The sequence below is a fragment of the Apostichopus japonicus genome, chromosome 4, assembly GCF_037975245.1.
Source record: "Apostichopus japonicus isolate 1M-3 chromosome 4, ASM3797524v1, whole genome shotgun sequence".
Classification (NCBI taxonomy): Eukaryota; Metazoa; Echinodermata; class Holothuroidea; order Aspidochirotida; family Stichopodidae; genus Apostichopus; species Apostichopus japonicus.
In genome coordinates, this window is record NC_092564.1 from 9,186,855 (window position 1) to 9,763,570 (window position 576,716).

Consider the following 576,716-nt stretch of genomic DNA (forward strand, 5'->3'; position numbering starts at 1 on the left):
CCGGCCCGCCGCAGGGTTGCGTCCGGCCCGCCAGAGATGCTCTACGGTGCGAAATTTTAGTGAGCAGATTTATTGATAACAATTTGAAGCTATATAATCAATCATTCGAACCTTCTGGGTCCAAAAAACTGCATACAGGTCAGTTTGTGTGACACTCTCTTAGCGGAGGGGGGGGGGGGCGGCCGAACTTTATTCATCTGTTTTATCAGGAAGGAAAATAAATCAGTGCGCTCCGCGCGCAGTGCTCACATTTTGTTGCCTTGGGCTTCGGGCAAAAAAAATCGAAAAATCGAGCGTAGGGTTCATGCGGCCCCCTCCTTCATCATAATCATTCCATGTGGCCCTCCTCTGCAAAAGGTTGGACAACCCTGCGCTACTATGATCTCCCGCGCTATTTAAGGCGATTTCATGGTCTCCTAATTTTACGTGTCGATCTCCCTGCAAAATTTTATTTCTACTTTTGCTTCTAAATTGCTATGAAAATTTGATTGCTGCAGCGTTTGTTTTTACCTGGGTTATACGACTGTAACTGTCTACGCAATTGTCTCAATATATATCATCTTCAAATGTCGTTATCTCGAAAACGGCATGTATATGGATAGAACACAAATTGTTTGGAATGTGTTTCTCTGTTCATTAATCAGAAAATATGTACAACACTAGTCTTTTTTTACGATTACAAAAGTGATCAGAGGGAGTGGTTTTATCGGGCGCCCTCTATTACAAAACTGTTGATTCACATCGCTTCTAACGTTATATGTTCACATCTCTTCTAACGTTATAATTCACCTCGGAATTTAAGTGTGGATTCTACATACTTATGTTGGAAGTTTACTTATCCATAACATGGTTTCGAATTCCTGTAGGTTGTATGAAAAAAAAAAGCCCTTCCAGGGATAGACGTCTAGCACAAGACGATAGGCAAACATGCACAGATGGAAGTATATGAAACAACGAAAGTGACGTTGCAACCATCAACATAATAGCATGTATATGAGAGATTTCTATGGCCAAACTCTTGCTCCAAGGGCGGCGGAACCGGGGGGGGGGGGCACAAGGGGCACGTGCCCCCCACTTTTCCTCAGGTTAAAAATGTGCCCTTTTTCTACATAAAAATTGAGGTGTCTCAAGTTAGCAAGAGGCCAGGGAACCAGAATGAACACTCGGGAAGGGCCGTTTCCGACTTTCCGGCCATCTGAGGGGTTTTGTAAAACCAAAAATTTTCTTGTACGCTCCGCGCCAACCGATGGTGGCGCTCCGCTCAGATAGTCGTGCATACAACTATACAAATCCTGGCTATGCGCCCCTGACTTTTAATGAATTTCTGTGGGTCAAACTCAAAGCTATTTCGAATGGAAAAAAATTGGTTAAGATATTAACAAGAAAAAAACTCTAATTCGGAAGATTCCTACATTAGCAACTAGCATGATTTCACCTCATTTTGTCTCAAAAGAAAACTTGTTCCTTGTTTCCCAATTTGCACATTGGATATTGCAGTGCTAGTATGCATATTTTCCTTGAGGGGGGGGGGGGGGCGGGACGTTGATGGAGTGATGTGTATACGCAAATAAGTTAATACAATGACAGTTATCAAGGGTACTAAATATAAGGCTGTATCAGTCCAATCGAATTTCTGCAAAGTGCCCTTTGATGTCGGTGCCCCCCCCCCCAGAATAAAAGTGCTTCCGCCGCCCTTGTCTTGCTCCGCTTTGGAGTTAACAGCCTTGCAAAAAAATAGTGTCAGGGCTGTCATTTTGTCAAGGTGTGATGTCACAGTGCTAGTAGGTGGTGAAACCTTTAACGTTTTCTCTACATGTTTCTTTCATATTTTCAAGGTGAAATGTAAGAAAAGCGTTCAATGATCAGGGTGAGCTAAAACTTAACCAACGCTTCATCATTATATCATGTAGAGTAGGTATTGTTGCCTCTTACAAAACTTATCTCTCTCACAGAAAATATAGAAGCCATATATATTTCAGGCATGCGCGTCTGAATGTTAAAACAATACAACTGTAAAACAGAGGTGAAATTTTGAAGTAATATTACGGTGGCACGCCTTTTGAACAGCGTTACATATAGCATGTGCATGTGCATTCATCACTGAAGTTCACTGTCCGTTCTATAAAATAACATGACATTATGGACGTTAAGCTACCATAATACTGTAAATTAACATTCACCATGGTCGTAGAATGCGCTTTTGAATTGCATAAAGTTAATCAAGACGAACTGTCATTAACGAAGGGTATTGTGCGTGATACCAATTAGCTAAAGTTGTGTGCATGTACAATTGTACAGTTTATTACTGTTTCAAGTGTACCAATTAACATTATACCGGGACATTGTTCAATTTACATATTCATAGGGAAGGTGTTACACAAATGTTGTGGGTTTTGTTATCCGGTTATTTAATTTCGGCGTTATAATTATGCACACATTTGTCTAATTAATTACCTTTTTTAGGTCAGTGTTAGAAATATCGCGTTTGAGATGAAAGCATGCATACATGTGTCTAATTTGCTTGAAAACAGTGTTGTGCTAAAATTTGACTGGCAGTGTTCAGTAGTATTATATCTCAAATACACAAGTCGATATATAAAGTTGAGGTTAGCTCTTACGCAATTATTACTTATAAAACTGTATCTCCTGCCATTTGGGTAAGATCATGTGTAGTATCTGTTCCCTTTCGAGGGGAATGATGATACACACCCGACGATGATCACACAGTCACAGTCCCGATGCAAGGGGACTGGGGTGGAGAGCGGATCAATCGTTCGGTAGTTTGGTTTTCGTGCTCAGGTTCTTTCCTGGTGACTTTTCTTACAAAGTTGATCATGTGTAGCATAATGTCCCCTTGTAGGGGTATCGTGATACAAACCTGACTATGATCACACAGTCACAGTCTCGATGCAAGGGAACTGGGGTTGAGAGCGGATCACTCGGTTCGTTGTTTGGTTTTTCGTGCCCAGCTGGTTCGTAATTAGTTCTCGAGTGATTTTTCGTGAAAAGTATTAGCTATTAAGAGTTGGCTTCTCGGGTTTTTGGCTAAGATCATGTGCATCATTATGTTCCCCTTCTAGGGGAATCGTGATACACACCTTACGATGATCACACAGTCACAGCATCGATGCAAGGAGTAGCCTATGTGGTTGAGAGCGGATCAGTTTGGTTGTTCGTGCCTTTTCTTTGCTGGGTGACATTTGTCAAAAAATATTACGAGTTGAACAGTTGTGGTAACCACGTGCATTATTTACATGAAATAAGATGCCAATTGCAGTAAAAGTGTTGAATTGGCCAAAAAGTAAACATATAACAGTAGGAAACGTTAACAAGAGAAGAGCTGCTCTTTAACAGCGGCTGAGAAGCTGTTCGCTAACGTACGCCTAGTCAGTGTTAATTCATTCAATTCATTAAATATTCACGTTTACTATATCTCCAAACACGTCCAATTTCCGACTTTTGTCACGAAATTTCGACATAGTGCATGATTGTAAGTCCACGTCGAAACTTTGACCAAGAACTATCGAGAAAAAATAGTAATTGGTGATAAAACAAAAAGTATATAAAAATAATTATTAACTAAAAAGAAGTTGAAAAAAGACTGACCTAGTCATCTGAAATTGAAAAGAAAAGAAATGCTGCCTATAGTTATTTCCCGCGTTTTTGTTCTCAGCTGGTTAACCGTGAAATGGAATGTCGAGGGGACATTAACCTCCGGACTTTTACAAACTTTGTAAATATAAGTGAGATAGTGTAACTTCCGGTGAAAAGCAATCCAAATTTCCGTTACAATCTTCACATTTTACATAAATTCATTCAAAAATATTTTTTTATTGTCCTAAAAAGTAATCGAATGGCAAAACTATTGCTCTGTAATAGAAAAACGGGTGTCTTAATCCTTCTATCGTATAAAATCCCCCCTCTTTTTAACTATTTGAGCAGCCCGTGGGAACTCAACGGACCTTTACTGATACAGCACACGTATAGTATTACAGAGGATTGTATATCAACGGCGGGAAGAAAGGCAGGGAAAGGGAAAACTGCACTGTACACTGTGTCTATAGCTAGTTAATATACTGATGATTGTATACGACAACGCAGCAAGTGTATGGCATGAATGGAGACCAACACAAGCCGCGATCGCGAAATAGTGAAGACTTCAGTTTGAATGATCTTTGAAACGGAAACAACAGACCAACCTCCCTGTTTTTTGAGTTTGCATTTTTCTACCTTCTTACTAACTATGACTCCACTTTGGTGTCTATTTATCTAACTTAGGGAACTAACTTAAGAATTACATTTATGATTACTTGCCTGAACAGATGTTCGCCGGCAGCAATATGGATTTTATGAAAACTTCTCACCATTACTTTAGTATTACTTTATTAGATTACCATAACTCGTTAGTAAGACGAAGGTCTCATTTAGGCAATGTAGCAACTGCTGCGGTATGCCTAGTTCTGTACACTGAACACCTCCAACTTTCAAAGTAAGTTCTACTAGCCTAGGCCCTACTCAATAGTCCCTCACTAACCTAACTTACTCAGGCTTAGTTAGATCAAGCACAAGGCCCCAACTTAGCTTATTCATTAGGATTAGGAATTCTAAGAAGGAGGCCCAGTCTATGGTGTATGTCCTTGTCCGAATGTCTCAACTTAGTTAGGGTAGGCTTAGTGACTAGGTGAGATGCAGTAAGACAAGCCTAGAGTAACTAACAAAAGTTTGACTTAATTGGAAAGTTAATATAGATTATTGGCATAGCTGTATGTCAATGCCTAACGTTAGGACTGCCTCATAGGGCCAAGTTGATTAAGTGTAGTGTTACTTAAACCATGGAGCTAAGTTATAGCTCCATGCTTAAACTGCCTCTATCCTAACTTGAAAAAGACCTGTGATTTATGAGCAAGTCTTACATGCTCTTTCTAGTCCTAGTTGCACTTGCTTGGCCTAACTAAGGTAATAATAGTGGGCCTAGACTACTTAGTTTAGAAGAGGCCTATTCAAGCTAAGCTCCTAAAATGAGTAACCTAATTATAAGGCCTATGTTACATAGGTGTATAACTAAGTAATAGGCAGTACAGATGGTGATGGGAACAAGTATCGGGGGGACTATAAATTGCTACCTGGTCCAAGCCGTTACTACCTGGTCCGGAAATTTGAAAAATCATTTACATCGTTCTTCACTTTCAGTTACATTTTTATTCGAATTAACAATACCTGAAAGAGGAAAATAATCATGTGTATTCTTGTTACTTGCATCATTTTGGTGATATTCCTTTATATTTTGTTGAGTTCAAATGTAAAACTTGGTGAATTGTTATCACTGTTTATTACTAAAAAGTTTTGATCTACTCTGTTTATTTTGACATGTGCACACTGTACTGCATAGCCTAAGCAATCTTTCCGCATTGCATACGTTCAAAGCAACAAAACTTCACCTTGTTGTACTCTTGAGCGGTTCATAAGTTGTCCAATCCCGTGTTGAGCTTAGTGGAACAGCCCCAAAAAAGTTCAACAGAATTTTTCCATAGAATCAAACAACATGTGTCCATAATTACACATCAGACTTCAACATTAAACAAAGAGGGTTGATTGATGTAGTTTCTACAGAATTTCCAACAAATAAAATAAATAGCTGGGATCTCCTGGAGCATTAAACTAGTCTTAGTGCACAGCAATGAAAGAACAGGTTTGCAAATATACATTAATCTGTCTCCCATTGCTTACCCTCTAGCAATCATATGCAAATATACTCGTCAAATGCTTTCAGGATTCTTCAATAACGTAAACCACATTTTGACAAGTAATTTGCTCAGTGGGGCATTGCACTGTTAGGCTTAAATAACTGTAGACTTGCACCCTTGCAAGTTACCAAATTTTGGTATAGGTCACTAGAAACATAATTTGGCAGGGGAAAACATTGCATGTGTTGATCTTACAAAGTGTTTGGATATAGGTAGTAAATATAAATATGCAGTCCTGCCATATAAATCAGTTCATGGGTTAAACTGACTTGAATGAAGGTCTGCATAGCCAATATATGTACTTAGCGTTAGGCTTATATGGCCCCTACAGTATAGGCCGAGTTGGGTTTTAGGTTGAATGCATAATAGACATGTACCTGGGGACATACTGAAATTAGCAAACGGGTAACGGAAAGCAAATTTTTGGGCTGTTCCAATCTTTACTACTAGGTTCTATTACCAAGTGTTAGTCTATGGCCTAGCCTAGGCTACTGGTCGAAGTAACAGCCTAGGCTATGCTCTGCATTCCTGGAGTCAGGTGATCTGCTTTCAAACAATATTCCTGTTATTGCTGACCATTATTCCAACCAAATATTTTTCATTGTGTCATCTCATGCCAAGTAATAAATACACGTGAAGACTTAGCCTATGTTTACTGTAAGTTTGTTAATGGAATTGTGGTTGACCTATGTACAACTATAGGATACACAGTACTCATATCAAGAACAGAAATCTAGGTGTTATATTAAACATTATGTTAACATTACATTTTGTGGTATATACATTATACACAAAAGTAATTTTCTAAACAATCACCTCTTAGAAGTAAAAAAACAAATGGCCTTGCCTTCCAGGCAGGGTCTTAGCCAGAAATTTCAAATAGGGTGTCTCATCTGTTACTGAGTGCTCAGGAGACTATCCATCTGGCGCCGAAGCGCGAAGCCTATAACGGGTGGGGTCCAGGGGCCCGCCTTAGGGCCCCTGGAAGCCCAGCCCCTATCAATGGTTTATTTGACACAATTGGGGTTAAAAGTATGCTTAGAAAGCTGTGAAAACACCTAAGCTATGATTTTTTGGGGGAATTCAAACATAAAAAGTGCTATAAAACACTAGGTGCAAAAGTGCACCATGAAAACAGCTTATAGTAATTGATATATTACAATTATATATAGCCTACTGTGTATCTAATAAGTATGCCTTTATTCTGTTAATGTCATCCATACAGGGATGAGCCTGGGGTAAAAAAAATCACTGAACTTTGTAGGTGATACTATACTAACGCCGTTGGCGTCAGTCAGCTTGCAGCGCGACACAGTTATAGGTGGGGTCCATGGGCATGCCTTAGGGCCTGTGGTAGGGTCCATGGGCAACGCCCCGGTTGGGGTACAGGGGTCCAAGCCCCCAGAAGCTCTGAGAAATTCGGTTTAAAGACAACATTTTGGTGCCTATTTTATAAAGATTTTTAAATTGATTAAAACACTCAAAAGCAAAGTTTCACGCCAAAATATGCACACTGAAGCCACATGCCTAGCCTGTCGTTTTCACCCTACTTGATTCTTTCAATCATGGCGACCCATACTTAAAATGTTACTGTTCATAAAATGTACACAATAGTCTGCTTTAATCTGGAATAATATACAGCAGCTACAGCACTACACTTCTCCTCAATTGTCACTTTTCTAATGATACTAAAAAAATTGAAAATCATGGGAAATTTATGAAAATATCGTTGCAATAATGTTGGGAACGTTATGAAAATCCAGAGAAAAATTTGCGGTATAAGCTCCAGTTTGCGTGTGCTACAGTGTGTTAGGATAATAGTTTTTATCCCTCTGCAGGTTGGATATGCATCGATTCGGTAATGAAAAACATGCGAATGACGGATCAAATGATACAGTAACGCTGTTGTTAGAAATTAACGGAAATTGAGAGATGTAAATTTCGGAGGTAGAAAAGAAATCAAGGAAATCCACGAAAAAAGTTCATGTCTTCATATATTACCATGGACGGTAACAATCATACTCAACCCTTTTTCATTCCCCATTGAATGTGGTCACCAGGAGAAATTCTGTGGCGACTATATCTATATTTTTTTCCAAATTCTGGTGGCCCAGAATGAAAATGTGATCGCCACTTCGATATGCTAAATATTAGTACAAAAAAAAGGCCTAGGCTCAACATCGAGTAGCACTACTGTCACGGTACTGACTACTAACGTTGAACTTTGAAGCTAGTAGTTAGTACTGATGTCAGTGGCTCGTAGTACATTTTGATTTTAAAATAATAGGCTAATGTATATTATTTTCTAACAAAATGGGTACGGTGAAAAATATCTTACTTTATGTTTACATGTTCAAATACGTAGGTGTAAGATAAGGTATAAAACCTGCCTCAATAATTTCTATTTGCTTTTGTTTCTTTCATTAACTTGTTAATTACTGTACTTCATATAATTAACATTACTACTAGCTCACACTGCCGCCGCTGATTATGCTTGCTCTCCACGTCTATTGGATCAGACCATATAAATATCCAATTTAGCTCTTAAACAGTTACTACTAGTACTACTATCTTATATGCAGGCCCAGGGTTCGCATTAGCCACTAGATTGCGCGATTCGCGTAATTTGATCGCATTTGGAATAAACGATTAGAAAAAAAGCCACTTGCGCTGATTATTGTTTTGTTATCCCGTCTATAACCCATAAGCATCTCGTAAAATTCCTTGTCATCCTCTCCTTTTATGAAATAAACGATTGAATCAATCATTTCTTCCACATGGTAGCCTAACACCACACTAAGTCAATGGAAATCTAGCTAAGCCTAACCATCTGTTTCTTCGCTGAATTTGTGACGCAGTTATAAGATATCCATGGAATACTTTCATTATTGCCGTTACGTTCGACAACTTCGACCACATGGTTGCCTAACATCACACTAAGTCAATGGGGGTAATCTAGCCTAGCCGTCTGTTTATTAGCTGAAATTGTGACGCAGTTATAAGATATCAATGGAATACTTTCGTTATTGCTGTTATCTTCGACCACATGGTAGCCTTACACCACACTAACGTGGTCAATGGGAAATCTGCCTAACCATCGGTTTGCAAAAAAAATCACACTGTGCGTAGGATTCGGGTAATAAATTAGGAACCGGGATGTACCGCGTCGGGCGGGTACCTTCGTTATTTTTGTAAAGTATTGGTGAAATTTTCAGTTGCCAAAACCGATCGCCACAGTATTATAGGTCTGGCGACTATCGTTAATTTTGCCAGAAATTATCATCCCCAGCCCGAGAATGGTCATCGCCAATGCGACCGTAATGAAAAAAGGGTTGATATTCATACTAACTACGAAGCAAGATGGCTTGTGTTGCATACATCCTATTGTATTGCCTTGACAAATGATTTCTCGAACCCGCGCAATATCACATTAATATAAATTAATCGGAAATTTCGCGCCATTTTGAAACTAGACAGACTGCATGGTCGTTACTACGACGCAAAACTTTTCCCTCCTGCCTTTTCAGGTATATAAGGAAAACATCGCAGGAGCTGTCAATATTAGCTCACACCACAGTGTTTTGACTCTTTCCACAGTACCGTGATACACAACACCTAGCTTGGAAAGAATAAATACAAATACACGGGTGTGCGAAAATGATCACACGACGAAACGATTTTTTCTTAGCTAGCTAAGTGGTTGGCTATTGAGTGTAGGTTTTTATATTGTGTTGTTGACTGGACATAGCATAACGAAAGGATCGACTGTCAGGGTTTTTTCAGTGATTATTTCACAGTGTTGTGTCATCATTTTAAACGTGCGGCGCCCGTTGACTGAGCAGTACATACAAATAACTAATAGTTACAGAGCCATTTATTGGTGTCTCAAAAGCTGTCCCACTCAAATTCGGCCGTCTTTCATTTCGATCTAGCCGTCTCAAAGACGGCGAGACGCATTGCTAGCTAAGACCCTGCTTCCAGGGCAAGATAACGAAGCACGGAAAATGCAAAAGCTATAACTGGCAATAAAGATGGTGGTGGTAAAGCATTTATTACAGTTAACGTACATGAACATATTCCACTTAACCACCAATGAACTACATTCCATGTGAATGCTAGTTATATAGTGTTTCTCTCTGGAATAAGTCTGCTGCTGTTAGTGTATATGTATACATGTATGCAAATGAATTCCTGGCAAATGTGAAATTAAGATTTTGAGGTCAAGGAGCCACTTTTCAGGTCACAAGCTTTTTGGTAGACCTAGGAGCCTCTTTTCAGAAACCAGGAGCCTGTTTATAGTTTAAAGGAAAAACGCGACATATATAGGTTATATCATGAATATTTAGGGTCGGGCCGGACTGTCAAGATCTCCCACAAGAAAGGCCGCTGAAAACCTGTCACGTATGAGAACCCGTGACCGACAACTACTTGGCATGTGGCGAGTGTGACTTAAGTTCTATTTGCCCCAATTACACATAATTCAATCGCCACTCATAATGCTAGTTTTATTCACTGTCATTGTAGTACAAACATTTCTTTACAACTAAACGCTAGGTATAATACATTTACTGTGGCTGCACAATGCACACTGAAAAGTGGTATTTCTGTGCAATACGAGATTTATACTTCCATCTCCTAAAAGAAAGTGATGAATGACGTGCATTAAACATGTTACAGAATCATTGAATTATTCTGTGAGAATAAAGCCCTTGTAGTTGCTGTCAATGTACTTAAACCAGTTCCTGCTTAATAAAAGGTTTTGTCACTTTTTTGTTACATTTCTTACTAAAGTTTCGTTTGGTTAAAAATGTAAACTTTTGATTGAATTTGGTATATGGTAACTCAAAATAGCACATGATGGGTTAACTTCATATTAGTATGTGGATTTTGTTGAGTGCAAGAACCCTGTTCTTTTCTGTGAAGTTCAAAGGTCATTTGAGGTCAACAGACCAAAGTCTGAAAACATTGTAAACACGGTAACTCAAGTATACCTTGTCCTGACCTTGTCTTTGTTGAACTTGATACTTTGCATGTAGATCCAATTTGGTGAGTACAAGAACCCTATTGAAATTGATAGAGATCAAAAGTCATGTGAGGTCAACATTAGTCAAATTCTGAAACCTGGTAAACACACTATCTCTAAAAGTACATCTATCCCTCAATAGCATAGCTTAGATTTACTTCATATTTGAAATGTGGATCTACCTTCTTGAGTACAAGAAATCTAGTGTTTTCTGTAGAGGTCAAAGGTCACTTGAAGTCAACATTTTAAAGTCTGATATGTTTGTAAACTCTCTAACTAAGAAATTGAAGCTTGGATTTACTTCAAACTTTATATGTACATCCACGTTATTGAGTAGAAGAAACTTGTTTTCTACTGGTGTCATCTGTCATTTGAGATGAACCAAGGTCTCTAACTCAAAAAGCAAAGCTTGGATTTACTTACACACATGGTATGTGGATCCACCTCATTGAGTACAAGATCCCCACTAATGTTCTCATGGGAGGTCAAAGGCCATTGGATGTCAAAGTCTGAAAACTTTGTAAGGAAAGTTAAAAGGATTGATGATTTTCACACTTGTTATGTGGGATCCACCTTATGAAGTAAGAGAATTGTCTGTTGACAGCTTTCATTAAATGTTCCCATACAAAAAATGTAAAATATGTCAAGCAATCACTAAGCCTACTGGCTTTCTGGTTATCGTTAGGTGTGCTAGATCCTTTCAACAACCATGCAAAGTTCCAGTAAATGCAATCACCACATCTTTGTGGCAAGAAACTGCTACAAACTAGATGCAGAGCAACTTTTCAATGGTTGTCCAATCATCGGAGACAACCAAATTTCTTTTCGACTTGTTCACATTAAATTCAGATTGCATTCTAACTAAATATCCCAAAAAGGTAAATGATAAATTGGTTTAGCCTTCTGTCACTGGAGATACTGAAATAGGAGCAAAATGTAGCCGTAAGAATATGACCCAACCAAAGAAGTTTACTGGCCGCAAGCTGGGGTTCCTTTAACCAAACCTACATCTCTTCTATTAATGGCTCAAAGTGGGGTGTTCTATTCACCAAACTTGCATATCTCTCCTACATTGTACATATTGGTCATTCTTTGCAGTTGCTTTTGTACTTTTTGATCAGATAGCCCAATTAGCAGTTCTGACACATAAAATGTAATAACTGGTTGTCTGTGGGGGTCCCAGGAATATACGTTAAAAATATGCCCAGAATGGTGGTACATTTTGTTCAGAACATTGCAGATTAATATTTGGACTAGATTTAAGTATAAAACCATGGTAATTTGTTTAAAACCAAGGTTGACGGGTTTTGAGCACGACAAATAAACATAGTACATTGTGTTGTGTAGATATGTTGGGTATACTTACCTGTCTATTAATAGGCCTTTGTCTGCATGTGTTTTCTGATAATCAGCAAAGTTCTCTCACTGTTTAAACTACTAAATTGTGTGAAGTTCAAGGCCTGGAACCTTGTAGAAAGAAATCTTGAAGAGGTGTAAATGCACAAGCTGTCACCTATAAATTCGGGACACAAAAAGGCATGTGTTTGCTTTTGTGCTCTCGCAGGATACATCCAGCAGCCGTGAATGCCGGTTTTCAACGATCACTGTATATGGAATCATAGATTGACCCATCCAATTAGCATCTATATGGTATACAACAGGGTTGTCCAACCTTTTGCAGAGGAGGGCCGCATGGAATGATTATGATGAAGGAGGGGGCCGCATGAACCCTACGCTCGATTTTTCGATTTTCGCCCGAAGCCCAAGGCAACAAGATATGAGCACTGCGCGCGGAGCGCACTGATTTATTTTCCTTCCTGATAAAACATGAATAAAGTCCAGCCGCCCCCCCCCCCCTCCGCTGAGAGAGTGTCACACAAACTGACCTGTATGCAGTTTTTGGACCCAGAAGGTTCGAATGATTGATTATATAGCTTAAAATTGTTATCAATAAATCTGCTCACTAACATTTCGCACCGTAGAGCATCTCTGGCGGGCCGGACTGTGGCCCGCGGGCCGTAGGTTGGACAACCCTGGTATACAATCTTTATATTTACACTGTAAAGTGACCAATACGTGGTTCTTTGATGGCATTTGAAGGTAGACATGTTAAGTCATAGAGTTTTTAAGTTAGTGTTGGTTAAACATGTATACTGGAGCATGCAGGACTATTTCTCCAAACTGTCATGTCATTTAACTTATCGTATTTATCACTAAAACACAACAATGCACAGTTCAATAAGATCCGAACATTGTTTATCACAATAACGATCAGAAACATACTTTCCAGTGATAGTAATTTAAGTGTACTTTGCAAATATGTTTAATTTGCAAGAAAATTTTAAAGGATTTACCAATCATGTCTCAAATATTCTCAAAAATTTAAAGGGTTACAAGGTAGAGGTACCACAAGCAGAAAATGGTTCTTCAATTCCTTTCTGTTTCTGCATCTCACAGAAAACACTTTTTCACAAATCCTCAAAAGTTCTGTAAGTCTGGTGTGCATATACTGTGCACAGACGAACATGTTTTATATTTTTGTTATGGGTGTGGTCTTCAGTACTGGTTGCAGTGCCACAGAAATGACATTGGTAAATACATACCCTGGTGCATACCCAAGAAAACTAACACAGAGGAATTACCATTCCTGGTGGAGTAATCTACTCGACTTTACAATCAGACTTTATGTAGGCAGTCAGTATAACTTAGTGTTACTTTGAAGATAGTTACTGCCATATAGATGCCCTGAATTTAAAGGGATTTGATTAAATCTCACAAGATAATGGTTTTATGAGTTGTTTCCACACTTTGATTCACCTATTCCTTCACTTCATTATATGAGCATTAAACAATCAAACTTTGTCCACTACCATCTGAGATTTGAAAATTGCTTGCCTTTTACTACTGTATGTCGGTTTTCATCGTAGCTGACAAGTGTTCGAGCACTGGAAGCAGCAGCTCTAGTTGAGGCTAAAATACTAGTGCACTTAGCCACTGTAATAAACTAATGAAGGAAATTGTTGACATAGGCTAGCTTTGACAGGAAAGAAACAGTTGTTAGGCTGTAGACACTTGCATGGGAACACAATTACCTGTACTTGTGGCAATTTATGTCAATTTTCTCGTACAACGGGAAATCCTGTGTTAGGCAGTTTTGTAAGGTCGATAGGAAATATTATAGATTTTGGTCTGGTGCTGGCAGCCTGCTTTTTGTAGGTGAAATTACCATGGCTCAAAACACATGCCTATGAAAAGCACTCGTTCAAAGGGTTATAATCTGATAGGCATTAGCTACTGTACCAATCTACCAGATAGAAATACTGCATTGTTTTGGAGCAAATTTCCAAGGAAAGGTTTACTGTTTGCAATTAGTGCAGATGTAGAACTTGTCGCATCTTGTGCAATACAGTAGGTATTTGCTGAAAAGCATATTAAATGAATAATACTAGATAAAAGATGTAAAGAGACATATTAATAGATCTGGTGCAAATGGTACATAAAGTGAATGGTGAGGAAAGGGCAGTTTCATCAGTATATTACTTTTGAATGCTCATATTTTGCAATTTTCTACTAAAACACAAATTTTGTACCTTATGATATGGCACCTGGAGAACCATACAGCAATCTGCTTTTCCTAGCTGTTGATATTGAAGCTGCATTTTGACTTTGTCACCCTCCCTCGCACAAATAGTGATTAAAATACAGGTATACCTATGGAAACAAACTTTTACCTTCATTCCCCATAATCCCTGTACAAAGAATGAACTGAAGCAAAAACATTTTTGCAACTAGAAGGACTGTTCTGTAGGTTTCCCCAATAGATGGTTGCATTTAAATCTTTGAACTCAAAATGTTCTGCGTTAGATTTGTAAGCAGTAATTTGCATATTAAAGTTGATCTATATTTCAATGTTTCCAAATGTGTGTGAGGGTTGCATGGCTTGATCAAAGTGACACAAATTTACCAAAATTCAAGACTGGCAGCTCTACTTAAAAGTGAATGCTTATGCACTACTTGTGTCCATGTATGTTTGTATGTATGTATCTGACAAGCCTTTAGAGAATCAATAGGATTTAACACAGATGTGGCATGTGGATGCCTCATGTTGCTTGCAAGAACAATGTTTTTGGTGTAGGTCAAATTTCAAGTGAGGTCAGCTTAGGTTAGTTAAGAGTGGAAATGTTCTAAAACCTTTCATCTCTAGAATGAAAGTGTAACACTGGTACAAACTTTCAGTTTTGTTGGAGCTTGCAGGTCAATTGAGGTCAAGCCCTGGCAAGTTGTTTAGTCAGCATGATTGTTGACATGTATGAGAAATCTGACCCAATTGTGGTAGATCTCCGTTTCTCTTCATTCAGGGAATTACATACATGATGGCATGAGCTACTACAGTACAGTAAGTGCATGATAAACTGAAAGTCTCAAAAAGAACTTAATTGTTCCACTTGTTTCAACTCTGTATTTTAGTTTCAATTTGATTGCTTTTGTATCAGATAAATAGTTTGCATTTAAAACTAACATGGACAACAATAATTGTATATTTGTTGCTATTCAAGCAAATAGGTGCAAGTGATGGACAGATGGAATGAAAGTTGAAACTTAAAGAGTAGCTTTTGAATATCATATAACTATATCTTACCAATGCAGAAATCAAATTGGCTTTTAATTCTTTACATTCCAGAATCAGTGTAAAACTGCTCTGTGAAGCAATGATTAATTGGCGCTATGTTTGTAATGGCAAGATTGGGTCTTGGCAGCAAGATCCACCACCAGTGCTAGGCTGCGTCCAAGCTTTGGGAAAACTGTTGCCTTCAGATAATAATGGGAGAAGAGCACACTTAGTTGTGAGATGATAATTGAAGGGGAGCTGTAACTTGCCATTGTTGATAAGTTGCGTTTTCAATACAGATTTGAGATTGTGAGTGACTACAGTAGCTTATAATTTGGTTTGTTTCTTTGTCTGGGCATGTCAACACATATTCAGATAAAGGGAGGTGAATAGAGACCTGCCACATGACCTAGATAGTTTAGTTTAGTAGAAAAAAGGATCAGGAGGGATACTCAAGTCCCCATCAAGGACCCTGTAGGAGAGGAAAAAAAGTAACTGAAGACACAAACACTCAGCCCCGATTACAATGCTTAAAGTGCTTGTCCAAAGCATTCTTAAACCCATTCACACTACAACTTTCTCAGGCAAACCGTTCCACTCATTCACAACGCTATTAGAAAAAAAGTTATGCCAAATATTAATCCTACTTTGTGACTATTGGAGTTTAAGACAATGACCTCTGGTACAACTACTATTAGCAAAAGTCGGTAAAGGATAAATTGTCAAAACCATACACAATCTTGAAAACCTGAATCAAGTCCCCAGATGCATCATTGCTAAAACAAATGTTGAACATACATGATGGTTTTGCCTCTAGTAAAGTAGAAACAAGTATAAGTACAACAGTATGCTGTAGGCTATGATTGGTTGTTGTTTTGTGGGCCCATTTTGCATAACCAACAGTGCCTTGTCAATGTTAATGGTAGAGAGAGTGCTGCATTGTAAAGGTATTGTGGATCTATTCAGTCTTTTGACTAGTTGCTATAAAAATTGCTAATATTTGCCTTTTTGGAAGTGAACAGTTCTATAGTAGAACATCAACTCACCAGGATTGGGCAGTGTGCGGGTTGTTTTTGGGAACCGTTACTTTTTATATTCAAGTCCCTCTAAGACCAGCAAAAACCCAGTCAGCTAATTTTGAAAACCTTTAGTCGATCAAGTGCTAGAGAGCACTCCAATCATTCTTGTTCATTGATAATTTGATTAACACACATGTCTGTGGCTATTTTTGTTGTAATTTGCCTCCTATGCGCTAAGAGTGTGGACTAACCAATGTCCAAATGCCCACCAGAAGAAGAGAAAAACATTGCCCATTGCTCTAATCTGGTTGTATATTGTCCATTCATTGTCTGTGCACTCTAGCCAATACCCCCCACCCAGCTTTCCAAGTCAGTAGTGAACTGATTTGCATTGGATGTGTGTAATTGTGTAAAGTGCTATTGTTACTTGACCTGTTGGGCTTGGTCCTTATCTCAGTAATACACTACTCTTGTGCATTGAAGCCAGCAGAATAAACCAGTTACAAGTTATTGTGTGGTTGTATTGTGTAAGCAACTACTGAGATATGCTATTAACTGACTATAGTAGAACCGGTTTTATCAGCTCAGGAAGTCAGTACAGTTGTTGAAGGATACGTGGTATACATATATAGGTATGAACAACAGGCAGATTTTTACAATATAGGTGGAGTATACACGTGAAGTTTACCGTTGTACAGTATGTGTGTGTCTTGGTGAACCAGTAGCTGACAGGATAGTACTGACACTTGCTATGATGCATTGTCATAAATTTTATCTTTTGAAATAATGAAATGGACGTAATTTTTTTCCTAACATGTATTTAGTTGGTCATAAGCGAGTTTACTAAATTTATCATTTGGTAATATTTAAGACATAAAAAAAACCCCAAGACCATTGAAAAAGAAGAGATTCTATTTGCACTAAAAGTTGGGTGTGGCTTTAATATGGACTTGTATCATTGGATTTTCACATGTATTCTACTGCATTCTTTTGGAATTTACATACAAGTGTCTTCCTTTAAAAGTTGATTAATAAATAAAGGACTTTGTTAAAAAGTATTCAATGTTGGTTCTGACCATAACAATAACAAAGAAAAAAAAATTGAAATTACCGAGATCATTTAAATCATGATTAAAACCTACAAAAACCCAGTTTTAGTAACTTTTATTAAATTTATAAAGAAAATCCAAGATATTTCAGCTGAAGGTGCTCTGATGATATCATCCATCCTGCTGTTGCCAGATACCTTAAAAAAATTTGAGAAATTCATCTTTGCAATAAAAAATGCTGTGAGGATGAGGATTTCCCCTACAGATGCAGTAAATTTTCAGCAATTTTGCCAATCATTTTCAGCCACCGGTATTTAAGATTAATAGGAACATGAAGAGTTTGCTTTTAACAACAAAGTTGGTGGTGTTTCTTGCCTTCTGTTGTTTACTTATTCTCAAAACAAAGTTCTTGAGAGTGTGAAACTGGTATTGGTATGTATATAACACAAGCCAGTGGAGCCTTGCATAAGAGCATCACTTAAGATTTGTGTATAATTGAATGGGTTTATGGAATACCTGAAGTGTTATAAATGGACTTTGTCTTCAGTTGGCATTTTTAATCGAGTGTTGTGGTCCTTATCTTCAACTCTTATCTGGTTTATTTTAGTTTATTAGTTGGCTCCATGTCTCTAAGTCTAACATTAAGCTCACTGTGGTGAAGAGCAGTTAAGATTTTTACTGGTTGTTAAGACATGTCATCCCCTTTAAAAAAAAACAATATAATTGTAAACAATTGTAAATAATAGTGGGATCAACAGATCTTAGCTATTTGTACATTTGTGTCTTGGGTAAGATGCATTTCGCTGAAGCCTGAGGTATATATTCAGCAGGCCTCTACAAATACAGTCGCCAACTTGGCATTGGCCAGTAGAATTTAGCTTTGGCACTACACTGGACTTTTTGGCGATTTGACTCGTGGAATAGTCAAACCCAATATTAGCAAGACTATTGTTGGGACAGGGTTAAACAAATTTGTATGACTTTCAAAAGTAATTTCCTACCAGTTCTATAATTCAAGGGCTTTTAGGTTGTCATTAGGCCTAGAACCGTTTGACCACCTCCTACCCCACACATTCAAATACCATTTTGGAACAGTTGCAATCATCAAAAATTCAGTTGTAATAATAATTCAATTGGATGCTTTACGGTTGACTGTTGCCTGTATGCTGCCACCATGTAATGTGTCTTCGAACACTTGGAAGATCAAGTTTATCGCGTTGTAAAGAAAGTTTGGCAAGCTGCCAAGACAGTGAATGGAACGTGGGACTGGGTAAAGGTAATTCTTTGTTTTCTAGTGATCTCATTTTCTACAGGAATCACTGTAGACCTGTAAACATAATATTATTATAATGCAAACAGGAAAATCACTATTTAATTCTTCTTCACTCCATACCTCCCACTTTCCCTTCACCCCCTGATCTGCCTCCCCCTCCCTCTTTCCTTCCTTCCTCCCTTTCCTCATCTTGCATCCTCTCCATACCTCTTATCTTTCCCTCTCCCTCCACCTGTGCCTTTTGTCATTCCTGCCTGGTCATCCTTCAATAACTATTCCTACAGTACCTGGCATGGTTTTTTCTGCTATATCTGTGTGTACAGTGGGAATACAGAGGGCATCATCTACAAGCCACTTTGAAGATGCTTGGTACATTGCAGACTGTTTCATGTGAAACTGAGACTAGGTTGCCTGTACAGCTTGTCAGAAGTAAATTTATTTCATCTCCAGGAGTAAACTGTTTATTTCATCCTACCCACATTTTCCAATGTGCAGTACTTTCCCCCAATGGCCTTGGTATGATTAGTGCATATTGAAACCAGTACCCATGAACCACCCATCAATTACCTTTAGGCTTGTCTTAGGCAGTACCTTGAGGTCTCTCATGGTATGCAAGTTCCTCTGACCTCCACCTTTTGTAACCTCAATTACCGTGGCAACAAGGCAAATCTTCTGTGGTATGTCAACTTTTTAATGAGAAAGCCTCTCTTGTGTTGGGAATTTGGGGTTTAGTGCTGCCCTACAGTGCTGAACATTGGAACCACTGAGTTGTACCTTTTTGCACAGTGTGAGCAACAATACTGTACTGTAAGTGGTGGTTTCATACAGCTAACCAGTTCATTTATGATAGGTGGGTATAGGAAGGATTAAACTGTACTGGAGTTAGGCAGTAGACATAGAGGTCTCACAAGTTAAGAGAGGAGCAAGCCAGGTGAAGCAATGTTGTACACTCAGTGGAAATCTTGCAAGGTAGTAGTTATTTCGAGAATGTTTTACCAATTTAGGTGGGCCATGTTGTTATAAACAAGTAGTCAGTAATTATTGTGTTAAAAAAGGAGATAACTGTTACTTTCTCTGTTGGTTATCTGTCATCTTTTGCATCTGGAGATCTGATGCATCACCAACCCATTTGACAAATCTGCTAGTATGGTCAGATCATTTTAAGTAATTCTGTGAATGGTTACTATGTTGTCTGGCTTGTATAGTCTCTGTAGGACTTCAACTTTATATGGGTTTTGATGCAGATCTGTTGATCACTAGTTCTGTTGAAGTAATTTATGAATTTAGGTTGATAAAGCATAATGATCAAATTTGAAATAGCTAGTCTTTTACTAATATAATACTCTACCTGTGTAATACCTTTAGTTATCACAGTTGTCTCTTCATCATTTAACTTGTCAGTTATTATAGTATTTGTTGCTTTTTTCTCGTCCTACATGTATGCATGTTACTACTACTGCAAAGTGAAGTTTAAAAATTGTGAAGTTTGGAATGACAGTGGAAGTCTTTAAGTTGATTAGGTTATTATTTTATTTTTTTAAATAAATATTGAGATCCTTGTAGGTGTTATCAGTATTAGGAATCTAAACACACATTTGAATGCATGCATTGAGAAATTTGTTATTGGGCTGTGTAACTGTTAGGCAAAATGCTTGCCTTTTCTTTTAAAGAGAAAAAAACTGAATCATTAGAGTATTTACTCTTGTTAAATTTTCAACCTGCCCTTTTGCTACTTTTGAATTATTCAGGATTCTAATGGTAATGTTTGAAAATTTCAACTGCAGTATTACATTCGCTGAAAGGTTACATTGTTAGTGTGTGATTGCTTACATTTCGATTCTGAAAAGAGTTGCAAATATCCCTTCTCCTGGGTTTTTTCCACTTGTTATTCTGGAACTAGAGCATCAATGCAGCAGAATCTCAATACTATGCACATTGAAATAATATTCTGTTGGCTGAAATATTTAACACCCAGAAAGCCAATGTTCTTTAGTGATTCCTTGACAAATTTCACACGAGGTTACAATTTATGAAACTGCGGACGGGATTCAAAGTTTGTGGATCCTCAAACAAAGTATGAAGTGTATCCAAGTTGGAGTTATTCTGATAAAAAGGTTTTTACAAAGAGTTCAATGTTTTGATGTGTGCAGAGTTTTGATTTTTGCAGGATTATTGTGTGATGAAGATGAAAAAGAGAAGTTTAACACACCAACTTCTCTTGCTCTGAATCTGATTCATAGGTAAAAAAACCATTGGTTCATCGCTTATGCATTTCTGTCATATCCAAATCAGTAACATCTGAGCTGTACAGAAAGTTTCATTGAGAAAGTAACTGCAATTGCATTTATTGTGTCTACAGAGAAGGACATCTATTCAGAAAAGCAGTAAAGTTATCTGTTGAACAAAACCTATACTATTGTTTTGCAAATTACAGGCCTATTGATGAGATATAGTTCATCCTTAGATTCTCTCCCTGGTATCTCAAGAATCTACTCTTGTTACTACTTTGTTAAAGACATGCCTGTTATCAGAGGAAGCAACTTAAAACCACCATTCAATCCTGGGCCTGAACTTTGATTGGCTTGTGTGTTTCAAACAAAAGAAGCCACTGGGAGATCAATTTTCCCTTTTGGAGACAGGGATGGTATTTATTTAGCTATTCAGCCCCTCTTGCAGTAGAATTTGAAAGGGAGGCAGGCAGTGGCTTTGATTACAATAGTCAGTGCCTGATTACCCTCCAGTGAAAGCAGATTAAATGGAAGGGTCCTGTTGTGCAGCAGGATGGCTTATATATGGAGGAGAGTCAGCACATGTACACACACACTGCACCAGTGGGAATTCTTACACTGTAGTAGTAGTAGTAGAAGTAAGAGGAAGAAGTCATGGTAGAGGAAGAGGAGGAGATGTCTGCTATCTTTGACATGGAAAAGGATGTTACTAATGAAGAGAAAATATGGCACCTTGAGGTAAAGTTGTTAACACTATCATGTGGTTAGTATTAGGTCTTTGAAGAGACATGAAATTCATTATATTGTATTAAGATTGGTTGGTTGGAATGCAAGTTTTTAAAATTAATTGCAGTTGGGATTCATAAGCCTCTGGGCAAGTCTGAGCTCTCAATGTTAAACTTTAATTATTGGACTTTCTCAAGGATCCATGATATAACTTTTTTGTTTGAAGAACCAACTATTTTTAGACTTAAATAGTATTTGTCAGTACATGTTGGATGATCTGTAGGCATGCAACTTGTGAAATCTAATATCGATAGTTAAACTTATCGTAATTTATAGTGTGGGGAAGTTGCTTTTTAAAGTTTCAATGTTTCTTGATAATGATATTGCCAGTTGAAATAGTTTCCAGGACATTCCCAGGTTGACATCAATTATAATTTGTAGCCATTTTTAAAGGTTTTTTTCTGTTCTTTTCAGTCAGTATCGCCTACAATGTTTTTAATTTCAATCCGATTCAAAAGAGACTGTCATATGCTGGTTTAAGCTGGAAATTTGCTTTTGCTTTTCCTCTTAAAAACTCTCCAATTTTCAAAACTGGATTAAACTGGAATTTTGTATTGATTTGAGAAATGTCCAGTTTTAGTGGAGTAGCTCTTGTTAAGTCAGTACGATTAATCCATGAGCTTGTAATGAAAATGTTGGTATTTAATTATTTTACATTTAGGAGTCAGTCTGGGCATTTACTCTACTCCCAATTTATTTTTTTAAATTGAGAACTTGAAGCTGGACAGATACCTAAACTATCACATACTTCTTTCATTCATGCTGAATGTCTCTTGCAGTATCAATCCAGGTGACACTTTCTAACTTAGCAAATCCCAGTGGTTCTGGTTGCTCAGATTTTTGTCTTGTTGGTCCGGGTGAATTCTGTTATACAGAGCAATATGAGGTAAAAAGAGACTAATGGTTCCATCCTAGATTGCAATGTGTAGAGTTAAAGGAGCGGCCATCTTTGGTAGTTTAATGTAGGAGTATTCATTATTGTGACTGACAGTTATACCAAATCTTTGTGCATTTATGATAGAGAATCATAGTATGCATGCCTTGCGTGGCTATTTTGTCAACACCTAAAATGACCAAAACACATGGGGTGATAAATTATGATAACCATAACTGAGGAAGAATCTTTATAGATGTAACCTTCTCCCTCAGTAACCTAATGGCAGTGTTGATTCCTGATAAAATGCAATTTCAGACAAGTTCTTAATACATTCTGAGGGGTGGGGAGGGGGTTGTTGTTGTCATCAGCCACTCACCGAGAAGGATTTTATGGCCCCTATCGGTCCAATAAAGATAGTCTCAACTCTGATTAATTATCATAAATAATTGTTGAATGAGGTTCATTGCTTGTAAGGATTGAAGTACAGGATGCTGGGATACCAGGGATAGCTTGCCTCTGATGCCATAATTAAAAGGGGGGGGGGGTGGGAGGGAGAAGACCCAAGTCAGAGTTTACCACAAGTTTCCCATCAAAAGTTAGTTATCAGCCAGAGAGAGAAGCACAAAACATATATTATATATCATATTTGAAGCTGCTCTGTCCATATCTTGCCTTAAACAAGCCATAGGAAACAATTGTATACATCGTACTCGACGTACTGTATTCTTAGTCTTTTGAGCTTCATCATTTCAATAAATATCTCTTCTCCACTCCATTATGTCTATATTGACAGCTACTATGAATATTCTTATACATGCTGTGATAATTAGTGCCCTCCTCTTTCATGCTGTATAAGTTTAATACATTAATTATAACAATGCATTTTTTGCAATGGTAACAATGCATTGTGCTTGGTCAATGACTCTTACACACTGAAGCCACATAGGGTGAAAGGTCTCCCCCTGTGAATTGTAAACTAATGTGCAAGAATAAGGAGTAACCTCCATGCCTGTGTTATGTTGTGATGTTGGATTGGTCTGAACGAGGGGCAATCTTTGTGACTGAGGAAAGTCAAATATTGCACTCGTCCCGGCCTGCCCACCCACAGCAATTGCAACAGTTTTTCAAGTATCCTGAGATCGGAAGGAATCTGCTGAAGAGGTGCGCAAAGTTAGTCCCGACCATCAGGTTGTGGCAGGTTGCAATGTGTTGTCTTTGTATATTTCATATTGCACTTGTCCCGGCCTGCTGGTCTGGTGGCAATAATCGGTGGATGGCAGATTTCTGGCTGCAATGGCGGCATCATGGCACAGAGAGCACCGGGGTTCTGACTGGATCGATAAAACCGCTCCGAGGCTGAGAGGAATGAAATGACTGCAAACTTGTTCTGTTGGTGATGTTAATGTTTCTGATTATTCATCTACATTTACTGAAATTGGCCGCAATACACATTTACGGCCTCCATTGCTTAGACATGACGAACAAGTAATGAGCGGGCTGATTGCAAAAGTACCTAAAATGACCGTACTGGTCGAATGCAAAATGTGCCTGCTTCTTGGTCACTGAACATGTTATAAAATGTTCAAATACACTACTCTTTGACTTAAGAAATCATAATGGAATCAAGTTAATCCAATTTCCAAGTGCATCAATATTAAAAAAAACAGAATTCATAATTATGATGAATGTGTACAATGGCTATTTTTATGTATTGATATCATTTATCACTAACTGGTGTACATGATGCCCTTGTTTAGTATCATTAAGAACTGAGCTAACCCCCTATTCCAAATATCACCATCTCATGCATGGTCTTCTTTGAGAATCATCATTGTCTATATTGTGTGGGAATTAAAATCATGTTGAAGAACAGGATATGGAAAACCACAAGAAGTAGTTCAAATAAACAATAGTTATAATACCTTTTATTGTTAAAATTGCCAATGTCATTGGTTACAAAGTTTACTTCTGGCAGAGTGGCAGGAACTAAATTGCCAGAATTACAGATAAAGAAATCAAGATAAAATATGGGTTTTCTACACATCATCCTGTAGCTGCATGAGTATGAGAATTCTTAAAAGTTTCAAGTTTGCCTTATGAGTTTTAAGTCTGTAGTAATGTTCACCCAGAAATATATATACAAGAAGTGTCTAGCTTCTTTAACACTGCAATTATTATGCAGCAGTATGTTAATCATGGTTTTAACAACTTCAGTACCCCCCCCCCCATATATTCATACTTGATTGATACTCACAATAACAATTATTTTGCCAAAGTGATCGACTATGATTACTTCGCATTTTGATCAAAAGTAATCATAATCGATAACTTCAAAAAATGTTATCGCTTACGATTACTGGACTTGATTCTAAGCCTGATTTGAATCCAATTCCAAGGCTGCAGGGACACGCCCACCCACCTTAGCCAATTTGCTTTGAACTATTTTAACACGATCACAATACAGACATTATGTTCCATTAACTTCTTTCTTTTTCATTCTCCAGTTTCTTTTCAACTTTCCTTTGTCATTTGTAGTGGTTGCATAGCAATTCTCTTATGGTGTTGGCAGAGCCTTTATATCTGTGTACATGTAAAAGACTTGATCCTAAGCTGATTTTAGATGTCTGCTGTATTACCTAAACAAAGTTTAAATTTTTGCAGAATGGAATGTCTGTTAGGCAGAGAGAGTGCAGACATAGTGGACTCAAGGGTGGATGTTGCTTGGCACCTGTTGGACTGGAAGAGAAGGTATGAATATCAGAGCTGGAATACATGAGGGACATAGTGCCATGGGTATCGTTCTTGCTTTAATGCCACCACCCGAAGAGAGCCAAGTGTATTACAGGTCTGGAATGGATTCATATTTAGATTTGTCATTGTGAAGGTAAGGTTGGTCCTTGCCAAAATGTGTGTTCTTAACTTCTAGGAATCAATGGAACTCTCGAACTCGACCATAGTCTGTGTTATTTGTTTGCTTTCATTACATATTTTAGGCTATGCTGAAGTTATCATGTGTATGTTTAGCTGACCACTTAATAGAAATTTACACTGTTTTTTTACCTTCCTAGAATGTTAAAGCTGGTTCTCTGAATTAAGTCGTGTTTCGGAACTTCGCAGCCAAGCACAACTATATATGACCAAAGCAAAATATAAACTTAAATGTTTGTTTTGTGCTTGCATGATATGCTTGTTATTCTGACCACAGGATTAAGCTTAGCGTAATTTAATTGATGTTTAAATATTTCTGTGGATATTTAAAGATGATCAAGAATTCAACAAACATACCTTGTCCATCTAATGAAGGCTTTGTATATTTGAGCAAAAGTATAAGGAATCTTAGCAATAATGGTAACCTGTATGTGAAGATCTGAAAGTTCCATGTAACTAATACTTCCATTATTAATACTACTTCTATTATTAATAATACTATTATTAATACTTTATTACTAATACTTACTTCCATTATTGTTGGATGTCAGAAGGTCATTAGAGGTTACCAATGGCTGAAATATGAAAGTTAATAACCCTTACTCTCTATGTAACACAATAAATCTCAGGCTCCAGTGCTAGCTGTCCCCAAGGAGCTCTAGTGCTTCTAGAAGCCAGGAATTTCAATATTGTAATGCTTGGTATCACTAATCCTCACCTTTTTCTTTTTTCTCTATTTCAGAGAACTAATTTTGAGCCTGCTGACAAACTTGAAGGATATTCATGGCAGGCAGTAAAATGTACAATGGCTTCAGTGTGTAGGTCAGGACTTGTTCAATACTTGAAATTATTATGCTTGGTATTGCACTTGTCCCGGCCTATTCAATGCAGTCCACCTTCTCCAGTTGATGGCCAGTATGGAATGACAGCAATCTCTCAATATGGCGGATTTTATATGAAACGTTTCTGAATTTGCCCTACCTTTTCTCCATCTAGTGTAACCATGGAAATAACATTTTGCCTGTCTCTGCTCCCTGAATGTTCCCTCAGATGTTCTGGATGGATAGATGTAAACAATTTTGTGTAGGCAATAAATGTTTTGTGGTCAGAATGAAAAACTTACTAAACTATTGTTCGCACTTTCTAGCATTTTATCCTGAAATACCATAGGAAGATAAACTTTTCTGAGCTCTGTATATTTCGACCAAGATGCAAAGTGCTAGTTTGTGATTCAGACATGACTAGATTGAACATTTGCATAGAAATTTCATCGGCATGATTAGAGGAATAGAGCAATGCTGTACAGCCGCACCATACGACAGTGTGTAGTGCATGAAAGCAATGTTATATTTGTCAGGGCCAGTTATTAGCACTCACTGCACTGCAAGAGTCTGGACTCAACTTCACACCATGATTTGATATACTATTTGAACTATCCCTTCATATGGTGGTGCTATATTGTGTGGACCCATGCCTTGCGCGTCTCTTGAAAAGACAGGCTTGTTTTCTTTATGCCACTGATGTATATAGTCTGTATATAGTGTCTGTATGTGCGTGCTTTGCTGAAGCTGCTCAGTTTGCCCCCAGGAGTGATTTCTCTCTATTGTGTCAATGTTTGGCATTTCCATCCATTCTCTGTTTGCTGGAGGTCATAGGTCACCTGTGTGCGTCAGTATAACAGGTGGTCCCTGTCTTAACTGTGTGTAGGATTTGTTACCATGTAAGTTCCATCTGTGGGTAGAAAGATAGATGAAAATTGGTTGACCTGACATTTTGGGTAGGTAGGTAAGACCATGGGTGTAGGTACAAGTTGAAAGCAAGTTTAAACGGGTAGGTAATTTACTCCTTTTGAAACTTTAGATTTGTGGCATTACCCAAAATTTTGTGGCTATTATGTTACAAGATTTACTGTGTAGAGGATGTGCAAATATTTAAGGGTTATTTATGGGTTAGACTGGCTGAACAATTGCTGAGAACACATTTTTATCCTTATCACAGGGGATCTATAGTGTGGTTGAACCTTCATTTGGTAGGAGTGATACAACTCTTGGGAAAATTCCACTTTATCTGAAATTAAACCAGCTAAGGGTTTGAGAAGACTCTCATCCAGGTCATGACAAAAGTGTGAAGTTAACCATTTCAACAACAAAAATTAAAATACAATCATATTTCATAGATAAATATCAGTGCTTGAACTCAACCATTTTGTAGGTATTATCAACATTTCTGATATTTTTTTTTCCCAGTTTTATTTGTAGCAGTTGCAGGCTTCCTTTGCTGAAGATGACATGCTGTGTGTGCCATGCATGCACACCTTCACTAGTTCTCTCTGTGGAAGGCCATTAAAGACATCTTGTCACACTGGTTGGAACTTTTGCAAAACTGTTGAAACCTGTTGGTTACTAATTCAGTATTGCACTTGTCCCGGCCGGTTGGGCTTGAAGTAGTAATCATCACCCTCTTTCGAGCTAGACACAGTGACCAACAGTTTCTTGATGGTGCTACTTTTTGCTTCATAAATATACTACATGGTTCATAAACTTCAATGCAGTATAATAAATGCTGTTGTGCTTGTGAAAGATTCATGTGAATGGTGAGGCAACATTAAAACTGGTAAGTGGTCACCGAAAGGTTCATTGATGAAAGTTGAAAAAAAGTTGAAAAAAAAAGTTGAAACTTCAACCTTTCCAGCTTACTGCACTAAAAGCTCAGTAAAAATGACCCCCCCCCCCCTCCTATGCAATTTTCATATCAATATTCATTATTTTTATTGAGTTATCTGTCTTTAAAATTTTTGAGCTGAATAAAATTCGCCAGAATTTTTTACGAGTCCGTAGATTCTACAAACTTCTAACAAAATTTACAAACCCTGCCCAACAAATTATGTGCCAATCAAATCTCTCCGGTTTGTTCACGACCGTTAGGCCTAATTTCACTTTCGTGGCTAGCCTGTATGTGTTAGGTCCATGTAGGTCGGTTTTATCCATGTAGCTTACGAAATTGTCATTTCTTTCCATAGCAATGAATAAACAGGTGTCTAAAGACGTTTCCTCCGTAGAATAGTAAAAAGTGGATGATGCGAATATAGGACCATTAAAATCTTGATCTTAATCTTAATTTCGTTTTACAGTTGTGTAATGGACATGCGGTTGCAGTGGTTTTACGGTAATTCGTTTGCGCCATAAGCCATAAATTTCTTTTGATTGCGACAACTTTTCTCCAATAAACCCACCTGGTCAGAGTGCATTTAGATAAGAAACATCCTGGTACTTTGTGAAACTAGAGGTAACAGTATTTTTTCAATAAGAGGTAACAGTAAGTTTGTCATATTCTAGGGTATTTATAATTAGCTGACATGGAACATTCACTCACAAATGCATATATTAAGACTCTAGCACAGCATATCCATTGCTGCAAGGATAATCTGTGCCCTTTCAACTTTCCCAGTTGAGGGTTTTGTTATTCATTTAACCTATGTAAATTGGAACGAAAGAATGTGCGGTGGCAATGTGTGCTCCCTTTACTATTAAATGTTTCGGTGGCAGAGGTTGGGATAATTATTTGGAATAGAAAGATATAGCCCACCACAATTTGAAACCCCCCTCTGATTATCATCTTATCTTGTCCCCTAAGAAAATTTGATTGATCAAATTGGAACCTATTTTGACTGATTAAGCCCTGGATTTATCCTTGAAACCTAATACAATTGGAATGTTTGCATAGCTGTGGAGAGGTTCTCTGTATTTAGAATTTCATAAACATGCAACTATTTTAAGAAAAATATTATCTTTCCCTGGGAATGAGTGAGTTAATTATCAGACAGAACAATAAGACATTGTTATGTTAATTGCTGTGATGACATAATCCAATCTATTGTTGATTCAGATTCAGTCACCAAATACAAATTAGTGAATCGCCGACATATTTCACATTGGGTGAAAACTTTTGGACGCAGCAACTCCCATGTTTTCCACAAGTTTGGAATGAATATTCCAGAGAAACAATTGGATTACTCTCCAGAAGGCATTCTACACCTGATCCAACTTTTGACAAAAATCCATCTAAAGTATTCAATACTCCTGTACAGACTATGGTTAGTATACAGAGTTGTGGATCAAGTGTTATAATCGCAGATGGTGATAAGGCAAGGTTGAGACATTGAATGAAACAAGTCTGTGTGCTATGAGAGTTGTCCATAATGAATGCATTAACTTGTGTGAAGGTACTACTGTACATACCCTCGGACATCCATGAGAGTTAGTCTCTGTGACAAAGGTCACAACTTCAGGAAATTGAAAGGCAGATGGCTGAAAGAAAAAAGTACCCTGAAGGGAAAGAGGTGTTATTATTTGGGATTAATGTCTTTACAGGTGTCAATTTTGGAACCCAAGTCTGCTTAGAAAGCAAGCATGTCTGGGTAAGTTGCTTTTCTATTTAACAGCACTAAATGAGAATGTAATACAAACGGAGCTCGGCCCTAACATTTTCATTTCACACATCACATGGTTGAATTTGCGGTATAGAATGTTGAAAGTTTGTAAGTAAGAAAAGAACTTAAATATATATGATAGAACCAACATTTTGGTGTCTTTTCCCAATAAATGGCCTTTCATTGGGCAAACTTGATTATTTTCTCTTTCCTTGCCATATTGAAATTGCAGCATTGTTTTAGCATGTATAATTAAACTGAATGTGGTGACCTGACCTAGCCATGTTATTCCCCATGCTGGAGGCAAAAGGAATCTGTGATGGATGTGTGTATTTGACACTTGCTGGTAACTCAAAAGTTAATGGTGGATTAACTTCATACTGGGTATGTAGGTACAAGAAGCCTATGGTTTTCTGTGAAGTTCAAATGGTCATATGGGACCACAGGTCAAAAGGTTCAAAACTTTGGGAATACAATAACTCAAAGTACATCTTTGTTGAATTTTTAACAGTATATATAAGCAATGTCATGTAACTCTGTACTGACTATTGAAAGGGGTTTGATAGCTCTAAGTTGGTAAAATGTGTCTATATTTCACATAGGAAGACTGCTCTTACTGGATATTGAAACATTTTGTTTTAAAATTCTACACTGTAAAATCCATATGAGTGTATGACATTGTTGATGCCCACAAGAGATTTCTGATTGTCACCTAATTCTTGGACAATTTCAACTCACTGGCTCTACATTAGTCAGATAGTTACAGTATTTTGAATTTTGAGCAAGTTGTATGGCGCAAGGAATCACAAAGTTAACTAGCTGCCTGTTCTTTTCTGATAGCTAAACATGACTTTATTACCATACAGCTTTAGGTATTCTCTGAGTATATGACTTTCTTGACGATGACCTCAGTGGATAATTCTGGTTTATAGCTGTACATCTAGATAGCTCAGATGGCTGGATAACTAATGAAATTGCATGGAAGTGACCACTTATGGTCATCAGGACTCTTCCAAAGTATGCTAGAAAATGTATTAATAGTAGTACAAGAGTCGAACGGTACAGTGCACTAGTGACTGGTCCATGACTACAGCAATGCACTAGTGACTGGTCCATGACTACAGCAATGCACTAGTGACTGGTCCATGACTACAGCAATGCACTAGTGACTGGTCCATGACAACAGCAATGCACTAGTGACTGGTCCATGACTACAGCAATGCACTAGTGACTGGTCCATGACTACAGCAATGCACTAGTGACTGGTCCATGACAACAGCAATGCACTAGTGACTGGTCCATGACTACAGCAATGCACTAGTGACTGGTCCATGACTACAGCAATGCACTAGTGACTGGTTCATGACTACAGCAAAGCACTAGTGACTGGTCCATGACTACAGCAATGCACTAGTGACTGATCCATGCTACAGCAAAGCACTAGTGACTGATCCATGACTACGGCAATGCACTAGTGACTGGTCCATGACTACGGCAATGCACTAGTGACTGTTCCATGACTTCGGCAATGCACTAGTGATTGGTCCATGACTACGGCAATGCACTAGTGACTGGTCCATGACTACGGCAATGCACTAGTGACTGGTCCATGACTACGGCAATGCACTAGTGATTGGTCCATGACTACGGCAATGCACTAGTGACTGGTCCATGACTACGGCAATGCACTAGTGACTGGTCCATGACTACGGCAATGCACTAGTGACTGGTCCATGACTACAGCAATGCACTAGTGACTGGTCCATGACTACAGCAATGCACTAGTGACTGGTCCATGACTACAGCAATGCACTAGTGACTGGTCTATGACTACAGAAATGCACTAGTGACTGGTCCATGACTACAGAAATGCACTAGTGACTGATCCATGCTACAGTTGTTGCAAAATATTGAGGTGTTAAACGATTGGAGCTAACAACCAAACAAAGGCTCTTTTTGCCACCTGCAAGATCTTTTGTCACACTAATTGAAAGGAAGCTGATGGGTTGGTGCTCTTTGCATAGTAATTGTTCAAAACCAAGCTGCTACGGCTATTATATACAATTAACTGTAATTATGGGCACCAAACTCAAAGCAGTTTTAATTTGCATTTTTCTTCACACTTGATGTCTCAAAGAACAAAAAAAAAAAATATTAAAAAAAAAAACAGAAGAGAAAATGAATAGAAAAATAGTTATTTGTTTTCCCAAGGTCACTTTTTGATCACACAAGCCTGAAATGTATAGAACTCAATAGCAGTACTTGGTGTATATTCACAACCGTGCAGCAAAGGCTGGCTAAGCATACTAACTGGTGGGCCTGATAATAATAATTAAACCCTGTTTTAGTGCAATGCAAGCTGCATGGTTGTTAATATTGATGCACAAACAAGGCTACAATTAACAAGGACAGAATGAAGCCAAAGTTATGAGGGTGGGAGTCGTACCGTGTACTATTCGAGGAAACGGTTAAATAGGGGAAACTTGAATATGCAACAGATATACATACATTGCTTGTGGCATTTTCTACAAAGCTCTCAAATGTTTTTCCATGTGGTATGGGGGAGAACCTGGAAATAATTAGGGCTTGTCTGAAATAAGGGATAAAGCATAACTTATTCTCATTTTATAATATGCATTTAGGAACATGGAGGCTTAAAAAACGGTGACATAATTTTCCCTGGGGCCCATCTTGACTCTTGAAATCACTTTCTATGTAGCCAAGTTGGAGAAGGAGACTAGTTAGGAGAGTGAGGTGAAAGTCTGGGTATGAGCATATACTTGTCCTTTGTAGCTAAAGTGATGGCATTCACCTCTCCTTAACCCCCCCCCCCACCACCACCATCACTAGGTTCCCTGAAATATTTGTTCTTGTGGAGAAATTGTCATGTGTTTCAATGCAGTTTGAATCTTTAACAACAATCAACTGTGTAGAATTATGCTTTCCAGGTACTTCCAGCAACCCATGGAACCAACTACTAAACAGGGTACTAAGTTCAAAAGAGGATTATATTCCCATACAGAGATAGCTGGCAGCAAGGTACCATAAAATAATCTAAGAACTTAGGGTATATTGTTGGTCAATAGTTACTTAAGTGAGGGGTTTAGATCTGATGTTTGTTTTCCCTGCAGAAATATTCATCTAGTTTGGTTCGTAAATATGACCTTTATTCACATAGTAAGAATTAACAAACTCTTTGCACAGCTGGCATACTTCATATAGCAACCTAACATTCCTTGCTACTTCATTAAATTAAATCACAGTACATAACATAATGTAAAGACACACCACAATAACATTTTTAAGATGTTTAAATACATTATCCTTGTATTTGGCTAAAACAATATTCTATATTTTGAAATATTGCGTACTATGGAAATCTTCGACTTTTACTGACAGTATCACCAAAATTGCTTGACAGATACAAATAAAAATTTCCACAATATTTTAAACATTTTCAAAAATACCTATTTGATAGCTACTGCAAGCCAGCTATTGTGATTGGTTCCCAATTGCTTTATAGTGACCTAGAATGAGCAAGGCCAGGTTGTCACTGAATTTTGGTACTATTAAGCAATTTTACGGTTTCTCTCTCCTGATGGATAATTTCTGGCAGAATTTTAATTCTGATATTTCACAGTTAGGCAAAACAGAAAAAACTGGAGTGCCAGTAAATGTTCTATAGCACTTCCAAAGGCACAATCAGTGACAACATTAAATGTTAAGCCATTGATTGCTAGATTCTGTTAACTTAATATAATTCAGCCACAACACCCATGCACGTTGACATTCTAAAAACATTTGCCATTGACACATATTTAATACATTGTAAACCCATTATTTGTGGCAATCATGTTCTGTTCAATCCCAAGTTTTTGTTGCAATTGAGAAACTGATTTAATGGTCCAGCCATTTTAATCGTATCAACTGCAGATTTGTTGCCATGTTTAAGTAATCAACAGGGAAATCCCCTGGACTTATTCAGAGTAGGTTCCCATTTGCCAGGGACTTCCCAGATGTAGTAATGGTAATATAAACAACAAGTCAACAAGGTGCATCTATTTCGTACAGCCAACATTACAATAACTGAACCGATGCATTGTTAATTTAAGATTTGCAGTTACCGTTCATTTACAACAAGCTTTAAATTTCACTGGCATGCCTTCTTTTTTTGGTTTATCGTCACCGAATCGGCCTTTGGGAACCTTTGAAAAGAGTCGAATCAAATGAAATTAGAGGGGTAGATGGCAGGGTAGGGGAAGATACAGGTCAGCTGAAAATTTAATAGCTTTGGCTAACATTTTCAGTACCTCAACAATCTTCCCCGCCCCCTTCCATGTCAATGTAACTCCAATCACCTTTTGTCACTCTTCAACCCCAAAATGTACAATACCTATGTGGAGTGGCCATTACTGCCATATTTTATATGACTGTGCTTATGTGTTCGACTGACTACAATGACCATTTAATGTGATGAAAAATGTGATGAAAAAGGCACTAGATCTTAACATTTCTTTTAATCTTTTTGTTCCTTGAATTTTCCCAAAAAGTAAGACCTCTATTTTCAAATGATAGGCAGGAATGTCATTTGTCACATCAGATCTTAAAATCTTGTTCAGAAAAATTGAGTTGCATCTGGTTACAAGTACAGGCATAATCCAATTGATAAGGCTTACCATCAGATCGCACCTGTTGTCCGTCGTGTGTGTTCACTCCCAGTTCCAGAAGCGAATATGACCTGGTAGATCTTATTGCTTAATATTATTATTAAACTTTTCTAAGTAAATGTGCAGGATTAATATCGAGGCAAAGATTCCGAGAACTGTTACGTTTTCTGCCTATCTGAAAATACGTGTCTACTTCCGGCCTACCTGATACACAAACAATAGTCTATTTCTAAGCCTCTGAGATAACTTTCCAAAAGTTCATTTAAAGGGTGTGAAGACTCGCGCAAAAAGGAAACGTCTAATGCCTTTATCTGACCTAGTTTCGAATGAGGTGTAACAGAAAATACACACACAGCTTGCTACCGTCGGTAATTAGACACTAGTGTACAGTCAGTACATAACAGCTGCCGTGGATACCCACAGCACATTGTACAAACGATACAGCGATGAACACCTCAGGTCCAGCTAAAGATAGTATCACGTTTCATTACTGTCTGCATTTTGTAGCGACAAGAAAAACTTCACTTGCAAGCAACGGAAAGCTAACTTTTTCAGAACGCGGTTTGGTGGGAGTCTTCAATGCCTTAAAGAAGGGAATAAACCAATACTTCTCTTCCACACTTACCTGTCTCCTCACACTTAACTGCACTTTTGTAGGATATCGTGTCTAGAGGTGACCTGGTAACTGTTTAACACTAACCTCCCATAGTGACTCTGGTCAATGCATCTAATCATTCTATTTATCACAACCTGGAGAAGATTACTCCTCTAATCAGTGAAAGATAAGGTACTTTCTTGGAAACCATTCTTTTGTTTATTTTTTTCTTCAATCACAATCACAAGTAGGAACTAATGATTTTTATGCATATATGTCAAACGTTTGCAAATGAGAGAAAAAATTTGAAAATTACATTATATTCGCTGCCTGTTAGATTGATGGGTAAGAAAGTATGTGGAACTACCACATCCCTTGGTCAAAATACCACCAAGTCTCTCACATAGAACAGTGCAAACTACAGATTTAAGGTGTAATTTTACTACCCAAGACGCGTTTCTTGAATCCCAATGACTTTGAAATACAATGGGAGAAATAAAAACAAATAATAAAAATTGGTCAACGTTTACTTCAATGTCTCAATTTATTTTACTTCAATTATGAGTATTTATATTTGTATTGCACATCAAAATCAAGCCCAAATGAAGAACTGCACAACTGTGCTTGATGTAATCAATAGATATATATTATATTATAACAGATAATTATAAATGAGACCAATCAAAATGTGCCATAAAAAGAAACCCTGTTGAGTTACTTTTGATATGCAAAGTAGTAACTGAACTTAGGATTAGGTTCATATCAAAACACTGAAATATTCACAAGAGTTTTCAAAGTGGTGCATCTGCTGATACTAAATGTATTCTGGAAATTGACCTTTAACCTAGTTAAAAACCTTTATTTTTATCTCTTGATATTTTGTTTCAGACGTACGATAGTTTGTCAAGCAATCAGACTAGTTGATATTTTTGGTATGTAACATTAATTTGATCTATTGCCACATACTCACTACGTTTATCTACTGCTACATACTTTTATCTAATAAAGTTTATCTGTTGCCACAAAGTGTGAAAACAGAGAGGAGGAAGCCATGAGAGTAACTTACAGACTACTCCATGATTACTTAACAGTCTGACGGAAAAAAAACAAAAAAACACTTATAACAAGCAAGAAACGAATCTTAAATTGTTTTGACATCCACTACCATTTCCTAATTCCTTTTGAGATGACATAACTAAACACAACTGGCATTGCTGTTGTTTGAATACACAAATGGTGTATAGAAAACTATAGATGCTTTAAACAAATGTCACAACTTCTTCTAGGTTAGCTTCTGCTTTCAGTAAAAGGTGAAATCAGGATATTTTGTAGAAGAGGGGGAATGTTGGGAGGAGCAGATGGGGCTTGAGCATGTAAGAAACCTGCACTTTACCTGCACAGTTGCACTTTTAACATTTGTGGTTGACGGAAAGAGAAAAGAAGGACAAAGCTTTAAAGCTTCTCAGATTAAGCAAGAAGGGATTTTTTTTTTTAAGTGATTAAGTACTGGTTCTGACTGAAAGACTTCTTTCACATTACACCATTCTCCACTACAATTCAAAGAAGAGATATTGATGAAAGAACATCTAATTGCCATCACTTCTGAACCGCCTAAGGGGTAACCTGCAACATCTGACCGTCCATTCAATTCCTTCAACTTCCGCTGCTTTTTGCAGCATTAGTGTGCTGAGAGCAGTGAAGAATGAATACTACTTTCACTTTGTAACAGGCAGGGGTGCAGACAACAAGAATGGACAGTATATTCTCACCACCAGCCCCCCCCCCCCCAAAAAAAAAAATCGAAAGGGAATATGCTGTATCCATAGCAGTAATCAAAGGTTGCTCATGTTTGTGATTATCACCAACTGAATGATACAAGCTTAGAGACATTCCATACACTAACACAATATATATCTACTACGATACAGACATCTCTTGTCCTATAACCTGATAAACTTTAACCTTATAAGTCTAATTATAGAAACATGGTTTGTTATAAGTAAATAAACACAAACAGAGAAGCAAAACTATACAATCAAGGTGTTTGACGTCTTAGCCTCTGAAATTTTGCAACAATGTTCGCATCTTATGCTAAGTGTGAATATATATCGACCCAAAAAATACAAAGAAATATAGAAAAATTCTACCACTACTATATTTTGACATGGATGGTTCATAAGTGCACTTCAAGGTGAATTCAAATTCAAAGCTAAAATTATTTCACAACTTACAAAAACAAACCAAAAAATGAAAGAAGCTAAGTGGGAGACCTGTGGAACATTTTTCAGTTTAGTTAAATTAAGGCATCCCTACTGCTTCTTTATAATTAGGCTAATTAAGTTGCCATTAACTGATGGTGCATAAAGCTAGAATAATTGGCTCCCCATCGATTTGTTGCCATGCTTCCTACTCTTGGTTTAACTGGTAAGGAATGAAAATTGTTTGGGTTTTTTATAGGCTAGTATCAGTATGTATGTATACATAAGAGTATGATCAATCCCGAGTCAGCATTTTTGTGTAAATGTTAATTTTTTAATTTGTTTACATTGAACTCCTTCTGAGGAGCTTCCCGTAGAAAGTGTTGACTAAAACTTTTTGCAGCAGCGCAGATGTTTTATATAATTTTGGTTGGAAGGAAATGAAATACTGTGTTACGGAGAGAATGTTCCTCATTAAATTTGACACACATTGAAAATAATGCTTTGAGAATGAAGGAAGAGTAATACAAATATTGTACTTGTACACTCAAATTCCTAAAACCAAAGTTCTCTCTTCCCTGATTTATTTGTATCAGAAATCCTCCCACATCTCATGTCACCTTTAAGAATCACCACCGCAGCTGCATTTGATTCCCACAGAGAACTGAGTGACCTCCTTCGAGCATTTGTTGAATTTCTCTGGTTACATTTTCAGCAATTTGGGACAAACCTCCAAGCCATAATAGTCAATTATTTCCAAGCTACCACAGCAAACGGCAACAATCTCTTCCAAGATGTTATCCTTCACCAAGTCACAGAACTGAAGGTCCAATCTCTGGAGGAGTGGGGCGTAGCTGGTGGACCTTACAGGGACGTAGAGGTCCTCGTAATCCTGTGATGAAAGACGGAGAGTATGATAATGAAGCATGATCAACCCTACAGGAATTTTATTCTATCAGGTATTAGCAGTCACTTGGCTCTAAAACAAAGCCTCTAATGTGTAGGTACCTACAGTGCATAGTGTCACTACCTTTATCCATTTGATATCTATGCTAGTATAACCACAGTGATATTATTAAGATTGTAATTTATCCAGTATCACATCTCCAAATGCTATGCAAAATGTGCACAGTACTACACACTGAAGTGCAAAGATGTACATAGCATGTTTGTGTACAAAGGAAACAGTCTTTTATATGAAACTGATACACAAAAGTTGAACACTAACTAATTCCTAGATGATATGCACATATTTGCACATACAAAACACCCACCACGTATTAAGGAAGGAATAGTTTAAAGAACGGCAATTGTAATCGTGTATAGCTCAAGCATAAAGTGGGAATGGCTAATGAAATCATGTAGAACAAGCATACAGTGGGAATGGCTGTGAACTATTGATTTCTAATCCAAATTAAAAAGGTAATTTAAATCATTTAACTGAATAATTCAATAACAAAAGTGAATCACAAAATGCGCAGCATTTTATCTCTTATGAACATTAGTCTGACATAGAAAGAAATATTTGTCAATTGTCTTTGTTAGATGTTTGAGTAAAACGACAGCTAAATCCTCCTAATGGACAATAACAGAGCAGAAGATGATAATTATGTTTTAAATTTTAAATAAATTATCGAATAGTTATAAGAAAGGTAAACAAAGTAAAGACAGGTTTTTTCATGAGAAAATTGTGTTCTCTCAATTAAATATAAAAGTAAAAGGTAACAGAAAGTTGATGTTAGTTCTCGAGCTACTTTCCAGCAATGCTTGAATAAATATGTCACTAACCTCATCACTGGACATAGGGTCCTGACCGGTCCTCTCTCGGACTTTCTGCTCCCTCAGCTTCAACTTGATTAGTGCCTGGCATCTACGCCAACGGTTGATATCTGATGAGAATAATCAAATTTGTAGAATATAATTAAAATAAACATTTTTTATATCACATGAAAGTATTAAAATTTGTCGTGAAATCTGCACAAATTTGGTATAAACCAAATGACAACATTAAATTTAAGCCATTGTCTAGTACATTTAGGGATCATTTACAAGGTTAAACACAATTTTGAAAGTTCACCTTTGACATATCTTGAACAATATTCCATCAATTCAGCAAATAATTTAACTTTGTAACATCTTGGATTCCTTGTGACATACACTGAACCAACTATGTTAACATTTGTGTTTGAATATTGAGCAATTTTATAATACAGCTTAGTGATTCTATAATGAAGTATCTGTTAGGCTAGAACACATTTAGTTTGCCTAGACGTATTCCTAATTAAACACAGTTTTCGAAAGGAAACAAAAAGGTGTTTGACACTGGACTCTTAATTTGAGGAAAGAACTGCCAACATTTCACTCACAGACTACAGATTAGATGTATAGCATTCCATGTAATTCAGTCCCATTTTGCATCTGTAGGATAGCCATAATACTACATTGTATGTGAACGGAGGTCTTGCTTCAATTGTGTTTCATCATGTAACCTATCACGTTGAAGTTTTGAATTGCACAGTGCTATTGATAATCATTGCCCAGTGCTATTGATAATCATTGCACAGTGCTATTGATAATCATTGCACAGTGATATTGATAATCATTGCACAGTGCTATTGATAATCATTGCACAGTGCTATTGATAATCATGTCAAAGTGCTATTGATAATCATTGCACAGTGCTATTGATAATCATTGCAGTGCTATTGATAATCATTGCACAGTGCTATTGATAATCATTGCACAGTGCTATTGATAATCATTGCAGTGATATTGATAATCATTGCAGTGCTATTGATAATCATTGCACAGTGCTATTGATAATCATTGCAGTGCTATTGATAATCATTGCACAGTGCTATTGATAATCATTGCACAGTGATATTGATAACCATTGCACAGTGCTATTGATAATCATTGCACAGTGCTATTGATAATCATGTCAAAGTGCTATTGATAATCATTGCACAGTGCTATTGATAACCATTGCACAGTGATATTGATAATCATTGTACAGTGCTATTGATAATCATTGCACAGTGCTATTGATAATCATTGCAGTGCTATTGATAATCACTGCACAGTGCTATTGATAATCACTGCACAGTGCTATTGATAATCATTGCACAGTGCTATTGATAATCATTGCAGTGCTATTGATAATCATCACACAGTGCTATTGATAATCATTGCAGTGCTATTGATAATCATTGCAGTGCTATTTATAATCATTGCAGTGCTATTGATAATCATTGCAGTGCTATTGATAATCATTGCACAGTGCTATTGATAATCATTGCACAGTGATATTGATAATCATTGCACAGTGCTATGATAATCATTACACAGTGCTATTGATAATCATTGCACAGTGCTATTGATAATCATTGCACAGTGCTATTGATAATCACTGCACAGTGCTATTGATAATCATTGCAGTGCTATTGATAATCATTGCACAGTGCTATTGATAAACATTGCACAGTGCTATTGATAATCATTGCACAGTGCTATTGATAATCACTGCACAGTGCTATTGATAATCATTGCACAGTGCTATTGATAATCATTGCACAGTACTATTGATAATCATTGCACAGTGATATTGATAACCATTGCACAGTGCTATTGATAATCATTGCACAGTGCTATTGATAATCATGTCAAAGTGCTATTGATAATCATTGCACAGTGCTATTGATAACCATTGCACAGTGATATTGATAATCATTGTACAGTGCTATTGATAATCATTGCACAGTGCTATTGATAATCATTGCAGTGCTATTGATAATCACTGCACAGTGCTATTGATAATCACTGCACAGTGCTATTGATAATCATTGCACAGTGCTATTGATAATCATTGCAGTGCTATTGATAATCATCACACAGTGCTATTGATAATCATTGCAGTGCTATTGATAATCATTGCAGTGCTATTTATAATCATTGCAGTGCTATTGATAATCATTGCAGTGCTATTGATAATCATTGCACAGTGCTATTGATAATCATTGCACAGTGATATTGATAATCATTGCACAGTGCTATGATAATCATTACACAGTGCTATTGATAATCATTGCACAGTGCTATTGATAATCATTGCAGTGCTATTGATAATCACTGCACAGTGCTATTGATAATCATTGCAGTGCTATTGATAATCATTGCACAGTGCTATTGATAAACATTGCACAGTGCTATTGATAATCATTGCACAGTGCTATTGATAATCACTGCACAGTGCTATTGATAATCATTGCACAGTGCTATTGATAATCATTGCACAGTACTATTGATAATCATTGCACAGTGATATTGATAACCATTGCACAGTGCTATTGATAATCATTGCACAGTGCTATTGATAATCATGTCAAAGTGCTATTGATAATCATTGCACAGTGCTATTGATAACCATTGCACAGTGATATTGATAATCATTGTACAGTGCTATTGATAATCATTGCACAGTGCTATTGATAATCATTGCAGTGCTATTGATAATCACTGCACAGTGCTATTGATAATCACTGCACAGTGCTATTGATAATCATTGCACAGTGCTATTGATAATCATTGCAGTGCTATTGATAATCATCACACAGTGCTATTGATAATCATTGCAGTGCTATTGATAATCATTGCAGTGCTATTTATAATCATTGCAGTGCTATTGATAATCATTGCAGTGCTATTGATAATCATTGCACAGTGCTATTGATAATCATTGCACAGTGATATTGATAATCATTGCACAGTGCTATGATAATCATTACACAGTGCTATTGATAATCATTGCACAGTGCTATTGATAATCATTGCAGTGCTATTGATAATCACTGCACAGTGCTATTGATAATCATTGCAGTGCTATTGATAATCATTGCACAGTGCTATTGATAAACATTGCACAGTGCTATTGATAATCATTGCACAGTGCTATTGATAATCACTGCACAGTGCTATTGATAATCATTGCACAGTGCTATTGATAATCATTGCACAGTGCTATTGATAATCATTGCACAGTGCTTTTGATAATCATTGCACAGTGCTATTGATAATCATTGCACAGTGCTATTGATAATCATTGCACAGTGCCATTGATAATCATTGCACAGTGCTATTGATAATCATTGCACAGTGCTATTGATAATCATTGCACAGTGCTATTGATAATCATTGCACAGTGCTATTGATAATCATTGCACAGTGCTATTGATAATCATTGCACAGTGCTATTGATAATCATTGCACAGTGCTATTGATAATCATCACACAGTGCTATTGATAATCATTGCACAGTGCTATCGATAATCATTGCACAGTGCTATTGATAATCACTGCACAGTGCTATTGATAATCATTGCACAATGCTATTGATAATTGCACATTGCTATTGATAATCATTGCAGTGCTATTGATAATCACTGCACAGTGCTATTGATAATTGCACATTGCTATTGATAATCAAGTTCTTCCACCTATGTTCAACAAGACAGGAAATGCAACCAGCTTTCCAAATTTTACATGTTATTTCCTAAGTAACTAACTATTATCTAAATTTTCCTCTGCATGAAATTACATTGCTTTCTTCTGTGTCATCCAGGTCTCCATTCCTCCCGACCCCCCCCCCCCACCCCAACCCCCTATCTTTCAAGACCTGTGTTAAACTTGTCAAACTTAATTTGTCACATCATTTCTGACGGGTACTAATACAAAGAAAAGACATCTGAAGACCTCTTCTCCCATCGGCTGTCATCGATAAGCGGTATGTGACTACTGACCACATATTTACCTGAAATTATCGGCAGAAATGGTTTCTCTGTGATCCTTTTTAGCCCTGCCAGGTTAAGATCGGTTAAGAGAGGACAGCTGCAGAGGATAGCCGCCACTCCATCGTTAGTGAGATCTGGTGATGAGAAACAAAACAATTTTGACCTATGACAACCAAATGATACAATGCAATATGGACATGGTACAACAAAAGTCCATAATAACAAGTATTGAGGCAATGTTCACCTTCCCAACTGTTAAGGTACATAACAAACAAAATATCATCAGTGCAAAGTAAATAAATTATTGACTTTATTTCCAACCCAAAGAAACTGATTAGAATAAACGTTGTACTTTTCTGAACCAATTATATTGTGTATCAAGATCAAATATAAAACAAATAACACTGATGGATTTGATATCCGAGGCCACCTGTTTGCAATATTTACAACGTGTGTAAGTGAACTATTTGATATAGCAATACCAATAATTTTCATGACTTTTGTATTCAAAGAGTTACAGTGAATTTTTTTTTTTTTTTACAACCAAGAAAACTTTGTGACTTCAGATTAAAAAGATATGATAAGAATTCGCAATATGATAGTGTTGATGAGCTGTAAAAGAGAGATAACAGACACACCTGATCACAAAATGAGAAGGCCAAACAGCTAAACAGTAATCCAAGTTGATTTACACTTGTTTCCAAGTAATGAAAGGTCAAAACAAATGTGTAGACATCCTAAAACAAATTTCATTGGAGTAAAGAGTCAAGGATAAGTTGGAACAATGTCAAACATAAACCCTGCAGCTAAGTTACACGCAAGTATTAGTCTTTAGTTTCCTGATCAGATAGTCAGAACTGTAATCTATCTTAGGGGCTGACAGTCAAGATCAGAGACGACCAAATGTTGGTTATTGAAAAGATGACCCACCCTCGAGTGAATGTTACTGTGTGAATGAATTTTCTTGAATCCTATCAACAATGTAAGGATTATCAAACAAACATTGATTGTGATAATATCACCGTAACCATGACTACTTTATAGGAGAAGGTTTATTATAAAGGTATAGTAAACACAATCAATATCTTTACCTAAAATGATAAGAGTTGTTTGTGGTGAATGATCTCTTACAAATAGTTAGGAAAACACTTGTATGGGAGGTATCCCTGTATGGGAATTATCATGCTATAAACATATATTTATATATACATAATTGTGTCAGGGAGCTGCCATTTTGGCAAATGTGTGATGTCATAGTGTCCATAGGAGGTAATGGCTATGGTACAGTAGGTTTCATTTTGGTTTTGATTTTTGTATTGTTATGAATATACACAGTGCTGATTATGAATACGATGCCAATGTCACATTAAAACGTAGATTACTTTAGAATCAGAACTGACAAAAGCTGAAATCAATCAAGGAAAATGAACAATGCATGCGACACATTATTAAATCAAGCAAGTGGATGGTGATGTTATATTTAGATTTCCTAAGGTGATATCTGGTCATGTCAACCATACCATCTTCCACATGGGGTAAGTTTTTTTCCACAGCTTTTTGCCTTGACAAGCAATGTCTATCATATAAGCCAATTAGAATGTTTCGATTTAATTGTACTTCAACCAACGATGTTATATACATTAAAGCAGACCTTTAAGCATGATGAGTCTTGTTCCAAAACCAATAGAGGTAAAGTTCTGTAGTGCATGCACAAGTAGTTTCTTTAATCTGTACAGCAAATGCTGTACAGGACTCCTGGTCCACGTACCCGCACTCGTTATGGCGATCGTGCCTTTTCTGTCACTGCGCCTACTCTTTGGAACAAACTCCCATTTCACATTCGTGGCTCTCCCTCCCTTTGTATATTCAAGAGACAACTTAAAACATTTCTGTTTGATTCCTAGTTTCTTTTTTTCCTTGGTTTCCTTTGTCTCTTTCCTACTTTGTAAAGCGCTTTGAAACGCTGTATTAAGCGCTATATAAATGTAATTTATTATTATTATTATTATTAACATAATGTCTCTAAATATGCAAATATTCTTGTGAACCACATGTCAAAAAAAAAAAATGAAAGTGAGAGAGTAACTAATTAATCTAATCCAGATAGGTTTGTGTCCCACAAATTGCATGTATTGCTTAACTTTTCACCCTCTGAAGCATTCCTGATATTAATGAACATGGTGCTTGGCTTTGGAGGACTATAGTGCAACAGATTATATTTGAAATACTATCAGATACCTTATCTTACCTACAATGATGAAGTATGCAACCAACTGATAGATAGATCCAACTGTGTAGCTTAGAATTATGGCAGTATGATATATACTCTAATTGCATCTTTGGAGTTTGGTTCATGCCACAAATGAAGAACAAAGAAAAAAACAGCCTTTAATCAAAATTATGCAGCCCCGGCTGGAAAAGAGAGCATCATCCTATTAAAGCTAGCATTATCATTTCAGAGAAGGGGTAAAACCTTCGAAGGATGACAGATAAACTTACTTAATGTCCAACTGACGTCCAGTACTTTCAGCATTCTAAATCGAGGCATCATTTCCGCCAACAGGCTATCGGTCATCTCCTCCACGCCGGAGAGATCCAAATATTTCATCTTGGGGCAGTTCTCTGCAAAACTTCTAAGAGCGCTCTCGTTGACTTGAAACTGTCGAACGGAAAATGACTCCAGAAGTGGGCAGTTCTCAGCCATGGAGAGGATACCGTGAGAGGTGATGTCCTCACACCAATTGAGATTCAATTCTTTCAGCTGCAGCAAAAAAAATAATTAACGATATAGAGCTAAATGGTGTATTTTTATTTTTCGTTATCATTTTTGTCAAAGGAAAATCCTTTATTGGCCAGAAACCTAAAGAGTATCCGAGTACTTTCAAAGGAGTTATGACAAACGGTCTTGTCAGTGTTTAAACCTGCAAAACATTCTGCATTTGGTTCTTAAGCTGCATGGATGGAAATCATTGATACATTTTGGATCGTTGAGAAAGAGTCAGATAATGGATTTGTTTATAATACTCTCACAAGCAGGGCCCCTTTGGGATTGAATGTAAGACACCAATGTTGCATGCTCTGTGAAATTGTAAAATCTACACAGACAACTTCCCTAACCTGATTTAATCAGAAAGTAGCTTCTGAAGGCTGACCAATAACTTACAATGGTTTAAGCTAATGTTATGTAAAGACATCTTAGTAATTAACTATGAGAGAGTACGCAAAACTTGGAAAGACACCAATGAATTGTTGTGACTCAAATGATGGTTTAAACTTATGTTATGTTAAAGGCATCTTAGTAATTAACTATATGAGAGTGTACCCAAATTAGAAAGAAACCAATGAATTGTTGTGACTCAAATGATGGTTTAAACAAATATGTTATGTAAAGACATCTTAGTAATTAACTACAGTATGAGAGTGTACCCAAATTAGAAAGAAACCAATGAATTGTTGTGACTCAAATGATGGTATTAACTTATGTTTATGTAAAGACATTTTAGTAATAAACTATGAGAATGTACCCAAATTAGAAAGAAACCAATGAATTGTTGTAACTCAAGTGATGGTTTAAACTTATGTTAGGTAAAGACATCTTAGTATTTAATTATGAGAATATACAAAAACTTAAATAGAAACCAATGAATTGTGTAACTCAAATGATGGTTTAAACTTTTATGTTATGTAAAGACATCTTGGTAATTAACTATGAGAATGTACAAAAACTTAAATAGAAAACAATGAGTTGTTGTAACTCAAATGATCAATGCGAGGATAGTTGGCTGTCGTATTCACTTCTATGGAATTAAACCATAACTAAGTCTGAAAATCTTCAGAAACTTTGAACCTATCTATACCCCAATCTACACTTTAAACAAGATTTCAAATGGGTATATATATATTAGTCTAAAGATATGAAATATAACTCTCTGATTGTCATGTTTGTGGCCCTGCCAACAAGTGGGTGAGTAAAAAAACTCTTACCGAATGTCCAATACCCTTGGACAATTTATGCAAAATCCCATCGGTGATGCGTACTTCGGCCAAATGTAATGTATGCAAAGTAGCGTCACCATTGAGGATAGGGTAGAAAGCTGAATTGTTGAGAAATGGCACACCTGTTGGGGTAGGAGAAAATAGATCAGATTTATAAAAAAAAATTATCATCACTTTGAGAATGGCAATGGACTTGCAGGTTCAATCCTAGCCAGATCATTATGCTGGGTCCTTCGGCAAAAGCACTTAATCTGCATTGCCTCTCTTTACCCTTGAAGTGTATAAATGGGGACCTGCAAAGTAACTTGCGTGGGCTGATTTGTGTCTGCACCTTGTAAATATATAGAGATGTGGTGCATTGTAGTGCTCTGGGAGTGACTGTTTGAAATTGTGTACACTTGGGTCTTTCGGTATGACAAATTACCAGGGGATGCTGCAATACATCATAATAATACATAACCTCATTATGCTTGTTTCAAGTACTTAAGATAAATTAACTAATTACCATGAAGGTGAAGAGCCTTGAGATGTTTGCAATGGTCCAGGAGGTAAGCAAGACCTTCATTAGTTATCTTTGCACAATCCATCTAAGGAGATGAAGAAGATGAGACGATAAGAGAAGGAAATCCTGTCTTTTACTTCTGAACACACATCACATAACAACAAAAGACATAAAGTAATATTATTCCTTTAATACAGCTAGCTAATTGACAATTTAACCAAAATTTCCAACAAATTACTGAAAACAATTTTGGCAATCAACATATATAAACTTAAGTATTAAAAGGACATCATGTTTTTTATCCAAGCCTGTGTGAATCCTGATGATTCACCATGTAAAAGGCTCTTTCAAATCATTTCAAATCTGTTAAATTTGAGTCAAAACTATCATTATTGGTGTTATACATGTTCAACATAGTCTAGGCCAACATAGAGTTTACTGCATCAACTGTTTTAATACAAGATATTCCGTGTTCTGCATTGTTGAAATATCTCACACCAATCTCATTGAAATGCTGAGTACTATTGAAAACGACCAAAGCTTAAGACTTAAATACATTACTTGTATTTGAAAAAGATAGATTAAAGCCTTAAAAGGACTACATGTATTAAATTGGTTACAAGAAACTTGATTGTGTACATGAATAGTACTTATAGGATACACTGTAGGGTTAGGCTCTGTAGGAGAGAGATTAATGTGACAAAGCAGAACAAAGTATCATTAAGTGGCAGGAATGAAGAATGAAAATAAATTAAATTGGATACTTTACCAGGCATAGGAAGCTCAGGTCCGGGCAGTGATCGGCTAACACCTGTAACAGCTCGTTGGTCATGGCCCTGTTGGCAATAGTCACGATCTGAAGGCAACGATTGGCTGAGAAGAATTCATCGAAGCAGCTCTTGATCAGGTCGGCGTGGAACTCGATGTGATCCATTTTAAGAGACAGAATCTGAGGTTCAAATAATTTAGTTGGGATGTGGGCTTTAGAAGAATTGTGCAAGCAACTGCTACATGGATCCACTTTGACCCTGCCTTCACCCTCTGTATCCCTATCATTTGTCTTGGCAGCTCTTTCTACGTTGATCTGTTTATTCTCTGAGAGAGGTTGACTGTTTGAAGGTTCTTCAGGAGTTTCGACGGTCTCGGTGCACGTTAGACCTCCTCTCGTCTTCTCTTCTGCCTTCACATTTGTTCCTGTAGTATCATTGGCATCGAGAACATTGCTTTTCAGACTGTCTGATGTTTCTTTCTTACGTAGATCTTCACTTTCGATTGCAATCTCGGCAATGTCTCCTCTTGAGAGTATTCCTGTAACTCCTCCTACCAACCCTGGTAGGGAGACAGCAGCTTCAGACCCTGTAACTTCTTCTTCATCACCTTGTGACTTATTTATTTCAGAATTTGATATTATTGGTTTTACAGCAGGGCCATTCTCTGTGAAGGAAGAACTTGCACCAGTTCTAGAATCAGCCATCGACTTATCCTGTTCAGCATTTCCAGCTTCATCTTCCTTTGAAGTATTTCCATCTGTATGGAATCCACTCTCATGTGCTTTGTAATGTTCCAAATATTCATTCATTCCATCAGGTGGCAAATAACTCCTCGTCTTCCTTTCCACCTTTTCTGCATCAGCAGTGGTTGAATCACTCCTCGCTGCATCCTTAAAATCTTGCAGGTTGTCATTAAACTCTTCTTCCTTGTCAGCTTGCTTCTCGGTTGAAATCTCTCGATCCAGAGAGGATTTTGAGGTAGGAGCATCATTTGCTTTTTCACAGACATGATCCACTGTTTCTAGTGCCTTATTCTTTACTTCAACTTCACAGGTATCTCCATCCATTTCACCAAAGGCTTCTTTATCTTTAACAAATTTTCCACTAGGCCTGTCATCTGCATCTGATTGACCGCCATCTTCTCCATCTTCATTGCCCTCTCCATCTCTTTCTCCCATCTCCTTCAATTTCTCTGTGATGAATTGAAACTCATGAATAAGTCTATCCATCTGTGATGATATTGCATCGGCTAAATTGTTGATCTTCCCTCTTACTTCAGAGGCGAGCCGAACGGATGAAGCCAGGCTGTGACCTGCGAGGTACCATAGGATTGTACAATCCATCTGATGGAAACAATACCTGCCATTGAAGATCTGAGTTTTAAACATTTTTCTAGTATATCATCGATCAACCTTCCAGAAAAACTTTTCAGTTCTGTCTTAATTTTACGAATCCTATCATGTATTGCAGAATGAGTGTATTTCTTCAAAATTAAAAGACAGTCATTTTGCTTTGTTTGAACCCACTAAACATAAGTTAGAATGCATATCTTGAGGTCACTCGGTTCAATATAGAGTTTGTTACCCACACAATTTTTACTAGCACTCTTAATCACACACACATTGTCAAATTAGAAGTGTTCAAATTTTTAATTTTCTTATGTTTTGAAATTGAAGCCTGACTAGTTGGCTCATTAAATAATAGTACATAATTTTTATATAGCGCCAAACAAACTATGAAATAATTCTCGTAGCGCTTAACATAATAATAACAATTATAACATATATGCTTTATAACATATATGCATTAACAGTGTTATCATGGGAATTTGGTACCTGTTCTATCAAGCATTATGTACACTCTATGTGTAAATATATGGCTCTGTTGACATTTCCATTATAAACACAACCTAGCCCATCTCACCCTCCACCATCTTCATTGGTACTATTGTGTAGTAAATAATCACACAGTCACAACAATGTACTTTCTTGCCAAAATTTTGGTCCATTTACAGAGGTCAAGAGAATAAAAACTTTAAAAAAAAACACACTACACAACCCATACTTGTGCACAAAACAAAAGAACCATGCTCTGGAAAGGCAAATTTACATTTTTTCACCAACATTTGATATGTACATCACCAGTACGTAAAACTGAGCAGCCCTGGAGAGGAAAACTTACATTAGTTAATGCAATGTTGAGATGTCTGAGAGAAGGTCCACACAACTCAGTCAAGAGACGAATGGCTGTACTTGTCAGGGAATCGCATCCTGAGACATCCAAGCTCGATAACTTTGGAGGGCGCTGTTCCGACACATTTAAAAATGCAGAATCGGTGATTTGGGAGCATCGGGCTAAGTTAAGATGTGTGATCTTTGGAACATTGAAAAGAATGATCTGTTGAGACAAACAGAAGCAGCAAACTGAGTTATGAGTTTCAAGAGGTGAAATCTATAAATTTAACTGACACATTATGATGGTAGTTTTCTTAAATCATGTTACTATTCACCCAAAATGGGCTTAAAGAGATTCAATACATCCTATTTGCTGTTTACTTTTCCAGTGTACTTAAAGACCATTTCTTATATGAAAACCAGTCTTTCAATATCTGAATTCTAGTCAGACAGGATAATGTGTTAGGGATGGCTTGTGAGATTATTAGGACCCTTACAGGGCATCAAGCAGAACATCATTATGAACCATCATTTGTCAAAGAATCTACTTTGCCATTATGACAATGTAGAGGAGAAATATATTGGATCACATTACTATGTTTGCTCAGTTCTGTTTACTTACTGAGACAAACTTGTCTGTTACACCTGGACATTCCTCCAAAGTTACTGATGTGAGATGCTCTAGTTTGGTTGACCAATCAATTGCTATGCTCACTGGCAATGGATCTGCTAGCAATCCCTCAGTGTGTATCAGCGATCTCACATTGGAAAGCCTGCAAATGAAAATTGTAGTTTGATAAAAGCAAGATGTCTAGATTGTTGTTGTCATGGTGTGCTAGATATGATAAGTCCAGCAAACTTACAAAACTGACCACAAACAATGTCTGAAAAGCATACCAATTATTCACCACAATTGAACTGACAAAAAGAAATTATCAATTAATTTGGGAATGGCAAAGAAAACCATTGGCAAGAATGGGATTTGAACTAAAGACCTCAGGAATACAAGTCCTGTTCTCTGACAACTGTTCAGATGTATCTGCCATCCAGGTAGACTACACTATTACTTTTAATGTAATAGACTGGTACGTATCAACAAAAAAAGACTGTCTGTATGACCCATATTAATTCATATACGATAAAGAAATACAACATGAATATGTCAAATCAGGATGGATCAACAATGTAGAATGATGATGTATTAACTTTCTATTCTCTCTCCATTCTCACCATTCCTTCTAAATCAAATATTTTCTTTCGATATTCTTGAATGGTTTCTTTTCAAGTATCGTTGGGCAATAAGTATCTGGACCTCAAACATGAAATAACTGGGGCTAATACAAATATGTTAGTTCATTAATTTATCTCATCCTTTATCGCTGCAATTAAACCATTATATATATCATTTACTTATGATATCCTCTAAGGACTAGTACGTTGTTTTTCTTACCGAGGGAGCAGCGAGGTATATTCGCCCTCCAACTGCAATGCTTCGGTGCATTTTGTGAGGTCAAAGGTCTTGAGATGGAATGGCACTAAGAACTCTAGCACCTGAGATGTAACAGCCCTTGGATAATGCTGAGTCATGTACTGCAGCAGTAATTTCAGAGCTGTCACATTGGAACGGTTCTGCAGGATACGTCTCTTCAAAAGTTCGGCTGGCTTCCGGTACTGGAGGTGTTTATCGTTGATGTCAAGAAGTGCCCTCACGATACATATCACAGACGTTGTCTGTAGAGGGAGCACAGCACTCATACTGCTGGCTATAACCTTTTCACCCCATCAAGATCAATCTGTGCATCAAACAAAGCCAAAAAAAATAGAAAAGTGAAAAAAAGAAAGAAACAAGAAAGAAAAAGGGAACTCAACTGACAGCGACAGGTCATACATTTGTCTTTAATATAAAGTTGTAAGTATCATGATTGCTGAAGTAACTAATCTACAACAGTAAAGCATGGAAGGATGAAACTATTAAAATAGAGAAACAAAAGATCAATGGATATAGAAGTTACAACTAATGCAGACAATTTTGATAACCAATTTATATCAAAGCCTACTTATTATAATGGGAGGCTAAATAGAAACAAACTTTGTAAAACCTAATGAATGTAGAACCTCTATCCCTAACATAGTTTTGAAGAAAAAAAATATATAAAAAAAAGGGGGGAGAGTTGCATCTTGTAACATCACACAAAATTTTAAAAAATAGCTATAAATCAATTTGGACAGATGAAACAGGACTCACAGGAGTACATATTTAATCATTTGGTATATGCTTTTACTGTTGTATGTACAGTAAAAAGTGAAGTTAAATTGCAGCAGCAGGCCTAGTACCACTGGTATGAAGTAAGCTAGTATTATTACTAACGTAGTTGTAGTAGAACTAGGCTAGTATACTAATAGTAGAAGGCGAGGCCTACGGATAGCTAGCGTTGCCTATCTAACTAAGCTTGATCTTCTTTTTCTTACTTCTTCTTGGGAATGTTGGTTTTGCCAGTAAAACAGAGAGATTCCCCGTAACAAATTGCTTCATATTTCTGTAATGTGCTCGTCTCTATGTTGCTCACCAAAGACTAACTTACTAACGTTGACAGTCTACGCGTATCCAGGTGTATTTTCTGATTATGGCCAGGTTAGGCCAACATAAACTGAAGTACAGCCCGTCAGCCAAAGGATAGTCAACTTATTACACACGCACCGTGAACGTAAGACCAATTTGAAATAGGGCTGACGGTCTCTCCTCAATAATAAATTCACTAACTTTGTATAAGAACATAATATACTAGTTTCGCCAAAAGAAGTTTATGTGGAGGTAACTTTCTCGGAGAAGTTGCAAACTTGGTAGGCATTGGTAACTTGGTAACCTAGGTAGCTTAATATCATTGTTATCGAATGTGTGAAATGAAGGCTGATTATTGAGCCAAATTAATTTCACTCAAGTCTTATTCTTGGTTTCATTGGTTCTGTTGTCAGGTCGACCATCGATAAACTCAGTGTAGGCCCTAGGCCTAGTTCACTCCACCAGTTTCACGAAATCTTACGCAACGATTTGTCACTCCAACTACTAAGTTAAACCTACCGTTGTCATTTAAATTGAAAAGCCATATCCTAGTTTAAACCATTGTCCCCAGAAGAAGTAATTTGGTTCATCTTGTTCTAAGTAGCAATATCGCATTGTTAAGTGTTAGTTTTATCCTAAGTAAGTAAGGGCTACCTAAACTATAGGCCTCAGTATGACCTTAAGTTACAAAGTGGCTATTGTTACGACTAGTCGTAAGAATAATTCCCGACTACGCATGCGCAGTTGCTATTTTCATGACCAGGAGTACTATTTTTACGACGAGGAGAAACAATAATTTCCGGTTAGGGTTAGGGTAAGGGTTAGGATTGAGGTTTAGGGTTATATTTAGGGTTAGGGTTACCCCTACTACATGCGCAGTTGCTTTATTTACTTTACTGCGCTTGAATTTGCCTTTGTCGTAAGAATAGTTTATAAATAATTGTTACGACTCGTCGTAAGAATAGCCACGGCCCTTAAGTTAAGACCTTAATTTTTGGTAGCCTAGCCTTACTTGTTTCACCAAGGTCCTAGGACAAAGGCAAGTCCTTAGGTGTAGTTGCACTAATACGAGGAAGGGTTATTTGTTTTTATTATTAAGTAGTAACAAGTGGAATGATTTTACTAGGCTACACATATATACCTAGGTCTTGTCATGTTTGATGCCTAGCCTAAAGTAGTTGTGTTTAGATGCTGTTTTCTTATCACATTAGGCCTATATCCACTTTATAATTTTAGGCCAATTTTTTAATTCAAAAACTATGTTTAGGTGAAATATTTCTCTCTAAGGCTTGATTAATTGTTCACATGTACCTTTACACTTATGGCCTACAGTCCATTATCTTACCCAACAGTTAGTTGTACTCTTTTCACACTTTAGTAATCAAATCAAATCTCTGTATCCAAAAAGGTTTTAGGCTTATGAATCTACTTTACTTTTTGTATCAGGTAAGCTACAGTTTCTCGCAGAGCTTGAGAAGAATTTGTTTTAAATCTCCTTCCCATGAACACAACTTCATTGTTGCCCATTTGGGACTAGTTAAGACTATCTTCCAGCAAACTCAAAGTCCTGTTTTATGATCTTTTTTTATATTTCCAGCTGTATCCATAGTTAGATTGGCCTACAGTTTTTGACTTGACTTGTAATTTGCTGGTGGTATGTCTGTAGTTTGTAGTGTGCTTAATTTAGTTAGATAGCAAAATCATTCTGAAAGTGAAGTCTTATAACCTTGAAAGAAACTCCAGTTTGTAGAGTATCAGCTGAAACTATTGAAGAATTTTACCAAATTGGGAATCAGTTGTTGCAGTATTTCAGGTGTTGTAGCTTTTTAACATTTAACATCAGTCGATGAGTACACATCGTCAAAGGGCCTGCTCGTTTGTTTGAATTTAGTTTGTCATATTCAGACAAGGTCTATGACACGGAAGAATGTTTTGAGGACTTCTGACATATGTATATTGTAAGTCCTTTAGATCCTCCTGCAAGTAGGAACCCGCGAAGAAGCCATCATTGGCTTATCAAAGCCGCAAGCTGACCGAAGTCAGTCTCTTTGATTCGTATTTTAACGTCCATAATTAAGACATTTCAATTGCCAACCACTCTGTAACTGGACTACAAACATCAATCTTGGAGTGACTCGAACTCGGGACCTTATATTTGAAAGGCACCGGCGTTAACCACTGAGCTAACACTCCCTATATTCTTTTGGGTGAAGCCTTTCTTTTGCTTTTATCCTTTCAGAAGTATACAAATTTGGTGTGAGCAAGAACTGAAATGGAAACAATGTTAGAGAAAGATTCACCAGAGGTAATGGCAGCATCAAGCAGGAGGGTCAAAATTATTGAACTGCAAGACATGGACATCAAGAGATTCATAATGAGTGGCTGCTGCCTCTCTTTGTTTATACGAGGTTCCATTTATCCAACCAACCTAGTGAAAACCAGACTCCAAGTCCAAACCAGAAATTCATATTACAATGGAACATGGGATGCCTTTAGAAAGATATTTCGATATGAGGGTATACGTGGGTTTTACAAAGGGTTCTTTGTTAGTATATTCGGTATAGTCGGTGAGCAGTCTTACATTCTGACCTATGAGATGACTCGTAGGGCCTGCGGTGATTTAGATAATACAGTCAGGTCTTTCATTGCTGGTGGCACAGCTTCACTGGTTTCTCAAACTATAAGGGTTCCCTTAGATGTCATTACACAGAAACTGATGCTTCTCGGACAAACGGCGGATGGTAAGACATCCATCCGGAAAGTCGGCATCCAAGATATGGTCAAAATTATGCAAGAAATACATGGAAGGCATGGGCTTGGAGGATTCTATAGGGGTTATCTGGCAGCCTTGTTGACTAACGTACCCAACAGTGCTCTCTTTTGGCCTTTTTATCATTTTTATTCAGGTAAGCCAGGTAAGGTAACTGTATGCACCTGATCTACTCAAAATATGCTTTAAAGTGATCACTTTTACTGAGAGTTGAACATGAATGCACCACAATTATAAAAGATAATATTATGTGTTATATTACTGTACTTAAATGGTGTTGCTTCAAAGAACAGTTTGGACTTTGTGATTGAAAAGTAGATGTACAACATCTGGAAAAGTTGAATATTCCCATAGTTTCTTAACAGTTGAACAGGTTTCATCCCAAATAGAAAAACGATTCGCTCCTAAAAAGTAATTAATTAAACAATAGATAAGGTAAAGAAATACCAACCAAATACCAACCAATCAGCCATTTGTTCGCATCTGTTTGCTTTTATCTACAATTTTGTGCTCAATTTACCAAGGTTTTAAAAATTCAGAAATAAGTATGCAGTTTTCAAAATCACTGATAATTGTTGAATATGTTGAGCTCTGAAGCTCAACATGGTCCTGTCATTCAAAGTGAGATGGCAGCTCTCAACTTGACATGATGTGATCTCGAATGAGCTTAATTGAATTAATTTGATTTGATTCATTCATTTATTTTCTGATCTATATACAGGATTCATCTGCGTCTAACACTCTACAGGGGTAAACTATGTCTTTATGTTACAGCAAGGCCTCAGTCACTTTCTTTCTCATTCTACATCTGTTCTGGAAAAATCATTTCACCTTCTTTTCCCCAATTCATTTGATAGTATCATCAAATCTAGTCAAAATAGTTCAATTAAGTAGAAAATGCTTTACTTCTTTTAGCTCTGCTTTTGTTTCTCCACTTTTTAAGTTGTAGATGACATTATTAATATAGCATACTTTTTGTGCTCATGTACCAAATATGGAGCTAAGGATGTACTAAAGATCGACCAGCATTTGTGTAAGGAATCATCGTAATGTATTCTTTGACTTATTCATGTAATTCAGCGACGTTTGGACCTACATACGTTGATTGTCACCACATTCTGTGACCCTATATGATTGAGTATTTGACCCCTATGAGCAAAATTGTGTAGTAGGACTAGGTAGCTCTGTGGATTTTTTCTAAGGGATATGTTCAACAAGTGTTCTTGCATTTATTAGTTTTTTTATTGGAAAACCTGAGTTAATTCCTTTACATGAATCATGTTTTGTTATTAAAACCAATTCAAATTGAATGAACTCCTTTACATGAATCATGGTTTGTTAAATTTAAAACCAACATGGTTTCTGTTTTGCTTGCTTTTTTCACCAGAAAATTTAGCTAGTTTATTGAACAGTACTGCCAACACCTTTCCACCACTTATAGTTGTACAGGCCTGTGCCGGGCCTATGGCTGGATGCACTGCTGCCATTTTAACTAATCCGATGGACATTATCAGGACACGGTTACAGGTACCATCTTCTCCTCCAAGTCTTGCAGAAAAGATTAGCAGCTATTTTATGTTGAAATATGTTGCAAAATGCATTCTTTTCATGATATCTTTTTCAGGTTTTTAATTATCGAACACTTTTAACAAATTGTTGTCCAAGATTGTTACATTACTGACAAACTTTCAACATATTAGGTCATAGTACTTGTACCAATGTACTCAATCCCTTTATGAGATAATCAGGCCTTCACAGTTTAAACCATTTTTGTAAAAGAAACACAAGTGAATAGTAAGTTGTGAAAGTTTCGGCTATGAGCTCACTTCAACCGATTTCTGATGACCTGTACAGGGCCAGATTTGCTTATGCAGGGCCAGTGGACTGTGGGGACCCTTCTTGCAACCTACTAATAATTACGATGTAAATGATATTAATATAACTGTTTAATAACTGTTAGATATACATGAATTGAACAAACGAGATCGCTAAACTGTAAACTTGCAAGGCATCACTGCAGTGTTACAGTAGCACTATTGTGCTAGGTATGGCCCATAGCAGGAATAATTGCTATTTATTTACAGTATAATTGCACATCGCGTAAACATATCTCAGGTATTCAGATCTCGATGGGACGGTCAAAGTGTCTATCGTGTTATTCGTGTACGGTATATATTTTGTCTCCATCTATGTACTACGGCCATTTTGTAGTGTGGACATAGGTTAGGAGTCTGTTGGTCCCACACTAAATCCGGCACTGGACCGGCATGTATCATCTTTTACTAGCTATGTTACATTTTCAAAACAGAAGAAATCAACAAGATTCCATTCTTGAGATTTTTTTTTCAAATGATAAAAATTCCAAAATGAGTTAAAACTGGAAATTGGATAGCCACCCGTTGTAATGAGTAAGTTAACAAACCATTTGACTTGCCATAAATTTATGCTCACAGTAGGTGGCTACTTTAATATCATCATAGAATAACTGTGTTCTTGGCTGCTGTGCATTGTGTTCCCATCAAATATTAAATGTATAAACCAAATGTTCTGTGAGATAGAGTTTAGATACTAATCTTGAGTTGTGAAATGCTTTACAGTGCATGAATGCATGTTCTGATTTTTCTTGTAGGTTACAGGTGGTCGCTCCATCACTAGGACATTTTCTAAACTTATGCAAGAGGAAGGTGCTAAAGGATTGACAAAGGGTTTAACAGCAAGGGTTCTTTCAACTATACCAAACAGCTTTGTAATGATGGTCGGTTATGAAACTATCAAGAAATTTAGCGCCCACCAACTATGAGGTAAGTATCCGATAATTGGTCAGAACCAAAACGATTGTACTAACAATTCTTTTGGCAACAGGGCAAATTTTTACGGATTACTTCCAGTTGTCCTTTGGACAACCATGTCTTACTTTTTTGTTGTCCAAAGAGCACATTTGGTTGTCCAAATAAATGTAGTAATATAACAAGGAATATTGTTTACACTGTAGGGGAGATGTGTAGGTTTGTTGAATACAATACCAATATGTACACTGAAGGGGAGGTGTGTAGGTTTGTTGAATAGAATACCAATATGTATATTGTAGGAGAGATGTGTCAGTTTGGTGAATAGAATATCAGTTTTGGGCCCGTAAAACTCCCCTTGGGGTGGACTTAGGCCTCCCACTATATTTGTTTTCAGTATCTCCAAAGTGATAGAGGGTGATATCAGTTTATCATTTTCACTTATTCGTGGTATTTATTTACAAGTCAATTTGTATTTGACGTAAACAACAAGCCTTCAGCTGGACGACCTCCAGAGCTCATTTTGGCAGTGTGAACAGAAATTTTGTCGTATATCGTATGACCATTAAAAAATTGCCCTGATCAAGGATATTTTTCAAGTTCTTTTTCAATCAAGATTATTTGTCCTTCATGGGCTGTCACTAGAACAAAGAACATTGTGAATTTTAGAACAATGCAGAGGAAGCAATATGAACCAGTAATTGTTTTATTCACATTGTTAGTTCATTGAAAGGCTCTTGATTTGACCACCTGAATGAAAATCTCATCTCAGGAGAATGAAGGCAGCCCTGAAAAGTTTGAATAATTATAACCTTTAGGAAGGATACTGTCCATGTTCTTGTTAATGCAATGTTCTTCATGTAGTGGCAACCATCACCGGTTATTAATATCAATGAATAATATACATGAAAATAACCTTACATCTCCTCAAGAAGTATAAATGAACTGACTTTCTTAGATCCACAATCTCATTCTATCCAAAAGCACGTATTCTATCCAAAAGCACTTGACCTTCTCACCTTAATTCAAATTTCTATTTCAGACAATAAAGAAAAAAATTCTCTCAGTTTTGTGTTCATTTTCCTGAAGTAAACTTGAAACACAATTTCCACCCAAATTTTGAGATTTGTTCAGCTTTGGATGGAGTATGTACAGTACAATGAATCGCTAGTTAAATTTAGTCAGTTTTAATTGTGTTGAAAGGAAATGAAGCATAAAGAGACAATCAAACAAGAATTCAGTAAAAAATGTAAGAAATAAATAAAACTCAGATACTAATAATTCAGTGGGATGCTTTAATGAAACTAAAATAATCTAAAATCTGAAAACATTTCAGTGATATTATTGAATAACATTTTCCTGCAAGATTTGTTCAGCTATGGATGGATTATGTACAGTACAATAAATCGCTAGTTAAATTTCAAGCTGTTTTTTATTGGATAACCCAGAAGGTATAATTCATTTCTTCCTAGTCAGGAATGTGATGTATTGAATTTTGAAAATATTCCATCTTCCATTCCTTGTCTTTATAATCCAATATATGATATGTTATTTATTATGCCACTTTTTTTGCATGAAGAAGATTTTTCAATAATTCCTATTCATCATATACTAATGCAAATTATTCTTGGATACAATGTCAGGTTTATTTTGCCAGCCATAACAAAGGTTAAATTGGAAGACGTTGCACTTGTAAAACCAAGTAGTAGTGTTTCTTTTACCACTTATATATTCCTCAAGTAATTGTATTTCACTGTTTAAGTTTTTTTTCTTCATAAAGTAGAGTATCTCTGCCATTTAGCTATTTGTGTCAGACCATTAAGATCTTTATAGTGATATAGCATCGTAATAGATCATATCATTTTCTGCTGATAGGCAACAGGGACATCAGAAAGGAAAAGCAGAATGAAACCCAAAGATCTTTGCCTCCCTCCCCCATCCCTCTCCCCTCCCTCTCCCTCTCACCCTCTCCCTCATATTTTAGTCAAAATTATTATCATCATGACTTTAATGAAATTGAACTGTGACAGTATTGTGCATGTTGTACACATGTGTGGCTGTCTGTTTAGTTCTTGAGATTGTTCTTGCTTACTGCCCTCAATCAGTATGTTCAGGTTAGACTTGTGGAGTATGTATCACAGCAGTACAGATAGGTAGCATTCTCGGTTATATTTCTATGGTGCAGTATTTACAATATTGTCTTTTTTAATGAATAGCCCCTCTAAACGGAGCATCACTGGTTGACAGTATTGTTACACAAATATCATTACTTTAAATTGCATACATGTGTAAAAATGGTTAAAGAAACTGAATTTGTAGTATATTTTCGGTGCAGATCTGAAGCATTGTATTTATTATTATGTGGATATGGTTTCGGATTGTCATGAATATTGTTTACAAGATATGCCCACTGTAGGTGTCACATCACTGGATTCAATGTATTCCCTATATGCTGTGAAGACATCCATACATACAATATGTCATGCTAAATTAAATATTAAAGAGAACTTTTGCTCCATTTTTACGTATCTGATTGAAATATTTAAAAGTGAATGTGCAAAAAAGAAATATAAAAAGAAAGAAAGAAATATGTACTTTTTTTTAAAGTCATCCATTAGCCTTTTTACAAAATTTGGTGAATGACAAATACTGATAGTTGATCATTTTATTTAGCAACGGGCAAATTTCAACTACATAATTAATAGTAATTCATTTGCATGAATTTTTGGGCCTTCTTTTGCTGTTTAAATGGTGATTATTAAAGCAGAAATTGAACTTCTGTTTTACTGTAATTATAGCAAAAACTGTCAACCAAGTAGAGGTAATTTTGCTGATTCAGTTTTTTATTAAATCTGGGATGAATGATCAAATATGTTACAAGTATCATGCTTTAAATTGAAATGTGTCAGATTATGAGAAATATCTAGTTTGAATGTTTCTGTAATATTGAAAAGCAATAGCAAATTCTAGTATCCATGTTTTTCCCTCTTTTGCTTTATATTTTCTTAAGAAAGGTAACACCCTGGAAAACTTCAAGAAAGTTCGTTTTTTAAAAAGTACATTTTGTAATAATTTGTGAGGCTTTTGATGATGATTTCAAGAAATAGAATTTGTTGACATTCATTTTTACTTGTGCAGTTGAAACCTGTCAGCAAAAGCAAATGATTCTTCAATAACCAGATGGTTAAAGGGCTTCATTTAAATATAGCCCATTGTAGAGTTGTTTATATGTACACAATTTTGTAACATCCTGTCCATTAAAAATAGAAGGAACGGTTTCTTTGTGTTTTCTGGGATACTTGCACAATGCTCTTTTTCAAACAATCTCCATTATTTTATATCTCAGCATCAGTGGCAGCTGTGAAGCTGGGGGAATGGCGTGTCCACTTTTCTTTTACCTCTTGTGTGTTTTATATTTGTACAACTATTGCGCCCTTACAGTAGTCCCCCTTTAAAGTACAGTGGGAGATACCTCATCTTCACCTCTTGTTGCAATGCCTCCTCTCACCCCTGTCTTTTCCCCCCTGTACCGACTGCCTTCCCTAGGTATGAAATGGCAAAATACAGTTTAAATCTCTAGCTATTATGGTTGTTGCCCTTAGGGTTCAAGTCTTTATAAATCCCACGCAACGTGAAATCCCAGGAAGCAATTTATTTGAACTTATGATACTTACGATCAAACTTGCTTAAAGGTTGATTGTAATTGATATCCAGTCTGTTTACTGTTTCATCATAGTAAAAAATAGGAAAGTGAAGTGGAAAGTTACCCTGATCATCATCACTTCTACTCCTCCTCATACCACCCTCGGATATGAAGATGTCATAACAACAACAAAAAAAGAAAAAAAGAATTGCTGCTTGAGTAGCAGTCTTGTAAGGAGGCATGATATGAGTGACTAAATATTTACTTCACTTAATCACTTACGATTTCGATTTATTTTAAACCAGTATAAATATAAAATATTTATAAATAGGCGTACATCAAAAAACAGTTCTTGTTAAGATTAAAAAAATGATATGGTAAATGGTAAGTGAAAGAAATAAGATTGTTAAATGGTTTAAACATAAAATGATGAAACAGTCATTACTGAAACTATAATAAAGGTTCTAAACTATCAAATTGTATAAAAATTGCTGCACGGTAGCAATGTTACCTGTCTTCCCACAACAGCTGCACTCTTGATCTACCATGTCTAGAGTTGCATCCGGTAACCTTTTAGCACCGCCCTCAGTCCAATCTGCAGCTTTCCATGTCATCCTACCATCCAAAGTGTCAGAACCTCTGGAGTTACGTCAATGGCAAAATGTCAATGTCTGAAACAAATGTGTTAAATTTTGTCTTGATAGCTCTAGACATTAAAGACACTCTGAGTTAATGACTTAAATCAATAAAATTACTGGTAATGGCTGGAGTCAACATTCAAGTGAAGTGACTTAATAGTAGGCGTTGTGGTCAAATGGCTTAAAGGCAATGGACTTGCGTCTGAGGATTGCAGGTTCAAGCCCTGGGTATATCATTAGGTTGTGTCTTTTGGCAAAGCACTTCATGAAGTGCCTCTCTATACCCAGGTGTATAAATTGAGACCTCTTGCAGTGTATAAATATAGACCTCCTGCAGTGTATAAATAGAGACATCCTGCAGTTTATAAATATATACCACCTGCAGTGTTTAAATAAAGACCACCTGCAGTGTATAAATAGAGACCACCTGCAGTGTATAAATAGAGACCTCCTGCATTGCATAAATAGAGACCACCTGTAGGGTATAAATAGAGACATCCTGCAGTGTATAAATAGAGACCTCCTGCAGTGTATAAATAGAGACCACCTGCACTGTATAAATAGAGACCTCCTATGCAGTGTATAAATAGAGACCACCTGCAGTGTATAAATAGAGACCTCCTGCAGTGCATAAATAGAGACCACCTGTAGGGTATAAATAGAGACATCCTGCAGTGTATAAATAGAGACCTCCTGCAGTGTATAAATAGAGACCACCTGCACTGTATAAATAGAGACCACCTGCACTGTATAAATAAAGACCACCTGCAGTGTATAAATAAAGACCTCCTGCAGTGCATAAATAGAGACCACCTGTAGGGTATAAATAGAGACATCCTGCAGTGTATAAATAGAGACCTGCAGTGTATAAATAGAGACCACCTGCACTGTATAAATAGAGACCACCTGCACTGTATAAATAAAGACCACCTGCAGTGTATAAATAAAGACCTGCAGTGCATAAATAGAGACCGCCTGTAGGGTATAAATAGAGACATCCTGCAGTGTATAAATAGAGACCACCTGCAGTGTATAAATAGAGACCACCTGCACTGTATGAATAGAGACCACCTGCACTGTATAAATAAAGACCACCTGCAGTGTATAAATAAAGACCTCCTGCAGTGCATAAATAGAGACCACCTGTAGGGTATAAATAGAGACATCCTGCAGTGTATAAATAGAGACCACCTGCAGTGTATAAATAGAGACCACCTGCAGTGTATAAATAGAGACCTCCTGCAGTGTATAAATAGAGACATCCTGCAGTGTATAAATAGAGACTTCCTATGCAGTGTATAAATAGAGACCTCCTGCAGTGTATAAATAGAGACATCCTGTAGGGTATAAATAGAGACCTCATGCAGTGTATAAATAGAGACCTCCTATGCAGTGTATAAATAGAGACCTCATGCAGTGTATAAATAAAGACCTCCTGCAGTGTATAAATAGAGACCACCTGCAGTGTATAAATAGAGACATCCTGCAGTGTATAAATAGAGACCTCCTGCAGTGTATAAATAGAGACCACCTGCAGTGTATAAATAGAGACCACCTGCAGTGTATAAATAGTGACATCCTGCAGTGTATAAATAGAGACCTATGCAGTGTATAAATAAAGACCTCCTGCAGTGTATAAATAGAGACCTCCAGTGTATAAATAGAGACCACCTGCAGTGTATAAATAGAGACCTCCTATGCAGTGTATAAATAGAGACCTCCTGCAGTTTATAAATATATACTATATTATGTATATATATATATATATATATTATATATATATTATATAAATATATAATATGTTTGCCGTTCACTGCCATCACTGAGGGTGACATACTGTACCTTATGTTTTGTTTGTCACCACTTTTTCTGATATAAACCTCTAAAATTGCTGAATTGAATAAAACGTTCGTTTTGCTTGTTCTAATAGATGGTTCTGGTTCATTCAAGGACATGCTTCCCTTTGGGTGTAAGAAGTTTAGTTTTGTCACCTAGCAACCATCTAGCAAACACGCAGGAATGTATGCAAGTAGATCTGTCAAATCAATGCATGCAAATTGAATATTTCAGCTCTCCTTATTTCAAGCAGAAGATGCTGCTGCTTGCCCGGTAGTGTTCAGTAAATTGTTAGCTAGACTGTCCCTTGATACAGATTTGCATCATGATCATCACTCTACTATCAGCTTTGATCCGCATGAGAGCGTGTGAGTTGGTTTCCGTGAGAAATAGATTTTATGACAATATGTATGCGAAGAGGAGATTGTGGAAAGAAATCACCGTTAAGGTGCCTGTCCACATGCTGGATGCTGTTAACATATCACGTTTCCATCTCATATTTACCCATTAAATTTGTTGTATAATTTCGCTACGATTCTTGAAGGTTAAGAAAATTAAACTGTAAATCTCAATTAAAGTACTATGCTCCAACAAAATCTCCAGGCTACAATGGTAATATGAGACTCAAAGTGTCAAATTTTTAGTAATCAGAAAAATAAAAAAATAAATACTGAATTAGAAAAAGGTCCAATTTGCGTAGACCTTTTTTGCATCCTGGTGGTGTGATATATACTTGGCAGTCCCATATATATATCTAAACTGTCAAAATTCAATCAAAGTGTTTTTTTCAGCGGAGAAGAAGCATCTGAGCTGGAAGAAATACTCAGGTGTGAACTGTTTGGCTTAAGCTGGTAGAAAGAAATGTAATTTAGCACATACTTGATCAGAACTGAAAAGAAGAACTGTTGAATGTTTTTCGTAAGGAAGTATTAAAAACCATACCACTTTATAAAAAGATTGCTTGAACGAACATTATAATAGACATAAATTATACCTTTTTGAACAGATATTTCTTAAAGACTTTATGGAGTAACTACCAGAGAGTATTTCCAGCTCATGTTTGCAATTCTCTTCACCTGTCTCCTCACACCCATTGCACTCTAACTTATTGTACCATGTCTATAGTGACCTGGTAACCTTTTAGAACTATCATACCCATGCCGAAGCAACTACCAAAGAGTTCTCTGCACCCTTAGCATCTGTTCTTGTTCTTCGTTCCTCTTTGAAACATGAACTGAAAATTTTAGGCAGACGAGCGGTGGAAAAGCAGTCGAAACCAAGGCAAAACCTAAAAAGAAATATACTCAAGTTGTATTTTCTGCACATTTAACAATCATTTCAGACCCTTGGAATATCCTTTCATGATAATTGCTTTTGTAGATTTTATCTTTTAACATTTCAAATTCTGAACCTGTCGTCGTTGCAAACACTCGGCCTAAATGACGTTGAATTCATTGGAATGTTAACAATGAGCTATATGTTGACGATGCTCACATTTTAATCATATCTTGGATGAGTGTTTGCCATTGATGGGAGGATTTTTACCCAATAAATCGGAAGAGATAATGTACTCTTCAACGGTTCTAGTCGTATATTTGAAATATCCTTCCTGTGCATGATCGTTTGTTGAGAAAGTTACAGAAGGAGAATGTCACTATCAGTTTAAAAAAAAGGAAGAGAAGAAAACAAGAAAAGAAACAGAATGTCAGAAAGGGTATATTGTAGACTTGTCTATTAAAAACAGAAAGGATAAATACTGTGATGCCGTTGGTCATCATATATGTCGCCCTCTATTTGTCGTAGGCTACGTTACATAATAATTAAAGGATGTCGGCTCACCAGCTCAGCTGAAGCAGACCTCAAGACTTGTGACCAGTCTTCGCTCTCGATCTGAATCGTTTGGTTCGGTAGTAGCCCTGGCTCCGACCATTGTGGTCGTACTGTTTTGTATTCCTCTTTTATACACTTTTGTACGTATCGTTATAGGACTCTATTTCGGTATTGAGACCCCGTTTGTGACCATTTTCGTTTAAGTGCATGTTTTCTACCTATTATTTAGAGTTAGCGTTACAATACATACTAATACAGTGAAGATATATCTGATCACTGATCAGGCAGCCAGTTGATTGAAATCATCAAAATTGTCAAATCCCTCTTTTCTCCTCTTCTCCCCCCCTCTCTCGCTCCCCTCTCCCACAATAAAAGAGAGGATCATGAGACAAACCAAAGGACTGTTTGTTCTGGGGGGGGGGGGTTGGGGGTAAGTTTTCATTAATTGAGCCTAGAAAACTTGTCAATGGAAACAGCACTTAAATGTGTACCATTTCCCCCAAAAATTATTATGCAGCATTGCGGTGATTCGATTATTGTGACCAAGTTTCTTGAGAGAGAAGAGATGGTTTAGAATATAATCTCTGGTCACAATAAATTAATTTTTGTTTTTCCTACTGACATGTATTTCTACAGTGCTTTTCTGTATGTGACACGGTTCAGAGGTGTACATTAAGAATTATTATGCATATTTTCATGCATATAAATCACTTGATTATTCCAGGGTAACAAGTAATCCACGAAGTCAGTTCGTGGTCTTGTTCTTCAGAAGGTTAGAAAGTTTATGAATTAAATCGAGACACGATTATGGGAGATTTTTAAGCAAGTTCATGCACTCCTCACATTAGCGCAGTATAATACAGCAGTGAAATGTGACAGTTGTACACAAAGCAGTGTTAACATTGAAATTAACATTTTTGGTTGTTATATTGGAATATTGTTGTTTTGGGGGTGGGGATGGGGTGGTAGAGAGAATGGGAAGGGGGTGGAGCCCGGCGTTGGCAGTAGTCCTTACATTTTCGAAAGTAAATCAGATATCCGAAGGAAATAGACAATTCTCAGGATACGTTTTCCTTGTACAAAATACACATCTATTAGTGTGTGCAATCCCATTAGAAAATAGACATTTATTAGTGTGTGCAATCCCATTAGAAAATACACATATATGAGTGTGTGCAATCCCATTAGAAAATACACATTTGGTATTGTGTGCAATCCCATTAGAAAATACATATTTGTTATTGTGTGCAATCCCATTAGAAAATACACATTGATGAGTGTGTGCAATCTCATTAGAAAATACATATTTATGATTGTGTGCAATCCCATTAGAAAAGAGACATTTTTTCGTGTGTGCAATCCCATTAGAAAATACACATTTATTAGTGTGTGCAATCCCATAAGAAAATACATATTCATTAGTGTGTGCAATCCCATTAGAAACTACACATTTATGAGTGTGTGCAATCCCATTAGAAAATACACAGTGATTTATTAGTGTGTGCAATCCCATTAGAAAATACACATTTATTAGTGTGTGCAATCCCATTAGAAAATACACATTTATGAGTGTGTGCAATCCCATTAGAAAATACACATTTATGAGTGTGTGCAATCCCATCAGAAAATACACATTTATTAGTGTGTGCAATCCCATTAGAAAATAGACATTGCTGAGGGTGTGCAATGTTTGTCGGAAATTCACATTTCTGATGGTGTTTGATGTTTATAGGATATACACACGTTTCTGTCTGAGGGTGTGTAGCTTTTATACTTAGGAAATATAAATTTATTGCGGTGTGGAATCCTTGAAATACTTTCACCGTGTGTCAGTGTCTATGTACAGTTAGTTTGTATTTTCCATTAGTTGTGAAATCACAACGAAACAATGATGTTGGTCACTAGATTCGAGTCAAATTTCTAGCTTAGTGGGAAATACCAGGTGATCAAAAACATTGTTTTATGAAATGAAAGCAGAATGTTCCTTCAAATGTTCCTTCAATTTTGGGTCAAAACCTACTATATACTTGGTGATGTACACAGGTTGGGAATATCAGATTTTAGTGGTAAAAATAACCCTTATGAAACAAGAAATGATAGTGAGGAATAAATAAAAAACAGAATTTAGTTTTGTTTTGCTTATATTCTGAATCCTTGACATTTAAGTTGAATTGTATTGTGGTTGCCAAATTTTCTGTAACTAATTGGCACAATTGCAGTTATTTTTTAATGAAACCCCTCACTACATGAATTAAATATATACAGGTTTCACTTTATCAAGACTCTCAATCTTGAAAGACTATTGATATAATCTTAATTGAAAGACTTTTAAGGTCTCAATGTGTGTTTGCCAAATTTAAACTTCGACCTTTCCAGCTTACTGCCCTTAAAGCTCAGTGAAAATGACACCATTCTATGCACTTTTCATAGTAATATTCATTATTTTTATTGAGTTATCTGTCGTTAAACATTTTGAGCTGAATAAAATTCGCCAGATGTATGACCGAGTCCGTAGATTCTACAAACTTCAATCAAAATTTGCAAGGCCCCGTCCAACAGATCATGCGCCAATCAAATCTCTGTTTTGTTTACGACCCTTAGGCAAAGGACTACTTTCACTTTCGTGGCTAGCCTGTGTTAGGTTTCTTCTCTTGAATAGTATCTTTCTTTTGGTCTTACAGAGGTAGCTTGCAAAATTGTGTCATTTCCTTCCATTGCAAGTAATAAACAGGTGTTTTCAGACCTTTCCTCCGTGGAATTGGGTAAACAAAGTGGACGGTACGAGTATATGTAGGTTACATTTGTTTGTAATGAACATGTTGATATGGGCGGTCGCAGTGAATTTACGGTAAATCGTTGGCGGCAAAAGGGCAACAGAAAATAAATTTCTTTCAATTTTGACAGCTTTTCTCAAGTAAACCCGCCTGGTCAGAGATGCATTTAGAACAAGAAGTTTGTTTTCCAAAATTCATCAGCAAACATTTATTGAGACTTCAATATATAACACAGGCTTGTTTTCAATGGTTAATGCAATATATATATGCATACATCCAGTATTTTGGCCAGTGATCACAGGAACTCAATACAGTTGAGATGTGGGGGCGGGGGGGGGGATGGGAGAGCAAGAGGGAGGAAGGAGTCATACTAATATACAGCAATATTGAAATTTCCATCTGTAGCAACATTGTGTTTGCAGGAATATCAAATTTGTGAAAATTATGGAGAGAAGGGGGGGGGGGAGAGTAAGAGCTGGGAGTGGGTCCATGACCAGGGAGCTGGATAGGATTTGAGTGGATTCTATTAATAGATGGATATTGCTTTTCCACATGAGACTGATAGCATGAAAGGTTAGAGGCAGATGCCAAAACACTGGTTTAAAGTGTAACTTGTAGACAGTATTTGGTAGACATGCTGCATGGAAGGAAGCGAACACAGTTCTAATATTCATTCAGAATTAACAGCATTTGGATATTTCTGTTTAGGAATCTGGAGTGTCATTGGAGTGTCTAACATAAGTAAGCAAGTGTGGGTAAACAGCCAGGATAAGAGAGAACACAGTTAAGCAGGATAAAATGCTGAACAACAGATAACTTGGAAAATGCATACAACCCCCCCCCCCCCCCCCGTCCCCGGTCCCCTCCATTTAAACAAAGTAAAGATCAGAGTATCTTGTGCATTCAGTATCTAAACTGAACTAAAGATAAGCCTTGGTTTTATAATAAAATGGCATTCTTAAAATAAAACGCAAACTGTTGGAATCCCTCCCCAAACATTTGACATTCCTTCCAAACACTTACATCCAAACAGCTGCTTAGCCTTCCCAAACACTAATGTCCACAACAATTGATTACCCGTCCCAAACTCCAGTGTGTTATGAAGACTTAACCTTAGAAACCGCATGCAAGGCATGAATCGATTAAAGCAGATTCTTTGTTCAAATGCTTACTAAATGTCACCAGTTCTTGTATTTCCCTCAAAATATGCAAAACAGACTGTCAGATAATCAGGTCATCCATGCTCAATTATTCATCCAGGGGTTTACTGACACTCTAAACGTAGTCATAATTCAAAGTGTGACATTTAATGGTCTATTTTAACCAAATTTGCAAGTGTCTGAAGATAATTTAAAAAGATCAGAACCACGAGGGAAATACTTTTGCAAAACTTCCAGCAATAATTCAGTGTGCTAAAATTTGGGTCCAATACCATGAACATTTAATTTAAATCCCATGGAATAATTTGTATTAGTGCCAAATGTCTACAAATCCAATGTTTTACACTGCTACACAGTAAGAATATAGAGCATAAATTGCCATTTGAATACAGGTATCAGAATTTACAACTTAGGAAAATACTGATTCATGGTTATTGAACTTGTTTGTGAAAATTTATAACTTCTCCCCCCCCCCCCCTCTCCATTTAGAGTGGAAAGAATCCAAGATATACCGCAAATTTGAGTAATATTTGAATGGATACACGATTTCAGACAATGATCACGCAGAAGCGATGGATTGGTTTTGCCTACGGAGATCCAAGTGCTCAGGAGAAAGAATTGGGATAAAATTTTCTTTTATACTTTGACAAATTCTGCATGCTTTTGAATTTGAAGCGAAGGCTTACTTTAATATTTGCAGGCATAAAGTCTTCCGTTTGTAGTTAAGGAACTTAAAAAAATTGAGCTTAAGGCAAGACTTGTACAATTATCATATTAGCCTTCTCATGGAATTGTGATTGTGATAGAGGCAGATAATTGTGTTATCAAACAGTGTTCCCCAGCTTACATTTGCATGGCAGAAACCCTGTGTAAAGCCTCACATAGTTGTTGCAAAGGAGTTCAATAGGGCAAGAGAGAGAGAAAGTGTTCAAGTAAATATGTTTACTCTTATCTTGGGGAATATGTGGGTTGTTGTTTGTGTGTTTTGAAAGCTATTTTTGGAGCTTATTGTAACATAAATGCCTTTGTCCAAGGCTTAATTGTCTGCATACACGTACTAACTTTAATAGACTAATTTTAAACTTGCCACTAATAGTCATTAAACACGAATCCTTAGAGATTAAAAATGTTAGGCTTCACCTGAAGCACGCACAATCAGCAAACCATGTGAACTACTTTTTCAGAGCTCAAAAGATTTTTTGTTTTTTATTTCTCCCTTCTATGACTTAAAAATGATGTTACAACATACAAAAAATATGTAACATCACACCACAAGAGATAGCTCGACCACTTGCAGAAGGTTCTGCCTGATGTTTGTAGTCTCCGATTTCGGCCTATTGCCTGTTCTTTCTGTCTCGTAAGAGAGACTTATTATAACCTGCAGCAACCATATCCCGGATTACTTTCAAATAAGACGTAATTAAACGGTAAGGCTAGCTCCGTTTTCTGTACCTTGAAGCAATGTGAGCAGTGGTCTATTTTTATTGTCTTGGGCATGCTCTACTTCTTGAGAAAAAGGTATATATATATAAAAAGAACGAAGAAACGAAACTGAATTTGCCATTTTGCAGATTGCTGACCTTTAGATGTTATTAAAGACGTTCTAAGATAAGAACCGTGCCATTTATAGAAGAGCAGATGTCAACGCTTTTGATTAAGACTTCCAGCACTCAAAGTAGTCTTTTGAATCTCATTTTATTTCCCCTCTTTTTCCGTAAATGTCAATTTTAATACAGATGGTGTAAACGTGCAGACACTTTCCAATATTTATTTTTGACAAATTATCCAGGCTGTTGTTTCTTCACTTGAGAAAAATTGTATTAAACAGTTAATGCAGCATTGTCTTTAAGCTGAAGATAAATGTAGGTGGTTGTTTGATAAACTCATGAATGAAGGAAAACTGAGTCAAGATAGTCAAGGGGAGATTGAGGTACTTGGAAATAGAACATGTTTTTCAAGTAAATGTGTATACATAAATTTTGTAAATCTTCTGGTGGTTTCTTTATACCTGAGTGAGATTAGTTTACATTTATTGTAAACACTGTACATACAGTATATTGTTTTTTAAGATCTATGTTAAGTTTGTTACTATTACAAACTAAAGAACTAAGTAGATTATAATTTTTTTTGTCCCATTTTGTATGTCAATATTAATCCACATTAAAACTCAATTGCTGCCTTCAATTTAAACATCCCTCTCTGCTGCTTCTTAATCCACCCGATTATCTAGGGCTTTCATAGGATCAAACGAAAATCGATAGAAAAAGGTATCTCAGTAATTTTTCATCTCCCAGCATTTTCTATTCTTGATGGAAAAAGTTGTTGTCAGTTGCATCTTTGTTTTTAAAAGTTAAATAAATTATATTTGCAGTCCTAGAGAGTTATTTGGGTTTGTGATCAAATTGGCCTCATTACAGGAAATCACAAGGTCAATCATCAGCAGCTTATTCTCTACTTGAAGGTTAAAAAATCAGGTCACTCTGAGTTCAAAAATAAATGGCAGAATTAAAAACTTGTGACAGAATCCTCTCATTTGCATTGTTGTGGCAAAGCTACTTGAACTTGTTTTCTGATTAAAACCGATTGTGTCAGATCCAGGTCTATTGTATAGTCTGTGTAACTAGTAGTCTGAACGAACATTTGATTTAAAGACAGAGTTTATTAGACTCAGGATCGGCATATTTCCCTTTATTGTGACATTGTATTTTTCACCTTCCTGTTACTGGTATTTACTTTACTGTAATATTCCACCTTAGAAGATAACTTTAAGACACAGAATTAATTTTGATATATATATATATGTGTATATGTTAATGTCAACATATATATATATATATATATATATATATATATATATATATATATATATGTGTATATGTTAATGTCAACATTGCAACAGTAGCACTCAAATCTAAGATTGTTGTCTTGTAAGCCTATCATAGACATCTATAAAAATACTCAATTGGGCTATTGTCATCGATTAAAGTTATCTCCACAAATCACTGTGACGCTCTCTACTATAAATGCCTTTAGAAAGCAATCACTAATATTTTTGCAAAGTTCTGAGTGTACTCCAGCCATTTTGCTACATATGAGACCTTCACAGCTGTGACATCTGTAAATTGTAGCGCGTAAAATTGTGATCTGCTGATTGGAAGCTTAGAGCCTCAATAATTGCCAGCTCTACATCGCTTTCAAGAAGATCAGTTATTCTTGCCCGTTTGAAAATTTTGAGCGAAACGTGATTATTGTCAATATTAATCTTAGTTGATCGTCGTCCAGCTTGCAGTTTTAATTTCTAGTTTGTTGGGAAATAGCAATTCTTGTCCGAGGGCTAAATCGTGAACCTGGGTAAAGTTTTTAGAAGCAAATATAATTCTGCAAAGGTTAATCTGATCAAAATTTCTTTCCTTGCACCTGGTTTGCCTCCCTGATTAAGCATGAAGGATGTCGCCCGTTTTAGAGTGAGTATGGTTAGATCATCTTCACTAATGACAAACTGTGTGCGTCCAGTATTTTACAGAATATGATATTTCTGCAAGGGGTCCTCTTAGAGATTGATAAGTGCATGGAGAAGTTGTCAAGATGATAGATTTTGTAAAATTGCTCCTCTTAATCTTGTAGCTAAGTGTAATACATTGTAGTATTGTCAGAGAAGAGACACGAAGACGCGTTCCATTATTTTTGATAATTCTTCTACGTATTTCGTGTTAAGTAGTTACACTTACAGCTCATGAATCTAAGTAAGGATCCACACAACTAAATCCTAGACCCATACAGCTATGTGTAAGCACATCTTGCCACATACATTACTGCATATGAGTAGCCTGCAGCCATGTCCTGAAGGTATTAAATACATTTAGAGTTGATTTTAGTGTAATATGGAAAAATATTTGAAAATTTTGGTAACTTTTTAATAAACGGAATACTCTGAAAAAGAATCAGTTGTATTTTGAAGATTATGCAAATGGCTTACCTGTCTCTCCTCATAACGTTTGTTCTACAATATCCTCAGTGGACTGGTGAACTTTTTAACACTGTGCACCCTTAGTGACATGTCACAATGGGTCAGTGGCTCTTCTGTTTATTCTACCAACCAAAGTGTCTAGAAGAGTGTTCTCAAGGTGGACGTTGTCATCCATTCCAACATGTTTTTGGTTCCCATCGAGACAGCGTTTGATGTTCACCTGGTCACTAGAGGCTCAGAAAATCTGATTTACATGTGCTGGTGTTCCTGCCTGAGGTGGCTCGTTCCTCGGGAGTATAAATGCAGATTGTTTCGATGGAGATCCGAAATTGATTGTTGTCAAAGGAGTTGTTACACAGTGGAATGACATTGCACTATATGCATTGCATTACATCGATATACCTTTAAGTATACTTAAAACATGTTTTTATGGGATGACCTTTGACATGGCAAACATACTTTTCACCAAAATGGATCTAATGTACATTATGTGTATAATTGAACTAAGTTTAAGCAAAGTCTGGGGTGGTCACCTGGCAAATCCTTGCCACATTAACACATGAAACTGTTGTTTAACATTCCGTCCCTCGCACAGAAATTCAATCCATCACACCAAAATTCAATCCCTATCAAACATTTTCGATGCTGGCCACCTCCCCCCCCCCTCCCCTAACTTGTTTATATTTCATTAATGTAAGTTGAAGGTGTTTAGGGAATAGTTTGTTGATACTTTGGAAACTTTAATATATATCACAGCAGTTTACCATCTGAAAGCTAAACTTTTCGGGTATTAAAATGCGAGGGGACGGAATTTTGACATAATTTTTGAACTTTTATTATGCTCTTAGTTTCTGCCATTAGTACTGCCATTTTAATGAAAATCCAAGGCAATTTTTAACGTGTCTCTCTCTGCCCCTTCCTTGCCCCCCCCCCCCAAAAATGGCATAATTACTCCTCTTAATCTGTAATTCAAGCCCTGATTGGAATTGACTCAGTACATATGATCTGGGTCTATACTGTACACTGGTCCTTGTACTAACTGCTCCACCATTACATCCCATTACCTGTTCCTGCCAAACAATGGTAGCATTTTTTTCCTTTTTTTCCCCCTGACACTTCCTGAAGACCCCTGACCCACATTCTCCCACTCTACCAATTTGAAGTACACTAAAATCCTTCTACTTGTGACAGGGTTTTAAAGTATATACACACTAAATCGTCTCACTTTAGTGTGTGAGTGCATTTCTCCTGTATCAGGTTGTTCCTGGAACAAGTTTGACTAGAACGATCTTTTCAAGCAATATCCTTTGTCTTTTTGCCATGTTTTTGTCGTATAGAGATTTTAGTAAAGTATCACCGTACCTGTTTTACGACACGGATTAAAATGTATAATTTATATGCCGGATTATATATGGCAGTGATTAAGACTCAGTATATACCATGTATGTATTGTAATGCAGAAGAACTCCTGGAAGTGTCACAGTTCACGGTTTTAGCGATGACGTCTTCGTTGCAACATAATACGTGTGTCACTCACAACATGTCATGTTGTCATCGGTCATCCATAATTTAAAAGCCCTCAGTCAACACTAACTGAGAGAAATTACATGTGGAATCCTACAAAGGTTCAACATATTTCCAGCGATTGGGGAAGTCCTAAGATTTGATTCAATGTATACAGAGAGATGTTGTGTAATACTGTATATGATTTAATTTGTTCATAGCACCAAATTAAAGTGTTATTTTTTGCTTATTTCGTTTTTGACTAATATTTTTATCATTTCTGGTGTCATTTTGATGAACTTATATAGCAGCGGATGTTATTTTTGAATGTCGTGTATAGAAACCTTCAAGGTCAATTGAGGTATTTATAACAGCAGAAGGTGACACTCACATACGATATGTGCTTTAATGTGTGCAGTATACATTTGTTTGTGAATTTGTATCTGAACAGAGGAGTTATTAGAAGCTCACTCTAGTCTGAACAAGCTTTATGTAATACACATGATGTAGGATACCACTCAATATTCACTGTAACTATATAGAGAAATATCATTGAACATGTTACTTTAAGTTATATAACTTACAACCATTTCACTATACCTGTAGTACTCTTGATAAGGACGTTACAGTAACATTTAACCATTTAATTTGCAAACTTAGTGTCCCACTGTAGTATAAATGTTTCTTTTCTTGACTAAGGCAAACCTGGGAAAGATTTGGCTTTCAAATTTCATTTTTCTTGGTGCGATTTTGGAGAGCTCAAGGATATAAACAGGCCTGTTGTACAATTACAAGGAACATGGTTGCATGTTTTCTTTTGTTGCTCCGTGTGAAATTATCAGAATTTGACGTTACAACTTCAACTCAAGTCACAGAGCCTTTAACTTTATAAGTAAATGGAAATTTGAAATATAGTGACTGTGAAATTTCAGACATTGTGGACAATAGCAAAGAAATTATGGCAGAACATGTTTCAAATAAATGACCTCTAGGTTTAGAAGTTTAATGCTATCCAGCCGTTAATGTACAGTATATAAAGGCTTTATAGGGCTGAACAGATTCTCTTTGTCATTGCCCAAAAATTTCCCAGTCAAATTTCTGTTAAACATTTATTTATGTAGCTTTAACATTTAATTTTTTTTTATGGATATTTGATCCTGAGACTGCAACTACAGTACTCTATTTTAATTTATTTATCACATGTGTTTTTTACATACATGTGTTAAAGTGTCTAGTCAGTATTTTATTGTCGTTATGTATGCAACTCATATTTAGACTGAATAACAGAGTGCTGTATGGATTAGCACAGGATGTATTAATGCATAATGGATTATAACATATACATCATATTTAAGCACATAACGGCATATATGTAAACACATAAGGGTAAATTGTTACGTAAAAGCTAAATTTTTCAAGAAAATTACATGTAGTCAAACTCATGCTGTGACAATACAAACTTCAAAATTGTAAAGACAACTCCTCCCACATATGTTCATTATTCCTTAATTGTGCAGAGAGAAACTAAGCCATTGGACTGTATTGTTTATCTGGCTGTCATAATACAGAACAATTTTGTGTTAGGGCTGCATGTTAATATAATACATATTGCATTTTGTGGACACAATGAAATAAAATCAAACTTGTTGAGTTTCTTTAAACATGGATTGTGCAAAGTTGGTTTTGTAAATTATGATGAATACATTAAAACTCTATAGAAATATATTATGAACATGAACCAAGACGATTATCAACTTGAGAGCCAGTTATTGAATTTGGATGCAGTGCAATATTTCAATTTTAATGGTTCTGTTCCTTAGGCCCAAATATTCATTGGTCATACAGTATAATATATACAAGTTAACAATTAAGTACAGGTACATTGTACAGTACAGTACATGAGTTCAGGGGACATTTAAATTGTTGATCGCTTCCTGGATTTGAGAGATATAAATGTGTTTCCACATCAGATAGTAATCATTAACCAAAGTGGTTTGACTACTGTAGCTCGGGTTCTAATGCAGAACCCATTGAGTCAGACGGAAAGCAATGAGGAATGCATCAATCGACGTCACAAAATCTCCATCTTCAGGACGTCGTCCATCCTTGGATTGTAGAAATTTACAACTTTAGGCTACATTTTTACTGATTTCTATTAGAAATTTGTAAGATGATGGATTACATAATTGACAATGTGCCATCCTGCATTGAAGAGCAGCTCGGTATAATCAGCAAATTTGTGTTTGAAAGGAGTATTTTTTTGACACATTGTGGAATTACCATTGACTTCAGTCGGACGACAAAGCAGGCATGCTTATTGTACTTAGATTATCCTAACACGACAACACAAAAATTCAATGTCACGTCATCCTATTGGTTAAGTGCTCACTTCAACTAAAGCGAAATATGATATTCTGCGGCAGCTCGGCGGTTAAAATCAGCAACAACAATTTGGTGCAAAGCCCAGTGCCAGTTGATAAGTCAAAACAATATGTATTTAATCCATTACTAACTTGTAAATCATCAATTTAATAGTTAGACAAGTTTGCTGGATAAATTGGATTATATTTTCTCCTATATACTGAAAGACAAAATCCTCAACAGTTGAAAATTCTGCAAGATTGTTTCAAAAGTCAGCAAAGCATTTTCCATCTGAGCATTTATCAAAATGTGTAAAAGGGGAAAGTGAGGGGAAGGGGTCAGTGAGGGGGCATGGGGAAATGAGGGGAAGGAGGAAGGCAGTGAGGCGAAAGTGAGGGGAATGGGGTAGGGAAATAATTTTAATAGTGTTCACATTTTATGTGGCAGTTTTGAATGTTCTAAACTGTCTCACATGAAATACTATAGTTCCTGTGAGCAATAGATACTGTACTATATACAAATTTGCACTTGCATAGCAATTTGCTGAGCATGCCACAGCATTTTGTGATGCGATACCCGATAAATATTCAAGGGCCGGGGGGGGGGGGTGAGGTGGGGCATCATTCCAGTAATAGACACCTCCCTTTGATGACATAACATTTTAAACTGCTCCCTTCCCACATTAAAAAAATGATGGCTACCCCCTTTTAGTATCTGTTCTGGAATAAAATAAAATATATATAAATAAATAAAAATACTGGAATTTTATCCTACAATTTCATGTGTGTGTGTGTACATGCATCTGTGTTAGTTTACTCATCACCAGTGCTCAGGCCTTGTGAATCGTCGTTAACCACATAGAATTTGCCGTGCCTGAAAATGGAACTAAATATCTCAAAATTAAAGTTGCACAGGAAAAAGAGTCTTTAATCGTGAAACTCCTTTTAAGCCTGTTCTTTGATTGTCAGATGTAATTTCTGTTTAAAGCACTGTTTCCCTTTTTTTCATTACTACTCCTGTGTGTGCGTTTACTGCGAAGTTTTGTGCTGTGATCATTGACCACAGGCTCAAAGCCATTTGCCAAAATATATCCTCTTGAATCGACTGCTGTAAGTTGTGACATATCTGTTGATATGGCAACAAGTTTCTGTGTTATCCTGTAAAAGAGTATGCTATATTCGGTCATTAAACTTAGCAAAGAAGAATTTTAAGGCAATTACAAAGTCAGGATGTAATGTACATTTTCGTTTGTTATGAACAGAACCAAAAAATGAAAATTAAATGAAATGAGATCAAGGAGACAAGATCTGTGGTCACGTATAAGTTCAATTCTGGAGAAGAGAGTCATATATGCTGTACATGTAGTAGGCATGAAGAATACAACGTGGGCTTGTAAATGCTGTGCTAACAAGCTCGCACACTGGTCAACAAAATAACAGGAAGAACAAAAAACATGATCTCCAACGTAATATTGTCAGTTATTACAAAATCATGCATAATATTAATAGAGGTTTAATGATACAAACTTGTCAAGACTTTTATTATATTACTCGATTTTGATTCACTGAAGCAGTGACCGAGAGACATTAAATTTTTAGTGGGAGTAGTGATGTGAAACATCAAGTGAGATGCAGAAATTGAAATTTTGTTCAAAATGTAAATGATATCCAACTGTACAAAGTTCAGTGAATGAGAAGTCTACTGGGCAGGTGATGAAAAGTACATTAGTATGGATGCATCATTAGAAATTTGTTGAAACAGCTGGTCTCTCAGCCCGTCATTTTTATCTCGAGAGTTGACCTTTTGACCTGTTGAATGTCAGAATTAACCATCTTACTTGTTTTCATTCCATCTCATGGGAAGAAGGGAAAAAAGGACATTGTATTGACAACTTCCAATCATTGCCAAAAAAAACATCCAAAATTTTGGCAAAATGTGCTAGCTGTGTATGAACAGTGAAAAGTTACCACTTTTGCAGAGTTGCTACCATATATGGTGGGTAAAAAGATCCAAAACTGGTAAAATACTATTTTAAGGAGATACTCTATTTGTGCTAAACTGTAGAAACTGCTGATTTAGTGTGCAAAATGTTTACCAATTTGCATTGTGTATATCAGTCGTAAACTTGAAGTCCCATCTAAGCTTCCTTACATCGAGGATTAATATAACATCACTTACTATATAACATTTTTTAAAAAACACCTCATATTGAGTGGTACCTCATTGTTATGGCAAAACGTATAGAGCACATTCACTAGTGTTTCTAATTACCTTTCATCTGTTGCGATATTTCTTTGGTCTAAATTTGTACATTTCTAAAAATGAGACAAGATGATTAATATTTGACTGAATAAATTTAATCTGATAACTCTCTGAAAATTCCTCAAGCATCAGACAGCGTGACTCCATGCTGTCAACCAAACTGTGAATTTATGAGTTCAAAGTACAGTTACATTTATCATTGTTTTGCAAGATGAGGATTGTCTTAGAATCTAACCTGAAGAATTACTGTACTTCTGGTCGCCCCAAAACATCCCCAAGGTAGATGAAATGTTTTAAGCATTGAAAGAAAAAAAATTAAATGGATACTGTAAGCCATGATTATTGTCTGAGTTAATAATAGCTGTTGGGGACATCATTTATGTCATCTTTTGTGTTAAATGTAATTAACATCACTTCCTAACTTACCTATCTCAGTACAACAACTGCACTTTCACTCCACAGTGTGTACCCTTTTTTTAGCAGCGCCCTTTCCAGGAGACAGGCCCATTCCTGTCTACCACCCTCCTTTTTCATTCTACCATCCAAAGCTTCAACATCATGAAAAGTAGTGCAAGTAGTTCTTCCTCGGATAACCTTTGGAAAATTTTTGTTTACTGTATGTACATATTCTATGATTTATTCATCTTCAGTAGAAATGTATTCCATTTCTAGTTCTTTTACAAGATGTTTAGCAACGCCTTCCTTTTATGCAATTCAACTCTATTTTTACCAATGATGGAAAGTAGGACATATGAAACGAAAAGAAACTGTCACAAACATATCATCGCTTGTAGCATGTATGCCATTAATAGCAAATGCATTATTTATGTCAAACTTTCATCATAACACCAGAGGAAGAAGATAGGTAATTTCTACATGTAAGTAAATCATATATTGTCTATTGGGGGGGGGGGGGGTTGGGGGGGTAACATGCTTAAAATGTGGTAACCTCTGTTTTAGCTGATATACTTTGATTGTTCGTTTTGGTAGCACAGTTGTAATATGATATGATTTATTGTTCAAATAGCAGTCTAACAGTAGTTTGTCTATTCTAAATATATCTCATTTCTTAGAAGGTTAAATCTGCTTAAGTCTTATAAGTACAGGTAGACATCTTGTATTACTATAGAGAAATTGTTAAAGGAAATTATAGCAGTCTATTTATATCTGCTGGTTTGTGTCTTTAAACAGATCCTATTTCTTAGCAGGTTCTTTTGTCTACGTTGATAGTTACTGTAGATCTCTTGCATAAACCAAGTAGAGAAATTGTTAAAGGAAAGTAGCAGTCTATTTATATTGACCAACTGGTCCTATTTCTTAGCAGGTTCTTCTGCAGATGTTTATAGGTACTGTAGATCTCTTGCATAAACCATGTAGAGAAATTGTTAAAGGAAAGTATGTATCTTACTTCTTAGCAGGTTCTTCTGCCTACAGTACGTTGATAGGTACCGTAGATCTCTTGCATAAACCAAGAAGAGAAATTGTTAGAGGAAAGTTTAGCCATCAATTTATATCTGGTGGGTTTGTGTATATTCTAAAAATATCTTATTTTCTGAACCGGTCCCTGTATCTGACATAAAGTACATTAGATATCTTTTTGAACTAAACATATCTCCAATTTGCCTTCCAGTCTGAAAACATGTTAGCGTTGATAAGCTAGTAATTTTGTCAGAAACGTCAGGCTTTGTTTGTAATGAAATCACATTGGGTAATTGAATCCATGCTTAATTAACTGATTGTCGTGCGTGACTTGGAATCCGCGGCACAAACAGTTAAGTGTTCACTGTCACATATCTTCCGTAATTGCTTCAGCAATCAGAGTATTTTCTCTCACTTTTTTCTCCCCCCCGCATCATATGAGCCTCTGTTAAATGCTAAAAGACCCCATGTTTGCTATCACTATTGGCAACCCTAACATCAATATTGCGTTTTTGTATAAAACTTAAAGTTCATACCAGGAAGAGTTGATAAAATGCAATTTACGATTCAGTTTCTCAAGTCTTGTCAGGTGGGCCTCTGTCGAGCTGATCATTTTGTAATTTACCGTCTATGCAAACAGCATGTGCATCGAAGCATATGTTGTGCTTATAATGTCAAAGGTAATTTACCCATTTATCAGAGTACTTTCCAAATCAACTTTTTAAGAACGTGTTTCTACTTTTTTCATCGGTCATCCATTCGGTAGTGTATTGAAACATGCTTTATTTAAAAACTGAACCGATAGTAACAATTGTCCACTGACATGTATGTATGAGATCAGTTTCCCCCACCCCCCCCCCTTCGTTTAAGAATTATTTTACTTCTGTAATCCTCAGCTTAAAGGTTAACAGTGTGGGCCCCAGATGTTTATCATGCTAAAAATTGGTTCTGAATCTCCAATTAATCTCCAGATTTTGAGAAAATTGAAAAAAAAAGTTGAAAAAATACTTCCAGAGTGGAAGTAAAAGTGCTTCTTCAAGTTTTCAGCATGATCACTGGCCAATATTTCACTTATTTGGGGTCGATAGTGATGACCTTTAAAGGTAATTGAACACTTTCTGCAGACTGCGAGAGAAAAACGAATGGTTTGGATGAAAGAGATATTAGTAATTTTTTTTGAGGTTGTGTACAATTGGTAACTTTTGATTTACCATCTCAAAGATACCTTAAGGTACCCCTTGTACGGGTTCTCTAAGCGGTATTGTGCATCCCAGTATAAACAGGATTGAAACCACTACAAGGCTAATATTGCCTTTTGAACGGCTAATCTATGTTCCAAAAATGTTATCTGAGAGACACAGAGAGAGAGAGAGACCAGAAGTAATGATTGTGTGAAAGTCTTAAGAAACAATTTGGCATCATATTTGGAATTTGTTTTTTATATATGTAATGCTCAATGCAGATTTCAGCATACAGATTTGTTATTTTCAGTTGTCAACTTCTGGCAGGGGTCTAAGCACTGTACTAGCTACCGCTTTCTCTTTGGCCTTTTGTAGCTGTTACATAATGGTCACTATACAGTATACTTTCTATCAGTCAGTCCTTTATTTCATTATATTCGTTATAAAGCCAACCATTGGTTTTTAATAAAGACCTCTGTCTTACTTTTGTCTCTCTGTCACATAGTTTTATCTTTTGTTATCATTAATTAGCAACTTTTGTGCTACACGAACTTTACTTGAATTGACCTCAATAAATGTGGCAGATTTATAAAAGATAACGGAGGGAAAAAATAAGAGATAGAAAGAAATATGGTAAAACTTGCTGGTTGAATGTTAGTCACTACTTCATAGATCTACGGAGTATTGACTCACATTCCACGATGGTGTTTATTAATTATATGAATATTAGAATTTATAATAAAGACAAATCATTATCTTTCTTGATATGTGAAGTTCTGCTTAAAAATCTCTGTTTTTCTTTATTCTTTGACAGAGAGAAGATACTCTCAGTATTCCAGCAAAGATTTGATTCAGTACGGAGCCTCTGCGACCTACTTCGCTCGAGTGTCGTCTAGCCAATGATTGTGACAGAAACCTTGAGCGGTTATATTATCGGAAAAAGTAAGCCGGACCATCGTCTCGATATTCACACATGCTTATTATGAGTTAACTCCCACACACAGAACATCTAAGTAGTCTTCTCTCTCTATGTGTTTCCCTTTTGGAGGTAGACATGGTTTTATTTTTAATGTTCCTTTGTAAAATGACAGAGACATGAGTATGATTTGCATTGATATTGTTTGCTGTATGCATTGCTGTCTAATTTCCTGTTAGTCTGGAGGTGATAAAGACAATGGTTGCTGCCAACATGGTCAATTACTTACTATACAGGTATGCATTGTATTTAAACAACGACACTTTGTAGTTTAAAAAAGGAAATATGAAATGGAACAGAGAGATAAAACTAAAAAAATTGACCTGTTTCTGGCATAAAACATAAATTGACGAATTAAAACATCTTTTTACAGATATCATGATAACTCCCATCATGGAGTCTTGTTCATCTTGCCTCTATGTAGCCTCCTTCATATTTGAGAACACAAGAGGGATTGTACACTTCAAGGATGATCAACTTCACTGGCAAATCAGGGATCATCCTTGTGAGGGGGGAGGGGGGGGATCCTGACCTGCAAGGGCAATCCAGATGGTAGTGTGAATGCTAGGGAATAGTAATGTGAATTCTAGGGGACTGTAGTGTGAAGCTAGGGGATTGTAGTGTGAATGCTAGAGGATTGTAGTGTGAATGGTAGGGGATTGTAGTGTGAATGCTAGGAGATTGTAGTGCCAATGCTAGGGGATTCTATTGCCAATGCTAGGGGATTCTATTGCCAATGCTAGGGGATTGTAGTGCTAATGCTAGGGGATTGTAGTGCAAATGCTAGGGGATTGTAGTACAAATGCTAGGGTTTGTAGTGCCAATGCTAGGGGATTGTAGTGCAAATGCTAGGGGATTGTAGTGCAAATGCTAGGGTATTTAGTGCAAATGCTAGGGGATTGTAGGGTGAATGCTAGAGGATTGTAGTACAAGTGCTAGGGGATTGTAGTGTGAATGCTTGAGGATTATAGAGTGAATGCTAGGGTATAGTAGTGTGGATGGAGTCCCTGGGCAAGAAATATTTGAACTAGTCCCAATCTTGCATGAAGTCTTCATTTTTCCTTTAGTATATTATGAGATTAAGAAAAGAAAAATCATTGCATACCTTCCCAGGCCAGTAGTTGAGTCCCAGCCCGCAGGGCAGTAGTCCCCCCCCCCCCCCAGACTTCCCTCTCATCAGACCTGACCTGGATTTGTTATATTACCTCCCTAAGGGAGACAAGATCCTGATAATCCTTGTGTTCTCAAATGTGAACAAGGCAGTTGTTCATCTTTTTTGTAACATAAGTAAAGAAAGTTTTCCAGGTTACTAATTATGTTTGGAAATTATAAAGTCATGTTATTCATATTGTAATATTTGCATAGTATTAGGGTACAGGTTTACCAGTCATTTCATTCACCATTATTCACTAATATTAAACAAGCATGAATTAAAAAATTTGTTTTATAAAGGTAATTATCATTATGACTGGGAAGTGAATTATGGAAGATTTTAAAAGCATTACAGAAAAACATGCACATATTTATCGTTGCTTTAAACTAAAGCACTATTCTTATTATTTACATTATTGTTATGTAAATTAGCTTTTTGCATTTTGGTTACCAATTTTCAGACGTTTTCAAAAATTAGCCACGTAGTTTTTCAAAATATTTCAAATTTCATTAGATCCAACCTTTAGACCCTGTTAAAGACGTTTTCACTACCAAAAATGTAAATTTAGTTAATATTTATGGAGAAATATTGTTTTTGACTCACCCAGACACTTTGACATGCGACTAGCAAAGTGGACATTTCCAAAATGTTGCACTTTTCATTCATGTTTTGAAATAACACATTCATGAATTACAGTGAATGAGTTGCATTGTAACTAGGTTTCGATATAGAATCCTCTCAAGAATGTCTCAAAGTCAATGCAAAATGGTGCTAAATTAATTGTGGAATGAAAAGACTTCAAAGTCAATTACAGTGTATTTAATAGAAATGCATATAATATGGGATATTGATGGAATAGAAAAATTCATTTATTTAACTCAAAAAGAATAAGGTGTTTAACATCTGTGCAATAATCTGTGAAAATTGTCTTTGTCTTTATCTAAGCCTTTGATTTTGCTTGTTTGTTGTTCTCTAATAAACAAGCAAATAAGGTGTAAATTTGTAATCAAATATTTATTTCCCATGGCATGACCTAATGTCACCTGACCTCTATGAGTTGAAGAATATGCAATGTGTTACTGTTTGTGTGTTTTTCTGAAATCTTCTCTCTTTTTGGGGAAAAAGTTTATAAAAAGGATCAAAATTAAAATAATTGTGGATTTGTTACCATTAACTGCAGTTTAACATCATTAGTATTGAAATCCATCGATATGGGGTAGAAAATAATTAATTATCTGACATTTTGATAACTTTTGTGAAAGTGATACAATTAATGCAATTATCAGTCATGGAGAGGTTGAACAATCTGGCAATATGCTCCCAAGTCATCTACCGAGGTATGAAGGCATTAATAGGGTAATTGTTTTCTAATTAGTATCGATGACTTTGAAGGTTGTAACTTGTTGTAGAATATTTTGTCATGGGACACAAAGATCAAAGGTCATTTGAAGTCTAAGCACCTTGTAAACAGGATACCTCAATAAATTTGGCATTGGTGAATCTCAGACTTGTCGATAGATTTCCTTCTAATAACAAGGTCTCGTTTAGTGTTTTATCGATAGGGCAGATTTGGGTTCCGCTTCAAGTTTTTGAAAGCGCACAACATGTATAGTACCATGCTGAAATTGTAGACATAAATCGACCCATTCAGCAGCATGTTTAGGCTATAAATTTGGTCCATAATTAGGTCTTAACACTCAGGTTTGTTGACTTTGTGATAATATCCTGGTATTTTGTGTAGGGTTGAAAGAGGGCGGGGGGGGGCAGGCAGGCAGGCAGGCAGGGGTTTGAAAATCTCACACCCTGTGTAATAATGGGCATGATATAATAATACCCTCTTTTCCTTTTTGAAAGATCACATATGTGTTGTTGTGTTTCATAAGTATTCAGATCAGAAATGTAGATCTATGCATTTATGATATGAAAGAAAATAGTCTTTTATAACATTTAAAAATACAGTACTTTGCATATCTTGTATATATTCAAATTATCTGATACGTAAGAAGGGGAGTTGTTTATCTTAAATAATGCTTTTTTCACAATTAGAAAATACAACTTTAAGTTTTTGTTTGTTTACTGATATGCATGCATGCTTACGGTGAGAACATATTCAGGGTTTGTGTGTACTGAACATGCTTTTAGGTTGAGTTAGAATGTTTAAAAGCAAACTTGGCTTTGTAATTATTTGACAAATTTAGTCAGATGAAATTGATATCGTTTGTATGACAATGGTAAACATATTTGAGATTTCATTTTACAATGGCTCTTTAATCTTCAATTATTTGATCTATTTTACATCCAAGTATCTTCCCTCCTAAATATCCATAGGATATGTTCTTTTGTGTGAAACATATATGGGAAGTAATTTCACTCTTTTGTTCATGAAAAGCATTTCCTTTGCGTGAAGCCTCTTAATTTAATGTCTAATTGTAACGAAACTATTCCATTAGTCTGATACATTTGTCCTGACAGTCAACTTACGCTGCCAAAATTAAACTCTTTTATTATCAAGTTTGTAGTTTGTGTTGATATCATAGGCTCAATGCTTGACACTGTCACAGGAATGGTAATATGGTACTTGGAAACATTGTTGCTTCAGTCCACAACAATTGCAATACGAAAGATGAAAATTAGCTGTAAAATCCAATTTGTTTGCATGATGTCGATAATAAGGAGCTGGCCAATGTTAGTAACCAGTTTGGTCCTGTGGATATAGATGGAGAGGTAATCAGATAAATGTGTAAATATTCTCTGACTTGGAAATGATGCAAAGCTACAAATGGACATAAAACGTTAGTTTTTAAACAATTTTTCTGGATTGTCTTTCTTTTCTTTGTGTGGTTTTCACTTTAAGCTCTTTAAAGAGTAAGAGATGAGTCTTGTTTAATTCTTTAAAGTCCTACTACTGGAAAATTGTTTCAATATTAGCTCTGCTTTTTTATATTTTTGTTTATTGGATGGAAGAGCCATGGTTGGAGTGGAAGGGTAGCACAGTTCTGTGAAAATCCTCAAAGTGCCCCTTGTTGTACATCAGAAGAGATTTACTTCGATCCTCGCATACCTGTCTCCCCACAACCTTAGCACCCTCATTCTTCCGTGCCTAGAATGTCCTGGTAACCTTTTAACACTGTGCACCCTCTACGACCGGCTCCTCTGGTCACCGCCCTTCCTTCTCATTCTACCACCCAAAGTGTCTCGATCGTTATCTTCTAGTGGATATTTTTCCATCGGATTTCGTCCACATTTGGTTTCCAGTTTTGTGAAAATCCTCAAAGGGACCCTTGTTGTACATCAGAAGAGATCTTTTTGTTAAATGTTCATTAAAAGTAAGTTTTGTTTTCTATATTTGTAAAGTAATCAGTGCCTATTTGATTTTCAGACAGTACCGTTTTGTTGAGATACTAAGAAAACTCATTAAAAAGTGTCCTTTAGTTGAGAATTTAAGGTAAAAAAAATCACAAAATATATTTAACAATTGTAGTTTTGTTGAAGGACATTCAAATACTTGTTTTTAATAATAATAATCAGCAGTATTTTTTTATGACGCTTAAGCGACCACGAATGTGGGAGAAACTCTCAAGGGCTTATGGAATACAACTTACAAGTCGATTCCAATTCAACATTTTAACAAAAAGTTGGAAAGCTTTTCAATTTAGAAAGTCATTTCAGATGGGAAAACCCTAGATTGCTCTTGGATGAAAAACCCACCTTACTATGACCCGGCCGGGTATCGAACCCGAAATCTCCCGATTGCTAGGCCTCATTGCTTCAAATGCCACCGCCTTGATCCACTCGGCCACAGCACCGGTGTTTTGGGGCGTTTGAGTGTACATGATGTAAAGGATCCATTTTGTCTGGAACTTTATGTAATATTTTATTTTACTCCTTAAGCCAAAGATACTTATCCCACTGCCATCAAAGTATGTGCTCCCTTCCGCCAGACTGAATCTTCCTCCGCTTCCTCCGATTATTTAAACCAAAAAAATATTTAATCTAGTCGAGAAGATGTCTATATGGAAGAACAAACAGTAAGCACGATCCGACAGTCATACTGAATAAACGCCCATGCAGTTATAAGTGCTCCGGACCTCACAACAACCATAACGTGACAACTTATTTACCCCTAAAGCACCTGGAAAAATTCCAAGTATTTATAAAAAAAAAAGAGATCCGATATGATGGTCGGCTGAATGCTTTCGAACCAAGTGTGGATAAAAACAAACATTTACAACGATATTTCAGCCTTATAATATATACTAATTCGTCCACCTACTGTATAAAGATGTTGAGAAGCATTTTTTTTTATGCCCTAAAAGCACTTTCTTTTTTTCCTCATGTCAGATGAGATATAACACTGTTAAGAGGATGCATGTATTCGCAGTTTTTGTGTGGAAATGAGAAATTGAATGCATGTTATAATTGCTTCCATGACTGATTCTTGATTAAGTCTCTTGGGTCTCAGACCTTTGCCGAATCGTTTAATTATAAGAACTGTAAACAAAGGTAGAAATGTCCAGAGAGCTGATTTACATGATATATTTGGTGAAACTTCCCTGCGTATAAAGCTCAGCTTAGTGTAGTAGTGGTCTTTACACTGGTCTTTCACATATCAGCATTTCAATCTTACGTTTACAATTGTATTTTATTCTATAACTTTATGATCTCCGAGGTGATTGTATAATAAATGTTAAAGTTGATAGTTACATCATATCTTCCATATGTTTCTTTGGCAAAGTTCATGCAGGTGTAAAAGTTAATGCAATAACAGAGAAATGGGCAGAAATTCCATACAAAATATGTTTTCAGTTTATTCAGCGGTTACAATACAGATTCCGAGGAAAACGTCTCAACCATGTGACGTGTCGAATCCAAGACAGGGAACGTTCGTTCTCACGACAACAGTAAACAACAATAACAAAACTTCGAATATAAGACTATATACCTTACAATGTAACTAAGCAGAAGTCCATTATTTAAATTATGCTTTCAATGTATCTCTTTTAAGAATGCTAATGAACTCCCGTGTGACTCAACCTCTTGCAAGAGGTCGAGAGAAGGACGTAGCGTAGCTGGAACGATTACTTAATTAGCCTTCGCAGAAAGTATTTTCTTGTTCTTATACGTCAGTTTTGTTTAAGGACCTCATGATAGCATTCTAACAAGGGGAAACAGATGTTTCTCTGAAATGGTTATTAGGTGAATAATCTTGGAAAACATGAATTATCGTTAACAGTGAAGAATTTTGATTGCCCGAATGAACAGTATCCTGAGAAACTGTCAAACTATAAATTGTCTGCATGGTTAGGCTTTAAAACCTCTTTTTGTTATGCCTCTATGTAATCAAAGGAGTATATAGTCTGTCTGCCAGTACTGACCATAATTTAAGTCAGCAACAGGCTATGACAGTTTCTTTTTACATCTTTCCACTTCTCATTTGCCTTTTCTGTCCGCGCACCTGTTGTGATTTGTGCCCCTATTGCAAAAAACCTATACCTATACTATAAAGTTAGTATACGGGGAGCGGCAATAAATAAAGGTGATAATTAAATTATGCTCTTCTGCAAAAGCTGCCTCTTCTACGAAATGTTTGGGGGAACTCCCAATTAAAAGGGTAGACCAGAGGAAATTTTTTAATTTGACAGATGGAAAAGGGGAAACATATTCTAAGTATCCTGGTGAACATTGCATTCAATTCCTACGTCCGTCATCACGATGACAACATTTAAAGTTCAAACGTCTTGCAGTATAGAAGTGAACTTGGAGCAAACAAGTGTGATATCATAGAAGCGCAACCACAAATTCGTTTCATGTTTATCTGCAAAATTTAATTACGACTTTGTCTTTTTCAACTCTATATGTTTCTTAAATGCATTATGAAAATGAGAAGAGACCATTCTTTAGAACTGACTTTCCCGCTTCCCTTCATATTTCAGCTGTATCGTAATTGACCCTGGAGTTGTACACCCCCACTGACCCCACACCTTTCGCTAGGCCTGTAATGTCAATGCAGCCCTAGTAACCTGGAATGTTTCTTATAGGTACGCTCATTCAGCCTACTATATATAGTATACAATTCTTCACCAGACAACGAACAAATATGAGAAATCTCTTAATTTTATGCCGTATTCCGTAGACAAAGTATACACTCATATCTAAAAGAGAAATATATTCCACGCTGTTAATTTAAACCCATCTTAATACCTTTATGCTAGCTCGAGATATGGTTGGTTGAATGTTATCTATTTTCACAGACTAATCCCTCGATTCCTTCCAGGGAAAATGGATCACATCATGTACATAGGTGGTCTATATAGTGCCATCAAGGTAGATATTTCTTCAAAAGCTTTATCTTCTCATAATTAATCATTTATCAGTCTTCTTCTTATTTTATCCTTGAATGTTGAAATGTTTGCTCTATAGCTGTCAATGTTTCTCTGTGTTTAAGAATTTCATCAAAATGCCACTTTTTTTGTTTATGTATATAAATGAATGTTAGTTCCCTCTGTGCGTATACGTCAGTGCAATGTTATAAAGAACCAAAAAAGAAATCTTTCTTCAGCTGAATCGCAGTTACGACGTCATTCCCTCTCCTGTTGCCTGATGCCTTCACAAATAATTAATATATTTGAAAAATTTATATCTTCGCCCCACGCAAAATGCTATGAGGATGTATATAATTGTGACCTTAAGATGCAGAAAATTGCCAGCATATTTGTTGAGTAATCAACTGAATCCACCAGAATATCCTTGATAACGATGTCATCAGGTATTAACTTCAAAGAACTTACAAAGAAAGAAATCAATGTATTTGTGCGACACCCACAACAGTTTGTGTAGGGCTAAATAGTGAACAACTCGCACATAATTCTCTTATAGCTTACAGCGTATATCCAACTAAGCTGTATGTGGTATACAGTAATATGACTTCGTCTGAGCCATACGCAAATTTAAAAACAAAAGGAATTGCAAAATGCAGTCACCTCTCTCTTTCTCTCTCGTATAGAGCCAACCTCTCTTCTTAAAACTGTCACAGCAAATTGTTACGTTGCTTATCACATGCATGTGATCGAACCGTACGAGGTAAAATCGAGGCTATATCGTGAGACATATGACGTCCGTTTGCTTTCCTAGTCAACAAGAAACCTATAACCATATCTTCTCCTTGGTCAGCATTTCAAATTTCAGCTGGCGCCGACCAGAGTTAAAGAGGAATATATTAAGATAATTTGGGGGTTTGGCTTCGTGATGTTGTTGTTGCTTTCTTAATATGGTTTTGAAACTGTCCATTGTTGTTCTATTGTATTACATACCGGTATTGCCCAGTTTTCAAAATTAAATTTTAATTTTCAAACGTAGCCAGCAGTTGTTTTGAACCAATATAGTTAAGAAATGCGTGTGAGTAACTACGCAATCAACGAATTGCATCAGCGCACCATATTTTATCGGTGATGAAATTAAATAATTTATAAGATATTCCCTCAAGACTAATAAATCAATATTGACCGCAGTTAATAAGACGGGGTTTAATGAAATGGGGGGTTGAAATATAGTAATATAATAACTTAGTTCATAATCCGACTACTAAAATTTTCAGACGTTTCGTTTTGCATACGATGAGTACTAAAATGTTAAAATTAAATAAATATATAAGTTGATAAACCAAGACTGTTCGACGAAATAATTTTGAATCTTGCCACAAAATCTTGACGGTAAATCTGTAAAAAATGTTCAGTGAACAAACAAGGTAAAATATCTGGTAGCCGTTTTCTCTGTGCTGCTGCAAGGCCTGTTACATGCAAGGATAAACTTAAACGTGAAAACTATCAAAGATTAACTATCTATTATAACAGGTTTATTATTAATTTTTTTCTTCTTCCTCGTAAGGGTCTCGAGAAGCCCAAAGCTAAATGGTTAACAGATCAAACTGAAGAAGTAAAAAAACAAAGGGTATAACGTGTTCTTTCTTCATTTTGAAATGCGGTCGTCTGCTCCTTGTAAACAGCTGCTTCTTACGTCATTAACTTGCAACACCTGCAATAGGAATTCCAGTGTCAACAAGACACAGAGATGACTGATAAATGTCACTTGGGGTCATCTTCTTCTTATTATTATTATAGGCGTCATTAAATTCGGCAGTTTCCAAACTTATTTCCGTATATAGTTAGGTTTATAAAGTCAGATCATTGCAACCGGGTGGGAGTGGGACAGGGGGAGTGGGTGGTTGAGGAAGAAGAGGGCTTCGGTCTGAACGGGCACAGTGAGTATAACAATGTAACATTGATTTGAAGAGTAAACTTAGTACCTTAGCGCTCTCCGAAAAATTTGATCCTCTGTGCAATTCCGTACCTCAAATTCCAGTTATTAAATGTTCTTTTATTTTTATTCAACAAAAGTGAGTATTTCACGGACATATTTTCTTCATTTTACAACAACAGGCAGGCGCGTAGCCAGGAATTTTCCAAGGGAAGGGCGAAACTGTAGATTCGGCATTGCAAACTATAAGCGTAGCGCCAACATGAAAATTTTGGCTGAAAATGCCTCCCAGATCGCTAGAAATGGCACTTCCCAGGCCTTTTAAGTTGCATCTTAGCATTTTCTCTTTTGAAAATACTAGCGATATCATAAAAACATTTAAAAAAAAAAGTAGCCAAGGGGGGGGGGCGGCTGCCCCCTTCGCCCCCCCCCCCCTTGGCTACGCGCCTGACAACAGGGTACTTTTTTTTTAATTGCAAAATGGAAAAAGGGATATTTTTTTTGTTACAAAAACGGAGCACTTCCTATTTACAAAAGGGTCATGCAGATGGTACACGACCAAATTGTTGATTTGCTGCTTCGTCAACAAATGTACATTACACAAAGTTTTACTTCACTCTATCTTTCAGTGACACTTGGCAATGTTAATGTTTATCTATGGGCGTCCGTCATGGGCGGAGCGGTAAGGGTGGGGGAGTGGGTGACTGGGAACCGCTGGAAATCTGAATAATAGAATAGTGCTCTTTCGTTCAAAATATGATCAAATCGTTAAATTTTGGCTATGAACCAGTTAACCGGTTAATTATTTTTTATTTTTAAACCATTCAACTGATTAATTCTTTAGACGGTTAACCGGTTATTACCGCAAGAAAATTAGATATGCTTCCCCACCCCCCCCCCCCCCTCTGCGGAATTCCATGTAGTAATCATATATAGTTAGAGGGATGGATGATATTCTGTCCATCTGTAGCCTAACATCACTATAGGTAGATCTATATCGATCAACGCCATATTGTTATTGTGAAAATCTCTATTTTGCGATTCATATAAAAGGTTGGTGGAGATTGTACAATTCCTTTAGATCCAGCTCGACCGCCGTTGTAAATTATATACGGTGACATGCAAAGAACAACGGAGAACTTGTGAATGCCATATATGTAGAAAATAAATATACTTATATAGCCTATATAAAGGGGAAGGTTAGAGTACGTGAAACATAAACAAAAAGAAAGAAAGAAATGAAGGACTATATGATTCTTTGCCTTTTTTTACAAACTCAGTAGGAGATTTTATCAGTTTCTGTCAGCAATTGGTAAAGCATCTGTAAAATCTTCGTAAATTAAAGAGACTTTAACATTTCTGTGCATCTCTATACATACTGTGTATATTACGTATTTGCACTGCAGGGGATGTACCAGTTAGTACTAGTTACATGCAAATTTGTGCAGCGATAGCGCAATTGATACCGGCACCCCACTGCACTGTTTTCCGAAATTTTTGTAATTGTAATTTGTGTGCATGTTTCTTAGCTGCGTTCCAGCTAAAAACAACTATTTTGTTAACGTTCAGGTGTCGTCGGGTGGGGGTGTAGTTCGATTTCTAGATCGACTATAATTTTATTTTTCTTTGAATAATATCAGATGCCTCCTCGCTCCTTCCGTCTCGCGTTTATTCCTTTCTAGTTTTTTTTATTTATCATTATTTCAATTTTTAATTTCGTTTAGGACAAAGGAGCTGAAACAACTAAACTTTCCTTTCTTTGTTCATTGTATAACGTCTGTGTTTTCATAAAGTATGTAGTTTGTTCAACGTCGACAGTTAAAAATAGCATTCCACGTCATGCTGACATAAGAAAAACTAGTCGAAAAGAAGACGTTGAATCTTATAACAAATCTAATATTTCCAAAAGAAAAGGAAAAAGAATTAGGAAACAGACGAATACAAAAGAATAAGTCAGCTATAAGTGACCAAGCGCCACTTTATGTGTTTCTGTTCTTTATAAAGTTTCACGAAGGATTATCATTACAGAAAACATCGGTTTCATTCAAAACTGACCTTTCTTGAGACTTAACGAGTGTAAGACATAACAGGGTTTATCAGAGGAGAATAGCTTTGTCTTTTGCCAAATAATAACTGTGTATAACACTCCCTTGTCGAATCATTCCACTCCAAAGAAACCCTACCCTCTATACCAGTCAAATAATCCGGGATAGTGGCGAATATTATACAGTCTTATTTCCAGAGAGGACGAATTCACACCTATTTAGCTCTTCCACTGATAACGACGACTCTAACAAAACAAGGCATGACATTTAGCAAACAGTAACTTCTAGCCAATATAACCCTACTGTTTAAAGAAATTGAGCAAACACTGGGTACGTAAATTATGCATTCAACCAAATTTTGGTACAAGCCAAATTAAAATTACGACCATTTTAAACCAATTTAATTCCCCCAAATGTGATCGATTGGTCACATTTATCCGCAGTTTACATTCTATTGAGAAAGAATTTACCTAATATGGGGTTATATAGACATGCATACCTAGTATAGAGTAAAATACTCGGTACTCGTGTACCGTAGAAGCCGTACTGTAAAGTATTTGGTACTTTTAGCCCCCCCCCCCCACCCATCCGCCTTTTATCTCATCTCTCCTCCTTTCCTTCTCACCTCCATCGATGACTCTCCTTTGTAATCCCCTGCAGCTCCTTCAGCCCTCCCCGCCGCCTTTGATCTCATCTCTCCTTCCTTCTCAACTCCATCGATGACTCTCCTTTGTAATCCCCTGCAGCTCCTTCAGCCCTCCCCCACAGCCTGTTATCTCATCTCTCCTCCTTTCCTTCTCACCTCCATCGATGTGTTCTAATCAGTTCATTGTTCTAATTAACATGCTCGCATGTGTTTTATCCATTCAAAATACCGTCATTATATGAGACGGTAACGATGAATAGGTTAAAACTGTCTCCAATGAAATGTTCCTTCAAGTTCGTGGCCACAAGTGCTCTCCACTGAACCAAACTAACAACTAATGATAATGTTATATTATCATTTCGTCTTCAGTTAAAAGTCATTTTTGGCATAAAAAAATGATTACAATTGTATGAATGTCTAGCATATTAATAGGTGCCTTCGCGACACGATGACCACTAAATGAGCTGCAGTATAATCTATCATTCTTTACTTAGTTGCCCTCACAACTCCATCCAGTTATGTGAGCATAATAAATGGCATAAAACAGGTAGTTTGTTTTGGAATCTTCCCTGAAAGAATTAAGCATTTGCAGATGCCACGGGGTTTCGACAGTTCTTGTTGTATCTCCAAATTTCGAGAAGTTTTATTTCAAAATTTCGAAGCTCGTTTCTTTGAAATATCGACTTCTCTTTTATCGATCTTGTGATATTGACTAAAAAGGATGTTTTGTCTGGACACTTCTTCACAACATATGTCTCGAAATTGCCATTTTGCTGCCGAAATTTCGGTAGTAGTTACAGTCTAAAAATTGGAATCGCCCAGTCAAAAAATTGCTAATTTTAACAGTCCATTGTCTGTTCATGGCTTCTTTTTGTCTTTCTGGGTTTTTTTGGCGGATTTGAAACTGTTGTTAGAAATGGTCTTCTATATTCGCTTGTATTAAGCAGACTAATGGGATTAAAATGTTTGGATGGTTTTGGCACTCAGGCAAAATCTTATTTTATAATGTGATTGCTAATTCCATACGATTTCCCGCGAGACGATACTGTGTGACCTTACACGCAATGCAAGGAAAAACTGCAAATAAGACAAATTAAAATATGACTTTAATGCGAGCAAGTGATGGCAAGTATAGCAGCTCCCTGAAAGTATAGTTCATACATTACGTTTTTCAAAACAAAGAGAATGAATTTATATATATATATATATATATATATATATATATATATATATATATATATATATATATTTATATGTTTATATGTTATATATATATATATATATATATATATATATATATATATATATATATATATATATATATATATATATATATATATATATATACATATATATATAGGACTATGCCGTATGTTAGGCTACATTGTGCATACTCTAGATAGTTCGATCCACTGCTATCAAAGCAACGCTTAGAGTGTATAATGATCTAAATTCACTACAATGTAGTTCATTGGTTTATCTGTTCATGTTTAATAGATTATTCGCGCATGGCAGTCAAAGTAAAACTACATATTGACGAGGAATATATTTTACACTGTTAGCTGAAACATTTATATTGTCCCATACTCGAGATATTGTTGACTGAACAATGAATTGAAAACGGAACTGAACAGAAATATCCATCTCAATATTGAATCAAGTATATACTAACATTTTAAAAGCTACCGGGTGTCGTCTCGAAAACGAAAGCGTTGACGCGTAAGTTATAAGAAACACAAATAGGTCTGATTTCATGCTTATGCGATGTTGACCACTCACTGAAAGAATATCGAAAAATAAAACCAGAAATGAAGAGGAAGAAGAAGAAGGACAAATACCTACCAACTTCATAAACATGTGCGAAGAAACACTGTATCGTGTTGATGGTATCGTGTTATCACCCGTAACAAGTTTGCACCATGCAAGATGGACAGTCAGATTTTATAGTAACTGATGAGTATAGATTCAAATTGCTACAGGTCCATGTTAGCCTGAGATTGGTATCAAATTAATATCGCCTGTAGGTATCCGGTTTTCATTTTGTTTTTCTTGTCGAAGAAAGACGGATATTCTTCATATCTTATATTATAGAATTGGACACATGGATGGTTGTGTGTTTGATCGTCCGAGGCTCTCCACTACATCTTTGATCTAAATTCTCCGCAGAATAAGAGAAAACCCGTCACACGCATTTACGGAAGGAAGTTCTTTAATTTTGTACAGTCTTCTCTCTGAAATATTTAAATTGTCATTTTATATGATTTTTAAATGTACTTTGTTTTTGTAACTATAAAGCTATTGTCTTGGTTACGGGACAGGTCAAGGTATACAACTTCAATAGTATCGCATAATATAGGCATTCAGACTGTGTCGAGAATATACAAGAGTAATGAGGATCACTATAGTAGCCTACAAGTTCAAGAATATCTGTCACTTTTAAATATCCAGATTTTTAAAAAGTTCTGGAATATTCGAAAAACATTTTTTTTTCTGTTCAGAAAATAAGGAATAATGATTTCGTCTCATCGCGATGTCGTGTAATGGCCTGCAATATGATTGTTTCTCTTCAAGAATCCGTAGCATGAGATACAGGTAAAACACGTGCTGCGTCAAAGGTGAATCCCTTTAGCTCCCGAAAACAAAATACGCGAGGGATGCATGGCTGTAAACTAGAACAGGTTAATTTGACATGGAATTTACGCAAATCGAGACGTCATGGGGTAGGGTGGGGTTCGTACACGACTTTATATATTAAATGAAAGATCAACACATATTACACAATGTCAAATATAGCCTAATGCAATAAACGGGAGTACGCAGTTAACGCAGGAAACTTTCAAAACCTTTGAGTTTATTTTCCTGAATCTTTTGCTCTATAATTGGTTAATTCGTGCCAGGTAGGGGTTCTCGCTACACGTGTACCAAGCACGAGCAACGCGAATACGGTGACATAAGAAAGTTTGATGAATATAGAGGGAAACGTGGCCTGGTTGTTTAGGGAGAAATCATTGTATAACATGCCCGGTGATAGCCTTAGGCATTATTCTGCAGACTTAATTAAACGTCACTGCTGTGTTATACTTATGTTTGTGCGGAAGACTTGTTATGATTGATCTCGCAACTACGTTATAGGGAATAAAGAAATATCATCCGTAGCGAATAAATCAGTCATTGCAGGCTTTGGCTTAAAGCAGCTTGTATATAAGAGAAACAGATGCAAAGATCACCGTTGATGAGGTGAAACTTAAGACAACCCTTCAATGCATCTCATCCTAAAATATGTTTAATGTTTTATGCTTTATTTAAAGGCGGTGGATACCGAATGACGAACGATCAAATGAATGTATGAATACATGAACGAACCCAACCAATGAATGAAGAAGCTAATTAATTATTCAATGAATGAACTATTGAATCGGTAATGAATGAGTAAAGCAGGGAATGAATGAACAAATGAATGAATGAACGAACGAACGAACGACGAAATGGATGAATGAATAATTAGTTAATGAATGCATGAAGGAACGGATGAACGAATTGATGAATGAACGAACGAATTAATAAATAAATAAATAAATAAATAATATTATTAATTTATGAATGAACGAAACGAACCAAAAATAAACCTAAAATAACCTTGTAAAAGCGTTATATTAAAACTTCGGATAAAATCCAGTAGATAACACAACGCTTGCTTCTATGCTATGGTGGAGAAACACGCGTTATATAGCTAACATGAGTTGCTGTATTACGTTTTATGTTTGCTTTGGGCAAACAAAATAAATCGCAGAATCCAATGATCACCGGGTGGATGTGTGGGCTAAGGAGGTATTAGTGGGGTGATATGGGTTGACTTCCTTGCCCACACCAGCCCCCCCACCCACCCATACTTTGTCATGACACCACACCATAAATCTTACTTTCCTTAATTGCGTGTTCTCGGCTTTAGTATTGTCTATTATTGAATTGTCTTAATTTCATGTTGTATCGTATATGTGCTGCTCTATCGTGTGGGACTCCCTGATGATGACGTCATCTTTGGTTATATAACCACTGCCTAATTCCCACTGAGACTGAAATTTAATCAAATGTAAACTAACTTAGCTCCCCTGTTTTTGACGTCTTTGCCTTTAATCCGATGTAGACTAACAGTTTTCAAACCCTTTGAAATTAGGAAGTTAGTCAAATTAGATTTCCCTATAGAAAATGCCATTATGAAGTTCACGTTGAAAGCCACGCAGAGGAAAGCGTGCATCGCCACATGTCAAACGTTCCTTGAAATATAAAGCGTGTCATTTTTTATGTCTCTTTCAAGGGGAATGTATTCATTGTTATATTTCTTCCCGCGATTACGTTACGCAACAGTTACACGTGCCTAATAACCTCACACTCTCCAGTTTATGGAAGAGTTGAAGTTTGCACATAAGGACCTTTTTGGGAAGTTCTTTTTTCAAGTTTGATGTTGTAAACTGCTTTAAATCAATTTAGTAAATTAAGACAAATATTCCAACCCCCTCCCCCCCCACCCTTCCCACCTTGATAACATCTATGATTTATTTTACAATTTTGTTCAAACCAATTGGAGCCTGCTGTTCGTTTCTCATAGTTTCCATGCAGCAGTCAATCGTGGAATCGCGCTCTTCTGCATGAGGATGCTCTTGGCAGTGCTTGTGTCGACTCCACAATTAATTGCTCCAATGACACTCAATTAGTTATTTTCCAAGGATCGCGGAACAGAGCCAGAAGTTTTCAAATGACTTTTCCTACCCACCGTATGATAGCTGATTGATTCTGCTAATATGTCACTTCCAGATTTACCCACAATGACCCTTTCCATTTTGAGCTAGAAGAGGTGAAAGGCATAGGCGTACGAGGCGGGGGGGCAGGGGGGGGCAGACTGCCCCCCCCAAATTTCCAGAGGGCAAGAAATTCGGGCAAAAGTCCTAAAAAATTCGGGCAGCCTAAGAGGAGAAAAAAAATATATATATATATTTTTTTTCTCCTCTAAGGCTGCCCGAATTTTTCATGACTTTTGCCCGAATTTCTTGTCCTCTGGAAGTATATATATTATATATATATATAAATATGCAGTAGCTTGCCCGAATCTTTTTCAAATTTTTGCCCGACAATTCTATGATTTTCTTTATTTAGCATCATGATGCCCGAATGTTTCCGTGTAACACCACCGTAAGCGCAGTTCATCTGGGCTACCACGCTTTTTGCACGATCATTTTTTTTTCTAACTAGTCAATTGTTTACCTGGACCAAGGGTGGCGGAACCGGGGGGCACAGGGGGCACGTGCCCCCCACTTTGCCTCAGGTTAAAAATGTGCCTTTTTTCTACATAAAAATTGAGGTGCCTCACTCAGGTTAGCAAGAGGCCAGGGAACCAGAATGAACACTCGGGGAGGGTCGTTTCCGGCCATCTGAGGGGTTTGTAAAACCAAAAATTTTCTAGTACGCTCCGCGCCAACAGATGGTGGCGCTCCGCTCAGATAGTCGTGCATACAACTTTGCAAATCCTGGCTAAGCCCGTGACATATAATGAATTTCTGTGGGGCAAACTCAAAGCTATTTCGAATGGAAAAAAATTGTTAAGATATTAATAAGAAAAAAAAAACTCTAATTCGGAAGATGCCTACATTAGCAACTAGCATGATTTCACCTCATTTTGTCTCAAAAGAAAACTTGTTCTTGGTTTCCCAATTTGCGCATTGGATATTGCAGTGTTAGTATGCATATTTTCCTTTAGTGGGGGGGGGGAGGCGTTAATGGAGTGATGTGTATACACAAATATGATAATGCAATAAGAGTTATAAAGTGTACTAAATATAAGGCTGCATCAGTCCAATCGAATATCTGCAAAGTGCCCTTTGATGTCGGTGCCCCCCCCCCCAGATTAAAAGTGCTTCAGCCGCCCTTGACCTGGACATCCCCAACATGAGTGTTTATAAGAAACATTTTCTTTTTCATGGATGGTGGGGGGGGGTGCAGGTTTATCATATTCTTTGTTATATTTTATACTTTTTTGTGAGACAAATTGCAGTCTCACCCGACACAGCGACATTATCCCGCCTATACGTGTCGTTGAACAATGTATGCTTTCTTGGAGGTAGCTGAGTACTGTGTTAAAATAATAAATAAGGCAACTAAAAAGGAGCTTAAAAAACATACTGTCCCATTTTTCCCCTTCAAAGTGATGTTACCTGCTTTTCTTCTTCTAATTTACCAAATTTTTGGGGAAGTGTAAATTTCTAAAACGTACGTGGGATTATAAAATAAAGAATGTTTAGATGCAACTTGCAAGGCCTCAGAAGTGTCGTTTCCGGCAATCTGAGAGGCATTGTTTGCCAAAAATTTTCTTGTACGCTACGCGCCAACCGATGGTGGCGCTCCGCTTAGATAGTGTCGCGGGAACTTTCGGGCACAAAAAGTTCTGCCCCCCCAAACTGAAATGGTCCCGTACGCTTATGGTGAAAGGTTAGAATAGTCTTTGCAAATCCCGTGTTGATACGCTTTCACTGTGGAACTTTCCTGTTTCATCCCAGATTTTTTTTTTTTTAAACGCCTTAAAACACCTCCAGTAGTTTATTTCACCCTCTTTCACATCCTCCCAAAAATGACGCTGACGATGATGACTGAAAGCATGCCAAAAAGGAAAAAAAGTCACTTCATTAGGTCCACTTAGTGGACTATTTTCCGACTGTTAACTATTAAGACAGACTTAACACAATTTCTTATCAGCTGGTTGTGGTATGGTAGCTGTAATTAGCATGTATCTATGTTATTATCTTAGTGGATGTTTACCTTAGACTTTAATAAATCAAATCAAATATGTCATTAATATTCTCTTTGTAAGAACATTATCGGACATAGTAATTAGACTACCAGTTAGCCTGTAACCATATTTTCGATCTAATGAAACCGCCTCTTTCCTAACTTTACTCATTTGCCTGTTTGTGCATTGTGCATTCCTGCTAAAAAAATACTGTAGTTGAATGTTCTTCAACAAAAGGGTACTCTTTAATTACCTTTTTTTTATCTTTTTTTTTTTAACAACAGAGCAACTAATACTTTACATACACTTGCGTCAAGTCAGACTGCATTTTGAACGATTATGTTTTGTCCAGAGTTACTTGTATTTCAACAAAATAATTGTGGTTTTATTGACTCCCGAGCTATACGCATGGCGGATAAAGTTTACAACACGTTAACGTGTAACAGAATACTACAATATTTATGAACAAAATTAAGACATTCCAGAATGAAAAAAGAATAAAATACCAATATTTATCTGACCTCACAAAAGGTGCGAATGTGGAGGAATTAGAAAAGAACTATATAAAAACCAAGTGACAATAGAACAAGTTTCCCGGTTTACTACCTGTAACTATACTTTCTCTGTTACATAGCTACCTCTTGTGTAATTGTACTCTAGTTAAGGAGGACGTTGCGTCGATCGATATTCACTTGAAATAAAGAGAAACGTATCACAGTGACGTAAATGTGATGTAAATAATCGGAGGATGACGACCTCACTACTAACGTAAAACTAAAGTATTCGTTTTCATCTTAGATTGTTTCTGCACACTTAACGTGTAAATAAATAAATAGATACAAATAAATATAATTGAAAAAATTTAAGTGTGAAAGGAACAGAAGAGATAAAACATAATGATCTTGTCGTAGTTTTGCTGTTGCTATTATTATTATGATTATGACTATGATAATGATTATGATTATGATTATTATTATGATTATGATTATTTTAATTTTAATTTTATTATTATTATTATTATTTTTATTATTATTATTATATGTTATTAATTACAAGCGTGCAAGAAATATAGAGGCAATATTTTCATAATTGATTCCTGTTTAGGCACATATTATTGATATGTTGTAAACAGTAAATACACTGCAATCTATATAGTTCAGGTTTTGTGTCCATGTCGCTGGAATCGTCTCCCTTCAATATTTACACTCATCTTCGTGGAGCTACAATCCCGTTGGGTCAGTTCCTGAGATATAGAAGCAACACAAAACAGATAACCCTCAACAGACAAAATGCTAATAATATGTGCACAATGTGTTACAAATCTGGAAAACGGCACATTTGTAATGTTATGTGCAAAACATGCTGCTCTATTGCTAAATTGCGTAATATGAGAGTAAAAAATGTTGATTTTGTTTATAATGCGGTGTCAGCATCGATCACGTTTGAGCTAGGAGTCTGGGTTATGGTAAAGTCGAGGCATTTAGTCGGGACAAACTGAGATTTTTGTCCGGCAATTTGACCCCCCCCCCTCCCCTCCACCCCATTCGTCGAACCTTAATAACGCCCCATAACAATAGAAAAACAGAACCGTGTATGCAAGCGTACTTAATATCGACTTTGATTGAGAAGACTTCGGAGGCTAGTACGCCCCTATCCTCTTGGCCCTCGGTCACAGCCTGATTGCCTGATCGGTCAATCGTCCCCAGAAGCATGTACATCATGTCCAATAAAAACGAAAGCAAACTTTGTATAGGAAATGCAAGCATAACATCTTTTCACAGGGATCTTCTTTAGTGATGCACTACGGTACACATGTTGGTTCAATGTGTTTGATAATGTTTTCAGCTCTTTTAGGGCCTTATTTGGGCAGTAATAGGACAACCTATTTGCAAGATGATATTTCTTATTTTAATTTGTGTTATTCTGAACAAGTGAAGATGTTTTTAATGTCTTTCATTCTTCTACCTAACAAAGGCTTATCAAAATAGCCAGGTCGCTATCACGTCAAGACTGACTCAAAATAGTGTTCATGTATAACAAACTATACTTAAATATTTTTTTTTATATAACATCTTAAATGTCGTAATGACGAAATATTAAGGTCATATATACTCACCACCCAAAAATGGGGTGTTATTGTTATGATTCCTTTCACCGGGAAATAATTGCGTCCTTAATTGTTTGGACCTCACGAAGGTTAATAAATCTCAACGGAATATGACAACTTTTATGTTTACATAAACTTAAATTTTAATCAGAAGGACACGAACTATGTTGGAGATGATTTTGTCATATTTTAATTTTAAAAAATGGACGCGTATGTGTTTTCATCTTTATCTTTGTGTTTTGTGTTTTGTTATTTGTTTTGTGGGTTTTACTTCTTCTTAGTTCGTTGTAGCCGTAACATCATTTTTAACGTTCGTCACCATTTTTAAATGTCTTCCATCTTCTTTAAGTGTATTATGAAATGAGAATATATTATTTTTCATCTCTTTATTCCCCGCGCCCGAGTTAACCCCCGGTCTCGGAGCTGTACCTCCCTGATCCTCTACTCATCAGATCTGGGGACCGGAGGGAGTAATGTGGTGGGGTTAACGGGGATGGGGTAATGGGGGAGAGGGTTATGTGCAACGGGAGAGGTGCGTATGTGCCTCCTTGGTCTTGAAATAACATTTGAATAACAAAATGACTGGTTGCTGGAAGAAAAATATGGATAAAACAAGATAGAAATTGATTCAATGAAAGCTCAAGATATCACGCGAGCCTCATTTTGACATTTTCAGTTTCTTTGCGACTTGAGGACGTGAGACGGATCCATTACTTCATTCTTTTACTAGTTGTTATAAGATCTAGCAAATTAAGTTTGCCGATTCGCCTGCTCAAACATTAAAATTGACTATCAACCTAAATTTAGCTTATAAATCCGTTAAACACGCTGACCATCTTCTATCGCCGCTTTTACAATCGTGTTTGGATTCTCCATCTCCGTTTAAACCCCGTGATGATAAATCGATAAATTGATAACAATAAACTACGAATGGTATACTCTACGTCACATTACAAACAGTTATCAATTAGCTATAGTTTATACACGATAATACACTTTACCCGACACATATACATATCATCCGCGCTGTTATTATTAAAAGTTAAGCAGTCACCTTCGCCTTTGAAGCATTTTTTACGTAAATCAATTGCGTCATTATTTCTTTACTTTCGAAGGAGACGGATGGCAACCTATTTTCAACCCATTCAAGACATCATCAGATCTACGTATATTTGACGACCTCAATAACATCTACAACGTACAAGCGGTCTTCCGGTTACGTGCATGTATAAAAGCCTATTTGTACGAGGGAGGAGCTCGGCTCGTCCGTTCTTGTGTGTTTTACGATAGAGCTTAATTGCGTATAACGGAGTGGTCGTGCGCGTTCTACGAGTAATTAGTTGAACAGTTGAATCGCGATTGCTGGACAATTAATTAGGTTGCCGACCTTTTGTCGAAATTTGACATAGAATAGTATGTGGAAAGTTCAAAATATCATCTCCAAATTTCGATATTGTTTGCTCGGAATCTTTAAAAACAGTTGAAATCTGGACGGATTATAATAGGTAGGCCTATATAGTATGAAACTGCGATTAATCACTTGATGGCTCGACACTCCCCCCCCCCCACCCCACCTCTCTCTCTCTCTTGTCTAATATGTGATTCCAATAATGCTTCGAAGTGCATCTGTGGTTAGAAAAAAAGAGGAGGCATGCAAAAACATATTGCCCTCTGTGGCTTTTCTCTTCTTCCCCTACGAGTAACGTAACCGTGAGCACTCTGGTATAGTTGTCCTTATTTTTTTTTTATCTCAGCGCTCCCAAAGGGAGGATGCGATAGTGTACTTCTTTGGTCAGTTTCAGTGTTCATGTGAAGCTAATCTGGGGGGGGGGGTGGGGTAGGGAGGAGGGTTCACCCATGGTATAGTAACCGAAGGTAAACAGAAGTCTACATCTGGGGGAGGGGGTCAAAGCTGTCCGTCTATGTGTTGTGTGTCTGTTACATCGGCAAAAAAGGTCTAAGGTCAACAAAGGTCAAAGGTCATATGTCAAACTAGGCAAAATGTGACATTTTGCCATTACTTCAGCGAAAAGTATTGAATTAACTTCGAACATTCACAAGTGTAATGAATAATCCAAGTTATACCAATGCATGTGGTTACCGGTACTATGATAAGTAAGGTCAAAGGCCAACATCCAAGGTAAAAGATCAAATTATTCAAAAAGGAAAAACTCCAAGTTGCTATAGTAAAAAAACGTGATAGGTCAAAGAAAGCGAGATGTGACTGTTTACTATAACTACAGGGGTTCAATAAAACATTTTGTAAAGCCCCGAACGCGCTAGATTGGTCACTTCTGTATACTTGTTAAGCATAAACACGTGATGCCAGTCCACGTCGCGAATAGTTGTAAGATGATTTCTTCACATTCGGTAGCAATGTACCCGCGTGCTAGGGACTATAATATCAGAAGTGAAAGGTCAATTGAAGGGAAACCAGTGCCTTTTTTGTTGTTGCTATGAGTACAACAACAAATGTTGAACAGACTTTATATAAAGTTACAATAATTAAGAACAATGAAGTCGATGAATGGAAGTACAAATAATGTTTTGCCAGGTTCAGTTTAATTTAGCCCATAAATTATTCACGAAATTGATTTTGAGTGAGATACATGCCACTCTGTGGATTGCCCTGTTGTTTTTATCAAATGTTCGTTTTTAATTCATGAAGTTATGACACATCATGTTTAGTTATGGCAATGCTGGCCTATAATGATAATGGTCTAGTATTGTTATTGTTTTGTTTCTATAATAATATTGGTACCAATTAAACAACTTCAAATTATGTGCGAAGATAATGTACGTATATAGCCATAATTGTTTCTTAATACATTGGATTAATTATGTTATCTTCGCAGTTTTTTTTTTATTCTCTCTTTTGTTAAAGTCTCATGGTTTTTGTGTAAGGAAAATAAACAAAGAACTATACATACCATATATCCCCTGTATTCTTCCCAAATTTATGTATTCCTTTTACTGAGAACTACCAAACATGTCCTAACTCACATCGATGCAAGTTTAATCCGTCAAAACTAGACATGAAACATATGAGGGAGTGAAACAATGGTGGAATTTACATTTAAATTAATATGGGACACGATATTGTCACTCACGAATCATGTTCGCTGAAACTAATATAAATCGACAGGTTCATATCTGTATTATTGTTTTTGCAACATGCACAGTTGGCTTTCAAGTACAGCATTTCAAACTAATATGCATCAACAGGTTTATATCTGTATTATTGTTAGTATTGCATTATGCACAGTTGGCTTTCAAGTACAGCATTTCAAACTAATATAAATCAACAGGTTTATATCTGTATTATTGTTTATTGCATTATGCACAGTTGGCTTTCAAGTACAGCATTTCAAACTGATATAAATCAACAGGTTTATATCTGTATTATTGTTTATTGCATTATGCACAGTTGGCCTTCAAGTACAGTATTTCAAACTAATATAAATCAACAGGTTTATATCTGTATTATTGTTTTTGCAACATGCACAGTTGGCTTTCAAGTACAGCATTTCAAACTATTATAAATCAACAGGTTTATATCTTTATTATTGTTAGTATTTCAACATGTACAGTTGGCCTTCAAGTACAGCATTTCAAACTAATATAAATCAACAGGTTTATATCTGTATTATTGTTTATTGCAACATGCACAGTTAGCCTTCAAGTACAGCATTTCAAACTAATATAAATCAACAGGTTTATATCTTTATTATCCTTATTTTTTCAACATGCACAGTTGGCCTTCAAGTACAATATTTCGTGTCTCAAAGCTCCGCCTTTCACCTATACGATCAAATATAGAGTTCAATTACGTTCGTTGCTGTCGTTTTTTTTTTTGGCCTGTAAGGCTTATTTTGTCTACATAACGAGTAGCAATCATGTCCATTTGTGTAAATCTCTTTAAACCACTCACTGACATCACAAAGCCGTCTTTATTACGGTAATATGCTCTGTTCGATTTAGAGGGGAGGGGTGGTGGGGGAGGAGACCATTTGCCTTAGGCTGTAGCTAGGCTATACTTTCCTCATGGAAGATTCCAGCTTATATCAACTAAAACCCATTATTAGTGTTCTTCATCCAGGACTTTATTTGATACGGGAAGCAACAGAGTAGATTCAGTATAAAGTCAATTCAAAATTAGCGTTGTTTGGACTATTGACTGGTTCGGTAGGTTGCATTCTTTATAATATATAGATAAATATTTCACGAAATTTCAGATATATCAATTATACATTATCAATTATATATAAATAAATATCAATTATATATCAACAGACAGAGAGAGAGAGGGGGGGGGGGTGGTAGACAAAGAGAGAATGAAAAGAGAGAAGATTGGTGGTAGAACATAAGTGATATCTTGAGGCTTTATTTAAATTGAAGCAGTTCTCATCTCATTAAAATGACTCATTTTGATCAATATACATGCAAAAATAAATATGACTGTTTAAACTATACTACAGTTAATTGCTGTAGGCTAAATGTATCATGAAAAAATACTCACAAAGCTTGTGTTCAATATATTAATTTTAATTTTCTTATAGAATATACCACAACCTATTATTATTAATATTAAAAGGAGTGAGGTTTGAGACTGAATCAAAATCAGATTTGATTTGGTAGTCACGTATAGCCTTATTTGATGAGTATTGCTAACATTTCGATGATCAATTATTTCTATTAGTTCTCTTAGAAATCATACACGTCGCGTATGTGTGTGTAGTTTGTGTGTACTATTTTTGTAATGCAAAAGACATAGCATGGCCTAGTAAAATTACAAGCATAATCAAGTGCCCTTATTCACTAATACGATACCGTGCACGGATACATAAATATTAATTCTTGATCAACACAGTAAATATACATAAATAATCCATGATTTGGAATTAACACATGCACATTTCCCGTGTCCAATGAAGTCGTGCGAAATAATGAGTTTGTTTATGCAACTAATTAATTGGTCGAAAAATGAAATATCATCAATGCTGGTATCATTTTGCAGCATTCTAAAATTGCCAATAACTATTTCCCAACTGACACAGGCAATTTCCTTTTGGAGTTTGGCGATCTTTCCAGTGAATCAGCCGGTATAAACTGAACAATCATATTATTCATTGTGACACCCGATACTCATAGCTAGTACAGTAACTACTGTTCAAATTCCACAACCGTGCATCAGTAACTACTGCGCTGTGTTCGCAACACGGTAACATGTGTTACAGGTGGCACAGTAATTACTGCAAAGCTGTTACACGTTGAACGACGCATCTGACAGGTGAAAATTTGCAGTAATTTTAAAAATTTAAATTTTTAGTTTTTTTTATTTATTTTTATTTTAAATTTTAAAATTAACTTTTAAATTTTAAAATTTTAACTTTGCATTAAGAAAAAACTTGCAGTAACTACTGTGCCACCTGTTACACATGTTACCGTGTTACGAACACAGCGCAGTAGTTACTGATGCACGGTTGTGGAACATGAACAGTAGTTACTGTACTAGCTATGAGTATTAAATCCAGCTTCTAGCATTTTCTTAAAGTTATGTCGATGACTTTCAAAAGATAGATACAACACAAAATATTTACGTCATTAGTAGAATACGTGGAGGCAGTGTTGCTAATGGTCTGGAGAACATACAGTGAACAAGAGTATTCACAAAATCTCACATTATGTAGACCAACGTAACTCATTGCAAGGAATATGGTATATTTTGAGTAACATTTCGTTACATTAACATCATGAGATGAATATTTTAGCCAATCCCATTACTTTCAAGTCTTATCTTGAGCACTGTGAAAAACGTTTCATTTCTCAGAGTTAGTACAGCATATTGTGATGTATATTTACCTTTTGTGAGTGCTGTGGGAAGTGGATGTTGTTATGTCATTCGCGAAACAGTCCCTTTCACTTTATAGGCGAATATTTTATAACTGCACTGAATTTTGGCTGATTTCGACTTGCCCGGCTCTTGCCAGTCGTTTTATATGTAAAGCCAGTATTAATTGAAAAAAGCTGCCACTTCATTTTTTTCTGATTCTTTTATGATGAAACATATGTTGGAAAATTTCGATTCAAATTCAAAGTCCTGTCTTAGAAAGTTCATCCTGTGAGCAACTCCGATCCCTTACAAGAGTAGGATTGAAGAGCTTTGTAAGACGGCCAATGTCATCTGCTTGAAAGGAACACCTTCGATCCAGTCTTGAGAATCTTGGTTTGCTATCTGTAATAGACTCAAATGAACATCCGATACTTGGAATCGGTACATCTGGATTTGTTTTCAAAGCTGGTAAGAATCCTGGCCTCTTTTGTGCCAATTCATCATTAAGAAGATGAGGCGCCGATCCTCTTCTGCAGCGAACTTTGTTTTGTTGAACGCCTGCGTGTTGAGCGATGGACGGTGCAATTCCTTCAGTAAAATGGCTAGCTTTCATATCATTAATCGATGACTCAGAATCCCAACTCTCGTCACCTGTTCCTGCCTCGTCTTCTTCTGCAAGCTTTTGGTCTTGCAAGTAGTCGGGACAACTCCTTGCAGGTGATGATGCTTTACAATCTTCGAGGAGGTATCCTGGTACTCTGATAGCGTGGACGGTTTGACTCTTCCTTAGAGGAGGTGGCATCCCAGGCAAAGAGCGTCGCCTCCTTTCTTTTATCGTTTTAGGTGAACTGACCGGTGGTCTGGGTTCTGGGGAATTAGTCAACGACCGATTCCGCGACGAAGAAACCATCGAATGACATGATGAACACAGAGAGGACATGCTACCCTCATGTGACCAGCGACCTTGATTCGTATCTGCATAAAAGCTGTCTGAACTTTGCCTCCGGCGAAGGATTCTCTTCCTCCTAGGTGAAACACTCTTCGTTGGATCAGTAATTCGCAAAACAACTTCATTCGAGTCATCGACTTCGTCCTCTTCCGGAAGAGCAGCCCTAAAGGAACTCACGTTAATATTACCGATGCTCTCACGACGATTTAGTGTGTATAGAGGGGCAGGTAGACACGTGATGGGTACATTCATTGAGGAATGTAAAAGGTCTCCGGGTTTCGCATTAACTTCGTCTCCAGATACATTTATACACACATCTTTAGCAACATCCTGTTTCGCATTAGATTGTTCCTCTGTTAACTGTTGTGGTAAGTGATAAGAAATTTCTCTTGGTTCTACACATTTGTAAACAGGTGGGGTCTTGACAAGAGGTGGTGGGACATCCAAATACTGGCGAGTCTCTCGTTTGTCGTTATTGTTTTCTTTGGTAGTTATGATGATCACTTCTTTCCCCTTGGCTTTGCAGGCATTAACAAGAAGTGTAAGAACATCACTATTACCCGAATTAACGGCATGGACTAAAGCAGATGAACCCGACCGATCCACTGCGCGTGGATCAGCTTCGGACAGTAGCAAAGTTTCCACAACATCAGAGCTACCCTTTTCAGAACAGGCATAAATCAGTGCCGTCTTACCGTGTTTGTCAGTGTCGTTGATGTTTGCTCCATTTTCCAACAACAACTTTATCAGTCTCAGTTGTAAATCGTTATCTTTCTCATTTGGTTTTAACATACAAGCAACCATCAATGCACTCCTACCGTCGCCATCTTTGGTATTAATTTCGGCTCCACCTTCGACAAGAAGTTTGGTTAACTTAAATCTCCCTTTTGACACAGCTTTGATGAGAGCTGTACTGTCAGCTCCGAGTACCGCTTCTAGTTTTCGAGTGCTCATGTCCTTCTTATAGTCACCTGTACTATACGTGTCAATTAACATCTTGATCTTGAGTCTAATCGAGCAAACCTTAAGAGTAATTGCGCATCAAACACATAGACAATCACAGTAACTTTAAACGCTCTTTAAGTATACTAAAAAAGAAAACGTTTAGCGTATTAACAGTAAAAATTTTAGTCTAGATTATTATAGAGTTTGATCATGATATTAACGCACACAGTTTACCTTTGGTTATTGTATCTAGTCTAACACAAGTAATTCGCCTCCGATCCTATATAGATCATTCACTACAAGAGAAAATCGAAAACAAATCCACTCGGTGAATAAAAGGATAACCAACGACACAAATTTCAGCATTATAGTCTATATCGCTCCCAAATGACAGCACCACGATAGTGTTTTTGCAAAATGACACTTTAACGGAACTTGCGAAGTATAATTCTTGTCCACATTCTCTCAAGTCCTCTATCTCTTTATTGGGGGGTTAGATTTCGTTTAGCCTTTGCGCCAAAGTTTTTCCTTCCATATCCAAAAATTATGCAAATCAAAACTAAATTGTACTTCCTTATATTGAACGAATTCAAATAACCACGTAAAATCTCACGGTCTGTAAATAAAACCGCTGTGCGGAAAGATCACATTTATCCTTTAAAAGGTGAGAATCAGAATTCTTCAGACCTCGCGATAACGATTAGATGAATGACTAAATGCCAACTCGCCTCGTCATTTTGTCACATAAACTACGGAGATTACAAACCACGCATGCGTCGGGTTGCCTATAGGGATTTTCTTCTGACGATCTTGTGATCGCGTCAATCGACTAATTCACGAGGACGAACTTCATTCAAATGGTCATGAATCACACAGCAAATTATGTTGAAGTTATTGCTTGTCAAGCAAGAAAGGTAATGACTCTGTCCATGATGTAGCATTTATAGGCAATATTACATTTATCAAATTCATTTCAAAGCAGGGTATGGAAGACACGAATCCATCGAACTGTCGATAAGGTTTTTTTTTTGCTGAACAAAAAGATGTCACTTTGAACATAAAAATGGTACGGGCACGTTGTAACTGTGCATTGCAAAATATAATCAAGGTTCCTATACATAATCATTGTAACGATAATATGTAAATGTCATAAATCAAGGAAATAACAACTTCAGGGGTGACCAAAAGCGAAAAGTTACAGTCAACGACTGACTATATTTGGGATGATATGAAAAACCATCAGTTAAGAATATCTGCAAAATGAAGGGAAAATAATAAATAAATAAACAATGCCATACTAGAATACAGAAGACACTTAGCCTATTAAGATGAATAATAATCTACATGTGTCCTGAATAATTTATTCATAAAGATATAATATGAGATGGCCTGATATTTCGTTCCTATAACAGGGTCTCCTTTTGACTGACTTGAAAACAGTATGTGAACAATTTGTTCTGTCTCTTTGATTTTCAATGATTAAATTGCAAAAAAAAGTTGTTAAATGGATTTTCCGCTGGGGGGGGGGGGGGCAATGTGTGTTATATTGCCACATGTAGGGAAAACATAAAGTATTCCCCTCTGCTAATTGAAAAATCCCACCTAAGCAAAACGTTTTGACTGTAGATAGAGGTTTGTATGACGCGGTTAGTTTTGTTTACCAAATCAACTATTCTTAATGCAGGAATTACACCTCAATGGACCGCGTGACCATATCAATATGCTAAATTTGGGATTTGAGAAGATTTACTTTCATTCTATGACGGATTGTTATAGAGATATCTTTGAAATATGGTAAAATATGGTTTGTTAATTAGCTAGCAGTTATTCAATAATTCAAGTCTTAATACGCAAACACCGATTCATGCTATCTTTAGTTCATTAAAATACAAAAGACATCTTCAAACCAAAATGGAAAGGATTCCATAGTTCCATGTTCCGTTGACATATTGCAAATTGCATGTCGTTGCGAGAATGCATGCTACATTAAAAAATGTTTTTCACTTGAAGTAGTGATCAAAGGCGATCCCTTTAAGTCGCAGAACCAAAAATCACGACCCGAATCCTAACTATTAAAAAGCTTCAGCGTTCATTGACATGTGGCCAAAAAATGAAAATACTATATTATAGATTTTAACACTGTACTTGTTAAAAAGTAGAGGGTTGCAAACATGGAATAGAGTTCATTTTAAATTTTCTAAATTATTGTCTACAAATTAATTTGACAAATATATATAAATATAAATATAATATAAAAATATATATAATATAAAAATAATTTGACATATATATATATATTATTATTATATATTATATATTATTATTATTATTATTATTTACGATCCCTTCGAACTGCTGAGGTCTTTCAATTGAATTGACTGGACTGGTCAGAAGTAACGCAAAGTTCAATGTGCAGCTGGCCTCCACTGCAGAGGAGCCGACGGCATGAACAAATAAAACCTTAAAAGAACATTCCAGAGAACTAGTAGCCTATATTTTAGTCGTCAATATCCCGTACACCATATTAGCTGCAGAAACATGTCTATCGATCATTCGCTGCTTCTTGGACTATGCATATCACTGGTACATTCTACATAAAGTAATCTTTTATGGGTATACCATGTCTACAAGGAAACTCTTTAAACACAAGCAACGATATTTTTTTATAACGCGGGGCTTTCAGGTAAAGCCTTCAATATCTTATTGCCATTTTTATAATAAACAAACAATAAGTACTACGTACATAATTGTGACATACACAAACCACTTGGAGGCAATTATTGCCATAAGATAAGCTGGAAGGTCTTCATTCATCACTTTTGTTCGCCATTCATCATTATGACGGGAGTAACGTAACCGTCTGCTTGTTTGTTTGCTTGCTTGTTTTCTTTTGGTCTGGACATTTTATCCAATTCTTCCTAAAATGTATTCATAATTCATCCGTTCTCAGATCTGAGAACAGAGGGCGCTTAACGTTTTTTGTGTGTCTGTCTCGAGCAATATTTTCAAGTCATGATGATGGTGACTACGAAAACTTGAGGAATTTTCCTGTTTGGCTTGCGCAAAGGAATTGTCAGAATTGTGGTGAATGTGTAATTATTTTCTCATTTTAATTGTCCTATTTGTGTACTTTGTAATCTTATTTAGGTTTGGTATCATTGTCCGAGATTTATGAATCAAACCAGAACGCTGCCCTGGCTATACATGTTTCAATATATTAGGCATGAAACTTTAAACAAGCTAACGACCCTCATTGATTAAAACACTATAGAACAGAACTGTCCTGGCCAGCTAGCCAAGAGAGTGTTTGTTTTTTTTTTGTGGTTGAGATTATGAGATTATTTTAGATTACGGTTACCTGTAGTTTGTGCTCACGTTTGTTATACTCAATAGTGTTTGGCAGACAGTTTGATTACACTGTTACTGATGTTCTACGAACCAGGAACTTTTTAATAAGCGTGAAACTTTCTATTGTGCTCGTTGCGCGTAGGGTCACCTTCTCTATTACCGAAACAGACTACAAATACCTCATTGGTCCGTGAAAAGGAGAAAGTATTGAGGGCGCCATATGAATATATGTACCAGAGCCGTATATACGGCTCTGATATGTACATCTTCCGAATTGAAAAGCATGTAACCAGCTCTAACAACTGTCTGTTTTCTAAATGATGGCGCCAGACATAAACAAATATGAACTTTTTGAGCATTCAAGAAGAATAACGCCCAAAGGGGCAAAATATGGAGAATAGTTATGTATAAAATCTTCAGTCAATTTAAGTTTTATTTAGATGTTGTGTTTCTGTATTCCTTTTGACTTGAGGTGCTGAAAACATTATAAATCACGTGGTATGTGAAGTTTTAGTCCAGTTCCTTCTAACGTCAGACATTTATGCAAGTTAAAAAAAAATCCTTTCTTTTTCTTCTCAGAGTTTACATGACTGCTTACTTGTATCATTGCATTATCTCAGAGGAGGTAAATGGAGGGGGGGGGGGGTGTACTTTCATAAAAACGAAGAAACGGCTAACCACTAAAACGTTTAGATCTTACATGCTTTTACTTAAACACTTTGTTCAAACAAAGTTTACAGTTAGTCGGCTATTCATAGTTTTAAAAGACAAAATGGAGAAACCAATTTTATGATTTTTTATGCCAGTGTTTCATGTTCCATCGATGCTATTCTCAGTCACAATATGTGATCAGATTTGTTACACGGTGTGGAAAGCTTCGTGAAATTAGCTACGGATATGTCGTTTAGGTATAGAGATTACATCTGGATACACTTCCGCGTCAACTTCAACAACAGGCACACGTACGTGGGAATTGGCAGGCTATTCACGCACGCCACTTAACAGTTGTCAAGGTGACTGCTGCCTTCACTGTATTTAATGTGGTAATATCTCATATTCTCTCACGAAAGAGATATGGTGGCCTTATGGAAATGACCTTCCACAGATTGAAGACCCACAACCTTACTGAAACTGACGATTTTATTACTATAATTATTACTAAACTCCAACAAGCATACAGGAACAGTGTGGTTACGATTTCGTAACCACGTCTCTAGTTTTGTTTCTTTTACGGCGAAAAATGCCATAATACTGTTAACCTAATAAAATAATACTAATAACCACAAAGCATTCAAAAAAAAAGTAAGTAACAATTGTTTCATTGAACGAATACATTTCTAACAATAACTAAACCTGATTCCACATAGTCTAATCACTATTTTCATGAAAAAGAAAGAAAGATTGTCCATGAACATCGTTTTAAAATTCATGTATAACTCTGATTAACTTTGGAAACATACACAAAAAAAAAGGTTATTAAATCGATAACATATGGTGAAGCATTTTTTTTTACATGATTGTACATCTGTTACAGTAGTGAAATAAAATTGATTTATTAAACGTACAAAGCTGTTAAAAAGGGGCAAAAAGTATAAACATACAGTAGAGTAAATGATATAAAACTGTGAATGATCTTGTATAGCTCCACCGAGATGAAGTTTAAGTAAATAAGCTTTTCAGCTCCTCCCACACATGTAAATGTCGCTGCTTGGCGTCGTAAACTATTGCTTTCCAGGCCGATGTTACATTTAAACAGAGAAGACACATGATTCCTTCTTTTGTTGCTCGGTCTGTTTCTGGAGTGAATATTAAAACTTGAAAGATGAATTCGAAACTTTCGAAATTCGTATATTTTGTAAATTGGTACTAAATTTCAGCATTCAGACATTTAGTTGACGCAAAGGGCATAAAGGAACCAAACTTTCATTTCACGTAGATTAAGCATTGCCAAATGTAGACCGATATTGTGCTCATTTTTCATCGTAGGCCATTCGCGGTCGGATTTGGACCGCGGGCTGCCTTTCTGAACTCTCGTCTAGGCTAACAGGCGCGTATCAAGGGGTATGGGTGGGAATACAAAATCAAAGTAGCTTTTGACACAACCTTTCCTTTAGAAATATTTATAGGCTTAATTTGTAATCTAAACATGTCTCGTAATGCACAATTTGAGCTAATAACTTGGATTTTTAAATCTTACTGAAGAAGGAGCTCTCTAGTGCGCTCCTACAGGGAATGTCGGCTTAAACGACCACAGGACCACATTCCTGCTTTTACCCTAGATCCACACTCGGCAACGTGTTAATGTTTAAAATGAAAACAGAAATACAACTAAGGTATGCTTTCTCAAGTCTTTTAGCATATGATGTAGATAAATAAAAAGCATATACAAAGCCAAGATTAATTCAATCTATGTGAAATCAACATAGACATACATGATGATGGGCTAGAATCAAAGATAATTATACCATAGCAAGTAGTGTCGTAAAACACCTGGCTATTCGCGAAGAACATGCGCTTTACCTATGGCGTTTAAATCGATCAAGGCCTTCAATCATGCGTAGGTCCATAGGAAGAGAGTTCCAAAGTTTCGGGCCACTAAATGCGAAATCTCTAGTAGTACCAAATCTGTAGTGCACCCGCAGCACAGCAGCAAGAAGGAAACAACCTCACGCCCACAACGACCGTAAATAACACTGGCAGCAGCACTCTGTAAAGAGGCTGAAGTTTTGGAATGACATCTAAGTTAATAATATTAAAGAGGGTTGCACATATCAATAATGTTCATCACTATAGATATTAAGAGATTTTTCGCAAATTCACTGGGCAGAAAGTTGAGATATAAGCTGTGCACTGAAGGGAAGATTTTGGTCAATAGTAATACCAAGGTATGTGTAGGCGTTAGAAAGACTAATTGAGTTGCCACGAGGAACATTAACGCCATGAATTTCGACCTGCCTCAGAATAGATGAATGACCAAGTAACATAACTTCAGTTTTTTTCAGGATTATGCTTCAGGGAAAGAAACGAGACATCCAATTCTGAACAGTAATTAAAACAATTTTAAAACATCACAGGTCAAAGCTGTGAATTGCTGTTGGCAATCAAAATGCTAAAAAAGCATATCCAGCAACTTTCAACCTCTCAGAACGAAGAACAGAATAAAAGGATCTCAAATCAATCTGCTCCCAAGTTCTTTTGCTACCTTTTATACAATTGGTCATTCTATTCACAATTATCATACTAGATTAGCTGGTCATTTACGTGCTTCTTTTTGTCGTAATTCAAAGAGCCATGCAAAGCCTCCGATATCCTTCTATTTCTTTGTGGAACAATCTTCCGATCAACTTGAAATCTTATACTTCCGTGGCTTCGTCCAGGCTACAGCTGCAAAATTACGATGAAAGCCTTTATTGATTGTATCCGTTGTAAGGGGTGGAAGTTGGTGGTGGTGGTGGTGGGGGGGTCGTTTTATAGGTCTTATTTGTTAAGGTTATCTATTTGGGGGGGGGGTGGTAGTTCTTTTAAAGGTGTTAAGGTTATCTATTTTATTTGATGGGAGTACTCTATTCGATTAAGCCCAAAAGGGTTTCTTAGTTTACTTCCTTTCACATGTTTTACTTATTTGCAGTTATATTGTCTTGTTCACCTTGTTCACTATTCTAATCCCTATTTACTTTTTATTGCTGGTTGTTCTATTCATCCCTAAGTTAAAAATATTCACTAAAAAAATTGCTGGTTGTTCTAAGTTTAAAAGTTTCTAAGTTTCTTCCTAGTTTAAAAATCACTCATGCTTATCACTATTGTCGTCCTTGGATGTATATTAGCCCTTGTTTTTAATTGATCTTGTACTTTTGCCTGACGATGGAGCGGTGACCACTCCGAAATATAGCAGTATGTCGTTGTTAAAAATATTCGCTTGTTTATCTTTTATATTATCAGTATGGACCACTACTATTTATATATATATAGTAGTGGTCCATACTGATAATATAAAAGATAAACAAGCGAATATTTTTAACAACGACATATATATATATATATATATATATATATATATATATATATATATATATATATATATATATATATATATACGATTTTGAGGCATGAACTTTGTTTTAATATGAACTAAAGACCACATTGTCTTGTCATAATAATAATATGCACGAGGGTAGAATATTTTAGATAGATAGGATATAGACATTAAACCTCAGAAGAATGAATATTTCCTTTGAAATGGAAGGTAAAATAAGACGCCGCTATAACTAACCTTTTCCAACCAACAGTTTTGATAACAATTTTCAGCTCCAGTCGGTTTCAACAGAACTATACATGTACACAATTTACATTATAGGAATAACTTAGAGGGAAAGTTCCATTCAATAAACATAATGTGCTGGTGATACCTATATAAGAATTTTGATAAAAGTTACAAAACAGTTTAATAATATTAAGCAAATTATCTCCCATTATGAACAAAATATACACGGGGCTGTTACAGGCAGAAAGAGGTGGAGAGAGATACCTTCTTGTCAAGGTTGATCAGAAAACTGACTTAATTGTTTTCTAAAATATTTATTTACGATAATTCATTCATTTCATGCAGGAACGTGTGAAATTAACTTTTGAATTGGCTGTTGATTTACTATTGATAATAAATATAATGTTCTGTTGCATTTTTATGTTTTTTTTTGTCATACTTTTCTAGACAGAAAACAAGACAACAGTTATAATTATCTGTTTGACTTCACAACTTTTTGTGAATTGATTTTTTTGTTGTTGAAACAGATGAAACGAAGGTCGTTAGAGCAGCTGGTTAAGTTTTGGGATAATCTCTTTCTCTACGTCTCACTTTCGCTTGTCATTGAACACGCATCAACATAAAACACGTCATGACATAAAAATATTAAGTTTACGTTTGATGACGAACAATATTTTGATCGTATACCTCATAGCAGTTTTGAAACTGCAGCTTTATTATATGACGAACAGAAATCATTTTAAACAAAATATATCTTGAAATCTTTAACTCAAAAGTTGCAGTTGAGTACGAACACGTGTGTTTTGGTTATGATTATGAGAACAAAATGAAATGGTATTTTTGTCAAATATTATATTTACCTTTGCAGAATTAACAAAAGCGTTCCAAGTTATGATATTTTCAAGCATAAGCTTTCATCTTTCTTGAGTGTTGAAATGTATATACGTTCCAATAACAAAAAGCACAAAGAAATCAAACTGCTAAGAGATTCTTTGCATTATTGATGAAGGAAATGTCCTTTTTGGTGTCATGAAACGAACTTTTCTTTCTTTCTTTTAATACAATGTGTTGTGCAGAAAAGATGAATGCATATAAAAAATGGATTTCATTTTTATTTTAAACAAGCTTGCCCAGTCGTGTACGAAAACTATTCACATCGTCACTGAATCTCTATGCATGGCTCGATAATAAGTACAATAACCTGCCCAAAGAACGAAGAAAGGCTGACAAATATGGCGCAGAACCTCAGTGAAAAGTGACAGACTTATTTCGTCCAAAAAACGAAAAGAAATGACTCTTGCTACCTTGAATAAAAATAATTTGCACCATACTAGGAAAGCCGAGGATTGTGTTAATGATTCCAAGAGATTATTAAATCATTTTAATACCGTCATTGACAATAATATTGCCCTCCTATGAGAGTGAGCGTATCCTGGCTGATATGTCTACATAATATATTTCCTCCAGTAAAATTAAAAATGTACGCAATAACATCCCTATCAATATGGCACCGATTTCTGAATTCAGTTAGCCATTTACTGGTACGCCACCCTGTACTTAAACTTCTGAAACTCTCTAAATCCCGAGTAAGTCTGAGTAAGAATTAAATGTTTCCATAGTGACGATTTACGTACCAATCCCTTGGCTGATATTCTACTTTGATATTCTTCTTCCATGCGTTTTCACTCTCGTTAATGTATCTTTATCAAGTGGGTCGATTGAAGGACGGTGTGGAATTAGCTGAAGTATAACACCTTTACGTAAGAAACCTGGTTCGGACCCGGAAATTCTTAAATAGTATCGCCCTGATTCCAGTCTTAAATTTATTGGTAAGCTGAATGAACGTGTTGTACATAGCAGACTGGATAATCATATGAAGAATTATAAACTCTACTCCTGATGTGATTAATCAATGATATTTAAATGTCTTCTGACTATAACCCCGCCACTGTCGTATTTTTAATTAGTGCTGCTTTTGGCATTGTTGTTATTGTTGTTATAAACCCTTTAACAAAGCGACTTTGTTAAAGGGTTTATACCCGAAACGTCGTGTTTCTTTTCTTTATCATTAGCACTAGCAAACTTTACTATTTTTCTACTATATATATATATATATATATATGAAACCGTAATGAGTTGGAAAATCAAGAACAGCTACAAAAGGTATTTAGATAGCAGTATTAACTGCATTTCACGCACTAGATAAATTAATCAAACTTTAAACTTGACAAGTTGGAAGAAGGTTAACATATGTTATAGCAATGTATCGCCTCTCATATTGATTCACACCAGCCTTGAATGTTAATATTGAAAAATCAATTAAATTTGTCTACGCCACCGAGGTCGTGATTTTGTAACTGTCGGAATTGTTCAGGCTCTAAAACAACTTCAATTCGATCGAGAAGAAAGAGATATAAAAAATCAATAGGCGTCAAGAAATCGTGACGTATAGACATTAAAAATTGGAGAGAAATAAAGAACATGAATATCAAACTTTTTAAAGAATTGAGTACAAAAGCTTTTTCACAAATCTTGGTACAACAGACAGAGAGGAATTGGAGCAGAGTGATTTTCGTCGATTTAGAATATTTTCATCTGGAGAACATTCCTCGCAGAAGAAACCACCATGTATTATTTGTTGCCGATGCTTATGTTGGCTTCTTTGGTTGGCCAATCCTTTGGTTAGTACCTTTAGTATCTTCATCTTAATATCATTCTCATAGAAATCACATTTTAATATTAAAATTTCTTCCTTTGTCGGCGTAAATACTGTTTACATACAAAGAGGAACACTTTCGATGGCCAGAAACTGTTAAACAAACATTCTTGTCTGACCACATGTTTCGATTTACATGTTAAATTTAAGGCAATCAATACTCGTTGAATACCCTTCGAAAACAACTTGTAAATATTTGTCTGAACATTTTATAACAGTCATCCACTCGTCACCAACTCCACTTTTAAAGATTTTTACCTAGAAAGTTTGCAGACTAAAAGACTTAAGTCCAATGGAAGTGCACCTTTGAGAGGATAAATTGTAAAAGAAAAAGTTCAGATAATTTTTGACCCCCAAAGAAAGAATTTCCAAGATATCATTCGTTTATTAGCGAATAACACACTACGCCATATTCGCCACGTTCTTGGGTTATGTTTAAGACAAATTCTAAATCAAAATCTTCCTATATCCAAATATAATTGTAATTTTTTTGATATGAAAATAGCCCTAAATTTAAATCTTAATTATCTACGCAGTTAAGTTAGCAAGCGTAAAAATTTTCACCGTCAACATGCTCATGGTGCTTGGAGCGTCAGTTGGAGCTATTGTCTCGGAAAATTGTGAAGAAGAAAGATGCCAGCGTTAAAGGATAAAGATTACCAAATTTGTTCTTCTTCCTTGCCTATAAAGAGAAATATTTTAAATACTCACAAGAGCAATATATTGTCATTTCAGTGTTAAAGGCAAAATTGTATAAACGTTTTGGATTTTTTTCTTGCTTCTCCAACCCTTAATACAACCTGATAATTCTTACTAGCAAAGAAAAGCTTTCAAATGATGTCCAGATTACTGTTTCGTCTTTCCCAAGCAAAAAAAGAAATGAATAAAACATAAACAGATAAAAAGTTAAATAATTAAACTGCATTGAATATTTTGAACTTTGCCTGCTCCTGCTATTACAGCAAGTACATGTAGAAACAACGGCTGTTTTTTCGGAATATCTTTTCAATACATTCCAAGTTTTTTTAACATTAGTAAACAAATTTATTTAATCAACAACGCCTATAGTCCTTTTATGTAAACTTTTAACGTTTATCATATAAATCTTTGTTATTGCTTTTTATCTTTTGCTGTAAAGCGATTTAGAGCAATTTTTTAATTGAATAAGGCCCTATATAAATCTCGTGTAATAATAATAATAATTGCTGTTTTTGATACAACCAGTACAATTATCGGAATATTGTTCCCAATAGCTACTGTAAGCTGTGATGGCGACTTGGTAATCAACGGATGCAAACGCTTTGCAGAACAGACCGGTAATTCTCTTCAAAAAACATGCCAAAATCCTGATGGTGATCCTGAATATGAATTTGATTGTAATGTAGACTTAGCAGTTTGCGTATGTCCCGAGGGATTCAAGCGGTTACTGCCAGATGGCAACGAATGTACCGACCAATGCGGTAAGTATTACTCTTTTTTTCAAACTCTTCTGGATTTGATTGCTCGCAGTAATTTTTTGGGGGACATTCGTTCCTTTTACCACCAGTAACAGTTAAAGTTAAAACTTGATATATTTCATACTGTTCTTGATTTGAATACCGTTCAAGCCACCGCCTACAGACGCGGTATTTTGTTTCGGTTGCGTAGCGAACAAACGATCAATCATGGTTGATATATGTATTATTATTCTTCGTCTTTTTATCATTGCTGTTGTTATTATTCTAATTATTATTATAATTATAATTATAATTAAAATTAAAATTAAAATTATATAATTATTATTATTATTATTATTATTATTATTATCATGAAAATTATTATTATCATCATCATCATTATTATTATTATCATTAAAATTATTAAAATTATTTTTATTATTATTAGTAGTAGTAGTATTATTATTAGTATTATTATATTGTTATATAGTATGATTTATTTCGATACATCGCCAAATAGTCAAAGTTTTGACCAAACATAAGTAACAGCTAAGAAGTTACGAGATAGAGGAAGAAAATCAAGATATTGAGATCGAATGTGAAGAGTTTTGTGATTAAATGTCGAAAATTGTACGAAAACATAGTAGTTTTGATATAATATTTTTAGACGAAATATAGAATTTTGCAATTCCGCTGCCAGGGTATAAACTTTAAAATCAATTGATCTCTCGATTTAGGAAGACTCCATGACACGTTTTTGATGTTAACATACATACATAAGAGCGCTCATAAACATTTCTTTTATGATCCCACCACAAGCATATTACTCACCCCCCCCCCCACACACAGAAGTGTTAGATGGGTGTCACTATATATGCGCATTTCTGTTAAAACCTTTGTACAAATTGTAAGTGAAGTGAAATTTTTCAACCTAACATAATCAAGATGTCGTGAAAATTTTTTGTCGCATGATATATGATAAGGATGTACTTGTTTGTTTTACTTTTTGTAACATTGAACTTTGCAAATTCTCTAAGTTACTACTTTGAAGCGGCCGATCAACGGAAAGACATACTTAAGAAAGTTATGTCCAGAACGGGATTTGAACAGCACAGGACTTGTTATCCTAAAATCACTGGTTTGAATATCGTTCTTGCCATAACTTTACTCGGTAGTTTGTTCCTGATAGAGCAACGTTGTTGATATAATACCTGGCTAAATTGCTCATTGCCGAACAGACTGCAATAGCCTACATGGTTAACATCATATTTACCCTGAAAATAAAACGGTCAAGATAACAGTTCCAATAGCAATGCTTTTTTTTTAACTTGGAAGGACAACTCATTACCTCTATTTAGAGTTAAAACAATTAATTGTACGTTAATTAATTGCAGACACACAAGCCCCTGACCTGACTTGTCCAGATGTTAGGAAAGCAGCCCCATCTGATGATTATAGGACAAGGGTGGCGTATGAAGAATTAACTTGTACAGATGATTCCAACGATATCTCACTTGTCTGTCAACCCGAAAGTAACGCAGTGTTTGATATTGATCCAGAAGGTGCAACGGTATCTTGCTGGTGTACTGATAAGTACGATAATCTAGCTGACTGTTCTTTTACTGTCGAAGTATTCGGTAAGGATTACAAGTTATATAGAAATATTAAGATTACAATTATATAGAAATATGATCAATCCTATTAATAGCGTTCCTTTAGTGAGGAAAAAGCACAATAGTTGTATTTAAGACATAATAGGAAAGTTCTCATCTTAAGGTAACGCATAAAGCCTAGCATAGCTATTCTTACATTGCTCACAGAAGGCAATCCAAATAACGCAGAATGCTCTGTGAAAAGATAGGGCGAGTATTGGAAAGTTGCTCGAGTTAACTTTTGCAACTGTATCAACAATGTGCTATGAAAATTGGATACAGTTCTATAGTAACTATACTGACACAAATGTATTCTTCCACCATTCATCTTGTAAGCCTATACTTGAGAGGGATACAACTATACAATATATCACAATTCGGTCCAAAAGCGGACCTTACATAGCCGTGAACTGATATGTTCTCATCTTTCACTGAGACTGTTTGTCCCATTCAATTTCACACTCGTTTTACTCAAACACCGTAATCCAAAATGAATTTAATCATAAACGATTTATGTGCAGACGAGACTCCGCCCGTCGCAGAATGCCCCGCCAGCATGACAGTAGTAGCTCCACCAAATGATAATAGTTTGTCTGTCACATACGAAGAATCCCCACGATGTACTGACAACTCAGGTGCAGCAATTGATCCTCTATGTGATCCTGCTGACGGATCTGTGTTCTCGCTTGGCGATGCAAAAGAAGTTACCTGCAGTTGCACTGATGCAGCCGGCCTTGAGGATTCATGTAAATTTACGGTAACAGTTGTAGGTAGGTGTCCAGATCTACTCATTTCGTCAAGATAAAATAATATGTAAACTAGAAGAGGACGAGAAATGGAAGGTTTTCGACTTATTTTTATCATCGCAGAATGTCATGTCTCAATGCTGACACTATATTATTTATGAATCAATAGTTGAACTACACAAAATGGACAGAGATTTATGATACTGAATTTGGAAAAGTACTGCAGAGAAAAAGAGGACATGTATTCGAGTTAACTTTTGCAACTGTATTAACAATGTGCTATAAAAATTGAACACAGTTCTGTAGTAGCTATACTGACACAAATGTATTCGACAATTCATCTCGTAAGCCTATACTTGAGAGGGATACAACTATACAAGATACTATCATTCGGTCCAAAAGCGGACCTCACATAGCCGTGAACTGATATTTTCTCACCCTTAACTGAGACTTTTCGTCCCATTCAATTTCACACACGTTTTACTCAAACACCGTAATCCAAAATGAATTTAATCATAAACGATTTATGTACAGACGAAACTCCGCCCGACGCAGTATGCCCCGCCAGCATGACAGTGGCAGCTCCACCAAATGATAATAGTTTGTCTGTCACATACGAAGAATCCCCACGATGTACTGACAACTCAGGTGCAGCAATTCCTCCGCTATGTGATCCTGCTGACGGATCTGTGTTCTCGCTTGGTGATGCAAAAGAAGTTACCTGCAGTTGCACTGATGCAGCCGGCCTTGAGGACTCATGTAAATTCACGGTAACAGTTGTAGGTAGGTGTCCATTTCTACTCATTTCTTCAAGATAAAATAAGATGTAAATCAGAAGAGGACGAGAAATGGAAGGTTTTCGACTTATTTTTTATCACCGCAGAATGTCATGTCTCAATGCTGACACTATATTATTTATGAATCAATAGTTGAACTACACAAAATGGACAGAGATTTATGATACTGAATTTGGAAAAGTACTGCAGAGAAAAAGAGGACGAATATTCGAGTTAACTTTTGCAACTGTATCAACAACGTGCTATGAAATTTGAATACAGTGTTTTAGTAACTATACTGACACAAATGTATTCGACATTTCATCTTGTAAGCCTATACTTGAGAGGGATACAACTTTACAAGATACTATAATTCGGTCCAAAAGCGGACCTTACATAGCCGTGAACTGATATTTTCTCATCTTCACTGAGACTGTTTGTCCCTTTCAATTGCACACTCGTTTTACTCAAACACCGTAATCCAAAATGAATTTAATCATAAACGATTTATGTACAGACGAGACTCCGCCCGTCGCAGAATGCCCCGCCAGCATGACGGTGGCAGCTCCACCAAATGATAATAGTTTGTCTGTCACATACGAAGAATCCCCAAGTTGCACTGACAACTCAGGTGCAGCAATTGATCCTCTATGTGATCCTGCTGACGGATCTGTGTTCTCGCTTGGTGATACACAAGAAGTTACCTGCAGTTGCACTGATGCAGCCGGCCTTGAGGACTCATGTAAATTCACGGTAACAGTTGTAGGTAGGTGTCCATTTCTACTCATTTCGTCAAGATAAAATAAGATATTAACCAGAAGAGGACGACAAATGGAAGAGTTCGACTTATTTCTATCATCGCAGAATGTCATGTCTCAATGCTGACAATATATTATATATGTATCAATAGTTGAATTACACCCAATGGACAGAGATTTATGATGCTGAATTTGGAAAAGTACTACAGAGAAAAAGAGGACGAGTATTCGAGTTAACTTTTGCAACTGTATTAACAATGTGCTATGAAAATTGAACACAGTTCTGTAGTAGCTATACTGACACAAATGTATTCGACCATTCATCTTGTAAGCCTATACTTGAGAGGGATACAACTATACAAGATACTATAATTCGGTCCAAAAGCCGTGTTCATAGCCGTGAACTGATATTTTATCATCCTCCACTAAGACTGTTCGTCCCTTTCAATTTAACACTCGTTTTACTGAAACACAGTAATCCAAAATGAATTTAATCATAAACGATTTATGTACAGACGAGACTCCGCCCGACGCAGTATGCCCCGCCAGCATGACAGTGGCAGCTCCACCAAATGATAATAGTTTGTCTGTCACATACGAAGAATCCCCACGATGCACTGACAACTCAGGTGCAGCAATTCCTCCGCTATGTGATCCTGCTGACGGATCTGTGTTCTCGCTTGGCGATGCAAAAGAAGTTACCTGCAGTTGCACTGATGCAGCCGACCTTGAGGACTCATGTAAATTCACGGTAACAGTTGTAGGTAGGTGTCCAGATCTACTCATTTCTTCAAAATAAAATAATATGTAAATCAGAAGAGGACGAGAAATGGAAGGTTTTCGACTTATTTTTTATCACCGCAGAATGTAATGTCTCAATGCTGACACTATATTATTTATGAATCAATAGTTGAACTACACAAAATGGACAGAGATTTATGATACTGAATTTGGAAAAGTACTGCAGAGAAAAAGAGGACGAGTATTCGAGTTAACTTTTGCAACTGTATCAACAACGTGCTATGAAATGTGAACACAGTTCTTTAGTAACTATACTGACACAAATGTATTCGACATAACAACTTGTAAGCCTATACTTGAGAGGGATACAACTTTACAAGATACTATAATTCGGTCCAAAAGCGGACCTCACATAGCCGTGAACTGATATTTTCTCACCCTTAACTGAGACTTTTCGTCCCATTCAATTTCACACACGTTTTACTCAAACACCGTAATCCAAAATGAATTCAATCATAAACGATTTATGTACAGACGAAACTCCGCCCGACGCAGTATGCCCCGACAGCATGACAGTGGCAGCTCCACCAACTGATAATAGTTTGTCTGTCACATACGAAGAACCCCCACGATGTACTGACAACTCAGGTGCAGCAATTGATCCGCTATGTGATCCTGCTGACGGATCTGTGTTCTCGCTTGGTGATGCAAAAGAAGTTACCTGCAGTTGCACTGATGCAGCCGACCTTGAGGACTCATGTAAATTCACGGTAACAGTTGTAGGTAGGTGTCCATTTCTACTCATTTCTTCAAAATAAAATACTATGTAAATCAGAAGAGGACGAGAAATGGAAGGTTTTCGACTTATTTTTTATCAGCGCAGAATGTCATGTCTCAATGCTGACACTATATTATTTATGAATCGATAGTTGAACTACACAAAATGGACAGAGATTTATGATACTGAATTTGGAAAAGTACTGCAGAGAAAAAGAGGACGAGTATTCGAGTTAACTTTTGCAACTGTATCAACAACGTGCTATGAAATTTGAATACAGTTCTTTAGTAACTATACTGACACAAATGTATTCGACATTTCATCTTGTAAGCCTATACTTGAGAGGGATACAACTTTACAAGATACTATAATTCGGTCCAAAAGCGGAACTTACATAGCCGTGAACTGATATTTTCTCACCCTTAACTGTGACTTTTCGTCCCTTTCAATTTCACACACGATTTACTCAAACACAGTAATCCAAAATGAATTTAATCATAAACGATTTATGTACAGACGAAACTCCGCCCGACGCAGTATGCCCCGACAGCATGACAGTGGAAGCTCCACCAACTGGTAATAGTTTGTCTGTCACATACGAAGAATCCCCACGATGTACTGACAACTCAGGTGCAGCAATTAATCCTCTATGTGATCCTGCTGACGGATCTGAGTTCTCGCTTGGTGATACAGAAGTTACCTGCAGTTGCACTGATGCAGCCGACCTTGAGGATTCATGTAAATTCACGGTAACAGTTACAGGTTGGTGTCCATTTCTACTCATTTCGTCAAGATAAAATAAGATGTAAACCAGAAGAGGACGAGAAATGGAAGGTTTTCGACTTATTTTTTATCAGCGCAGAATGTCATGTCTCAATGATGACACTAGATTATTTATGTATCAATAGTTGAATTTCACCAAATGGACAGAGATTTATGATACTGAATTTGGAAACGTACCGCAGAGAAATGGAGGACATGTATTCGAGTTAACTTTTGCAATTGTATCAACAATGTGCTATGAAATTTGAATACAGTTCTGTAGTAACTATTCTGACACAAATGTATTCGACAATTCATGTTGTTAGACTATACTTGAGAGGGATACAACTATACAAGATATTATAATTCGGTCCAAAAGCGGACCTTACATAGCCGTGAACTGATATTTTATCCGAATACTTCTTGCAATTGTTGTTCACCCGTTCTGGTAGCTCCCTTCAGCATCATTAGCAACCTTACGTAAAGGGGCTGAAGGGGTGGGAATGAATGTGGCATTGGCGGGAAATGGCACAGTGGCGGAATTTTCTACATTAAGTCTGGGATATTATTAAGACCGCTCCTCCGAGGGACAAACACCTTTAAACTTTAGAATCTGGCTGCTCCCTCCCAACCCCGCACCTTTGAAATTCTTTTCAGGACACTAGTGACAACTTAATCTGTTGAAAGCGTACTATGTGTTAAGTACGGATGAATGTTGCACTTGGTGGGGAAAAAAGGTTGAAAAAATGGGAATCTTCCCCTTGCCAACATGTTCGATTGTTGAATGTCATAACTGAAATCAATTTGATCAAGAATAGCAAACATAAATCTGAATTCAGGTAGGCTTTTTGATGTGTCATATTGTAGGTTCATGTAATGAAATGCATTTTTCTTCTAAATTGTTGCTTTATATTGCTTACTATTCTAAAGTGAAGACTTTAGTGAGTTAGTCCCAGTATATCGAAAAGGAAAATTATTTATGGAAGTGATTTCCAAAATGATTTTCGGCATTTGTCAGCAAAGCATTATTTCGGTAAAAAAGGTATGGCAAACTGCAGGTTAATTATGTAAATTCTCTATTATTTTTATCTTCGGTGTTTTTCATGTGTGATATCATCTTCTTGATCAAATTTCAGCTGAAGTTTGTATTTCAATGTTGAGTATACATTCAATAACGTTGGATAAAGTTAGGCCATGTCTCGCATAAGACATACACTAGTAGTCTAGGCTTTTTTACATTCACAGTATAAAGGTCGTTTTCCATTTTCATCTGCCAACAGACAATGTCGCACCCACCATAACTTGTGTGAACCCCGATGTTAAATACGTCTCCTCATCAATCCCTTATGAGGCCTTCGTCGACTGGGCGCAACCGACATGCGTCGACAACAGCGAAGGCCAGACTGTCATTTCCTGTGATGAAGAGCCCGGAAATAGGCCAATCGGCACGTATAATGTAGTATGCACGTGTACAGATGAATCAGGAAACTCTGCGACGTGCGACATAACAGCAGTGGTAGATGGTAAGTAATTTTTTTCGCAGCGCAGTAACACCTTATTATCACAGTACGGTTAAATTGTAAGAACATATCTTATAGATAAGGCAGGAACTTGAAAAAGAACACCTTTCCTACGGATAATGACTTCACAAAAGAAATATATTTCCTATGGATATTTCCTAGCGGGATTGTGGTCAATTGGGTTCGCGGGTGAGCTCACAAAAATGAATTGTGAATTTATAAAATTGTTAACAATCAAATTGCAGTCATGGTGAGCCTAATAAAATAAGAGACATCCCCGATCCTTATCCATTGTTTAAGTCACGTATATGTGTAAATCAACAAGAAATACTCATACATTAGGACTCAGAAGTCCGGATGAGAGAAACAGAAATTTGAAGAAGTAAGAATTCGATTCAGTCAGAATTACATGTAAAACAAATAGAGAATATGTTATGTGCCCAGAGTTGTAATGATTCACTTGATTCTCGGGTCGAGTCACAACCAGTGATGTTCCCAACTTGAATCGCTGTACAGTATCTTTGAAGAAATATGTCGCAAATCTTTTTTGAGTCTGATCTTGGATTATCAATTCGTCGGGTTATGACTTAGTCTGAACACTGGGAGCATAGAACTCGATGGCAACCTCGGGGAGGAAACATACTAAGATGCAAGAAGAATCAGACAATGACTTCATGTGCCGGAAAAGTAGCCTTGAGCATCATCAAAATTATAAATATATATATGTTTTCATGAAACGGTTCGAAATGGTCATTTCCCATTAAAGAGAAAGAAGCATGAAATATTTTAATTTTTCAACGTTTATTTCATAATTAAATGATTTCATTGACGGATGTAGTATTCAAAAGGTTGCTGCTAGATTGCCAAATATGTCATAAGCAACATCACAAAAATGTAAGAGGAGCACAAAGACAAGCTAAGAGATGGGAACTGTGTCATTCTTTATTTATTGTTACATGAATATGATATATGATGTGATAATTGCAGAGCATATGCTGTCGTTTGCTGCAAAGGTAGAGAATGTTGTGAGCTCTCTGTCCCGAGATGTTAATACAAAACTGGGATTCGATTATTCAATGTTAGTGTGAGGCTGCTACCGGCAGTGGAATTTTTGTTCATCTTTATATATGCGCAACTCTATGCTTTCTGTTCCTATACAAGATCTTTATGTTGCGATATTTTCTTCAACCAGGTCAACCAATTTTTGATTGCGAACAGGAGGGAGAACCTACTTTCCAGGTCAACACCGACGATCCAAATGATCCTGTGGATGTTTGCTTCAAACTCAGGCTTCCAGAAGTGGGATCCTATCAAATCACCGCCAGTGCCAACCCAATCGATGGTACCCCAGGGGAGGAATTGTACTGCGATTATTCATTTGACGTTGAAAATGATGTTTGATGATGGTGATAATAAAAATTCAAAATAAAACCAAGACGTACGGTGATTATTACTATTATTATTATTATTACTACTACAAAATTGTTGGTAATTTTCAATATTTGATGTCAAATCCACATCAATGTGTTCATCAAATGGTGTTACTTTTTACGTAAAAGTTTCACCTTTTTGAGACAAAAGATAATCGAAATAGGACGCGCCGGTATGAGGTATATATATATATATGAAACAAAAAATAAAAAGGATAATTCGATTACCTGCCACTAACAGCGTAAAAAACACCAACAAGCAACTCCGAAGATAAAGCAAGTAAATTTAGACCATTAAAGGATTCAATTAAACTAGCATTCATAGTAAAGCGACTTCACTTCTAGACTTATTTCCACATTCTATTATTTCCTCATTCTTAATCATAACGGGTGGATATCGCCATATTTTCAACATATTATAAACAACACATAGCATTAAAGGGCAGAATAAAGTCTGAACAAGCCGTAGTATATGAAAAAAACGACCAGAGTGCTATAGCAAATCAATAGCTATTCTAGATTTCCAGATACTCATTGACAGGTTTAACGTATACGAAATTTTTGGAACGCTCCTTTAGCAAAACTTATTAGGGTTGCACCGGATTCAGTATATAAAATCCACTCTGATACTGGATTTGCCGGATTCTGCAAACCACCCCAAAAACGACTTGAATTCGGCTAGATTTTGGAAATTAACATTATCGAACAGTTTCTGTAGGAAAAAGAGGAGAGCGGCGGGGATATTCTGAATGAAAAAGTCTTAATAGTTTCTTCGTTCTTATTATATCAGCTAGTGGGTGATGTATAGCAAACAGGCCTACCTTTTGAAGAAAGTAGATTTTGCAACAACCATTGTTTAAACCCTAAGCATTGTTTATTTCTACAGTGTAAAACCTACACTGGTACTAGCAGGCATTCTAGGGCATATCCACCAACAAGACATTTCGGGGACAATCTGATAATATAGTATGGGGCGCAACTGCCTTTTTTGTTGTAGGGGGGGGGGGGCTTAGATGTTATGTCGTCCAGGCGGAGAGGTCCCCTCTCATTTCAGAAAGAATGGTAAGATGGAGAGTGCCAAGATGTTAATGGTGCTAGATGTTTGTAACTTTTGAAAAAAAATGTTGAATAAGTTACTACTGTATAGAATGAACAGCTGTTACATAGTTTATATTGATGTATTGTGCACTAAGATTGTTGTTGTTGTAATATCCTGTCTTTGTCTGTCTTAGCCCTGCACCAATCACCTGAATTTGAATAGTTCCCGTTTGATTTTAAAGGCATTGAAGACTCGCCCCAAACCGCGTGCCGCGCTCTGAACAAGTTTACTTTCCGTTGCTTGCAAATGACGTTTTCTTCTTGTCGCTACAAAATGCAGACAGTAATGAAACGTGATACCATGTTATCTTTTATATAGTACCGAGATGTCCACGCTGATATGTACACTGTGTTGTGGGTATTGACCGTAGCTGTTTGTATTGACTGTACACTATAGTGTCTACTTACCGACGGTAGCAAGCTGTGTGTGTATTTTCTGGGATCGATGGGGGTGTCTAACACTTTTGTTACACCTCATTCGAAACTAGGTCAGATTACTGGCATGAGACGTTTCTTTGTGCGCGAGTCTTCACAGCCTTTAAGTATACGTGGGCGCCTCCGGTACAAGAAGCCATAATTGTAGAGTATCACAGCTGGAACTTTATATCAGAAATAGAAAATATATAAAGTGGGTGTCCCCAGTCCGGGACAGCTGACAATAACAACTTTTGTTGAGGCTAAATCCAGCATTTCTTTAAAAGAATTCAAATGTATCTCATTGTTTAATTGCTCATTTTGTACGACAAGTGGATTAAACTTTCCTTAACATTATGAATATTTAAGTTGGCAATAAGGTGGTATAACCCTGTTGAATATGCATTTTTGGAAGTATATAATGCTGAAGTTTGTACTAAGTGGAATAACATCATTTGATCACAACAACACTGGGCTTGTGGAAAACAAAACATCTTTCAATTCCCAACGCAACTTTAAACTTAATGATGACGTTGGCTCCTCAGTACATACATAAATCTTTATGTTAATTCATTGTTGTATACATCCTGATAACTCAACCAAAACATGTTTTTTTTTTCTCCACCAAGATCAGATACCTGGGATGCAATATTTGTAATGGATTGCAAGCAATTGCTGTTACATGTTCTTTTCGGTCATAACAGTCTTGTTTGCCTATTAAGATTGTCATCCGCGAAACTGACCCCATAGTCTGTATGTTAGACTAATAAGTCAATATAGCCATGTAAAGGTCAAATTCTCAAAAGTTAAAAAGTGGTACACAATCATGGCAACCTGCTAGTGTTCTTTGCAGAGGTGAGCAAACATATCAATATTAATTGTTCGCCCAAAGTCATTCTTTAACATTGCATCACTGTGAATGTGCACAATTATATAACACATATATAGGGAAAATATCAGGATTAGATGTCATGTTGTTCGATGAAGATTAACTATTCACTTAAAACGTCTCAATATGAACTCGAAGGACTATTGTCTTTGACGATAACATCACATTTCACCTACCTTTACCTTAAATTTCTGATGTCTTCCAATTCCTCTTATATTTCACAGAAAAGCGAAATGATGTGGAGAAACTGGAGACAGAAGCTTGTCGAGACGCGCTTTGTTTATATATTACGTAATAACCTCACAAGTATACAACGCAATGCACACTACTAGCACTATTTGCATAATCTATTAAAACAAGTAATAATTATCAATCTAAGTTTCAGTTTACAAAACTGAGTGTATTAGTCAAGTAATTCTTCATGTAGAGATCACCAATAAGAATAGCTAAAATATTTCTTTAAAAAAGCCATGCAACGATATCAACAACATGAGGTAAGGTAATTGCATAAGTTAAATGAATTAAATTCTAAATTTAATTGAAGGGTCGCTTTTAGTCGAGTGATAGCATTAATAGCTCGTACTTGCATCACTCTAATGATAGATATGTCTCTGAACGGCTCTCATAGAGGGCGTTCAGTAACAAATGCTTCTTATTTATCTTTCATTGCATTGATTACATGATTCGTGTTGTTTTAAGACAAAGTCGTAAATTAATGTTGATGCCTCAGAAATATACTCCCAAAATCAAAGTTAAACTCAAACTTCAACTTCTTCAATATATTTGCACCGATAGCTTGATTATAGATTACCCTCCCTTCAATTGAATCTTATATGGTGTAATTGTATGTAACAATTGGCTGTAGGTATTTGGCGGTGGATTTCTTTGAGCTGCTAGCTTCAATAACATTTAAGCAATAAAGATGAAGATTATTATACAGTAAAGTGTCTTCATATATTTATTCAGAAATGTGTACATTGTGTGACATTGTTGTGGTCAAGTAGTTAAGGCACTTGTCTCGCAAGCTTTAAGTTCTGTCTGGTCGAATAATTGCGATGTGTTCTCAGGTGGAAACGTGGACTTTTTCTTTCTTCAAAATTCAAAAGTATATGTGTTAGCACCACCTTGTGTACAGACCTAGTTGTATACAAACCTAATTTATCACCAAAATATGCGCCAGAATGCACTATTTGACGTTTTAAAGTTTTGGGGGCCATCTCCAACCCCCCCCCCTCCCACCCCCCTCAATGCGGTCACATTCAACCAACCCACTGACACAACAACTTTTATTCGCAATATCCGCCTATGGCTCGTCCATAACGGTTCATGCCCCATAACCATATGTCAGTCGGAACAGAATATCGAAATCCTGTGCACATCACCTTCGATACAAAATAATCATGGTTTACATCCGGAGCCATTTGTCTTTTACTGATGTGTAGATGCATCGTAACCATTTCTGCGAACTCTTTGAAATCTTAAAAATTTCAATTGGGTTTTAACGTTGCTTCTGATGATCGTTAGTAGTACCAAATACAAGCATCAAAATGTGTGTCTAACTCCGCACAAATCGGCAAAACAATCACGAATGCCATCATTCGAACACCATTCGAACACCACATGTGAAATGTGATGTCTTTCCATCGAGTTTTTTGTTTTGTGATGAGCTAATTAATTCAGCGACTATACTAGTTATTGATTAGCCTCCGTTGTGCAATAAGTCATTTCTAACGAAATGAAAGTTATACAGCAATATAAAGCCTTGAATGTCTGCAATGGGTTCTTTTTAGCCCTATGTAACTTATCAACATTAATGTTATGCCCGTATAGTCATCCTTCAAATGTCATCATATTGAGTCCTCTAACTTGCCATGAGTCCTTTATCGTATTTGCGTTCTCTGTGAACTTTTATGTTTGTACTCGTATAATCTCCGAACTTTTACTGGGTCTCGTTCTCGCACTAGGGTACATTTTGGTTTGGGAAATATAGCACAGATACAGATATAAGTTTTGAGCTCCCCTAATCGAACCTTAAAGTCTTCCGCCGTACGCATATCAAGGGAAATTCTACGTGTAGCCTACTCGTACTTATGCTGTTGTACTACAAGTCAAGTTATACTTTCTCCCTCTCATTCTGAGTAAGCTCAAATTTGCTTACAATTTTCCAAAGTACTTCTCTGAAGGGTTTGATGCACACATTAACTTATTCCCTAACATTGGGGAACGAAGGCCACTGGCAATGCTGTTCTTGAGAAACGGCGAGCGCTTTCAATTACTATTTATATATCAGTTTTCTGTTTACATTATAATCGCATTGAAATTCCCCATAAAAAGCGAGGAGGGCCCACTGGTTTCTCTCTTCAAAGTTAAATTACTAAGGCAGGCTCTACGTCTTACAGCCTCAGTGATAATAGCTGTTTCCAACCAGACAGCCTGCTTTTGGAGCCCCAAATTTTCCGCATATTATCAAAGATTGTGTATCCTCACACACAAACCCCCTGCCATTAGACCAGGCTACGAATAAGCTAATGATCTTGTTCTGCTTTGTAAATTTGCTATCAAAGATTGTATATCTGGCTTCATTGACACTTTTACCCTTTATGATATAAAGCAATGCCACATATTCCTCAAGATCTGATGTGCGAGAGTTGCATTAGATAAGAACACAATTACATATCGCAAGGTCTTCAGAATGAGCGACATTGACCTAACACCAGCACAGAATACATCATCAATTATTGGCTTTCACGCCTGCACATGCAACGACTTCAACTCTTCCTTCTTTTGAAAAGGAAACAAACCTGTTGGAAGCTGCTGGAATGTAAGCCCAAATTCCTCGATACTTTCTCCAATCTTTGGGTATCTTCTGCTGAAGAATATGTGGCATAATCATCATGACAGCAGACTCTTAAGCTACACATTCTTAGATCAAACTTGATTGCTAGAGAATGGCGCTCAGCGATCGTAAGTAGTTATGAAGCTGGAAACATTGTTGACAATGGATGTACAGAATCACTAGAGCTGAGATGGCCCGAGAAGGTTATGCCTGACGATGTGCAAGAACTGTTTCAAGATAATGAAGACTTTCTAGGCGACAGTGATGATAGCGATTCCGAAGATTAAGTAAGCATAATTATTATGTACTTCAAAGCAAACAGACTTTTAAATTTGTCCCAAGTAAGAGTATTTGTATCCTATTTAAACTAACGCTTTTGTACACAACCCAATGTAAAAATTGAAAACATTTCTGTGACGTCATCAAAAATTGGTACGTAACTCACCCTACAGGGGTCCTATATAGACAAATGTGGTGTCAAAATGTGCGCAAGACGTGGGCATAAAGTCATGAAAGAATCTAGTTCATATCCCTAACGGTTCAAAATCCGTGCCCAAAAAATGTCATAATGCTCCCCCTCCAGTGTTGTGAGAGTGAAATAGGGGGTCCTTTAGAGACCCCCTAATTCACCCCACCACCATTGTATTACCACATCCAATATATAAGGCTTAATTAACTAACTGGGTTTAAATTTTGAGGTTAATAAAAAAAAATTATCTTTTTGTGTGTAAATGTAACTTATGGTATATTTTCCTTAAAAAATGGACCCCCTTCCCCATCCAAAAAAAAAACCTTTTCGGGGGTGCGTTCAGGATTTGGGCTTTTAATCCAAGATATTCTTATTCCTTATGAAATTATGTTCTAGAAAAACCACATTTTATCCTATTTGTGTGTAAATGTAACCTCTGGTATTTTTTCCTTAAAAATGGACCCCCTGCCCCTAGAAAGAACCCCCTTTTCGGGGGTGCGTTCAGGATTTTGGCTTTTCACCCAAGATATACTTATTCCCTATTCTAGAAAAACCACATGAGATTAATCCACCCTCCAGGTGATCGCTAGCTCATTCATAGCCTGGTCTACATTGTTAGAAAAACGCAAAAGGTATACTGCTCATAACATTGTATGCATGAGCTCTCCTGCACATAAAGGAGATAGCTACAGCTATAGCTACATGAGATAGCTAAAGGAGTACAGCTCGTACAGATACAAAATTGCACCACAAATCAAGAGACATAAGAGCCCACCAGTGTCGCAATTATATCTGCAGTTCTGCGAAAGTTTCACTTCAGATGTGAAGTATGTTTAATAAGTTGTTGAACAAGAAAGGTTAGGTCTGAAAAAGACTAACTTCGAGAGTTACTCTGCAGCAGCAGCAGAGTCCTATTTAGTGAAAAAACGAATCGCCTTTGTATTTTAATTTGTTCATCACATTAGGCTATTGGGTTGACGTGTCAGGAAGCAACATAAATTCTAACAATAATGCCTATACATTCTGCCTGTATGGTATACTTGATCAGTGTGATGTGTGAAGATGTCATTTAACTAACGTGTAAACCACATTATCCTCCTCATATACTTATATTTTAAAGAATGACTTCAGGCTCAGCATTACTTGTGATATGTTATATCACTGCTATCACTGTATGTTGTTCTAGACCACGTGCTGTGTCTTCTCTCTCCAGGCTCCAACTCTCTCCACCTCTTTCGCTCCATCTCTCTCTTTATATTTCTCTGTCCCTTGTCTCCTCTTGATATGCAGACTTCATTAGAACTTACACAGTGACAGTAAGCTTATGAAAACTCTATGATTTGATAATAATATGTCTATTAACTACCAGACTTGCTCTTCTACATACATGTTCGATGTTCGTTCTAAGTCGTTCCAAGTTCAACATAGCGTATAGTTAACTAATATTCGTTTGCTGTATAACCAGTCACAGGTATTCAGCACTGCACAACCATCTTGTGTTATTGTTACGTTTGACTATGGCCTGCTCATGGGCAGTAAGTTATTTTCAGCTAAGATCACGTGATTATGTGTAAACAGTACACATGTAGATCGCCCACCAAATCTTTAACCCGATCATGTGCAATATATATTCCCTTTCCAAGGGACTCCTGATACGCTCATGACGTAATTCTGTCATGATAATACAAGGTAACAGTCTCATGCATGTAAGTGGAATGGGGTTGAGGTTGGATTAAGTTAATTGCTTTTCGTGTCCAGGCTTTGCCTTGGGCGACTTTTCTTTAAAACCTTAATCTTTAGGGGAATTTTGCTATTGACACCTTGATGACATTAACAACCTCCCATAGATCAGTCACCACGACCACGTTTATTTTCAATTTTTGTAACTAGACTTAGTTTCCATAAGTTTCGTTTTTAAATACGGAATATATCTTAATTTCAGAAACCATCTCTGTTAGGCCGTCTTCCATATGCCAAAAATGTGCTTAGTTTTTGGATTTTGCTCACATTTTTGGTGTCTACTTGATTTGAGTGAAAATGGGTACAATTTGATATTAGGTTTGGTTTTCTGTTTGCTGACAGTGTCAAAATGTGCACATGGCTGTGCCAAGAACCACTGAAAATGGTGGCTAGATGACCATATGTGGCTATGGTGAATTTGGATTTTTTTATAATAGCCAGGGTGGGAGATTAGGGTAATATTAAACAATCCCTATGAAGGGTCTTCTCAAGAACAATAAGCCCACCAAATATGAAATTTGTTCGATACTGACTGGGGGCACAATTAACAGTAAACAAAAATAGAGGGCGACTTTATTCGTTGCTTAGACTTTTTAAGGTAAATGAACCGAGCTATTTAAGACACATTAGAGGTTGTGTGAAATAATTTATGGCTGAAAGATACATACACACGTTAAGTATGGTATCATAGAATATTCAATGATGTTATGATGACTTCAGCAGGTACTGCTGTTGCCATGGTTACCAAAACTGTTGCTGTTTTTGAGGATTGACCAGAAGGAATGCTGCAATATCTCTATTTCTACTTGAGCTATGATCTGGAAACTTGGTAGGAACGTGTAGTTCTTGATTGAGACCAGTTTCATTACAACTTTTCTTTGGTTTCTGTGGCATAAATTAGATTTCTGGTTGTCAGAAATTGATGATTCACTGGCTTCAGCTTTTCTGTATAAATTATAGAGCATATTGTAACGTTAACTCAGTCTAAGATTCCGGGGGCACCTCAATATTCCCCGCTGAGGTTTGATGGTGGTATGGAAACAAATGCGGCTTTGATGGCAGTGTGTTACTAACGATGAGCCTTGAATCTTGCTGATATTACATGCACAGAATATAACACATAGACAAACAAGTAAAGAACGAACACTGAGATTTCGCAATCCTTTACTATAATCAATCATGGTACAGACAATACAATAGAAAAACGTGTACTTAAACGAAAATGGTCACAAACGAAGTATCAATTAATACCGAAGTAGAGTCCTATAACGATACGTGCAGTAGTGTATAAAAGACGAATACAAAACAGATACAAATACGACCACAATGGTCGGAGCCAGTGCTACTACCAAACCGAACGATTCAGAACGGGAGCGAAGACTGACTCACAAGTCTCGAGATGAGATCCAGCTGAGCTGATGAACAGACGTCACGTGACCTGTAATTCTTACGTCACTATCCACATGGAAAGCACATTTGCCTGAAAACAATGACATCTAGTCTAGATAAATAGAGGGCGCCAGATATGATGACCAACAGCATCACAATATGTTCTCCACTGGCAGCTGAAACACATCAATTGCATGTACTTTAAGCCAAATGAAGTGGGTAGTTGGTTTTTCATTTGGAATTAATAGTTTTCACCAATGTGCATTTCTGGAAATACATCAATGTATATATATCCACACTTATTTTTTCACACTTGTTTCACTTTTTTCACATTTAAAAGCAATAAATGCAATAACATGTGCTACTTGCAAATACATCAATACTTTTTTAAGACTCTGGAAACAAATTCTGTGACCTTGATGAGTAAGAAGCCAACTTTGATGATCGGAGGAGTTGTTTGTCCAGAGGTTCATCAATTTCTGTTTGGTGATCTTCAATAGAGGTATCTTGATCTGAAATAAGAATTAAAAAGTGTAAAACAATTAAAACCCCCAGGATAACTCCTCTATCTGAAAGTGACCTACAGTTGCTTTGCTGGGTTGGTCTGTTTTTTTTTTTTTTTAATGAACTTCCTCTAAAATAGATGTAGATTGAAGTCAATAAAACTTTCCAGGACATACTTTTATTAGTATGTTACCTACACAATATTCAATCAAGGTGACAATGTAAAATTTGAACAATTTCTATTCAGAGATGTCTGTGAGTGACTGCTCACATTTTATGTGGGCCCAACAGACACTGACTATTCGTTGCACAGAAAATAATAAATAATAATAATAATAATAGGCAATCCTGCTTACTGTTACAGATTAAAGCTACTGATGTTTTTAAATCCTTTCTTGTCGATAGTCACAACAAACTAGCCTCATTTAATCTCTGACATGCAAAGAAACAGTATAATATGATATTTTGGTTTTGAGATAGAGGACAAAATTGATGACAAGATGTCTCAGTCATGGTCTTTATATAACTTCCTTCATTTCACTTATTGTTTTCAAAATTCATATCAAACTGCACTGCATCATTTCTAAGAATTCTTCAATTCCTAATTTTAATGTGTAGTCAGGTAAACTCATTTAGCAAACCATGCATCAGAGGCAAGTACCTTCAAGACAGGATATCTAAATACCAGGATCAAGCATAAAAAGAACATTTGGGAATAAAACAATCAAAGGCCCTTTTTGCTCACCCTAAATCTTCTAGAAGTATGCAGTACATATTTACCATGTAAATTCAAGCAGTTCAATAACATTGTATGAAAGGGGAATGAGCTTTTGGAGTTCCAACAAGTGAATTGATACAGGAAGTGTTAAATCACATCATTGAAACAATCTTTATGTGATTATTGATATGTTTCTGTATTTCATTTTTGTGTCTTTAAATGAAGTCAGTATTGGCCCCAATTATAGCATACTTTAATTACTAGAAGTTTTCAAAAAATCCTACATTGGTGGCCTTTACTTTCTACTTTGTTCTCACACATATTACATGAGCACACAAGATGACTGAATGTCCTAGTGAGGTAAATTTCCTCCAGCGTGATATAGTCAAAACGGTTTATGAATTTTGACCAAAGGATATTTGAACCTCTGGCATATTTGGGAACAATACAGCATACCTTAAACTCAAAATAAAATGCATTTTGACAAGCTACTCTCCTTTAACTGTTTTATGTTGAGGTAATTTGTCTTTCGTTTTTCTGCTTTGATTATATCTGTTTTGTTGGTGAAACCACATAGCAATGACGGGGTGGTATAGAACATTTCTTTGAAGCTGTCAGACTGGTCTTTGTAGGTGGCTTCATGAGCAACATTATACTGTGGGCCAGATAATTCGCACCGTTCCTCAGCACAGGCAATAACTTTAACCAACTGATTGGGGTGAACATCGTTAATGGCCCATCCTTCCCAACACAGTGGACTACACATTTGTGTAAAGTCATCATCAAACTGTTAGAAAAATAGCCAAATAAAATATAAAACTGAAGGCATGGAACTTTAGCAGTTCACATATTCATAATCATAGCTAGTCGATATAGAGACCTTGGTGCAGTGAGGCACAGCGGCTGCTTTCCCAGTGCCCTGGCACTTGGGTTAGAGGCTAGGCCAGCTAGGCCTATATAGTAATGAAATATTGCAATACAACCGGGGTTAGGCTTTGCAGCGTACGTACATAATCAACAGCAATTTCGACCTCATATGCCTACAATATCATACAAGTGTACACAAGTAACCACTTATTGGCTAAGTGATGTATTCTAACCTTTGTCAAAACTTTTGCTGATCATTTGGACTGTTATCTCCTTTATATTGGAGCAATGGATGGGCTGTACATCTCCAGGCACCTTTATATGCAGGCAATGCGTAATCTAGGCTATCTACAGTAGATAATGATGTAAACAAAGTTTGGGCCGGGTCAAAGGTTCACAAGAAGCAGCCCTGTGATTGGTCAGTTGCCCAAAATCAGGCATGTCCTATAATCAATTAAAATACCACCGTTTTACTGCAGTTTTACACTAATGTGCAAGAACTGTTTTGTTGGCATAGTAAATTATGATTCCAGCGATTATTCTCCGCATTATAAGCTTCAATCACACCAGTAACACGGAAATGTGAGCAAAGGAAGCGATAAACAAGGCTTGGAAGACGGCCTAAGTATGTTCTCTAAGAAATATAATATAACTTTCTCAAACATTCATTTAAACTTTCTCAACTGAATTTACGTTTAGTAAACATGAACGAATATTGGAAAGGAGAAATATGCAAAATGAAACAAACATAGGTAATACCAATGTACAAATTGTGAAAGGCTGCACATGAAAAGAGAAATAAAACTAAAAAGACAATCATGCAGCGTAACATATCAAGCAAATGCAACCCAGGAGCGCCCATATAGTCAGGGGGCGAATGCCCCCCTGACGGACTCAGATGGACTACTGGCGCCCTTTTCAGCTTTTTACCACTTTTTACTTATTCGCGATTATTGACTTTTTTATTGCACTCTCATCTACCTATTGACATTTGTCACATGTTTTTAGTGTAATTTTCTGACAAAATGCTCTAACGGCAGTCTTTAATTTATCGGCACTTCCATTTTACGAAACTATTTCCAAGAACTGTACGGGGTTTTCGATCTATTTTTAGACGATACGCAACGCGCAGTGGCTGAAATAGTAATAACACTTTTAAGTCGGCATGCAGTGTACGTTATACCAGGGAGTTGTTACATAACAAATCCCTGGTTATACGCCGCTCCATGATCAGTGTGTTGACTGTGCAGTAGGTTATTTGTTAGTTCGGAATGTGTGTAACGGGATACCATAGGCCAATATGGTATCAGGGCGGGTCACGTAAAAGGCACCATAGGCCTATACTTGTTTCATCTCTGATATCACAAAATGCCTAAATATAAACCATCTGGATGTGCAAATAGGAAATTTATAGTAGTATATTAGGTATCATAATATCATAAGATGACATATTTCTGCCAATATAGGTGTTGGTAAAATGTCGTACCCCAGATGTGGTATTGTTGGCATTTAAAGGTCCACAATACCTAACAGGCACAACAGGCATTGTGTCAGGGCTACGAAAACATGAGCACTCACAAAGATACCACAGGGGTTGTGATGAAGCGCATGTACTTTCAACACCCATATAAACTTCCGAGTTGTCACAAATGGAGATTACACCTATTTATTCTTTGTTTATCTGCAATTAGCAAGGCCCGGAAAGGGTCATTTCCGGTGATCTATGGAGTATCTTTACTCAAAAATTGTTTGTACGCTCCGCGCCAACCTGTGGTGGCGCTCCGCTTAGATAGTGTCGAACAGTGGCGGAGAAACAGGGGGGTTGGGGGGTTTTAATCCCCCACTTTTTGAAGAGGGGGGTTGGCCCACACAATCAACCCCCCCTAATTTTTGCCAGTAATGTTCTGTTATAGCCTATGTTATGTGCTCCAAATGGCATAATAAATCAAATCATTAAATTTGAAATTGTTAAAGTCATTTCAACCTTTTACCTGGTAGGCAACATGAACAATTAACGACCGAGAACTGAGTTAGAATTGACCCACACATTATTTCTAGCCCCGTTGCCCCACCTTTCGCATTGGAACTTGTAGCTCATAGCGCTAACTTCACCCCGCAACAGACATACACAAAATAACGTTTTGTTGCTGTTGAATATAGCTTTGGAACTGTATACACTTGCCAACTTCAACGAGGTGTTTCTAAGTACATCTACGTAGGCAATATGAATGTCGAAAAAACTGCATTGAAATGAATTTTACTGTATCCTATATGTTGCACTGGTAGAGCGCATGCGATTCAGAAAAAGTTGATTGGATACGGCCAATAGACTATATAATCCATGGTGACCGTTTATTAACAAGTTGAGAATACAACATGAAAAAATTTGCTTTTCATTATAGTAACACATCAGTGTATTGAACTTTGGCGCAGTTTGATCCAGCATTGTGCAAATGACATGCAGCAGTTCTCATTTTATTGTATTTATCCACAGTTGTTAAATATAGGACTGAAATCGCATTTGCGGCAGTCTATATTTGTTTCCTGGGAGAGGACCCCAGACCCATCGTACATGCAAAAGTCTACTTGGATTTTTTGTCCCCTGATTTTCTTTCTGCAGACGCCCATGTTTTTCTCCAAACTAAATTTCTAAGCCATGAGATCTAAAACTTAAGGAGGTTTAGGAGCATCATTAGGTCTGGGAAGTGTTATTCTCGCGAGGTATATTTGCCCAAAAAATTGTACGCTACGCGCGAACCCATGGTTGCGCTCCGCTTAGATAGTGTCAGAGAACAGACACGCGTCCCCACCATTATCCAAGACTGATCAGCGCCCATGCTCAAAACTGTCGATGTGTGTAGTGTTCGGTTTCGCAAATATCTGGAATATACTTATTTCCTTCCACGAAATTTTTTAGTAGCCGTCTGAATTTTCGAAAATTCCCCGACCAACATTCTTCATCATACTTCATCATACTCCTGCAATTTTGACCCGTCTGTTAGGGTTTGAAGGAGGTTTTTCTCTATCGGTTGTCCATAGATGATATTTTGTGCAACATTATGGGTATGTTTTGAAGTGAATTTATTCACGAGAATTGTGAATTTTCAAATTCTGAACAGTGGGGCTGACGGGTATTGTGGGCCGCGATGAAGAATCACCTACAAAAGCAATGATCCACAGGATATGTGATGAAGTCGAACATGATGTGTGACTGATAACAATTTTCAAAAAGGTTATAGATGAGAAAAAAAGTATTTGGAAATACTTGATTCTCAGGCAAAAGTGTACATATGGTTGGTCAGTTTCAAGCCCGAGAAGTGCCATTTCCGGTGATCTGGGGGGGGGGGGGGTACCAAAACCAGAAATTTGCCTGAACGCTGTGCACCAACCAATGGTGGCGCTCCGCTTAGGTAGTAATTCGCGCCCCCTCGGGTTAGAAAATCCTGCATACGCCCCTGGTTAAATGCAGCTTTTCAAGGCCTGGGCCGTGCCATTAACTGCAATCTGGGAGGCAATATTTGCCAAAAAATTCTTGTGCACTTCGCGCCAACTTATGGTGGCGCTCCACTTAGATAGTGAGCCAGCAGTTATGACTTTTTATTTCATCAATGGCCTGCAACCCCCCCCCCCCCCCCCGCACTTCTGACAAGAAATCTCCGCCACTGGTGTCGAAAGCGCCCTACAGACCATTCTCGCCCCCCCCCCCCCCCCGACTAATACCCCTAGCTCCGCCACTGATGCAACCGAAAGATAAACAAGGAGCACCGGGAAGACAAAATTGATCCACTTGTCAGAACAAGAAGATCAATCGCCACCATAAAAAATAGATGTATTCTAAGCCAAAGAGAACATTCGCACGAAATCAAAACGAACGCTCACCCACGAAACGAACAAGTGCTCAGAACAAAAAGAACAAGCGCCACCATAAAAACGAATACGTAACATAATTAAAAGGACATTCGCACGAAATCAAAACGAACGTTCGCGTGAAACGAACGAATGCCTATGAACTAAAAAGGAAAGATGCCGCTGTTTTGGTTTTCCTTGACCGTGTTATATTATGAAATGTAGTTATGACATCTTGTATGCACAACACTTCTGTCCAACCACGCTGAACCGTGCTTCACAAGGTCTGTGAACTCTGTGGGCTAATCGTCCTGTTGTCATTGTGCCCACAAGGGAATTTTTAACCGGGAAGAGGCAGACGAAGCTGTTCGTTTTACTTCTGTTCCAATGTTCGTTTTGATTTTATTCCAATGTTCATTTTGATGCTGTCCCAATGTTCACTTTGATGCTGTCCCAATGTTCATTTTGATGCTGTCCCAATGTTCAATTTTGATGCTGTCCCAACGTTCGTTATTGATTTATGGGAAAACTTTCAATCGTGGGGGCGAACTTTCATTTAGTTCGCGCAGTCATTGTTCCTTTTCATCTTTGTTCTTGTCTGTTTGTCTCTTGTTTCATCGTTGTAGTTTTTGCCTAAATGGCCGCCCATAAATACCTCTTAACAACTTAAACAAAGTAAAAGTGAGTTAAATGGCATTTTTTAACGGGTGGCATTAACTGCTGTACGATCCACTTGTAAAATTATACCTTAATTACAACAAATCAACAAAAACACTTATCAATTTTCTAATGTTTATTATTCGACCCAGGTGTGTAAGAATAGTTTTAATTTCTTAAGCCCATGAATAATTGTTTGTTCATGATTGATTATTTTGTTGTCCTGAACGGATTCCAGGAACGCGCAAAAGCTTACAACAGTGTAGAACAAATAAAGAGTGTGCATTATATCAGTTAATCAAGGTCTTTATAATTGTTGGCATTGTGTGGAGATTTCATAGAAACATCTTCTTTCCTTGTCCGTCAGCAGCTGTTCAATTTATTATTGAATGTTAGCTAATAACAATCGGTAAAATGGCGTCTCCTTCAATGTCCAACAGACACCGCACGAACGCAACATGAAGATGATATGTAAATCATTAATCATTCTATTAATATAACCAATAGATCTTTATTGATAATTTTATGTGAGATGAAGATTAAAACTGTAAATGTTTGCACACAAATAATTCAGGCAGGTAAGTTAATTAGCGGATAATTGACCCCATTACAGGTATATTTGAAACTATATAATTGGCATGTACAGTAGATAACGTCTTAAGGTTGAGATGATGGTTTAACCGCGATCAATGGTTTACCAGCACGGGAACAGTCTACATGTGATAAATCACTGTACATGTATACATAAAGACAGTCCAACAAAAAATATAATAATCCTATCATTTTTATTTGTCATATTCAACCAAAGAAACACCTGTCTGGTAAATGGGGATCTCTAATAAAGGACGATGTCATACCGGTCCTTTCTAGTTCCGCGAAAGTTGACAAGGTGCAGTGTCTGAATTCACTGAGAATTCCCTTTGAAGAATCTCTGACGAACAGTTCTCTGCAAAGTAAGAATACACACGCATTAATTCACACATATAGTGTGACAGACGCTGTTTATCACTTATAACTAATACATTTTAGGGACGAAACGTTGCTCATCGTTCGTTTGGCAAATTTTACACATGACTAGTCGTCCACCAATCAGAAAGCTTGTTCGAGGTATTTTAAATCACGTCCTCTAAAGAGAGTTTACGCTTTGAGCGTTACTAAAATTATATTCAAGTCTCCGTAATGGAATACGCAGGTCTCATACTTATACATGACTCTTCTCGTAATTATTGAAGAAGAGAACATTTTAAACATATTTTCAAGACTAAAAAAATAGATTGAGGTATGTTACAGTGCTATACAAAATCTTTGGAGATATGTAAACAGGATAGATCACGCGCTTTTATACTCAGAGCCGTAGCTGCAGAAAAAGAACCAATATGACAATTTAGAAATGCCAACTGCAGTGAAAAAAGGCGGAGTCATGAAGTATTATGACTAATATCCAATTTATATTTAGCACGCATACATCATAGCTTCTGTTTTCGAAGTTTCAAATTCTTTTTCAAACTTATAACATCGTCCTTCTTTCCATTTTTGTTGTTTTAAGTTCTATTGTTTTTCTAATATTTGTTGTTCTCTATTTTCTCCACCCCTTGCAATCTACTTAGAGGTCACTGTTTATTTGATATTTAGACAATTTAGCAGTTATGTTGGAAAAGAAATTGTAAAACCACAATCGTAAGAACAACAAGCCAACTTCGAAACATTCTAAATCCGTTCAACGTTACTAGCTTCACCAGAAAAGCTGCTCTCGGTGCACTGTCGAATATAAACCATATGTTCATATGTATCCTTAACGTACGTGTTTGAAAAAGGAATACAAGGTGCGTTGAGCAGGTCGTTTGGATTCAGTCAAGTTAATGTTATGTATACCAAACTAACGCGCGTGCGAGGTGATTAGCTCGCCTCGAACGGAATCTCCAATCATTATGTTTGTGCCAAGCGCTTGCGTACGAAGTTGTTCAAGTCACCAGAAATTGCCAATGTTTATACATTTAACTTCTTTTATATAATACACTGTTACTAGCATAGGAACCACACATTTGCCACTATTTTACCAGACGACAAGTTCACATTACGAAACCGTTTTAGTTTGGCGGCTCGAGTTGTAAGGTTTTGATAATATTGAGACCAGTTGAACACTTCTCTGACTGACTGGAGCCTCTCAGTCGATCGCACTGATAGTTTACACGGACCGCAACATTTAAAACAGAAATGTGATCCAATAGTAATACTTATAGTTAAGAATATTTCCAATAGTGCCTAAGAAATAGGGTCTAAGAAAGTGCCATCCTGAATAGACGTAAATGACCGATCCACTGCCATGCTAAACAGCACGCTTCTGAATCTGAATATAAACAATAGCTTAACCACATATTCAGTTACACTTGTTACTCACAGATCTTTCAATATGTTTTCTATGTGTAATCTTCTTAAATGATAACTTTAGGCACAAAATTCATTTTGATATGTTATAGACCGATAAAAGACACCGCAATCACTTTAAGTTGTATTTCTATAACACGTTTAGTTTAGCGAAATATCCCTTTAAACAAGTTAGTTTCATCAATTAAAGTGAACGGACTATTTCGTATAAGACACAGACAGGGTCAGTTCCACAGATGCAACACAAAACACAATGAGAAAACCATAAGACTTGTATGGGCTTAAATGGCGTGCTTTCATCGTGGTACACAGTTTTAAAGGACAATTGGTGTCTAATGGCATTCAAGGGCGCTCTGTGTTTATATGAAGTTAACACAAATATCGTGATTGAGTTATTAGAATTTATTATGCACGTTTCGAGAAGGTTTGCATTTAGATCTTCATAACATTTAGACTTCGGTGTATAGTGCTGGAACTCTTCTAATATGTCCACGTGCTGCACTGCCCTTACTACACGGCGGCATTCACTTCAGCCGGAGTTTCTTGGATTAACATTTCAGTGACTAACATATTACTGTATGAAGTTTAAGAAAACGACATGTTACCCACCTGCTCAAGCGCATTTATGTTAACTCATGAAAGGGTCCCCCCCCACACCCACAAAGAGAGAGAGAGGTGGGTGGAGAGATGGACTGAAAGTAAGTCACTTGTTGTGCGGCTAACTTAACGGATTACTTAACCGACGGATATGTTATGTCCTTCCTTTATTACACCTTTGCATACGTGACAGCAATAATTTATCTGATTTTGTGATAAACTCAAAAACAATGAAAAGATCGATAACATATGCGGAACTTACTTGTTAAAAATAACTATTTAGCGATCACATCTGTTTATACATATGCAGTCAGATATCGATTCGTTACTCTTATTTGAAGGTCCCAACATAAAAACACTTCCATTGATCCGTGAATACGATTTTTTTTTTGTCGCGTTAACTCCATCCCGCAAAATCGTTAAAAAAAGTTGATTTCTACTTTTTAGTGGAATCGATCCTAAAGTTGAAGTAATTTTTTTTTTTGCTCTTGCACAACTGTCGCACAATCGCCTTTCCCTGGTAGGGGGTTTAAATCAGCAGGAAGAACGTAGGAGTGTAATTAATAAGGACGTGACGTAAAACGTTAAATGAAAGAATACGGTCGCTAGAGAATTACATTATGGATTCAAATTACCCATAATCCAATTCAAGGTCAAATACTCTCCCTCTGTTGGTGAAGATCCACAAGTGACTTGAGAGGGTGGTAAAGCCATTGCTAAACCAAGTTTGAATACTATACAGTTTATGTTTGCATGAGCCATTGATCATATAGCAACCTGCATGAATCAAGTACAAAATATATCATGAATGTTTAACTTCAGTCCCCTTTGTCTGAATGGATATGCGATTCTCAGTCAAATACTCTCCCTCTCGAAAAGCGACCCGTGGGCCAAATTCGACCGGCGACAATTTTCATATCGGCCCCGTCAACAAAAACAAAAATGTTCTACAATCTTGCAATGATCGGGTATGCGGGTCCTTCAGGCCTTTCTGGACCTCTAAAGCACATCGAACGTCACTCTGTGTTGCTCACCATGTTTAGGAAGTGTTGAAGGACTTGTTTGTCCGGTTTCGAAGGACTAGGGCTCGGCTGCATGTGCAAAAAAACCCGACTAAGTCTCGGTTCTGAAGGATTCGGACAGTCAGGACTCCAGGACTCGAATCGAGGCAAAAGTCAGGCAAATTAAGCCTACCATATTTATTTTGACTGATCCCAAATTATACATACTAGTTCAAATCGTCACACTGCTGTATTCCGCTCCGTCATCTGAATATCGCAAGTAACATAATTTATCTTAAGTTTCATTAAGAAAATTACGCAGATTTTCGCGTAAAGTTGTTGCATCTTTGGCTTTTATCAATTACCGTTATCTTGTAACAATATCGATATAATAATTTAGAATTGACACGTCAGCTTAACAGTGGTCCCGTAAGATATATTTCCTTCCATTGTATGCACTTTACAATAACACTTTCTTTTGTTTCACTTCAAGACCGGTCTCTAATACCCTAGTGCTTTGCCATCGGCCGATCATGCCTATACTCCAATGTCCTACTAGTACCCCCTTCCATCCCAATGCCGCACCGTCAACAGGGACTGGTAACAGGTCCCCTTGTTAGAGAGTTTTGGTATGGTTGAGCCAGAACTAGCATCCCGCTTGTGCTTTAGTTTGTGTAAGTCGAATATAAAAATGAAGAAGAAGATTGTTAACTACAGTAGCGATTCAAATTTTGTGAGTATATCGCAAAAAAAAACAAACAAACAAATAACGAAGTCACAGCCATTGTGACTATTTCTGTGGTTGACTGGAAATTCATATCTTTTTATTCTTTTTTTTTTAATAAGCAAATGGTTTCTTAGACCAAGTGCGGATTGCATATCAATTTTCTCCTTTATTAAAAAAGGAAAGAAAGAACAAAGCATTTAATTTCCCTCGGTGGGGTTGGGGTGGTTGGGGTGGGGTGGGGTGGGGTTGGGGTGGGTGGGGTTGGGTGGGTGGGGTGGGGTTGGGTGGGATGGGGTGTCTGTATCCAGAGCGGTTAGCCGAAATGAGTGATACGATAAAAGGAATAAAGATTCATAAAACTTGTAGATGCCAAAGAAGTCGATAGAATGCATACTGGAAACGGAGATCCATGAAACCAGGATCATGGATCGGGGGGGGGGGGGGGGACATCAAACACAAATAAAAAAAATCATACTAAGAAAAGGCTTACTAGTTTAAGGTCACAGTATTGGTCAATTGTGAATAGTTTGACAGAACAGAATTGCGCAAGCGTCGTTTAGCACCGATCTGTTATTTGTCAGCTAGAAATCGTTATGCCAAAGGTCAATCTAAGTGTTTGTTGAAATAGTCATGTTTCATCTGCGAATTGTCACAATTGCTTCGTGTTAAGGAGAGAAACGTTTAGAAACAACGAGAGCACCATGAATTACTTATTGGGGCTTTTGCTGGCGTCCTTTGTTAGCCAATCTATTGGTATGTACCTTATCTTTGTCATTCTTGATTAATTATGAATATGTTATTTATTTAATTATGTTGACAGATATTTTAAACAAAAGCGTGTTTGATAGTGTGTAATGTATCAAAGGAAACCCATTTTTCAGTAGGATAATTTTTCAACAGTTGCAAAAATCTTGCTTTTGTCTTTCCAAGTTGTTTTGTCTGCTCAGTTTATCTTTTCATAATAAATTTCCAATTATTTTAAACCGTCTTGTCTTGTCTTCTTATTATAATCTCGTCTGAAACAAAAAAATCGTACATGTAATTAACGTGTTTTTTACTCTACTTTGAAACGATCAGCATATGCATTCAATACATTCCATTGGAGAAAACGTATTGAATATTTTGCCGTATCATTTGCATTAACAATTAAAAGATGGGAGAAAAACATTCCTAACAAAGTCCATTTTACCTAACAGCTGATTTCAAGTTATTGTTTTCATATTTTAATTCAATTGTCAAAGTATCAGAAGTTGTGTTTAACCATTCTCCTGCAAAAGATATAACTATCATATTTAATGTACAACACCTCAAAATGTATCTTACTGATTTTGTTTTTATAGTTTCCATTAATATTGCCAAACTTTTTGCTTGTAGTATGAACTGCTGTAGTATATTTCTACTTTCGTGTTGTATGTTGAGCAACCTTTAGCAAGGTGCTAAAGTATAGATCAGAAAGCATGCATGTTTAGATCTTTTGTTTTCCGCTTCCCGGTGAATCGTCATAATAAAGAAAATGCCACATAGTTTGTAGGTATTTTCATTTTCAAAAAAATCTATATGTCGTCGTTTAATGATCTAAATATATGGCTGCATGCAACGTTTCGAAAACTCTACTTAATATGGAATAACAAAACATGTATGTCTTTGATGGGATGTTTTCACTTGGTCTAAGTACACATGTTAGGTCATTAACAAGGAAAGCCAAGAAATGAATACCGTTGGAGGTATCACACGAATATCAGGCCAGTAGCAAGGCCGCGGCACAGGTCAAAATGGGCCCCACCATTCCAATGCAGACTAATGCTCCTCCCCAATTTGACACCACTTAATACAAAAAAAACAAGACACACGCACAACGCACACGAATATCGAGTCCCGCCATAATATAATACACTATACAGAATTGTCCGAGACAAAAATCAAACTCAAATATAGATGCTACAAAGATGGCATTGTTGGCACCTGGATTCGACATTAGCATAGGCAGTATCATTTATAGGGATACTCCGGTAGTGGCAGACAATTTGCCACTTATAAAGAAATTAATATATGTTGACAGGCAAAAACCCTCGTTTTCCGTATTTCAAAGCTTCGTGAAAATGCAACATTTGGTAGAAAATATTATTTCCCCTTGTGATTAAGTGAGTCAAATAAAACGAAGCTCAATTAGTAATGATGACATCATTCACTTTGTTGTTGCCAGATACATTTACCCAAAAAAAAAAACACTAAATTTGACAAATTCATTAATTCGCAAAAGGCAATTACGAAGTTGTTGTTGAACCTTCATAGCCTATACAGAAACGTTGGATCATTTTTGTAGCAATCAACTTCAGCCAACTGTCTGTGTCACTTTACCCACTTTTCTCAGATAATCTCATGAGACTATGTAGACGTATCAGCTTCATAAATCTATGCCATTCACATTGAAAAATCTGTATATACATATCATATTATGACAATATTCCCGCAGTCCCAGAATGTAAAAGCAAAAGTTCTCCGGGTGAGTTCTTCCCAAGTTTTAAATACAAACAGAAAGAAAAAAAAGAAGGAAAAAGACGAAATGACACTGACATGTGCAAAGTATTATAAAATCGATACAACACTGAGATTAATTGGGGATGTTTTAAACCTAATCCACATTTTCCATGTGAGTAGAGTTGGCACAGATTTTGACTACTCAATGCCGATTTCTGGATAAATTCATGACCACTGATTCCAGCCAATGACCTATTTATGTTTCCATTCTCTCGGTATTTTTCAACTGAAAAAAGTGGCATATGGAATGTGAAAGTAAATCACAATATCAGTTCACTTGTGAAGCCAACGTGATATGCTCTTCCCCTTATCACTTTGGACTCAGTTACTTGTTTTCCTCCTATTAATAGGTACACTTGATTGCCCAGGAGATTTGGTCTTCAAGAGGTGCGACTCATACGTATCGGAAAATGGGTTCAATAATGCGAAAACGTGCGCATATCCCAACGGCGATCCTAACCGGTTATACGACTGCAAAACCGAACCAGTTATTTGCATATGTCCAGAAGGAACTACCCTGTCGGAAGCGGACGGAACTGAATGTATAGAGCAGTGTGGTGAGTAGCCTATGATATTGTGGTCATATTGGTCTGTATATAGAGGACTGCATGCCAATCTTTCACTTTTTAAGAAGACTAATTTGATATGAGTACCCATAATCCACTAAACATCATGTGTGAAAGAGTTTATCGGTCAGTCTACGAAACATTATATGATACTGCACTATCATGACAGAAAGGTTTCTGCAAATTACCATCAATCTGACAGAAATATGTGATAAATTAATATGCAAGAAACCGCTTCATTATATCTACATACATATTTGTGTAAGGTATGTAACGTATTTAGAGAATGCTTAGCATCGGTGCAGGCAGAGCAGCCCGTGCATGATCTGTTCTTTCTTTGTGGTTTAACATACATGTATATATATATAAAGTTGGTTAGCATCATGTTTGATCTCTAGAGTAAGGCAAAATATGTCACCAAAAACAGAACTAGTATTGTTCGATACAGGTGATTAACGCCTACAGTGGAATTACGATCTTCCTTACCGGTTTCGAACCTCTGGACACACAATCAGCGTCCATAGCCTAGTGGTTAGGGTGTCCGCGTACAGAGCGGGAGGCCCGTGGTTCGAGTCCCGGTGGAGGCTGAAAGTTTTTTCACTGTTCTTGATTTTCCAACTCATTACGATTTTCATTTATATATATTCATTTGCCTTTGTCGTTTACCTCCATTGCATAAACATAAAGTCTGTTCAAAGTATCTCTTTCGAGATCCGGCTTTAGGAATCACAAATGATTTTCGAGTTGGTTAGCATCATGTTTGATCTCTAGAGTAAGGCAAAATATGTCACCAAAAACAGAACTAGTATTGTTCGATACAGGTGATTAACGCCTACAGTGGAATTACGATCTTCCTTACCGGTTTCGAACCTCTGGACATACAATCAGCGTCCATAGCCTAGTGGTTAGGGTGTCCGCGTACAGAGCGGGAGGCCCGTGGTTCGAATCCCGGTGGAGGCTGAAAGTTTTTTCACTGTTCTTGATTTTCCAACTCATTACGATTTTCATATATATATAAAGATATATATATATAAAAATATATATCTGCTATGGATAGAAAATTCGACATAAATACATGTTTTTCGTCTGTCAGCTATTTGCTTCCTTTGTAGAAGGAACACACATTTCATTACGATTGTTCTTAATTGCTACAATTTATAGACACAACACCCCCTGTACTGACTTGTCCAAATATAAGAGAGCCAGCCCCAGGAAATGATTTTCAGAAGGCGGTGGAGTTTGCCGATGCAGGCTGTACAGATGATTCCGGTTCTTACACATTTACCTGTAATCGCGAGACTGGTTCGATGTTTTCAATATGGGAAACGGAGTCCGTATCTTGCTCGTGTACTGATGGGTCAGATAATACGGCAGATTGTACTTTTACTGTCGAAGTTTTCGGTAAGGTTGTCAATGTTTTAAACGGTTTCATTATACATGATACCACATTTGAAAGAAACTTCTCACAATAAATGTTGCAAGTTAATCAGGAGTAGGCAATCCGGGTTCCCCACTTATTCGCAGCAAAGAGTGTAGTAGGTTGATGTCTATTTTCTATGTCTATTTTTTACCGTTGACGTAAAGTATGGGCAAAATTCATGTCTTAAGTATGCAAACTTGGCGCCAAAAAAAAACCCCAAAAAAGGGATTTGTTGTAAGTTGCTATTCGAAAGCACCGTACGGCGTACTTATCACTACATTCATAAGCTCCACTGAAGGTAGAATCAAAATAATTTGAAAAATGGCGCACACTTTATTATTTATGTACTTAATGAGGAAATGTTTCATGTTTTGTTACGTCCAGTGTGTTTCCGAAATGTCACTTAAGCTTGAAATAACAATAAAAATTGAAGAAAAGAGAATTTTATATTTTGAAATTGCGTTGGACTGGAATTCACAAGTTTAAAAGCTCAATTCTGCTAGTGTTATAGAGTCTATGGTACAACGACAAATGCTTCCACAATCGTTCCTTTACTGAGAATACCCTAGCAGAGCAAAAACCCTACCGTGTATAATTAAATTATATTATTAAATGAAGTTAGATGTTATCATAAGCATTCAAACATCCAACATCCAACAACAAGTGAATTATAACTATATGTGGAGTCAGTTTGATACAACAAATGGGTGTTAACATACTCGCGGACTCCGTTGTTTCTCATCATTCAGTTAGACTGTACGTCTTGTTAACTTTACACTCATTGTGCCCAAAACACCGTCATTCTAAAACTGATGATGGATGTGAAGATACTCCGCTATACACAACATGCCCCGCTCGTGACACTGGTAGCTCCACTTGTCATGCAGACATGATACTGGTAGCTCCACTTGTCATGCAGACATGATACTGGTAGCTCCACTTGTCATGCAGACATGATACTGGTAGCTCCACTTGTCATGCAGACATGGTACTGGTAGCTCCACTTGTCATACAGACATGATACTGGTAGCTCCACTTGTCATGCAGACATGATACTGGTAGCTCCACTTGCCATACAGACATGATACTGGTAGCTCCACTTGTCATGCAGACATGATACTGGTAGCTCCACTTGTCATGCAGACATGATACTGGTAGCTCCACTTGCCATACAGACATGATACTGGTAGCTCCCTTTGCCATACAGACATAACACTGGTAGCTTCACTTGTATAATAATAATAATAATGATAATTATAATAATAATAATAATAACAATAATCATAATAACAATCATAATAATAATAAATAATAACAATAATAATAACTATAATGATAATAATAGCAAGATTAGTATTAATAATAATATAAATAATAATAATTATATTAATAATAATATTATTAGTAATAATGATAATAATAATAAGAAGAATAATAGTAATAATAGTTATAATAATAATAATAAAATGATAATTATAATAATAAAAATAATAATAATAATATTCAAACTGAGACCATAGAACACTTGTTCTGGTCCTGTTATGTCACCTCTAGCCTTCATTTAGACTGTGAGCAAAGGTTTTTTGGGCGGCAGTTTATTTTTTCGAAAAGAGATTTAAACATTGAAGTACATTAAACTGTTTACATTATGATGTCCGTGTATGAATTATGTAACATACGTACTGTATTTCATGAATTATATCTGAATAAATGAGATGGCAAAAAATATATGATAATAATAATAGTAATAATAATAATAATAATAATAATAATATATATATATATATATATATATATATATATATATATATATATATATATATATATATATATATACTTTTTTTCATCCTACGTTTATTTCAACTATACATTAGTATACAAATATCGTATCCATTCAAAAATAGCAAAAGTTAAATAACAATGAAGTTGAGCAATACCATGCAGTATAATAACGACCAACGTGGCGGATAGAAAACAAATAAATATGATAAGAACAATAACAAGAAGTACTACAATTTATAGAAAAACTACAAGAATCCCAGACTTACTACGAAAATATTACAACGAATAGCAGCAAAATATAAGAATTGAGGATGCGGAATTTGCGAAAATATTAAATATTTGAGATATTTATTAATGAGGAGAAAGCATCCTTGAGTTCCTCGAAATTAATTTTATTCTTATTATTCTTTTTGTTTTTTTCCGAGATTCGGACCTTGACCAAAGCCTTTATCGTTCAAATGGTTGCATTCCAGATCCTTATTTTACTGATTTACAAAATCCCATAGTAGAGGTTGATAATTAATTGGCTTGTGAGGGTAGGCTTTGTCTAGATGAATACACCCAAGCCCTCGAAGCGTTGAAAAACGACAAGGCGCCAGGTAGCGATGGTCTTTCGGCCAATTTTTATAAAAAGTTCTGGGATTCAATCGGTGAATTAGTTCTAGAGTCTCTTAATCATGGCTTTGATAAATGTAGTTTTTCCACTGAGCAATCGAGGGGTATTATCACTCTTATCCTTAAACCTACGAAAGACCCCATGTCCCTGCAGAATTATCGCCCTTTTACTTTATTGAACACTGACTATAAGATCGGTGCTAAAGCTATTGCCACCAGGCTGAAAACTGTAATTCAATCTCTTATTGGCCCTCATCAAACTGGTTTTTTTCAAAAGACAGATTTATCGGTGAAAACATAAGATTTGTTTTAGATTTAATATATTACGCGGCAGAGCGAGATATTCCTGGCTTCATTTTCATGATAGATTTTGAAAAAGCTTTCGGTAAGCTTGAGTGGGATTTTATTAATGAGACACTATCCTTTTTCAATTTTGGTACCAGTTTTAAAAAGTGGGTGAATGTGTTTTACAAAAATACTACTGCTTGTGTATGTAACAACGGTTTTCCACTGGTTTTTTTCACTTGAGAGAGGAGTAAGGCAGGGATGCCCGCTAAGTCCTTATTTATTTATTCTTGCAGCGGAAGTTTGTGCATTAAAAATTCAAAATTACCACTACATAAGAGGGATCACAATTAATAATAAGGAAGTCAGGATCATGCAATACGCTGATGACACAACTCTCTTTCTCGATAATAGAAGAAACTCTTTAAAGGAGGCATTGAACATTCTTAATCAACTGAGACTTGCTTCCGGATTGACAATTAATTTAACCAAATCGAGTATTTTCCGCTTGCAGAGAAAAAGAGGACGAGTATTCGAGTTAACTTTTGAAACTGTATCAACAATGTGCTATGAAAATCGAATACAGTTCTGTAGTAACTATACTGACACAAATGTATTCGACATTTCATCATGTAAGCCTATACTTGAGAGGGATACAACTATACTAGATATCATAATTCGGTCCAAAAGCGGACCTTATATAGCCGTGAACTGATGTGTGCTCACACTTTACTGAGACTGTTTGTCCCTTTCAATTTCACACTCGTTTTATTCAAACACCGTAATCCACAATGAATTTAATCATAAACGATTTATGTACAGACGAGACTCCGCCCGTCGCAGAATGTCCCGACAGCATGACAAGGACAGCTCCAGATGAATCAAATAGTTTGTCTGTCGATTTTGACGAATCCCCACGATGTACTGATAACTCTGGTGCAGAAATTACTCCTCTATGTGATGCTGCTGACGGGTCTGTGTTCTCGATTGGTGAAAGAGAAGTTACATGCAGTTGCACTGATGCAGCCGACCTTGAGGACTCATGTAAATTCACGGTAACAGTTGTAGGTAGGTGTCCAGATCTACTCATTTCCTCAAGATAAAATAAGATGTAAACCAGAAGAGGACGAGAAATGGAAGGTTTTCGACTTATTTTTTATCAGCGCAGAATGTCATGTCTCAATGCTGACACTATATTATGTATGAATCGAAAGTTGAACTGAACCAAATGTACAGAGATTCATGATACTGAATTTGGAAAAGTATTGCAGAGAAAAAGAGGACGAGTATTCGAGTTAACTTTTGAAACTGTATCAACAATGTGCTATGAAAATCGAGTAGAGTTCTGTAGTAACTATACTGACACAAATGTATTCGACATTTCATCTTGTAAGCCTATACTTGAGAGGGATACAACTATACTAGATATCATAATTCGGTCAAAAAGCGGACCTTATATAGCCGTGAACTGATATGTGCTCACACTTTACTGAGACTGTTTGTCCCTTTCAATTTCACACTCGTTTTACTCAAACACCGTAATCCACAATGAATTTAATCATAAACGATTTATGTACAGACGAGACTCCGCCCGTCGCAGAATGTCCCGACAGCATGACAAGGACAGCTCCAGATGAATCAAATAGTTTGTCTGTCGATTTCGACGAATCCCCACGATGTACTGATAACTCTGGTGCAGAAATTACTCCTCTCTGTGATGCTGCTGACGGGTCTGTGTTCTCGATTGGTGAAAGAGAAGTTACATGCAGTTGCACTGATGCAGCCGACCTTGAGGACTCATGTAAATTCACGGTAACAGTTGTAGGTAGGTGTCCAGATCTACTCATTTCCTCAAGATAAAATAAGATGTAAACCAGAAGAGGACGAGAAATGGAAGGTTTTCGACTTATTTTTTATCAGCGCAGAATGTCATGTCTCAATGCTGACACTATATTATGTATGAATCGAAAGTTGAACTGAACCAAATGTACAGAGATTTATGATACTGAATTTGGAAAAGTATTGCAGAGAAAAAGAGGACGAGTATTCGAGTTAACTTTTGAAACTGTATCAACAATGTGCTATGAAAATTGAATACAGTTCTGTAGTAACTATACTGACACAAATGTATTCGACATTTCATCTTGTAAGCCTATACTTGAGAGGGATACAACTATACTAGATATCATAATTCGGTCCAAAAGCGGACCTTATATAGCCGTGAACTGATATGTGCTCACACTTTACTGAGACTGTTTGTCCCTTTCAATTTCACACTCGTTTTACTCAAACACCGTAATCCACAATGAATTTAATCATAAACGATTTATGTACAGACGAGACTCCGCCCGTCGCAGAATGTCCCGACAGCATGACAAGGACAGCTCCAGATGAATCAAATAGTTTGTCTGTCGATTTCGACGAATCCCCACGATGTACTGATAACTCTGGTGCAGAAATTACTCCTCTATGTGATGCTGCTGACGGGTCTGTGTTCTCGATTGGTGAAAGAGAAGTTACATGCAGTTGCACTGATGCAGCCGACCTTGAGGACTCATGTAAATTCACGGTAACAGTTGTAGGTAGGTGTCCAGATCTACTCATTTCCTCAAGATAAAATAAGATGTAAACCAGAAGAGGACGAGAAATGGAAGGTTTTCGACTTATTTTTTATCAGCGCAGAATGTCATGTCTCAATGCTGACACTATATTATGTATGAATCGAAAGTTGAACTGAACCAAATGTACAGAGATTTATGATACTGAATTTGGAAAAGTATTGCAGAGAAAAAGAGGACGAGTATTCGAGTTATCTTTTGAAACTGTATCAACAATGTGCTATGAAAATCGAGTAGAGTTCTGTAGTAACTATACTGACACAAATGTATTCGACATTTCATCTTGTAAGCCTATACTTGAGAGGGATACAACTATACTAGATATCATAATTCGGTCCAAAAGCGGACCTTATATAGCCGTGAACTGATATGCGCTCACACTTTACTGAGACTGTTTGTCCCTTTCAATTTCACACTCGTTTTACTCAAACACCGTAATCCACAATGAATTTAATCATAAACGATTTATGTACAGACGAGACTCCGCCCGTCGCAGAATGTCCCGACAGCATGACAAGGACAGCTCCAGATGAATCAAATAGTTTGTCTGTCGATTTCGACGAATCCCCACGATGTACTGATAACTCTGGTGCAGAAATTACTCCTCTATGTGATGCTGCTGACGGGTCTGTGTTCTCGATTGGTGAAAGAGAAGTTACATGCAGTTGCACTGATGCAGCCGACCTTGAGGACTCATGTAAATTCACGGTAACAGTTGTAGGTAGGTGTCCAGATCTACTCATTTCCTCAAGATAAAATAAGATGTAAACCAGAAGAGGACGAGAAATGGAAGGTTTTCGACTTATTTTTTATCAGCGCAGAATGTCATGTCTCAATGCTGACACTATATTATGTATGAATCGAAAGTTGAACTGAACCAAATGTACAGAGATTTATGATACTGAATTTGGAAAAGTATTGCAGAGAAAAAGAGGACGAGTATTCGAGTTAACTTTTGCAACTGTATCAACAATGTGCTATGAAAATCGAGTAGAGTTCTGTAGTAACTATACTGACACAAATGTATTCGACATTTCATCTTGTAAGCCTATACTTGAGAGGGATACAACTATACTAGATATCATAATTCGGTCCAAAAGCGGACCTTATATAGCCGTGAACTGATATGTGCTCACACTTTACTGAGACTGTTTGTCCCTTTCAATTTCACACTCGTTTTACTCAAACACCGTAATCCACAATGAATTTAATCATAAACGATTTATGTACAGACGAGACTCCGCCCGTCGCAGAATGTCCCGACAGCATGACAAGGACAGCTCCAGATGAATCAAATAGTTTGTCTGTCGATTTCGACGAATCCCCACGATGTACTGATAACTCTGGTGCAGAAATTACTCCTCTCTGTGATGCTGCTGACGGGTCTGTGTTCTCGATTGGTGAAAGAGAAGTTACATGCAGTTGCACTGATGCAGCCGACCTTGAGGACTCATGTAAATTCACGGTAACAGTTGTAGGTAGGTGTCCATTGATACTCATTTCGTTAAGATAAAATAAGATGTAAACCAGAAGAGGACGAGAAATGGAAGGTTTTCGACCTATTTTTTATCAGCGCAGAATGTCATGTCTCAATGCTGACACTATATTATGAATGAATCGATAGTTGAACTACACCAAATGTACAGAGGATTATGATACTGAATTTGGAAAAGTACTGCAGAGAAAAAGATGACGAATATTCGTGTTAACTTTTGTAACTGTATCAACAATGTGCTATGAAAATTGAATACAGTTCTGTAGTAACTATACTGACACAAATGTTTTTTTCCATCATTCATCTTGTAAGCCTATACTTGAGAGGGATACAACTATACAAGATATCATAATTCGGTCAAAAAGCGAACCTTACATAGCCGTGAACTGATATGTTCTCATCCTTCACTGAGACTGTTTGTCTCTTTCAATTTCACACTCGTTTTACTCAAACACCGCCGTAATCCACAATGAATTTAATCATAAACGATTTATGTACAGACGAGACTCCGCCCGTCGCAGAATGTCCCGACAGCATGACAAGGACAGCTCCAGATGAATCAAATAGTTTGTCTGTCGATTTCGACGAATCCCCACGATGTACTGATAACTCTGGTGCAGAAATTACTCCTCTCTGTGATGCTGCTGACGGGTCTGTGTTCTCGATTGGTGAAAGAGAAGTTACATGCAGTTGCACTGATGCAGCCGACCTTGAGGACTCATGTAAATTCACGGTAACAGTTGTAGGTAGGTGTCCAGATCTACTCATTTCCTCAAGATAAAATAAGATGTAAACCAGAAGAGGACGAGAAATGGAAGGTTTTCGACTTATTTTTTATCAGCGCAGAATGTCATGTCTCAATGCTGACACTATATTATGTATGAATCGAAAGTTGAACTGAACCAAATGTACAGAGATTTATGATACTGAATTTGGAAAAGTATTGCAGAGAAAAAGAGGACGAGTATTCGAGTTAACTTTTGAAACTGTATCAACAATGTGCTATGAAAATTGAATACAGTTCTGTAGTAACTATACTGACACAAATGTATTCGACATTTCATCTTGTAAGCCTATACTTGAGAGGGATACAACTATACTAGATATCATAATTCGGTCCAAAAGCGGACCTTATATAGCCGTGAACTGATATGTGCTCACACTTTACTGAGACTGTTTGTCCCTTTCAATTTCACACTCGTTTTACTCAAACACCGTAATCCACAATGAATTTAATCATAAACGATTTATGTACAGACGAGACTCCGCCCGTCGCAGAATGTCCCGACAGCATGACAAGGACAGCTCCAGATGAATCAAATAGTTTGTCTGTCGATTTCGACGAATCCCCACGATGTACTGATAACTCTGGTGCAGAAATTACTCCTCTCTGTGATGCTGCTGACGGGTCTGTGTTCTCGATTGGTGAAAGAGAAGTTACATGCAGTTGCACTGATGCAGCCGACCTTGAGGACTCATGTAAATTCACGGTAACAGTTACAGGTAGGTGTCCATTTATACTCATTTCGTTAAGATAAAATAAGATGTTAACCAGAAGAGGACGAGAAATGGAAGGTTTTCGACATATTTTTTATCAGCGCAGAATGTCATGTCTCAATGCTGACACTATATTATGAATGAATCGATAGTTGAACTACACCAAATGTACAGAGAATTATGATACTGAATTTGGAAAAGTACTGCAGAGAAAAAGATGACGAATATTCGTGTTAACTTTTGAAACTGTATCAACAATGTGCTATGAAAATTGAATACAGTTCTGTAGTAACTATACTGACACAAATGTATTCGACATTTCATCTTGTAAGCCTATACTTGAGAGGGATACAACTATACTAGATATCATAATTCGGTCCAAAAGCGGACCTTATATAGCCGTGATCTGATATGTGCTCACACTTTACTGAGACTGTTTGTCCCTTTCAATTTCACACTCGTTTTACTCAAACACCGTAATCCACAATGAATTTAATCATAAACGATTTATGTACAGACGAGACTCCGCCCGTCGCAGAATGCCCCGACAGCATGACCAGGACAGCTCCAGATGAATCAAATAGTTTGTCTGTCGATTTCGACGAATCCCCACGATGTACTGATAACTCTGGTGCAGAAATTACTCCTCTATGTGATGCTGCTGACGGATCTGTGTTCTCGATTGGTGAAAGAGAAGTTACATGCAGTTGCACTGATGCAGCCGACCTTGAGGACTCATGTAAATTCACGGTAACAGTTGTAGGTAGGTGTCCAGATCTACTCATTTCCTCAAGATAAAATAAGATGTAAACCAGAAGAGGACGAGAAATGGAAGGTTTTCGACTTATTTTTTATCAGCGCAGAATGTCATGTCTCAATGCTGACACTATATTATGTATGAATCAAAAGTTGAACTGAACCAAATGTACAGAGAATTATGATACTGAATTTGGAAAAGTATTGCAGAGAAAAAGAGGACGAGTATTCGAGTTAACTTTTGAAACTGTATCAACAATGTGCTATGAAAATCGAGTAGAGTTCTGTAGTAACTATACTGACACAAATGTATTCGACATTTCATCTTGTAAGCCTATACTTGAGAGGGATACAACTATACTAGATATCATAATTCGGTCAAAAAGCGGACCTTATATAGCCGTGAACTGATATGTGCTCACACTTTACTGAGACTGTTTGTCCCTTTCAATTTCACACTCGTTTTACTCAAACACCGTAATCCACAATGAATTTAATCATAAACGATTTATGTACAGACGAGACTCCGCCCGTCGCAGAATGTCCCGACAGCATGACAAGGACAGCTCCAGATGAATCAAATAGTTTGTCTGTCGATTTCGACGAATCCCCACGATGTACTGATAACTCTGGTGCAGAAATTACTCCTCTCTGTGATGCTGCTGACGGGTCTGTGTTCTCGATTGGTGAAAGAGAAGTTACATGCAGTTGCACTGATGCAGCCGACCTTGAGGACTCATGTAAATTCACGGTAACAGTTACAGGTAGGTGTCCATTTATACTCATTTCGTTAAGATAAAATAAGATGTAAACCAGAAGAGGACGAGAAATGGAAGGTTTTCGACCTATTTTTTATCAGCGCAGAATGTCATGTCTCAATGCTGACACTATATTATGAATGAATCGATAATTGAACTACACCAAATGTACAGAGAATTATGATACTGAATTTGGAAAAGTACTGCAGAGAAAAAGATGACGAATATTCGTGTTAACTTTTGAAACTGTATCAACAATGTGCTATGAAAATTGAATACAGTTCTGTAGTTACTATACTGACACAAATGTTTTCTTCCATCATTCATCTTGTAAGCCTATACTTGAGAGGGATACAACTGTACAAGATATCATAATTCGGTCAAAAAGCGAACCTTACATAGCCGTGAACTGATATGTTCTCATCCTTCACTGAGACTGTTTGTCTCTTTCAATTTCACACTCGTTTTACTCAAACACCGTAATCCACAATGAATTTAATCATAAACGATTTATGTACAGACGAGACTCCGCCCGTCGCAGAATGCCCCGACAGCATGACAAGGACAGCTCCAGATGTATCAGATAGTTTGTCTGTCGATTTCGACGAATCCCCACAATGTACTGATAACTCTGGTGCAGAAATTACTCCTCTATGTGATGTTGCTGACGGGTCTGTTTTCTCGATTGGTGAAAGAGAAGTTACCTGCAGTTGCACTGATGCAGCCGACCTTGAGGACTCATGTAAATTCACGGTAACAGTTGTAGGTAGGTGTCCAGATCTACTCATTTCCTCAAGATAAAATAAGATGTAAACCAGAAGAGGACGAGAAATGGAAGGTTTTCGACTTATTTTTTATCAGCGCAGAATGTCATGTCTCAATGCTGACACTATATTATGTATGAATCGAAAGTTGAACTGAACCAAATGTACAGAGATTTATGATACTGAATTTGGAAAAGTACTGCAGAGAAAAAGAGGACGAGTATTCGAGTTAACTTTTGACACTGTATCAACAATGTGCTATGAAAATCGAGTAGAGTTCTGTAGTAACTATACTGACACAAATGTATTCGACATTTCATCTTGTAAGCCTATACTTGAGAGGGATACAACTATACAAGATATCATAATTCGGTCAAAAAGCGGACCTTATATAGCCGTGATCTGATATGTTCTCACCCTTTACTGAGACTGTTCGTCCCTTTCAATTTCACACTCGTTTCACTTAAACACCGTAATCCACAATGAATTTAATCATAAACGATTTATGTACAGACGAGACTCCGCCCGTCGCAGAATGCCCCGACAGCATGACAAGGGAAGCTCCATCTACAGGAAATAGTTTGTCTGTCACATTCGACCAATCCCCACAATGTACTGATAACTCTGGTGCAGCAATTACTCCTCTATGTGATGCTGCTGACGGATCTGAGTTTTCGATTGGTGAAAGAGAAGTTACATGCAGTTGCACTGATGCAGCCGACCTTGAGGACTCATGTAAATTCACGGTAACAGTTACAGGTAGGTGTCCATTTATACTCATTTCGTCAAGATAATATAAGATGTTAACCAGAAGAGGACGAGAAATGGAAGGTTTTCGACTTATTTTTTATCAGCGCAGAATGTCATGTCTCAATGCTGACACTATATTATGTATGAATCGAAAGTTGAACTACACCAAATGTACAGAGATTCATGATACTGAATTTGGAAAAGTACTGCAGAGAAAAAGAGGACGAGTATTCGAGTTAACTTTTGAAACTGTATCAACAATGTGCTATGAAAATTGAATACAGTTCTGTAGTAACTATACTGACACAAATGTATTCGACATTTCATCTTGTAAGCCTATACTTGAGAGGGATACAACTATACAAAATATCATAATTCGGTCCAAAAGCGGACCTTATATAGCCGTGATCTGATATGTTCTCACCCTTTACTGAGACTGTTCGTCCCTTTCAATTTCACACTCGTTTTACTCAAACACCGTAATCCACAATGAATTTAATCATAAACGATTTATGTACAGACGAGACTCCGCCCGTCGCAGAATGCCCCGACAGCATGACCAGGACAGCTCCAGATGAATCAAATAGTTTGTCTGTCGATTTCGACGAATCCCCACGATGTACTGACAACTCTGGTGCAGAAATTACTCCTCTATGTGATGCTGCTGACGGGTCTGTTTTCTCGATTGGTGAAAGAGAAGTTACATGCAGTTGCACTGATGCAGCCGACCTTGAGGACTCATGTAAATTCACGGTAACAGTTACAGGTAGGTGTCCATTTATACTCATTTCTTCAAGATAAAATACTATGTAAATCAGAAGAGGACGAGAAATGGAAGGTTTTCGACTTATTTTTTATCAGCGCAGAATGTCATGTCTCAATGCTGACACTATATTATTTATGAATCGATAGTTGAACTACACCAAATGTACAGAGAATTATGATACTGAATTTGGAAAAGTACTGCAGAGAAAAAGATGACGAATATTCGAGTTAACTTTTGAAACTGTATCAACAATGTGCTATAAAGATTAAATACAGTTCTGTAGTAACTATACTGACACAAATGTATTCTTCCACCATTCATCTTGTAAGCCTATACTTGAGAGGGATACAACTATACAAGATATCATAATTCGGTCCAAAAGCGGACCTTACATAGCCGTGAACTGATATGTTCTCATCCTTCACTGAGACTGTTTGTTTCTTTCAATTTCACACTCGTTTTACTCAAACACCGTAATCCACAATGAATTTAATCATAAACGATTTATGTACAGACGAGACTCCGCCCGTCGCAGAATGCCCCGACAGCATGACAAGGACAGCTCCAGATGTATCAGATAGTTTGTCTGTCGATTTCGACGAATCCCCACGATGTACTGATAACTCTGGTGCAGAAATTACTCCTCTATGTGATGTTGCTGACGGGTCTGTTTTCTCGATTGGTGAAAGAGAAGTTACATGCAGTTGCACTGATGCAGCCGACCTTGAGGACTCATGTAAATTCACGGTAACAGTTACAGGTAGGTGTCCATTTATACTCATTTCGTCAAGATAATATAAGATGTTAACCAGAAGAGGACGAGAAATGGAAGGTTTTCGACTTATTTTTTATCAGCGCAGAATGTCATGTCTCAATGCTGACACTATATTATGTATGAATCGAAAGTTGGACTGAACCAAATGTACAGAGATTCATGATACTGAATTTGGAAAAGTATTGCAGAGAAAAAGAGGACGAGTATTCGAGTTAACTTTTGAAACTGTATCAACAATGTGCTATGAAAATCGAATACAGTTCTGTAGTAACTATACTGACACAAAAAGTATTCGACATTTCATCTTGTAAGCCTATACTTGAGAGGGATACAACTATACAAGATATCATAATTCGGTCCAAAAGCGGACCTTATATAGCCGTGATCTGATATGTTCTCACCCTTTACTAAGACTGTTCGTCCCTTTCAATTTCACACTCGTTTTACTCAAACACCGTAATCCACAATGAATTTAATCATAAACGATTTATGTACAGACGAGACTCCGCCCGTCGCAGAATGCCCCGACAGCATGACAAGGGAAGCTCCATCAACAGGAAATAGTTTGTCTGTCACATTCGACCAATCCCCACAATGTACTGATAACTCTGGTGCAGCAATTACTCCTCTATGTGATGCTGCTGACGGATCTGAGTTTTCGATTGGTGAAAGAGAAGTTACATGCAGTTGCACTGATGCAGCCGACCTTGAGGACTCATGTAAATTCACGGTAACAGTTACAGGTAGGTGTCCATTTATACTCATTTCGTCAAGATAAAATAAGATGTAAACCAGAAGAGGACGAGAAATGGAAGGTTTTCGACCTATTTTTATCAGCGCAGAATGTCATGTCTCAATGCTGACACTATATTATGTATGAATCGAAAGTTGAACTGAACCAAATGTACAGAGATTCATGATACTGAATTTGGAAAAGTATTGCAGAGAAAAAGATGACGAATATTCCAGTTAACTTTTGCAACTGTATCAACAATGTGCTATGAAAATCGAATACAGTTCTGTAGTAACTATAATGACACAAATGTATTCTTCCACCATTCATCTTGTAAGCCTATACTTGAGAGGGATACAACTATACAAGATATCATAATTCGGTCAAAACGCGGACCTTACATAGCCGTGAACTGATATGTTCTCATCCTTCACTGAGACTGTTTGTTTCTTTCAATTTCACACTCGTTTTACTCAAACACCGTAATCCACAATGAATTTAATCATAAACGATTTATGTACAGACGAGACTCCGCCCGTCGCAGAATGCCCCGACAGCATGACAAGGACAGCTCCAGATGTATCAGATAGTTTGTCTGTCGATTTCGACGAATCCCCACGATGTACTGATAACTCTGGTGCAGAAATTACTCCTCTATGTGATGTTGCTGACGGGTCTGTTTTCTCGATTGGTGAAAGAGAAGTTACATGCAGTTGCACTGATGCAGCCGACCTTGAGGACTCATGTAAATTCACGGTAACAGTTACAGGTAGGTGTCCATTTATACTCATTTCGTCAAGATAATATAAGATGTTAACCAGAAGAGGACGAGAAATGGAAGGTTTTCGACTTATTTTTTATCAGCGCAGAATGTCATGTCTCAATGCTGACACTATATTATGTATGAATCGAAAGTTGAACTGAACCAAATGTACAGAGATTCATGATACTGAATTTGGAAAAGTATTGCAGAGAAAAAGAGGACGAGTATTCGAGTTAACTTTTGAAAATGTATCAACAATGTGTTATGAAAATCGAGTTGAGTTCTGTAGTATCTATACTGACACAAATGTATTCGACATTTCATCTTGTAAGCCTATACTTGAGAGGGATACAACTATACAAAATATCATAATTCGGTCAAAAAGCGGACCTTATATAGCCGTGATCTGATATGTTCTCACCCTTTACTGAGACTGTTCGTCCCTTTCAATTTCACACTCGTTTTACTCAAACACCGTAATCCACAATGAATTTAATCATAAACGATTTATGTACAGACGAGACTCCGCCCGTCGCAGAATGCCCCGACAGCATGACAAGGGAAGCTCCATCAACAGGAAATAGTTTGTCTGTCACATTCGACCAATCCCCACAATGTACTGACAATTCTGGTGCAGCAATTACTCCTCTATGTGATGTTGCTGACGGATCTGAGTTTTCGATTGGTGAAAGAGAAGTTACATGCAGTTGCACTGATGCAGCCGACCTTGAGGACTCATGTAAATTCACGGTAACAGTTACAGGTAGGTGTCCATTTCTACTCATTTCGTCAAGAAAAAATAAGATGTAAACCAGAAGAGGACGAGAAAATGGAAGGTTTTCGACTTATTTTTATCAGCGCAGAATGTCATGTCTCAATGCTGACACTATATTATGTATGAATCGATAGTTGAACTACACCAAATGTACAGAGAATTATGATACTGAATTTGGAAAGGTACTGCAGAGAAAAAGATGACGAATATTCGAGTTATTTTTTGAAACTGTATCAACAATGTGCTATGAAAATCGAATACAGTTCTGTAGTAACTATACTGACACAAATGTATTCTTCCACCATTCATCTTGTAAGCCTATACTTGAGAGGGATACAACTATACAAGATATCATAATTCGGTCAAAAAGCGGACCTTACATAGCTGTGATCTGATATGTTCTCATCCTTCACTGAGACGGTTCGTCCCTTTCAATTTTATACTCGTTTTACTCAAACACCGTAATCCACAATGAATTTAATCATAAACGATTTATGTACAGACGAGACCCCGCCCGTCGCAGAATGCCCCGACAGCATGACAAGGACAGCTCCAGATGAATCAAATAGTTTGTCTGTCGATTTCGACGAATCCCCACGATGTACTGATAACTCTGGTGCAGAAATTACTCCTCTATGTGATGTTGCTGACGGGTCTGTTTTCTCGATTGGTGAAAGAGAAGTTACATGCAGTTGCACTGATGCAGCCGACCTTGAGGACTCATGTAAATTCACGGTAACAGTTACAGGTAGGTGTCCATTTATACTCATTTCGTCAAGATAATATAAGATGTTAACCAGAAGAGGACGAGAAATGGAAGGTTTTCGACTTATTTTTTATCAGCGCAGAATGTCATGTCTCAATGCTGACACTATATTATGAATGAATCGATAGTTGAACTACACCAAATGTACAGAGATTTATGATACTGAATTTGGAAAGGTACTGCAGAGAAAAAGATGACGAATATTCGAGTTAACTTTTGAAACTGTATCAACAATGTGCTATGAAAATCGAATACAGTTCTGTAGTAACTATACTGACACAAATGTATTCTTCCACCATTCATCTTGTAAGCCTATACTTGAGAGGGATACAACTATACTAGATATCATAATTCGGTCCAAAAGCGGACCTTACATAGCCGTGAACTGATATGTTCTCATCCTTCACTGAGACTGTTTGTCCCTTTCAATTTCACACTCGTTTTACTCAAACACCGTAATCCACAATGAATTTAATCATAAACGATTTATGTACAGACGAGACTCCGCCCGTCGCAGAATGCCCCGACAGCATGACAAGGACAGCTCCAGATGTATCAGATAGTTTGTCTGTCGATTTCGACGAATCCCCACGATGTACTGATAACTCTGGTGCAGAAATTACTCCTCTATGTGATGTTGCTGACGGGTCTGTTTTCTCGATTGGTGAAAGAGAAGTTACATGCAGTTGCACTGATGCAGCCGACCTTGAGGACTCATGTAAATTCACGGTAACAGTTACAGGTAGGTGTCCATTTATACTCATTTCGTCAAGATAATATAAGATGTTAACCAGAAGAGGACGAGAAATGGAAGGTTTTCGACTTATTTTTATCAGCGCAGAATGTCATGTCTCAATGCTGACACTATATTATGTATGAATCGAAAGTTGAACTGAACCAAATGTACAGAGATTCATGATACTGAATTTGGAAAAATATTGCAGAGAAAAAGAGGACGAGTATTCGAGTTAACTTTTGAAACTGTATCAACAATGTGCTATGAAAATCGAGTAGAGTTCTGTAGTAACTATACTGACACAAATGTATTCGACATTTCATCTTGTAAGCCTATACTTGAGAGGGATACAACTATACAAGATATCATAATTCGGTCCAAAAGCGGACCTTATATAGCCGTGATCTGATATGTTCTCACCCTTTACTGAGACTGTTCGTCCCTTTCAATTTCACACTCGTTTTTACTCAAACACCGTAATCCACAATGAATTTAATCATAAACGATTTATGTACAGACGAGACTCCGCCCGTCGCAGAATGCCCCGACAGCATGACAAGGGAAGCTCCATCTACAGGAAATAGTTTGTCTGTCACATTCGACCAATCCCCACAATGTACTGACAATTCTGGTGCAGCAATTACTCCTCTATGTGATGCTGCTGACGGATCTGAGTTTTCGATTGGTGAAAGAGAAGTTACATGCAGTTGCACTGATGCAGCCGACCTTGAGGACTCATGTAAATTCACGGTAACAGTTACAGGTAGGTGTCCATTTCTACTCATTTCGTCAAGATAATATAAGATGTAAACCAGAAGAGGACGAGAAAAGGAAGGTTTTCTATTTTTTTTATCAGCGCAGAATATGTCTCAATGCTGACACTATATTATGTATGAATCGAAAGTTGAACTGAACCAAATGTACAGAGATTTATGATACTGAATTTGGAAAAGTACTGCAGAGAAAAAGAGGACGAGTATTCGAGTTAACTTTTGAAACTGTATCAACAATGTGCTATGAAAATCGAATACAGTTCTGTAGTAACTATACTGACACAAATGTATTCGACATTTCATCTTGTAAGCCTATACTTGAGAGGGATACGACTATACAAGATATCATAATTCGATCCAAAAGCGGACCTTATATAGCCGTGATCTGATATGTTCTCACCCTTTACTGAGACTGTTCGTCCCTTTCAATTTCACACTCGTTTTACTCAAACACAGTAATCCAAAATGCATTGGACAATTCATCTTGTAAGCCTAAACTTGGTTTAATGTACACATAATTATCATACTGAATTTGTTAACACGCTGCAAGGAAAATCAGAATGCAAAATGCATTGAGGTTTCGATGACTTCAATGAACTACACTTCTCATTGTTAACCAGAAGTAGGTTTTACAATATAAATGGCCCGAACCACTATTTTGATGTACAATTACACCATGGCATGGTAAACACAGGTCAGTGTACTGTACAATACACACCTCCACCAAAAACAAGTATGAGAAGTATCCACGATTCCCAATTTCAGATATCATGTAAAGGTGTTTAGAGTTTGACCTCTGGTGACCTCAATTGAGATTTGACCTTACAAGCAACAGATTCTTGTACTCAATATGGTAACTCCATATACCATGTATGAAAAGAATTCATGATCTCTACCATGAGAAATCATGTCTTAGAGATTTTCAGGCTTCGAAAAAAAAATTAAAAGTACTCGCTATTTGGCCACCGTGACTAAAAAACTTCTTGCCAAATTTCACTCGCCAGTAGGCCTATGATTGCTGTTCAAGTCTCCATAGTAGAGATCTACAACATCAATACTTTCTGTGAAAAAAAGATGCAATCTGTGCTACGTAATTGCACATTAGAAAGCTGTCTTTCTGTTCAATATGAAATTTAACCTTTTCCACCAAAAGTATGAACAAAGTAAAACATGACGCAGAATCATAAATAAGCAGCTAGGCCTACTATAGTGTCTTAAACAATTAAAACTACTACAACATCTGTAAAATACCTACGAAGATAGCTTGGCTTCTGTTACATTTGTGCTCCTCTATTTTACTAGGCATGTTCTATGCAGTAACTAGGTGTGCGCGAGTCCTAAGCCTTATACAGTAACTCACTGCTACTTTGAACTGCTGCTCGATTAGAGCGAAGGCTTAGTACATTTTCTCATTTATTTATCTTGTCTTTTAGCTGCAGATTGATGCGCGAAAAACATATCGCTATTACTCCATTACACTGCCGAAATCAAAGCGATATTTTACGCAGTGAAAATCTGAGGTTGTAAGAGCATCTATCTTCCATAAATCCTAGCAGAAACAACAGCAAACTTGTCTCAAAACTCCTTAAATTGTTCTATACTTTGCGAATTATGACTGATAGCCAGTAGGAAAATTGCCTTAAGAAATAATTAAGGAGATGTTTTGCCATCTTAAGTGCATTGGTATTCTGACTGGTATTCTTCACGTTGTTGTATTAACGAACCATATTCTTGCCAACCGTTGCTGGCCTAGACAACATAAAATTGCTCACAAGCCTACCCAGGTTTGTTTAAGTTGTCCCATAATCATAAACGTGACGAAAGTCCAACGTTACTTTTAAGGCCAAGCTATGCTGAAACTGCTGGAAGAAACTACACAAATTGATATCAACAGCCGATCCAGACAATAGCTCGTGAACTCACTGCCAAACTAAGACCGTTTTACACAATTATTTCGCATTGGTCATAGTACACAATCTTACTATGTATGTATGTATGTATGTATGTATGTATATGTGATCTTCCCGCAAGCAGGAACTCGCGAAAGAAGCCATGGAGGCTTATAGACTCGCAAGCTGACCGAAGCCAATCTCTCGGCACTAGACGAACTGTTAAGTTTCATAAACGCTGCCTGGTCAAATCGATACTACATCCAACCTGGAATAAATACGACGGAAAACGTCCTATAGATTCGCTGTACTACAAGGAGTACAAACAAATTTTGCACGCAAAGTATGCCTTCGAGCGGCACGTTCTAGCCATGATGCAATTTTGTTCGAATTTTCAATTTTAGATTCCACGGATGCTCATTTACAATTGCTAATAGCCTCCTAATCGTATGAGGCGTAGCGCACATGTTATCTGATAGGCTGGTCGGTGGGAGATACGGTAGCTCATAAAAGAAAATTTCCACAATTGGCGTCTGTTGACTCCAAATGACCTTTGACCTCCCCACAAAACAATCATGAGGGTTCTTCTACTCAATGTGGTACTCATATACACCAAATATTAGATTGGTCCAAGCTTCCCTTCTTGAGATACCGTGTTTACAAGCGAGGCGTCACACACACACACACCCACACCCATGTTGGTTTTACATTCCAACCGAGGAACCCATTGTATTTTCCATTGTTCAAATCCACGTACCCTAACCTTAACAATACCCCATTCAATAGAACTCTTCCGAGGACGTGGAGATTCTTTAGAAATCACAACCGAGGACCTGAAATTCTTTTGTTCAAGTCCTCGGTCAGATAGCAAAACAAACGCACACACACACCCACCCACACGCACACCCAAGTTGCAAAATCATGCTTTGTTCAGGTTATTCCTTAAACTTAAACACTTATTACGACTTTGAAAAGTATACTTGAAGGGACCTTCGGGGAGAAAAGAAGCATGACGAATACTCGATATAAATATATAGTCGCGTAAATATGAACTGTGATCATGCAGAGGAGGGTAGCCTACGTTCCTCTCTCGAGATCAGTGCAGGGAGGTGTTGACTTAACGGAAACATTTTGGAATTTGTACTAGAACTTGAGTATATATAATGGTGGCAGAGGAAGAGCATTTGCGTGGACATACATTTTGGTCTGGAATTTAATGTGTAGGGTGTCTTTGTGATTGACACTCTTTACATTCGGGAAATACTTGCACAATTTTCGTAACTGGTCAGGTTATTAGAAAACTGGAAAGGGTCAACTGGATCGCCTGAGTCCCTTCAAGTCTCTTTCTCCCTTTGTATCACAACCTATAATACAGGTACATTTTAATACACATGTACGGTCCCGAGGTGACGGTTCAAAGATCTTCCTACCAAAAACATTACTGTAAACATTACATCATATGTAGTCACGAACAGCACCGATAGTAATGCGTAATATCTTGATACTTTAGTGGAATCCATCTAATCTGAAAGTTTAGAGTTTCTGTAAAATGTAAGCACTCCTAACTTCATACAATCTTAACAATAATTTAAATTTATGAGTTGGAATCTTCGATATATCGTACTATCATGGAATTATATTTATTATAAATATATGTTTTAATTAAATTTATAAACTATTTATTTTTATTTTGGCTATAGTTCGTGCTGAATTGCTTTTTGCACATTAAATACTCTAACGTGCAAGATCATTGGGTTTCTTTGACAGATGTCGATGAACCAGTTATAACTTGCGTGAATCCTTCACTTAAATACGTTGACTTAGAGACGTACCTGGCCTACGTTAATTGGGAGGAACCAACCTGTGTCGACAACAGCGGTAGTGTTTTGCAGATTTACTGCGATGAAGATTTCGGTGACAGGGCAATTGGAACCTATACAGTCAGTTGTTATTGCATAGACGAATCAGACAATTCGGCTACTTGTGATATCATCGCAGAAGTGGATGGTAAGTAAAGGAACTTTTAAGCAAACCCAACTTTACCCTCCTTTCCTTCATATAGAGATGCATGTGATATACAATTTCTGAAAACGAAAATAGCCTAGGATGGAAAGGTTCAGCAACTTTTGATAACGACATATCAAAGTATAGATTATAGTCTTGTAATTGGTAAAGCTTCCTAAGAAACTGGATGAGGTATAGCCTTTTCAGAAATTTTATTTTTATTAGTAAACTTTTTAAAAGAATGAGAAGACAACTAACCCCAAATTCCGGACTTCATTTCTGTGCAGCCTATGTACTCCCCAAACTTACCATGTGCAATTTTTTAATAGGATATTAATTTGAGGAAACGTGGACAAGATATGTTACTTAACTGCAAAGTATGAGTAATGTAGTGCCAATATTATAAAGAATGATCTCGAAATGATAGTCATTACAGATGGGTTAACCACAAGAATGCACCATCTGAAAACTGTACTCTCTACAAGGTCAAGCACTAGCAAATGTAACTTTTGTCACCAAGTAGCATATTTATATGGTGACAGATGCACCTCGGCAAAAAGATATCATAACAATAAAACTTAATATTATGATGATTGTTTCTCCTTCCTTCTTCTCTCAAACTAATAATGAATTAAAATGTAAAGGTAGTTCAGTTACAATCACATTAAAATGAGCACATGCAACTCCAAATAGCTTATCACACTGGCGAAGCCAAGAAATTGACAAGTAAGCTCCACCTACGTGCTCGCATAGATCGCACAGGTGTGTTCTAAAGTTATTGTTCTGAAAGGATTAAATGTAGGTCATGTAACAAAACAATAATTACTTATCATATTGTTGTAACCGAGCGTGAACAACTGGAGAAAAAATCTTCCAAGGAAACATAAACAAAAAATCTGGGGACTTATCTCCAGAGAAGCTGTAAGGGACTAAAAGGACTCAATGCTATGTTAAACATATTCTATTATATGCATGGAATTAACACCGGCTCCATATTTGTGTAATCGGTTTGTTGATAGTTAAATACACAATACTGGTATTTAAAAGTGAAAGGTACATGACAGTAACATGGAATAATTACTGGAACGAATTGTTAATTATCGAAATCTTGGTTTTTGTGGAAAGAACGTGTTGAATACTTCCATAGAACGAAATTAAGATTGTCTATATCTCGTATAAGGCTGCATAACAATATGGTATTAAGTATTACAATATGATAACGCTGATCCCTATCGTGACCGCCAGGTGTGCCCCATGCTGACTGCGTACAGGAGTCTGATACTAGTTTTTTTCTGGACATCAACGATCCAAATGACCCTGTTGAGATTCGAGCCAAAATAAAACTGCCAGAAGTGGGCACTTACTCGATCACCGTCATCGCTACTCCAACCGGTGAAACCCCAGGGGAAGAACTTACTTGTGATTACGCCGTGGATGTTTACGAAAATAACTGTAAGTATAGGCTACTCGAACTATGTTGATGACTATTCTAGAATCAATTCCACATTCCCTTCCGAATTACGTCCTTTTCGAGGGCAACAAAACAGAATGAGAAACAAAATAGAGCTGATATTCATGTCTCCGATCATGGGCGTCAGCAGGTTTCAGAAAGTGGGGGGGACACTATACTATCTAAGCGGAGCGCCACCATTGGTTGGCGCGTAGCGTACCAGAAAATTTTGGGTATATAAGACCCCCTAGATCGCAGGAGACGGCCTTCCTGAGTCGTTTTTAGTTACATCAGAACCAGATCTGTGAGGAGAAATTTTGTCTCACAAAACTAAATTCCGACAGAAAGTACTGGTAGAAAGATGCCGTTCTGACACCAAGGGAAACGAATTACACAGCGTCCATCTCAAACGAAATATTTTCGGTAGTTTGGTATCATATAATACCCTGCATACAGGCAGAATACTGTCTGTAGGGCCTAAAATATATGATATTACCTTCCTGGTGGGGTCTTCGACTTGTTTTCAAGTTGAAATGCGTCGTTTTCTCTGATTCACAGTGTAGGGCAAGGGGAATTCCATTTCTGGCGAGAAGGGGTGCTTCCACAAAACACTCTAAAACATCGTTCAAACATCGCACAAACTTTTATCAGAGGTCTCGGACGAAGCGGGGAGGGTGAATATCGGAGGAAGGGGGATAAAGGGCCAAGCACTGTTCTAATTTCCAGTGCAATTTATTGATAATGATTCTTAAGTTAGATTCTACTTGAATCAGCTCAGCAATTGTGATAGAAAATCGCGCATATGCATGTGATTTTTTTAATAACTGCTCTGAAAAGTGGGGGGGACAAATGATATGATATCCCCTCCACTTTTGAAAGTGGGGGGGACATGTCCCCCCCGTCCCCCACCTGTTGACGCCCATGTCTCCGATCATGACAGATATTTACCTGTAAAGGAGTGAATGTTGTACTCACAATAATAATATGTAGTCGAAGGTTTATTTAGTAATGGTTAGGCCTATATTAGAATGCTATAGTTGAATAGCTGTTGAAAGCAGAGCTGAATCCGTTAGGTGGCAGTTGTCACGTATTTAGGGAAAGGTTTAAAGGAGTACTCGCGATGGCGTTCTTACGATATGATATAATGGAAAACAGAGGTGGGAACGAAATTGACTTGCGGGTCACGATGACATATTGTACTCACTCCACGGGCCACAACTCTTTATGTATCCAACCTTATCAAATGTTACTAATATTGCATTATATGTTAACTTGAAAGATCAGAAAATTCTATAGATATGCATTTTCTATCTGTTATTGACATGTGCCAAAAGCTATACATAAGTTTTTCCTATAATAATGTTCTGCGGGCGCATTAATAGGGTTTCGAAACCCTGCTCTGTGTGTGTTAAATATATAGATCCTTGACACCGGTGTCTACAGTTTGCATAGATCCTTGACACCGGTGTCTACAGTTTGCAATTGGAAAAGAAGATCGTTCAAATAACTACAGATATATACAACTGTTATATTCTCTAAGAAATGTTTAAGCTTTAAGCTTGTAGGCATTTAGGTATTTATATCGCTTTGATTATTTTTTGTTTTGTTTCCACAGAACAGGAAATGACGTTGAATAAGAAGAAGATTAGCTGATTCTATTTTCCCCTTATTCTAAGTTGAAAATTTAGAAGCTTTTATGCCCGCGTTAGACATGAATAAACATGTATTCACACACTGTATTTTACATAACACAATTTTTATGCACTGCTGCATGATGGGATAGGTTTCAAATGTTTAATCTGCTCCTTATTGCTAGTGTCGAGAGGTGGCTTAATGATCAAATATTTATATTGATGATGTAATCGGCGGGGGGGGGGGGTCGATCAATGGCGTAAGAACTACTTTTCATACACGACACACAGGTCACAGATATTTCTTTCAAATACATTTGACTAAAGCTTATCGTTTACACAGGCAAGTGGAATTACAACATTTGGCTAAAAAAGCTATGGCCAGACCAAACACAATAGGTACACTGAGCAGTAATATTAGGGGAATTGATAAGAGGGTAATAATGTAAGCCTATGAACTGGTGGTGGATCTATTAAGTGAGAGGTTAATAAAAAGAATTAAATGTAATCCAATCATTGTTTCTTCTCTCTTTCAAGAGATAATAACATCAACAGGTTTAAAGGAACAGCTCCATACACAGGAGATCGGTCGAAGAGAAAGTTGGTTTTAGTGGAATCGATTGACCACAAATAAGGCTATTTATAGCATATCGTCAAACCCCTCCCCTTTTTGGTGGAGAATGGGGAGAGTGGAGAGGGGAGAGGGGAGAGGGGGAGGGGAGATTTTTTCAGAAACTTGCATGTTCATGCACATTAAAGGTAAACCGAAATCTGAATACAGCGAGTTAAACGGCTCATACATAGTGTTGTGTTTTCGTTGGTAGGGTTGATTAATTAGACATCTCAGGATAATTAGCAATAATCAGAAACACGATTAAGGTCCGATTCGACTCCGATTTCTTGATATTTTCTCTGCATTCGAATATTTACTAGTCATCCACTCCCAGAACGTGACTCCTGTCAGAACCCGCAAAGGTCCTTCTAGAAGCTTCGATATGGGTCTCTTGACCAAATCACTTGACATACACAATAATGAATAATTATGAATCAATAACCAATCACAATACTGTAGATTATCTTTGATTTTACCGAGAGGCATTAGAAATCCTTTACACAACAATAGTGGTTTCTCCCACACAAGTTACGTTGCTGAGAGATGTTGAAAATAATTTGAATATGTAGATTTGCGTATAAAGTAATTTGAGATGAGAGGCACCGACATAACACAAACTTGGTCTCTTTATCATTCTTTGTTTTTCGATGGTTGATTCCAAACCCGTCCACAATCTTAATCACTGATTAATATATTGATAACGATATTAATTGATTATATCAACAAAACTACGGTGATGACAACATTAAGTTTGCTACTTTAGTACCATAAATGGCGAGTCATACAACCTATACAGGGCTCTTAGGCCCATGGGGGGGGGCGAATTGTTTCAAATATGGGGGGGGGACATTTGCTTGGGTGCAGGCGTGTAGCAACTTTCATACCCAAAATTGTTCGCGCGCTTCGTGATATTTTTTTATATATAGATATATGTATAACAATTGGTTATCAATCGATGAGCTCTACAATGAAACTAACCAAACACCTTAGTCGCACATAGAAGATGGACAATTTTCGGTCATGTAGCAAGACTCCAGGAGGACGCAGCAAAGGTTGCTTTAAGAGAATAATTGAGACATACTGCTAAACCAGTAGGAAAGCACGTGACTACCTTCTATCAAAGCGGGGCGCCACCATTGGTTGGTGCGCAGCGTAGAAGAAAATTTCTGGTTTTGATAGCCCCCCAGATCACCGGAAATGGCACTTCTCGGACTTGAAAATTACCAACCAGATGTACACTTTTGCCTTAGAACCAAGTTTTTCCTGATAGTTTATTTTTCATCTATAACCTTTTTCAAGATTGTCACCAGTCACACATCATGTTCGACCTCATCGCATCTCATGTGGATCATTGCTTTTGTAGGTAATTCTACGTAACGGCCCACAAAACCCGTCAGCCCCACTTTTCAAGGTTTTAAGCCCATTATTTGTTCAGAATTTGAATAATAAATTCACTTCAAAACAAACCCATAATGTTGCACAAAATTTCATCTATGGACAACCAATATAGAAAAAAAACCTTAAACCCCTAACAGACCGGTCAAAATTGTACGAGTAGAGGGAAGTATGATGAAGAATGTTGGTCAGGGAATCTTCAAAAATTCAGACACAGTTAATTTATTGGTGTACAAATATTAAAACCTCTTAAAACGGCTACTATAAAACTTCGATATCATAAAAAAATGCTCAAGGGGGGGGGGGGGGGGTGACCGTCTCCCCTTCGCCGTACGTACTTACACTCATACACAAGAGATGTACAGACAATATGATAATAATCATGAGTGAAAACATGCTGGACGGTCACAGATCACAGAAACGACCACGAAGAGTCATTTACCTCATGCAGCATGTGTTGGATGAAGTTTTAGCCACCGCCAAATATGATTTGGATAAATAACCTCACACATTATTTGCTATTTATAGCCACACACAAAATTATGCTACCAAATATTGGGGGGATATTTGATACTATATCCCCCACCTAAAATATTGGGGGGACATGTCCCCCGTCCCCCCCCCCATGATATCGCCGCCCATGCTTAGGCCCCATCCTTGGGTCCGTCCGTGCACTACAACTTAGATGTTTTTCATGTGCTTGGCGTGGAGCAGGTTGAATCCCTATGATACAGGCAATTGTGAATTTAGATCGTTGTTTCGATTTACAATAATCACAGGATCATTGCCACGTTACAGATATTACAAAGGAAATGGGCTTAGCCTAATTATTCGAAAAATAAGACGAATAGAAGATCCTTGATCAAAATGAGAAGGATTGATGACGAATTTACATTCTTTCTCATTTGGAAAACGAAATATATACTGTTTTATGCTATTTTGACCTTTTCTTTCTACCGCAAAAACTTGATCAATAAATAATAAAAAAATACAATGGGAAGCACCTATATTAGCAATGTGTTGTCATATCATACATGTGCGTTGCACTCCTCTGTGGAATGGTAACAATCACAGAACGAAGGAATTCTTAACACATTTCATAAGTTTTATACCTATATAGACGATGTTGTCCGCCATCAAAATCGCTATCAATTTGGTGCAGGAATAAAACTGGTGCATTTTACATTCAAGTTGTGAGATGATCACCTTTCAAGGTCTATGAAATAACTAACGACATGTCGGGAGGGGCTGAGGGTTGGATGTACCAGGGCAATTTTGATCCAAAAGTACCCCTAGATCATTTTAATTTTGTAATAAGGTTCAGAGGCAGTTTTTCCCGTCCTCCGGTGCCCCCGAAACCACACTTGCCCCTTCGATCACGAACGTATTAATAACACATTTTAACACAATTCTGAGAGAAAAAAGTACTAGTCACAACAGAATGGTGCAACTTTTCGTTATTAAAAGTCCAAGGGTCATGCAATGAGCTACACATTTCTCTCGGACTGCAGTGTCGTGCACATTCAAGAGGGACTTGAGAACCAGGGGCCATGCATACCCTCTCCACAAACGTTTATGTCCACCCATGGGCGTCAATCCAGGGGGGACGGGGGGACACGTCCCCCCCACATTTTGATGGATGGGGAAAACAATATCAAATGTCCCCCCCCACACATTTGGAAAAAGAGTAGTGTTGTGGCTCTATTTGGTTACGGCTTACACATCTTAGGATTCATATCCTCGAATATCACTCAATGTTGCTGAATGGAGAATTCCACCCAGATCTCGTGAGTTGGTACCCTGAGCTCTCCAACAATCTTAAGCTTAGTCTGCCTTTATTTCGAGGCCAGTTCCATTCGTCGTCGGTTGAAGGGTATAGACAAATATTCAAGTTGATGAATCCAGTGGTACGGGCTATGTTTGGTGAAGTCGAAGCTCTCTTGCGGTTGCTCCTCGTCTCCTCCGCCAGTTCGACGGAAGCCGAGAGATCTTTTAGTGCTTTGAGGCGTTTGAAGACAAGGCTACGGAGCACCATGACTCAACAGAGGCTGAACCATGTGATCGTGTTCCATATTCACCGCGCAGGGACGTCGTTAGAGGGGGTGTGGGTGTGTCTCACCCCCAAGCCATGGTAAAACTGACGCTAGTTGGAAAATTGGAGTGTGACAGTCGGAATTTCCGACTGTCGCACTCTAGTTTATCTAGGCCTTTTCATGTAATTTTTTTTTTTTTAATTTTGGTCAAAATTGACCTTTAACCTGCAGTCAAAACCGTACAAAACTTCTTATGATTTTGAATACTACAAAAAATGCCTAATAGAACTACCGTCATAGGCGTAGGAGCCCAATTTGTTTTGTGGGGGGGGGGGGGGGGGGGGTTGTAACGACTTGCCCGAAAAATATAAGCAAAATTTTTCGCGCGCTACGCGCGCATCACACATGATCATGTGCATATCATACAGGCATGCATCGGTTTTTACATCGCATGCAAATAGCATACAATCATTTTCCGTTTTATTACCCTTCCGTATTGGTGATAATTGTTGGGTAATAATAATATCAGTATAACCACTGAAAAACACATTGCAAATTATCCAAAAAGCTATCAGCATATTGCCCGAATTTCACAAAAATATTTGGTTGGGGTGGGGGGGGGGGCCAATAAGTTTTTGAAATGAGTGCCAGTGGGTACAAATGTATCGCAACAAGTTCGTAACAGAAGTGCAGTCGCGAAAGATTGGGTTTTCTGACTGACACTGACCGTATCGTTGACAAGTAGCGAGAGGGTGGGGGGTACAAAGCAGCAGTTGGAATTTTCTGGCTTCAAAACCGATTTTCAGCCACTACACCCCCCCCCCCCCCCCCAATCATCAGGCCTTAGCTACGTCCTTGGGTACATGGTGGTTACATAGTACGCTCCGACCAGAATTCACCCGATAACCAGATGCAAATCCACCTAGCAACCGAGGTAACTTGCTTGAGGACTCCAACGAACAACCACTGATTTATTTTCATGCCTTCATCACTTTAGCCACCACTCACATGGGACCTATTCTAAGTCTGACGATACATGCGCATGTGTGAGGTCCTGAAAACATAATACAAGTTGTTTGTCTTGCTATCCTTGTTTTCAAATTTCATGTAAATGTATTCTTGTAGACCTAGCAACCTGGTTTAACATGCTGGCGCCAAATTTGCGCTAAGCTTGCTATACGAACTCGGATATGGGCTGTGCCTTATTAGTTAGTTATTTAAATTATTAATAATGGCGTATGAGGAAATGCACCATTTTGTGGTATGACTCCCAGGACAGAAAGTCGAGAAACTCACATGCAGTCGCGGCGGATAGCTTCCTTCGCCTATATGTCCGGGAAAATTTTGGGACATCGTTCCTATAGACCAGGGGTGGGCAACCTGCGGGCCACATGCGGCCCGCCAGTGATTTTTTTTTTTGCGGCCCGTGAGATGTCTCAAGAAAAAGAAAACAATCAATCTATTTTGCATCATCACCAAAAACGAGCTAGCTGCTTAGAATTTATCTGCACTTATGATGCTGTCAGGTTGGTCTATTATCACCATTAATTATCAACAGGACTGTATTGACATTATGGTTGTGTGAATACACACACCTATTGCTTGAACGTCATCGGAATCAAAGGTTTGAAATCAGCAGCAGGCCGTTGGTTAGGTGCGGCCCTGTCAATCTTTCACTCCTAAAATCTGGCCCATTCATTCAAAAGGTTGCCCACCCCTGCAATAGGCCTATATCTGAGGCCCTGGGGTCAGTGGAGTCGTGCCCATTGGGGCCCGGGGGCACAAACCCCCCCCCCCAAAAAAAAATCAAAGGTGTCATAAAATTTTGTCATAATTTAAAAAAAAAGTGTTTTCGAAATCGAAAAGTAGACTAAATATTCAATTGCTCTTTGATGGTCGTTGCGGATTTTCCACACACATCAAAGACGGCATATCGGGATTAGTAATGCCATTACCTTTGAATATGTTTGTCCTAAGCTCGCGTTTGGTACGGTCTCAATTAACCTGGAAAATAATCACTTCGTTATCGCGCGTTTTACCTTAGGTTTCGCTACTTTCACTTTTTCTGCCCATGTTGTCAAACGGCATGGCTTTTTCTTCACCCAGTCACCACTTCTCACGGGCATGGGCGGCAAGGGCGGCGGAACCGGGGGCACAGGGGGCACGTTCCCCCACTTTTCCCCAGGTTAAAAATGTGCCCATTTTCTACATAAAAATTGAGGTGTCTCAAGTTAGCAAGAGGCCAGGGAACCAGAATGAACACTCGGGAAGGGCCTTTTTCCGGCCATCTGAGGGGTTTGTAAAACCAAAAATTTTCTACTACGCTCTGCGCCAACCGATGGTGGCGCTCCGCTCAGATAGTCGTGCATACAACTTTTAACTCCTGGCTACGCCTCTGACTCTTAGTGAATTTCTGTGGGTCAAACTCAAAACTATTTCGAATGAAACAAATTTGTTAAGATATTAACAAGAAATAAACTCTACTTTGGAAGATTCCTACATTAGCAATTAGCATGATATCGCCTCATTTTGTCTCAAAAGAAAACTTAATTGTTCCTTGTTTCCCAATTTGCACATTGGATATTGCAGTGCTAGTATGCATATTTTCCTTGAGAGGGGGGGGGGCGTTGATGGAGTGATGTGTGTACACAAATAAGATAATACAATAAGAGTTGTAAAGGGTACTAAATATAAGGCTGCATCAGTCCAATCGAATTGCTGCAAAGTGCCCTTTGATGTCGGTGCCCCCCCCCCAGATTAAAAGTGCTTCCGCCGCCCTTTATGGGCGGTGATCATGGATCAGCCAACACGAAAATGTTTCGATATCTTAAATGTTGGGCGCTTCTGGGAGACGAGGAATTGGTAAACTTAGGAATAAATGGCGATCCCTTCCTTCGAGAATATTTCCCAAAATAAAAATTTGCCGGAAATTTTTATCAATTTTAGGGGTGTTGCTTTCTGCCATAATGCACGGGAAGTGCCGTTTCCTGCAATCTGAGGGATCTGCCAGAAGAAAAATTTTCTTGTACGCTGCTCGCCAACCGATGGTGGCGCTCCGCTTAGATAGTACTTACGGCCGGAATACTCGAATCGATTCCGTCCCCCCCACGTTTCAAATCGGATTGACGCCCCTGTGTCCACCGGAGGGTTGTGACCTGCTTCCCCCACGAGTATCTACTTCCGGGTTTCTCTATTTCGACTCTGCTGCTACACCTACCGTGTAACATTTTACCTAAGGGGAGTTAATTTCACTTAAGCTTAATTTTATTTTACTTAGTAAATATTATTCTACTTAAGCTGAATAACTAGTGACTTTAAGTAACATACAAAGCTTAACTCAAATATAATATATTACTCAAGAGTCATTAATTTAGCTTAAGCTTAAGCTTCCATTTGACTGAAGTGGAATTAATTCTACTAAAGTAGAATAGAGACGTAAATGTTAAAACGGCTTGCAATACGTGTGTATGGCAAAATGCAATTTAGCTTATGTGGAATCAAAATATAGGCCATGTATGCCATTTCCTTCTATGCTTAAGTGAAATTATATTCCACTGAAGTAATTAGAGCATTTGTATTCTACTTAGGTGAAATTCTACCTTTTGTTAAGTGTAATACATTTTACTAAGGTCGATTACTTATTCACTTTAGTTGATTTAAATTCGACTTAATTAAGTAGAATTGGGAGCAAACTGTTAAAACGGCTTGCCATAATGTGCGATGACCGCAACTTCAGTGCACTTGTCTTAGCAACGTATGACGCTCAATGCCCTTCTACCATAGAAATTGATATAATAAGGATTCTAGGCCTATATCATTGAATCTGTTTCAACCATCGAGGTAAATGAATCTTTTCAACGCCAAGGGTGTGCTGTCAGTAATACTAAACTATTCTCTACATAGGCCTATCACCGATCATGGACCGAAGACGAGCCGCCTTTGGTCCATATTCTTCATTAGGACTCAATAATGTAATTGAAAGCCAGTACTTTTGCGATCTTGCTCAAATTTAAGCGGTTGGTTTGATCTTAACCGCAGCTTTTATCCTTGTTGGTATCGATTTCAACGGTACCAGTTCAGCGAAATCGCGATCGGTTTTCGATCAAAACTGCAAAGGCTACACTTCCGATGATTAACTGTACAGGATGCTGTCATTATTTCAAGAACGTTTTTCAGAATTCAATTCCAGTTCCTACATCTTTGCATGTTATAAAACTTCTGCAAAAGGAAATAAGTGAACTGAACGTTAGATCTAGCATATAGGGCTAGGCTGATGTAACTTGTAGTTACTACTTGTAGTTTTATGGCCGTGGCTATTCTTACGACGAGTCGTAACAATTATTTATAAACTATTCTTACGACAAAGGCAAATTCAAGCGCAGTAAAGTAAATAAAGCAACTGCGCATGTAGTAGGGGTAACCCTAAACATAACCCTAAACCTCAATCCTAACCCTTACCCTAACCCTAACCGGAAATTATTGTTTCTCCTCGTCGTAAAAATAGTACTCCTGGTCATGAAAATAGCAACTGCGCATGCGTAGTCGGGAATTATTCTTACGACTAGTCGTAACAATAGCCACTTTGTAGTTTTATACCTACAGGCTACAGCTAATAGGCTCTAGTCTAACAGGCCCACAGTAAGTTGGATAAGCCTCCTTGCCTAGGCTAGACTTTGTAAAAGTAATCATACCCAGATGCTAGATGAAGTCCTGATTGTCTTAACTCTAGGTATAATTGAGACTAGGAACTTGACAGTAGCATGATTGGTTACGCCTGAACACAACGCAGCAGCTTAGCCAGGGGGAGGGGTCAGCGTGTCAGAAATTATTGTGGGCGACACAGTGGCTACAAAAATAATTGCACACACATAAAATGGTATATGTAGGTTTTAACCAAATTAAATGTCCCCCTAGCTACCCCCCCACCCCCAAAAAACATCCAAATTGAGACGGAGGATAGAGCAGGAACGCCCCTATGGCACACAGAATATGAGATCATTTCTACTTAGGTATAGTCAGTATTGCAAAGTACGGACACCCCTAAGAAATCCATGATTTCACTATGACAACCTACAGCAAGAGCCAATTTCACAAAAAAACTACGGAGCTACAGTTATTTTCTCTCCAAAATGACCATGTGCAAGTATGTATTTACATTTGTCAATAAAAGGAAGTTATAGTTTTGGCATGTTTTAAAGGGTGTGAAGACTCGCGCACAAAGAAACGTCTCATGTCGGTAATCTGACCTAGTTTCGAATGAGGTGTAACAGAAATGTTATACACCACCATCGATTCCAGAAAATACACACATAGCTTGCTACTGTCGGTAACTAGACACTAATGTACAGTCAATACATACAGCTACAGTCAACACCCACAACACAGTGCACAAAGCAGCGATGGACATCTCAGGTCTAGATAAAAGATAACAAGGTATCACGTTTCATTACTGTCTGCATTTTGTAGCGACAAGAAAGAAGCTTCACTTGCAAGCAACGGAAAGTTAACTTTTTTGCATCGCGGCACACGGTTTGGGGCTAGTCTTCAATGCCTTTAAGGCTTAGGTGTCCGAACTTCGTAGTGTCCATGCTACATGTACATTTATATATGCTGAAAATTCTTCAACATTGTTTTATTTTTGTCAAACTCTCAGTGAATGAGGAAGAAATATACTTATCCTTACCACCAAACAAACTAGATGATATGTAGAGCTACAACCTTTACTGAAATGTTGATCAAACACTGTCTAGAGGTTAGCAATTTAAGCAAAGCTTCATTGAAGTCAGATTGAGATACAAATTGCAAAAGGTGCTCAATTTCCTAAAAACCTTTAAAAAAATATCACATGTAAACCAAGAATCTGAAACATATCTTTCTATTGAAATAATAAATAGAACTACAAATTAAAATGCCAGGCCTATCGATGTTTGACAAAATGACTGATGAAACAACATGATGCAGTCAGACAGTATTAAATGTAGCCACGAACGCGACTTCTTTATCAATGTGAGAATGCCATCATTTAGTGGGGCCATTTTGTTTGCGCCGGCCTCACAACTAGAAAAATTACACACACTCCTGCCATTTCATTGTCACTAATTAATGATAAAAATTTCAGTTCCAGGGATCAAAAGAATATGATGGCTAGGGAAAGACCTAGTGTGATATTCCTAGGCAAGACAAAATATTTCTAAACTATCGCAGCACTAATGGCTTTATTCAGACCCTTTCATTCTTAGTGAGATTAGAATTTTCAGTCAAAAATCAGAATTCATGTGTTATTTCTGGCCAAGCACTGAAGTTAGGCAGCCAGGCAAGTAAAATTGTTAACCCCAGTGGCATGCACAGGATTTCGAAGGTGGGGGGGGGGATTTTGGTATCAGAAAACATTCAGAGATATAGAATGAAATTGGAGCATTCTGAGGTATACTTAGACTATGAGTTGGGTCTAAAGATGAAGCCCTTAATGCAAGGTTATGCTTATAAATACTTTGTGTGGAGCTGAAATGGGGGAGGGTGGAAGGAGTCATTTTCTGTCCTAGCTGAATGCTTACTTCCCCAAATCTTCTCCACACCTATCTGTCTTTGTCCTTTTCCAGTTTATTCCCTACCCCATTCCTTTAATCCTCTCTTTGTCCCTCCACTGTTCATCTCCTACCTCTCCTCTTCCCCTGTTGCTTTCTTATCTCCATCCCTTGCCTTCTAATCCCCTTTCATCTATCTCATTGTGTTTACCGTGCTCATTAACCTGTCTGTATTCTGTGCGTGTTTTTGTCCCTCCTGTTACTGTTACTTGTCATTTAATAGCCTTTGAAGAAGATCCTGCTAGGATCGAAACGTCAGGCCAACTTACTTTTATACATTCCCCAAATCTTGACCTGACAATATGAGCTGCACCCCCTCCCCATTTGCCTGTGCCACTGTATCACAGGCCTGACTATTTTAATGGCTGTTAAGTACCCAATCAGGGTGAAGAGTATGGTTTCCACACTTGGTGGTAATAAGTGCCAAGCACTGTGGGTTCAGCTCCAGTTGGTATTCATATTACATTACATGAAACCACAGGATGACACAGGATGTTTTATCCAACACAACACTGGGCATGTTGTGGGATGTGTAATGTCAAGAACATTCACAATTCAAAAACTTACTTTTAATGAAAGTCAACTCTTTAATTTTAGGTGCCATTAGCTAACCACCTCTCTCAACGAGCTCTTAAATTTGTACGTGCTTATAGCAAGTAACGACACTATTCTGTATCTGAAATATAATGTAATATATCTGTAATATTTGCATTTAACTAGATGCAGGATTCAACTTGTGATTCCATCTTTGTCCAACCATGGAGGTTTTACCTCCATGGTCCAACTACCCGGTAAATCAGAAAATGTGTCGTGTTTGACCAGCAGCAAGTTAAATAAACAGTTCTGTATGTGCTGCCAGGGGCATAACTTTGTTATGTGTTCTGATTAGCACTACAGCTATGGGAAATAGGGCAAGTGTCTGTCCTTATTCATCTGTCTGTGGCTGATGAAATAACAACATGCATTCCCTTATTCATCCAGAAGCCAGATAAATAGTTGAGAGCTCTACACCTTTTATGTTCGGCTGCTGGGTAAATAGCATCACACGTTCCAAGAATTAGACACGGAACAAATCAAGAACAACAAAATGTACATGAATACATAGCATATGCTAGCTAGACCTACTTATAAACAAAGCTGCTTTGGCATTTTTTCAATTTTTCATTTATTTCCTTCAAAACAGAAGCGGTCAAGTGCAGCAGCTTTAACAGCAGTTGCATTTCAGGATCATTTAGTTCGAAATCTGAATCTTGACTTATCTTTATCAAATCTAGCGGTAAGTAAGAAAGTTAATGCTTCAGTTCAAAGGAACCAATCGAAATCAGTGAAGGCAGTGGTTGACACAGGGAAGGGAGGAATTAGTCAAAAGCAGACACGGCCAATACAAGAGGTAGAGGAAGAATATGTTTTAGACCCTGAACCAAAACCATTGACTTTAGGTAAGTTTGTCAATAAGTTTTTTTAATTAGGTAACAAGTGGTGGATGCAATGCTACTGTGCAAATTTACAAAATAGTTAATGCCAAATCAGGTCTTTGTATACTTTGAGGGAGCTGACATAGCTTTTCAAGAATAGGGTTCCCCTGCTATAGGGAGTCAAAAATGAAACTAAAGTGCAAAAATTCAGCTTAATATAGAGGGCGTTCAAAATGGAACGTATTGACAGTTATCTAGCAAATTTATCAACTACCTATTAACTTCTGTAACTGGCATTGATGTATTAAGCCAATTCATGTCCAGACTAAAAGTACAAATTCTCAGTGTGAGAAGATTTGTCCTATCAATTAAAAACAGCAGGACTTCAGGTAACTTGAAATTAACTTTGCTATGGAATCCAAGGAGGATTGTATATTCAATGTGTATCATTGACTCTCCCTGCTCAGTGCTTTAGCTTAAAGTCAAAGGAAATTTGTTACTGAAGAGGAATGTATAATTGAAAGCAGTTTCAATCATTCAGATACTTTTCATTTCCAAGTTTGTTTTTTCATTGTATAGAAATTTTCGTCACCCACAAGTTAAATGTATTGTTTTTGTGTTACTTTCCTTATTCCTAATTTTATCACTTTTTGACAAGAGACTGTTTTACAAGAGTTAAGTAAAGATGTTTTCAGGTACCTGATATTTCCCATTTATTTCACTTCATTTTAAATATGCATTTTACTTTAAAAGCAAAATTTTATTCTACCTAAGTAGTATTGGAATTCCACAATTTCCACTTCTATGTGAATTGGCAATCTAAAGTGAATACAATTCCACTTAAGAAGAATTTAATTTCACTGAAGTAGAATTCAATTTTACCTAAGTAAAATGCCATTTCAATTTCAGAGTAGAATTCACTTCCACTATTTCCACTTCTATGTGAATTGGCAATCTAAAGTGAATATAATTCCACTTAAGAAGAATTTAATTTCACTGAAGAAGTAAGTAAAATGCCATTTCAATTTCAGAGTAGAACACAATTCCACTTAAGAAGAATTTAATTTCACTGAAATAGAATTCAATTTTACCTAAGTAAAATGCCATTTCAATTTCAGAGTAGAATTCAATTTCACTTGAGTGGAATTCACTTATTTCACTTAAGTAGTTTGTAAAATATTCCAAGCCCTGTATGTGCAACTTACTGTTCAACATATTCCAATATAATATTACAATTTGTGAAGTTGCCAATTCACAAATAAATACTTAATGCTGTACTTGTTAATGCCATCAGCAATAATCACCTTTATATAGCTTGAGAAGAAAAGCACCCGAGTGGTAGTGGTGTAGGTTTAGGTACGTACAAGTTGAACTACAACCTTGACATTGTATTTTTTGTTTCCTAAATCCTTTTCCTTTTCAAAGCCCAGAAATTTGGCTTAGTTGATGCTCCCGCTCAGCCTTTATCTGACGGGGAATGGAAGACGCTGAAAATGAGGTCAATTGAAAGAGACGATTCTGCTCTTCCTTGCGTTATCTGCAAAGAAGATTTTGGTCTGCAACCTCAGGTATTCTTTTGAATTGTTGTAGTAGTCCCTCTATGCCCATCTGCACAGGTGATGGCAAAAGTTCCATTCGAGGGTCTGGAATGGTTTCTTATGGGTCTTTTGGGACACACGTGCAACAATTATAATTAATACATTCAGTGGACATAGCTTTTCTTTGTTTTGAGAATAAATTGGTATTAAACGTTAAAAGTAATTAATTACACAAAAATGTGAATACTAACTTATTCCCTCTCGATGTTTTAATTATCATTAATTACCATTCCGTTTAGTCAGCCTTGAAACTTGAATCAGTAAAACCTGGGGTAGGGTAAGCACATAGTTAAAACCTGGGGCAGGGTAAGCATATAGTTAAAACCTGGGGTAAGGTACGCATATAGTTAAAACCTGGGGTAGGGTCAGCATATAGTTAAAACCTGGGGTAAGATAAGCATATAGTTAAAACCTGGAGTAGGGTAAGCATATAGTTAAAACCTGGGGTAGGGTAAGCATACAGTTAAAACCTGGGGTAGGGTAAGCATACAGTTAAAACCTGGGGTAGGGTAAGCATATAGTTAAAACCTGGGGTGGGGTAAGCATATAGTTAAAACCTGGGGTAGGATAAGCATATAGTTAAAACCTGGGGTAGGGTAAGCATACAGTTAAAACCTGGGGTAGGGTAAGCATACAGTTAAAACCTGGGGTGGGGTAAGCATATAGTTAAAACCTGGGGTGGGGTAAGCATATAGTTAAAACCTGGGGTAGGATAAGCATATAGTTAAAACCTGGGGTAGGGTAAGCATATAGTTAAAACCTGGGGTAGGGTAAGCATATAGTTAAAACCTGGGGTAGGGTAAGCATATAGTTAAAACCTGGGGTAGGGTAAGCATATAGTTAAAACCTGGGGTAGAGTAAGCATATAGTTAAAACCTGGGGTAGGATAAGCATATAGTTAAAACCTGGGGTAGGGTAAGCATATAGTTAAAACCTGGGGTAGGTTAAGCATATAGTTAAAACCTGGGGTAGGGTAAGCATATAGTTAAAACCTGGGGTAGGGTAAGCATATAGTTAAAACCTGGGGTAGGGTAAGCATATAGTTAAAACCTGGGGTAGGTTAAGCATATAGTTAAAACCTGGGGTAGGGTAAGCATATAGTTAAAACCTGGGGTAGGGTAAGCATATAGTTAAAACCTGGGGTAGGTTCAGCATATAGTTAAAACCTGGGGTAGGGTAAGCATATAGTTAAAACCTGGGGTAGGGTAAGCATATAGTTAAACTTGGGATAGGGTCAGTATATACAGTAGTTAAAACCTGGGGTAGGGTAAGAATATAGTTAAAACCTGGAGTAGGGTAAGCATATAGTTAAACCCTGGGGTCGGGTAAGCATATAGTTTTCTTTGCTGACAGATTGAGAGTCACAATCTCCAGGAAAAATCTTCCTTTGAATACAATTTTCTAAGAGAAACAAATTAAAGCATTTAACCTGCTAAAAATTGTCTCTCAAGTTCTGTAAGACTGCTATAGGTATAAAAGTTCAATGTATCAGGGATTAATTAAGTGTTCAAATTCTGTGTCACTAGCAGTTTTTCAAGGATCTGAATTCGGACTCTTATAAAACTATACTATTTGTGTACGAAAAACTCCTACTGTATATAAATCTTTACATTTGACATGTACATATAGCAAATTCAGAATTTTGCATTGCGCTACACACACATTGCGTTACCATATAAAATTAATACCCTGTGCTGTCAATGTGTCCTTCAAGCTCCAAGGAACAAGAGTTTCTGCGCTATTTTAGCTGTAACCAACATTCTAGATGTCATTTATTGCACAAAAGGTGATTCTATTATACAAACGAAAATCAGTTCCTTCTCTGTTGTTTTACCATGTCTTGTGCAATGCAAGCAATGTTAAATGTATTGTGCAATACAGCTCTGTAAAAGACCAAAAAAAAAAACATTTATAGTTTTGTATCAGGATCAAAGTGTTAACTTGTTTCACTTAATTCCCTAAAGTAATGTGATCTCCTGAATAGTTTAGTGGGTTTATAACCTCGATGGGCTCTATTGTCATATTAGACCAATATTCACTTAATTTTCATTAATTTTTTTCACTATTTTCACTATTTTTTCACTATTTTGACTAATTTTCACTACGATTTTTTAAATTTTTCACTAAGGTTTTGTATTTGTATATATCTTTTACAGGTATTGTTGTCCTGCTCGCATGTCTTTCATAAGGTGAGACAACCATTTTCCTCGTTTGAAGTGTAACATTATCATGAGCTTTCGAAATAAGTTTCTGTATTTATAAGTCGAGTATTCGCTAGATAGATTGCATCCATCTGCAGACTGAATTCAACTAAAGTGACCTCTTGAGTGCTACAGCTGCTCTTTACCAAGAAAATAAAAAAGCATGTGGTACTGTACATGTTTCGAAAAACACATGGAAACCTGTGATTAACCCTATAAACCAAAGGGATCTTGGTTGAAAATTTGTGATTTTGACACACATGTGCAAGTTTCAACCTTTGTCACACAGTACAGGTTGAGATAGAAATCTGTGTGACACAGGATTTTCAAAAGATATATATTTTTATTATGATTAATTTTTTTTTTTACTGAAGTTGGATTGTCACAAGTTTTGCACAGGTTAGAAACACACAGTGTTCCACTTTGTAATATTTGTCAGCTAGAGTCCACAGGTTCTCACACACATTTTCACATGTTTTAGACAAATTTGTATAAGAAAACACATGGAAGCAGGTGGGTTTACCTGTGAAATTTGTTCCCGAAACACAGATCTGCCTGTCTTGAGTTTCTTTTGTGTTTCACCGATGATCACCGATGGAGGTTGCCACAGGATTTATGCTCGATGTAGACCATGAGTACCCTTAAAGTGGCCCTAAAAGGGTGTGCTGTCTGAAGTCTGTGAAGTTTTTCAATAGCTCTAGGCCAACTATATCTACCAGTTATGTTAATGCCAGAATCTTAAGCGACATAGTCTAAGCTTCCACAACATGTACTCATATTGCTTTGGTTAGCCAATCAAGGCCTATATAATTGTTGATCACCTCTAGGTGTATAAATACTGCCATCTGTATATTTTGTAAAAGAAAGTCAGAACTCCCAACTATTCCTAATGTGGAGGAAAATTTACCATCTTATTTTTATAGCCTCTTTTGTAATACTAATAATAATGAACATTTTTTAATGCGCCAGTATCCGTCAAAAAAAGATGATCATAGTGCAGTGAAAAACATCAGTAAGAAAGGGCAAAGCAAGTAAACAGCCAAAGAAATTTGATACTTTATTTGCTTGAACTAGCTCTTGGCCTGAAATCTGGGGCAAAATATACCAAGCTAGCTGACATCACTACCCCTCTTATCTTCCACTCTGGGGCAGCTGAACAGCAAAGCAAACTATGTGATTTTTTTACCCCAGCTGATAACAAGATCAAATCTCCAGCTACAACTGTTTGGATCTATTGTGTGGAATCAATGAAGTGTAAATATATTTTGAATCTTAATTGTGCAACTAACTGGCCTCTAATTAGGATCTTGATGCTTTGTAGTGGAATGTACACAGAGGCGAAACAGAATGTGAAATCGTGAAGATAAAGGGCGGATGAAGAAAGCTAGGCCAGGCGTTGGGGCTGAAAATTATTCAGAGAGTGTATGTCATACATTTGGACTCGACTGATTAGGTATATACGGTCGAGTTGGACGTGTGCCCCATTGGCATAGGGCAGGAGAATACGCTATGATGGGGATCCCAGTCTATCAGGATTACAAGCTGTGTTGATCGGATTGAGCTAATCCTGTCCAATTAGTTGGTAGGGATCCATATATAGACAGTTTCTCTGCTGAGGGCTGCAGTTCTGATCGCATACTGGTGTAACATGAAGGATCACACCCCAGTTTCATTAGATATGTCCCAATTTTTTTGGAACGTAGCTTAGCAATTTCAAGAAATATGATCGCCTCCAAGAATATGGAAATAATTCAAATGACAGAGAACTGACTCTGAAATGATAAATAAATTTGTCGATGCTCTTTTAATCTTTTCTAATTGATGAAATACTTCAGCAAAGAAGTCATCCATACATACCAAAACTGTTATAAAGATTGTATATTACAAATTTTCTACCTACCTTACATGAACAATTTATATATTTGTATATCATGTTTGTATGTATTTTACTGTAAAGCACCCTTAGAGCAATTTCTGATTGGATAAGGCGCTATAGAAATTTTGTAAAATAAAATAAATAAATAAAATTATAAAATTTGACATCCTTCTTTAATAGTTACTGCAAACTGAAACTGTTTGTGGATATTATTTCATGTCTACCTTTCTCTCCATATCTCTGCCTGCTTTCTATAGAATTGCTTAGCAGCTTTTGAACGCTTCACAGGGAAGAAGACATGTCCAATGTGCAGAAAAGAGCAGTATCAAACTAGGGTCATTTACGAAGGAGCCAGAGTCTGCAGAATACAGAGTGCAATCAGGTCTGTGTCAAGATGTTACAGATTCCATATTTTATCATTTTGAATTTCCAACAAATTTGTCTTTATACCTTAATTTTGTTCCCCTATAAAGCTGTTCCTGCCTTCTTTTTGCGCTGAATTTGTGCAAACCGTATTTTGTTACCTAAGTGACAAGTAACTTGCAACAGGAGCAATCAAATTAGGCATAGAACTCAAAGTTTTGGAAATAAAAATTGAATCCACAAATTTACTATAAAGTTTTTTTCTGTAGTGTACTTTTATGGTGTAAACCTTGCTAATTAGGACCAAACAGCTAATAGATCTATTTCATAGTTAGATTGAGGCAGATATAATGTTCTGTGTGAATACCTAACAATGATTGGTGACACTTATGTCACAAATTTGCAACCCAATTCAACATGCAGCACTTTAAAGGTATATATTTAAATGGTATGCGATTCACGCGTGAATATTACATAACTTGGTCATGAATATACTGTCCCAACCGATTCATTTGAAAATCTGCCCTTCAGTAAGACATGCCGTTCATTTTTCCCCCACTGGCCTCTTCTGCACCTTTCAAGGTTACTAGTCTGGAACATTAGCCTGTGTGTTTTGTAATCAATTCCCCAAGCCTAGCAAAGGGAACGAGCATGGAAAAGTCACTTCCACAGCTCAAATTTCCCAGATCTACTGCGAAAGCCAATTGAAATGCCCAAGGCAGGTAAACTGTTATGGCAGTGGTATTAAAGGGTGCATTTTCAAATGTGCAAAATGCAGTTATGTTTCCATTTTATTAGCAACAAGACCGGTACCAAACCTACTAGTTGAGAAACGAACAGTGTAGAGTATTATATCTCCTATTGTCAGATATATATATATTATATATATTATTTTATATACATTTTTCATAAATTTAGTGACGAGTGACTGATAGACTTTATACTAATGTGTTGTGTCCTTCAAGGGTGCCATTGGGGTGGGGCGGGAGAGGGAGAGGTGGCATTATTAGAGCAATAGCTGTACTTTATTATAGTAGGATCTCTGTGGACTGTGTGTACAATCTTTCTTATGCCGAAATTTATAATGTCCATACCATTAGGATTACATTTACCTTACTTACCTAATACCCAAAGAAAGAGTTTATACTGGATACAAACAGCCCAGGTGGACCGACCTATCAGTTTAATCCCCAACTCAGACTGGCGCACCACTCGATTAAAGGTGCCGAAGGGCGACGAGAAGTTGAGATTCAGAAGGTGCTGATATAATCTTGGTCCTCCCAAACTTTTCAGGAGAAATCATGTTGGTCACAAAAAGTATTATTTTTTTTTGTCCGCTCTCGGTTGGATCACCAGGCTTTTATTTCATTACTTTATGATACACAAAATTCATAAACCCTTGCTGTTGTACACAGCATAAAAAACACTAAATTGTTTTCCTGAAATGTTATTACTCCACTCCTTTGAATAGTTTCAAAGGTATGAAATAGACTTCCAGTATAACTTTCAAATCTTGAGATAAAAGTTTTATGCGTGCGTGACTATTTATAGCCATGTTCGTTGATTATTCAATTTTATTTGGGAGTGCACTGCATACCGTTTCTGTAGCATCGTTTTATCCTCTTACCATCACAGAATTCAGGCTGCTTGGCGAGGATTCATAGTTAGACGTTGGTACAGAAAACTAAGACAAACCCTGCCACCGAATGACCCAAAACTTCGAAAGAGGTACTTTGAAGACAAGGTACAGTAAATTCCCAAGATTAGACCAATTATTTTTTTATACCATGTTCACAGGTTTTGAGGGGAAAAAAAGTTATTTCTCCAATAATTTTCTGTCCTTCTTTCAGCTTTGGCTTCTTACCAGCTGCCATTACCAATCAAGCATACCAGTATAGCAAATATATCCAGCTTAGTATTTATCAGAATTTTGTATGAAAGAATGTTACATAAATAATGAAAAGCTTTTCTGAAGCTATATCCAGATGAAGTCCAAAGTAATGTTTGGTAGTTTGCCACTTTAAATTGTGCAAAGATCATCCTACAAGTCTAAAATGATTTTATATGTAATAATTTAAACTCATAAAATGCATATTAATCAAACCCTCGCACATTTTCAGTGTGCTATTAGAATAAAAAACGACCAATCAAGTTTACTTTACCTGTTGTGGTGATCTATCACACAGCTTTGCGACATCACGGAACGGCTTGTCAGGTCTTGCGACAGTGACGGTATCAATGATTTCTTGTGTGAGATAGATCAGTCAGTGAAGGCCAGCAGAGCTGTGTTTGAAAGGTTGGATTCATCAATTCTCAGATCAATATCGGAAGAAGAATGGGAAGAAATATCACAAAAGGTAAGTTTAATAATAATATTGAGGATAAATACAGTGCAGACATATAGATCGATAACAGTGCTCAAGGCGCATAACAATATTACCCTGGTTAAGGATAACCTGTCAAATATTGAGACAATCCCTTCACATGGCAGCAGCTTTACTGACAGTTTATCTCACAGGTCCCAATTTATACACCTCAGGTGTGAAGAGAGGCTATGGAGATAAAGTGCCTTGCCCAAGGACACAATGTAATGATCTCATGACTGTAAAGCCTGCCTATAGAAAAACTGACTCGACACCACAAACTCACTTGAGCATTAATAATCTTTACTTGATAACATAAACTACCCCAAATACTGTTATAAGGATTCATCCACGAGTGCACCTAATTAATTGACCAGCCACCTGTATGATTGTAAACACATGTGCTCTAATGGCCAGCACTAGTTTCCTGTGTGAAGACAAATTTGGATTGACTGCTGAAATAGTACACTGTGCATTGAATCATAAATTTGTGCAGAGGAGCGTTCAGTATGGCTAGCATTACCAATGCGGGTAGATATTCAATCTCGGGTGGACTCGGGCGGTATTTGCTACAGGCAGGGAAGATGATAATGCAGGCCAGGACCCAAACCTGCAAGCCTTAGATCACAAGTCCACTGCCTTAGCCACTGGACCAAAAGGATTTCAAAAAAATGAGGGTGTCCTCAATCCCTTCCTATGGCTAACTGTCAAGATTTATCCCTTTTCTGAATATACAGCCTTACGTGGATAAATTAACAGAGGCAGGGAATGTTTGAACAAAGTCTGTACACAAGCATAATAACCATCCAATTTGATTAAAGTGAGGCTAGTTGGCTGGGCTGTCCAGTTCTCTGCGATTACCTGACTGATCAGTCAGTGCATGAAAACAAAAATCTAATCAAGCCACATGCCATGAAGGATTCCAGCTGAGAGAGGTGATGGGTTTTCCTCACATATTAGTCATGGTTTTTTTTATTTGACTTTTGAAAATGATTTATGCCATACCTCATGAATTAAGATAGACTTAGCTTTCCTTGAACCAATAATGCAACTATTTGTAGAGAACGTTTCCTGCTGGTCTCATACTCTCACCTGATACAGCACTCTGTGCCTGTACACATAGGCGTAAGAGGCGGGGGGGGGAGGGGGCTTGTGAAAATTCGAGCAGTATGCTGAATCATTTTCGGGCACCCACTGAAAGAAAAATAATTTGCAATGTGTTTTTCAATGGTTAAACTTATATTAATATTATCATTGTAACAACTTCCCCAAAAATTATAACCAATATGGAAGGGTAATAACACTGAAAATGATTGTATGTTATTGGCTTGTGAGGTAATAAGCGATGAATGCCATGCACATTAACATGTTTTGGTTATATTTTTCGGACACGTCGTTACAGTCCCCCCCCCAAATCAAATTAGGCTCCTGCGCCTATGCCTGTACACATAGACGGCATCATGATACCATGTATTGCATCATATCTAAGAGATTTTTAAGCATTCACCATGGCAAACTTGTCAACCATTCGTTTCAATTTCTCTTGTTTACATTCCAGGCTCTTGACCGAGATTCACAGGATTGCCCGATCTGCATTATGCCACTTACCACAAGGACCACCGCCACAAGTCAACGTTCATCACCAGCCATGGCAAACAGAAGCAATAGAAAGTCTGTGCTTCTTTCGTGTACACATCTGTTTCACAGCGCCTGTCTGGAAGCTTTTGAAGAATTATCTCTGTTAGAGGTTAAAGTCTGTCCAGTTTGCAGATCAAATTACCAAAAGCGACCTTTGTGAACTGCCATCTGTGTTAAACTGTTAACAATTTTTGACCATGGATTAAAATTGTATGATCCAGTATTCAGGATGTATGTATGGAATTATGAATTCACCCACCAAAGCACCCTCACCAATTCAGCCAGCCATGAACAAATATTTTCATGACCTTAAAATGTTGATCTTTTGAATATATACATTATTCCACATTTTGGAAACAACGTTCGATGACAATGGACCAAGGTGAAATGTGTTAGTCAACCAGATGTTTGCAAGTGTGATTTACAGGAACTAATCTCAGATTAACAGTGACTCTTTTTTGGCATCAACTGTAAATTCAGAAGTATTTTATGGTGACTTTATGCTGGAATTTATAAGAAAGAGACATTTTCTAGAACTGTTTCATGAGTACTGTACATCAAATCTTTTACATGTAACAATTTTTGCCTAAGCTTTTTACCAAACATTTAAGATAATATTTGTACATATTGAAAGAGGGGGGGAAAAAAAAACACAAGCCCATGCAACAATTGAAGTGAGAATCCTGAAGCTTGCATGACATTGAAATAGCCGGCTTTAAACAGTGACGGTCACTCTTAATTCAATGAAGCCACATATTTCGTATCCAGAGGGCCAGACCCATCTGAAGGGCCATACCGTATGCGCTTCCATTTATCAGGTGAAAACCAAATCTCATCACCTAATTGTTGCAAGTGTTGAATTGCTGTGAATGTAGCAGCTTATAATATTGAATGATATTATCATTACAGATTAAATCCGCAACCCTGATCATATTTTGCTTATAGGAGAGACGAATCCCAACTAACGACTTTAAGGGATATTTCCGTGGTTATAGGTTGATTGTTTAATAAAGATGCTGGTCATTTTCTGTCACTTCAGGTAAACACCACATCCTCATAGCTCTATGTATTGCAAAGATAATCGTGAATGATGTCATCATGGCAATTCAGCTGAAAATATTTTGCTTTTCTGTTATATATATTTAACTCACTTTATCCACAGAGGAAAAAATACTCCCTAATGCCACTTTTTAAAGCATAGTTTATAATATTTTCTGTCAATGTGAAACCTCTTTAAAGCTTATATATATATATATAGCTAATAATATCAGCATAATACATATTTTTTTGATTGGAATATGAGCATCAAAGGTCATTAATTCTTACGAGTACCATATACATATATATATATATATATATATATATATATATATAGATATATATATATATAGATATATATATATATGTAATTGAAATCGTAGTGAGTTGAAAAATCCAGAACAGTGAAAAACTTCCAGCCTCCACCAGGATTTGACCCGGGCCTTTTTTTATATATATATATATATATATATATATATATATATATATATATATATATATATATATATATATATATATATATATATATATATATATACCATCTGCTTTAAATATATAAATAAATGTTTTAAAATAGTCCATGAGGACGAAGATTTAAAAATGTCAGGAGTAGACATGTAAAATATTAATGTAAGGATGTATGTTAATCATCGTGGTAGCGCCGTAAGCCCCTATATTATGACTGCATCGAAGTTAGAAGTTCGTAACAATTACAAATACACCAAAGTTGCAAAGTTTATAGCCAAACGAGAGTCCGAAAACAGTCTTTTAATAAAGTTTGCTTTTACACTACCCTAGCAGAACGAGCTGCAAGTTATTGAGAAAAAAGAAGATTTTCTTTGTTGGGTTTAAAAGTCGAGTTCGGAGTCCACTGTTTCAGTGAACTGGATCGGTCTCACCGCCAATCCTCACGCAGATCAGCATACAGAAGTACTTAAGATCTGCAGTAGTAATCATCGATCATATCCTGAGGAGGTGGATGAAGAGGAGGAGGATAGTGGCTTCATCTTGGTGACATCTTTAGGTTCTCTGTTAGGTGTCGTCGGTTCATATTCACAGAGGTTCCATACAATGGCAGTTAGTGCTGCTACCATGCTAATCACCCCAAGGAAAATGAAAGATGCGGTATATGTTTGGTAGTAATCGAAGCAGAAACCTGTGGTTTAGATGAATACAAAACAAAGTTCATAAGAGTCATTCGTATCACTTGAAAAGGAAATACATCATAGTGGAGCGTTTCAAGAGATACAATCATAAATACCATCGAATATGTTGAATTTTAACTCTTCATTTGAACGTTTACGAAGCGAGGTTAGATGTTTTTTTTATAGGTTTTTTTTTATATTTTTTTCAAAGGTGCTGGTCTTTCCACATGAGAACTATTTGCAAATCAGGAGTTCCTTTAAATTTGTTTGAAATTAATTACTCAAAAATCACATCAGTGTAGGGGAATTTATAACATTATTAACTATGCAGTGAACAGCTGGATATATGTCGACTCCACCGGTGTTATGTACAGCAGCAAAACTGATAACGCTAATACTAATTTGGGTGTTTTAATTGTACCAATTTGTGCCACAAGAAATTCAAAATTTCGGATTGAAAATTTATATGTCAATGGTGCATTCTGATACATATAATAGACTCCATATTTAGTACGTCCATAATAAGCTTTAAACGGAAGGGTTGTGCTAATAAATACTGAACTTTATTGAATGTGTTTGAAAGAATGGGGAGCGGGATGTGCACCCGTAGCAGTGGTCCCGACAACCATTTTATCCCTACTGACTGTGGAAGGTGTGGCAGGGGCGGATCCAGGATTTTGAGAAAGGGGGGGCCGACATCCCGATGGTAGCACTTTAGTGATCTGCGTCCTGGGGGAGGGGTCTAGGGGGAGGGGCCCCCTCCCCCCTTGGAAATTTTTGGTTAATTGTGAGTGCTTAGATGCAAAATGGTGAAACATTTCGCCAAAAACTAGAAAAACCAGAAACGTTGCAGACATATTTTTGCTCGATAGACACATATTTAAGAACGCTCAACAGTGCATGTACAATGGATACACTATTATTGCGTCGATTCGTTTTTTCTTTTGCGCGAAAATTATGACGCCAGATTCACCCCAAGAAAAAACATAAAACAAGATATGTTCAATGAGATAATTATGATATACTTATTAATGAAATGGGGGTGTAGGCGGTTTTACACTATCTAACGCAACGTAGTCGCCAAGAACCTGAAGTATTTTTAAGGGAGGGCCTGATAATAAGCGGAAACGGATCACCGACCGAAAATATATCGGAATTTGTGGATTATTTCTTGTTTCCTATTCAGGGGCGTAGCGAAGGTTCTTTTGTTGGGGGGGGGGGTGATTTGATTTGCCGACGGATCTGGAAGTGGTGACTGAAATGGGGGAGGGGTCTAAGGGGAGGGGGTGTCCCCCTTCCCTTTTGGAAAATTTTTAGTATTGAAACATCCTTAGATGCAATCTGGTGTATATTTTAAGTCAAATTTGATTTGCCGACGGATCTGGAAGTGGCGACTGAAATGGGGGAGGGGTCTAAGGGGAGGGGGTGTCCCCCTCCCCTTTGGAAAATTTTTAGTTTTGAAACGTCCTTAGATGCAATCTGGTGCATATTTTAAGTCAAATTTGGCACCGTAGAATTTCCATTTCGATATTATTTTTATGGCAGTCGGCAGAAGAAGAATTAATTGGGACCAATTATCGAACTGTGTTTTCTCTTTCACCGATCGTTGAAATAGTGAAACTTCGTGATGAAAATGTTCAGAAAACTTTCCGGTAATGAGAAATAACAACATTCATTGATATACAAGCGAGAAACGTTAAAAATTGTGTACAATTAGTGAGCCGTGTCCTTAAGTTTTCCACGGAGAACGAAGAATGACATCTGCGATGACGTCATTCTGAACAGAGGATAATAACAACACGTTGTCACACGATAGCACGACTCATGGGCTACGGCCTATACGGAAGCCTTTAATTCTATTTCTTTCACTGAGTTGCCGGCGATTCTGGCACTCGTCTAGCTGAGCCTGGCTACAGTAGCTATACTGACGGCCGTGACATTATCAGTTATTTGCCGAGAGGTTTTTAACTTGCAGGCGTCGGGTGATTGGATTGGTGAATGAGTTTATCAGATGAAGAACTGGAAAATCGAAAAAACCGATAAAGAAGCTCCCGTTCTCCTTTTCTCTATTCAGCTTTCCTTCTTTCTTCCCCTTCCGCTCTCTTCACCTTTTCTCCTTTTGCCGACAGACCCAAAATTTGCCGACAGCGACCAAATTATTATATATAATATAATAAATAAAAAATAAAACCAAAATCTCAAAGGTTTACTTGTTAACTCAAGGTTTCATACTAACGAAGAATCAGCTGACTCTCAAGGTTCACACGAAGCTCTTTTAGATGCTCTTATAGCTGCATTATGAGCCCATAAAAACTCGTGCACAGAAAATTGATGCATTTTGAGAACGAGACGCCCAGGCCGAATATAAAATATTCAAAGGCTATACTACTGATGAAGCTCCTATAAAGTTTGAGAGCAGAAACCGGTCTAGTTGGTCATAAGAACCTACACTATAGTCTCTCCTACTATTAACAGTACACTCAATTCACCTAATAGGTGCAATTATGCTTCACCACGAGGAGCATGCTATAAGTTCATGTTCCTTGGGCCCTCCCTTAAAAATACTTCAGGTTCTTGGCGACTACGTTGCGTTAGATAGTGTAAAACCGCCTACACCCCGTTTCATTCAGATAATTATGATATACTTGCTAACTGTGCATTGATTTTCCCTGACAGTAATAGTCAGCACTATAGTACTGAGCCGTATCTAATTAATACGTGATGTCGCGTAGGCCTGGTAATTGCCTTAGTTTCAAATTTGGAATAAAAACGATCGCGTTTCAGGAAAGAACAGCTGGATATATATTAGGCTTTTCTTTCACCAAGTTATGCCTATTAGGAATTTAAAGTACTCCCACATAAAAAAAAACGCAACTGATTTCCAAAAAGGGGGGGGCCGGGGCCGGGTCGGCCCGCCCCTGGATCCGCCCCTGTGTGGGCATGCTCCTGCCCCCCCCCTCCTCACCGTCCACTCTCACTTTGCACACGTCATTGGCACTATGCGTGGTATGTTATCCGAGCAAGCAGTATTCTACATGCAAGGGCGTAGGAGCTGGGGGCGCCAGCCCCCCCCCCCAGTGAAAAATATGGAGGGGCGGAAGTATCATTCCGCCCCCCCCCCCCCGCTTCGCAAGTCAGAAAACCCCTTTTTCATTTCCAAATGAGAAAAAAATCTCATTTGGAGCACCAAATTGCATCTAAGGCCAGGTGAAAATGCAAAATTATATACAAAATGGAGTGGGTGGGTTGAAGTGTGCTATATTGCACCAAATTGCATCTGAGGCCACCTGAAAATGCAAAAAAATTTCCAAACGGGAGGGGGAGCCCCCTCCCCTTAAATCCCTCCCCCAGGCCGGCCATCAGTCTTCAGCCCCCCCCCCCCCACACTCAAAAGTACCTTCCTACGCCACCGTCTACCTGTTTTCGAATAGAAGTCTTAAGGAGTTGAAACAGCTCCCTGATGTAAAGAAGATACATTGCGGATCCTTCTTTTTCGCCATGAGCAACACGTATATCTTTGCCCCAATGCAAAACTTTGTTCCCCGAAATGAGCACGATAAGTCACTTTGGCTGAGAGGGAAACATGTCAAACACGAAAAGGAAAAGTGTAAGTTGGGCCCTGAATTGGAATGGTTGGTCAGGTTTAGGCTAACCCACTATGGGAATTATCATGATCTTATAGATAAAATGATGAACATGATAGGCTATTGGCTTTATGTAGCCTGTTTCTATCTTCTGTGAGAGAATATGTGTTATGTGTATATAATACACTGTCACAGCACGTTCGTGCCTCTGTGTTGCGTTGTATCGAACAACAGCTAAGTTGCTGTGATGTTATAGACCCGCGTCTTTTAATTTCTGTTGAGAATAGGATATTTCTTAGCTGTGAATATATATCTATATATATATCGCCGCATGACTTTGGTGAAGTTGATGGTGTACGCATGACAGTACGTCGAGAAGATAAAGAGCTGAGAAAGTAACTGAAAGGTTGACCAAAGTAATTAAGTTATTATTATTTTGGAAATTCCAGATGACCTCCAGTTTGCCCGACTCAAAGCATAAATTCATGCTTGAAAATTGTTGTTGAGTGACAACATGGAGTCAATAGCCTGTTTTAGCATGATATACCAGTTCAATATTTCACTATGAACTTGATCTTTTACGAAGCACTTTTATGCGTATCAGGTGCGTATCCAGGGGGGGCGTTGGGGGCGCGCGCCCCCCGGGTAAGAAAAAGAGAAGAGAAAAAAAGAGAAGAAAAAAGAGGAAAAAAGAGGGGAAAAAAAGAGGAGAAGGAGAGGAAGGAAGGGAAAAGAAAAAGAAGAAAGAGAGAAAAAGGAGAAAAAGAGGGAGTAAAAGCAAAACGCGAAGACACCGGGAAGAGAAAGAGGAACAGTGACATCATTACAGCGCTGAAGGGTAGCCAGTGACGGATCAATGATTTCGTAAAAGTGTGACTCACCTTACCCCTTACACCGACAACTCCATTTTTTGACGTTTCCATTTTCCTCTCTCACTAATGATCTATATATATACTATATATGGTCTATCATAACGCGTGTGTAGAATTGTGCTATGAAACCAACTGTGGCTGGTCTCGAACTCGACCGTGTCGTCGGGGAACATGACGCATTTTGGGATGGGGGCGACCGCCCGCCCCCCCCCCCCATTCAGCATTTTTTAAATGATATCGCTAAGTAATTTCAAAATAGAAAGTGCTTAGAGGCAACTTACAAGGCCTGGGAAGTGTCATTTCCAGCGATCTGGGAGACATTTTCGGCCAAAATTTGCTTGTACGCTTCGCGCTAACAAATGGTCCTGGGTAGTGCCATTTCCAGCGATCTGGGAGGCATTTTCGGCCAAAATTTTCTTGTACGCTTCGCGCCAACCTATGGTGGCGCTACGCTTAGATAATTTGCCTACAGGCTTCGCCCCTCCCTTGGCAAATTCCTCGCTACGCGCCTGTTCGAATTTGTAACGCAAACAGCAGATATCACATCATATCAGTGAGCATGAAAATGGCGTTCCAGGATGAAAAGCCTCAAAACTGTCCGACTTGCCTGAAAAAATAACCAAAAATTTTCGCTGCGCGAAGCGCGCGTTCAACGTGTTCATGTCAATATCATATAAGCAAGCATCGGTTATTACATCGCATGCCATCATGTACCGTACGGTCCGTTCAAATTGCGCAGTATACCGCGGGATGCTAATGTAAACAACGACATGTCTCATGTAGATGTATAAAAAGCATGGAGGTCCAATTATGTCAAAACTCTCTTTCACATTAGTAATGGCAAATTACGGCCTGCACCCCCGCCGCGCAGTGGCGGAGCGTCCATATGGTCAGGGGGCGGATGCCCCACCTGACGGACTCAAATGGACTGCTGGCGCCTTTTTCAGCTCTTAACCACTTTTTAATTATTCTAGATTATTGACTTTTTTATTGCGCTCTCATCTACTTATTGACATTTGTCACATTTTGTTGGTGTAATTTGGCGATAACACCTTATTCTTCGTTTATCTGCAAATTAGCCAGGCCCGGAAAGGGTCATTTCCTGCGATCTAGGGAGTATCTTTACTCAAAAATTTTCTGTACGCTACGCGCCAACTAGTGGTGGCGCTCCGCTTAGATAGTGTCGAAAGCGCCCCTTCAGACCATTCTCGCCACTCCTGACCAATACCCCTAGCTCCGCCATTGCCGCCGCGCCTCCTACGCCTATGTGTGTAGTGTTCGGTTTCGGAAATATCTGCTATTTTTTCATTTCCTTCAACCAAGTTTTATAATATTGTTATAACAGGTTTTAATATTTGTACACCAATAAATTAACTGTGTCTGAATTTTCGAAAATTTCTGACCAACATTCTACATCACACTTCCCTCTACTCGTTTAATTTTGACCGGTCTGTTAGGGGTTGAAGGAAGTTTTTTCTATATTGGTTGTCCATAGATGAAATTTTGTACAAGATTATGGGTATGTTTTGAAGTGAGTTTATTCACGAGAAATGTGAATTTTCAAATTCTGAACAAATATGGGGCTTAAAACCTTGAAAAGTGGGGCTGACGGGTATTGTGGGCCGCGACGTAGAATCACCTACAAAAGCAAAGACCCACAGGAGATGCGATCAGGTCGAACATGATGTGTGCCGGGTTGACAATCTTCAAAAAGGTTATGGATGGAAAAAAAAAACTATTAGGAAATACTTGGTTCTCAGGCAAAAAGTGTACATCTGGTTGGTCATTTCATGCCCGAGAAGTGCCGTTTCCGGTGATCTGGGGGGTTTCAAAACAAGAAATTTTCTTGTACGCTGCGCGCCAACCGATGGTGGCGCTCCGCTTAGATAGTAATTCGTGCCCCCCGGGTTTGAAAATCCTGGATACGCGCCTGGTATTATAGTATAATAATGACTCAGATCGTGTCTCGAAAAGTTTGGGGTTCATGCAGTGGCGTAGGAAGGTACTTTTGAGTGGGGGGGCTGAAGACTGATGGCCGGCCTGGGGGAGGGGTCTAAGGGGAGGCGGTGCCCCCTCCTTTGGAATTTTTTGCATTTGCAGGTGGCCTCAGATGCAATTTGGTGCAATATAGCACACTTCAACACCCACTCCATTTTGTAAACTTAATTTTGTATTTTCATCTGGCCTTAGATGCAATTTGGTGCTCCAAATGAGATTTTTTTCTCATTTGGAAATGAAAAAGGGGTTTTTTGACTTGCGAACCGGGGGGGGGGGCGGAATGATACTTCCGCCCCTCCACATTTTTCACTGGGGGGGGCTGGCGCCCCCCCCCCCCCCCCAGCCCCCCCCCCCCCCGGTTCCTACGCCCTTGGGTTCATGGACAACTCTGACATCCACAGGGGGTTCGTGGGGGAAATAAAGTTAAGGGAAACCCTGCTCTAGATGCAACAATATTATTGTGAATGTTTTATCTTATCTTTTTATGATACAATATTATGTATGATACTATGTAAATCGTGAATACTATATGCAACGATATTATTCATGGATGTTTTTATATTATATTATTATGATACAATATTATTGTACGATAGCAGCAGGAAACTGCTGATACGGTGATTCTATACGTAGAGCCAAACGTTACATGAATAACAGAAACTACCAGGCAATATGCAAAGCATTTATGGGCACTCGTAAAGCATTTATTTCACCCTCGCGAATTAGAAAGATTGTGATAAATTTAATTCTGTAGTTTCCTACGTCTACGTAGTATAATAACTAAATACAATAAATAAAATTAACAGAGGGAAGAAAGACTCAAATAACCAACATCTCGGAATTTTGGATAAAAAAATATGACTATTTCCTAAACTACTGAAATGTTCTCATTATTTCATATCGGGGTCAATAATAGTCCCACTCGGGAGTACGCAGTTAGTTGTTTGCACTCAAAATGTATTGGTTTGAGAATTGTGTGTATCATTTAGGCCGGCCGATTTTGGTATTTTCATTATAGGCTTATTGACAGATTTAACCAACGATACAATGGTCCGAAGCAACATTAATAAGCTAAGTAAACCCATTTACGGTTTGAAGTTGTCAAATTCATCACCTATATAAGCGGCAAGTAAGGTCGAATATTCATACCAATTTCATTAGACACTTTAAAAATGTGCATTGCACTTTGAGCCCTGCAGCGCAAAGTGCTTATCCGTACCCTTCTGTCTATAGTATGCGGTCCCAACAACCGACTCATTGGTCCCAATAATATTAACCGCGAGTATTTTCTAAGCTATAATGTAAAACCGAAATCATATTCTGCCACAAAATCTCCCCGTGTTCAACTAGTTTAAGTGAACAGATATTATTTGCTCCAGTAAAAGGGACAACAAATTTCTCAAGAATTAACTGCTACTGCCAAACCATCAATATTAAGCAAATTTTCACTATATCTGAATTTAGGAAACACCGTTCAAAAACACCCCTTAGGGCGACATTGGCGATTTAATGTAAGTTTGTCACACTAGACCATTGTTAATGTTATAGTTAGGCTCCAGTATGGGTGCTATTTATAATAATTCCTTTCAAATTATAAATTAATTAAAAATACCAAGGAATTTAATTAACTAAATATTTAATTACACATATACAGACTTAGGGCGATATTTACGGTGAATTTAACTCTTTTACAACACATAGGGCGACATCGAAACGAATAACAATTAGGGCGACATTGGCGATTTAATGTTATTTCGTCACACTGGACCATTGTAAGGACGCTAGTATAGGTACTATTTATAATGACCCCTTTGCAAAATACATATAGCAAGGAGTTTAAATTAATAAATTACACATATAGATGTCGTCCTAAGTGAGTTACATCTTTTCACAACACTTAGGGCGACATAGCAATGAAATAACATTTAGGTCGACATTAGTATGGGTACTATTAACAATAATCTCTTTGCAAAATACACACAGCAAGGAATTTAATTAAACTGATTAACTAGGGACATATATTAAAGTGAATATAACTCTTTCGACAACAATAAGGACGATATAGCCTACAATAGCACTTAGGGCGACATTGGAATGTTTCTATTGAAACATACTTATTGTAATATCATAGTATATTTACTTAACTTACGATCCTAGCAGGATCTTTTTCAGAGGCTGAAGAAGATCTTGATAGGATCGAAACGTCAGGCCAACTTAAATTTACACATTCTCTTACACAGGCTCTTTTAGTGGATAAGCAGTTTGCTAACAGTTTAAGATTTATTTTTATATCTACTTTTAAAGAAATTCATCCCTTTACCCAATTTGTTTTTCAAATTTAGGCAAAAATTATCATATAATGAGTTACTACCTCATGTTCAAGCAAGCTAAATTCGTGTAAACTTCAGTGATGATATCATAGTGTATACTCCATCATCTCAATCAAGTTCATACCTATAGTACATACGAGAAATGATGGCGACTCAAATATGTCTAAACGACCACTTTCAAAAATTTAGCGGCGTATAGACATGCATATATATATATATATATATATATATATATATATATATATATATATATATATATATATATATATATATATATATATATATATATATATATATATATATATATATATATATATATATATATATATATATATATATATATAATATAACAAAATGCCCAATTTTCACATTCAAACCCTACGTGGACGGGGGTGCAGACAACAAAATCACTGTAAAGGCAGTCCAGGATGTCTGCATTGTTAATCATGAAAAATGTTCTTCTCATACCTTCTTACAAGTAACAGTGAGGACGGTAGGCCACCCCCTAATGTGACCATTTAAGTGTTAGTATAAAAAGGGGGGAACCTCTTTTTATCAGGTTCAATCAAAACCATATTAACAAATTAGGTTTCCTTAAAGAAACAAAATGCCAACAAGATTTGCTACTGTACCTTGGACTCTATTTGACTAAGGAAAAACAGGGTGTGCCTAAAGTGATAAGAGTTCGTCTCTGATAAGAGAATGATTCGAAAAACGGGCAACGAAGAGATAGTAGGTGCGCGTAGATTGTTTACGGACCAGACTCCACGCAGTTTTGGGTGGTCTATTCTCCGGGAATAGTTTTCATCAGTGTGCCTCACGTCGTTAGTAATAGTAGACTAATGATCAATTTGTTCAAACGGCCAAATGTGGGTCCCTGTACGTGCCAGGTTACATGCTTAACTCGACCCTGATGTGAGTGAGCAACTATGGAATAACGGCAATATCCACTCTGGAGCAGTGGCGACACTACATTTATTGATCACCTAATCCCCCCCCCCCCCCCCTATAAAACAAAAACGAGTGTATGTTGGTATATGGGCAATATTCATCCTTATCAGTGGCGTTACTAGGCCGGTGCAGGCTCACAGGGCCCGGGCAACGGGGGGGGGGGGCAGTGACAAGTATACACCCATCTGTCGAAGCAGTATTGATATTAACGGTGCAGTCATTAAATCAATAAAATAAGATCATAGATATCCAGATGAGCAATTTCTTAATTCTGTTGTCGGGCCCAGCAAGCAAAGGCGACCAGTCCAGTAACGTCACGTTAGACTACTAAGGCCGCCACTTGGAAATTTGGTATCATTAAATGGGCCCCTCAATAGTATATCTAACATTTTAGGTTGGAAACTCTGCCCAGCCCAGGAGTATAACACCCTCGGTCACAAACCACTGCCCTATACATGAGACTAGAAGTACTGTATATGTGCCTACCCCAGTCGGCACCATCCAATACTTGTGAATATTTTGTTCATATACAATAACTGAATTGCTTTATCAGTAGGTACTGTACATTTGTGTGTGTGGACGTGCGTGGCGGGGGGGGGGGGGGGGGGTGGAACTGCTGGACTGCACTCTTTTTTCTGATAACATACTATTAAAGTGTGAGGGACCAAACAATGCTTTTAACATGCAGTTTTCCCCAAATTTATTATTTACTGGGAGGGGACTGTAATAACTACTGATGAGTAGTATATGTTGTGCCAAGGGTGCAACACAAAACATTCAGCCTTGTGGAATAGGTTCCAGTATCCTATCATAATTCACTAATAATAATTACAGGTCACTACTGGGAACCTGAAGGGAATAAAATGATTTGAATCATGTTACATTAGTGTCATGCAAAAGCAGTTTACCATTGAACCGGCCTGCCTTTCTATTCCCCTCCCCTTTTATCTTCACTTAAAACTACTATATTCTCCTTTTTCTACCAAAGACTTAAAACATTTAAAAAATAAAACAAACTTTTGCACAGTTAAGATATTCTTGGAAATCTATTTTCAAATGCATAACAACGTGAATACAATATTTTTAGTTTTATTAGACGTTTATAGTGTTGTGCTGATCACCAATATATCAATAAGATATGGTATTACATCACAATACCAAAACCAACATAAAGTTTGCTTACAAGGTCTGATTATACAGTATACCAATGACTATTTGAGATCTACTGAATTTGTCACCTTAGGAATCAGAGTGTACTGCATGTGATAGGCCCACAGCAAGAGTATGCTGCAGTTGTAACTAACATTAGTGATAACCTTAAGTACTTAAGCAACATGTTACATTGATTGACCACAAGTGTTACATTCTAAAGTTCTATTCAAAAGGTATGTACTGTATATAAATGATGTGTTGTACAAATTTACAATGGTTGATCCTTTACCATTACTACTGGATGCAATATAGTAAATGTTCTTCTGAAAGTTTTATCCATTATCGTGAGAGGAGGCAGAGGGTAATAAACCAAAGATGAAATTTATATGATCAGAAATCACGGTGAATACATACTGTAATTTTCACTGCTGGAAGCAACGAACCAAAGATTACATTTAAGTTGGTTGCTTGATTTGGGTTTCTTCAAGAAATCCAGAATTATTATCCAAGAACCAAAGATTTATGTTTAAAAGAGTTTGAGATCTACTGTATGTGATGGCAAAATGGAGCATTAGCTCAGTAGTTAACGCCGGTGCCTTCCAATTATAAGGTCCCCGGCTCGAGTCACTCCAAGATTAATGTATGTCGTCCAGTTACAGAGTTGTTGACAATTGACAATTCATACTCATGGACGTTAAATATGAATGTTAGAGACTGACTTCGGTCAGCTTGCGGCTTTGATAAGCCAATGAGGCTTCTTCACAAGTTCTAAAATACATACAAATACATACATAATTAAGAAAATAGTGTATTGCATGTGATACAGTAGCCTACATTTACAGCAATAGTATGCTACGATCATAACTAATATTAGCGATAACTTGTGTTACTTGCAGTACTTAAGTATGCTTTATCAACCTGATCCTGATGGGGCAAAATGTGAACAACGGATTAACTTGTTTCCATTGCCACAAAATTAAAGCCTGCAGTTCCTTACCAAACAGCCTGCCTGCTGCCACCAGTTACTGCAACTTGACTGTGAAGTCGCTGCAACTTCACTGTGGCTTCACTTTTCACATGCTGCGATTTCGCAGGAGAGAGCCTGCCGCAGCTTCACAGGGGAGAGTCCTGATTGATTACATACTGTATCAAAAAAGATTCTCTTGCTCTTTGGCACTTTCCTAGAAGGAAACCACTGGGACGGATTGATATAGCCTCTTATAGGTTATGCTACCTTAAGTAACATGACGTTTTTTAAACTCCAAAATGATACTTTTTGTAGTCGTCACAATATAAAAAACACCAGAAGTATGCCATCATCAATTTAGGTCTGTAAAGATGTATTTCAGAGATTTCACTATGCACAATGTGTAATACAGGTATTAGCCCTGCTGTGTAGCAGTAACCAGGTCTAGATCTGCAACAACGCTTCCAGTGTGGGTGCATTTAGGATTCTTCCAGATTTTACTGGTATCTCTGATCACAGTAGATTTGGTCTGGCTTATCCTACCTGCAACATCATTGTCCTGAGAAGGGTTAAGCGGGACAGGCTTTTTCATCCCTGCCTCTGAAAAGTGATGAAAAGTACTTTTATTTAGTTCAGCCGAGACCTCTCAAGCTGACCTTTATGACATATCCCACTGTATTCCAGGTCTGTCGAGAACATGTTAGCCTCATATTGTTAATCAGCATCAGAATATTTCTTTCTGCTGTCAGGGTTGTATTAGGTTGCGTTGTTACCTCATTTAGCCAGTGGATTCCATTGTCACATCCCACACCCACCCAAAGTACTGCGCATGTGGACTTCAACTTTCCCCGAAATTTGCAAAACAACAGAGAATTTAGTACATAGAGTAGGCCTAAATGCCTTGATGCACATATATGCAGGAACTGGATAAGGCATTCTGTACCTTGGTGGATTATGAGACTAAATAAATTCTCTGTGTAAGGTATTAACATGTTGCAGCCACTCCACTTAGCATATATTGACCATCCTCGTACAACATCATCTGCAACAGCTGGTTTAAGCTTAGTCTAGGTGACAGTGACATACAGTGAGTAGCCATTACTAGAGAGACCCAATGTACGGAAAGTGGAGAAGAGAATGGCAGTGATGAGGATGGCAGTGATGATATCTGTCAAGTGAAAGTACCCTGGACAGGGAGTGGTGTATTTTGTGTTTCAACAAAACTGGAAAGTATGTAAATACTAAACTTGTATATATGTGCAGTATGTCTCTGAAGAATTATTGGATGGGAGCAATGCAGTTATACAGAATTAGAAATTAAATGGAGTTTAAAGGTAAAGGGTAAGATTTAGAAGAATATATCACCTATATATCACATTCAGCACTGGATGTATCGTTTCTTTCTTAAGCTCAATCCCAACAAAACTGAAATCATGTTACTTGGCAATAAATCTATTTTTAAAAAGATTGTAATTCGTGGGGTTAATCTGCCTGATGGACACTCAATTCGCTTCGTTAATGTCGTCAAAACCTCGGTGTTCATGTTGACCAAAATCTAGCTTTTCAGTACTCAGGTCATTTCAACAATCTCTTATTGCTTTACTATGATCCGTTATATTTCTAAAGTCAAATATTTTATTTCCCCGTGACCTTGTGAGAAATCTTCTAATTTCCTTTGTTATAAATAGAATTGACATGTGTAACTCTCTTTATTATGGTATTAACTCTAATCTTATTGCGAAACTTCAGTCTCTCTAGAATAGCGCAGCAAGGATTATTTATGGTCGCAGCAGGCGCGAAGGGGTATCTGACATTTTTAATGTATTACACTGACTCCCAGTCAAAGATCGGATTTACTTTAGATCTTATTTGTCCATAATTGTATTCACAATGCTGCACCTGATTACTTGAGAGAACGTATTGTTGTTTCTCGTCCTGACAAGTTACTCCTTGTTATCCTGAGTGTCCACACAAATTATAGCACCAGGACTTGTGCTTTCAGACTCAGTGGTCCAAAGCTTTGGAATGCGCCTCCTACAAACATTCGCCTTATTGTAGGCCATGACCCCTTCAAACGCCACTTAACACATATGTTCTTCACAAATAGTCTGCAACTTTACAATAAGATTGATATGGTCTAAAAAAAGTTTGTGTTCTAGCCCATCTGCACAAGTCTGTGTCGTTGTGGCACTGCGGATAGAAGCTGGGCTTTATAAATGCTATTTATCTCAGTATCTATCGATCTTGTACGTGACACTGGCTTCATCAAGGGTTACAGTATTAAAAAGGACAGTTTACTGTGCTTTAGAGGCACAGTCACGGATATGCACTGTAACTGCAACTGATATGTTTATAGTCACTGCCACAGCACTGCGTGGATGAGGAACCCATATATAGCAGGTTTAAAACCTGGCTACCAATCATGCAGTGAGAGCTATGATTAAGTTGTGCAGGTAGATGTCTGGTTCAATCTCCGTGTATTACATTTTTAACTGTTCTGCACCTAGTATATGTGTCCTAGAAGTTCAAATTTCAAATTGTAGAACTTCCACATCTGAAATGTTTACCTTTGTTTACCTTGGTGTTATGTTGCATGTACCAGTATACCATTAGACTAGCCAAGCCCTACGTATGCTATAATGTTTTGTTCCCGGGAACCGACATTACAACTGGCAACGAGGATGGGATAAAATATAGGACGTAAAAAGGAGTTTCAACCGGGGTCAAAATGGAACTGTCTAAACATTCATTGTCTAAACATTAAACATGGGATTCATAATGATGGGATGGAGTTCATAATAATTGGAACGCAGGGAAGCTTTGACCAGACAGCAAAAATGTTTAGGCCAGTGTGTTGTTACAGGGATATGGAACAATGACGCACTTAAAGGGAGTGAAGACTCACGCACAAAGAAAAAGTCTAATGCCGGTAATCTGACCTAGTTTCGAATGATGTGTAACATAAGTGTTAGACACCACAATCGATCCCAGCAAATACACCCACAGCTTGCTACCGTCGGTAATTAGACACTAGTGTACAGTCAATACATGCAGCTACGGTCAATACCCACAACACAGTGTACATAGCAGCAATTGACATCTCAGGTCCAGTATAAATATAACAAGGTATCACGTTTCATTACTGTCTGAATTTTGTAGCGACAAGAAAAAAACTTTACTTGCAAGCAACTTTTTCTGAGGGCGGCATGCGGTTTGGGGCGAGTCTTCAATGCCTATAAGGATTTGATTAACGAAGTCTATTAACGAAATATCCAAATCACTCAACTGCATACGTTTTTCATATGTGTAGTTCCTCAGAAATGTAATAATCTCAAAATATATATATTTTTTCTTTGCCAACGCAACATACAATTGAGCAGAATTTGACCACAAAATGTCTGCCGTGTCAAGTTCTTTCATATCCCTAAATTGACACATTCGTCAATAAGCTAACTGTAGTGTATAGGCTACATCCATTGACTTTGGATGCTGTTTTCTATGCTGAGCCTCTAAGCTTAGACATGTCAGGTCCCAGAGAGTAGTGGTACCATACTGAGATAATTTTGGTTATTTTTAGGGAGTAAGATTTCCAAATGCCAAAAACAATGTGCAAAACTTGGGAGAGGGTGTTAAAAGCTTTAAAAAAGACAACTTAATCAGCATATACCAGAAATGGACTAAAGCTCATCAATTATGTAACTCTGCTTGGCTGAAAAAGTTAGGTTGCCTGCTATATCGTTGCTAGTAATATTTGACGTTGCGTCAATTATGAAGCCTTTACTATACTACTAATTAAATATAGGCCTTGGTAGCCTACCTGGAAGTTGCTTCAATTAAAGGGTTCAAGAAAAACAATTTTTGCATGGGCAAACAATTTGAACAGTAACAATAACCCTTTTGCCCTACATTTAGTTTAAATAAGATAGGCTTAACGTTAGGCCTAGGCCTAATTTTTTTCATTACTCTTAAAACTAGTCTAATTATTCTAGCCTAACGTACTTAGGGGCACAGCTATACATAATAGCCTAACTAAGGATAGTTTGTGCTTCGAAAATAATGAGCCTAGACCACTATTGTCATTTAATGAACTACATAAATATGTAACTTACCGTTCACCCGCGCCTTCTGACTCGCACAAACTGCGGATTTGCGAAAATATATATATATTCAAAGTATCTCTTTCGAGATCCGGCTTTAGGGATCAAAAATGATTTCGAGTTGGTTAGAATCATGTTTGATCTGCAAATATGTCACCAAAACAGAACTAGTATTGCTCGATACAGGTGACAAACGCCAACAGTGGAATTACGACCTTCCTTGCCGGTTCGAACCTCTGGACATACAATCAGCGTCCATAGCATAGTGGTTAGGGTGTCCGCATATGAAGCGAGAGGCCCGGGTTCGAATCCCGGTGGAGGCTGGAAGTAGTTTTCACTGTTCTGGATTTTCCAACTCACTACGATATCAATTATTTATATATATATATATATATATATATATATATATATATATATATGTATGTATATATATATATATATATATGGATCGATAGATGGAACGATAGATGGATGGATCGATATATATATATATATATATATATATAGATATAGATATACAGATATATATATATATATATATATATATATATAGAGATATATATTGTAGGATGTCATCCGATCGCAAATATCACGGTTGAGAAGATTGTTCACTACTGTAAAATATATTAGACAGCATATATAGTTCAGAACACCCACTTAGAATAGGGGCCGACATTAATTATAAATTGTTACATACCAGTATATCGTGGTCACCACGTGTGCTATATTATACATGCATCGTCAAATACAGTGGCGGATCGGCCAGGATTTCTCAGGAGACATGGGGGTCGGGACACGAGCATCAATAGCTACCGAAATTATACCGTATCATTATTAGTGACGAAATAGAAGAAAGAAATGATGGGCCCTTTGGGTCCCCTTCCTTGATCCGACCCCGAAGTAAACGTTGACCTTTAATTAAGACTCACCAGCCAAAAATGTTCCGGATTCCATACCGACAGCATACACAATGAAATGAATAGCAATCGCGACAGGAATATCTTCTTTAGATAGGTTGAGAGGTATGAAACCAGGTAAGACACCGTCAGTGAACCCTAACGTTATACCAGATATGCTTGAGAAAAGTAACAAGTTTGGAAGGGAATGTGAGAAGGCTATACCAACAAAGGCTAAGCATTGGACCAAGTTAGGTAAGAGGAAGTTGAAGCTCTTGCTGGTATTTTCCATAGCAAAGAATACCGTAGATCCAAGACGACCGACTATACCGCCTAATCCTCCTGCCGTAGATAGAATGACAGCTGCCGATTTGTCGTGTCCTCGGCTTTGGGCAACCGGAATAAGGAATAAGGCCCACGAGAAGTAACACGCAAAATGGCAACACACGATTATTAATAAACAACGTTGGCTCTGTCGTCCTGTGACTATTCTCTTAAATTTAGCGGCGATTTCCCTTATTGTAAAGTCTAAAATGTTTGTATTTTCCCTCCATTGATTATCATCCTGCCTGACGTCACCTTTCTTGTCTATAGGGCTGATCATAACACCTGCGACCACGTAATGCCAACAAAAGGCTCCAAACAAAATTAGAGCACCCTGTAGACCGAAGTGATCCCATAAGTAGGTAAACCAAAGTGGCACTACACAGATTCCAATGAAGATGAACTGGGAGGTAATGGATTGGACAAGCCCAAATCTGTTTCCATACACACGATGCAAATACAAGTAAGTAGGATAAGAGATACAACCACAACCAAACCCTGAGAACAAAAAAAAAAGAAGACAACATAAACTTATCGTTTCCAAACTTGAAATCATGAAATCATGATACTTGATGTAATGGTATTCGGAATATATACATGTAAACAATTCTTCTTTCCTTCGAGAGACTTTCTGAGGATGTCGACGCGACGCAAATGCACTTAGCAAAGATGCATGGACGAGATTTAAATGGTAGGCCTATATATATATATATACGAATATTTCTATGTATCGTATTAAACTCTACGCGACTAACATGCGAAATCAAGTGATAGGGCCTATAGTTTAAAGGTAGTCAGTATAAGCCCCAAATTATAGCACGCTATAATTGCTAGAACTTTTCAAAAAGTACTTTCCTTGAGGTCTTTACTCTCCAAATTGTTCTCAGACATGTTTTAGGAACATGCAAGATGACTGAATGTCCCTGTGAGGGAAATTTCCTCGAAGGTTGTAATAAAAACAGTCTAAGAATTTGACCAAAGGTGACCATATTTGAATATCTAGCATATTTGGGGCCAATACAGCATACCTTTTCATAAATGACTGCAGGTACAAAAATGTAGTATCGTGCCAATCAAACAGAATAATTTATCTGTAACCTGGGTGGCAATCGATGAATTTCGATGTTGCCGCATCGTTTTATGACAAATAAGACACTACGAGGAATTATATGAAGCGTACGCTTATCAAGTCAAAGCTGACTCGGTTTAGATCAAACTTGGTTTCGCTTCGTAATTTAAATGTGGAATATTGAATGTCTAACCCCAGAACAGTTATATAATTTATTCGAGATGATCCAAAGTATGTTATTCCAACACCTGGCGTGGTACACATTGGCTTTGCATTGGCATTATCTTGCGTCCCCCTTCACCACCCCCCCCCCCGATGAAAATGCCTGGTTACGCACGCCACAGCCTGTAGTGTAAATACTCTAGAATAACGGTGACCGGAGATCAACAGTGACCGTTAAATTAGGTGACCATCGACTTCGTAGCGGGAACTTTACACTGTCATGGTGTGCGTAGTGCTGTATATAATGTGTAGCTAACTACAGTGCTACAGCGTGTGATTGCGTGACCGTCACGCATTCGAATTTGCACACCCCGTCTCATTTGCTTCTTTTGAGACACAGTACGTTTTCCTTGACTACCTAACTCGTATAACATCAAAGCAACTCGTACCAACAAAGCTAATACTACAGTCAATACGTGACGTAACAATGACGGTCTTTATTAATTGATGCTTGTTAAGCAAATATTTTTTTCGAACAACGATATATTAATATCCGTAAAAAATTAGACAGTTTCAGATAATGTCTCTATTTTTACAGATTCATTACCTGCCCACGGTAATTAGCTTACATAACACAGAAATGTATACATTTCTGTGGAACATAACGGATCAATGTATAGAAAAATATCACACAACTATACTATCTGGTCGCATATTCCCCATTCTATGTTAGCTTCAAGGAAAAGTTTAGTTTTATTCAAATGTTGCAAATATTTTTGCAGCGCGCGGTCCTCAGACTATGGAGCACAAAGCAAATATCCGGGCACCACCCCAAAGTGGGTTGCGAAATATTTCGGCGCATGGGTCGCTGTATTTTCCTAAACGTCGGAAAATTTATTTATCTACATTGTTTTTTATCTGCAGAGCTTGCCGGCGGCGATCGATCAAGATTTTACCATAAAGAAGCGTTCATGTAGGCTCAAACTTTGAACTTCGATTCTGAGGGGTGTAGAGGGACTCGGGTGGAAGCTCGAATCTGGTGGGTTGTGGTCCAGTCCTCATGGAATATTCTGGGTTGTGGGCCTAACTGTTGGCGGCCCGCTGGTTTAGCAGACTAAAATTAGTCCATACATGTATCCATAACCTAACATAATTAAATGTACGCGGACTCGTCCTCGTGGATTTGTATACTCGTATTCTTACTTGGGCATGAATTTAGGAAGATATTGTCAGATAAACAGCGCAAGTATAAGGTACCCATATAGTGGTCTTTAGAGCCTTCTGCATGGACTCCTACTTACATTCAAAATGGAATTTTGCTTGTAATCGTATCCATATTGTCGCAGACGAATTCGGCCAAAAACAAATACTCTGATTTTTTTAGATAGCTTACATTTTGTGACACCCGCACGCAACGTCGCATCTATTGCAACATTTAAATTTGAACTGAACAAATGAAGTTAAAATGATGGAAATCTTAAGCTTCATTTTAAACCAATAAGCCCTATTACCTAAGCAAAACTTCTCAAAGAGGAATGGAACACCCCTCCCTTTTTCATCCCTCCCTTTGGCACCGATCAGGACCGACATCAGTCGACTTTCGGCCCCTTCACCCCCCCCCCCCCCAAGAAAAAGAGAAAAGAAAATAGAAAGAGGCAGTCCGAGCTTTAATTCGACTTATCTAAACGTCATCAAAACGTAATAACCTGATGCGATCAAACGTGATCAGGAGTCAGTGTTATATGTACAATTCCTATACGGATTACAATGAAATGGATAACTGTAGTAAACGTCAGCAAGTCCGTGCCCATGCAAGCGCAGTGTCACATATGACGAGTTACTGTCAAACATCACGAAATGCTTCAAACGGTATAGGTATAAACCTACGGACATACTTTGACGTTGTCCTGGTACGGGCTGAATGCGACATTAATCAAATTCTTGAAAATTAATTATTAATCCTTACAATAATTCCGCTATGAGTTTTATCTTACCGGAAATAGCGCAAAATATGATGAACCAGTATAGATGTTCATTTAAAATAGCTTGTCCGATGTAACCAAGGCCAAAGAGAAATCCACCAAAAATTGCTATAGGTCGACATCCAAATCTTGCTGTGAGAACAGATATAACAGGACCTGCAATGATCAAGCGTATATATATATATACATTGGCAACTGGCTTTTGTATGTTTTTTCGTCTTTCTTCCCCTTCCTCTTCCTCTTTTATGCCCTTTTCTACTTGATGGTGGGGGGGGGGGTGTCTGCACCCTGCATAAAATGTATAAGAGACCATGCCCATCCCCAGCTTCACTCATAACTGCAGCAAATTGGCAAGGAAGAATTTTCAAGGCAAACGTTGGCGCTTTTCAACATGAATTGCTAACAAAATTAGATTGAAATATATTGAGGATGTTAACTGGAGTATCGACAAATCTATCAATAATTATAATCACTGGGCAGTTAATTCTACGACGCTTAAGCGACCACCAATGTGGGAGAAGCCCGCAAGGAATTAGGGATTACAACTGTCACGTGGATGGCTTCTTATTAAACATTTTAACTCAAATTTAGAATCTTTTCAGTTTAGAAAGTCATTTCAGATGGGAAAACCGTAGCTTGCTCTTGGATGAAAACCCACCTTAATATATGACCCGGCCGCGTATCGAACCCGGATCCCGGAACTCTCCCACAGCACCGGTATTAAAAATTAAAAGCATGTTTGAAATTTCTTCATAAATAGTTCTTGATATCCTCCATAATTACACATCATGGACAGACTGAGGACGTGAAGATTTAACATGGTATCGTACCACGGTTAATTGCTCCAAGGGCTTAAATACTAAATTCTTCAGTTTTTCAAAGGCCGCTTGAACATAGAATGAAGTTTTCCATGACGTGTCCTGCCCATCATCGTGATGGAAGCATGCGTCTGATGGATATTTTCATCTCGACCAAAGCAATAAGAAAAGTACACCATCATTAGTATGTGATCATTTACCACGTGACAATAGTATACTGAGATTGTTTAGACCACCGTCAAGATTGAATGGATGGAAAACTTACATGGAAGGACAAGGAGATGGAGGTGTATAGAAAAGTATAAATAATAGTAAGAATAAATAATTTATCATGTTCATGAAAATTCAGGCAAAATATACTGTTGTACACAAATCACATAATATACTGGTATACTTACCTGCTAAATAGCCAACACTCTGTTGTAGGGCTAAAACCGACCCAATGACACTGTGTGGAATGTCAAGTTTGTTAACAATGTACTCTGTTAAAACACCGTACGTTTTCATGGATCCACCGGTAATGAAGGCATATATACACCGAGCAACGGTTGCAGTAAAATAATCCCTTCGCACACCTAACATTTCTCCCAGCTCCTCGCATAGAGTTCACGTCTAAAAGTAGAAAATATCTATCAACCGTCGAATGTGACAAGTAGCTGCCTCTCTAATTTATCTAAGGTCTACTGGTATAAGCATCAGGATGCTGCAGCTTTGAACTTTTCCCTCTCAGGGTAGATAATAACATGTAAATCAGTTGCGCCCACCAAAATAAGCTCCACCTAGTGGATAAAAGCGATACGGAAGCTTCGTATGGACTTTGATATAATGAAAATTTTAATTGGTGTTTTTTCTACAAAAAGGAAAAGACTCTGTAAAAGGATGTATTTATTCCAGAGTCTGTTGAAAACACTTTGTATCAATTCAGACACATTTATGGACAATCAGGATGTTTTTTGAGGTTAAAACTCAGCTCCACCTCGGGGTAGTTCACTAACGCGATGGATTGTGGATTTCTTAAATCGATTTTTGACCAAATGTTATACCTTTTTACAAAAAAATAGAGATAACTTATGACTCTAATGGACCTGTTTATTTATTGTAGACAATGTATTAATTTCAACCACATTAATGAGCTCCCCTCAGCTGGAGAAAAGGCGGGGTCTTATAGAAAACAGGCGGAGCCACAGATCACCCTCAGGTGGGGAAATAACCAAAATACATAAGCGTCAACCCCGTGCAAGATATGAATAATTTAGTGCACTGAGCTAGAGCTAGCGCTGCAACTCCTGATCGGTATAAGTTCTCTATGTTTGTCGGATTACGGTATCTTTGAAAAGCCGTAATTTCAGTTCATTCTAGTGGCCAACGCTCAGCGAGTTCGAAATCGATAGACGAATGTCATTGTTTAGTTAATGTTAAATTTACTCTGCTGTGCTCCTCTAAATCCCTTACGACTACCCAGGAAATATTATCTGAAGTTTTAAGACTGAGATGGTACCGGTAGATGTTTACTCTCCAGTTTCTCTGTAGTTTCAGTTTCTCTCCTGTGTCGGCAGAGGTCACCTGGACATTCTCACCTTCACTTATGATTGTTGTTGTTATTTATAATAATATTTTGGAGACTTTACTTTTATTCCACAAATGGTATTGCATTATAAAATATCCCATAATAATAAAAAAGGGTTTTTCACGCGAACTCGGCCAGTGTTTTCCCCTTCAGCTAAAGGAGAATTTAGTCTGATCCGATTCAGTGATGTAGGAGTGTTCAGGGTCAGAAGTAATATGGGGGGGGTGAGGTTTTCCAGAAGAGATTTGGTTATGAAGATTCTACCATGGCCCAAATAAAACATTTTGACTTCTTTCTATCTTTTTTCTTTTTATTGAAAAAAAAAATCACAAACATTTCATTACCTCAAACTCTTCAAATGGACTGAAACTCCATCTCACTTGATTCATTTATGACTCAACAATATCAGTAAAAGTTTATTTAGACCGTCGAGATTGAACGCATAATGAGTTTTAAAAATTCCAGAGTTATCACATACGGGTACACCACATTGATGGAGTGTCGCACACTAGAAGTAATAGTATTCTAATATATCACAAAATCAAACTAGCAGTAAAACTGCTCCATACCGAGGCAGGGCAAGTATATACATACTCATACACACAGTAGCTAAAGCTGCTACTCAAAGAGTTTCACCCATGTACTTGTATAATATCAATCATCAGAAAGCTGAACTATAATGTTATGTCCTATTATTTATTTTTAAAACTGTTGGGTGGCTTGGGCTCGTTGCCATGGCCAACCATAAATAATAAATCATAGGACATTGTAAATCAGTTGCCTGATGATCGCCAATATACAAGTACATGCGTGAAACTCGGGAGTAGCAGCTTTGGTTACGCCGTGTATTAGTATATATACGTATAAATATAAAGAATGTGTTGCAAGTGGCATAACAGATATCTATTTAATTATTTAATACCAACCCACTTTGTCCGACAGTGTGGCAAAATGCTTGATTTGGTGGCGGGGCTACAACCTTTTCCCCACCTCTAATGCCAGTCGGAAAAATACATTCAGTTGGTGTTTTTTTGGTTTACAATTCAAGTCTATTTATTAGCGAAACCCTTGCATTTAAATCATATGTATAGTCAACATATACCTCAAACTGCATAACTTTGACATCCTTACTTTCATTTTGTCCGCTTCAACGAAAAAACAGGGCCACACCACTACATTTTAAACCCTAATACATCTATGGCCCTTTCATAAAGGCCCATGCCTACACCATCTAAATCAGTCAGGGCATTCAGGTTTTGGCCCATTCCCACCGTTTCATTTCATTGAATCATAGTAACCTATGATATATATGATGTACATGTGTCAGACGATTAATAACTTCATCATTCCTTTGCATAATCTATGGACTGCTGCTATGGCATACTATAGGACTGCTGCTATGGTGTGCTATAGGTCTGCTGCTATGGCATGCTAAAGGACTGCTGTTATGGCATGCTATAGAACTGCGGTTATGCAGTGCTATAGGACTGCTGCTATGGCATACTATAGGACTGCTGCTATGGTGTGCTATAGGACTGCTGCTATGCTGTGCTATAGGTCTGCTACTATGGCATGCTATAGGACTGCGGTTATGCAGTGCTATTGGACTGCTGCTATGGTGTGCTATAGGACTGCTGCTATGCTGTGCTATAGGCTGCTGCTATGCTGTGCTATAGGTCTGCTGCTATGGCATGCTATAGGACTGCAGTTATGCAGTGCTATAGGACTGCTGCTATGGCATACTATAGGACTGCTGCTATGCTGTGCTATAGGACTGTTGCTATGGCATGCTATAGGTCTGCTGCTATGGCATGCTATAGGACTGCTGCTATGGCGTGCTATAAGACTGCTGCTATGGCATGCTATAGGACTGTTGCTATGCCGTGCTATAGGCTATTGCTAAGACTGCTATAGACTGCTGCTATGGCTGGCTATATACTGCTGCTAAAGACTTTCCATACTCAAGGACTTCTTCCATATTCAAAGATCCTCAATGGGTTAGTCATGTGCTGTTATCTTCCATTGGGTCAAAATATGACACCCTGAAGCATTTCATGTTGATCCTACTTCCTTGCATAAGAATTTCTTTCCATACTCATCTACTCATAGATACTCATAGTCATCATCCCTGTGATGTGCTGTTATCTTCCATTGCATCACATATGACAGCCTGAAGGATATGTTGTTGATCATACTTCCTTATTTAAGAATTTCTTTCCATTCTCAAACACACTCACTGGGTTTGTCATGTGCTGTTATCTTCCATTGGGTAACATATGACAGCCTGAAGCATCTCATGTCGATCATACTTCCTTGCTTAAGAATTTCTTTCCATACTCAAAAGTACCGATCATGATCGCACACGCAGGTGCGGCTTTGGCTATTCTTGGCAACAGACCTGAAAAGGTGACCAGAGAATAGCAAGAAATTTACATATATGTAATAAAGAAAGACATTGTATATCGAAGATGGACAAGTTGTACGTCAAAGTTTAGCATTGGCTGACAGCATTGCTTGCTACAGAGAAATGTTCACCCATACAAACCACAAGGACTAACAAGCATTAATACTTCAACCTTGAATGATGTAACTGCCTAAAGTAAGAGCAATAGGTTTATGGGGAGGTGGGAGGGGAGGGCAGGGGAAATCAACGATTATTGACACAGCTGAATCTATTTAAGGTAAGCCAGGTTTGTATGGTTGACAGCTGGTTGATATGCCGTTTACTCACAAAATAAACAACCAATATTAATATCATGAAACCAACAACAGTAAGGATAATAGGTACATTTTTCTCTTGAGGTGGGGAGGGGGGAACATTTTCAGTTGCAAGGCCATAAGACTGAGTAACTGATTCAGTTGTTGAGCCAGATGTCAGCAAACTGGATAGCACAAGAGAAACTCATTTTTCAGACAGAAAGTTTTATGTTGGATTGTTGTTATCTACATCCAACCTTTGTTGACTTTCACAACATTAAAACAAGATTGCAATCCATGAAGTTGCAAATCTCATCGCGAGCAAACACTGATTTCAAATGAACCAAATTAATTATTAGCTACGCAATCTGACAATTGAAGGAAGGTACTACTTGACAATTTGATTTTAACTAAATTTGACCTTTGGTTCCAGGGGCCTGTTCCAAGGGTTCACCGTGGGGTACCATCCCACCAAGTTTGGAGACAATCAGCAATAGACTTCCTGCCACCCTGGGGTACCCCAAGATAGATGACCCACAGCGAGAAGCTACTCAGGAAAATTAAACATTACCATGGCCCACCCTGTTGCTATGGCAACTGACATAGCTGTACATGGCCCAACTGGCAAAAGAAACTACAACATCTCATCCTCCCTAATATGATACTCTTCAGATTTTTAACAAACCACTGCAAAGATGTCCCCGTTGCCCAAACATCAACTGCAATTAATTATTAGTATATTTCAAGCATATTTTAGTCATGAGGCACCTTCATCTTTAAACCAGCAAAGTCCGGCAAACGACAACAAACCACAGATACTTTAAAGAATTGTAACAATTGAAGCAAAGATAATTTTAAAAAAAATTTCAAATATAATTCTATAACATCAACTGGTACAACTTTCATTGGGACTGAGCAACAAATGGTTTTTGAGCAACAGTTATACCAGATACTTTGCTATCGCAAAAGTTCAATTGGCATAGTTCCAACCGTTTCTTGTCTACCAGCAAATATCTCGCATCGGTGGAGTTGACCACAAACATAACTCAAAATAAATATTATCAGAACAAGCCGGGTGGTGTACTTTGATCATATTCAGTGAGTTGCAAATGTGAACTTCTCCCACCCAATTATGAAGGTCTCAAAGAGGAAAGATATCGGTCAATCCATGCCCTACTCATCAGGAACTTTTGGCAAACTCTAGGCGACCGAGTCGACTGATTCGAGGGATATAGATGTGTATTTAAAATATTAATTTATTTACCTACACAGGCCTGCAGCAGCTTTTGCTCTTTGATATGGTGTGTTGCCATGTGTCTCAAACGAAGAAAATGGGCAATAAAATAAACAACTCTGGAAGTTTTTTGGCTGCTAGGACATGGCCACACCTAGCAAACAATGGCAAGCATTATCTAAAGTTTCAAACAGCTCCTAGTTTTCTTGTAGCTTGGGAGGTACCTTTTTTGTTTTATGAAGAGTCAATTTTGTCTTAAATTTATAGATATTGTGATAAAACCTAGTGTCGAAGTTTTACACAAATTTTTGTTTTGCTTCACAGCAAGCAGTATTCAAAATTTTCAAAGACATCTGTGAACCTTAACATATCAGAATCAGCCTAAACTAAGACCTATTTTTACTTTTACCCACAGATTACAAGTTGTTTTTAAAATCAATACCATTAATTTAATAAAGACACAATTTGTATTTATTGTGAAGAATTCTCACCAGCATAAATTCCATTGATTCCTCTGCTTGCATAAATATGCATCAGGACATCTTTGGTGCCCTGCACATTACCTTTGGTATCTGTCGAAGAAATGCAAAGAAAAATCATGAAAACTAATCTAGAAATTTTTAATGATGCATTCAGAACCATTCATGTGCAACCCCTCCTACCAACACCCAAGCCCCATCCCCCCCCCCAGAAAAGAAAAAATCCTATGCTATACTGTCTTGCCTGCAGGACCTCTGAGGGCTCCAGTCATACTCTAGTATATCGGGCTATGGCTCTGTGTAAAACAGTCATTTACTGCTGTGAAATTGGTTTATACTGGACAGCTTTATTTTCCCCCACAAGCCCACATGATATAAAAGTAGCAGTGGGAACACAATGTGATGGGGGAGGGGGAGGGGGAGGGGGGACAGGTCTGATCCAGCAGTGCAAAGCATAGCTCCTGCAGGTTAGGACAAAATGGAATTAAACAAACAAGGATAGAGTACAAGTAAAGAAGACAAGTAAATAATTCTCAGACAAAAAGTGTTTACAAAAAAATAGACAAAGTGAAACTAGTGACAGCCAGAGGAGGGGGGAAGTTGACTTCACTGGGAGGCTGCCCCAGCCCTGGAAATACCAACCTCCCATGATTACCTAGACATAATAAAAGAAAGAGAAAAATTTCCCTTTGCAGTGGCTGGGCTGTTCCACGAAAGTAAAACTCTACTTCCTGAGTTTGACTTACAAGTCTTCTAGCCACCAGGTTCCTAATTCTCAAACTAACCCCCGCCCCCGGCCCCCCTCCCTTTGCCAGAGCCAAAGCCTCCTCCCAGTTTATAAAGTTGTGCTTGTCAAGGGAAGATTCTAATCTATTCTTAGCATGTCATTTTAAAACTAGGTACCTGAGGAAGACGTCTTCAATATTGGGGATCAAGGAAAACCGTGCCTTAACTGGGAGGAATGTTTTTTTTTTGTTGTATTTGCCAGTCAATTCTTTAGCAAGAGGTTATTTAAAGGTTACAAATTTTGATTTATCAGGGTTTATTAAAACTCTACACTGGTTACACCAAGAGCTAATGATGTCAGAGAATCCTTGAATGGCTTTAACACATAAAGGAATGCCAGATAGTGAGATGGTCGGCGAATTGGCTGAAGTGAGTAGACTTAAGATTATTGTCGTTGATGTCATTTACATAAATACTGTATATAAGGGGACTTAGAACTGAGCCTTGGGCAGTACCATCTCTGAGTTGAAAGGGATTGCAGTAGTTTCTTTCTCTTGAACAGTTATGTCACTAAAATTGGTTGTAAAAATATGCTGGGTTCAAGTTAATAAAATTATCAATATGGTTTATGAAGGCATTCTTGTAATTTGGACCTGTAGGAACACCTACCAGAAAGCCAGCAGGCTTGGTGATTCCTTGCCTTATAAGTTTATACTGTATATGGAATCACCTGACTGATAGAGCACATGAGGAAAATGTGCCCTGAATTCAAGGTCCCAGAGACGTCAGAAATGAATTCCAGATAAATTGATCATTGCAAAGGTATTTACCCTTCTAAAACGTTGATGACAGATAACAGTTATTAGTGAAAGTGGAAAATCCTCTCAGCCACTTAAAAGAGGAAAGGTCAAATCCTGACACAGAAAAGCCATTCATCAAAGATATGGTTCAGTTCAAAGCTTACTATGTTTCCATTCCAGGCTATTTTTGACAAGGTCATCTCTGTCAGAGAGGGGGGGGGGATCTAACTTCAATTTTAAATTTGTTTGTTGGTTATCTTACTGATTAATCTTTTAACATAATTTGGCTTATATCTCTGATCAATAAGTTCTATTTAATTTCCGTTGTCGGTAACACTTGGGTTAATACCACAAAGGACACTAGAGTAATATTTTGGACGCAATTGTTTAACCAGTTGTGGAAGGGTTTACCAAGTTTTGTATCTTGTGGCCATGGTATCAGTCTATCAGAAGAGAATTTGTAGATTCTTGGTTTCCTGGTGTAATTTAAATTTTAAGAGTTTTTCAAGCTTCTGATGGAGGATATTAGGGTGTTGGGTTTGGCTTTCCTGAACAGTTTGACCAGGGCCATAGGGTGTTGGGACGTTTCAGCCGTGATTCCGGAGACCATTATTATTTCTCCTGGTTAAGTTTGGAGCTTTGTTTGGGGTGGAGAGTTTTTGTATTCATTACCCCTAAAGTGTTTTCTGGTTACCTTTTGTCAAACTGATAGATCTGGGTCAGAGTAAGAGGGATGTAATGGTACATTAACCATTTTAGTTGAATAGTAGCTCTGCCAAAGCAGGCTGTAAAAAAACAAATCATAGAAGCTTCCAAACTGAAAAAAACATAAGCTTGTCTTAACCAATTTAAGGAAAAAGGAGATTCAACTAGAAAACAATAGGTGTAGCATGTAAACATGCTTAATTGTTTGTCCTGGTGAAATCTGGGGTCACAATTTGGAGACAATATGAGTTTTGACGAGAGAATGCTCAAATCATTAAAGAAACATGTTTGAAGTACCAGAAGTTAATATCAAACATGACAGAAGCTAACAAAAAGGCATAAAATCTTGAATAGAAACTGTAATTTTAGTTTGCTGCATAAATGTTGTTGCAGTTACTTAGAAACTTCAAAAAGTGCATTAACTTTTCAAAACAAATCTCAACAATCACTCTCAACATTTGCTATTTTTGTTTCTGTTTGCAGCAGTTATACCCAGCCAAACATAAATTGCACAGATTGAGTATGACACTATTATGGTCATGATATTACAGAAGCAGGACGAATAATTAATATGTACAGACATATGCCAATGTTAATATCAACATAAATATTGAAATATTGAGTTATGCCCATATCTCTCTAGCATGGATGGTAAATATAAATTTGAGTTGCTGGTACCCATGCACTATTGACGTTCTTGAAACCATCCCACTGCTCTAAGGCCACCTGATATTACAGAAGCAGGACTAATTAATAGATCGTAAATATGAACAGTAATGCGTCAATCTTTAGAGTGTAAATTTAATACGAACATAAACATTGAGTGATGTCTCTCTCTCGCTGACATGCATGGCAACTATCAATTAGATTTGCTGGTGATCACTAACCTTGCATTATTGACATGATTGAAACCAAGCTTGGAAAACCTTGATGAATTTCCCATGAACACTTTTGCTCATATTGTCGATTTCATTCAAATTGGCAATGAAGTCAAATTGCTTAGAGGTTGCTTGCCATGTAGCCTTACTGCTCTCATAATTTAAACTTCTATGAGACCGTACATTTCAGAAATTGATCTTGATCTACCCTCCCCCCTCCCCCCCCCCACCGGCCCTCACTTCAAGTCATGGTAAAAAAAAACTTTTGTTTTGAGGTTACTTAGGCATCACAACCTACTTAATAATCAATTCACCATAAATCAACATCATAAACATTTGAAAGTGTCGGGTACTAAGTAAAATAGTGTGTTCACTGAAAGTAATCAAACAATGGTTTCGTACTGGGAGGGGGGGGGAGGGGGAGAGGCTGGAAGGGCTTCGGTGGCAATAATTTGCCCCGTAAGTGTAACATTACTTGTTCGATCATGGACTGCCTTCAGGGACTCAAGATGTTTCAATCTTTCCTACCAAACGTGTCACTTACTTCTCATTGATGTCCTGTCCCCCAATTCTACCTGGCGCTGAGTCTTGACGACATCAAAGGGTTGTGTCATGATGGAAGCAATCTGTTGAAATCAAACGATTATTAAATGGTTTGAGAATTTCTGCATAAATTATTGACAAGTATGCATTTCACAGTCATCCATTTTCAAATGGCCATGAAAGTCCTTGTACTGTTGTATTTCTTATCTTGTTTTCTTGAGAGGGGGGGGGAGTTGTTTGATGGAAGTGGTTGATAAATTCACTAAAATAAACAGAATAATGCAAAAAATCTGTCCACTTCTACTGAAGAGCTCAATCTAGGCTACTGATGTGATCTAAAAGTTCCAAGGGTTGTGACTATTTTTAACTAAACATTTCTTCCCCCATGAGGAAGGTCAACTGTTTTAAATTCCTGTAGGCTAACTAAAAAAAGGGAAAATTATACTTGTGAAATTGAAGAAGGAGTAAAATTTTATAAAGTTTGTCCTGTAAAGCACAGTTAGTAACAATGAAATCAGCTGTCGCAATGTGTTTTAAAATGACCACCCAAGCACATTTTTCAAACAGTATTTGCTAAAAACACTAATCGCCTTTTTATCCTTTCCATTGCAGCTATTACACCTACATGGTAAACATGATACTGAGTGTGTATTTTATTATGCTTAATTTAAATTCCAACATCCGATAAGTTAACGTGTGTGTAGAGGTATTTATAACCAGTCACAATTAGTACCATGTGATTATTCAGATGTTCAAACAGAGCACTGCTTACCCTGTAGCAATAAATTGCCTTATTATTTCAGGGAAAATGTTCCATTTTGGGGCAAGTCACTGCCACATACTTAGCTTTTTGGGGCCCTGTGAATAAATCTCTTTACAAGAATGCAGATTGAAAGACCCGTCACTGAACATTCATACAGCAGAAACCATCAATAAAAGGCAAACAAGGAGGTTTAAAAGATCATCATGTCAAAACCAGAACAGGAAATAACAGTCAGTTAAATTTGTTTGCTTTTTTTCTGTAACAGGTACCCGGCATGAAACACCAAGCTGTAGATTGGGTGAGGTTTTCTAACCACATACTAAATTATAGTCAGAAAGTTGACCTTGAACTGGTTTTGATTCGGAAAGCATGGGTAGTTGAAACTCTTCTGACTGAATATCATACTTAGCAGTTTACAGAATGTACAGGGTGAAACACCTTCCTTCTTATACCCTTGACATACAATGTCTATGGAGATAGTATGCCACATGTATATACTGTAGAGGGGGCTACTCTTACTAGGGCCTATCCACAATGCATACACCAGAGCTTTAATTAATGCTTTGACTTAACAGTGCAGAGACCAGTTCTGACGTACGGTTTGTTCCAGACAACATACATGCCCAGAACACAGCATATTTAGCAAACCAAGGGCATCTGCCTTGTTGAACTATTCTAGAACAGGTAGTTAGCATTCAGTGGTGTAGCAGGCAAGGCCCTGGACCATGGGGTCTTGAGCTTTTGAACATAACCGTACCGATAGCACATTGCGTTCAGAAGTGACTGGTTCAGTATCACAAAGAGGATGTGGGAACTGATTTTTATTGCATAAGTGCTTGTCCCGCTATTAAGGCCTCATCTAAATCTTGGCCCCCAGGCCCCAAAGATAATCGTTATGCCATAGAGAGCTAAGCAGCACAACGATGTTATTTGGAACACTTTACTAGTCCTGTGTGTGCTGAGATATATTCTTTGGCAGAGTAAAACTGAAATTTTGTTTACTAGAAACAGCTTTTCAGAATTACACAAATGGGGTTTTATCAAAATAAAACAAAGCTGTTAGCAAACTGCTCATCCACTACAGAGCCTGTGTTAGAAAATGTGTAAAAGTAAGTTGGCCTGACGTTTCGATCCTAGCAGGATCTTCTTCAAAGGCTAAATGACAAGTAACAGTAACAGAAGGGACAAAAACATGTACAAAATACAGACAGGTTAATGAGCACGGTGAACACAAAGAGATAGATGAAAGGGGGTTAGAAGGCAAGGGATGAAGAGAAGAAAGCAACAGGGGAAGAGGAGAGGTAGGAGATGAACAGTGGAGGGACAAAGAGAGGATTAAAGGAATGGGGTAGGGAATAAACTGGAGAAGGACAAAGACAGAAAAGTGTGGAGAAAAAAAGAAGATCCTGAAGAAGATCCTGTTAGGATAGAAATGTCAGGCCAACTTACTTTCACTCATTTTATTATTTTTTATTTGATTTTCTCCAATTCGCTATAAGTGTATAAAGGCCCGGAGGACTAGTCAAGAGCTAATGTAACTAGGTTGATGCAAGATTTGCTTTCCCCGAGTCAGAGGTCAGAGTGAGAACTGTGACTGTGTATCACAATTGTAAGAGCCTTTCCTCAGAGATTCAAAATTTGTTCCCTTTACAAACCAGTTATGCTGTATACCAAGGCCAAAATTTAAATGCACACAACAATTTTAATTGCTGCAAGTTTAATTGAACATCTGTTCACAGGAGTCTGGTGGTCTAACAGCTTACCTTCATAAAATACATAAAACTGACAATCCAAGAGTGATAATATGATATGAGCAAACTCACTGTGCCAGATAATGCACCACAGATGAAGGCCCCGGAAAAAGTAGGGATGTCCCTGTCCAAGTACTTGTGTAATTTTGTACGAAAATAGTCATAAAAGAACCAATGAATAGCTGTAAAAGAAAATAAATGACATAAAATTAAATTGCCTTATTTTGACCTTTTCCTGGCCTGTGAATTTAATTGATTTTATTTATATGTGATTTTAACGAGGGGGGGTCAAAAATCAAACCATCATCTTCAGCTTACATGACAGAGCTTTCGAAGAACAACTCACAGCTAAGAAAAATCTCTGTTTGGGACAGAGATATCCTTGTTTACAAGTCATGTCTGGAAGCTTAGGATGTCATACGAGTCACTCCCAGATTAATGTTTGAGTCATTAGTGTTCGAGTCACTCCCAGATTAATGTATGTCGTCCAGTTACAGAGTTGTTGACAATTAACAATTCATAATCATGGACGTTAAATATGAATGTAAGAGACTGGCTTCGGTCAGCTTGCGGCTTTGATAAGCCAATTAGGCTTCTTCGCGAGTTCCTGCTTGCAGGAGGATCTAATATACATACATACATACATACATACATACATACATACATACATACTACCACTAGGATCTGAAACTGCTTACTTTCTCTTTGTTTCAAGATGGAGTGTTAATGTGTTGACCCTGAAACCAATGCTATCATTAGATCACAATAACCAGCTTCCATATTTTAGAGTCAGCATTTGCGAAACCCATCTCAATTATAGAAAATTAACATTGCAAAAATGAAGAAAAACATAAACAATTGAAGCACATGTGGGTCAATGATGTCATATTTAGTAGTTGTTCAAGACAGGTTTCTGTATCACATGAATGATGGTAGGGTTTGTGTCTCCTCTGCGATGGAGATGGGGAGGGAGGTAGGGAAGGGGAGGGGGGAGTTGTTCATGACAGGTATCCATATCACATAGACCAATAGCTATGTTTGGTTTGTGTCAAACTCAATCAAAAATAATATGCTGTGATTATATACAAAACTTCCAAATCTGGAATGAATGCCCAAATATAGTCTCGATTTCTCTTGAAAATCAATCTACCACTACAGGAAATGTAATCTAAAGATAAAATCCAAGGTAAGGGGGTGGAGAGGGGGGCAGGTGGGGAGTGTTGACATACAATTTACACCAGATAATGTTCTCTGTGTCTTTATAATCAATTTCAAATTTTACTTCAGACATGAAGAGGTTTGTGCAAACTTCGTGTGATAACTAAGCAAATCGTTTTAATCTAAATGTAACTAATTACCTCTATTTGGACAGTTTAACAGATCAGTGGAGTTCATTGATGGTTGGATGAGTCGAAAAAATACATAGATTTCTATTAAAATTTTCCTATTTTCTTGTGGTAAACAGAAACTTGATACATAAATGCTGATGCAACGGAATAAAATATTCCAATTTTTTAATTAGTGGTGACTACATTTGCTACTATAGTGCAACTGACCAGAAAAAGGCACATCTCTGAGTAAAGTTGGACCGAGGCCCCTCCATAGGGATACGAAGCCATCAACTTCTACCGCAGTCCTAATGCAACTGACCAGCTCGGCATAAGATAGCGGCTTTGACTGCATGTTTGTACGGATTAACTCCAATGGATTGATGATTGAAACAGCAAAAACTGGAGATAAAAGTAAACACATTACATTAATACAACAAGAAATGCTAGCATAATACACTAGCTTGGTCCATTTCAGCCTTCATTAATACTTCTTTTCCCTTTTACCCCGCAAGAACCTGAATTCTGTTTCCCCGGAAAGCAAGGAATCTCTTACCTCTGGAAATGCCACCGGCTAATACTGGAGCATATATTCTATTTTCATGTGAAAACTTTTGAAGGAAGTGTATTCTCAGCTGATCGTATGTGGTGTAGTAAAGGACGGTTGCAGGGACAGCCATCAGTCTAAAATGGAAGATAAAGCATGAATGACAGTTTAATGGAAACATGAGGTAGGTTTTATAATTATCAATATATCATCTATGTTGATATGTTGATTACCCCTGACAGCCCCCCCCCCTCCCCAACTTAACCCCCACCTCCCACCATCCCACTATAGGTATGAAACAATTCTACAAGTTTGTAAACTTCAATTTAAATGGGGAATCTATTGTCATGAAATTGAGTACTCACAGTGTAGGTGGGAGGCCACTCCATAGCCTTGTAATGCCTTCATTTTTAGTAATCTTAACCATAGCATCCTGTACGTACAAAAGAGAGATGAAAAACATGGATTACAGATGAACAAAGTTAACAAATGCAGGCCGAACTGACTCTTTGATGTGATAAATTGTTACAAGTGAAGTTACAATTTGATACAATGAAAGAGTGGTTAGGACTTTCTCCCGCACATCCTCTAGTAGTCTGGGCTCTACGCTTGGTAGTAACAATGTCTCATCACCATTTACAGCTTTAAAGAGTATGTCACTTTCCAAAAACTTCATGTGCTACTGGTACATTCAAATTGCAGCCATTTCTTAGTTTATACGACATGTTACATATAAATTACTAATCGTACATCATACTTGACTGCTTTACTAACAATAAGACTACAAGTCAGGAATTGACTTATAAACTAACAAGAAAAGCTGATTTAAAATTAAAGGGTGAAAATAGAAGGCAAACGAAAATGTGAAATAAATACATTATTCCCTTAAAGATCATCATTAAAAGTTCAAGACTTGGCCTAAATTGCCTATAATTATCAACTGAACATTCACTTCTTGCCATACAAAATTATTCTAAGACAGTGGACAGGGGCGTATCCAGGATTTTCCAATAGGGGGGGCGTCAGGCATGAATGGTCGCCGTCCTGGGGGATGGGTCTAAGGGGAGGGGTGTACAATTTTTGCTTTTGAAGAAGGGCTGAAATGCAAAATGGTGTCATATGCATGGGCGGCGGTCCGTACTTCTGAGTGGGGGGGGGGGATATGACCTTGTTGACTATCTAAGTGTAGCGCCACCATGAGTTGGCGCGAAGCGTACAAGAAAATTTTGGGATTAACAAACCCTCTAGATGGCCGGAAACGGCACTTCCCGAGGTTTCCAAGCGGCATATACCCAACTTTAAAATAGGGATGTCATGTCCGAAATATCTCATAATCAGGATCCAAAATACTTTTTTTGGAATTTCGGGTGTTATTTTGGGAAAATTGCCCCTGTCAATCTTGTTTCAGGCGCAACGTTAGAATGTTCGAGAGCTCTTTTATATTATTCGATGAAGAAAATGGCCTCATGCAGGCTATTATAGGCCTATACACATGCAATACACAATTACACATAGTTACATTCCTAGGTACCGATTGCTAGGGCATCCAGGTGAAACGTGTATTAAGCATTACCCTGGTTACATGAGATTCTCAGCTGTTCGAGGGAACATGTACGTGTGTAGGCCTACTATAGGGCCTACATGAATACTATGAGGGTGCATATATGTACTATATCAATACCGTGGGCGCAATAATACATTTTGTTGTTATAGGGCCAATGAAGCCTACAGTCAACTATTTTTGCTTTATAAAGACGCTTTATTTGAAAAGATCGCACTGCGTTTATGGTAGGCGAGAAATGAAGCTAAAAAAGAGCCGTACATTAACGAAGATGCATAAATGTAGGCATGAAAATATTCTTATCCCTGGCATTTGGTGGGGGGGGTATGGTGCATTACATCCCCTCCACCCATTTTCATGGGGGATATATCCCCCCTCCACCCAGGATCGCCGCCCATGGCCATATGTGATCCATTTTTCGACCTTAATAATAAGCAACATTTCCAGTAAATATGGACACAAAATGCACAATTTAGTATGGCTGGCATGTCACTTAGTGTTTATAGTGATAATACAAACACAATTACCATCTATGTTTCTAAAACTATTTTGCCGCCGAACTTCGCCAGAACCTTTTTTTGGCAAACAAAAAATAAAGCATACGGGAGGGGGGGGGGGGGTTGAGCAATCACCGACATCTCACATAAAGGTCGTCATCAATTTTTTTTTTTTTTTTTTGCTAAACTTTTTTTTTGGTGACGGCCAATAGGGGGGGCGCGCGCCTGTTGCGCCCCCCCTGGATACGCCCCTGGTGGAGAATTGTCACAATAGAATGTTCAGATGCTTTGAAGGTGGCAGTAAACATTTTTGTTAACTTTTGAGCATGCATGACCATTCTTTATGAAAGGTTCTAGCATATTTGGGGTCAATAACTCCTAAGCTTTTCTTTGTATACTAACCATGGTTCCGTTGAAATGTCCCGGAGACTTGTACCAGGGTTTTCCATTTCCATTGAGACAAGTGCATACATGGTCCATCAGTCCATTACAATATATAAAGCAATCACCTAGTGCAAATCAAATGATATACTATAGAGATGTGCAAATTTGCTTGGCATGGTCGTTACTGACACAGGACGGAGGGGAGGCTGAGGGGGAGGGGGAGGGAAGGGGCAAGCCTGATCGCGCTGTGCTTTGCACCACAGCTTCTGCAGGATGGCCGGAAAAAAATTTAAAAAAGAGTAGACAATCAAAAAACTTCACTAGAACCAGCCAGAGGAAAAGGAGCCTGACTTCACTGGGGAGGGGGATGTAACAGTGGGGGCATGTTAGATAGAGGCATGCAGCAGACATAATGCAAGAGTTATCTCTCAGAATGTTGTTAAGAAGAATTTCTAATAAAGTGATTTTCATGCAGTTGTGATTTATATGTTTATGGGTCCTTAATATGCCTCTCTTGGAAAGGTATGTCAATTTGAACGGTATTGCAACTAAATCATATAGGCACCAATAAAAAATTTGCATCAAACTTTTCACTACTACCATGGATGAAACTCAATGATAAAGGTAGATGGAAAATTTCAAACAATACAAAAAATTCTATTTGGACAAGTTATTAGAGCACTTGAAAAACTGACACCTTTATTTGTTTTTAATGAAGTATTCAACTATGGGAAAAGAAAACCTTACCTCTGGCCAGTGGCTTTGCTTGGACCTGTAGACGAATCTTGACAACGTCGAGTGGTGTCACTGTAATGTAATGAATGGAACATAAATACAACATAAACACACAACAACACAAAGCAGAATATAAATATACGAGACTACATAAGTATGTGAATATTCTTTACACAATCGCGACATTTGTGTTTGTTTTCCCTTCCGACTCTTTGGGCATAGTCTGGAAATGACTTTATGAAAATTAGTTTAAGTATGCATACTGTAACTCCCATGACATGGGATTAAATCTTCTAGGAAAAATGGGCCAAAACAGGTACCACTGAAAACTGATGCAGCACTTGACATTAGAAAACCAGTTTTAATATTTATCTCATAGGGGTGTTCGAGTAAAACTAATTGGAAATGAAAATTGGGACTAGCTGATGTAAATGTGACATCACTTTATGCCTACTTTGGAGAGTAAGAGTTGGTAACCTTCATCCCCTTTGAGTAGAGATTTAGTGACACACAATTATTGTGGTCTTCTCCAGTACCTTTAAAATCTATACAATCATTCATGAAATTAAAGTACTGGATAAATTATTCACTGACATAGTAATAAAAAGCCAAACGAATACTTACTGAATATTGATGTCAGGATAGCCCCTGTTCCTGACGCAATTATCTGGTGCCAAATCTTGGCCTTAGCACTATCGACAGGCACTTCATTCTGCACATTTATGTCCGCATTATTGACCCTGGAGCTGTTTTCCTTCTCGTGGTCATTCATTGGAAATTATCTGCAGAAAGGACATCAGAGTTCAGTACATCTAATAAAAATAATAAATTAAAATAAATATATAGTCATTTAACAGGTGTTCATCAACATGACATAATTCGAAATCCATGTGTCAGACTCCATACTTAGTATACAGTTGCTTCAGTGATCAGAGAAGTTTGTTTACTCAAGCTGAAGTACAGTTCACCACTTGCAGAATTTAGCAACAAACCAAGTTTGCATGTTGTGTCCTTTTCCTTAGCCCAGAGATAATCCTGGAGGTCATAAATCTGGTATTTTAAACCCTCCCAGTGAAACTGTACCTACAATAACCTCATCAAAGGGACATTTAAACCAACATACTTTGGTGTCACAGAAAGGACATGAATCAGCTCCTCATTTAGGAATAGTTGGGTGATAGAAACCATTCACAGCCTTCAGAGTATGTACCAGTTGTTGGGAATAAGGAGTTGGACGACAGCTTATTGAATGAGCTGTGCTTACAACTAGACTACCATCTAATGTTTCGCTTATCCTTGCCTCGTCTAGCACGGACGCTGATTTGACAAATTAACCTGACTAGAGTTAAATAGAAGTGTCATCATCAAGAGTCATCAAGTACTAGTTGTTGCTGTGCACAGTCCAACCACCACCGTCAGCCTTAGCATCATTTTCTTCTTAGAGAGCAAAAGTTGTTCAGTGTTTTTCAACTACCCAAGTCTGACAAACTTAAAGCAGTAATATTGTTCATACTTTTTTGGAAGCAAGCAGTACTGTTTTTCCCAACAGATATTACAAGGCTTCTAGGGGTCAGCTTACTTGATGAAATTTTGCTACAAAAGATAAACTACTTTGTTGCTATATATGTGCCTCAGATTTGCACATCACAAGGAGACTGCAGAGCCGTGCAAATAATGGATATAAGAAAATTCAAATGTATCCAGGCAAAGGTTTAATTTAGTTACACTCAAGTGGCCTTAGTTCGATTGAGAGTAAGTTAAGAAGGGCCACTTTTCACAGAAAGAAGACCCTGGTTCTTAGCCATGGCCTAGGTTTCCACTGGGAATTATTATTTTACTTGCTTGTTTTTATTTATTGCTTAGCCATATCATGGGTGATGATATAAAGTAGGGCTATAGGTCCCTAACAGTAACACTAATGGTACTGATTGCTCTAAGTTCTAACTTAGACTATGTATAGCCTGGCTTAGCACTGGGGCTATAGTCTATACAGTATCATCCATGCCTAACTTGTATTTATATTTTAGTTTCTTTATTTCTTACTAAGCGTATGGGTACATTCTGGCAGGGTGGGTTGTCAGGTCTGGGGCAACTTCCCATATGACTAGTTTCCTTCACTCATTTAAAGCTTCCAAATTTTATGTGCTGCTTCTCTTCCTCTTCATTCGTTACTACAAATTGCTATTGTCTGTATTTCCTAAAAAAGTTCTAATTTACCTGCAGGAGCCGTGCCTTGCACGGCTCGAACTGTAATTTCATTTTGACCATGCATGCCTTCAACTAGCTAAGCCTAGCGTAGGTATAGGACGTGTACTCTAGTCTAACGTTAATATGCTGAAGCCTGTACTATTTTATACGCATTGGCCTAACGGCCTTGCTAGCCTGAAATGTATCCTAAAGTTAAGACTCGTCTTGATGATAGTTGCACCTGTTCAATTATTTTGCACAAGTAGTATCAATTTCATGTTTTTCTTCATATACAGGAGGCAACTTTCCAATAGTTAGTGTTTGTTTTCCTTCGCCAGTCATGCCTTGTGCAGTATACTGTACACCACTCTAGGCCCTGTTACAAAATCGGATCATTGACATTAGTCATGCGTAGAACAACATGATTGCGAAATCATGAGCAGTAGCACGTAAACAACGTACGTTGAGTACTGTTCTTAATTTGCTTTTTTTTGAAAAACATCAACCACGGAGGTCGAATTAAATATGGGGAAGACAGTATTTGTAACTGTTGGAACGACAAGTTTTGATACTTTGGTGGAGGTGGTATCCTCTGAATCTCTGTGTGATGTAAGTTGTTCGCGGAACAGGTATATGAATGTAATTAGAGTACCGACAAAGTTCTGCTGGCTAGCAGTCGTATTTTAGTAACGAGTAGTAAGTATAAGCCTAGGCCTTACCATAAGTTAGAAGTTGTGGAAGAGAAGCACGGATCTTGTGCTTATGTACCAGGCCTCAGGAAATAAACTCATGTAGGCCTATAGCCTAGGCCGATAGAAATTACGATACTAATTTAGAAGCCGTACAATTCGACTAACCCTACACCAGGCTATTCCCTACTTCCTAAACCCTAACCCCTAACCTATTCCCTACTTCCTAACCCTAATTCCTAACCCTACTCCCTAACCCTACTTCCTAACCGCTAACCCTATTCCCTGCCCCTAGCTAGCCCTAATTCCTAACCCCTATACGTTCTTACTATCATATGGTACGGATTCTAAAGTTAGGCAGAAAATACATGGCCATGAGAATAAAATATTTGTGTCCATCGCCCACATGATCCAAAGAGGCCTGACAAAAACTTCCACAAATTGAATTTCCAAATCATCACACAGCGTTAAAAGGGTATATAACACATTTTACACATAGGCTTGTACCACTTGCAGTAAATGTAATTGATCTGCCTTTAGAACTGATAATACTGATAAGACTTTGTCTGAGTGATATTTCCAATCTCCTAGGCTACAACTTTTTCAGCAGTAAATACATATAAATATATATCGCAATGGAGTCCCGGTATAAACTGACTAGAATGAAAAAAATAAATACAGTATATAGTGGGGCAGACAAAACACATGATGTTTGATAAATGTTTGGATGTAAATCTAAATCTTCCATTCCTACAGTTTTTTCCGAGTGCTTACAGTAATTTACAGTAATGCCTGGTTGTCTGAAAAGCATTATGCTTGTAGAAATGATGCATGGTGGGAAGCAGTGTTTCAAGCAATGCTCTTAGAAGGTAGCCGATAATGTTGTCAACAACTTGTTAATTATTAAACATTTATCTTTAATCCCCAACTGCTGTGCAAAAAGGCTTGACCCGTTTTTATTTTGTCACAACATAAAAATCTTCATAAAAATTGCTTTGAGCATGTGTACTGTGTCACAGAAGGAACATGCAGTTAGGTGGTTTGATTCTTGTATGTGTTTTAATTCCATTTCAATCTGCTCATTTCCTTGTTGTGAGAGACAGATTTTGTATTGGAACCTTTGCATACATACTAAAGTACTGTTCCTCTTGAATGGTGTAAGTCGGTGCTTTATTATGGCCCAACTTTCAGTTTCAAACCAGTCAGAATTAAACCATGATTTTCATGTGGGATTCATATTCATGTGAAAATTGTAGCGTATTAATATGGAAATCTCTGCATTTGTCTTATTATCCCTGGATATAACACCAAAGCAGCTTAAAGCAGCCTATACATAAACAGTGCTTGTTAACTAGAAATGGACTCTGCTAAGTGCTAACTAATGGACTAATGGACTCTGCTAAGTGCTAAGTGCTAACTCTGCTAAGTGACTGAAGTTTACAATGTGTGCTGTTCAAGTTTTTTTCTTTGAACAGTATTTACAACAATACATAGTGCAGTATAATTATAGTAAGCATACTTACAGTTAATAGTTCTTGCAAGATTTGTGAAAATTTCCCCTTTTTTGCTCTCCTCCAGAAATTGCAAGAACTTGGATATACAACAGTGACAATTCAGATTGGAAGGGGCAAATTTGAACCAAATCCAATTAATAGATCAAACTTTGAACTGTCGTATTTTCGATACAAGGATTCCATATCTCAAGACATCAATTCAGCTGATTTAGTTATCAGTCATGCAGGTAAGAAGGCCTTGATATGTTACACTTCTCTACTCCAGATAAAGTCTGCGGTAAACAACAATGGCAGTTCTGTTATAGATCTATCCACATATTCAGCAAGTACCTTTCACCAATCTCCTTTGTGGATGGAGTTATTTTTGATTGTTTGTAGAACAACAACAATAATTTTGCATATCACTAACTTGTAACAAGTGAAGATAGTTTCATCTAGTGGAGTGACAATGTTGCAGTGTCTCAATTGTCTAACACCAGTTCAGTGGCGAAGCTAGGGGTATTGGCCCGGGGGGGGGGGGGCGAGAATGGTCAGTAAGGGCTCTTTCGACACTTTCTAAGCGGAGCGCCACCACATGTTGGCGCGGAACGTACAGACATTTTTTGAGAAAATATACTCCCTAGATCGCCAGGGAATGACCCTTTCTGGGCCTTGCTAATTTGCAGATAAATGAAGAATAAATAGGTGTCAAATTAAAAAATTACACCAACAAAATGTGACAAATATCAATAGGTATTTGAAAGCACAATAAAAAAGCCAAGAAGCGCGAATAAGTAAAAAGTGGTAAAAAGCTGAAATTGGCGCCAGCAGTCCATTTGAGTCCGTCAGGGGGGGCATCCGCCCCCTCTGACTGTATGGATGCTCTGCCACTGCACCAATTATATGTAAATAGTATAAGGTTAAATCATGCACAGTCAATTTGTAGCAAAACTACAAGAAAATTTCAAGGCATATAATTATATGTAATGGCGTAGTAAACTGACCTCATTTTACAAATTTGGCAATACACAATGCAGCTTTAATCAGTGTTTAACTTTGAAAATATCACAATTCAGTTCAAAATAATGTTACCCTGAATCTCACTATTGCAAACTAATGGGACTTTATCATTCATTTTCTTGAACTTTTGTTTAATATGCAGATTGTATTGAAGTAAGAAGATCAATTTGAGTCTTTCTGATGCTGTCTTTCACATATAGTAAAATTCATATTCGAGCACTGTTCTTTTCTCATTCCTCTCTTTTGAAAATTCCATCTGCCTTCACAAGGTGCTGGAAGTGTTCTGGAGACCATGGAGGCAAAGAAACCAATGATTGTTGTCATCAATGAACTACTGATGGGAAACCACCAGATTGAATTAGCTTTTCAACTCTACAAAGATGGACATTTACTTTACTCCACACCGAGGTACTTGTTTCATAGTTATTAATGTATTACAGTGATTTCAATGTTAGAAAAATAGTGTTCAAATGTTTTGCTTCTTGGTATAAACTTACAGGCTCTGCTACTTTCAAGTGGGTCCAAACAACTTCCAAAATTTTCAGGCTTAACTTCCTCAAGTACTCAAATTGTGATTGAGATTAAACAAACCAGGTATCCCTTAGATCAGTCCAACAAGTCGACACCTAAATTTGCAAGAAATTCAATTTCAGCCAGTTCTGAAGTTGGCATTACCCAGACACTTTTTCACACTACATATTTAATAGTCATAAGTAAAAATCAAATCATTTTTTGGGACATAGTCTTCATTGTTGGCGATGAAAAGAGAGATATCCAGCTCCTCCTGTACAGCATTGTTATAGCATTATTTTTTTTGTATTGTATCGAAAATTTAACCAATTCGAAGCAAAAGTGTGCTATCAGGATCTTAAACGAACTTGATGTATCTTCTGTTGATATCCACCTTTGACGCACCATTAACTGTTAGCTTGGATGCACGAGCCATCCAAACTCATTTCAGAGGTGTGGAGTGTCTCGCTACAATTTGAACTCTGGTCATAGGTTTAGTCTCTAAACTTTTCCAATCATGTTTGGTGCTGATAAAGTAATTAATGGTGAAGTGCCATATCTTTTGCCATCTTGTTTGTCATTTTGGTGTTCAAAGCAGAAGGAATGGTTTCAATATCACATTGTGTGTTGTAGAGGTATTTTATTGGCAAGTAACAAACTTGAATTATGTCATTGACATTGGCCTTGGGACTGATGTTTGTTATACAGTAGCAGAGCTTTTAACATTTGGTTAACAATTTCTGCCAAGTTCACCAAAATAGTATGTCCAATCAAAACAAATTTCACACTTACACCCTCCTTTATGATTTCAAAAAGTGCAATCAATTTAATTTTTTATTCCTTTAATTTTCAAACCTGGTTTTCTTTGGTGAAACTGTGCAAGTAATACCTTGTGTCAATCCTGAAATATACATGATATGGCTTTAAATAGCAATGTTTACAATGCATTAAAAATGTGTCAAGGATAAAATGGTATTGAATGTCACCCAAAGGTGCTCTAATGTTTACATGAAGGTGTAAGGCAAAACATGTTTTGGTTGACTTATTAGAATTAATTAAACAAACAATTATCGTCAACATTTAGGCCTGTATTGAGGAGTGTGGTCTTCACCAATTTAGCCTTAAAGGAGCATTTCAGAGATTTAAAAAATCTTAATGCTGAATGACCTGAAAACTTGCTCATCTGTGGAAACATTACTAGCGCACACTTTTTTTCTGTTCTTCTGGACTAAAATTAAAAACTTAAGACCTTTCTAAAGTCATCGCTTAGCTAAATGCATGTCCTGTTGGTAAGATAAAGGTAGACCTTGAAGAACTGGATATATAGCATGGTTAGTGTGTGGAGATGAACTGAAGTACAAGAATACTATAATTGGCATATGATAGTCTGTAGAGATGGATTGCACTACAAGGATACTATATTGGGCATATCATAGTCTAATTGAACTACAAGGATACTATATTTGTTATATCACACTATGTCCCCTGACCGATTATCAACAATCTAATTTATTAAAGAATGATGTTAGGCACAAACAAGTTAATTGCTCATATGTCATAATGGTCCAGTCTTGAAGAACCAAAATTAAACATTAGGGTAAAAATGCAGAATGCCTAGTTACAGATATATCAATAATGACCACTTCTCCTATTTCCAGGTTTCCTAATTGCTAATTATATATTGGTTCTTACACAGACTGATCACACTGGCTTTCACATGTGATATCTGAACTACTTTGTGGTTACAGTCATTCTTTAAACCATTCTAACTTTTCTTTTCTCCTTTTTTTTCCTTCCCTTTTTCCCAGCAATTTAGCTGATGTCTTAGATAATCTTGATGTCTCTAAACTGAAGCCATTCCCTAAAGGACAACCAGAGAAGTTTGCTAAGTTCTTGGATGAAACTGTAGGTTACAGATAGTAGCTGCACTTCTTAGACTATGAGTTCCTGTAGTTGATTAACAGTGACAAAATGGACAGTTAAAAAGGTTCCTAATTGATCAACTTCAACAAAATGTTCAGTCAATGTGTTCCTGCAATTGATCAACGTCAACAAAATGGACAGTTGATGAGTTCCTCTACTTGGTCAACATCAACAAAACGAACAGTCAATGGGTACCTCTACTTGGTAGCGACAAAATGGACAGTTGATGAGTTCTTGTACTTTATCAACAGTGACATAATTTACAGCCATTGGAATTCGCAATTGATCAACATCAATAAAATGGATCATTAACTGGTTCCTGTCCTTGATCAACATCAACAAAGTGAAATGTCATGGGTACCTCTACTTGGTAGCAACAAAATGGATAGTTGATGAGTTCTTGTATTTGATCCACAGTGACAATATTTACAGTCAATGGATTCCTGCAATTGATCAACATCCATAGAATGGATCATTAAATGGTTCCTGTCCTTGATCAACATCAACAAAGTGACCAGTCAGTGGGTCTGTCTACTTGCTGGCAACAAAATGTACAATTGATGAGTTCCTGTACTTGATCAGCATCGACAAAATGGACAGTTAATGGGTCCTGCAGTTGACTTGTTCCGGTTGGCTTGTATTTTAGCTAGAAACTGTACAACCAGTGGCCTAATTGAATTTATTAACATTCACAAACTATACAGCCAATTCGGTTGCATTTGATTAACAGTAAATATGTAACCTTGGTGGGTTCCTGAAGTTGATTAACTTGCTACAAAATGTACTGCCAATAAGAAATGAATTAAACTCAAGACTACTACAGCATATTGACATCTGACTCAAATACCACCTCTGTCGTGGGTGTATCATGATAATAGAGGAATATATTTCTAACTTACATCTACTTACCTTGTTGTGTTGTGTTTTTCTTACAAGAAAGACCATTTAACTTGCTTATTCAATGTGTTGGAGAGAACAGCTGAATCATAACATGATTGTCTTCATTTATTATGCAATATTGACAAATTTCAAATGTATGTAAGACATATCACCTTGATTTGAGGAGTCATATCGGAGTTACTACAAAACTTGACAAACGTATTTTCTCTGTACATTTGATCATGAACCCAGTAGGTGAATGTTTTTCATTAACATGACACAGTTTATAGTGAAAAATTCTCCACCAATTAGGGTAATTTTTAATCATAAGAAAGAAAAATGATATTCTTTTACCAAAAAGGGGCACTTAATATGTTAAAAGGATTATCAGGAACCTCCCCCTTCCCCCCCACTTTCCCGTCCCCGGTTTAAACCGTTATTAAAACTAAGTCAGTCTTGTGTTTTAACGTTTCATAATTGTGTTCTATCTCACCTCAAACTGGTTTCATTAATAACAGAATTAGAAAAGAAAAAGGTTTAACTCAAATGAAAAGAGATAAAAACAAAAATGTATTCATTATAGGTCTTACTCCCCAAATCACACACCAATCAAAATACAACATTGAAGCATTGATATTTCTTCGTTTTCGATGTATATTTCACATTTATTTTATTACAAATAAGGAAGATTAGTACCAAATCATCTATTAATTTTTAAACCCCTTTTCTGCTTTTACGTTCAACCAACCCAATGTATGATGCTTCTGAATACAATAATTCAAAAATGCCAACTTCCCAGAATATAACATATCCATCATTTTTGTTTTTGTTTTTCCGTTATTACGGTGTCTTTTAAGTTTGCTCTTCCTGGATGTATTATTCGAAGCTGCTCGTTTTGTATTTTGTTATAAAATATAAGTACAACTACACTCCAACAACCTTCATTATGCCGCGTACTGAAGGTAAGGAAAGTGGGTTGACTTTGGCAGTGCTCAACACGAATGTTAAAACAATTGTTAATGCAATAATAATTTAATGAATTTGTAGAACCTACTTGAAAAGCCACTAAGACACACAATTATCAACAAGTGCAATTGCCGAAAATTTTGTCTCACTTCATTTCTTTAACAGTCTTATTTCGATGTAAAGAATTCTAGCCAAATTTTCAGTCTCCAATTGTCAAGGGAACAGAATATTTTTGGGACTAAATATGAAGTTGTTCGGCTTCACGTATAACCCGCCACACGACCGATTGTTTTGTCCAACCCTCGGCATTAGCTATGCATTTACTGGCACGTACCGTAGTACACACACTGAACTAAGTTATACATGCATATGGAAGTAGATTCCTCAACTCAGTCAATTTGTCTCCAAAAATTAAGTCTTTAATTTCAATAACGAAGTTCAAAATATTTCTGATTAGAAAGTTTCAAAGCACACTTTATGGCCGCATTTATATAGTTAAATACTATACAGAAATGAACAATTTCGATAATGACCAAAAGCATTTCTACGTGTTTTTATTTCTAATTATAATAATATCCTACATTTTGTACTGATTATTGCATAATAATGTCTATAATAAAACTCAACTGACAAAAGCTACATATCTACAAGGCTTTTTTATGCTCTTTTAACAAATAACAAAATAAGTATTATGTACACACACAAAAACAGAAACCATGTGTAGAAACCTTTTTTCAAGTTTTCTCCAAATTATTTAAAAAAAGAACAGCTGAGAAAGCAATAAATATTAAACAAAAACAAAAAACACAAAAGAAATACATAACATTTTGTTCATTTCAGTTGCTGAAGGATCGACAAATACTACTATTTTTTTTTTTGGCATTTCGTTAAAAATGCTTATTGTTTTTCAATGATTTGTGAAGAAAGTCAACATTTTAATGAATCACAGCGACGTTCCAGAGTCACTGTCTCGAAAATACTCTTGCGGCTTAATAGGGGGTAAAACTGTACCCCAACATTCATACACTCAACGCATATTCTTTGAGTCTGATATGGTAGTTTGTGCATGTAAATTTTAACGTTTATTGATCATTTATAAATCATAAAAAAATAGTTACTTATTTAATCACTGACGTAATTATTATTCTCACAAAAGATCATAGACTACCAAAAATTACGATATGTAAATGATATTTAATTTGGACTTCTCAATTTCAAGGTATCCGTCTTCAATATTATGATATTTGTACTGCATGATTATGTCTTGTATATTCGTCTACGCCTTTCAGTTACAATCCCCACCCCCATTTAACTTAGGCCTATTTTAAATGAATTATTTTGTTGCATGTTCCCCCGCAAATTTCCCCGCAAAAGAGAATATGTCAACTTCAAACATTATTTGTTTTGACAGGATACAATTTGAATCAATTTCTATGATCTTCTTCTCTTTGGTTGTTCTCCTACCCCCCCCCCTCCCCATATATTTTGTGGGGTGAAGAGATGTTATAGAGAACGTGTACTCTCTGAACTAGATGGAACTACCATAAAACATTTTCGTTTTTGACCGTAAAATGAAAAAATCTTTGTCACTGCTTTGAGTTGCGTTAATTAGGTCTATACCACAGCACATTGAATGATGGTACCCCAACTGGACCCAATCGCGACCCGATGTACTAAGGTGTACTCTATGTACATTCCACAGCACACACACCCCATTCAATTCTCTCCCTCATCCCTCACCCCAATCCTCATCTCATCCCAACGCCTCACCCTATCCCAATAGTGTTCACCAGCAAGGGCGTAGGAACCGGGAGGTTGGGAGGGTGCCAGCCCCCCCCCCCTCAGTGAAAAATGTGGAGGGGTGGAAGTATCATTCCGCCCCCCCCCCCGCTTCGCAAGTCAGAAAACCCCTTTTTCATTTCCAAATGAGAAAAAAATCTCATTTGGAGCACCAAATTGCATCTAAGGCCTGGTGAAAATACAAAATTAAGTTTACAAAATGGAGTGGGTGTTGAAGTGTGCTATATTGCACCAAATTGCATCTGAGGCTACCTGGAAATGAAAAAAATTCCAAAGGGAAGGGGGACACCCCCTCCCCTTAGACCCCTCCCCAGGCCGGCCATCAGTCTTCAGCCCCCCCCCCCCACTCAAAAGTACCATCCTACGCCACTGTTCACCAGTATCGTTGTCGTCCGTTATCACCATGGTTACAGTTCTCATCACCTGGGGCATTGCTCTGGTGTATCATGCCGCCCTCTGAATCCAAGCATTTTCAAGTATGTTCTGACTCAGAGTCTGTTTATAGCTCCATGGTTTAACACACTTTCCTCGTGTCCCTTTCACCTCTCTTTGTCTCGATCGATAGGGTTAGCAATGTCTGATATTTATTGAGATTGGTAGATCGCTCCGTTTGGTGACGTATATAACATTTTGAAATTTATTCATTTTATTTTGCAAAATGCATAGTGTGCAAACTTTGCGATGTGATATGTGGCACAATGACACATAACTGCCAAATCTGTGTTTCATTGTTTCTTACTAAATGCAATAAGAATCACTCCATAGTTGAATCAATTCTGAAGAAATCAATTGATCATACTTTTCCAACAAACCCTAAAAACCCGCCACACAGTTGAATGATTTTCCAAAGTTAAATAATCATTTCAACTTTACAGGGACAAAAAAAAAAATACTTGTAGTGGTGTAGAACATATATATGACATTACAGCTTATTGCGCAATGCTCTCATCCAAAATAGAGTGAACACATTAAAGTGGCTTTCTCTGAAGCTGGGCGTTGGATTAATTCGCTTCGTTTCCCAAGCTCAGTATAATGCTTTATGTTTTATGTTTAACTTCGAGATTCCTTAAAGGTACAATACTTCTCTGTCTCGCAATGTTCACATTTTGTGGCGCTATTCTTCAATCATTATGTGGAACGGTTGCAACATATCATCATTTACAACAACTATAGTTCAAGGTAAGATTAATCTCGCGGGATCTGTCAATATAAACGTTAATGCAGCATTTGTTTGAAGGTGTTCATTAAATTGGTGGTCAAAATAAGCTGTTAGTTTCCTTGTCATCCACGGTTTGCACATCGGTATGAAGCTTTATACGTTGCTCGGTATGCTATCGTATACTCCAACCTGTAGTGAAGAAACACAGAGGTAAACATCAATGTTTATGAAGCCGGGGAGCAACCATGCATACATCTGGGGAACTCAACCATCCCCCCCCCACCCCCTCCTCCCTATAAAATCAGTGGGTCATTTGGGAGAGAGGTAAATTTGATCCTTACTTACCCCTGCACCCCCACACATCACAACAACTAATTTAATATAATATATATCTAAATAAAGCATATTATTACGAACCTCTGAGAATTACACCTTTGGTATCCAAATGGACCACATGGTATCTGAATGCTTCGTATAACTGGCTTAACATAGCTAGTTTGTATCCGTTGATTGTGAAGCTCTAAAGGACACCACGCCTTACCCCTGTGAAAACAAACAGAATAATGAAATGTGACATTTGGCATACTAGAAATCCTATACCTCAGTTGCTCTATTTCTTTTCCTTCCTCCAGTTTGTTTTCGTTTTTAACTCTACCAGAACCAACGGCGTCGAGAAACAGATTGTGTCTTTATCTCGTACTTCCTCGGGCGTCTACTTCACCACGTAGATCCCCCCCCCCCCCAACCCCAATTTCCCCTTGTGAGACCTGAGATGTCCATCGCTACTATGTACAGTGTGTTGTGGGTATTGACCGTAGCTGTATGTTTTGACTGTACACTAGTGTCTAATTACCGACGATAGCAAGCTGTGTGTGTATTTTCTGGGATCGATGGTGGTGTCTAACACTTCTGTAATACACCTCATTCTAAACTAGGTCAGATTACCGGCATGAGACGTTTCTTTGTGCGCAAGTCTTCACACCCTTTAAAGCAGGCCGAAATGATTTGAATCGCACTAGTACAATGTCCAAGGACAATGAGACTCACCCGGAAGATCCTCTGGCCTGAGAATTGGCGGCAAATGACTTGGGTACGCATCTGTTATGGCCTACACACGTCATAGATGGTGAGCATCCACGTGGGCACTTAGCTGAGGAACATGAATATGATTAACCTCGTGTCATTTTACATTTTATAGATATATAATTCATCACGATTATATTATATCCGTAGGGTGGGGAAGGGGGAAGCGGTGAAGGGGGAAGGGGGAAAGGGGAAGGATTGATTCCAATGTATTTTCCATTATGCATTAAAAGGATTTCGGAGAAACCAATGTTACTCTCATTATTACGCGAAAGTCATGAACGATTCTATCGTTAGTGTCTATAGTGAGCATATGGCTATGTCTACCTCACTGTTACATCGCAAAACAGAAATCTGACAATCGGATTTTTGCTTTTACCATCGAGTAGAGAGATCTAAACTATTCTACTCTAATCTAATCTAATGTTATTCAATCTAATAATCAACAAGGATTGTAATTAGTGATCAATACAAATACGTTAAAGGCAATTTGGTTTGCTAGATAACAGTGACCTTTGGGGGAAGTATAATGAATTAAATTAACGGAATTTGCAGCCACATTTTCCGGTCTAATATTCATTCTTGACATGCTTGCCTGGTAGAATATTTCTCTATCATGACCCTGGCAAAATTTTCAGTCAAGTTTCAGATTATAGGCCGACCGTTATAGGCCAAAAAAAACTTTGTTATATATTATAGACCAGCACTACATTATCAGTAGATATAACATTTCAATACCACTCTTGGGTTTTGAGGGATTATTCTTTAAACACCTAAACCTCATCAAGTGAAGTGACTGAATTACTAAGTTTAAGCCACACCAAATAAAGTCACACCCAGCTCTCAGGCAACGCAAACAAGGTTAGAGTTTTGTGATGTCAAATAAACATGAATATTTGCAATGTATTGTGACTTGTGATCAAGGGCGGCGGAACCGGGGGGCACAAGGGGCACGTGCCCCCCCCCCACTTTTCCTCAGGTTAAAAATGTGCCCTTTTTCTACATAAAAATTGAGGTATCTCAAGTTAGCAAGAGGCCAGGGAACCAGAATGAACACTCGGGAAGGGCCGTTTCCGGCCATCTAAGGGGTTTGTAAAACCAAAAATTTTCTTGTACGCTTCGCGCCAACTGATGGTGGCGCTCCGCTCAGATAGTCGTGCACACAATTTTGCAAGACCTGGCTACGCCCCTGACTTTTAATGAATTTCTGTGGGTCAAACTCAGAGCTATTTCGAATGGAAAAAAAATTGTTAACATATTAACAAGAAATAAACTCTTATTCGGAAGATTCCTACATTAGCAACTAGCATGATTTCACCTCATTTTGTCTCAAAAGAAAACTTGTTCCTTGTTTCCCAATTTGCGTATTGGATATTGCAGTGCTAGTATGCATATTTTCCTTGAGGAGGGGGGGGGGGCGTTGATGGAGTGATGTGTATACTTAAATAAGATAATACAATAAGAGTTCTAAAGGGTACTAAATATAAGGCTGCATCAGTCGAATCGAATTTCTGCAAAGTGCCCTTTGATGTCGGTGCCCCCCCCCCCCCCAGATTAAAAGTGCTTCCGCCGCCCTTGCTTGTGATGCATGGATCCAGCTGAATATTTGACAAGTTTGAAAAGTATAGTAACAAACGAAACAGAACAGATAGATAATTTCTACTAAAAGTAAAATATTTTGCCGGGCTTTAAGTATCATCACGTATAACCTTCTGCGTAAAGCCATCCTTTAAGCAAAAACAGCATCGTTTATAATTTTGTAGAGAATCGTATGATAATTTTATGGTGTTATTGTCTATAAACAAGCAATGTTCAATTAAAAAGACCCCAAACCATAATGATAAAGGTAACAATTGTCATAGTGAAACTTGAAAATAGTTTAACTTAATTTGTGAGATTCAGAATTATCCAAAACATAGCCTTTCATGTAGTAATTATTAAGATTATTTTATTATTTTGTATAATTTTTTTCTTGTTGCCTTATCAATACAAAACAACCTGGGAAACTTTCTCATACATCATCCCATAATGAGATCATACATTGATTTGTTAATTTAGTATAGTAACAAAGCTAAATTTAAAAAAAAAATCTCCAAGTTTAGAGTTTATATAACACATCTCTCTTAAATTTTTATAGGGAATTTTACCAATTTATTATTTAGATACGAATTTGAGGAGGTATATACAAAGATATATAAGGCTGCAATAAATACTTGAAATATGAAAAAAAAGAGCGCAAAATTATTTGTTCGAGATGGTTTATATAATACGGAGGAACGGAAAAAGATTATGAATTTATTGGAAAATAAACTTGGAAAGATGAAGTCGGAATATGAATATGTGAGCTTTTGAATAATTTTAAACTGAATGAATTATGATGATGGACAGAAATCGTCAAACACAAATAATTTTTAAAAAAAACAAGAAACTGTGGATTTTCAATGATTACGAGCAAGGTTATTTAATCTACCAAGTCCACTTTTGCAACAAGTTGTCGAGTGGTAATACTATATCCAACACAATGCCTGTATTTCCCAAACTGAAGCCAATATATACAAACACGGATTTTCAAGAACCAAGCCAAACGGTTATGAAAGTTTCCACATTTTCTTGACTTTTTGAGGTGACAATTTTGATCATGTGACACTAATGAAGCACCACGCAAATAATTTTATATATTTTTTCGTCTTTTTTAAATAATTGCACAAAATTCGTATTGAATGGACATTGGAAATACGCTTTGTAAGTAAGTATTTGAAAGATTAGTAAAAGAAAAAAGAAAATGTTAAAAATTCAAATAAATGTTGGTTTATTATGTTGCGGTGTTAAATTAAATATGAGCATGCATAAATAAATAAACTATGAGTTTCAAGTTAATGTAGAAAATATGTGATTATTATTATTTTTCATGCTGCTGAATAGAAGTAATTGTGCATACATGGAATACGACTTTTTGCGGTACGTATTTAAAAAAGTGATCAGAATAAACAACTATATGAGGAAAACATGAAATTGCTTAAAGAGCTTCAGCTTGGTCTGATACCCGGTGGGAGGTGATTCTCTTCATAAACGCCATAATTTTGTGGTAATAAACTAATTTCATGTGGGTTGTATATGTTCCACCATATTGCCATAACAACCAAATATTTCCCGCGTAAAACTTTCACAATTTAATTGTCAAGTTGAATATAGATATTTTCGTTTGCGTCAAAAGTGACATTTCACTGCTTTATTGTGTTTTTTCTTGCTTTGTTTTGTCTGGTCCTTCTTTCAAGTGGAGCAATTCTACTCCTTCCAGTTTTTTTTAACAAAATAGTCACATATTTCCAAATTTGACAGGTTGACATGTGTGTTATGATTGATATGGTGACGTCAAAGAATTTTTCTAAAACATTACAGTACCCCCGTTATGAAATAGACCAATTAATACTCATGAATAATACATTCATGTGCCAATTAGAAGCAGGTCGGACGTAATTGGATATATGATTTGATAATCAAGAAGGGGTATATATACACCGGTACTATATATAACCCTGATTCGACTATAGAATTCGACGGCGAAGGAGAAATGAAAAAATAGTCGTTTGATCTTACCGACAGAACTATGAAGGTATTGCAAATATCTAATATTTCCATTTATGGCATGCCAACTAAACGAGGCTACTTAAAGCTACTGTATCATGTATGCATAGGTCTATATACGTCTATGTACCTCAGACTACATAACCACGATAACTATATATATATAGAAGGGAGTTCCCACTGGGTATCTCGTCGGTGATAATACTTACATTTTTGGCAAAATGCTCCAGTATAAGCCTTTGGGCATTTGCACCTATCTGCTCCTACACATGTACCGCCATTCCTGCATCTCGCTCTGCAGTATCCTGTAGCAAAACCACGTGATCATTGAGCGTGCGCTCAAAATCTTTCCTCTTAATGGTAACGTGTGCAAATGATTATATGAGAATGATGGAAGGATTTGCAAAGAGAGCGAGCACCAAGAAAAAATGGAAAGATTATGATTAAAAGAATTTATGAAGCACATTGATTCTGGGAGGTAAACATAAAAAATGTGATGTATCTCTTTTTCTTCCTATTTTTTTTTCTCGTATTTTCTTGTTATGATTTGATTTTGTTTAATGGTTTCCACATATAGGAAATATCGGCTGATAACAACTTAGATTCTTGCTTGAAGTGGAACTAAAAAGTGTTTCTCTTGAATTTTGTTTTCGATCAAAATCAATGTGCTTCTCTAAACTAATGACATTAACATGAACGTGACTGATTTAATGAAGAACAAAAACATATACATAACTAACAAATACCGAATTTTATTAAATCTGGTCGAGATTTGTTAAAGACAGACCAGGTTTTTTTTACTACTGGTAAGTCGGTGCATGATACATATAAGATGTGTGCACTAGAAGGTAGCGATGTTTGGAGTATCGATATTATGACGTCATAGAAAAAAATTAAAATTAAAAAACATCATAAACAAACCTTGTGATGTTTTCTGAAACTTTCGGTAAACTGTCCAAGAAGAAATTGTGTTTTATCGGTGTATAATGTTTACTTTCGAAAGAATAAATTTATCTCCACTGCGTCTCGACTTCAGATTGTTCAATAGATCACTGTGTGATATGTGGTGAACTGTTTGTTTTCATTTTGTTTCATAAACGGAAACATGGGAACTGAGAAACTCTTCGCTTTAGGATTGAGACTAAAATGACATACTGACGGTCATACTAAGACAAGAAAACTTATTGTTTCAAAGTCTTAGATGACTATAGGGACAATATTTATCAAACACATTCTCTATCAGACTGACTTAAGACAACGAATATAACGTTTGACTGTTATTTCCCAAAAATCCACGCAATAAATATATCTACAAAGCAATTACTTTGTTCAAACGAAACTGACAATGGCATATGGCAACGGAGAAGAAGAAGTGAATGCCCAACAAGAATACAATATAATTTCAGACAAATACTTATACTTAACGTATATACGTACATAAAACGGTCAGAGCAAAACTGTTATACCTGCACCGTCCTGACACTAACCACGTGACACACAGAGAGCCCCCTGACATGCGACACGTACCCAATCACGTGACATAGAGATGGAGAGACTTTACCCCCATCGCCGTGACAACCATATCATGCAATGTTAATAACAATAATTTCTCCCAATACCCCCAAAAAGCGTTCGCGGAGTATATTCAGGCCTAATTGTTTTGAGAATTTTAAGTTACTTTTCGAACAAGCTTTAAGTCATGCTTCGAAAAAAATTATGCATATTAACGACCATAAATTAATGTTCACGTGATAGTACTATATATTTTACAATCATTTGTGTTTTAAACCCTCTAATTTGATCCAATGCGCCACAACCCAGTTGGTAAAAAAAAACAATGTTAATAGCTAGACCACAGTTTAATTCTGTATGAAACACCCCTAGACACATCATTCTGATTATTTTGGCTAACTATATACATTTTTATGTTATATTTCCTATTAGCATATGCACGAACTATGCCAGGCCAGTAGCAGACGAATTGGAAGGAGTGAAGCAACGTTTTGCTTTTTTTTTCTCGAAAATGGGTTTGATGGCATTGTCTACACTACTTTTTTTTTGGTGGGGGGGGGGGGTGGTAGGTAGTGTTAATAGCGCTTCGGTTAGTAAGACATTGTACTTACCGATTTCACACCGTGGACCGCGGTATGCTGGTGGACATCTGCAATAATCGGGTCTTATGCACTGTCCTCCATTTTCGCACCCCAACAAGCATTGTGCTATATAATGACCAAGGAGAAGCAAATAATATGCGGTTTATACATTTTTGTTAAACACAAAATCGTAGACAATATGAAAACCAAGCACTCGGTGATGACATGAATATTTGTATTCCATGTAGCATTATAAGAAAAACAATGGTGGGTACGAAAAATCTAAATTTGCTGACCGGGATGTCGTCTTGTAGTTTAAGACGACTGTAAAATTACGGTCGTCTTCTTTTGTTATTAAATAGTTTGAGGGCGCTCGTCCTGTGAACTGTACATGCCCGAGTATCTGTTCGCTCGTTCATGGAGTAAAATTCCATTTGTGTACACTAGAAGGTAGCGATGTTTATCGATATTATGACGTCATAGAATAAAATATAAAAATGAAAAACATCCATTTGTTGTACAAGTACAATTCGACCAGTGTACTAAAACCATTTTAAACTGGGATCTTAACAAGACTAACAAAGACACTGACTCGATCCTTGATGATTCAAGAACAATGTGAGATAAGAATGGTATAGCTAAAAATATGTTTAGTCTGAAACTTTCCCCCGTGTTCTTACGTGTGCTACAATCGATTCCTTCGTAACCTGCTGGGCACTGGCACTTATCAGGTCCAATACATCGGCCACCGTTTTGACATGGAAGAGTGCATGTCGCTGTAAGAAAACAAAATAGCGCCACCATATAATCAACTTTCGTAAAGTTTTTACTTTTCATGTCTTTTTATTCGACGGAGAGCTATCGATACAAAATGTGATGGCTAAAACACGATGAAGGTACTAAAGGAATAACTATCTACCCTTCCCATCCCAATCCCCCCCCCCCTCTCCACCTCTCTCTCTCTCAAACACACACACACACTCCAGACAAACCAAAAGCTAATAATTATGACCTAACTTAATGACTTAACTTTACTCAAGGTTATGAAGGCAACTGCATTGCCCATCCGTCTCTATCTCTTTCACGCACACGAAAGAGAGTCTGGTATCTCACAATTGATTGTTCCCGAACATTTTAACTCGTACGTTGTCCCTGTTAAATGAAAGTAGCTATTGTTACTGTTACGTACCTAATTCACATCTGAAACCATGGAAACCTGCTTGGCACTGACATCGATTGCCAGACGTACATTCCGCACCGTTTTGGCACTGTGGTGTACAACGCCCTGTAAAATAAAAGCAAATGAATTGTGTGAATATATGTGTGTTTCCTTTGTTTCCTTGGTTTCTTTTTGTTTTTTTTGTAATTTGTGGTATGCTTTGATTGTACCAATTATCAGAAAACATAGCCACGACAGTACGATACACCATGGTTTATATCCTAAACACACCCTCACACTACTGTCAAAGCAGGAACCAGTTCCACGAAACAAACTACACTGCGTTGAAGTTAGCAGCGGTTTTAATGGAAGAGCACTGATCTGTTTTCTGTCGACATGATTAACTGTTTCGATAATAGTGATCGTATCTTGGTCCGATTACAGTACGTTGCAGTCAATGGCAAGTAATTCCTATCTTTACACATTCAGTGTCACATGCATGCGAGTCGGACACCTGTACTTATCTTAGGACTTAGGAATAATAAAGACTTAGGACTTAGGAATAATAAAGACCGTTCTGTAACAGGTGGAGAGCTCTTATAGTGTATTCGAGGGCATGTATATATAACCTCTGCGACTGCTATAAGTTGGAAGTAGCCTATAGCAAGTTTAGGCAGTCGACTTAACCAACTAGGCATACTGTTTCTAATGTTAGCCTTAAGTAACAGTTTATCAGTTTAATATTTATTGTATAGTGTTTTCTTTCTCACGGCTTACTGACATTTCCATGTTCAAAGAAAACAATTCAAGTATGCCCCTAAAGGACGGACTTATCAGTGGTTACCCGAGTCTAGAAATCAAATCACTATATAATGTTATTATTATTATTATCAAAAGCAAAGAGTTAATCTTGTCTTTAAGTGAAAAACACTGTTTACTTTAATTGATATGTAAGGAATTTCAAGTACCCTGGAGAAATAAGTCAATTGATATTAAGAGGACTTTTAGCATACATAAAACACTTGTTAAATACTGCCAGCTATTAAATCACTTGAGGATGGAGGGGGCGGGGATACAAAAGGTCTACTTTCCGGTCAGAGTTCCTTCTCCTTTCCGGTCAGAGTTCCCTTCTTTTCTTGTCTTCAATTTGAAGCAATAACTGTCGACAATATTTAGGAGCTACATCAATATCATGACAGATATAACCCACATAACCACTGCTGTAAGTGACGATACAGAGAGACAGAGGGGCGGGATGTGCGTAGGGAGCGTGATTATCATTAAGGTTTGTCTCGATATTTAATTATTTGCATATAGTATTCCTATAGAACATTTCAAACTAGTTTTTTTTTCTTCAGTAAAGCAATGTCAAAACAAAAAACACCCGACACCACCCCCATCGTCTGGTTTGCGTGATGTCTGAAAACGTTTACAGAGCTAGTCGTCTCAATTTGAGATTGTAGTAATTGTAGAAGACTATAATGAGGTACATTATAAGTTAAATATATCGGCAAGAAATTCTTTTCAGCTACTAGTGTACGCTGATTGAAGTATAGCATGATAGGCTGGTCAAATCTTTTAATGGAAAACAACGTTTCGAGCACTGCTTCAACGGTATCACCCTTTGGGGATGGGGAGGGGTGGAGGGAGGGGGAGGGACTACTATACATGCTACGTGTGTAATGACTTGAACGATGTTACATTTCAACGTGACTTACGTGAGCAGTACGGCTGGTAGGTACCTTCAGGGCATCTGCATATGTTATTTCCTAAGCAAATACCTTCGTTCCTGCACTGTGGGTTACAAGTCTCTGTATATAAGAAGATAAAATGTTTGTTCATCCAATGTTTGTTGTAATTAGTCATGTAAGATTACCTTTGTCCTATTGATGGGTGGTTTACAAAGGTCAAACTAAATCAAACATTCGGCCTATACTATCTGAACACCAATGTAAAATTACAATGCAAAAAAAAACGGTACTCTTTTATTAACAATATGATGACATGCATGGACGAACGAAAGCAATGCCGTTGATAAGGGATTTGACAAAGGTACAAACCAATCAAATCTCACTGCCAGACACTTTTTCTTATTCTGCAATAATAGTAAGCCCGCCGCATGCCTTATGAGAATTATGAGAATTACTATGTCTAACATGGTCTATATGTATAAAATATACGAATAAATACACACAACTGTGATCAACATTTGAACTACAAAATCATGACCTATCTTGAAAGTGACCAACATGCCTGCTATAAATCTTTCCACTTATCACAACATTGCTTGCAGTGTATCGGTGTATGTATTAATGTAACATTCATACTAATGAATACTTTACTCATACTTTTGTACTCGTACCCATACTGTTGTACTCGTACCCATACTGCTGTACTCGTACCCATACTGTTGTACTCGTACCCATACTGTTGTACTCGTACCCATACTGTTGTACTCGTACCCATACTGTTGTACTCGTACCCATACTGTTGTACTCGTACCCATACTGTTGTACTCGTACCCATACTGTTGTACTCGTACCCATACTTTTGTACTCGTACCCATACTGTTGTACTCGTACCCATACTGTTGTACTCGTACCCATACTTTTGTACTCGTACCCATACTGTTGTATTCTTACCCATACTGTTGTACTCGTACCCATACTGTTGTACTCGTACTTATACTGTTGTACTCATAATCACACTGTTGTAATCGTACCCATACTGTTGTACTCATAATCATACTATTGTACTCATAATTATACCGTTGTACTCCTTATCATACTGTTCTACTCGTACCATGCTGTTGTGCTCGTAATCATGATATTATACTCGTCCTACAAGTCTATTTATGACGCATAGAACAGTTTTCAACTCCCTGGTTTAAGCCACGCCTGTTTTGTAAACAGGCTAGTAATTTGACATTGGTATGCGACTAACTAATACGTGCTCTATGTGAGGTGAACCTGTTTGTCTATTATCAGAGCAGGAGCTACTAGACTTAAACTGTATACAACGATGTTCGGATATGTTCAACTTCCTCGCAAATGTCCTCCCCTCGCCGGATATCGTTAACACTAACTAAATGGAAGCACTCCTGTCATGGCACGTAAAGGATCAATAAATTTATGTAATTTGTGTTTATGGGCCAATTAACCTATTGCACCTATAACGCCACGCCCGAACGTACGATACTATTATCCAATGGTACTAAGTGTATCTCTTGCGATGCAGTTGAACTCTTAACATATATCTCAATATACAATCAAGTATAACGGTGATTCGCTGATTCTGTTTAGATCATTTCATTCGAGGTTTCTCAGACAGATGAATTACCATAATGACTTTTAATGCGTTTTCCATGACGTCAAGAGACAAAGTTTGCCCTATATCCATCGGCCGAGTTCCCATATCAAATCGTCGAGAATCAAGACAAAATCAACCCCCGACACGGAGAGCCGACAATCAATGTGGAGACACCCATCTGATACTAAAGGCTGACAGTTAACAGTTTTAACGAGTAACCTCGAATAATCGAATATACACAAATACACGATTAATTGTTTAGTCAGATCGGGTCATTTGTACACAGCCTACATAAAAGGGATATGCGTTGCAGACTTGTACTGAGTCCGTATATTCGTATACTCTTACTGCAGCATGCATATAGTAGGCTCTGCTTGTACTCGATCTCATGGATATTGTAATCCGTCGTAATCGGAGAATTTGTGCAAATCTAGTATAAGGGAAGTAGAACAAACTGAATTACTCGTACTTATAGAGACTTTTACACATAGTCGTACTCATATGAATGGGGAACTATACTGGTACTCATGCCATGACACTTTTACTTGTACTTTACAACACAACTGACGCATTTGTAACAATTTCGAGATTACTGGTCAGTTCAGTTCACCCTTCTGATATCTCCTTTGAAAACAAGAACCAGCGAATGATTGTATTCACTCTGTATTCACCGTACTGTGTGTTCACACGGTATTCACAATGTTGTTTTCACACTACATCTATGCACTTACGATGTTGGCAGTACTCTCCAGCATAACCTGGCGGACATATGCAAGCCCCTTCGTGACAGGCACCTCCATTTTGACATGCCTCTTGACAGATATCTGCGGAAAGTATTATTCATATAGATATTATTTTTAATTATCTTGAAAATAGCTTACTAATAAACCAACCATCTGATGCAACAATACGATGTAGTCAAAAAAAACTTACCAACCTTTTTTTTGTTATTTCTGCTCAGAAATGTTATAATAAAACCATCCATTTTCGTGTATACAGTATATGCAGGCGTTTACTTGAACCTTGGACGAGCTAATATCCCAGGGACCAAAACACAATCGTATTTTGTTAAAACAATCCTGCCTTATAGTGACAACCTAAATATGTTAACAGCTGCCAGAATCGGCTAAATTTTAATGATTTCAACAGTCCATGTACATATATAGCCAAGTGAGAGAAAAACGGGCCCATGCAGCTCAATTTCTTGACAAGAACAAAAACAAACTATAGAAAACAACAGATGGTATATATAATTGTCAATAAACACTGTGGTACCTATCAATAAAGATACTGTGATGATGTGTGTGACTTATGTGCATCTATTTTGATCTAATTTCAACATCAGTTCTCCGCTCCAAGATTAAGCTTAATTAGCTTAATGAAATTACCTAATAATGAATATGCATATTCATTGTTTTGGATATTCATAGCAAGCTCTTAGTGCAAGGTTCCAATGCCAGTTTTAGCAAAACATGCCTTTCAATAAAATTAAAACAATTTGACATATCATGTAAGTGGTATGGTATTCTTGTGGTACTGCATCATCATGTTGGCAGGGTGCAACCACGTATACTTCTGGGGGAGGGGGCTTTAACAGACCTCTCCCCTGGACGATATGACATATAAGGCTCCCCAACCCCCCCCCCCCCCCCCCACCCCAGTACAAAAATGGTGGATGCAACCCTGCTTAAAGGATCCGCTTATAATATGTTGTATTATCGCCAAGTTACACCGAAGCCCCGCCCATATTGGAACTTAACAAATCAACTTTTAGCACCCCAAATTGGATCACTCGTGGTTTATGAAGCAGATAACGTAAAGCTGCAGTCAATCCCTGAAAACATACGCTTGTAAACATGGAAACCCATATTCTGTATATGTTAAGGGTCTAACTGTTAAAGGTATAGAGAAGAGATGGGACAGTATTCATGTGGTGTATTATAGATCCATGAATTCGACTTTACCATAGCATGCTGGGACGTCACATATTTCTCGTTCTACTATGGTTTGTCCAGGATGCATACATTCTGCATGGGCTCTCGCATCTGGGCAGAACGCCAATCTTGTCTTCACTGAATTCCCTCCGCATGTTCGACTACAACTGCTCCAGTCCGACCACTGTAAATCTCCTATGATGATGTGACACAGAAATAATAGTGCTTATAGAGTAATTGCTATAAATAGAACATCTGCGATATTGGACTCTTGCAATGTGACATGTAGATAAGACTTTGGTTACACACTGAAAGATGAAAGTTGTATGTGTGTATACCATTAACATATATATTAACCCGCATTTTCAGATTCTGCTGCTTGTTTACAACACTCTTTTCTTGCAAAGTATGAGTTTATTAGCAACTTCCATGGTCTTATTTGGCGATAATAAACAGTTCTAAACTTTTATGGCTTACCTCATGCTTTGAATCAAAATGGCCACTGGCCTCACGTCACATTCACCATAATTCAAGTATATGACAGGACAACAAAAATATCAACTACTGTGATAGGCAAACTGCATCGGCTGCTTACGAATTAACTTCAAATACATGTGAAATGAAGCTCAGACGGACGTTTATAACTCATGTGTTTCCTCTCACCCAATATGACACCATCACGTGGAACTCGTTACATATAATTACTGAATGTATATAACTTCCTCAACCCAGAAATTCATGTATAAATCGAGCTAGCACTATAGCTGCATATATAGTATGACAGGTTTCTGGAACTATAGTCATAAGTGTATATCCTTGCTTACATGTAATATAACGGCCTTCATCGAGATAATAAGCATCTCATGTGATAGTGACGCCACAGTAAGTTATGATATGATATAATCGTAAATTCATACATCCTTTGAATCTCGTCATTTGGCTATACGATCGTGTCATTCATGTTCCACTCATGACAACACAATATTGTAACAATATAGACAAACAACCATCATGGTCACGTGGTCACAATTCTTATGAAATGAGCTGGGGTGAAAACATTCCATTTTGTGATATAATGATATATGTGTCGTATCGAAACTCTGTCTTAGATGAATTGCCTTAAAAAAAACACTCACCTGTAGTGTGTTTGTTTTAAGGGGAAAATGATATGATTTAGTACAAACACAAACAGGTGCCCGTTAAATGTCTATATATTTATACAGCCATTCATTGTTGAGTGTATATGCGACGGTCTGTTTGACAACAAACAGATTTGACTAGGCATAAACCGATCTATCATATTTGAAATGTTCTGTCACACATGAAACAAATTTCATATATCTTTCGAGATCCGGCTTAAGGAATCACAAATGACTTCGAGTTGGTTAGAATCATGTTTGGTCTCTATAGAGTAAGGCAAAATATGTCACCAAAAACAGAACTATAGTATTGCTCGATACAGGTAACAAACGCCTACAGTGGAATTACGACCTTCCTTGCCGGTTTCGAACCTCTGGACATACCATCAGCGTCCATAGCCTAGTTGATTAGGGTGTCCGCATATAAAGCGGGAAGCCCGGGTTCGAATCCCGTTGGACTGGCTGGAAGTTTTTTTTTCACTGTTCTAAATTTTCCAACTCATTACGTTTTCAATTATAATTTTTTTTTCACGTGTATATAGGTATACACGTGGGTTAAGTTTGGTTTTTCAATCTTAACATCGGAGCAGATGTCGTGCATTTAACACAGCTCAAAAGGAAGATGAGTATCCTGCACCATAAATATATTAGCAAAGTCATTTCCTTTTTGAAGATCTGCAAATTTTTCAAACATCAACACAGAAAGGAAAGGGAAATTACTGAAAAATCTAAAATATACATCTCGTGCGTGTAATTACCAGGACAGTCATTTAACTGACAGTTTTTCCTCTGTGCTGTGATCGTATGCCCTCTCTGGCAATCCAGATACGTAGAATCCTTTTTACAGAAACCAAATCGATACCTGGTCCCTAGCCCACAGGTGGTAGTACAAGTACTCCAAGTTGACCACTCTACACCAACTAAACACAAACAAAAGGGGAAAATATATAAATTATAATAATAATAATAATGATGATCAGGGATCTACTTAGGAAATTTTTGAGTGCCGGGCGGGTTGGTGCGGTAGTGGTGGTAGGTGGTAGGGTGGTGGTAAGGGAGGGGTCCAAGGGAATGGGGTGTCCCCTCCTTCTTGTAAAAGGTTTGCAAAGGAAGTATGCTTAGATGACAAATGGTGTTTTTTTTTTTTTTTTTTTTTTCTTGGGCTTACTTCTGTGCAAAGTATTCATCCATATTTTGGGAATTGTGAAAGTTGTTAACATCAAAAATAGTGCCTGGCGGAAATGTTTAAAATACTATTTGTGCTGGGCGGCATTCAGAACTGCCGGGCGCAACCACCCTCCGCCTCCCGGCGTGAGCAAATCCTTCATTAATAATGATAATAATAATAATAATAATAATAATAATAATAATCATAATCATAATCATAATCATAATCATAATCATAATCATAATCATAATCATAATCATAATCATAATCATAATAATAATCATAATCATAATCATAATCATAATCATAATCATAATCATAATAAAATAATAAGTCATCAAGGTTAGCATTATCACGTCGTTAAACTTTGAAAGCAACGCCGAAAAGTTTATTTGGGATAAAAGCAGTTCAATTATCACTAATGCACGAAGACGTGGTAAAAAGGTTACGTCTGAAGTAGTCTGGTTAAGACCCTAGAATGAACAGCCTAGTGTTCCTTTCTTTTAACAAAGCTATTTTCCAGTATCTATTTGCTATACTGCCCATCAGAGGACGCCCCCCCCCCCCCCCGGCAACGCTTTCGATTCATTCGTTTGTATCGGACAGATCCTCGGGCAAGTAAAATACAGTGGGCAAGCACATTCGTGATAGGCATAAACGGACACTGGGGCATGTACAGTTTGCACGCGAGAGAAAGAGTATTACAAACGACTTGGCCAAGACTACGACTGAAGGTGTGACGTGAACAGTATTAGAGCAAAAATGAGGTTTGAATTATGTTCGCCAATGAAATCTATGCTCTGACACAATTTTCGTATTACGATTCTCACACCGTAACAATATTGTGTCCTTTAATTAACATCACTAATGAGAGTTTCAAAAAGAAAACATAAAGTATGCTGCTCTATTCAAGTGGTTAATCCTAATAGATGAAAACAGCATATGGATGACTACATTTTTAAAATCTATCGTTTGGCGAAACGAATCTAAGATGTCCCATTTGTATGCCCTGTTGCAATTAGTTGAGTTTAAAAATAAAGTATTCTTTGTTTGTTCAAACTAAATGGAAAATTGGCAATAAAAACACAGATGACTTCTTCGAAACAATTAAATACTCGATGGCGATATCGAAGATATCGATCAGTCGATTGAGCTATCGTATAGTCGTATTATAGCATAACACGACTTTATACCGACAGAACGTAAAAGTGCAACATTATTCAGACGTTCAATACTTGTCTTCATATTTACGTATATTTTGTAAGCACATCAACAGATCCTGGAAGTACTTTTAATTTTGAAGATCCTACTTCCATAAACTTGAGGGACTATTATTTCCTGAAAAACGTTGAAACATTGATATTATCTGGTTAACTTTATTCTTTGAGAATTGATAACAGTCTATAATTTTGTCACGTTTCACCGATCAAACTTCACATTAATGTCCCATATATCCTATACAAGCTAATTGAAGAGTCAAGAACGTGTCAGTTTTACGTACAAGCACCTCTTGTAATTTCAAGGGCGTAGACGGATAATTAGTGACTTAAAAAAAAGTTTTAAAACCAGGAAAAAATCCATACCGTCATCATAGATCATGTCGCCGGAATATTCTTCCTCTTCAAATAGTCCTCCGTTGCCTTCCGGAGGTTCATCCCCGGGAGGACTAACTTCCCCATCCGTATTGTCGGGAATCTCTGCCGGCTGGCCCCTTATTGTACTGTCTTCTGTATCGCCTATCGTTATTGCGTGCGGGGCGATGATCTTCGGTTCTGAGGTGGATTTTATCTCCGATAATTGTAATTCCGGTTCTTTCGTAGCCGGGGGTCTATTTATCTCCTCGGGTCTGATATTCGGGTTGTCACCCCGAGAGGGGATAAAATTCTCTTCTTCACCCTCACGTCCAGGTATAATGTTCACAGGAGGTATCACGTTTTCGTTGTCTATGGGGACCTCAGGTGCCTGGGTTCCTCGCGCGTCAGTGTCGACGGGCAAACGACGGGGGTAGAGAGAGGATTCGAACATCCCGTCAGTCAGGGGGTGGAATGTCGGGACACTGAAGATCGGACTTCCCGTGGTAGGGTTAAAGGCAGGGTTAACCAGGTCGGGATCAAAGTTGAAGGGGACGTCCACGTTAGGGGAATCTGGCACGGGATAATTATCAAACAGACTAGCTGGCGGGATGGGAAGCTGTTGGAAACGAAGAAGGGAAGAGGATGAGGCAAAACAATATTTCCTTTTATTGGCTAATCATAATCGAATGACCTGCGTTTTTGTAATGGTTTAAATGTTGACATTACATCAAGACAGAGCATAATATAGGGCACAGAGAACTATTCAACGACCAAGGATTATCGATGTTTAAAATCTGGTTTATACTTCCCATCTTTCGATAGAGAAAGCCAGCTTCATAACCTTAAGGCTGCGGGGAAACTACAACATTTGATGGGTGGTAGTTGATATATTGCTAATTAAGCGGAGGTTCATCGCATGAGCCTTTTTTGGAGGGGATGGACTGAGCTTACCAGGGGAAGGGTGGTATCGTTTCACACCCCTTCACCCACCCCTACCCCCACCCCTACCATTACCCTCGCACCGTCACTGTTGTTGACGTATCTTTAGAAGGTTGTGCCTTCTTCTTTTTGTAGAATTTGCATCAATGTGGTCTGGGACGATAGAACATGAATTTGAGAGAATATTTACTTGAAACAGTTGAACCAAATATATTATCAAAATTATAACTGCATTTGCCTGCAAATACGCAGTATTGTAGTGCACGTGGAGTGCTTGCATTATTTGTAAGATTGTTCGATTGTTCATGGTGTTTTTTTTTTTGGGCGTACAACACACCTGCAGGGAGTATAGTCATGTAGGTATACCTACAAAGTGAGGGCGCTGCGAGCGCCGTGACGGGCTCAGAATAAGTTGGCTACGCAGCTAGCTTCTGGAACTTCAAATGTACAGAGACTATATGAAACTTTAATTTTCAATGTATAGTCATGTAGGCATCTTTCACTTGGCCAGTAATGCCAATATTGCAGCGCACACGCTATTTTTCACATGTATATGCCATTAACATACAACAGTTCACATTGATGGCTCCACTTCTCTTCATGGTATACACTACGGGTTGAGAACCAATATTGGAATAAAAGTCTGTGTGTGAAAGTTTTACTCAGTCACACCGCCGTATGTGTTGAATAATCCAAATAATGAAACCCTTTTCATTTTCTTGTTTCTATGGTGTGAATGTGACCGTTATACCATTTTTGCCCCTACCAGTCAACCAAACATTGAATTAGGAACTGTCTCCATGGGTTCGTTAACTATTTTAAGAAAATATTTCAAAATGTTTCTTTTCTATTACTTCATTTTTTACATGCATGCTCTTATACTAAATAGTTGAGCCTGCATCTCAGATTTCGGTGTTAAGTTTTAATGGTTATTTTAGTTTCACATTGTAATAGCGTAGTGTGCTACATTGAGTCAGGAAGCATATATGTATATTTCACATGCTCATATAACAGTCAACATGCAACACTGGGCTCTTATATCATGCACCGCTTGTGTAACCACTGATATCCAAAAATAAGTTAATACGTACAACCCGTGTTCTGGTTTGAGTCAAGCGGCGAAACCAGGGAACTCGGCTGTTAAGGAACACCAGGTGATACCAGGATTTGTCTAATTCGGTCACATGAAGAAAAGCTATGGAAGGGAATGTTTTCTCTCTTTCATTCAGGAAAACAAAACGTAGGTCACTCACGTAGGAGTTGTGTCACATTAACAGTTGCGTACCATGTAATCCGCCCCCCTCTCCCTCCCCCTTTTTCGACCTGTATTACTCAAGGACCCTTAGCTATAAGTTATAACATGGCACTGTTTTAACCAATTTTCTCGCTCGTCTCATTCAGTATTATCCTAATGTAAATTTAAGAAAGCTTTATTCGGGTTTGCCAGCCTGTTATATGAGTCAGTGAAGTATAAAAAACACATATGTCTTTAACAGAACAAATTATAATGTTATAACATCTGATAATCACATATACCATGGTAGAGATATTTACTATCCATCATAGGTAGGCCGCCATCTAATTCATTTATTTAATAGGTTTCTATTCTGGCAACTTCATTTCTGCAACAAGTCAAAGCTCAACAGACACAGTCTGGGTAAAGTGTCCATTAGCATATGATGAAATCAGTCAGGGATACTGAGCACACGTATCAAAGATTATGATACAACTGATGTACATCTCGTCTATGCTAACCACCATTTGTCAATTTTGTGTTTCTGATTATGAAGAATACAAATAAGTTGCAACATCCAGCGGACGGGGGTGGTGGTGGGTGGGTGGGTAGACTCAAGGGCGTAGGAACCGGGGGGCTGGGGGCGCCAGCCCCCCAGTGAAAAATATGGAGGGGCGGAAGTATCATTCCGCCCCCCCCCCCGCTTCGCAAGTCAGAAAACCCCTTTTTCATTTCCAAATGAGAAAAAAATCTCATTTGGAGCACCAAATTGCATCTAAGGCCAGGTGAAAATGCAAAATTATTTACAAAATGGAGTGGGTGTTGAAGTGTGCTATATTGCACCAAATTGCATCTGAGGCCACCTGGAAATGCAAAAAAAAATCCAAAGGGGAGGGGGACACCCCCTCCCCTTAGACCCCTCCCCCAGGCCGGCCATCAGTCTTCAGCCCCCCCCCCCACTCGAAATACCCTCCTACGCCACTGGGTAGACTATATTCACTCGGATGATGGAACTAAGCCAGGGAATATATTGTGTGACCCAGGTATTTGCTCATTTAGTGTTAGTGTAACCTATGTAAGTCGATGATGGTGAGCCTTTCAACACGGTTGTAAGTGCTTTGTGTATCTTTAGGTATTACTGATTATCACATGTCGGTAATTGTGGTTTTTTATATGGTTGCAGTGGTGTAGTTTCAGCGGTTGTTGGGAGTGGCTTTAGTATCTGGCCTGCCAGGTGTATGGTCAGCTATTGATGTCGGTGTAGTCAAGCTTACAGGTGTGCGCAAGTCCAGTCGTCGCTGGAACGGTATGTCACATTATTACAGTGTCCCCTCCCCTTTTTGATTTTTTTTGGGAATCCTGGTGATTCCTATATGTAAAATGGTGGCACTTAGAAAGGCTTTTGTCACCCAAAATTTTCTGAGAAATATGTTTTTTATTGTGTAACGTCAATAAATTGAATAGTAGGTGATAATCCATTCTTTCCCGTGGTATGAAAATGTTCGCTGCTCGCCCCAATGAAAAAAATATAGGCTAATTTGAGGTTCAAATGATGCTGTAAAGGAGGTTTTATACTCTATTATGCTATATGCTAAAGAAATGATGGTAGCTAAGTCAAAATTTGTTGCAATTTTTTATGTATACTTGACAATTACAATGCGGGTTTTCGGACGCCTGCGCGGGTCAGCGGGTTTGGGTGATAGAATGCGGGTCCAACCCGCGAAATGCGGGTCAGTTGGGAGCTCTGTGTCGGTGATGTTGTAAGCTTTACATAATGACTAAGGTGTATACTGACAGCTATTTCTGCCATGGTTTGTGATTTATTTACTTACCATTCTTGTATGACTTGAGCATTGTAACTGCGCAGCATCTGGATCTTCTAGAAGTACAAACTGATCAATCGTTCCCTGGATTAGAGAAACAAAAGAAATTAAGGTCAATGAAACTTGGAATGCCGTTTTGGAGATATGACAAGCCTAGTGGAGGAAAATCCTACAGTATGGAAGTAACATAGACCCTCGTAGCCGCAGGTTATCTGTATGACATACATATAAATATGATTCGGTAATCCCAATACAAACAACAATCACAAGATGGGGTTGTTCCAAGATAGAATGCATGAAGTTACCCTGACGTTTGTTTAAACGTTCGGTATGCTCTAAGACCGGGCGTCAGTAACGCTCGTTCCAAAAATATATTTACTGACATGTTGATAGATGTGCAAAGTCGTAGGAAGAGTGGGTAAGGGGCCGTTGGAAGTGGGGGCCATTTCCCCCACTATTGAAAGAAGAGGTGGGTTAGGTTTCTGCTCCTCGTGTTACTACTGCTTCTACAGAACTGTATTTCATTGTTCATACTTATTTACTCTCTTTTAGTTTAGTTTAGTAGCAAAAGAGGATCAAGTCCCCATGAAGGACCCTATAGGAGATAACAACTGAAGACACAAACACTCAGACCCGATTACAATGCTTAAAGTGATTGTCCAAAGCATTCTTAAAACTATTCACGCTACTTGCAAGTACAACTTTCTCAGGCAAACCGTTCCACACATTCTTAACCCTATGAGGAAAAATTCATTCCTGAATATTAATCCTACTTTGTGACTTTTGGAGTTAAAGACAATGATCCTCCTGGTACAACTACTACACTACACCACATTAGTGACCCCTTAATAAAACGGAATACTTAAGAGATGTGATTTCAACCTGATGAAGGCTACCTCTTAACTTAGCTTGTATAGTAACCCAAATTATTTAAATAATATTTATATAGAGCATTTAATGTATCCAGTTGATTTCCTTCACATTGTTCATGTTACAACTTGGTCTGATGGACTTAAGTGACAGGTTAAGTTTTAAGGTACCTACATATTATATTCAATGGTCGAGAACAGTGTGTTAAAACCCTAAGGGCCGTATGCTAAGGGCCCTATACCTGCCTACCATCATATTTTAACATATGCAAAGTAGAAATGGAGCATAATTATAGCAAAACGAGCAACTATAACCGGGGATATCTCCCTTCTGTAACTCACCGAGAAAGTCACATCCTCCAAATCGACAACACCGTTCTCTGGCCGGCCGATACTCGAGAAACCGTCAACGCCGATAGAAATTCTATCTCCAACCGGTAGACTATGAACCGATTTTTGTGAACAGTCCGCGATTAATGTCACAGTGTCCGTTTCAATTCCAAAAGCTAGATACTGCCACTGTCTATTCAGAGTGTAATCTCTAAACGTAACCGTCCTGACCCCGTCAGGGGTGCCGTATAGGATGGCTGGGTACCTGCCGATATGAATCGCAAACTGAAGCCGATTTTGGCTATCCACAATAACCAGAGGATATAAGTTGGAATTATCAAGCGACGAACCGACTGGCTTGGGCTTTAAAGCAAGCAGAATAGAGAATTCTTCGGGAAAACTCCCCGTGTATATACGCGATGTCCGTATTGAGATAGATGCTTCTCTGGTGATCTCGTACCCGTGGTCTCTATGAGGTGGAAGCTTAACATGTAAAGCATCATTTAGGTCCATACGCTCAATCATATCTTTCATTTCTGTAAAAAAAAAAAAAAAAATCTAAAACGAAAACGAAAGAGATAATGCGGTATCTATGGATGGATTTGCAATAAACATTTTGAAATGATATTTTGAAGACTTTGTATATACTGGTAACGAAACACGGTTATTATTTATGAATTTGAAATAAATAATAATATTGATATAAAAAGCATATACGAATAGCGTATCTCCACTAAATCTTTAAATTTCAGACGGCCAGTGAGAGTTAATGCTTGCGTTTTCTCTTTTCAGCATGCCTGCAGCGAAATTCAAATCTATATAGTTAAAGCTAAATTTGGACATTTCATATAAAACGACCGGGAATGCGTGTTCCCGATTATGGTCATTACCAAACTAATATTGACTTGGTATAAGCCTGTCCAGTTTTTCGAGTGTAATATGGCCACGCCCTAACAATGCATGCACAGTGGACTACATAGTTAATCCAATTATTCTGTACTCCGAAAGTCTTGAGCTGCTGCCTAACAGTCTGCTGTTCACAAATGAAGCTCCAACCAGTGGCGGCGGAACCGGGGGGGCTTGGGGGGGCTCAGCCCCCCCAATGAAAAAGTTGAGGGGGCAAATGCATGATAAGCCTCCCCAATATTTAACAAGGCTCCGAAACGTGCATCTGCCCATTTTTCAATGCATACTTGTCGATCTGTCCGATGCACACGTATACTATATAGGTGTAATAATTTTAGTAATTGCTAGGGGACCCTCGGCCCGTCCCCTGGCTATAGACCACACTGTCACCCCAAACGCGTCTTCACGCCCCGTGAAAAGTGGAAGCAGTGAGTGTGAGTACCAGTAAGCGTAACACAACTTCGTCTTAGGCCAATGACTTGCCTCATTTCAGCCAGTTCTCCAACATCCCCTTACTTAGTGGCGGAGCGTCCATATATACAGTCAGGGGGCGGATCCCCCCCCCCCCCCGACAGACTCAAATGGACTGCTGGCGCCCTTTTCAGCTTTTCACTATACTTTTTACTTATTCGCTATTATTGACTATTTTATTGCGCTCTCATATACCTATTGACATTTGTCATATTCTGTTGGTGTAATTTTCCGACAAAATGGCGACGACACCTATTTATTCTCCGTTTATCTGCAAATTAGCAAGGCCCGGAAAGGGTCATTTCCTGCAATCTAGGGAGTATCTTTACTCAAAATTTTTCTCTACGCTCCGCGCCAACCTGTGGTGGCGCTCCGCTTAGATAGTGTCGAAAGCGCCCCTACAGACCATTCTTGCCCCCCCCGACCAATACCCCTAGCTCTGCCACTGCCCTTACTACACTCAAAAACGTCTTTGCGAGTACACTACGAGTATAATAGCTACTCTCTTAAAACACCATCGAATATACAAATTACAATGTTTTTACAGACTTTTACGTGCAATCTGAGAAATTGCAGACTTGAGACCCATATTTTAGGGCTAGGTATTCGCAGCATAAAACACACGGGAAGTGCCGTTTCCGGCCATCTGGGGGTTTGAAATAACCCAAAATTTTCTTGTACGCTCCGCGCCAACTGATGGTGGCGCTCCGCTTAGATAGTCTCCACACATTAGCCCCCCCAATATTTTTTCCGTTCCGCCGCGCCTGGCTCCAACAACTTGTTATCAAATGTGTACTTTATGGTCACTGAAACGTCGGGATTCGGTGTGTCAAATTAAGCAGAATGCAAAAAAGCATTGATGTTTCGATGACTTCAATGCACTAGACTTCTGCTTGTTAGTAAACAAGAAATAGCTGTTACATTAACACTATGTCATGATAACACAGGTCAGTCTACTGTACGTGGCTATACATAGAAAACAATAGGGGTCTTGTACTCAATGTTATGAATCCAACCACCAAGTATTAGAGGTATCCACGATTTCCATCGTTACATATCATGTAAAAGGTTTTTCAGAGTATGACATCTGGTGACCTATAGGAGATTTGACCTCACAAGCAATAGGATTCTTGTAGTCAATATGGCAAATCCATATACCATGTATGAAACGTATTCGTTTTCTCTACCATGAGAAATCGTGAAGTTTTCAGGCCTCGACAAATATTTTGAAATTAAAAACGATCGCCGTACTTTGATGGCACTACAAGAACGTACAACCCTATTCTTTCTGTGGCTTAGCAAGGAACAACATGGCACCGGTGGAGCAATGGAAATGGGCCCCAAAGGAGAGTCCACATTCAAAAAATCCTATATAACCATAATTTGGGCTTGGGTTATCCTTTCATTTATATATATATATATATATATATATATATATATATATATATATATATATATATATATATATATATATATATATATATATATATATATATATATATATATATATATATATATGTCAACTCTATAGATGCCCCGGATATGGCACTCTCAGGTTTTCTCTGTTGAGGAAAGGATTTCATTTCAATTGCCATTTTGGCATACCTCTTTCAGCGGATCATGGGTGGTTACTTTTTCATTACTGGGCCCGTCAAGCCGCACCGACCGCGCCGGCCTATAGTTACGCCCCTGTATCGGAATAATTATGATGTGAAATCATGTGACTGCATAAATAGTTTGGCGGGCCAATTAAGGTACACTTCAGACAGGACAGATACCAATGCCATTACCAAATGACCATAAGTATGTGTGTGTGTATGTGGGGAGGGGGAGGAGGTGGGTAGGTTGGTACACGGATATCCCCATGTCCATGTATTTACTTTGATATAAATCGATATTATCAGTGAAATGTTTCTTAGTCTAAGATTAAAACTGTTGTTTATTTAACGGTTAAATAATAACCCGGGAAGGGGGAAGAAACTATCCACCCTGAATGAAGATATTGGTGAGTGAAATGATCATTCGGAACTCATGACAGGGAAAACAGAGTATTAACCTGTCATATCAATGTGTAAAGCTGATCTAAACAATGATATCATGAAGGTTTCATATAAATAAAATGTATGAGGTGACCGAGAAAATCTATATGAAGAGAACTCTCTACAAGCATGCGACCTGCGAGAGTACAATGACCTGATCGTCTAATGCTTATGTACAAATGCAATAGCCAATAATATCCAGACGAAAGCTTAGATTGGCTCCTGCTAGTTGTTCAGTCGTCAAATCTTTTGGAGGGACTTTGTCCCTCTTAGAGTAAAGATACTTCAAAAAGTTACAGGCTATCGTGAATATTTTATTAGCGGCTTTGTTAAGTGATTTAATGTCGAAATCATTGTTTGTAATCTCAAAATTATTTACCACTCAACGAATCAATCAATCTTTAAGCTAATACACGACGGTGATTAATTGGCTGGAGTATCGCCATGTTTATATTTCAAACAATTACTTACCAATCTGATATTTGGAACTGTAAACAGTCATTAAAACGGGTGAAGATTTGGTTTGTAACCTGTCGATTTCTGCGTGGTTGGCTGTGTGTTTGTTTGTTCGAAGCTGTTTGACTGATACCGGTTATAAGCAAAACGGGTCACCGTAATAACCGTAAAGTTAGTTTTATTGCATGAAGCCTACCTACGTGACTTGGAATGAATGTATCCCCCCAACCCCCCCCCCACCCCTTCCAAGCATGATTTCTCTATACCAAACGTCATTTCGGTGGTGCTATATGTAGTCCACCCTATCTATATTGTTATGCAAATGATGTGTTGTGACCAATCAGGAAGATGCTCTCGTCATTAGCAACAAATGTACATTTATAAAATTATAAAAAGAAAAGTTAAAAAACAACCCACTTATTGGCAGTTCTTAAAACAATTGAACTGTCTACTATTTGAACAAATTTGGAAATCTCGGCGTTACGTTCACGGTGAAAGTTACGACAGTACGAGATGAGGCTATTCTGTTAACCGAGCATATACTCTCGAGTAATCTAGTTTCATCGCTGTTGCTCTTCAAGACTGAAGTGCTTTTGAATTGTAAATTGATAAATATAACTTTGGAATTAAATCACTTTACGATCCTTACTGTAAGCGTTTGTTTTATTACAGGAAACAGATTTATATATACATATAAATAAATATATACATATATATATATATAAATATATTTGTATAATCATAGTGTACGGTATCTGTTTCCAAGGCAACACTGATGATCCCGCCCCCCCCCCCCCCTCCCCACCCCGATCATAATTCCGCCTTGATCACATGATTAACAGTCCATATAAGGAATGGAGTTGAAAGTAATCAGTGACGTGAGATCGTGCGGTTTTCTTGGCAAGTGCTAAGTGACTTTTCTTCAAAGTTAATTTATGCATACCGGTTTAACTTGAAAGGAATCGGTTATACATGTACTACATTAAGTTAGTTACGGACACTGAGATTGTGTATGAGAAGCTTTCGTTTGGGAAACAAATCTAACCAGCTCGTATATATTAGGTGCAGTTTGTTGTGGTTACCAGTTCCAATCCTAGTGCATGTCACATATATGGCATTTATATGGCATTATATTGGCATATATATTGGCATATATGGCATGCCAAGGAACTAGATTCAATTACGGCTTTATGTCCAGCCTGGTGCAGTCAAATATTTGATGTTCACGTTTTATCGTAAAAAGTTCTCAGATTATGTGTAAACGAGCTTTAGCAATTACGACTTCCAAAACTAATTCGTCAATTGCACAACAAGGATAATGAGGGGTATGGTTACGAAAAAGAAATAACACTATGGTATCAACTATAAAACTTACGTCGTTAATTGCGTAACCGAGGGCCTCTTTACATATGCATGTTGCTTGCTTTGTTATCAACGGAAGAGGGGTGAAAGTGGGAGCGAAGAGGATGTGAAGTGGGGTGGGGAGGTTTATAAACCGTTAATGCTGTAACAATAGATTCTAGAACCAATAGCCCAACATGGACTAGGGGGAGTTATACCAACAGCATTACCAAAGGGGGGGGGGTGGGGAGCAGGAGGCACGGTACCATACAGAAACGTCTTTAAGGAGGGGATTCTTGGGCATGTATACATGAGGGGAAAACCGAACAGTACCAATAAATCAATAGGTAAGAAAAACGGCAATGTATAAAAAAATGTATAAAAATGGTATGGTACATGCAATCAACCCTTGGAGGTCACAAAGCATCCAGTCAAAGACAAGCGTGGTTGGGGGGGGGGGGTGGCTAGCGGATAAGTTTTGAGATGTTTCAAACGTAAGTGAGATTGGTACTATCTGCGTGACAACAATATAGAACAAGTAGGCTATGCATGAAATGCCTTTTCAAGTACAAATTTCAAGGGGAAAACAATGTTGCAATTCAACATACTGCCAATGATAGCCTATCTATCTACTGTATATATCAGCATTCCTGGTAACAATCAGTAGGTTAATTGGATTGGAAGGAAGAAAGATAAATGGAATATAGGTCGAAAGACCACAAAACACACCATCAATTTCTCCAATAGTTAAATGTTTTTAAAAGATGACGTGAAATGTAAATTTCCAGTATAGCAGCAAGCTAAAAAAAAAAGGAATTATGGTTTTTATTATTTTTTTTTTTTTAAGCTTTCCTAATTTGGTTGTCGGTGACGATAATATATAGGATAACACTACTGGTCAAACTCGTTTTATTGATATATTATTAGTACAATGATATCTTGGAATGCTGGTAGCTCAATAATCGTTATCATAATTGGGAACTCAATTGACTGATAAGGTATAGATTATAGGGTATTCGTGACGCCTGATATATCTTAGTTGTAATATTAATTAAAGAGAACCTGTCAGCTAGTGTAATCAACATTCAGGAATAGTAAACGTATATGCTTACATACATATACTGACTCTAGTAGAAATTACAAAGGCAAAAGGCCTGAAAGAGATGCTTGAACCATATTTTGACACGAAAGTAAAAAAAATATATCTGTAACATCAAAGTAGAAGGGGGACTTAAAATCGGTGCCATCGCTCAAAGCTCATGGAAATGACAACCTCAACCTCCCCACCTACCTCCGATTAATAATTAAACATCGGTACATATCTTTAGACGATTACTTTACTCGCTCGCCCCCCCCCCCCCCCCGTCCTCAGCCCAGCCTCCCGCCAAAGATACCTTCCTCTTTGCTCAGTCAAGTTATACAATTGGCTACGCCTAAGTGTACCCCACTCAGGTATTCAGTAATATATACTGTATACTTCTGGGCTTTAGTCCACCGCCCCCCCCCCCCTCCCAAAATAAAATCAATAGACTCCGCTCCCCATTAGTATCCATGGTCAAGACTACAGTCAATCCGTTGTATTCGTAAAGATGTACTGTCGCTCGTGTATATACATAACTGTAATAGATAATAATGTATGGAGCCACCTGCTTTAATGAGAGGGGAGAAAGATGACTTTATTTGCTCTTGATGTCTTTCATACCACGTGACAATGAGAACTTTTCATCCTTACCACATCCACCATCATAACATAGTTTTTAATTTATTATTGCTTCTGGTCCAAATTATCTGATGATAACCCTCACATGGGATTTAAGAAGGAAATAATTAGGATAGATAACTAAACCTGGCCTATATATAATCACTTTTACGACTAACAGTCTATCCTGCAAATTCGACTCCTAACCATTGGTTGACGAATTACGTACAAGACTATTTTTTTTTTAAATATCTATATATATTTTTGTCCTGCAGGTCGTTAGCCGAAATTTTTCTCAAATCAAGGATAAGATAGTTAATTGCTTTTGACATGGAATCAGGTGATATTCATGGTTGGTGATGACCCGCTGAAAGGAACATGAATATCTGAGAAGGACATCCGAGCAAAAACAAGATAACAGGTGAGTTACCACACCTTGTTGATCGAACGGACCGGATTATTATCGAGTGGAAGTCATTAGAGGACTATGCCAACACTGAGTGTTTTAATTGGTACTTAAGAGGACAAAGAAGCATCATTTCTGAAACAATTGATACCATTCTATCTATCACTTTAAATTAGCTTCTTCGTTTCCCTGAAGATAGAAAAAAAAAAGAATTTACATTGTCCAGGGGCAAAATTCGCATCTGTAGCCCTTGAAAAATAAAGGTGTTACATGCTTGTGTTTAGTTTGCATAAAACAAGTGCGATTCAATTATAAACGTATACTTCTTTTTGGGGGGAGGGGGGGGGGTGTCGATTTGAGAAGGCGCGCAATGCGTCGACTCTATCACGTGGTCACGACGACTATTGTTAGTCGACAAACATAATGACAAAGTGTATGTTAGGCTTGGTATAACGGTTTATACAGAGATTTGCCTTTAAATCAAAATTGCGTCAAATTAATTGATCCCACTGATAAGAGACAAGATTTTCCCCTGTTGAAGATGATTTAAAGCAAACTAAGACATAAATAAAAGGTAGCCGATCAGGTTAGATAAAAGTAGACCGTTTGGCCTGACTTTCTCTGTATTATTATTATTATCATCATCATCATCATCGTCATCGTCGTCGTCGTCGTCGTCGTCGTCGTCATCGTCATCGTCATCGTCATCGTCATCGTCATCGTCATCGTCATCATCATCATCATCATCATCATCATCATCATCATCATCATCATCATCATCATCATCATCATCATCATCATCATCATCATCATCATCATCATCATTATTTTTATTATTATTATTAATATTATTATTATTATTCATTACAAAGCGACACTTGAATTGACAGCTCCGTGCATGCTTCTTCTATGCAAACAAATTCTTCGAAGTTGGCATTTCACACTGGTTTGACTGGCAAATTTTTGACGTGACAATCTACCGCATGTTACACCATGCCGGCATTTCAAAGCCAAACAGTTTACACGTCTGTCATCTTTTATCCAAAAGCAGCCCTTACATTGTAAAGCTTGGGTTTTAATTTCACTTCAAACAGCGTGAATATTTTGATAGATATGGGGATTATGAACATTTTGTTGAAGTTGACATGTCTGTTTTTAGTCACTTACAGGACATAAATTTTGGAGCTCCCTGGTGTGTCATATTAAATTAAACAAACAATACGAGATCATATTTACCTTTATGAGATCCCACAGGAACTCAGTATAGGATTACATATCAATATGACATATCAGTGACTACAATCATGCGTACAAACAGCCTTGATATGAATAGGCGAATATATAGGCCTATATAGAAACACTAAGCTTGCTACCTGGGCCGTTTAAACAAATTTGGTCTACAGCATATGATGGTTGTTGGTCCATTACTGAAGCGTTCGAACAACGAAAGTACTAAAAAATATGCCGTGCCTTTCTGTTTTGCAACTTTCAGCCTCATTTCAAATGCCTCCAAATGCAATGATAAAAGTACAAACATTGTTATGGACGATTGTAATCCTCTCAATTAAAAAGTAACAAAGTTTGACAATATGAATCATTCCCCTTCTAGAATATGCGAGGGACTATGGAGGAGTTATCAGCCTGACTTTTTCACTTATTCGTCACAAGTATCCACACCAGCGATACCTGAGCTGACTTTACTGCGGAGGGTTCCCGTTTGTTGACCGAAAACATGGCCTTGAACATGGTTTGCAATAAAATCCTGCTTCCGTCAGAGCAGGAACTTCGCCAACAAGAACCTATCGGTATCTACTTATAGTTACTTCAGGGTGTCTGAGCAACAGTAACATTCACACGATAACCCAGATTACCGGGAGCCTGCAGTGTTCACATGTGAACGCGCGCCCCCATTATTCGTATTGTACGATACGATAATCAAGTTGGTTGGTTACTATAGTTACCCGGATTCTTCCGGGGTATGTTCAACTCTCGATAAAGAACGAAGAACCCCTTAGATACAGTTACATTGTTCTTAGATGTATATATTTGAACCGCTACCTTCCGAAACTCGTTGTGACCGACATGACTCTACAGCCGGTGCATTGAATTATTAGGTAACAACTGGAATACAGTTTACATTATAGCAGGGAAAGATTGTGAACGTATCGCCTTCGCACCATTCAAGCTCATGGCGCCCTGATCTATGACAAAAACACTTGATACTTCCACACGCTGTCCCTCTTCCGACCCCCCCCCCCTCCCCCTCTTCTTCCTCTCTTCACCACAAATCCTGTCCATCCAGACTAACTTGTTTATACTACCATTTTAGCTATTGGATCCTGCTAGGATAGAAACGTCAGAAATTCAAACGTTTATATATTAGTTCTTGTCGACACCCTATATATAGTGCCCACTCCTTAGATGTAGTTTTACACTCCCTAGATATAGTTGCCCACTCCCTATATATAGTTGCCCACTTCGTAGATATTGTTGCCCACTCTGCCCACTCCCTAGAGATAGTTTTACACTCCCTAGATATATTGCCCACTCCCTATATATAGTTGCCCACTTCTTAGATATAGTTGCCCACTCCCTAGATATAGTTGCCTACTCCCTAGATATAGTTGCCCACTTCCTAGATATAGTTGCCCACTCCCTACATATAGTTACACATTCCTTAGAATTAGTTGCCCACTCCCTGCATAGGCCTATAGTTTTGCACTCCCTATATATATTGCCCACTCCCTAGATATAGTTGCCTACTCCCTAGATATAGTAGCCCACTTCCTAGATATAGTTGCCCACTCCCTACATGTAGTTACACATTCCTTAGAATTAGTTGCCCACTCCCTGCATATGCCTATATAGTTTTACACACACTATATATATTGCCCAATCCCTAGATATGGTTTTACACTCCCTAGATATAGTTGCCCACTCCCTATATATAGTTGCCCACTTCGTAGATAAAGTTGCCCACTCCCTACATATAGGTTAACACTCCCTAGATATAGTTGCCCCCTCCCTATATATAGTTTTACACTCCCTAGATATAGTTGCCTACTCCCTTCATATAGTTGCCCACTTCCTAGATATAGTTGCCCACTCCCTACATATAGTTACCCATTCCTTAGATATAGTTGCCCACTCCCTGCATATAGTTTTCCACTCCCTAGATAAAGTTGTCCATTTCGTTGATATAGATGTCCACTCTGTAGAAATAGTTGCCCACTCCCTAGATATAGTACTCCCTACATATATATATAGTTGCCCACTTCCTATAGATATATAGTTGTATATTTCAGTTCGATCTATCAATTTATATGAAAAGAGATTATTGTTTATATAAATGCTGAAGTGAGTGGAAATGACTTACGTGTGCAGTCGAATTTATTGCATTCTCGTTCCTCTTTGGCGGCTCCTTCGCAGGCATTAGGAATGTCTTTATCACAAGTTCGTGTTCGGGTCTGTGTACCACCTTCACCACATACTTGGGTACAAAATGTCCAGATACTCCACGTTGTCCAACCTGATTGAGGATTAAAAGAACATAAAGGAGGTTTTAGTATATATGACTTCAGCTATCGGTCTATTTTTAAAGGAGATTAGTATAAGTATATGCTGCGCACAGATACCCACTAGGGAGATCCATGCTTACTCCATTTTGCATATAGATTACATAAATGAGACAACTGGATATTTCAATAGTAAGAAGTATTTATAATTAAGAGACAACTAATTCGTCATTATCTCCATCGCGCTAAGAGACCAAACAAAAATGATTTCTACCCTTGATTGTCTTACAATTTCCATAATCATCATACGTGAACTTAACAAAGCACAAAATGATTTGACTATGATAGCATGTCATAAAACATTGTCTTTAAACTCCACATCTCGCTAACCCGTCTCCAGACTTGAATAGTATATTGAGTTTACCCAAGTCTGTATGTATAACAGCTGGAAGTAACTGTATATAGTAATGTAGTTTATCTCTTAAAGGAGATTAAAACAGATTTTATTTGATTAAAACTGCTGATAAATAATCTAAGTTAATCTTTCATATCGTAAAAAAAAAAATCTAATCGACGGTTCTAATGATTATGGTTACTCAGCGGAAATCAATTTGTCTTTGTGACATCGTAAAGATTGTGGAAGATTCACAGATATAAAATGGCAACAATAGTAACGTTTCAATTGGTGTCCCCTTCCGTAAAAACAAAGATTAAAATCCACCCATCTATACCGTGAAACAAAGATTAAAATCCACCATCTATATATAGGTCTATAGGCCTATTTACTATAGATATAGCCTAGTTCGTAAGTGGCATGCAGCGCCCTGCTCATTCCAGCTACAGGTGGGAGATGTCGACTTGAATGAATATGACGTCGTTCCTGTCTAAAGAGGGTCACCGGGGACCAAAGAGGTTTAAACGTCCCAGCAGGTGTACCCCCATATATCTGACTTATTCCGTTCACCTCACATCTATATCATATGAAGGGACTACATTTACTATATTGATAGTACTGTCCGATGATAAAGACAACTGCTCGGACTCTTCCCATATAACGTCGTTTCCTCCTCAGAGACGATGGCTGTCTCCTCCCCCCGGGGTGCATAGAGTTCAAATCAACACCTGCAATGTATCACCAGTATAAGGGACGCGGTATAGATCAGAAATTAATTTCGAGGCTTTTGTGATGCCTTGTAACTGCGAATGAGCTGTCAGAAATCATCTGCGATATGAAGCTGTTGTAAGTTGTTGTTTTTTGTGGTCAGTTAAAGTGTGACATTGAGTAAACGTAATTGGGTGGTTTGACTTAACAACGGTTGATTCGTTGTAATGTATACGTCATTATCTCAACTAATCAACTTACGGTATTTATGAGTGAAGAACAGCAGTTCATCTTTTCCGTATACTAGTGTGGTACCTATATACGTGTGTGATGATTAACGAGCGTGACAATTAACATCCACCGTCACAAGCATTTTGGTGAAATAGCTCAATGCATTTACATTTTTGAACGAATATAGTGTAAGATTTATTGAAATTTTTGTTGGCCCAATTCTTCCATGTATGCATAAATCGGATGTAAATGAAACTTGCCGCCGACGACGTACTGAATCACCTGTATTCCCTTAATGTGCCAAATAATCAAATTAACGGTCACAATTATATTTTCAAGTTAAGCAATAAGCCACCCTCCAAGCATCATCCTAATTCAATGAGATACCTGGTTGTGACACCCCGATTCTTGGGATAAATTAAGAGGATTAGAGATGTAGCTACTAACATCTTGATGAAATATTTTGCTGTGAAATCAGTTTTTATTATTTGTTATATACCTAAAGCAAAAGCCCTGATAATTATTAAAGTATAGGAGACATTGTTCTGCTTTACCATCATCTGATGTCTCCTGAACGGTCCCTATAGTCACTGCTCAAATTTTGCTACTGCCCAAAGGGTATAGATATACCATGGAAGTATAGGACCAGGGAGTTGTTATAGAACTCCTCTGATATAGGACAATGCTCCCACGACTTTGCGTAAACCCCCATGGAAGGAGAACACGGGATGACAAACGACATATCTCAAAATCCTAAGGTCAAGGACTTGGTCGAAATGGAACGAGCGTGTCCGTAGACCAGTAAATCTCTTCTTGAATACCACGACGGAAATCAAGAAATAAAAGTCAGACAAGTCATTGTTAGTGATATTGTAAAGCACTTGAGGTAATTGCCAATAATTTGTCAATATTTTGAGTCGACTGACCACGGGAAGAGAAATTAAGGTGTTGACCACCAGCGGCGATATTTCATCCGCTGGAATCAAGTCTACGGAAACAAAACCACAGAACGAGGGGGGGGGGGGGGTGGGCGAAACAGAGCTCCCTGGACGGACGGACGTATGATAGGTCATTTTTAATGTCATCATGAAGCAAGAATAATCTTGAATTTTTGCAAAATAAAATGATTTTTGTTATATAAAAATCTACAAATAAACATCAGATATCTCACATCAGCATATTGATATGATGTCATGCAAATTGTGGCATATGTCGCAAATTCTTTTCCTAATCTCAGATATCTGAAATATGATTTCAATGTTATCTGAATTAGGATCTTTAAAGAACTGGATAAGAGTTTTTTTCAGATATCTGAATTTGAGCTTCAGATATGAATGATATATACATGTAGTGGTCAACATCCTCATTCACCTCGGTCAGTTGACAAGGAACTTTCCAAAATAGGCACAAATGAAGATCGATGACAGATATTATAGCTATATTTCCGGAATACCCTGCACTCAAATAACCGGTGTGTAATCCTGGAGACTTGCTTGGTTCATTGCAGTTCATATTCCTATATAACCTGGCTTAAGAACTGGCTTAAGTCTCTTGACCGATATATCTTACAGATAATAAAGATGGGGTTATGACCTCCTACTCCTTACATATGTGGATTAAAATTAATTCAGACAAAATATTGCTCCGAGGTCTTACAAAATAAAGAATTGACGGGGATTTCAGGTTAGGGTCCTATATGCGTTTCTATGCATAACGAACATGTACCCATTTTACAAAATTCCAATAACATGTGTAGATTACAAACGATAAGTTTAATCCACCAGGGCTTTGACCACAAATGACCTGTTGTTGGAAGGAGGTGGTTTGATATTATATGTGGTCAAATGCAAGACATTTCTCATAAGAATTAGTTGAAAACGTTTGTTATTAGTGTTTAAATTACTGCGGGGTGTTTATGGATGGTCTCACGCTTTCTGTCAACCCCTGAGATCAGAATATAATAGCTCATCCGATGACAGATATTTGCTTAAGCAAATTATACAATTTGTAACTTGAAAACCGAGGGGGACGCGATCATCACCTTTGACCCACAGAGAGCTACAGGGGACAACCAAAATGTACCGTTGACGGTTAACTCCATGGTAGGTGCAGTATACGCCTTATAGGCTATTCTGATTGATAAAGGAAATAAAAAGTTACACAAATTCTTTAAGATCACTACGGTGAGGACACCTTTTGAAAAAGGATTATGGGGCGTTAAGAATACGTTTCTACTCCCCCCTCCAACCCCGCCCTCTCACATCGCGTCACAACCCATTAATGCCCGCTCGAGACTTTCCTTCACGCCGCTTTTTATCATATCTCATAGAAATTCGCAACCATCTATATACGTGAAAGTAGCAAAGTTTGGTTGCAAGGGAGTCGACCCCTGTTCCCCGCCCCCTGCCAACCTCTGTGCCATTAGAGCTAAAACGTTCTATGGACTTCTGGTCGAGAAATTTCGATTTGATGGATAAACTCTAAAACCTACAAGAGATTCATATCTCTATCAGTTTCATCACGATATGCAAATAAAAAAGAATATCACCATCCTCTAAATGAATCAAGACTCTTTTCAGCAAACAATAGCTGCAAATGTCAAAATCTGTCTCAGGTGTCTTGCGGTCAAATTTAGCTAAGGATTTTAATTTTTTATGTTAACGGAAACATCTGCAGGAAAGTAGGAAGAGGGATTGCACCGATATGGACCACTGTATTTCTTCCGTTTACAAGCTCATTTAGTCAACAATACAAACCAATGGGTAATGTCTTTAACCGCAAAGTAACCGAAAGTTATGTCTGATTTCCGAATGACTTGTATTCGTTATGCTACACTTGCTTATATATATAAATCAAATCAGGGCGTAGACAAAATTTGACATATACCTCGTCAAGAATAACGCATTGAAATTGATATGGAGTTGAGAACAAACAATATGCCCGTAGTGCTTGTATGTGTATGTATGTATGTATGTATGTATGTAGGTAAGTAAGTATATATATATATATATACAGGGTTGTCACCACGCCGGGCGGCGCCGGGCGGTGCCACCCAGCTCTCAAAATTTCCGCCCGGTACTCAAGGTCAATTTCAGCCTTACCGCCCGGCACAAATTAGCCTACAGTACCGTCAATAAGTAACTTGGTAAAGATTAGCGCGATTCAGTGCAAAACGCAGCTTAACTATAATTAACCCCGCTCCAAATAAGGGAACGCTACTTTCCCAGCACTCCAAATAAAGAAACGCTTTGGATTCTGTTCGCTGATTCGCTATGTAGAGACGTTCCACTGCCAATCGTTTCTTAGCAATTTGCCAAGTTAAACTAAGAACAAGTGTTTCATACACATTGTAAGAATGTTGTACAGTACTGTAGCATGCAATTAAATCACATTAACACTGGGGTGAGTGATGAGGGGCTCTAAATACAAAAAAATACAAAAAAAGATCCCAGGAAAATTCAGTGATGCACATGAAAAAACAAAGGTTTCTCAGGAGAATTTTGAGGATCAAAACCCTTTCTAAATGCCACCATTTTGCATGTAGGCACCATCAGGATTTGAAAAATTTTCAAAATCCCCTTATACCCCTCCCCCCAGGACGCGGATCACTGTCACAAATTACCCGGCTCTAAAAATGGTCTGGTGACAACCCTTTATATATATATATATATATATATATATATATATATATATATATATATATATATATATATATATATATATATATATATATATATATATATATATATTTATTTATTTATTTATTTATATATATGACGTGTGTGGGTGTATATTTTTCTCTGACTTAGTGCAACAGCCGGAGTACAGAGTGACCACTGACCCATTCTCGGAATGTGTTAGATGTAGTAATCCCAGGACGGATTCAATCATCATTCCAACCCGAGGACTTTAGAAACAGATATTGTCTAAGATATTTAGAAACTAAGAAGAAAAAAACACCCTAGAACGTCACGATCCAAAATATGGCATTAGTGTTAAATTGTTAAGAGATAACTTTGTTGAGGCGAAACCATATCGGGTATGGCACAATTTCAGTGGGATATTGAACCCATTGGTTATTATTAATTCTAGCAAATTGTAGAATGATTTCTGGCTACGCATGTTAGATTTTGACGCACATGTTTCTTATACAAGACAGTTTGATGTAACAACAAAGGCGAAATGACATAAACAGCTTACCACTTCCGAAAGTTAATATAATTATTTCTGCTCAACCAATGTGTTGATATAGGTGATAAAGGGGATCAACAAGACTGATGTTGACTTGTTGCCAAAATATGTCAATCTTTAGAGAACCCGGAACAGATGGTATTTTCTCTCTGCAGTTCTTAATTGTTTTGGTATATAATGCTATTTATAAAATGGGCAGCTGTATGGTCCAGGTGAAAACAACTGAAACAATTTTTTTTTGGAAAACACCAACATCACCACCAATGTGTCAATGAGTTAATCACCAATTTATGTTTATGACATGTTTATGGCATGTTTTCTAGGCGTTTAAGTGAGATTATAACATTCGTGTGATTTAAGGTTACGTGAAAATTACCAAGGCTTTTCGACAGTTGGTATTCCGTGTGAATTGTAACAGTGCACCACCTGACCAAGAGCATGAGTTTACCAGGTTTTAAAGTACAAAGTATAAAGGAACCCATATTTCCTTCATATACTCAGTCATAACTTAATACTTATAGTTAATGAAATAGGTCTATATGAAGCAAATGGATGCTAATGGGTGTTGTCAGTAAACACAATATAGAACGAGGCATAATGTATGCAGTTATATACCTCGTGTTCTCGATCCTTCTTCGCTGTTCAAATCAGATGACATTTAGCTGCTCACGTTTAATCTTCATATAAGCGTCTATTACTGACGTCTTTCCGGTAACTGTTTACCTCGATGAGCACGTGGATTATAACATTCGGTTCATATTTATATCTTATATACCACTATGATCAATTTTTTCTCTTATCATCTCAAAATCTAACCGTGGAGCTTAAACGTGTTATCGATGTACATGCAGGTGTGTTGACATTTAATAACTAGAAGTTTATTAACAACTCTACTAAAACTACGCAGCTGGGATAACAGCGGTCATAATGACCATATATACAGAGAGAGAGAGAGAGAGGTGGAGAGAGAGAGAGGGGAAGAATGAAAGGTTTATGTTCTTTTGACAACCTATAATAGTCTACCTAATGACGAGGTTAACCTATTTAATCTATGAAAGTACTTCCACGCTTAATCATGAACAGGAAGCTTCGACGTGAAATGATCCAATTCAACAAAATACGCATATTAAAGCTTGACAATCTACCTGTCATTATGTATCCCTATGATTAAAGCACCCAATATATACCCCAATATATATGTTTATATATATATATATATATATATATATATATATATATATGTTTATATATATATATATATATATATATATATATATATATATATATTTATATATATATATATATATATATATGAAAATCGTAATGAGTTGGAAAATCAAGAACAGTGAAAAAACTTTCAGCCTCCACCGGGATTCGAACCACGGGCCTTCCGCTCTGTACGCGGACACCCTAACCACTAGGCTATGGACGCTGATTGTATGTCCAGAGGTTCGAAACCGGTATGGAAGGTCGTAATTCCACTGTAGGCGTTTGTCACCTGTATCGAACAATACTAGTTCTGTTTTTGGTGACATATTTTGCCTTACTCTAGAGATCAAACATGATGCTAACCAACTCGAAATCATTTGTGAATCCTAAAGCCGGATCTTGAAAGAGATACTTTGAACAGACTTTATGTTAATGCAATGGAGGTAAACGACAAAGGCAAATGAATATATATAAATGAAAATCGTAATGAGTTGGAAAATCAAGAACAGTGAAAAAACTTTCAGCCTCCACCGGGATTCGAACCACGGGCCTTCCGCTCTGTACGCGGACACCCTAACCACTAGGCTATGGACGCTGATTGTATGTCCAGAGGTTCGAAACCGGTAAGGAAGGTCGTAATTCCACTGTAGGCGTTTGTCACCTGTATCGAACAATACTAGTTCTGTTTTTGGTGACATATTTTGCCTTACTCTAGAGATCAAACATGATGCTAACCAACTATATATATATATATATATATATATATATATATATATATATATATATATATATATATATATATATTTATATATATGTATATATATATATATATATATATGTTTATATATATATATATATATATAAACCATATATATATATATATAAATATATATATATATATAAACCATATATATATATATACCCAATATAAACCATATATATATATAAATATATATATATATATATAAACCATATATATATATATACCCAATATAAACCATATATATACACCCAATACAACCATATATATGTATATATATATCTAATATAAACCATGTATATATAGGGCCGGCTACACCCAATATAAACCATATATATACTCAATACAAACCATATATATAAATATATAGACTTTCTGTTATATATCTTTCTGCTATATGTCTATTCCAGATTTATATGAAGGAAAGCAATAATCAAATGATATTCATATAACCGTACATTGTTGACAAACGGATCTTACAGGGGGCCTATATAGGAGCCGTATTCATCATTACGCCTAGAGGTATACAATCAATTAACTCTAAACTGGTTTGACCTTTTTTGTGACCTGCATAAAGCGTTAACTGATCGCTGTAATTATTTAGAGCTTAGGATACAATCTTCGATTAATTTATCCTGTACAACATGAGATTTTTCAGTCATAACAATAATAACAAACTTATTCTTTTCCCATGGTGCTGAGTATATACAGACCCGTGGAATGGTCATTGGTACGGTCCTATATACAGTCAGAAAGTTTAGGCATACGGAAATGTAGATTAGAAAGATTGATTAGAAAAAAAGGTGTGATGATATAGCATGTGTTATATGCACCATTGCCGTGTGGATATGCGTTATTGTAGAGCGTGCGAAAAATTGTATTATGTACAGATTCCTTGGGCAAATTTTTGTCAGTGTCGAAACGGATATATACATATTAGTAGTACCGGTAGAAGGTTATAGTAGCATTATATACCAAAAATGGCAGTGTAGGCTACAGGCTATATAAACACGCAAAGCCTATACATACACATGCATGTAAAATTTGCGATAAACACATAGGCCTTCTAAGTCCGACGGAAGAACATTAAGTCCATTTATAAATTGTACAAAGTGTTCCTAATAATGTGCTCATCATAAGATGTTATTGTGTAAGGCCTAAATAGCAAGATTGTATATAGACAATTTGGTTGCCGAAAGTGACGAGATTTGTTCATTACTCAATCATTTGCGCACAAATGTAGGCTACTCCTTTTTTTTCACCGGCATATTTCACTATAATAGAGGGCTTTACGTGCAGAAATCCATTGCGCGAAAATATTTCGTTCCCTTTTCTTTCATACAATGCAAATGTTCTCAACATGTAATGAAAATGTTATCATATACACACGATTTATGACTGAGCTTCTTACGTGGTGACCGTGGGCAATATCTTAAAGGTAGTCTGTAAAGGCCCCAAATTATAGCACGCCATAATTGATAGTAGTTTTTAAAAGGTACTTTTCTGGAGGTCTTTACTCTCAAAATTGTTCTCAGGCATTTTTAAGTGACGCATAAGATGACTGAATGTCCCAGTGAGGAAAATTTTATCGAAGGTTGTAATAAAAAGAGTTTGACCAAAGGTGACCATATTTGAACATCTAGCATATTTGGGACCAATACAGCATACCTTTTAGGTTTGTAAATGTCATGTAGTTTACACATGAGTAGTTTTGACAGTTGGATTGACAGATGGGAATCTATCAAAAAAAGAAACTTTTTAAAACGGCTAGTTCTTTTACCACATGAAATAACTGTTTCTTCAATGGCAGTTTGCTTTTATACGTCTTTCCCGGAACTGTTAAATTATATTTAGGATTAAGCCTGATTGATTTTTCACATACTTTGGCGGGAGGTATACTATATGAATATACCAATTTTGAAATACTTTGCCATGAGATTTTTTTTTTGGTTAACCTGGATCCAGCCAGACAAATTGACTATACACTAGTATCGTTTCCTCTGGTCAGGTGACCAAAGAGTTTTACAGGTAAGCTTAGAATTTGGCCCTTCCTGTGGTCTGTGCATTACTTCCGATTGTATAATTCAAGATGTAAGATGGATTTGACAAATACCTGCAGGCTACGTCACATAATAATGGGATATAAAAAAAATATTAGCAAAATGCCAGAATAAACATCATTAAAGTAACCGGATTTACAGACGAATTAATTATATGTTTTCATGCGTGCAGTCCTTTGTAAAGTGGTTTTACACGTCACTTTAGTATGTAAACCGACTGTTTGGTTGTATATGCAAAACGTTCAAATTCTTTCATATTAACCACAACTATATGCTATCAACGAATTGCATACAAATGTTACGTGATCCTTACTCCATAATTTCAAGTTTACGATTTTTATGCTGGCTAATGCATTATCAGTGTAGGCCTAGTAATAATAACAAATGAAATCAATGTGCCTTCTCCGTCTCACATTCCTACCCATTTACTACAACAAGGGGGGACGGATCAATGATTTTATTTAAGCGACGGCGTTTGCGCAAGCTGGCGTCTTTAAAATAGACTACCATATACTGAGGGGTTTTCGAGCAACCTCCCCACCAAAAAAAATACACATAAAATTGTGCATTCAGAGGCGTATTCACCCTATAGCCTAAACTAGGTCTAAATTTGTGTTTAAACGTAAGGTCGTACTACTTATGACTAATTTTAATTTGTTTTGTGAGGTTGAAACACATGTACAACCCCTACACACCCTCCCCCCATCTCCCAACCTTCCTCGGCCCCACTTGAATCCGCCCCTGATAATCAATCTGAAGTTGTCATCGTGAAGGGTATCACATAGCTCTCAACTCTTGAGAAGGCAAATGCTGGTCCATGCCACAAATCGCCGTCCTGGGGGAGTGGTATAAGGGGAGGGGGTGTCCCCCTCCCCCTTTTGATTTTTTTTTTGAATCCTGGTGATGCCTACATGTAAAATGGTGGCACTTAGAAAGGCTTTTGTCACCCAACATTTTCTGAGAAATATGCATTTTTGTGTGTGTAACATTTATAAATTGAATAGTAGGTGATAATTCATTCTTTCCCGTGGCATGAAAATGTTCGCTGCTCGCCCCAATGAAAAGAAATATAGGCTAATTTGAGGTTCAAATCATGCTGTTAAGGAGGTTTTATACTCTATTATGCTAAATGCCAAAGAAATGATGGTTGCTAAGTCAAAATTTGATGCAGTTTTTTTATGTATACTTGACAATTACAATGCGGGTTTTTCGGACGCTTGCGCGGGTCAGCGGGTTTGGGTGTTAGAATGCGGGTCCAACCCGCGAATTGCGGGTCAGTTAGGAGCTCTGGTATCATTCGCTATAATTCTAAATTATGCAATATGAAATTTCAGAGGACATTTGGCAATTACTCAAGATTATATAGGCAAATATTGTAATCATAACAGCAACTTATAATGACCTAATTTTGTCTAATTACCATATCCTTATCTAGACTATATAGTAGGACACATTCAATAATTGATGTAATTGATCAATTCTACATTTGAAACGAATCGCTATATGTATACGTTGTTGTGTTATGTTCTTTTTTTCCCCTCTAATTTCTCCTTTTTTCTTTGCGTGCGCGTGGGGGCACGCATGTGCGTGTATACGCGCATGTTTTGCTAGGATGACATTCCCATGGAAACACACCGGTATACAAGATTATCAAATTGTTAGCAGGTCATCAAAGTGTTCAGTGCAACGTGACTAAGAGGGGGGGGGGGGGTCAAGGTACCCATTAAAGTGGCCTATATATGGATCGGCAAATGGTTCATCGTGGACCGGTATATCGTATAGTTCCCGCCGGGTATAATACGGTGTAATTATCCAAAGGTCTTCCCTCTTTCCCGTACACAGTTCACCCTCAGAGTTTTCAGGTACTGATATCTAATTTCTGTTTGAACTATCTTCTATTGAACAGACATTGATACACTTTCTAAGCAGTTTGGGTTCATATGCTTTTGTTTGGGTAAGTTGATTGTAGAAGTCAAAGTACTATTACAACTGACGAGTATAACACCTAAATATGTCAGGAAAACGTGTAGGTGTCTATTATACTTTACGCTTTATATTCTTATAGAATAAAAAGGGTTCCCATCCCTCTTTATCATCTCTTATCTCTTTCTAGAAATCTGTCTGGAATTCCTTTGTTCCATCTCTTTTAAATCCTCTTAAATAAAAACCACAAAATAACAACAAAACAATCGATTAGTTCTCTGTAAATGTAGACAAAAGTTTACTCAGCCCACTTGTCTATTGGCACCCTACGCTTGATAACCCGCTGAAAACGACGCGTCGCCTTTAGTTTCGGACGGCGTTCCATGATATGGGTCATCGAGTCGGTAAAAGAGATCAATTAACTTTGTGACTTACTCCTTCGTATATTTCTCTGAGTCGCCTGTTGTGACGTATTGATATAACAAAAACATTTACATAGAATAGCGTTTTACACACGTAGGTGGTTTTATAGGGTGGTTATTAAAGATATCAGAAAATTGATTGAAGAACATACAAAAGCTATATACCTGTGAACTTGTCACTTCTTCAGAGAAATTTGATGATTAGTAATTTAACTGAATTGATTCTTTCTCTTCGACTTCACACCTTCAAAACGTAACGTATAGTTGTGAATTCTTGCTAACTTTAATAAACAATGAAATAGTCCAGTCCAGTAAACCTTACACCTCCTGAACTGTAATCGATAGAAATTACAAATATAGTACTTCAATCTTTCCTTCTGCTTGAAGGAAGTGTCATCCCTTGATTGGAGGTGTTTTATTTACAGTTATATGATTGCTACACTTTATGAAGGTCACACACGCAAAAAGTAGATATGTAATAAATATAGGCCTACTGAATGACTACCGCGGAAATGTAGAACCTCCCTACCCCCCTCCCAACCCCCTCCCATTGGGTATATGTTATCCGGGTTATACTCTGAAGTATAGCGTATTTAGTACCGTACCCTTCACGGGGAGAACTGTATAGTGATCTCAAGTTATGTAATGATTGGTTTATTGCATAGAAGCTCTTTTTTCATTTGTTCCAGTACCATGAAGAACCAGTTTCCTCAAGGTTGAATAGCGCCAAAACGTCGATTGGATGAGGTATAGCACAATTCACTATGTGAATGTATAGGGACCGCTCTACTAATTATTTCAGGCCCCCATATAACTTACGGTGTAAGAAGATGTCATGAAATGTAAGGAAATGCAACAACCAGGGACACCGAGGTGTCTGTTTTAAGGTCGCATCAAATACTATGGGAGACACTACAGTATACAATATCCCCTGATGTTTTACCTTACTTGAGAATTTACCCGGATAGAATATACTGACGGGGATATTCTATACTGACACACCGTTACGATATCACATCTGTCATGTATATAACTATATGTTAAAACGGCATACATGTCATGTTGTAACTGTGTATATAGTCTTGACTATTATTCACACTTAATGGTATAACCAAACAATGTTACTATACGCCATCTAACAATATGTGATTAATGATTACAACAAGTTAACTTCTCAGTTTCAGCGAAGAGTTACCCGAAATATTGCCCTATAAATATGAATCCAATTTTTCATCCCTTCGTATGCAGGGAAACCTTTCAAATTCTATCATAATATCTGTGCGGTGTAATTTAGTGGACTCCATTAACAGCTTGCAGCCTGGATGGTATACCTCAACTTGTCTTTACCAGTTAGGGTCATTAGCCTTTATCATAAGGTGGAAAGGTCCTCACAAAATTATGACGCTTTAAATTGACTGTTATCAATGACAAGCCACTAAAACGAACTTATGACACCGTAACACAACTGGACGAACACATATAAATAAACTCGCATTAAGATTAACACAAGCACAATACATACACACTGCTGAGAAAAGTATTCGGAATTTAACGGGATTCTATAGAAGCAAATAATACCATAAGGTTTGAACTATTGAGTGAACTAGCAATGAGTTGTTTTTGGTGGTGGTGGTATTTTATAATAAGAAGACTCGTTAACACAGTTGAGCTCGCATAATAATGGTGTATTGTCAACAATTATTTCCAGGTACCATAATGCTTAAACATCGCGAATATATTGTAATTTTCCCACGCTATAGGGGCAATAGGGAGGCGGATTTTTTCTTTTCTTTTGATATAAATGAAACAACGTGTACGTCTATTGTAATCATACGTGACTGCAGCATGGTTACAACCATCGATGCCTTTTCTGCTACCCTATATATCGACTTCGATCGACAACGTTTTTTGAGCCTTCCAATTGTTCATTCCAACTGAAATGTTTAATTTGCATATACGAAGACAAAAACTGTATATGTAAACTACGTCATAATAAAGCAAACCAAAGCACTCCGGGTACAAGGAATGTCTATATATTTGATCCAGTTTTCAAGACATTCTACTTTTAAAATGTCTACTATTGAACTATGTCTATAGACTACTCCTTAGACAGACCAAAAGTTGATGACGTCAGCTCCACGTGCCATATCTACAGTTTTAAATGTTTATATAGGTACGTTTTTTTCTTTTTTTTCTAAAGATTCTTATAAGCACAAATAACAACAACCAACATTGAAATCTAACAACAGGTCCTTTGAAACCAGGGGCGTATCCAGGGGGGGCGCAACAGGCGCGCGCCCCCCCTATTGGCCGTCACCAAAAAAAAAAAAAAGTTTAGCAAAAAAAAAAAAAAAAATTGATGACGACCTTTATGTGAGATGTCGGTGATCGCTCAACCCCCCCCCCCCCTCCCGTATGCTTTATTTTTTGTTTGCCAAAAAAAGGTTCTGGCGAAGTTCAGCGGCATAATAGTTTTAGAAACATAGATGGTAATTGTGTTTGTATTATCACTATAAACACTAAATGACATGCCAGCCATACTAAATTGTGCATTTTGTGTCCATATTTACTGGAAATGTCGAAAAATGGTCGAAAGGTCGAAAAATGGATCACATATGGCCATGGGCGGCGATCCTGGGTGGAGGGGGGATATATCCCCCCATGAAAATGGGTGGAGGGGATGTAATGCACCATACCCCCCCCCCCCCCACCAAATGCCAGGGATAAGAATATTTTCATGCCTACATTTATGCATCTTCGTTAATGTACGGCTCTTTTTTAGCTTCATTTCTCGCCTACCATAAACGCAGTGCGATCTTTTCAAATAAAGCGTCTTTATAAAGCAAAAATAGTTGACTGTAGGCTTCATTGGCCCTATAACAACAAAATGTATTATTGCGCCCACGGTATTGATATGGTACATATATGCACCCTCATAGTATTCATATAGGCCCTATAGTAGGCCTACACACGTACATGTTCCCTCGAACAGCTGAGAATCGATTGATAGGGTAATGCTTAATACACGTTTCACCTGGATGCCCTAGCAATCGGTACCTAGGAATGTAACTATGTGTAATTGTGTATTGCATGTGTATAGGCCTATGATAGCCTGCATGAGGCCATTTTCTTCATCGAATAATATAACAGAGCTCTCGAACATTCTAACGTTGCGCCTGAAACAAGATTGACAGGGGCAATTTTCCCAAAATAACACCCGAAATTAAAAAAAAAAGTATTTTGGATCCTGATTATGAGATATTTCGGACATGACATCCCTATTTTAAAGTTGGGTATATGCCGCTTGGAAACCTCGGGAAGTGCCGTTTCCGGCCATCTAGAGGGTTTGTTAATCCCAAAATTTTCTTGTACGCTTCGCGCCAACTCATGGTGGCGCTACGCTTAGATAGTCAACAAGGTCTAATCCCCCCCCACTCGGAAGTACGGATCGCCGCCCATGCATATGACAACATTTTGCATTTCAGCCCTTCTTTGAAAGCAACAAGAGCCCAAGGGCACTGCGGTTCCTTGCCCCGGGGTACATGACAATAAACAGAATTTTATCATAGCAAGATTGGGCTGAAATAGTCCAAGTTAAATTGTGGTCCTACTTGTACCCATAAAGTAACCAACATAGCCAACACATTTGTGATCACAAATTGTGATCGGATTTTTGATCGGGAAGGCACTTTTGAGATCTGAATGTGGTGTCGAAAATGTAAGAAATATAAAGTCACGTCCAAGCGGGTCAACAGATCTGATAACATTTGTGACCTGAGATCACATGACTGTTAAGTTTGAAAATGTTCTACCACCCCATTTACAACTTGTCCCAAAATATCAACCGTCTCACACCTTGGCACTGGAAGTTAATGCATTAAATGTCTAAAAATTAACTTTGAACTGGTATACATAACTTCACACACAAAGGTCACCCGGAGGTCAACCAATTGACATTTTTGATCAGTGAAATGTGAATACAACATCAGAACTATAAAACTTAAAACATTTTTTCTTTGCCCATTTTCTCCCAACAGACTTGTTTTTCAACATTAATTGACCTTTGGTGACTTTGGATCACATGACCGTTAACTTTGAAAGTATTCCCCTATACTATTCGCAACTTGTCCCAAAATATCAACCATGTCACACCTTGGCACTGGGAGTTATTGCATTAAATGCTCAAAATTAACTTGTGTCAAATTACTGAAAAAAGACAAATACTCAGATATCTCAAATACATGGATATTGTTTATTTTTTTCAAATACTAGATATAAACTGTACTGTTGTTATATAAAATATATGAACTTAAACTACACAACTATTTACAACTATATATAAAAGGAAAGAGACCATGTAGTGTTGATTGAGGTCTAATGGCAGTAAATGATTATGACTATTTGTTTTAAAATAAATATTGTTGTAATGTAAGCCCCACCACTACCCGCCTGCTATCCATCCCCTCATTTCTTCCATGAACCATGAAAAGCTTGATATATTGTATTAACATATACTGCTTTCCTAACTAAACTTGGTTTTGGACAATTCTGCCAAAAAATGTAGACCAGAAATGAATAAATTATTAGGAACACTTAAAATCAAGAAATACAGAGTACTTTTATGTTGAACATCGTTGTCAAAACTGCAGGGTCTTTACACCTTGTTTTGAGGTAGAGCTGGATGAAGACATAGAGTTAGCTGAAGTGCTGGCAGATGGTATAGTTTTTGTGATTTTGGTTATTGTGCTTCCTTGTATTCTTCACATCCTTCAGTCTGGAGCTTGTCCTCTATGGTGGCTTCTTCAAGAAAGCTGTGCATTTTATCGGTTGGGAGGGTCAGCTATTGTAACTAATCTTTATTAAGTATGGTGAATTGTATTCTTTTTGGTCCATTTCTACGCTCACGTTTACTGAAGTTATGAGCCTAGTTCATGGCCCATGAATCTGCAATGAAAAGATTGTAGAAACAAATATTAACATGTTAATTCATTTGAATACCTGCAGTCTCTGAAAAAATAATGAGAAGTTAATGACCTTTTGTGTTTTCCATTGAATGCTCTTTTAGGTTTGCTGTAACTACGAAAAACTGGTTTCATGACAATATACCCACATCAATTATTATAATTCCTGATTATAATGTTATTCGTAAAGATAGGACTGGCAACGGGGTGGGCAGCTGGCCTCTATAACAAGGAGGGGGTATTTTTAAATCTGCCATGACATTAGTTGCCTATTGCCTATATGTAGAACAATTCAGGTTTCTTACGCTTGTGCAGTGGCACAGTGGGCAAGGCGTTAGACTATGGATCATTTTGGTCTGGGTGGCAGAGGTTCGAATGCACTTTCTTTGTTTACACCAAACTACAGATGCATTGTTATTTATAACTAATTTAATGTGCAAATTCAAAACACATATTTCATCTCTTTTAATTTTTGGGCGATTCGGCTGAAAAATTGTTTCATTTTGTACACACAAACTGGGTTTACCTCTAAGTTAGGGTATATCTGAAATTGATGGCTCTGTTCATCACCCTCACTTTAATATACCTGGTGAGAGGCTTGTGAGAAGAGGTGTATAATTTGCACTATAATTAGTGCTGCATTGATTCACTGACATATACAACAATCAAAAAGCCCTTTGTATTTTATGTGTGACCGACAAATGTCTAACTTTTCAAGTTTGCTTTGAGTACTGGAGAAGTTATATGTTGTAAATATGATTGTCATTGATATGCATGGACTTGGATATTTGAAAGTTAACTTTCTGTTGCTTGCAAGTGAAGAATTGTTTGTGTCGCTACAAAATGCAGACAGTAATGAAACATGATACCTTGTTGTCTTTAGCTTGATGTTGTTCTGGATTGTTAAATTTTGGTTCAAATTTGCAAGGTTAATCAAATTTGGTTGCAGTTTCATCAATTTTGTTCCACTTTTTAAAGAAATTAAAAATAGTTCAAGTTTGTTCAATTGTTGTTAAAATTGTCAAAGTTATTCGAAGTGGTTAAATTTTTGTTCACGATTTGCTCAACCTTGTTCAAATTTTGGTCAAGGTTTGTTCAACTTTGTTCAAGTATTATTCAAATTTGGTTAAAGTTTATTCAAATTTCGCTCACAGTTATTCAAATTTGGTTCAAGTTTGTTCAAGTTTTGGTAAGATTTGTTCAAATTGTGTTCAAGTTTGTTCATGATTGTTTAAATTTTGTTCTGGTTTTTTAAATACTTGATCAAATGTGGTTTCAGTTTGATCAATTTTGTTCCATTTTTTTAAAGAAATATCATCAATATGTTCCACTTTTTAAAGAAATATAAAAGTTTCTTCAAGTTACTTCAAAATTGGGTTCAAATTTGAGCACATAAGACATATGGTACACATATTTTGGTTTAACTTGTTGTGTTTTCATGGCAGTTTTGCAGAGAAATCCATGTTGCTTTGTGATCACTGTAATAGCTCTCAAGGACTCCACTACCAAATGTTTTACTTGTAGGAATATTTGTGTAGATATGATCTAAGCATGAGTTATAATCTGTTGTAGGAGTGAGTATGATTTGTTGGTATTTGAATGTTCTTGTGAACAAAGAGAGAAGGCTGTTTTTCTCTGGCGTGTTTTGGAGTACATCAACATTGAAATCACCAATAATCAATGTTTGTTGTGAATGATCTATGCGACTTAGAAAGTTACTCAATGCATCATGGAATTGTTGCATGGGAACCATTTTAGACCTGTAAATTAGTGCAATTTGAATAGTTCCAGCACATGTGTCTTTGGTTGTCAGGGAGATTTCAATATTATTTGTATTCAGAGCATGTTCAGTCAGTGTTTTGATATTATTCTTAGTGTAGATTACAGTGCCATATGGGGAATTTGAGACAGGAGCATGAGATGGGATGTTTTTGAATAGTGTAAATCCTTCAATGAACAGCTCATCATTTGGTATTGCTTCTGATATATGGCATTCAGTGAAAAGTAGAATATCAGCAGATGTGATTGTGCTGTCATGAATTATGTCAGAAATGTGTCTCTTCAGTGATCTTACATTTTGATGAATGATGGTAGTGCTGTCCGTACTTTCAAATGCATGGCTGCATATTTTCAATGATCGTATGGATCGTAGGTTTTCTACTTCCTTGACAACATTTCGATCGACATTAATTTTTTCTGGATTAAGTTCAAGAATGTATAATCCATTTATGGAAGTCACTCTACTTAATGCAACATAGTGGATGTGACATTGTGATCTAGCACCTGACATATCAACAACTATCTCTTTCATTGTATCTCCTTGACATCTATGGACTGTCTTTGCAGTTGCTGGTCTGAGGGGAAATTGTTTCCGCATAACTTCTGCATTTTTGTTGCGACCAATCCTGAACTGTCGACTACTTCTTGATATTGGTGTCCATGTTGAAGCAAGCTTTGAATGATACAGTTCTCTTTTAGAGTGTCGACATGCTTTACCTACAGTAATGTCATCGAACTGTACCCATATAGTGTGAATGTTCTGATCATGTACATTCTCTATATACTTGATGATACCAGTAGCACCATTTATCATTCCATCTTCAACTGAAACATTGAGACAGAGGTCAACTCTTTGATCAATGCCCAACGATAGTTCAGTGAATAATCCCATTGTCTTTTGAGGATTGTTTGGTATGCAAGTCAGTATTTTCTGTTTGACTGTGTTTGGGACATCACCTACGACAATGTCTTGAGATCTAATTGTGAGCTTTAGAGTGTCTAGTTTGGAAAAAACTTCATCATTATGTGCATTCACTCTTAGGTTTGTCTGATAAACATGTGTAACATTTGATGGAACATTGTCGACTGTAAACTGTCTAGTGTTCAGCAGCTTCAAATCATCATCTGTTTGTCTATTTTCTCTTAGTCGGTTCAAAAGTTGAGCAAAACTCTGGTCATCTTTTTGTCGCATGATTTCAGTTAGTTCAAAGGCCATAAAATGATCTCTCCATAAATTAGATGCAAGTGGACCATAATTATGAGTTAGATCATTAAATATCCATCCATCAAACACTGGCTTGAGTTGAAAGAGATCACCAACAGCAATAATGCTAACACCTCCAAATATTTTCTTGCTACCCATAATTTGTTGCAGTCTTTTATCTATGTATGTAAACATCCCATTACCAACCATAGATATTTCATCAATGAAAATGATTTTCAAATTTCGGAACTTCACTCGAAGTGAGTTTAACTTGTCTGATGTTAATGCCTTGTAATGAAATCCTTGACTAGCTGGAATGAGTAGAGCACTGTGAATGGTACTGCCTTCGATACCATATGCTGCTTTGCCTGTTGGTGCCATTAGAAGAATGTGAGTATCATCTGGATCACTTCCAGGCTGGCTAGAATAGTATTTCAAAAGTGCATTGTACAGAGCTTTCAATACTTGAGATTTTCCTACACCAGCTCCGCCAGTAAGAAATGTGTACAGTGGTTCTTGTTTTGTTTTGCACCAATGCAGTACATAGTAGAAAAAGTCTTTCTGCTTTTTATTGAGGCTGCGTACTAGAGTTCTATATTCTGAATCTGGCAAGCGAGGTTTTTGCAATTCTTCTATGTTTGCACTATTGACTGCAATCCCAATGTCTTGTCCAATATCATACAATTCAGGTGATTCATTGGAAGGGATTTTCACTTGTTGTTTATCCTTTTCGTCTCGATGAGCCTTTTCCGTATGTTCTGTATTTGGTGCAATCTCATCATACATCTCAGGGTCTTCATTTTCAATATCATCAATTGCCTGGTCAATGATATCTCCACTGTGGTTATATTCTGCTTCCTTGTCTTTAATCTCGGATTCAACCTGGAGGTATCGTTCTTGGTATGTATCACATGACTCTATGATATTATTCTCAGATCTCCAAGGAAAAAACAACATCAGTTGCTCTCTGTAGTACTTTTCTGCATCATTTTCCTTGTTAAACCGAACATATCTGATGATTTTGGCTTTGTTTCTTTTTCTAAAGTTTAATGCACCAACTGTATAGCATTTGACCTCACCAGTATCCTGCATATCATGGCCATCAGCATTATCATGTGATTCATAGTCTTGGGCAATGCTGTCTTTGTTCAATTTGATAGAAGGGTCATCATCATTTTCATCTAATTCATAATCATTATTAGTACTCTCATTGCTCTTGTTGTCACTAGTGATATCGAACCAAGCTGCAAAGTCTGCAAGGCAATAATGTTGTAGTGCTTTAGGTCGGGCAGCATACTTCCTGATAAGTCCCATACATTCAATATCTGTAGAGTAATCTGGCAACTGTTGAATATATTCCAATGGTTTGATCAGGATTGTTCGATCTTCTAATGGTGAGGTATTTATAAACACAAACTGCCTGGAGGCTTTTCTGAGTGACATTTGTAATACCAAATACACTGCTTCTTGAGCACTCATTTCAACATGATTAAGGAATTTGTTTCCAATGTGTCGTACTTGCTGTTTGATGTCCATGTTCCCTTCTCTTGCTTCTGATGTTGCACGTTGCATAAGGTTACTCATACCTCTTTGTCCTTTGCTAATGTAAGATACAATGTACATGGCACATGCATATGGGTCCAGCACATATTGAATATCCATATTAGCTCTCCAAGTTTCTAGCAAGACTTTATTGTAACCATTAATCCTGACTTCAGATGGTGATCTTTTGAGAAAGATTTTGTCTGATGTTATTGATGAACGTATAGCAAGAATGTAATCTCTTTCTGTGCTTCCCAACTTTGTCAACATATCTTCAAATGTGTCAGTAATGTCTTCAGCAAGTTTCAAATCATCCAAGTAAGCCTTTATGCACTTGTACAATTCTGTACTTTTGTCATTGCCTTTATCTTCCAATGGTGTTAGAATCATAGTTCTAGGCATTGGTGGGATAGGAAACCCAAAGCGGCAAACACCTTGTCTCTTTTTCCTGCATGTCTTTGCATGGCTGTGAGATTGCAAGTTAACAGTTTGGTTGACTGTGTCAGGTATGTTACATGTGACATATTGATCAACAAATGATGCTACTTCTGTAGGAGCTGCATTTCCATATAAAGGTGCATCTTTGACCCAAACGAGCATGTGAATGTGTGGGGAACCTCTCTGTTGGAACTCAACTCTGTAGAAATGATCAATGATCTCACCAATTGGATGATATGAACTATACAGGAAATTATTCAAGAACCTACGAAACATGTAATCAAAGTGACGTGCACATGTGACAGGGTCACTCTGGATAAGGTCAGATTTCTCATTCCAATTCATGTTTAAAAGTTCTTCATCTGTGAAATGTTTGTTTTTGATTGTTCTTCCAAGGATTTTGAGTAGGTGAAGCCACCTTGTTTCAGCAGCAGAGAATGACAGAAACCATGTTGGGATTCCAAGTTGTCGAATCATTGCAAACAGTTCTTTCTTGGACCTTTCCCAATAGGGAGGGGATCCTCGTAATGTTCGGAATACTCTAAATCCTTCATCTAGGGTCAAGATTTGCTTGATACTTTCATTTGTTTTGAAATGTTGAGCAGTTAATTTCTTCCCTTGTGTTTTTTTCTTTCTCATACTAAGTGTTACTTTCTGCTGTATTTGGTTTATTTGTAGCTTCTTGGTTTTGTAGAATATGTTTTGGACAGATTTGGCAAATCTTCTATCTTTGTGGCGCAGTTCCCACTTACAAATTGTGCTGTAGTGTACCTTAACTTTGTTGTCACTTCTTGGCTGTCCACCAAATAATGTTGGAAATGCAAGTATTTCAGAAAGACTGTCTTGAAATAAGCCCATAGGTCTATTTCCTTCACCTGGTGCTACGCAATAAGCAAGTTGGCTTTGTTCCTGAAATTCTGGTGTTAGCATAGTATCTAATGTACCTGTAAGTTGCAAGTCATCATTTTGAGCTTCTGTCCAATCATCATCTGAATCTGGATTGTCTTCATTGTTGGTTTGAAATGAAGGAGTTGCACCTACTGGTAAGTCAGCATTCTCATTTTTGTCAGATTGTTTTTCAGGAGGTTCTATGAATTCGTGCCAATCATCATCCATCTGCTGTATCGTTTCATTCCAATTCTGATCGATTGAGACTTTTTCATCTTTGTATAATTGACTGTTTGCAACTAGCCATTTTGCAGCATCAATTACTTTATTGGGCCTGACATTTTCACTTTGAACTGAGTGCTTATAAGAAAGTTTTCTCTTAAACTTGACAGGAATAGTCATGCTTTCATTTAGCCTGCGTGGTAATAGTCTACATGTACTTGACACATCAGCTGCAACATTTACCACATTTCCTTTCAGATTCAATTGTCGCCCTCTAGGAAGTTCTCGAATTTGCATAAATGGTATACGAAGAGCTACTAATTTCTCTTCAAGAGAATGCAATTGTAATTCTTTTGGAATTGTCACAAACTTCATGTTATTGTTAAGGCTTAACGGTGGTATCTTATCAGAATTAATATATTCCTTGCAGGTACTACAAATCCACAATTTGTTGTTGATAGAAGGATTGTGTAAAGCAATGCTGAAAGTAGATTTTGCTGTTTTCTGTACAAAGCTAGTGACACTTTCTTTATACCATAACTGTTCACAACAACAGCACACATATTCAGGACCTACTGAAATAGAGTTGAGAAAGCTTTCTTGCAATTGTTGAATTGATGAAGTGTTACAGCTGGTTCTCTTGTTGTATTTGGATTTGATTTCATTACCCGCAAACTGTGGATCTGTTCTAGCTTGTGCCATACGTTCTTGATTCTTTTGTTTTTCTGGGACAGAGTAGGTGTCATTTTTGCGAATAGTGTTCATTCGTTTGATGTTTTGTATCTGTTCAATTTGAGAATATTCCAGTTTTTGTCTTTTGTCTTTCATTCGTTTGATGTTTTTTTTTCTCTCATTTTGAGAGTACTCCTCATTTTGTCTTTTGTCTTTCAATCTTTTGATGTTTTTTTCCCTCTCATTTTGAGAGTACTCCTCATTTTGTCTTTTGTCTTTCACTCTTTTGATGTTTTTTTCTCTCTCATTTTGAGAGTACTCCTCATTTTGTCTTTTGTCTTTCACTCTTTTGATGTTTTTTTTCCTCTCATTTTGAGTGTACTCCTCATTTTGTCTTTTGTCTTTCACTCTTTTGATGTTTTTTTTCCTCTCATTTTGAGAGTACTCCTCATTTTGTCTTTTGTCTTTCACTCTTTTGATGTTTTTTTCCCTCTCATTTTGAGAGTACTCCTCATTTTGTCTTGTGTCTTTCACTCTTTTGATGTTTTGTATCTTTTCATTTTGAGAATACTCCTCATTTTGTCTTGTGTCTTTCATCCGTTTGATGTTTTGTATCTTTTCCTTTTGAGAGTACTCCTCATTTTGTCTTGTGTCTTTCATCCGTTTGATGTTTTGTTTCTTTTCCTTTTGAGAGTACTCCTCATTTTGTCTTGTGTCTTTCATTCGTTTCCTGTTCTGTCCTTTTTCATTTTGAGAGTAGTCCGGTTGTTGTCTGATATCTTTCATTCGCTTGGTATTTGTTGTTCTTTCATTTTGAGTGTACACACAATCTGTCCTCTTGGCTTTCATTCTTTTTATATTCTTCTGAATTTGTTCTTGACAGTACATCTTGTTTTGTCTTCTAGTTCTTTGGTAAATAATGTCTTTTTTCCTTTCTTGTTCTCTGTATGCACTGTTAGTTGCTCTAAGTTTTTGCATTCGTTTAGTACTGTTGGAACAGCTACTACTGGGAGGTAATTTATTGATGTTCACTTTCTGTTTTTGTTCATCTTTATTTTGTTGCCACAAGTTTTGTCGGTTCAGTTCTTCTTGTACACGATCTCTTGTTGTTTTTGGTTGTGCAGATTCAAGGTTCTCTGCTACAAGACAGAGATCGGTATTATTGAGTCCATACACAACATCAAAGTGACTTCTATTTGTGTTTTGTATGTAAATTGCACGTTTATTTGTATCTATTCTTTCTGAGAGACTACCACATGCTGGGAATCGTAGCCATTTCCATTCACTACCAGATACAGCATATGTATAAATGTCAGTTTGTAAAAGTTTTGCAGCAGTCATTATTTCCACTTCAGTAGCCCACACTGAATCATCTGACATATGGGATGTTTGAATATAATCCTGAACAGATTTACTAGTAGATGGTAGGTCACATTCCAGAAGAGATTGCACTATCAAGCGTCTTAGGATATGATGATTATTTTCAGACTTTGTTATTATAAATGACAAAGATCTAAAGAAACAATTCCCATCACCTACTATTCTCCAAATATTACATGGTCTTGCAGTATTAGTATACAATATTGGACTGCAAATATTTGGGAAATTTGGATAAGAACTGGTATGAATTTGTTCGTTTTTGTCTGTTATTAACTGCTTTAATATAGCAATCTTTCCATCACGCCATAAGTCATCTGGAGGGAAGAAAGTAAACGTGTCATGAGTGTGTATACTTTGCAAGTTAATATCAGTAATGTTCGATTGACCAACTGAATGTTGCTCTATTGCTTTTTCAGAGAGAGTTTCATTAGCATATGTTTGTGCCTGGCATGTTTGGTTTGAAGTTATATTTTGCTTTGATTCTCTTCTTGTCTTGTTTCGCTGTCTGTAACTCAATTTTTTTGTTTGTGGCATGACAGAATATTGTGGACAATCTCCTTGGCGACAACAGTTTCTGTGGGATAGTAGTGTGTATATAGAGAGTGATTGACTGTAAATGCTGTTGTGGATTTTGGATATCTATCACAAGCATTTGATCAGAATCTGTGTTATTTTTTCTGGAATGGTTTTCTTTGCAATATGCTTGGAATTGAAGGACTTTTTGTATCTCTGTGAAGTTCTTGTTAATATTGTTTAGTTCTTTTTGTGTGCTTAAAATTGATTTATGTCAAAGTATTTGTTGAGTCGCCTAGAAATGATTTCAAGAAGTGATATGGATTTCTTAAAGTGGGTTTTAATTACTGTCAAGTAGTATGTGGTTTTCTATCAGAACTGTTTAAGAATACCTTTGATATATATGTTTCAAATTTTCCTTTTATTTTTATGATTATTTGCACTATACTTCGTTCTGATTGTCAGTAATTTTGAGCAGTTTTCCGGGTTTTTATTTAAAGTATTTTCAGTGCTTTACATATGCTTTGTTAGTAATTTGTAGCAGTTCTTTTGCTTTATTAGTACTTTTGATATTTTTAGCTTTTTTCAGTGCTTGTCAGCAATTTTTAGACATCAAGTTTGGATAATATTTGGCCTGATAAACTGCTGGTTTGATTGACCAAGTAAATTGTATAGTTATCTTAACATAAAGTGATAGCTAATAATTATCAACTTTAAACCAGTACTGTAAGCCCTGGGATGGCTTTATAGTTATCAACTTTAAACCAGTACTGTAAGCCCTGGGATGGCTTTATAGTTATCAACTTTAAACCAGTACTGTAAGCCCTGGGATGGCTTTATAGTTATCAACTTTAAACCAGTACTGTAAGCCCTGGGATGGCTTTATAGTTATCGACTTTGAACCAGTATTGTAAGCCCTGGGATGGCTTAATAAACATCAACTTTGAACCAGTATTTTAAGCCCTGGGATGACTTAATGAAAATCAAGTTTGAACCAGTATTGTAAGCCCTGGGATGGCTTTTAATAAGATGGAACTTACACAGAACTTCAAGCCCTTGGGTGTTGAACTGGTATAGCTCACCTGCAAAATAAAAATACAGAAAAACAAACATGTTCTCAAGAAAAAAATGACTGTGTCTAGCTTTAAGATCAGCCTACATGGGGTAGCTTACACTTATTGTCGCTCACCCCTACTTTTTCGCACAGCATAGAAAGTGGTGCCTTCTGCCTTTCAAACATGTAAACAGAAAACACTGAGAAAAATTAGGCCTAATATTAATGTAATGTATTTCTCCATATCTCATTAACAGACTTCAGCATACTACTGTTGGTATAAGTTACGCCTATTCCAGCCTGATTAATGTGTGGGTTATCTAACTTTAAAGTTAAGCCTATCCTAGACTACATAAATTACCCATGGGCCTAGCCAATTCTGTTCGAGTTAAGAGTGGTCTTGATAAAAATCTAACTAGGTGACAGTTATTTTCGTAAACCACGCCTGGTAATTTCTCTTACATACCATCCAACCTGAAGATTTTATTTGGCACTGAATCTCGAAAATTGCAAAATACCAAGGAAACCTTAAACAACAGAAGGAAAGATATGTATACCTTGATTTGGAACAATATCGTTGACTCTGAAACTAGAACTTGAAGCTCTTGGGTGTTGAACTACTGTAATATAGCTCACCTGCAAAGTACAAATAAAGGAAAATAAACATTATCTCAGAAAAAAATGGCTGAGTCTGGCTTTGGGGCCAGCCAACATGGGGTAGCTTACACTTATTTTTCTGATTTTCTCCCACCTTTACTTTCTGGCTTCAAAACATGTAAACAAACAACACTATTCTTGGACCGTTTCGATATTATTTTCATTAATGTAAATAACTGTACGTGCGGAAATTGATGAGAGGAAAGTACCAGTGGCGGAGCACAACTAAAACCTTCTTAAGACTAACAAGAGTAAGACATAGGCTAAGCCTAGATTCAATGAAGTGAACTTGAATTTTACAAACCTAGTAAAGTACTATGGCTTTTCCAAGGTCATTTGATTTCTCATCCACCTGGCTGCTAACATTAGTCATATAACAAAACAAAAGGCCAAGGCTATTAATAAATACATTTCCTTCCCTGAATATGAATACTCCTAGTTCTAGGCCTAATCCTGAAAACGTATTCAATATATCTCTATACCCAACATTGCTGGTTGTTTACCCCAAAATTAACATTTCTATTACTATTTTTTTTACTATGGTTGGATTCCCCATTAAATTTTGGTCCTCAATCAACTACAACAAAATTTGTAAAGGACTTTTCTGAAATGTTTGGCTGAACTGAAAGTCTGACAGTGGTACTGATCAAGTATAATTATATAGATTTACATGTTTTCAAACATTGAAGTAAAGCAATGATCAAATGTGAAAGTAACATATTAGGTGGGATATACAGTACCTTACAAATTTAAGATACAACAAAGGCCAGGTGTAGGTTGTTAATACTACTTTGATCGATATAAAGAGGCTACAACAACTTGAACAAGTACAACTAGCCTAGCAATACTAATAAATTTGTAATAAATTGAAGAAAGTAGATCACCTTTTTCTTTGGTGAGATGGGGGTTAGATTGAGGGGTCAAGGTGTACATGCATACGTTAACTGATCATACTCGTTTATACGTAAGTATATTTAACCAATAGCTGTTTTTTTAAAGTAACATAGAGCCAGTTTTTTAAAGTTTCATAGGCTTCATATATGTAGACCGCAGAGTGACTGTGGAGACAGTAATAATATAGTACAGTAGCCTATACAGTACTCAGTACTACTAGCCATTACTTTTAAATGAATAGTAGTGCTACTATAGTCTATACCTATGGTAACCTAGCAAACTGCTCATTGTTTAAATTATAAACAGTAAAATCTTACAAAATGTTACACAATATGACATGCTATACTAGTACTAGCCTATACATACTTGTATTTATTTTTGGTGGGAATGGTGAGAGTCTGCAAGCAAGAAACTGATCCTAGTGTAACCCTCTTTTGCTGTCATTAGCTATAAACTATAAAAGAGGAAGAAAGAATCCTTGATTAAGAAGTCAGTCCAACATGTGTTTTAGCAAGTCACAAGTGTTTATTACTCATATCATCTTCAATGATACATCTTTACAATCCTATCTCATTGATCTCTGATAATAATCATCTTTACTACTTTCCCATTAACAGATCTTTCAGCAAACTCTTTACACTTTCTATCATAACCCTCATTCCCTCTAACTATGCTTCCTCATCTTAACCATCATCTCATTGTCACAATAACAAATACTATTTCAACCCTCACACACACACAAACTCACACACACACCTACAGATATGCAACTCTGAATTAACCTTTACTTCCATCACCTTCCTCCTTTCCATTTCCACTAACCCTCAAATACCTGTTGAGCACACTGTAAACTTAACTAACTTTTATATATACCCAATGCATTAAACACATGAATCAGAGACATATTATCCTTTCCCCTGCTTTCCTACCATCATCTCACTTGGTACCATGGAAACATGTAAATTACTTTTAAATAACCAATCACATGTGTGAACAGATACATAACCCTTGAATAATGGATCAGTCTAACTTAATGACATATGCCAATGACATGGAGGTACAGACAATACACCTCATATGCTCCCTGTGGTGGACCACAGCTTGCCTCCTGGAGTAGCATATATGTGCCAGCTCTACACTGCCTATATAATAACACTGTACAGGTTAAAGGTCCTTAGGGTATGCCAATAACTAGTCATAGAAATACTGAGATTTCTGGTGAATCTGACCATTTTGATTATACATAAGAATTACAATGGTATCTAGGGTATCTTACCTAACTAGTATCATACAAATAATATGCAAACAACTCACCTACTAAGTAAAAGAGGAAGAAAGAATCCTTGATTAAGAAATCAGTCCAACATGTGTTATAGCAAGTCACAAGTGTTGGCCTCCTTCCTGCTGGGTTCTTCCATTTCGGATAGGTAAACAAAATTACATATAACTACAAAAATTAAATGGGGGGGGGCAGCTTTCCCAAGCTCCACACTAGCAATCACAAAATTAGTCTGTACTTACTATCTATTTACAATGAGTATCCAGTATTACATTACCAAAGAAAATAAAGTACGTACTTATTTGAAAATAATTAAAAGTAAGATACCTTTAATACTGTAGCCAAGACTGTCTTCTAGTAATAGTAGTGTTGCAATACAAATCTTCTTCAAACTATAAAGCAAAGTCGCTGTAAGTCATCAAAGCTGATTGCAATATGTTTCGATCGATCCAGATAGAGTGAAAGAATGGTTTTGAATGCTGCAGGCCTGAAATGCTGTTAATTATCTGATTCTGAACTCCGTGTCAAGATGGAGAAATATCCTCTGTACCATTACGCTCATGCATGCATTTTATCAGTCATCACTGCTGACAATAATCTGAAGTGAAGACTGCTGCTTGACCTCTCCATGACAAAAGTTAGCAAATTGTGCAAAAGCTAAGCTCAATGTTTGGATAAAGCATGAAGTATCTCACCAGTGGTGGTATCAGCCTAAGTAAGCAGGGAGGGGGAGAGATAACATAGATTATTGGGTGTGTAAATATCTATTTACCTCACAATGACAAAAGTTGGCAAATTGTCCAAAAGCTGAGGTAAGGTTTGGATAAAGCATGGAGTATCACACCATTGGTGACACCAGACTAAGTAAACCGGGATCGGGGAGGGGGGACGGGGGTAACCTGGAGGCAACATAGATTCTTGAAGGTATCAAAATGTATCAATTGGACAACTTTTACATATCTAACCTCTGAAAATATTGCAATTTTAACCTGATTAGAGAAGTAGGGTCACCCAGATGCGAGTCGACAATTGGATTACATTGAAGCAACTCCCAACCCTAACGGACAATTTGTTCTCAAGTTGTCGCAAAAATACTAGTTTTTTATCATTAATTGACCTTTGGTGACCTTGTATCACATGACAGTTAAGTTTGAAAATATTCCCCTATACCATTTGCAACTACTCCAAAAATATCAACCTTGTCACACCTTGGAACTGGGAGTTATTGCATTAAATGTCTGAAAATTAACTTTGACCTCATATAACTTCGCACACGAAGGTCACACAGGGGTCAACCTATTGACATTTATGATCAGAAGGTACCTTTAACATCTGAAAATAGCATCGAAACTGTAAAAAATCCACAAAACACGAAAAGGTCACCAGAGGTCAAATTGAGGTCAAGGGTCACCCAGATGCGGGTCGACAATTGGATTTCATTGAAGCAACTCCCAACCCTAACGGACAATTTGTTCTCAAGTTATCGCAAAAATACTAGTTTTTTATCATTAATTGACCTTTGGTGACCTTGTATCACATTACCGTTAAGTTTGAAAATATTCCCCTATACCATTTGCAACTACTCCAAAAATATCAACCTTGTCACACCTTGGAACTGGGAGTTATTGCATTAAATGTCTGAAAATTAACTTTGACCTCATATAACTTCGCACACAAAGGTCACACGGGGTTCAACCCATTGACATTTATGATCAGAAGTTACCTTTAACATCTGAAAATAGCATCGAAACTGTAAAAATCCACAAAACACTAAAAAGGTCACCAGAGGTCAAATTGAGGTCAAGAGTCACACAGATGCGGGTCGACAATTGGATTACATTGAAGCAACTCCCAACCCTAACGGACAATTTGTTCTCAAGTTATCGCAAAAAATACTAGTTTTTTATCATTAATTGACCTTTGGTGACCTCGGATCACATGACCGTTAAGTTTGAAAATATTTCCCTATACCATTTGCAACTTGTCTCAAAATATCAACTGTGTAACACCTTGGCACTGGGAGTTATTACACTAAATGTCTGAAAATTAACTTTGACCTCATATAACTTAACATACAAAGGTCACCTTGGGTCAACTTATTGACATTTTTGATTGATGAGACCTAAATTAGAGCATCAAACTATAAAAATTCAAACATTTTTTTCTTTGCCCATTTTCTAACCCCAAAATACTAGTTTTTTGACATTAATTGACCTTTGGTGACCTCGGATCACATGACCGTTAAGTTTGAAAATATTCCCCTATACCATTTGCAACTTGTCCAAAAATATCAACCATGTCACACCTTGGAACTGGGAGTTGTTGCATTAAATGTCAGAAAATTAACTTTGACCTTGTATAACTTCGCATACGAAGGTCACACGGGTGTCAACCAATTGACATTTTTGATCGGAAGGTACCTTTGATATCCAAATCTAGCATCAAAACCAAACATTTTCTTTTTTGCTCGTTTCCTCCCAAAATAAGCACATTTTTTCTAATGTGACCTTTGACCTTTTGACCTTGGTTTCAGATGTAGTTTAATCTCCTGATTCCAAAAAACAAAACGAAAAGTCTGTACAACCATCCTAACTCTGACCGAAAAACTTTGACCCCATATAACTTCGCACATAAAGGTCACACGGGGTCACCCTATTGACATTTATGATCAGAAGGTACCTTTGACATCTGAAAATAGCATCGAAACTGTAAAAATCCCAAAAACACGAAAAGGTCACCAGAGGTCAAATTGAGGTCAAGGGTCACCCAGATGCGGGTCGACAATTGGATTACACTGAGGCAACTCCCAACCCTAACAGACATTTCGTTCTCAAGAAATTGCAAAAATACTAGTTTTTTATCATTAATTGACCTTTGGTGACCTCGGATCACATGACCGTTAAGTTTGAAAATGCTCCCCTAACCAGTTCACAACTTGTCCCAAAATATCAATCTTGTCACACATTGGCACTGGGAGTTATTGCAGTTTTAATATTTTCGGTTTTTGGACCATAACTGACCTTTGGTGACCTTTGTGGGCACCAAAAACAATAGGGCACACCTTCTCCATATGGCGGATCTATAGTCCAAGTTTGGCCTCAATCTTACATTCCCTTATTGAGATAGAGCGTACCCAAGCAAGTGTCACAGACACACACACACACACACACACATACATACATACATACATACATACATACATACACACACACACACGCCAACCTGACTGCATAGGTTCCTTTTGCTAAAGCAAGGAACCAAAAATTGTACACCCCCTCCCCTTAGACCCATCCCCCAGGACGGCGATCATTCATGCCTGGCGCCCCCCTATTGGAAAATCCTGGATACGCCCCTGGAAACTATTGTAATACATCGTATAAAACATGTAATATGAGGTCAGTAAAAGTCTTTTGTTTGTCTATTGACCTTTAACCTACATATGAGGAGCTGACCTATATCAGTAGGAGTGCGGGAATGTATACAGGTGCTCAAGACACTCAGATTTGTATTTATTTCTCAAAAGACTACAAGTGATATCAAATACTAACTTTGATATTTTACTAGAAAAAAATGCTTGATAGATCTGTGAAATATCCACGCTAAATTTGGTGCCTAAAGTTCCTCTTTTTAATCTTGTTTATCTTTTTGGTTTGTCTCTAACATCATATGAACCGTTACTATGACAACCAACACACCCGGTTCAACCCGTGTGCTCGTATAAGCTATAAAGGATATATTTTTGCGCAATCAGGATTATATTGACATTAGCTCTAATCAAAGTTTGATAGCATTAACAAATTCTGTCTCTATTCTTTCTTCTCGCGTTAGGCTAGGCGGCCTAGCAACATTTCAAGAGGACTCAAAGCAATCGCAACCATCATTGTCATGTGAAACTTGCGACTTGATCAAGTCTAAATATATGATGTCATCTAGACATGTGTGCTGGAATTACAATGTACTTCTTCATATTTGGGGGCATTGTTTTTTTTTCTTTGAAAGACTGCTAAACCAAGTATATTTGAAATTGGCTTGGACATTTTCAGATCAAATTCACATAAAATATATATAGAAAAGAGGTAAATCAGATCCATGATGGATAAACATATAGGATAGATAAAACGAAGACGGGTCATATGCCTATGTATGCATCATGATCCTTCATAAGTAATAATACCAACTCATTCTCACTCTAACATAATTATCAATAGAACTTGGAAAGTATATGTGTGAATACCCTATTAGAACTAACCACTATATCCACACAGAATGTACAAGGGCAACTATCTTTAATAATAAAACCAATTCTCCAAAGATTACACAGAATCAACATGCCTAAACACTTAATGACATTTTATAGGATGGGAATAATCTAAGTTAGTATTCGTTCCTCTTTTTGATATTTTCCATACATTGTCTCTCGATTAGAGTAAGCCTGTTAAAAGTGTTTCAAACTGCCGTACCTTCTCATAATGTAAAGAAACAGCTGTTTAAGGCTTCATGGTTATCAAGCATGAAGGCATGTGGAAATACTCACCTTCCTGCCATGGTTTTGTTCACACGATATAAACCCGTTTAGTGGTTACTGAGGCCTAAGCTTATTGACTATCATATAGGTCCCTGGAGATCCAAGCAAGTAATTCGCATCCTATTTTCGGAAATCAATGACTAATTATACGTATTAATATACACTTGTTGACTTTGATATTCCTCTTCATATTTAAACCTGTTTACCCTCGTGGGTAATCTATTACTACAGTACAGCTATTAAGAGTTGATACGTTCTGTAGGGCAACGGTCCGCAAACTATGTTGGGGAGCGACACAAACTCGGAGTGGATAACTTCCATGCCTTCTGAGCATCGATTCTGAGGGGGTAAGACTCGGGGGTTCATGGCTCAGTTCTCATGGAAGATGTGTGCATGGGTTTAAAAGTTTGTGGACTGCTGCTATAAAAATATAAACAGTGTTGGGATGTTTAAGTATTATAAGCCAATTATCTACAGAAACCTGAAGGAGAAATTCTAAACATATATAAGCAACTATCACAAAGTGGGAAGAAATGGATTAATATTATTAATGACGTTAACATTTAGGAAGTCGTTTCTGCTTCAGTCCAACGTCAATAGGATGATGTGCTAATTAACGGAAGTCATATGGTTCAATGAATGATGAAGGCTTTAAATGTGCTTCTAATTGGAACCAAATTTTCATATATTTCCGCAATTTATCGCGACTCTAACCGACACTTTTTCTATTACGGAGACTTTTCAACCTTGACCCTTGCTTAACTTCTATAGAAACGATATTCGTTGAAATTCACATTGCGATTGTAGGATTGTTAGTAAAGAAACCATGCTGACATTAGCTATATATATATATATATATATTGATATATATATGCTACCAAATGTATATTTCTCGGAACGATGAATAAAAAGTTCACATGATATTACGTTTTCAAGAAACTAAGGTATCGCCTGAGTGATTTTGCCGTTGTTGTAAAGAGTGATAGGTATATACACTATAGGATATATCGATCTACTTCAGTGGTTATGATTCTGTATATATGTCATTCCCTTTGACCTCCGAGTATCATTTCAAGCTTTAACGAGGTGATAAAAGTGGGAGGGAATATCCTAAAATGAATTCGATATATACAAGGGTGAAAAATAGAGTCACAATTAAATGTCTATATGAATGGTTGATATTGAACGCAAAAGTATCCGTTGTCGTGTTTATGGAAAACATGTGCAGGCTAGTGGTGAAGACATACATATGAGTACATAATAGGCCTCTTCGTGAATACAGGAAACTAACCTCTATATATAGATGTCTAATCAACCAGCAATAACAAAAGAGGTTTTGACATGGACAGCACATTAGGCTACAGTTTAAGAGTATGTGGAAGATTATGACAGATCGGCATCAGCTGGTAGTGCGCATGCGCACAGAAATTTCTGCAGTCACGAAAAAACATGAGCTCAGCATATATTGACAGTTTTTTTTTAAATTTGTAACGAATATCAATTCAATTGTATCCAATAGAAAGTTGCAACGTCTATATAGACTCGTGCTGCAACTCTGTCATAGTAGATGAAACTACTATGTAGCTACTTTGCATATAGGCCTATATATATACGGTAGTTTTTATGCTGATCAATTGAATATGTTGATTAGGTGTACCAGATAATGATGATGCAATTTTGCGCGAGATTTTATTTAGAATTATTTAGAATTTATATAGCGTTCTTACGGATTAAACGAGATGAAAAGTAGTACATATAGGAAGATCAAATTTAGTGATGAAACACGATCAATCAGAATAAGCCCTGAATAAGCTCTGTTTATACAGGCAGCTGAAGTATTCGAAGATTACTGGTTTCATATACAGATAGTGGGGCACTCTGTGCTGTGATTTGAGGTGCATCACGACGAGAACCTTCGTTTCTATTATTTTATTTTTTGTTTTTGAATATTTGTTGTCAATATTTTACAGCCAGTTTTAAAACAAAAATACATGTATGGGTCACATGAAACGCTCTGAACCCAGCAAATATCAATATTTTCAGTTTTAAATCGACTATATATTGATACTATATTATATCGACTACATTATGCCGGTGCTGTGGCCGAGTGGATAAAGACGGTGGCATTTGAAGCAATGAGATTTAGCAATCGGGGTGTTCAGGGTTCGATACCCGGCCGGGTCATATAGTTAGATGGGTATTCCATCCAAGAGCAATCTACGGTTTTCCCATCTGAAAAAAACTTTCTAAATTGAAAAGATTCCAAATTTGTGTTAAAATGTTAAATTGGAAGCCACCCGACGTTTACGCTGTAATCCATAAGCCCTTGTGGGTTTCTCCCACATTTGTGGTCGCTTAAGCGTCATAAAAATAGCTGCTGATTATTACTACTATTATTATACTAGAGCACAGTCCGGAGTAAATTTGAACTAAAACAAGTCGATAGAGGGTGGCGAATCAACCAATCAGCTGCTTGAAGATTCCATATGATATTGATTATGTAGAGGAAATAGAATGCAATTCCCAAAAATTATCAATTGAACAACGTTTATAAGACTCAAACAAATTGTTAATCAATTTAAAACGTTTTTCTTTCGTTTTTAATATTCTCTTCTAGTCAAAATCCGCTGGGATATAACCTACTTGGTTTTTAACTTTAATGACTGTTTCATTCCAGCTCAATAATTGGGGCACCTGTCAAACATCATTCAAGTCTACAATTTCCGAATTGTTTTGACATCATATCGAAACCTCAGGAATGTTCCTTTCCACCTTTCAAACTTTCCCTGCAAAGCTAACCCAGTTCCTTGACAAGGTGCCGGGAGGACCCTGACTGGAAACAGTATCAGTTTAATGGTTAACTTGTAGCACATTAGTCTACATATAAACCTGTGTCTTAATGAATACGAGATTTACCCGCACTTTCAATACTACTATCATTACAAAAGTTGTCATTTCTACGAATGATATTCTTGAACACTTAACTATACATTTACATGTATACATATAGCATATACATAAGTCATACATAATTATGTTTAATTCATAGAATGAATATATGAATGTAAAATTGTGACACTCGCTCGGGCAAGGATACCATACAATAGCCGATCTGTCAATGTTTCAGACCTTAAAAGACAAAAGAACCAACATGTAGGCTTGACGAGAGATTGGGGCTGGTGGGGCCACAGCCCCTGGCCTGGGTCCTTTTAGCGGGCCCGGGATATATATAGGGATGAATCAAATCAGGTTACCTTCGACCAGATATATTATTGATAGTCACATGCATTAACGTACCATAAATTTATGAAGACATTCATAAGGGGGCCTGTCGACTTAATGTCCCCAGATCCCAATGCGGCTCTCCATGCGCCTTCCAACATGGGCCTAATGAATATGCATATATACTAATACATAATACGTTTGAAGCACAAAGACTAAAACGTTCAGTTACAACATCATGAGTGGAACATAAATCTGCGATAAAACGCAAGATGACGTCATTTCACTGGTGTAGGCCTATACATATGGAATGAAACACCAATCTAAGTTACGGTAGACTATACAGCAATCTAATCTAGTTAGTGAGTAGTCGAAAAGGGGTCATGATATGGTCGATGATGGAATACCATGTCTAACATTTTAACAAGATATCGGTGACTCTTTAATATAAATTGAATGGGACAAACTCTAACCCACTGCTCCTCTCTTCGAATTATTTCTCGTTTCCTCGTGAACTGTTCAAATTACCGTTCTCTTGCGCGCCTAGTGATGACCTACAGTCACCCCTAGCCACCTGTGCTCGAAATTCAAATCTGGCTTTAAATCCGGCTTATTGCTAATACACACTACAATTCCGTCACAAAACCCACATTTTCGAGTCACGTCTGACACAAACTCAATTTATGAACAAATTTCCTCCACTTGATGCGAATCAGGCTCCCATTCTATTGAACCAAATATTGAAGTTTTCAAAGCTGTATAGTTGCCTACACTACCGAAAAATCCATGGCATGGGCATGTCGTTCGATCAATTTGAATCGGTGTATAGTGCCATTTATACCACATTTTTGTTTATTTTCTCTAAATTTAATATGAGGTCAGGTTTCGATTAAGTTCAATTTTAAGGAAAAACGAAAGACCTGACGTGAACTTTAGTTGTATGTTTACCTCTTGCGTTTCTTGGGAAAGACCTTTCTATTTACATCATAAATTTTAAAACTAACAAGGATTTGTAAACGAAATTTCGACTAAGCTATAGAATGGTTTGTGTACGTGGGCCCTTATAGTTACGACTGACTGACTTTTCGGTTGACGGAATATGATTTGATACCCTTGCAGAGTTAACTGTTTCGAATCGTACTTTACTAGCCTAATATATATATATATATATATATATATATATATATATATATATATATAATTTTTTTAAATTGCTTTAAAGAGGTTTTTTTTCCCGAAGCAAATTAGCTCTTCACTCTTATTGGAATTAGACTAAAGAAAATGAAGGGAAAAGGAAGCAACTTGAATTACGAAATATGATCTGTTAATAAGTAAAATCTAAAATTATCTGCATCAGGTCGAAGTTAGTAAACGGACACTTTGGTATACGGTTTAGTTTCATAAGAACTCGTAAGAACAAGTCTTCCACACCGTAATCGTTCAAACACTCTTTAACATTACCAATGGTGAGCGAGAGTTGAATGTAAACTCCTAGTTTATAGACATGAAATCCACCTTCAACAGCAGGAGAAAGTCAGAAGTATTGAAACTTGTAAGCAGCTGCCACGTATACACCGACTAAATCCCTCACATGTGCTTATAGGTTTACATCCCGCAAAGACGGTATACTTTCAGTTTGCAAAACTTAGCCTACATGCGTCGCATAATCCGCAGTTTTTAAGTAGCGCGTGACGGGGAGTGTGGAAGGTTTCTTTCTCCACACCTTAATAACAGATAATATTTGCACTTAGCAAACGTTATGACTCCCTCCTTATTTCTCATTGTGGTAATTACCCACGGTCGTGGGGTTCACTTTTCGTTTGCCCACTGCCATCAGACCAAAATATTCGATGCCATTCCGAAGTCATATAATCATGACAAGTTTACATGTGGCTTTAAGCCGACCTGCAGTGTATCGTTGACATTGAAATCACTTAGGTCTTATGTTTCCCAGTAATTTCACGGTTTGTTGAGAATGTAATAATAAATATCGGGAAATCGGATCTAGATTTATACCATGGCGTAAGTAAATAATAAAATGAAAAGTAGTTGTCGATCATATCCATTATTATGGCAACATGCCTGTATAAGATCAGGGGATTCCATAACAACTCCCGGATAAGATCTTCAGATTCTTTGGGTTCAGTGTGGGTTCAACTTATTTCTTTGCAGTGCTTGAAATGGGGTGCAGAACCATGAAATGATTACCCTTCTTGCCATGCTTCCTTGATCAACCTTCGTTCGGAAAATCATCGGGGGGAAAAATGTTCAATTATTAGGATAAATTAAATTCTCTCGAGTTGATCCATGCATGGATGGAGGAGTTGTAATGCGGAGTATCACAAGGCATGGATAAGATGCCTTAATGTTACTGAACTACTCCTTGTTTCATGTTGTCCGAATAGAATAACTTATTGAATAGTGTATATGGACGTTGTCGACTGATTACAAATCTTTGCCTTAGGGGCAGATTTCGCAGAAACCTCAGAGCCTCAACAAGACACCATTTGTCAAAGTAGTCAACATCAGCTGACACGTACATTTTCGCACATCATTTGATGTCAATACGACCTGCTAATCGACGCTGTTAATGGGGGACCTTTAGATAACCTTCTCTGTTTGGAGGATTTACAATCCATTTACTATGTAAACATCGTGAATTTGTCACTTCAATAAGCAGACACCGGTCGTTGGACTTCTCGAAGTTTGACCTTACACCGGGTCACGTTGAATATGTAGGTCTATAACCGCAGAATACATTTTAGAGATGCATGGGAATTAGTCCGTGATTATCGCACAATAAAGCTGTTTATTTCACGGCTCAGTGACTAACACTTTACAATATCGTCATCCCTGGGATCGTGTTATATATAATGGCAATAATCCTAGAGCCATTTGGCAAAGTTCAAAGCCATGAATATCTGTAGTTGTTAGAATAACTCTCTTTTATAAACTGTTAATGGATACCCAATTTCATTAAACCAAGGGAACTTCTTTAAAGAATAAATATTGCATAAAATGGAACAGAGACTATGGCCACTGGCGTCCGGAGACTGACGTTGTGATCACGATGTAACCATGCAGGTACTTCAAAGAGTTATATATGTCTACAGTAATACAGATTAAAACACATCAAGCCAACGAATGGAAACTATATACCCATATTGTACCACGAAACGTAATTACCTGCACCTAACGTATAGCAGCAGTCCCTAACTGACTATCTGTATTTGGCCACTAAGGTAAATTTGCAATCTTTGTTCTCATTGCAAATACCGTAAACGGGATATACCAGAAATTATCCGAGTGACAAAATGTAACATCCTCCAGATCAACACTGGATTAACAAGGTATTTCAGTTGCACCCCAATTGGTAGCCAACACTCTTGTATAATATGTTCGCATCATTAGTAGATTAAAACCTGCAGGATTGAGGATTCGGACTCCACTGGGATGTGTTTTTAAGATTACTCTAGAATGGCTCAGTGCATGACGATTGGTTATCACTACGGTGACAATGTAGACATACCACAGTGATACAATGTACTATATAAACAACTAACTTCGAGGTATACATCCTCTTAGTTGCCACGATGTTCGCATACCACTTTATTTTGTTACCGACAGTGTATATCCTTACATCTCGGTATAACCAAACTTTAATGCCAATGTGCTTCTATACAAGTCAAGTTATAACTGGTCCATAGAGAATTAAACCTACCAAAGAGCATCACCGAACGTCATTCATCCCGAGGAGGAGGACTTCTCGTTTCGGATCAACGACAGTACTCAATCCGTATCGGATAAAAGAGGACCCTCTCGCAAGATGGATGGGCAGAAGCCTAAAGGTTATCGTGGGCCTGTGTTTGTCCTATAACATAATGTAGGCCTTAAACGGCTGGAGCATGAGATAATTGATCGTTTGGCTCGTTCAAAACGCCTCTTAAACCTAAGCATGGAGCATGTAAGTTGCCATGATTGTAATTTCAAGCGTATGTCTGGTGACATCTATCAACTTAGTTTCAGGACTGAAAGGTCAAAGAGGGTTTACAAATGGGCGTCACCATGCATGGAAATCCTCCAGATTGAATATCGCTTATGTTTGAAAAAATGAAGGAAAAAGTTGCAAATCAGTGGGATTTTGTATACATGTAAGGGATTGAAAATGTCATTTATCGACATTCTCGGGGCACGTTTGCCATTTGATGGTAAGTTCTCCGAAAAGAAATAGCATGATTTACATCTTATAATAAGCGAATATTATCAAACTGGTGAAAACGTGCATGGATTGGGTCATGCAAGAGAACCATTAACCCCATCCCGCCCCTTCCTTTCTGCCCGGTCGCCTCTCTTCCCTTCTCAATCCACTGTGTGGCATTCACCACATACATATCTTCTTGCATATCTTACATCACAATAAAAATGGATACCCCATTTCAATTTCAAACTGTCCTGCCTTGTAATTGCAAGCAATCGTGATAACACCACTAATCAATGTGACATGTCATTCATTACTGAAATAACTCGCACACTTCCTGGACGAAAATTAGATCTGTTATAGCATTACATATGACTCCGACAGCCTCCGTACATATTCCAATATCAACCAGGGGATTGGCACCTTTCATAGCTCTGGTAAAACAATTTCATTAAGGGTTATAGGTCTTACATGAAGTTATACTCTCATCAAGTCATTTCAAAATGATAGCTAAGAAGTTGACTTGTTGTCGCTAACGTTGGTATATGTTCTTCTTTGGTTGTCGACAAGTTAATCAAAGGTTAAAACAAAAGAGAGAGTTACAACAATCTGCTCTAAAACTTTTCGAATTTCTTTCACAAGCAGTTCCAATGGGTGTCAATATATAGTGACTTTCTTATAGGTCGCTGCTCTTTTTCTTGTTCCTCTATAACTCGATATAATCGGAGATAGTCAGCGAACAGAAGGAAATTGAGATCATCTTAACCAAAGCGTGTTTCCTTGCGAATCGAGTTGCAACCACCTTAACTGTCTCTGATTTCCTTCTGGGTAGATCGATAAGAAGAACCTCAAGGATTCTCAGTTCACATAGCACATCAATGACTGACATTGGCCTCAATTCACACATGATCCATGTCAACAGAAGATGATGATTGGTTGTCAAATCCATCACGGTATGTCAAGTTAACATTTCCTCCGTGAATTACAGGATTATGATATAGTCAATCAAAACTATATCCATTCACACATTACTCCGTTGATTACGCATTATTGATTACTACAAGATTAGGGGTCACATCTACCTTAACGGTATTAAAACAGGTACCAATTAAAGATCAACCTCAGATAAGATGAACATCACCAAAATGAAACCAAAGAAAGTTTGAGATCGGTTCAACGAAACTTACAAGTGGTGTGTTACACTTTTTAACACAAAGTCAATGAACGTAATCAACTAAGGAAATAATTTACCAAGAAGCTTAGGTTCTCTAGCCTACTGTACACTATATATGCCCCGGAGGATGATATCATATTTTTTTTTTTAGTGGGATACTTCTTGTCAACCTATGTTAGATTAATGCGTGATAACATTATTGCATCTGTTGATCTTTCAGTGAACAGAATGTATATATATTTGTATCCAGGCTCTTCGTTACTACTCAGATAATACCTGCATGTGGTTCAAGTTATACATCGACAACGTTGTTTTTCGAATATCACAGTAAGATGGATCCATAACTGATTTTACGTATAGCATGTACGCCAAACGATGCTTCTATTCGTCATGAGCACCCTCCCAGATTGTAATCAAATGAAATAATTGGAACTTTAAGATCATATTTATTTGAAACTTGAACCTTTGACACATATTCAAACAGCAGGTGCAGCAAAACAATAGATCAAACTTCAGAAATACAAACTAAAGTGTAAAATCGACGAACGATCAACAACTCGTACACGCATTTTTTCAATTCGAAGTTGAGAGACACTTGTTGACACTTGTCTCTCCAAATAAAGTTGTGATGCTGTGTTATGTTGAACAAGCCAGAGCTTATTGGAATAGACGCTACAATTGATTTCTAGTTTGCTTATAGGTTTAATATAGACCTACCTATACATACCAGACGATAACCCCACGATAATTATTTGAAAGACGTTTTAGTGATGTAAAAGAAAGTAAATAGTATTGTTGATATTGACCCAGTTTTTTTAAAGAGATATAAAAACTATAACGTATAAAACTACCTATAGTTGAATCCATTCAACTAGTCTGACATCGTATATGGACAGGCAGGTCTTTCACGAAAAGGGAACAAAATACTAATACAGAAATTATTCAGTGTTGAAATGCTTTTGAATTCTTCTATTGGGTCAATTGACGTGAATTCCTTTTCAAGTTTACCGCACATTGTTGTAGTATCAGATTTCTACCATGCGAACCTCACAGTTGAATTGAGGTATGTTGTATAAAGTCTTCGATCAAAATATACCTATCAAATCAGAACAAAATGCATGAAAGTGCCACAAGAACAGGACGGTTTTCAAATTCCCAGGTTAATAAATAAATCTCTATATAGAGACAAGTAGCCCTAATTGGAAAATAATTTCCGACTTACGAAAAATATTCTGTTCGCTCTAAATCGTCTTTATAACTAAAACTAAAGAAAGAGAAGCACGAGTTTACGTGGTTTTATTTATTGGTTATTGTAAAGAACTAATCCCTGCAGTAGACATTGCTACACACAGTTCTTAACGCTTGTAGTAATGCAGAACGGTAAACCATGGCACAGAGATAATTGACTGTTGCGAAATACAAAGGACAAACAGTCTGTATTCAAATAGTCTAAACCGCAACCCTTTAGGCTTTTGCATACACAGTTAAATGGTTTCTGATCGGATTCGATGAAATGCGGCTATCACTTCCGAATTTCATAAATTCCAAAGGGCATGGACAAAATCAGGCTGTTTTATAGCAGTCTTTCGAGGCGTAAAATGTTGATTCAAATTGTAATAAATGGTTGAGAAAGATAAATGAAATAAAGTCGTATAAAGAAGAGCCATTGGGGGGCTGCGCTGCTGACGTTTCTAAGTTTCTCAAGTTACCCGTTATGCCATTAATCCAAACATTTATGATAATGTGGTATTATTTCTGGCAAACTAAAAATGACCGGTCTTACCTCATCCTTCCCGCCAAGGAATGAACCTTGGGGTAAACCACCATGGTACAGGTGAACTCCATCCAGCCTTTACCTATACGCACTCTACAATCTTACAGTATACGAGGGGATAGGAAGCACCTTATCATTAAATGAAATCAATGATTGCCCATTACGACGATAATGATGTCATCAGGTGTACACAGGGCTTCCTCAAGGGCCAATTTGTGTCGGGATAATGGGTTTTTAAAATCAACCTTGGGTGAATACTTTGATTTTAACCTTTGACCCGTGTTTGTATATGAAAGATGGTAAATTATATGCGCATGATGGCCATACGCAATACAGTGTGAATTTAAATGAGTGCTATAAAAGTTTTTTCTTGTCCCTTTGACGGAGTTAACATATGAATTAGAGCTTATCACACATGCAGGAAAGGTGAAGGATTTTGATATTTGTCAAATTAACACTTGAATCGTTTTTATGGAGCACGAAATGATGCTATTGTCAATTAATTATATAATTGTATGCCTTCGGCCTCTATAGCGTTGATACTCACCAGTGTGTCTACATGTATACAAGCAACGAAGCAATAAAGGATCCTATACTGTGTGTTCATCATTTGAACTTAATTTATATCAACAATGACATTAAATATGTGTGTGTGTGCTACCGATCTTATTTGTGGATATAAAAATTATTCACCAAATTGTATACAATACCACATTACGAATGTTGCGACAAGTTCTTAACAACATTGTACCCAAAGGACATGGTCAATGATAATGTATAGGTATTGGCCTATACTCTATAATGGCAATTCTGCTTCTCATGTACCACATTACGAATGTTGCGACAAGTTCTTAACAACATTGTACCCAAAGGACATGATCAATGATAATGTATAGGTATTGGCCTATACTCTATAATGGCAATTCTGCTTCTCATGTACCACATTACGAATGTTGCGACAAGTTCTTACCGACATTGTACCCAAAGGACATGACCAAAGCTAATGTAGGTATATAGGCCTATTGGGTGTTATTGCTTCACAGGCATTCAGTGTACTGTGTGATATTACATGATGAAGTGGATTAATACGCATTCAAGGCCATACCTTTAAATACAAGATCATAATTGCACAGTTCGATCTACATATTTATATTAGGCCTAAGTTCATGTACAAGTATAGACCTACACTATATCGTATGTCTTCTTCAAGACATGGTCTATTGTATCTTCTGTCCCAAGCTTGTTATTTTAACCTCCACGAATTCTTACCAACAATCTGAGGTGTAAGATTGATATGAACGTTTGAAAACATGATAATTTAAAGGAGAAGGTTACATTATTGGGGGGGGGGGACCAGGGGCGTAGCGAAGGGGTTTTTGTTGAGGGGTGTGGAGAATTTGATTTGCCGACGGATCTGGAAGTGGTGACTGAAATGGGGGAGGGGTCTAAGGGGAGGTGGTTTCCCCCTCCCCTTTGGAAAATTTTTAGTTTCGAAACGTCCTTAGATGCAATCTGGTGTATATTTTAAGTCAAATTTGATTTGCCGACGGATCTGGAAGTGGTGACTGAAATGGGGGAGGGGTCTAAGGGGAGGGGGTGTCCCCCTCCCCTTTGGAAAATTTTTAGTTTCGAAACGTCCTTAGATGCAATCTGTTGTATATTTTAAGTCAAATTTGATTTGCCGAAATTTTGACTGAAATGGGGGAGGGGTCTAAGGGGAGGGGGTGTCCCCCTCCCCTTTGGAAAATTTTTAGTTTCGAAACGTCCTTAGATGCAATCTGGTGTATATTTTAAGTCAAATTTGATTTGCCGACGGATCTGGAAGTGGTGACTGAAATGGGGGTGTCCCCCTCCCCTTTGGAAAATTTTTAGTTTCGAAACGTCCTTAGATGCAATCTGGTGTATATTTTAAGTCAAATTTGATTTGCCGACGGATCTGGAAGTGGTGACTGAAATGGGGGAGGGGTCTAATTTTTAGTTCTGAAACGTCCTTAGATGCAATCTGATGTATATTTTAAGTCAAATTTGATTTGCCGACGAATCTGGAGGTGGTGACTGAAATGGGGGAGTGGTCTAAGGGGAGGGAGTGTCCCCCTCCCCTTTGGAAAATTTTTAGTTTTGAAACGTCCTTAGATGCAATCTGGTGCATATTTTAAGTCAAATTTGATTTGCCGACGGATCTGGAAGTGGTGACTGAAATGGGGGAGGGGTCTAAGGGTAGGGGGTCTACCCCTCCCCTTTGGAAAAATTAGTTTGAACGTCCTTAGATGCAATCTGGTGCATATTTTAAGTCAAATTTGGCACGGAAGAAGCTCCCGTTCTCCTTTTTCTATTCAGCTTTCCTTCTTTCTTCCCCTTCCGCTCTCTTCACCTTTTCTCCTTTTGCCGAGAGACCCAAAATTTGCCGACAGCGACCAAATTATTGGGGGGGGGGGGGTGTGACACCCCCCACACCCCCGCTCGCTACGCCCCTGGGGGGGACATATATACCAACTTGAACAGGTACAAATATTCAAATGATAACGCGGTCTCTTATATATGCAACTTGGAACAGACGCATGCATTATTTCTTTTAGATCAACGATATAATCTAAATGTCAGGTTAAACAACTGAGGCTCTGTGTCAGATTTTATTACTAATAAAAAACAAATTCTCAAAATTGAGGTTAAAGCAAACATAACACATCGGTGATATACCGATAGGTTTACTGCAACGATCTTGGTATTTCTCACCCACACAAAGGGACCAAATAATCAAATAGCTAATAAACGTGTGAATTTGATGCTTACTGGCCGGCAAACTAACTGAGAAGTGTAAACATATTAGGCGAATTATACAATGCTCACCTTTGCGTGTGCAAAGTGAAAAGTTTTAATTGTAGCTATCACACGCACGAGACAGCTATAGTGCCTCATTTAACTTCTTAATGAGTATTTTTTATTATTTTTTACGAATGTGACTATGCACAGAAAAATACATTAATTGTACAGACCACTTCGGAGCACTACAATTCTATATGCAAAGATAGATCACGGAAGGTTTACCCTGAGTAATACTTCCATGGAGAAATTCGAGAGACAAGGAGAGATTTGTGAGTTCATTTTTGAATTTGATTCATTTTTGAATTTGATTCATTTTTGAATTTGATTCATTTTTGAATTTGATTCATTTTTGAATTTCATATTTTTTTTTCAAATTTAATTTGATGATATTTTGCTTTATATTTAAGTCTTTGACACTAAAGACATTCACCTGTGGTCCCTCTACATATAGAAAATCCAGTCTCGAGACAAGAGTAACTTTCAAAAAGCCATATAAACGTCGAGGGTACAGCATGTATCATAAACCAACAATTTCACACCACCCGTCACACCCACATTCATTTCAAAAGTTAAATAGAGTATACAAATCGTTCGTAGAATCAATTAATTGCATACAAATTCGTTAATCCATGCCCGGCGTTATAATTACTATAGCGGTCTTCAATCAATTACTGTACCAATACACTTGTAAATGACGTTTCCTTTCAAGGACTTATAACGTATATCAAGTTGAAATAGCTAACCTTGACATATCTTTTGTTTAGATTTGAAATAAAGATTTGTTTGAAATAACAATTTTATAATCATGAAGGTGGCATTCACATAGTACAAAAGACGCTATCTATCCAGCTGTTTTTGAGGTGAGGAATAAGGAGTAGTGTTAACTGCCGTATAAAAGCGTCTGTGTCGGTTAGTGTTTCAAATACAAGCTGTAAGACACACTACATAGATAGGACCGGCGCGTATACTGTTCCAGTATCCAACTTTACAGACGCACATATTGACATAGCCTATCGAAACATGTTTACTGAAAATATTGAAAATCGGATCGAATTTTATAATTACTCACTAATTAACCTTTATTTGTTGAAATCATTCACGAGGGTGTTCTAGTTTGATTAAATTTCTTCATTCTTACTTAAAAAGGACACTGCGTAGGTTTGCTAAAATTGGCCATCAAACGCAAAGAGCTGATTTCACAATAACAATTTTGTAGTTACAAACAATAATATCGGTTATTGATTGCTTCATTACAACAAAACATGAAATAATTACCGTTTGGTAAGAGGCGTTACTTTCCAGATAACTAAGTTGCCTAACACTTAGTCCCAATGCCTCTATGACGAGCATAGGCTACATCTATAATATACATGGAAACTTAAGTTGTCTACTTCATGATGTTGTTGTGCCAATTAAGCACCACACTTTGTCGAATAACTTTTGAGATTAAAACTCCAACAAAGTAACTTTGTAATTATATATAGTGTATTTCCTTTTATCCGCGATGTTCCATTCGAAGTTGTATGAATGTTTTTTTTATCTACGAGACACTTGCGGTATGTACCGTGTGCTTTAAGGAACATCTTCCATCCACACGGAAACATTTCCGCCTACTCAGCACTTTAATGGAGGATGTTGTATAATGGGATAATTCAACATATACATATTTTCTCCACCTTATAGTTGAATATTTGCAGGTCGGAGTCATAACATTCGAGTCATAACATTAACTTTATTTGAATGGTAACGTGGTAGTATTTATACTTTCAATCAAGTATAAGGACCACAAGCTTCGAAAAGTTTGGATTTCTATATTACTTCTGTTATATATAGGCCAACACGATATCAATTGCCCCTAATCCGTTTGGAATGAATTACGCTTTTGTGGTACACAAACTATTGTGCATAAATACGACATCCGATATCGATCTTTCGGTATTGAAAACCGTTACATAGCCCAGTAATGCCGATATCGGTCTTCCGGTACTTAAGCCGTTACAAACCTTATTGTAGCCTAGTAATGCCGATATCGGTATGTAGCTCTAGCCATTTTCTGGATTACATTGGGTTTTAGAAAGTGTTTGCTTTTGTATATATACGAACATATTCCCACGCTGTATCACGATTTCTTTGATTCAAACTCTTATCTATATGTCACACAACAAACAAACAGTATGAAAGTTATTCATAATTTATTCATTAAAGTTATGCGCATAAACTTTAAATAATTAATCTGACGATACTTATCAATTTCCTGTAGAATATTCTCGGGAATAAAAAAACGTCACTCATAACGAATACTTTGATGTATTTAAACTTGCTGTCGGCATGAGTGCTTGCAATTTCATCTACATCTCAAGTGGTTTACCACCAAATAAAGTAAACGACATTTTATTGCGGAACATTCCCGCCGTCTTCTTCTACAGACGAACACGTCACAGTTTAACAGGATTAAAGTGAAGCCAAGCCGGCGGGTAACACATCAGACATGAACAGAGATGGAAGTCTAGGCTGGTAATCAAGACACAATTGCCACAGGGTTGGTATACGTTTGATGAGGCTTAAAGGGATATTCCCCTGGCAGACATTGTGACACTTATATTAAAGCGGACGATATTTCGCACTGTTAATTCGATATCTTGTTTCTAACTCGGGATATGGTTGCTTGAATATAACCTAGTTTGATTGGCTAATCCATCCCCAGTTGGATCACAGTGAGGTGCAGGGTCGCTGGGGTCACCACGGTAGGTGTTCACAGCAAAACATTTTCGCCAATACAAAATGATAGATGCCCCGAACTTCATACACCGAAATATCCCTTTAATCCTTTTAAGATTTCATAAACTGATTAGATTGATGGAAAAGAGACTATATAGAAGACAACACTTTTTTTTTACATAAGAAAATACACACTTTGGTATAGTACACTGCATGGTAATATATGGACATGTCATAACTGAATGTCTCTATACGGAGGAGGACTGGGACAACACAATAAGGAACGGAATGGCAGCCTGAGAACGAAAGATAATCACAGAGAAATACCATTTAAACAGCAAAGAATAGCGGTTTGAGAGGGGGAAAAAGAAGGAAAAAATGGATATACACAAATTTGTTGCAGTATATTGACAATCAGTTTCGTTCGAAGATACAGTATACTTATACTACATAACAAAACAGTGATAACAAGAGTACCTCTAAACCACATCCATTTACCGATGACCTCTTAAAATTACTCTCGACAATGAGTCTTGACATCTACTGAATATTTGCTTCCTTCACCTGTTAGTTCCTGACCCTGCAGGCAACTGAGTCAACCTTCTATATGTGGACCACGGGAGACTAAGATTCATACCATTTCCAATTAATCTTCTCCGCGTAATCTTAAAATTAAAACCATACGTGTTTTATTTTTATTTTTATGTATACATTGCACTCATTTTGACCTCAATCAGGATAAATTAGCATCTTATGTATATGTATATGTATATACATACCGACATCATGAATACATGATTGAGTTGGCTGTGGTAGACGACGAGACGAGGGCAGGAATAACAAAATGATACTTAAATATAGACACATAACGTTTATCGGATATCCTGAAACATGTGAAATATTTCCAGGTAGCAAGAAAGTTCAAGACACACCTTCCTTCATTTCAATTCCGACAAGTTGTTTAATCGTTTCTTGAAGGTTGATATCGATAAAAGGTTAGATATAGAAACAAATTTCGATTTGTTTTCCATATTTGTATGTCTTAAAGCAACTATAGTTTGTGTTGAATAGACAAGGTTACTCAACCTGTTATTGGATACAAATTTGAAATCACGGATCAAAGTATGACAACTAACTAGATGTGTTTCACAAAGAAAGAGAGTGTTGAACAGTGAGTATGTTAATCGATTGAATTACTAATCTCGACATTTCGATATCTTTGTTTCATATTATAGAAGAATCATGATTCCTCAAGCTTATGCGGCAAGCTGATTGGTATAAGCGTTTAAATGCGCAAAAGCTGTTACTGAACAGGCTCCTTTAAATGAGCAGTGGAGTATAGTGCCAGGTGGGACACCAACATGGTTTAGAATAAACAGATGTTTTGATGAGCAATAACCATGCAGGTGTTACCCTGCAGGTGTAAAAATATGTTTCGAAAATGAAAAGTTTAAAAACATAAAGAAAGGAAGAAGGCTGCTGACTCCAATCTTAAATTCAGTTTTCATATTTTTAATAAAACTAATGCTGCATCTACTTTGACTGATGTTCAATTTATGAGACATAAATAGTTATGTAGCGTATTAAATATCACACATAGCCTAAATAGTATATGTAATGTATTAAAGCTTTGGTAACAGTATTTCAATGATTGTATATGACATGCGTCTCTCGTGGCTATTTTGAGCCATAATATCTGATAGTATAATTGATGCCTTGCCGGCATCCTGAATCAAGTTCGTGTACAACACGTACACCAGTTTAATACAATAAATGCATTCAGAGGACATTACCAAAACTTGTCAATTACAACATAACACATTTCCGTGCATCACAACGTGGTTATTTTGAGCCATAATATCTTATAGTATAATTGACTATGACAATGCCTTGCCGGCATCCTGAATCAAGTTCGTGTACAACACGTACACCAATTTAATACAATAAATGCATTCAGAAGAAGTTAGACATTACCAAAACATGTCAATAACAACTTAACACATTTCCGTGCATCACAACGTACCGAGGAACAATAACAAACTCATTAGCTCATATCTGACAGTTCCACGTTTTATGTACTCATGTCAGTTGTACACTGTCATTATGTTATTTTGAGATAGATTCACTTCAAAGTTAGCAAACTTAACAAACTGTAGATTGTAAACTAAATATGCTCCCCTTGTCGTCTGACGTGGTTTATATCCAAATTCGAAGAATAGAGAAAATTTGATTTTGCGTTATGAAAGCATCGACTTTTGTCTTTGGCATTGAAAATCATCTTCATAAGATATGATAAGATAACGAAAAACGATGTCATAAGAATCCGACGACACATATGCAGATAAACATTTGTGGTTTTGAACTACAGAGCTTCATGCCATAACGGCAGACTGCGATGACTCATGACTCAAACTTCAACGCACCACGTGATAAATATAATCTCCATGACTCCTTGGCGGGAAATGCTCCCTATGCTTGTAGACAATATTTATACCGGTCCATTACATACAGAGTACCACAAGACGCTGTCTTACTTTCGTATGAAAAACAATAACCCAATCAAAAACTGTATCATATCCTACCGTAGTTTATTGACTGAGAAAAATAAGCCTAATTCAGTTTGTAGAGGGCTGTCAACCACACAAGCCGAGATTTCATCAAGGCGGGTTATTGGGTCGCTATTGTTACAGGTTGCTTTATGGAGGGTTAAACGAAACTGCAAACAATTTAGGTGTCACTAAGTAAACATGTTCACCTTGTGATGGAAGATGTTGACAGTAAATGAAGTACATGCTTCAAGTGGCAGCCAGTCAAAGCTAAAGATTTTAAACACACAGGTAAATCTAAAGAAGACTTAAGGTTACCAAACAGATGTAACAGTTGTTACTACAATATATATATATACACTGTATCTATTGTAATAATGACATGTAAAGGTCGCAGGTAAGCCTTACATAGGTGTGTATATAGATTGATAAAGATACTAATCCATCATAAACCCTAGCGACCCTAGAGACGAGACTCTTCTTAGTATATGGCTAGCTCTATGAAGGTCAATGTGGACTATATATAACAACATCTATAATCAAATTATGCAGGATTTATATAAGACTGCGGTTCTTTTTGACAAAATTCTATCTATAGCAGAATGTCTAACGTATAACTACTAATTGCATGTCGTGTATACTATTCATATTTCATTTACACAATTTGCCTGAAGGAAGAGGGGTTTAGTGATAGCAATTAGTCATATAGGTGTGAGATATAAACTCTAGTCTGAGATAAATAGAAAACAATGCGAAGACTCGAGATTCTGGAAGTCAACTGTTAAATCTGACTGTTTATATTGTTTACATCGTAGCTGTCAACCAAACCTCCTTTCAATACGTCCAAAGAGTAAAGTATACTATATACAGTATATGCTTGGATATACAGACAGGCCTAACTACAATATTTTCCAATCGTTACAGAGCTAGGGCAACCTTAACCTACATGTACCAATGTTATCGCTGTTAAGAGACTGTGGGCAGCTGTCTCTTATTCATTTATCCTGTACTGTACAGGTTAGGCCGGTGACACCACTTACAGACCACCGCAGTAGTCCCACGAGTAGGTTGATGGACCAATGGTCGTCCGACATACAGCAGCAACAGCGGACACCAAGTTGTATCCTCACAATGAATACTTTGAATGCTCATCACAGACTATAGTAACCTTACGAACGAGACGGTGACCCAGCGTGGCTCCATGACCATGTAATCGCTCAGGTCAAAGGTTATAACCTATTCTATTCGTGGGGTATTGTATATACCATGTCAAAAGACTTACGTACCGTTTGTAAATATTTGATCACGGGGAGCGCTTCCCAGAGGTGGTTCTTCCTAGCCATGTCGGGTGTTTATTGACGGATGGAAATATGATAAGTATACTGTTCGTTCATATATGTATCGAGCGTGAAATGGAAGATGTAAACATTAGAGTTCTGTTATTGACATAAAGAATTCCTCTACCAAAGCTGCTGATAAAAGTCTGTTTGACTTCTCCCTCAAGGAACGCCAATTAGGCAAACGAATACGACCACAATCAAGCTGTACATGAAGCGAAACAATTACAAGCATCACCTAAACAGACTATGTTAACGTTCGTAATGCACAAAGTCATTATCTTTCAAAACATGAAATATGGTACACTTTAATGATGCCAAGCCGCTCCCCCACCCCTCCCCGTCTCATCGAACTCTTTGAGTATCAAGCAAATTAGTGATTACAAGACTACAATGTTTCAAACCGTTATATCTGTATAAACCGTATATAATACAATCTAGTTTGTTTACCAGGTCAACAAGCACCGTTATATAATGGTAGTTAGCATTCAAAGCGGTGTACATCTAAAGGTTGTCAAGAATCACGTTTGTTTAACGAGGTAATACAGTAGACTTGCTGTAAATGCCAGATAAAAGTGAAGCTTTTGACTCAATATCCAGAACCGATTGTCCCCACGCGTGCAATATATTTACCTAATATTGGACGTCGATGGGTTCATGATGATGTATTGAAAATGGATTATTCGAAATCTCATTACCACATTAAACATCATATTGTTGATGACAAACAGACGCATTACTAGAATGTAAGGTTTGTATGGGATTCAGGAAGTTGAACAAGCTAATAGTGTGTATGGTACTTCTATCTATCCCTGTAGCAGGAAAGAATGACAGTAATCATTGTAGTTTGTACTGCAGTGTACTATGATTTGGCGGTTATATATATATATATATATATATATATATATATATATATATATATATATATATATATATATATATATATATATATATATATATATATATATATATATATATATATAGTGTTTTACCGAATATCCATCAGATTCGAGCATAAATCGACTTCAGACAAACTTTCAATCTCATTTTAGGCTTTTACGCATAGTGAGAGTAATACATACAAACAGTGTAATGAAATGAGATCAGTATATGGGTAGTAAAAGTCTAATCTTTAAAGAATGTTTCTGGGCCGCGTCTGGAAAGAACGCTACGTCGTTGGGTATACCTTCCTATGCAGATCCGAACCTTAAGTCTTATCCTACGTTGTTATGTACATGTAGATATACTATAAAATTTAGTCAAAACACATAAGGTATATGGGAGCTGTTATTGTCAATAGCTTTACCGTACTATAGGCTCTAGATAAATGTTTCTTAAGTGTGCCATGCAGGTATATAGTAGACGTTAACATTCATTACTAAAGAGCATTCTTAAAAGAGGAGCCGAAAGGACCTTCAGATTGGTTGGGTATAAGACTCTGGTCGTTTGGGATTGCCCCAAGTGGCCGCGTTCCCCTTCCCTCTGAGAAATTGTGGTATGATATAAGTGTGCCCAAAATACGTTTGGTTATTGATTCAGAATTCCAAATCTGCTCTCGAATTAAAGCGGATCGGAAACCGTTCATCTGGGTGCAGTTAATGAAGCCCGACTTGCACCACCATAATTAAGTAAAGTTTACACCTTATACCTATTCCATCAGCTACATAGATTAGCGTGATAATGTTACACTGCATCTCTGAACGTATGCCTGTATCTTATTGGCCAATATTCCCGTGGCTGTCGACTGAGGATTCCCAAATTAGCATGTAATGGCCCGTGGGGAGACTCGATCGCAGTCTTTTCACAGTGATTTTAATGCATGGCACACAACCAGTCTGAAATGTTGTCGTCGGCACCAAATTAAATTGGTGATGATGTTTAAGACAGACGGAGAGACAGACAGAAACATGAAATAGCATGAGGACTGGATTCCAGCAACTTAAGCAGTTGTTTGAAGCATTACACTGTAACCATAGGCCACTGGTAGCCAAATCCGTGATGGAATGAAACTCTATAATTATGTTAGGCTTCTCACAGTTTTCATTACCGAGCCCATCAAGTCTCTCTCTAGGAACTTGCCATTGACGGTGAAGTGTTAACTGATTCTTCGCTTAACGAAGATAAGTTTATACTGATCATAATCGAAGGCAAAACCATGGCATAATATCACCATAATATAACCATACATGCTATATGAAATAACCTTGAAAACTAAGATATGGAGCTAACTAAGGCAACACAAATCATGTGCCCAATGTTTGACGACAAATGATACCTGATTCAGCAAAACTGACACTTCTTTATGCCTTGACAACACAAATCCCGAGTTCATTGTCCCATTTTAATCGAGTCGACCCGATAACCCGTCATAATATCCTTTCTGAGAGTCCAAAAAGAGTGATTTTCCTGATCGAATGTTAATCGTCTGCCAATATAAATCATTCATAGTTGACTTTTTTAACACACCACCGTGACGGAACATCAGTACTTCATAAAAACATCTGGTTTTCGCATGTTACCCACATTTTCGTCTCCTGCAGATGTTTCCTATATATACGTCCATTTCTTGGTAGAATAAGGTATAAGGTATAGTGTTTCCTTGTCAGTCTCTCGGGTATGAATGCTCCTCAGACGACGAAACACTTAGAGGAATGCCTCCCTGTGAATCTCAGTTTAGTATCTACAATAGACTAAAAGCCCCAGACCTGTACTTTGTGTTTGGTCTTGCAATTCTTGCAGACCATCAAATACTACTCAACGCAAGGATATACAATTGATCATAATAATCCATCCTTTTAAATATACCCCCCTAATATTAACCAGAAGTAGCCAGGATTTCCATTCGGCATCTTAAATGTTCGTCGCCCGAACCAATCAAATGCAAAAGAAAACAGTGTTTCTTCATACTTTGAAGTGATCCATTCCACAGTTCAGAAAAGTTACAAGTTTTGTACGTAATTGCATATACTACAAAGTTGTTATATTATAAAGATTTGACGTTTTGGTTGTCTTTGAGTTTACTTTTATTATCATATTTTGTATATCCCCTTTCTGGATCTGCTGTTGCATGGATTGCCTGATCAATTATACCTTTTAATACAACATCATTAACAATATCATCGTGTTTCTAAATCTCTTCATCCTGTCAATTACACAGTTTATCTGTAATCATTCCCTATACTTATTTCCGATCTGCCTAATTTCTTATAATGAACGAGGTTTATTCTTCACACCTGTATATACGCAGGGCCTTAGCCATTTTCCAGATATACGTGAACAACCAAGGCTGAATACCAAACCATGGTCGTTCGATGATATCTGATTGTGTTAACAAAGTTGCTATATTGATATATATATCATTCAGCCTCTGAAGAAGGTCCTTCAAGGATCGAAACGTCAGGCCCTCTTATTTTTACACAATGTTGCTATATGGATAGAAAACATTAGGCCGATGTTCTATATGCATCCAAGCGTCATTTGAAACGGTGGAAAATTCAGGTTTAATCGTTTCCTAAATACTCAGACATTAAAGTAGTCTTCAATAGTGGCCCTTCACTAACATTTATATCACTCCACTGTTATTTTCTAAATTGCTTGAATATAACGTATATATGTTATGTCAGGATCATATATACGATCCCTAATGGGACCATCAAATTTGCGATGTACCTGCAAACGATATTTAACACTCAGCATTGAAAGCGCACTAGTTTTTAGTCTTCACATTATCTGTGCATAGTCCCATGATTTTATTGGGGGGGGGGGGTTGGGGAGATTGCTCTTCTACGGTGGCTTGATATGGACATAGGAAAGAAAAAAGTTAGACATTTTGAGATAAAAAGTCAAACTTCTGAGAATTTAGGGATCTTTTTTATTCCTGTCCCTATTAAGCCACCGTACTTTTCACAAATTCTGAAAGTATTTCTTACAAAGATCTACAGAAGATTATACTTCTTGGAAACTGATTTAGGTTAGATATATATCTACGCGTTGGAATTTCCTCGTCGGACAGTGTTACAAGTAATGTATAGGATTTCTAGGTTTATTGGGACGTCACCTTTTCAAATTGTAATAAATTTAGACTAATCCCTGAAACGATCTCGTCCTTCCATTATATTGTAATCCTTTCATACATAAAATGCGATAAAATCGGTCACAGCTTTTGAAGGTGTATCTTTTCACACATTGGCATTGTGCCGAAAAATGTTTTAAGCTCTGGGTTTTGTCTTGATAGACATTTTCTTTGAATAATATTCTGTTTGTTTCCAAATACTGGGTAGATAGAGCCGAACGAAACTGTCAACTCCAGATTGAGTTCAGTTTTTTAACCTTGAAATGAATAGATGAAAGCTTTTGACGTTGGCAAAAGTTGACTACAAATCGCGAACGCCTGGTTGGTGGTATATTACCTTTTTTAATGATGAACACAACCGAAGAACGTACTGAAATGTACGAATTTTAAAGTTCGCTTTCTGGCGTGATTAGTTTCTATACATATGACAGGGACAAATTTCAAAATCACAAAATTGTAAACAATAAATTTGTTGGGATTGCGATAGCTTTTGCCATCATTGTAAGTTTTGTTTTGGTAGGTGTTCGCATCACCGACATTGTCAATCATTGCAATTTAGGGAGGAATTATGGCCCTCCGTAAACTACATTGCCTTACCGGACAATATAGACCCGCCTGGTTGCGAAGGATCTATACCCCTGTAAAACGCACTATACTAACACCCCTCCCCCCTCAACCCCCCCCCCCCCATTTATCTTAAACATAGGTTTTGGAATTAACCAAACAACGGTTTGGAAAAGCAACTCGCAAAGGAGCATCAACACGGAAGTTGTTATTGACACGATAGCCAGCTTACACGGTGCAATCTCAACCATTTTCCTTTGCTTTAATCCTCCTACATTGAAGAATTCATCTGGCTGTGGTTGCAAGTTCATTAATCTGTGTTCAGAAATTAGGTTACCACTAGCTTAATAAACAGTAGGTGCTTTCATGTTCAAATTCCCTAAAAGCCCTGCCTCTTCTTGATGAAGTACCTCATTGGGAGGATTACATCCTTTTAAATCTTCTTAGGTATTCATCCGCAAGCTGACTGACTTGTAAAAAACTCAGTGGTTGTCAATTTTGGTCTTTCTGAAAGCTCTTGGAACAATGGTTTTAGACAAGAACCTCAGAATTATCTTTATCCCTTTTACACACTAAGGCCCTCTTAATGCTTTCGACAAGAGGGCCTAAAACCGCAAAAGTACTTGGGTTCCAACAGTGGCTTGATGATCCTTATTGGGAGTGAATATGCCGACACAATGAGGACACCCAACTGCTTGGCGGTGTACTGCCAAATGCACCCGTGTAATCAGTTGTCTCTTTGAATTGTCGAGATGGGTCAGCTCCAATCAATTCATTGAGGGAAAACGTCATGTCTTTGACGTCAACTAATCTCCAAAAAAACCTCCATGAACTTGCTCATGAGCTTATCATCGCCTCAAGGCACATGTTTTGGCCGTGATGGTGTCGCATGTATGTTAAGTTGAAGACTCCAGCAAATGAGTCGTTCTGTTGTATTATGAAATTTATCTGGTTGCTTAGCAATTATTAATTTTAGATCACGGTTAGTTATTTAATGCAGATAAGATATAGACAACTATATATAAGCAAACAGGAAGAGCATGCATGTACAAGATAATAATAATAATATGCTTTATCAGATACGAGAGAGGTTTTATTGAAATTGGGATTTTTTATTGATAAACGATATGTATCCTTTTAAACTAATATGTGTGCAAAGTTATCTCGTTTAGGGTTGAAAACTTGATTTACATGAATTCCTCTTTTGCCTTAAGCTTCTATACTCTACAGGGGTCATATATATGTAACAACGCTTTAATCAATATAAACAATGTGAAGAAATATGAAGGTGATTATTGAACGATGACTCATATATGGTACGATTAACGTACGAATTGTGTGATCAAAGAGATACGTTGATTGTACGAGAAACTCAATCAGGCAATTTAAGTTTATTCCAAGATTTGAATGTCTGTTATAGATTCCTGTTACATTTCTGATATCGTAAATAGACCTCTGTTTATGTTATTGCTTTAGTAACTGCTTAGTAACAGCTTAAACAATACCATCGAGCATCCTTGCATGTGTGGGCCAATCGGATTTTACTCAGTGCTTCACGGGAAATAAAGCTTAAATCTATCAGACCCCTCAGCATATATAAGAACTGAACAAAATCACGGAAGCGAGATATAATTATTAAAAGTTTCCTAAAGTAATTTCCTGAAGTGTTTAATTTAGTCCACCAAATTTGTTGCCATGCATTTTGGGAGGGTCAATTGAACATGTCAATAATTCACAGAGGAAGTTTTTTTTTTTCAAGTTATCGCATTTCATATATGTATTTATCAAACAGTCTACTGCCATAAGAGATGAAAATAAAGGCTTGTAAGTTTTCGTTCATAAACATTGTACGTGAACATACTTACAAGTTATACGTGTAAAGAGTTCTTTTTCTTCTTATTTCATCTTTATTTTTGTGTGGACCAGGTATATACTTTATCTACTCTCTATTAGACCTCTGCCTTGGATTATATATAGTAGACTTCATCGGGCGAGTTGTGCTTATTTTGACCGTCTTATACTTTTCAAGTTATGCCGAACATTGGGATATCCATGGGAGAGCTGAAACTGTTGGCTATGTCGTCCTATTGCTCGCATTACAGCTGTTCGGCTATAAGATACCGTAAACACAGAAGATATACCCTTTAAGTTACAAATCAGTGTATAAATAATCCTAGCACATCCTCCCCCAAACTAATCCCCAATCAATGGTTAAGTCTCCTTTCCAATTCATGAGGTGACTCTTTCAAAATAAGAAAAACAGCGGAGGATATTTTAACGAGCCTATTTGACGTCCGAACAGGATGGATGGAGAGTGGTATTTGCTTCGCTAAAAAGATATCAAAACTGTTTTTCTCTCTCTCCTTGACCTATGCATATTGTCAATTCATTACATACCAGTTATCAAAATGTAAAGACATTTTTCAACATCCAGTATATGTTCGAGTATTTTGACGTTTCCAGGATGTCTCTCTTAATCTAGAGCAGGCGAAACGTCAGTTCTGACGGTCGCAAAAATAATCATAACATTCCTCGTAGGGTGTACCGACTTACCGTATAGGCTTTATAGAGTATATGTGTTGTTATTCCTGGCGCATTGATTCGGTTATGGCGTATTGATATATTGTTATGGTTCGGTTATGTGTGATGAGAAATCCAACTCCTAGACATTTCAAATATGTATGTAGTTCATTACTAATAACCCAGAAGTGTATTGTGCGCCTAGTGTGCCACAAGTCCTGAAATCGACATATGTCGAATTAAATTTGACATATGTCGGTTTCTCGTGCTCTCATTGGACGACCAGTGGTCACATGTTGTTTGTCTAGCGCTCTGATTGGAAGCCGCACCATAGACTTGTAATGATTCCCTACTGGTATGCTTTTATATGTTGCCTGTACCCGTACTCTTTCACGTGGATTTGTACTCGTAGTCGTATCATAAGCATTTTAGAATTTTAGTACAGATACCTGTGCAAGATTGAGTACCCGTACTCGCGCTTAGAACAGTGTATTCGCATACTCGTACTCATATCATAGGGGATTACACATAAACTAGTACCAGGGAGTCGTTATGGAAACTCCCTGCTAGTGCTCTGTAGTCGTTTACAAATCGAATTCATCGTTGCCATGCATTTGTTCAAAACGTTGTATAGCACAATACATACCATGCATTGATATGATCTGTATACATCAGTCATGTTTGACCTGTTTTGACTTCAGAGCGCGCTTACTTTATTTAGAGAGCGCTTACCCTATATACATATATTATTAAGAACTACGTGGTTCAACCATGATCTTTAACCCTGATTAAAAAACTATATTTACAAAAGGAAAGTGATTCGAAGGGCTTATGGATTACATCATCACATCGGGCGGCTTTCAATTCGAAATTTTAACTCAAATTTGGAATCTAAAACTAAAACTTGAATCACATGCATGTGTTACACCGTTGACACCATCGCGCCCAGTTGTTACCATTTTTTCTATTCTGTAGTGTCATGTCCCGCTTCAGCGCACTCGTATTGTCAGTACGAACAGTATGAATATCATGTTTCTATCAGATCAAGGCAAGGAACTATTTGTACTGTCAATACCAGTGCTTTGAGTGCATGATATTGGAGTACAGTTTAGAGTGGTATTAGCATTAGGAAATTGTCCGAACTGGCTGATCGTCGCTGTTTAGTGTTGCATCTATTGGCGTGGTCTAGCTCTTATAATGAGAATCGATTTTTTTTCTTTTCAAAAGTTCTTTCCATATTTTACCGTTTTGCATGGTTTCCGTTAGTTTAACAACTATCACTGTCATCTTCAGTCATGATCAGATGACATGTTTCATCCATGAACAACACCGGTGTTACATAGAAACATAAAGAAAAACATAACATCTAACAGTCTTACGTTTTTGACTTTTTCGTTACACACGGTAATACTTTGATATATTTTAGTTTGATACTAGGATATCGACAGACTAATCTGCTGCTCTAATGTATGAACATGAATAATTCCCGTCTGTAGCCTGATTTTCTATCACTGATACACCGCGCAGCGTACTATAGTTCCCTCTCGTCGCCACAACATGAAAGTCTTAGTATAAAGCACACCAACCGAGCTTTGCAGGCCAGTATAGCCTATATATAGTTAGATGGAAGCATGTAATCTATAATATTAGGGAACTTATGTGTGTTCTTTAAATTAAAAATCCATTGGTGGGCGTGGGCAAAGTTGGCATAAATTGAAGGTATTTATAAGCATTGCTATTGGCGGGTAGTTTCAATCTCTTGAATCAAAGTTTCGGAGACTTATAACATGAAGATCCTAAGATAAAGTACGTTAATTACAGAATAATCTTCCTGTGGTCTATTGACCAGTGACAGATAAGCAGTTTCATTCACGACATTCCAACCGTCTTACGGTGGGAATAATACTGAAGAGCTTGTCTTATCAGATTGGACCCTGGGTGACCTAGTGGTTAGTATTAACGATTGACACGATTCTATACAGACTCGACGGGATTCTGATCTCCTCGATTGGAGTGAACTCAAGGTCTTTTGTCCGGGGCCTGGAAGCCAAAACATTAAGACATAATCCTCCCACACCCCTAACTACTTCCATTGGAGGAAGACAAAGTCCATTACTTAAGAATGAATCAACCGTGCATGCATACTAATCTTCGTCGCCAAAATCTCTATTTTTTGGTTGAATAAACATGACCAGTTTGCCGTAAGATATGACGTCTGTATGTCTGCATGTATACCTGGACAATTATTGCCCATATATCAATATTAAAACTCCAATCCATTATTCCATTATTATAACCGGCAATACCGTGCATGATTGAAGCCTTATAGTCAATGTCCGTGTGTATACAAAACATGACTGCAGTGTGCTAACACACTTAGATGAGAAAATCATTTACGCAAAGCTCCTTTTGCCAAGGGTATATTTGTTGCTATATGAAATGTGGATAATGTAGACTAACTTGTTTGACTTGGTCTGCTGGGTAGCCGTTGTACAAATGATTTGACTAATATTCAGATATTGAATATTAGGGTTCGGGATGTGCGACTGATTATCGCTACTCTTCTATTACGCAGATTTAGCTACAAAATCATCCCTTGAAAAATAACTTAGGGGAGTGAAGGTGGGTGGGTGAGGGAGGGGGGGGGGTATTTTTCTCCTCTATCTCTGTTTGTAGAATATTATTTGCGACTTTGTGACTTGCGATTTACCTTCACAAAACTATGTTCCTACAAGTTCCAACAGAGGTAACAGGGTTTTGTTTTACTTCAGATGCACAGAAACTTTAACGTCAAGTCTTAAATGTCTACTATTTTCATCCAGGCCCGTATAGGGTTGTTACAGTGGTACAGTGTCCTGTAACCCTTGCTAAAGAGCAGAATATGAGATGCTGTGTAACCAGGGAGTTGTCATGGAACAACTCCCTGGTGAAACCCAGAGCGTTGTAGTATGCTATAAAAATTGCAAATTCCATACAGACCGTGAAAAAAAATCTGCTTAATGCGACCAACTCCATCCTTCTCCTCCTTCCCTTTCACATAACTTCATTGGGATCGGCTGAAAATACAGGGCCAACATGGAACAGAAATGGACGGTACATAACATGCATGGATGTTACGTATACAGCCCATACGCGTGTAAGTTGGCTGGCCATAGCTATAGTAGCTCTGATTACGTAATCGACATAAATCATAGCAGAGGAGTATTGAATGCACAGGAGATTAAGATAACTTACCGAGCGCGTCCAGAACCTTATTCTCTCTCTTTCTCGAATAGACTTCCAACGGGTCCACGATTGTTTCATCATACTTCGGCTGTAGCTGAAGTCTACCCCCTCCGTCTTCGTCAGCTAGATATTCATTCCCTACGTTTCCTTTAGAAGTTAGACGTCTTCCGTCACCGACAGGTCTAGACATTCCGGCAGTCAAGAAGATGAGATACTCTTCATGAGCCTGGATTTCTTTAATACAAGGATCTTTTTTAAAATTTCCTATACGGTACACATTTGTAACTCCTGCGTCGGGGGCAGGTAACGTTATAGTTGTAAGATTATGGAGAAGTTTATTCCCTTTGTAGAATTCAGTCACGACCACATCTGCAGGAAAGTAATTGTCTGGGGTCCTCAGATTGAGTAACAATCTGAGTACCCTTCCTTTAACTATGACATCGGCGTTCTCGGTTCTGGTCTCGATTGACGGTGTTACGTTACACGGTATTGATACCGTCATATGACATCGAACTATACACAATAACACCACCGCGATGATATTAGTCAACTTTGCCATGTTTCTATACTGTTGGACGGAAAGTATACAACAACAACAACAACAACAACAAGGAAACTGTCTCCAAAATTAAAGAAGAATATAATAAATGAAAATAAGAAAGTTGGTGTTAGCTATATATGTTTGCCATTTATCCAAGGAAAACACTGAAGAGTAGGGTTGCACTCAAGTTTTCGAGCAACGAAAGTACCTTTTCTAGAGTATCTGTAAATCACAGATGCGCCGGCAGCCAGACAGTCAGTAAATGATAAACTACAAGTAATCACATATAGGGACTGCCCACAAAAAAGTGAATATCCTTTTTGAAAGAATTGATGAAGCACAACAACCAGGTTGTTCGCCGTCAATAGAGCTGGATCTCCCGAGAAGATTAATCAATAAATGATTACACCACACTTGATTTACTTAGGACTCAAGCCGGCCGGATCAAACTCCACTTCCACTGTCTAAATATCACAATACATCGTGTGGTACATGACAAAACAGCTAATCGTTCCAGACCGTTTTATATACATGCATGGTTAACACTGCAAGAATCCTGTATACAAATCGAGTCCATATTCCACAATAAATTGATAGCAACTTATTCGTGATTGGGTATTTCGGATGGTATTTCCAAGATTCTCTACATGTTATAGTACAGTAATCGCTATAGTGCAGTGGTAGAGGTTCCCGCGTGTAGGTGCACCGGTTAACTGCCCTGTCACTGTGTATTATAACGAATGAACAGAATTATGACCGTAGCACGACAGAAAAGCTGTGGGAGAAAATGATGGCGCTATAACGAGTGTGCTTTTGACTGCGCACGGAGTTCACGGTTTCCGAAGCCCAAAGACAAGATGCAGTGACATTTAAGTTGAGTTGAATAGAAAGAGATTTTAAACTCTTCGCCATGTCGTTTTTGATTGGCTTACTTTCATAGTGTAACTAACAAGTTAAACCATCGATATGAGCCACCAAGTAATGAACTAACAGACACGATTCCAGGTGGGTTTGGGTGTACACTTTGCATATAGACCTAAGTTATAGACCATCATCCACATCCAAAATGTTTTTTGTTTATCTGCACCCCCCCACATCCTCGTACTTGGTTGTCAGCTTCAAGGACCCCAGTGCAACAACCTCTCCATATAAAATGTTGGGTTCGCCCCTGACTTATATGCTAAATATCATTGCCTAATGTTTGAAGCACAAACTTATCCCAACTATACTACATGGTCCTCAAAATACCATTTCGCTCAATTGTAATATTATCTTAACAACACACTCTGTTAGTGGTTCTTCCACTGATTCTTGGTTGCAACTATAACAAAAAAATTATTTTAAACTTATTTCCGATGTAGACTTGGTAAAATTCAACCCAATAAGCTGATTTATACGTAAGACAAAAGCTCCTTTATTATGATAACTACAGATAAGGAACACAAAACCAGTTTTACATTCAACAATTCAGTACCCGCCCCCCCCCCTCCCCCACGAAAACCCCTTGAAGTTAATACCGTACTCTCCCACCCTTCCGTCCTCTTACAGAAGAACATGCATGAGGAGTCTTAGAGAACGACAGAGTGAGAGCTGAAGAGTGAAAATATGAAATAGATCGAGAAAGTTGGCAGACCACGGGAAACAGGTGTGATGGTTTTGGGGGTGGGGATGGGGGTTGAGTTTCTTGAGAGGATTATCCAATTTTCTATTCAAAGGTACATTTTTGCCAGGTACAGAAGCTGGCATTTAATGCTGGTTTCGCCAACGAAATTTATATCGTATCTCCTATTAAGTTTCTTTCTTGGGGGAAACATTCATATCGTGTAGTTCAAATCCTTAGAGGAGCCTACACGCCGCGATCGACTTGCGGACTTAGAATAAAGTAACTTATATAGTTTGTAAACGAAAAGAGCAAGGTGTTGTATGACTGGTCTGGTTTCCTTTTAAATAGCCAATATATTCTATACCCAACATCATGGACTATAACTAAAGGCTGCTGAAGTCCCTATACATTACCCTTTCAATTCGTCCTACTTGTTTTTATCCTCACACGTGTCCTTTCATAAGTCACTCAAACATGACTTCGACTGTTTTCTTACATTCCTGAATAGTTTTAAAGGTGGGGCTCTTGCCGATCTTTTCTCTCTATCGCGTTGGATACGATTATAATATAGGTTATATAGAAGTATAAGCCGTATGTGTTAGTGCCATAGTTACAATGTATGGTGTGTATACAGGTTTATGACACAGAGAGTAATGGAAATAATGATACATTGGATACCTTGAGTTAATATATAGAGATACGTCATGTTTGATTCGTGGTCGCATGCAGTGATTGTACATTATACGTAAGATTGGGAGCGTTCTGAATCCCGGTCTAGTCTCTGCCCGAAAAAGATCTCCGAGTACGATTGCAATAAGAGCGTATATCTTAATTAATACAACTACAGCACACATGTAAAGATTCCATATCCACACTCCAATTCTTTCATCCTGAGCATCACATAGCCCGCTGCCACTGGAATCATCCCTTCTATGAAGGAAACGTTTCCTTACAGTTGCTTTAACTTGTTATCCTGCCAAAGTCGTCCATATTGACAGCTCCTATATATAGCGAACTTTTACAATGGAAAATAATAAGCCTAAACATGTTTTTGTAGTCAAGAGAACTTAATGACTTCAATCGTTCATGTGCCATTTGATAGATTGCTCACGTCCGTCCGGCATGAATTCGAAAAAAAAGTTATATTTTCAAGTCACGTTAATTTAAAATAGTATGAAGGCGGGTGTATGTGACAATGTTTTATTAATTGTCATGATTAAACGTTTTACAAGTGTCTGCATATGTGATAGCGATCATTATGTGAAGCAGACATGCCGGTATCCTGGTAAAGAATAAAAAACTGGAATATATGGTGGTAATTGTCTATATAGATACCGAATTACTATGGGAAAAGACCTGAAATATAGTGAAAGGTATTAGATCTAATGACGGAGAGGTGGGGGCCTGGTGAATAGGGTGGGGTTACTTTAAGGAAATCGAAATTGCTCCCACTCTTAGTGGGGTTGACAATAGATTAAAGTATGTCGCTTAATGCATTAGTGTATTAGATTAATGCCATGTCGACAATTGACAATTCATAATCATGGACGTTAAAATATTAATCTAAGAGACTGACTTCGGTCAGCTTGCGGCTTTGATAAGCCAATGATGGCTTCTTCGCGAGTTCCTGCTTGCAGGAGGATCTAAAATACATACATACATGCTATAGCTCAGGCGCTTTCATAAGTACTTTTTGGAGGATCTGCACGTTGACAGTACTCCCAGATGCTATTAATATAATCTCTGTAAGAATAGAATGCTTTCAGTCGCGATAAAGAACCACAGGGCTAGCGATTAAGAATGTTGTTCATGGGTGAACATTGATAATCATTGTAGCATATTTAGAGGCTATAGTATTCACCTTTACTAAGTCGGGCTTGTAGTGAGTCACCCCCTAGTGTGGTTGAATAGAGCAATGTGGTCAGTAACTTTCTTGCCTCGAGCCAAGACAGTGACCCACCCTCACACCAGAATATTCTTCCCTTATCTTTTGAACTTTCCCATCGTGAAGGTGATAAAACGCCTGCATCTCACCCTCGAATCAGAAGTTGTAAATTTACCAAATATCAAAATGAACATGAGATTCAGTGTTACAATAGAACACACAATCCGGAAACTGTCGAAACGTTGCAAATTCCCTGACCTCTTCAATTCCTGCTCAGTATATCTTAATCGGTCCCCCCTCCCTTGAATATTTTGTTTTCACAGAAGTGACTTTCAACCCTGGTTCAATGGTGCCTAACATTGGTCCGCTGACTCTTGTCCCCTTTCCCCAAGCAGGCTGGTACAATCCCAAGTCTGACTCGGTATCCCTGCTGATCTGCGGCAATGCTCCACAGAACACGTTTAACCTTTTAATTTAGTGTCCCGAATAGTGACGAACAATAACGAACATATATCATTTTGGTTGTTTTGAGGTTTCATTGATGCACAAACAATGTGGACGACCTTATTCAGATCAGGAGTCGGGATAAGCTGTAGTGTCATCTGCTTATCAGACCATATTAGAGCATTCTCTTCATTTATCAATTATTTCACGGTTCGTCGTTCAGTTGTAACAGTCTCGAGCTCGCCGCTATCTCACCTTTTATAACCTTTCTTCGGCTCTGAAATCACGAACGACTTACTAAGAAAGAAGTTAATTTCGGAACAATTGATCCCTAGATAAATATCGCCCTTCTTGACAAGAGAAGTGAGTCTGTAATCGCGGCATATATTAAGCTCCGGATACTGGTCAACCATTAATAGCTTCCTTGGGGTAACGTTAAATTCACATAACCGGAATCATCTGTGTATGGTTAGTTTGTTCCATTCTCTGAGTCAGTGATCAGATTAAATCTGAATTATTTCTAGTCTTCATTGTTCTCTTACAGTATGTATCATCTTTACCCCTGCGTTCCTTCCGTCCGTTTTTTCTTTTCTTTTCTTTTTGACTTTCCGAAGAAGAAAGTAAATATGGTACCTGGGACGGTTACAGTAATGACCTACTAATATCCCAGGGTATTCTTTATTTGTCCAGTTGTCCAAGTTTTTTTTTACTATATAGTTTAAACGATATTCCAGCTCACATATTTATCAAGGCGATGAGTGACTGACTTATTTGCCGTCCAGTTTACCAAGGCTATAACTAATAGCCCTTCCCTCCTCCCCCTTATTCGTAGTTCCATGTAAGAAGTTAAAAGTAATTCATACAGGATACAAAAATCAGTTTTGAGTAATGTTGGAAAGTTATCAATGGTTTAAAGAAAATATTACAAATATCACCTCCACTGAAGAAAGTATTAACTAATATTGGGAGAAACACTGCAACGTCGCGTGGATAAATGCGATGGCATTAGACACAATGAAAGTTTGTTCCTGAGAAATCTTAATTTCAAGCCCTGGCCGGCTAGAGTAAGATGGGTTTTGCCCCTTCTGAATCTCTAGTTACAAAATCTAGGAGGAGGAAGATACACATCTCTACCCCGTACCGCACCACCACCCCCCCCCCCCCCCACCCGCGCACATTTTCAAAGTGGAGGAATAAATGTCCGTATATTTGGTAAAAACTGTCTGAAACTGGTAAACAAATCCCAAGAGCTATATTATTACAAAAAAATCATCGTTGTTTCAAATCGAATAATTCCATGTTATTTTCTTGAAACCAGCGGTCAAGTTTTTCTTCAGACGACAAAACCCACAAACAATAGGAGTCATTTCCTTTGATCTCAATCAAACCGAGCGATTTGACAAGCCGGTTTCCTTCAAGCAATGAGCTGAAAAGATTGGTCTGTAGATGACATCAAAACGATGCCAAATGGTGGTTTTGCACGGATAAAGAGCAATGGCCGATCAAGCCTTTGTTGTTGTAATTATGTGTCGTTTATTTCCGAGTGATCTTAAGGTCATGTATTGATTGTAAAATTTCAAAACAAACTCTTACGTCACTGATTCTGTCACCTTGCAAACGAATAAAACACAAAAAAACACACATAAGCGTCCTTTGCCAAAATAGTTTCAAATAAAATGGACGTCCTTACTTTGCGATAGTTTGCACTACTCGTCCCCTGTATCGCCTAGTATTGTTCGTCAACGACATCATCGCTTTCATCGTCCACGTCATCATTATTCTCATCGTCATCCACATTGTCATCGTCATCGTCATACCCAATGGCTTCCTCATCATCGTCCCCATTGTAATCGCCATCGACATACCAAATGACGTCTTCGTTCCCATTGTCATCGTCATTGTCATCGTCATCGACATACTCAATGACGTCGTCGTCCCCATCGTCATCGTCATCGTCATACCCAATGGCTTCCTCATCGTCGTCCCCATCGTCATCGACATACCCAATGACGTCGTCGTCCCCATCGTCATCGTCATCGTCATACCCAATGGCTTCCTCATCGTCGTCCCCATTGTAATCGCCATCGACATACCAAATGACGTCTTCGTTCCCATTGTCATCGTCATATCCAATGGCGTCCCCATAGTCGTTGTAATCGCTACTGCAATTTCATCATCGCAGTATTTGTCGTCAACATCTTCGCCGGTATCGTCACATTCTTCAACATCGTCACTGATTGCCGTCAACGTCTCCGCAACGCATCTTCGTCGGTATCGTCAGCTTTCGTCGAAGACATCACCCGCTTGACCGCCGCCTTCATATTCTTCGTTGTCGATGTCATTATTATCATCATTAGGGTTCTGTGATCTGTAACACGCAGTAACTATCAGTGGCGGCGGAACCGGGGGGGCTTGGGGGGGGCTCAGCCCCCCAATAAAAAAGTTGAGGGGGCAAATGCATGATAAGCCCCCCCAATATTTACCAAGGCTCCGAAACGTGCATCTGCCCATTTTTCAATGCATACTTGTCGATCTGTCCGATGCACACGTAAACTATATAGGTGTAATAATTTTAGTAAAGGCTGGGGGACCCTCGGCCCGTCCCCTGGCTATAGACCACATTGTCACCCCAACCGCGTCTTCACGCCCCGTGAAAAGTGGAAGCAGTGTGTGTGAGTACCGGTACACTACGAGTACACGCAAGGTGTGGAACATGGCTCTTTGTTTAAACGCAATCAATTATTAAACGAACAAACTCACAATATTAGCATTTCACCTGTACTGTATAGGGTACTAAATCGCGACAGTGCGTGGTTCATAGAAATTTGTTGGCAACTGCACATAGTTTTGGACTTACCCATTTGTTGACATTAAGAAATGCTTTCTGTTTTTTCTTATGACATTTATTTAATTATTGCATTTAATTGCAAGTACCGTAGTAATTTACTACACTCAAAAACGTCTTTGCGAGTACACTACGAGTAATAGCTACTCTCTTAAAACACCATCGAATGTACAAATTACAATGTTTTTTACAGATTTTTACGTGCAATCTGAGAAATTGCAGGCTTGAGACCAGGGGCGTAGCGAGCGGGGGGGGGTGTGGGGGGTGTCACACCCCCAATAATTTGGTCGCTGTCGGCAAATTTTGGGTCTGTCGGCAAAAGGAGAAAAGGTGAAGAGAGCGGAAGGGGAAGAAAGAAGGAAAGCTGAATAGAGAAAAGGAGAACGGGAGCTTCTTCCGTGCCAAATTTGACTTAAAATATGCACCAGATTGCATCTAAGGACGTTTCAAAACTAAAAATTTTCCAAAGGGGAGGGGTAGACCCCCTCCCCTTAAACCCCTCCCCCATTTCAGTCACCACTTCCAGATCCGTCGGCAAATCAAATTTGACTTACAATATACACCAGATTGCATCTAAGGACGTTTCAAAACTAAAAAATTGCCAAAGGGGAGGGGGACACCCCCTCCCCTTAGACCCCTCCCCCATTTCAGTCACCACTTCCAGATCCGTCGGCAAATCAAATTCTCCAAACCCCCCCCCCCCCCAACAAAAACCCCTTCGCTACCCCCTGCTTGAGACCCATATTTTAGGGCTAGGTATTCGCAGCATAAAACACCATAGGCGTACGGGACCATTTCAGTTTGGGGGGGGCAGAACTTTTTGTGCCCGAAAGTTCCCGTGACACTATCTAAGCGGAGCGCCACCATCGGTTGGCGCGTAGCGTACAAGAAAATTTTTGGCACACAATGCCTCCCAGATTGCCGGAAACGGCACTTCAGAGGCCTTGCAAGTTGCATCTAAACATTCTTTATTTTATAATCTCACGTTTTAGAAATTTACACTTCCCCAAAAATTTGGTAAATTAGAAGAAGAAAAAATGGTAACATCACTTTGAAGGGGAAAAATGGGACAGTATAATTTTTAAGCTCATATTTAGTTACCTTATTTATTATTTTAACACAGTACTCAGCTACCTCCATAAAAACATACATTGTTCAACGACAGTAGGCGGGATAATGAAGCTGTGTCGGGTGAGACTGCAATTTGTCTCACAAAAAAGTATAAAATATCACAAAGAATATGATAAACCTGTACTTCTAGGCTTGTAGGCACCCCCCCCCCCCCACCAACTCATGTTGGGGATGTCCAGGTCAAGGGCGGCGGAAGCACTTTTAATCTGGGGGGCACCGACATCAAAGGGCACTTTGCAGAAATTCGATTGGACTTGAGCAGCCTTATATTTAGTACCCTTTATAACTCTTATTGTATTATCTTACTTGTGTATACACATCACTCCATCAACGCCCTCCCCCCCCCCCCCCAAAGGAAAATATGCATACTATCACTGCAATATCCAATGCGCAAATTGGGAAACAAGGAACAAGTTTTCTTTTGAGACAAAATGAGGTGAAATCACGCTAGTTGCTAATGTAGGAATCTTCCGAATTAGAGTTTTTTCTGGTTAATATCTTAACAAATTTTTTCCATTCGAAATAGCTTTGAGTTTGACCCACAGAAATTCATTAAATGTCACGGGCTTAGTCAGGATTTGCAAAGTTGTATGCACGACTATCTGAGCGGAGCGCCACCATCGGTTGGCGCGGAGCGTACTATAAAATTTTTGGTTTTACAAACCCCTCAGATGGCCGGAAACGGCCCTTCCCGAGTGTTCATTCTGGTTCCCTGGCCTCTTGCTAACTTGAGGCACCTCAATTTTTATGTAGAAAAAAAGGCACATTTTTAACCTGAGGAAAAGTGGGGGGCACGTGCCCCCCCCCCCCCCCGGTTCCGCCGCCCTTGGTCCAGGTATACAATTGACTAGTTAGAAAAAAATAGATCGTGCAAAAAGCGTGGTAGCTCAGATGAACTGCGCTTACGGTGGTGTTACACGGAAATATTCGGGCATCATGATGCTAAATAAAGAAAATCATGGAATTGTCGGGCAAAAATTTGAAAAAGATTCGGGCAAGCTACTGCATATTTATATATATATATATTTCCAGATGACAAGAAATTCGGGCAAAAGTCCTGAAAAATTCGGGCAGCCTAAAAAAATATATATATATATATATATGTATATATTTTTTTTTCTCCTCTTAGGCTGCCCGAATTTTTCAGGACTTTTGCCCGAATTTCTTGTCCTCTGGAAATTTGGGGGGGCAGTCTGCCCCCCTGCCCCCCGCCTCGTACGCCTATGTAAAACACTCGGGAAGTGCCGTTTCCGGCCACCTGGGGGTTTGAAAAACCCTTGTACGCTCCGCCCAACCGATGGTGGCGCTCCGCTTAGATAGTCTCCACACATTAGCCCCCCCCCCCCCAATAATTTTCCCGTTCCGCCGCGCCTGGTAACTATAGTAACAATGACCAATACCCACTTACTATAACCCAAATTTCATACAGTGACCGTATAAGAGCATGCAGTTGCTATATACTGTGTGAAGTCTGCTCGACATGCATAGATAAGATTATCTCGTCATCAATTAATATCTGTCTCGCAGATTTCTAAAAATGTCATGAAAATTGTACAGGGTTGTAACTATGAAGAGAGTGAAGTAACAAATATACCAATCGAATGTATTAAACTGAGATACCATCTATATTTAGACCCCTGACATTACAAGCGGGTCGTAACCGTTTCTAGGGTCGCCAAATACAGATCAGAAGTTAAAAGAAATAACCGTTATTTATGGAAAACTCTGAACATAAAATAAAGTCAAGAGTTGCAGAATAGAACACCCATTCTGCATCTAAGCAATTTAAAAAGTTCCAATGGTTTTAAAATCAAAGGGTAGGGATACCTCCTACTCTCAAACTACTTCCCCAAGCCACAAGAGGATCGCTAGGATGATTTATGTCAAACTTGAGGTTACCGTCCAATACAATTGAATACCAGATGCAACAATGTCATAACATGCGCACTTCATAATGCGCAACCACCGTTATTCGGTATCAGCATTGGTATTACATTAAAGGAGAATGATGTTGATGTTGAATTTAATGCCCTTAAACGATGCTTTGTCTGTCATATGTGGCTACGGTTGAAAGATAACCAAGTGACTTCCTACCAAATAAATCGATAAGAACTAAATTGAGTGGAACTTTCCAAGTGACCGTTACACGCTTACACTTCAATCCGTTCCGTCTCGTTTGTTATCTTGTTTTTGATACCAGCGATCTTCCGAATTACACCAATAGATAATAACTATTTATATGACACTATATATAATATGGTGGACATATGTGTCAACAGGGGGTCAAGGGTGCTGTAGAGCGTTGGGAATGTATGCTTATGTTAATAAATTTAACTCAATTTTTAAATTTAAATTTTTACACGGATTGGCGCTTACCTATCCACCCAACACCCCCCCCCCCCGCCAATAACTAACCCTCATCCCTCATAGTAGTAGTAGTAGTAGTAGTAGTAGTAGTAGTAGTAGTAGTAGTAGTAGTAGTAGTAGTAGTAGTAGTAGTAGTAGTAGTAGTAGTAGTAGTAGTAGTAGTAGTAGTAGTAGTAGTAGTAGTAGTAGTAGTAGTAGTAGTAGTAGTAGTAGTAAGTTGAGTCTCGTCTATCAGACACGCTCAGTGATTAACCTCCGCCACGTATCACGATCTTGCGCAAAGTTTATTGCTTCCTCATAGTTTAACATAAATCCATTATTGAGCAAGATATTGTATTAGAGCAAAGTGCAGACAAATTATAAAGTATAACGGCTCATATTAAAAATAAGTAACACCCCCCCCCCAACCTATAAAAGTATTTGCATACCTCATCACAGGTGCATAGTATTTTCAACTCGTGATACTCACCTTACGTAACATATAGTTCTGAACATACTTGCAATCTCGATGTAAGGGGTACTGAGGTTGAGAGTGGATCATTTTGTTCCATTTTCGTGCCAGGTTCTATCCTGCAGGGTGGGTGACTTTTTCTTCAAAAGTATCGTCTGCGTAATTGTTGGCTGTTAAAGGAATATCACTCCCAATCAAGTCGGTGAACTGTCTTGGGAAGTATTGATTTAATGAATACTTTGACACACTGAAGTATGCGTTGCTGTAAACTGGAAAGCAATGTACCATACATACTACTCAAGCAGACAACATATGTATGTGGTGAGAAGGGTGGGAGGCGGGATGGGATGCTGGTTCGCCAATGTTTTAAATAGAAACTTATCCACAAGAGATATTGTTAGACTTATTAATGAGAACCATTAATTGTGTTGGATATGTTATGATACCAAACGCGTTCATTCTTTGAGCAACTTCAACACTAATAGAGATCAACAATAACAATAATTTTCATAACAATAATTTGTCAACAAATTTACCGATCTTCTTCTCGCTTCTTTAAGTTGATATATTCCCGGGCTTCGACTCAGGGTTTCATAAACTCGGTCTACTTACCGATATAACTCATATTGTATAACACTGCGATACTAACACGTTCATCCCATTGACATAGAAATCAAGTTCGTTTGGTTATTTTCCCTTCTGGAAAGTTTTTCATGTACATCCGTTGATATCATTATCCAGAAGTCGTTAAAAAAAACAGGTCGGACTATTAAAAAAAGAGGAAGATTATCAACGCCATATAAAGTCGAATGAAAAACTAATTGAGTTAACCTATTACTTTCGCCAATAAAAGCTTAATTTAAATGTTTGACTTTGCAACCAATGACTGAAGATTTATATCCGGCCACGATTCCAGTGTTGTGATGAATTGGATTTAATATATCAAATGCTAAGCAGGTAAACTGGTATTGTTGAATGTGATTAGACTCTTGAATGTCTTCCGGTGGAGACTGTGTGGCAACTTGTAACCACTTAAATCTGCTGTCTGTTCTTTTCAAAGACACTGCCAAACTACCAACTGTAAATAAATGAACATATATGAGAAATATGTAGGAAGCCCGGCGGTAATTGGTACACAGCTGTATATTTGTACATGGGGTAAACAGATATATATACTTTCAAGGTAATTGGTTACCTGAAGACGACCCCCTTGTTTTAAATGGTGGTGTACCACCGCCAGTTCTTTGAAATAAAAGCGCAGCGGATGACGTAGGCGTAATGTTCAGCGAACCAAGTGAATATGAAAATCCAATTTAGTTATTAATGGGAGTTGTAATGTTTACATTCTTTGCGACTCAGGATTTTTTTTTTAATTGTTGTTTTATCCTAGCCCACATGTTTTTTTTTTTTTGGGGGGGGGGGGGTTTATCCATTGTTGCTTTTCTTGATTATTAGTTCCGCAGTAGCTGTCTAAGTCAACATTTTTGTATTTACCTTGCAAAGTGTAGATCTGTGACGTATCTGGAGGAGAGGGAGGGGCAAGTGGGAGGGTATGCATATTCATGTATGCCTAATTAATCCAGCCAGTTGGGAAAATTTCCTAATGCTAATACCTCTCTGAACTGTACTCCAATATCATGCTCTCAAAGCACTGGTATTGTCAGTATAAATAGTTCCTAACCTTCATCTGGTAGAAACATGATATTCATATTGCTTGTACTGACAATACGAGTGCTCTGAAGCGGGACATAACACTACAGTATAGAAAAACTTGTCCCAACTGGGTGATTAATCAAACTTGATATTGAATGTTCTCCAAAAGAGCATTATGTCACTTGTCTTCGCTGATGATTTGAATCTTTCTCATCAGTGCAGGGTTTAAGTGTTTTTCTTCTTTTTCTTGAAGTGCCACGTGGAGTATACGACACGCATTATAAGATATATCAATGTGTGCAGTATCTTCTGCTACCCGGTGGTACGAGGTTTCCCCTCCCGCATAACTCCGATCACAGCAATCCCGTTCAATACCCCTGTACGGTGAACAACCCATTACCTTGACTACAGTGTCAACTTTATTTTACATAATGAAAGAAAAGTTAAACATTTGCAAAGGTCTGAAATGTTTTATTTGCATAATCTACACTATAATAAAATAGAAAGAAACAAGTATAAGCAATCTGAGCGACAAAGCTTGTGTTTACAGATTGACTTTCTTCGTTAATTATTCATATAATTAACGGAGTTCCTTTGTTAAACAAGCAATCTATATAGCTCTACAGAGGAGAGTGTCTTACCTTGATAAATTGTAATCTTCTTTGCATAACGAGCTTATTAAAAGTAGTAACAAAACACGAAAAAGCTCGGAATAACAATATCAATGTTTTCAATTATCTTCCTAGGAGTATGGAGTGGGAGGGGGAAAGGGGGTTGGATGGGAGGGGAGAGATCCGAAAGGGCACTAGTATCAGAGTATCTGCATTAGCTGAATAGGCCTATGGAAAAATTACTCTTTTGTCATGACTAAATTAAACAGTTACATATCAAAATACAACAATTCTTGGCGGGACGGTAGACAATTAGACCCTTAGATCTTCGGCTACACTAGCAGTTACCGTATAGCATTACAATCTCCGTTTCAGTCTTTGGATAAATGAATGAACACTTTGTAACTGCAGGTTTATGTTAGGGATATGACCGATGGTATTATCTTCAACCCCCCGAGACAGATTAAAAAATATAGCCCACTTTACATTCAAGAACACATAATACGGCCGTAGAGAGCTTCAACAAACTATAGCTAATACAAAGGAAGGGTTCGAACGGGAATACCGCCTGCCTTTAGCTATAGCATGTAAGTTAAACTATTGTGATATTGAAGTTAGTTTGGTCCTACCGGCACTGTGTGGGCGAATAATACAGCACTTCTCTCGATTAACAATTATTTCTCACATACGATTTAACTTTTGATTTCCTTGTGCTTATTCTTATTACCATAAGCTGTCCTGCTGGCAATTAGAATGATGTTATCATATTGTATTTACCATCTTTCGACACTAACGAAAACTAAAGGTATCAAAAGGAACACTACATGGGTAAATGATGACGTTTCAAACTATACAGAGGGCGCCATTTAGTATTGTACTAATTCATCGTTGCCTGGTAATAATGCTAGGCCGAATTTGCCCGACATGAATGTGATAAAACCTGCCTTACACGAAAAGAAACTTTCTTTGCAAATATAATTGAACTTGGTTAAAGTTGGTAAAATTTGGTAAAATTCTGCTACAACAGTTTGACGCATTTGATAAAAAAAACATTTTCTTTTATAATGTGCAAGCTATCTATACAAAGTTGGATGGGTGGGAGAGGGATATCAAATTATGCATTATTAATGACAGTTTTAAATGAAAAGTTACCACAGCACAGACTGGAAGAGAAGACGCACACATTCATTTCAGATCAGATGGTTAACATATTTCATTAATTGATAAAGACATCAGTTATTAATTCATTTAACTCCAGAAAAAAAAACAGCCTGAACCGACTCCATTGGTTAATGATAATTAAGATCGAACGTGGCATGCTGGTAACAGACTCTGGATTAATATCGTGCAAAAAAAATGAGGAAAAAGAGACAAAACATGAATATTTGTGACATAAGACTAGTTGATAGCCAGAGAAACCTTCACCAACACTCCTTGCTTCTGATAGTAATATCATTATTGGACAGTTTCACTGCAATTCTCCACCCTAAGAAATAGCATTGGTAAAGTTCCACTATCACTTTTGAACAGAAATTGATGAAAATGATCAAGTTTGGGATGTAGCCTGAAAGGTACCGTATGAATTGCTTTGACTGAATTCTTTTTCGATTTTTCAATTCTAGTTCCAAGATTTTTCAATTCTTGTTCCAAGATTTTTCAAATCTTGTTCCAAGATTTTTCTAAATCTTTTGAAGTGTTGAATGTATCCTTGTTTCATATCAACGTTACCTAATCCCATTTCTTGTTTAGTAATTGATTATTACGCTCAATGAAACAAAAGTGTCTTTCCTTTCTTTTGCAGAATATCTCATGGCTATCTGACGCACCCTGCGGGACATAAACTAGTCGCCAGTTAGTTTTTTGTATGAATGTAACAACAGACCTAACACACTGATACCAAGCCTAGCCACATTAACATATAAGTATCAAAGCTGAAACTATAACTGTGGCGAACATTTGTTGTGGCTAAACTATCAGCTAATTGTTCCTACCTGGATGAGAAGGAATTTTGTTCTTTATAGATCTCAAGGAGGGTACCATTCAAGTAATTCAGGTGAATCGAGTGAGATGAGTGATAGTTTTGGTAGGTATCAGGCTCCTTAAACCAGGGAGATTGAAGCAAAGAAAGTACAGTTGACATTATCTAACATTTTTTAGAGCAAAAATGTGACAAAATGGACCCAAATGTCTCGCAGTGCCTTCTTCTGCGAGGTAAGAGCAATGGTCCAATACGAAACAAAACGGAAAAAAATATGTACAAAAGTGGAACAGAATTACACATGACACCCATACTAAGAAGTGATAAAGTTTCTCCATGTACATTACAATCTACCAAAATATTACTTAACATTTGAAAAGTTTAAATCATGTAGAAAATGATAAATCTAAACTGAATTTGATTTAAATATTTAAACAAAAACAATTAGCAAGCAAAGATATCGATGAAAAACAAAAAGAAGTATTTCTAACACCATAATCTGCAGAGTATCAAGTAGGTATTATAAATTGTCTACTATCATATTAGTTTGATGACTCAAAATTTAAAAAAGAAAGAAAGAAGAAACTAATAATAATTTCTATACTGTCAGTCCCCTTAAAACAAGCCATCATCATCTGCTACTGTTGTTAATAGGGAATTTCCCTTTGCGCACCTTCTGCTCATACAAGTTTTTTTCAAATCTTACATATTGTACATGATACATATTTTCCCCTGGGGTGCTTCTAACACTGTATTATCATTTTGCTGTAGAAATCTTTGTACAATTTGTGATTAATACATGATACAATGTATCATATGGCAAGGTAAACAACAACAAAGCCAGCTGGCTTTTGGGATTCTAGAGAATTTGCTCAAAATTCCACATAACTATCTGGCTAATGTACAGCAATATCAAATTGGTCTAAAAAATAAAGTCAGAAAAGATCAGAGATTTCCAGCTCTTTATGTGTAACACTTGCTCGCATGTGGGCATGATCCATTTAATAAACTGGTAATGATTTTACAGTATAGAATTTTTATTCCAAAATGTTTCAATATCCAGTAAGGACCGTCTTCCTATGTGAAATATATACAAATAGATATATGAATAGAAGGACAGTTTCTTTTACTAACTTTGAGGGAGCTAATCAGTTCTGCCACCAACCATCTCTTTAAAAATTGTAATTAATAAATGAAAGGTACATGACATTGTTTATACACTGTGAAATATATTCACAGCTTACTGCCAAAGGAAGCAAAAGTCATCTAGTATAAATCACAACGAAAATGATCAATTTTGAGACCATTTGAGATAACCTGTTGATCCTTTGAGCCAATGTTTGCAACATTTGAGATGACCTGTTTATTCATTGAAGCTCAGAGGGTGAAAACAGATAAGCCAAACCCCCCCCCCACCCTTTTTTTGGAGTGTGTTTAAAGCAAGACTATCAACTCTTGGAAGCAGACTTCATTTCCTGGATGACTATGTTCGTTGAAGATCTCTAGAGTTCCTTCACAAAACTAAACTGATCTGAATTTGACCAAACTATGTTCACCAAAAGAAAGTCATAGCATTGGAGAATTCACAGATTTAATTATAGCTTTAATTTTGGAGTTATCATGCTTAAAACATTTCAGACTTTTACTTAAAAAATTACCTTTGACCTAAACTAATTTTAATAGGGTTCTTGTTGTCACCTAGCTGGATCTGCATACCACATATGAAGTTCAACAAAGATGAACTTTTTGAGTTATTGTGTTAACAAAGTTTTTTCAGACTTTGACCTCCGGTGATCCCAAGTGACCATGGAACTTCTCAGAGAAGAATAGAGTTCTTGTACTCAATGAGAAGGATTCACATACCACGAATGAAGTTAATCCACATTGAGCTTACTGAGTTAGGGTGCTTACCAGCAAATGCCACATACACATAAGTGCACACACACATGTTTGTATTACATTCAGACCGGGGACCCCATTGTATTATCCATTGTTCAAATCCACGTACCCTAACCTTAACAATACCCCATACAATAGAATTCTTCCGAGGACATGGTGAATCTTTAGAAATCACACCCGAGGACCTGGAATTCTTTTGTTCAAGTTCTCGGTCAGAATACAAAACAAACGAACACACACACTCACGCCATCACCATCGCATAGATTCGCCCCACCCCTCCCCCCTCCACAGATATCCCCATTAAACACCCCAACCAGCCTCAATACAATAGAATGAGTTAAGCTCACAACAATAATATTTTGCCATAGAGAATCATCTAATCTCATGTTGTCCTTGTCCCAGTATGAAGTTTATTGCTAACCTTTGTTTTTGCATTCCTTTCGAGTATTGACAATCAAATTGCATTTATCTTGTATCATTTCCAAGAAAACAAAAGTGAAGTGGAAATAAAAAATGCATTTCTAATTTGTTTCGACATCAACTGATCTGATCTACACACAAGTTCCAAAGTTTCATCAATTGGGGGGGGGGGGGGGAGTTACTTTGTACATACTTTACTACACATTCCAACATCCCCATAGGCTTTTCAGTATATCACTGTCCAATGTCTAGATAAAGTGTATGTATGTGTATATTTGTGTTTGCTGTTTCTTTTATTTAACTTTATTGAAATTGGATAGCTATACACAGATACACCTTATTACATGTAAAACTATTTATGTAAAACTCATGTACAAAATCTCTTAGTTCTTATCACCCTTTACACCCCAGATGTTATTAAGAAAGAAAAAATAAATTGACATTAATAGCTTAACTCGATTCCTCTTTGTTTCCTTAGTTCTGTGAGATGATTCAGTTGTTGCTGCCACCAAATAAACTGAGAATGATAAGGAATATGTAGACAATGTCGATATAAAGCTGCAGAGCGCCGTAGATGTATTCCTCCGCACTCAGTTCATGCTTGCGACCTCCCACGATTAACTGGGTGTCATACACTAGAAACTGTAAAAGAGAGGGAGAAGGGAAGTTTGTGAGAAGCTATCGAACCGTTGCAAACAAGAGATGCTATCAGTATTAGAGGGAGAGGAGTGGGGGGGGGCGTGGGTGGGGGCTGCGGTTTGGGGAAGGGGATGGGGAGAAGTGACGTCTTAGATATCACTGCTAACTACAACATCCAACAGTCTAACTTGCTTATATGTGTACACATCGGCACCTGTAATTGTACTGTCAATATTGTAAAATATCATCAACAGACCGATATGATCCTCTAAAAGAAGTCTTCCAATAGCATACCTAACAGATCACATGATTTATTATTAAAAGGCACACTTTTCAACTTATTTTCCTTCAGAACTGGAAGGTACCTGACACTCTCCTCGTCACAATCACTAGTGCCCACCTCTCTTCCCAAATGTTGGTTCTCTACGGGAATTAGCCATATTGTGAGCAGTTTGTGATATTCTCACGGCTGACAGTCTGTAAGATAAAGCATAGTGACCCCCCTAAAGCCAATCTAACCTACAACGAAGAACCACCAGCCCACATGAACACCCTGGATGGTAATTGTATACAATTTACTCAACTTTGGGAGAGTAGCAAAGTTTGGGAATAAATGTACCACACTATCACTAACTATAACTATCAGTAATGCAAGATAGTTAGGCAGTAAGATTGGATGTCAGTCAGTAATGTGATTGTCCCATTCACCCCTCTCACCCCACACCCACACCCCTCTCACCCCGCCCGACACCCACACTCATCTCACCCCGCCCCACACCCCTCTCACCCCGCCCGACACCCACACTCATCTCACCCCGCCCCACACCCCTCTCACCCCGCCTGACACCCACACTCATCTCACCCCGCCCCACACCCCTCTCCCAATTTTTAACACAAGCTAGATCATGTTTGCAGGCAGCTGAATAGAGTAGAAACCACAGAGAAATGCCACTGTAAAGTCTCTGTGACATAAGACAAAATCTAACACTTGTACTGCAAGTTTCGGTCATAAGAGTTGCTAAAACCAATACACCGACGTGCTTTAAATGGCTGGTTTGATGTACCATGTTTCATAAAATGCTGTATTAATTTTTCTATGAAATTTCTTTCTTGATGATAGGAGGTGTGGGGGAGATGACCCGCAAGGTAGATGGGTTTAGAAAGAGTTCCTACCACTGTGAGTCCACTTAATGCTATCTAACAGGCATGCTCTTAAGCTGAAATAAAAGAGTACAGTGTATCCCCTAAAAGAAATGTCAACAGCTACAACTGACAACATGCAATGTAAATATTAACAACACATATTGGATGCAGTGCATTTGGCTGATGATGTAGGTAAAGGCATTTACCTGCATTCAATACCTTTTATCGGATACAGTGCATTTGGCTGATGTTGTAGGTAAAGGCATTTACCTGCATTCAATACCTTTTATCGGATACAGTGCATTTGGCTGATGTTGTAGGTAAAGGCATTTACCTGCATTCAATACCTTTTAATCAATGCAGTGCATTTGGCTGATGTTGTAGGTAAAGGCATTTACCTGCATTCGATACCTCTTGCAAAGAAACTCAGCAGTAGACATTAGTAAGAGATAAAAGAGGGCTTCAGACCCAAACATGCTGATGAAGGACCTGGTTATGTGTGCTTGCTATGTGTGTGATTCATCGGACGCAGGGTTTCAGCCAGGTATGAATTAAACATTCAAATTACATGGCCGGCTTTTAAATTGAGAAGAATCACTGTATGGGTTTCACTACACTGCTGCTGGATGAACAACACAAAGATGAACCTCCAAAGTGCTGGAGTTGCCAGGAAAAAAAGAGAGTGAACCCAAGGCTGCAGTAGAAGGTTACTTGTAGTAGCGTGGTACCACCACAGAATAGAAGCAATTCAAAAGATCAATGCCATGGCAACCATTCAGCATGGAGAGATATGCCATGAAAAAAGAGAGTGAACCCAAGGCTGCAGTAGAAGGTAACTTGCAGTAGCGTGGTACCACCACAGAGTGAAAGCAAATTCAGAGTGATAAAAGATCATTGCCATGGCAACCATTCAGCACGGAGAGATACCTCTTGATGTTTAGTTACTAACTCCTGCCGACCAGGTTTAGTATGATCAGGAAGATGTAGACTATGTCGACATAAAGCTGGAGTGCTCCATAAATGTACTCCTCGGCGCTGATCTCATGGCGCCTGCCACCGATGATCAGCTGGGTGTCATACACCAAGAACTGCAAGAATCAGGTACAGACTTTAGAAGCATGGCGAATATTAATCATGAATTAATGAATAATTTAATGACACCATCTGTAATCGAGAATGAATGTTTATTTTATGTGAAACACAAGACCTGGAGAGAGCGTGTGAGGGTGGTAACCTAGAAGAAGAGCTGGGTTAGAATGGAATATGCTATTTGTGAAAAACTGAAGGTGGTGAGAGGGAGGAAAGCATTCATCCAATTAAACTGGGTTATAGGATCTCCACTGACTTTATAAAATATACGTCTCTGAGCCAAGGAGTCATTGAGTAGTTGATCCACCTTCAATGGTTTGGAATCCAGTATAAACCATTTAACAGGAATGCAATCATGGAAAAGGTTAAAGCACCTCACCTTCAACTCTGAAACTGTTTTGAAAAGAGCACAGAAATCCCCAGCTCTAAGGTGTTTGATTTATAAACTTACCATCGTAAAGAGCACCGCAGCCAACCAGGCGTAGACTGTGTAAAGCACACTATTCTGTAGGAATAAGATAGATACAATAAAACAGAAAGAAAAAAACATCAGCTTCCAGTATAAGAAAAGAACATACAGTGTGATCTTATTAAGAGACATTTGCCTCCAATTAAAATTACTCCACACAACTGGGCTCTACAGGGTACAACTGGGCTCTATACGGTACGACTGGGCTCTATAAGGTACGACTGGGTTCTATAAGGAACAACTGGGCTCTATAAGGTACGACTGGGCTCTTTAAGGTACGACTGGACTCTATAAGGTACGACTGGGTTCTTTAAGGTACGACTGGACTCTATAAGGAACGACTGGGCTCTATAAGGTACGACTGGACTCTATAAGGTACGACTGGGTTCTATAAGTTACGACTGGACTCTATAAGGAACGAATGGGCTCTATAAGGTACGACTGGGTTCTATAAGTTACGACTGGACTCTATAAGGAACGAATGGGCTCTATAAGGTACGACTGGGCTCTATAAGGTACGACTGGGTTCCATAAGGTACGACTGGATTCTATAAGGTACTACTGGGCTCTATAAGGTACGACTGGGTTCTATAGGGTACGGCTGTGCTCTATAAGGTGCGACTGGGTTCTATAAGGTACGACTGGGCTCTATAAGGTACGATTGGGTTCTATAAGGTACGACTGGGTTCTATAAAGTACGACTGGGCTCTATAAGGTACGACTGGGTTCTATAAGGTACGACTGGGTTCTATAAGGTACTACTGGGCTCTATAAGGTACGACTGGGTTCTATAGGGTACGGCTGTGCTCTATAAGGTGCGACTGGGTTGTATAAGGTACGACTGGGTCTATAAGGTACGACTGGGCTCAATAAGGTACGATTCGTTACCCAGAACCAAACGCTACCACCCAGAACCAAACGCTACCACCCAGAAACAAACGCTAAGACCCAGAAACAAACGCTAATACCCAGAACCAAACTCTGATACCCAGAACCAAACGCTACCACACAGAACCAAACACTACCACCCAGAACCAAACACTACTAACCAGAACCAAGCACTACTTGATTTACTTCGATAATACTCATTATCTTTTTTTCAGTTTCAAAGCAAAGGAATGGACAAAAAATTCAATTTCTTTTTTTTCAAAACTATTTTGTCATCATTTGGTCCAAACTATGCAACATTACACAATTAGAAATTCTCACCCCAGTCGAAGCAAAGACGATGGCAATGATTCCAAACATGGAGAGGCCCATCAAGAAAACAAAGAGAAATCCTCCGCACCCAGTGAAGTCAAACCTTGTCTGGATCGCAAAGATGCTCACTGAGAACACCACTCCCTAAACAAACAGAGAACAAAAGGTTAAAGATAAAGTGACTATAAAAGTTGAGCAAAATAAAAACAAGAGCCCAAGGGCACTGTGGTTCCTTGCTTGGGGTATATGACAATACACATAATATTATCAAGCAAGATTGGGCTCAAATAGTCCAAGTAATTGTGGTCCTACATGTTCCCATAAAGTAACCAACACTATAGCCAACACTTTTGTGATCACAAAATGTGATCGGATTTTTGATCAAAGGCACTTTTGAGATCTAAATATGGTGTCGAAAATGTAAGAAATATAAGAGACCTACAAGCGTGTCAACAGATATGATAATATTGGTGACCTCAGATGACATGACCTTTAAGTTTCAAAATGTTCCACCATCCCGTTCACAACTTGTCCCAAAATATCAACCATGTCACACCTTGGCATTGAGATTTAATTGCATTAAATTAAAAAAAATTAACTTTGAACTTGTATACATTATAACGTCACACACAAAGGTCACCCGAAGGTCAACCAATTGACATTTTTGATCGGTGAGACCTAAATAGAGCATGACTGTAAAAATTCAAACATTTTTTATGTGCCCATTTTCTCCCCCCAAAATACTACTTTTTTAACATTAGCTGACCTTTGGTGACGTTGGACCACATGACCGTTAAGTCTGAAAATATTCCCCTATACCATTTGCAACTTGTCCAAAAAAATAAACCTTGTCACACCTTGGCACTGGGAGTTATTGCATTAAATGTCTGAAAATTAAGTTTGACCTCATATAACTTCGCACACGAAGGTCACATGGGGGTCAACCCATTGACATTTATGATCAGAAGGTACCTTTAACATCTGAAAATAGCATCGAAACTGTAAAAATACACAAAACACGAAAAGGTCACCAGAGGTCAAATTGAGGTCAAGGGTCACCCAGATGCGGGTCAACAATTGGATTACATTGAAGCAACTCCCAACCCTAATGGACAATTTGTTCTCAAGTTATCACAAAAATACTTGTTTTTTATCATTAATTGACCTTTGGTGACCTCGGATCACATGACCCTTAAGTTTGAAAATATTCCCCTATACCATTTGCAACTTGCCTCAAAATATCAACTGTGTAACACCTCGGCACTGGGAGTTATTACACTAAATGTCTGAAAATTAACTTTGACCTCATATAACTTCGCACACGAAGGTCAGACGGCTGATCAACCCATTAACATTTATGATCAGAAGGTACCTTTAACATCTAAAAATAGCATCGAAACTGTAAAAATCCACAAAACACGAAAAGGTCACCAGAGGTCAAATTGAGGTCAAGGGTCATCCAGATGCGGGTCGACAATTGGATTACATTGAAGCAACTCCCAACCCTAACGGACAATTTATTCTCAAGTTATCGCAAAAATACTAGTTTTTTATCATGAATTGACCTTTGGTGACCTTGTATCACATGACCGTTAAGTTTGAAAATATTCCCCTATACCATTTGCAACTACTCCAAAAATATCAACCTTGTCACAACTTGGAACTGGGAGTTATTGCATTAAATGTCTGAAAATTAACTTTGACCTCATATAACTTCGCACACGAAGGTCACACGGGGGTCAACCAATTGACATTTATGATCAGAAGGTACCTTTAACATCTGAAAATAGCATCGAAACTGTAAAAATCCACAAAACACGAAAAGGTCACCAGAGGTCAAATTGAGGTCAAGGGTCACCCAGATGCGGGTTGACAATTGGATTACATTGAAGCAACTCCCAACCCTAATGGACAATTTGTTCTCAAGTTATCACAAAAATACTAGTTTTTTATCATTAATTGACCTTTGGTGACCTCGGATCACATGACCCTTAAGTTTGAAAATATTCCCCTATACCATTTGCAGCTTGTCTCAAAATATCAATTGTGTAACACCTTGGCACTGGGAGTTATTACACTAAATGTCTGAAAATTAACTTTGACCTCATATAACTTAACATACAAAGGTCACCTTGGGTCAACTTATTGACATTTTTGATTGATGAGACCTAAATTAGAGCATCAAACTATACAAATTCAAACATTTTTTCTTTGCCCATTTTCTGCCCCCAAAATACTAGTTTTTTAACATTAATTGACCTTTGGTGACCTCGGATCACATGACCGTTAAGTTTGAAAATATTCCCCTGTACCATTTGCAGCTTGTCCAAAAATATCAACCATGTCACACCTTGGAACTGGGAGTTGTTGCATTATATGTCTGAAAATTAACTTTGACCTCGTACAACTTCGCACACGAAGGTCACACGGGTGTCAACCAATTGACATTTTTGATCGGAAGGTACCTTTGATATCCAAATCTAGCATCAAAACCAAACATTTCCTTTTTTGCTCGTTTCCTCCCAAAATAAGCACATTTTTTCTAATGTGACCTTTGACCTTGGTTTCACATGTAGTTTAATCTCCTGATTCCAAAAAACAAAACGAAAAGTCTGTACAACCATCCTAACTCCGACCAAAAAACTTTGACCCCATATAACTTCGCACATAAAGGTCACACGGGGTCAACCTATTGACATTTATGATCAGAAGGTACCTTTGACATCTGAAAATAGCATCAAAACTGTAAAAATCCCCAAAAACACGTAAAGGTCACCAGAGGTCAAATTGAGGTCAAGGGTCACCCAGATGCGGGTCGACAATTGGATAACATTGAAGCAACTCCCAACCCTAACGGACATTTCGTTCTCAAGTTATCGCAAAAATACTAGTTTTTTATCATTAATTGACCTTTGGTGACCTCGGATCACATGACCGTTAAGTTTGAAAATGCTCCCCTGACCAGTTCATAACTTGTCCCAAAATATCAATCTTGTCACACATTGGCACTGGGAGTTATTGCAGTTTTAATATTTTCGGTTTTTGGACCATAACTGACCTTCGGTGACCTTTGTGGGCACCAAAAACAATAGGGCACACCTTCTCCATATGGCGGATCTATAGTCCAAGTTTGGCCTCAATCCAACTTTCCCTTATTGAGATAGAGCGTACCCAAGCAAGTGTCACAGATGCACACACAGACACACAGACACACACACACACACACACACGCCAACCTGACTACATAGGTTCCTTTTGCTAAAGCAAGGAACCAATAAAAAATTATTTTATTAAAATTTTAGAGAGGACGGCCTTGTTCCATAAACTGCAACATGAATGCTTGTGAACGCAATCATTCGTAGCAAATTCGTGGCTAGTCCATCTCAAAATGGATTTGGCCTCTCTTCAAGTTGCCTTTAGACATTCGACTATAAATCTACATCACAGGAGGGCAAGAGGCAGCCCTGCAACAATAAATAATAATAATAATAATGAGACCCTGCTGACCTCTAGCATACAAACAATGGAAGACATGAAACATGTATAGATTGAATAGTATGCAAAATAGTTACAACTTGTGATAGGATATTTTCAACCAAATACCAGATGTACAACAACATGTGTCAAAGTCTCTGAACCATTCCCACGCGTATAATGTCATGCGTCCATTTTCCTCGCAAGTGTAGTAGTTCCAGCATCCTTACTAGTACCATCCAAGTGTTGTGCCAGATGGGTTGGGCACAAAATTTCTCTGCAGAGCATATTTTGATGGCCACCCCCACCAATTGCCAGTGCTGACAGGTATCCAATAATAATCACATCATTTATGATGAGATGCCATTTTTTCTTCTCCTCCTTCTTCAGATTTTACGCACTTTTCGGAAAGAATGAGCAAACTTTAGAATTCAAGGCCAAACCAAATGACTCGGACGAAAGAGTTGCTGTTGTTGATAGATCTTGGAGATGGAGCTCGAAAGGCATGCAGTGGTACATAAGTTCCTTACAACTAGTGATTCCTTAGGTGCTTGTGATGTTTGGAAGGTTTCAACCTGTCTCTCAAACTCATAGTGATAGTCTCAAATTAATTAAAGATATTTCTCATCTGGATATTACTAAATGTAGCTTCTCTCAAAGGGTCGGGAATAACTTGCCAGAATGGTTTGTTGGTTCTAATTCTGTGCTGTCTTTTAAGAAAAACATTGATACTTTCTTTACTAAGAGTGGTCGTATTAAATGGCGTTAAAGGTGCACTTCTGAATTTATTTATTTTTATTTATTAATCTTTTGAGGCGTGTCAGAGGTTACAAAATTCCTTACGACTTTGACATATATTGTGAAGATATATATTTTCATATTCTCTTTAGTATATTATCATGTCATACTTGACATATACTTGACACAAGCCAAAGACCAACATCTAAGAGAGAACTTGAAAATAATCTTGATAACATTTTCGTTCTGTAGCGTAGATCATAGCTAGGTTTAACTTAAAACGTATTCCATGTTGCAGAGGGATAAAACAGACTCAGATTATGACTTAAGGACATGACCCTTCAAACTTACCACACAAATGCCGAGCGAAACAAGCACCGTCTGCAGGCCATCAGATTGGTAAGAATAAAAGCTGAAACAAGGAAAAAGAAAAAAGGCATTTGGAAAAGGAGGTGAGGTCGATGACTTAGTATTGACCATGACAAAGAAGTCCTTATGAAGAGCTCAATGAGATAACCTTTTCATGACCCAAAATAAACATAATGCTTCTGCAATATTATTGATGGTACTCATTGAAAGCATCTTCTTATTAAACCCAATTAATGGTTTTTAACAGCATAACTGACTGAGGCAAACCATTCCGTTCGTTCGAAGCCTTTACGGCAAAGAACACTTCATCCCGACAAAACTTTCTCCCCTTTGTGACATCGACATCAACAGTTCCTACCCTTTAACCAGGTGAAAAACAAAATCATCAAACAACAGATTGTCAGAGCCATGGAAAAACTTAGAAAACCAGAGACAAATCGTCACTCAAACATCGACGGTAACCACAAATTGTTGACAGCTGGCTTGATTTTCCTTAACACAAATATGAACTATATTGCATTTATCCATGGTGTGGACTACCACGAAGGAAAGTTGCTTTGTCAAAAAATTACAAGTCAATTTTAGACATATTGAAATACATTTCTTCTATTGCAGTTCTTCTATGAGCCAATTTTATTTCCCCAAGTTGACAAGCCAGTCTTGTATATATAATGTCTGCCTTATTGTGAAACTAATTGAGACACTGTAAATTATGGCTTTATCTTTCAAATTCATGGCTATTCTGAAAAATAAGTTAAGGATTTTAGTGTTATTGTATGAGGATTCTTTGTTTCATCAAGTTAACATCCTTCCAGCAGACTACAAGACTACATGATAACAGGATTATTAAAGTTAATCTGCTTTGATTACTCTATGATACTTTGAAAATGTCTTCACGTTCGGAACAAGCAATAAAATATCTAAACGGTAGAGAGTGTCCTTCTAAAGAAGAGCTTTGCTTACCTTGTAATGGTTCCAACCATGTAAGACATTGCCAATGTCTGAAACGAAATGCAAAAACAAAACAAAAAAAGATTTGATTAATGCATCATGAGCAACAAATCAATCATTTTATTACTTTCCTTCATTGGTTTTTTCTTTTCATATTCTTTTTTTTTTCTTTTCATTTAAGATGATTTTTTCCTTCTTTTTTGGGGGGGTCTGAATACAAATTCCTTATCTTTCAAACAGTAAATATAATGTATGGTAAAGATTGCAAACTTTTGCACATTGTTACCAGTGAATCAACAAAGTAAGTTCATACTGAGAGATAACAACTAGGATGATTGGTCACTTTGGTAGGTTAGTACTCAAGTAATGTTCCAGAAGAGAATGAGGCACCATATATACCACATGGATTTCTTAAGTCCCATTTGTATTTTCTACTTTAACATAGCTCCATATTTTGTTTTGGGGGGGATGGAGGGATGGGGGGATGGGGTGAGGACTGATTAGTCATATTGTCCTTCCATACGTTTGAAAGTGTAGCCCAGGTATTGGGCAGTTGATGTTACCACAGGCAAAAATCACTGCCAAAATCGAAATACAAGCAATAGCTGTAATTTATGCATCAATTAATATACATTTGAAGTTAAGTTACATGATTCATCACTGTATTAGACAAAGTGTTCATGAACTTTCTATCTAACTATAAAACTGGCCAAAAGTTGGAATAATAAGTTTTCTTCTTCTTAATGTTCTTATGTCCCTCTGGTTATAGCGATATTACATTCAACATTTCCTAATCCGTCAATCAAGGTCTAATTAATGTGTGATTATATTTGGAAATTGTGTACTAGCCTTCTAAATCCTAAATTTTAAATTCAAAAAGATGCAACATCAATGAGCAAAGGTTTAGGTAATAAGTGCTAGCACATGGGTATGACATCAAACCATACTATACTAGTTCATACACTTTTCCTATCCAAGTTTCCTTTCCAAACTTTAACAGATTTTTCTCATTCGACATCCACTGGGTTCCCCCCCCCCAGACATAGGGAACTAAAATGTTATAAAGGACTTACAAAGATGCAAAGTGCGATGAGATTGGTTGGATAGTTGCGTCGAACATTTCCACAGCATACGAGTGTGATGTAGGTTACTAAGAATATGGCACTGTAAAATAATGTACAGTACAATACATATTGATATATTTTTGAGACATAATTATGGGAAGAAGCCCCAGAGTAGTTTATCTAACAACTGTTACAAATTATGAAAATAAATAAATACCACATAAAACATGATCTGGCTGAGTGACCACAATAGTATGCAGTTCTTCTCCAGACCTCCATGAATATTTGGTATTAGAGGCCTTAAAATATATAGCAGATATTTTGCCCTAACTAGAATGGCTCTCGCAGAATTAAGATAGCAGCAGTAACCCAAGCAAAACACGCCCGGCAACTGGCGGCTGTTGCATAACTGAGAAACAAAGGCTACGTGATCTTAAAGCAGTTAAGCATGTAAAGAGAAATAAACTGACAAGTTTTATTTTCTCCAATCCTCTCACAGCCGTAGCGTTTGATGAAGGCTCCTGACCTAACTCGAAGCATGTAGTTTAAATAAAGCATGCGTTGTGCCAATGATAAACTGACATTTAAGTGTTAACTCCATGCACCGTTATAAATATCGCAAATGCCTACGGTCTTGCATATAGGCGTATATTGTCGGGCTAGGGAGCAATTTGTCATCGATATTCATGTGTTTGATATTTCACACATCGACTTGACTTTTGCCTTTCAGCTTTATATATCATTTCATTATGCTTAGTTAGCCTTCTGAGTGGAGGCTAAGAGGACTTTGCTGTCTCTTTCTTCCTTTTGGATTTCTATCTTTTTTTCAGGTTTTTTTACCCTTGTTTACCTATTTTTTCAAGTTAACAATGCAACCGATGGCTTTGTTCATTTGTTCTTTTCAATGCGACTAAGTTTTCTGTATTAAACAGTTTTATTTTAGTGGCATTTCTGTAGAACGTGTCTGTAAAGATTGTCAAACTTTCACAGACTCTCAGAGCTTGAATTGGAGCTATCAATTTTGGCAGACAATGAACAGGTGTCAATGAGCAGGGCTTCCTCATAAACCACTTGCAAGATCTCGCAGAAGTACACTGCACCTCGAGATTCTCCCTGGCATTAACTTGTATAGAACATGTCGGCTACGATAGTAGATGACAAGAGAAGACGTTAGGCTTACTATGCTATCCAGTACAGCCATTGATTACTGTGGATGAACTCCTTCACTGGGTCCCTGAAATGATGAAAAAAAATATCACAAGATAAAATAAGAAGATAGCAACCAAATCTGACCACCAGAACTTGGAAGCTGGAAAAGATTGAATCAAATTACAAAACTGAAAGAAATCTGAAAATCTTGCTGTTTAATGTTGTTATACTATGCAATATTAATTATCATCATAATAACAGCAATACCCCACAAGCTTGATATTTAACTTTAATTTCAACTATTTCAAACATAGTGGAAATATGTGGGTTTTTTCCCCCCTATTCTTCAAGTTTGAGCATGTGCTATAAACACTGACACTGACAAAAAGTGTCTGGGCAACTTACGCTCTAAATCGTGACAACATCATATATTACTCACAACTTATTTGGTGAAAATACAAAAATATTGTCATATTTCTGGAACAATACTTTGTAGATTTGTATAAGGGATACATATCATGATATCAAAAGTCGGTAGATATCAACCTAATGCATCAGTCAGACTAGTAATCACAACTTAGAATAGCTCTGATGATCAGACATTTTTTTTGCAAATAATATTTCTTAAATGTCTTCTTCCCCCATCAGTTTTAAACAACTCAAAGATAATAATTATTCCCCCAAACTCACGAGAAAAAGAAGAAGCATGTAATTCCAAATGTCACGGCCAGTTGACAAGACAAGATAAGGTACACCTGAAAATAAACAACAAAAATACAAGAAAGAAAGAATGAATATAAACATACTGACAGTTACATTGCTCTCGCAATACAACAACATGGTGTGGACACCGAATCCTTTGCAATGTCAGTTTACCCTTTAGTCAAACTCTTTGTTGCAGAGCCGTAACCATTTCATTTTAGTGACCCGGCTTCCCTCATTTGGTAAATCTTTTTAATTGGTACAACCTAATTAGTCTTCATATTTTGTGTGGCAGTTCTGCATATGCTCCGAATGTTGTATCTTACAGTCTTGTTAAGACCCTAGTATGAACAGCCTAGTGTACAGTACCTTTCCTTTTCACAAAGCTATTTACCCGTATCTATTTGCTGTACTGCCCAGAGAACGCCCGCGGCAACGCTTTCGATTGATATTAGGGTCTTGCACATTTCTCACAAGCTATCTTATGTTTTTTCTTTGAGTTTGGCAGATTTGCTTCGGAATAGCGAAGAAGCCAATCAGGTTTGCCAATTGGGCCCACTTCCCCCAAAATGTGTATTCAAAGCACTTCCTCCCACAGTGAACAATCACTTGGCCTTAGATTGGTTGTACACTGTGAGACGGTCGCTAACTGCTGTGGAAGAAACATGATCTCACATGCACATGACACGCAATTTCGTAATAATATTATGAATAAAGATCTTTGGAGATTTGTCCAAGACCTTTGTATCGGACAGATCCTCGGGAATGTAAAATACACTTGGGCAAGCACAAACAGCAACTAGACAGAAAAAAGAAAAGGAGGATTACTTAAAGGACTCATTAAAGAGAACTGTCTTCAGAGCTTTTTTGAAAGAGAGAAATGTGGATTGAGTAGCAACCGAAGTCGGCAAGTCGTTCCACAGCCTGGCCCCAGTTACAGAATATACACAGTTGCCAAACTGTTGGGGTGGCGGGAACGTTTAAAGTAGTAGCAGATATGCTTCTTATGAGGTATGACGAATCACGCCTAACATCTTACACAAATAATCGGGGCCTCTTTATTAATACATTTATAAATCAAACAAAGAACCTTGAATGTAATGCGCTGCTCAATGTGGAGCCAATGTAAAGTGAAAAGACAGTCCCTGGCACTGTCATATTTTCTTCTGCACAGAATCAATTTCGCAGATTGGTTTTGTATAGACTGTAAGGGAAGCAGGGTACTAGAGGCAGGTAAACCGATCAGTAAAGCGCATTACAATAGTCAAGATGAGATATTACGAGACCCAAGACCACAGATTAACAACTTTCACAATCAAGGAACTTACAAATCTGTCTGATTTTGTTAAGGTTTCCACTAGCAATCCTGCATTTCTCAGAAATATGTTTTTTCAGAGAAAACTTAGTGTCACGCTGAACGCCCAATAGTTTAACAGAGTCAACAACATCGACAATAGTATCACCCACCAAAAGAACTTGTCTCAGTCTTATTGTTATAGAACCGTGAATGAAACACAATGACCTTCGTTTTGTTGTCATTAATCTGTAGTTTATTTTCAGTCATCCAGGTTTTCACACTGGATGATGTGTGTTGTAGGACAGGGACAACATGTTGCCCTTCTGCAGTGTTGCCAGATCTAAAATCTGTGTAAAATGATCTAAATCGGTGTAAAATGAGTGATCATCTGCATAGCCGATGATATCAACCTGTTGTCGACAAGAGCTCACAGGAAAAATGGACTCAGCCAACGTGATGGCATAACAATAGAAATGGACCTGCTATGTACAGATCCCTGTGGGACTGAAGATGACAAATCAGTAGGAACAGCAGAGTTAACTAAGACAACACAATCTCTATAGGATAAAGGTATGATTTTAGGCAATTAAAAACCACGTCAGTTGCACCAAATTTGATTTTTAGCAGATTCGTTAGTATTCCGTGGTCGACAGTGCCGAAAGCAGCAGATAAATCAACAGCTACCAACAGTGTAGAATGCCTTACGATCCATATTTAGAAGAATATCGTTTTTCAGCTTCACCAATGCCGTCTCAGTACTGTGAAATGGTCTATATGCAATCAGATTAGGCGGGAGCTAGGCAATGCATATTCATGAGGGATGATAACTGATCCACCATTGCTCTTTCAGTGAACTTTGTCACTGGACAAAGGTTGCTAACTGGACGATAATTTCCATGCATCTATAGACTAGGAGCTTTATGTACAGTATCAAGCAAGTTGTCAAGCTCATGTACTTTGATTCCCGGACTGTTCAAAACGGTGAACAGCCCAAGAATAAAAGTACACAAGCTTGACAACAGGATCTACTCGCTGCCAAACAATAGAGACCTCACTGATACTACAATTGTTTAGCTGTTACTGTACGAAATGCTCCTAGTCTATATGCAAAGCCTTGGAAACCACTTAAATAAGTTTAAAATCAAAATAAAATAAAACTGTTACCAAACTGCTTATCCACTAGGGAGCCTGTGTAATAGAATGTGTAAAAGTAAGTTGGCCTGACATTTTGATCCTAGCAGGATCTTCTTCAGAGGCTAAATGACAAGTAACAGTAACAGAAGGGACATAAATAAGTTTAACACTGGAATACAAATATATTAGTGACCCATCAATCTGATCTAATCATCTTTAACTATTTGAAGTTCTCCAACTTTTGACTACTTACTTTTCTGATGAAACCATGTCTTACGGCCTTGTCATCAAAAGATCCAGGAGTGGCCGAGAAACCGCCAGTTTCAGCTGAGTGAGGAGGAGCCGATGGAGTGCTCGTAAACCCAACATTACCACCATCACCTCCTTAGCATAAGAAAATGGAAAAAACCAATGTTATTGATCTTAATCGCCAATTATAACAGCTGCTCTTCAATCAAAGGCTGGGGAAGGGGGGGATGATGGAACTAAGAGGGCAATGTTGGGGCATGTGACTTTGATTTGACACTGTATCAGAACCACAAAGTCACCTCACAAAGCCCCAACCAAATCAAATGGACCATATGTATGTACTCTATATCTCATTCCAGCAAATATGAATGTTTCTCAAACAAGCTGGCAATATTTAATTACTACTTTTTCTCAACAAAATGACATTATTTTAAATAATAAAAAGGAGCATTCTCTACAAAAATTAAGGAATAAGAATTCTCTACTAACAAACAGAACCACTTTTTATTTATGAAAAGGGGCACTTTTGAGGTTTTTTGAAGGAAAAATAAAACTGGCGGCCCTTCTCCACCCAGTGCCCCACTGGTGGATGTCCACTATAATGAGATATTATATTCTGACATGATCCAACTAAAATAATTTTCAAAGAGTAGTTTAACTTGTGATTTATTAACTAACAGAAAATAACAGAATTACATTGAAAATGGTTTTATAAGTTGCCTAGCAAGCCCCATTTTTTTTTTAACCAATGGAGATACAAAAAAAAACTTTCTATGCAGTTTCAAAATATTCGGGGAGACTCTTAGGTGCTGCAGTCGGGGAATCATTCAGTGTTTGAATTAATATATGCAAAGTGTCATTTTGAGTTTCATGAATTTTATCACCTAATAAGGCAAAATACTTACCAGTTCAGTAAGTACAAACTTGATCTCTATAACTTGTGTCACAATTTGACCATTTTCAGAGCATATACAGCACTTCCTCCCCACTTTGTAAATTATGCCACACCGCAAAATTATTTTATGGACTACCTGTACTTTGTTTATGAAGGTTTTAATTTTGGTAACATTGCAGGAAGTTGGCAACCAAACTACTGTATCATTGGCTGCTTTAATCCCTTAATTTAAAAGTTCATAATTCATGATCTACAGGTATATATTGCATGTCTCAAGATGTAGAGATGTAAATGTGTCACAAACAATTGATGAAGAGGATTTCCCATGTTTACACAGGAATTCCAATGTTTACAGAGCATTTCCCATGTTAACAGAACATTTCCCATGTTTACAGAGCATTTCCCATGTTTACATAGAATTTCTCATACATGTGTACAGATGAGAGATCCACGTTAGTATTGTAGATCTTACTGTCAATTAATGTCTAAAGATGACGGAGTGTCACAATGTAAGACTGTTGTTGCTGTTGCTGTGATTCTGACATGATAAGATGTGTACAGTGAAGATCTCAACAAGAGAAAGATATTGTAAAACAAAATGTGTGAAAACAAACATTGAAGTTGCATCAAAATGAAAAGCACTGTGTGAAATACTGTACAATGCGTACTCAAAATAACCTTAAAATAAAACAAAACTGTTAGCAAACTGTTTAACCACAAAGCCTGTGTAAGAGAATGTGTAAAAGGAAGAGGGCCCAACATTTTTATACTAGCAGGATCTTCTTCAGAGGCTGAAGAAGATCCTGCTAGGATGGAACTTCAGGCCCTCTTGCTTTTACATATTAAAAATAACCGTATTAAAGTGTGGCATCTTAAAATAGAGACTTTGTCAACAAACAAACATTGAGACTTAATAAACTGCCAAAAAAAAACGAAAAAAAAAATGAGAATTGAAAAAGCAACAGCTTTACAGTAAATTATCAATTTAGGTAAATCCTGTTTGTCACCCAAAATCAGCATAATTTCTTTTTTAAATGCATAAGAAGAACCTAATTTCTGCACACACTAAATCATGCCTAAAGCTATTCATTCTTAGCATGTCATTTCATAACAAGTTTCACGATCAGCATTGTCCTGTCACGATAGTTTACAAACTTACAAAAAAAGATTTTCTGCTGGCATGATTCCATTCATACTTCTTCATTGTATATAAGGTTAAAGGTACAATGAATCTTTTGATTTTTAACTCTTGAAAACATCTTTTTGTGTAAGTCTGTTTTCATAAGCTCTACACCATTGATTTGAGTTCATTGTAATTAAAACAACAAGAACCTTTTTTTTCAGCTCAATTGCCATGATGACATCACTACCAACCCTGTGGTTGCAATTTCACAGAATTTGAAACAATTTGTATCTTCACATTCCACAACACCAAATGGTTGCCATTTAGATGTGGTTTTTAAATAATTAAAGCTGCAGAAAGTTTCCAGCAATTTTGTTTAAGAAAAAAAAAAGATTGCCACCAGAATATTCCTATTAAATAAAGTGTGTAACCCAAACTTTATCCCTGGAAGCTTTTTTTTTTTTTGGCTTTCCAAAAGCTACCCGTACAGTATATCAGTTTACAATTTCATACCATCAATAAAAAACCTTGAAGTCAAGGTATTTTGTACACGATGCCTGTATACGATGGCAATGAGAAACGAAAGTAACTATACTGCATGAGGTACAGACACATTCCAATGAAAAATTGTATCAAAACTAAATCAATAAAACTACTGTACTGTGCTATTGGTTCAAAACCAAGTGTGCAAACCTGAACCAGAAGTTTTAAAATGTGAGAGTACAGTATCTTGGAAATGTGCTACTGTGCAGTAGCTATCCTTGACAGTTAGAACATCAAGCAATACTTCATAGAAAAATAAGTCCAAAAGGAATTCTCCAACTACATATACACATTAGAGGGAAAAGATCAGCATTTTGCCCAAACATTGCTATATTACATAGTAGTTGTAGCAGTTGATGATTGGTCTCAAAATTAACTTTCATCAAAAAAAAAAACATTTCAAAATGGATGCACGTAAGGGCAGGCATCCCAGACTTGAATTCACAGGGAACCAGTTAAGCCTCCATGTGGAAAGTTTGCATCGTGTGTGTATGTGTGTGGGGGCATGAGTGTGCTTCTGGATTAACTTTCACGCCTGTTTTCTTTACTTCATTGCTTTTTTTTTCAGAAGGGGGGGGGGGGTTGAGGAGGGCAGAGAAGGAAGCAGGCAGCAACACAACATGTCATGGGTAACTTCAATCCACTTAATGAGGGTAGAGTAGACACAAAGAGAGGAGATACTATGAGATAGGCCAGTGAACAGAGTTCATCTTACATAAATTAAAGAAACATATTCCTCTGTTTATATTCATCAGTAGAGATTGGAAAATATCAATCTGGTAAAATGATGGAGACAACATGTTTTACAAACAAAATACTGTACACTGAGAAGGATGGTATGGAACACTGAAACATGTGATTGCAACTTGTTAAAAAAACCCAAAGCAGAATGTCACCCACTTAGGCAGAAGATTTGGCTCGCACGCAGTATATATCTCTTCAGGCAACTTTCCAGTGATATTTTAAAAGAGCATGTAATGTCACTTTGTGTTAGGTATGTCAGTAACATAAGGCTTTCACTTTCTACTACTACTACTACTGTAAGTCGTGTCAAATGACCACAGTGAAATCACGGAGACCGTGAAAGCTGAGAACTTCAGGGTGGTGATGATAAACTTGATTATTTCAAATTATTTTTTCACATCATGTTCCTACTGATTTAATAACCATTCGCAGGACCGTAGATATATACCTAAACTATAATACCTAAACTATATATACCTCAACCATATCTACCTAAACTAATTTAAACTGGCGCTTTAAACCATATACAATTATGAAACCAACTAAGTGCTTCTGGAGAGTGGTTGGGTCCATTGCACTATACGTACATCAAACAGGTGTACAATGAGGATGATCACCCACTCATAACTCAGGAGGCCTCAAAATTCATTGGCAGGATATCACATGATAAGTCTAGTTACAATAGTCAGTCAACAAAGTGGCATGATGCTTGTACATAAACTAACATACCGTAAGCACTGTTTTATTGCTTATGATCAGCAGATATTTGTTTGGGCTACTTTCATATGCCAGAGGAACTACAGTAATGCATCCTGTAAGTCAGGAAAATAATCATATAATTTTTTAAGCACATGCCTTTTTTTTGTAGCAAAATGTGGATAAAATTGTGAAATTCTAGACTAGATCAATCAGGACGGCTTCTATGACAATACAATTTGCAGAGAATTATTTTTCTCTCAAGATTGTTTTATATTACTGTTCATTTCAGACAAAAATTCACCTATTAATATTTTGTTTAAGATACAAAAACACCACCATCTTTACTTTCAAACTAATTAAATAAGTCCTCGGATAAGAACAATAGGCACATCACAAGTACAATACATATCATTGTGTCCCTCCAGGATCAAACAGTAAACGATGCCATATCACACTACAGAGGAAATGTGGTTGTTAGGGGGATACTGTAATGCTACATGCATGTTATGAAACCAACGTTCACAGAGTTTAAAAAATGTCACAATTGCTTTGGACATTAAAAGTCTAAGCAATGCAGTACCTACTGAAAAAAGAAAAATATTGAGTATTCATCCCCCACCCAATTAACTGCTTAGAGGCATTTTCGATATACCTGCTTTGAATAAAGTTTCAAAAACCAGAGTACTTCCTGGACTTATCATCTTTCCTTACTCAGAATTCTCCCTCACAGTTGGACTACCCTACTTTTCTATCAGCATTCCACTGTTCTGAGAATACGTCCTCTCAGATATTTCGCCCCCCTCCCCCCCACCCACACGCTAGACTTGCAGATAACCTAGTTACCTACGTACCGTTGATCGTTTCATTCACAATCCCTAGTTTATTACAGTAGCCGGTATCATAATTAATAAATCAGGAGAATCAATAACTGACAATTGTACAATGCTTTTCATTACTTTCACGTTTTATGTCAACCCCGACATATCTCTTGCACGAGTCAGCTACACTATGGTACAGTAGCATGTGAAAATAGAAAAAGTGGCAACTTGCATTAGTAGCCCACAATAAGTATGCATTTTTCTTTCAATTTTGAGAACAATGTTAGCAATGCATTAAAGGGATTCCTACCAAACTGCTAAGTCCTGTACGTAGTGATACCATGAAACAAATAATAAACAAACTACCACACCTCCCTTTATAAAGCAAGTGTGTGCAGCAGTTCAAAAAAGAAAATCTGCATTAAACCCCCTTCCCCACACCCCCCCCCCACCCCTCATTCCTATGCATGTTCTGGACGTTGTTGCTATTGTGATCATGCACTTTTGCAGGGACATGTGTGGATTACAATTTTGCATGAAGTGTAAAACAAGAAGCAATGGATGACATTTCTGCTTTGGGTTAATATAATTATGCAAAAGCTCAACTGCAAGTTATAGAAAATTGTTACTTGGAGTAACAATTCCCCGATTAAAATTTCAGTAAACTGTTTCCGACTGGGAGTATAATACCTTCATTATTCACCGCCAAAAGTGGTTCATTGGCTAAAAAGAAAGAAGAGGAAACTATGAAACATAAACCTGGTTATATAACCTTCATGAGAAGTTAATAATCTGCCAACTACCAAGCTGTTTTTAGAGTGAACAGCTTCTTTCTTCATGAGAAGTTAATAATCTGCGAACTACCAAGCAGTTTTAGAGTGAACAGCTTCTTTCTGGCAATGTATTTGCATCCATATTGTGTTTGTTGACTGTCAAGCAAAATGTAATACTTATGGTGCAAGTATGATGCACTCATTTCACCTTTGTACCGACCATAATCTCCTATTATCTCTACACACTGCAAAACAATACAGTATCCTGTTTGCACAGTACTGTAGTTCCTGTTGAAAACTTGTAAAAACTAGGAAATAGGTTCCTGATTAATTGGAAATGCTGAACCGGAGACGGTAGGATATAATCGAAAAGGAAAAGTACTAAGTTGGTATAACTATGAGAAAACAAAATAGGACTAGATAAACACCAGGCATGCCTATCACACAATACTATATATATATTACAGTAAATCCAAGCTGAGCAGCACAGACACCAAGACATTCCCTTTTTTAAGAAAAGATCTCTTAATGAGCCAAATTTTTCTTTCAAGCAGTTTCCTTAGATCTAGTCAATGCCGATTGTGTAGAGTCTCACTTGTTTTTGTTGCCAGTCAGTTGACGAAGCGAGATAAGTTATGACATAACAACGGTGTCCCAGGGTAATGATGAGCCTGTGAAACTTACCTGAGGTATCCTGAGGTGGATAAGCATAGCCAGTTTGTGGTGGAGGGTAAGCAGTGTTCCCCTGAGGAGGGGGGTAAGGACTGTGTTGGTATCCAGGTGGGTAAGCTGGATCAGTCTCATTATACGGAGGGGGGTTTGATGAGTCCATTTTACTGCAGATATGACAAGAATACGTAGAGTTGCTTTAAATAAGCAGTTCAGTTGATTATGTTACTGACCACTGAATTACTCATGAAGGTCACCTTGCCTATTCATTAATGAAAAAAATGTAAAGAATAATCATAATCATAATCAGGCAGTTATGTTTACAAAGCTTAAACGACCACGAATGTGGGAGAAGCCTGCACAGGCTTATAGATATTACAACTTTCAGGTCAGGTGGCTTCCAATTCAACATTTTTAACTGAAATTTTCTCAAATTTAAATGATCATTTCAGAAGGGAAAACCATACACGTCTCTTGGATGAAAAAGCCCCCTACTGTGACCGCTAATGTTGTGTTTGACAGAGAAACAATTTTTGAATCGTTTAGGATGGATTGCGACATAACCCACGCTCAATACAGTTCCTACAGTAATCACAACAAAACTATGTTTGAATACAGATTAATTATTTCCTTAATTTTCAGTGAAATTACTTGTAAATTTTATATATTTAAAAAAAATCGTTAAGCCATTATATATGAAGCCCATCGGTGATTTCATGATTTTTGTGTAACACAAGATAAGTTTGAACAGCAGACTCTTTGTTGTTTATACATCGCGCTGTCCAGCTTCAATGCGAAGAATGTTCTCATTTAGGCTACTTTAACGGTTTCAATCGGATAGTTCTGTGAAGCCTTAGCTTCTCGGTACTACATTCTGCTCTGACATCGATTCCGCCAAGTTTCGTCTTTCGATGTTCCAAATACTTTTTAAGCTTCCTTTTACTGTAAAGTTGATCTGTGACTTTTATTTCAGCAATTTTGAAGAACTGTGGTTTGAGTGTGAGAGTGTATTATGTGCAACGCTCATAACAGCTGGGCATGGTAGACTATGCACGTTCGCGATGTGTACGTAATGTATAAAAGGCAATCACCTGTGCGTGTACACGCGAGAGTGTATTTGCTGCGGAAATAGGACTGCTAACTTCAAGTCGCCCATTTTGCCTATTTTCCTGCACTAATGCACAAATTGATGCGTTCTAACAAATAGTACTTTAAGTGAGAACTGGTGAATTTACAAACCAGATTTCTACAAGAAGAAAATGTTGAATGGGGACAATTTTCACATGGTTAGAAAGAGAAAATGAGAACTACGACGACACTGTATCCAAATCTTCCACCAGACATTTCCTTTAAGTATTGTACTGTATACATATTATCATAATGAATTTTTCTTTTGTTCTCTGAACCTGTCCTTCTAGTTTGGATTGCATATAAAAAATATTCGCTTATGAATTGTTATTCATTCATGTATGCACAAAGTTGCTGGAAATAAATTGTTGTCAATGTCATTGTCAAATACTGTATGACAATCCTACGGAGGGTGAAAATTTAGTTCAGTTGTAGCCTAGTCTTTTGTATATCTCAATTAATGCTCATTTAAAACCCTATCCATGTGATGATCATTGATGAACACTGGCTTATATACCAACCTTAACTATTTTTGGTACTAATTTAGAATCTGTACCATTCCTAACCCCTAACCCTATTCCCTACTTCCTAACCCTAATTCCTAACCCCTAACCCTATTCCCTACTTCCTAACCGCTTACCCTATTCCCTACTTCCTAACCCTAATTCCTAGCCCCTAGTAAGCTTTCCCATTCATATGGTACGGATTCTAAAGTTAGGCCCTATTTTTTATCCGTGTTCAATGAGCTACAGTACAAGGCAGGCATGTAATTGTGGCACCCAATCCTGGATTTGCCACCCAACAGACAAGGGTGTGATCTTTATTCATATACTACACAATTGACGTAAGCTACACATATATATTATATTAACACTATTGACACAATGCAATTCTGTTCAGTGTTATATAATAGCGAGACTTTTATAAGTATTGTAGCCTAAGCTATGAATAGGAAGTAGGCCTATCGAGTAGGGAAACGCAACTTGGGCCTAGGCCTGGTACTCTTAAAGTGTTACGATTTGAAACAGATGGCATGATGTTTACCTGTTACGACGTTGACTTACTTCAGATGGAGAATTTGTTTTAAGATGCTGATAAAGGAAACACAAACGAGTCTTCTACTCCTGACTTTCTAGCCTATATCTATTTATATCTATTGCGACAGAATCTTTTTTGCTTCATTGAAGGTAGCAGCCACTAACAGCAGACACTAACATCAGCCACTATGAGAAAAGGGCTAACCGGACATCTCAACTAGGTCGATAAATCAAATAAATCGAATTTGAAAAACACAAATTAGATCATCTATTAAATCATTACATATTACGTATATACAGCTCGTTAAGATAGGTCCGTATCGGGATTAAAACTTTAAGGCTACTCTTTGGTCAAGAAATCGGTTTTGTTACAGATAGTAGCATGGGCGGCGATCATGGGGGGGGGGGGGGGACGGGGGGAACTTGTCCCCCCAATATTTTAGGTGGGGGGATATAGTATCTAATATCCCCCCCCCCCAATATTTGGTGGCATAGTTTTTCTTCTGTGGCTATAAGAGCATATGTTTTATGATATCGTTAGTAATTTCAAAAAAGAAAATGCTTAGATGCAACTTACAAGGCCTGGGAAGTGCCATTTCCAGCAATTTGGGAGGCATTTTCCGCCAAAATTTTCTTTTACGCTTCACGCCATCTCATGGTGGCGTTACGCTTAGATAGTTTGCCTACAAGCCTCCCTTGGCAAATTCCTCGCTACGCGCATGTCTAACCGTGTCACAATTTGTTACTAAATATCACCACAAAACGACACAGAATTTCACCGAGAGTAGTTTTCACTTATTTTCGAAATGAATTAGCTAGACGGACCATGGGCGCAGATCCTGGTGGGGACAGCGGGACGCGTCCCCATCAACCTTTTCAGTGGTGGGGACATGTCACCACCAATTTGTTTTGACCAAACGCTGCATTGCAAATTTCCCTGTATTGAACTTTGGAGCAGTTTGATCAAGCATTGTGCAAATGACATGCAGCAGCTCTCACTTTATTACATTTATCCACAGATGTTAAATTTTGGAAGGAAATCGCATTTGCGGCAGTCTATAATTGTTTCTGGGAGAGGACCCAGGCCCATCGTATACAAAAGTCTATACTTGGATTATTTGTCCCCTGATTTTTTTCTGCAGACGCCCATGTGTTTCCCCCAACTTAAATTTCTAAGCCATGAGATCTCAAATTTAAGGAGGTTTTGGAGCATTATTGGTCTGGGAAGTGTTATTTCCAGCGATCTGGGAGGTATATTTGCATAAAAAAATTCTTGTACGTTGACGCGCGAACCAATGGTCTCGCTCCGCTTAGATAGTATTAGAGAACAGATACGCATCCCCACCATTATCCAAGACTGATCTGCGCCCATGAGCCTCGGACCGCATCCGTAATGAAATTTGGTATATATACCAAAATATCACGAAGCGCGCGAACAATTTTGGGGATGTAGTAGGCTACGCGCCTGCACCCAAGCAAATGTCCCCCCCCCCCTCCCCCAATATTTGAAACAAATCGCCGCCCCTGGACTAGATATACCACGTGAAAGAGGAACCAAGCTTTCTACTTTCATGTGGTGCTAACCGGACATCTCAACTATAGGTCGATAACTAAATAAATCGATTTTGAAATAATAATACCTTTACCGCGCGTTTCAAGCTAATTCGGTTCTCATTTGCATCCCCTTCCCACTAGGATCGAACGGAGTGTAGCCATCGTTCAATAAAGCAGAGTGTTACTGACTCGGACTTTTTTTATACCACGGACGTGTAAGAGGAATATCTTAACTTCGTCATTTTACCTATCGTGCCTGATGCATATTCTAATAAATTAATTGTTTAGACATTTGAGGGGGAAAATAAAAATTTGGTATAAAAATTGCCGCAATTTACGCCTTTCTCCACAAGTTTTGGTAAGGTCACAAGTTGAAGTTAACTATGGATGCAGAAATCGTCCACCATTCCATTCCAGAAGTATATCACATGAAAGAACAATATCTCATATCTCTTGTGGTGCCATTTTTGGCTTTTGAAAGTATGCACGTAGTATGCGCGTAACGTTGATGCAGGGAGTCGCCCCTCGGGTTGATGCACTATTGTCTGCTGTAAGTGGCTGCTCTTAATGGCTGCTACCTTCAAACAGGTCTTGTTTTTTCCCTTTTTCTCGAAAAGTCTCAGTTTCGTGTAACCATTCCATAAATGGGAAAAATGCTAACATAAGCCCAAATCTGCTGAGTAAAACGGTTCCACGCAGAGAGTTGGACATACGATATTAACTTCCGGAAATTCGAAATTTGTTTTCTTCCTATTAGATGCCATTACAACAAAGATGTAAATAAATAAACAAATAAAAGTAAAACAGACAATCTCGATATTAAATTTGCTGTCTGAAATGTGTGTCATATTAATTATTAATCTCTTTGTGCTTTGTTTTACGTGACTTAATTGTAGAGGAATTTACAGTATAAACGTGGTAGTAATTATGTATCATATAAGGTCGATATTGCGAATTCTAGGCATACATTTTCTATTCCTTCTTCTTTCCTTTTTGTTTTCTTTGTGAGTGCGACTGGGGTGGAAATTCGATCGGGTTCAGTATAATTAATATGTGAACATGAAAATAATTAGACCGAAATGAAACAAAACAAACAATTTTCTCATTATTTAGCAGGCGCATAGCCGGGGGGCGAAGGGGGCAGCCGCCCACCCCCCCCCCTTGAGCATATTTTTGAAACATTTTTTTAATGTTTTTATGATATCGCTAGTATTTTCAAAAGAGAAAATGCTAAGATGCACCTTACAAGGCCTGGGAAGTGCCTTTCCAACGATCTGGGAGGCATTTTCAGCCAAAATTTTGTCTGCAGAACAAGAACGTAGCAACGCTGGTGCCAGGATCGTCCGAGTTGCTTCGGAGAGTTACTCATGCATATCTTTAAGCTCCCCCGCCCCCCCCCCCATTCTGCATAGGACTTCTGCAGGGCTTAGGGAGCCAATTTTACGATGTGTGCACAAAGTGTAAAGGGGCCATTGTGCAGTTGTGGCTCCACCGGGCGCAGACTAGATTTGGCCACTTTCCCTTAGGCATAGAGCAGGATATAAGACTCAAGGGCGGACTCCGCTAACGCAATGCACATAGCCGCTGCGCGGCCACGGGGAGCCGCCCGCCACGACCACACAGGGCAAGACGGTCAGTATTTGTATATTTGTATATTTATTTGTTTCATCACAATTTACAGTGTGACGGGAAGTCTCCTATAAAGCCTGCAAGGCTCAACAAAGTAGGAGACTCCCCAAAAGAAAAAAAAAAGAAAAACTTAAGAATAGATAAAGAAATGTTAATAGTAGCATCTACAATGATGAAATAATCGTATTGACGCTAATTGAAATTAATAATGTTAATAAACAATCCTAACAATCTTTATAATGATCTTAATCACAAACACACACAAGAATAAATCCATCAATAGTGACAAATAATTACAGTTTGGAGATTCCTTTTGAATACAGAGTAAGAAGGCTTATTCTTAACATTATCCTGGAGATTATTCCACGTTTTTATAGCACGAATACGAGGGTTAAAATAACTTAAAGTACTTCGTTGGGATAAAACATGTGCGTGATTACAATGGCGTGTTTGATGGTTGTGGATTAGTCTAATTACTATATATAAAATCTTTAAAAGCCTCGGGTAGCAATCCATTCCATGCTTTATATGCAAATGTTGCAAGCTGGACTCTTATAATATCATTTAGCTTTAATAAATTTAATCTTTTGAATAATGGGCTAGTATGATCACGTGGTGCAGCATGTGAAATATGGCGGATAACTCTCTTCTGGAGGACACATAGGTGATTAAGAATTGTAGAATAGGTTCCTGACCAAATAGTCGTGCAATAAGTTAATTGGGGTAAAATCAGAGTTATATAGAGTGTTCTGAGTATATTTGGAGGTAAATAATGTTTTAATTTGCATATAATACCAGTATTTCTAGCCACTCTGTTACAGACTGCTGATATATGATCACGCCACGAAAGTTTATTGTCTATGTGTACACCCAAGAACTTAGTAGTGTTAACCCGATTAATAATTTTATCATTCATGGTAATATTGTGATCCCATCTGAATGAGTGACCAGCATTAAACACCATATAATTAGTTTTTTTTCTATATTAAGAGATAATTTGTTTGCTGCGAACCAGCTGGAAAATTTAGTTAGTTCAGTAGAAACAGTTCTATGTGATGAGAATAGATTTTGGGAATCGAAGAAAATATTTGTGTCGTCAGCAAATAATATTCTCAAGTATTCTTTGCCTTGGTTGGTCGGCTTCATGACCGAATTGCCGCCGGGGTTCAAGATTGAAGATGGGGAGCAGATCATATTCCCGATGACTTGGGGATGCTGTTCCATATTGTTGGAGTGCTGTATACGGTTTGTTCACTTAGGCCTAATTTGATTTGGGGGGGGGGGGCTGTAACGACTTGCCCGAAAAATATAACCAAATTGTTTCGCGCGCTCCGCGCGCGCGTCCAACATGTTAATGTGCATATCATTTAGGCATTCATCGGTTATTACATAACATGCCAATAACATACAATCATTTGCTATTACCCTTCCATATTGATTAGAATTATTGGGGAAGTCGTTACAATAATAATATTATAAGTTTAACCATTGAAAAACACATTGCAAATTACTTTTTCTTTCAGTAGGTGCCCGAAACATTCTCAACATATTGCCCGAATTTTCACCAACAAATTTGGTTGGGGATGCAGCTTTCCCCCAGCCCCCGCCTCCTACGCCTTTGGTTGTACATTGGGTTTTCTATATGGCTGGAAGGTGCCAGTGCCTAGATCTAGGATTACGTCAAGAAATTCTACATCAGTACAGATCTGCAATAGACTGGTACGTGTCCATCTCGCAAATGATGATTGGTGACATCACCAAGTCATGTGTTGCATATTAAATCTCTGCTACAAATTAAATCTATGGCATTCTCTGCAATAAGATGATTAGTGACATCGCAAAGGATGATTAGTGACATCACCAAGTCATGTGTTGCATATTAAATCTCTGCTACATATTAAATCTACTGCCCTAAGATTCGTTTGTACGCGAACAGATCAGGGGTTGTAGCACCAGCTCCACCTCAGTGCACTGAATTATTCATATCTTGCACGGGGTTGACGCTTATGTATTTTGGTTTTTTACTCCAGCTGAGGGTAGTCTGCGGCTCCACCTATTTCTATATAGACCCCGCCTTTTCTCCAGCTGAGGGTAGCTTGAAATGTCGATCAAATCTCCTTGTTAATGTCCATTGGCTTAGATATAATAGTAACGCCTCAACGATACATATTCATATTCCCCCTTCTATCAATGTGGCTCGCGCGTACAGCCGTCTGCTATAAAACAACATTCTTGCGACGACTAACTGTCAAGTAATTTCACTTTTATTCTATGAAAACTGGACTGGGACAACATTGTATTCCTTTATGTAAAAACGTCTGATATCACTTATTGCAGGTAGGTGCTACAAGGCAAAACGTCGTTAAATTCAGTTATTTGCCATCAGTGTAACAGTCTTTACTTTAGCCTTAGGTAAGCTAGGCTGTCACTGCGATTGAGATTGTACGTAGTTTACGTTTATATGAAATAGCAAACTATGAGTATTACTACTAGTATGGGCCTAGTACAGTATCACTAGGTTATGTACTTGTAGTGGGTTATGATATGGTAAATAATTGTCGTACGATGACTGCGTAGGCCTATGCCCACAGCAAAGATGTTTAACACAGAGCATCACATTTGTCAATCAAATAATAATAAATACTCGTGACTTCACTGTAGGCTAGGGTGCGTCGGTAAATCGATATATCCAATAAACCCTTTTTCTTTGATATCCACACCAACGGTATTGAAATCTGCCATTAACGAAGATATCGAAATACCAAGTACATCCAAAATAAACCTTGAATACTGGTAAAAAATAATACTGAATTAAAGATAATGACCCATTAGTACCCCTGAGTTCGAGTATATTCCTGCTGCAACTGTTTATAGTGTATAACTTACTGTACCACCCCCGTAGTCAGGAAGTATTAACATTCTTGCTGCACATTCTTCCTGCACCTGTTGTGTGTACTATACCGAACAAAAGTTAATGAAGGAGAACAATGATGTATTTCTTCCGTTTTCACCTTCAAAAATGGTTTAAGCCTACTCGGCCAATCACGATCACGGATGGGTTACATTTACACACGCTACTTATCATAATAATTTCATTCCCAAGTTACGAAGTTGTATAATAATATCCACACTGTGCTATGACTAATTACTTTAGAACTTCATCATAGTAGTAACCGTACCGCAAGTACAGTTTCCTGCCAAATGGTTCTACCGATAAAGTCTCTTTCATTTCTTTTCTAGCTTGGTAACTATTGTCACTTGCTCTCCCACACCAATTATATATGCCACAGTCAACTACAGTACTACAATAACATACAGCTTGTGGTTGGACTGGGCTGGCCTCACAGTGAGGTGTACTGTAACTGTACATTCGCGTTGTATTGAAGGAGGTAAGCAACACTGATTTTTGTACTTTCTTTTCTTTTTGATCAAAGTTTTAGTAAATAAAATGCTGCAAAAGAAAGAGCATAGATGGGAATATCGTCATTTAACTGCAAACACAATTGTAGGCTAGAATAGTGTCCATGCGATGCATACTAAGTGTTTGATAGTACAGTTGTGTATGTATCGGCAATCGGCAAGTGTTTCTTCTGGTATATATCCGATAATAACTGATTTTGGTCAGCTGTTTATCGGTATCTGTTATTGCTCACACCGACGCACCCTACTGCACTGACACTAAGTAAGTGATGGAGCTGAGGGTTCTTACTCTAGCCTCTAGGCCTTTATGATGTGTATTGTCAGGATCGATATGCCTGGGAGGAGTGGTGAGATTTGTTTACACGTCATGATTTTAAGTGTTGTAAAGTAAAAGTAGTTAATTTGTCATTTCTGTATGGTATCAGTTCTCAATGATCAACTCCAGTAAGTCAAGTTCATGTAATTATCACTAGTGTTGATGTTGTAAACTACCTGTACTCTCCAACAGTTGGGATGATGATATAGTTTGCTGTTTGTACTTTGGCAATCAGGAGTGAGCCTGCTAACGGTGATGTTGTTAAACCGGTGACTTTAATTATCTCACATCAATTGTACTGAAGGCTTCATTATTAAAGCTACTGTAGCAGCTGGGGGCACACTATATAGTAGTAACCGTACCGCAAGTACAGTTTCCTGCCAAATGGTTCTACCGATAAAGTCTCTTTCATTTCTTTTCTAGCTTGGTAACTATTGTCACTTGCTCTCCCACACCAGTTATATGCCACAGTCAACTACAGTACTACAATAACATACAGCTTGTGGTTGGACTGGGCTGGCCTCACAGTGGAGTGTACTGTAACTGTACATTCGCGTTGTATTGAAGGAGGTAAGCAACACTGATTTTTGTACTTTCTTTTCTTTTTGATCAAAGTTTTAGTAAATAAAATGCTGCAAAAGAAAGAGCATAGATGGGAATATCGTCATTTAACTGCAAACACAATTGTAGGCTAGAATAGTGTCCATGCGATGCATACTAAGTGTTTGATAGTACAGTTGTGTATGTATCGGCAATCGGCAAGTGTTTCTTCTGGTATATATCCGATAATAACTGATTTTGGTCAGCTGTTTATCGGTATCTGTTATTGCTCACACCGACGCACCCTACTGCACTGACACTAAGTAAGTGATGGAGCTGAGGGTTCTTACTCTAGCCTCTAGGCCTTTATGATGTGTATTGTCAGGATCGATATGCCTGGGAGGAGTGGTGAGATTTGTTTACACGTCATGATTTTAAGTGTTGTAAAGTAAAAGTAGTTAATTTGTCATTTCTGTATGGTATCAGTTCTCAATGATCAACTCCAGTAAGTCAAGTTCATGTAATTATCACTAGTGTTGATGTTGTAAACTACCTGTACTCTCCAACAGTTGGGATGATGATATAGTTTGCTGTTTGTACTTTGGCAATCAGGAGTGAGCCTGCTAACGGTGATGTTGTTAAACCGGTGACTTTAATTATCTCACATCAATTGTACTGAAGGCTTCATTATTAAAGCTACTGTAGCAGCTGGGGGCACACTATATAGTAGTAACCGTACCGCAAGTACAGTTTCCTGCCAAATGGTTCTACCGATAAAGTCTCTTTCATTTCTTTTCTAGCTTGGTAACTATTGTCACTTGCTCTCCCACACCAGTTATATGCCACAGTCAACTACAGTACTACAATAACATACAGCTTGTGGTTGGACTGGGCTGGCCTCACAGTGGAGTGTACTGTAACTGTACATTCGCGTTGTATTGAAGGAGGTAAGCAACACTGATTTTTGTACTTTCTTTTCTTTTTGATCAAAGTTTTAGTAAATAAAATGCTGCAAAAGAAAGAGCATAGATGGGAATATCGTCATTTAACTGCAAACACAATTGTAGGCTAGAATAGTGTCCATGCGATGCATACTAAGTGTTTGATAGTACAGTTGTGTATGTATCGGCAATCGGCAAGTGTTTCTTCTGGTATATATCCGATAATAACTGATTTTGGTCAGCTGTTTATCGGTATCTGTTATTGCTCACACCGACGCACCCTACTGCACTGACACTAAGTAAGTGATGGAGCTGAGGGTTCTTACTCTAGCCTCTAGGCCTTTATGATGTGTATTGTCAGGATCGATATGCCTGGGAGGAGTGGTGAGATTTGTTTACACGTCATGATTTTAAGTGTTGTAAAGTAAAAGTAGTTAATTTGTCATTTCTGTATGGTATCAGTTCTCAATGATCAACTCCAGTAAGTCAAGTTCATGTAATTATCACTAGTGTTGATGTTGTAAACTACCTGTACTCTCCAACAGTTGGGATGATGATATAGTTTGCTGTTTGTACTTTGGCAATCAGGAGTGAGCCTGCTAACGGTGATGTTGTTAAACCGGTGACTTTAATTATCTCACATCAATTGTACTGAAGGCTTCATTATTAAAGCTACTGTAGCAGCTGGGGGCACACTATATAGTAGTAACCGTACCGCAAGTACAGTTTCCTGCCAAATGGTTCTACCGATAAAGTCTCTTTCATTTCTTTTCTAGCTTGGTAACTATTGTCACTTGCTCTCCCACACCAGTTATATGCCACAGTCAACTACAGTACTACAATAACATACAGCTTGTGGTTGGACTGGGCTGGCCTCACAGTGGAGTGTACTGTAACTGTACATTCGCGTTGTATTGAAGGAGGTAAGCAACACTGATTTTTGTACTTTCTTTTCTTTTTGATCAAAGTTTTAGTAAATAAAATGCTGCAAAAGAAAGAGCATAGATGGGAATATCGTCATTTAACTGCAAACACAATTGTAGGCTAGAATAGTGTCCATGCGATGCATACTAAGTGTTTGATAGTACAGTTGTGTATGTATCGGCAATCGGCAAGTGTTTCTTCTGGTATATATCCGATAATAACTGATTTTGGTCAGCTGTTTATCGGTATCTGTTATTGCTCACACCGACGCACCCTACTGCACTGACACTAAGTAAGTGATGGAGCTGAGGGTTCTTACTCTAGCCTCTAGGCCTTTATGATGTGTATTGTCAGGATCGATATGCCTGGGAGGAGTGGTGAGATTTGTTTACACGTCATGATTTTAAGTGTTGTAAAGTAAAAGTAGTTAATTTGTCATTTCTGTATGGTATCAGTTCTCAATGATCAACTCCAGTAAGTCAAGTTCATGTAATTATCACTAGTGTTGATGTTGTAAACTACCTGTACTCTCCAACAGTTGGGATGATGATATAGTTTGCTGTTTGTACTTTGGCAATCAGGAGTGAGCCTGCTAACGGTGATGTTGTTAAACCGGTGACTTTAATTATCTCACATCAATTGTACTGAAGGCTTCATTATTAAAGCTACTGTAGCAGCTGGGGGCACACTATATAGTAGTAACCGTACCGCAAGTACAGTTTCCTGCCAAATGGTTCTACCGATAAAGTCTCTTTCATTTCTTTTCTAGCTTGGTAACTATTGTCACTTGCTCTCCCACACCAGTTATATGCCACAGTCAACTACAGTACTACAATAACATACAGCTTGTGGTTGGACTGGGCTGGCCTCACAGTGGAGTGTACTGTAACTGTACATTCGCGTTGTATTGAAGGAGGTAAGCAACACTGATTTTTGTACTTTCTTTTCTTTTTGATCAAAGTTTTAGTAAATAAAATGCTGCAAAAGAAAGAGCATAGATGGGAATATCGTCATTTAACTGCAAACACAATTGTAGGCTAGAATAGTGTCCATGCGATGCATACTAAGTGTTTGATAGTACAGTTGTGTATGTATCGGCAATCGGCAAGTGTTTCTTCTGGTATATATCCGATAATAACTGATTTTGGTCAGCTGTTTATCGGTATCTGTTATTGCTCACACCGACGCACCCTACTGCACTGACACTAAGTAAGTGATGGAGCTGAGGGTTCTTACTCTAGCCTCTAGGCCTTTATGATGTGTATTGTCAGGATCGATATGCCTGGGAGGAGTGGTGAGATTTGTTTACACGTCATGATTTTAAGTGTTGTAAAGTAAAAGTAGTTAATTTGTCATTTCTGTATGGTATCAGTTCTCAATGATCAACTCCAGTAAGTCAAGTTCATGTAATTATCACTAGTGTTGATGTTGTAAACTACCTGTACTCTCCAACAGTTGGGATGATGATATAGTTTGCTGTTTGTACTTTGGCAATCAGGAGTGAGCCTGCTAACGGTGATGTTGTTAAACCGGTGACTTTAATTATCTCACATCAATTGTACTGAAGGCTTCATTATTAAAGCTACTGTAGCAGCTGGGGGCACACTATATAGTAGTAACCGTACCGCAAGTACAGTTTCCTGCCAAATGGTTCTACCGATAAAGTCTCTTTCATTTCTTTTCTAGCTTGGTAACTATTGTCACTTGCTCTCCCACACCAGTTATATGCCACAGTCAACTACAGTACTACAATAACATACAGCTTGTGGTTGGACTGGGCTGGCCTCACAGTGGAGTGTACTGTAACTGTACATTCGCGTTGTATTGAAGGAGGTAAGCAACACTGATTTTTGTACTTTCTTTTCTTTTTGATCAAAGTTTTAGTAAATAAAATGCTGCAAAAGAAAGAGCATAGATGGGAATATCGTCATTTAACTGCAAACACAATTGTAGGCTAGAATAGTGTCCATGCGATGCATACTAAGTGTTTGATAGTACAGTTGTGTATGTATCGGCAATCGGCAAGTGTTTCTTCTGGTATATATCCGATAATAACTGATTTTGGTCAGCTGTTTATCGGTATCTGTTATTGCTCACACCGACGCACCCTACTGCACTGACACTAAGTAAGTGATGGAGCTGAGGGTTCTTACTCTAGCCTCTAGGCCTTTATGATGTGTATTGTCAGGATCGATATGCCTGGGAGGAGTGGTGAGATTTGTTTACACGTCATGATTTTAAGTGTTGTAAAGTAAAAGTAGTTAATTTGTCATTTCTGTATGGTATCAGTTCTCAATGATCAACTCCAGTAAGTCAAGTTCATGTAATTATCACTAGTGTTGATGTTGTAAACTACCTGTACTCTCCAACAGTTGGGATGATGATATAGTTTGCTGTTTGTACTTTGGCAATCAGGAGTGAGCCTGCTAACGGTGATGTTGTTAAACCGGTGACTTTAATTATCTCACATCAATTGTACTGAAGGCTTCATTATTAAAGCTACTGTAGCAGCTGGGGGCACACTATACAGGGCACACTATACAACTTTCACCTAATTTTGAATCATCGCCACAATTTTGAGTCACAAACAGATTGCCTTGAACACTATACGACTGACTATGTGGTTTCCTAACTAAAGTCCAAATAATGTATTCAATTCATTGGCTTTACTTTCTACCTGTGAAATGGTTTGGTCAATAGCCTTATTTGAACACTCCTAATTTGAAACCCTTTGAGAAAGTGTTAACATATTACACTAAGAAATTGTTGTATATCTTTCCTCAGGACGTCTTTTACAATGGATTTGTTTCTCTGCATCTGTTTGCAGCTGCAATATATTTCCTTCAGTTTTATGTATTAGTGGCCCTAATTGTATTTCAGAATGGCAGAAGACGTTTCCAAGTGTCATGTCTGTGGAGATGAGTATCCATCAGCAGCAGTGTTGTACTGGCATTATCGATGCCATCATCTCCATCCTCCACCAGTCTACCAAGGTACTGTACAGTGCTGTATAGTTGCAAGCTACAGTTTTCAATTGGTATAGCCACATTTTACTATTTGTGTTACTTTTGTTATCGACTGTTGTGTTGTTTTTAGTTATTTAACTGTTGCACTATTCTGTTTTACTATTACTGTGTTTTTTTACCAGTTTTTTCTTCTGACATGAGAAAAAAGGATGCCAATCCTGGTCAAAAGCTGGTAACACTAGCAATAAAATACCTCCACAATGTGTTAATTGCCTTGAGCTTGCATCACCCATAATTTACAACAATTTAAATTTGATGCCACTCTCACCCTGGTGTTGATATACTGCTTTCAATTGTCTATAAGTCCAATTATGCATTTGAATATAAAAACAGACTAGAAACCAAATCAACTCTCTCAGTGCTGAAAGACAGTAGACACTCACACTGTCCCAATAAATACATGTTTCCTTTCCCCAAATTTTGGCTATTTCACAATGTATGAGCAAATTCCGAACTTGGATCAAAGCATAAACAAGCATTCCTTCTGTTTACAAACATAATGCAGCAGAATATTTTTGTTCATGCCTGTAGGGAATGTCTTGCAGAACTATCAACACAACTTGATCTGAACATAAACAGAGATACAGGCCATGAATGTTGTTTTGTTCTTAGTTATGACTCTTTCAAACATTGCCAAAAGGACAATAATTTGGAAATCAGGTATTTCAGTGTCAACACGTCAGTAATGTTTTGCTACTGTACCTGTCAGCAAGGTAGATGATAGTGCAGTACCTGTTACAAGAAAAAAATTGTATGACATCCATTTCATGTCAGTTTGGAAGAATACCATGGCAGGTGTTATTGAGCCTGTTGTAAACATTTGAAATGGGTTAAGTACACATATTAATGAGTTCAATTTGTTCACTAACTTTTTAATTTTTATGTTGACTCAGTGATGCAGTAAAATCTGTTCTGGTGATGTAGAAGTAATTTCTACAAGTGGTTCAATTCCATTGGCAGATTATGTGCACTTCACTGTATGCTTCATATGCATAAACAGGGCAAGCAAAGGTGTTATAACTTGAATGAATTGGAATGTTGGAAATTGGTTTTGCCACAGAAAATCTAAAATTGGATATAAATAACATAAAGTCAACTTGTGTTGCTCTCCTTAACCATCATTCATACCCCTAGAAGATTTTGTTCACACAGGCTCGATTCCCCACTTCAGTGTAGTCAAGTACTACACAGTCCCACTACTTGAAAAGTTCTGCTATAAGTTCCAATAAAGGAGATAGTACCAAATTTGTTTTCTTGAAATTTTGGACATTTGAAAATCGGGTGCTAACATATGTTTATGAAGCTCTGGTTTTGTTAGTAGCTTTAAGGTTTGTTTGCCTTCTTCTTCTGCTTTTGTTTTTTCTTTTCTTTTCAGGACTTATTTAGCCAATGTTCCAACATTTTATCAAACACAACACAGATGAATTATGTGAGACGGGAGCAATGAGACCAGAGTATTTCTAATTTGAACAGTTTCTACATTTTGTTTTATATTTATATTGAATTCTTATATTGAAATTGATGGCCAAGTGGTTAAGAAGATGGGCTGTGGTCGAGTCCTGTTATGGTCATTGCGTTTGTGTGTCCTTGGGTAAGACACCTAAACTTGATTGCTTGTCTCTTCCCAGGACTTTAAACATGCACCTGTGAGGTAACTTGTACTTGTAGTTGTGTGGCGGATTGTGGCAGCTCCTATGAGAAACACCGCAGGGGGCATGTTGATGCTTCAGTGTGCCAGGAGTGATTAGATTGAAGTTACCACTTGCATTGTGCACTTGAGGTGAAGTTTGTATATATACTGTACAGTACGCTGACACAAGTATGGTAACATAGCAGGGATGTTAGGGGTATTTGCGGTCCTTTAAATATAGGGGTTTCCTGGAAAAGAAAAAGCCAGAAAGAAGAGAGTTCCACTGGAGTTAAAAGTCAAGTAGTTCTTATTTATTGACAATTATCCATGTGAAAAATGCTGTCTTCACTATGATATAAGTTTACTTAACTTTCTACTAGCTAACTTAACAGTCAAAATCTAAGGTCTAAATCTTCAAAAAACTCTTTCAGGGTGAGGGGACCTAGTTAGACCATCCTCTGACTATAACCTCTACCACTCAATTGGCAGATCCTCACTCTGAGTTGATCAGAGGGTTACCGAACTCTTCTTGAATATCACACTCATTAGAGAAGCCAGATTGGATGAAATTTCTGGGATAACTTAAACATCAACAGTTTCGACTGTTACACAGTACGTAGCATAATCGAATGAGTAATAGCTGTAAAGAAATACATAACAGACTTCTCTAAGTTGTCAAAGAGAGTTACTAATATGCTATGGTATGGTACTAGATAACATAATAGGAACTAGGGCAAGTTGAAATTACAGGGTGATTGTTATATTATTACATAACAGTATGCACACGGTATGTACCGTGTGTCATTATGTGTGTGTGTATGTATGTATCTGTATGTATGTATGTGTGTGCATGTATGTGTGTATGTATGTACTGTATGCATGTGTGCAAGTCACATGTCATGAAGCACCCTTTCAAAAGTGGTTGAGCAATTTTCAATGTGAGATCTATTTTTCTTTTACAGCATCGACTGTTGTCAGAGAAGATGACTTTCAGCAGGACAGAAGTCAATCCATGTCAACGAGATGTACCTTGTGCAGTTTCAATTGTTCGGCACCATCCAGGTACAGGAGACACGTGAAAAGTCATTTACAAAGTAAATCAAACTTACATTTTAATGGTGTTACATGTTTGTTATGTAAAATTCCTCATTCAGATTTGCCTAGTAAATCATCGGAAAGTTTCCATCATTTCCATTGTTTCATATGTGACAAAACATTACGGAGAAGAATTGATTTTGAGAAGCATGTTAGTAAATGCTGGAAAGAGCAAGGCTATTGTAAACTTCTCATCATTAACAAATCAGAAGACAAGGAATTGCTTCATGAAGAGAAGAGAAACGCTGAGGAAGTTCTAGAAAGAGGAAACCCAAGGGAAAGGAATGTGAAGAAAGAGAAAGTCCAGCAAAAGACCGACTTAGTGGATGATGCCAATGAAGTCAGCATAAGCAGGAATACACAAGATAGAGTCACCTGTGAAATGTGTTCGAGGACTTTGCAAAAATGCAGTCTTAAGAGGCACATTGAACAACAGCATGGAGAAGACAGAAAGGCATATGGAGTATGTGTGGACAGTGAAAATGGAATTTACATGGTAAGAAAAACAAACAGTGGGGTGAACTTTCCTTGTCATGTGCAAAAGAAAGTCTGTGATGCAGTTACCAAAGAAGTGTTATGTGAAATTTCAGAATGCATACACACTGCAGAAATTGCTAGTCGATCTGGATACAAGTCTTTTGAATGCAGACATTTGCAGATTGCTTCCAAATGTGCACCTGAACCTGATGTTGTAGTACTGGAAGATGATATTTTACATTCCCTGTCCAGTGAGGGAGAGCACAAGTTAATCTCTGATTCAAGTATAAAGGGGGCAAAAAGCATCAGAGCTAAAGCTGAAGCAAACAACTGTCAAGCAGTCATTCAGTTTCCATCAACAACAGGTGACATCTATTTGCACTATTCTGTATTTGATGGGACTGTACATAACTACTGCCGATTGAAGAGGTGTGTGGTCTCATTTCATGTGACACACCATACTATTGACTGCTCTTGCTGTAGAAGAAAACAGAATTGCCTACACAAGTCTATTGTGTTGTGGTTTCTTGCCCAGAGGGGTTACAATATTTCGGAACTTGCTCCTGGCCTTGACAGCAACAATGAAACAGACCAAAAGATCTGTGAGGACAGACTTACTTCATCCGTAAAGCAAAGTGAGATTTACCCTCCAGATAAAGGAGATGTTATCAAACAAATGACAAAATATCTTCTTGACCAGAAGAAAATTCAGCATCCCATACCAGAAGCTTGGAAAAAAAGGAAGAAAATTCCAGATCATTTTGTCCCCACAGAGACCACATGCTTTTCGTGTCATATACCTTTATCCAAGCCAACACTCGTATCAAATAAAGCCAAAGTATTTTCCATTTCCGGAATCAACATAGTATCAACATATGTGAAGTTGTGTCAACAATGCCATCTGCCGTACAGGTACTAGGAGGTCACTGATGGCATACACAACTACAATGACCTATTCTTGATTACTTATGAAGTCCTTAATATCCTTGAGAGTAGTGTAGCTTCCCATATTGCAATAGGCAGCCAGGTAGAGTGCTTTAACAAAGCCATGAACATCAACCTTAATACCTCGACTGTGATAGGTGCCTATTTACATTTTGTAGGTATGAGTCAGCGGACGTATGACTTCACCTGCATTAGTTGTGGATACTATCCTCCACTGATTGTAATGGATTTAGATAAGAAAGGCGCATTCCATTGTGATAGTAGCCAGATGGAGCTTCCAGAAATGAGCCCGGAAAGCGATGTTGTCAATGTTTGGCAGAATGTTGTAAGGCATCAAGTTGCAGGTGGTTTTCTCAAGAGTGGCACTGAAAATCCATTTCCTGTCATTCCTGGATACCAAAACTGGGCACCATACATAGCCCCAAATTCGAGAGGATCTGTGGTTATCAATACAGAGCACAGAAAGGTTTCAAGGTCAACAGGTAAATTGGAAGAAGAGGTACACAACATGACGGAAGAACGTCTCATTGAATTACTCTACAATAGTACAACCAGAACAGTCAGAGAACTTGGACAGGGCCTCAGGATAACTGGCTTATCTAAAATGGCCAAAGCAGACATCATCAGACACATACAAAATGCAATTTCATCAGATGAAAACAAGTTTCATAAAGTTTTTAAGAAAGCTTGGGGTAGCTCAGGAGGTTGGGCAAGTCTTGTATGTCCACATGGCATTGTTTATGCAATTAAATTTGTTGTCAGGGCTGAGAGTCCAAGAGATTATGTGGACCTTCTTGCAAATCTGAAACATATGCCTAACATTGTCCTGGTTGATATGGCTCACATGGTAGCAAATCATGCAAAAAAGAGATTCCCGAAGATGTTCAATCCCTATGATGGACGGTTAGCTGAGGTAACAGAGGCCAATCTGAAATTAGCCAAAAGAAAGGAATTAGTGGTGGAAATGCCCTGGTTACACAATAATTTCTGCATCCTTCAACCAGAAGATGACCAGCACCCTGTCACAGGATGTAATGAGTTCTATTGTCTGTATGATCGATTTCATGAAAAGAATTCCTCAAGAAAATGTGAGATACTAAGACGGATCACTAATGTACCTCAACTACATGGTTTCATCAATACACAAGTAGTTGAGCAGTTGCACCAGCAGATCAATAGAAATAATAATTTTCTTACCCAAATGAAGCCAGCAAGACACATATTCATGTTTCGCAACTTGCTGGACTTGCACAACAAGGACATCAATCGCAGACAAATTGCTAACGTTGAAGCAGCAACTGGATACAGTGTACACCTAAACATCTTTGGAAGGGCAATGCTCTTTGGAAAATGTGAGACCAAGGGTAGAGCTGAAAACATCACAGTTTCCAGCACTATATCCTCTTGCAAGACTGTCCATGGATCATTTGAGGAGAATTATGATGGAGATAGCCTAGAGGACCATTCAGACATTTCCCCTTCCTGTCCCTTTGTATCAAGATTTCCTCCAACACCATCTTCAACAGATAGAAATTTGAATCCCCACCAAAGTGATCTTTTATCTGGTCAGAAGGAAACCAAAGATTCAGGTAATGAATGCAAAGACCCACCTGTCATTGACCTTACATGTCACCCAGATGAGCTACAAGGAAGTGATATGTTATCTGGTCACAAAGAAAGAAAAAATTCCAGAAAGGGGGAATGCAAAGACTTACCCATCATTGACCTCACCTGTCAGCCAGATGAGCCATCTTCAAATCGCAGTCATCTATGGGTGCCATCATTGCATCTATCTAATCAGGAGTTAGAGATTCTTGAAAGACAGGAATGTTTGACAGATACCATAATTGAAGCTGGTCAATCTCTTCTAAAGGCTCAGTTCCCATATGTTGGGGGATTGCAACCACCATATAAAGCCCTATCATCATCAGGATTTGACATCGAACCAGGAGAGTTTGTACAGATCATTCATCTACCAAACCATTGGGTGACTGTGTCAACCATTGGATGCCGAAAATCAGAAGTAAAGCTGTATGACAGCATGATAGCTAATGCGTACTCATTATCGATGACTCAACTGATCACCTCAATGATGATGTCTATGGACCCACAAATCACTATTCTCGTAATGGATGTCACTCAACAACAAGATTCTAGGTCCTGTGGTGTATACGCCCTTGCATTTGCTTCTGCTCTGTGTCTCCATATTGAGCCTTCTACTCTAAACTTCTCTCAATCCAGAATGTACCCTGATCTGAAAACATGCCTTCAAGAAGAGAGAATGACATTAATAGGGGCAGAAAAAGGGAGCAACCTTTCCAAGGTCAACAAGAGGATCGTAGCAAAAATTTACTGCACTTGTAGGGGCCCTGATGTTGGCAACACTATGATGCAGTGTTTCATATGCATGGAATGGTTTCATGAAGAATGTGTTGGGGTTGTGCCTGTTGGGAAATTTATCTGTAGATTTTGTCGAAAGAGGAAGATACAAAAGCAAGAAGATAATGCCCTTGCCAAAAGACAAAAGATGGAAGAAACAAAGCAAGAGTTCATTAATATCAAACAACGAAGTGGGGTACTGAAGGAGAAACAGAAGATAGCTGAGGATTTTTATTGTTACATTAACCGTGTTGCATTTGGAGATATTTTTCCTGATCCATGTGATAAAATAGCAGTGCTGGCAAAGTGGACATGGGAGTTCCACCAGTCCCGGGATGAAACTATTGGTGTAACAGTAAAAGACGCAAATCATCCAGACGGCTTTGATTTCATCCTAATTGATGGCAACAACATACCTGATAACACTATGTTGTACGAAGTAATCATTCACGAAATGGTCCACGCTTTTGTTGCTATGAACGGTTGCTTCTTAGCAAAACATGGGAAAAAATTCCAAAAGCTCGGGCGAGAATGCATCTCTAAGTTAAATGCAGTATGTCATGATCAGAAACTTCCCCATGGGCTATCCAACAAATTAATTGACCCACACAATGTTTTACTTGCCACTCGAAAGTGAGTATCTTTACTTTTCAATAATGGGTGACTTAATGCATTATCTTTGCTTCATATTTTGTTCTGTAATACAACAAAATTAGAAACATAATTGGTCAGAACATTGCCAAGGACAGGGGTATAGCCAGGTTTTTCGTGTGGGAAGGGGGGGGGTCAAATTTCTGTCTTAGATGCATAATGGTGCTATCATTTCCATTTTGGTTCCTTGCTTTTTGCAAAGCAAGAAACCTATGCGTTCAACTTGTATGTAGTATATAAAGCTGCAACCCCTGTTATCACTATACTAATCGAGTAAAACTAAGGAAATTTTTAATTGCAAAACAATTCGGTGGGGATATAGAACAAGAAGTGCAAGTTAGCCATGATTTATCCTTTTAACCAACAGCAGGTTGGTCCCACATTTTCTGTGCTCATTGAAGCCTATACTGTAGATGAAAGGGGTAACAGACAACACAGTTGCTTCTGCCCAGTATGACATATATAAAAAGCTGTTATCCTTATTGAGGACTACTAATCGAAAAAAACTTAGTATTTCTCAAACAATTCTGTGGGGATATAAAACAGGATATGCTGGGCCAGGAATTATCTTTAACTATATATATATATATATATATATATATATATATATATATATATTTATATATATATATATATATATATATATATACATATATATATATATATATATATAAATAAATATACATATATATACATATACATATATATATATATATATATATATATATATATATATATATATATATAGTTGGTTGGTCCCACATTTTCTGTGCTCATTTGAGCCTACTGTAAATGTTAGTGCAAACTGACAACATTGTTGATTCTGCCCAGTATGAATACATATAAAGCTGCTATCCTTGTTGGGCACTACTAATAGAAAAAAACTTTAGCATTATTTCTTAAAAAGTTCTTTTAACCAAACAGCAGTTATTCTGATGTATCAATTAAACAGAGAAATAATTTGAATTAGAATACCTTGATGCCAAGTTTGTTGTGCATGAAAAGGTATTAGTTCAAACTCAAACTGAATGAAAAGTGAATTACTCTGGTCAATTTATCAAAATAAAAGCAGTGCAGACTAAAAGATAAGGACAACTAATGGCTAAAGGAGGATAAGTAGTTATGAGAGATAAATGTGTTCCTTACTTTCTGTACAGTATTCCTCCAACTCATTGAGCTGGGACGTCAACTTAAGAAAAATTCATATATATACTGTTTTTTCTGCCGATTAGAGAAATTTCTGTTGGAAATTGCTATTGCTGAGGCAGTTTTTTTTGGGCAAATCTTTGCAGGATGAATATCTATTGCTGATTTGCGGGGGGGGGGGGGGGGGGGGGGGAACAGTACAGAAACTTATGTATAATTTATCTTTCAACTACCAAAGCTCCTTTAATTTCTCTCTCAGAGAAAGAGACTCGGTATTTTTGTTCATTAGATGGTACGTCCCACAAAGAAGTTAGTCCTGCATTTTGGGATTGGTACCCAAACCTTTTGAAAGGTCTGCTTTTGGTCCCAGACATGTTGGAACAGCAAGATTTGTGGTCCCACATATTGGGTGTGATTCCACAAATTTAGTTTGAAACATGCTTTATTTGGACCACAAATGTTGTCTCTCAGGTGTGTTTTTTTGGTCCCACAATTTGGTCTGGTCCCACAAATGATGTTTCTCAGGTGTTTTTTTTGGGCCCACAATTTGGTCTGGTCCCACAAATAATGTTTCTCAGGTGTGTTTTTTGGTCCCACAATTTGGTCTGGTCCCACAAATAATATTTCTTAGGTGTGTTTTTGTGGTCTCACATATTTGGACTGGTCCCACAAAGGTGTGTTTTTAAGGTCCCACACATAAGGTGTACATTCTGTTCCCACAAATCAGGTCCAACAATTGTTGATGCAAAACGTACCAAGTTACTGGTCCCAATATTATTGTGGAGGTGAGTGTGTGTGTGTGTGCGTTTGTTTTGCTATCTGACCGAGGACTTGAACAAAAGAATTTCAGGTCCTCGGTTGTGATTTCTAAAGAATCACCACGTCCTCGGAAGAATTCTATTGTATGGGGTATTGTTAAGGTTAGGGTACGTGGATTTGAACAATGGAAAATACAATGGGGCTTTGGTCTGAATGTAATACAAACATGTCTGTGTGTGTGTGTGTATGTGATGCTTGGCTTGTGTACACGGTATCTCAATAAGGAAATGATATATCATGATCAAACTGGTGGATAGCCCATAGTAAGAGGAAGATCCCTATTGTTTTTGTTGCCCTCAAAGGTCACCAAAGGCCAGTTAGATGCCAAAAACCAATATATTAAAAACAGTAATAACTCCCATTGACAGGGTCTGACATGGTTGATATTTTGGGAGTCGTTGTGAATGGGGTAAGGGATCGTTTCCAAACATAACGGTAATGTGATCGAAGGTCAACAAAGGTCAATAAATGTTAAAAAACTATTATTTTGGGGGGAGAAAATGGGCAATGAAAAAAATGTTTGAAGTTTTACAGATGCTATATTCACGTCCCACCGATCAAGAATATCAATTGGTTCATGACCTCCGGGTGACCTTTGTGTGTTGAGTTACATGAGGTCAAAGTTAATTTTCAGACATTTAGTGCAATTAAATCCCAATGCCAAGGTGTGACACGGTTGATATTTTGGGACAAGTTGTGAATGTGGTGGTGGAACATTTTCAAACTTAACGGTCATGTGATCTGAGGTCACTAATGTTATCATATCTGTTGACCCGCTTGTAGGTGACCTTATATTTCTTACATTTTCTACGCCATATTTAGAACTAAAAAGTGCCTTTTGATAAAAAATCTGATCACAAATTGTGATCACAAGTGTTGGCTATAGTGTTGGTTACTTTATTGGTACATGTAGGACCACAATTACTTGGACTATTTGAGCCCAATCTTGCTTGATAATATTATGTGTATTGTCATATACCCCTACGCAAGGAACCACGGTGCCCTTGGGCTCTTGTTTAAACTACGTTGCGTACTAAAAAGTACAAAGTTAAATTTCTGTCCCCATTTTCAGGCACATAGTGGTGGATCGCCGTTGTTGGGGAAGGGTTGAACAATTTTGTTCTTCAAAAAGGGCTTAGATGCCAAGTGGTGCTTTTATTTACATTTTTTTACCTACATTCATGAACTAAAGAGAGTATATTTAATTTTTTTTTTGCTCGCTTTGAATATTCACCATCGGTTCCCCAAAAATTTCTGTCGGGGCACTCTGCCCCCTGCCTCCTGCTGGGTACGCCACTGGCCAAGGATGAAGGTATGTGCAGTCAGCTGAGCTTAGCATCATAATCAATGATAGTCTGGACTCTGGTTGTTATTTGGACTGTAGAGATAAACTTTGGATAAGCTTTCATGTTGGGGATATTGAGTACAAGAAGTCTGTCAGTTGCATTAAAGCTCAAATATATCATATAGCTGTCATTGTAAATACATTGTTACAGACCCCTAAGTAATCTCAATAATTTGTATGATTTTTGCAACAAATAGTTGTATTATTAATCAATATTTTAGAATATTATAAATTAATCTAAGAATCATAGTATAGAAATGCCTGGTGTGTGTGCATATCTGGTGTGTGTAGAATATTTGGAAAAGTTGAGAAGCTTCTAGAAGAGTTAGAACTTTTGAGAATAATTTAGATCATTCAACACAGAACACATTTGAACATGCTAGAACATTGGAGTGCTGCAAAGGGGACATCCCCTGTGCTATTTTTAGAACACTAGGTGAGGATTTCCTGGAAAGGTGAAGTGACCTTTTGGATTGGTTTAACCATCTTGGCTCAAGGAGTTTTATAACATCTCGCTCAAGTGAATCCTACAATTCCAGTGTGAGTAAATACTCACTTAGTTTGACAGTAGAGTTATAGCTGTCTTTATATTAGTGGATTTGTCACAAGTTTGCCGGCTTCAAAGTCGTCCATCGTTGTGTAGCCGTCCAAGCACTTCTTATTGTGGCCTCTGAGTTACCCAAGGACAGGAATCCAAGGATAAATAAGCTGCAAGCACAACTTGGACATTCATTAGTAGTAGACCTCCGAAGTGGAAATCATCAAGTTGAGAACTGGATTTCTTCAATATTGGACATTCGTCCGCCGACAAGTTTCGCCATTAACCACAATGACCACAATGCTGTACAAGTTCAGGTGTCATATTCATTAAAGAAGATACTCAAACCATATCATCAAAACCACAATGTATTTTTACATTCTGGTTAACTTGAATGGATGTCAACATACTTCTTCACATTGCAATGTGGCAACATCTCAATTTCACACATAGTTATAATAAGCTTTGTTTGATTTGAAGTTTTTTATTATAAAAGCCAGTACTTCCATAAGCAAAGGTAAATTGGTGCAACATAGCTACTGTGTTAGTGTTAGCATTAAACATTTCTGACATGGTCCCTGTATTTTGTCTTATTGGCACCACTTCCTTGGTTTTCCTTCTGCAGTCAACTGTCTTTTTCATTTTCTACTGGCAGGAGGTTGCCTGCAGTCAGCATAGCAGGCCACAGGGACCACATGCTAGCATGTAGTACTGATTTGACAGTCCTTCAAACTTGTATCTTCTACTGCACAGGAGGAAGAGCTTAAACATAATTGGGAAATAAATCAGGGACCTGCTATTTAGAAATAGCAGGTCCCTGATTAAATCACACGGTCTACAACAGTTTATATCTATGTCTAACATAATGTTGTAGATAGTAGCTACTGTTTGTTTGGGTTTCTATTTGGAATCAAATTTTACTTTAACTGTGCCTGCCAGGTGTTCTTTGAGTTTACTTGTCAATGTGTGGTTACTTAATATGGATTATTGGAAACAGTCATTCTCACAAATCAGTGTATAGTTTTAAAATTCGAGCATGGTCCTGGTTTAGGTGACACGGTGTATTAATAGTTGGCTATCCAGTTGCAATATTTTTACTTACCTGAAAGTAGCAGGAACAGGTTACGATTAAATTAAATTATTTAATCGAGTTGTGGTCGGTAAGTATGCATTAAAACTGTTCCATATTACTTTAAGGTGTCAAGGTATCTTTTTGTTGCAGAATGTAGGAATCTTCTTTTGCTCATTGGTTTGGCTGTATTTTACGTATTTAAAGAGGGCAAAGTTACATTTCCAGAAATGTTGGGGGAGGGGGGGGGGGGATGGTACAACTACTGAAGGGCAATTTCGCAAATGTACAGCTTTAACTGATGAACTGACACACCTGACTCGGAATTAAAAATTTTCGAACCTTTCAAAATAAGAAACATTTAATACGAAACTCGGAAAAAATTAGAAGCAGTGAGGTGAGTTTAGTGCACGTATTCCACTTGGTATAGTCTCTGCAACTTTTTATAATCAGTATCGTTCTCGCACTGTTGATTTGTGAAATTTCAGTCATTTTTTATTTCTTGGATGGTGGAAAGGTGATGAATTAATACAGTGAAAGTTACATACATTTTGATAACGATATATTCTGGTTAAATTATACTTCATCGCTGTTTTCTTTGTTTGTTTTTGTAAAAAAAATATTATAAAAAACAGTTGTAATCCCGAGAAACACCAAAAATATCCATAAATGTGGTTAACATTACTACATAGTGTATTTAACACAGTCTACCAAAAACAAAAAATAAACGTGTCCATAAGAGTCATAAGTTATCGCAATTTTTCGTCAAAATGTATTAAATTTGGTCAAAAATCGAATTTTGGAATTTTCCCAAATCAATCGCGTTACTGAGCTACCCTGAGGTGGAGCTGAGTTTTAACCCCGAGAAACACCCTAATTGTCCATCAGTGTAGCTGAAATTACTACATAGTGTAGTGAACATAGCCTTCAATAAGTAAACGTGTCCATTATAGTCATAAGTTATCGCAATTTTTTCGTCAAAATGTATTCAATTTGGTGAAAAATCGAATTTTGGAATTTTCCCAAATCAATCGCGTTACTGAGCTACCCTGAGGTGGAGCTGAGTTTTAACCCCGAGAAACACCCTAATTGTCCATCAATGTAGCTGAAATTACTACATAGTGTATTGAACATAGTCTACAATGAGTAAACGTGTCCATTATAGTAATAAGTTATCGCAATTTTTCGTAAAAATGTATTCAATTTGGTGAAAAATCGAATTTTTAAAATTTCCCAAATCAATCGCGTTACTGAGCTACCCTGAGGTGGAGCTGAGTTTTATCCTCGAGAAACACACTAATTGTCCATCAATGTAGCTGAAATTACTACATAGTGTATTGAACATAGTCTACAATTAATAAACGTGTCAATTAGAGTCATATAAGTTATCGCAATTCTTCGTCAAAATGTATTCAATTTGGTCAAAAATCGAATTTTGGAATTTTCCAAAATCAATCGCGTTACTGAGCTACCCTGAGGTGGAGCTGAGTTTTAACCCCGAGAAACACCCTAATTGTCCATCATTGTAGCTGAAATTACTACATAGTGTATTGAACATAGTATACAACAAATAAACGGGTCCATTATAGTCATAAGTTATCGCAATTTTTCGTCAAAATGTATTCAATTTGGTGAAAAATCGAATTTTGGAATTTTCCAAAATCATTCGCGTTACTGAGCTACCCTGAGGTGGAGCTGAGTTTTAACCCCGAGAAACACCCTAATTGTCCATCAATGTAGCTGAAATTACTACATAGTGTATTAAACATAGTCTACAACAAATAAATGGGTCCATTAGAGTCATAAGTTATCGCAATTTTTCGTCAAAATGTATTCAATTTGGTGAAAAATCGATTTTTAAAATTTCCCAAATCAATCGCGTTACTGAGCTACCCTGAGGTGGAGCTGAGTTTTAACCCCGAGAAACACCCTAATTGTCCATCAATGTAGCTGAAATTACTACATAGTGTATTGAACATAGTCTACAATAAGTAAACGTGTCCATTATAGTAATATGTTATCGCAATTTTTCGTCAAAATGTATTCAATTTGGTGAAAAATCGAATTTTGGAATTTTCCAAAATCATTCGCGTTACTGAGCTACCCTGAGGTGGAGCTGAGTTTTAACCCCGAGAAACACCCTAATTGTCCATCAATGTAGCTGAAAATACTACATAGTGTATTGAACATAGTCTACAACAAATAAACGGGTCCATTATAGTCATAAGTTATCGCAATTCTTCGTAAAAATGTATTCAATTTGGTGAAAAATCGATTTTTAAAATTTCCCAAATCAATCGCGTTACTGAGCTACCCTGAGGTGGAGCTGAGTTTTAACCCCGAGAAACACCCTAATTGTCCATCAATGTAGCTGAAATTACTACATAGTGTATTGAACATAGTCTACAACAAATAAATGGGTCCATTAGAGTCATAAGTTATCGCAATTTTTCGTCAAAATGTATTCAATTTGGTGAAAAATCGATTTTTAAAATTTCCCAAATCAATCGCGTTACTGAGCTACCCTGAGGTGGAGCTGAGTTTTAACCCCGAGAAACACCCTAATTGTCCATCATTGTAGCTGAAAATACTACATAGTGTATTGAACATAGTCTACAACAAATAAACGGGTCCATTATAGTCATAAGTTATCGCAATTCTTCGTAAAAATGTATTCAATTTGGTGAAAAATCGATTTTTAAAATTTCCCAAATCAATCGCGTTACTGAGCTACCCTGAGGTGGAGCTGAGTTTTAACCCCGAGAAACACCCTAATTGTCCATCAATGTAGCTGAAATTACTACATAGTGTATTGAACATAGTCTACAATAAGTAAACGTGTCCATTAGTCATAAGTTATCGCAATTTTTTGGAAAAAATGTATTCAATTTGGTCAAAAAATCGAGGAGGAGTTTTAACGCCGAGAAACACCCAAATTGTCCATAAATGTTGCTGAAAATAATACACAGTGTATTTAACATTATTTAAAATAAATAAACGGGTCCATAAGAGTCATAAGTAAATTGTTTTCAACAGACTCTTAAATAAATACATCCTTTTTGTAGAAAGAAACAGCTATTAAGACTTTCATTATATAAAAGTCCACACGAAGCTTCCGTATCGCTTTTATCCGCTAGGTGGAGCTTATTTTGGTTGGGCGCAACTGATTTACATGTTATTATCTACCCTGAGGTGGAGAAGTTCAAAGTTGCAACCCCTGATGCGCGAACAACTCCCTGCTAATACTCAGTTCGATCGACCGACCGGCCGACTATCACAGTTATACTGGTAATGGTACGCACTACCCGAACAATGTAGCGGATGCCTGCCTCCGGATCTCATATTAATTAACCGAAACGATCACATGAAGTCTTATTTTTTCCATCTTGTCTTTTCAATGGTAAGGTTTTCTTCCTCGGTGAATTGTTATTGTTTATTCTACGCCTTTGATTTGGTAGTCTACACGGAATGATTTATATCTTAATAAAACTTGGTACAAGTTGCTTCAGTTGCCTACGCAACCTCACACTTCAGCGCAGCAGCAAGGCTGAGAAGCAAGGGGCTAGTACATAGATCTGCAGTGGGTTATGGCCTCTTAAGTCTTATGTTTAGCCTTACCTCATAAGTAAGATTAGGAACCAGACCGACTTATGGTCTTGGCTCTAACTTCATATCAATTTCACGTGTCAAAAATGTGTACATTTAGTCACACAAAATCTTAGAGTTATCATTTAAATATGACTTATATCAGCTTTACCTAAAACCTGTGGTGTTGTCGAATAGGCTAGGCTTACAGTACACACTGTTCTGAAGAAAGTCCTGATTTGCAAACGCTTTATATGGTAACAAATTCAACCAATTAGAAATCATTCCAAAATTTTCTGAAAGATAGCTTCCCGCGATATCTCTCCAAATCCGTTTCAAGGAAATCATTGATCACTATTAAAGGGCTGGTTGAACAATGCTGTTGAAAACCTCGCTCTACAAGAGGTAACCATAAGCATTGTGCAAATTGAATAGTGAAGTCTACTTAGCCCCTCAAGTCCTGTCATAAACAGTCTTTGAATGAGAGGAAAGTTATATCATTGGAAAGATAACTCATTTAAGTCTAAAACAATTTATCCGTCTCAAGCTAAGAATACAAAGAAGGTCACATATGAAAAGGCAAGCTGAATTTGGGTCCCTATGATAAAGCCATAGAGAGCTAAAGATGTTCTCGCACTACAGCTAATTGCTGCTTAGGAAAGGGAAAAAGGAATTGATATGGTCATCAACGACTTTATCACATTTTTAGAGAAATTCTATCTATCTCATTCTAGCATAACTATGGTATGAATGGTAACTCAGTATTGTAACAGGGGTCGATCCAGGCCTAGGCCCTGTCTCTTATCAAGAGACACCTCCACAAAAAGGCTACAGCCTTGGCTATAGTTGTTAATATTGATAGAAAATCTCAATTACTGCCATAGCCAATGCTAAAGACTTAACCTGAGACTATAAATTCCAGCCAGCAAGGCGCATTTAGGCCTGATGCTGTTTGCTTTCAAATTCAATATCAAATGTCTACTCAGACATTATCATGCATTCGATAGAGGACTGTGCATAAGGATGCAGTGTGCTGTTATGTATTTCTTTGATGACATGTACAGTAGATGCCAGAGAGGAATTCCATCAAAATTCTTTGTTCATTGACAAATGTTATCATTTTAAATTGTAACTTAAGTAGAAACAACCACCATAATATAATTATATATAAAGTCCAATGTCCATGTGTTTTGTTTTTGATCTGCTTTACCTTCTATAGGATATCAATAAGGTCCTTACCATTTTGCAGGAGGCAACCCATCAGTTTGCAAACAAATCTTTGAACTCCTCGCAAGTAACTAAAGAAATCCTGAGTCAGGCTTACCACAACGACTGGACAGGAGATCACCTCGAGCACTTCTGTCACATCTACTACACATGGACACTGGAAACTCCTGAAAACGTGGAAGTTTCTGCTGTTCTGGTACAAGATGTTATTTCACTTGAAATTGATGGTAAAATGTTCAGAACTCATTGGTTCCATAGATTGCAAGAAGACTTTCAAAATGCATTGGTCTTGAAGATGACTAACAGGAGACGATGGATCAACTTTGCTTCATACCTCTGCAAGATTTTAGTGAATCTCACCATCAATGGAGCTCCTATTCTGGTGATACTTGGACCGACCTGTACATGCCTCGATATGGTAAATTTTACGACAGTTTCACAAATATCTGCGTTTACATCAAGGGGCTAGTTAACCTACTGTACATTGCAGGGAAGGGTAAACTTTTGAGGCCCTCTCGGAGTGTTTTCTTGACTTCTATGTTTCAAGGATGATGGTCAAAGTCTTTGGTCAAAGTTGGTCAAAGTTTTTGAACTCCTCATCCAAAAGCAAGTATTTTGTCCAAGGTAAAAAAAAATCAATGCCAAAGGTTCTAGAAGGTAACTGGAAGTCTCATTATTTATCAATGATGTGCAAACAATGTTTTCCCTGTGAGTAACAGACAATGAAACTATGGAATGATCTGGGGCTTATTTATGTCTGTATCTGTAGACAAGCAGTGCTTACGTTCAAGCTGTTTCTATGAACAGAAGGCTAAAGAGTTAAAATTAGAATCATTCCAGGACGTTTTTACAAATTCAGGAATATTCACAGGACAGTAAACTGTATAAAGTCTGGGGACTTTTCCAAGGACCACTTTGAATACAAGAGAGGTACATTAAATCTGGGGACAATTCCAAAAAAATGAGGACGTTCAGCCACTTACAGGCATTGAGGACTTGCGCCAACCGCGTGCAGCCATCTGGAAAAGTTAACTTTCTGTTGCTTGCAGGGGGCGTTTTGTTCTTGTCGCTACAAAATGCAGACAGTAATGAAACGTGATACCTTGTTATCTTTAGCTGGACCTGAGATGTCCATCACTATATTGTTTATACACTGTGCTGTGGGTATTGACCGTAGCTGTATGTACTGACTGTACACTAGTGTCTAATTACCGACGGTAGCAAGCTGTGTGTGTATTTTCTGGGATCTATGGTGGTGTCTTATACTTCTGTTACACCTCATTCGAAACTAGGTCAGATGACCAGCATTAGACGTTTCTTTTTGCGCAAGTCTTCACACCCTTTAAGGTTAAGGATGAGGAAGGTAGAAGTATTGATGTAAACAGTAGCAAATAAGATTATAAGAAATATGAGGTACCAATTTTGCAATATATCTTTAAGGTAGGTTAAGTAAAGTAGGATTTATACAATCTAAATATCCTTAATGGTATTTGTATTGGCAAATGCATGCAACATTCTTCTTTTTTTCATCAAACAAATTATTTGTTTATTCTGGGATAATTTATGCTTTTGTTGCTCATTTATAGTAGTAAGACACTGTAGTCTACTATTTTTCATTTGCTCATATTTTAGTCGAAACTTGGAAGCTGTGTATCATACATAAATTTCAGACAGTTGTGCTATTTAATATCGCAAAGCTGAACTATTCTGTGTGGTGTGTTTTGATATTTATTTTATGGCTTCTCTTTTTGACAGCTGTTAACAAGCCAAGATACTACCAGTGAAGAAATAGAATGTGGTGTGAAACAGGTAAAGTATATGATGATAATGAGCTGGGAATAATTTGACTGTTCAAAGTTTGTGTAGTAGTTGCAAAGGCTCCTGAACTTTCCCTCCTATAAAATGATATGGCTCCTGTTTACAAAAACTGCTATACATCTGTGCCTGGATAAAAAAATTTGAAGTGATGAGTTAATTATTTGGTACAGCTAGAAAAAGTAATCAATGTTCTGCTGAGCACACTGGTAAACTTGGATTGACACTTGAAATGATGAATTTATTAATCTGACCTCATGGTTACAGGGATCATCTTGTAAAACTTAAATCCAACAGCTACTGTGTAGATGTATAAAGTAAAGATGTGATGATAGGCAGTGATAGATTTACAGTAGTATGTGTTCCCTAAAAACATTTGAGTACATACATCACTGTATAGGTTGACCCTTTGACTTATTGTGCAAATTACTCCTCCATAGTGTAACACCAAACTAGTTTATAAGTTAACTGTGTGCAATAAAAGCAAAAGTTTCTGCAAACACAACACATGGTAACACATTGACAAAATTCTGCATATCATTTACAACTTCATTACATTTGTTTCTTATTTCTTACATGTATTTAACAACCATTTAGCTAACTTCTTCATCATCAGGCTCTGTGTTATTTTCTCGCTGTATTGCTAAAAAAAAACTTCTTTTCTTTTGTTTGTAGTTGGTCAACTGTGGCCCTCTGTTGACTGAATACTATTCTGACGGATTAGATCAGCTGATGACCAAAATCAGGCACAAGATACTTGCTAGCGACACCCCCCTTGTCGGTCAAACATTCCTGTTGGAGGCATTTGAGCTTTATTTGGGAGAATGGAAGCTAAAAAGCAGCGTGAAGGAATACTACAAAAATCGTCTCTTTGAAATACAGGTTCCACTGAAAGACATCCATGATGATTAAGTTTCGGTCTGAGTTTTCTTCTCCAAGAATGAAAAGTGACTTCATGTTTCTGTTAGTTTATGAAAGTGACAGTACCCAACGTTACCAAAGTAATTATTTATTTTATTACTCAAGCCACAAAATTAGATTCCCTATGCATAAGAAAACTTGAATTTTTCTTTGATAAAAGGAAGGAAAGTATCGTAAAGGAGACCTGTATTTTAGAACATTCTCAACCAAAGAGCACAAGCACGTTCATACTCTAAATCAGGGGAGGGCAACCTACGGCCCGCGGGCCACATGCGGCCCGCCAGTGATTTTTTTTGCGGCGCGTGAGATGTCTCATGAAAAAGAAAAAAATCAATCTATTTTACATCATCACAAAAAACGAGATAGCTGCTTAGAATTTATCGGCACTAATGATGCTGTCAGATAGGCCTACTATCCCCATTAATTATCAACAGGACTGTATTGACATTATGTTTTTGTGAATACAGATTAAGTACACACACCTATTGCTTGGAAGTCCTTGGAATCAAAGGTTTGAAATCAACAGCAGGTCGTTGGTTAGGTGCAGCCCAGTCAATTTTTCACTCCTTATATCTGGCCCATTCATTCAAAAAGGTTGCTCTAAATGTAAAACTGATACATTTTGTTAGACTCATATACTTCTGGGGTGACCAGCATTTGGCTTCCAAAAGACTGCAAGTTTCATGAAAACAGTTGAAGGGATATTCCAGTGGCAATGATGTAACAGTCATCTTAAAGAGAAGAATGTTCTATGATGTTAGTTGAAAGTAAAGTGATGTTCATGGCAGGTGTTCATCAGAAGGTTGATTTTCCTATTAATTTCTCTTTCTGGTATATGCTTTAGAATTTAATCACAATGCAAATTTTGTGGTAGAAATATTACTTTCCTTGTCAGTAAACAAATTCTTAAACTATTAGAGACGGGGGGGGGGGGGGGGATGGGGGGAGGACATTTTCAGTTCAATTGCCATGGCACCATTCACCTTACTGTTGCCAGATGAAATCACAAAATATGACCAAATTAGAAGAGGGAATAAAATATATATTTTTCGTCAAACAAACTACTTTGAGGCTGTGATTGTGACCTAAAGATGCAGAAAATTGTCAGCAACTTTAGCCGAACAATCACTCCCCGGAATATGCCTCAAAGAGTATCAACTCTTAATATACGGTGTGTTCTTTCCAGGTAAATATTGCCTCAAAGAGTATCAACTCTTAATATACGGTGTGTTCTTTCAAGGTTAATATTGCCTCAAAGAGTATCAACTCTTAATATACGGTGTTTACTTTCAAGGTTAACATTGCCTCAAGGAGTATCAACTCTTAATATATGGTGTGTTCTTTCAAGGTTAACATTGCCTCAAGGAGTATCAATTCTTTAATACACGGTGTGTTCTTTCAAGATTAACATTGCCTCAAGGAGTATCAACTCTTTAATACACGGTGTGTTCTTTCAAGGTTAACATTGCCTCAAGGAGTATCAACTCTTTAATACACGGTGTGTTCTTTCAAGGTTAACATTGCCTCAAGGAGTATCAACTCTTTAATACACGGTGTGTTCTTTCAAGGTTAATATAGCACAAGTAGAATAGAGAAGGCTTCTGATGATACAAGTCATATTTATATTTACAAAGGCCTTACGTGACCCAGACGACTAGGATATTATGTACATGTACCAGTTGCAAATTAATTTTGTCCACACTTTTACCTTCCTATTAACATGAACTATGGTAGTTCTGATGCTAACCCTTATACAAAAGGGAAACTTAACACTTATATACATCATAAGTTATGAAAGATTATTATATGCTTATTAATATTTCTCTGGTGTATTTAACATTACCTAGTGAGTTATGACCATGTCATGGCTTTCATCATTAAGAAGCTTAGAAGAACTTCTTTTTTACAGCAATAACAACGAGAAACATACAATTTCAAAAGTGCCTTATGAAAAGCAATACTCACTCCATTTCTAACTGAAGGAACTTTGAAAATACACCGACATGCTCCAATTTTCTCAAAACTGATTGTATTTTCCAAATCTGCAGTTATCATATTCATGAAAATTCCATCAAGGCATTTATGCCAGCAAAGCAAATAATAATTTGTGACTTTAAAAATTTGCTGCAAATCAATAAGAGTTTCTGTAGGTTTATTTTTTATTATTATTATTATTATTATTATGTTATTTTCAACTGCTGTTTTGCAATTACTTCTATGTTCATTTTCAACAGTTAGGTCTAACTCCCAATAATTCATGTGTTAAATTTAAAGTAACACTATGGATGGTTACAGTACAACGACCTATAGACATGACAAAGAGGCTAGTCAAGTGTTTGGTGCAATTAATGGCTTCCTTTGTTTTCTCTCTTTTTCCTTTCAAATTTTGTATTTGTTGATTTCTACACATTACACATCTCATCCCAGAGATTTTAACAAACATCCGTCCATTTTTTGTTTTTCCGCCTGCAAAATACATTTTCTTAATATTATGTGGTATAAAAGTTCAAATTGTGTACGTACTCCCACCATATCTTCCACCTTGCCTTAAACTTATATTTAAAAGACCTTGATCATTCATTACCAGTTTATGTTATTTTTTTATTGCTCCATGTTAGTTCTTGCTATATTTAGATTTAAGATTTCACATTGCCTCTCCATTGTGCTGTTTATTTTGGTATTGAGAGACCATCAATAAATTCTGTTCAAGATGAGTCATTTCTTATGTATATGTCACCATCTATTTTGTTGAATTTTCACACAAAATTTAAATCATGTGATTACCGCTAAAGATGACCTTCTACAACATATTTCTTTCAGTAAAAGGAGAAACAAGCCCATCCTTCATTATTGATTTAGGAATATGTGATAGATACTTACTTGTCATAAAAAAAAACTTGTCAAAACAACCAAGAATTTTTTTTTCAATTGGGAGATATCACATCCATGACACACAAAGTTGAAGACTTGATCAAGTCTAATGATGACCTCATCAAGTCTAATGATGACCCCATGAAGTCTAATGATGACCTCATCAAGTCTAATGATGACCTCATCAAGTCTAATGATGACCTCATCAAGTCTAATGATGACCTCATCAAGTCTAATGATGACCCCATCAAGTCTAATGATGACCTCATCAAGTCTAATGATGCCTCATCAAGCCACATATGCTTAAAATTTGTTTCCTTTCTTTATTGCAATGTTTCTTTTTCTGTAATGGAGATGGCTTTTGCAAATACTGAATCAAAACTATTGAAGCTATTTACATAATTGAATGATGACATTGGTTTGAACGTCAACCCCTGAAAAATTGAAAAACTGAAAGAGCTAGTAAAACATTTCAGATACTAGTGGCATTATGATATCACAGATTTTCAAAATGACTGCTCTCAGACATGACTTTAATTAATCTAGGATATCTCCCAAACGGAGGAAGGCTTTCCTTAGCTGTGTGGGACTCACATGCGTCTACAGAGAAACATCCAGAAAGTGGAGGGGAGATGAGGGGGGGGGGGGGGGGGGAGGGAGGAGGGTTTGCAATAACCATGGCTCAGGTGGGTGAATTTTTTAAATTATATCTGGCTCCAGTAAATGCCTCATGGCACTCTCAAGCTTTCTCTTTTGAGGACAGGATTTCTTTTGAATAACCATACTCCAGTGGATGGGTGCTTTTCCAGTTACTGGTAACCAGGCGCAGGCGGCCACACCGACTCCATTAGGCCTACCCTATAAAAATTATAGATCCATATCAAATCAGTGTTTCCAACTGGAGATGAGATATGCAACTCCATTGATTGCTCTCTTGTCTCTATCTCTCATTCCAGTGGCGCTTTAAGGTTACAAGCAAAATCAATGAGGGGTCACTATTGAAATATTAAAAGCTATCATTATAGTATGGCATCATTGCAGTTTAGACAAATAGTGATTTGAAGCATTTAGATTTGATCTCCTGGCTTGAATTTTAAATCATTGCTTTTAGAATTGTTATTTCTCATAGTAATTCATTATTCAACAAAGTTAATTTGTTGAGTCTCAGGCCTTCTAAAGGTTTCTTTGTTTTAACACTTTGTGGTCAATTCTCAAATCTTTTTTGGTGTCAACTTTAACTGATGCTTGTTTAGAATTGTGACCGTTTACTCCTCAAACCTCTTTGCTTCGATTTGCAATGTGATGTTTCATTTTCTAAAGGATGTCAAGAAGGTGATTGATGTGCTGAAGGAGGCAACCCATCAGCTTGCAAACAAGTCTATGAATACTTCTGAAATTGTGAAAAAGATTCATGACAATGGACAATTTTATCTATAATTTCAAATATTTTTTTCGATATTGTAGATACAGTGTCTGTTTATACAACAAGAATCGTTAACTAATTAATTACTGAAGTAGACTTGAATGAATATGATCAAAATCAAATCTTAGATTAAATCATGTGACAATCTCCCTTTTTATTACGAATTTTTAATTTTACAATTTATCACTGGTGACAGAACCATATTGAGAAATGGAGGGTGTTACTGTACTATTAGTGTCATTCAAAATTTCATAATTTAATTACATGTTAGAATAATATGTACAATATGTCAGAATATAGTAACAATACATGAGATATAGAAAATGCTGTGACATGAAAGAGTATACTAAATTTTCAACCACAAACTAAGCACTTAAGTTCCATAAAGAACAACCTCAAGGTTTTGTTTCTAGGGTGATATTGCACAAGAAAAAAATTAACAAGAATTCTTATAAGTTAAAAATGTTTGATGACTGACAAGGAATATTAAGTAGAAAGACCTGGTTTATACTAAATTATATAAAACAATGGCGTATATATATATATATATATATATATATATCAAACAGCGACAGTGTGGATTACAATTTTGTCACCTTAAATCAAACTTTTCAGCTATTTAAAAGGTAATGTTTGTGATTTATAATGAAACGCAAATGCCAATAAGAAGCATAGTAGTTTTATCAGCAACCAACGCCTTCCATTTCTCTGTCCTAAGTAAGCCATTTTCGGGTTTTTGGTCTAATTATCAGAGAATTTTGTTAACACAGCTTGGTTTCAATGTCTTGCCAATCAGCTGCAAATACTCTTTGAAGCAAAGCAATTTTGATAGGATTTATTGCAATCATTTCAAAACAGATATTTAAGTTTGTTGACCTTCGTAAACAAACATGAATACTTAGCCTACAAACACCACACTTTAATGAGAGATGAATCTAGCCTAGTTTACTTGCAAATCAGCTCATTTTTTAACCTCTGTGAAAAAAATTCAAAATGGTTGATTGTACATCAAAGTGGTCAGTAGTTAACTCGAACTTTCAATAATTGTATCCTCCAATCCAAACGGGTGCGACAGATGTGTGATACCTTAAAGGCATTGAAGACTCCCCCTAAACCGAGTGCCGCGCTCTGAAAAAGTTTACTTTCCGTTGTTTGCAAGTGAAGTTTTCTTCTTGTCGCTACAAAATGCAGACAGTGACATGAAACGTGATACCTTGTTATCTTTTATCTAGACCTGAGATGTCCATCGCTGCTATGTACAGTATGTTGTGTGTATTGACCGTATTGACCGTTGATATATTGACTGTACACTAGTGTCTAATCACCTACGGTAGCAAGCTGTGTGTGTATTATCTGGGATCGATGGTGGTGTCTAACACTTCAGTACACCTCATTCGAAACTAGGTCAGATTACCGGCATGAGACATTTCTTTGTGCGCAAGTCTTCACACCCTTTAAGAGAAATATACAGAAAACTGCCAACACTAACGATTATGAAGTATATCAGTGACATCACTGGGACCACCCACTGTTACTGTACAAGTGTTGAATGTCCGCCGAGCACTAACTAAAACAATGGTAGAAAAATTCAACATTCCAACTTATTCCAGCATTTCCACAGACCTGGCTTTTTGTTACAAGATGGAGAATTCATACTTGATGAAATTGTCAAGGTTATTTTGTATCTGCATCAGGCAAGGAATAAGTCAAACAAAAATAACATTGTTGCTTTTCACATCCATTGGTGAGCACTAAAAACTACAAGTCTTGTGGTCTTGGTAAATTACCAAAATTGTTAAAAGACTAGACATACACAAATTCCAAAATGGTAATTCCTGTCTTTCCAGCTGGATTTACCTCAATTTTTAATATGTTTCCATGAATCAAACTTGTTGACTGTTGCAGCTAATGACCGCCATCTCTTAATAATCTGCATACATTTTAGAACTGCTTGAGGGCGCACTGCTTGCGATAGTAGCGTTAAATCTCGGTCTGCTCTTGAGTTGTCCTGCTTTGGTCTGTCCTTCCTTAGCTGCTAAATTTGGTGATCTGAAATATGCAGAGAGAAAATTGATTTCACAAATGCTCTGTTGGGAATCCTTTCAACGATAATAGTGTAATATAGGATTACTCTGACATTACTTTCCACACAGTGGTTGTTTATAACTTCATACTTGCTTCATTGGAGACATTAAATATATTAGGTAAAACACATAACATTTAGACTATTTGAAAAGAGAAACAAGGGGACCCTTTTTTGTCATGCCTGAAGATGTCCGTTGTGCGAAATCTCTCTCCCCTTCTTCCCCCCCCCCCCCACCCTCCATCACCTCCAAATGTTCGCTTTCAAAGCACTCAATGAAACAGACACTTCAACTTTTATGTCTCAGAGACTATATGAAAAGAAAGTGTTTCTAAGTTAGATTGATTGTATAGCATTTTCATCTAAATAATAAATTGAAACTGCTGCATTAGAAACAGGTTCAACACAGTTTTTGCCAATACTTTTTCTACATACTTCAAGGAAAACTTCAAGGTGCCTTTAAACATCCAATTTAGTTTCAGCCAATCACAGGTCACACATTGCAATCTCAACAGCCGTGAAATAGAATTGGAACGTACGTGATACAGAGGAATAAAGCCACCAGAATTTTTAGGGGCTCAACAGAACCTAGTTTTTACCTTTCCATATAACAAGTAGTAAAGGAGGCAGGCAGTAGCAAAATGAAAGGAGAGCAAGGACTAGAAATATCTCCTTCATTTTTTTCTCTCTTTTTTTCTTTTCAAGGGCAGAATCCCTCAGTAACTTGACAGAGTTTTGTATGGGGTAGTGAACCCTTTTGTGCTTGCCTCCTTTAATAACCCAAGTTAACCATATTGAGCCTTACACTGATTTTACAGCAGCATATATAAACTCTGTCATCTTCAGCAAGTTAACAAACCTACAACTTGAACAAGTACGGTCATAACGTTCGTCCATTCTAATTGTAATTATCATCCCAGCTAGACAAGGAATGACCTTACTGGAGGCTAGCTCTTTATCAAATCCCACACCGGACCAAGAATGCCACAATGATACTCACTGCAGTAACATGTCAATGGTGTTCTGTGTAGCTTTTGACTTCCTATGACCAGCTCCATACAGGTTACACTGTATTCCATGACACTATAGGGGAAAACACAAAGTTAATGTAAGTAGTTACATTTCATCGCTATGGAAACCATTCTACCTTTCAACAAATTCACTCCAGACACTAGAGGAGATGTACGGACGTGCTATGCAAATATCTGTAAGAGATTTTCGACAAGACAGTTGCAATAATTTGGTAATCAGTTGCCACAATTACTAGTTAACTAGAGAGAGTGGTTACGGAAACCAGCATGTCAATGGCCATTGGTTTGTTATCATGGACTTTAACATGAAAGTATGCTCGTCAGTATGTAATATCAAAACTACAAAATTACTTCAATATCATGAAAATAGTGTGTTGCTATAACTTTATGACTATACTGAGTTATGTTTTATTTTGATCTTTTGCCTTTTTAGTATTGTGCACATCAAACACAGACTTTTAGACGCAAACTCAATGTTGATATGTTGTAGAACATTGGCAAACACTACTAACAGTCAGCTGTATATCTACACCATGAATTCACAACTGGTGTTATAAACATCTGAAGGCTCATCAATTCAAGTGGCTGGACTACTAAGCCTAACAAACATACCATAACATCAGTTTTTCAGCTGTAACGCTAAGCCCAGCCTTGCATTTATATTCTCAAAATAACTAGTATGAGAAAAATACTGCTTAACGTCATCCTTCAACATTCAGCTAGTGAAATCTTTGTCAGGGTTTTCTACTTCCCAAAAGATTCACTCGAGTTAAGATTTATAATGTCTTCTGTAAATGTTGACAGTTGTCCTACCCAGAAAGGTGCAAGTGGTTAGTTGGTTATTCACTGATATTTAATCATAACAAGAGCGAACATCCATCTTGGAATTTTGTTTTGAAGCATAGACCAGATTCATCTCTTATGACAGTGTGATGGGTGAATATTTAATTCATTGATGTTTGTTATGAAAAGCATTAAGGAACTTCTCAATGATTTACACATAAATATTATATTTATCGCAATATATCAGTGATTCAGATTCTGCTCATATTTATTCGATAGGTGGGAGAGGTGATGGTACAAAAGCTACGTTACGGCTCCAAGAGAGATTAACAATGACAGCTTGTGATTGGTTAGCTGTAACATATGCGCCAGAAAGTCTAAAACTGGTCAGCTGTGGTAGAATTTGCACAGAATTTTTTTATTGTCTGCAACCCTCTGTATATTTTGGCTCACAGGAAAAATTTAAGGTCCTGTTTTGTTTTTACAAGTTACGATTTTGTGGAATAATCTGATTTTCTCTTGTGTGTGTGTGTGTGTGAATTTGAGTTTTCCCATTTATGCATGTAAATCTTTTAAAAATGAATACAAATGAATACAATACAAACAAAGTCTGATAACAGGTGATTGCATACTTCCCATACCACCTTACACAGGTCTGCTGTAACATATATCCTCAAAGTAGGGTAATCAGAAGCGAGCAAACAATATTAAAGAGTGCCCTCAGTCAGAATATTTACCTTTTTAAAGTTTTTCAAAGCTTTTTCCAGATATCCTTGTGACAATTGAATCGATCCGAATAACTTGTAAGAATCTCCAACTTCTTCGCTCCAGTCTCCAAAGGTTTCAATCTTTGCCGCAATCAATGTCTTAAGAGCTGTCACTGCTTCCTGTTTGAAGTCGAGAGAGCATTTACCAAATTTACAGAGAAATTATTACAGAGAAAGTATTTATGGTATCAAGCATTGTCCTGATGTTTATCAAGAATTTCATTATTAATGGTCACAATCTGTGCTTGTTAACCACTGAAGGTACTACTGCAAACCATCTGATTCAACTCTCTTATAAATTTAACCAAGTTCTCTGGAGCAGTATACCCAAAGAGGATAATCATCTGCTACCTGCCCCACCCCCCCCCCCCCGGCCCATCCCTTCCATTCCACATTTAGACTTGTGAGTTTAGACACCAAAGATTTGAGTTAGTTTGCAACACACCAAATGATATTATACCAAGGTATATAGTGCAACTGGGGAGTTGAGCAAGTACAAGGGTTTGCTAGAATACTTTATATAAAGAGAAGAGAATCTTAAGGAAGTTTCATCTCTTTTTAAACACTTTTTAAATTATCAGTGAAGTTCATTTCACTCACAGTGTATCAAATGTTTTAAATATTATTTATTGATTTAATACTTAAAGCTATTTCAAAATTTGACTACTTAATGGACTATGCAGAGAGGAAATCTTCATTTCAGTTAACAAACCAGTGATCAACCATGGAAACCCTCAGTTAATCCACCATGGATACCTCAGTTAATCCACCCTGGATACCTCAGTTAATCCACCATGGATACCTCAGTTAATCCACCATGGAAACCCTCAGTTAATCCACCATGGAAACCCACAGTTAATCTACCATGGATACCTCGCTTAATCCACCATGGATACCTCAGTTAATCCACCATGGATACCTCAGTTAATCCACCATGGATGCATCAGTTAATCGACCATAGATACCTCGGTTAATCCACCATGGATACCTCGGTTCCTGCAACAACCTTAGATGCTGGTAATAAGCAATGAGAGAGAAACATTCCCCATCTTGATTGGATAATATCAAGACACTTACATCACTTCTATCCATCCGAAGCATCAGTTTACATAAATCCTCTTGAACAGCCAATGTCTTTGGATGGTGAGGACCATGAAGGACTTGAAGGATGCCCAAACTCTCTGCAAGGTACTGCTCGGCAGCAGCTGGAGAACAGGAATATAACAAAGAGGTCATTGTCTTTTAGAGAAAACAAAGGGCAGAATAATCTTCATGAGGTAGAGTTACCAGAGGACACATTATCGTGGCCTGGGGAGGGGGTCTTATTTGAAGCGTTCCCCCCCCCCCCTTTTCCTCTGCTGGGAAAATGACTCTTTAGGGTACCTACATGGAAATGGTAACACATCTGAAGTTAAGAAGAAGTAATATGCATTATTCAGATCGAACTATTGGCAAGTTCCATGTTCGTGCTAAATTTGGAATAGCTAGATAGCCAAATCATTGTCAAGAAAGTTCTTCCTACTGTATTCATTCAAAACGTAACAATTAAAAATAATGTAATAATTAATAATAATGTAATAATTAATGAGAGGGACTCTATAGCCCAAAGACTTACTTTCAGCTTCGGCTGTAGCAGATTCAGAATAAGCTAAGGCCAGTTTGTGAGCTGTATCTGCAACCTCTTCACTCTGTCCACTGTATCTGGAAAATATAAAAATTAAAAAAAAACATCAGCACACAGAGAATCATTTATATGTTATTATAGCTTACTGCTGTCACAAATATGTAACATATTAGTAATTTACTACAACAGTTCATGCTGTCACATAGAAACAGTATCATGCATATTCTGCCTTGTTCCATAGGTTGCAGTCAGACACATGACATGATAATGATCCAATATAAAAATCATTACATTTGTCCTTTCCAAGTTTACATGCACAAGCTGTAAACTTGCAGTGAAAGGGATTTTACAAACATCTCTGACACCCAAACATAAACAATTCTTGTCAGAAACAATCCTTTGTGTTACTAGCTCAATCTAACGAAAAGAGAACATATGTTTGTGCTGATACCTCGTTATAATGGTGCAATGAAGAACCTTGTCACCCTCCTGACTAGAACACAATTAACCCTTTTGAACTGGAGATCTAGCGATGCTTGATAGTAATGTGAGACAGAGTAAACAATTCCAAATTAATTTTAAAGGAACTTACTTGTCAACTGCAATAGTATGGGCTTGTAAGAATGACTCCACAGCTTGGTCGTGGTTGGCATGTTTGCCTTTGCTTTGTTCGAGGTGAAGGATCATGTTAAAGAAACATTTGTTATTTCATGCAGAAAAGAAAATTAACAGACATACTTGGTATGTTTGTATCCAACTTTCTTTTTCTCAAAGAAAAGATAAATCTATTGACATGACTCAAAAGAGTAAAGAATTATCATATACATAGATAAAACGAACATTTTGGTAGTTTCATTTCATGTTCAATCTGAATCCAACTCAAAAGAGCTTTTGTGGTACAAAGTTAGGAATTTTTTCCATATTTTCAAACTCTTGAAAGGTGCAGTCGATTTTGCAGACCAAAACAGACATGGAACGGACATTACCTTCACTAAATATCTTCTATTTAGTGACATCACTTATCACATGCATAAATGCATACCCCTGAATCTCTGTTAGATCACTTTGAAGAAGAAACATGCAGTTTGTCACACTGTACATCAAAGCCCCCACAGCAGTATTTCCCAAACTGTTTTCTCTGGTGACCCACATTTTCACCATGTTCCAGAGTTACAACCCAAACTTCCAGTGGTTCTAGTATTTCTGAATATAGAGTGCTATTACCTTGCAAATTGATAAAACAACTGTTTCAGAGATAGTGTTTCAATAAAAGATAGACATTATTCACAACAAAATGTTTCAACATCTGAGGATTAACTATCACCAAATGTTTTACTATGTGCATATATGAGAAAGACTCAAACTGCTATAACCATCAAACTGATTATTTATTGTAGGTTATGACCTAACAAAAGTTGTCTTTTGACCCAGTTTAGGTCAACCCCCCAACCCCCACCCCAACCCCAGATACCTTGTTATCTTTAGCTGGACCTGAGATGTCCGTAGCTGTATGGTTTGTACACTGTGCTGTGGGTATTGACCGCAGCTGTATGTACTGACTGTACACTAGTGACTAATTACCAACAGTAGCAAGCTGTGTGTGTATTTTATGGGATCAATGGTGGTGTCTAACACTTCTGTTACACCTCTTTCGAAACTAGGTCAGATTACCGGCATTAGACGTTTCTTTTTGCGCGAGTGTTCACACCCTTTAATGACTTCCATGGAGGATGACACATAACATGACACCACAGTGAGAGAAACGACCAATAAAGGATATCTTGCCCATATCTTGATAGATTGGTATCAACTGTAGACTTCCCTTGCCGTGATGATCTTCCACCAGCCTCATAGCTTTTTCGTAGTAGTTTTGACCCAGCGCATGCTTGTTCTGATTGGCATATAACCTGTTTATTAAGAACATTGTTAGCAACATAATCGGTACATAAAACCATATAAAATAAAATTTTAAGAAAAAAAATTATAAGATTTAAGAAATCAATGACAGGTTCTTGCTGAAAAAAAAGTCAATCCCCTCTCCCTCCCCACCCCCCACCCCCAAAACCGCCCTGCCACTCCTAGACATAGATAATATTAGTTTCTCATTACAAAGGAATTCATTCTCTCAAAGCATGAAGTTTTTGTTTGTTTTGTAACAACAGTTCTAATCTACAGTGTCTCTTTTGATATTAGATAAAACAAAGATCTATGCCTGCTCCAAGAATTACAGAGAGATACTAATGGCAGACAATATAACACTAATCTTAATGAGATAAAATATTCCACTGTTAGGTGACATCTCAATATCAAGTCCCAGATGTATTTATTTTGGTGGGGGAGGGGGAGTGGGGAGAGGGGACATTCTCTCTTCAAATAAATACACATTAAATGAACCATTTGTGATTGTCTTTTATGACAGAGCAAAGACATGACCAAACAACCCCCCCCTGCCCCTTCCCCTCATGTCCCCTATTAAAAGAGGATTAAATGCAGAATCAACCAAACTGACCATATCCCCTCCAAAATTTCATAGTTTTCGTATAATAATCTTGCTTTACAAATCTACAGATCTCACCGATATCACTTACTTTGCCATGGCAACGGTTATCTTGATGTGCATGTCTTTGGCGCTGTTCCTCTGTTCTCGACTGCTAGCTTTCCCTCTCTCCCCAGTGATTTTCTCAGCTTTAGCAAAGTTCTGTTCAGCTTCTGGATATGTACGCCCCCAAAGGTTAAGAAAATCAATCAAACTACCGTATCTTGGGGTTCATTATCAGCTCAGCAAAGTTTAATTTTTAACCATTTACTTTTCTGGGGGAGGGGGAGGAGTGAGGGGTAGGTATTACTGTAAAATGCCCTCTCAAACAACCATTGGTTCTGCCAAAGGTGGTCACAAAGGGCACAATCCCCCCAAAAAATTAGCAGGAAAAAGAATGCCAAAAGAAGTTGTAATTGTGAAGCAGTACTAAAAAACATATCAGACTGCAAAATTTGGTATAATCTTGGAGCAATGATAATATGATACATGATCATATTTACTTGAGTTAGTCAGTATTGAATTTCATATTGTCTTTCTCAATAGTCTGTTATGAATGTTACAATGACTTTCAAAGTATTTGAAATATTTTAATGTTGTTAATATTCTTTTGTTAAGTTTCCATTTGATACAAGTTTTCATTTTCCTACTAAAATCTCTCACATGGTTTCATTAAGTTCACAAAGAGAAGTTTTGAGTAACAGCTGTGGCTTCTGATCAGGAACTGCCTTTGAGAGAACATAAAATACACTTGGGGATCGCCAACAGTGTGTGCAATGACACAATGTAAACATAATTGTACTTATAAGGTCTTACTGTTGAGTTCCAGATAGATAGCACGTCTGAACGGAAAAAAACTGAGAACTCCAATGAAATCTTGCGTAGTTACTCCTTTACTAGTTTTGGTCATCTCAATGGATATGTTATCATATTGTTTATTGATTATTACAATTATATTCCCTTCAAACTCACTGACATAATGGAGGTGACTTGATTCCCATACCGACATATACTCATTTTGGAAGATGAAAAAGCAAAGGATATTTCTTGAGCATGGTATAGGCCCTTCCAAAGACATAATACATCATTTGTAACGTTGAATACAGTTGTTCCTTGACCTGTTGCGATTCTGTAGTGTGGAGCCCACCGAGTAGGAGAGTACGAGCAATCTCGGCATGTTGGACAGCTTGCTGAGCTAGACCTACAAAAAACAAAGTCAAGGAAAATATCATTTATCTCTGCATGTTGGACGGCTTGCTGAGCTAGACCTACCAAAACCAAGTCGAGGGAAAATGTCATTTAGCCTTGTGATGTGATGTGATGGGAGTGTTAGCTCAGTGGTTAACGCCGGTGCCTTCCAATCATAAGGTCCCCACTTCAAGTCACGCCAAGATTAATGTATGTCGTCCAGTTACAGAGTTGTTGACAATTAACAATTGATAAACATGGATGTTAAATATGAATCTAAGAGACTGACTTCGGTCAGCTTGCGGCTTTGATGAGCCAATGAGGCTTCTTCGCGAGTTCCTGCTTGCAGGAGGTTCTAAAATATATACATACATACATGTTGCATCATTTGTAATATTTAAAGAATTGTGATAGTAATCTTTTTACCATAACATAGTCAAAATAGTCCAATTCTATACATGTATGTAAAAAAGACGGCTACAGCACTTTGCTATGCCATGCTGAATAAGTCATCCGCAGAAAGGCTACTTTATTGTTAAATAAACTGACCTATTTCACAACATATTCCATAGTTTAGTATCAGGCTGAGTATATGGATCAACAAATCAACAAAATATAACACTTTTCGACTTCAGAATCAGTAGTTTATCATACTATGGAGTAAGTTTGCTTCTGACAATTTCAGTTCAAAGTTTCAATTTCACACTGAATATTAGAACTGACTTGCCTGCAAATCATCAACCTGTGGTACATGAAAGATGTAGTTTAATAGTAGAATAGGCAACTAATGAGGTCACCAACCTATAAATAGATCCATGGTGCTGATTTGTTATGCTATGCTTAAAGAACCCTGCAGTAACTTTTCAATGACTTTGTCTTCCTACTAAAACCAGGGATATACTCAGGTCTAACATCTATGGTAGGGAAGGGCGGCTAGGCTAGTAAAGACTCATTTCGATACTTAATGCACATCACTATAAGGTGATAAGACTGCAAGTTTGACCAAAAAACCATTCCAGCAGGATAAAATTTAACCAATTTATTTTACCAGAAATGAAATCATGTCCATTTTTAAAACCTGTAATTGACTGGTGGTTCATTGACACTCACCTCTCAACGTTAGATACGCATAAGCGAGGTTAACGTGACTGGAAGCCAGCATCCAGTGTCCATCTCCATAAACAAGACGACTGAGGGCGGTACATCTCATGTATTCCTTCATTGCATCTTCGGGCTATATTGACAAGGTTAATTCCAAAAGTAATGTAAAGTAATAACATACAATAACGATAACCAATAGAGAGAGGTAGTTGTACCTGAACGAATCGCAGCGCATGACAGTTGGATCTTGGATTTCCAGCATTCATGAAACCAGAAAGCCAAGAGGTTTAGTGATTCCTTGTCAAGTTTTACAGTCTATGAGTTCACTTGATGCAAATTGTGCACACAGTTTTACACTGAATAAATAGGCTCCACATACCAAGTGTGAAATACATCTAAGTTTGTGCTATCCTGTTTACAAGGCTTTCAGACTTTGACCTCTATTTTACTGTACATCGCACGACCTTTGACCTACACAGCAAAAAGTAAGGATCTTCTACTTCATCCAGTGCATCCAAATCTCAAGTATGAAGTTCATCCAAGATTTACATTTGGAGTTATCATTCTTACAAGGTTTTTAGATTTTGACCTCTGCTGATATATTGATCTTTGACCTCTGCAGGAAAAACATTCTTTTACTCAATAAGGTGCCTCCACCTACCATATAAATATGAAGTTCACCCACCATATAGTTTGTGACTTATTGTTTTTAAAACCCAAGGCAATACACATACACACACAGACATACACAAACAGACCCACACGGCCACACCATCAATTTTTTGAGTCTTCCAAAGGACATTTTATTTACATTTCTTTGTGACATTCATCACATACTAGAGCTTAACAATTTAAGATTGTGCCCCATTAAGATAAATCACACATGCTGTAAAATAGCATGTGTATTCCACAGAAAATACTACTGAAGAGAAAGGTAAAATGCAAATACCATCATACCTGAACTTAGTTACACAAATGTATCTCAATATCGTCAAATTAAAGTAATTACCTTATTCTTTGTTTCAAGATATTTTGCTCTTGCCTCTGCTCTTTCCAGTAACCTGTCAGGCGGAGTCAAATCGATAACTGTTCCGTCCTTCAGACGAACTTTTTTACTCTTGGACCGTTTCTTTGAACCTCGGGGTGAGACTGTGTCCGACCGCTCCGAGCGTCTATCTTCTGATCTAAACCCAAATGACACATTGGATTATGTAGTTCAAAATGAATAGATATTTCCATAAAGTTTCTCTCGGGAGATATGACAGAAACAAAGATTCAAACTTCACGGTAAAGCACATCAGAAGGACCAAGAACAAATGTCCTGGCATGTATTCCAAAAGTTTCAGTTTTCATAAACGGAAACCACCGGGAAAGTGTTTGCACAAACAAATTATGAAGAGCACTAGTCATACCAGTTCTGTTGCTGCAATCTTAAGAAAAGAAAAAAACACTAGAGTGCAACAGGAATCTCATATTTTGTAAATTGGATCTGTTTTGGACATAATTATTTTAGATTTAACAACAAATTGTAACATATACATAAAGTTATGTTACCAGTGATTAACATTGTAAACATTTTGTTTTGAAACAGATAAGCATAAAGCCTTTTTTTTTCCCCATGTTTTCTTTGCTAAGTTCCCCTTTTGTCATATTTTTCTTCGGGGGAGGGGGAGTTTGGGAGAGGAGGCTTTATTTTTTTTCAATGATTAACTAGGAAACTAAATTAAAATCAGGTAGAGCCAGTAATCAGTTATGACTAACAACCATACATATATAAACACTCTGCATCTGGTGAAAGATCTACTGCATTAATTTTACCACAAACGGTGCGGTTCTACAAAGGAAAATTTCTTACGCTTCGCTAGATTCATCTGAAGAAGCAGTTTCTCTGGTCCCAGAAGGAATATCTACAACTTTCATTTCGCCTACTTTCCTGATTTTTACTGCATCCCATGCCTCCTCAACATCTGAAGGATCAGAAACTTCACTGGAAACGGATAGACTATCCGAGCTCATGTTGCTTTGAAACACCTGAAGCAAAAGAAAATTTTCAGTAAAATTAATCAACACATAGACACTACCAGCCCCTAAACATAAAAAAAAAAATTACTCTCAAATCTCTCCAAATCATTATTGGCCAAAAACTTGGCACATATTATGATTCACTGGACACAGTCCAACTGACAACCCCTATTAATTATGAATATTAGTATTCATTGTATATTGTAAAAGTTAAATTTAACTTTTACAAGCAGGAAAATTTATGCAAAAGGCAAGTTCCAAATCTTTTAGATCTGTGATCTGTGTTTAGTTCTGTGATCTGTGATCTAAAAAGTGTTAGAAACATGGTGGGAGAAGATTATGGACCAGAGTCAATTGTGCAAGACTGTCCCAAAAGACTTCTAACCCTCGGCTCTCTGTTTTGCCATGATATCTTCCCTTTAATATCTGTTCCTTCCTACAATAATTTATAATGTTACTTTCTTGCCATTCATCTTCCAAAATAGACGTCATCACAATTCACATCCCTTCACCCCAGTGTAGCCTATTTCATACAAAGCAGCTTCAGGTATTACATCCACTCTGCAAAAAACAACGTGTGTACTTGATCTTTTAAGGCCTGAACTTTATGACTGAAGCACACGGCTCAATGTTGCTACGTTTTCATCTACAAAAGGTAGCACAATAGCTAAAAGTGGAGACAGATGATACTTCCTAGATAAATAGCGTAGAAATTTGCAAAATATCCTAAAAATGAGTCTCAAATTAAGCACTGTGCAAACTGATCTCACTCACACATTCACAGGTATACACTCAATTAGGGTTATGCATGCAAGTCCTTAGCCTGAAAAAAATCATTATCACTGCTGGTTTTCATAATTACCTAGGCTAGGCCTTCTTCAATTTCATTGTGTACTTTGTGTCGATATGGTCAGAAATCTTCCTATCACTAAACTGTGTGCATAAAAACTTACCAATATCACACAGGTCTTACTTAGAATATTGCGACAGGCTATAGTTGCTGGATAGGTATTGGAAACCACAAATTGACATCACCAAAAAATAATGATGCTTAATGCCAATTGGAATGCCTATGGTGGGCCAGAAATTCAACATGATCTCTGATTTTCGTCTGAAAGTGGTAATCTTAACACTGGTAGAAGAAAGGTTTCTACTACAAAACTTCTGACCGTAGGTAAGCACTAGGATTGACAGGCTCTGAATAATGCAACAAATGCATGACAAATTCATTGTGTAATTTATTTAGAAATATTGCATCTTGAGACTTAAAGTTGCCAAGGAATATCAAATTAGGTCTTTTCCTAGCCCTAAAGGTACTTCAATATCCTTAAACTGATATTTTTGCTATTAATGTAAATTACAACAAAATCACAACGTGTTTAATTTCATCAGCTGTGTGGCGAGTGCATTTGGCCAAAGGTGCATGCACAAATATAGCCATATTGAATGATGGTGCTCCTTAACAGAATAAAGAGCTCCCATTATTGGCTACATTCTGAGTGGAACACATTAGGCTAGGCCTATATCATCTATTTCCATTCATTTTGTCAAATATTACTTGTGTTTGAATATGAAGAACCATTCATCATTTCAGTGACAAGATATCATGTGGTAAGTTGTTTAAGGCCTTTGGACTACCAATGCAATCAGCAGCTGTTCCTATGTTGGAAAACTGTTAAAAGTATCGGAGTAGCTGCAGAATACCCCGCTGGATCCGAGATAGGGATGCACCGGATATCCGGTCCGGCCGGACTATCCGGCCGGATAGTGAGCAATTATCCGGTTCCGGCCGGATATTTTTCAAAATCCGGCCGGATCTTTTTTAAAATCTGGCCTGAATTATTCCTTAAAAAGGTGTTGGTATTAACTTAAATCAATGTAAACTATTTCTAAAATTAATAAAAACATTCAAAGTAGGGAAAAATTAGGTGTAACATGTTTAATTTAATTTTCTCAATGGTCTGACCCACTGTTTCTAAAGATCCAATTAAATTATCTTTTTATTCAGTTTAAAGTATGAGATTTGTGAAATGTAGCTTCCCGCTTTAAAACAAACTTCATAGGTAGTATTCAGTATTTTTCCAGCAAACAAATTTACATACTGTATCAAGCTTGTCAACAATTATATTGTAGTTATTTTATTAAAGAATGTAGATTACACCACTTCAAGTCATATTTAATCTCATAAATGGGGTCTTAATTTCACCTTCTTTATAATATGCGTATACCTCACCTAAGATTTGCTCCTTGTTTCATACTTCTACTTCTTATTAATGATTTTCTTTTGTGTAATGAAAAAATCCGGCTCTGACCGGATTTTATCCGGCCGGATTTCATGTACTATCCGGCAAAATCCGGTTCCGGCCGGATCCAAAAATATGGATCCGCTGCATCCCTAATCCGAGATTGTGGTTTTGACGGAGATGAACAACGTCCAACGCAGTCTTATATTGTGCTTTAGTAGATGGCGACATTCTTTATAGTAAAGTATACACGTTTCCGTAAATAAGTAAGCGCCATCTATCACTTATCCACTTTTACCTCATAGCCTGTAGCATCTATTTTGGTTAAGTTTCAATAACGCGGGGTATTCGACAGCTATGCCAAAGTATCACTTCAGTTCTTGTTTTAGCGGTAGGCGTAAAGATAAGTATTTTTCTTCCTGATTAACTGAGGTTTTAACAGAAACAGATATTGATGGTTCGTATTCTTGCGTTACATAGCCTATCTGCTACTGTAGTTTATATCGAGTATTTAGGCCTAGTAAACCAAATTAGGCTTAGGGTAGTTTAGGTCACACTTTACAGAGTAGGCTAGTTCTTTTCTTTGTATCAACTGTCATGGACAGAGTTTGGGGCTTCAATTGCATTCCATTTCACAAGCTTTGTAACTCGAATCGAACACAACTTTGTGAGCGCCTTTGAGCTAATTAAACCGGTTGTGTCGTGTTTGCATCGTTTTGAGCTGAGACCTAAACTCATAAGTTCTTTACCAATACCATACGGCCTACTCCTTAGTAAATAGTAGCCTACTGTACCTTAGGTTAGGCCTACTGTAGGCATACTGTATGTTGAGCACCAAGCCGATGCTGTAATGTAAAACAAGTGGTTGCCTTTCGTTTGTAACCACAAATTTAGACTACAAAGAAGATAGAATGGCGATTAACGATAAGTCCTAAAATCACATTAACGTCAGTAACACACAAATACATTCGGTTTTAAAGCATTACCTAGTACTCTCTTGGGCAAAATTTTCCAAAACCGAAGTTAATTCTTTTCAGCAACGCATTTGTTTACCGTTGCCTTGCTGAAGTTAGTTAGGTATCTTGAAGAATCCTGTGGAACGCCAAGAAAGTAGCTTTTCATCTGCAAATTACCTGCAAATGATAGATTAATTAACCAACCGATGGTATTTGATACACAGCCAGTGAGAAATTAGCGATTGCTTCATTTATAATGCAAGACGTAGATCGTTATACAACATTGGTAAAAGGGGACATAGCGCCTGCTTATTGTAGGACCGTTTCAGTGTTATTAAAATTATTAAATTTCGATGGTTTATTTGGAACTAAGTGTCTTCGGAAACTAATACATAAAGATCATTCGTTTGCGCTAACTGTCCAGACACCGGAAAAGTCAATAAGTTCGTCCAGGCCATCTTCTGTCTCAGTCACATAAGGAAAACTTTTTACCGAAGGAAAACGTCGGTAAGAAATCTTTACATAGGTAGAAATTGACACTGTGAATGCGGGATTATCGACGGCTCATTTAGCAGAACACTAAACACTGGGCACGCTCTGTTAGCTCGGAATCCCATGAATGACGTCACATCTACAGAATGTGCCTCGCCTCAGGTACCAGGTACGTACCAAACTCCACGTTTTATCGCAGACCACCATGTCACTTACTTCAAGTGAAAGTGCAGTGATTATACTCCCCAGTACCGTGACATTAGAAATAATTATACAGAACGGAGTTGAAGTAGCAGTTGGCCGAATTCAAATAGCTATTTTGCAGGTAATACCCCCATCACCAAGGGCGGCGGAACCGGGGGGGCACAGGGGGCACGTGCCCCCCACTTTTCCTCAGGTTAAAAATGTGCCCTTTTTCTACATAAAAATTGAGGTGTCTCAAGTTAGCAAGAGGCCAGGGAACCAGAATGAACACTCGGGAAGGGCCGTTCCCGGCCATCTGAGGGGTTTGTAAAACCAAAAATTTTCTTGTACGCTCCGCGCCAACTGATGGTGGCGCTCCGCTCAGATAGTCATGCACACAACTTTGCAAATCCTGGCTACGCCCATGACTTTTAATGAATTTCTGTGGGTCAAACTCAAGCTATTTCGAATGGAAAAAATTTGTTAAGATATTAACAAGAAATAAACTCTAATTCGGAAGATTCCTACATTAGCAACTAGCATGATTTCACCTCATTTTGTCTCAAAAGAAAACTTGTTCCTTGTTTCCCACTTTGCACATTGGATATTGCAGTGCTAGTATGCATATTTTCCTAGAGGGGGGGGGGGGGCGTTGATGGAGTGATGTGTATACGCAAATAAGATAATACAATAAGAGTTATAAAGGGTATACTAAATATAAGGCTGCATCGGTCCAATCGAATTTCTGCAAAGTGCCCTTTGATGTCGGTGCCCCCCCAGATGAAAAGTGCTTCCGCCGCCCTTGCCCATCACTGCCGACGCTAGTACAGCACGAAATGTTAGGCCTCGATGTTGACGTCATGCGTGGGATTCCCGGGCTTACAGGGCGTGCCAAAGGAGGCAATATGGTTGTCCCATTCCCTGGTAAGGAAACAAATAAGCCATGTGGGCGTCATTGTCTTGTATGATAATTGCTCACTTAAGTTATTGCAATGTGAAATCCTTTTTAAAAATTATTTATTTATTTATTAATTATTTCTCAAATTGTAGATGTTATAATTATTGTCTTACCATTCCCTTTTACACTTATCAAATAGGCCAGTAAAGGTTGTACACCCCTACAAATAATTGGAATAGTCAAAAGTGACCACCGATATAAGCACATTCTTCTGGTCTTAATGTTGTAGATTAAGAGAAGAAGTATACTTTTTGGATATAGTTTTGCTGCGATTCTTTTACTGAAATAGAAGGGGGTAACATGTCCTCTTCCGTACCAGGCTTTCTGAATGTCGCGGTAAGATAAACGCTCCTCGCACACAACATATATAGAAACCAGCGGCTGTGCAAGAAACTGACGTATTATAGAAGAGGATATTTGATTGGTGTCTTTTTGACGGAGCTGAATGTAGTCCAATCATATCATGTGTAGTATCTGTTCCCACTTCTCGGCATTTTGGCTAAGATCATGTGTAGTCAAGGGCGGCGGAACCGGGGGGGGGGGGCACAGGGGGCACATGCCCCCCCCCCCACTTTTCCTCAGGTTAAAAATGTGCCTTTTTCTACATAAAAATTGAGGTGTCTCAAATTAGCAATTAGAGGCCAGGGAACCAGAATGAACACTCGGTAAGGGCCGTTTCCGGCCATCTGAGGGGTTTGTAAAACCAAAATTTTTCTTGTACGCTCCGCGCCAACCGATGGTGGCGCTCCACTCAGATAGTCGTGCATACAACTTTGCAAATCCTGGCTACGCCCCTGACTTTTAATGAATTTCTGTGGGTCAAACTCAAAGCTATTTCGAATGGAAAAAATAGTTAAGATATTAACAAGAAATAATCTCTAATTCGGAAGATTCCTACATTAGCAACTAGCATGATTTCACCTCATTTTGTCTCAAAAGAAAACTTGTTCCTTGTTTCCCAATTTGCACATTGGATATTGCAGGGCTATATGCATATTTTCCTAGAGGGGGGGGGGGGGGCGTTGATGGAGTGATGTGTATACGCAAAGAAGATAATACAATACGAGTTATAAAGGGTACTAAATATAAGGCTGTATCAGTCCAATCGAATTTCTGCAAAGTGCCCTTTGATGTCGGTGCCCCCCCCCCCAGATTAAAAGTGCTTCCGCCGCCCTTGTGTGTAGTATCTGTTCCCTTTCGAGGGGAATGGTGATGCACATCCGACGATGATCACACAGTCTCAGTCCCGATGCAAGGGGACTGGAGTTGAGAGAGGATCAGTCTGAGTCGGTAGTTTGGTTTTCTTGCCAAGGTTCTCCTGGGAGACTTTCTTTAAAAAAAGTATCATATCAAATAAGACACGTATCAAGAGCAGACAGTGTCTTCTTTGATACATCGATTAAACTAAAGAATTACTTCATAGGGTTCCCGAGATCATGCTTCTTGCAAGAAGATTGAGTGGTTCGCTCAGACTCCACTGCAATTTATTTAACTATTCGGTCGATGTTTCGCCATGTAGACGGGGCCACGGGGGAGAACATAGCTTTCCATTAAATTGTATCCAATGATGCAGATGGACACAAAGTAACCTCTTCGTAACTATAGAGGTGAGAACGATGGGATGGGGTGTCAGTTTAACAAAATAAAACATTGACACAAGTTGAGGCCTTGCGTAATGTAAACTGCGTACTTCCAATATTTTGTGCAACATCCAGAGCCGTATATCTTTACATACGGCTCTGGCAACATCCAGAGCCGTATATTTATCTTTAGCGCCATCTATTTTCTAACTTTGGTAATCTGAGCTATATACAGCAAGGCTCTATAGCAAAGCCAAATAGAGATATATATTTGGCTCTACCGTAAACTATGAAGTAGCGTGCTCGAAATGTGATTTTTCAAACTTCCATGGTGTTCTGAAAAGGTGATTACTAAATAGAAATCAGCATTTACCAAGTCTTAGTCAATAAACTTGAAAACAGCTTCTATTTTGGCGTTTTTTATTCCGTCAAATTTGCCAAAAGTAGACTACTTAGTTTTTAATAATTGGTGGACTTAAGACGTCCTCCCAGATTCAGACACTAGATGGAATTTAAGAGCAGACAAAGTTTGACTTATTACATTTTATTCCTAACATGTGCGTCGTCTATGGGCTCACTTTTTCATATATGCAGTATTATTCACGTGAAATATCAAATCTGAAAACGTACAAAAATCGTCTTTTTCTCTATTATAATTTAACATGCAGAAATCATGACTTTATAGGCCTATTCGAACAAATGAAATGGATTGTTATAGGAATTATCAGTATCGAATAAATCGAAATCGTATCCATATTGCCAAATACGCGGTGTGTTATCAGTGGCGGTACAAGTTAAGGTACGAATTATGAAGCGGAATACAGTGACGAACACAATTTATTGGTAAGTGGAAAGTACCCGGGAAAACATTAAATTCATAGGACGCTCACTTTTCATTGATTTGTGTGATTTAACATCGTTTTATTGCGATTTCTTCTTACGTGTCCTCACCTTCCCCCCCCCCCCTTCCCCCTCCACATGCACTTGTTTTCAGTTATCCAACTGCTTCATCTATCTCGGTTCGAAGTTATGTCCATTTTTCACTGGAAACGCCTCCACGCCTCCTCCAACTTCTCACCCCCCTCTCTAGTCCTTAGTTCCTATGCTCCTCCTCATTTCTTGGTCATTTTTCTTCGTTGCAACCAATGAAGTAAATGACATATGCAATCTAAAGGTAAGCAACAAATATATGGATTCAAGATTCCGAATCGCATTCAGCCTATATCTACTTATGTTGTATATACATGATACACCCCCTGTATAACAGAGTCGTGCGCAGTTTCCAAAGCGGGCATTCCTATGCTGACCTCAATATAGTCATGCATGTGCATTGATTAAAAGTCTCAACTTATTCTTTGAAGAATCCTGAAGCTGCGAGACCCATTCTCTTCCTCTCATGTTACAAATATAATGGCCCGTGCAAAACAGTGTATTATAAAACAAACAACTTGGCTATAATATCTTCGCCAAAAAATATTGCATTTTTGTAAATTAGTGACAATCAAACATCGAATTATGAAATCGCTAGTATATACCTGGCAATCTTCAAAAGATTAATTTTGTTGTCTTAGAGCATGGATATAATACACAATTACGTGACAATGAGCACGAACAGCGCGAGAAAATAGTGCACAATTCTCAGACTCATATTTACACACACACGTACACACACACACGCGAGCATATACTGTAGTCAGGTTTGATCTAATGCGAACCACTATATACGACGCTAAAATATGACTGTTTGAAAAATTGAAGTTCCAGAAATAGACATCTTTGCATTATTGTTAGTCTACTAATAATGTGGGAAAATGTTGAAATAAATATAGAATTATGTATAGATTTATAGCCTATGTGAGGAAGTTGATATTTTTTGTCGACATATGATATGTGTATATGAATATTGTTTTCAAATTAACGAACGCGCCATGCATTCATAGATAATTAATTGAAATGAAACCCTTTCTTATATTGGCAAAAAGCTAAATTATCGCAATGTGATGAGTATAATGACGGAACTTGAATGGAGAAATAAACTTATTTTTTATTTATAAACACTCTTTGACAGTTTTCTTAGTGTGTGACGTCGGAGGGTGACCAAGCATGATTCAGACATGTTATAATGCGATACCGAGGGTTGGGGGGGGGGGGGGGTGAGGGGGAATCTAGCAGAAGAATTTTTCTTACTACGGTGGCGCAATGGGATCCTGAAAATTTCGATTGTTTTATGTCCAAAATGGCGGAGGAGACGGGGAAGACTGAATGTCATTTTTGCCTTTGTTCGTTTCACGTTATAACGTCTCGATGATGTAATAAGGTATATCGGGTATGTACGGTGTTCCACATATAGGACTAAATAATACATATCTTACCCGATATGGGTTTTACTGGCCGCAAAGAGCGACCTCACTTGTCTACGATATTTAACTTATAATTGTCATGGTCTTGTATCCTTAGTTCAGAAAAACATCCAATGTTCCACTCAATATGATAGGAATAAAATTATTCTAAGGTTCCTTGATTACCCAAAGAATGATACAATAATACTCTCACACGATGTAGCAATTGCCTGTTGTCATTATATATACGCAATACATAATTTCATTATGTTGATTTGTCTCTATATTTCACAACAACTGGAACTATCGGAATTCTACCCCTATATATCTGAACATCCAACGTGAGGTTCTAATATCATTGACAAATAAAAATGCAATATATTCCCGGCTACTACTTTAATAACCTAGATATAAATGGAAGTTCATTCTTCCATAAGGTTAAGGCGATAACAATAAACTAGATCTATATTAAGTTTCCCTCCAGGGCGATTTACTTACTGATCCTCATAGTATTTACACTATTGGTCACGTGATTCAATCCCTCTCGATGCAATTTACTTACCTATAAAAGGGAACCAAAATTGGTTTGAACAGAGAAAGGTATATGGGAAGTATTTGTAAGGGCTCAGGTTAATTTTAAGTTTTTATATATAACGTGATATATAGTGATAAAATTTGATTGGAACTATATACGTGTGTAAAATGACCTTACCCTATATATTTAATCAATTGGTTTTAGGAGTTTCGTCATGTTCGGGAACAAATGTTTGAGGTTGTTTTAGTAATTCCAGTTATAAACTATACGGTAACAAAAGTTATGTAAAAGTATTACGTATTGACGATCTCATACGTGCAATAGTCGAGGTAATTTAGAACGGAATAATGAGCCATTTTAATTGTAAAGAGATCTGAAAAGTAAATAGAACTTTTTGCAGTTTTGGCCGTCATTAAGATGTACTCCCATCGAGTATTACACTCACAAGATGGATACATTATTGATCAGCCTAATTTATTTCCCGGCTATATTGTTAATCGAAGATTTAATTATGTTAACAAATCATTAATTGGGATGATATACATATAGTATATCAATTTCGCCTTGCAGGCATTTACTCGTTCCTATCACAATTACTTGATTACACAAATGCGAGGGAAAAAAAGCTATGTATGGAAATTCAAACATTTTTTATGTGAAAAACTATGACCATATTCATGCTATGATCACGTTCATCGTAAATTGGATTTAAGAACTTCTAGAACTTACAAATCAAGATCAGGTAAAGGTTCATATAATCTAGTAATCAATTGAGGATTGGGAGGGGTGGGACGAGTGGGGTGGGTGGAGATTGGAGGTGGTGCTTGACAGAATTTGTGCAAGACGATAAAGTGTACCGTACGTATACGCCTGCTTCACCTTAACACTGCACTGGTCACATTTTGAAGAGTATTAACGCAGTGGCGTGCGCACAGGAGAAGGGGTGGGACAAGGCCCACCTCCCCCCACATGCTGGTACCCCCCCCCCCTCCATCGTCAGTCGAGGAAACGATTCAGTCAGGATTTTTTCAAAATTCAAAAGTATTTGTTTGTATAACCGCCCCCCCCCCCTCACCATTCATGACAATACCTTCACATCCCCACCCTTCATACCTCCCCGTCCTTTGAAATCTTGTGCACGACAATGCTATATTACGGGAAAGTGTCACCAAGAATAATTAGGGAAACCTGATGAATTTACAAGCGTCGAGTTACTTGTCACATTACATTCATTTATATACAAATAACAATTTGCATGTACACCCGCTTATGTATACTCGTCCGTGTGGATTGATAGTATGGCTAACACATATGTGACAATGACTTCTACTGAGTTAGAATTTACGATTTGTTTGTCTCACAGTTTAGGTATAAATTGACGGGGAATTACAGACCTAATATAAGAATAATAGCCTAATATACGTGAAGATAATGGGTTAGGTAACATAAACAGTGGTGTAGGCTATACTGAGATAGTCAAACAGAAGGTACCGTTGTATTCGTAGGCTCCGTACATGACGAGCCACCACTGCGCCCTCACAATCCTCCTCGTTCATCCATTGCGGAACAGGTCTTGACCTAGCTTTATCCAGTATCGAGAGACTATATGACCCGTTGAGAGGCTGCTTTGGCGATGTTCTCTTTTTCGATGACAAACAATGCTACATAATGAAAGGAAGCTGGCGCCGAGACATTAAACATTGTCTGAAGGCATTACGTCTAAGTTAATAATCTTTAGACCCATGTGACCTGCCAAATCTCAAAATACGTTGCTTTTTTTCCAAACTTGATTTACTGACATACTATATTAAAAAAGTGTCCATATTAGGATCCTGCTTATGAGCATCTCTCTATGAATATTTCTTCAAACCTTCACTGCTGTGTAAGGTCATTATTCTATCTGAAAAAACCCCCTATATACTCCAGAACTTTTCATTAATGTTAAATACTACCGCAAATTGGCGGCAAAATGACTACCAAATTGACCCATTCTCTAGAGGGACCAGGGTGAGTTGGCCTCTACCACAATTTCGTCTGACGAATAGGCAACCCGTTTCCAATTATTGTTTTTAGTTGCGACTAGTGCTGATTTCTAACAAGGCCATGTGATGTTGCAATCCTTTTGTAGTGAAAATACGTGTCGGGAACGTTTGTTTAAAAGATGGCAAATATTACCACATAACCAAGGAAGTTGTAGAACCCCCTTGATATAACAATTTTTTTCCGCTATAAAGGGTTTGTTCAAGGGTTAATTGCGATAGGTCGTGTTGTGATCAAAAGGTATACCCTGATGGAGACCTTTCCAACAATGGCTCTATTGTCGTTAGCAGCTGAGTAACTCTTTTGTTATGTTGATGAGTCTCACACACAGCCTTTCGCTGCTGTATCGTCTGATCTCAGCTTTATAACGGTTCGCGGTCTGTATATCGTGTACAGCCTGTATCACGTTATTTGCTTTACGTAACACACAGTGTTAACAGTGGATCTTTTTTTCTGTAGAAAACGTTCTCTACGATTACAGTAGCAATGGCTGGCTGGATTTTGACTGTTGTTACCATAATAGCTACTTTTTCTCTCGGTGCAAGTGAAGGTAAGAATAATGTTATACATGTAGAGAAATATTGATTCGTTTGTGAATGTGAAACTATTGGTTCCAAATAGTACTTAGGTATCGTTGCGTTCAAGTTACTTGTTAATGTAGGATGAGCTTTAAACGAGAAAGGCACTTGGCTACCTGTTGTCATTAGGTTTCAGTTAGAGTGTAACACTTCTGCAATATAATTAATTGTGTTGACTTTTGTAAAAATTAGTAAATATTTCGTAGGCCTACATATAGGTCACTTCATTGTTTACTTCGACAGCATAAACTTGTCTAACAAAATGATTTGTTAAATCGGTATTGTTAATCTGACGGTTTTTACGAATTCGAAAGTGAGCTGTTGATTACTATCTGGGCTATCGAAAGAAACTTTCAGGCCTAGGCCTAGCCTAATGCCTAAGTGTAAATAGTAGCATGAGTTGTTTTTGCATTAACTGAGTTGTTACTGTTAATGACTTACGCAGTAAGATACTGTAGGGATTTTGTTGGTTCTGAGTAACACTACTCTCGTCTAAATTCGTGTTTGTGACATGGTTACAGTATGACTACAGTAGTTTTCACTGGCTGCAGTGCCAAAGTTACTGTAAATTATGCAGGAACAGGTTAGATTTTTAAAGTTTAAGCAGGTGCTTCATTAACTTGAAGCTTCCATTCTTATGGTTTATATACTGTAGGCTATATTGCCAACTAGGGCATAGTCCTCTTGTCTTGGCTGATTAGCCTACTGTAGGCACATTTCAGATGAATTGCTGTAAAGACATCATTTCCACAAAGGCCTAAAGGCACATGTACCATTAACACTTAACATTCACTGACTCCTGTTTGAACCATAACACACAACTCTTAAAAGAGGTGTTGGAGGATACTTCAGATGGAGGAGTGGGAGGGGGTAGGGATGGTGGAAGGCAGGGGATGCATGTTATTGACTGGCCTTATGAGGTCATGAAATGGGAAGCTTGGTGGGATTTAAGGAGGTGAAGCCCCAAGAATCTGTGCATGTTGAGATAATTCTAACTTTTCTCATTGCAATTTTCAAGCACAGAAATTCATCTCAGAAATGGAATTTGTTAATCTTTCAGTGAATTATAGGGATGGGGGGGGGGGGTTGGTAAAGACCCCATCTCCTATCTCACTCTTCTACTTCCCTGCTCAGTTGGCATTCACCAACCACCTGTTGAAACTTGGTGTCTGTAAGTAACATCACCAATTTATACAGATTCTGAATCAAGTAAAGTTCCATCAACCAAACTATGTAGGCCTATGGCCATTGCAATTGATTTCAGTCATGGTTATAACAGTAATCATACTGTGTACTAACAACAGTCTAGACTACTACCATCAGATGACAATATTTATAAGGAGGGTCATAGCAAGTACTAAACTAACAACCAAATTCTACTACTCGGTAGGAATTATCTAATATAGAGACAGTCACTTTTCAATGGAGTAGACAATATTATGGCAGTCATTTTCATGCGTTACAGGCTGCAAGAATGATAATAATCCTGATACAATTGATGCATACCATTCAAACTTCTTTTTTGGATGGTTGATCTGGCTTAAATGTCATCAGTATTGTCCCAAATATGGTACAAAAGTCAAGTGAAGTTCATTCATGTTCAAACTCCCAAGATTCAATTACATACTATCTTCAAAATATGTCCTTAAGTCTGTAAGTTGGAGTTTTAAGATGTATCATTACTTTGACAGTGTGCATTGGGCTGCCCTTTATTAACTTCCATGGCAAGCATTTACTTTGGGACTTTGCCATCTGTCACTCTGCAAATATGTTTGTCATTTTGAAATTTACTGTGCAAAGTTAGTCACTATTTGCATTCAAGTTTTACAAAATAATTGGAAATATGGTTGACATGAAGTCCCTGCATTTTGTTCTTAAAATAAATATACTGTAACACTTGAAAATTTGAACTTTACAGCATTTTCTGGGTATAGTACTATATGTGCATGTAGTGTGTAGTTGTCTATTATATAATTGCAATCAGCCTGTTCAAGGTTAACACTTTATTCAAATTTGGATAATTCACACTAGTACAGTACTGTATTTATAGTACAGTATATAGGTTTGTGCATGGATTAATGTGTCTTTTTTTCCCCTATACCGCAAACTGCCTCTCTGTGCTACTAACGAAACAGCGATAATTAGTAATAAATTAACATGCACAAACCGTTTCCATTCTTGCAAATTGGATGGATAAGCAATGTGCTGTATAACCTTCATAAATTATCTTGGAATACCGAACAGCAGAGACATTGACGGAAAGGTTGTGATCAATAATTTACCTTACAGTAGATCTCTATAATCATTATTATCATGAGCAGGTTCAAACAGGCTTTTAACATGTAAAGGAAGATATTGCTAAATTTGATTATCGATGTGCGATTGTCACTTTCAATGTTTCTTTAGAAGTTTACGCTCAGCGGAAACTTCCTTCAGAATACTAAAAATGAACAATTCCCCCTACAACAAAGTGGTAATGTTCATTTCAGATTCATAGATCATTAATCTCTGAGTTTCTGACATATATTGCCTGTCACAGTTCTATGTATCTTGTATGGAGCTGTACATACAGTATGTGAAGCTTCATGTTGCAGACATAGTGCAGTACATTAATGTGTGGACATTTAAAGTATCTGGGAATGTTAACTATACAGTAGGTTATTCTTTCACAGAAAAGTGGGAAGGGCTATATACTGACAGCCTATGCCCTACAGTATACATGTACAGTATTCTTATTGTACAGTAATTTAAATTAGATTTGGTTACATCTTTATTAAGGGTGACCGGTCTCTTTGTTTTCTGCATTTAAATACGTATATAAATCAAAATGTTAAATATAGATCTGCAAAAAGTATGATTAAGTTTCCAATTTTGTTTATGATTATAATTTTTTTTTTATTTGAAACAAACCAATTGTAGAGTTAATGTTAAGCTTATGCCTCCAACAACTAGTTTGCAGACCACACTTGAAATCTTACCTACAATTTCTTATTGATTTATATACCAATAAGTGCCATTTTTTTGTAATTTTATCACAAACAAAATTCATAAACCTCCAACTTACAACACAAGATGTGGACAAACTATATATTTCCTGCAGTACTATATTTTGTTCTACGAATACGTGCTAATTCTTTATCCTCAATGGCACATGATCAAATCCTGATGGCAATTGCTATTATGTGTACCGTGCGTGTCCGTACTGTCAGGCAGAAAAGAAAGGAATTATATGCTGCTGCTGGAAAAACACAATATACATAGAACTTGTGGGTGGTTGGCCGGGATTCACCCTGCTCTTGTTACAAACCTTGTTGATGAAAGTATGTCACTGCAATTGCATGCATGCCTCCATGGCTGATGTTAGGATTACATGTGAAGCATAGTGTTGATTGTCATCTCATGTAGATGAATTTATCTGTGCTACTACTGTAGGAATATACTTAAACAGAATGTGTCAGTAGCATTCAGAACAATTTGGCCAACCACAGTACTATGCTATGACAACAGTTATTTCTTGTACAAGCTCATCCCCCCTCTGATTGTAACATGAAATCTTTAGAAGCTATATCTAGTATTTTTAAGATGATAATATCACCAGTATGTAAATTGATATATGTTATCAATCTTGCTGAGCTGATGATGCAGATGGATGGAACTACTGTATCGTGTGAATTTACACAGTCTGTGCTTTTCTTTTCATTTATTTTTATTTAATTTTATATATGTGCATTTCTTACAAATGAGTATACATGTGAAAAACATCTTCATTTTACTGGGTTGGCCTGAAATACTGACCGCCATAATCAGAAATTGTGGAAAAGAACAGCAAAATTTCAACATGGTCAATTCAAAGAAGGTCCCTGCAGTCAATAACCCATGTAAACTTATGTAATACAAAGACTATCAATAATTTACAAGAGTTACAAGTTTACCTCAAGTGATGTACTGTACTGCGTTATTGGGCATTACTAAACTGCATAACTACTATGTTGAGTTTATAACTTGCAACTTTTAGTTCAAATTCAAAACGGGCTGTGTTGTTTGCTTTTTTGGATAATGTAAGAGAATTTAATATTAAGATAATATTTATAAGTTAATTTATGTGGAGTTTAGTTCCTATCGTTAGATCATGTCATTTTCATTTGATGAAGTCCGAGCCAGACCAAAAGCTTTAAAACTGAACTAAGTTTCCTTTACACATCATCGCACACACCGTCAAACAATAATGGTAGCTGTTCCAATTTCCTTGTTGTAGAACATACATGGTACACTTTACAGGGCAAAGTACTAATTTTTACATTTTAGCGACTTCTCATCTATATTATCCAACTTTTTTTATATTTTTTATTGTTGGACATATATTATATACTTATCATTGTTTTGCCGAGCTGGTAAAAGTGAAACCAGGTCATATTACTGATCCAAATATTTGTTCACTCCCAAACAATAACAAACAGCAAATATCGTGTGACCTTTCTTTCTCTTTGTAATTGTTGCTATGTGTACTGCTGTACCCTTGTACAGTACTCTTGTTTTTCTAATTCTGTTGTGAAGAATGCCTCACATCTCCGGAATAATTACAGACTTGATCTTCTCAGCAGTCTGATTAAAATGCTCACCTGTTTAGTAGCGAACCCTATCCCACCATCTTAAATGCGTGTGTGATAATAATCACCTACAACCTACAGTAAGCCATCCTCAAATCTAGGCCTTCAAGGTATCTTCGCGTGTTGAGATCTTGGGATGTACTTGATGGATCTGCTGAGGATATTACCTCTACCCCTCCTGCGTTGAATGAAAACATGAGCCGTGCATAAAACCTGTGGGATACACGATGCCTGTAACAGTTCTTAGAGCTCTGTATCTTTCTCTGGAAACATGACGATTGTCAGGTATTGAATATAGCAGGAGTGACAATGGATAGCATCATGGACTTGTATTTATTTCTATCACAAGTTTCCTATTTCTCATACGTAGGTCATTCCCAGACAGTTACCTGAACTCTGTCACTCGTAAATGTATCTTGATACTTTCCCAAGATTCATCAGGGATTTGTCTAAAATGCTGCAGTATAATACCCCTCTGTTCTAACTGAAACAGTCAGTATGTTCCTCCACCATACATTTGCTTTCTGTTTCTGAAAATGTTGGATGAGACCATAAATTTCACAGTTATTATCAGTATTGCTTTGAAAATATAGCAACACTTTACACAGATACTGTATGAATTGTGATACTGTCTTTTAAAAAGCACTTTTTTTGTGCTTGTTTTATAATAATATTTTACCAGACCTACCGAGTATTTCTCAAAGAAGCATTCCGACGGAAACAAGGAAAAGACAACAGTTTAAAATTATTATCCACCAAATATAGTAAAAGTCAATTTCCAATGATTGCATTCAGTTCTCACTTTCAGCATTTTGTCATCCAGAGAGGTTTTTTTGTACTAATAATAATCAATTGTATGTTAAAAAAAATTACATTTTGTGCCATGCTTCATCTCATTACTTGGAGTGAAAGTTGACTAGCACACTCGCCGATCTAGTGAACCACATTGTTATGCGAGACTGATTGGGATCCTCTCTTACCTCTCTGGGCTGTACTTTTGCTCCTTCCCATCTACCTACACCTACCTCTATTAACTGATAACATATACAGTATCACTGTGACACCCCGCCCCCCACCCTGACCCTTCTCCGGATCAGTGCCCATCACCACTTCCATTCGCGTCAGTAAAGAAGAGTAGAGTTCCGGTGACAAGTCCCATCGCCAGGACATGCTCTTGCGATGGTTTTCGGGAAGTTTGGGGTTTTCAGCATCAAAACAATTTCCATTACCAATGCCATGTATGTTCTTGTATGTACAGTTCTTGTATCATGATGTCTCATTTTAATAACCAGCAGAAACCAAACCTGGTGATAATTTAGCAATATTTGTCTTTGCGTTCTACCGTGTTATTTTGATTATGTAGTTTTCAATGTTTGGTAATATGCAGCTTGAGTACGCCTCTGTGCTCTCTCAAACATGACATTAGTAAAAAGCTTCATAGGGATCTCTCTTTTTCCAACTAAAAGCCTTTCTCAAGTTTAATTATCTTTTCACAGATAAAGGTTCCGATTTAGGTAAACTTACTGATATTTCATGTGCACCAAATTATTGTTTGTGCGGTTTCAGGTACCTTGATTAACTTGTGTGTATTATCTTGTGCTGATGTTACTGCATACTTCAGCATAGGGTAGCCTTATGATAAATGGCTATGCGTGATTATTTAGACATTAAAGATATCTAGATAACTTATCAGACAGGCACAATTTATTGATTTTTAAACAGACTGTCAGGATTATGACAAGAAGTACAGATTTACTGGGTTTTTTTTTTCCACTTGCAACAGTGCTGAAAATCCAAGTAAATAGAGTCATGATTTGTCTGTTTGTACTATTTTAGACTATCCTGTATCTAGAGAAGGAAGTCTATTCCAAGTTCCCAACAGTGTGACACTTTGTGACACACAGTGTGACAGAAGACTTTAACTTTGACAACCCTCAGGACTCTTAGATTTAGTTTAATTGCTGAATAGTTTAAGTGAGCTAAACATAATTATTATATAATCAAGTCTGATGACATTGCGAGAGATAGTTTATTGGAAAATACTATTTTGTATCCTTTTTTATTGTAGAAAGAGCAAAGTATAGTTTTGGATTAGTAGTTCTTTCTCATAAATTTGAATTTAAGTAAATCATTATTGGTCTTGTTTATACAAAGATTTGCAGCTACTGTATAGGGTGAGAAATAATATCATGAGAGAATATGAACTAAACTCAGTACCATGCAAGACGTAAAGATCGCATTTAAAGGCATTGAAGACTCGCCCCAAACCGTGTGTCGCGCTGTGAAAAAGTTGACTTTCCGTTGCTTGCAAGTGAAGATTTCTGCTTGTCGCTACAAAATGCAGACAGTAATGAAATTTGATACCTTGTTATCTTTAGCTGGACCTGAGATGTCCATCGCTGTATCGTTTATACACTGTGCTGTGGGTATTGACCGCACAGTTGTATGTACTGACTGTACACTTGTGTCTAATTACCGAAGGTAGCAAGCTGTTTGCATATTTTCTGGGATTGATGGTGGTGTCTAACTCTACTGTTACACCTCATTCGAAACTAGGTCAGATTACCGGCATTAGACGTTTCTTTTTGCACAAGTCTTCACACCCTTTAACTAAGTGCCTCAGACTGCATCCTCACTATCCTGTCTGCCAAGATTCCTGGTATACCGAAACATAACGGAACAATAGTAAATATAGAGAGAGATTATATACAGAGTGTTACTAAAATGTAATCCATCCCATGACTATTTGTCTCTAACAAATTTTCATTTCAGAAAAGCTAACTTCTTTCATAATTTGCAAACCATTGAAGGTTATGCCTAATTTTATGGAAAAAGATTTAATTGGAGCAAATTTTGTTTTTGTTTGAGTGAAAATAATTAACATGTTATATCACCACAGCAATTTGTGTGAAAAAAATCATCACAAAATATATTTTTAATATGCTTGCTCATCAAACCTTTTTTACAAGTATATTAGTTTTCATAATATACCATTTATGTTCCTCTCTTAATCAGTTAATCTAATAACAATAAATCGGTGGCTTTCTGTTGATCCAGCGCTTCTGACAAAGCTCTAGGAATTTAATTTGATAACTTTTCGTCTGATTTCTGATAAAATCTCTTCCAATCTTTGTGGCCTTGTCAAAATGGGAAATAATGCTAAGTTCAGGTATTTAAGAAGCAAAATTGGTATAAGGATAGAAATGATTTTATCATCATATTTCAGATGAGTGGAAATAGTAATATTCTCTCACATTCAGGATAATCTGGTACCCCAGAGTTTCAAAATCAAAGCACGTCAAGCATTTTACAATTCTGTGAGAACTGCAAATCCTTTGATATAGATATGATGTACACCCCTAGTATTCAAACTATTTTGCTTGGTGACATCACCATCTTGGTGGCCCTCCAGTGGGGATGTTATGGCCTGATGAAAGGGTCTTTGTGGATTAACCATCCCCTTTCAGAAGTTTTAATCTGACTAAAGGTGCTTAGTTGGTGTTTATTTATTTGGCAACTTTTAATTACTGTATTACATTTTTGCACGTTTTCCCCCATTAATATCATAAGTTTTTACTTTCACTTTTTTTGATGGCCCTTTACTGTACTTTTGTTGGTAACCCTTGAAAAGGGTCATGGCCATCACTTTTGGAATATGAGGGATATACTCCACTTTGTAATACAAGTGATATATACCACAGCCACAGAAGTTTACTGTACCAGTGTGTGGTGATGATTCAATTTTACATGTGCCTCCCAACTGCAAAATTTCGGCAAATTGCTGAACGTGAGACAACACCTATATGTTAACTCTTATAAGATAGCTATAATGAAAAATACCTTCAGGGAAGTTCAGGCGTATTACTACAAAGTCCAATGCCATGCTCACCCCTAGAACGTACTTGTTAACTAAATTTAATTTACAGAGGTAATTTGCGAAGGAGCAATGGATAATCAGGGACTTAGGTCATATTTTTATTGGCGTGTACGATGTTTGATGAATCGGAGTTGAACATCTTTGGTGTTCTCACGTCGATATGCCATGTAACGTGTGTATGACAAGATGATTCTAGGCAAAGGAGGGCTGGAGGAGCGTGTAATATGAAACAGTAATTTATGATGTTAAACTTCTTCATTTAATTTCTATCCCCCACATTGTATCAGCTTTACTTTAGGAGTACTGTATGGGTGTAGGACATTTTGTACAAAACTAAAACTGTAACATTACTGTCAATGCTTGTCAGAAACAGGAAGTCAACACACTGTGCCATAAAAGCTTTCTCGATCATGAGATAAAATTGTGTGAATTTGAATTTTTGCTAGAAAATTGTATACATGTTTCTAGTGGCTGCAGTGATTTCGTAATTCATTTAATACTTTGATATTTCAGTACGTTTGATTTAGAAAAAAACTTACGAATTGTCACTTACTGTAGTGTTAAAAACAGTGATCTTAATTTTTTCCTTTAGTATATATTTATTATCATCATAATTTATAACGTGAAAGTGTTGTTTATGTTAGACATATAATGCAGGAGACAGTGTCATGAATAAATGAATATTTAGTACATTTATTTATATTTTGAATTTCTGTTGGGAACTTGGAATATCTCCTGATTGGTTTTTTTCAACGATAGCGACGGATCCTGGATTGAACACGTTCTTTGTATTGAGTTTCATACTGTAGTACTGTTACTGTATTGTACGCTATGCACAGAGGTTATTAATGCTCAATGATCTTGTGAAACAAGTGCCGTTACCTTAAGCCCAGATCAGATCCAGATCTCATATAATACACTATAAGAACTTTAAAGGCCAAGGATTGAAACCTTATCTCCTAAAAATGGATTCATTCTGGGCCTATTGGACCAGTGGTAGTGTACCTGTAAGTAGTCTGTTTGTGGGCTCTTCTCATCTGGCAATTCATGTTCAGTAGAAATTTATTAAATTCTGTTAGTTGATTGAAGAGAAAACAAAAAATGTTTGCAAGTAATTTCAGCCTTGCATATTAAAATATGAAGGTAATGTTTATAAGATGTTGCCAAGGCTGGTTAACAATGAACAGTTCCTCGTTAATATTTCTCTGAAGCTTTTTAGCGGAACCTGAACCATGTAAATCATTCATTAATCATGATAGGTTTCTGTCGGTAATTGACAATCATGGCCAGTGAGCTAATGCAATATTTTTGCCAGCATGTTACTGGGGGCCGTGAAGAGCAGCGATTGCTATCAAGTCTATATTTTCTCGATGATAAGGTCGTGACATTGATATTTCAATAAACAAACGAGCATTAGTTAGTTCACATTTAATGAAAACAATATCGGCTCAGAGAGAGAGAGAGTGAACAGAAGTAGTGATTGTTGGCACACAGTAGTGAAAATGATTACTGTACCTGATAATTACCGGTAAGTGTCGGTATTCGTTAACAGTTTGAAGGATTGATGCGTGTAGAATACGGAGGAGGAGGGACGAAGAACATGAAAGTATTAGGCAGGCTGGAGTAACTATTGTATATAATCAAAATTAACTACTGCATTTACTGTATTTGATAACATTTCAACATTTTTTCCTGCCAAGATTTATGTTTGCAGCAATGCAGTACATGATATATGACCTATCTGCAGTTGATAGATTGTTCTATGTGACACATATAAAAAGACCTTTTAAGATTATTAAATGGTTTCATAAGCACATATAGTAAGTTTTACTACATCTTTGGCTCGAAACAGCAATAAAGACAATGTTCTTTAGTCTTTACATTTTCTTGCAAAATATTCCCTCAAATTTTATTAGTTGATTTGTAACATTCTGGCAATTTTAGTTAACTTATTGTGAAATGCTCAAAGTATTAAAGTATATTACTTTAGCAAGCTACTGTACTTAAAAGAAGTCCTGTCACTTTGAGTGTGTCACCCAATGAAATAAAGAACCAGAATTTTTAAGTTTTCAATATAACTTATCGTTTAAAGGTTGCTAAGTACTAATATTTTATTTTCATTGTTCATACAGCAGTTGTCACCAATTCATGACTTGGTTTTTTAACCTGTATAAAGTAAGTTGGCATCTTGGAACTCAAAATGTGTGTTACATTATTTTAAACTATGCACAATCTCCGTTTCCAGAGAACTGCTCATCAAGGGTTCCGGGTTATGGCAGGCCTTCGGAATAAATATTTACATAACATTCCAGGAAGCGAAATGGGATCCTTAATGTTATTCGTGTCAGTTTTAATTGGAAAATTAAGTAAGCTGGTTACACAAGGAGATTGAGAAAGCTGAATCCGATCTGGGTCTGCACCTGCTAAGCCGAGTTTAAAGATTGTCATCCATGTTACTTCATGGATGGGTAGATACAGCGCTACACGGAAAGTAATTAGAGGCAGGGAATTGCCGAACACACACCGGGGGGGGGGGGGGTTGGGTGGGAGGAGGGATTAATCGCTTGAGCTAACGTCAATGACACTTGTAATTACTTTAAACATGGTGTGAAGGTGTCAAAGAGTTTAATACAGGGTTTGCCAGTGAAGAATAGTCAACCGTTAAAACAAAACGAACCTCAGCTGCATAATCGTTAATGCAATTTTCCTGCCTTGCATATTTTTCTGGAATCTGCAGAGCCAAATTTGTTTCGGCAGACGAGAGATTCTTGCTACGAAACGCAGGTGTTGAACCTTGGGATGGTGTAATCAGAAGAGAGTGAGAGTTGACAATGACCCAGAACTGATTGGTCAGTGGAAGACCATTGCTGAGCTCGACTCACCTAACTATAGTAGTGAATAACTTTATAACGTACCGTAGATCTGTTTGACTCGGACACATTGCCAGCTATTTTGTTTCTTTTTCATCATTAATTGGACAAAATGGTTAATTTAACAGATTCACAGTGCATTAAATACTAAAACCCAAACTATCAGATCTCATATATGTATGGATTAACTCATACACCATGCTTTAATTATTGCCCCTTTTTTCTGCTTCCAGAATAAAAAGAATCAAGATTTTACTTCACTTCACTGATGTTCATTCTATTAGTATCATGCAAATACCATCTTTTTCCACCAGCAAGTTTGTAGAAGCATTTCCTTCCTTGCCTGTGTTAATTATGTTCCATTCCCTGCCAGTTTTACAGTACTCAGCAAGTTTATTTAGGGTTACAAGTTATTGTTTCATACAAGTTTTTGTTATGATGGAAGAACTTTCTTCAAATAAAAATCTGACAACCCTCAGAGTTAGGGTCGTGAAAGTTACAACTGTAATAAAAGCTGTAACTTCCCCATATCGCCCTCTCACCCCCCCCACCGCTCCCCTGCCCTTAGAAAAAAAGAAACAAAATATCAATTGAAAAGCATGAAAATAGCTCATCTTCAGCTGAATGGTGTGTGTAGTATTTCATCACTAGCAGCCAACTTTTAGTGGAACTTTAATTATCGAAAGAAAAAAATGCATCTAATGCTGCTGGGATTGAAAACAGATATTCCTTCATAATCACAAGGTAGTTGATAACCGACTAATGTAAGTGAAGAAACCAGTATCCTCTGAGGAAATCACTTTGTTCCATATTACACCTACACAGAAGAAAAAGAGAATAAAGAAATGACAGAAAGAAGTAAAAAGTTGCCATGGCTCCCTCAATGAAATGATAATTTTCAATTTCCGTCTTGGCTGAAACTTTTTCATTTCTTCAGATATCTCAAGTTAGTTTTCAGGAATATTTCTTGAAGTTTGGAGAAAAGAAGGGGAGAAATATGAAACACAAAAAGTGTACGTCAAAATGCCAAAATATTGAGTCAGTGGCATATTACGGTTTAGCACTGTTACACTTTTCCTTTGCCAGGCATTTCATTACATAGGTCTTACGATTCCGATTCTTTTAGAAAAATGTCAAGATTAATTGTTTTGCTTACTTGGCATTCTTTCGTCATTTAAAGCTGATTTCTGTACTAAAATACTAAATTGTAACATTGTTTTTACCAAACCATATTCACATATATTTGGATATCCCTGTAATTCAGTAAAGTTCTGTACTAGTGAAAAGAAATTTATACATCAAACCCTAGCATTGCATTAAAAAGATTTTAATAGCCTGCCTCTTCGATTGCCTTGCACCTTGCATACAAGTTTCTATATCATATTTGTTGTACATGTAATTTGTATGTATTCTGTTTGAATTACAATGGGACAGTGTATAGATCTATCGTCCCTAGATTTTATCCAAAGACATCTTCAGCTAGCTAGCGACTTCAACGAAAGAGAGAGAGAAAGATACCGGAATCTTGACACCTTCTCCTTCTCTTTCCCTTCACAACCATAAATTAATCAGCGGAGAGTGTACTGTGACAGAGGAGTTAATAAGTAGGAAAATGTGAAGATAGAAATCAATTCCAAAGGAAATTTGAGATATGCTGGCTGTCATCCCCATCTGAGATTCCAAATGCCTCATTTTTTTCCTTCCTTCTTGTGCTTTTCTTGTATATAGAGTTGTTCAGTTCGGAAACTTGTGAGCATGGGATTGTATATCCAGCTGTTCCATGTCTATGAGTTTCATAGCCAGTTACCAGAAATTGTCAAAGGTATTCAGAGCTACTAATTGGGTGGTCGGTGTAATTTTACTGCACGATTAAAGTTTATTGAGCGGTCACTGTGAGAATTTGGGTACAACATAGTATTTGGTTACGTTTTATAATATTTACAGTTTTTACTTTAGTTTTGAAGTATTGCGTTTAGCTGTGTTTATGTGAAGTTGTCTTTCAAAAAGAAATGAAAGATCCTTGGTACTCCACAGTATGAGATATGAGTAGAGGCAAAGTCCGTCCATCAAAGTTTATTTTATCTGAAGTTTGTAGAGTGTATTACTTCCTTTTCTGTACGCACAGTATGTTCGGTTTGGTACAATGGTTGGTATTCAATTTTGTCAGAATCACGAAAACAATTGGGAGTTGACTTCACGAATCATTTTTTTTTAGCTGTTTTTGTGTGTGTGTTTGTTTACCTTTCTTTTTTATTGATCTTGAGTTTTATAAAGAAACACCTACACTGTTATAATATCAAAACATTTCAAGGTTTACAGTCTTGTGTCAAGGCAAGGCCTTCTCACATAAATTTGACAGCATTTATTCCCTGGTCATTTGGTAATTTGTCACACCTTACACATCCAAGTGTGCATACTGTAATTCAAACAGTCACTCCCTGCACACTACAGTGCGCAGTTACAACTGTGTGTGGAGTCAATGAGAACAACGTATCAAACTTGTACTTGTATCATGAGGTGGGCATGGATGGGGTGGGATGATGGTTGAATCCAGGGGTACCCTATATTAATAAATAAATTGACATTACCTTGTAATGCAAGATTATCGTCATGTTTCTTCAAGACTTCCCCTAGCTTGCCCCGACTCCATGGACTTTGTTGTTGTTGCATAGGCCACATATTGGAAGGTAGGTATTTACTAGAATACCAATAATGGAAAGATACACGGTAATATGAAATGATCATCTGTTACTTCATATCTCAAATTAGACCTGCCACCTCATTAATTTCCAAAAGAAACAATAAACCATTATATTTAAATTTTGTTGGACAAAATCTGTACTGCATTTAAACCAGTAAATAAGTCTCCAATAAGGAGCAATGAAACATCAATTGTAACGGAAATCTTGTGGATGTCTTAGTCAGATTTAGGGATAACCAGCTCTCTGCAGATATTAAATAGCATGTTCATAATGATTTTAGATTATAACAGAATTCAAAATAAAGTGGCAGGTTTATGTACTGGTAATTTAAAGATTATAATGAATACCCCAGCCCTCTCTCATTGGTGTTCACTACCTTCCATGGGAAGAATTGCATTAGTGACATCATCATCAATGTTCCTGACTAACGTAATCTGTCTGTGAACATCGGCCAATTTTACCCTCAAGAGAAAACCACTTAATCTAAATGTGAATGAAAGACTCCCTGTTTACCCCCAAGAATGCAGTAAAATAGCAAAATTCTAGAACAAAGCGAAGAAAACCATTTGCATAAATTAATTGAATCACTATCGAGGAAATTTCTCCATCTTGTGGACTTTGCTAGATCTCAAATTAGATTAATATTGAAAGCCAGTAACTGCAGGTGCCTTAGAAACTATATAGCACTCGCCTATCTATCTTTAATGCAATATTTAATGAAGAAATTTGACAAATGTCTCTCTTGAGACCTTGAAATGGCTGATTTAGCAGCACTTCTTGTGAGATGTTTGCATTTCTGAATGCTTGCAATGTAAGAGGAATGATGATGCAGGGAAGTCAATGACCATTACAATGATAATGATAGATGTGCTATTTAGTAATATTTCATTCAGAGACCATTTGTGGACAGAGAGAAGTGATTATTGTGATACCTTGAGTCTTAGGACTTGGACTTAGCTAGATCTCAAATTAGATTAATATGGAAAGCCAGTAACTGCAGGTGCCTTACAAACTATAGCACTAGCCTATCTGTTTTTAATAGCAAGTTTTAAAGAAGAATTTGACAAATGTCTCTCGTGAGACCTTGAAATGGCTGATTTAGCAGCTAACTTCTTTTGAGATGTTTGTATTTTTGAATGCTTACCAATATAAATGGGATGATGATGCAGGAAAAGTCAATGACCATTACAATAATGATGGATGTGCTATGCAACAACTATGTATTCATGCAGAGACCGTTTGTGGACGAAAAGAAGTGGTTATTAATTTGTGATACCTTTAGACTTAGGACTTGGAACGGAAGTAACGAAAGGAACGAAAGAAAGATTTCTGCGGAGACTGTTTATTGACTTACAGTACACAAATGGTCATGGATGGGGGAATTAATATTGGAAGAGAAATACAAACAACCAAAGCTTTTCATTCATTTGAAATTTAATAATTAATTTAAAAATAATAATTAAATTATCGCACAAATTGTTATCATTCTTTGAGCTTTGAGTCAGTTGTAATTTTAGTTCAAAAATCCTTTTTTAATTGTAATTTTGTGTTTATTTTTATGATTTGTTTGTTTGTTTGTAATGGTAAATATATATTGAATGTATATATAATGGATGTTTCTGACACATACTGCATTGCAGGACAAAATTGATTCAGCATTGATGCAAACCTGTCACCTAAGATTACTTACATAATAAATAGTTGAAGAAATCCTTCTGTCACATAACAGGCTATTAATTGAAAAATTGTACATTTTAAGACATAATTTTGTCAAAACAGCTTTTGCAAGTGATAAATTCACAAATTATGAAAGACAATTATTACATCAGTCTAACCTGATAGATAATGTAATCAAATTTGAAAAGGAATATTCAACTTTTCTAACATCAAAACAAATGCTACACAAAATTCCATTCAATTTCCTCATTGAAGTGTTGCACAAATTACGCGAAAATTATCCAAATGACGTCTAGTACGTAGAACTACTGTAGTGGAGCAATCTCCTGTTATGTGGTATTTATGACACAAAATGTCATAATTTCTCGAAAATGCAAAAAGGTAATTGACAGTATTTTATAAACAAATAAATAATGTCCAGCATTTCAGATTCATTTCATTAAATATGTGTGTACATTTTTTAAGTGCATAAGATGAATCCTTACTTTTGAGCATTTATCACCACCATATACTGTATGTTTTCGTTATTTTACATTACTTGTTCATGTTATGAATTAATGTACCCACGTTCTATTCTAGCTGTACAGTAGGTAAACTTCACAAAACCACAGCATTTGTAGGGTTTGTCCTCCAGCCTTTCCTCTTGGGCAATCATTTTGCCCACCAGCTGCAAAATAATTAAATTTGCTATGTTAAGTCTGAACTTTCAAGGAAGTTCGATTGAATCGTAGATGGATTGAGGTCATACATTGGCTAGACAGATAAATATACCCAAGAAGAATGCAGCCACACAAAATAACCAAAATAAGGAAGGGAATGTATCTGTCAAACTTTCAAACCCACAAATGACCAGTACATTTTTTTTAAGATGTTTTTTAATTTTTGATCAAGAACAGAGTAAAACTGTATGTTGAAATTTGAAAACATTGTAGCTAATGACCAGGGAGAGACTTTATAACTTTGTTTACACTTCTCACCCTCTCCCTCCACCTCTCCTTCTCCCTTCACCTCTCCCTCCGCCTCTCCCTCCACCTCCACTCCTCTCTTCCATTTAATGGTATTTTGACATTATTCTAGCCTTCTGCTTTCCTGTAAGCTTCAGCATAACTAATTTAAAAAAATATTATGAACACAGTTTACACATACTGTATAATGCCCAGTGACTGGTATATATACCTATGAGTACAAATCATATGTACATACCATGATTCTTCAGCTAAAGGGCAGCCCTTCTGAACTTAATCATGAAAGCGGTATAAGTTTCCCTGCATCAGCCTCCTCCCCATCCCTACCTCCATGTCAACTGATGCTTTAACATTTTAAAATTGCAATCCAGTGAGGGTATGTCCCTAGTATATATCCTAGGCCATTAAGAATCTTCAGTGAAGTAAAGGGTTGATGGTGGGGGTAAATAACTATTTTTAGTTTGAACTAGGATGACCATTATTTGACTTATTCTAGCATATTTTGTTCCAGTAGTGACATTTCATTGGTTCACTTCCAAACGATGAGAAAATATTTCATATAAAATCAATCAGTGTCTGCCAAGCCTCTGATGTAGATTAATGCATTTACTTCCTTGGGTTTTCTTTTCCCTCAGAACTAAAACCTGACTTTTTCATAACGTACTGTAGGTTAGTATTAAAAGTGTAAGGAGTTGTTTGTTGACAATTAATATCAAATTTTTTATAAGCCAGGAAGGTGCAGATGCAATGCATATCGAGTGCTATATATTTAATTTTTTCCCCCATCTTATTGGCCATCCACGTTTCAAATAGCATATTCTTCTCAAAATTCATCACTTTGCGATTAGTTTCATGGTTGCCGGCACGATGCTGCCACCCCGGTAACCGTAAGTATTACATAGAAAAGCGAACGAAGGCTGCTCATTTCCTGTGTGACCTTTCCAGATGGAAAACTTCTGATATGCGGTTAAACTCAACCAGACTTGTAATTTTAAGGAAACTCGTAAAGTTGGGCTACAGTCACTGATTTGGAAGAAAATTGTGCAATCATGAAAAGCTTCTTCGGTGTTATTATTCGACTGAAAGTGGAAGAAAATTGTTTAGCAGCGTCTACATGTGTCTAGCATTTAATTGAAGGATACAGGGAAAAAACTGTTTGCCCCAAAAAGCTCTGATTTTCTTCCAATTATTCCTTAATCAAAAATCATCCCTATGTACTCTTACGAGATGCATTAAAGATATGATCACTTATTTTAGACTATATATGCTCCAAAGAGGTGATATCAAGATATCAGAAATATATGCTCCTAACAGAGTGAGAAATAAGTTGTTGCTTTACAAATATTTCCAGTTGATATAAACTATTTGCTGACACTCAATGTGTTGCATTGTCTGTCTAGAGAGAGAGATTGCATCAAAGTAACAACAGATGACAAGGGGGAAGGGAGGGGGAGGAGATTGATTGGGACAGTAGGGGCAAGGGTTGCATAATATATTTATCATCTTGCATATTACATTTTGTGCATAATTCAAGCGTCACAACATTGATCATTTTGCAATAAATTACCTAATAGCTCTTCCATTTGAGGCTTAAGTTGCCCCAAAAAAAGCGAACTAATGTTGCAAGGCTGTATTCCAGGTGCAGCATTACAGCATTTCATCAGTGGGGGTGTACAGTAGTGACATAATAGATAATAGTTTGTATTCCATAGATCCATGGCTTCTATTTCCTCCCATTCTTACACCCCTCCCTTGCCTCTCCAAATCCCTGCTCACGTTAATGCAAAAAAACAGTTAAATTTGAAATGAAAGTCGATCTGCTAGATGTAAAAGGTTAAAATGATTTAAAATTAATTGTGATATACTGTACAGGAATTGTTCCTCCAGGTTTCTCTCACGTTCCTGGTATTCGATCATCTCATTCAAGAGATTGTAAATTAAGAGGGAGATGGTGATATTCCTGGTGGGATCTTGGACTGATTACTGTATCAATTATTCACGTCTCTAATCAGACGGGAGTATCCAGCAGCATGAATCGTTGCACGAGTAGCTGCTCCTGGTATCATTAATGAATGTGTATCCTCCAAAGAGACAATAATAATTGCTTCACTGTGTACATACAGTATACACCCTCCTTTGCAATCCGCATCTTCACAGAAAAGTTGTATAAATAATAAAAAACACATTCTAAAATGGACAATCTTAAGAATTCAAGAAAAGCAATGGTAAACATAAGTGAAACAAAATCAGTCTGCATTTACATGAAAATGTGTGATTTACATTTCACATGTGAATTGATATGGGAGGGGGGGGTTGTTTTTATTGACTATTTGAGAAGTAAGCCAGATCGTATTCATCAATTTTGAAAACACTTCCGATATCAAAGATCCATAAAAAATTGCAATGAAAACATGTTCTTGATTTATGAGGTCATGGTAGTTCAGGGTGGTCGTTATACGGCTTTACCCTTTGAAGCGGCACTATTGGGCTTGATCTTGATTGGGTGTTCGGTGCCATCAGAGGTATAAATGTTAGATTAAGATCAGAGAAACAGGGCAACGAAACAGTGAGGCAGATATATCTTGATTCCCATCGTTGTTATTTATTGTTATTTACTAATTCGTTCGCCAGTGTCCCGCTGCCATCATCAGTCCAAATATTAAACAATTGAAGTTTCCGTCGACCGTTAACTTTGGCCATTTGGATCGGTCCGCTGTGGAATCAATATAAGAAAAAAATAAGGCGTAAGCGAGCCATAAAAGTGGTGTGATTAATTGTTATGATGTTCTTGATGTAACTCAAATGTATACTTGAACTACTGTAGTATGATGATAGTAAAAGGCAGCAATTAATTCTATCATGATACAGTTCAAGAGAAGGAAAAAAAAAAGAAGCCAAATGTAACAGTCATTCGTAGACCTATGATATAGTGGTTATAAAGCAGAAAGGGGGTTTAATTTTCATGTACTGTATGTCCGTCATAGTTTTAGTGATAGAAACTAGTGAGGTTATCCAAATTTATTACATTAGTGCAGTTATCAGAGTTACTTGTATGATACAGTAATGTTTTAACAGTGTTCCATGCTCACCTATCTCTACACAACGTATGTACCATTCTTGATTTTCAGGTTGATGAACTGTATAGATACTGTTACATTTTTTGTAGGTCTCTATATATGGTTGCTAGGGACAGTGGTTAGTAACACAAATGCGGCAATCACAACTACATTACTTCGGGTTCATCCAGTTGAGACACCTGGCAGATGAAGAAAACTCTTTATTTTCTCATCAAAACGCGCAATTTTAAAGAGTCGTTATAAATCAAATGGTGAAATAAAGCGAACAATAAATGATGGAGTAATAGTACTGTACTGTGGGCACTTATCAGTTTGCCTTGCATGCATGGTTACAATATTGTACGGTTTGTACCATTGTATCAAAACCATCACAAATTGTCAATTGATATTAAACATAAAAAACACGTCTCATTTGCTGTCATTCTGCACAAGACGTTAGAAAAAAACTGAAATCTTCTCTGAGAATGTTTGACTAAAGACTGCAATGCTCTGAACAGCTCTACAATTTACTAGTGTTTATAAAATTCACTTCGCTCCTCGCTTACCTGTCTCCTCACAACCTTAGCACCCAATCTACCGTGCCTAGAATCATGTCCTGCTAACCTTTTAACTTTGTGCACGTGTATAAATTACCTTCTTTTAACTGATTTTTGTCTGCAAGTCAAACTTTAAATCATGTTATGCTGTTGTATCCATGGCACTCTAAACACAGGAACATAGAACATACTGTGCTTTCATCATGATACTTTCATGATAAATATATCACAGCTCCTGCAGGTCTGGTTCTACAATTAATATCACATAGTATATAAATCTTCCCATAAGTCTTTCAGGATTGGACAAAAGACACGGTCAAAATATACCAAGAACAATGTCTTTGTTGCTATATTTCTGTGATAAATCGTTCCAGTGCCCTTTCGAAGATTCCACAAATTTTTCGTTTTGTAAAGAAAGGCTTAATAGCACGCAATGTACTTTCCATTGGTGATTATACAGAACTCCGTACAGTATCTACAATTAACTGCCTTAGATGTACAGTATCATTCCATGTCGCATTCAAGAGGCACTTCATCAGATTTGCTTCGCTCCTCTCCTACCCTCTCCCGTGCCCTACTCTCCAAATTTAAGAAATTGATCCGTTGTGGATGGTCATTCCCCATGTGAAAGATCTATCTTTAGCAACATTCATGTTTCTATTTCAGCAGTAGGTGATGCTTTATATTCCCAAATAGCCTTCAACATAGCCTTTAGTACCCTTCTGAAAACAAACTCAAGTTGTAGTTGTTTTGACAGGAGAAATATCAAAGTACCCTAAAGACCCTCTCTACTACATTTCACGGAATGTTTTATGGCATCACTTAGCGAGATGATCTGCCTCGTAATGTCACGAGGATGAGCTGTCCTTTGCGTCAGTCATTGGTGATTATAGTTTTAACTCCTGTATGATATTCATCATTCCAGGTTATAAAGCTGTTGTTTTTGAAGAATTTCAGGCTATATATTTGTGCAGATTTTGTTGAAAATTTGTTAGAAAGGTTTCCAGAATAGTAGGGAAAAAGCATTCTTGTTGTTCCCTTTAAATCAATGTTGAAGGAATAGTGTACATGCATCAAGGGACACAAAATCTTACTAAGTCATGTAGCTTTGAAATTTCTCATTGATGCTTGGAACAAGTACTCAATCTTTAGAAAGGACAATGGAGATAATCTGTTATAGGATCACTAGTTAAAGCTTCTTTTGTTTTCTTGTTTTTCTTCTTCTAATGAGTGGAATGGTAGGTGGAGGGGGGGGGGGGGGTTGGGGTGCAGGGAGGATATGGAGAGGAGGAAAGAATAGGGATGTGTTAAAGCATGTGGACTGACCTACAATTCTTCTAGAGCTTCCCTCGATCCTCCCATCTTTGAAATTTTACTGCAATTAAAGCCTTTCAGACTGGTAGTTGAAAGCCAAAAACATGCAAGAAAATATTATGTAAATTACTTCTGAATAGAAAATTTATTTGACAATTGATGAAGGACAATAAATGAATGGTCAAAATGAGGAAAATGCAATTTTAAAGATAAGGAGATTTGGACAGAATTTTGTATATATTTACTTCGTTCCCCACTTACCTGTCTCCCCACAACCTATGCACCACATTCTACCGTGTCTAGAATGCCCTGGTAAACTTTTAACACTGTACACCCTCACTGGCCCTAATGGCCTTCCTTCATTTTTCTACCCACAAAGTGTCTCACAACCTTAGCACCATGTTCTACTGTGCCTAGAAATGAACTGGTAACCGGAGGAGCCGGTCATAGGACGCGCAGTGTTAAAAGGTTACCAGCTCATTCTAGGCACGAAAGAAACAAGGTGCTAAGGTTGTGGGAAGACATGTAAGCTCGTCACTCCAGTAAGTTTTGTAAGTGTCTGCATTGTATTAGTAAGTGTATTAGTAAGTGTCTGCATTGTATTATCAACTTTATACAATGATGTCACATAGATAATTTTGTAATTTAAGCCTGTCAGATACTGTACTACGTGTGGTGATATTTATAGGTTTTGGCCTTCCATATTTATGAACGGAACGGAGAACGGAACAAAAGTAAAGTTGGAAGGAACAGTACTATTAAACGCACCATTACATACAGGTACCCTACCAACATTTGTCCATTTCAAGAACAGCCTCACGACGCTCACGTGCAAAGTGAAATCCGTCCTCCCCCTCAAACCCCCCTCCCCCTTCCCCCACCTCCCTCAGTCACATCATGCCATATTTTGTTAATGATATATAGACTGTAACTGCAAACATTTTCTGACTTCTTTCTTTTTTTTTGTCTGACATAGATGTGACCTGCAGTCTGCCTCTCGGAGTTGAATCAGGAGCAATACTAGATCATCAGCTCTCAGCTACAACCAGTCAAAATGTCTTACGAGAGCCAAGAAACGCCAGATTACATAGAAATTATGGTAATCATCTTCAGTGTATTTTATTGCAATCCCTGTGGGGGGGAAAATGTATCCCCTCAGGTTCATAGATTTGCTTTATTAAGAGGTTCCAAAGGGGAAACAACAACTGGGGCATAATTATACAGTAGTGTGGCTACATGGCTAGGTATAATACGTACAATCGATAAATATATAAATTTACTTCGCTCCTCTCTTACCTGTCTCCCACTCCACTATTGCACTTTCCTATCTACCTAACTACACATTTGGAATATTTTAGCACTGCGCCCTCGCTCCCTAGGCACCGCCCACTAACTCCCCCTTCCGAATCTACCAGCCAGGAAGAAACACTACATTTTTGTGAACGAAATCTTTTCAATTTTTCGAACGCTTTTTGGACAAGTTTTGGGACTTTTTCACAGATCTGCAGATCCTAGAAGACATTTCCAACACTTCCTTAGAAGCACTGCTTAAGTATCCTTTTAAATTCGATCTTTTCACCATTTTCTCATGCCCATTCTGTACACGTTTTTAGACCATATACATGTTACTGTGGGTACCAGATGCGCGATTTTCGTAGTCACGCGAATCTCGTCCAGTGGCCGTTTTGGCTCAGCTGTTTTCTCCCCTTGCACCCTTCGGTGCTGCTGTTTAGCCTAGACAGGGCTTAGGCCCTCCTGAGCCGTTTTTTGCGACCACCTAGGCTGTGGGGAAACTTGTACCCGTTTTTCTAGACGTATTTGTCTTTTTGCCTTAACACTAGGCTCGGTTTTTGTACGATAGGATACGACTTTTGTACGTTAGGCTAGAGGCTAGGCCTCAAAAAAAAAAAAAAAAAAAAAAAAAAAAAGTTGCGACCTTTACGGTCTGAATCATTGTTCCCTTGCCCCAAGTGGTTCTTCCATGAGGGGAAGGCATTTTGTATGTTTTTGTGTGTTCCTTAACGATCTTTTCAGATGGCATCAAAGGAAGGCAGAACATCGATCAAGTGCGCAACTTGCTCGCTCTTTCGTCCAGGAAGGACCTGGGACGACCATGAGCTATGCCCGATGTGCAGGTCTTGCTCACGACGGGACCCATGCTCGATATGCGTCACGCTGACTCCAGCAAATTGGCAGGAGATTGAGGCCTGGATGGCAACTCGCAGGGAGAAATTGCAATCTAAGCTCACAAGACTCTCACCACCTCCCGCCCCGGCTTCTGAACCGGAGGCACCTGAAGGGAGTGTTTTGGAGCCAGTCGCCTCTGGCGATGGTTCCCCACTCGTTGCAGTACCGGTTGGGTCCGGGAATAGCACGAGTTCTAATGCCAAATCAAAAGGCAAGAGAAGCAACAAGGGCAAGGGCAAAGCCCCCAGACCCAAACGGACCACACGTCCGGAAGAAGGGTCGACGCAACTGCAGTCCACTGGTCCACAGACCACCGAACCTCCAGACCTCTGGTCCACTGGACCACCAGAATTGCCAGTCCCTGCAGACCTGAGCTCTGAGATACAACTCACCAGGGACAGAGGAAAACGGCCGGCACCACAGCCGACCAGACCTCGCTCCAGGAGCAGATCCCCACATCCAAGGGACCCATCTCCAGTCCAGGACGAATCCTCCCAGGACTCAGACAGCGGCTATAGACGCAGAGGCAGCGATAGACCGACAGGAGCCAGGGACCCTCCCCGAGGGGAGCGACCACAAGCGGATGGGAATTGGCTTCTCTCCCAACTGTCCGCTATATTACAACCACTCGTCGCACAAATGACGCCCGCACAGAATGCGGCCACAACCGACGCATCCACCGCTCCACAGCTGCCAGTCAGGCCGCTAACCCTGGACCAGGGAAGACCTCCACTGACACCCATGGACCACGATCTGGACGCACTGGAGCTAGTAGCGTCAGAAACATGGTCTGAACGTGGGGATGAAGCCTCAGTCCTGGACGAGTACGAGTCACAGGTTGACGAGGCGGAAGATGAGGAGGACGAAGAGCAAAGCGTCAAAGGCATTGACCTGCCCCCAGACCTCATCGCGAAGGCCATCCACATCTTCACAACAAGACTCGGCTTTGAGCTGCCTCCCAACCCCAAGCCAACAGAGCGGACTTCGAAACTGCGGACCACGAATGAGCCGTCGCAGTCCACGACACCTTGTGTCCCGGTGGACGCTGTCTGCTTCGACAGGATCGAAGGGCTTCAGGCCAAAAAGAGATGGACTGCTTTTCCAGCAAAGCAGGATAGAGCCCTAAAGATCCATGACGATACTTGGAAACGAATCTTCAAGGTTCCGTCCATTACAGGGGAGGTCAGGGACCGACTCAGAGCGGAACAAGCTCTGAGCTCGGGTTACTTCAGAGAGCCGCTGCGCAAGAAAGCGGAACAATCGGCCTATGACCTCGACCAGGCCTCCAGAGTCGGGATGAAGTTTGCCTCTACTTTTATGCTCGCAGCAGAACTGCTGATGAGGCACCACCAGCAGCTGCCAGAGGACAAAGACCAGATCCCAGACCGGGAGGCATCACAAATCCTGTGGCTGTTGGGACCACTGGCGAGACTCATCTATGATCAGTTCGCCAGGATGTCTGTAAAGCTGGTGGAATCAAGACGAGACAACGTTCTTGCAGCAATGCGGTGGCCAGACGGGGAGACTCGCGAGAGATTAACACACCTCCCAATAGCAAACGAAGACCTGTTCGCGGGCCAGTTTGCGGACGCTGTGCAGTCGGAGTTCACAAAACGAGACTCCCTCGCCAAGACGTCGTTCTCGAGGCTGAACACCCGGAGACCCCAGGGACAGAACGCTCCCACGAGATCGTTCTCTGGCCCCAGACCTGTCAGGAGCCGCGGTCGGAGCAACGCCCCGTCCTCAGGCGACAGACGTGGCAGGTCTCGTAGACCATCCCCACCGAGAAACAGACAATACCGGGGAGCGGGATGGAGACCGCAAGGAACGGTTCGGTCATGGAACGCACCCAGACAGCCAGCAGCACGACGAGGTAGGACCGGACCTGACCCACGTGGTGCTCAGCCACCCAGATCCACCTTCGGTGCCCGGCCCTAGGGATGCCCACCCTACCACGGTCTACCCGATGGTAGGGGGGAGACTTCGACTATTCACCCAGCAATGGGAACTTCTGGGTCCGGACTCTTGGGTATTGGAGGTGATCTCAGCGGGGTACCGCATAGAATTCGTCGATATACCCCACTTACCTCCGGAAGGCGGAGGGAGGAGAATCACCCCAATCCCCGAGGATCCAGACCAACGCCGCGCTCTGGAGACAGAAATCCAGGCATTGTTGGACAAGGGCGCGGTAGTGAGGACGACAGGAAGGGAGGGACCCCTTTTCCGTTCGTCATTCTTCCTCACTCCAAAAAAAGACAAGTCCTGGAGGCCGATTCTGAACCTGCGGCCATTAAACAAAGCGTTTATAAAACCAAAACGCTTCAGGATGGAAACACTATCCATCATCCTACCATCCCTCAACAAAGGGATGTGGGCATCAACGGTGGATCTGAAAGACGCCTACTTACACATACCGATCCACCCGAAACACCAGCGATTCCTCGCATTCAGCTATGGGGGAACAGACTTCAAGTTCACAGCACTCCCGTTCGGACTATCCACCGCCCCAAGGGTGTTTACCCGAGTAGCGGGAGCAGCAGTCAAGGAACTCCGTCGCAGAGGAATTCCTCTGTTCGTCTACCTAGACGACTGGCTCATACTAGGCGACTCGTATCAGGAGGCACGACGCAACGTCACCCTTACGACAGACCTCCTTTTTCGTCTCGGCTGGCTGGTCAACGATGGCAAATCCAACCTCACCCCAAGCCAGCAAGTCAAATACCTCGGAGCCGACCTCGACTTCGCCGAGGGGTCAGTCCGACCATCCCAAGAGAGGATATTACAACTGGCGCAGCTAGCCCAGCGCATGCTCAACAGGCAATTCTCGACGGCGAGAACCTGGCTGCAGCTCCTCGGACTCATAGCCAGCCTCGTGGGCATCACCCCCTTTTGCAAGCTTCGGATGAGGCCTCTCCAATTCCACTTACTGAGCCTCTACAAACCGGAGGTCTCCGACATACAAATGCGAGTACCTCTAGCCCCCCTAGACACACAACACCTCGCTTGGTGGGCGAATCCGGAGAACTGGGCCAACGGGAGACCCTTCCACCAGGAGAGGCCCCTTACGTCAATTACCTCCGACGCCTCATTAGTCGGCTGGGGAGCATTCTGGCAGACCCTCACAGTCGCAGGGACTTGGTCAGACCATTACAAACGCCTCCACATCAACGAGCTCGAACTCGAGGCGATAGCAAGAGGACTCCGCCATTTTCAGGAGCAATTGCGAGGCCACACAGTGACGGCATTCGCGGACAATACCACCGCAGTCTCCTACATCAACAGACAGGGGGGCACCAGATCGACCCGACTTTGTCAAGCGACTTGGGACCTCCTACACTGGTGCCGGCAAAACGACATACAACTGAGAGCCTCACACCTGGCTGGGGAGGACAATCAGGTGGCAGACGCCCTCTCCAGGGGCACATTAAGCCCCACAGAATGGTCACTACAACGCCAGACTTGCGCACAGCTCTTCAATGTCCTTGGTCGTCCGAACATCGACCTCTTTGCCTCAGCCGAGAATGCCAAACTCCCGACTTTCTGCTCCAGGAGATGGCACCCACAGGCCTGGGCAGCAGACGCGATGTCCATCTCATGGGACGGGATGCAGGCATACGCCTTCCCACCCCTGTGCCTCATCCACAAGGTCCTTCTGAAGCTTCGGAGATCCAGGACGAGACTGCTTCTCATAGCCCCCAGATGGCCCAGGAGGCCGTGGTTCCCCCTTCTGCTCGACCTCCTCTGCGGAGTACCTCGCGCATTACCAGACTCCCCTCACCTACTCACCCAAGCCAAGGGGAAGATCTTCCACCCGAACATCAGGTCTCTGGACCTGACTGCCTGGCCATTATCAAGTCTGACCTCAGAACGCGAGGATTTTCAGAAGACGTTGCCGATATGGCAGCAGCGGCAAGGAGACCTAGCACCATCAGAACTTATACTACAAGGCTCGACTGCTTCTACCGATGGTGCACGAACGCCCAGATTGATCCGCGTTCAGCCTCTGTAAAACACGTAACAGACTTCATGATGTCCCTGTTCCATCAAGGCAGACAGGTCTCCACCATCAAAAACTACCGCTCAGCTATAGCGGCGGTCCACACAGGCTTCGCAGACGGCTCCACCATGGGGTCAAACAAGGTCATCTCGGCAGTCCTCCGTGGCATGGCCAACAGGAGACCGACAACACCAAAACTCCCCCACTCTTGGAGTATAAATGGTGTTCTCAGGGAGATGGCGAATGATCCTTTTGAACCGATGGCATCAGCGTCCTTACGACACGTCACACAGAAGACCCTGTTCCTGATAGCAGCCGCATCGGCCAGACGGAGAAGCTGCCTCCACGCGTTATCCGTGGCGGAGGGACACATACGTTTTGACGTCAATGGGGTACGACTCATCCCCGATCCCTCCTTCCTCCCGAAGAACCAAACTCTTGAGTTTGTGCCAGGCGACATTTTCCTACCAAAAATCTCGCATTTTTCATCGATCAGGGAGGACAAACTCTGGTGCCCAGTCAGGGCACTCCGATGGTACTTACACAGAACCAAAGACCTCCGAACTTCGCCAAAACTGTTCATCCTACCGTCTGCCCCTCACACTCCGGCGTCTAAGGACACGATCTCCCGGTGGCTGGTCCAGCTCATCCAGCCTCACACCACAGGGGGAGAGAGGGTTCGGGCACATGACCTCAGGGGCCAAGCTTCCTCTAAAGCACTATTCGCGGGGGTACCCCTGGAGGAGATCCTGAAGGCGGCGGCATGGAAGACACCATCAACTTTCGTCGCCACATATCTGACCGACACCCTCGCTTCGGAGGCGGCATTCGGACGTGCGGTGTTGGGGGTTCCTTTGGGCAGGTCCCGCCCGTTGGGCCTCCCACCATCGTAACAGTGCCACTCTGTGCAATAGTGGAGTGGGAGACAGGTAAGAGAGGAGCGAAGTAAATTCCCCAAAACTCACTGGTTTGGGGATTTACGAGCGACGATACTTACCTGTCTTTCCCTCCTCCCACCACCACTCGGGACCTACCCGACGACACAAACGCCAACTAGACCGCTGAGCACCACATGACTCAGGACGCCGCCCTTACCGCGAGCTCCTGGGATCGTCAGCTAGCCTCTCCCGGCCGCACAGGCCTCACATGTCTCACCTGGTTCATAACGAACTCTTCCAACAGGACCATGAGACGCTCGACGATCGCGACACTCCTCTTACACCCATCCTGATTGAGGTGAGTGCTCATACCCTAACAGGGCTTCTTTTCGAACTGATACCTCTAACATGCACCAGTTCGAGCGCACTCCAGTGTAAGATTACCGTCGCACATAACATCACTTGCACCCCACCTCCATGTCACCGGGTGGGGGCTTCTCTGATGATCAGCGGAGCTCGCGCACGCTTCTTCGCCGCCCTCGGCTCCCCCTTAGGTGCCACCCGCCCTCCCTACCCGAACGAGGGGCAAGCTGCCTGCTTGTGTCCTGGGATAGATTCGGAAGGAGGAGTTAGTGGGCGGTGCCTAGGGAGCGAGGGCGCAGTGCTAAAATATTCCAAATGTGTAGTTAGGTAGATAGGAAAGTGCAATAGTGGAGTGGGAGACAGGTAAGTATCGTCGCTCGTAAATCCCCAAACCAGTGAGTTTTGGGGATTAGCTAGGCTGTATACTCATGGTGGTATTTAATTCTATACACAGTCAGTGTGTTGTATGACCATTTCCGTAGCTTAACCTTGCATTCAGAATTACTGTAAGTGAGATGAATAGAACCATTAAGTATGGTAAATTAGATATTGCTTACAAGTACATTAATTATGTCCCTTTGGGAGGGAGAGAAGTTACAATGATCAATTAATCAGCTTGTCTCTTTCATCCTTGGAGTTCTTTCAATCATTTCCTAGTCGGATCTTAATTTCCACAGAATGTATACTGAACTGCAATCTTTGAAACAGGTCTTTGAAGTAGCAGTACATATTTGCTCCTCATAAGACATTCAAGTACATTTAATTGGGAAATAAAGGTCATATGATCAAGCAGTTGCCATTTTGTCTAATCTGTGATGTCATACTGTCCTCAGTAGGTTAGTAGTGCTTCTGTTCAATCTGTTATGTCATAGTGTGCTTAGAAAGTGAGTATGTTATTTCTGTTCAGTCTGTGATGTCATAGTGTCCTCGGAAGGTGAGTATATAGTGTTTGTGTTCAAATTCTTGGTTTTTCTGTCCATATTTTTTGTGGATTCTTTTTTACATATTTTGCATAAAAAAGATGCCAGCATTAGGTCAAGTTATAAAAGATAGATGTGATTTACGCCCAGGCATCAACATTTTCGAAGTCAAGTTTGTTTCAAAGAGAGTAAACCAAACGTCTAGAAATAAGTGATAACATCTCTAATGGCTAATTATGAGATGCACAAGTTTTTAGACTTGCACAAGCCTTCAGTCATGTATGAGAGTGAGAGTGAGAGTGAAGCGCAGAACAGGTAAAATAGATCTTCCAAATGGAAAAGGACAGTTGGTAGCTGTGAAGGTGACATGTTCATCATATAAGAACATCTATATACAGCGTCAGATTAACTATCATAATATGGTTTTTTTGTCCTATAACAATTGCGATGTCCCTTTAGACCCTGCCTGTATAAATACATGTACTGCTCCTATTGATTCCATTGTTACAATTATATCTTGAGATCTAATTGCTTGATCTACTATGTATGTGCTTTTTTTATTGTTTACCCATGAATCTGGTGATATAGAAGGAAAAAAGCCCCCCCCCCCCCAAACAAGAAGCATGTCACCTTCTTAAGATAATTCATATCGAGGGTCACTTCGTGAAAGACGAGTTTAATCCAATTTAGCATCTAGTCGTGTATGGTATACAATTCTCACATATTGGCCGTATTGCTACTTGGTGATTGACAGACTTCTTATGGACACGGCATATTGGTTGCTGAATGTCTAATGCAAATATTAACTTGTCTCTGTGAGTTAGGCACCAATCAACAGAATCAGAAAAGCAATGCATAATATTAAAAGCAATCTTTCTGAATGAGACCTGTCATCATAGAGTCACTGCCTCCATCCAAGCGGAGCGGGAGAAGACGTTATCACACACATACACGTCTTCTTGCCAGGTTTTAAGATGATAGTTTTTTTTTTTTTTCGGTATTTGTCTAGAATTTATATTCCTGCTGATTTATCAGTGCTGTGGTCACTGATGTGTTTGTAACAGAATAGCAGCTGTCTTGCATCTGATCTGAATAACAGATATATTGTAAACAGACTGCAGTCATTCTGGGACAGTTCATATGATGCCACCAGTATTTTATCAATCTAAAAGTTTGCCATGAATAAACTTAATGTACCTAACTGAGCTGTGTATTTTGTTTCGTGCAAAAATTTTCCTCAGATGCATGAAACACAAAAAAAAACCAAAGAGGAAAACATAAGGTATCACCTCAATCATGTATGATCAAAATGTTAACAATGCATGACAAATTTGGCAAAGGACAAATAATTAAGGTAGATTGTCACCTAAGTGTGTTCTGTTTGTTCATGTGATGTTAAGAAAAAAATGTTTTGGTCTAGTTATTAATAATTAAAAAGACATTGAATTAACATTCAATAATACATTTTGACCTGCACGGGCAAGCGGAAGTAATGTTTGGCATTTTCTTTTGTTAAAGGAGTAGTCCAGAAATTAAGCATTTTTGAAAAGATCATGAAAACCATTATAGCCATGTACTGTAGAAACAGTTTTCTTTTCTATCTTGAACTAAACCGTATGAAGACTTATATTCTGCCTCAAAGTCATCCTTTCAATTTCTACACCCATCAAGTCATCAAGTACAGAGATACGTCTTCTGCCGTATAAGGAGTTTTTTCTTAATTTAGATAAATTTCTTTTAATTTTATTCTACCTGTTGAATTTCTTTTCTAACATTGACAAACAGTGCAGACCCTACGATTTTGGTAATAGTGCAACCTTTTCAAGGAATGATGGTCTGCACAAAGAATTGGTACGACGAAGTATTTCGCTTTTGAGAACAGCGTTTCTGTATGTTGCCGTGTTGGACAAATCTAACTGTAATAGCAATTACCCACTATGTGATCCGTGGTCCCCCTCACATTGTTGCAATGTCGGTAAGAGAGACTCCATAGTGTTCCCTTTCGGGAAACCAAGAAGGGTTATATGAACATGTAGCATATATTGTAGTATATATATTGTAAGCCGCTAAAATTCGGTTTTAAAAAAGAGAATAAGAAGTGTCATTCATGGAAAGATCAACAATTTAAATTTCAGAATTGATTTTCAAATTTCTAAAAAATCATTTGGCTTTCTTGTTATAAATTGAAATGAATAGTAACATAAATAATTTCATCTGGAAATTTACAGTAATGTATAAAGATCAGTGTTGTTTACTTTTTCGTTCAATTCTTACCTCATGATTTAAAGGCTGACCTTTAAGTAGATACACATGAATGCAGTGAGTGCAAAGTTATCAGCAGAGCTGAAACGTAGCGAGAAATTAGCAATCAAAAGATCGGGGTCTTTACTTCTGTATGTGTAATTGCAGTCGATTTGTGCGTTAAAGCATGTTGCACTCTTCCTCGTTATGTATGTGTGGTTGATAGAATTCCCTCCTTTTCCTGCATATTTTCAACTGTCTGTTCAATCTGTAGCAATGGGTACGGTTAGCATTTGATATCCGAGTAAAGTTCTGTGCTATTTGCTCGTGTTTGCTGTAGTATTCCCACAGGCATCATGTCCTTCACTCTTGTGTTTATCTTTGGAAAGGCAGCAGGTTTACTTGCAGATATGTAACGAGGAAATCTAATCATCGTCAACAAAAAATGAATCAAGTTAGCAAAGTATACTGATCAGTGATATAAGCATGACCATTACAGGTCAGTCATGGAACGCAAAACAGCAAAGATTTTCATCCCATCTTTAGCTACTCCGGACACAATCAAGTATGTATCGCTGCATACAGTAACTCTAATGAGTCGCCTCATATTTTTGACATTTAAGAGGACCGTGATTCGATCCGATATGGAAGTGAAAGCTAAATGGCTACTTGACATACACCTGGGTATTACCTGATAGTAACTTGCAAGGCCAAAACATTGAACAAAAAAATTGAAATGGCAGCACAGTATTTCATATTGCTTCCTTTCGTCTTAGATATCTGGAAAGGAGATTGCATGTAATAAAATCAACAATTTTACTCAAGGACACCTTTCAAAATATCCATGTTTGATATTAAAAATGACTTTGTTGAATAAATAAACTTTCTTCATCCTTAGGCTATTCTCATCAGAGTTTTCAGTCCTTCCTAAATTTCTCCATTTTCCCCCAAATGATTAATTTTTTCCCTCGCTTTTCTCTTCTTTTTTTTGCAACTAAAAACAACCCTGCAAATTGGAAATACTGTACGTGCAATGAAAATCAATACTGAACATGGAATTAATCAATAAACATGGTACAAAGTTTTGGTAGATTTTTCCATAATTGATTTTGTTGTTGATAAATAATAGTCTTACAATCTATTTAACAAACACTTAGAAATAAAAAAACACGGTATATTAAATAGATTATTTTGGTTGTTGTTTGATCTAGACCTTTACCCAATCCTGATTGGTAAAACTGATTCCAAAAAGGAAACTTTTTATTTGCATTCACTGTTCAGAGTATTGTATGGTATAGCCTATGGATAGGTATATGTAGATAAATGAAGTCCATCAGTGGCTGTATTTCAAAGTGTTATTTGTTTTAATTTTAAAATTTACAGTTCTTATATACAAGTATATTATCTTGCATTCGTAGATTATTGCAGCAATATACAAATTAAGTACAAATACTAATGTTATCTACCTATGTACAGTAAAAACTTGTGAATTCAGAATTTGGATGCAGTATGAGAACATTTTGAACTTTCTTTGAAAGTACGAACCATGGTCTTTTTGTCTAAAGTTGTCTTATGCACACCTGCCTAATATTAATTCTCAGAAGTGTTTGAGAGCACACAATGTCTTGATATTTCTATATTTTTTATAGATTCTATCATTCAGCCTAAATGTTTTCAAAAGTCATCCATCATATTACTTGTTCCTTCAGCCACAGGCAATATGAATATTCATAGCCAAAATTTCAATGGATCGATGTCATGTATACTGGGTGCATGTTGCATTTATTACACCGTGTGAATTCAAGTGCGACTATAAAGATATTTATGTTTTGCCAATGGGGGGGCTTGGAGTAGACGTTAAAAGAGATCTGCAAATATGGTTATAAAAATTGAAATTCATACATAATAAGTGTTTGCATGAGATCAAGCATGTCTCTGCCAATCCATCATTCTTTTCAAGTTTCTTGCAGGTGAGGCTATGTAAAGTTTCATCAGTTAGACCTATGTATATATGTGGTACAGTGAATGCAGATAAGGACAGTTATTTGAAATACGAGAAATTTGCACTTTTCTTGATAATATTGTAAATCATGACCCTTACTAGTGAATATGTTCATTTAAATGTATATGTCGATTTCCTCTGGACTGTATGAAGAATTTTTTTTAGAATTGCTTATTATTGCTTATATTATTGCTTATTATTTAATATCACTGTGTGTACAGTGATCCACAGGTATCTAGATTTCTAGTTGTGTACAGCGATCCACAGTTATATTCTCTGTGTAACAAGTGTATCTGTGTCTCCTTCAGCCTGCAGAGATGTACATTAAGCTACTGTGTTAGCCATATAAATGTCAAGTGAAGTCTAATAAAACAGGCAGAACACTGCTCGCCATCTGCAGGCAGACACTCGAAGATACTCGACATTTTAATGCCATGATTGGACAAATAAGGATCTCAATGAGATATAAAACGCAGGCAACAAATTCAACGATTAGTTATTAAAACATCCGTGATTCTGCATGTGTGTGTGCGATACTCTCGCGTAGCAAAACAAAAATGAACAGTTTCAGTTAAAAGCTTGGCAGCCATAACAAATTTCATTTGACAATGAAGATATAGTATAGGATGATTGTCTTACAGTATTTCTCTTGCTGGACATTAGTTGAAAATACTATGATGTATACAGTAGTTGTCAGGATTTGGTATGTATCTGTGTATACATAGTGTGTGTAAGGGGACGGCAGTGTTTAATTGTGTGCGTATATAATGTGGAAAAGTAGCTGCCATGTTACTGTAAAGATATGATGATAATACTAAAATTGATCATTTGAAATAGACATGATAAAACTAATAATAATACTACATAATTTTATAGTGATAGTAATTCCTATTTTATTTACTTAGCTTTTCTCTTACCTTTCTCCAACTCTGTATGTGCACTTTCCCAGATCTACCTAATCTACATGGTGCCCCTCCCCCCCCCCCCCCCCAACTTCTGCTGTTCTTCTTCAGATCAAATGTGATTTGATCCTTAAAAAATGTATTCATTAGAGAAAACACTGTTTTTGTAAACATTTATTAATTGTTGTAATAAAGTAGAAGGGATAATAGGGCATCCATGACAAGAAAACAATCCAGTGATGTTGATATGTTGTGTATATTTACATCACTACTCTCTTACCTGTCTCCAATATACGTATGCACATAGCTTAAAGGCATCGAAGACTCGTCCCAAACCGTGTGCCGCGCTCTGAAAAAGTTAACTTTCCGTTGCTTGCAAGTGAATTTTTTATCTTGTCGCTACAAAATGCAGACAGTAATGAAACGTGATACCTTGTTATCTTAAGCTGGACCAGAGATGTCCATCGCTGTATCGTTCATTCACTGTGCTGTTGGTATTGACCGCAGCTGTATGTACTGACTGTACACTAGTGTCTAATTACCGATGGTAGCAAGCTGTGTGTGTATTTTCTGGGATCGATGGTGGTGTCTAACACTTCTGTTACACCTCATTTGAAACTAGGTCAGATTACCGGCATTAGACGTTTCTTTTTGCGCGAGTCTTCACACCCTTTAATAGTACCTGCTATTAAATTCTTGCACTGCACCCGTTGTGATCCCTCTCAAGGTCACTTAAATAACCTTCCGTCTGAATATACCATTCCAACACTTATGACATTTTCTCTGGCTGTATGCATGTTCTGAACATCTGTGATGAGATAAAACATGCGTGTACAGTATGTAATAATGCCATCATGTGAAATGACCAACAGCATTTAAAAGATGCAACAGATGGTTCTTGATTCTTTTCAAGGTCTCAAAATATTTAGATCAAAACAAGAAGTGAGCATTAATTATATATTATATTACTCTGTGTTATTATGATGTATCATGTAAATGATAAATTCCATTAATATTTGTATCATTGCTCTTTTTTTCTTATTCAGTGAGGTCAAACAAGATAAATGACATATTTTGGGCTATAGTTGCAGTATGTTTATAATTTATCCTCTTTCACTGTCTGGGAAGAAACTGGGCATTTTAGATAACACACTAAACATATTTTTTCTCATTGGCTTACAAAGCACTAAATCATCAGATTATAATGTGATATCTGGGTCCTTGTAGAAGTTTTCAATATAGCTAGACTCCAACCACTCACTAGTTAGCTGACAAGTTAACCATTTGTCGCACCTTCAAAATTCCTGTAATAAAGCATTTAGATATTTGCTTTAGAGACAAACATTTTCATCACTTTGAATGTTTAGTATTTTATCACAAAAAAGTGCAAGTACACTAACAACATTTGCAGTCGCTCTTCAGTTTGAATTGGATGCTGAGAAAAACGTACGACCCAAACACACTCAGCTGCTTTAAAGTAAGGTTGGAGGCATTCTACAGATGTTAAGGGTCATCTTGATCTAGGCAACTGGTATTTTGTTGACAGATGTGTTGAGATTGCTTGACTACCACACATTGAATGCCTGGGATGGGAGGGGAAGGGATCTGAGGGACAGCATTGTGAAATTGTTTTATTCCCAAAATTTTCCATTTTTTCCATTCATTGTAACTGTTGCTTATGTGAACTTGCAGGCAAATATATACGGCCAATTGAAACTTTATGCAGAATGACAGGAAATACATGGTGTATAGCTTTTTCATTACACTGCATTATCTCAACCAAGAAAAAAGGTCAGGGTGGGGGGGGGGGCGGTATGGGGTGGTGGAGAAAGGAAGGCAAGATGTCTAGAAGAAGAGAGCAAGAATATTAAATAATTTAAATTTGACCCCAGTTGATGATCAATTATCTGTTTGAACACTTTTGCATAGGATATAGCATACAGTCTCCCTTTAAGATGCCAGAGGGGCATGTGTTGCTAAAATCCTTTGGCTTCCTTTAATATAAATTAGTACAACGACCTTGATCAGCCTCCCTTTACTTCGTTGAGTAAATACCTTGGAGTTCTGAAACATTAATATGCTGTGCCCGTGCAGGTGGAAAATCTATCCTATATACTTGCAAATTTGATTTCACGGTTCCACTCCGAATTCCCCTAATGCTTTACATTGCTACTAAGGAAGTACCGTGCGAAGATGAATGGGATGTATTAAGAAACGAGACAGTTCGGAGGAATGACTTTCAAAATGACCAAATTAGTTCTTTGAAGTGTACATTTGAATGGCTTTTGGTAATATGGTCCATGTTTTGTATTATTCATATATGTCACACATGCAGAAAATATATCAAGGCTAACTAGTGTAAACCTATATTGTTACTCATAATATTAACGGTCATAACTGCCACAATTTATTTATCTTAGAAAGTTGACAAAATTAGTTCTTTGAGGTATACATTTGAATGGCTTTTGGTAATATGGTCCATGCTTTATATTCGTTTATCACACATGCAGAAGTATATCAAGGCTAGTATAATCCTAAATTCATATTCATTATTATTTTAACTGCCTCAACCTATTTACATACCTTAGAAATTAAATTATGTATTATCTATGACATTTTCTGGACTGATAGCTAGTACAGCTGTTTACCAATGGTCTACAACATATCAAAATTAATTTTTTGTGTCTGATATCACCCATTAAAGATTAATTTCATACTTGGCATCAATGTATTGATAATGTGGGTCCCAGCATATAGCACACAATGGGAAATGGAGCAACTGTACTATATATGCATTCATTGTACTGCGCTGTGCATTGTATGAGGCGGATCATGAAAACTGATTTTACTGACATCTTAGTATAAGGATATGAAATATTTTATTACTTGTTCTTGTTTACACTGCCGTCGTGCAGCCTATTGAGATAGTATATGAGATAATACATAGATATTTACAGTTAAAACCTGTATCAATGAAAAGTGATCCGTTTTATCTGTGTTAAGTAAATCCACACATGTATCCGTGCATTGTACTTACATTTAGAAGCAGTACAGTATATCATCATATCTACTGAGTGTGGCTATATTCATCTACAGTGTAGAAGAGCACCCTTTGTACAGGATTTTATTATGTGAGCACAGATTTAGCACTGTTATCAGACCTATAGCACAACTGTTGGTAAAGCACATCGATGAAGCTTATTAAATATGTACTGTGCCTAGCAGTTAGTTAGACATATACTTTGTACAATTGGTTTAAAATATGCAAGATGAAGATGTAGAAGCAAATTTATGAAATTAATATTATTAATATTAATTATTAAAAATGAACTTTGCTCATCTCTTGTAACTGCACTGCACTCTCCTATCTACCTAAACTACACGATTGGAATGTTTTAGCTCTGCGTACTCTGGGAGAGGGCGGGAGGGGTGGGGGCAGTGCCCACTTTTTCTTCCTTTCCAATCTACAATTTCAAGAAGCATTACTACCTTTCATCTAAGCTCTCATTATTGAAGCACTGCAGCATGAGTATCCTTTTTCAAATTCTGTGTTTATAGCTCTGTTGCTTTGTGACACGTGTCAGTTTTGCTTATACCTATTAATTGTATCAGTAGTAGGTACTGGTTTCGCCAAAAATTATCCTATAAAGTCATTTCAAATCACTTGCCGAGACTTAAATAATAGAATGACTATGAAATTTGTCAAGAAATGAGATATTTTTATGATGCCTTCTAGTCTGCCAAAGTGAGTTCTAATAATAATTTTTCAGTTTGTTGTGTATTTTACCGAAAGAAAATAGCTGGTGCCTGCTGTAAATTTGTATAAAATTGCCTTTCAGTGGAAAAAAACATCACTCAGCAGGGAAGCTGCCTTCAACATTATGTAGTCATGGTAACTGGTTAGCATCACCTTGAAAAGCAATGTTTCAGGGAAAAATTCAAGTCAATAAATGTTTCATTGCTCCCTAATGTTATAATTCTCTGACAATGATTAAAACAGCACATATCACATCAATTGAAAATATCAAAGAGAAATTTCCTTTTTGTATATTCAACAGTAAATATAACCAAAATTGTGGATCCATTTAAGGCCAAATGTGCCAACATTTCATCAAAGTCTTATTAGTTTTCCATTCTTTCATAATTTTATTCAACCAAGCTTGCAGCTCAAAAACATTGCTTAGCAATGAAGTATACAGTACTTGTTTCAAAATATCTTATCATTTCATTTAGAATATTGTTACAAATCTGCAATCACTAAATAGCCAATTATTCTGGTTAAAACATTCGAGGATGATGAAAACACAACTGTTACTGTGTTGTAACTTGTAAACAAATGGTACGGTTATTCCTATTATGTTTGACTAGTGCTTTAGATATTGTTCTAATTGTCATAAATGTTATCAGGAATATCAGTCAAGGGCGTAGGAACCGGGGGGGCTGGGGGGCGCCAGCCCCCCCGTGAAAAATGTGGAGGGGCGGAAGTATCATTCTGCCCCCCCCGCTCCGCAAGTCAGAAAACCCCTTTTTCATTTCCAAATGAGAAAAAAAATCTCATTTGGAGCACCAAATTGCATCTAAGGCCAGGTGAAAATACAAAATTAAGTTTACAAAATGGAGTGGGTGTTGAAGTGTGCTATATTGCACCAAATTGCATCTGAGGCCACCTGGAAATGCAAAAAATTCCAAGGGGAAGGGGGACACCACCTCCCCTTAGACCCCTCCCCCAGGCCGACCATCAGTCTTCAGCCCCCCCCCCCACTCAAAAGTACCTTCCTACGCCACTGATATCAGTAAACTGGTAAAAGCAAGTCTAGTGTAAACCTACTGTATAATTTGAAATCTAACAGTCACACATGCAAACACACACACTCAGGGTTTACGGTCAACATTTCCACAGCCATCAGTTTTCTATCTTATGAGAACAACCGAGCGGATTTCCAAACTTTGATGCAAAAAATTAGGATTTTTAGGTCTGAAAGAGTAACTTGTTTTAGAACTACTCCCTGACAAGACTTGGCCATCTACTGTAGCTACTATGGGACAGGAAAGTGATTAATATTATTACAGTCCTGTAACTGATCTGATCCTACAAGGGATAATGCAATTAGATTGACTTCACCCTCTTCAGAATTAAGATCATCCTACAAAGGGAATTTATGGTAAATTAGATCCCCTCAAGTTCCTAAACCTCTTAACTTACTGTAGACCCTCCAGCTTCCCCAGGCTATCTGTTCTCCAGCTAAAAATTTGGTAACCCTTAATGCACATACTGTATGCATGTCCTGTACATACTGTAGGTATATTTATATTCATTTGTACATGTAGATTTTTTACTAGTCCTATCTTTACTTTATTTTGGTTCATATTGTTTTTTCTTAATAGTTTTTTTTCTTGGGGGGGGGGGGGGGGAAGGTTGTGTAAAGCACTCTGATACTACTATTCATTGTGATAAGGCGCTATATAAGCACCAGGTTTTATTTATTCATTATAATTATGATCTATATTATCGTGTACATATTAACGATTTCTGACAGTCCACACCTATGCATTCTTTTACCCTCCTTTATACTACTGTTTACACTCATCATGTAGAATACATACAACAATTGTCATCCACCATCTGCTCTGGAACGATAAACACGACTTCTAATTCAGTCAACCTGATAATATATCATAACGTGTCGGGCAGAGAATCCATTTATGTGACGACCGTGTCCGCACATTATCAATACAACCGTATGAAGGAGCGGCGATGTTTACAGTGATGGAAATCATTTGATTAATTTCCTGGAGTAACTTTTTAGGTCATTCTCATACAAATTTGGCAGCCTCGTTTTTACGTCACAGAGAAAGAGAGATAGAGAAAAAGAGAGGCTGGAAGTGGAACGGCCCTATTAATCAATAGGAGAGCATCTTATCTATACACCGACTGAGATGAAATGTTTAAGTGCATTGCCTTCTTTTCATCAACAATTTTGGATAGTTTAGAATTCATCCAACGACGTTGAAAGGAGAGCAAGTTATGATATCATCAAAATATGAGCGTTAATAATTATGAGCCGTGATATTTACATCAGTATACCCGTCTCTCCTCCGACATCCAACTCTTCTAAGTTATGTTTTTGTTTTTATCTGATACAGTACATTGTTAACATTTGTTAGCCTTTACTTCTCTTATCACCTTTGTCTCCATTTTGCTTCTGCTATCCTTTCGGAAACCTAACCAATAACTTTTTTCGTTCCATCAACCATTTCAAACGCCTCCGCACCCCCACCCACCACCCACAATGACTTACTTTCTTTCCGATTGGAAGTCCTTCCTGTTTTGCTGAAAATCTTTGAACATACAGTAGGTACTACTTGGTATATATCCCTACATAGTATGAGGTTTACCTATCTGGAATGTGTTAACTAGTTTGTTTAATATTTATAATGGTGTTTAAGCTAATGATCACCTCAAATAACCTGCAACCCTTTCTATATAACAACATATTACAGACTCAGAGTATGTGCAAAGAAGTATCTCACATTTTACATTACGGCACTCAATCAAATTAAGCTTGGTTGATTTCTTGTGCGGTCAGATAAGGACCTCAACTAACCTTTGACCTCTACCAGCAACAACATTAGCAGACAAAATCTATATACCAAGTAAAAGGGCCTATGACATTGAGGAGCTGGAGAGCCATGGCCCACACCCCCAATAATTATGACTACAAGGATCTTGATATGGGCATGACGCCATCACAAACAGCAAGGTTCATCACCGCTGAATATTGGTCTGACTATTGCTCACCCCTCAATGTTGGTATCGCAGTGCAAAGTGCTACACAAAATGGTCAGATTGCTACAAACTGTGTAAAGACATATTCGCAGTGATTTTACACAGGCATCATTGTATTATATGTAGAAGGGAAAAAGCCTTCAAAAATTGCTATACAAGATTTGAACACTGATTTATTCCCTGTACACACAAGCTTGCAGGACAATTTTTATAAAAAAAATCTGGTTGTCTGCTGGACAACCAGTTCTTACTTTTTGGTAGTACGTGAACAGCACATGTGGTGTAGCAAAACAACAAAGAATGCCCAGTCAGTACATTGGACATAGGAGAGTATGTTTGGTGTATAGAACTCTAGTGCTGGGCCAGTATTTAAAACTTCCCTTTGTGTGGATCATTTGGCCAGGACATGCATCCTACAAATTGTATGATTGGTAAATACCAACTGCAGCCGGTTAATGCTCCTCGAATAGTGACAGATTCCTTTCGTCTGTACAAATCATTTGACATCACAATTTGAAGTCACAGAATTAACTCTCCATTTGACCGAATATAATTCAGTTAAAAGCCAATCACACTCTGTGGTTAAAGCCCGGACTCATTTCGTATTAAACTGATTAAGATATGAGATTCCACTCCAGGTCAAATGCAGGTAGGAATTAATTGCAGTTAGCTTACAAAAGATGTTGCAATGGCTACTCACAGCTTCTTATGCCAAGCCAATTTATTCATTGTGTCTTCACTTTGGCACATCTTAGTGTCAACAATGAAATCGCTCTTGCAACAAGTTTCTTACTTTGTCATTCTTGGTACTTAAGGTGACAAAAAGAAGAAATGTTCACAGAGATTCCTTTTTAATACAACTGTTTCATGGTTAATTCTACCAAATTAGAATTTGAGGCTCATTGTTGAATCTCAAAAGTGTTGAATCGCAAAAGTTCACCTTCTGACCAATACATTCTGTTCCAAGCTGCAAACCACAAGATAATGCATATTACAGAGTGTGGTTCAGATTCCTGTGTGATGTACACAACGTTCATGTTGATGTTAAGAACGTAGGTCTGCTAATTAGCTGTCTTTGAATAACATGTTTCTCTATCATTGTAATATTATATATGTACATATATTGTGTGTGTACTGAAAATTTCATACAGCCCAAGTTCTTATAAGGTACATTTTAAGTATATTATGTGTTTGCACTCCTCTAGGGTGTACTATAGTAAATATACTACAATAGGGAGTAACTATAGTAAAAGTACAATCCTGTATGGTACCTGTAGGCCTTGTACACAGAATATAGCATGATAGATGTGGAACTTGCCTGGGAATCATTAATCCAGTAGTGCATTGCAAAATGCGATGCAGAATGGTAAAATTACAGTACAAGATCAGAGATGTGTCTGTAGCAGTTTTTCTTGCACATCATAGTATTTTATGAACAGACAATTTTTCAGAGAATTTGAAACTGCTGCACAAAAGTTGAACCCAAAATTATTCTCTGCTTGCTTTATAATGTACTATGATAATTGCAATACATTAGTTGACTCAAATTATAATGAGTGGGACTCTTTCAGTTCTTATTTGATAATTTTTGAATTCTTTATTTTCTCATATAAAAGGTATGCTTGCCCAAATATGCTAGATATTCGAATATTGTCAACCTTTGGTCAATATTCTTAAACTGTTTTTATTATCTTTGAGGAAATTTTTCTTACTGGGACATTCAGTCACCTTGTGTGTTCCTTAAAAGTGTCTGAAAACAATTTGGAGAGTAAAGACCTCCAAGGAAAGTACTTTTTGAAAACTTCTAGTGATTAAAGCGTGCTATACTTTGGGGCCTATACTGACTACCTTTAAGCAACTGGTGCTAAGGTTCTAGGTAAAGTTAAAGATGAATGTTTGAGTCTTATACCAAGGCCAACCACAGTGCCACAATTATCTGGTGGACAGCAATCCAGCACACAGATTAATATTAAGCCGTTAGTCTCCCATTTGTTGTACACCTTGGTGAAGAAAGTGAATGGACACAAGGTTATGATCTAACCAGGACTTGGACATGCCATCCTTAAATACGCCTAAACCACAACACTCTCATCCACTGTACAATCTTATAGTCTCCGTTGTTTTGAGTTTGCTTTGAAAAGTAGCTGACAATCTCAGGATATTAAAAAATGTGGGTTTTAACACTGGTCACTGGTCGCAACACTGGTCACTGATCATAACACTGGTCACTAATCGTAACACTGGTTGTAACACTTGTCATAACACTGGTCACTGGTTGTAAAACTGGTTACTGGTCATAACACTGGTCACTGGTTGTAACACAGGTCACTGGTCGAAACTGATCCTAACACTGGTCGTAACACTGGTCACTGGTCGTATCACTGGTTGAAGCACTGGTCAAACTATAATTTGTACTCATACATTTATATGAGTGGCAGGAGACCTGGCATTGTCAAGGTTATGCAGCAATGTGGATTTAAATTTTGATGTTTTTTTGATAATTAGCTTGTTGTATTCAATCATCATGGTATGACATTTTGTTTACGATGAAAGTACGAAGCTGTCATAAATTTCATTCACCTGATCTTTATTATTATTATTTGTAATTTTTTATTCAGTATCAGTTTCAAGCATATATGTAAAATAACATAATTAACATTGACAAAATAGGAAAAAGTAAACTTTTCATAAGTAGAAAATTGAAAAATGCAAAGAGTCATGTAAAACATAAAGATTAAAAAGGTAGAAAGATTCTAGTAGTGATTCTATGGCTCTAAAGTTGGGTAAAATAGCAGCTGTTATAAGAATGTTTCAGTATTTAGTGAAATTGCTATATAGTGGAGGAAGAACAGAGGAGGTAACAATGTTCATCGATAGATTAGAAATCTGTAATCTGGTTTGTTGCTGACCTTGGGTACATTTTCATCAATTCTTACATGAATTTGGTTCATTATTATGATGAGACTGATTGCCATTCACACTTTGTATCTTCTTAAATTCTTTGAAGACTCGCCCCAAACCGCGTGCCGCCCTCTGAAATAGTTAACTTTCCGTTGCTTGCAAGTGAATTTTTTTCTTGTCGCTACAAAATGCAGACAGTAATGAAATGTGATACCTTGTTATATTTTATCTGGACCTGAGATGTCCACTGCTGCTATGTACACCGTGTTGTGGGTATTGACCGCAGCTGTATGTACTGACTGTACACTAGTGTCTAATGACCGATGGTAGCAAGCTGTGTGTGTGTATTTTCTGGGATCGATGGTGGTGTCTAACACTTCTGTTACACCTCATTCGAAACTAGGTCAGATTACTGGCATGAGACGTTTCTTTGTGCGCGAGTCTTCACTCTCTTTAAGTGACCTCATGTACAAGTACATGACAGGTCAATATGGTAATTCCTCAGGTCAATATGGTAATTCCTAATCACCCAAACCCAGTAAGTCTTGCAGTTCACATTGTTCGGTACAAATTATACTTACACACAGCCAGGGTGGGAATTTGGCAAAAAAAGTTGGTAAGCATTTTTTCATTTTTTGATGAAATGTGCTTACCAACATGAGCCAAGATTTCTCAGTTGGTAAGCACAATTCATGAATTGCACAGCACAATGAGCAAGCACAGCACAGCACAGCACAGCACAGCACAATGTAAGCACAGCACAGCACAGCACAATGACCTGAACGCTGTTATCCTTTTGTGAAAACTTCCTGATTCGCGGCACAAGTGTACTTTATATCGAGCCGACAGCGGCGGCGCAGATAATCCAGTCAATGCATGTTCGATGGAAATAATTACAATCCCTGTCCATCACGTTGAACTCTCCGACCAGACAATACCGGGTCGAATACTCGACTTGGTATTAGTTATTCAAATACATGATCAAAGGAAATGTATCGTCTGGAGATCGTAAAAAAAACTCTGAAAATCAGTAGAGAAATTACCAATTGTGTACGAAAAGTAAGTTCGGTCCTTTCAAATTTTACGAAAGATCCAGCAAAACACTTTCGAAAAATTCACGCAAAACTGGCATATCGTGCTACATGCAACTAATGTCATGTAAACAAGGCTCTAGTACACCCATTTATGAATAAACCGTAAGACCACATCTGGTGTTAAGCAGGGGGAAAAGAAAGTAGTTTCTAGAATTTCCAAAAATACGGAAAAAATAATGTCCTACCATAGTTAAGTGTATAGCAAATAGCCTAACCACCTCGTCTGTTACGGATCTCACATAACTACAAAAACACAACTAATTGTATTTTGCGAACTTGACGTTTTCTACAAGAACATAGAAATAATTTTAAGCATTGGTTAATCATGCCGTGTGGCCTAAAACATATTTTATTACAAGGTTTACTTTCAAAAAGATGGCCATAGCTTGATATCTTGTGCTGCGTGTATGAACTGTGCCTCGTGTATCATGGGGAATATGCCATGAAACGTTTCTTGGAAACATGCCAAAAATGTTAACAAACAGGTGTTAGACAGGGGATGAGCGCATAGTTGTTTGGCAGGGTACCTGGGAAAATTCTGAGCACATGTACAGTATGAACTACGCAATTGCCGTCGGCAATTGCGTAGTTCATGTGTGAAGTTGGAATAATTTGCGATGCATACACAGTTAGTCGTAGGTATGTGACGGTCCAGGCACGATCGCTGAGCTAGCAGCCAGCTGTGTGTGGCCTGTTTGTTGGTGCTTTTTGCTAGCTGCGCGACAAATTAATCCTCCGTAACTTAGAAGCAGATTGCAGATAAGCCTACTACAGTCCGATGCAGTCACTTACGGTCAGAATTTTTGGTACGCTCATTACTAAGGTGTGTAGTACTAGGCCCATTTGATTTTCTTATTTTGGTAAGCCATATTTTCATTCCAGTACGCTAGCGTACCGGCGTACCGTAAAATTCCCACCCTGCACACAGCACTTTTAATTTTAACAAAAAGGCAAAATTTAGTGAAGAATGATTTATCTTTTGCTTTTCTTTTAATGCTCGTTATGTTTATAGTTTGATGACAACTTTGTAATAAATTTTGACTGCTGAGGCTCTAAAATCGCTGTCAATATAACTTCTCCAAACCTATTCTAGAGCAATTTTTAAATGGCTTGTTGTTTCTGTTTCCTCTCCGTCACTTCTATGGATTAATTAAAAGCTGGTTCTGTGACTGACATTTAAGGCTATAAACCAAGAGTGTAGTTTCCAAGTAATGTATTTGATTTATAGCCTACCTTTAAGATTTCAAATCTTCTTGAAAGCCCAATTGACATATTTACAGGTGTTGTAAACATATCCCAAAGTCACGATAGGAGATTGCTTATAATTTAGATCCAAGGTTCTGCCTATTTAAGTTAAACAAATAGTTTTATTCCAAAAGGATTGTGAGGCGTTGATGGATGAAAAACGAGAGTGTAGAGACAAATTCAACAGAACTCACTCGTAAAAAAAAATGGGGAAAAATGGGCTCTCAGTTTAATATTAAATACGTAATTATATATTTACTTCCCTGCATCACAACCTCATCTCTTTCCTCAACAACCTTTGGACTTTTTATCTAGAGTTACCGTTGAACGCTTATTTCCCGCAGTATAAAAGAGGTGAATTTAAGATATTTGTATGGGGAAAATTTGCATGTCATTTACATATCAAAGGTCGGATTTAGGTTTGAAGCTGAATAGATGTATGGTTGTCCCTTGATGAAAAATCTACCTTTCTTTATTCATGGCCTTTTTGAGGGCAAAGTTCTAAGGATTTTGATAGGTTACTCAAGTTTTGTCCCGACAGCACTTGGTTGTCAATAAAGAAGAGGGGTGTGTGTGAGAGGGGAATGGGGGGCTAACAATGACCAATATGTACACTGTGGGAGAGTTGTATATGATTTTTAAATAGAACACCAGCTTTGGGGACAAACCAAATAAGCATTGTACCTATTGAGGATATTTGTGTACAACTAGTGCAATCTGAATTTGATGTTAACAACTAGAACTATGTCAGATGACCTCCAAAGTTGAATTTTGGTTGTCCAAACAGAAATTTGCTCATCTCAGAACAACCATTAAATATGTAGCCTATTTTTGTTGGGTTTATCTATTGACCTCCCAGATTTGTTTTTGTTGTTGTTTGAGAGTGCCACATCACTCTTTTATCCATTCAGACCACATTATACTAACTCATCCATTGAAATCGTCTTCTTTAATTAATCCATTGAAATTGTCTTCTGTTTTCCAGGGGATGGTGGCTGGTACCCCAGTGAGCAGAATGACAAGCAAAACTTAACCATCGACTTAATCTTCACTACCAACCTAACGGGTATAGCTACCCAAGGAGCCACCTCGGGAGGGTATGCCCAGGAGTATCAGCTGTGGTACTCCATGGATGGAGAGAAATGGGAGGTTTATAGGGAGAATAGCAGAACAAAGGTAAGCATCCCCCCCCCCACCCCCATGCCATCTCAGGAGGGTATGCCCAGGAGTATCAGCTGTGGTACTCCATGGATGGAGAGAAATGGAAGGTATATATAGAGAATAGTCGAACAAAGGTGAGCGTCCCCTCCACCCCCCATGCCCTGACCTGTTTTGCAAACAGCGGGACATGTGACTTTTGATTTTGAGGGGGCAAGCCAAAAAGTTGTATCTCAAAACATGATAAATAAATAATCTGTGCATTCTGAATAAAAAAATTCTAGTATTTTGAATGTTTTTCAACATAAAGGCACATTTGTAATTAATTTTACAAGAAAAGTATACTAATAATAAAAGCTCCTATTTTAACTACCGAAATATATAAAAAAGAGTAATGTTCATTAAAAATAGGCACTTATTTATGTGAAGGGGCTATCATGAGACTTGTCCCAACCAATCCTGCATGGGTGACAGGGTCAATACCCATTAATAACAACAATGATATAAATTTAATTTTATTGATGAAATTTCTAGAAATTCCATGAAAACGGTAGGTCAGTTTAAGTAGTTACTTAACTATATGCATGTCACAACACTAGAATTAATAACCATGTTGGTCTCTCAACCACTTAGCTTACCTTTTCTCTCCATAGTATTAAAAGTAATTTATTGCTGATCATACTGCTCAGTAAAAGACAAATGTTTTTCTCTACAAATTGTAGAATTTTAAACTTTTCTGTAATTAAGTGTTAAGGTAAAGCCGAAGTAGAATGTTGGAATTGATACTACACCTCAGCCAAACAAGGCTCAAACGTCTCGTTTATACTGTTCTCCTTGCCGACAGATTTTCAAAGGTAACACCGGTACCAACCAGGTGACAAAGCATACCCTCAAGGAACCAATCCAGGTCAAGATGGTCAGGTTCAATCCAACCAAGTTTGACGACCTTGGCATGAGAGTCGAAGTCTACGGCTGTTATGACAGTAAGGAATAAATCCAAGAAAAGTCACAAGTTATATGTATAGGCATGTTAAAGTGTTGATCGTGTATACGAAGCACTGATTTTACATAGGACATTTTGTGCAGCACATGGATTCTTCAACCGGTCAGAGATGTCACTGGTTACTATGTTTAACCCATTTTACACATGATTTAATGACTATTAAATCACATTATCTGAAAATGTTACCAGAGTAAGGATGCATTTTGATGTATGGGCCATTTAGTCAGTCTAGGAGTTTCATATTCCCATTTCACTAATTGACGAGATACTTCCACAGTTATCTAACGTAAACACTGAACCCGTAAAATGCAACCCTATCCTTCTGCCATTTATGACTTTTGGTTTTTTTCTCACGTCTGCTCTCTGCAGATCTCAGCCTAGCAAACTTCAACGGATCTTCTTACATCCGCTACAATGCGGAAGGCGAGAACTCCATTCAGACCGAACAGGAATATATCACGTTTCGGTTTAGGACCGATAAACCTGATGGCATATTGTTCCACGCCTTTGGAACATCTGGAGACTATTTGCTGTTTCAGCTCTTGAATAGCAAGTTGGTAGTCACTTTGAATCTTGGTAAGTCTTTGCAAATGTCTGAAAGAACTTTATGTTGTATTTTTTTGTTTGGGAATAGTCGATGACAACTCAATAATCCCTATTCACTTGAAATCAAAGAATATACTGAGCTTTTTGACTAGTTCCACAAAAATCATCCTGTGTGTGACAGTTCTTTGCAATTCTTGCCTAACATTACAGAAAAAGTTTCTTTTTCCACGGCGCAGGGTCTGCTACACTGAGTTGTAAATGGGGGGTGGTGTGGGGGGGGTATCAGAGTTATACGGTGTGAACCTCCAAGTGATGTACGACTCCCACAGATCTAAACCAGCCTTTCACTTTTCTTCTCCGAATATATTTTGAAGCAAACATTCCCAATTTGCTGTAACAAACCAGTCTCATATGTACAACATCGTGTTTAAACTAATCACATTATTAAACCACCACTCTGTAAATAAGTGAATATTTACCATTTTCAAAGATAAACATTCCCGTCGATTAAGGAATATCCGTGACATCATTTACTGCTTTTGTAATTCATTCTAAGTTGTCATATTTTCACCGAGATATTTGACACCAGATCTAACAAGAGATGCACACACATTACCATGACGATTATCAAGCATTCTCTTAAAGATGCCCTTGTGAGTCTCAGCAGCAGTTGACAGCTTCTACAAATTAACAAACACATCTGCAGCAATGTCTTAAGCACCACCTTTCATGCCACTTCCACCGTAATGTTTGCACATTTGAAACGCCAAGATGTGAAGCCTTTCACACCTTGCTTGGTTGTTTTCACAGTAGGTGTTGATGACATTTTATATTGAAATATTTCTTTGAGACCAAAAATTTTACTAGGAAAAGAGAGTGCAAAAAAAGAGAAAAGGAAACAACCGTGATAAAATGACTTTCATAAAAGTTGTTGAGTGGTTTCATAAGAAAAACGTTTTTTTTAAATATTTTTTATAAAAAAAGTTAAAAGTAGTTGTGAAATTTTGATCCCTATGAATGAACAACACACAGTGGTATAAGTAGCACTACAGAAGCACAATCAGGTGTACATGGTATCTGTACTCTGTTGTATCTAAGGAATCATCAGGCTAATCAGCTGTCATGCATATTTTATAAAGATGCCCAAAGTATTTGATACATTTGAAAAATATAGTTGCATATTCTGTCATATGAATCTTCAATCTCTTTGCGGTAAAGTGTGACTAAGGTAAAAATTTTAGTCTCGTTATGTTATAGTCCAAAGTGAAAGGAAACACCGCCTGCTTGTAATGGCAGCTATCCCCCTCTTCGAGATATCCAGCTATAAAATATACTAGATCTCTTTAATGTCTCTTTAAGCCTATTAAACTTGATGATGCCGGTTCTTCGGATGCTGGCCTAAAGTAATCAATGTTGATCAATTTTAATTCCAATGACTGAACCAAGCATTTTCATTTTAGCTTCAAATGAGCAACAGAGGACCCTTGATAACCTTTAAAGATGTTTGCTGCATTTTATATCTAATTTTTAAGCAACTAGAACACATTTCTTAACTAGATCAATCCATAAAGGTACTGTATAGCAGTGTTAAGTTTTTCTGTCCGAATACAGGAACATCTTTTCCTTACCCATCACCCAAAGAGGTTGCAAATGACATATCATTTAGCCTTGTAACTTGCTGGTGAGGACAAATGTCATGTTTGTGTCTATGAAAAGTCAGAACCTCATTTGTGAAAATGTTTTATGAGGTGAGATGTAATTGTTACAAGATTGCCCCTTTTGGACAAACTTAGGTTGCCTGTCTCTTTGTTCTTTAAGGTTATAATGAATAGGTAACACAAGCTCTAGAGATACAATGTAATGAGCGTTTTTGATATCTTTTTATAATAAACAGAACATCTCCTTACTTGAGGAACCCAGAGAGAGAAAGTTTAAAATGAAAAGAGATTGAGTGAGCAAACCCTCTTAAAGGCAGAGAGGCACTCAATGGTCCACTCAAATTGTCGATCCTTTATTAAAACAGCAATGGCTTATAAGGTTTCAGCCAACCACCCTCTCCCTCCCCTATCCCCAGGCACTCCCCCACTTAACAAAGGTGAAACGAAACTACCCTTGATGCTTGAAATATTTGCTGCTTATTTTAAGATCGCTTGGTCTGTTGTAACATAAATGATGTTCATGACCATGGTTTTCTTTTCAGGCTCAATTGCAAGTCCTTAGCTGAAAGTGTTATGTAAAGTTTTATATTTATTTGTATATCAATTTTATTTTTCAGGTAACAGCCATGTTTCAGATGGAGACTCTTGGATTGAGGGCGGTAGTCTCCTAGACGACAACCAGTGGCATCTCGTAGCCTACAAGAGGAACATTCAACACTTGAAACTAACCGTGGATGGTGCCACAGTAACCAATTACACTAATGGACAATACATGAAGTTAGATCTAACTCAGAGGGTACGTCAAAAAAAAAAAACAATCGAGAAAACTGCATTTCTGTTGGAACTTGTTCTCCTATATTTGGTTCAGTTTTTGTTTTGGCGAGAGGTAAATGGATGGGATGCTTTTTACAAAGAATACTATTTCTTTTTGTCTCTTTTTTAAATATATTGTTTTCTTTGCAAAATATAAGTAATGGCTATATGTCACAAAATTTAGAGCTTGTGTAAAAGTAAGTTGGCCTGACGTTTCAATCCTAGCAGGATCTTCTTCAAAGGCTGAATGACAGGTAACAGTAACAGAAGGGACAAAACACGCACATAATACAGACAGGTTAAAGCGCATGGTGAACACAAAGAGATAGATGTAAGGGGATTAGTAGACAAGGGATGGAGAGAACAAAGAAAGAAACCAACAGGGGAAGAGGAGAGATAGGAGATATAATTTAGAGCTGATGCAACAACCGGGATTAGGGGAGGGAACCTCATTTTCCATGTTTGTGGATGAAATTGATTAGTCTCTGGAAATGCTCGATTTTGTTTGACTATAGTGCGTACGTACACATTGCATCTCTTCTGGAAGTGTTGCACTTTCAGAGATTAACATGGTAGTTAATTTTGTTTCACTGTGTGGATCTCTTTTTATGGCCTCTCATGTATTGAGAAGTCTTCCACCCATGAATTTTTGTTTTTCACAGCTGTACATGTATTTTTTTCTTTCTTTCACAGCTGTATATCGGAGGCACCGAATTCGTCGGTCGTAAGGAGTTGATGACGTCGCAGCCGTTCGTGGGTTGCATCCAGAGGCTTCTCATGAGTAACAGACTGGAGGAGAAAAGTCTGGAGTTTGCTTTGGACTTTATTGCGGAGGTATATCGAGGAGTTAAAACTCAAATATCGACTGCGGGCGAAATATCGAACAAATGTCAAGGGACCTCGACGACGGTGTCCGTTACGTTTCCTGAAACTGAATCCCACCTTGTCTGGCCTAGATCAGACAGTCAATCGAATAAATTCAAGTAAGTCAAAACAAAGCTCTCTGCTGTCGTCCTGATTAAGATCTTGAAGGATAAAAAATGTTTGGCTTGTATCTACTCTCATGTTGGATGTATGTAACTGGTATGTGAGGTATTCAAGAATGCTGTGAAAAGAAAAAGAAAAAAAATTCTCATTCTCATGGCTTTGAATGAGATATATATCTTATTCACTTGGGGGAATGTAATCTTGTAACTTTCTGGTAGAAATTAGAATCCTTTTTTTTTGCTTTTTGTTTTTTGTACTGGGTTTGCAAACTTGCTGTCAACTTAGAATGGAGTATGTTCTTGTTTAATATTGTTGGAACTTATATGTATAATATACTTATATATATATATATATATATATATATATATATATATATATATATATATATATATATATATATATATATATATATATATATGTTTTATGGGTGATTTCAGAGACCATGTTAACCTATTATTAGTAACAGCTGTGATCCTTCACTGCATGGGACATATTAGGGCAACACAAAAATGTGCCCATACTGGTGTGTACTGTATTATTTGTTTCTCATTTTTTAAACTAATGACAGTTTTACAAACACAGTTTTAAAAATGGATCAGGGAAATCTGCCATAGCGAACATATTGTTTTTAATCAGTGAAAACATTGGTACCATTTAAATAAAAAATAAATCTTACAAAAAAGCTATGAAAATAAAATGACAATTGGATGACATCAGTGGCCAACACTCTAAGTCTTTCATTAAAACTGTGTGTCACAAAGGTATGGAAGAACAAAGGAGAATGGGGTGTATTGAAGTATGTCTTCCTCCTCTTTCTTCTCCTCTTCCACCCCCCTTCCTCCTCCCGCCTCCCTCCCCTCCTCCCTCCCTCCCTTCCCTTCCCTCCCCCTCCCCCTCTCCCTCCCGCCCCCTCTCCCTCCCTACCCCCTACCCTTCCCTCTCCCTCCCTCCCTCCCTCCCTCCCTCCACCCTCCTCCTTCCCTCCCCCTCTCCCTCCCTCCCCTCCTCCCTTCCCTCCTCCCTTCCCTCCTCCCTTCCCTCACCCTCTCCCTTCCCTCCCCCTCACTCCCTCCCGCTCCCTCTCCCTCCCTACCCCCTACCCTTCCCTCTCCCTCCCTCCCTCCACCCTCCTCCTTCCCTCCCCCTCTCCCTCCCTCCCCTCCTCCCTTCCCTCCTCCCTTCCCTCCTCCCTTCCCTCACCCTCTCCCTTCCCTCCCCCTCACTCCCTTCCCTCCCTCTCCCTTCCCTCCCTCTCCCTTCTCCCTCCCTCCCTTCTCCCCTCCCTCCCTTCCCTCTCCGCTCCCTCCCTTCCCTTTCCCTCCCCCTCCCTCCCCTCCTTCCTCAAACTACTCCCTTCCTTTTGTCATCCCGATTGTCCTCTCTCACTACCTTACTATTTTTCCGTCCCTCCACTTCTTCCCCTCTCCAGGGTTCAGTTCCAGTTCCGTACATTTGAGAGGAGCACATACATGGTCTACAATAGGTTGGACTTTGCTGGCCTAGGAATGATCTTAGTTGGACTGAGAGATACATCTCTTGTTGTCATCATACACAATCGTCGGGACTCTCCCATCACTGTGCCTGCAGGTTAGTCGTACTCTCTGTGAGATAGGGCAGCAAAATCATTCTGTCTGTCTAAACTGATCTCAGGTATATAGCATAAATTTGTTGGGATTGCCTTAAAGGGTGTGAAGACTCACGCAAAAAGAAACGTCTAATGCCGGTAATCTGACCTAGTTACGAATGAGGTGCAACAGAAGTGTTAGATACCACCATCGATCCCAGAAAATACACACACACTGCTACCGTCGGTAATTAGACACTAGTGTACAGTCAGTACATACAGCTGCGGTCAATACCCACAGCACAGTGTACAAACCATACAGCGATGGACATCTCATGTCCAGCTAAAGATGACAAGGTATCATGTTTCATTACTGTACTGTCTGCATTTTGTAGCGACACAAACAAAACGTCACTTGCAAGCAATGGAAAGTTACCTTTTTCAGATGGCCACACGCGGTTTGGGGCGAGTCTTCAATGCCTTTAAGAACCAATTAAAAGATACAGTGTGATATGCAGATAAGGCAACCTGCTGTACAAGTGCAAAGATTAGTAGCAGTTGTTGCTCACATTAACCATACTGTTTCATTTGGGGCAAAGTTTAGAGCCTGCTACACAAAATATTAATACTAAATTGTTGTCTTTATTATTTCATAGATGCTTCCGTTCTGAAAATTTGCTTGTCTTCTTTACCGTTACTGCATTTGTTTCAAATACTAGTCTGTTTTTTCCAACAACAACAATTTCACTGCTAACCTGCAGGAGCCATGCTCCATCAGGTTTGTTCTCCCTCCCCCTCCCTCCCCCCCCCCACCACAAGTTTTGAAATTGGTGTTCAAACCAGGGTTGCTTTAACTCTACATTAGTTCACGTTCCTTTAACTGATAACTTTATGAATGATTTTTCCCCCTAAGGCTATAATCTCAATGATGGTCTGTGGCATCACGTGCTCGTTGACATCTCGTCTACCCTCATCAGGGTATCTCTCGACGGGGTTCAAACTAACGTGGACAGAGTCCTGTCCTTTACTTCATCTCAGTATTACCACTTTGGAGGGACTGCCAGTAAGTTTAATCCTTCTTTCTATATCTATCAATAAGGTAAAGCAATATGTGGGTTAATTTTGATACATTTTTTGGGATGCTTATCAGATACTAAAATCCTATAAGTTGCCACAGTATGTATAACTCTTTTGCAGTTGTCCAGCTTCTGAGCTCTTCATCTAAAAAGTAATTTTGAATCAAAAAAAGTACTAGGGACTTATTTCAATAGTTAAAATTGTTAAAAGCCTTGTGATCCATGAAATTGAGTATTCGGTGTCTGCAACAGGACATTCATCTCCAAACAGAATTTCTCCAATTGCAGGAATAAAGCTCATAATTTTGTGCGGGAGCATTTTTCATGAAAACATTCGATTTCTCTGCAAATACATTCACGTTTAAGTGTTCCCTCTTTCTTTTCTTTTTCAAGGTTTAACACTGTCAGAGACCTTTGACCTCCCTGGTTTCCGTGGCTGCATGAAGGACATCTACATCGGTGAAACAAAGCTAAATCTACACGAGGCGTTGTCAGAGTCTATCCCCGGTGTGGATGCCGTGAACGTAGAGATTGATTCGTGCGGACTCCAAGATTGGTACGTCACTCTTCAAAGCAGTCTCTTTGGGAGGAGCGGATTTTTTGATCAGTTTTTCAATAATATATGATGCTAAACTCCTTTAAAATTGTAAGAGCTTGATCGGCAAGGCTTCGTTTAAAGAAATGAACTAAGTAGTAGTACTTTGAATATTTCAAAATTTGCCAAGTTGCATATTCAAGTAGGATTACTACAGATTAGAATAATTGTCAGGGCTATGAGACGTCTAACAAGTACATGAATTCAACAATTTTCACAGGCTTGTTAGACTTCAGCATGTAGGGCTGTGTTTCACTTTAGCCAATTATTTAAAAAATTTAATTTTGTAATATCTACTTTCAGGTGCTCACCAAACCCATGTGAACATGGTGGAGAGTGTACCCCAGAATGGGATTCCTTCAGGTGCACCTGTACTGGACATTACACAGGAGCTACTTGCCACACCTGTAAGTTGCTGTTTTATTTGTGTCTCCCTCCCCCTACCCCCTCCCCCCGGGCTCCTTACCCGCAGAATGGAACTGTGTTATTACTTGAATACTTTGTGTAATAACTGTGTTATTACTTTAATACTTTGTGTTCAATGTGCTCATTAACCTGTCTGTATTTTGTGCGTGTTTTTGTCCCTTCTGTTACTGTTACTTGTCATTTAGCCTCTGAAGAAGATCCTGCTAGGATTGAAATGTCAGGCCAACTTACTTTTACACATACTTTAATACTTGTAAAAGAGCAATTTTGTGTGAGATTGTGTGATACTAGTTTGCTTAGCTTGACTTTACTTTCTGTATATATATATATATATATATATATATATATATATATATATATATATATATATATATATATATATATATATATATATATATGACACAGTTCTCAGTAGGAGTTCGGTGGTAAAAACTGCAACGAGTGAACAAACAGATTCTGAAGCTCAGCTCAATGTCTGTAATATGCAGGTAGGATGTCATTCAACTGTCTGAGAATGTACCAAGTGATAATAGTAAAAAAGCTATCAAAATATATAAAATGGGTTTATGGCCTGGATGCTCTTTATCACTCTCTAGTCTTTCTTAGTCGAGTAACAGAATGAAATTCTAAGCCTTAAAATATTAATGTGAACTCACAACCTCTATTCACTGTACATCCGAAGTGGTATAGTCACCCAAACGAAGAATTTTTCGTAGGAGTTTCTGTCACATTTTCGCCTCTGTGTCATAAATCTCTGGGTACTTATCTCCCATGTTTTGCTTGTTTTTATGACTTTGCCCTCTTCCAAATGATTCAAGTTCACCTCCTCTTACATTGAGAGGTGCCAGAGGCTAACCTGTCTCAGGGAAAACAGGGAAGAATGATTAATATCATGAAATGTTTTGTAACCTAACGGTGGTCGTTAGTAGCCACAGCGGTATGTGGCATTCTTGCAGACACAGAAGACATTCTCCAGCAATGTTTACAGGTATTCATCTCTGATCTGAGATAATATTTATATCCAAAGGATAGCAGTTTAATGTCTTCGATCAGCTAATCAAAACAGATGTGTAAAACTTCATTTTACAAATTTAATGTCAGGATACAATGTAGGTTTAATATGTCGTATATATGTGAGTATCAGTTGCAAGTACATGATATACTTTTCTACCAGAGCTGCTGCTTTTAGAAGACTTTTACAAACTGCAACCTACCCAGTTACCTGTTTGTATGGATTGAACAACACTAGCTTAAAACTATCTGTATGTTGAGTCTTGAGTGGGATGCAAAAATCGGCTCTATACTGAGAATGAAACAAAAATGATTTAGAAAGTTTATCAACTTCTTGCCCAATCTGTATAATCAAGAACATTAAAGAGATAACAACAAATAAAGACTATAAATGGTTGGGTTAATTTGCTCCTTCACACACAGATTGCATAACCTTATCAACCACCTGTTATGTTGGGCAACTGCAAATGTTACAACTCTGGGGCATTTCTTTGCTAACATGGTCGGATAAATGCTTTATCCGACAGTTGTGGTAATTGTAACAATGATATCCATTCACTGGGTAATTTATAGGTAAATTACTGTCTAAAGCTTGCATGCCTGAACCCATCTGCATATCAGAAATTACAACCCCGACCCAGACAGAGCATACCATCAATTCACAACCCTCTCTAACAATTAATCTTATATGATCTTCCTTACAACTTAAGAGAATGTCCCTCTTCCATTGGAAGAGGTGATTGTCAATAAAGAATCACTGAATGCTAACCTATCAAAGTCATGGTAAATCTTGTAAAACCTGACATAAATTCACCTCACAATCTTCTAACCTCCTTCATAGGTTAGATTTTGTCTAAAGTGGAAGGCATATTGACATGTTTCTGTGGGTTTTTTATTTTACAGCTAGTGTTGAACAGTCCTGTGAGGAGATTGGTAGCTCTGGTACCTTCTTTATTGATCCCGATGGGAGTGGTCCGATGGGGGCAGTCCAAGTAGACTGTGAGATCGACGACGGTAAAGAAACTTCATTCTTAACCTTGAGAGCGGCATTGAGCCAATTGTCTTTCTAAACAATACTCATCATTGATAAAACTTTTAAGGGCCTGCATGTCTCAATCCTAGTAGGGTCTTCTTCAGAGGCGAAGTCACATGTTTCAGTCTTGCCTGAGAAGGAGATCCTTCTAGGATCGAAATGTCAGGTCGTTGGAATGCCACGAACTTGGTGTCTACTGAACTTTGATGATGGAAAATCTTTGTAATCACAAAGTGTTTTTTTTTATCTCCTTTCGTTAACCCTTTACCTCGTCTACCTTTGTTTAAAACCCTTTCCATCATTGAAACTTTTAGCATCATTGAAACATTAACTTTTGTAAAATATAACTTATTTACCTGCACCTGCTTTTTGCAGTGCGAAAGCAGCTTGTTCACACTTTCTTTGTTTTCTATTCAATAATTTCACTCAAATACAGTTATTAGCTTTAAACCATTCAAAATTTCATTTCAAAATGATTTTTTTTTCTTTTATGATCATTTAGAATCGGTGTTTGTGTTGGTCTACAATCGTTGAAACTTAGTTGAATACAAAATTTGGTCGAATACAAAACTTTTGGTGACAAAATTTGATCAGAAGTGAATTGAATTGTCGTCATTTTGTTTGATAATCTCATTCGAGAGCCACAATCAATGCATACGACTGTTCTCTTGTTTCAGAAGATAACATTTGGACCGTAATGAATCACGATGCTGAGGATGATGAAGATGTACCCTCTGGAAGTGTAGAACCTGGATCATATGATAGAGCCATCACATACAGACACGTCCCCATGGAACATATGATGAACATCATCGATAATGCTCATTACTGTGAACAGACAGTACACTACACTTGTAACTCAGCAAAGTTGCTGAATTCACCCGGTAAGATATAGTGTCTTTTGTCATTTTCCATTATCCTCTGCTTGTCCCCCCTTCCCATTCCCCTTCCCTGCCCAATCCTTCCCTTAAACGACTTTGGTCATCAGCGTCATGCCCCAAACTTAGTTCACCATACACGTACGTTATGTCTAGCGTTGCACGGGGTATCCGGGTACCTGGGTACCCACCCGACGCGATACTACCTGGTTCTAATTTATTACTGTTATTACTAATTTATTATCCTACGCAAAGTGCGATTTTTGGGGTTTTTTTTATTGGCAAACGGATGGTTGGGTGTGGTGTGGTGTTAGGCTACCATGTGGTCGAAGATAACAGCAATAATGAAAGTATTCCATGGATATCTTAAAGCAGCGTCACAATTTCAGCGAATAAACAGATGATGGTTAGGCTAGATTTCCCCAGTGACTTAGTTTGGTGTTAGGCTACCATGTGGTCGAAGATAACAGCAATAATGAAAGTATGCCATGGGTATCTTATAACTGCGTCACAATTTCAGCGAATAAACAGATGGTTAGGCTACATTTCCCCATTGATGGCACGGTATGCTTGACAAACCAACCGGTAATGACTCTTATTTTTACAAATTATGTTTTCTTTCAGCTGGTGATCCCTACGGCTGGTGGGTAGACAGGCATGGCAGCCACATTTACTCTTGGGGTGATGCACATGTTAACTCAAGAAAGGTAACTATATTCGCATGCAAGTATATTCAAAGTTTGAGCCATTTGCTACTTAATTTTTTACATCTCCTCCCCCTCCCCCCCCCTCCCCTTAGGAATATTTTTTCATCATCTAGGTTGCTTTATTTAATGCTACATGTCTTTTCAGTGTGCGTGTGGAATGACAAGGACCTGCTCGGATCCAAACAAATTTTGCAACTGTGATGCAGATGTCTCCAATGGCCTAATAGATGAAGGGACAATTTCAGATAAAGATCTCTTACCTGTTACACGGCTTCAATTTGGCGATGTAGACCAAGGGAATTCAGCTTCCTTTAGATTGGGAAAGCTCAGATGTCGTGGTGATGGTGAGTCGAAACATACGCAAATCCTGTTGTTCTTCAGAAAATGGCATGATTAAATATGCTCATCTCTCACCTTTAAGGGTAATTGAGACATTCCCAAGCTCTATTTATTGGGAAAAATGCAAAAGGGCCAACATAGGAGAGACCATGTATATTATGAATATTATGTAGCAAGGTTCACTAAACTTTAACAAATGAATATTATCCTCTCACCAGCTAATCTGGAAGATGCAGTAACATTCCGAACAGAAGAAGCTCACCTTAGTCTGCCAGTGCAAATGACGAGAGAAGGTGCTCTAGACGTTAGCTTTCAGTTCAAGACCACGGTTTCACAGTCGGTTTTACTCTCTGCGGAGGGACATGAAAGGACATTCTTTCAGGTCAGTCTAGAGAGGAAAAGAAACCGGAATCCTTGTACTTTTTTTGGGGGGGGGGGGGGGGCAAAATATTCTTTTCTAGTTACTTTAGGATATTTAACAATGATATATTCGAGATAAAATGGTCTGGAAATTGTATTTTCTGGTAAATGTAACTTGGAAATAATTCACTATGAGACATTACTAAAACTTATATTATCTATATTATATATGCCTTAATGCTACATAGTCCGATAAATTTTTTCACAATCTGTACCCATACATGACTTTAAAAGGAGAGATCAGGCACCTGAAATATCTGCTGTACCAACAGTACACCAAAATCATACCCGGTATTGTGTCACTTGGCATAAACTTCAAAGGTTTTCGAAATTTGAAAAAAATTATATAAACATGACGGAAAGTTTGTGGGACACAATTTTGTTTTATATTTGATAAGGCAGTAATTACCTCACTTAGGAGCAACAACATGATCGTGGTTATTAACGTAATTGTGGAGCAACAGAATATATTTTATTAAGGCATAAGATCTCTTATTCAATTTGAGACATCATCCCAATTTTGTGTAAATATTATAGGATGTAAAACTTGTCGCCCAAGGAAAAATATGGTTGATGTCAGGTTTTACTTTGTTCATTCTTCTCTCCATCCCTTGTCTACTAATCCTCTTACATCTATCTCTTTGTGTCCACCATGTTCATTAACCTGTCTGTATTCTGTGTGTGTATTTGTCCATTCTGTTACTGTTACTTGTCATTTAACCTCTGAAGAAGATCCTGCTGGGATCGAAACATCAGGCCAACTTACTTTTACACATTCTCTTACACAGGCTCTCTAGTGGATAAGCAGTTTGCTAACAGTTTTATTTTGATGTTACGTTTTACTTCGATTAGATCTGCAATCCCCACTGTATAATGAGACGAGACCTTTTTGCAAACTTGTCTGTTTTTTACTGTTTTTGTTTTCTGATTCGCAACCTTTCTTCGTCGTTACAGGTTGAACTTCACAGTCCGACCGAGGTTGTGTTGAGGTTTGATTTCGGAGAAGAGGTCGTGATATCCCACCGGTCAAACGAGCCGCTAAACGATGACAAATGGCGGACTATTCGGATGAATCTGGACAAGAAGGAGGTCACGCTGCAAGTGGATTCAGATACCAAACTCTCCCAAGCATTAATTAATGGACACAGGGAATTCAAATTAGAATCAGACATATTTGTGGGTGAGTTTACAAGTCTGGTGCTGTCGTCGATGGTAATCTTGTTTCCTGTCCAAAAAAAAAGAATGGAATAAAACTATGGTATGATCCCTGGGTAAATGGCACATAATTCATTAGATGTTTGACTTTTTCTCCCCCCACCCCTCTCTTCATCTTCCGCCCCCCTCCCATTTGCATTGATTTTTAAAGCAACAATCAAAAACATAAAAATTAACGGTCAGAGGGATTTTAAGATTATATCAGACTTTGTGAAAGAGTTGGCGGGATTTAGCTTAGCGTTCATGTATGATATGGAAAGTGGGTTTTTCTACCATGAATAGAAAGAGACAGGGTTTGTTGATGAGTAAATACATTTGTTCATTCTGTCAGAGCCCCCAAAGTTTTCACATCACTTGTGAATGTTACTAGTTTTTGTTTACCTATCTTGTAAGCATTTTATTAATATAACATTTCCCAAACCGTGCTTTACAGTGTGTAGTTTGGTAAAGCAGTTTCCACAGTACCTGGTTTTGGAAATTCATGCTGCTGTAACGTCCTAAGCCGTCATATTTGGATTTAATCTGTTCAATTTTACAGGAGAGAAATTGATATTAGATGGTCTGATAATGCCTTAATTTATATTTTTGCAAGTTTTTTTTACTAATCGATTTTACAGGACGAGAAATTGGTATTTAGATGGTCTGATAATGCCTTAATTTATATTTTAGCAAATTTTTTTTTGTTTTTTTTTTGCTTTGGCGATCATTCAATAAGCATCATGAATACGTCTCAAACTAAATACAGACTTTCATAGATTGATGGTTATGATTTTAAGCTTTTGTTCAGAGATTTCTTTCCAGAGAACACAGCTTTGACAGTACACACCCCTCTTCGTTTCTTACTCTCTCTCTCTCTCTCTCTCCCCCATCTTTTTTTTCTCTAGGTACCACCCCTCATCAAACCGAGGGATTTGTAGGATGTATTCGCAAGTTACAGATAAACGGAGAGACCTTTAACCTGGGCCACGCATCCCTGTTGGCTCAGGAGGTTGTGGAAGGCTGTAGTGGACATTGCTCAGTCGATCCTTGTCTGTTTGGTGGAAGATGTATAGAGGGCTACAGCCGCTTCTCTTGCAACTGTTCTAACACCCACGCGGAAGGAGAACGTTGCTCTAAAGGTAGGACTTTGAATAGTTATAAAGTATGAGGACAATATTGAGATGTGACAGATTTACAAACAAACATTAAAGTGTCAATATTGGTTCTGTCGCAGGGTGAATAGGAAGTGCTCAAATTTGAATTGTTATTTGAAGTATACCAATGTGCATATATATGTGTTGGTGACAGAAAGGAAGAAGAAGAAGAAGAAAAAGAGAAGATTTTGCTGAATTTTGCTGAAGATTTCAACTGGGCTTTATATTCATGTCTTATAGTAACTGGGCTTATCCATGTCTTAGAGTCAGGGTATCAAGCGAACACAGTTACACTATGTAATTGGACATATGTTACCATGTGTCTTGACAAAACCAAAGAAAATGTTTGCTTTCTTACGAGAGAGGGAGGGGATGGGGTGGGGTGGGGGTGGGGAAGACTGTGCTACAACTCTGGGCCAATGACAGGAGTGAGAGATATGTGTGATAAAGAAGTTATCTTCATCTCAATGACAACTGAAGATTTCAAACTGGGTACTTGGGCCCAGTCCGGCTTTCAACACCCCTGTTCCTGTAATACATATATTACGATAGAGGAATCAACCAGCTGGTAACACTGAAGGTGTGTGTGTATCCAGGCAACTTTACTTGTCAGTCTTACCTACATGGTTTCTGCATATACATGTGTAATCTTACCATATATCATTGTGTCTTAAATCAAAGCTTATCCCTTCATCTTAGTATATTAAAGCAAAGCTAATGTCTTCATCTTAGTATCTTAAAACAAAGCTTATTTCTTTATCTTATTTGGAGAAACACTGTAGATTTGGTCAGGAAGTCATTAACCAACTGCATAACAATCTTTAATGGATTGCTTTGAAGGCCTGTTGCACCCTCCTCAAATATATCTGGCCCATTTTACCTATAAAAACTATCTTGATTTGGTTTGTTTCCCTCAGAGGTTGGTGCTGAGATGGGTAGCTCATCCTCAGTAGAATACACCCTCCCTGTATCCCTGAGGCAGGCCTCGGACGTGGACAACATCACCGTGGGATTCACCACCTCGGGGAGTTCCGGTGTCTTGATGAGAATTGAGAACGATGATGCACGGTATCAGCAGATATCCATTGAATCAGGTAACTCCCCTCCTATGCTACCCCTTGTGGTATTCCCTTCTGTCCACCGCCCCCACCCCCCAGTTATAACCATTGGATTGAAGACGCATTTTGCATCAGGTTGAAACTTTGCAGTATTCTGACCAAGCTTTGTAATACTCATATTTAATTGGATAGTCACCCCTCAATCCAACAGAGAGGTCAATATGGGTACAAACCGTTTTGTCTGTGCGTTATAACTATTGTTAACAGATGAATCCAGTACCAAACAAAAGATATTCTGTTCCACATATTTTCAATGCAATATTTTATCGTTTCATTTGTAAATATATGAAGTTTGTGCCTTAACCTTTTCGGCACAGGTGCACTTTAGCTTGACTAATGTAACATATTAGCCCTCTAGGGACCTAGGCTGTTGCATATTCTACAACATCAGAAAATTATCTTTACGGGCTGGATTAATATTGAGCCTGTGACCTGTGATGTTCATAATCTCAGCCTGCCTCTGTAACAAATTTACTGTATCATTAACTGAAGAAAAGTGTGTGTTTATTACCACATAATTGGTCTGTTAACTAACAGACAACACTGTTCCTCTTACTTTATCAGGTGCCCTTTCATACAAGTATAAACTTACAGAGGGCTTGGAGAAATCGTTGAGGGTTAGTCAACACAACTTTGGTGACGACAGGCACCACTTTGTATATGTGGTACGATCAACAACAGAGGTCACCCTTAAGGTGAGAACTTCTTTCTTTGATGGCTTGAATTTGAATGAATATAGGTTCATTACAGGAAAAGGTTACAAACTTAAATTAAAATATCAATTACAGATGCATTGTAGGAGAGTGATATTGATTATGAAAATTATTGTTAAGTTTGGGGAAAAACTTGTGTGTGGTTTGGATCAATTTCTTTTAGGAATTAAAAATACAAATCATAATTGAAAGAGCAACCATAAAATGTAAGTGGAAATGAATGATTAGACTAAGTGAATGATGCAAACCATCAAATATATATCCTTATGAAATGTTTTTTTTTTTTTGTGGTCATTTTGCAATGATAGAAATAAGTAAAAATCTGATACTGGAGAGATTTTATGTCCCTTTTTTCATTTTGCTGAAATTTCCATTCATCATACTCCTTTACTTGTATTTCCCTTTTCAATGGTTGTGTCAATATACCATCAGATATCATTGATAGTTATTCAACCATTCATTGGGTGGATGCGAAATTATGAGGGTTTTACTGCAAATATTGGGCTAATTTTTGACACCAAAATGTGACATCATGAAAATGGCTGTAATTGAGATGCACTTTTCTTAGTTTTTCCCATGTTATTATGCCTTGACTTTGCATTTTCTATTCAAGTGAAAGCAGAGCTTCAATTACACTTGCAAATTTCAGTCACCCATGCATGTGGCAACTTTTCATGATTATAACCTAATCACACACTGCACAGTAGTGTACTAGGGATTGCAAATCCCAGAAACTCACTACTCATGCTGAGAATAGGTCTAATGGCATCTCAGAGGACAAATTCATTCAAAAATACATGTGAAAAAAAACTTGTTATTGGTTGTTAAACTGTACAAATTTTTTGGTGTCCTCAACATAACGTAAGTTAAATGGGCATTATTTCACTATCAACTGATAGTTTTGAATATCAAAACATTTGTAACTGATCAAAACCCCACATACACTGATAGTAAACAGTTCTTTCACTGCTAGCAGTTCAATTCCTCTGTATCAGTCACAATTTGTGTGTGGTGTCCTCATTTCTAGCCTGCATAACATACATTAACTGTGAAAATCTATTTAAGGCTCATGGCAGGAATTCTCACAGAATATTCAACTCACTTAATATTTCACCATGTTTGAAATAGAATTAAACAATTTCCATCATCCAATGAGTCTAAAACATGGTTTTAGAACATCTGTTAACGTATGTGATGGTGTCTCATTTTTTGGTGTCTTCATAACATACGTTAACAATATGCACTTTGAACATAAATTATTGAGAAGACTGAGAACTTCCATGCTAGGAAACACTTCATTTCCATGTAGTTCTAAGGTACTCTATCTAACTAGTTGATGAAATTTGTCATTGAGCCAGTGGCTAAGTTCTATAACTCCAAATTCCTGTTGTGTTGTTAATGTATGTTATGGTGTCCTAAATGATCAGCCTCATTAACTTACAATGGAATGTGATAAGAACTTCAATTTTTTTTGTGTCATAAGATATCATTTGACATTGCTCATATATATTCCCCTTCACTTTAATAAAGAAGGGGCTATGTTTATAGACAACTGTAGGACACCGAGTAACATACGTTAACATCATCACTTGTCCTTTTTATTTGCCTCAAATCCACCTTTCTTAATACTGTATTATCTTTTAACATTACTAATTGTGTTCGACATTCACCGGAGAACCAGAATCAGCACTCAAATAGATACCTTTGTGTAATTCATTTTTGAACATGCATGTCACACTTTAGTAACCCAGTATCAAATAATGACATAAATAAGAAATAAAACGAAATACCATAACATCATGTAACTATTCCTTGGAGTGAGTTTATTTACATGTTCAGTACCAAGCAAGTTTATTTATCCAGATCATTTTGGTTTTGTAAACCTTATCTTTGACTATTTCACAAATTGCTTTGTAAGCTGGAAATGAAGTATCAACTGCCTTTAATACATTATTATTATTATTATTATTATTATGATTATTATTATGATTATTATTATGATTATTATTATGATTATTATTATGATTACTATTATGATTATTATTATTGTTATCATTCTAATAATGATTATTTTAATTTTATTTTTATTATGATTATTATTATTATTTTTGCAGGTTGATGAATATCCTATACAGAGAGCTACTATAGATTCAGCCGTATCGTTTACTCCTGGTAGACTGATTGTTGGGGCAGCCAGTAAGTGGAATATTTCAAGATGCCTTTGGCTATCCAAATAGAATACAAAGAGATGTCATCGTTTTAATTCTTTTGTTGTTATGCATTGTTTCTTTTATTTGTTTTTTTTATTGCCCCATTTTTCAAAATTCATCATAGTGTATACATAATAATAAGAAGACTGATGTCAGAATAGCTGATATATTAACAACTACTTAAGCAGCAAATGTGACCTTTCATTAGGGCCCCTCCCTGTAAAGGTCCGACATGTCAAATATTTATTCTCCTTTGATATGGTCTGGTCTGTAAATTTTAATTTACAAACCCAAGTGTTTCCCTGCTTGGACAAGTACCTGTGACTTAGTCCCCTAGTTTCGTGTTTAGACAAGTTTGTCTTTCCTACTTGAACAATTAGATGTTCTCTCAAATTTTTTGCTTGAAAGCCAAGTATTTCTGCTTAACAATTTTCAAGTATTTCTTGTATAGATAAGTTTTGCTTAGTTCTTTATAAAGGCAAGTATGTTGTACTAATGATATGGAGGACAAAACCTTTTGGTAAATCAACCATTTTATGGTTGTTTTTTCTTTTCTTTTCTTTTCTTTCAGTCAATGGAGGCCAGAATTTCCAGGGCTGTATATCCAGGGTACATTTCAACAGCAGCTCTGTTAATATATCTCCCATAAAGCTCTATTTTGATGCAAATAAACCAAGTGAAATGAGAGGTCAAGGTATCATCACACAGTCACAGTGCCGTGTTCACAACATACCCCCGCCGTTATTGTCTAAAGAACCCCCTGTGTACTCCCCTACTGACCCCCCTCCTACAGAAACAGTGCCAGATGCAGGCTCAGTGCTGGCCCCTGGAGACAAGGCTACAATTGCAGGTAAGTCTGTTAAACAATCTTTTTCTTGGTTTCTTTTGCAACTGGTACTATACCCAATTAAATGGCTTACAAATACATTTTGAATTTGTTGTGTTTATATGTTATAGGTTAAAAACATATGGCTTAAAATGCCTTGTGATCTTAACCTGATTAATTAGTTTTAAAAGAAATGAGAATGTGTCAAGCCTTTTTAAAATCTATTAATTGTTGTAAAATCAATGATGAAACTGGAAGGAAAGAGTGTATATGAAAAAGTAATCAGTGTTGATGGTAACATGAATAGATTGCAATTGTTTTAAGGTTGAGAACGACTCTCAAATTGCCATTTGAGTACATTCTTTCAGTAAGCACCCGTGCCCTCATTCTGCTCGAGCCCCCCTCCCCCCCCCCCACATACTCCACGACCAAAGCTTTGGCTAAGCTTATTTTGCTTTGCCATCCACTTCAAGAATTCTGATATATATGTTTCGAAAAAAAAAGTGAGATGCTTTTGAATTTTAACCGAGGATGCAAGGTTCATGGTTGCACCCTCTGTATTCATCTGGAATCTTACTGATAGCAGAGGCGGACCAGACATAAATTGCTGCTGGCTCACTGATTTTAGTAGTCGGCACAGAGTCCTTGTAACAAGCAACACAATCGTCGTAGCGGCCGAAGCTAGCACCTTTGATTTGTGGCCAACAGGAAATTGACACGGTGAGGCATCTAAATGTTAAGTCACCTTGGACCTATCGGGACTGCCATTTCGGAGCCAGTAATTCAGTGGTCAACTCCGCCCAGAGTGACAGTAAAGTATTATGAGGCTGGAAAAAACCCAAGAACTCTGAATGGTAACACGTTGTTGGTCTGTGATACTTCTTCAAAGTCTATGATTTCTAAGGAATACTTATTTCATTCATTTATTCGTGTATCTATTTAATTTTTTTTCTTTTCTGTTTCTTTCTACAGTTGTCATCATTTTACTTCTATTGGCTTTCATTGTATTAGTATTCCTCATCACAACGTACATGCACAGACACAAAGGTAAGAGTATTTATTTTACAGGGGTTTTTTTTGGGGGGGGGGGGTTGCACCGTGATGAAATTTTGACACATCAATTTCATTTCGAACTGAATCACACAGAGTTAAACTTGACTTGTTTTGATCGTAATGTCCATTTCAAAATCTATCTATCAAATATAAACAAGCATGCTACTTTGTGGTACTGTCTAACTGTTTTCCTGTGTTTGTGTAAATTTCATATCTGAACACGTACTTCTTAAAAGTAACCCCCACTTTTTCCAAAAGATTATTATGAAAGGATTGGCATGAACACAAAGTTGTTAGGTGTAAAACAGTGTATAATTAGATCAACGTTATCTCTCTTTTGAAATAGATTAGAAAAACACTCCATATTTCATGATAGACTAGTGTGCAACCTTCTTTCACAAAACTTGTTTCTAGTTTGACGTGTGAATTTCTTTCTTTCAAATTTTTGATTACAAAACTTTTAATACCTACTACACACCCAACTCACCTAGTTCTTCCTCCATGCTATTAATTGAAATTTGAAAATTCCCTATCTGCCTCTAGCCTTCCCCTCCCCCTCCCCCTCCCCCTCCCCTTCCTTTCTCCACCACATGTATGATTTCCTTTTTCACTTTTGAAGTGTATCTATATTGTAGCATGTAAAGGGTGTGTCCAATAGCATGATCTTTTAGTTGTACGTGTTTGTAATGGATTTGTCGTTTGTTTGTTTTTGGCTTCGCTTCAAAATCTCCTCATATGGTTTCCCTACCCTCGCATCATCCCTCTTGATAAAAGAGAAAGGTGGCTTAACTATAGAATGGGCTACATTCCTGCTTGCTTTGAGGAAAAAAAGAGTCATGGCTTTATCACAGTTTTCATTATTTGGCTGTTTAGGAAACAGACCCCTCACAAAAGTAATGAAAATTAATTAAGAAAATGGAAAAAGTGCTGGCCAAACTTGAACTCTCCTAAAGGTTTGACCTAATTTATTGTCTATTTTTATTTTTTTATTTTTTACCTATTTACTCATCTGTGACTGTTTCTTGTGGTTTTTCACTCAATGCATTTGTATGTTCTATTTTTCCTCCCTCCGTAAAATTATCTCTACTCACAGGTGAACAGATGCCACCTCCTCCAAAGATAAGGTTTGTGATTTTAATTAGTAGTTGGTTAATTCAGAGATGGATTCAATTATAATCTGAAAAAAAAGCATTCTGCCTACAACTATAAAAAGCTTCACCTCTACCAGAGAATGAAACAGAAAAACAAAAGAAAAATTATATCAATGAAAGAAAGATAGTACTAAACTTTAGAAAGCAAAATCATAATCTAATCATTAAACAAAAAAAGCAAAGAGGTGTTCAGCTGGAAATCCTTTTCCTTTTTGTTTATTTGACGACTTTAATGTTTTATCAAGAGAGAAGGTTTTCTGCCCTGACATGGTGAAGAATAACAAACAACCATGACAATCAGGCTGGTCGTTAATGGACCTTATCACTAAGCCATTCCAATTGTACAGTTTGGTGTTCCATATCTCTTCAGGAAAACATCAAAATGACCATTGTTTCGTAAAGGTGTAAAGCCATCGAAATGGCATACATTATCCACTCCTAAACTGAACTTTCTAATCAATTATTACATATATATAAATATATATATATATACATATACATTAAAATTGTAAACTGCCATTACCCAGTATCCTAGCTTTACAAAGTCGACCTTCACTTCACTCCTGCGCTTTCCATTTTTCCATGGGTTGTATCTTCAAAGAAAGATCGTTCAGTTACACGCACCTTCAACCATAAAGACATTTCGCTTTCTGCTTTATTGTATCACAAACATACTCAATGGTTCTCTTCCATGCATCGTCATCGGATAAATCAGCGAGTGCTCTGCTTTTTACCCTTCCTCTTCCAAAGGAGGTGTCAGAGAGTGTTCTAAAAAGTACAAGCAAGTTATAAGTAGGCAGGATAATCAAAAAGGGTTGAATCCATCTCGACCTCAGAAGTTTCTGGTTGGTGATGGTATCTATTCTATATTACATTTCTCAAGTGATACACATTGCATTTGAATAAAGCAAAGTGTTTACAAGATTAATCGTCACCTTTCATTTCCCAATCTTTTTCTTCTTCTTCTTCTCACTTCTTCATTCTTTGGTGTTTTCTTTTCGGATGTTTCTCCATCATCATCACCCACAAAGAAATGTTTTACAAAATGTTACTTGCTGTTTACAAAGTTTTGTGTGCTATCTAAAATTATTGCCAATATATGAAACCATTCTTGTTTTCTTTGTCAACTAATATGTGACATTGTTTGAATTTTGCCGATGTAGGGTCACTGAAAACCTGGCTAAGGACATTTTTTATTTCCCCCAAGAAGGACTTGACGTTCAAACTTTATATGAATATGTCATTGACCAATCAAACCAAATGTACATTTCTGTAACCCTTTTGGAAACAGAAACAAAGCATGAAATTAGTACAAAATTAATTGAAGATAAAGGTCTGGATATAAAGTCAAGATATTTTCTAAACATCTCCAAAATATTTCAAACAAATTTAAGCTTATTGAGCTCACCGCTAGATCTTAAAGATCAAATAGTGTTGACTTTATATAGCCAAGAGTATTGCATGGTATTAATTTGACAGAACACTGATTTTCCAATTTCCAGCAGATTTTTTGTTGTTGCATCGATTCTGTTTTATATTTCTAATTTGGTTACTATTTATTAATATTGTTCGTATACTAAAGTTCCCTAACGATGCAGTTCATGCTTGCATGTAACTATCATATCAAAATGATGTAAAAGTTAATAATTTTTAAACATTTCTGATTACAGCTTATTAACTTGAGGAATCAAGTTTCCATTTTCAAAATGTTACTAAAATTCCAAAGATTTGACAATTCTTGAATTTCAGCTTAGTTGTGACTAACCATAATAATCTAACAATGTGTCTTGGTGACAGTCTTTTATTATCATTTTTCTTCTGGGGGAAAGGTGGTGTGTGGGGGGGGGTTGTGTTTTGGGCATTATTGAATAAAACTATTCCATGAGATGTTGATATTTAAGTTTTTGTGGTAAACCAGCCAGGAAGGTAGAGGGTTTCATATTGGTAGACAATATTTAGATGTGATGGAGCGTTCGGAAATGCTACTTGTGTTAGTGACCGCTGCTGTGGAAATTGGTCATAGATCTGTGAGTGATGGATGTGGTTCAACTTCTGCTGAAAATTAACAGCAAAGTTGTGAACTTGTGATGCATATAATATCTGTAAACCAGAAGAGTGTCCAATGATGTGACCCTCAATTCTGAATTCACCCTTGTGGTGCATGGTGGAAACAGCATGTTGGTAACGGGCACTCGGGCAGGTATGAAAGTAAATGTTTAACCCAGGTATGGTTTCCAGTGATAAAAATGGAAATTATTTTATCCTTTCTCAAAGAAGTATTAATTTTAGCCTTGTTACCCTTCTTCAAGAGTACATTTCACTAAAAGTAAATAACTTATTTAATTATTTTTTATCTTTTTTAATATTTTTGCTACACTTTATGTTTATTTTGAAGCAGCTTCTTTTTTTATATTAATAAGTTGATAATTTTTGTCAGTTTTGCAAAGCCTACCTTGTGTTACTGGATAGCTTTTAATATCAAAGCCTGTTTAAATATCAACGAAAAGTCAATTGAAAACGGCAGCAAAAATCTGAAAGAGAAGGTTTAGTATGTAAAATTGGATTTTAAATATTGATCCCTTGGTTACAGATGGAGTTGAGGGGGTACATCATTAATGTAAAATAAAGAGCTATTGTGGTTCCATTTTTGCTACCTTTGTCTCTTTGAGTCAGTGCTTTGACTTTGAATAGACACCGTTTACAAAACTGTGAAAGTAACTTATACCAACCCTGGGAATAATCTTGTGTTCAGAATTTGTCTCTTATAAATTTTCTATGATTCATGTGTGCACAAACCTGCCGTACATACACCTTCATATTTATACAGCAATTTGACCATATTGCATAGCAGTTTACAATGCAAAACCGGAAAAATGATTCCTGCAACTTCAGTCAATACTCTGGTGAGGCGGGGGGGGGGGGGGGTGCAGCATATAATGAAAATGGAAGCATTTGTTGGTAATGTTTTTACTTTTCATTCTCCTTTTATTTATTTTGTTTGCAGGGGACTACATTACTAACGAAGCCAGAGGCTGCGAATTTGCTCAAGATCCCGACATGGCCCTGATGCTCTCCGACCCAAGACACTGTTCCAAGAAGAAGGAGTATTACTTTTAACATGGTAGGCTCACACAGACGGGGGAATCTACCAACCAAATGTGCCGCTGAGAGAAGAGAGGTGAACTGAACGTAGCCGAGAGGAGACTATGCCCACGCCAACCGGACATGGTGTAGTTAAACCGGACACGGTGTAGTTAAACCGGACACGGTGTAGTTAAACCGCACACGGTGTAGTTAAACTGCACACGGCGAAGTTTATAGTTCAAGGAACCTGCAGCTTTTTGAGGCCATGGAAGAATATGGTTAGGACACAGAAGAACAGAATTGTTTGAAGTTACAGCAGCTCATTGTAGAAGATGGGTATTAGTGAAAGATTGATGCAGGGAGAAACGGTTAGAGGATTAAAGATACACACCGGTTAGAGGATAATTAGATAGAAAGGTTAGAGGATAAGGTACACAATACCTGGACTGGAGGCTGAAGGATTTATTGGATGATCCAAGGATTAATCGGATGATCCAAGGATTAATCGGATACTAAGTGGACCAAGAACAGAATCATTCTCCAGTTAGATCTTTGATGCTCTTAGATAATCTACAACAGATAATTGAGAAGTATTTCATGTTAATATTTTGATATACTGATTCATATATATGCAGCATTTGGAAGGTAAACTATGTTTGGTCTTTGGGTGGGGTAGGAAATGGACCTTGCAAAAAGGATAAAGGGTATGATATATATATTAGCTAGTTGAGTTTATTTTGTGGTAGAAACTGGATTGAATCCAATGCATGTTAACTTTAATATGGACTAGAATTGCTGCAAGGAAATAAAACTTTGTTTGGTGCTTAAGTATTAAAGTGATGTGATGATGGGTACATTTTAATCTACAGTTTCAGCTATTTAATACTCATTTTTCAATTCACTCCTAAGAATATTGCTGCCTTTATATTTAATGATCAAGTCTTGATTCTTGCAGATATTTTGAGAAACATTTAAGACCCCCCCCCAGCCCCAAGGTCCACTTTTCATACTTCTCTTGGATTGCAGTTACTACCTATTTCTCCTCTTCATTTTTAGATCATTTAGAATGTTTTTGCATATTTGTAATACATTTATCCATACTCAGCTACATACACAGTGGTATCATTCATAATGCCATCTCTGAAATGCAAAAGAAATTTTGCTGTTCCATTCTACAATTTATTGAAATTTTACCTTAATTATATCTTTGTGTTAAACAAATAATACTTTTCTCCTACAATGTGACCAATAAGTTGATAAATTACCTTTATGGTGTAACTGGTTGGTGTTCCGGTGTAACTGGTGTTCAGGTGTAAACTGCTCTGTGACTTCAAAGCAGCATATGCTCACCCGTTTTGCCTCCGTCTACACTAACCTATCCCCACAAAGTGTTCTTCTTTGAACATATGGAAAACCGAAACAAAAGCAAGTCCGTTTGACTTTTTGCTTTCAGTCAATGTTTTATTAAAGAAACTTGAAAAGTAATTCTTTTTCTAATGACAAACCTTTTTAAACTGTGCACAAGTTTGTGAGGGCAAAGGGTGTTTGAAGAGCTTTAAAGAAATAACAATGTTGAACGAATATATTTTTACCTATATTATTTTTTACTAAGGTTCCTAGTTACGCAAGTGATATATTGAATTCAAGACTCAGTCCCGTAGGGTTGAAGAAGAACGCTGCCCTGAAGTTGGATAGATAGTTGAATGATTTTAAGAGTAATTCTTCTGTACATAACTCTTATATAGAACGTTTTATGCCAATTTCAACAATAGTGACACTGCTAGCTACTTCTAAATACTTTAAGCTCTGTAACATTTAATCTTTGCTCTGTACCTGTTCATCTAACAGTACCTTCAGTTTGTAAATATTCAATTTGTATTTGGATATAGTAGTAACTATAAAGTGTATTCAGAACTGTTTTTATCAAATTTCAGGACATGTAAAAACTATTTTTTATTTACTTATATATATATTTGCCAAATAAGACTGGTGTTTTTGTCATTCCAAAGGAAAGTATAGCTTTTTTTTGGTGTACAAAGTAGTTGTTATTTGATAAATTTTACTTCTGTCCAATATCCCCCCTCCCCCTTCTACCTTCCCCCAGGTGTATATTCATGTGGATTTGTATGAATAAAAAACAACAGTTACATTGTTGTGCATTCACATTCTGCTTGTGGGTAGATGTCGCAATGTAGTTCACTGATATTTTATTTTATTAGAAGTGGTTGTGAGTATGTTATCATTTAATGTATGCCATCTTTTGTCCGTACGTCGCCATATTTTGTCCAGAATTTGCCTGCCACATCTTTTTCCCCCCTTAAATTAACTGGACAAAGAATATCTACCATTGCTGTGAGTCCACAGCTAGTGTAACATAACAATTTTTCCGTAGAAAATCCATCCCTCAACACGTATCATGTTTTTCATCATCTACCGTCTGCTTGGTTGCGTACCACCTATTGTTAAATACTGCCATCTATTTTGTGCATGCTTTTTGTCTGTGTAACTGCCAGTCTGTTTGTGTAAATGCAGCTCAGTACTGCTGAATTTTATACTTAAGACATTTGTAAAGACAGACAAAATGGTGAAATGCAGTGAGTGATAATTTAGGCCAACTTGATTCTATCATCACATTAATGAAAAATGGACATGAAAGATCATCAATATAGCCAGCCCTCCCCCCTCCCCTCCAAAGAAGATTCCAGAAAGTGAGATAACAATCACCCATACTAAAACATCGACCAGCATTTATACTGCCACTCTAATAATAGTCTAACAAAATCCTCAAGACAGTAATATGGAGAACCAGAAACCTTTAAAAAACTTAAGCAAATTTCAGTGTGTTTAAATTTGGCACCAAAAACTGATGACCATTAAGGGATAAAATTCAAATCAGTACAATATGTCATCCATTATATGATGTTCTTACCACAGTTTTCATTACAAGGTTTTTTTACTACTGTATGGGTTAACATGGTGATAGATATATATGATATACCTACAAAGATATACAGGGACTCTGACACAAGCACCAGAGTGGATTGGGGGAGGGGGGAGGGCAAGGAATTGGACCAATGTATAGTGGAGGTGATATTGACCACAAGACCACATGAAAATTTCTATGAGCATTATCAGGGACCATGTTCCCCTCCTCCCTCCCTCCCCTGGTGTTGGGGGGGCAGGGCCCTGCATAGATACATCTATAGTTTAGACTTCTTGTTTTGCAATACCCGCTGAATCTTTCAATTGCTTATCTTTCAACGTGAGTGCTTACTATATAGATAACACTGTGCAATTTATGCTAAATAAAAGTAATTTTAACTGTTTGCCGTGACAGTAACATACATGCAATACCAGGTACCTGTACCTGCTCTTTTAGCCTTTTTCTTCCCCTTCTCATTTACTGAAAGGTTTTCACAACTTGCTTTGGAAATCTGAATCAAATCATGAGTGAGGAGGTGTATAAATTGAAATAAGATCAGGTTACGATATAGATTCTTACTTTACAGATATTTCCTCTACTTTTAATACTTAAAGAGGCTCTTTATTGATTTTAGACCAAGACACACAGCTAGAAGTTTATGTTTGTCTCTTTGTTGTTTGTTTGTGTTTTTTTTTTCTTGTCAGTTTTATATCAATCAGAAACATATAACAAACAGTGATCAGTCTTTGGATTTGGGGATATGGATTTTGGCAAGAATGTTTGTGGTAATATCTAGTTGATATGGAACGCAGTACTGCATGTCTGTTTCTGTCATGTTTGCTAGAATACCGAAATCCTCGGTGAGCTGAAAGCGGAAGGAATCTCTTTCCCGGTAGACCGATGAATTAACTTAGGCACTTCTGTTTCTAGAATGTTTTCTTTTTCTTTGTTTTCAAATGTATTCTTTCTTTTTTCTGAATTTTATAGCTTTCAAGTTTGATAGTCCATGTTTCTTAATTATGCAAGACTCAATATATAAAACAGCTTGACAGTTTGTACAAAAAGAATAAGTAAAATGAAAACTAATAATCAGAATCACCTTATTTTTTTCCTCCATAGAATATACTTTGATGTATTTAACTTATTAAGTTACCAGAAAACATCTAGTTTGTATCATTCTGGTGGAAGATTTTTTTTGAGGGGTTTTATTTAGTTTCTAAGAAAGTGGGATGGACAGGAAGTTTTGCATCAGTTTAATGATGTCTTCATAACCATATATGTATTTTTTTTTTTATCATATGTAATGTCTATGCAGGAAAGAATGAATATACACAGCTGTCATACTTCAATGGTCATTATAAAATGAGGGCGCTCTGCTGGAACGTGAACTTTGATGATATCTGGAATTAGATGTTATTTTGCTAAGTACAATATATCTGATTTGGCTTTCAAAGAACATTACTGGTAGAAGTGCAACATGTTTCCCCAACATTTATCTTCAGTTCATTAAATACAATTTTGATTTCATATCATATAGCAACAGGTTTTAATATAATTTGTAAACAGAGGAAAACTCGCCACAGAATTTTATCCAGAAGGTTAATCAACATTTGTTTATTTAGGGTATAGGCTATGGATGTTTACACCATCTTATTTTAATGTTACTTAGCGTCTCAATATTTTGTTTTCCTCTTCTAGGTTTGGTGGTAGGATTTTATTGTTATTCGTGTTAACATTTGTTTGAATATATAAAAATGCAGCACAAATTATGTAAACTCAGTTTTCCTTTCTTTCCTCTTCATTCTTATTCTTATTACGTCGGCTGTTTATTTCATCTTGATTCAAGACGTTTTCAGATTTGTTAGTAGATACCATCGCTAGGAGTATACAGGTTCAAATGCAATTTGTGTGATGACACAGTTAGGCTACCGTAGATTATTACAATCGTCAATGAACAGCTGTGTATATGATATTCTGCCTGTCTGTGTATAGTGATAGTGTCAGTATGTTATCTCATTCACAACTGACCCACATGGAGACCATTTAAGGTATTGACTCCGTAGTACGCCGTCTGTTTAATTAAACACGTGATCTAATTCACTGACTGTACCACGGTTAATCTAGAACGTGCCACATGTATGGTAATTGAATATGAACTAACATGTATAGTTCCCGTTGTAGCACGTTAGCATACAGGATATCAAAATCTAGGTTACATACTGTACCGCTGTGCTAAGACAGGGTGGTGAAGGGAGGGGCAGCTAGGGTAACGTTAGCAGTAAATACATTATACACAGTGGCGATTTCAAATTGGAGGGGGGACAGGGGATCCAAATTTCTCCCTATATGGACTGACTGTAGGCCAATAAAACAAAATTACGAATGAATGATATGGCGGTGGGTTCGCTGAATTCCATTTCCATGGAGGGGGTGCGGTCTTCCACCAGACAAAAATTAGAAGTCAAACGGTCTATTCGGAGGCATATTTAGACTATAAATTAGGTAGTCAATACAGTTTTAAGGCGCAAAGTTGTGCCAATAAATACTTTAAAGTTTTGTAACAAACAAATCAGCGACTGGCCGTAACCCTACCCCCCCCCCCCCCCATCTGCATCAGTAAGCCTACTCTAAAATATTCTTCTCAATTTGAAGCAGACGGCATGCAGGTGTACGTTGGACGTGATGTATAAATAAAGGCAATTGTAAATTTAAGTTCAGGCTCGGTACAGTTTACAGTACGCAAGGGTTGAGTTAATGATCTAGTACCAAGTCCCAACGAGAGCATCCATAAACCACCTAAAATATCAGTAGTCTGACAGAACGAACTCGGGATGCCGGACAAGGTATCACAAGTGTTGAAACCGCTGGGATGTTAATGGATTGAATTGCTACAGACTACATTCTACACTATACAGACCACGGAATTAAATATATACTAACGTCTGTATCATCAAGGAGGTAATCATTGAGGATCTTCCAATTTGCCAGATGCTTAATTAGAACAGCTGGAATAGTTGAAATTTCAAATTTTCACACGTTTTAATGTAATTATTTAAATATTTAATAAAGTAGATGACTTAGTCGAATGTAGAGAATAAAGTGTAAGTGTAAAAACTTCATAGTTCAAAAGTAGACTTTCAGCAAAATCCGTTTGCCATCGTCAATACTTTTTAAGAATTAAACCAGATCAATTCAATGCTTTGGACATGCTTCCATAGATGCGAATTCCATGCCAGGTCGGATCACGAATGATTTCATCACTGCGGAACGCAAACTTATTTTTGTGATGTGTGCACCTATACGACAAGTAGAGCCGAGAAACCGGTATATGATCAATTTGCAATAGGTCAATGGGATAGGGAGGGGGTGGGGGTGTTTCCAAGGATTAAAACCTAAAGGTGTATATATAATATGCTACAAAGTTAAAAAATGGTCAACCATGTTCAGGTTTCAACAATCGCCTTACTGACATTGTAACAGTATACTTACCACACTGTGATATATGTGAATTGTCTATTTCAACTTCAATCTTTAATGCATCAATTTGGAGAGCCGTATGAAACTTTTGAAAACTTATAAGCGTTAGCGTATAAATTTGATGCCAACACTAACAAACTGTAAGGGAGAGACGAAGGGGTGGGGGGGGGCTTGGGCGGTAAAAGGTACTGACCCATGGATTTACGTCAGTCATATTATTCCTGAAGTTTAGCATACTACGGTGGTGACAGGAAAGATGAAAATATTTAGACACAAATGTCTTTGGTATTTTGTAGACAATGTTTTCTTCCTTTTTTCTGTTTTTTCTTGTTTTGTTTTTGACAATGAGAATTTTGTAAAGCGTGAACATTTCTGTAGACGGCGGTAAAACTGCTTGTTTAAACTTTTATGTGGGTGACCATTATTTTACATTCTAGCATATTTGGGGCACTGTACTGAGAAACTGCTCGGATGTGAGGCAAAACACAAAAGAATAGAACGACTACTGGCAAACGAACGGAGTATTGGTTCCTGTCTGCAAGGCTGTAGCATTCTGTAGCATTCTACGAAGCTAGGTAGAATAAAGCAATGACACGGCTTACGATAAGAGACTAGCCTAACAGGGAGTGGACTTTCATTGGATCGATTGGTCGTAGTTCATGCTATGAACTAAGTATTAACTGTCGATAATGTAATAACCTCAAGGAAAAGTAGTTGACATTGATTAGCTCCCCTTCCCCTTTACCCCCCACTCTCCCCCTCATCGATCCTCTTCTCTTCTTCTCTCCTCTATGTCCGAGAGAGAATTAAGAGCTTTATCCAGTGGCGTAGGAAGGTACTTTTGAGTGGAGGGGGGGCTGAAGACTGATGGCCGGCCTGGGGGAGGGGTCTAAGGGGAGGGGGTGTCCCCCTCCCCTTTGGAATTTTTTTGCATTTCCAGGTGGCCTTAGATGCAATTTGGTGCAATATAGCTAACTTCAACACCCACTCCATTTTGCAAATAATTTGCATTTTCACCTGGCCTTAGATGCAATTTGGTGCTCCAAATGAGATTTTTTTTCTGCCAAAATGTTCTGAGTAAAATGACGAATGTTGTTATCATTTATTGAGAAATGAAAAAGGGGTTTTCTGACTTGCGAAGCGGGGGGGGGGCGGAATGATACTTCCGCCCCCCATATTTTTCACTGGGGGGCTGGCGCCCCCCGGTTCCTACGCCCTTGGCTTTATCTCTCTACCGTACCATCTTTCCTGAATTTACTTCTACATCTATAAGAGAAGATGGATGAGGATAATTAGATAAGCGTTTAGTCGCATAGATCGAGGGTTCGGAAGAAGAGTTAAGTGGGGGGGGGGGGTGTGTGAATATAGATCTATTCTTGTTTTCGAACCAGACTATTTGACTACTTAGTGGAACGTGCAGTCATTCCCATCCCAGTCCCATCCTTCCCCCTCACAATGGTGTCTACTCATCTCACTTATGGTTGATGTTACACTCATATAAAGCGAACCTTCTTCTGTAACAATTTTGCTTAGAGTGTAATTGTATAACAACTCCATTATAAAATTTAAGGCATAAATAAGGCTTTGCTTTTTAGTTTTATTTCTTATTCAAATTTAAACGATTACCAAGCTCAATTAAGTATCTTATCCTTTACATAAACAGCAAAACCAAGTAGCCCTAGATTCCTTTATCACCCCTGCACCAGCCCCCCCCCCCCCCCCCTCCCACACCCCAACCCCCTCCGCCCAACTTGTCACGAGACATCATCTATATGCATTGACGTGTATTTAGTTTCTATCATACTTGAAGATACTATGGTGCATACCAGTAGAGCTAATATTTCTATATGTGTCATCGAATGATCGCGTATACAGCTAGCGACAAACTTGAAGATATCAAAATTACATTTTAATGTCTTGCTACAATTATGAACACTCTTCAAAATCACCCAGTTGAGTGACATTAACATTAGGAAAATTGTTCCAACTGTCTGTCCAATATTGAAACACATGTAAATAAAAAAGCTCTCTATGACGGAATCTATACTTTGGATGACGTCAATGTTCCTACGGAGAATTTACAAAAGAGTTTGTATTAGTATATAACTGCACTCGGAAAATATATCCAACAGTTCGCCTCTCCCTCGACAAAACCTCATTAGCATAAATAGTTTGCTTGTCATCTGAGCTGCGCAGTGCTATCTCCTTCCACCGTACCATTCCCATATGAAGTACGCCTGCACTGCGCACATTCCGCGCATGCTTCGCATACCTTCGATATACGTACGTCGCTCTCACCGCGCTTTCCTCTCCTTCTTTTGGAAGTAGCTTTGGTAGCGTTCAGTGGGCATACCCTTCAGCTTGTGAGTGGACCTTCGTTGCTTCACTGTCTCCTACAGAAATTATTACCTCACTTTTAAACTTTGTCGGACAAAAGGACTTAAATAAAAACCCATTCAAGATGAGTAAACAAAAGAAGGTGAGCCATTTTATGATTTCCTTTTCTTTGGTTTCTTTTTCTATTAATCCCAGTAGCATAAGATATTTCTGTCCTTAATTTATTAAAATTTATAATTTGTTTGATCTTTACGTATAAAGCCTGTCAATGCTGCTATCCAGCTGTTTAACTTTGAAACACATTATAAATACATCACGTGACCATTTTACATAATTTACCGTTGACGATCATAATTTCTCTTCAACAAACTGATTCTCTATTTCTATTCCTCTCTTTGAAATATTACCCAAAATTGTTTTCAACAATTCATATTTCTTGTACAATTCATATCACTAAAGCGATATTGTTGACTTTGTTATTTGTTTGCCTTTTTCAATATTTGGTGAAGTTTACAAATGATGTTTTATGTGTTACTGAATAAATGGTGTTTTTATGGCCTTTCAAAGCAAAAACAGGTAAAGAGTTACGGTGTAAGTAATAAGTCTTATATTAACTTGTTTATTAACAATACCTTCTATTGCCGATTAATGATATCATTGCAACCATTCTGGTTCTAGCTTTAAGTATAACACAATTTAAATGGAACTAATCAAATTTATTTCGAGAAGGCTTTCCTTTGATCACGTGATCTTTTGTATTGTTAGATCATTCTGTTAACAATTTAGACTTTTTTTTTCTGCTGCTGAATTGGAGTTTGATCTCAAAGAAATGACGTCATATCCTCCTAGGTTAAGACTACCGTCCATATAAGGGGACAAAAGCTTTCACTTTCAAAGGTCAACATTTTCAAATTTCAAAACGACTGAACTATTAAGACTAATTCTTACTGCATTTAATTCAGCAAAGTGATTTCCTATTAAAGTGTCGCCATGAATATGGATTGGATTTTAGTTTTAATCATTCCCCCTTTTCTCCAACTTCACCTTAAGTCTGTGTTAAATTTCTTAAACTAAACTTTTGTATTTACATGTTCAGTTATTTGGCTGCAATTACCGTCACAAATCGTCACGACGAACCTCGGGAATGTAAATTTTTATGTTGCTTTAAGTTGTTTCTTCGAACATCAATACTTGACCGAGGACTATATATCAGTCTACTACAATACCTAGCTGCATAGGACGATAGCCTAAGTTGCATTTAAGATAACAGGCAACAGTTGGCTTTGCCATCGAGTGATTTTGGTCAATTACTTGGCGCCTGATTCCCCTCCCTCTCCCTTTTGCGCGAAGAAATATCTTATGGTAACATATTACTATACTATACTATACTACTGTACTATAAGTTGAATAATATAACGGTTTGATATATCTAGTGAACTATACGTACGAATGCATACTGCTTGAAAGTCGGAAATTATCATAGTGTGTGGGTGTACATCCACCCCCCCCCCCGCCCCTTCCCCTTCCCTCTTTTTCAACCCCACAAAAACAAAGACAAAAGTAGTCATTTAGAACCGACCGTGCTTGTAGACTTAATGACCTAATTTATGTATGTATGCCTCAGAATACACCATGTCATGCCTTCTTTACAGCAAGGGGCGCATCTAGACCCCCCCCCATACACGGGAATCGGTTTCGAGGCTGCCACTCCCCTTTTCCATGATCACCAGTATTTGACGCAGTGCATTACATTATGTCAATGACTCATGTAAATGTTTCTGTATTTACCCCTAAGATTAAATATGCTATAATGCCGATAGTTTCTGAAGGTATACAGTAAAAGACACTCCAACTGCCCAAATTGTTCTCGCCCATGTATCGAAGGGGGTGGGGGGGGGGCGATTAATTTATACACTTAAATATCCCAGTTACTAAAGTGCCTTGAGACTGGCAGTCAAAAGTGGCTAATTTGTTTTTATTATTATTAGTGGTCGATCATAATTTTGGGAGATTACTGATATTATCTTTATGATTTCATTTAACGGATGCTGTACTCTCTGTTGCATCCCCTCTTTTATATCCATTGGTTTACTTATACCAAATCCTTCCAAAATTCTGCTAGAAACTTCTTTCACAAAGAGACTTCTCAGACTCAGGAGTGGTAACTGGCGGTTGTACTATTTGTGTTGCTGTTTTTTTTCTTTACCCTTCTTGTACAATTCGAATTTTTGGTTTACAGTTTTCTAACAGATTATTTTTATAGGCAATATCATCGATATTACTCTGATTTCGATGGATAATATAAAGGTAGCTTTAACAACATTCGTAAATTAAAACTCTTAAAGAAATTTCTGAAATATTTCATTTCCAGCTCATAACTTGCACAACTCTCAAGACTTGTTAGTCATTCGCTTGGTGATGTTATTGATCCCACTGTTGCCAGATACCTCATTATCAACATTTTGAAATTCTATTTTACAACAGAACATTTTATTGACTCTCAGCTATGGATGAAGAAAATCTACAACAAAATTCAAGTTTTTCAATCTGTTAGCTTATTCCTCGGAATAATTATATTGACTGATGGTTTCTTGTTTTTTTTTCCCTTTCTCAACTAACAGTCAGGAGCACCCCGTGAATTAGCTCCCGAGGAGATAGAAGGTATGTAGTAATTAAATAAAATAATATCTCATACTTGGCTTGATCTCGCAGATATTCTGGAAGGGAAAGAAATACTCTACAAGTGTGAATATTGCATGTTGTTGCTAGGCAACGCAATTGTAATCAATTTTACATATATATATGGCAGAATCACTAATATGCACACGCAATATTTTCAACTAGTTATTTCCAGTTAGTGCAGGGTATACTTGCAATAAATTATTACATACTTCCGCTGTTCTATTATTAGCCATAAATCACCCCTCACTCTTGAATTCTTTTGTGGGGCACCAATCATGTAGCTTTCCGTTCCGTCCCATGTTCGCTTCAATCAATTTCCTGGTGGCCAACTTGTCGCTCACCCGACGACGGATAAACTAACTTAATAATAGCCTATATTTACATCTAATTTACCTCCGAATAGCTGTTTAACGACACTTAAGGGATATTTGTTCGACAACAATTTTGGCACATAATGTAAGTGTGATATTTGTGGTATCCCTAGTTCTTATAAACCTACTGGTAGTTGTCAATCAGATAGAAGCAGTCTGAACTATAGTACCCTATAACAGGCATTACAATCTGTTACTTTAAATCATCATTTTGCTTCAATCGTTTTGAACACATTTACGGCAATTCTACAATAGATCCAAGGTCATTACAGGGAAGTCTAAGCTAAAACTCAAATCTCCTCGGGACTTCATCACTGCAATGTGATTATGACAAAGGCAAAAATCAGCATCTTTAAGGAATAGTTCAAAGGTTAACTTATGTTTCGCATTTAAACAGATACTTTATTTTTGCCGATAGAAGGAACCATATCGGTTCAGCTAGCAATATGACTTGTCAATCCATGAAAACAAAACAAGAAGCTATTGAACAATTGTACATTTATCTTGTAAACTATTTAACCCTCAAGTTTCGGTACTAAATATAAACGTTACCTTGAAGATACTTCTAGGTCAGCGAAACCTTATGACGTCATCAGAATTAGATTTTGTAATTAGCTGTATAGGCCTATACATGAAATGACACAGATACATGAAACATGAAACATGGCACAAAATGAAAGCTAATTAAATAGCTTTAATTCATCATCTACAGAATACGCGATACGCGTTCTGTCTTCTTTAATTATCATATAGGGTAATGTGATTGCATATTTCACCTTTAACCTTTCAATTAGTAACGTATGAAAACCAGCAATCGTTAACCGCAGCAAAACCAAAGTATGCCTGACACGTTCGGTTAGCTTGGCCGCGGATGATCCCACGGATACGCCATAGCCAAATTAGTAGAAGGGAGACAGTTATGCGACGGCTGACCTGTAAAATGTTATGACTTTGATAAACGGATTAGAGGTATAGGGTGATTTCTAGATTGGTTACTTCCTACGTAACATGTAACAGAAGGGACGGGAGCAGGAGAAATTCCATCTTCATAATAAAATATAGTTATCGGAACTTATCGTTAACTTAGTGTTAAACAAATAGAAAGCGGTTTATAACAATGGCATGAATACGTTAATTAGTTATATGACTAATATTTTTTTTAAATAGGAGGAGAGGTATTGGTCAGTAACTTTACAGAAATGCAGCATATGTCCCTGAAGGGGTGGGTGAGGTAGGGTGTGCTAGGGTTGGGAGGGTGGGTGGGTGTGCCGGTGGGTGTTGGGGTGGGTAGGGTGGGTGTTGGGGTGGGTGGGGTAGGGTGGGGTAGGGTGGGTGGTTTAGGAAGAGAAGGGGGAATGGAGAGTGGAGGAATTCATGCATAATTCGTGATACTGGAAATCAGTTACAGGAATCTTAAAAAGTACACATACCATTATTTCCTTTCTTGAATCTATGTGAACAGTTGTTAAAGTCGATGTTCAGTTAAAGTTCGTTTTTATTTGTAGCCCTACAGAGAATTAGTAATTTTTTCCCAAATAGTTGAAAGAAATCGAATATGGTCGGCGTATAAGCTGCCGTTTTCTTAATTTTTTTTTAATTTAAAATTCGATAAATACAAATTTACATTTAATTGATCATTCTCCATGTCTGTAAATCACAAGCGTTACTTCCTATGTGAAGGTATATTTATTTTAAGAAATCGTTGGAATTTGATGATGCTGGAATGTGGGCCCCAATATAGTTGTTTTAGAAGCTGATATTATCCGAAAGATTTCATAACTATACTTATAGGCCTTTATGTAACCTTTCTATACACTGTGAAGTTTTATGTTTAATGGAACACGCATACCGCACCCCCCCCCTCCCCCTCCCCACCACGGGCTGCAGTACATGCTCTGTATAGAGGTAATAAGTGCAGCAACTTTGTTGCGTACACATTTTCGAATCTCGCATCAAGTGTGACTTAGAACATGTCAATGCGCATGAAATATATTACCCTGAATGATATTGTGTAACAAACCCATTTTATATCAATCGAATCAGACAAGGTTCCGTGTAAACGGACGACATTTAAAGTACCGTGCGTTTATACAAGACCACAGTGGTCTCGAATGACATGGACAATCCTCTAGGCTATACAGGTATTGACACTGTTCATATTCTTGTGTGTTTTTTTTCCATCCAGAATACAGAGAGAATTTCCTTCTCTTTGACACCAAGGGTGACAACAAGGTCCAGGGAAATATCATTGGTAACATTATCAGGGCCCTGGGATTCAACCCAACAGAGGCTCTGGTAAAGAGTGTAGCAGGAGAGAAACTAGATGAGTGTAAGTACATATATCGGGACGTCATCGGGATGAACACAAGGCATTCGATGACGTCACTGAGATCTCCCGCCCTCACCCTCGCCCACCCCCTCCCCCGTCCCCAATCGGGTCATTGGCAGAAGGTTAGGCCAATCATGGCAGTAATTTAACCCGTTTGAGGTCTTGATTTTCCTTCAATACAATATTAAAATGAGAATACATCTTAATGTGTTCCATAATTCCCCGGCACCTAATTGATCGCAGTACCCAGGACTATAGCCCATTCCCTGATTACTGACCCCACCCTTCCCCCACCCCTCCCCTTCTACGTCAGAGCTGCCCATTTTTCGAATAATTTATGACGGCTTACATTGTTATTGTGCATTGCTTCCTATATTGTGAGAAATGCTGCGCGTCATATATGTGTTTGCGAAATTAACTCCCTACACGATCTATTGTAAGTATATTCATGGTTTGTTCCATGCTGAACTATATGGAATTTACTGTATCGTAGTGAAATCATATATAGCATTATTAATATTATTATGAATTTAAGTTAAACTTTTCTTACTTTCCCGTTTGTCAATTCTATACGGCCTTTTAGCTCATTCATGTTATCTGTCTTGAATCTCCTCAGTTGTCAGGGTCTCGTGGGAGGAGTTCTTCCCGATGCTTGAAACCTGTAGGATAGCCAAGAGAGAAGGCAAGGAAGGAACAGAGGATGATTTCTTTGAATGTTTCAAAGTTTTCGATAAAGAGGATAACGGTCAAGTAAATGCTGGTGAAATGACCCACGTACTCTGTACGCTAGGTAAGAACAAAACAATACGGAGAAATGCATTGTTAGGACATATATACTGCATAGTAAGTAAGCATAATATATAGTATATATATATATATATATATATATATATATATATATATATATATATATATATATATATATATATATATATATATATATATATATATATCACATAGAATGGTGGTCAATATTCACAAAGAGTGCTCTATGCCAAGGCAGAGCTAAAGATATACTAATTCTACTAAAGAAACCATTAATTGATTGGCGGGAGGAGCCTAAAGTTCAAGCAGCAGTGAGATATGTGACTTTTTTTTTTTAGTGTAAAGGCAAATAACACAGCTAACTCAGCAATTTCCTTATCTTCTGCAGGTGCAAACCATATCATAAATTCTAGTATTTTAATGTTTTTCAAGAAAATGGCACTTGCTAACTACATTTTTACAACGAAAGGGTACTCTTTTTTTTTAATTACGTATGTTTTTTAATTTTCCAACAACGAGGAACTTATTATATTTACGGGAGACCTAAAACTGTAAGGCCAAATCACTTACTATCGAAACGAATTCGAGCATTTTCTGTATATATCTTTTTTCGACATTACAGCTAAATTATTACTTATATTTTTGACGTCATTGCCAATACTATTTCTGTGTAAATTTGACATCATAACAGCCCATCCCTTCACGGTGAGAGGCGATTCGAAAATTGCAGTACCCTGGACAGGCGCGTAGCGAGGAATTTGCCAAGGGAGGGGCGAACCTGTAGGCAATTTATCAGAGCCGTAGATTCGGCATTGGAAACTATCTAAACGTAGCGCCATCATAAGTTGGCGGGAAGCGTACATGAAAATTTTGGCCGTAAATGCTACCCAGATCGCTGTAAATGGCACTTCCCAGGCCTTGCAGGTTGCATCTAAGCATTTTCAATTTGAAATTACTAGCGATATCATAGAAAAGTACCAAAAAAGTATGCTCAAGGAAGGGGGCAGTTGCACCCTTCGCCCCCTGGCTACGCGCCTGGCCCTGGAATACATCTAAGCTAAAGGGATATATATATTAATTAAAATAGTTTACTTGCACAGGTTTATGGGGCAAAAAAAAATGAATATGACGAAATCTTGTTTTTGTATTTTACAGCTGAAAGACTGCGAGAGGATGAGCTTGAACCCCTCATATCTAAACACATAGATCCCCATGGAAACCTGAAGTATGAAGGTAAGATCAAAACTAATATTTCACTATTTTTTCAAAATTTAAAAAATATATTACATTTTTGTAACAATACAAAGGGTTATCAAACCATATATTCTTGTTCATTTTGGGTACTATTTATTAAACGGTAAACAAACTAAATTTTCACAGAGATGGATATCCTTAAAACCTTAACATTATTGCAAGGATTTTAATTTTGTCGATTAATGAAGTGTGGATCTAAGAAAAAGGTAATGTGTTTTAAATGAAAGGTAAACATACATTACACCACGTATTATTAAAGCATAGGACCATGAGAGTTAATTTTATCGAAAGCTAGATTTAATGATTTTAAATCAACAAAACAGGTTACAAGAAACATTAATAATATCGTCAATAGTTGAATAAAGTTTTTCCTCAGATTACGAACTATTTGAACAACGCTGTCTGTTATAATGATATATATATGACCAAAAGGTAAAACAAAAAGTCATTGACCTCAAACGATGACGAAAACTCAATCCCTTCTTTATTTTCACCCCAAGTTTTTGTCTATAATTTCCTTACCTTTCTTAAGCTTTTCTTTTCCCGGCTTCATAACCTGCACACACCCTTTAATTCTTGAAAGGCTATAAGATGCAAATGTAATGGTTTTCGAAAATATTGGCTTTTATGATTTATCGGTAAATTGAATAACAATAGTCCAAATTATCTAGATTTCGTGAAGATATGCGAAAGTGAAGTGTTTTGTTAAATTTCGATGTTGCTTTATCGATCGAAAATGACTTTTGATTTGTTAATGGAACTGATCAATAGTAGGAATAAAAGCTTTAAATTTATTATCTAATAGAAACGTGTATTACAATTGCAATATTTGAATCCTTCCAAATACCAATGCTTTTAACCTTCTCCACACCTACCTCCTAATACCTCTTTCCTTTAAAAAATGGAAGAAATTGTTGTGTACCTACCCTTGCATGCTGGGCATCGGGGTATAAAAAACTCCCAGCATGAATTTGAAGAGAGACAATTTGTTGTGATAAAATCAAATTTAAGGTTGGAGACTGGGGAGAGGGATGGGTGAGGACGGGACGGGACGGGGAATAGGTGGGGGGGGGGGTGCGATGCGGGTAACTCATGTAAGATGATTATTGAACTGACAGTATCAGATTCAGTGTTTTGAACATTGAAATTTTGTGAAGTGATAGAAACAATTTTGAATATTGGCGTTTCGAACTTTATAATATACGTAGTTGCTTTCTGAGGACTAATTTGTATTCGAGATAATGACAAGGTCTAAACTGTTTTACACAATATGACTGAGACTTTGGAAAATTTGCTTTTGACTCTATTCTGGTAATCGGGGGCAAAGGGGGGAAAAGGGGTGGAAAAATGGTTTAAAAAAAATTGTCAATCTAGATAGTCAGGTTGTTTTCTCTGTTGTTTGTCGAAGAAAGATAAAACTTACCTTGCAAATAGTTTGAACTATAAGCGTAAATTTTCCTATTACTAATTTATCTTTTTACAACTTATTGTTTTCACATATTGTAAGTACCTCTCTACTATGTCAGTTCCTTACTAATTTACTCCTTACCAATTTATTTTGTTATCTATTTGATTTAATATGGTGTCACTTATTACATACAGTAGACCGCCCATATGACTTAATTTTTATTTATTGATTTCAATTAACATCAGTGGCCTAGTTGTGAGGTGAGGAAGCACAATGACATCTTGGGGTCATAGGTCGATGATAAAAATTTAGCGGAATATTCCGGTATTTGAAATCGCTTATCTAAATAACTGGTATTTTATTGCTGAATCTATAGTTCAAAACATTTTATTCGCAATAACATTTCTACCAAAAATATAAAAAATAAAATAAAACTTTTGAAAGAAGTGTTCTTAAGTGATGAGTTTCACCAATGAAAACAGGATAGATTCCATCATTTTAAGGACAAGGTATTCAGAAGGGGTTTCAACTAAGTCCTAGTATTATCAGACACCGCAAAATACCTTTTACTACTGTGACCAAATTGTAGCTGAATTATATCAGAACTGGTGAATAAAATGGATGTTTTCAATTGAATCCCGTCAGGCTCACGTGTCTATAGGTCACTGATAGATTCTTTACCATAATTTTAATATTTCTGATCCTATGTGAAGTGATATTAATGCAAACCTTGCATGACATATTTTGTTTAGTTTTTATCCTTAAGCTTTTTTCCTTGCTTTTCTCTGGCATGGCATAAATGATTTCTTCCAACCTACCTCTTTCCTTCGTGTTTTCTCCCTCTTTGGTTAGACTTTATCAAACATATCACAACAGATCCATTGGACATGGAATAGATGGCGGCAGGCAGGTTTAGCGGCGACACTCTCCAGGATACTATCTTGCAGTGCCCACTCCAGACTGCGTCTCCGAGTACTGTCATGTATTGTTCGTCTACTGTGGACAAACGTCTGAGTAGTACAGTTTTATACAATCTTAGGGATACAACATTAACACGGGTCTCCCGTATCATATTAAGATCATATTGGTATCGTAAACACATTGCCGAATCAAATAACTATTGTGGAAGGATTTCTTTTAGAAACTTTTGAATTATGAAAAAATCTGAGAAGTACATTACACTTCACACCTGTAATAAGATCTGTCTTTTTCTATTATTGATGACGTCATCTTTTTAAACTGCTTTTATTTTTTATGAATATTTAGATATTCACGTAGCTGTGGCGAAGAATTAATTTATACTTTTGCATGAGCTCATGATATGACATGTACCCGAAAGGCAATCTATAGTATTCTTCAAACAAAAAATACGAATAATCAGTGCAGCAAAACCATCAATCAGCTGTTGAATGTAACTTTGGTGTAAGGAGGACCAATTTTGGTGATCCTAGGGGCTCTTGAACCTGATACACTTATAAGCATACATATGTATGGACATTAATTCGAGATTTCATTTTGAATATGTACCTTCCGTTGAATATTCATATTTTGCTCTGAAAACTACGCATCCGATTGGACATATCATGCGTGAACATTTACATGAACTGTGGTGCAAATCCTTATCGTCATACATGTTATCTCTTTATTTTGAGTGACTGTTGGATACTGTTTACAACAAAATTAAGGAAAAGGAGAAAACTGAAAAACGTTTCATTTAGCTTTCAGTTGCATTATTTTACTAAAACGTTATGGAAAGCAATACTACGTTATGTTATTCTTCATACAACAAATACTTGTTTAAAGTGTATTATAGTAAACTGAGAGAAAAAGTTTACCTTTTGATGTGAGCGTGTTTGTGTGATTGTGTGTGTGAGTGTGTGAAAATAGAAGAAGAATATTGAAACAAATATCATCGTCACTATGGCAACCGAAAACAAAGTCGAGACCGCAATAATACAGTTGGTTGACTTGGAAAATTGGTTACTTCTTAGATATGTCCTACGTATTGTTACAGTGAAGTAAAATTTACACGAAACTTTCTGATGAAATTATCTTTAGTTTTTTCCTTTGTCTTGAACCTGAGTTTTCTCATGGATGTCCTTTCATCCGCTTTTCTAAATAATACATTTTGGTTAGGTTTGTGAACTAAAACATTCACATAACATTGTAAGGAGGGGAGGGGGGGGGGGAGTGCGTAGGGTTAATTACGCAATACTGTGGTTGTGTAGTCATGGTTACATGGTTATCATAAGCAAACGCAATGCTATCGTTATATGATAATTACATGTGCGTACAGGTAAAAACCTTGATTACCTGGAACTTCTTTTTTTTTTTGGATTCCGGATTAATGGTTATCTGACTATTCATTCTTTTACAAATAGTAATTTATTTAGATTTAATTAACATAAATTTGATTAAAACTCGTGTACAACGATCTAGCTAAACATAATATGTCAAACAACAGAATAATTACTAAAGCAGTTAACAGGTCTGTATTAACTTTATGAAACACGTTGTGTAATGGTGCAATCATATTAAAGCTAGATGCAACGTCGCATAATAAACTAGATTATTTGATTACTATTAATTTTTTAAGGGGGGTGGGGGGGGGTTGTATCCAGATAACTTTCGCCCCCTATGTGACGGTCTTATATGTGAAGGTGTATCACATAGTGTATGCGGTTACATAGCTGGACATGGCTTGTAAAACAAAGGCCTAGATAAAATCAATTCGTAGCACAGACAAGAACATATCCTACAATCTTTTCAACCTGGAACTAAGAGAAATTCAATAAATTATGTCTTATACATGATTTGTATACAATAAAAAAAATGGAGGGATTGCTCCTCCTTACCATGCCAATCTCGAATCCTTCAAAATTCCTTTAGAAGTATGCTTTGCTATAAGGTCCTTATTTAGAATAAACTTTGGGACACAAATTAGTCCATCCGTGAACGTTTTGAATACCGGTATACACGTTTAAGTGAGATTACAAAAATAAAAATATGCCAATTGAATATCCATCATCCCCCTTGCAGCGTATACGGATGATAATTCTAGCAATGACGTAATCGGAATTTCCCTATGTGAAAAGTAAAATGGTTTGGCATTGGCCATAATTGAAGGACGGGACACACCAAACCATCATCATCGCACTATATAATATATGTGACAGATCAACATACCTGCAAAAAATGCTTCCAAAAACATCCATGTTTCAAGGTTTCAGGATTGTATATATAAGTAATATCAGAGGCATACTGTCACGTAACTGGCTAATCCTTTGTCTATATATTAATTACATACACACATATCATTATCACATATATAGGTTAACCATGTAGGTCAAGTGTGCTTCTCTTTCAATTCCAAAAATAAATACAGAATGTTAATTAAATACGTAAGTAACGCTTCTATATTTTATTCCCAAAAAATAATAAATAAAATAGGAAACTCTTTCTTACGAAGAACCATGTTAAGTTACTATCTTTCAAAATACCCTCTGGCAACAAAACATAATCCAGTAGTTGTTCTTAATTGACTGTAGCACAATAGGCAAGAAGTTTTTAAGCAAGCCTTTATCTAAAATACAACTTTTTAAGACGGTATTTTAATTTCGCTAAATACCTACACATGCAACACTTAATGAAAGATTCGGAAACTGACCCATGCACTTTAAAGGTACTGCTACCTTTATAATTGAATGTGGTGAGCAGTTTGGCTGATATGGATATCTGGTTTATATTTGCTAAGTTTGACTGATAACATGACAGAGGGAAGGCGGGGAGGGGAAGGAGGGAGGGGCTAGAGGACAAAATAACTGTTTCATAGGGGCTCACAACCTCCCGTCATCATGCAATTTCTGGTTACGGCAATGTAAGACGTTGGACGTAAATTTTCAAGTGTTAAATCAATTGTGACGACATCGCCACGATTTCACCAACCACGAAGGAGAGAGCAAAGGGGACTCCAGACTGAGAGGAATATCGGAGGCAGAGTTGGCTTTGGAATTGAGTTTTAGTTTGGTCCATGACCATTTTTTGAATAAGCTGTTTATGGTACGGTTTGTAATCCTCATTATTTGTGTAAGATTTGTTTCACTTTTTGGTTCGTTAGATGTAAAACTTATAGAAAAGGTAGGTTTATGATATATCATTACTTATGAATAATTCATGAAACATTATTGCACTAATTAATTTCATTTTAAAAATTTGAAAAGAACAAAGAAATTTGACGTCAGGACCTCATTGTCTCGAATCTCGTTATACTTCTTTGCTATTTTTAATGTTTTTAAATGATTATTCCCCTAGTCAGTTTTCCATTGTTCTTCTACGTGTTTATATTTGTTGATTATGTAGTGTCAACGATGTGACTCTGCAAACAATTCTAAAACGAAAATGAAAAGAAGAATAAAAATGAAATGTTCGCGTATCTATAGCACTATAACGAACGAAATTATTTTACGATGGTTCAAAGTATTTTAGATCCTTCCATGCGCTTTTTATTTACTACGTAATTCAGTGGACACGAGGCTTTGAAAATAATCCAAATGTTTTTTATTTTTTATAGTTACAAAATTCCAATGTTTCGTTCGTCAGTTTGCCCCACCCTCACCCCCACCCCAAAGGTCTTCATCGTGGTGAAGCTGCATTTTGCGTTGAGTTGTAACTTAATTGTAAGTTTCACTAAGCCACGTTTTACATTTCAGTTGATACCATTCAATTAAACTAACAGAGCGTTGCGGATGTTATCACGTGATTACTTCTAACCAACGAGTTATAACACATTTAGTCGAATGCAGATACTTTTGTGTCCCACAAATTGACTCTAATATTTTTCTTTTTTTCGTGTTGGAATATTTTTGACATTTTATGCCTAATTTGATCATTCCTGTCTTGATTTTGTGGTAGAAAATACATTAAATTGATTGTGTCTTCATGTATCATTATCTTACATTCGAGGGCAAAGAATGGTATGACACGCTTGCGGCAAACTAGTCAATGCAAAATGTAGCTTTACGAAACATTTTTGAAAAATTGTAACGTTTTTTTCTTTCTGTTTCTCTCTCTTTTTTTAACAGAATTCATTGAGCACATGATGTCCGACCCTCTCGAAAACATCTAAATCACCTTTTCTCCTATTAAGAAGAACACTGAAAAAACACTATTTAGGCAGCAACATCTCTAAGAAAGACAAAAACGTGGACCGTTTATCCAACTTAAGACAACTACGGATGTTTCCAAAAACCCTTTGTCTTATTGAATGCTATTACGTACATTCTTCTGTGGCGAAGTTTTAACTTTTAACGTTATCAAACGTCGTGCAAGAACGGAGGGATAAATTTCTTGGATATCAGGACAGACATTTTGGAGAAATATATTTTGTACGTTTTCATCATGATGTCAATTTTGTGTGTGTTTGATTATTATTAGGTAGAAAAGAAAATACGGTAGACTTGAAGTGCCACAAACAACCACTTTGGGCGAAAGTCCAATTTGGTAGTCGGATGGAAAAACTCAACATGTGATTTGATGAATTCCTTGTTACTCTTTTGTTTATTAATGTAATTATATGGGGTATGTTTACCAGACATTGCCACAACTCCCTGTCATTCAAAATATGTATTATTTGAAAAGAATTCAGAATACTTTGATCTGGAAGCTTATCCAATGTGATCAATCTCTTCCCATCTTGTAATGAATTTGCTAAATATGTTAGGCAGTCTTGTCATGTATGTTGAGTTCCATAGCTGAAATACATGTTTGATTTCGTTGCATTTAAACTGAATTACATAATACAATCTCTGTTTGATCACAGTCACTGCATTATTAGCATATTACAGTTGTATACCGCCACCACTACTCTCTCCGTGTAAATGGTAGACTTGTCCACAAGCTCATATTCCCTTCAGTGTGTATAACTGCTCTTTTCCCTTAAGTTTATATTACTCTAAAATACCAGTTGCTCTTATCTTCCCCCTTACTGTGTGATGTGGTGATAACACTGGAAGCTAGGCTTTCAGTTTATGTATTTATAATCAGAAATGAAAGAAAATGAAAGAAAAAAACCAAAACAAATGTGGACATTTTGATATTTCTTTGATTTCTTGTTTTTATTTTACCTTCTGTCAATGGATACGTAGAAAAGATAATCTAATCAAAGATGCTTTGAACATTAAACAAAAGTGTAACCACTTTCTATCGTTCCTATCTACAAACCATAAGAAAGAAGACTGTTTCGATATTTACATAAAATCAAGATTAGATAATCACAAACAAACAGAAGATATGTTATTTGGGACACATAACTTGACTCGCTTGTATAACCCTCACAGTAACTTCATGTTATACAGCTTTTATCATAATAGTCCCAAGTGGTATCAGACAAGATAAGATCATAAACAACATTTACAGTAATATAGTTTATGTTTCCATTTAACCTAATAAGTATACACAACCTCACAGTGTAAATGTAACAGTAGTTACAAACGACCAGACTTTAATCGTCTTTCAGCCTTTGCGGTCGAATCTACTAAAATGAAAACGTCAGTCTCTTTAGATTTTACAAATCTTCATCAGCCATGTTTTGGTGCAGATCTTTTATTCAATAACCAGATAATTTTTTTCTTCAAGTTTTATAACTTGACAATATTTTTAGATGAAATAAACCAGTGCACTATGAGGAGCCTAATATGTAATCAACACTTATTTTAACAATTTCAAATACAATTTGAAGTTTACCAGTTTACCACAGTTACAGATAACTGTATTCAAAACGTACAATTTATGAATTAAATTTTTCCCATGCACTTGGAAAAGTTTTAATTAAAAATTTTTTTTCTTTTCAGATAATCACAAAATATACATATTTATTCAAAATAACTGCAACTTCATAATAATAAAAAATAACAATAATCATAATAAATTGCTATATACAGAGAAGGTAAGTTTGAAAGACAGATTTTCCTGTGTTAATATTTTCTATTTTGGTCTACATAGTATCAGCTTTGTTTATAGAGTTATAACGTTATAAATATAAAGATTTATCAATTTTAAAGCCTCACAAAATTGTTCAAGGTGTTGAAAGTTTAAATATTCAATATTTATCTCTAAAGTTTTACTGAATATAGAACCACAAATATCCTAATGTACATGTATGGAAATGAAGCAATGTTGTATCAAGGTGAGAGGTAAATAAGAGTGTAGATTAAAATACTGGTAAGATTATAAAGGAAGACAGAGAAAAGATGTTTATACTGGAATGATGAAGTAGAAGCACCTGTAAAGAAGATACTGGGAATAAAGAGATCTTGTCCATCAGTGAGAACAGTATCAAGGAAGGTTTATTATTAAATATGACATAATATACAGACAGAGATATCTATATGTAATATATATATATATAGTTATTCAATTTGGTAACAACCTTACTATTCACGGTTACGTTACTTACTGAAAAGAAATTCTTAATGGTCATCGGTATATTGGACACAATGATGCTAACCAGACAGAAAATTATCAGTCATGCTCAAACTGAACTTGCCTCTGTTCTGAGAGTATTTTCTTTACAGACACAGTAAACTGTGTACTGTAACACTCTTGAATGTCTGGTAATGCTAAGGAAGGTCTCAAACTAACAGGAGCTACTTTTGACAAATTCTATGAATTGCTAGCCAAATAATAACCGGAGAGGGGCGGGGCGAGGGAAATTTTATGACCTTTGACACAAGAAAGATGAATAAAGGCAGCTCACTTTACATCAGAACACAAACGGATGATGACTGTGAGGGTTGGTGATCTGAAAGATAAAAACAAAATGTTATGAGATAATAAATGATAGAGCAGTCCGACACTACAAAAGCATGAATGTGATCATACATAGTCATGACAGAAGGGTACAGGGGGGGGGGGCATAGAGACAAATGAGGGATGAGATGGGGCAGGGGGAGGTAGTAACATTAGCTTGAACTGACTCAAGCTGCAAAACAAATATCACATTTGTTTATCACATATTAACTCAGCTATAACTAAGATATTGATGGAGAAGATCAGAAATATTCCGACTTTTTCGTGATCCTTAACTGGAGAAAAGATTCCTGAGATTCTTAGCTTAGTTTCAGACAAGGATAGGAATCGATCCTACCTTTAACTGGGAAAAAGTTTTGATTAATGTGTTTACAGGGTTCAAACATACATTTTCTTTCCTTACAAAATTATTACTACCACATAAGTAGTTGATTACCTGCATTGGGGATTTAATATAGTACTACTAACTAACTTATTTATGATCATGTTAAGCTAGTATAAGCATGACAGTTATGCCTAAAACTTTGTAAACTCGACTCAATTCAAACACATAATTGCCCTCCCTTCTTATTCTTTAACTTTCATCATTTTTTATAGGTACAGTAGGAAGTATACATCAGAAAGTTAATGCAAAATCAAATTGAAAGATGACATTACGGCTGCTTCCATACATCAATATATTTGTAATAACGCAACATTAATATGTTGAGAAGCTCAGTATTGTACACCTTGAGCAGTTGTACTCACCACAGGTGTGTTGGTTCTCTTCATCTAAGGGAACCTTAGCTATGGCCATCTCAGATAGTTTCACTGTCGGAGCATTGAGGACTTGCTTCAAGACAGATGTCTGAACCCTGCTCTTGTTATGTCTCTCGGCTACCTCCACTATCCTCTTGACTTGACCCTGAACATTAGCAAGAAAAACATATATTGACATAGTAGTAGGAGTGTTAGCTCAGTGGTAAACGCCGGTGCCTTTCAATCATAAGGTCCCCGGTTCGAGTCACTCCAAGATTAATGTATGTTGTCCAGTTACAGAGTTGTTGACAATTGACAATCATGGACGTTAAATATGAATGTAAGAGACTGACTTCGGTCAGCTTGCGGCTTTGAAACGCCAATGAGGCTTCTTCGCGAGTTCCTGCTTGCAGGAGGATCTAAAATACATACATACATACATATATGAAAAAAACAGCATTGATGAATGACTTAACTGTCAGGTACAAGCAGTTTAAAGATATGTTTAAACTTTAAACTTAAGCTGAAATGCCAGCAGGTTTGGTATCAGATACTGATAGAGGAGAGGGGAGGATCACAGGTCACCAATGCCTCTGTAATTCTCTGCAACAATATATTCTTAAAGTGACACAAATACACAAAACATGCAAACTTACAATTTTTTCCTCTAAACGTTGATTTTGTTTCTTCAGAGCAGCCACCTGTAGTATGTACGCTGTCTTTTCTAATGAACTCGACTGTGAACAGAAAGCATGTATATATTTTATTTTAGTTGCAACAATGCTTACAAATATAATTCACTAATTGACCCATCCTGTTTATATTTCAAATCCAGTTAATGTTTCCAATTCCCATTTAAACCTTGTAAGGACCACACTGCATTTTTTTTTACTACATGCACTGTGCTATCAGGTCCACTCTCTCTCTACACTTATCTCTGTATAGTAGGTAAAGTGGAACAAATGTTGTTCTGTGTCTAGTCTAACCACAAAGGGTGCAATCAGCCAATAAACAGCACCATTTTCCCTTGAGAACATTTCGCCAAGTATTAGGCATATCTGCTACTAAAGTTTTATAGTTCTAAACTTGTGATTTCATACCTACCTTCAACAGGTTATAGCTTTTCTAAAAAGTAATAAACTCTAAGTTTTAAAAAATTTAGATAATTAACTTTATAGTCTGATGCTTTGAAACAAATCAACAGCTAAAGATTGTACAAAAGTCCTCATCTGGTGTGAAAACTTATGTTGCCAACACAGCAAGGGTTCATAAATGCCACTTAAGATTATGAAATGACTCATGGGAAAATCAAAAACAGAAAGCCGGTTGGGATGTTGTAAACAAAATTTGAACAGAGCAGAGAAAGTTAGCATATTGCAACAAACTGAGGGCAGCATAGGAGAGTTGGTAGAGTAACGAGACTGCCATTCTTGAGGTCAATGGTTCATTTTCGGTCCTAGCCAATCATAGCTTTCCACTTTCATAATTTATGGATAGAATGAGACAATAATCACCTGAGCACTGTCTCCACTTGTTTTCAGAGCATCAACCATCATCTTAGTATTCATCGGTTTCGCGTTCGGAGACTGCTTTGATTGCTGGACTCCCCAAACTTGAATACTTAGCATGCCATTGGAGAGGTAATCTACCAACTGTAAGAAAAATAAACCCTGTCAGCTAACAACTCATCTACATCATAGCTTGCAAACAACAGTGCTCATGAGTTTGTTATTAATACTGTATGTTCAGAGTTAATCCTCAGTTTAAATCACATGAAAAATACAAGATTATTTCAGGATCAGGGAAGGAGGACCTACTATTACTCCAAATGGACTTTCCAAGACCTATAGTCATAGAATAGCATCTATACCAATATATATAGATATCATTACCATGTTCAATATTCCAATTTCACATTAAGTTTGCAAAGAAGTTTGTAATATAGAAATTCAGCTTTTAGCTTTTAACCTACGAGGCAATCTGTTATACAAGTTTCTTATTTAACATTTGCGCAATAAATTTTAAATCCCTCAAAAGCTAAAAGCCAAGCAATTGAGGGTATGTAAGAATTAAAATGTCTGTTACAACATGATACATACACATTCAAATAGTTTGCACAAAGAATTGAAAAGTCAGACAATATTATCTGTCAATGCTGGAGACTGGTCAGTGTATTAAATGAAATTCACTTAGTAAAAGTGAGATAAGTAGAGATGTTTACCTGTGACGTTGCAACTTTGTAATTGAAATATTTCCTGTGTCTAAACTCCAGTGATACACTTCCTCCCATCTTGTCTGTTTCATTATCAACTGTGTCAAGAAATACTTTGTATCGGCAGTGGACATCCTGAGAATCAACCAAGAAAAGGAGACGCTTCACTCAGCAATTTGAGAACCTAATCCAAACCCTTTGCAAAGAAAAGTGTCAGTGAGACATTCTCTCCTCCAAGCTCATGACACATTACTTCTAAATATATCACTCAACATCACCGTAAATTAAAACTAAACCACACATAACTACTACATGCATCACTCAAAATGACATTGAATGCATCACCACACATAACTACTAAATGCATTACTCAACAACATCACATTAAATGCATCACCACACACTACTTCCACATATATCACTATACATCACCCCCAATGAGTCACCTTACATTACTACTGAATGCATCACTCAACATCACTGTAAATGCATCACCACACATAACTACTACATGTATCACTCAACAACATCACATTAAATGCATCACTCAACATCACCATAAATGCGTCGCCTTACATTACTACTGAATACATCACTCAACATCACGGTATATACATCACCACACATAACTACTACATGCATCACTCAACAACATGACATTAAATGCATCACCACACATTATCTGAAATGTGTCACCATATTTCACTATACTTAACACTTAACCTCCTCATCCGTATCATCTCTGCAAATCACCACCCATCATTCACACATCCTTAACATCAGATCAGATTTGATTAGAAAATATATATCACATCCCTCCATTCCCTTCCACCCCCTTCCCTTACACCTAAATCATCACTGCAAGCTTGTCTCATTGTTCCTAATGACTTCCCACTCACCTTGTATTTGTTCGGTATTCCTGTCGCACCAGGTATCTTTAATACAAAGTTCAGAGAACGACCAATCAAATCCTTCGGATCTTCTACAAAGATGTCGTCAGCCTCGCTGAGCTCCTTGCCTTTGTCATCACAAGGGACTAATTCAATATCAAGTAACCCCTGCTCCTGACCTTGGTAGTTATTTACCAATGCAGACTCTTTGGTCTCAATCTAGATGGATGAAAGAGAAAAATCACTGTGACACATCATGAACGAGTAACAGCATTGGCAACCTCTTACAACTAAGTAAAGGAAACAACGTCAAAACCTAGTATCAGCTGTTGGCACGTTCAATGGCTCTGACACCCTTTAGTAGGACTTACGTTTGACAATACTATGCAAAATACCAACACTGGCCTTCAATAACAAGTAAAGAAAAGGAAGGGTAAGAAATTCTAGGAAAAAACATTTCCATACTTGCATATTTTGATTAGATATTGCTTACCAGGTATGCTAGACTTTGTAGGTAAACGTGAGCTGATCCAATCTGAACCTGGGTGTCGGGAGATTCTGTAAAGGGATCTTTCTCCTGATAGAGAAAAAGAAGGGAATAAAACACAAGTTAGCATGACCATAATCTCTGTCTCATTACGCAGAGAGACTTTCTGTTGGTTATATTGCTGTAGTATTACTTAAAGTATGGTGTGAGCTAGAACATGTACAACACTGAGAATAAGTGTTTGCGATCTTTGAATAAGATCATGCTAGGATCGAAAGTCTTTCATGTGTTCACTTACATCAGGAAGTTGCCAGTCTTCACCTTCTTGGAAGTTCTGGTACATCTCCTGCATGAGGTACTTGCGTCTGGTGAACTTATCTTTGTCCCAGACGTACTCCAGCTCACATTCCAAGTTACGCACTCTCACACACACCTGTGGGGGAGAGAATTATTAACACTTCCATCTTGTCTCACTCGTAGAGATAAAGTTAAGGGCATGTAAAAAATGTAATCCATGCACAACATTACGTTAGACTTTGCCTGTGAAGGGCTTGTTTGTGGTCAACATCATTCCTACAAAGAATGAGAGCAATTTTTACATTTTATATGATTATTATTTTAAATAATCGTAACAGATTTTGAACAAAAAAGTAATATACCTTGTACAGATCAGGACTGGTAAATGACTGTCAGTATTTACAATATTTTTTTTAATTATATTTTTATTTTATCTTTTTATTATTATTATTATTTTGTTGTTGTTGATGGTTTGCCATTCAGTGCTCACACTGGATTACCTAGATGGTCAAATCAAACATTGTGGAAGTAATTCAACTGTAATTATTGCAACTTTGTTGGTACTCCCTCAAAATCCTGACATCTTTGTCCATCCATCCAGAATTATACTTAAAGTAGATGAACAAAGAGGACATGTCTGGGGGCAATCCGAATGTATGCGGTAACCCTATCTGGAGTTTCATAGATTAAACAAACAAGTTGACACATTGAGAATGGCCTTACCTCTGTACGTCCATGCTGAAGACCTCTGGCTCTAGCTGAGAGCATCACTATCTCAAACTTAACTTTCTTGTCTAGTTCCTCACTCATAGCATTGGCTTCCTCCACGGATGGGATCATATCGATTAAGTCCTGCTGTACAAGTTTGTCATCTTAGATTGATGATGGGGGAAGAAAGAGAGGACATTTCAATTTTTAATAAGAGATATAAATTTTTTAATTCATGGAATACCGATTTTCAGAAACGTTGCGTCTCTCACCAATAATACACTTGAGAGAGAAAATGTATTGTTAGTTTAATACACTGATATCATACCAAAGCTTAGTAACTCAATTAACGTGTTCATTAATAAGCCAGAAAATCATGGATTATTTCTTCACAAGTAACAAAGGTGCCAATAGCCGGTAGTTATTAGCATTTCAAGTTCATGGCAATAGCAACTATTCCTCATCGACTCCTATATGCATATTAAACTGCAGTGAACATGGTCTAGGTATGTACATATAGGTAATGTTTTTTTTAAAGACATTAACAGTTTCTCCAGGTGATAAGGTTTTGGTGATGATATCCGTTCATTAAACTAAGAATACATTATTTTAGTCAAGTATACTTGTGGTGAGGGATGTTATGGGGCAAGAAAAATAGAAAAGCAAAAAGTGCCTGCCTCTTAATTGCACCTTTCTTTTCAGACAACAAGATTAATTCCATTTTCATAACTTAAGCAATTGGATGATTTATCCGAGTGTCATTCGTGACACAGTTTCTGCTGAAGCTGGCTTAATGGTGAGCAAAGATATTTGCAGATATTTCCCCCAATTTTGCCCCAAACGTACAAGGTATTAATCAAATAAGATATCAGCTGACCAAACTAAGGCACCCCCCATCTTAGGTGTTGTCATCAGATGAATATTAATTAGCGAGTAATTTAAGTATTTGATTCATCCACATCATTCTGTCCCCTGATGATGTTTTCATATTATATAGACCACATAATGATGATGACGATGACGATAGAACTCGGAAATTGTCAAACATTTTGACTTTAACTTCCAATATTTGATATGAAGTTTAACTAATCAAGCTAATGAAGTGCATTATTACTGGATTTTAGTGTAGAAAGATTGACCAAAATCAACATAAAAGAAATGCTTTATTGTTAATGCAACCAGTTGTATCAACTTAATGCCATCTTGTCAGCCAGCAGACGCTTTATTTATCAGAGACTTGGAGAAGAACCAGCAAGAGAGGACATACCTGTATTTTGTTTATCGGACATATCAAAACCATTCTTCTGCGCTATTTCTTCCTGAGCCATTTCATAGGTCACTACATGATACTTATTAGGGTTGGCTTTCTGGAGATCAGGATGCTGAAACACATACAAGTGGTTGGACCCAAACATGATCCTGGGAAAACAAAAATGAAAATCAAGCAATTTTGAAATTGTACATCATGTTGAAACTTTAAGGCTTTATAACATACCACTGAATAACATACCACTTCTAACATACCACCACTAACATACCACCACTAATAACATACCATATAACATACCACTTCTCTAACTAATCGGAGAGTCTGAAGTTTGACATAATGAAGAAAAAGTGCAATAATTTGATATATTCTGCTAAATCAAATAAGTTTCTTTGGGCTGAAATGATCAATGTACACAATGTTGTTTACTTGCCAAACTGACAGCCACAAAGTTTCAGGTGTGAAATGCAATAATATGTTGTCACTGCTTAACATTAATCTGGATAAAGAAAGAATTGGTGATTTTCAAAGGATTTGATAAATCTACTAGCAATATTTTGAAAAACTCTGTGGGTGCTGTTAACATTTTGGCAAAATACGGGATTACCTTATTTTTACAGCAAATTATTTAAGGAAAAGGAAAAACAATATTACAATATGTATATAACTTGTTGCATATTGATTGGTAAAACGAAGCATTTGTGAGACAGGTTTTATCAAAAGTTAACTGAATCATGTTTATTCATACCACAATCCAGTAATACAAAACAGTCACAAAAGAACAAATTAACACAACATGAGAGGTAGAGTTTGTGGTTTTAGGATCGAGGTCTCTGTTCTTCATGCAGATAATTGACAACACTCTTCAAAGTATGTGACATGTTATGCACTCTCTCTCTCTCTCTCTCTCTGGGAAGAAAATTTAACATTTTGTGTACTTTACCTGTCGTTGTGATCCAGTTCAACTTTAGAGATGACTGGTTCACCATTAACCAAGAGTTTGGCCTCTGGACTTGACTTTTCAACAAATACTTTACCATCTTCATTACAAAATGCTGCATGTTCTTTTTGGATACTGCAAAGAAGGAGAGTGAATTCAAACTTGAATTCTTAAAGTAAGAAACATTAACCACAACAACAAAAACAACAACCAATAACTACTAGCATTAACATTTTAAAGACTTAGTTAAAAACATAATCGTAGCTTCATTTGTTATTCCTTTCTTCTAAATATTGAAAGGAGATTGCGGTGACTCAATTTGATCGCTTAGCAAAAATATTGCTGAAAATTTACTGAATCTGTTGGCTAAAACTTGATTGACAAGATAGCACTGATCTACAGAGACGAATTACAAGGTTTCTTAGTTTTGTTCGTTTCCATGGTATTGCTTACCTAAGGCCGTTCAACACAATATCTGGAGGACTGTCAGCCTTGTTATTGCCAACTTTGTAAGAGGTTTGATCCAACAGATGAAATATCATTCCAGATAACTGATTATCCATATTCAAGTTGTACATGTGTGGTTTGGTCTTACGTGCCTCCTTCTTCTCCCTCTCGCCACCATTGCCTGCTGATGACTGAAGATGAGATGAGAATATCAAGATTGTAATCATTCATTTGTCTTATAACAAAAGGTCAACAAGAACATATGATAAGTACAATAAAACATTGATGTACATATATATATATATATATATATATATATATATATATATCAGGCCTCGCCAAATACGGTCGCCAACTTGCCAATGGTGACTAGAATTTGCAACTGGCAAGCAAAAAATGCATAACGCTCGACGTTTTGGCGAGTGGCTCATTCGCTCACTGCCTTTGTACGATAGGCTTACTATTAACTTGTGAGCCAATCAACAAAGGCCTATTGCCTAATTTTACACATCACAGTAGAATTATCAAGTGCACTGTTACAAAAAGGTCCTAAGGAACAGCTCTGTTCACCAGCTCGAAAATAATTTGATACTAATCGACTAATAGGTGTAACCATGGAGGTGGTGTAACCAAACTGGAAAACTACAAACTTAAATAAATGCGTAACGACAACTCAAACAGGGGTAACGCATGAATTATCACGTTTTAAACACTTTTGACGAAGCACAATTTAAAAAGATCGTTTTTGCTGTAAACAACTAACAGTAACACTAAACCGCGATATCCTAAGTTAGGCCATACTACCTAGGCTTATATCACACAAACACTTTGCGAGAAAAAATGGCGAGTAAATTTAACGTTTTGGCGTAGAATTTTAGACACAGTCTCAGAAAAAAAAAGTTTGTTCGCCAAATCTTTGACAATAGAATGTCACACATCAATGACTGACATATTAACAATATGAACATATTTAACTATTTACACAAATTGCTTGTGACTAACCTGGGACTTGTTTGACACGGCAACATTTTACTGGGAACTATGCTGAATGCACATATCAATATGACAAACAAGATATTAATAAATAACAATTGTCTGCTGCAACATCAACAAAATTCTAGGTTTAATGAGAGCAAATTAATATTCTGTTAACTTGAATTCTTCTATTTGACTGACATCTTGTTAAAAAAAAGTGGAAACCATGTTTAATTTATTCTTTACTAAGCTGTGACTGTTTCGACAGAAAGACTTATAGTTTATGATTTAAGGTTTTCACACACCTAATAGACTATACACCTAATAGACACACACCTATAGACACACACCTAATCACACACCTAATAGACACCTAACAGACACCTAACTATATGTTAATGATTAGAAAACATCTTCAACCTGATAATCACGTCAGGTTTACTTTAAAAAAAATAAAAATATCAAACCCGAGTTAAATAAGTCATGAACAGAAAACCGACTGGGATATTATCAACTAATATCAAATGAGCAGAGTAAAGGATTGGCTAGAACAGGATTTAAACTAATGACATCGGGATTACAAGTGGAACAGTAAAAGACTTGTGACTTGAACTCACCTTTATAGGAATCCCATTCCAGCCAATAATTACTCTACTCTTTCAAATATTTGTGAAACTCAGGTCAATTGTCTTCACTGAACATTCTTCAAACAGACATGAAAATTGTTTTGTTTTTTATTTTCTTTGTTTTGAATGACTGACCTGAGCCTGTTTCAGTTTCTCCTCCCATGTTTTCTTCATCTCCTCCATTTCTGCCTCTGTATCTCTCAAACGGCCTTGCATCTCCTCCTCAAGCTCCTTACGGAGAGCTTCTTTCTCTGAATAAGCAAAGACGACCAAATTAACATGGTTTCTGTCCTGACTACTACTAAATATGACACTTTCCCATTTACATAGCCTAATAACTGGTAACTTTTAAGCATGGTGCCCACCCCCCCCCCCCATTAACCCTCTTCCAGGTCAATGCCCATCAGCTCTTCCTCACAAATCATGGGGGTTCAGTGCTAGAAAGTAAACCAGGTAATCAGAAATGTAGATGGGAAAGTGCAAAAGCTGAGGCAAGACAGGTAAGCGTGGAGCACATTAAAGTATATAAAACCCCTCTAAAGATGGCACAGTTTTAATGCATTTCAACTCCCCGATCTGCGATCAAACCACAATAAATGATAAACTAGTTGTAAAGTTTACATCCATGATTGCTCCTACCTTCTTCTGTCATATGTTGTTTTTCCTCCTCGTCATCATCTTTGAGCTCTCCTAATCCTCCCTTCTTCAAAGCATCCATCAGACGTTGATTTTCCTCCTTCAATTCCCGAATCAACTTCTCTGTAGGATCTTCATTTACCACAGCAACATTCTTAATCTGTTTAGCTCTGTCAGCTGGGAAAAATTAGGAAAGAAAATCAATGTCAATGTGTCGTGAGAAATGTACGTGTAATCTGTTCTGAAGATTGTCTGTATTACCTCAAATACTGAAGCAGACTGAAAGGAGGAGAAAATATTAAAATGAATCATGAATTGTTGCTGGTGTTTATCTTCAAATATAGGCCTATGAGGAGAAATCACAAATTATACCATTAATTTTCTGGAAGAACAACAAAAACGGATAAACATGGATATTAAACAATTTATCAAACTTGGATCAAATGTGACCAAATTTGGGAGATGTTCGGTTTTAATTTCCGTTTGAAAAGTAAGCATCTTCACTTTTGTTGAACCTATGTTTGAAACAGAAACGTGATATTCGGTCTTAACCAATTTCAACAGGGTTCTTTTACTCCATCTATTGGAATTGAATAATAAATATGAATATCAACTAAGCTGCACATTTTGAGATGACTTGTTTACAAGTGGCATCACATCCACACAGACACACACACACACATCATCATGTTATCTACATCTGAGTAATACTTACCATATCTAAGGGTAGACAAGGTCTCTTCGTAGTTTATATCAGCTGGACTCAAAGCTGCTATCATGATGGTTTTACTGTTACCACCAAGGGCATTCTTTAACAATTTGGTTAGAACTGAGTCTCGGTAGGGAACTACAAAAAAAAACATAATAAAAATGAGAGGACAGTTTTGATTATATCTTCGATTTCACATGTACTAGGGAAAACAAGAAGTGGAACTTATTTGAAGGATTATATTAGAGGGCGTATCAATTTTTTTTTAATGACACTACAATAATTTGATATCACTGCAGTCTATTTCTATGGTATTCCTAGTTTCAGAGATCAAAATGTTTATTACACTAAAAAACATTTGTCATATATTCATATATTAATGACAAGATTAAACTGGTGCAGATTCTTGTGGTGTTAGATTTTAGTATTGTATAACATGCTAAATGAAAATGAAATAAAAACATTTTAACTCTTTTTAATTTTTTAATATGACACTTTTTCTACTCAACTGTATCATTACCGATGTTTACCATTTATCAGGATCAAACACAAGAAGTTAATTAAAGACCTGAAGGTAATACGATATTTTCACCAACCTTTCACGTTCTTGCCTTTGGATTTGTCGGCCAGTGCTGCGATACAGTTACCAAGAGATGAGAGGGACTGGTTGATAGCAGCGCCCTCCTTCAGTCTGTCGCCTGTAGCACCCGTTGATTCAGCCCTCTCGCTAAATGAAAATGCAAACACGTATTTCCCACTATTTTTTATCACAAAACCGAGAGAAACAAGCCTAGCAAATAACTTAAAATCTCATATGCAAAGGTGAACAAGCACTGAGGACCAGCACAGGCTAATTAACTAAGATGTCATACAACTGAATTGACAGAAATCATTCACGCAATAATCTTACCAGAAGCGATATAATTGACTGTTGTTCTGTTGTATATGACTGTTGTTTGAAACAAGCGAACTGTTGTGACTGACTGTTGTTTGAAACAAGCGAATGCTTTAGCACAGATTTTTCATCATGATATTGTTGATACAAATCTCTGGCTCTATAGAGCACAAAAATCTGTAATCTGCATTCATTGCCAACAGAGGTGAGTTAATCTTTTTGGGCGACATCTGTGATCCATGAAACCCATACCTGGTCTAGAGAAAAGGAAAGTATGATACGGTGAACTGCGAGACAGAAGTTCAACGGCAAGAAGAAGATGGGTAAGCCAAAGGGGTGCATTTTGAATTACCTTCCGGCCAAATCCACAAGGTTACAGATAGCAGTTTTGGCCATCTCTTGTCCAGCATCATTTATAGATTTCTGAGTAAATTTGATACCGACAATCGTGTGGGCTCTACTACTAGTTGCATTCATCTGCGTGGCCGCGACGGTTCGGTTACGGGTCCCCTCGTCCATGCGGTCTTGAATCTCGGCATAGCTCTGTACTGGAGTTTGCTTGAGGCCCATGGCTAGAAAACAAATGGTATAAATCATGGTATATCAAGATCAGAAGAATACCTCCGTATGCTAGCCGGTTAAAGAATAGCTTGAGCTTTAAAGGTACTGTATCTGAACTTCTGACTGTCTGAGTTGCTCTCGGTCATTGAGGAGTGTTCAATCAGACAGTATGACGTCTAAAAAAAAGTGCAGGAAAAAAAATGCTGAATGGCTGGTGAGAAAACTGATGACTGAGGCTTGAACATCATAGCGACCATTATTTGACTCTCTAGTATTTTAGAGTTTCATACTGATGACATGTTATGCTTGAGACAATGGAAATGATTAGCAAGTATATAACAACACATCAAATGATCCGTTGTCAACTCAATAGTTGTAATGAGATTGACAATATAGTAAGAACAGCAATCTCATCTTCCATATCATCTTTTGCAAAAGTACGGCCTATTTATGACCACTTCGGTTCACTTCAGGAATGACCACTTAAACCTGAAGGTTATATTATTCTTGGACCGTGACGAGGCATTTTGAGTATCAACTTTAATCAAGGTAGACAGGTAAGTTTACATTAATTTTACCAATGTTTCCTCATCTTCACTGCATTGTTACTTTCTTTCTCATTTTGACAGTAGTCAAACCAAGAATCACAGGAACCACCAAATACGACAAATTTGGCGATGATGATTGCTTTTTTTTTTTAAGCCGAGTGGAAAGATGCGATCACAGTTTTAATAACATTGACTGATTACTCGCAGGAGGCATCCAGACATGTTACTTGAATGTCAATGCAGAATGCAATCCACTTAAAGTCTGTGACTTATCCCGTAATAGAATCTTTAGGTGTCGATACGTCACGGTCTCAGAATAATGTAACCTTGGGTTTAAGAATCACCTTTATAAACTGCAAAGTTGATTGGTTGAGTCAATGTTTTAGTAATTCTAATACCTTCAACAAAGTGTGTGTGCATTTGTTTCGTATATATCATTTGAACAACATAGTACCCAACTTAAACACTATTTGTTACTGAGAAACGTTTAAACCATAAGAGACTAAACATGCGACTAGTACAAAATGACAAGTCAATGCAAAATAGCTTTCAATTCCACTGGCTTACCATAAAAACCAATCTTGGGACTTTCTCTCACTTTCAGACCTCCTTTCTTGTTAGAGGATGGGTTCAGGAGGTCTCTGACCTGCTCGTTGTAAATTTCCAGCATGCTGAAAGAGACTTCATACTCAGCTTTGGAGCCCCCTTCCTTCTTTTGATTGATACCAATGAAAAGTTGGTCGCAAAAAATTGGAACAATACCTGGGTGCGAAATTATAATTGTTTGACATAAGATAGGATACTTTCTTGCATTTACTTAACCATTAAAATTAATATATAAATTCAGCAAAATCCAATACTGATGTGAATGGGTTGCAAGGCGTAGAGTTCATTTATCTGGAAAGAATTAGAAAATGGCAATCATCCATGGATCTTTAACAAACTTAATCACAACTTCTGTTCAGATAGTAGATTTGACTGTTCATACAAAAGTTAGAGGACTTTAGATGTTTCATCCTGGCATTATCTTCTCCAAGGTAAACTGAAGAAGATAGTGCCTCTTTAATAAGCTGTGGCATAGAGACAATGTTATGGTTTACCTTTGTTGACGCCATATCCAACCATAGAGAATGATTTCCCTGACCCTGTTTGACCGTACGCAAACAGGCAGGAATTGTAACCCTCCCAGGCGTTGGTCAGAACACCTTTCCCCAATTCTTCAAATACACGTGCCTGTTGGAGGAATATATGATAAATGATTATGAGCTTCATTCTATGCCTAGGACAGAATATGTTATAAATGCAATGTGTAATCAATAGTTGTTATACTTAACTAGTTACTGGGTCTAATATAACTTGTACATGATGTTATACTACTAAAAGCCTACTTATGATGATAACAGATTAACCAACTGTCTCATTTTTTCATTGTCTTACAATTACTGCATCCAATTTTCAAATTATCTCACCTCCTGAAGGACCTGTGCATAGCACAGCTCAAACAGGCTTTTGCACCCTTTACTTTGAGCAACCTACGAGTAGGTGGGATACTTGACATCATCCATGTCCGACTTCCATCATAGAAAGGAGTATACATACTCTGGCTAAGCATTTAAAACAATTTCCAGTAAACACAACACTGACTTTGTTTTAATATTTGTCGGGCAAAGTTAATTTTTATAAGCTGCACATGTTTACTGTAACATACAATAAAATGTACATGTATCGTTTGTCTTGAATATTTTTTGTTAATTTCTCAGACAAAATGAAAAGTTAATATTAGAAAAGACTTAAACAACAATGTTCAACTTTATAAGTGATTATGGGATAGCAAGTGAATGGACTTGGTCAATTTTTTTTTATGAAAGTCTATTTCTGGGTGTTGCTTAAATGAAGTTAAAGGTTCACAAATTTCAGAATGTGCATTTCACAATCTGTACAACACTGCAAATTTTATGCAATAAAAAAAATATAAAAAATAACATACAATTTATGACCATTTGGAAAGTTGAAGACCATTTGTACAAGTAATTCCTCACCTGGGAAAGTTTTTATGTATATAGTATCTATAACTATCTGAAAGTATTTTTTACCTGATCTGCATATTTTGGTCCATCTGGAACTAAAAGACCATCTTCTTGTTCTGAGAAACTGTCATGTGACCAGTAACTGTAATCAAATGCAAACTTCTTTGGCTCTTCATTTGGTTCAGCTGGGTTTGCTATTGTAGTTGTGCCACCATTCATCTGAATGATAACCTTGGCATTCCTTGTTTTTTCACGCGAGTTGTGTGAACAGTTAAGGTATCATGAATTTTAGATCACAAGTCTGAAACTTGCAGGAATAATCACAATATTGTGTTTACAAAAAGAATTGTATAATAAGCTCCAAACAAAGGAATTTCTTGAAAGGCCCAGAATAAATTTGAACATAACATATTTTTGTCTTCCTGAATAAAAAACAGCTTAAATGTAAATTGTGATTGTTTACATACCTACAGAAATAATTTTTTCACTGTAAAATATTCCAGTCGTGGTAATTCATATTTCAACCATGTATAGTTTTGCTAAGTAATTCAGAAACTGTAATAATATTACAAAAACTGTTACCTTTATAAGAAATAGAATGTAGTATAAGATTATCAAGCCTATGGGATATGCTGTGACAAGAAGCATATGTGATATACAGTATGTTCACATTTTCCTTATGTCATTTCAGCCATCTATGATGGATTTAAAATCCAAAGCAAATGCAGGCACATAGGCTTGTGTGATTTCTTCTTCATTATGCTAAAGATTAAGTCCACTGGGGGGGGGGGGGAGGGTGATAAAAGCTTTAAAAAAACACAATTGGCTCAGCATAAACCTGAAATGGATTAAAACTCATCAAATATGTAACTCTGCTTGATTGCAAAAATTTTAGGTTGCCTGCTGTATCGTTGATAGTATTACTATTATTTGAAGGTGCGTCAATTACGAAGGTGCGTCAATTATGAAGCCTTTACTAGATACCATATATAGTCAAGGCTTCATAATTGACGCACCCCCGTAATTGACGCACCTTCAATTATTACTAGCAACGATACAGCAGACCACCTAAACTTTAAGCAGTCAAGCAGAATTACATATTTCATGAGTTTGAATCCATTTCAGCTATGTGCTCACCAAATTGAGGTATTTTTTAAGCTTATAACACCCTCCCCCCAGTTTTGCAATTTTTTTGGTCATTTGGAAATCTTACATCCTAAAAATAACCAACATTACCTCAATATGATAACACTACTCTCTGGGACCTGACCTGTCCTAGCTTAGAGGCTCAGAGCATAGCAAACAGCATCTAAAGTCAATGGATGTACACTAAGGCCTACACTACAGTTAGCTTATCGACAAGGTCGTGTCTATTGGCACGTGCACGTGCCAATAACAACCGTTATTGTTACGTTGACGTACCAATAAGCATCGATATTCGCACGAACATGCTCGTGCTTATAGACAGTGACTTTACACACGAAGGCATGCCAATAAGGATTGTTATTCACACGAACGTGTATGTGGGTATAAGTAGGCATGTTAACATGTAGTGATTAGAAAAGCACTGAGTAGGCGGGGAAGGTAAACCATGGCCCCAACCACAGTGTTGGGTGTGCCTGGTCGATTTGCCCCCCCCTCGCCCCCCCCTCAAGATTTTGGTCGATGAAAATTTGCTGATTCTCAAAAACTGGTTATCTTTTTCAAAATCAATAGCCAAATCTGTAAAATATGAGAGAAATCAGAGATGTGATCAATTCTGGGAAAATTCAGAGAAATAATGACAGATTTTGTTGGAATATTTCAGAAGAGATTTGTTGCAAACTTTCTTAAAATGCATAAGGAATATGATGAATTTATTCATCTAGTCGCTTGTTTGCTGCTTCAACGGTTTTGGAATCCTTTATTACAAAAATAGAAAAAGTATCCGCAGATATCCTTTGAACATAACCCTGGAAATCCCCATAGTTATCAAATTCCTGTTCCATTTTCATGCACTGCTGTGTTATTGTCCATCGATGTCCTGTTCATCCCTCCCGGTCAGCACATATCAGGACAGTTCATCAACCACGAGCGCTGATTGGTCAAGTTACATGTGTGCTAATAGTCAATGTTATTCGCACGATTATGTTCGTGCGAATAGCCAGAACGTATCGACAAATGTGTCAATTTAGGGGTATGAAAGAACTTGACACGGCAGACATTTTGTGGTCAAATTCTGCTCAAGTGTACGTGCATAAGCACAGAACCTTAAATATTTTGAGATCATAACATTTCTGAGGAACTACACATATGAAAAACACATACAGTTGAGTGATTTGGATTTTTCCTTGATAGACATCGTTGATCAAATCCTTAAGTGCGTCAATTATGAGCCCACCATGCTACAAGTTAAGCCTACAGTGTAGTGTAATGTAAAGAAAAAGTGATGTCGTTACGCAGTCACTCATAGTCAAAGGGACCCAGTGGACTGTGAAGCCCTAGAAATGCAACATTTACTTCGTCTCATATTACATTGTACTTTATAGGAAAATGGTTAACATTAGTCGTAGCCTAAAACGTAATGTAACTTAGGGTTAAACGTATGTAAGTTAGACCAAGGCTAGGCCTAACGTTAGATATACAATGCTGTTTGTTACAATGTTATTTCGTAACAGTACAAGCTATTTTATAATGTTCGTATCTCCGCCTTCGTTTGTGATTTCAGTAAACAATGGTGATGTAGCAATCATAATCATGAACATTTTCGTCTGGGCTAGCTAGCCTAAGTTAGTATGCCTAACTTAACATGAGCTCATGAAGGATCAAGAAAAGGATATAAATGGCCGGACTCGAACCGCTACTTTCACGTTGTCGCCCGGCATGTCTGAAACTCGAAATTATTATATTTGATGAAAATAATCCTGTAGTATGTTTTAAAAAAATGATGTTAAGCTTTGTTCCCGTAATAGATGGTTTCTTAAACGGAACCTTGGTGTCCCTTCATGTAAAATCGATAATTTCTCCGCAGGATGACAGTGCAGACGTAAATGCCCATTTCAATAGTAGCTATGACAACAACTAACGCTATGCAATATTATGGCTTGGATCACCATCACAAGTTCTGTAATTACCACACAGACGAATACTGTTGACAAGACAGAAGAGTAAACTTTACTAAACACTTATACCATGGGACGCCGTTTCCACAAACATCTGCTCTCCGGTCCCTGTAATTATCTGTCTCGCTTGCGGTTTTTTTGTTGTTCGTGGTACAGCCAGGGAGGAATTACGAATTAGTCATATCATGTGCTCTTTTAACTATTAATATTAATATTTCCTTGCTTCACTTTAGGCACGACCAGTGACAGTACGTAATCATGGATAATTTTACTAAGGCTACAATGTTTCTCTCCGATAGGGTCCTTGATGGGGACTTGTTTGTCCCTCCTGATCATATTTTTCTACTAAACTAAATTAAACATGTTACAGTGGCAGTCGTAGTGAGATATTTACTGTCACGTAATGCGTTTAGTTGAGTGTCACTGTTTCGATGCAGAGAGTTGTTATGCAACAACTCCCTAGTCGATGTATATATATGTATGTAGTTTACTCAATAATGGGAAATTTGGATGAGATTTTTCCAGCCTTAATCTCTCCCTCAGTACAGTTGCATCTACGAAGGTTATCAGTCGAAGTCAATCTGAAGTTACTGCCATTAAGCACTGCCTTGCCGGTTTGAATTAAGCTGGGAAAGGGAAGGATGGGGAAGGAAGGACAAGGGAAAGGAGAAGGGGGCATAACAAGGAAATCGAAAAGGATCAGGGAGTGGGTGCAAAATTCGAGATGGCTTCGTTTAAATGTAAGATTTCGGCAACACCAA

At 37.5% G+C, this 576,716-nt stretch overlaps 18 protein-coding genes, 1 long non-coding RNA gene and 1 other non-coding gene across 37 annotated transcripts; 11 read left to right on the top strand and 9 right to left on the bottom strand.

Annotated features, from left to right (window-relative positions):
* Positions 1–35,746: 35,746 nt before the first annotated feature.
* LOC139966376 (uncharacterized) lies at positions 35,747–53,262 on the bottom strand. The gene is made up of 11 exons (XM_071969303.1): positions 53,123–53,262; positions 52,104–52,446; positions 51,276–51,426; positions 50,661–50,876; positions 48,479–49,822; positions 47,713–47,794; positions 47,196–47,329; positions 45,711–45,972; positions 43,232–43,345; positions 39,214–39,314; positions 35,747–38,317 (listed from the first exon to the last, which is right to left on the bottom strand). The coding sequence occupies exons 2-11, from the start codon at positions 52,406–52,408 to the stop codon at positions 38,129–38,131; spliced, it is 2,898 nt and encodes a 965-aa protein (XP_071825404.1). The 5' UTR covers positions 52,409–52,446; positions 53,123–53,262; the 3' UTR covers positions 35,747–38,128.
* LOC139966377 (solute carrier family 25 member 44-like) lies at positions 53,220–87,514 on the top strand. Of its 5 annotated transcripts, none has more exons than XM_071969305.1 (5): positions 53,220–53,358; positions 55,453–56,119; positions 57,371–57,510; positions 58,613–58,784; positions 84,158–87,514. In XM_071969305.1, exons 2-4 carry the CDS (start codon positions 55,486–55,488, stop codon positions 58,781–58,783), a joined length of 945 nt encoding a protein of 314 aa, XP_071825406.1. In that variant the 5' UTR covers positions 53,220–53,358; positions 55,453–55,485; the 3' UTR covers position 58,784; positions 84,158–87,514. The 5 variants fall into 5 exon arrangements, with proteins under 5 accessions (XP_071825406.1, XP_071825405.1, XP_071825407.1 ...); XM_071969304.1 differs by lacking the exon at positions 53,220–53,358 and adding an exon at positions 53,365–53,494; XM_071969306.1 differs by lacking the exon at positions 53,220–53,358 and adding an exon at positions 53,523–53,852.
* Positions 87,515–109,683: 22,169 nt separating this feature from the next.
* Positions 109,684–113,717, bottom strand: LOC139966007 (uncharacterized). Its single transcript, XM_071968647.1, has one exon. It carries the CDS (start codon positions 113,077–113,079, stop codon positions 111,394–111,396), a length of 1,686 nt encoding a protein of 561 aa, XP_071824748.1. The 5' UTR covers positions 113,080–113,717; the 3' UTR covers positions 109,684–111,393.
* A 9,442-nt stretch (positions 113,718–123,159) lies between these two features.
* On the top strand, positions 123,160–137,290 carry LOC139966379 (hyalin-like). Its single transcript, XM_071969314.1, has 12 exons — positions 123,160–123,318; positions 124,607–124,813; positions 126,184–126,426; positions 126,963–127,211; positions 127,722–127,970; positions 128,481–128,729; positions 129,237–129,485; positions 129,997–130,245; positions 130,757–131,002; positions 132,283–132,525; positions 133,715–133,965; positions 136,578–137,290. Exons 1-11 carry the CDS (start codon positions 123,264–123,266, stop codon positions 133,921–133,923), a joined length of 2,448 nt encoding a protein of 815 aa, XP_071825415.1. The 5' UTR covers positions 123,160–123,263; the 3' UTR covers positions 133,924–133,965; positions 136,578–137,290.
* A 17,464-nt stretch (positions 137,291–154,754) lies between these two features.
* Positions 154,755–183,502, top strand: LOC139966378 (hyalin-like). 4 transcript variants are annotated; one of them, XM_071969310.1, is made up of 25 exons: positions 154,755–154,842; positions 156,978–157,184; positions 158,355–158,594; positions 162,118–162,363; positions 162,875–163,120; positions 163,632–163,877; positions 164,389–164,634; positions 165,146–165,391; positions 165,909–166,154; positions 166,666–166,911; positions 167,423–167,668; positions 168,180–168,425; positions 168,940–169,185; positions 169,697–169,942; positions 170,454–170,699; positions 171,214–171,459; positions 171,972–172,217; positions 172,731–172,976; positions 173,488–173,733; positions 174,248–174,493; positions 175,008–175,253; positions 175,765–176,010; positions 179,677–179,916; positions 181,159–181,365; positions 182,979–183,502. In XM_071969310.1, coding segments are annotated over exons 1-25 (5,622 nt in total). In that variant the 5' UTR covers positions 154,755–154,790; the 3' UTR covers positions 182,981–183,502. The 4 variants fall into 4 exon arrangements, with proteins under 4 accessions (XP_071825411.1, XP_071825413.1, XP_071825412.1 ...); XM_071969312.1 differs by lacking the exon at positions 168,940–169,185; XM_071969311.1 differs by lacking the exon at positions 167,423–167,668.
* A 7,346-nt stretch (positions 183,503–190,848) lies between these two features.
* Positions 190,849–206,268, top strand: LOC139966396 (RING finger protein 32-like). Its single transcript, XM_071969341.1, has 8 exons — positions 190,849–191,006; positions 194,803–195,058; positions 196,460–196,602; positions 198,789–198,821; positions 200,967–201,091; positions 202,708–202,816; positions 203,259–203,429; positions 204,994–206,268. Exons 1-8 carry the CDS (start codon positions 190,953–190,955, stop codon positions 205,231–205,233), a joined length of 1,131 nt encoding a protein of 376 aa, XP_071825442.1. The 5' UTR covers positions 190,849–190,952; the 3' UTR covers positions 205,234–206,268.
* A 357-nt stretch (positions 206,269–206,625) lies between these two features.
* Positions 206,626–231,687, bottom strand: LOC139966394 (monocarboxylate transporter 7-like). The gene is made up of 4 exons (XM_071969339.1): positions 228,857–231,687; positions 227,653–227,796; positions 224,137–224,925; positions 206,626–207,267 (listed from the first exon to the last, which is right to left on the bottom strand). Exons 1-4 carry the CDS (start codon positions 229,038–229,040, stop codon positions 207,065–207,067), a joined length of 1,320 nt encoding a protein of 439 aa, XP_071825440.1. The 5' UTR covers positions 229,041–231,687; the 3' UTR covers positions 206,626–207,064.
* On the top strand, positions 223,459–223,530 carry Trnah-aug (transfer RNA histidin (anticodon AUG)). The gene has a single exon. It is a non-coding gene; the product is annotated as a tRNA-His (tRNA).
* Positions 231,688–231,871: 184 nt separating the features above from the next.
* Positions 231,872–248,224, bottom strand: LOC139966397 (mitochondrial glutathione transporter SLC25A40-like). Of its 2 annotated transcripts, none has more exons than XM_071969342.1 (11): positions 248,082–248,224; positions 246,278–246,435; positions 245,666–245,725; positions 244,937–245,043; positions 242,842–242,909; positions 242,486–242,613; positions 242,158–242,331; positions 240,674–240,783; positions 238,089–238,170; positions 234,448–234,528; positions 231,872–232,423 (listed from the first exon to the last, which is right to left on the bottom strand). In XM_071969342.1, the coding sequence occupies exons 2-11, from the start codon at positions 246,423–246,425 to the stop codon at positions 232,329–232,331; spliced, it is 1,053 nt and encodes a 350-aa protein (XP_071825443.1). In that variant the 5' UTR covers positions 246,426–246,435; positions 248,082–248,224; the 3' UTR covers positions 231,872–232,328. The 2 variants fall into 2 exon arrangements, with proteins under 2 accessions (XP_071825443.1, XP_071825444.1); XM_071969343.1 differs by having other exon boundaries at positions 246,278–246,465; positions 248,082–248,221.
* An 84-nt stretch (positions 248,225–248,308) lies between these two features.
* LOC139966398 (UDP-N-acetylglucosamine transferase subunit ALG13-like) lies at positions 248,309–254,383 on the top strand. Its single transcript, XM_071969345.1, has 4 exons — positions 248,309–248,449; positions 250,108–250,270; positions 251,312–251,450; positions 253,361–254,383. The coding sequence occupies exons 1-4, from the start codon at positions 248,366–248,368 to the stop codon at positions 253,470–253,472; spliced, it is 498 nt and encodes a 165-aa protein (XP_071825446.1). The 5' UTR covers positions 248,309–248,365; the 3' UTR covers positions 253,473–254,383.
* Positions 254,384–254,990: 607 nt separating this feature from the next.
* Positions 254,991–356,741, bottom strand: LOC139966393 (uncharacterized). 3 transcript variants are annotated; one of them, XM_071969337.1, is made up of 16 exons: positions 355,440–356,741; positions 291,213–291,365; positions 280,531–281,054; positions 279,329–279,403; positions 275,333–275,939; positions 273,340–273,501; positions 271,473–271,637; positions 270,240–270,332; positions 267,918–268,010; positions 266,230–266,325; positions 265,721–265,816; positions 265,071–265,166; positions 263,869–263,898; positions 259,327–259,429; positions 258,697–258,822; positions 254,991–258,468 (listed from the first exon to the last, which is right to left on the bottom strand). In XM_071969337.1, the coding sequence occupies exons 1-16, from the start codon at positions 355,987–355,989 to the stop codon at positions 258,402–258,404; spliced, it is 3,036 nt and encodes a 1,011-aa protein (XP_071825438.1). In that variant the 5' UTR covers positions 355,990–356,741; the 3' UTR covers positions 254,991–258,401. The 3 variants fall into 3 exon arrangements, with proteins under 3 accessions (XP_071825438.1, XP_071825436.1, XP_071825439.1); XM_071969335.1 differs by lacking the exon at positions 263,869–263,898 and adding an exon at positions 263,157–263,252 and having other exon boundaries at positions 355,440–356,740; XM_071969338.1 differs by lacking the exon at positions 263,869–263,898 and having other exon boundaries at positions 355,440–356,739.
* LOC139966399 (uncharacterized) lies at positions 306,747–323,999 on the bottom strand. Its single transcript, XR_011792567.1, has 5 exons — positions 320,768–323,999; positions 319,820–319,907; positions 318,460–318,538; positions 317,889–317,930; positions 306,747–308,193 (listed from the first exon to the last, which is right to left on the bottom strand). It is a non-coding gene; the product is annotated as an uncharacterized lncRNA (long non-coding RNA).
* A 13,408-nt stretch (positions 356,742–370,149) lies between the features above and the next one.
* On the bottom strand, positions 370,150–397,516 carry LOC139966380 (protein lifeguard 2-like). 3 transcript variants are annotated; one of them, XM_071969316.1, is made up of 13 exons: positions 397,363–397,516; positions 395,206–395,357; positions 394,439–394,471; positions 388,931–389,061; positions 386,235–386,299; positions 385,576–385,629; positions 384,405–384,495; positions 383,344–383,381; positions 382,363–382,423; positions 377,809–377,943; positions 376,582–376,635; positions 375,969–376,129; positions 373,763–373,901 (listed from the first exon to the last, which is right to left on the bottom strand). In XM_071969316.1, exons 2-12 carry the CDS (start codon positions 395,351–395,353, stop codon positions 375,986–375,988), a joined length of 954 nt encoding a protein of 317 aa, XP_071825417.1. In that variant the 5' UTR covers positions 395,354–395,357; positions 397,363–397,516; the 3' UTR covers positions 373,763–373,901; positions 375,969–375,985. The 3 variants fall into 3 exon arrangements, with proteins under 3 accessions (XP_071825416.1, XP_071825419.1, XP_071825417.1); XM_071969315.1 differs by lacking the exon at positions 375,969–376,129 and having other exon boundaries at positions 370,150–373,901; XM_071969318.1 differs by lacking the exons at positions 375,969–376,129; positions 394,439–394,471 and having other exon boundaries at positions 370,150–373,901.
* Positions 397,517–402,479: 4,963 nt separating this feature from the next.
* LOC139966382 (uncharacterized) lies at positions 402,480–422,360 on the top strand. Of its 4 annotated transcripts, none has more exons than XM_071969321.1 (10): positions 402,480–402,875; positions 403,779–403,927; positions 404,698–404,844; positions 405,615–405,761; positions 406,532–406,678; positions 407,449–407,595; positions 408,366–408,512; positions 409,560–409,672; positions 412,298–412,429; positions 421,386–422,360. In XM_071969321.1, the coding sequence occupies exons 8-10, from the start codon at positions 409,561–409,563 to the stop codon at positions 421,406–421,408; spliced, it is 267 nt and encodes an 88-aa protein (XP_071825422.1). In that variant the 5' UTR covers positions 402,480–402,875; positions 403,779–403,927; positions 404,698–404,844; positions 405,615–405,761; positions 406,532–406,678; positions 407,449–407,595; positions 408,366–408,512; position 409,560; the 3' UTR covers positions 421,409–422,360. The 4 variants fall into 4 exon arrangements, 2 of the variants coding, with proteins under 2 accessions (XP_071825422.1, XP_071825421.1); XM_071969320.1 differs by having other exon boundaries at positions 412,298–412,397; XR_011792563.1 differs by lacking the exon at positions 412,298–412,429.
* Positions 422,361–425,028: 2,668 nt separating this feature from the next.
* Positions 425,029–429,666, top strand: LOC139966381 (MIF4G domain-containing protein B-like). Its single transcript, XM_071969319.1, has 4 exons — positions 425,029–425,199; positions 426,604–427,029; positions 428,367–428,420; positions 429,102–429,666. The coding sequence occupies exons 1-4, from the start codon at positions 425,164–425,166 to the stop codon at positions 429,336–429,338; spliced, it is 753 nt and encodes a 250-aa protein (XP_071825420.1). The 5' UTR covers positions 425,029–425,163; the 3' UTR covers positions 429,339–429,666.
* A 5,795-nt stretch (positions 429,667–435,461) lies between these two features.
* Positions 435,462–450,162, bottom strand: LOC139966383 (tetratricopeptide repeat protein 23-like). The gene is made up of 13 exons (XM_071969322.1): positions 450,006–450,162; positions 446,610–446,785; positions 445,764–445,938; positions 444,764–444,887; positions 443,504–443,666; positions 442,518–442,640; positions 441,710–441,836; positions 440,522–440,604; positions 439,921–440,006; positions 439,383–439,510; positions 438,276–438,425; positions 436,725–436,807; positions 435,462–435,690 (listed from the first exon to the last, which is right to left on the bottom strand). Exons 2-13 carry the CDS (start codon positions 446,768–446,770, stop codon positions 435,564–435,566), a joined length of 1,530 nt encoding a protein of 509 aa, XP_071825423.1. The 5' UTR covers positions 446,771–446,785; positions 450,006–450,162; the 3' UTR covers positions 435,462–435,563.
* An 8,257-nt stretch (positions 450,163–458,419) lies between these two features.
* On the top strand, positions 458,420–537,217 carry LOC139966384 (contactin-associated protein-like 2). 2 transcript variants are annotated; one of them, XM_071969324.1, is made up of 25 exons: positions 458,422–458,652; positions 481,282–481,404; positions 506,808–506,998; positions 507,825–507,963; positions 508,353–508,559; positions 510,805–510,983; positions 511,694–511,983; positions 513,417–513,574; positions 514,465–514,614; positions 515,021–515,183; positions 515,526–515,629; positions 517,563–517,673; positions 518,370–518,576; positions 519,195–519,277; positions 519,423–519,621; positions 519,835–519,998; positions 520,991–521,216; positions 522,136–522,369; positions 523,302–523,478; positions 524,067–524,197; positions 526,330–526,411; positions 526,997–527,275; positions 528,224–528,298; positions 529,398–529,428; positions 532,460–537,217. In XM_071969324.1, exons 1-25 carry the CDS (start codon positions 458,589–458,591, stop codon positions 532,473–532,475), a joined length of 3,783 nt encoding a protein of 1,260 aa, XP_071825425.1. In that variant the 5' UTR covers positions 458,422–458,588; the 3' UTR covers positions 532,476–537,217. The 2 variants fall into 2 exon arrangements, with proteins under 2 accessions (XP_071825424.1, XP_071825425.1); XM_071969323.1 differs by lacking the exon at positions 529,398–529,428 and having other exon boundaries at positions 458,420–458,652.
* Positions 481,593–484,574, top strand: LOC139966385 (uncharacterized). The gene is made up of 2 exons (XM_071969326.1): positions 481,593–481,857; positions 482,340–484,574. Exon 2 carries the CDS (start codon positions 482,340–482,342, stop codon positions 484,428–484,430), a length of 2,091 nt encoding a protein of 696 aa, XP_071825427.1. The 5' UTR covers positions 481,593–481,857; the 3' UTR covers positions 484,431–484,574.
* Positions 537,218–541,255: 4,038 nt separating the features above from the next.
* Positions 541,256–556,163, top strand: LOC139966387 (myosin light chain 3, skeletal muscle isoform-like). Of its 2 annotated transcripts, none has more exons than XM_071969328.1 (6): positions 541,256–541,418; positions 543,898–543,937; positions 546,515–546,658; positions 547,275–547,448; positions 548,579–548,656; positions 555,167–556,163. In XM_071969328.1, exons 1-6 carry the CDS (start codon positions 541,401–541,403, stop codon positions 555,208–555,210), a joined length of 498 nt encoding a protein of 165 aa, XP_071825429.1. In that variant the 5' UTR covers positions 541,256–541,400; the 3' UTR covers positions 555,211–556,163. The 2 variants fall into 2 exon arrangements, with proteins under 2 accessions (XP_071825429.1, XP_071825430.1); XM_071969329.1 differs by lacking the exon at positions 555,167–556,163 and adding an exon at positions 550,938–551,755.
* Positions 556,164–556,289: 126 nt separating this feature from the next.
* On the bottom strand, positions 556,290–576,168 carry LOC139966386 (kinesin-like protein KIF28P). The gene is made up of 21 exons (XM_071969327.1): positions 575,673–576,168; positions 572,921–573,114; positions 571,928–572,060; positions 571,395–571,589; positions 570,071–570,290; positions 569,420–569,550; positions 568,830–568,961; positions 568,118–568,291; positions 567,614–567,729; positions 565,884–566,068; positions 565,434–565,565; positions 564,491–564,642; positions 563,239–563,387; positions 562,517–562,651; positions 562,225–562,308; positions 561,741–561,950; positions 560,851–560,976; positions 560,144–560,281; positions 559,286–559,366; positions 558,639–558,795; positions 556,290–557,883 (listed from the first exon to the last, which is right to left on the bottom strand). The coding sequence occupies exons 1-21, from the start codon at positions 575,716–575,718 to the stop codon at positions 557,840–557,842; spliced, it is 2,934 nt and encodes a 977-aa protein (XP_071825428.1). The 5' UTR covers positions 575,719–576,168; the 3' UTR covers positions 556,290–557,839.
* Positions 576,169–576,716: the final 548 nt, after the last annotated feature.

Bases quoted from the DNA above. Each gene is read 5' to 3' on its own strand.
- LOC139966376 (XM_071969303.1), bottom strand. From the start codon at position 52,408: ATGAGTGCTGTGCTCCCTCTACAGACAACGTCTGTGATATGTATCGTG. The intron at 47,795-48,478 runs GTAAAGTATCCA...TCATCTCCTTAG, and splicing joins ACCTGAGCTTCCTATGCCTG to ATGGATTGTGCAAAGATAAC. The intron at 39,315-43,231 runs GTAAATATGTGG...TATTCTCATCAG, and splicing joins ATTTCTGCCGATAATTTCAG to ATATCAACCGTTGGCGTAGA.
- LOC139966377 (XM_071969305.1), top strand. From the start codon at position 55,486: ATGGAAACAATGTTAGAGAAAGATTCACCAGAGGTAATGGCAGCATCA. The intron at 56,120-57,370 runs GTAAGCCAGGTA...TTTTTTCACCAG, and splicing joins TTTTTATCATTTTTATTCAG to AAAATTTAGCTAGTTTATTG. The intron at 57,511-58,612 runs GTACCATCTTCT...TTTTTCTTGTAG, and splicing joins TTATCAGGACACGGTTACAG to GTTACAGGTGGTCGCTCCAT.
- LOC139966007 (XM_071968647.1), bottom strand. From the start codon at position 113,079: ATGTTAATTGACACGTATAGTACAGGTGACTATAAGAAGGACATGAGC.
- LOC139966379 (XM_071969314.1), top strand. From the start codon at position 123,264: ATGTATTATTTGTTGCCGATGCTTATGTTGGCTTCTTTGGTTGGCCAA. The intron at 129,486-129,996 runs GTAGGTGTCCAG...ATTTATGTACAG, and splicing joins ATTCACGGTAACAGTTGTAG to ACGAAACTCCGCCCGACGCA. The intron at 131,003-132,282 runs GTTGGTGTCCAT...ATCTGCCAACAG, and splicing joins ATTCACGGTAACAGTTACAG to ACAATGTCGCACCCACCATA.
- LOC139966378 (XM_071969310.1), top strand. From the start codon at position 154,791: ATGAATTACTTATTGGGGCTTTTGCTGGCGTCCTTTGTTAGCCAATCT. The intron at 164,635-165,145 runs GTAGGTGTCCAG...ATTTATGTACAG, and splicing joins ATTCACGGTAACAGTTGTAG to ACGAGACTCCGCCCGTCGCA. The intron at 172,977-173,487 runs GTAGGTGTCCAT...ATTTATGTACAG, and splicing joins ATTCACGGTAACAGTTACAG to ACGAGACTCCGCCCGTCGCA.
- LOC139966396 (XM_071969341.1), top strand. From the start codon at position 190,953: ATGGACCGAAGACGAGCCGCCTTTGGTCCATATTCTTCATTAGGACTC. The intron at 201,092-202,707 runs GTCTGTGTCAAG...TTACCATCACAG, and splicing joins AGAATACAGAGTGCAATCAG to AATTCAGGCTGCTTGGCGAG. The intron at 202,817-203,258 runs GTACAGTAAATT...TCTATCACACAG, and splicing joins AGAGGTACTTTGAAGACAAG to CTTTGCGACATCACGGAACG.
- LOC139966394 (XM_071969339.1), bottom strand. From the start codon at position 229,040: ATGTTAGGTGTGCGAAGGGATTATTTTACTGCAACCGTTGCTCGGTGT. The intron at 224,926-227,652 runs GTAAGATAAAAC...TTTTGTTCTCAG, and splicing joins CATATTTTGCGCTATTTCCG to GGTTTGGTTGTGGTTGTATC. The intron at 207,268-224,136 runs GTGAGTCTTAAT...TCTAAACCACAG, and splicing joins ATCCGGAACATTTTTGGCTG to GTTTCTGCTTCGATTACTAC.
- LOC139966397 (XM_071969342.1), bottom strand. From the start codon at position 246,425: ATGAATGACCACGAGAAGGAAAACAGCTCCAGGGTCAATAATGCGGAC. The intron at 245,726-246,277 runs GTAAGTATTCGT...ATTACATTACAG, and splicing joins TATCCTGACATCAATATTCA to TGACACCACTCGACGTTGTC. The intron at 238,171-240,673 runs GTGAGTTTGCTC...TGATTTCAACAG, and splicing joins GTGGTGCATTATCTGGCACA to ATTGCTTCCATCATGACACA.
- LOC139966398 (XM_071969345.1), top strand. From the start codon at position 248,366: ATGGGGAAGACAGTATTTGTAACTGTTGGAACGACAAGTTTTGATACT. The intron at 248,450-250,107 runs GTAAGTTGTTCG...GCTCTCCTCCAG, and splicing joins CCTCTGAATCTCTGTGTGAT to AAATTGCAAGAACTTGGATA. The intron at 251,451-253,360 runs GTACTTGTTTCA...CCTTTTTCCCAG, and splicing joins TTACTTTACTCCACACCGAG to CAATTTAGCTGATGTCTTAG.
- LOC139966393 (XM_071969335.1), bottom strand. From the start codon at position 355,989: ATGGCAAAGTTGACTAATATCATCGCGGTGGTGTTATTGTGTATAGTT. The intron at 265,817-266,229 runs GTACGTAACAGT...GTTTTCTTACAG, and splicing joins TGGTTTCAGATGTGAATTAG to CGACATGCACTCTTCCATGT. The intron at 259,430-263,156 runs GTAAGTATTATC...CATGTTCCTCAG, and splicing joins TGGAGCATTTTGCCAAAAAT to CTAAGTGCCCACGTGGATGC.
- LOC139966380 (XM_071969315.1), bottom strand. From the start codon at position 395,353: ATGGACTCATCAAACCCCCCTCCGTATAATGAGACTGATCCAGCTTAC. The intron at 385,630-386,234 runs GTGAGTTTGGGG...TCATCATTTCAG, and splicing joins ACATGCTTCTTCTTTTTCTC to GGACCCAGTGAAGGAGTTCA. The intron at 373,902-376,581 runs GTAAGTTTATAA...TCTCTTTTACAG, and splicing joins CTGCGGTGCTCTTTACGATG to TTTCTAGTGTATGACACCCA.
- LOC139966382 (XM_071969320.1), top strand. From the start codon at position 409,561: ATGGCAGAAGACGTTTCCAAGTGTCATGTCTGTGGAGATGAGTATCCA. The intron at 409,673-412,297 runs GTACTGTACAGT...TTTCTTTTACAG, and splicing joins TCCTCCACCAGTCTACCAAG to CATCGACTGTTGTCAGAGAA. The intron at 412,398-421,385 runs GTACAGGAGACA...TTCTACTGGCAG, and splicing joins AATTGTTCGGCACCATCCAG to GAGGTTGCCTGCAGTCAGCA.
- LOC139966381 (XM_071969319.1), top strand. From the start codon at position 425,164: ATGAAGTCTTATTTTTTCCATCTTGTCTTTTCAATG. The intron at 425,200-426,603 runs GTAAGGTTTTCT...TACCTTCTATAG, and splicing joins TCCATCTTGTCTTTTCAATG to GATATCAATAAGGTCCTTAC. The intron at 428,421-429,101 runs GTAAAGTATATG...TTTTGTTTGTAG, and splicing joins TAGAATGTGGTGTGAAACAG to TTGGTCAACTGTGGCCCTCT.
- LOC139966383 (XM_071969322.1), bottom strand. From the start codon at position 446,770: ATGAGCTCGGATAGTCTATCCGTTTCCAGTGAAGTTTCTGATCCTTCA. The intron at 436,808-438,275 runs GTAAATATTCTG...TTTCCCCTATAG, and splicing joins CTTTGAAAAACTTTAAAAAG to TGTCATGGAATACAGTGTAA. The intron at 435,691-436,724 runs GTGAGTATCATT...TGCATATTTCAG, and splicing joins ACCATTGACATGTTACTGCA to ATCACCAAATTTAGCAGCTA.
- LOC139966384 (XM_071969323.1), top strand. From the start codon at position 458,589: ATGGCTGGCTGGATTTTGACTGTTGTTACCATAATAGCTACTTTTTCT. The intron at 510,984-511,693 runs GTACGTCAAAAA...TTTCTTTCACAG, and splicing joins AGTTAGATCTAACTCAGAGG to CTGTATATCGGAGGCACCGA. The intron at 521,217-522,135 runs GTGAGTTTACAA...TTTTTTCTCTAG, and splicing joins AGAATCAGACATATTTGTGG to GTACCACCCCTCATCAAACC.
- LOC139966385 (XM_071969326.1), top strand. From the start codon at position 482,340: ATGGCATCAAAGGAAGGCAGAACATCGATCAAGTGCGCAACTTGCTCG.
- LOC139966387 (XM_071969328.1), top strand. The intron at 547,449-548,578 runs GTAAGAACAAAA...TGTATTTTACAG, and splicing joins CCACGTACTCTGTACGCTAG to CTGAAAGACTGCGAGAGGAT. The intron at 548,657-555,166 runs GTAAGATCAAAA...TTTTTTTAACAG, and splicing joins TGGAAACCTGAAGTATGAAG to AATTCATTGAGCACATGATG.
- LOC139966386 (XM_071969327.1), bottom strand. From the start codon at position 575,718: ATGCCGGGCGACAACGTGAAAGTAGCGGTTCGAGTCCGGCCATTTA. The intron at 563,388-564,490 runs GTATGTCCTCTC...CATCAATCTAAG, and splicing joins GTCCGATAAACAAAATACAG to ATGACAAACTTGTACAGCAG. The intron at 558,796-559,285 runs GTAAGTTTGCAT...GCTAATGTTCAG, and splicing joins AACGTTTAGAGGAAAAAATT to GGTCAAGTCAAGAGGATAGT.